The sequence below is a fragment of the Macrotis lagotis genome, chromosome 6 (genome assembly GCF_037893015.1).
Source record: "Macrotis lagotis isolate mMagLag1 chromosome 6, bilby.v1.9.chrom.fasta, whole genome shotgun sequence".
Lineage (NCBI taxonomy): Eukaryota > Metazoa > Chordata > Mammalia > Peramelemorphia > Peramelidae > Macrotis > Macrotis lagotis.
Window position 1 is genome coordinate 8,220,246 of NC_133663.1, and position 466,777 is coordinate 8,687,022.

At 42.6% G+C, this 466,777-nt stretch overlaps 1 protein-coding gene and 1 long non-coding RNA gene across 8 annotated transcripts; one reads left to right on the top strand and one right to left on the bottom strand.

Moving 5' to 3' along the window:
• Positions 1–64,955: 64,955 nt before the first annotated feature.
• Positions 64,956–411,104, bottom strand: LPP (LIM domain containing preferred translocation partner in lipoma). Of its 3 annotated transcripts, none has more exons than XM_074190661.1 (8): positions 408,444–411,104; positions 386,262–386,384; positions 304,557–305,240; positions 219,686–219,809; positions 174,366–174,535; positions 86,721–86,899; positions 79,405–79,525; positions 64,956–76,098 (listed from the first exon to the last, which is right to left on the bottom strand). In XM_074190661.1, the coding sequence occupies exons 1-8, from the start codon at positions 408,639–408,641 to the stop codon at positions 75,970–75,972; spliced, it is 1,728 nt and encodes a 575-aa protein (XP_074046762.1). In that variant the 5' UTR covers positions 408,642–411,104; the 3' UTR covers positions 64,956–75,969. The 3 variants fall into 3 exon arrangements, with proteins under 3 accessions (XP_074046762.1, XP_074046761.1, XP_074046763.1); XM_074190660.1 differs by having other exon boundaries at positions 408,360–411,104; XM_074190662.1 differs by having other exon boundaries at positions 408,491–408,572.
• Positions 411,105–458,528: 47,424 nt separating this feature from the next.
• On the top strand, positions 458,529–463,569 carry LOC141490592 (uncharacterized). 5 transcript variants are annotated; one of them, XR_012469277.1, is made up of 4 exons: positions 458,529–458,850; positions 459,730–461,039; positions 462,645–462,931; positions 463,128–463,569. It is a non-coding gene; the product is annotated as an uncharacterized LOC141490592 (long non-coding RNA). The 5 variants fall into 5 exon arrangements; XR_012469279.1 differs by having other exon boundaries at positions 462,645–462,887; XR_012469276.1 differs by having other exon boundaries at positions 458,540–458,850; positions 459,730–460,269; positions 460,926–461,039; positions 462,645–463,569.
• Positions 463,570–466,777: the final 3,208 nt, after the last annotated feature.

Here is a 466,777-nt window from a genome sequence, read left to right on the forward strand (position 1 = left end):
GTCTTTTTCCTTTCTTTGTGTCTCCAGCACTACCGCATCGCCAGACATATAGTCAGTTCTTAATAAATGTTTATTGACTTGACGTGCTGTTCCATACATCAAAGACTGGGATGTGAGTCTTGCAAAGGGGGGATGGACAGGGGCAGTGAGGGACTTCCAGATGGACCTGAAGGGCTGTTGAATGTCCCACTTATAATTGCCTTGGACTCCTGGTGTGTGTGTGTGTGTGTGTGTGTGTGTGTGTGTGCATGTGTACATGTCTTTATACATGTTTGGAAATTGAATCTGATCTCTGTAGAGTATGAAAGAATGAAGTTAAGCATCACAGGACTAGGGTTCAGATCCAAACCTTGCCTTCTGAGATGCAGAATACAAAATCAGTTTCTTGGGACTGGAGGACCAGGTTTCAGATCTCACCTCTTCTACTTACCACCTGGAAGACTGCAGATGTGTCACTTCATCTCTGTGAAACTCAGTCTCCTCTTTTGGAAAAATGAGTGCATGGGACTAAATGATGTTTTTGTTCTGTTCCTGTGTTGAATCTACAATCCCTCATTTACTTCTTGTGGGATCTTGGGTGAGGGTCTTGACTGAATCTTCTCAACTGAAAGAGGGATTTGGACTGGATGAGGTCTTTGGTCTAAGGTCCACTACTGGTCTAACTCTATGAAGCTAAGAGCTAAGATCACAGATCCAAAGCCATAAAAGATCTCAAAGATTATGCACACAGTCTAGGGATTCTTAAGATCTATATATTTGGTATTTTCTAAAACTATATTGTGATGGTTGCATTTCAGTATAATTTTGTTTTCTTGGTAATCCTATGTAAATTTATTTTATGCATTTATAAACATTCTTCTGAGAAGGGGATATATAGGTTTCATCTGACTGAAGCCAAAGGGGTTCCATGATACAGAAAAAAGAACCCCAATTCCAGCCTTTTACATATGATGACTTTCATCAGTACAGTGACTTGTGCAGCTAGATGGTGAAGTGGATAGTGTCAGATCTGGGAGAATCAGGCATCAGGAAGATGAGTTCAAATCCAGCTTCAGACATTTCTTAGTAATGTGACCCTGGGCTAGTCACTTCACCCTCTTTGCCTCAGTTTCCTCATCTATAAAATGAGCTGGAGAAGGAAATGACAAAATCATTATGGTGTTTTTTGCCAAAAAAGAAATGGTTTGAAAAAGAGTCAGAAATGACAGAACAACACTAGCAACAGTGACTCAGTTAATGTCATCCAAATGAGAGATAGGATTCAATCCCAGGTCTTTGGACTCCAGTGCTACTGGGAAGAGTAGGTGTAAGATGCTTACCTTTGCCAGGCTTCTCCAATCAGAGACAAGTGTCCTACCTGGAAGAGTTTCATATTGAAAAGAGATGCCATTTGGATCTTTTCGAGGACCTGTTGAATCTGACTCAGACAAGGACAGTGACCTGCAGAGACTCAGAGCCACAATGGGATCACTAAGATCTGATTCATATAGGACTCTTATCACTGCTAAACGGGTAGTTCTGGGCAAGTCACTTCATCTCCTATTTGCCTCAGTTTCCTCTTCTGTAAAATGAGGATAACAATATCATCTTCCTCCCGGGGTGGTTATGAGAAGAAAATGAGGTAACAATTGAAAAATGTTTTGCAAAATATGTCATCTAAATGCTAGCTGGTTATTGTTGTAGTCGGTTTTTAAGTTACAATGACAGTCATCCAGTTAAGGCAAGGGGCTCAGATTGAGTGGTGCTTGTGAGGACTAGGAAAACAAACTGGGCTGGAGAAGTTAGGGGCTGGGCTGATTTGGAAGACCATGCCATAGGTCTTTAGAAAAGAAGCCTTGGGGGTGGTTTGAAGCCATGGCTCTTCTCAAAAGAAAGGGCCAAGGCCATCTGGGAGGGGTCCGAGGTTGGTGAGAGGAGAGATTTAGCAGGGATGTGATGAGGGAACATGCTTGCCTGTGGAATCAGGGGAGTTTGGAAGCAACGCTCCCACAAAACCGAGGCTCCCTTCTCCTCTTGACCTAAAGCCCTGTGAGACAATGGAGTTCAAATCCATCTTAGGCTACTTATTCCCTCTGTGATTTGGGTGAAATCACCTAATCTCCCTGATTCTCATTTCCTCCCCGTCGTAAATTGAACTAGAGAGTCAGAGCTCCCTCTGGTTATGGACTGGATGATCATCTTCAGTGCCTTGAACCTCCTTGGGCCTCAGTTTCCCCGACCATAAAGTGAGAGTTTAGATGAGATGACTTCTGGGGGCTGTCGTAACCTGAAGAGGAGCTAAGGATAGTCCTGTGGATGTCTAGGTGGGAGGGACCGTGTGTGTGTGTCTGTGGGGGGGTGTCTGCTGGGAGATCCCCCAGGGCCCTGGGAAGCTCTGGCTCTGGAGGGCAGGGCCAGGGGAGGGGCAGCTGCTGTCTCTGGTGCCTGGAAATCAAAGGGCAGGGAGGCGGCCGGGCCCCCCTTCTTGGGCTCCTCCTCGGGCCCTTTGAGCGGGGAGCCGAAGGGAGCCCGAGGCGGCTCCAGGCCCCGCTCTTCTCTGGGAGGTTAATGACCCAGTTAGCAGCTTCTGGCTGCGTTTCCCGACATTTTGCAGACATCCAGCCCCGTCCTTCTGCCAAGTACATTCTGTTCTTTGGAGGCCGGCCAGAGCGGCTCGGATTACTGTGTAATGCGACAAAGGGGGGAGGAGGGGCGGGGGGCACTCTGCATTTAACTCTTGCCGGGGAGCTGGGCCTTCCTCGCAGCGCCCCAAGTGACCCCCACCCAGGGAGGGTTGGGGGCACGGAGGGAGAGGGCTGGGAGGGTAGCCCCCCATTTCTCCTCCAGGGGTGCATTCACAAATTCCCCCACAAAACCAGTGTGGATCACCTGGTGGAGCTGAATGGGGGGCCCAGAAGTAAGGAAGCCAGGCACGCACACAGCCTGCACAGCACCCAGGCCCCTAGGGGTTTGGGGGGCTCAGCCCGGGGCCGCCCGCAGCTCTCCTGCCCACATCCCGCAGCGCTTCTCCATGGAGAGGGGCGCGGACCCCTCCTGGCCAGGAGCACAGCCCCCCTGGGGTGGCACGGCTACCCTCGGCCGCACTCAGACCCGGGAGCCTAGGAAGTGCCCAGGGAGGGAGCTGTCCCGCACAGAAAGATGGGGGGGGGCGGGATCCCACCAAGCCTCCCAGGCGAGGGATGAATGGAAGAATGGAGGGAATGCCCTCGGGGAAGGAGGCGGGGCTCAGCCCCAGCTCCCCAACTTTCTCAAGGGATCCCGGGGGTCCTGTTTGCGGGCTCTCTGCCCTCCCAGGGCTCTGCCTCTGTCTCTCTCTGCTTCTGTGTCTCTCCCCCACTCCCTCTCTCCCTCCCTCCCCCGGTGGCCTTTTCATTGACTTCCCATTCACCTGACCACAGGCCTTACCTGGGGAAGGACAGGGAATTCCCTGAACAGTCTGACCCGAGGCTCTACAACGTAAAGGCATCTTGGTAGCCTCCGTTGAGTCCAGCTTCTTCCTTTTCCATATGAGTAAACTAAGGCTTAGAGACATTCAGTGACTTGCTCGAGGTGATCCATCAGTCCATCAACACACATTGATGAAGTTCTTAATAGGGCCTAGACAGCTAAGTGATGCTGCTGGCTTGGAGTCAGGAAGACTTGATGACTGGAGACACTTCCTTAGCAAGTCATTTTACCCTCTGCCTCAGTTTCCTCAACTATAAAATGAACCAGAAAAGGAAATGGTAACCTCTCTGATATCTCTGCCAAGAAAACCCCAAAATGGGTTCACAAAGAGTCAAACAAAACTGAAAACAATTGAACAATTTGAGCCAGACATTCAGCTAGCATCCTCAAATGCATTCATCCCTGCCTGCAAGAATCTTACATTCAATTAGAGGAGACATTGTACAAGTATGTACAAAAGACACAAGGCACCATGTTTGTGGAGGGACTGGTAAGTACCCCCTCACCCCCACCCAGAATAACTAGTGGAGATGAGGACTTGTATCTAGCTCTTTCTGCCTATCAAGCTCACCATGTAGTCCACAGGATTTTCACTACTTAGTTTAAATTATGAATCTGGACTTTTTTAAAAAAAGTGTCATGATGACTACTAGGCCCATATATCCCACAGAGATCATAAAAAATGGGAAAAGTCTCAAATGTTCAAAAATGGTTTTAGCAGCTCTTTTGGTAGTGACAAAGAAAATTGGAGATTGAAGGGATGCCCATCAATTGGCTGAACGAGTTATGGTATATGAATGTTATGGAGCTTTGTAAGAAATCATGTAGTGGAACTTCAGAGAATAATGGAAAGATTTGCATGAACTGATGCTGAGTGAAGTGAGAAGACTCAGGAGATTACTGATCACATTAACAACATAGTGACATGATCGACTATGATGGACACAGTTTTCAGTAGTTAAGAGATCAAGGACAATCCTGAGAGACCTGCTTTTTTTTCAGAGGAAAACGTCTGAAGACAGAAAAAAGCAAAGTATATTTAGAGTTGCTTTTTTAAAACTTTCATTGTTTTCTTTCTTTCCCATGTTTTCCCTTTCCTCTTAGTTCTACTTCTTTCCCAACATGACCAATATGGAAATATGTTAAGCACAATTGTACCTATACTACTTTTACCAGACTGTTGGTCACCATGGGGAGGGTGGAGGGAAGGAAGGGTGGTCAAAAAATATGGAACTCATAAATTGGCAAATGGATGAATATTGAAAAACTACCTTTGGAGAAGTAAAAGAAAGTTTCATTTGATAAATATGTATTAGGATAGAAGGGCACACAAGACATAATGTGAAAATAAACTTAGCTTTTAGTTCATCCACCTCAGCACTGTAACTCGGATACCTTCTCTGAATTGTCCCAAAGGCCAGAGGAGCAAGGTCATGTCTAGAACCCCTGCTGTCTCCCAGCCGAGATCCTTGGCCCTTTTCAGCATGTTCTCTTTATAGTGAAGAAACATTGGTCAGAAGCTGGCTGCAGACATCAGCTAGTAACAAGGCAGGATTCCTGTCCCTGAAGGAACCCCCCCCCTTCTTTTCTTTAGTCCCAAACATAGAGAGATGTTCTCAATTCACCTTCATTGCAGAATCTGGAGTTCAAATCCTTCTTCTGCCACTTATTATCTTTATGACATTGCATAAGCCCCATGACTTTTCTGGGCCTCAGTTTCCTCATGTGTAAAATAAAAGAGTTGGGCCAAATAATCTCTAAAGCCATTATTATCCCCCAAAGAGATAATTATCAATTATAATGAAATTAAATGAAAAGTTGGAAGACCTTTCATATGGATTGATTTCCATAGTTAGCACCCCACTGTGTGAAAAATTATTTATAGTATCTGGCCAAGAACATTGACATTGTAATCTCTTCCCAGTTTTCGTAAAGCAAGTCAAAGTTTTCCAAGAATTTCCACGTGATTAATCTTACTGGGTAGGGAATGTAAGAGTTTGAAAGACTTTGGAAATCACTTGGTCTGATCCTTCACTACCCAAAGGATAGGACATGCCTGCAAGCTGCTTCCCACACTGTCCCCTACCCTTCTTTGTTGCACACAATGGGTGAGGAAACTGAGGTGCAAATAAGTTAAGGGAAGTGCCAGGATTCCAGGAACCCTAAGGGACCCAGGCAGGCCAAGAAGGATGACCTTTTGGCTCTAAAAGTAGAGCAGTTTTTTAATGACTGCAAGAATTTAGACCCTGAAAGATCAGATGATCCTTGTTTCATCTCTGATTCCTTCCCATCCCCACTTTGGATTAATAATAAGAGAAGATTAGAGAGAGCCCTTGGAATTGGGGGTAGCTATGGTCAATTATAATCCAGGTTGGGCAGACATAGATGCATCTGTATCATTGGAGGACATACCAATGTCAATGAAATCATAGGTCCATGGAATATTGGGGAAATAATCATAAGTAATGTTTCTCTAAAGCTCTAGGTCTATCAAAACTGATCTCTTTATCCTGTTTGAGTCTTACTTTCATACTTTGATGCAGCTATTCAGGAAAAGAATCTGAGGCTTAGAAAAATAGAAGGATGTACGCATTATCAAACAACCAGTGAACATCCAAGATAGAATTTGAACCCAGGTCTTTGTGAGAAGTATTCCTTGTCTCTTGCCACCTCTCCTGCTATCTATGACATCTTAGTGAATGGTCCTTAAGTGTCACTGGGGTCAGAAAATTCTTCCATCTGTGGCCAACATAATAATGATCATTTCCAGACTAAATGAAGCTTGGCCCAGGATCATAGATGCAACCCTATGGTTAAATCCATACTCGAGGCTTTTCCAGATTGCAGCATCAGTTAAAGTTTGTGCTATGTGGGAAAAGTCTTCATGCTTGAGACTAATCACAGCATATCAGTATTTAAAAGATAATCTGACAATCCCTGGCCTGGATCCTACATGGCCAGGTGGCAGAAAGTCACCACTTTCTATGCCAAAATTGCCATTAGAAACCCTGCTTCCTGAGGTTGCTTCTCTGGACTCAATTTCCTCCTGGACAGAGAAAAGATTCAAAAGAGAGAAGTGGGAAGAAATTGCAAAGAAGGAGGTAAAGGCTTGAAGTCAGGAACTTCATCTAGAAATGGATCTGGAGGCTCCCCTATCCTGGGAGGCTCTTAACCAGAAGCTGCATGAATTCTTGTTGGGGGGGGGGCATTGAAAGGATGGGGTAGACTGGATGGCTGCTGAGGTCCCTCTCAATGAGGACATTCAGTTGTGTGCCTCACCTGCTAGTTCCCCACCTCTCCTACTTGCCTTAAGTGAGCTTCTTGCCTAGACTATCCACTGACTGCAGATAATCTTAGTATCCAGAAGAGTTCTCTTGCTTAGCAATCTTTCCAGTCATGGCCTCATGCTGCCATACCTACTAAGAGACTGGAAACTCTTTGAGAACAAGAATCATTTAATTAGTCTGTCCATGCCATCGTCCATGTTGTCCTGATGTTCTCTCTTCAGGGCCAGGAGACCTAGACTATCAGCAGGGTTTCTTCTCAGAATAGTTTCTTTCTATGTCTAGTCCTTTATGGAGTTGTCCCAAAACAACATAGATCACACAGTAGTGTGTAGGAAGTTGCTATGCCTTCAATGAGAAGGCAGGGAACTAGTGAATGACTACTACTTCCTCAAATACATTTGTTGACAAAGGATAAAATCAGAAAGAACTGGGGTGAACATAGATTTAAAGCTAGAAGGAACCTTAGAGATAGTCCAACTTAACTAAGGCTTAGGGAAATGAAGTGACTTGCTGAAGGTTGCATATGTCGTAAGTCAACAGAATTAGGATTTTGTCCCAGGTCGTCCCAATCCAAATGAAACATTCTTTGCACCATACGGCAGGAGGCTGAGAATAATGAAGGTTTCTATTAGCAGAAAAGACAAGAAACCATGTGGGAAAAACAATTCTCCTGAAACTCTGACCTGCATCTCTATGTTTAGATGTCTTAATTAACGACCACCTGGTTTTAGTCCTCCCTCTCTTGGAAAGGAAAACATGTAGGAGACTTGTGGTGGAAAAAAAAACCATTTTCTTCTCTTCTAAAGTCTTACGTGGCCTGGATTCTTTCCAGTCACAAGTTTGGAAACACAACAAGAATTCCACTGATTTATACAATGAATAAGAGTGGTAGGTCCATCAAGTTATGGAATATGAGAGTTAAGAGGAATTGCAGATGCTATCTAGTTCACCCTCTTCTGTAATGTGAGGATTCCATTCAATCCGATCCAGCTTCCATTTGATAACTTCTAATGACAGGGAGCTCACCCCTTATTCAGCAGCTCATTCCATTCTTGGTCAGATTTAAATTTTTTGAAAGTTTTTTTTATTCCCTCCCCCCTCCCCAGATGTTATGCTGGAATTTATCTCTTTCTTCCATTTGCTGATCCCCAGCTTGACTTTCTGCAGGTTAGCCTCTTCTACATGGAATTTGAAAGTCATACTTGTGGCTTCTCTGGACCTCTTTTTTTTCCAGGTTAATTTTAATTGTTACATTAGATCCTCTTTCCTCCACTAGGAAAGTGATATTTCATATTCTGTGGATCTGTTAGTAGAGAGGCAGCGATTGGATTTACTGGTCTCTTTTTCCATTTTGGAAAATCAGTTAAGAAGGCACCTATATAGTGCTGGTGGAACTGTATATTTGTCCAATCATTCTGAAAAACATTTGGAATTCTACAAGAAAAGTCACTGACTTGTTGATGCCTTTTGACCTAGCAATCAATCCCTCTGCTGCAGTGATGTCAAATTCAAATGTTGTCACATTGGCTTAGAAAACCAGAAATTAGCATTGTTTCTTGTACTGCCATTTCATTTATTTGGCTAAATATCTTCCAGTTACATTTTAAGCAGACTCACTCCACACAGAAGTTTTATGCTAATGAGTTTGAAACCTCTGTTCTTCCTCAAAAACAATAGATGGGAAAAAATGACCCCTTGTGTACCAGCATCTTTATAGCAGTACTTTTTAATGATAGCAAGTTCAATTAAATTAATTTAATTAAACACCTCTTTATTAAGAATCTACTACAGGGGCGGCTAGGTAGCATAGTGGATAAAGCACCGGCCTTGGAGTCAGGAGTACCTGGGTTCAAATCCGGTCTCAGACACTTAATAATTACCTAGCTGTGTGGCCTTGGGCAAGCCACTTAACCCCATTTGCCTTGCAAAAACCTAAAAAAAAAAAGAATTTACTACATAGGAGGCACCGTATTACACCCTAAAGATACATAGACAACAATCTAGCAATTCCTGGCTTTAATGAGCTTCCATTCCATCAAGAGGACACAGCATATACACAAAGAAAAAAAAATATAAAACCTATGAGATAATTTACAGAAAGTAATTATCCACAAAATACAATAATGGAACCAAAGAGGGTGCTCCCCGATTGAATGATGGGAGAACAATATTTTAATGAAATGGAACATTATTCCATCATTAGAAACAATGAATATGATAAAGACCCACAAACATAGGAACACTTATTTATATGAACTGATGCAGAACAAAATAAATATATGTATAATTCAAGCTTGTTGAATTGAATCAAAGTGAAGTAACTTTGGAAGCAAACGTCTCAGCAAAGTCTGAGTCATGCGCTTGGGATTGTAGATTTCAAGCTAGAAGGGACCTGACAGGCCACTGAATCCCACTCCCTTCATTTTATAGATAAGGAATCTGCGACAGAGAGACATTAATTGAATTCCCTAGGTTAAAACCACTAGCAAGAAATTAAAGGAGGATTCAATAACAAAAGGAAAAGGAAGAAAGGGAAAGAAGAATGTGATGAACATCAGGTAGGAGATGAAGTGAGTTATGAAATGTTCCTGAAGGAAGGTGCCTTGAAGCTATGAAAATGAAAAGCTATTACTGGACAATTGAACAAACTGAAGTTCAGCCACCCAAAGAGATGACTGAACTGAATTGCGTAGTCTAGGCACCATCATAGGTATTTGGGATTTTTTTGAGTTTTTTTTGAAGGAGCGATCAGTAGGACAATATACTAGTTCAGTCTTCTGGAAATAGTCTCATATGAGACAGATGATAATAATAATTATATAGTACTCAAAAATTTGCAAAGCACTTCACACATTTCATTTTACTCTCTGGCATGTAGATGCTATTATTATTCCCTTTTTTTCATAGGAAGTAACAGAGTTCAAGTGAAGCACCCAGGGTCACATAACTAATGAATATCTAAGTTGAACTCCAATCTCCCTGACCCTAGGTCAATGCCTATTCAATGCTCCACTTCTCAGTCTCATAGAGGAGAGAGTACTTGGACAGATTTTTTTTTAATGTAAGTTTGGGTGTGAACGAACCAAAGGAGAAGTCCAAGTCTTTTCACAAAATTTGAAAAGGGAGGGAGGAAGAAATATTTTCTGGGCTGATGACATCAGAGAATGGCTGCTAGATTTGACCTGGAAGCTGGACAAAAGGATACTCAGGAGCTGAACCTAGGAGATTTAACTTTAAATTTGACCAACAATTATTTTGTAATAACTGTGTGTTTCTCTTTTTGCTCCACTAGCACTTGTGATTAGCACATAGTAAGGAGGCACTTAACAAACTCTGGTTGATGAACCCATCTCCAGACAGTAGGCTGGGGACACAAAGAGAAAAAAAAATGTCCAGAATCAAAGAAAAAGAAGGAGGGTATTCTCATCCATGGGGATTGTCACTGTGAATTGATGCAGGTGGGAGATGGTGTGTTGAGTTTGCGTGATCTGCAGTGGTTCATTTGGGTGGGATTAGAGAGATCATGAAGGAGAGTCACATGAAAAAGAGGCTGAAAAGGTAATGATAATGATGTTTATCCTTCATTATTGAAGAAGCCCATGACATCAGGGAGGTGATGCCATGACAAGTACGTGAATTGGATTTGAGTGAGGTGGTGTGTGTGTGTGTGTGTGTGTGTGTGTGTGTGTGTGTGCAAAGTGATCAGCTTCACTTTCTCCTCCAGAGCCATCTAGGTCCAGTGGCCAGATAGGAATCAGGATGACTAGAGATGGCCCTGGAAAAGGTAGTGGAAGCATATTAAAGGAAACAGTAAATGACAGGTTCGGGAGTTTGTATTCTAGAGGCAATAGGGAGCCAGAGTAAGCGATTTATCAAGAGAATGACACAGTAAGCCTGTGACTTGGTGAGAATATTTTTACTCACTCAAAATTTAATTTTGAACTTCCTCCTTCACATTGTCTCTACCCTATGATTCCCTGATTTGAGAGAATCTGGCATAATCTTTGGTTATTTAGATTTATAGATTTCCTTTCAGGCTTGCGCCAACATTAAACTGAGACTAGATGACTTGAAGGTCTCATTTGAGCTAAATCTAGCATCTTCTTTCAGTGAGGCTGCTAATATCAGTCAGGGTATAGAATTTGTCTTTTTAGGAAACTGGATTTCCAAGAAGCCTGATGATGGGATCCCATTGGCATCCTAGGCCTGTTGTGCAGGGCTGGCCATAAGCATGCTGTCAAAGAGAAAATATCTATTCTCCCTCTCCCTCAGAACCTCTTCAGTCCCCTTCCTCTCATTTTGGGTGTTTTGGAGTGACCCAGTTGCTTCCTGTGTCTAGAAGCTAGGACCTTTAGGCAAAGTGGCTTAGATACTGACCTGTCCCACTGGCTGAACCAGTTAAGAACAGTTGAGAAGAACAGAGGGGAAGGGAAGAGTTTTAGCCTACATAATGCTCCTGAAGAGCGATCACATGGACTTGGTCCACAGTTTCAGAAGATAGAAGAAATACAAGGCAGAAAATGTCATGGGCCAGATTTCAGCCCCTTAAAAGGTTAAAAAAAATGAGCAGTCCAAAAAGGGAATAATGGGTAACATTGGGAAGTGATGAGTTTCATCTCACTTCATGTTTTCATGTGGAATTTTAATGCCTCTTTTTCAGTCATATTGTAGAAGAGATTCCAGTTCAGGTACAGATGAACTTAATGATCAGAGCTCCTAGGTAGATAGAGATTTGGGTCAGAAGTCCAGAAGGCCTAAACTCAAATCCAGTCTACAACCCCTTTAGAGTTGTATAACTCTGGGCCGGTCACCTCTATCTATCTGTTCCCTCAACTGTGAAAGGGGGTTAATAACAACACCTACTTCACAGGGTTTTTGTGATTCGACACAGTGCTTTCCCCTTCCCTTCTCTTCTCTTCTCTTTCCTTCTTTTCTTTTCCCTTCTTCCATTTCCTCTAAGATTCTGTGATATTCTTAAAAGCTCTTTAAAAATAATTTTTAAAAAACCCTGATCATGAGGAATGCTTTCAGCATCTTTCCAAGCACACCATGTGGTTGTCTATTTTAGCAGTGCCCTGATGCTGACATCCAATCTAGATGGACCAGACTTCCTATTTTAAAGGACTGTGCTAGCAGTTTTATATGCCAATCCCTTCACCCAGTCCAGTAAGCTTGTATGAAGTGCCTACTATGGGCAAGGTCATGTCCTAGGAATCAAAGACATAAAGACAGAATGAAAAGCAGATCTTCCAAGAGCTCACTTGCTACTTGTGGAACCACATACAAGCAGGTGTGTTTGGTGTATGTGCATACACACACACACACACACACACACACGTATGTTGTAGGCTTTCCTACAGAGATTTCAGATGTTATTACTGTATCCCTAAGCCCAGGGAATCTTGCAATTGATATTTTAACTTGGTGGAGAAGTTAACTATCTTTGAGAAAACTGATTTTTAAAAAGTCCTGAGAGAATCAAGTTCAACTCTCATCCCAATCAGTCAATAGCCATTATTAAGCAGGTACCTCTAGTACACTTAAACACTGGGGCTCCAAGAAGAGGTAAAAGACAGTCTCCTTGAGTACTCACTATATGTAGGTATAAAAGGAAATGATCAAAGAAGGTACCAGAATGAAGAGGGTTGGAAAAGACTTCCTTAAATGTTTGGGATTTCATTTAGGATTTAAAGGTGTGGGGAACAACTGGAGCAAATGCATGGACCAGCCAGAAGGTCCGTGGCACTGGATCAAAGTGGGTGGGGAGTAATGTGTAAGAAGCCTGGAAAGGACTGGTGTAGGTCTGGTTCATGATGGGCAGCCACTGGACTTTAGGAGTTGGGAGAAAGGGCAGCATCATCAGACATGTACTTTAGGAGAATAATTTTGGTGATTGATTGGAGGATGGATTGGGGTAAGGAGAGAATTAAGGCTGGCTGACCTACCAGAAGACTATTGTAATAATCCTGGCAGGGGATAATGAGGGCTAGTGCCAGTGGTGACAGTGACATAGGAGATAAAGGGGAGGTGGATATCAAGAGATGATACAAAGATGACAATGGACAGATCTGAGTAATAAATTGGCAATGGTTGAGGTAAGATAGTGAGGAGTTGAGGATGACGCCTAGATTGTAAGCATGAGAGTCTAGGAGGGGTGACATTGCCCTTGGCAGTGTTAGAGAAAATAGAAGGAGGGGAGGTGGGGGTAAAAAGAATGAGTCTGGTTTTTGAATTTGTGGAATTTAAGATGTCTCTTGGATATCAACTACACACACACACACACACACACAAATGTCTGAAAAGTGGTTGTGATGCAAGATTGGAAATTGTCAAAAGAGTTAGGCAAGCAAAGAAAGATAAAGATAATCATTGAGAAGTCATTGTCATCCTTAAAGAACTGGGTGATGATACTGGTTTCAAAATTGAATGGAAGCTTTCTGTAGTGATGGTCAAAGATGACTTTGGCATATGCATATATACATATATATATATATATATATATATATATATATAAATATATTATGAAGAAACTCCATTGCATTTGTTACTCTTAGTAACCTTTATAATCTGTGACCTTGATGCTTATTTAGACCTAGCAAAGTGGGGGATTCAGCTATAGAAAGAACTGAGCAAACATGGAAAAAAGAAATGTCCCTACTTTATTACCTAAATTAGATTCATTTATTTAAATGAATACGATTTAATAAAGCGAGTTGAGGTTAATAGGGAGCCATTGAAGTTTTCTTTCTTTTTTTTTATTGAAGGTTTGTGATGAGAGTAGTAAGTTCTTGAGCACATAGTCTGACTTGGGATTTAGAAAGATTATTTTTACAGCTAAATGAAACATGGATAACTCTGAATATCCCAATGAGTGCCCAGTATAAATGTCTGAGTAAGCACCCAGAGGTTACTTAGCTGTTGAGTCTAGCTATCCACAATATAAGCAAGAAGAAGTAAATGAGCAAAAACTCTCCGAAGCCAAAACAGATGCTCCTCTGTCTGTTCAATGGAGTTCTTCTTTTTCCCATAGGGGAGTCTCTCAGGCCCTCACTCAGGACTCAGTTACCCTTAATTGAAACCTAAATTACACAAGGCTTGGTATTCTGGTTTCTCAGCCTAGAGCATATAAGAAACAGCAAACTGGGAAGAGAAGTGAAGGCCTGGATGCAGATCACTGGTGGTGGCAAAAGACAGTGGGAAACCTAACAGAAAGAGGAGACAGAATCAGGAAAAAGCTGACACAATCAAAAACCCTATAGTCTGGGGCAATAGCCCAGATAAACTCAATAGTTCCCACCCTAAGGGCACCAGTATTACAAAACAGTACCCAAAGTAATGATCTCAAGTCACCAGAATGAGTATTTATGTAATCTGCTTAAAAAGGCAGAGAAGTGCGTAATCCTAGAAGACTTACATCTAAGATGGTAGAAGTAGGAAAAGTTTTATTATTGAATGGGAAAGTTTCAATTACTGGAAAAACTGTCTTATGCCAAACACCTTTTTCAGATGATGTAAAATAAATCATTGATTTTCAGAATTGTAACAGAGTTGATAGTGACTGTCTATTCCAACCTATGGCAGCATGCTCAACAGTGGATCTTCCAACCTCCCTTGAAGGCCTCAAGGAGGGGAATCAACTTGAAGGCATGCTGTGCCTTCTTTGGACAGCTGTTATGCTCAGGAAGCCCTCCTATTATCCAACATTCACACAGCCCCTTAATATCAAGCTTATATTCATCCCTTTCTAAGCTGCCTTCTACCTATTAAACCTATTTCTGCCTTCTCAAATCGGTTGTAATAATCAAATTCCTTTTTTTCCCAAGCAATATTTCATGTAACTAAAAAGAAAGTAGTTTCCTAACCTGTAAAATTAGGAGTTTAGCAAGATAACCTTAAAGACCCCTTATCCATCAACTTCAATAATTCTATGAGATCCTAGGTTCCCATCTCAATGTGTGGACCATTTTCACTGGAGCATCTCATCATAGGCTGGAACATAACTATTATTTCCATCACCCCTCCCCAAAATCTTCCTTTATAACTTGAACATTTCATTTCTTTCAGGGATTCCCCATGGGTCATGGACCGAAGACTTGCTCTCTAATTTCTCAATGCCTTAACATAAATGTGATCGCCAGATATGGTTTGGCCCTATGAAATGCTGGCCAGCAAGATTGTCCTGGAAAACTCTGCCTCTTGCAATTCAGTCTGAGATCTCATGCTTCTTGAAATATATACAGTTAATACACCCAGAGTCTAATGCAAGGATATCATTTTAAACATGATTCCCTAAGGCTTTGTTAAATGGTTGAACCAGTCTACCAAGAGACATTTAGAATATAAGAGGGTGACATAGTTGGGAACAAAGAGGAGTAGGGAAGACGTGGTAGGGGAGATCAAGAACTAATTTATTCTGGACACTAGGGTGGTCAGCTTTTTTTTAATAGAATTGCAAAATTAGTGGAGGAAGGAAATGTGGTGAGTATTTTTATATTTGGGCTTCAGTCAAGGATTTCATATGTTTCTCTTAAGCAATTTGCCTTACAAAATTAGCTCAGACTAGAACACAGTCAAATGACTTAAAACTGGCTGATTCAGTGGGTAGAGGGGGAAAAAAAGCAATCTAGGGTAGAAGGTTTCCCAGCCTTAGCACCCTCCAAGTGTATAGAGCAGGCTTGGGACAGTCCGACCTGCACCACAGCAGGGAAAGTTCCTCCAAGGACTTTTGCCCTGGGTATGCTGAAACAGGGACTTCTGGTTTACACTGGGGAGGACCCAGCTTCATCTCACCAGGCCCAGGCTCTGGAGCTCATCTCCACCTCAGGCTCCCCCGAGGAGCCCACCTGGCCCATTGTTCTTCCAGCTGAGCTCTCCAGCAGCTGCTTCCCACCAGAGGAAGATCAGTGATTGCACTGGTGATGCTTAGCATGTAGAGGAGGCACAGTAATGATTTTCAAGTCTTCAAAGGGGTGTCACTTGCTAGAGGAATTCAACTTTTTTCTGTGTGGCCCCAGAGGGCAGATCCAAGAATAATAAATCATTTAACAAGTTAGTCAAGATGTTATTCTTAAGCCCTCAGTACATGGCAAGCACTGTGTTAAGCCCTGATGATGCAAAGAAAAAGAAAAACAATTTTTGCCCCCAAGGAGTCCCATTTAAATGGGAGGAATAACATGTGAAGAACCAGCTACACCACATACACCAGAATATAGTCTATATTGTATTTTAAAAATATATGTATATAGACACACATGATAATAGACAATAATAATACACGCTTTATATGACATCTATATGAGGTATGATTGTGTGTATATGTGTACATAGCAGATGAATATGAGTAAAGTAAACTGAGGCACTGATGCGATATAATCCGCTTGAGGTCATACAGTCAGTAGGGGACAGAAATAGAATTTGAACCTGGGCCCTTTCACCATATCACAGTGACTGAGAGATCATCTTTTCTGGTCCTCATTTTCCACATGAGGAAACTGAGCCATAGCAAGGGTAAATGGGTTTTTATAAATCTCTGCCTCTCCTCATCTGTGGCCTCACCACCTTTTCCTCTGCCCTCCTCCTCTTCTTCAGAGGGCAGAGAAATGTGGAGTGACCCTTTCTGATAGGAAAACATCCCACACCCTGTTAGAGGGCAAGAGGGAGACATGAAAAAGATGCTCTTCAAAGTGCATACTTTCGCCTCTGCTGACAGAAAGATGAACCCCCTGAGGGTTTCCTAACATAAATGAGGAAACATAGTCAAGTGCCAGTTGGTGGAGAAGGAAGATGCAAAGGTTAGTTGGTCCCAAGGGGAGAGCATATAGCAGCCTAGAAACAGTCCCAGGGAGACAGACTGGGATGCACTCTTGGATTTGGGAGAGGTGGGGGCAGAGCAAGGTAAGTTTAGTCCAGGTTGAGGGCTTTTGAAGCTGGGGATGGGGAGGCATGTCTCCTCATCCATATCTCCCAGAAGTATTTCCTCAAAGCATCACAACAAAACTATTGGAGGAATTCCTCTCAAGGGTTTTGAAAAGAGCTTCTCACACATCTGGCAAGACAGAGGTCTTCCTGGCCTCCTCAGAAAAAGCATTACAGAATGGTTACAGATCAAAGGGCAGGGTGGCAGTAGTTCCCAGAATACTCCCCCAACAAGACAGAATTCATATGGCTGCAAGGGCTTTATTGGGGACATGGATTATTTTTCCAGAGACACCCCCACAATCCCCAAGACCCAGAAGCAGACTTTGCCATCTCTCCTGGGAATTGCAACCAAGCCTTTCCAGGAAGTTCAAAGGATAGGAGACTCAAATGTATTTTATACACACCATCCTATTGGCATCTCACAGGAAATAAGCGAATGGGGCAGAGACTATCGGTTTTACTATCTCCATTTACTGTTGGAGAAACTCAGACTCAAGACAATTAGTGTCTTGTTCGGGGTTCACAAAGCCTGGATACAAGGTGATGCTTGGGACTTGGCCTATGATGACCATCGAGGACAAATGGACAAAAGGATGTTCTGGAGCTGGAAAGAACTCAGATATCTTCTGGACCCAGATAAGGAGACTGAATCTCAGGGAGCTTGACATGATTTGACCATTGTGACTCAGTGTCTAAATATCAGGACTAAGATCAGAACCCCAATCTCTGATGGATCTGAACTCTGTATCATATTTTTGTTTCAGTCATAGATAATTAGAGCTGAACATTCAAACCCTCTATTTTACAACTAACCTGAATCCCTCAATGGGTCCTGATTGGGACTGACCATATGAGCTGGCCCATTCAAGGCCAGCCATCAGGCTTTACTTCTCTACATTTGTTTTTCCACAGCATTGCCCATTGACTTGTTAATACAAATGCCCTTCTGCTAGACCCATCATTTGTGGAGCATGATTGTTGTTGAGTTATTCCAGGCATGGCTGACTCTTAGTGATTCCATTTGAAACTTTATTGACAAAGATCCCATAGTTATTTGTTATTTCTTTCCTCAACTCATTTTATAGATAGGAAATCTGAGGGAAACAAGTTTAAGTGACTTGTCCAGACTCACTCTGTCTGAGGCTGGATTTGAATTCTTTTTTTAAATTTATTTTTATTAAAGATATTATTAGGGGCAGCTAGGTGGCACAGTGGATAAAGCACTGGCCCTGGAGTCAGGAGTACCTGGGTTCAAATCCAGTCTCAGACACTTAATAATTACCTAGCTGTGTGTGTGGCCTTGGGCAAGCCACTTAACCCCATTTGCCTTGCAAAAAAAAAACTAAAAAAAAGATATTATTTGAGCTTTACAATTTTCCCCCCAATCTTACTCCCCCCCCCCCCATGGAAAGCAATGTCAGTCTTTGGATTTGAATTCTTGAAGATGTTTCCTTCATGAAGATTCTAAGTCCAGTGTTAACCATTGTTTAAAAAAAAAACATTGTTAACCCGGCTGCCTCCCCACTCCTCCCCCATCTCCCTGGATCATTATCTGTGATCAGAACCAGCCCTGCAATTGTTTCTGGATGAATTTGCCATTCTACAAGCGACATGTGCATATATGTAGATATCTCGATACTGCAGCTAGGTTGCAAAATGAATAGGGCACAAGGCTCACAATGCAAAGGTTGAGATGCAATATAGTATCAGACACTTACTAGCTGTATGATCCTGGACATGTCACTTAAACTGTCTACCTTAGTTTTCTACAACAATAAAAAGGGGGCTAATAATGATATATACCTCCCTGAATGTTGTGAGGGTCAAATGAGATAATAATTGGGATCACTTAGCAGAGTGCCTAATAATAGTAAGAAATATAGAAATCTTTAATTGTGACTTATTACTCCCCAATGGCCCCATTCAGCATGCTGAACCAGTGTCTTTCCTTGCCTTCCATTCCTCTTTGCAGGTTGTCAAGTAGAATGGAGTCTCTTGATTCTCAGAACAGCAATTAGAACAGAATTGAGGCTTTTACATGCTTTTTCATTCATTTATTAAAGCCAGTATTGGGTGAAGCAGACAATTTTAGGGTCCCTTTTCCAGCCCTTTTATCGTTCCAGAAGGGCTTCTCAGACAATCAGAAGGCTTCTGAATCCCACTGCTGCTTCCAGTGAGAAGATGATCCTGTGGTCTGAGCTACCTATATGTATAGTATTGTACCACAGCTCCCAATGTATCTGCACCATCTGCTTTGTTACTTGCCTATTACCACAGGACTTTGAGTAGGTAACATGGCAAAAAAAAATGGTATAGGTGATTTTTGGACTCATGCATAAATGGCATTTAAGTGAGCCAGAATTGTGGAAAAATGTTGGCCTTGCTCTCTCTTCCAGAGTCATTGGAATCCAGTGGCAACACAAACTCCAGATGACTGGTGAGAGTTTGAGATGCAGTGAATGACCTCGGGGTCTCACATGTCTATCCAAATTCTAAGTACTCCCCAGAGCCTGCTTCAGTCACCTTCCTGCCTGGTGGAAGGGGTTGTTCTCATCTACCCATTCTGCCAGGGACATCTTCACATGCTTGTGGTAGACATCCCCTAACTCACCAATGGGTATGAGACCTCTCAGTTACCCTCAAAGATTTAGCCTGATTTTCCTGGGGTGACTGCTGTGTAAGCTACAACTTCTTGGAGTCACTGGTAAGAACTGGGTGAATCATGTGGATAGTAAAGGTAGAAAGAAACCTTGAAAAGGGCTCCACAGGCATCAAACTAAAGATTCCAGTCTCCCTTGAACACTTGTAGAGCCTAAAATATGAAAGGTAGAAGATTCCCCAGGACACAGTAGCATCTTAGTTAATATGAATAGTACTGGAGTCTTACTAGCTATGTGACCTTGGGCAAGTCACTTAACCCCAAATACTTAACCAGGGTTATCTCCAGTTGTCCTGATTCATATCTGGCCAGTGGACCCAAATGACTCTGGAGGAGAAAATAAGGTTGGTGAGGGGACCCCCCCCCACTCAAATCCAGTTTATGTGCTTGTCTTGGCATCACTTCCCTGGTGTTGTGGTCCTCTTCAAAAAAATGAAGGACAAACATCATGGATGGTGGAGTCCATATGAAGGTGACTAACGTATAAAAAAGTAGAAAATTAAGAAGAGTCCAGGAAATGTTTAAAATGAAAAAAGAAGTTTATAGTTGTTCCTAGAGATAAGAGGAAGTCACTAGAATTTATTCATTATTGAGTCATGGACAAGGATTAGGAAAATTCCCTTAGTCTCTGTGGGGAATGGGGTTGGAGAAGGGCCAGATGGGGCCAGATGACAGACCCAAAGGTTATTTCTGACAAATGGTTGACCAGTCTCTCCTTCAAAACCTCTAATAACTCCCAAGGTAGACCTTACCACATTGGAACACCTCTAATTATTAGGAGGTATTTTCTTACATCAAGTTAAATTTGCTTCCTTGTAGCTACCCCTAGTTCCCCCTGCCCCCCCATCTTTCTTAATTCTTTAGCCACTCATCCCATGACATGAGCATAAGGGTCTCCACCACCCTGTATCTTCTCCACTGGACATTCTCCAGATTTTCAATGTCCCTTCTATAATGTAGCATCTAGGGCTGATCACAGTGCTCTAAATGCTATACAACCAGGAGGATGGTCATGTGTCCATTCCTGGACACTCTCACACTCAAAACAGTCTAAAGTTCCATTAGCTTCTCTGAATGCCTTGTAATACTATTGACCCCAATAGACTTTGCACCCCTGGAGGACCCTCAGATCTTTAAATGAATAACCATGTGCATACAGGAAATATACTCCTTTATGTAATGTAAAATAAGTGTTATCTTTGTTGCTGTTGGAACCCCTTACCAGCTTCATGAGATATAGACATAATTCCTCTAAACCTGACCAGTGCTCTGCACTGGTTTAATAAATGTCTCTTGTACTTGTAAACATCTCCACACTTCCACCATATTGTTGAGTTTTGATTGGTTTGAATTTGTTGAATTTTAGCTGTATTCTCTCAACTCATTTGGAATACTCTGTGGATCTCTCAATATTTCTATGACAGTGCTTTCTTCTCTCAGAGCCTTGAAGGATCAAGTACATTTGTCTTTTTCCAACTTACCTTTGTAACTTAAACTCCAATCCTTAACTATCTTGGTCTTGGATTTCTAAAATACAGTTAATCAATCAATCAAACAAACAAAGACATTGCTGATCAGCTGCCCATATCCAAGGTAATAGAATTGGAGAAACAAAACACTTTCCCCATCCTCAGTAATTCATGCCCAGAGTATGCCCAAGCTAATTGCTATTTTCTGAACTGCTTGAGGGAAGAGCAGAAGAAACTTAGGATCCTTGAGACTCTTAGCATCTAGGCTTAGCACTCTAAGATTCTGTATGTGTGTATTTGTGTGTAAGTGTTGCACATGAAGATTTGTGATCAGAAGCCATATGTGATAATGAAAAGAGCATTAGATGGGGAAATGAGAAGGTCTGGGGTTCAACCATGACTTTGGGCAAATCCCCTCTGCTCTCTCTAGAATTCATCCTCATCATCCAATGCATCCCTCCAACTCTTCTATAATTTGAAGTGCCCAAGTTCAAACTGCCACTATGCCGAAGAGAAAGGACTTGAAAACAGTTCTTGACCTAATCGGTTCTCCCACCACTGAACCAAAATGCCAGTTGAGTCTATACTTAGATCTCCCTTATTCATTGATCATACAGATGGTATAACATTGCTTTAAAAATGTATATTTCCAATTAGTTTTTTAAAAATATAGCAGGGAAATTGCTGACTGTCATTTGTAAGGATTCAGCCGTTGACAGGCTCATTAATTAAATGTTATTTTTTCCCATCTAAACTACCTTCCCAAAGTTCAAACACATCACCCTGTTATTTATGATCTGAGGGATAGGATCATATATGTAAACTGAAGAATGTTTATTAAAGTTGAAATTAACATTGATTGATTTGATTTCACTGATTAGGTCATTAGAGAAATGAATCGGTAATTGGGGAACATCTGCTTGTGGGAGGAGCAAGGCAGATCTTTTTACCTTACATCCATAGTCAACCTTTTTCCCCACAACAACTGAGAAATAGGGTTGGAATGTCCCAATTTTTGACTATCTTCTCCATGAGTGAAATTCTCTTAGTTGCTGAATCAGTTCTCTTATTCTCAACCTTCTCTGTGACCTTCAACTTTTGTCCTTCGTTTTTTTTTTGTAGATTTTTGCAAGGCAGATGGGGTTAAGTGGCTTGCCCAAGGCCACACAGCTAGGTAATTATTAAGTGTCTGAGACTGGATTTGAACCCAGGTACTCTTGACTCTAAGGCCGGTGCTTTATCCACTATGCCACCTAGCTGCCCCCACCTTCAACTTTTGATCACCCTTTCCTTCATTTTCTTTTCCAGTTGCCTTCTGTACTTTTCACTCTATTTCTTAGCTATATTGAGTCTTAGGTTTCTAAAAAGAAAAAAAAAACCACAATATTTGTTTCTTTGGTTGTTTGTTTAGTTCAATTCTTGACATGGTCTTGTTGATTGCCTGCCCATATTCAGGAGAAAAGAATTGGAGCAACAAACCCTTTCCCCATCCTTAGACGTTCACATCCAACCCATTCTAATATCCATTATATGAAATGCTTAAAGGCAGAGCAGAAGAAACATGGGATGTTTAGTAGATTTGTGTGTGTGTGTGTGTGTGTGTTGTGTGTGTGTGTGATACTCCCTTCTTTATAGACTTTCAACATGACTATCTTCTGGTTTTCTACTAAATTGCTAGGGAAGAGGCCAATCCAGTGAGCTCATTAACCCTAAAGTCAATCTAACTACCCTGAAGGTAAGAGGTCACCACATTCCCCAAGAAAGGATGATAAGATCCAGGACAGGAACAAAGCAAGTCAAAAGCCCCATGTCTACAAGAATTGGATTGGGTGATGTGAAACTTCCAGCAATAGTAGGGTGTGATGTCTTGGAGCAAAACAAAACAAGACATAAAAGCTACCACTCCCTCTAAAAATTAAAGAAAGATCACTTATAAGAACAGTTGTAAGAACAGTTACATGATGATTTAGGAAGCCTAACTATAAAGGGTTGAGAAGGAAGAGTGAAGAGAGGAAGAGAAGATGGTGATTTCCTAAGACAATGACAATGGAGTCTAGGAGTGTCTTGGATGTGTCATGAGAATGCAATCTTCTCTACCTATTGGCTTCCCCAGCTTCTTCAAGTGGTAGTTCCAAATGTCCCTTTCCTAACTTTACCAGGGGTCTCTTCCTCCCACCCACAACTCTAGAATGGGCCCCTGAGAGGACTTCCATGTTCCCTGTATATTCCTCCTAGATACTTTTCCTGTGTGTCATTAGTTCCATTAGGATGTTAGTTCCTTTCAGAAAGCAGCTCTTTTGACCTTTCTTTGTAACTCCCAACACTGCACAACACTGAACATCTTTGTAAACATTTATTGAATGCTTATTGATTGACCTGTAGGTAGGGAGAGACAGACAGACAGACATATAAAGAGAAACAGGGAGACAGAGATGAGCAGAGAGAGAGAGAGAGACACTCAGAAGCAGAGACAGAAAGAGATACAGGAAAAGTCAGAGACATAGAAAAACAAAGACAGAGAAAGGCAGACACAGAGAGGAGGCAACTGGCAATTGAGGGGACAATTTGTTAGAGAAAAATGAGTGAAGGAGATGAAAGACAACTGAAAATTCTCACAGTCTGAAAGTGTTTAAGAGAGGAAAAAAAGCTTCTGAATTAAATGCTCGGAGATCATTGAGTCAACAATAGGACAGCAAAACAAACATTTCTTTAATTAGCCAGAATAAGAATAACAATCACTGTGATGATAAATTATCCACAAGAGTTGTTGATTTTTGGAAAGGAAAATTAATAACTTCATAAAAATCTCAGGTTTTTAAGAGGATTTATTTGCAAGAGGCATGTTCCTTTTGTCTCCTGCAGACTGAAGTCACTCCAATTCCTAGTCATTATGGTTAAATTCTCAGGATGCTTTGATGAGTCTGTTTCCTCCAGCATGACAGCAACAAGACAGGGCCAATATCCCTCGTCCCCATCTGTATGGATCCTTGCCCTACCCCTCTATGTGGCTGTTTGCAATGAGAACTCAAAGGAATCTTAAAAGCAGCTTTTCCCAAACTCTTCTCTCACAAATGAGGATACTAAGAGCAGAGATTCAATTAATTTTCCAAGGTCACATAGTTAGCAAATAACAAAGAATTCTCCAATTCAGTGATTCCCTTATTCTCTTTTCTAGGGTCCCTCTTTGGTATCCTGGTGTAGTGAGTATGCTCCGACTCACTAATTCTGAGTTAGAAAGGCTACTTTTGGGGGGTTCTATTGGTACCCTCAGGGGGTTTGAACTTATTTTTTCTCTATTATCATTAACTTAAGCCTTCAACAGCTGTGTTCCCTCACTATTAGGTGCCACTAACTGGAATCCTAGTTGTACTGAACCATTTGTAACATTAATTTGCTTTTAACCAAAGTATATTTACTTCAAAGGAATGGCAATAACAAAAACACAACCCTCCTTCCCTGTCCCCACCCCAATCCCTTCCTCTCTCCCCCCTGCAGTCTCAGGGGAATCTCTTTTCCCCTATCTTCCCTATCTCACTTCAGTCTGTGGGGAAAGTGGGTTTAAACTTGACTGAGTTTCTCCATAACATTGATTCCATCACAGGCATATCAAGAAATGGCATGACTACCAGAGGAATCTTCATCACTACTACCCCTGGGTTGGTTCTAAAGTAATTCTGCCAGTCCTTGTTCCTTCAGGTGGTAGGGCTGAACTGGCTGCCAAATCTAGGCTCTAGGAATTTCAGAGAATCTAGATTTGACCTTTCAGAAAATCCAGTGCCTTCTCCTTCAATGGAAGAAAAGAAAACAAAACCAACGAGACCAGGGGTATTGATTTCTTTCTTGGGAATTTGAGAGAGTGAAGGAGTCTTAAGCTTTCTGGCCTCCCAGAAGCATCTCCATGGAAGCCCTCCAGAACAGGAGCCAAGCCATGAGAGAGAAACTAAAGGGAATGAATGATGTGAAGAGACTCAGAGCTTTGGAAGGTGTCCCTATTCCCAGCTTTACCATCAACTGAAAAAAGACATAGTAACCTAGAAACAACTGCAGCATGTTGACAACTGGACTACAATCATTTCAGTGCACTTCATTACATGTTGTCACGATTCTGTCCTCCCTGCCCACCGTGAGATTACATTTCAAAGACCTGGTTTGCATTTTTTAAGTAATATCCTCCCCCCTCCAGGGTTATGATTAGTGTTTCTTAACTCTAACCAAATAATAACAATGATCAAATAATAGCATTTACTTAGAAGTGCCTGCCATATAGGAGAAGTTCAATAAATCTGTATTGATCATTATTATTACTGCTATTAATATAAGCATTTATCCACCACTTTAAAGTTTGCGAAATACTTCACAAATCTTACCTCAATGTATCCTCACAACAGTACAGGCTTCTATTTTGGGGTGGGACACTGGTCTTTCAGCTTTCCTTCTCTTCCTCACTTTGCTTTTTAATTATGGACTCTGTTAGTTCCCCTCCCATCTCCCTCTGAGTCTTTCAGCATTTCCTGGGGTCTCCTCAGTCTGGAACAGACTTCCCCAGGGGAGTTACTTCCTGGGCCTCTATTTTTGGGAAGAGACTTAAGTCAACCAGACTTCCTTTTTCTCCTTTCTCTCTCCAGATCTCAGCACCATATTAGATGTATATGACTACTGTCAGCATCCATTTTAGTATGTTTTGCCTCTGTTTCCCTATGGAGGGTAGGTACCATTTTTTCTTTTACCTTTTAATTGTGCCACTAGTGTTTAGTTCATTGCTAAGAAGTAGCAGTCCTTACTAATGTCCTCAAAGTTCCCTATTACCTGCCCTGTGAGATAGGAACTATTATTGTCCCCATTTTATGGATGAGGTAGACAGAGGAAAAGTGATTTCCCTAGAGGCACAGAGTTAGGATGCATTTGAGGTCAAATTCAAACTCAGGTCTTCATGACATCAGCTCCAGTACTCTTATCTATTGGACCATTCAAAAATTCTGCAGTCTTTCTTCTTTTTTGTTCTCCCTTATTCACGCTTAGACACTGCCATGCCTTTTTCCTGGCAACTTTTTCTGATCTTTTCCATTAATTACTTGTCTTGGGGCAGCTCACAGCTCTGAAACCTTCCCCTTTCACTTGCCTTCTAGGACTAGTTATGAGGTAGCTTTTGCTCCAAACCTGATGATACTCTTCATCACTTTGTCCTTTCTAGCCATACTGACTTAGGAAGGAGGTGGCAGATTGTTCCATTCCCCACACCAGAACACTGAATTACATAATTGCTTATTCAACCTCTCCTGGGCATGTCCAAGACATAAATGCCCATCTTTGGACAACAAATATCTACAGAAATTCAGATTGTCTTCATGGTCTGGTCAGTTGGACCACAGCTACAGAATCAATTCCCTGGACTTCTCTGACTCTTGAGAGAAGGCCTGATAGCCACAGGTGCATCTGCCTAAAAGGACACCCAGGTCAGAGGAGTGGCAGTGTAATATTGAGCAATCCATTTGTCAAGCTTGGGGACAACATGGATGTGGTGTGGAGACCTACAAAAACCCAAGAGACTGCCATAGGTTTGAAAGTGGGCACCATGGAAGGACAGAATAGATTCAACAGATTGATAGATTCATGACCCCAAAGATATGGAGGGTCCCTTAATGAACACAGATTGAGAACCTTTCCATGCCATTTATATTGTGGGACTATGGTTTCAGCTTCCCAATTTCTCTCTCTCTTTTCTTTTTTTGCAAGGCAGTAGGGTTAAGTGACTTGCTCAAGGTCATATAGCTAAGTAATTATTAAGTATCTGAGGTTGGATTTGAACTCAGGTCTTCCTGACTCCAGGGCCGGTGCTCTATCCACTGTACCACCTAGCCACCCCACCGAATAACTCTTATAACACTTTTGTCTTCTCTTCTCCATAGAAATGTAAAATGAATATTCATAAAACACAAACTAAAGTCCTAAGCCTTTCATGCCCATGCTTAGAAATACTCAGTAGTTCCCTAGTGCCTCTAAGAAAAGCACAAACTCCTGTGACATTTAAAGCCCTTCACAATCTCTATGTCTACAAATTGATTACTACATAGTTCCCTCAAATACTTAAAATTCTAGACAAGCCAGCCTACTTGTTCCTCCTTATATATGACAATTCCTCTCTGGTTTTCATGCCTTTGCATAGACCATCCATACTGGGGGTTATTTCCTTCTTCAGGTTCATCTCTTGGAACTCCTAACTTTCTCCAAAAAAATCATTAAACAAACATTTATTGAATGTTTGATTTGTGTCAGGCATTATACTAAACCCAAAGGATACCAAGGATCCATTTTTGTCAATAATTTGTATTTACTCAAATACATATGTTTCTGGTGTTTCCCTCAAAAAAAAAGCAAGCCTCTCGAGGACAGAAACCATCTTCTTTTTTGTTTTTTGCATCTACAGTGCCTAATGTAGTTTCTGGCACAATGTAAATTCTCACTTATTGCTTGTTAAATTGATTTGAAATGCCCATGCCTTCCATAAAGTCACCAACAAATGTGAATTTTTTTTGACTTCTCCATAAGTACCAGGGCAGCACTAGGGTGGTCCATCTGTTTTCCCTCCCTCTCTCTTCATGATTAATCTACGTCCTTTTCCAGTCCCATGTGTCCTTGGTGTCTCTTATGCTACTTCTCATGTTCAAGTCATTGATGACAACCCACTGCAGCTGGTTTCCACCCACCATGCATCTTGCTATTGCCTTTGGGTCATCTACAATTTCACTTCTCTGCAAATAATGGAATTCCCTACTTCGCAAAGAACACCAAAAGAATGGGGTTTTTTTCCTTAAAATTAAAATAAAAGGATATAACAATAAATACCATGGAATCACTGAGAGTCTTGTATGGTTGGCCAAATACAGTACACCCTGGTATTTGCTTTCTGTTCAATACTAGACCCAGATCACTGTCCATATGTGGTATCTTATCTACATGTAACCAGGCAAGATGTGTCAACCAAAGGATCAAGCTGCCTGAAAATCTAATTAAAAAGTCTTAAAACCGAAAAGGAAGAAGGAATGAGAAAAGTGACTTTTATCAAGTCAAAAACCATAGAGAATACTTATAATGGAGGAAGAGAAAGAGAAGTTGAGAAATTCACAAGTTCATGAGAGACATAATCCAAGAAGTCCAAGAAAAGAGCCTCATTTTATAAGTTCAAAATGTGTGTAACAAACAGGACCTAGAGATCCCAATGGAAGGAATTAAGGATTTGATTGTATCACTGAAGCTAGAATAAGGTGTTGGAAAAGCATACTTTATTCAGAAGAACCAAAAAAATTGAGGGAAAACCATCATAATATAATGAGAAGATACATTTGCATGTGGATATCCAGGGATGATAGTATGGTATTTGAATGAAAATCCAAGAAGCAAGAATCAAAAGCAATTATTTCTGGATAGAAAGAAGAAACAGATGGGGAGCTCAGAAAATAGACCAAAAGCCTGGCACAATCATATGAGAATGACACTCTATACTTCAATGGGTCTGTGAACTCATTGACTAGAAAGTCCTCTTCTTCATTGTAGCTCACATCCCATCTGTGCCTGCCCATCCTGAAGGACTCTTGCTCCCCAGATTCTCTGAAGGGGATTTATCCCACAATGATTCAGATCTTTTTCATGTTGTCCTATGATTGTGAGTATATCAATGGACAGCTCTTACTATGCATCTCTCCTCTTTCATCTTTCCCAAAAGACTCACACCTCTCTCTTCCATTCATTATATTTTCCTGTCAACCATTCCCCTGATGCTACTGATGAGGGACTTCAATGATCTGTTCATCTGCTAGTGTTCTCTTATAGAAAAGTAGAGCAGTTAGTATGTCTTTACTTGTGTTTACAAATAGAAATGAAAAACCCCAAACTGCTCATATTTTTGGTTTCTCCATCACCTTCATTTCTATAGAAATGCCTCTGCCTTTCTGTACCAAATGCAGAGAGCTATCTCTTTAACAAAGAAGACGAAAGAACGAGAAATGGGTTTTTCTTAATCATTTTGTGTCTTTCCAAAGATAATTCTTATCAACAGGAAGTCACTATTTGATGGGGTTCGGAAGGGACTAATGAGAATCTCTGGAAGAATTGACTAATCCCTATAATAATTTGTGATGTAGGAGAAGAAAATAAAGAGATGTTCTCTCTTCCTGGAGGTTCTCCACCAAAGGCCAGAGGACCACTTAGCAGGAATATTTTAGAGGAAAGTCATGCAGATATGATCTTGGCTAGATGATCCCTAAGGAAGAGGGGCAGATTTTTGTTCAATGCAAGGAGGAAAATTTCCTATGAGATAGACTTGTTCAAAAGAGGCGATGAGTTTCTTTAGAAGGTAGTAAACTCTCTGTCACTAAAGATAGGTAGATGGATCATTTCTAGTCAGACATGGTATAAAGGTTGGAGCAGATGGAATCCAAGTTGAATTTTATGACTTATAGGATCTCAATTTCCCTCTCTGAAAAATGAGGGAAATAAATTAGATGATTTCTAATATCTCTTTGAGTTTTAATATGCACTGATAGGAAGGTTCCCCAAGTGGATCCTTGCTACTATTTCCCATAGGAACAATGGCCCAGACTCAAGCCTTGAAAATTCTTTGCTTGAGCCAACTAAGGGGAAAGATTAACCTCTTTCCTTAGTCATAGAAACCATTGACTAAGGGTAATGAGGGAGGAAATTAGAGGGTTATTGTCCAGGTGGGAATCCTGCAGACCATGACTGGAAATATCACCACATTTTTTGAAATCCTGCTCTCTGACTTCCAGACAGATTCCCCTTCACCAGATCCCTGGAAACTTCATCTTTAGGCCTTTGGAAAAGAGGCAAAATGGGGGGGGGGGACTTGATTGGCTTCTGGGCTCAGTTCCTCAGCTTGCTTTGTTTTGCTTTTTCAGGAAATACAGACTGCTCAGAGCCAAGACTTCCTACCCTAGAATAACAGGAGTGGCCAATTTTAGACAACATTTAGAGGATAGAGTATTTCCCCTTGGTCTTGCCCAGTGGATACTATAGATAACATTGACCTGAAACAGTCTGGTTATATTCATTTTGCTTTAAACACCTCCAACCCAGCCACAGTCTGGGCTTACTTAGGTATTTGAAATGGTATTGTCTTGCCCCTTTTTTGACCAGCACCCAGGATTTTGGGTTGGTCTGGACATTAAAATATTCTCTAGGTGATTGTTTTTGTCAGAGATGATAGCAAAGGTATGCGCCTGCACACACTTACATAGGCACACACATTCAACAAAGCCCTAAGTTCAAGATCCCAGGTGAGGACCAGAGTCTAAAGGCCAAATTCCTGCTCTGGAGATGCAGGGCTCCCCATAACCAACATCTACCACTTGCTGCCAGCCAGCATCACTTTCCCTCTCTTGTTTCTCTTCTCCTGCTCTGGCTCCAGCTGGGGGAGGGAGAGAGGACAGCTGGCCAATCATTCCAACCATCTGAATGACTTTTTCAGCCGTCTCTACCATTGATTTGGCTGTAGCAATCAGCACAGTTTGAGAAGCCATCTGAAATGGCCAGCCGGCTAAATGCATTTCAGGATGGGGTCCCTTTATAGGCGCAGTAGTCTCTGTTGAATCAAGAAATATATATAAATACACCCACAAGTCTGGCCCTGATCCTATCTGCCAAAGGGCTGAAAGTACGTGGGACAGACTTTCAAAGAAACCAGGGAATAGTCATTCAAGGTTGCCAAAGAAGTGTTGGGTTTTTTCTCCCTTTAGTGGCCTTCTAGTTTTCCTGCCACAGCACCCCAACCTCCACTCTGCCCTTTACAAGACTACAGAAGAAAGAAGACTACTTTGAAGAAAGTTCAGAGGTCCTTTAACCCACTCTGTACTTGAAATAGAATGTCTTATATATGGTATACCTAACAAGAGGTCATCCTGCCTTTGCCTAAAGTTGTCCAAGCAGGGGAAATTCCAAGTCTCTCATGAAAATACATTCCACTTTAGAACTGCTCTTGTAGCTGCAATAGACTCCCATCCTTAGGAATCTCCTTCCCCAAGACATCAACTGAATACACTTTGAGAAGACTTCATCTACCAATATCAATTTTGAACAAGCCCTTTGTGATGAGTCCAGGTTCCTTCTAAAACAAACTAGACAGGTTCTTCTCCATGCTGCCCAGACTTTCTCTTCCTCCAAAACAGGACAAAAGATGATATTCATCCTTTCTTCCCATCTAACCATGAGATAGGTAGTTTGTTTTTTCCTTTTTGTTTGGTATTTTATTTTATCCCCAACTCTATGTAAAAACAATTTTCAACATTTGTTTTTAAAACGTTGAACTCTAAATTCTCCCTCTTCCTCTCTCTCCACCCCCCACATTGAGAAGGCAAGCAATTTTACCTAGGTTATACATGTGTAGTCATGCAAAACATATTTCCATATTAGTCATGTTGTGAAAGAAAGCATAGATTTAAAAAAACCTCAAGAAAAATAAAGTGAAAAAATGCTTCAATCTGTATTCAGACACCATCAGTTCTTCCTCTGAGGATGGATAGCATTTTTCATTTAAATCCTTTGGAGTTGTCTTGGATCATTGTACTGCTGAGAATAGCTAAGTTATTCACAGCTGATCATCTTACAATGTTGTTGTTACTTTGTACATATTACATGTCACTTTGTATCAGCTTCTATAAATTTTTCCAGGTTTTTCTGAAAGCATCCTGCTCATTCTTTCTTTTAGCAAATAATATTTCATCACAATCACATACTATAAGTTATTCATCCATTTTCCAAATGATGGGCATCCTCTCAATTTCCAATATTTGCTACCAAAAAAAGTTATTATATTTTTGTACATACATGTTATTTTCTTATTTTTTGTTGTTTAAAATTTCTTTTTGGAAACAGTCCTAGTAGTGGTAATGCTAGAGCAAAGGGAATGCATAATTTTATAATTCTTTGAACATTGTTCCAAGTTGCTTAACAGAATGGTTGAATCAGATCACAAATCTACCAATAGTGCATTAATGTCTCATTTTCCCCATACCATCCCCAAAATTTCTCATTTTACTTTTCTGTCCTAATATCCAATCTAACAGGCATAAAGTAGAACCTTGGAATTGTTTTTAATTTGCCTTTCTCCAATCAATAGCGATTATTAATGACACTTTCCATTTCCTATCAAAATATGGTTCACTTGTATCCTCTCATCTCGCCCTATAAAATCTTTCTCTTGTCTCTTTTAGGTGAGATAGTTTGCCCCATTATTACCTTCCCTTTCTCTCAGTTCATTCTACTTTTATCCCTTAATTTAATTTAATTTTTTAGATATCATCCCTTCATATTCAACTCCCTCCAGTGTCTTCTGTTTATATATATATATATATATATATATATATACTCCTCTTAACTGCCCTAATAATGGGGAAGTTCTTATACTTACAATTATCATTGTCCCATTTAGGAATGAAAACAGTTTAATCTTAAATCACTTATGATTTTACTTTCCTGTTTACCTTTCTATGCTACTCGAGTCTTATATTTGAAAGTCAAATTTTCTATTCAACTCTAATTTCACCAAGAATGCATGAGGGGTGGCTAGATGGTGCAGTGGATAGAGCACTGGTCCTGGAGTTAGGAGTACTTGAGTTCAAATTCTGTCTCAGACACTTAATAATTATCTGTGTGGCCTTGGGCAAGCCACTTAACCCCATTGCCTTGTAAAAAACCTTAAAAAAATGCATGAAAACCTTCTATTTCATTGAATGCCCAATTTTTCTCCAGAAAGATAATCTTCAGTTTTGCAGGGTAGGTTATTCTTGGTTGTAAACCTAGTTCCTTTGCTCTCCAGAATATCTTATCCCAAGTCCTCAGATCCTTTAAGGTAGAAGCTGCTAAATCTTGTGTTAACTTGGCTGTAGCTCCATGATATTTGAATTATTTCTGGTAATTTGCAGCATAATTTTCTTTTTGAACTGGATGCTCTAGAATTTGGCTATAATATTCTTGGAAGTTTTCATTTGGGGATCTCTTTCAGGAAGTGATCATTGAAATCTTTTAATTTCTATTTTACCCTCTGGCTCTAGTATATTAGGGAAGTTGTTCTTGATAATTTCTTTAAAGATAATGCTAAGCTCTTTTATGCTCATTGTTTTCAGATAGTCCTATAATTTTACAATTATCTGTTCTGGATCTATTTTCCAGGTGGGTTATTTTTACAATGAAATATTTCACAACATCTTTTTGTTTTCATTCTTTTGTTTTATTGTTTTGTTTTTAATTGTTTCTTGATTTCTTATAAAATCATTAGCTTCCATTTGTTCAGTTCAAATGCTTGAGGAATTATTTGTTTCAGTGAGTTTTTGTACCTCCTTTTTCCATTTAGTCAATTCTACTTTTTTCTTTTTTTCTTTTTATTTAACATTTATTCTCATTTTATACAAACAATGTTTTTATACATTAATAAAATATTCTTGTTTAAGAATAAATGAAATACCTCCTACTTTTTAAGGAGTTTTTTTCTTTAATGATTTTTTGTGCCTCTTTTTGCATTTAATAAATTCTGCTTTTTAAGACATTCTTCTCCTCGATTTTTTGTATCTCTTTTACCATCTGACCTACCTTATTTTTAAAAGATATTATTTTCTTCAATATTTTTGTATCTCTAAGTAAAGAAATAGACTGGGGGAATGAGCAAACCAAAACAAAAAAATCCTGATCTTAGAAAGTTACTAGGGTGACAAGGATGATCAAAACATCATTCTGAAGAAGATAATAAAGTCAAAGTTCCTATATCCAAAGGCTCTAAGAAAAATATGAATTGATCTCAGACCATGGAAGGATTCAAAAAGGATTTTGAAAAACAAGCAAAATAGGTATAGGGAAAAAATTTGGAGAAATGAGTGTTGCAAAAAAAAAAATTATGAAAAGTAAGTCTAAGAGTTTTTACCTCTGTTAAATTAGGGCTCTGCAGAGTCCCAAGGCAGAGGGGCACTATTCTAAGCTTCAGTGGTTTTGTGTAGCTGTTTTCAGAGATACTTCTAGGAAGCTCTAGGTTTTTAGCTCTTCAAATGAAGTATGATACCAGAACTGATCTGTTTAGTACTCATCTGACTTGTGCTCTGATATGTGGTTGACCAGAGCCCTCTTTTCTGAGGAGGTTCCCTGATCCAGGGTGACTATAAGCTCTGGTGCTAATGTTGCTCCTCTCTCTGGGACTGAAACTCAGGATTGTGACCCAGAGTCCTGCCAGCAAAGAGACACTGGTGATCATCTTCTGACCAGTTGTTTGACCCCCTTATCCTCTGTGGGCTAGAGCTCCAGATGTAGCTGCTGCCAGGTGGCTCCCAAGGCTCATCCTGGTCTGCTGGGCTTGGGTCTGTGCTGGCCCAGCCTGTGTTGGATTGTGCTCCACTCCAACCCAGGTGGGACCTTCCCTGCCAACCTTCTAAGTTGTCTTTGGCTGGAAAATTAGTTTACCCCTTCTTTTCAGAGGCTGCTGGCTAAATGGAAAAGAGGTACAAAAACTCACTGAAACAAATAATTCCTTAAGATTTAAGCTAATGATTTCATAAGAAGTCAAGAAACAATTAAAAACAAAACAATAAAACAAAAGAATGAAAAGATCTGATGTGAAATATTTCATTGTTTTATGTCATTATTTAATGGAACTTGGAAGGGTTTTAAGGAGAGGATTGGAGAGTTGCTATCTTTCCTCCTGCCATCTTGGCTCCTCTTTTGATAGGAAGATTTTTAAAGGGACTTTTCTGGTCCCTCTTGAAGAATGAAGAACATTCTCATTTTCAGGGGATTCAGTGTTTGGAGAAGGGGAACAGCATTAGACTGTATTACAAGGAGACCAAAATTTGAATCCTGTCACACTCAGGGTGTATCATATCTTGTGAAAGCTATTCAACACAACTTTACTATCTCTCAGTCTTTTATTAATCTATATTTTATTTATCAACCTATTCTCTATCATCTCTCTCCTTTATTAATTTGTCTATCCTCTATCCATCATCTACCTATCAATAAATTTATCAGTTTATTTACATATATATATAAAATCATAGATAAATCTTTCAAAATAAGTAGATCTACACATATACATACATACACAGATGTATACATATATGTGAAACATACATGCACATGTGTATTTATATGTATAAATAATGTCTGCTCATTAATTTGTTATTTAGGATAGAAGATAATTTTAAAAAAGTAGAGGATTCATAATCAATATGATTCTCATATAGGGATATGCTAAAAAAAGGCTTATCATTTAGTGACATTGGCTCAGAGAAACATCAATAGAAATGAACAAATGTGTAAAAGCTAGATTTACTATCAAGGTATTCCTGTAGTTGATGGAATATAAAATATTTTGGTGTGTATGAAATATGAATTACCAAAGTGCTACCAACTTGTAGAGCAAATAGCATTTTAAACAACAGTTTACAAGACAACTCCGGAAAAATAATTAAGTCATGTAAGAGCAATGCACCATGTCTTTTACCTATTAGAGCTTTAATCTAACATCTTGATGAATAATTAATCAGTGATGATGGACAAACTAGAAAGCAAATTCTGATGAAAAGGACTCACCTACCTATTACAGAAAATATTAGAAATAGATAGTGACTCTGAAAATTATAATACTGTTGAATAAAAGATTATTTTAACCTACTTTACAAAGAGTTAAAAAACTCAACCCAATGTGTCCCAGTCACAAAATATTAAATGATCATATAACAATGAAGGGTTAAACCCAGAAAGCATTTTATGCATTTTATCCCAATGGCACAGGTATAGAGAAGAACAGCATGTACTTCCAGAGGACCATGATCCCTTTCATGAATCACCAATGAGCATAGAACTGACATTATGACCTTGATCATTCTAATTGTATATTTAGAACCTATGGGTAAGAGTATAAAGTATTAAGTCAGTGATTATAATGTCGCAGGTAAACATGAGAGATGAATATGTATATAAATAAAACTCAATTTTGTTACCAGACATGTATAATATGTGCAACGGAGGCTGCCTATATATATGTTATATTCATCATTATTATTGAAGTATGTGAATTTTTTGTTGATGAAATATTTCATATATGTATGCACATGTGATTTATATATGCATGTATATACTTGAATGTATATTATTTGTCATCATATTTGCATATATAGTGTTTTACATTTGATTTATGCCTTTAGTTTTCTGTTCTATTTAATTCTCTCTATGTTGATATTCATCTTATTAAATAACCATATGTGTATATGCATGTATACATATATGAAAAAACATTTTTAGTGATTGTCAAGAAAGAGAATGTTTACTTTGTCCTTCCTATGTGATGTGAGATGTGATTTGTTTCAAACAAGGAACATTTAATTTATAGTGAGTTAATATAAAGTATGTTAATTTATACAATATTTGATTTATGTTTGGACATCTTATTTTTTAATTTGTAGAGGGCTACAAATATTTACAGGGGAAGAAGACATACACTATTCCTCTCATTCTCCCCATAGGTTTCTAGATACAATTCTCAGGTGGCTTAGTTTCTAATACTGTCAATCATGAGCTCCTATCTTATGTGCTCTCATATTGTCATTGCTAATAAGCCAGTCAAAATTAATTACTTTTTAGAGAGGGGCATTTATGTGATATTTTAAGAAAACTAGAATAATGGACTACATTTTCCTACAAGTATATACATAATTCTGGAAAGTGTACTCCAACTTAGAAAGATTATATGATTACAGAATAACTCATGGCTCCTGGTTATTTGAGGTCCTTTCCTCCTTTCACGTAATCCTCATGTAGTTCCCATGTTGGTGAGACTCTTCTAGAGGTCTACAGATGCTTCCTCAAGGTAATCAAAATGTCCTTGGTCATATGGCTTTCAGTTCCTGATGCAGGAGCTATTGCTACTTATCACTGCTCTGGTAATTCCTATACTTTGGCCAAAATACTTTTGATTTTTTCAATGTCATAGGGTTTTCCTATGGTCAGGGAAGGGAGAAAATAGCAATTCTTTCCCCAGATCTACCCCCATGTCCATTCTTATTGTCTTGACTGGGGTTGCTACACCACAAGGGTGGACTTGATTTCAAACTGGTTTGCAGGTTTACCTAAGTCCCATGAGGCATGACTAATTCCTTCCAATGAAATACAAGTCATTTTCTGATTAGCCTCACAGACCCTTAAAAAATGACTTATTTCACTTCTCCTAAATTGATGGCTGCCTTGTTAGTGTTGGTTTTACACTAGGTATTTTGTTTCTAAATTCAGTAGGGTTATCTAGGAACTTGGTCCTGGCTAGCTAAACTTTGATTGATTGCTTGTTTGGTTGATTCTTTTCTTTATAAGAAAGTCAATACTTACAGCATCTTGTTAGTTGCAATATTTTGGGGTAGAGGATGTGGGACACAATACTTACCTACATACATATAAATGTATTTTGAAGAGGAGGAACAAGAACAATCTAGTTCAGGGAATGGCATTTGGGTTGCACTTGGGTTTGTCCCCTATAAAAGTCCTCCCAGAGGGCAGGTGCTAAGGAACTCCTAACAAATGTTAGTTGATCTGAACATGATAATCCCCAAAACCATGGGATCCCAGAGTTAGGGGTGTTTTTTTCAGCATAGAATTCAAGAGAGTAAGTTATCTGCACACCACAGTCACAGTGCTCATTCTATGTGACTTTCACTCATTTCCATTCATATGCTTGCTGTGGGGGGATGGCACAGCATGCTAGAGACCCTCCTCTCTATCCCCTGGCTTTGCAAAGTTACCATTGGGATACACTGACCAAACATCATTTCTTTCTTATCCTCTCCACATGCCTGGATCCTCTTCTCTTCCATTCTTTGTTACCATATCTTGGTCCTGTTCTTGCACAGAATTTCTTATCCTTCTGTATGGCTTCCTGCTCATGCTCAGGTAGCAGAGCTCCATGGCCCTCTAGGTGATGCTCATCTTTTATTATTCAAGGCATGGCTGTTCCCAGGCTCAGTGCATATAGGTAAAGGGTAATAGAGATGAATAAAGCATATGGATTGGACAGAATTAGGGTGGCATGATACCAGGCAGATGATGCGGGGGCCATAGGTTCTAATTCTTTTGGCTTGTCATAAATCTTTGAGCTAATAATCTCATCTCCCCTTAAAAAAAATCCTTTTGAAAGATGAGGTTAATAACATGAGCTTCTTTGGAAAGCGACAGGGAAGAAAACATTTGGCAAACAGAGAGTGGGAACCAAATGTCAAGTAGCAACACCACCCCCCAGCACCAGCTGTAGTGATGCTGAGTGACAGCATTCAACCAGGATTACCACCATTGCTCCTGATGTGTGTGACCAAATTAGACTGAACCATTTCAGCAACAATGGTAAACCTGTCAAAGAAACTGATTTCCTGGGACAAGCTCAACCATCCCAATGGCAACCAGACTTGACATAACCACAGAATATCAGGCTTGGAAGTGACCACCTAGTCTTAAGTTTTGAGTAAGAAATCGTTTTAAAATATCCAAATCAAGCCTTTTCTTGAAGACTATCCTTGGGGAAGCTAGATGATGCAGTGGATAGAGTACTGGCCCTGGAGTCAGGGAAACCTAATTTAAGAGTCTGGCCTCAGACTCTTAATAATTGCCTAGCTGTGTGACCTTGGGAAAGTCACTTAACCCCATTACCTTAAATAAATAAAATTTTTTAAAAAGACCACCCAGTTAGGAAGAGCATAACCCCCAGGGAGAAAGATTCAATTGTTTTCATATGCCACTCCCAAATTTGAGCTGACCTCTGCTACTTTACAACTTACACCCCTTGCTCTTGCTTCTTCTCTGTGACCATTCAAGAAAAATCTCATTCTACTTCTAGGTGCCAGTCTTTCAAATAGTTCAGAAAAATCTGATTTCTAATCTTACCTTAGGCACTTCCTAGCTATATGACTAGGCAAGTCACATAATCCTTTCTGTGCCTCAGTTTCTTCATCTGTAAAACTAAAATAATAACAACACTTACCTCCCAAGGTTGTTATGAGAATCAAAAGAAATAATACACATAAAAACCTATAAAAACCTGAATGTGATGTGCAAACATAAGTTGTGATGACTCCTGCTAGCTTTTGAATTTGAGGAACTCTATATCCTGGTTGCCATATTCTGGAAGCTCTCTAGTTTAGCAATGTTCTTCTTTAAATGTAGCCCCCAGATTCCACAGATCCAATAAAACTGTGAAAATCACCATTCAGATTTCAATCAACTTCTGGCTGACATAACAAAGACCAATAGAAGAATCAAATTTCAAATGGGAGACTGCCTAGTGTCATGAATCAGATTCATGGTGTCAAGAAAATGGGTTCAAATTCCATCTCAGACTCTTAGTAACCATAGGTTTGCACTTGATATCTTCTCAAAACCCTTCCATCTCTAAATATGTGATTATGTGATCCTCTTCAAGGTCTCAAGTCTCCCTGAATGAGAAATTTCACTGAAAAGGAGTTTTAAGAATGTACTTCCTTGACCCACACACACAAACACCCCAATGATTAAGGGGATCTTGTGAACTCAAGTGGAATTTTCCCAAGGTTTCTTCATCAGTCTGCTCCTCAGTCATGCTCTTATTGCACATGAAGCAGGAGCAGGATGCCCCCTGGTCCTCTCATCATTATTTCCTGAGCAAGACAGTGATGGGTTGATAGCAGAGTGACAAGGTCTTTGCCTAGAATGTTGCTTGAATACAAACATAACTGGAGCCAAGTCAAGGTGGTACCATGGGTCAGTCAAATCTGAGTTCTATAGATCTGGGAGATACCTTTCTCTGTTGTACTCTTCACCCTTTCCTACCCTAGAACAGAAGATATCAAGGCCAGATGGTCCACGCTATTAGGGTTAGAGGATGGTGATGTGGTGGGGTGATAGCTGTCATCATTTTAAACCATGAATCATGTTATCATTCTGGTTCTTTTCAAAATTGAACTTTCTTCTTTAAATAGTTTGAAATTGCTGCATGATCAGGCTTTTCTATTGGCCTTGAGGTCTTCTGGCCTGATTTGAAACACCTCAAATGATGGATGATGAAAGACAAGATGTCTTTCTTTCAACTAACTGAGAATATTCTAAATTTTAAACTCTCTTAATAAAAATACCAAGGCAAAAAAAATCCCTCGAAACAAAAAACAAAAAAACAAAACTATGGCTAACAAAAGGCACCAAAGGCACAGGGAGGAAATGTCTTGGGAGTTAGGAGTTTCTTTTGTTTTGTTTTGTTTTGTTTTCCTTCCCAGACAAGTTGAAATGGGGATGAGAACAAGGCCAGGTTCTCAAACACATCTCCTTCCCTTGTGTCCCATTGGTTGTCACTAGGAAACATAAGACTAGAGAATGATAACATTACGGCTAGAGAGTGGGAATGCATCATGGGGATACAGCAACAGAGATGAGGCAGTTTTAAGGAGAAGTGAATTGAAATTTGGCTACATTGAGTTTGAAGCAGTAGCAGAAAATCTAGATGAAAATGACTATCTGGGAACTGGAAATTAGGGGTCAGGAGCACAGGGTCAATATTGGAGTTGTAGATATACAAATGAAATCCATATGCATAAGTATAGAATCCAAGGGATCAGGGGGAAAACACACCACTGGAAAAGGGTTTGAAAGAAGAGAAGAAAGTCAAGGACAGAGCCTGAGACATTGTCATGTGTGGGGAAAAGAGGACAATGAATTAACAAAGGGAAAAAAAATCTGTAAGATATGGAGGTCCCAGCATTCATAGACATTTGTGGTTGACTTTTTTTACTAGTTCCTTAGAAGATCAAGTCTTGGTATTTATATTATAACTTTATATTACTATAGACTTTGGAATTTGGAGTCAGGCCGACTTTATAGTTCAAATTCTGCCCCAGGCAGTTACGTAACTGAGTAGCCTTGGGCAAGTCACTTAACTACTTTCTGCCTCAGTTTCCTCTTCTGTAAAAAGTGAAGAATAATAGGGCCTGCTTCACAGTATTGTTGTAAGTCAAATGAGTTAACATATGTAAATTCCTAGTTTTAAGTGGATTTGGGGTTGTTTTGTTTAAGCAGGCTTCAACAGGCATGGGATTACTTTGATACAATAATAGAGTTGTTGGCAGACATGGAGCAGTTTGCAAAAATAAAAAGTGGACAGTCAAGTGGGAACTTGCATTCTGTAACCATCAGTATCTGCCCTTCGCATCAGCTGATTGTCACGTCAATTTAATTCAGTAAATGTGCGTTTAGTGCATACTAGGCATGGTAGGCCTAGGTTTCAGAAGGACTTATTGCCTCTCAGAGTCCCACTATTTTTCCAGTCTCCAAGGTTTATTCCATTCTTCTTTCTACTTCACCCCCTATTTCCTATCAGTTGCCAAATTGTGTCTTTTGCATCTCCACATTATCTTTCCCATCTGGTCTCTTGCCTCTAATTGCACAGCCTTATTGATGGCTCTTATTACCTCCCTTCTAAGATATGGTAAGTCTCTTAATTGGGCTCCTGACTCTCAGTCTTTCTTCTCTCTGGTCCATTCCAAAGAGTGTCACCAAAGCATTTTTTCCTCAAGTTTAGATCTGACGATGTTACTACCACCATCACCACTACTACCTGGGGGCAAAAAAAAAAAAAAAACCCCAACCCTCCAGTGGTTCCCTGTGGACTATAAAATAAAATATGAATTTCTATTGGATTTATCTCCTATACAACCCAAGTCAACACACATCTATTCAGCTCTTTCTATGGTGCTCAACACTATGCATATGAAGGCAAAGACAGTCCTTGTCCTCAAAGAGCTCACATTCTTATGGGAGTTCCCATCTCTTTCCAGTCTCCCTAAATGGGACTTTTTAGCTTCTTCTGGCACTCACACATGAAATTCTAGTACCTATCTCAGTGTCTTTGCAATGTCAACTCCCTACCTCTGGCTCAGAGAACCTCCCTTGAGATGGAGCTCAAGTACCAACCTCTATAAAGATCTTTCCTGATGATCTGAACTGTTTTCACTCTCCCCCTCAAGTTACTGTGGGATTTTTTGATTTATATTCATGCAGTATATATTTATGTATGTATGTATGTATGACTCTGGAGGAGAAAATGAGGCTGATGACTTAACATAACCCCCCTCACTCAAATCCAATTCACTTACTTGTCATGGCATCGCCTCCCTGCTGTCATGGTCTTCTTTGAGGATGAAGGACAAAAAACATCATGTATGTATGACTTTGTGATCTCCCTCAAGAGAAGATAAGCTCTTCCTAAATTGTATTTGTAACATGGCAGCAAAATATTGTTTCTGATACATTGTTGGTTATTGATAAATGTTTATTGATTGTGTGGAGTCCCTAATAATGAAAACCATAATGTGAACCCCCTAAGCAGTGAAAGCCATCATATGAGATTTCTAACAGAAGTCTTGAATGGTAAAAATCATGAATAATGTGGATTTTCTAATAAAATTTTCAAACTGAAAGCAATAATAATAATAATAATAATAATAATAATAATGTCCCTATCAATGAAACCTATGAATAATGTAAACCAAGATTAATACAAGACAAAAGAAAACATAGTGACTGGAGCCTTGCATGCCTGAAACTCCAGTCAAAATAGCACCCTTGTGGCACCCAGGTTTCTAGGACCTGAGGATAGTGCTGAGCTGAGGAAACCCCAAACTATCAGCCAAGTCACACTAACATATTCTCTAACTCCTCATTTTATCTATTTGTATAATTACCAAAAGGGTCTTGGGGGTTATTTCAATATGTCATCTAATTACTGCCCTAGACTACCTCAGTGGGTGTATTCCACTTTGATTATACAATCAGTATAAACTGTCCTTATGAATTGAACTGGACCCATTGTTTGGGGATCTTGAATATCCCACTTAAGGGGGATTTTTTTTTTGAGCAAGACAGATTGCATGAGTGAAACAAAGATGTGTGTGTGTGTGTGTGTGTGTGTGTGTGTGTAAAGAGGAAAGAAATTAGGAAAGGATCAGTCCACCCACAGATATTTGTAGTCACTATAATAACCATTAAAATGCCTTCCATTTGATAGCATCCTGCAGTATAGCTACTTCCAACAATCTACATGGAGAGTGAGTTCTCTGCCTCCTGGAATGTTTCTTGGATTCTTTGCCTAAGGCTTTCATTGGACCTTCTCATATTCCATTACCATTTTGGAGGCCCTCCTTCAAAGTCCTGATTGATTTGTTCTTGTCTCTGTGTCTCCATCACCAGATAAAGTGTCTCATCCATAAGATGTGAAACCCTTTCTTCAATCACCATTCATTATGACCATCCAACCCCAGGGAGCAGCCCACTGGCTTGGAAAAGCATCCCGAGGTCTCAGAGAATGTAAAGATGACCCTGCCAGTAATTGTGAGCGGTGTACTGTGAACCAAGATCTTTCTAATGAGAGTCACATGCAAAAATTAGCTAGACGTGAGGACTGGTGCTCAATCTCCTGTGCCACCTAGTCGTCCCTTGTCCTTCATTCTTGATGACTGTGACATCAGGGAGGTGATGCCATGACAGGCTCGGGAATTGGATTTGAGTGTGTGTGTGGGGGGGGGGGGGGCTGGGCTAAGTCACCAGTCTCACTTTCTCCTCCACGGTGATCTGAGTCCGGTGGCCAGATAGGAATCAGGATGACTAGAAATGGCCCTGAATGCAGGACAGTCAGAGATTCAGTGACTTGCCCAAGGTCACACAGTGGCTTGATTTGAACTCCCATCCTCCTGACTCCAAGCTTAGTGCTCTAGTCATTGGGACATCTAGCTACCCTACCAAGTCAATCAAGTATACATTTGGGTGTTTATCTGTCCATTGATATGCAAATATATATATATATATAATTATCATATATTCACACAATATACACACGATTTATTGTTGTTCAGTTGTTTTAGTCATGTCTAACTTTTTGTTCACCATTTGAAGTTTTCTTGGAAGAAGATTTTAGAATGTTTGCCATTTCCTTCTCCAGTTCATTTTACAGATGAAGAAACTGAGGCAGAGTGAAGTGACTTGTCTAGGGTCACACAGCTAGAAAATGTCTGCAGTAAGATTTGAACAAAAGAAGATGAGTCTCCCTGCCTGCTTCTCTGTCTATCCTCTATCCATTGTATCACCTAGCTCCCTGTTAGATGGTAGGTACCCAATAAGTGTTTTCTGTTTATCATGCCTTCCCACCATCCATGTTGTAATCATCCTAAATGTCCAGTCTTCCCATCCACAAAGACCTCCATGACCCCTCTATCTTGATCAGAAATCCTCCGTCAGAACTCCGAAGACCATAATTTGCCATGTGACATATCACCAGTCCTCCTCTGCCTTAGCATCTCCTTTACTTTGGTCATGAATCTTTGGCAAATTTTTGTTAGAGTTTAACTGTGTCCTCTCTTCTCTTTTCAATAGACTGCAAGCTCCTTACCTTTATTTCTTTATATTGTGATGTAGTGCCTAACTTTCATTTGCTTCAGATGTTTTGATCTGATTAACATTTTCAGGGAAACACACTTCCCTATCCCACCCACCCCATCCCTTCCCTTGGGTCTTCAGCTGTAAACTATCTGTAAACTGCCCCAATCTCAAGAGGAAGTTTAGCAAGAGTAGGCCACTAGTTCTCAGGGAAGAAACATTTTTTTTCAGTTAGCTTCAAAATGACTTCAGAGAATTGCTTTCTTTTCAACTTCCCTGAGGCTGACGGCAGCATCGAGAATTCATCTTATCTTGTCTATCCATTGTATCACCTCTGTCTCCCAATCAGTTCACTTCCAGGTCACAGCATCTGCACTTCAGACACTCCCCCTGATGTGGACTTCCAGCATCCCATGGCCGGGATTCTATTTGGCGGGATTCAATGAAATATAGTAGGACATAAAGAACTGTGATAAGTTCTTAGGAACTATTTATCTGATTGAATTATTAACGTATCTTTTAATTACTGAATCCACGCAATAAGCATTTATTAAGCACCTACTGTGTGCTTGCCATCTTGGCTACAAGTCAAAAGGGAAATGGTCCTTGTTCCCAAGAAACTTAAATAAATAACTATACAAAATAAATGTGGGCTGATTTGGGGGAGGCTCAAGTAATTTGGGGGAATCAGGAAAGGTTGCTTGTACAGTCAAACATGGTGTTTGAATGAAGTTTTGAAGGAAGTTAAGGAAACTTAAAAATCAGGCTGAAGAGGAAAACCATTCTAGGCATGGGAACCAAATTATACAAAGCATAGAAAAGGGAGCTGGAGCCTCATGGCTGAACTGTAGTGCCACTTCTTTCATTTGTAAGTGGAGAGAAGTGGGGGGACTCACACAGCAAACCAGTGTCAAAGGGAGGAACTGGACCCTGGGCTTCCTCCCTACACCTGCTGCCTCATCACCCAGGTATCAGGACAGCGGAGGGGGGCATCCCAGTGCTACAGGATGAGTAGAAATGAAGAATGAAACACACAGCCAAGGATGGAGTGGGAACGTCAGGAAACGAGGCCGACATTTGGTAAGTTGTAGCATTCCCAGCTCTGGTTTAGCACCCGCAACATGTTCTGCTCACAAACTGGCACTGGGAGCTCATTTACATTTAAATAAGAGCCTTGTTAATGCCAGCATGGAGATGATGCCAGTGCCAAGCTTGGCTCAGGTTTCCTGCCAAGGAGTTTCTAAGAGTATTTCTCTAGGAAACCCCCTCCAAAGAGAAGCCTTGCCTCTCCCAGAGAGTGCTCCCCCATCTGACAGTCACCTCATCCCTGGAAAGCTCTTCTCTGGCCTGGACACAAGATGATGTGGTCTGAGTTCTGGGGAGTTAAAATGATTGTGTTCAGTGATGGGGGAGCCTTCAGGTATTAAAGGGGAAGGGAGGCTGGGGGAGGAAGAGGGGGAGCAGGAAGTCAACACACACACACACACAGAATTAAAGTTATGTCTCCCCAGACATTGACTCTCCTGGAAGAACTCATCAGCAACATCCTGCCTAATCCTAAGGCCAGGAATGAGCTGGACAACCCCAAGAAGTCATATATATATATAATATCATATATATATGTATATATTTGCATATCAATGGACAAATAAACACCCAAAAGTTGAGTCCTTTCCTTATGAGAATCGGGAATGAAGTGGACAGGTTTAGCCTGGAGAAAAGATGGGGGAGAGGTGGGCATGAAGACATGTTTTCAAGTATTTGAAGGGTTCTCATGTAGGAGAGAGATTAGTTTTTTCCCTTTGGCCTCAGAGGGTGGAGGGCCCATTCAGACTGAATTGGAGCTCTCCAGAGTGGAGTGAGGGGCCCCAGGGATGGCAGGGTGCACCCCCTCACTGGGAGTCTGAAACAAAGCTGACCATTTGTCAGCTAGGCTGCAAAGCTAATTCTACTTAAGTAGAGTCACTACAGAGCCCAAGAGGTTCAATTCTGAGCAGCATTTTACCTAATATTTCAAGTTTAAACCTTGCAGTGAATTATGACTGTCTCTCTGTCTCTGACTCTCTCTCTCCCTCTCTCTCTCTTTCTCTCTCTCTCTCTCTCCCGCCCTCGTCTTTAGACTGGCAATATCTGTCCTTTCCTCTCTGTTCCCATTGATGAGATCCTAGGTCCTAGTAAAGACCTAAATGTACAGATATTCCAATAGCCTCTTTGCAGGCCTCTCTACTAGCAGAGCCTTCTCTCTCTCTTTCTGCCTCCTTCCTTCTCCAACTTGCCCTCCATATGGCTGTCCATGTTTGCCTTCCTCAGGCACAGATGAGGCATGACAGTGTAGTGGCAATACAGTGCAGGGAAAAGGGAACATGCTTCTCAGGGTCAAAAGTCCTAGGTTCAAATGCCATCTCTGTCATCTTCTACTTGGTTGCTTTGGATAATTTTTTAGACCTCAGTTTCTTCATCCATGAAATGAGAGTATTGGACTAGATGGCATGTGAGGTTCCTTCTGGAACTAAGTCTATGATCCTCACTTCCCACTCTGGGCCTCAGTTTCCTTGACTGAAACATGAAGTTGGGCTGGATGACCTCTGATGTTCCTTCAAGCTCCAAGAAGCTGATCCCCTGATCTCTCCAATACTTGCCTAGCTCCCTAGTGCTCACCATCTCTGGTTTATGCTCCATTGCCTGGTACTCAAGGCTCTCCTTCTCAAGGCTTCCTCTGATCTCTGTCCCATACATACCCTTCATACATAGTCAAACTCAACCACTGGCCATTCTCCAGCTATCCCCTGCCCTTTGTCACATCTCTGCATTTGCCACACTGTTGTTCAAGACTAGAATGTCCTTCTGTCTATTGAGGTGTTACTCATCTTTCAAAGCCTAGCCCCAGTGCCACCGGGGAGTCTCCTAAACTCTCTCCCCAATACCATTACTCAACACCTATTCCTCTTCTGATATCATGGAAGTAATAGCTTATTCCTCTCAAATGCATCATCTATCACCTGCATTATAGCTCTGCTCTTTTTATTAATGGGGTGGGGAGCAAAGTTCAGGCTCCATCCTCTAGTGAGTAATGGGATTTTCAATGATTGTTTAGAGCACCAAGAGACCAAGTGAACTGGCTGTGGTCAAACAGGCAGCCTCCATCAGTGACAGGATTTCAATTCTAAACTTCCTGATTGCAAGGTCAGTCCTCTTTTCACTCTACCATAGTCTCCTGTTACAGGCAACTATATTTTTTATCTCATATTCACAGGGACTGTAAGTACTATGTAGGCAGAGATTGTGTTTTATCTTACCAGTCTAACCCTGAACTAAGCACAAGACCTTAAATATAGCATATAGTATGTATTTAATATATTTATACTAATATACATATAGATATATAATTTGCACATATCCTTCTGAAATTTATATGTAACACATGCATATATACAAATATAATATACAGATATATGAGACTAGATTTAAATGATATATCATCATTTGTGTGTATAGAAGAAATCAATGAATAAAGTGAATGAATGAATGAGAAAATGAAATAATGAATGATTTCTACAGAAAGCAGACACATTAATTATTCAAACTTTACTTGGTGTTGATGAGTTCTAATAATGGATGCTGTAATGGATAGTGATCCCACATCTCAATCACTGAAAATCACATTTGAGATATTTATCTTCGTACTTAAAAACATCTGGGAAGTTTGAGAAGGAAATCCCCAGGAAGGCAGTTACAATTGAGACCTCTTAGATAGGGAGAGGCTTATCAGGATGAGCAGAAAAAACAAAACAAAAACAAAACACCTGTTCTTGCTTGCAGAAGTGATATACTACTGAAGATATCATTGCTGGCAGCAAAGTCACAAGTGTAGTCACTAATATAGTAACTTAGTGGACCTTATCATCATCCCATTATTTATTTTACCCCAAATTATTCATGTTCTGATTAAGATAGTTGTTTATACGGACATAAAAACAACGTTTATTTCCCCAACAAATCCAAGGCCAACTTTTTATGTCTCTTTTCTCCAAGATTGCAAAAATAATTTTCAGTTGAGTAGGTTCATAATACTCTCTTTGCCCTGCTCTGTCTACTTTTGTTGAACCTTCGGATCTTGTCTCTTAGACCACAGCTGCTAAGAAGATTAAACCTATTTCCTCTGCTAAGTTGTTTTCTTTATTTTAAAATTTAATTTAATTTCCTAATCATAAGCATTTATTTTCTCTCCCTCCCACTTTCCTATCCCCCATTACAAAAAGAAAAATATGAAACCTGTATGACTAATACATAACTAAGGAAAATGAATTTCCGCATGTCCCCAAATGTATATCTCGCCCCACATCTTGATTTGCTGCCCTCTCTGTCAATGAGTATTACGCTTCACCATTGGTCCTCTGGAATGGTGGTTGGTCATTTTTTTGATCACTGTTCTGAAGTTTTTTGAAGCTGTTTATCATCATTGCTGTTATTGAATTAAGTGTCTTCTTGTCCTTGCTCACTTCACTCTGCATCAGTTCCTACAAGTCTTCCAGATTTCCCTGAATATTCCCTGAATATTTCTTATAGCATAACAGCATTCCAATATGTTTATATGCCATATTTTGTTCAATCATTGCCTCAGTTAATGAACACACATGCATTTTCAGTTTTTTGGCCACCACAAAAACAATTTCTATAAATAGTTTTGCAAATGCATGATCTGAGAATGATATTGTTTATTCCTAAGAGGGATTGTGGACAATCAATAGACTAGTTTGAAAAGTCGAATTCATCATTTACAAGGATCACTTGATTGTATGGTGTATTGTAATACGTGAAGCATTGCATGTCTCCTAGTTTAAGGGTTATTGAACCTAATTGACCAATGAGAAAAATAAGACCTAAGAGAATTAAGACCTTTCCTAAGCTTGCATGAGTACTAAACATCAGGATAAGTAAATCAAAATGCATTAATTAAGCACCCACTAAATGCAGACTATCTTGTTGGGTGCTAAAGTTATAGAGACAAAAATTTAAAAATATATATTCAAGGGAACAATAAGCATTTGTTAAAAAAAAAAAAAAGAATTCTTGGAAGGAGTTATTATGGCTGTGTTTACCAGAAGTCTCACTCTCACTCTTAAAAGATGAATTAGCTTCAGAGAATTCTAGGTGGGAGCTGAAAAAAAGATACATTTAGACTTTTAAGGAGAACTTCTCCAAATCAGTTGCTAGCTGGACATGGTGGGTTTCCACCAAAGGAGGTCTCCAAGCAGCATGGGATGGTGACGTCTAAGCATTGGTACAAATATTTTTTTTTTCAGCTTTGCTGGGGTTCATAGCCTCTGAAAGTCAGGGCCATATCAGAAATTCTGTTAAAATGTAAACTCAAAAATTCTAAAATGCAAAATTCTCTTACAAGAGAAAGTCTATTGCAATGTGTCAGTATCACATTTAGAAGAACCTTCCTTCTCTCTATCCTAATGTCTCCAAGCACAACAAAGAACTCAAGAGTCTTCTTAATAATCAGTTATATCCTTCGTTCAAGTAAAAATCAAGCTGTCTTAATAAAATTTAAAAAGTATGTTAGGGAAGATAAGGAGGGAAATTCAAAAGTATGAGAACAACTTGCTTGAGTTCATCAAGATACATTTTTGTAGTAATATGGCAGAGCTATTTAAAAATGTGGAAGAATGGGAAACTTTTTCTTAGTCTCTTTAAAATAAAAGTTGATTTTTTTTAAATTAAAAAGCACTTTTTTCCTTCTCAATTGTTGTCCCCTTTTCCCAACTAAAAAGGTGGAAGAGTTTTTGAATAAAAATGTGTAAAAAATAAGTTCAGTCAACAAACTGACCAGGTGCAGAAATGAGTCTCATTCTGCACCTAGAGGTGACAGGAGGGTAGAGAAATCAATCATGAATTTATGGATCAAGATTCCAGGGGAACAGCATTATTTCCCTAAACATTCTCTGAGTTTTGGCCAAAAAACCATTGCCCCTGTCTCCTATTAGTGCCTCTTAGGGAAATGAGAGAATCTCAAGAAACTGGCCCCGCCTTCAGGGATCTTCCTCTTTACGGAGAGGATACAACATGGACACAGATAAGATGTTAGAAGTGAATCTGAGGGAGAAGCAACACCATCTAGAAGAATTAAAAAAAAAAAGACTCCTGGAAGGAGATGGTATTCTGTAAGGGGAGATTAGACAAAGACATAACCCAGGGCAGATTGAGAAAGCACATTCTGATGGTGAGGAAATGAGCCATGATGGTGGCGGCAACTATTTTGCCACCTCTCATTTTCTAAGCTCTAGGTGACTGAATTTTGTTTTGTCGAACTTTATAATAGGAGGCCTGCTCATTTTGTTGGGGAACACTGGCAAGGGAATGACCCTTGTGGTAATCAAAATGCTTTAGCCTGAGTGTTTAATCACTTGCAAAAGTCATTTATTGCCTCCTGGACTCCTCTGCCATGAACATTAGCCCTTAATTAGTAGTTGGAATAGTGATGATTTAGCAGAGCCTTTATGCTTAATGGCAGAGCAAGGTTGGCCACCATCCTTAGTTTAAAAGAAAAGACAATCATGCCGACTGTGGGCTGTATTTCCCAGAGATTTGAATGATGAGACAGGTCACTCGCTCTTCCATCATAAACTCCATGGAAACCTTGTGATTCAACAAATGACTTTGCTCCCAAGGAAATGCAGCCCACATAACAAAGAAAATGCTATTGGGATGCAAGGGGGCATTGTCCAACTCCAGAAAGCTGGTCAAAAACTAGTGAGGAGAGAGAGGCTAAGCATCCAAGGAACTAAGTCTTTCCCTTAGAAAGGCCAGCCGCAGATGTCAAAAAGCAGCTTTCCCTTTGGAATTCTACCGAAGGAAGATGATGGTCAATGTTTGCCATCTAAACTCTGGACCTGACTTAGAATGACCAGTTTTCCAAGCAAACCTTCCCCCCAAATGTGAGGATTTGTCTCAATGACCTTTGAACCATGAGGTATGCAATGCTCCAAGTATTATATCCATGGTAAGTTCAAGTGATTCTTGTAAATGATGGCACCAAAGTCTGCACTTTCTGGAGATCTATACCCAGGCCCAAAACATAGCTCTGGGATCCAAAGCTGAGATGCCCCTCTTCACACCACACACCCTGATGACACATACAATGATACAGAATTGTACACTCATGTTACCTGGTCACCTGCTCTGATGCCCCAGTCTTTTGAACCTCCCCACATTCCAATGACCATAATTCATCTCCAACACCAGGGCTTACTTCTCTGCACATCTGAGCCTCCCCAATCAGTATCAGTATCCTGAGGCTCCTTCCTATGTATTTGGAAGTACTTACCAGTAGTGGGCAGCTCCCAGACCCTTTTGTCTTCCACACATGTCTGGAGACCTTTCAAGTCAGGAATTCTTATGTATAGCATATGAACGATTCCACAGTGACCCAGAGGTTCAACAACTCCTCTCATAATGATGAAAGATTTGGGAGTAAAAGTCTATGCAATGGATTGGGAAGGGACAAAGTGAAGTAGAAGGAACTGGGCCAAAGCTCCGTTCAGACTGATGAACTTGAAGCCAAGTGCCTGTTCGCCCATCTCACTGCTGCAGTTTTTTTTTCCTTCAAAGGATAATGCTGAGTAACAAAAAAAATCCCAAGAAGAAAAAGACACAGCTAAACCAAAGGAACTTCCAAGAACCTTTTTTCTCCTTTTCTTTACCAGGTCATGATTTGCAGGAAGTCTTTCTGCTCAGACAGCAAAGTATAACAACGAACTGGAACAGTTCCATTTTGCAAAGGTTTATAAAAAATGCAACAGAGGAAGTAATATCAGTGAGGACTTAGTCACCTTGGAAAACAATGTGGAAAACAGTCTGGTTTGGCTTCACATCACACATTTCAACCTGGGGATTGCCAAGAATCAGCCCTTCCCATTGACAAGCTCTGAAATGAAGGGCGTTGAGCACCCCATCATTTGTGTGCATGCTGGACATTTTAGGTAGCATAATTCTATAGCTCTTAGCAGTCTGAAAAGAAGAAAGGGGCCCCATCCACACTGGGGCAGTTTGGAAAGAGAAGACGGAGTGATCTCAATCCCGGGGTGGAAAAAAGCCCCATTCTGCTCTAGCCATCTGCCTTTATTCTTAATGAAACAAGGAAGCCATCCTACCTTTCCATCTCCTTTTCCCTAAGCACAGATCCACAAAGAAGGAAGGTACTTCTTAATTAAGTCCTAACATGCCAAGTGTTATTGTTTATTTTTGTTTTTAGCTATAATGTTCTTGAAAAGTAGGTCAGTAAGAATAAACCTTGATTGTTTCTCTTTGGTTCCAAGTGGCCCTCCAAAAGCACAACCAACAAGCACATTATTATCAGCCTCTTTTGCTTTCTATTTACAAAGTCCTGTTTCATTATTTCTTCTCCAAGGGGGTCTTGGTTGGTTTGGTTGGTCTGGCATTGAGGAATATTTTATAATACAGTTGTCTTTCACCACCACCCCATTCTAAAGTTGATTAATAGATACAAATCATCACTGAAGATTAGATGTATATATACACACATACATATGTCTTATACATACACACCAATATATATATATATGTATATATGCATTTATCTATTTATTTATCCCCTCCCCCTTACTCTTTGGGAAAAAATACATTTGTAGGTTAGAAATATGCAGTGTTGTCCAGTTAAATTTCTTCTTACTGGTCCTCTTATGTTCATCTCCATCTCCTGCCCATGATCCTTCAGCCTGACCCTTGCCATTGTCTAGGATGCCTTTTCTCCTCACTTGTATCTCTTAAATTGGAGATCTTCTTCCAGGGCCAAGTTATCCAGAGGTTTCATGATTCCCCATGTGTCCTGGGACCCTCCACCATCACTGTGAGTTCTCTTCCATGGGTGCCTCCATGGTTTTGTTATTTTCTCCCAACAGATGTGATGGTTCTGAAAGGATTGGATTGTTTCACTTTTGCTTTTATATCACAGGATAGCTCCGGGACCCTGGTAGATTTTTTCAGTAAATGTGTCTTGCTTAGTTTTTCAGGAGTAGAGAAGTTCTGCTGAAATGCTATTTTTAATATATTTTTATTTTTATTGGATGTTTTTATATCATCATATCCCATTTATCCTTCCTGCTCTCCCTGAGCCAGCTCATAGAACAAATATAAATATTTTTAGAAAGGAAAAAAAATTAGCACAATAGATTGATACATTAAAAAAAATCCAAAACCATTTGCAATACATAGAATGGGTGGACTTCTTGCCTTCCTGAGGGGACAGGTTGAGGCTGTCTCCTCAGATCTCTTCTTTCTCCTCCTCCTTGATCCACTACATTTATGGTGCATGGTTCTTTTCCATTACGTTGTTGTACTTACTGTTCAAATTGTGTTCTTGCTGCCTTCTCTCTGCACCAGTTCAGAGATATCTTGACAGGTTTCTCTGTAGTCATTGCAAATAGCATTCCTCACATCACAACAACATTCCATTAGATTTATTTATCATCCTGTGTTTTGCCATTCCCCAATCATTGGGCATGCATGTGCACACACACATATTTATATGTGTGTATTACATACATGTAGATGTAGATATATAATTCATTATTATATATTATGATATAATATATATTATATATGTAATGCTTCTAATTCTTAAATATTAAAAAATATTGTTAAATATTTTGGAGCAAATGGGGACTTTTTTCCTTCTTATTGATAGTTCAAGTGTAGGAATATTTTAGTCAGTTCATGTGCATCATTTTAAACTGTTTCCAAAAATTGAGGTTCCATATCACAGCTCCATCAAACAATATATTAACGGCCTTATTTTCTCACACTGCCTTCAATATTGACTGTTACTGGTTTTGGTATTTTTACCCATTTTTAGAGTGTGTGGTAAAATTTCAGGATTGTTTTGATTTACATTTCTCTTACTATTAATGTTTTGGAACACATTTTCTTGTGATTGTGACTACTTTGCAATACTTCTCTTGAGAACAGTTTGCTAATAACTTTGAATGTCAAAGAATTATAGGAGAGGAAATTTAAAAGTGAGAATGGGGAGAGATTGTAGACAACTTTGAGTGCTGAGTTTATTCTTTTGTTGGTAGTGGGGAACAACTCTTCTTTGAGGGGGGAAAATGACATCACCAGGCTTATGTCAAAGGAAGATTAATCAAACCATCATAGTTAGGAAAGATTGGAATAAGGAGGTTGAAAATGGGAGACCATTCAGGATGTCATGCCATAGGAAGAGGGTCATGATGTCCTGAGCTAGGTATCCTTGATAGAGAAGTATTGAATCAGACCTTAGGAAAAAATAAAATAATTGATATTAAAAAGAAAGAAAAAAAAGCATTATTTTAAAATGGAAGGAACATTGGTTTTGGGGGCCAAGGAATCTGATTTAAAATCTTTCTTCTTTGGGGCGGCTAGGTGGTACAGTGGATAAAGCACCAGCCCTGGAGTCAGGAGTACCTGGGTTCAAATCTGGTCTCAGACACTTAATAATTACCAAGCTGTGTGGCCTTGGGCAAGCCACTTAACCCCATTTGCCTTGCAAAAACCTAAAACAAAAATCTTTCTTCTACTACTTACTATGTAACCTTGGACAAATTATTTGCTCTTTTTAGGCCTCAGTTCCCTCATCTATAAGATGTGAGTAGACTGGAGCTAGTGCAACAAAACTGTTTTTCCTCTTGTTTTTAAGGTGTAGACAAGAAAGGCAGGAATGAGTTCATAAAGAAGGTGTCTCCTGTGCATAGCCATCAAAGTGGAAGAAAGTCAGTGGATCAAGATGAAATAATGATGGGGCAGATGGGAGATTTAAAAAATGGAATCCAATTATTTTCCTGATTGAGATCTCAAAAACTGAAACCTTAGTCCAAGTCATATCTGAACAGGAATAACGCATGAAACATTCATTTGTTGGAGCTTGTGAAGAGGGAATGTTTATATGATGTGCCCTGTACTTGATGTTCTCTAAGATTCCTTGCTGTTCTTAGATCTTCTCATCTCCAACTTGGGTCCACTGGCCACTGGATGACCTTCAGCTTTCTGGCTTAAGTTCTCCAAGAATGGGAGAACTACCTCCCAAGATAGCCCATTCTCCTTTGGGCCAACTCTAATAAGAGTTAGAAACTTCTCCTTAGATCAAGTCTAAGTCTGCCTCTCTGTCTCCATTGCTCCCTTCTGCGAGTCATGTAAAAATAAATCTAAACATTCTTCCACATAGGAAAAGGGAAACAAGTATTTATTAAATACTTTAGGGATATATGAGTGTACAAGAGGTCCTGCCCCTCTGGAATGGGAGCTACCAATCCCTTTTTATGGCTGCTCATCCACCTTTGGTGGCCACTGGCACTCAACTTTCACCTGTGGCTCCAAGAAACTGTAGCATGTGTGAGGCCGCTCTAGTAAACTGTCTCAGCTTAAGCATGTTGAAAGAGTTCTCTGCCAGTGAGTGGGGGGTGGTGTGTGAAGACTTCCTCTAGCAGAAAGGGTGAATGACAACAATTTGTTCTAGTAGTCATGAAGGTGACTGAAACAGGTCCATGGAGAGCTTGGAGCTGCATCCTGGATTATTGCCAGGCATCTTCACTTTTGTCTAGCCACTGGACTTGAAGGACTCTGGGCAACTCTGCCTCACCTAAATCCAACTTGCTCACAAGTCTAACATCACTCCATGCTGTCATGGGTTCTCTTGGAAAATGAAGGACAAATAGCCACATGCTAGACTTTGCAAATATTATCTCATCTGATCCTGACAACTATAGAATGTAGGTGCTATTATTAGTCTCCATTTTAGAGTCAAGGAAATTGAGGCAGGCAGGTAAAATGATATGCTCAGGAAGATAGACCTGGTAAGCATCTGAGACTAAATTTGAACCCCTTTCTTCCTGACTGTAGATCTAGTACTTTTATGCATTGTGTCAGCTAGCTTCCTTTGGCAGATAACCTTTTAAATACAAGATTTTATCTCCCCTGACTCCAAATTTTCTTTTCTTTAGGTGAAAAAACACTGTCATGTTCCTGTTAGACTAGCTGCCCAGGAAGTCTTAGGTTCCTGTTGGCTAGCTTATTCTTAACCAGGTGAATGTTGAAGGGGCGGGAGACAAGGGAGACAAGGATGACAAGTTCTCCTTAAAGTTCTCTCTAAAGTTCTCCAATATCTCCATTTATTAAGCCAAATACAAGTGCTAAAACATCCTCCCCAGTCCCTGGTCTGCTCCGACTCCCGTGGCACTCTACAATCAACCAGTAAATAATGCTCTGGTGCTCGAGGACACAGTGATGAAAGTTTACAGTACTCCCACATGCAACAATCCCTTGCAAAACACCTATTTTTTTCCATCCAATCTTTTTATATTCTTTCCCCTTACCTTTCCAGTTATCGCCCTCTGGACTTGAACTGACTTACAAAAGTTTTCCCTATCAGATGGCTCTCAGGTCAGGTGTGATCTGAACAGCATGTAGCAGCCACATCTCCCCAGTCCCATTCCTGCATGGTTGATTTCTTGAACCCAAAGTTAGGTATTTACATTTATCTTCAGGAAATAAACTCTTATTAGATTTCAGCCCATCATTTCAAATAGTTGAGTTTTGGAACTAAAATCTGTCTTCCCAAGGGTTGTTGTTTCCCTGCCATGTTGACAACACTGGTACTTGATACCTCATTGAATCGGTTTTATTTTTGTTATTGTAATGGATAGCCTGCTGTATGATCCTGAAGTGCCTTGAAAGGACTTTCATTATCACAAGTATATAGATCCCAACATAGGGAGAGCTAGGTCTCACCTTCTGGATGATTGACAGCCCAAGTCTACCACTTCCTTTACTCCATTTCTAATCCAATCCTGTCTTTTCAGATTCTACTGAACAGGGACTCATGTCATGCATGTTTTAAGACAGGAGGTCTCACCAGGAAGTCTACTTTCTGTTAGTCTTAGATGGCACTAATGACTTTTCTATCTTTCCTTCTTTTTATCTGGTTTTATAATTCCTCCTTTTAACTGGAGGTCACCCCACTCTGCAACTGCCACTCTAATTCCTCAGAATAAAATTCCCCCTTTCAGGTAAAACTCATCCCATCACCTCTACTAACTCAGGCCTTGACTAATACCACTTCCCTTGGCCTCCTCTCTCTTTGACTGGAGGTCTGGAGGATGGAGTATCAAATTCCTCACAATGCCTTCTTTGTAGAGGGTAGGCACTGGCCTTTTTGACTCACTTCATTCTTCATCTACTACAGGGAGGACTTGCATCTCCAGAGGGAGGATTTGCTGAATCCTTTTCAGGACTTCTCACCCACCTTTAGTGTCTTTCACTCAGCTCTCACTTGTGCCTCTAAGGAGACACACCCTGAGAAAACCACCCAGGCAGATGGCTAAACCAGATTAGAGTCAAAATCTCCTCCCTGGATGCATATCTCCTACTCATCCAGGATCCAGTTGCCCCCTAGAAGTTAACATTGCCCCCTCTGGAGTAGGATAAATCATCTTATCCACCAAATCTCCCCTACCACATGCAGCACCCTTACCCTTCAAGAACATCTCTTCAACTATGAAAGCTTTCCTCACCAAACAAGACTTTTCCTATTTTAAATCCTTCCTTTTTTCCCTAGACCCTATAGGTTTTCTTTTTCTTACTGAGACCATAGGGTTCCCTCCACCTGATGGTGAGCCCCTGATTAACATCACAAGCTCCCCTTTATTCTTTCTCCTTCCCCCCTGCTTTTATGCAGGATCTAATTTTATAATATTGTCTCATAGACAAAGAAAGCAATAAACATTAATTCCCATGTAGCCAAGTTATCACAGGGTTTTGTCCCCAGTGTCCCAGAGGTGCCTCACCTTTGTTACCTTGGCCTGACTTCCACCTTCATCCCATCTCCTTGTTTCTCTTTAGAAATAAAGCTCATACTGGTTTCACCATCATTCTGTTGATGGTGCTATCTCTGACTGCTGCAGTAGTTCTGCCCACCTTTATTTCTATTGTCTTGGGTGTTTGACAAGTAAAACTCTCATCTCATGTTTTCTTTCTAAGAATGTTTCAAGCAATATTTTATTTTGTATATCCATTTTTTCTTTTATAGTTAAACTCAATCTGGTGTTGCATTCTGAGCTCCTTCACTCTCTGAAACACAGTGTTCCATTGCCTTCTGGGTTTTGGTGGGTGAAGAATGTAATTTGGATTTATGTCATTGTTTTGTTTAATTTGTGTTAATCTCTTGTTAATACTTTCTTTGTTGATTGAGTTGCCTATATTGAAGTTTTGAGTTTTCCTTCTTCCTAAGATCTTTGCTAATTACAATTGTCCCTAATCTCATTTTCCACTATTACTTGCTTTCTGACTCTCTCCCTTCTCAATATTTCCCTGGAGGCTGAACCACAAAGCGGCTCACTTTCCAGGAAGCAATTTGTGGTTCCCCAGTCCAGGTCCCCACATCAAGTGACTCTTTGGGGGATAGAACAAATTCTATCTAGATTCAGGGCCCCCCCCCCCAGTATCTTGTCCCATCCTCTCTGTCCTTCAGTTCTCCACTGGCTGTCATAGTGATTTTTGTCCTTTGAATTTTGGGTCTCAAAAGCTCTAGGAGTATAATGGGAGGGGGTACAGTGAGGGGTTGGAGCTCTACTTCAAGTCCATTCTTGGTTCCTCTCCTGCCAAGGTCCTTGACCACCCTGAGCATTGCCACAAGGTTGGCCACCAAGGCCACCGCAAACTTCAATCTTGCAGAGCCTGGATTTCTATCACACTGGGGGAGGGGCACAGAATGTGGGGCCAAGTGGCCAGGCCAGCCAGGGCCACTGCCTGGTTGGTGGTGGGTCAGAGAATGCATGAGCTCAAGGTAGGTTATTTATTTAACCTTCTTTTGGGTTCTGGATGCCCTAGCACATAGAAAGAGCTGGAGTTGTTTTCTTTTGGCACATAATTTCTGTGTTGAAGAGGTTTGAGATGCAGAGAGGATTGAAGCAAATGTCTGTTTCTCATTTCATTGGACATGTGACCTGGAAGTTGGTGCTGATGAATGAGGTGGAACAATGTCCTGTTTTCTGGTGAGGACTCCCAGTGATGGTGTTTCCCTGTCATTGTCTCTCACACTTTCTCATTCATTGCCAGTCCTTGAGCCTTAGAGTTGGGAGTGCCCCTCATCCAAGTCTTTCATTTTGTAAAAGTGGAAATTACAACCTGGAGGAGGTAAAGAAACTCCTTGAAAGCCATATTGCTAGGGAGCATCAAAGCTTCTCTGACTCTTGGTTCCTTCCCTGATAGCAAAAAAGCAATAGGCAGATTGTTTTGGTTGCCCATGGTTATGGTTTGCCTCCTGCCCCCAGCCCCCCAACCTATCTTCTGGAGCCTGAGAAGACAACCACTGTCCAGGGTTTAGATTTTTCCCCTGCCCCTCTATGGCCTTATGAAATTTTTCAAGGAATCACAGATCCTAAAAAGTCAAATAGCCCAACTCCAGTAAACAGGTGACCATGGAGAGCCCAGGTCCTTGAGTATTGCCAAAACATGGGGAATTCCATGGGACATAGATGGAGGTATGAGGTAGGCAAAAGTAAAGGGATCATTGGATCAGAGATCTAGAAGGGAAAAGGATCCTAGAGCCCATCAAATTCCATACCCTCAATTATAGAAAGGAGGAAAGTGAGGCACAGAAAATTTAAGTAATTTAACCAGGATCATACACCTAGTTAGTGTTAGGGATAGGATTTAGACTCAAGCCTCTCTCTCTCCAAGATCATTGATCTATGTTTTCTCAATAGGTAGGTATGTGAAAAAGACAGTTCCTAGTATCTGGGTTTCAAAATATATTTTTGCATGAGAACATATACCACAAAGGAAAAATGGGAAATGGGAAAGTATATACTCTTATTTGTAGAATTAGGAAGACTCACATAGCTTTGATTGAGTTCCACTTATTCTAGTCATATGTTCTCTCCTGAATAGAGGTTGGAATCTGGTTGCCAGGTATGATGTGGATGGGCTTAACTATGCCCCCTCCCTTAGGTGTCCATTAGAATAAGAAGGCAGTTAGGTGGTGAAGTGTATAGAGCACTGGCCTTGGATTCAGAAGGATGGGAGTTTGAATTTGGCCTCAGATACTTGCCACTTACAGCTGTGTGACCTTAGGCAAGTCAATGATTGTCTTGCATCCAGGGCCCCCTCCAGTCATCCTGTCAACCCAGATGGCTTCAGAGGAGAAAGTGAGGCTGGTGACTTAGCATAGCTTCCTTCACTCAAATCCAATTTACATGCTTGTCATGACATCACCTCCCTGATGTCCTGGTCTTCTTCAAAAATGAAGGACAAACATTCATTATCAGGATAACAAAGGGTCTAAAGAATACTTCCTAATAAAGATATTATGAGAGCTGGAAATGGAAATCACTCAACTTGAAATGAAATTCTCACAACAAGAATTAAGATTTACTAATGAGTTTATTGGATTTCTAAATGTAATCAAGCAATTTCTATTCTTCTGCAGGAAAAAAGGCATCTGATATTTGCATAGTCTTTTCTCACAGAACATTTGAGAAAACATAACTGTAGAGATTACTGAAAGAAGAAGGTAGAGAAGAAAATACATTTTGACACAACTGAATAATGCAAAATAAAAGAATACTGAAAACACATGCTTCAAACTGTTTTCTTCCTCTATTATCAGAGTTAACCATGTGCACTGTTCTGGATATGTCAGAAACTTTATGGAAATACACAAGTGTAATTAGTTGAGAGCAGAGAAAAATGGAAATCTATGGCCTAGAACAGGAGTTCTTAACCTTTCTTGTGTCATAGCTCCCTTTGGCAGTTTAGGGAAGCCTATAGACCCCTTCTGGAAATCTTGCTTAGGAAATTCATAATTAAAGGTGAAATTGTAATTAGAGATTAGTGAAAATAAAGATGTAATTTTTCCCCCATCCAAGTTCAAAGATCTTCTGAAATCTATTCAAGGATACCAGGTTAAGAACTCTTGTTCTAGGAATTTTATCAACAACAACAATTTTATCAACAGCCCATGCTTAAATCAATGATTACAGGATAAATTTGGTTATAAAAATGATCAAATAACTTGCTCCCAATTAATTAGCAGTCCCCCCATGTTGGCACTTTGCTAGCCCTCAACTAGTAGTCATTGGCCTAGACAGATGAACCTCTCTCTTTTCTCCCCATCCCTTGGGTCACCTGGTCACAAACCACCACTATCTTCAAAGAAAAGAGTCTACTTTTGTCTGTATTAGGGGGTGCCAAGTTCCCATTCAATGCAAAGAAGAAACATCAACCTTCATACATTTCATATGGAATCATTTTGCCAACACTGTCTAGCTAGCCTTTGGCCAATCAGCCCTAATATTAAATGTGGCCGAGCTAATAAGATTCTTGGGGCATTTGTGTTTGGGAGTGGGATGTCTGTTAGACCAAGAGTGGCTCTTCCTTTCCCCAAGTACAAATTCAGGAAAGCTGGCTAGACGACCCTAGGGAGGAGAATTCAAAAAGGTTCATTCTCTTGGGTGAAAGATTCAGTTTCTCTCCAGGATATCTTTACCCAAAAGAAGTCCTGAGTTTGTGGGATTTGAGCAGTTGGGGCTCTTGGCACATTAAAAAGAAAGAGAGTGTGGGGTTACCCCATGACACTGAAGACTTCTTTCTCTGAGTATTTTTTATGGGGAAAAAGCAGGGGAGGGTGGAATTTGTGAGGGAAAGGAAAGAGAAAGTGAGACAGAGCTGGAGGTCTGCTATCACCCTCCACCTTGGAAACTGGTGAGTTTTAGTGTTTGTTACATCGTATAATGGATGATCAACTGACCGATATTAGAATCCTACACAGGTAGAAGAAGAGGAAGATACAATTAAGTGCTTGAATTTTGGCTGCCAAACAGAGAACAAAATTGCCTCCGGATAATTAAAGATGAGTTATGTAGAGAACCATGGAGAGGGATTTGGTCGGCTGGTACCTCTAGCCAATAAGGGATCTCCAAGAAGAACAGTGAGCAAAGATGGCATCCATTGGATTCCACAGGAGATCTGATAGTAAAATAAAAAGCATGGCTGTCCTGTGGCAAGAGCAGAGGATGAGTCCAGAAGAGGACAGACAGACAGACAGACAGACTGGAAACTTCCCAATTTGTTGCCATATTTAACTACTGATGCAGGAGCTACCTTAGACTGGTCCCATGCTTTCCCATGATCTAGGGCAGTTCCCTTTAGTTGTAGGGGCTACAAGGGAAGCCACTGGGCTGATGGAAGAATGAGGTAGCTGAGCTGAGGGGGCTGGCTCTACAGGAAGCAAAGAGAGAGCCCACCAAGGATCTGGCACCCCCAAAGCTGCAAAAACAGGAGCCAGGTCTGTTTGGCAGGTTTTCTCAAATATTGCCCTAAGAGATAAGAGAGGAGGAGAAATATTGACAATTCAGATGGATAACAATTGAGTGTTCTGTTTTGCTTTAAATACACACTGATTGACCCCTATTTCCTCTTATTCCTTTTGACTTTCATCATGACTAACCACTGGAAGCATGTCTTCCCTTTGAGTATAGAGGAACTCTAGAATTACTCCCCATCCAAGGAGGAAAAATAATAAGGAAATCTGTCAGCAAGCCCTGACTCTCCTGAAGAGATAATATTTGAGACAGATGTTTTACTTCCATTTGGCACTATTAAAAAAAAATCTACACTGCCTCCTCTTTCCGGCCATACGTTGGTTTAGCTGCTCAGTGTGACTTGGTCTGTCTTCGTATCTACACACACACACACACACACACACACACACGCAAAAAAAAACCTCTGAAGTTTCTCAGAATAGGCTCTTTTAAAAAGGCAGTCAATCAATTGAAAAGGAAGGCTAATAAAGGATATATTTAGGAATCATCTTCTCACTTTGCTAATGTGTAAGCTTCAGCGGAAGATCACTGATTCGAGTCATCTTGCAAATAGGACCTAGTCATCCAATGGCTGTATCCCAGAGCTATTGTGGGAAAGGCAGTGGCAGAGCTACTGGGGAGGCCACAGCTTTGAGGAAGGTGACAACAAAGGAGGAGGGAAGCCTCCGGTGGAGGCCAGGAATGAGCCCAGCCAGGAGCCATCCTGCCGGGCCAACAGCAAGATTAATTTCCTGGAACTCGACAGACTATCTGGGCCATGACAAAGGCTTCCTTCGTCTCAAGTCTCCTTCAAGCAGCTTCCCCTTCCTGCCATAATTACACACATTTCCATTGTGAATAGTGGAAAGAAGCCCCTGTTGATAAAGGTAACAGCAAGTTCAGGATGAGAAACAAAACAAGACAGAACAACCACAGAAAATCTCTTCCTAGCAAGAACCCAGACATAATGAATAAGCTCTCTTCTCCCCATGTCTCTAAAACTAATTGATGTCCAAATTCTTTGCAGCCAAGTTACAAACAAGCTTAAGGACATATCAAGCACCATGTTATCCTGTCCTAGAGAGCAGATGCACAAAGAGTCAGGATGCTGTCTTTGTCTGACTCCACGTAGCATCCTCTGTGTAGCTGCTCATTGGGGGTAAATGGATCTCAACTGAATGGCTGCCAAACAGAGAACAAAATTGCCTCCGGATAATTAAAGATGAGTTATGTAGAGAACCATGGAGAGGGATTTGGCTGGCTGGTACCTCTAGCCAATAAGGGATCTCCAAGAAGAACAGTGAGCAAAGATGGCATCCATTGGATTCCGCAGGAGGTCTGATAGTAAAATAAAAAGCATGGCTGTCCTGTGGCAAGAGCAGAGGATGAGTCCAGAAGAGGACAGACAGACAGACAGACTGGAAACTTCCCAATATTAAGAGAAGCATCCCTGGGCTTTATCTCATCTGTAAAATGAAGGGCTTGGATTAAATGGCCCTAGGGATTGCTTATGGCTTCAAATCCCTGATCCTAAGACACTATAGCTGTGAGATGCTCTGATTTCATAAGTCTGGGCACTTTCTCTTAGTTGGTTTGGTTTTACTTTGGGGCAAAGTGAAGTCTGATTCTAAGGCACATTTGTCTCTTTTTGGTAATGTTTTTATTTGAGATCAGATGATGAGCTTCATATACTAGGTATAGAGTAAATCCAGTGAAAATGGGATGTCTCTATTGTTGATGACCAAATGATCACTCTTGGCCCTTGACACTTAAAGCAGAGGATTCGGCAGGATTCACAGAACATGGAGAGTTAAGGTCTTCTTTCTTTTCTAGTTTACTGAGGCACTGTTGGCCCGAGTAATGAAAGGCAAATGGAATATGTATTTTGACATTTACAACCTCTTGGGCTTGCTGAAGCAAAACAGACCCTTACTCAATCTCCAGACTAGTTCATAAATGAAATTTAAACCCTGTGGCAAGAGAAGATATTCAGTCCTAAGAGTTAGCTTCAGTATAGAAGATGGGGTGGGGATACAGGGGCAGCTATTATACCCATACTGCCTCATATGGCAAAGCAAACGTCAGACCTAACAACGGCACAATGCATCAATAATAATAGCCCAAGAATAGTTTCCTACCCTTTTTCTGACAGATAGAAATAAAAAAAGAGAATCAAGCAGCAGAGATAAATACCTTCGTCTCCTCCCCCACCTCAAATTGCTTTGGCATATTTTAAGAGATAAATGGCTCCACACAAAATTTAAATAGCTTTTCTTTTCCTTTTTGGCAGGCACAAGAAATGGGTCAGGTCTAGAAATTATTAATTCCCCAGCCTGAAAACTCAAGTGTTTCAAAGTAAAATTTTTTTCTTGAAGGATTGGCTTTCTTAGAAGTAGTAGTGTGTGTGTGTGTGTGTGTGTGTGTGTGTGTGTGTGAGAGAGAGAGAGAGAGAGAGAGAGAGAGAGAGAGAGAGAGAGAGAGAGAGAGATATGGGGGGGTTGTTAGGCAAAATGGAGAAAAGGTGAGATATGCATGGCAGCCTTTGGTTTTGACATCAAAAAAGCTAGTATATACTTCAGCCTTCTGTCTGTTTTCTTCACCTGTTAAAAAAAAATCTCATGGCTCTTTGTTTCCAATGTCCCCAATGTTTATCCCTATATCTGTAGAACTAACCACAATTCCATTGAAGTCCTTGAGGATCCAGGTTTTACTCTCTCTGACTAGGGGGTAAAAGTAGAGAGTAAGCATTCAATCTAATGTTCTCTGTCTTAATTTCTTTTTTGATACCCACAGAAGCCATCAAATTGTAGAGAAGGGAGGATCCTGATCTCTAGGGATGATGGCAATACCAAAGTCAAATTCTTTTCTCTTTCTGGTGAGATCTTGAGTGTCCTACCATGTGTTGCATGGAGAAGAAAGGGAAGGGTGGAGGGGGACCCTCTATCACTAAGTTCCTCCTACAACCTCTTTTTCCTAAATAATCAAGTTGAAACTAGGTCAGGGAATAAATTAGGGGAATAGCCTCAAGAAATAAAAATCTTCCCCAAACCAGAAAAATCTCTTGTCCTCATAGCGGACTTCATTAAAGGATTTACGGTGCTAGACTGAACATGAATGGAGAGAACATTTTTTCAACAGGTCTTTTAGTTTCTAACTCAAAAAGAAACCTCTTTCCCCAACAGATGATGAAAGCTCAAAGGGGAGTATAATTGCATGCCCCCAACTAATGTGGTCCAAGTCTAGAAAGTACCTCTATGTGGAGTCATTCCTTTCCAGTCACTACCATATGCAGTAGCTTCCAGGAATACAAATAGAAATGACCACACTAAGGAGTATGGTCTTCATGTGCTCACGGCTTCCATGGACACTAGGGTAGAGTAGTCACCCAGAGTACATTACTTCTCTGTCACATGAAGAAGCTGTATTAGATAGGAAAACATTTCCTTCTAGATTTCATTTCTAGGCTCCTCTGAGGCTAGGAAAGGAAGGGCAGGAAAGGAATCTTAACTGTTTTATCCACAATCTGACCCAAGGAGATTAATTTTCCACAATACTGTCTTTTGCTTCAAGCTCTTCCTTACCTATCACAAGAGATTATACTCTCTGACAGCTACCTTACCCAACATTGTTCAAGGTTATTGTTAGCAGGTCAAAGAGTTGGCATGACTTGTACTGGGGTTAGCTCCTGGAGTGGGGGGGGGGGGGGAGTAGAAGGACACATTAAACCACATGCTAACTGTCAGAATGGTTTGTCTTTCAAAATATAATAGCAAAAATTCTCTAAATCCCACAAGCTCCCTAAATCTATTTTTGTTAAAGAACAGCTAGATATGTTTTGTTTTCTTTTTTTAACATCAGCTAAAAATCATAATGTTGAAAAATGTAAAGATTTGTCAAGTAGGAGTAAGGTACATTGGAGAAAAGAAAGAGGTGGAGGTGTGACATTGTGATGACCTCTGCTGTAGAGACCTGATAATCCTGATAGTAATGGGGAACTAGAGGCATACTGCTTGAGAGACAGTACAAGAACCTTCTGTCTGAAATCTTCTGTGAGAATCCCAATTTCCAGAAAAGGAGAAATTTTAAAGAAAAACTTTGAGTACAGATCCATTGAGAGACTGCCTGTCTCTTATTTAATAAGAAGTTACATGTGCCCAATGAGTCCTCAATGGAATAGCTGAAGGGTGGACTTTTCAGGCCCCAGAAACTCTCAGAGTTCATCTGCTGAGACAAGGAAAGGATGCAACACCATGAGAGGGACCATCCATAACAACAGAATCCTAGATATAAGGATTTTAGGAGCAGACCTCAACTAGGGTATAATTATTACACTCCATTACCTGGGCCTCTGGCAGCTTGTCCTCTTTTCTTATAGAAGGAAATGGGAAACCAGAGACCATCTGACTTCCTTGCACAAGGGGACAGGTGGACACCTACCCAGGCTCACTGATGTAATGACTAATTGGATGAAGAAACAATTCAGGACAATTTTATATCCACAGATCATCCAATGTCATTCCTGATTCAATGTCACATCTGTATCATCCCTGGTTTAGGGCATTTGGCTCACTTGGTTCTCCATTTTTAAGGGAAACTCTATTTCCTTCATTTCAAGCATTAAGACTATTTTTCAGGTGTTAGGATAGAAAAGGTTATGGCCTGGGAGAAAGGAAGAGTGGCAAAGGAACATAGGCTCATGATCTAGGTCCTCTTAATAAGCTTCATCCTTGCATGGCCAGTGTTGGGGTCTCTTTATAGGCATCACCCGTTCAAAGGTCAGGCAGTTTCCTACTTACAAGTCTTGATTCTTAGCTTAAAGGTAATACAACTTTACAGACTAAAGCCAGATGCTGAGGGCCTATACAGTGTCTAAACTAGTTCTAGGCACAGGGCATACATTTCTCAGAGATGGAAGGGATTTCATTGGCCATCTAGTCTAACCTATAGCTGGGTCTCTATGTAACCTATAGGTTTCTTTTATACTAAACCTAATGAACAATGACTGGCATCTATATAAAGACCTGTTGGGAAGTGAACCCACCTGCATTCCACCTTCAAGTCAAGCCAATTGTTTTGGTTAGATATGATTAGAATATTTTCCTTGTCACTGAACTTACATCTGCCTCTGTGGTTTCCATTTGGTGCCATTAGATAATGGGTAAGTGAATGAATAGAGGAAAGGAAGGAAGGAAGGAGAAGAAGGAAGGTAGAAAAGAAAGAAGGAAAGGAGGGAAGGGGGGATCAGAGGAATTTTGCTCAAGTCTCTAAGTTTCTAAGATGGTTACACAATGAGGCATCTGCTCCAGAGAACAGCAGATAAAATTGATGTGCTTTCTTAAGACTGTTCAGGCATCTGCAGTTAGTCTGTCATACATTATAGAGGGCTTACTCCATAGTTATTGAATTGAGTTGCATATATGAAAGAGATGCACACAGGATTATGGATAGTACAGAAATATTCTCTGCAGTTTCCTTTAAATAAGAATCTCTGTGGCATATTTGAATGTTTGTACATGCCTGTTGGGGGCAAGGGCCCTTAGAGTGTTAGAATGCAATGCCAATTGGAGATGAATCAGAAAAGGAGAGAGAAACTGGAATCCCAAATCCCATAGTTGGAAGGGGTGCACCTTAGAGGTTGTCTCATTCAACTTATCTCTAAAATTAGATTAGAGCTACTTGGAAAATACTAGATTTCCAAAAAAAAGAGAGTGCTCTAAGATGGAAACTTCTTATTAAGAAAGACAAAAAAACCTGCAGGTGGGTATTTCTCTTTGATTAGAAGGGATTTGAGGTTTAATTGTATCTCCATCCTTGAAGTCATTTGCCTGAGGTTCAGATTTAGGCTATTTTTTCCCAGTATAGGTGTATCTGCTTTATGAACAAATTGTTCTCCTGAACATGATATTAGAATGGAAGATTCTTGAAGGCAGAAGTTGATTGGGGTTTTTTTTTGTCTTTATTGGATTTGCAGTGCTCAGTATATAGTAAGCACTTACTAAATGCCTCTTGAATGAATCAGAGTTTGGAATCTCCAGTCTCACATTTTAAAGGCTAACTCAGGTGCATGGGGTTAAGAGAAGGCTCAGGGCCCAGGAGAAGCCTCAAACCACCTCAATCAATGGAATGAAGGGAATCCTTGAAGATTATTTCATGGTTTAAGATCCTCAGAGAATGTTAAGTGATGAAACCCCTTCTACTTTTGACCCTTTTACACCTAGCTAATATATTATCTTACAAGATTGTGGACTGAATTATAAAGTGCCTGAGGTCTGGGAAACCCAGGCTCATCATAACACAACATCATGCTTGTCAGGAAGGAGACCTTAAGGGAGAGAAGTCAAATCTTGGTAAAAAGTGATCAATCAGTAGACACCCCCCCCCCAATCAGGCCATGCCTCTTGGACAAGCATCCCTCCTCCTGAGATGACTCCAGGTAAAAGTCAGAGTCCAGGTTCTTAAGTTTGCACCTATTACTCACCATCTCCACTCCTCTCTACCCCAAGCCCAGGCATGGATCAAGATATAAGCATCTTGAGGGCAGGGCTTGGATTTGTTACTGTAGTTCTCCCCCCCCCCCCCATTTTTGTATTTGTCTCCTTAGCCCTTGCACTAGTATGTATTTAATAAAGAGCTCATGGAAATGAACGGAATGACTGTAGCTTAAGTTCATGTCTGAAAGTACCTTGCTGTAGTTGGCTTTTTGACACTTCAACCTGACCTTCCAAAGAAAGGAAAGTTCATCAATAATATGTAAAATCATGTGGAAAATAGGAGCAAAGAAAAATAACTCCAAAGAACAGTAAATAAGTTATCTCATTGTCTTTCCCAAGCAAGGATACTGACCAAGAGCTCAGGCAAACCATGGTGGATGCACAGCAAGGCTGGCACAACTTGGGAAAATACAGCCTTTAAATCTTTTGATGATAAAATGTGATATTTTTTCCCTCTCAAGTTGCTTTGGTAAACTGCAGGCCTATAATCTGTCATCTAAGAAAAACTTGGGAGCTGACACCATTTCCTAGCTCCTACTTGGAACGAGGCCACACATTGAGTGTTTTGACTATTCCCGTTTAATATTAGTGTCATATGTAAAAGGCTGATCTGCAACAAAAATCTGGGAGGACAATCATTTTTTTTCTCCTCATGAAAGTTAGAATTATCATATCCTAAAGGAACAAAACGTTTTTCCACCCCCATATTTTAATTGATTTTAGTTGATGTTTCAAAAATAAAATTCCTTTTTTTTCAAACTTGTCAATTTTTTTTTTAAATCACCTTGCACACCAGTGATCAGATTAAAGCTTTCATTTGGAAATGATAAAATGAAGTTGCTAAGAGAGGGCCATGAACGATGACCTGAGACTCTAAGGGATAATGATTCATTAAATAAATGGAAAATAATATTGCCTCAATTATCTTGCCTTTTGAGCTGACATTTCATGATCTAGTGTCTAGGAGCTTCTTTAACATTGTGGAATATTTAGAAATCCTATATCATTTGTTGTATCTGTGATCTCCCCATTGTGGTTGGGAGGGTTGGGGTATCACAAGTATAAGGGTCATGGTAAATACATGTCATTTACTCATTCATTTATTCATTCATTCATTTATATATTTATTTTTCTAAAAGGTTCAGATGGTATTAAGTTCTCTTAGATTGCCAGCATTCTATAAGGGAAAGGACAACATTTAATGTGTGTGTTTGTGTGTGTGTGTGTGTGTGTGTGTGTGTGTGTGTGCGCACTTCTTTCTTTGAATCCCCAGGGCTTAAGATAGTGGCTGGAAAATAATAAATGCTTGCTGAGTGACTTACTGACCACTGACTGGACTGATGGCCTTTCTAATCAGTTTACTATAATTTCTATTTTTGACAGGCCCATAATGGAAAAGGAGTGGGACCTCGCCTGGAGAAGGAGAAGGTAATGAGAACCATATTACCTTTGATTAAATAGGTCAAACTTTCTGTAATTCAGTCCGTTGGTGGCCCCTTGCCATCAAAGCTCATCACTTGAATACCAATAATCTCCCAGAGCCATCAATCACAGGAAAATCCAAATATTAGGTCAATGAAAGGGAAATGTCAGGACCCCAATAGACCCAGAAAGGCAACAGCTCTTGCCCATTGGTGACTTGCACTTCAAGTAGCACCACAAAACTTTGAAGGTCTCTGCGTACTTGGAAAAGAAGACAGGTCTTGGAGGGATTGAGAATGGACAAAGAAAAGAGATGGCTAGCTGATAAAACAGATGGAAAGCCTCAATATTAGAACCACAAGAGCAAGGTCTTCATTGGTTGGTGATTCATCTCTAGACAAGTTTGAGAAATACAAAGAGAAGGACTATATGATGTGAGAGGGCTTTGAGAAGGAGAAACAGAAACTAAGAACCCATAGTTTCACGCAAAAATCAAGGAAAAGGGACAACTCAATGAAACTCTACTAAATGACATAAAAGAAACAATTTCTGTTTTTTCACAGCAGTTTCTAGTTAAGATTTAAAAAGTCTAGGAAGAAAATACCAACCCAGGAGGTGGGGGGGAGGATCTTTTCCCACTGATTCATTGAGTAAATAATTTGAACTGAAATGTTCACAGCCATACCATTTCCCTGACTCACACTTAGGATTCCCAACTTAGCCACAGCATTCATTTCATTTCTGCTTTAATTTTGATAGGATGTCTAGAGACAATGTTCAAAATGGAGCTCCTTAATGGAAGTTGGAGGCCACAAGTGTGAAGTGTTTGTCTATATTATCATCATGGTTGACTAATCCCAGAGGTAGGTCAAGCCACAAAGGCTCACCCCCGGTCATAAATCATCCTTTGTGTTCTGAACCATTCCTCATGATTTAGGGATTAAGGAGACACTTCCTGTTTCATGAGACTCGGCCAAAAACTGTGCAAGAGGGATTGACTTAAGAGGAAAGAAACACAAGGAGATTCTGCCAAAGAGAAAGGGCCCTTTGCATTTCTGAATTTTGCTCTTGTCTTTCTAATGAATTTATTTTTGGTCTTGCTACATTTTCCTGCTCTCACAAATTCATCAGTGAGTTGTCAAGTCAGTTCCTTAACTGAAAATAAGGTGAAAATTAAACTTGTCTCTTTGATCTTTTCCATTACAAGTTCCCCAAGAGCTCTGCCCTCATGATTTTCTCCTGGTATCTTTGGTGGGGTCACCTCCTTTCAGCAGGCCACCCCCCAGCCCCCAAAGTTCACATGTCTAAATTGGGTGCCCGTGGAACACTTTGTCACATCTCATTGGCAACACGCATGGCCCAGAGCTCCAGGCAACAGATGGGTGAGCAATTGTTTAGACGACAAACATGAAATCCTAAGGTAGAAGAGAAATATTTCTAGAAATGCATTTCAAAAAAAGAAAGAGAAAGAAAACATGCCTTCCCAAGCCAGGAAGAATGGTCTGAGGCTGGGAGGTCACTCAGGCCTTTCTTGACTTCAACAGAGGCTGCCAACACCCTTTACAACTTGATAATGGAGGCACGATGGGCTGTGGACATGGAAGCTGAGCATCAAGATCCCTCCACTGGGTCCCCATGAAGCAACCCTGCTTTTCCTGGTAGGTTCAGGTTAATAGGATTTTGACTAATTAAGAAACCCAGAGCTCATCAGGAAGCTTCCATTATCTTCTTCTTTTCTTTACTATCAGTCCACAGGGACTTGAACTCAAAGCTTTCACCTCACACCACATCCCTTCAAGAATTACAAAAAATATCAAGTAGAAACTTTTTGAACATCAACCAAAAATCATATGCAGCATCTTTCTTGGCCAATGATATTTCTAGTGTTAATAACTTTATAGTAGTTATCTTCAAGGAACTGATTTGGATTCATTCAGCTTATCTCTCTCCTACTCCACACACACACACACACACACACACATTCATGACATAGAAAAGGAAAGGGAAAAAAACCAGAACTTGGTGTTTCAGAGGAAACAGAGTTTCTCAACACTTTTTGTTTTAGGTAGAAATGTACAAATGGCTTTGTTAAGGGAGAGGCCCACTACCAGATGAGTCCTCATACCCCCTGGGCACGTACAAGGACTCCAGACAATTAAGAATTCTCATAAAAAATGTTTTCATCTGCATAGCACAAATGAATTTTTTTCATCTTTTCTCATATCTCCCAGGCTTCAAAATATTAATGGATGTTGACAACATGAATTGATTAAAGCTAAATATATTTCTTATGCATTCTAGTCCATAGAATATCTGGGATGATACTTATTTCTTTCCCTCTTTATGCTTTTATAGGGAAATGAGGACAGTTGTGTTTTTTTAAGACAGAATGTAATCCTATCCTTAAGGCTCTATTATCTTTATAAATCATGATATAGACAAGATGCCATGCAATTCAATCCAAAAGACCCATGGTGGAGAAGTTGTCATTCATAACATGAAATAAGGTTGGCAAAGCCAAGAAGGAAAATAAAATCAGAGATTAAAAATGAACAAAAACCTTGAATAATCTAATTAAAATACTTTATATTTCATGTGAAAGGAAACACACACTAAATATTTCTGTGTCATGAAAAGTGTGCACATTTATCATTACAAAAGTCTAAGAAAGTCTATATTAAAAACAGATTTACTTTTAAAATCTTTGGCAAAGATATATGAGGTTATGTGATAAATACACTATAAAGATGGTGAGAAAGCAGTTCTGTGCTGGTACCCAAGAGTCAGGCTGTGGGGCTGGGGGCCAGGACAACCTTGTCTTCAGAAGGCCTGCCTAGGAGTGGTGGAACATCTGATCCTAGTGGGACTGGTGAAGATGGCCAGCATCCACTTGCTCCCTTTCCACTTAGCATAAATAGATGCATGTAGTTTTTGTCTTTGGACAATCATGACTGTGGGGGGGGGCAGCTCATTCCTCATGGAGGCACTCTTTGCTTTTTAATCTACAGAGAATATCCTGCCACTGACATACTCACTGGTAAATAAGCTATTAAATATATCAGAATAGAGCTCTTAATCCCCCTCCCCACTCCATCTCTTAAAAATCAGTGCAGAAGGCATTTCTATTAGGCTCAGTCCTGAGAGTTTGATCACTGATACTGTCTTCAAAATTTCTGCTCCAATCCCCAGATGGCCCAAGTCCAGTGTTCCTATTCCCCAAAGTGTGAGGTCTGTGCTGGAAGGGGCAGGGGATAGAGACACAGTCTAGGGGATAGGGGATGGAGACCAAAGTCTAGGGGATAGACTGAGGTGTAGGGGCGGCATGGGAATCAAAGACATAGCCACTGAAACTCTGGAGAGCTCTAGGATCTGGTGGAGCTTGGTGAGCCCTTGTTCCAATGCTGGCAAGGAAGCAAACTCAACCTGAAATGGTGGCAAGCTCAAGTGAGGGGCTTAAGAACAGGGCAGAAAATGAAGCATCCTCACAGATTTCAGAAGGTTCCCATTAGAATAAATTCACTGGCAGAAAATACTGCGCATTCTTGAGGCAGGGCTGAGAATTCCAACTATGAAAATCAGAAAGAATAGAAGGACTCACCTCTCCACATGGAGGAATAGCCTTCAAAGTACCTATGTATGTACTGATGTTCATATCTGTGCATTTGTGTACATACAGGCATTTAAATTTCAGAACTTATGGACAGAACTCAGAATTTTTGTTTCTGATTTTTAAAAAATATACCAAAGAGGGGGGGAAAAGCATGAAAATGAGCCTTGTTGCTAATGAAGTGATGATTATGAAGAGAACCTAGGGCTTTTAGCAGGTTCACCTTGGGGGGGGGGCAGATGACTTGGGTTCAGAAAGTCTTGCCTCTGACATCCCCTAGTGAGATTCCAGAAACTTCTGAAGCTCTGATGCCAACATCTCATGTCACAGTCAACTCTTTAAGACCCAAAGCAGGAAGCACCCCCCAAAAGACGAGCTGCTTCCATGGCACTTGGATGAATGCCAGTCTATAAGACCAACCCACAGAATCTTCCCTTTGTCCTCGCCCCTGAAAAGCCAGGACACTGCCATCCACTGAAACACTGAAAGTCCCAAGGTGTTATTTTCTAAATAAAACCCAAATTCTCTTTAGCCAATGGGGATGTGTTGGAGCAAGCGCTTATGGGTTTAAGTCCTTTGATTTTTATCCAGAGGGAAAACATATAAATATGTATGTAGCCACAGACATTTATAAATCTACATACACAAATGCATGTATGTAGGCATATGTATATAAATGTATTTTAATCTTATGTATTTTATGCGTTTTTATTTTTTTTCTCAAAATACTGAAGTCAGTGGATCAAGATGAGTTTTTAGTGAAACCCAAGATTAGTTAATGTTCTCTCTTGCTCCTTTTCTTTTTGGAATTGATCAGTTAAAATTGGACAACTATTTGGAGTCCTGGTTTACAACCTGGGACAAGGTTAGCATGGCAAAATACACCTCACAGTCTTGAGGAGGCCAATGCTATTCATCACAGATGAATGGGGGGAGAGGGAAACGCTGGCATTTCTCCAGATGAAAGAAGACTTAATTGGGAAAAAAAGGAGGATGCAAAGGGTTCCTAAGCCCAGCTCACACTATCTGAAAGCTCCCTAGATTGAACGCCTGCCTCCATTGTTCAGTTTAGTTCATGACATCAAAGGGTCCAAGTCAATTCCCTTCAAGCATCTATCACCATTGAAAATCTGTGAGAAACCCTAGGCAGGGCTAGGCCGGCGGGCCTGGCTGTTTGGCCATTTAAATTAGCCTGGCCAATGACCACCACAGCTTCAGCCTGATGAATGCTGCAGATCACATCCAAACCAGACTTTGACCATGTAATATATTAGTTACATTCTTTGTACTCTAGTGAAAAATCATTTGTGATTTTTTTCAAGGCACATAATTGGTTTTAGAGTTCTAGTGAAACACAAAGATATAATTTCCTATATACATAAACAGAGTATCTAGTCTTGGTGAACACCAGCTCCCAGAAGCCGTGCCCTTTATTGAGGGGCCGGTGCCCCCATTCTCGAGACCCTCGGAGCTGGCATCCCCTGAATAAATGCTCCGCAACAGTAAAATAATAGGCTATGAAAAGCTAAAGCTGTTCAACAAGAAGGCAAATCAGGAAAGGCGAGGATTAAGAGTTACAGGAATGCGAAAGTGAAGGGGATGGATGGGGAGTGAGGTCCTTGCAAAAGACAGGTCACTTGGGCTCTGACCTTGTCAACTGCTTGGGTTGTGCTTCTGGTGAGGTCTACAAGCCAGAGGATGCGGTGTGCTTCCCAGGAGAGGAAGACAGGAAGAATAAGGTCAACAAGGAAGTCCACGGGCACCTTCCCTGCCCTTCCCACCCCTAGAATGGTGCCAAGCTCAAATGCAAAGTGAACCCTCTGAGACAGGTCCCCAACCCCTGCCACTTCCCTCCCCCTCCCCCAATCCAATACAATGGGCATTGACAATTCTCAGAGGTCAGTGCTGGCCTTGGCGGTCAGGACACGGATGCGGGCCGAGTTGCAGGTCTTGCAGAGGATGTGCCCATCCAACGGGTAGCAGCCCTGATTGTCTCCTTCAGACAGGAGGCCTCCACAGTCCTAAGAGGAAAAAAGCCCAGGAAAGAGAGTGAGGAGGAGAAAACGGGGAGGCAAAGGAAGGATGTGAGTACTACTAGCCTCCTTCCATGTGCAGAGCTCTGTGACAGATAGTACGTTATTTTACCCTTGCAACAAGGTGGTGTTATCTCTAGTTTACATTTGAGTAAACTGAGGCAGGCAGAGGCTAGATGAATCACTCAGGGTCATGCTACTAGTAAAGGTATGAGGTTGAATGTGAACTGAGGTCTTTTGACCCCAGACTCAGAGCTCAATTCACTGGACCATTCACTGCTCCTAGAAATGGAAGTGACATCTCTACTCAGTTTGCACCAGGGCTTTGGGTGGAGCAACAGGCCCAGCATCAGTAGAAAGGCTGGTATTGGTATTAAGAGGCACTTTTAAATATTCAGATGTTAAATCCATCCTAGGGATGAGGATGAGGATGATGCTCAAGAGAATAAACAACCAAAAAGGAGGGAGGGTAGATGCAAGTGGTGGGGAAGGAGCTCAACTTCAAAGAGAAGGAAGGATAGATCATGTGCCATCTTATTTTAACTAATTATTCTTGCTAACAAGGTGCTAGCTTCAGTTGTTTCTTCACTTCTAAATGAGTGAACACGCTTTGAGCATCTTCTGTGTGTCGGTGCCCAGGGCAGAAGCCCCAGTCTCCCTCCCCAGTTAGAACTTTGGCAATGCTGGCCCCAAGTGGATAAAGGTCAGACCAGAAGCACAACAGTGAGAGAGTGGTAGAGGTGGAACCGGCCACAGCAAGACTGGCTTTCGTGTCCACTGTAAACACTGTAGATTCTGGGCAGTTTTTTTCCCTGAGCCTTGTTTTTTTCTTCTCTAAAGTGGGGCGCCTTAATCACACCTACCTCCCAGGATGGTGCAGAGGTTTGAATGGGATCCTATCTGAACAACAAATTAAAAACTTTTAAGAGATGTAGGAATATTGACTACTGTCCTATGAAGATGGACGAGGGATTCTACTCAAAATGTGAATTAAGGAAAAAGAAGGCCGCTGATCAGATGGTCCTAGACTCATTCATCACACCCTTCCCAGAGCCTCAGTGGCCTGACTGATCACAGACAGGGGAGAGATGCTGGACAGCAAGCTGATTGTTTCCAGGTCACCTGGAGTCAGCCCCCATGGGAGTAGGATAAATCAAGATTCCAAGCCACCAGGGAGTGGAGGAAAAGGAAACATCCCTGGGATGGACTTTGTTCCCCCCTCAGTTGGGGGAAGGCAGGAAATGGGATTCATTTGAAGCCAGTAGAAAGGTTGTAAATAAATCAATGCAATCTCTCTTTGATGATTCCATTTCTCTGGCAAGAACAACAGAAATTTCAAATAGAGAGAGATGATGATGTTCACATATGTGAGAAGAAGAGGTTGGGAGTATACACTGGGGTGGGGACAGCCTTGTGAAGGAGAGAATCCTAGAGAACCTAATTCCACTCAATGGTGATCCCAGAGGTCATAAGCTTCATTCCACGCAGGAGGAAACAGATTTGGAGGGGCAAAGGGATTTGTGGTTCCTTCCAGATTCAGAGGAGGGGCTAGGAGAATTGTGGTCAGCCTCGGCTTCGTCATGTTAGAGTGAAAGCCTGAATTCCCTCTCTGGGCCTCAGTGTCTTCCCCTGTAAAGTAGAATAGAAAGGACACCTGGCTCGTGCTGCCCCTCTAGGGTTGCTAGGGGGCCTGAGAGGTGAGGCAGGTGACATTCCTACCGAAAGGAGCAGCCTCTGCAAGGGCTGAGCTATTCATTCCGAGTCACGAAAACTCACACTGTAGAAGGAGCACATGGAAATATTGGACAGCTAGACTAGAAACCTAAATCTAGTTACAGCTCCAGTTCATTGATGGTGGTTTGGCCCTTTTCCATGTGACAATTCTTCAACAGTCTCATCCTGGGCTCAACATTGTGGGTCTTTTCAGATGAGCCTCACGTGACATGGACTTAAGCCCCTTAGCCATTTAGGTTAGATAGTCTCCAATTTGGCTATAACTTCCTCAAATTCTGGTGCCAGAACTGAACATGATATCTGAGCTAAGGGGCAATGTGACCAGCAAATGGCAATACAACTCCCTTCTTATTTATGGTTAATCTGCCTCTCAGAGCATTTATTCTTTGGGCCATAGTTCCACTGCTGCCTCATACTGAACCTGGTGTCCAGTAAAACCTCCAGGTATTGAAGGTCTGTGCTTCAAATGGATACAGGATTCAATTGGCTCTGCTGGGTCCCATTAAGAGGAAATTATGGAAAGGGATAAATGTGTATTTAAAATAAAGGAAAATGTCCTGATTCAAGAAAACACAGAAGAAACCCTCAAGAATGGTTTTGATGCCTCTCTTGTGCTGACAATGTTCTAAGTTGAAGCCTTTCATAAGGCTGTCCCAAAAAGGTTTTGGGCCCCCTGGCAAGGTAGTGAGTTCTCTGTCCCTGGAAATACTCAAATAGAGCTTGGACCAGTAACTATTGGGAATGTTACAGAGGAGTCCCATCCTCTCTCTCTCAGTCTCTGTACAAATGTTATCATCATCATCTTCATTGTCATCATTATTGTTATCATGATTATTATATCCCCTAGCAAGAATAGGTTCAACTGGAAGGTCTCTGAGGTCTCATGAATCCAGTCTGAGTTTCTGTGATTCTATGATTTTAGAACCATTACAAACAAACCTGACTTTCAAGGTTATAGGACCCACTGTTGTTGTCTCTGATTCACCTTTTTTTAAATTAGGTTTTTGCAAGGCAAATGGGGTTAAGTGGCTTGCCCAGGGTCACACAGCTAGGTCATTATTAAGTGTCTGAGGCCGGATTTGAACTCAGGTACTCCTGACTCCAGGGCCGGTGCTCTATCCACTATGCCACCTAGCTGCCCCCTCTGATTCACCTTTAACATAATCAGAGCTGGCATGTATTAGATTTGGTATTTTAGATTTCCAAAGAACTTTCCTTAAATATGATATCTCCCTTATCCTCACAACAACTGGGTGAAGTGGATGCCATCACCCCCATTTTGCAGATGAGGAAGCTGAAGCTGAGAGGAATGGCTTCTCAGAGGTTCCCAGCTCCTAATATCTGAAGCAAGATTTCAACTCATGGCTTCTTGACTCCAACCCTTTGGTCACTCTGCCAACCTGCTGCTTCCTCCACTTAGCTAAACTACCTCTGAGGCTCAGCTCTGCCACCTATCTGCTCTCACACCAGTCTGGTAGCTGGATCCTGAAGGAGGAGCAGAGGGCTCAAGGAGCCAATGACTCTAACCTGGCGGGCTTGTGGTCTGGCCACACTACCCACCTCACAGCGGTAGCACTGCACGTGGAAATCCCGGTCCAAGGCCACGATACGGACAGTCTCCTCCTGGCCCGGGGCTGGCATGATGGGCTCCTTGCATACTGAGCATCGAGGGGCAAATTTCCTGGGAAAAAAACACATAAGAAAGGGGGTCTTGTTGGAAGGTTTGCATAGGTTGCTCCAAGGAAGAAACAAAGAAGATGGGGAAATGGAGGAACAGCATGTGACCTAGGGTGAAGTCTGGCTCAGGTTCTTAGAACCATGAATGGTTGGATGATTAGATTATCTTCTAGTGGTTGAAGGTTCAGTTCAAATATGACAGGGACCTCTTGGATGTCACAATGTACAAAAAAGAGCAGGAAATGGTAAACCTCTAAAGAATCTTTGCCAAAAAACAAAAAACAAAAAACCACAGAAAACAGTCCATGGGATCCCAAAGGGTTGAAATGACTGGAAAAGTGAACAGCAACAAGTATGTGCAAAGCCCCATGCTAGGTAAAGATCGACAATGATATCTGCCTGTCTGCAGGACCTTACAGTCCATGAAAGAGCCAATATGCTTCTGCCTTCACGGGAAATTTTTACATTCCATTGAAAACTTTTTGTAAATAGTGCTTTGGACCAGAACTAATTGAATGATGGCAAATAGGGTCTCTTCCAATTGTAAGACCAGGTGGTAATATGATTCTCCCGATAGTGTGGCAAGAAGACCCTAAATTACTCATCAAAAATCCGAGGTCACTTTTACTGCCTCAAGCTGAGAGACTGTGACTGTGAGACTGTGACTGTCCATTGGCGTTGATGTTGATATATCTTAGCCACCATAATAGTTTGGATCATGTATGGGGTTAGAGTGAAAAGGAGCCTTTCTGTATTGGGAAGATCAAGGAGAAGATGGATAAAGTGCTGACAACAGTAAATATTAGCCAACAGTTGGCAAGTCTAGTTGATGCTATCCCCACAATGCTTCTCCCATCCATGTCCTTCTCCCACCCCAGGCCACAATGTAGTTCAGGATCTAAAAGAGCCTCTTGATTGTTTGTTTGTTTGTTTTGCTTCTAGTCAATATTCCTTATGGCTGCCAAGTGGCTATTCCTAAAGTCTGGAGTATGGTTATCTGATCATATCACCCCCATGCTCAAAGTATCAGTGGTTCCATTTGGTGTCTAGAATTTACTTTTTTTTTTTTTTAAAAAAATGTATCTCTAAACAACATTTAGAGATATTTAAAATGCACACCCCTTTCCTTCCTCATGTATCCTGCCAAAATACAACAGTCCATCCTCCAAGTTTTTGCATAAAAGCCATTCTCACAAACCTGAAATTTTTTTTCTTCTTGATTTCTACATTGGATTCAGACATTCCCATCATGATTCAACCAAAATGCCAACAGAATTCAGTCAGATCCTTCTTGATCTCTCTAATTCCCAGTGCTCTCCTCCAACTTCCCCAGGTTCTTTGGAATTTATTTGTATATATTTTGTATTGATTTATCAGTGTATATGTTATTTCCTCCAAAGCAGAATACAATCTCCTTGAGGATAGGGATTATTTCATCATTGCCTCTTTATCTATAGAACCTTGATAGTACAATGTTTTAATAGAGACTGAATTACTAATTCGGATACTTCCACCAGTTTAACAGAACACTGTTCCAAGTTGAGCAAATATCCATTCTGGCCACTACCTGCCAGGATCCTTCTTGATCTGTTTCTTGGTTCTCTATGCCCTTATGTCTTAGCCAGGAACAACCATGGGGAATAGCACTCCTCCTGCCACCATCCCATTCCATTGTGATGGCCATTTCCCCAAACTTCTCAAGTCCTATTAACAGATGCACAGAGACTTGAATAACTGGTCTAATGTAACACAGGAAACCAAGAATAAGCATATCTGTGCTGCATGACCATACTCCAGACTCTCCTAGATCTTCGATGTGTTGATCTTTTGTTTCCAAACTGATAATTTGCCTCTTGAAAAACTGAAGAGGAAAAGCTGTTGGTATTTATTATGAAACATAAGTACAGCCGGGGGGGTGTAATATGCTTGGGCTTCTTCTACTGTTCCTGAGCTGATGGGTTATTTTTCACCAGCTTGAAAGCCTTAATGAGGAAGTTTACTTTATTAAAAAAAATAAGGGCAAGGAAGAAAGTGTTGTTCCTTCCAGAAATTAGTCAAATTTTTTGTGCATTTTTTGTTCTTTTTTTCTTCCTCTTGTTGTTTTTCCATTGAAGGTAAGACTTGAGGCAGATGGGAAGGGCTCTTGGCTTCTTCCAGACATGGAAAAGAACTGAAGAGATCAAAGAAATGCCAAGAAAACTCAATCGCAGCTCCCTGGCTTTCTAATGTAACATCCTAGGATCAGCCGAACTGAAAACGTATATGGAGTGAGACTAAGATGCACCCTGGCATCTTCCCTTTGCACCGCAGTGAATCGTTCTCACATATACTCTATAAACATACACACACACATGAACATGGTTGGCAGTGCACAAGAGGCATCTGTAGTCTGAAACCTACCACAAAGATTGGCATCAGGAGTGGCTCTATGGATGCTTGAAAAGAAGACGCAGGGTATAAATTCAGGGATTATGAGAATGGAAAAAATGCAGGATGAATGCAGGACACTTGAGGAAAAATCATTTGCCCTAAACTTAGAGTCTTCTACAGACTCACATGTTGGTCAGACATTGGTCACTTCAAGAGTGAAGATGCAAGTTTGAAAGAAGCTGGCTAGTTAGTCTCCCTTCATCCTCTCCTGTCTCCGAATTCACTCAAAATGCAAGAGCAGTAGGAATCTTCTGACAGAACACGGGTGACCACGATGCTTCTCAAAAATCCTCCATGTCTTTGGAGTGTCTCTTGCCCACTCATCAGGCTGGCATTTTAAAGCCCTCGAACATCCTGTTCCAACTTTCTGTTTCCAAACATATTTTGCATTACTCCCTTTCACGCCCTCTGTGTGCCAGTCAAATGTCTACTTGTTGTGCCCAGAACTAGCATCCGATCTTCTTTATTTTTCACAAGGTGATCATAGCTGGAATGTGCTGCCTGCTCTCTTTGGGCTCCAAGAATTCAGATTCAGGGGTTGTCTACTCCAACCCAAACCTGGAAAAAATCTCCACTCTAATAGAGAAGTGGTAAGGATCCTGTAGTCCTTCTCTGGCTCATTTCAGGGGCTATTTACTAAGGGGAGGGAGCAAGGGAATGATCATTTAGTAAGCACACATCATGGGTCAGATAATGTGCTAAGTCATTTAGAAATGGGAACTTACTTGAGTTAAGGGAAACCTTTTTGATTTGTGCATCCTCCATTTTTCTTGGTATCATTCATGTGTCTAAGATAACTTCTCCATTCCTCTCCCAAGGGAATGTAATTTCTTAGTAGAAACCTTGTTTTTGTCTTTATGTCTCCAGCCCTCAGCCTGTATAATAGAACCTTAATATGATTCAATCATATTCTTCAATTAATACACAGAAAAAGAATCTGTCTATCCACTTGGAAGCTTCCTTCTTATTTTAATATAGTAAAGATAACTATTCTCAGAGAAACTCCGTGGTTACAATTCATGGCTATAAATGTATTGTTTAAAAAAATGGGTTTTGAAATCATTAAGTTAAGATTCATAGCTTGAATGGAGCCTAAGTCATCTGTCACATTTCCTTCATTTTAAAGAGGAGAAATAAAGATGTCCTTCTGCATGGAGCACAAGGGAATCCCCAGGCTCAAAGGAATCTGAGAGGGCTCTAGTCCAATTGTCTAAATGCTCCTTTCCTCCCTTTACCTTTCCCCAATCACTTCCCCCTGCCCATTTCCATACCTTCCTCTTATTGTTAAGGACACCGCCATCTTCCCATTCTGAAGGTTCACAACCCAGGCATCACCACCGACTGCTCAATCACTCTCACATCCCATCCCCAACAAGCTAAGGCCTGTCAATTTGACCTTTGTAACATCTATCAAATACTATCCTTCTTTCCTCTGATAATTTTGCCACCTTGGTGTAGGTCTGCCTTTCTCTACCTGGACTAGTTCATGCTGATTAGTCTCCTTGTCATAAGTCTCAATCCATCCTCCTTTCAGCCCAAATGGATTTTCCTGATGTTCAGCTCTGATCTTGTCTGTCACCTAATCAATAAACTTCAATGACTTCCTATTATCTCCAAACTCAAATAGATAATCTTCTGTTTGACATTCAAAGTATTTTACAATCTAGATCTCCTACTGTTCCTCTCATCTTATCCCTTATATATGCCCTTTGATTCAGGGTTGTCTTCTTGCTAGTCTTTAAGTAAGTCCCTCTCTGGGCTCAGAGCATTTTCTCTGGCTGTCCCCAGACTAGGAATGATCTTCCTGTCCATCTGCATCTCTTGGCTTCCTTCAAGTATCAGCTGAAATCCTATTTTCTACAGGAAGCCTTCCCCAACCCCTCCTAGTGCCAGGGCCTTGCTTCTGCTGATATATTCTGCTGATATATTCTTTATACATATATGGCTTCGCATGATGTCTGCCTCATTTGACCAGGAGCTCCTCAAGGGCAGGGGCTGTGTTTTGTCTTTCTTGATATTCCCCACCCTTAGTACACAGTGTCTGGGAGATCAATATTTATTGACCAAACTAACTGATGGAATGTAGAACACAGGCCAAGGAGAACCTGAGTGCCCAAAGAGGTGTAAGATCTGCCTGCAAGGAGGACAGGGAACTCTCATCCCTCCAGAAGAGGCAGCAGGAGGGGACAAGGGGAACCCTCCTCTGGTGCCTCTCAGCAAGATGCAAGCAGTTCCTTTGAAAGAGAGTCAGAGGTTCAGTATCATGGGACCAATTGGAGTCAATGGATGCCCTCGAAGATGCTGTTCTCAGTTTCCTAAAGTGTGTGCTTCAGGCAGGTAGACCCCAAACCACATGCTGAAATTCTCCTCTAAGCCTGAAGTGATTCAAAGGGCTGGGCCACCCTGGCCTGTTTCCTACATTATGCCAGTCAGTTGGTCAATAAACATCGATGTCCCAGGCACTATACTAAGGATGGGGAATGTACAGAAAGACAAAACCTGTCCCTGCCCTTGTTAGATTCTTTCTGCCACCAGAAGTTTATATTTGAGTGAAAAGCCACCTTCCTTCTCTGGGGCCTCATCTGGAAGAAGTCAGATAAGATGACCCTCAAAGTCCTTCCTCACGCCTCCTTTGGCTCTTTGGTGGGGGTGGGGATGGGGGGGTTCTGTGGCTGTTCTTAGACTTGCCTCATGGCCCTTGGCAGGATTCCCCTAGAGAAAGAAAGGAAGTAATCAAAGCCCAAGCTGCCTCCTTCCTTCCTTCATCCACTTGTAGGTCCCCGAAGCCACGGGACCTAGAAACCCCTAATGCAGCCCAGTTTTATTTCCTATGGCACTGTACTAGGGAGGATCAGGATGGGGGGCAATTTAGGCTTGGATGCTTTCCTTGGTTTGCTCAAGTCAATCTTGGCTCCCTCAAACTCACACACATGTCACTAGTCACAAGTCTCTAATTATGTTTCCCCGCCCTTAGAAATGAAAGATAAATGTGTCAGACATAAACCTACATTTGTCAGTATTGATTTCCTGTTTTAATTGAAGGGTGTACTATATGTCTATTCAAGCTCCAGAAACATTTGTGCTCTGATTAGATCTGTCTTTCTTGGATTGGGGTAAATCTAAGGAAGGAGTGAAGTCGAGGGAGACAAGAACAGACTCCAGAGGTGGATTTCAATTTCCTTGAAATAGAGTCAAGATGTTTTCAGTGCAATTCCAAGACAAAAATACCAATAACTTGAAATATAATTTATGCTTTGACTGGCCTTTAAAGGGGACCCTTCCTTTTCTGATTTGGAAGGAGGAGTCGTTCACCTGCAGGGGTTCAAGTATCTTGGATTGTGTCCTCTGCTGAGGCATCTAGTCAGAAATCTGTTTGGGAAACACAGAGACCAGACAACAGAGTTGCTCGGTTTTGCCCAACAGTACAGATGTGGGCGAGGCAGTACCAAAGAGGCAACTCTGGTATACTCAGCTTTTTGGAAATCATTGCTGGGAAACTGAATAAAAAACCACAGATGATTCTCCAAGGGGAAAGCTGGTTTGAAGCCCCCTGGCATTGATGCCTTGCATGGCCTTGGCAAGTTTCTTAACCCTCCTCTTTCTTCTTCTGTAAAATGAAGAGAGAGACTGATGGCATCTTAAGGTATGTCTTCTGAGCAAAGAACCTTAGACTTCCAAAGCCAGTAAGTGCAACTCATATGAATAAGAAGCCCTGTTATAACACAAAATTTGCTTAAAAAACTGTCCTGAGAGAGAATCCACACTAGTTTGCTTGAATAAAGGCCTAATCTTTCACTATCTGGGGGGGGGGGGCTAAATCCCCACTTTCCCACTGGTAAACTTCCAGTTTGGAATTCTCTTTGGGGAATAACCCTTACCATGGCTCACTTTACTCAAGGCTCTATCACTTCCCCAATCCCTGGCATCAGGTCCCCTCTTCCCTCCCCCTTTGGAGCCCCTTTCTTGGTCTTGTCTACCCTCTATCAAAGAGGGGCTGCCTTGCTCCTATCTTTCTCTCAGGATTTAGCACACTGGTTCCTAAATGAACTTGTTTTGCCTCTTCCTCCTATCTTCTTCCTCACCTCCTCTCTCCATTTTTCTTCAACTGTCATTAGTTCTTTTTTTTAAGGTTTTTGCAAGGCAAATGGAGTTAAGTGGCTTGCCCAAGGCCACACAGCTAGGTAATTATTAAGTGTCTGAGGCCAGATTTCAACTCAGGTACTCCTGACTCCAGGGCCAGTGCTCTATCCACTGTGCCACCTAGCCGCCTCAAATTGTCATTAATTCTTGCAAAACATGGTCCTTTCATTTCAAACCCTGCACAATTCATTATTTAAATGACGTGTGCTATCTCTTTAGTTTTATATGTGCTTGACTCCCCCATTAGAAGGTAACATCCTGGCAAATAGAGTATGTACATCTCCAACCCCTAGCACAATGCCAAGCTTATCCTTGTTGCTTGATAAAATAATTATTAATTGTTTGAAACCTGAAATACTGAAACAACGGTTGCTTTAAATACGTTGGAATCAATTCGAACTATGTGAATAACAAAAGGAGAAATATCGCTGAGATTGGTGGTTTGGTCTCCCATCCCATGAGCCGGTTTGCAGTATCCTACTCTGTTCTCTGACTTCTGGCACAGGGTCTCCACCACACTGCCTCTCCTTACTCTAGGAGGAGAAGGAAGATAGGATCCATGGGGGAGGGAGGAAATCAGGAGGGAGAGGGGCAGGCCCCCAGGGAAGGGGTGGGAGTGGAAATCCTACTTGTGAAAATCCTCAATGCAGTGGATGTGGCCGCTGGCGTCCACAGTGAAGGGGATCCCATCCAAGCTGCGGCGACACATGACGCAGGTAAAGCAGTGAGGATGATAAGCCTTCCCAGTGGCCCGGAGGATGCGCTCCATGATCGGCTTGGCACACACGTTGCACTGCTCCAGAGTGTTCTGTAGAGGAACAAAAGGCAAAGCTGGGTTAACCGGAGTCACAGCTTACTGTGAAGCAACCTTGATGGGCTCCAGCCCCCATTTTCTCCATGCCTTTCTAGAAGGTATTCTGAAAATGGCAATGTGAAAGGCTGTTTACTGAGTGGGGTATCACAGAACATCCCAGAAGCTGCCTCCAATCCAACCTCACATCAAGAAGATGCAAGGTGGCAGAGTAAACTGGGCAGTGAATTTGGCCATCAAGTTGGGTGATCATGGATGATAGCTCAGCTCTTCCCCATCACCTGGAGCTTGGGGGAACTGTCCAGGGTCACTCCCTCAGAGGAGCATCTCCTGGACCTTGAAGCTACTCTCTATTCATTGTGTTAACTGGGCTCTGATGAAGATAAACAGGCTCCATTTCATTGGGGAATTAAAAACTCTGAAGATAAGGAAGATGGTGGACATAGAAGTGGAAGTGGGAGGGAGGAGAGATGGGCAACGGTCTCCCCCAAAACACCCAAGTAACCATAAGTTCATCAAGGTGGATACTCACACCATGACGTTGCTGCATTTGCTGGTACTGAAACCAAAGCACAAAGGTGAGTCAGAAATAAACACCAAGATATATGATTACTGCTTCCAAAACCCAAGCATGGAAACCATGAGGCTTATTTATTTCTTTTTGGGAGGGATACCAGATAAACTGCCCTAAGAGCTGCTTGTAGAAATGAGAAGTTTCTGCCCCAACTAATTTCCTTTGCATGAGCTACACCCCCTATCCTGAATTGTCTCCCTACTGATCTCACTCCTTAGAACCCATAAAATCTATCTTTCAAGGCTCAGCTAAGATGCTGCTTCCTAAATGAAGCTCCCCTAGTCTCTAAGACTTGTTATCATCCTCTTTATCCTCAACATACTTTTTTTTACATAATCATCAATAAACACACAAAAACTAAAGGGGGTAATAATACATGAAACTTGGATGGCATTGTTTTTAAGGATGCTCACGTTGTCTTCTAATTATTTTGATGATGACTTTAATAATCTGAGCTATTCCCTGCTTACTCCTAATACCTGAACTGCAGATGGTGGTGATAGGGTAGATTGAGCTCTTCTAGTTGGAGGATTTGAGATGCACCTCCTGTCTCTGACTCTTCCTTCTTAAACCACCTGAGCTAGGAGGCTTAAGGGCTCTGGGCCTCAGTTTCCTGCTCTGTAAAATAATAGGAGCAACTTATAGCTCTTCAGATTTTGCAAAACACTTCACATATATTATCTTGCTTGGACCTCAAAACAAACTTGAGAAGTAAATGACACAATTATTTCTATTTTAAAGATGAGAAAACAGGCTGACAGAGCTTAAGGGATTTTTCTTTTGTGATATAACTGAGTGCCTGAGGAAGGATTTGAACTCAGGTTCTTCTGATTATAAGTTCAACTCTGTGGACCATTGAACCATCCAGGCACCAATAAGGGTGTTGGTTGGACTCAATGCCTTTCAGCTGTGACCCTGTGATCTGATGAGGGAAAATAAAAAAAGAAAGAAACCCAAGAGCAAATCATTTCAACAGGAAAATGAGGATCTTGGGTATTTCAAAGATTGTCTTTATACATACATATGTGTATATGGGAGTGGAATATTCCCAGTAAAACCCTCCCAGGTTTAATATTCCTAGTTTAGTCCTCTCAGGGTTAAGACATATTAAGAAAAACAAACTATTATTACTGGACTATTCCTAGAAAGACCTTGTATTCCAAAAGAGAAGCTCATGGGCCACCTGCTTTTTGATAACTGTTTTTTACTAGACTTAGACATTACTTCATTTTAGATAGCTATAGATATGAAGGTCATTGAAATCTTTTTTTTTTTTTTTTTTTTTGGTATTCTCACCATCTGGATGGCGAGGTCATATTTTATGAAAACCTTTTTTCACTCTTTTCTTTGTTGCTGGTGTAGAATTTCAAGAATAGAATGTAACCCTGAAAAACTCAGCCAGTGAGTTGAGGGGGAGGGGACTGGGGGGATTGCTGTTAGGTCATATAATCTCACTTGACTGTCCTTTAGGCACAGCTCAAACTCTCACCACTTGATTTGAGGTTGTAAGTCTTTCCTTTTCTCAAGAAAAGCAATTAAAACCTTCATTTTGCTCAGTCAGCTTCTAAAGATTTTCTTAGTGGATTTTTATCCCCCCCATATATATGCATATCACACAAATCCACACACATATAAATATATATCACATCTGGAAACAGAGGATACTTGACTAGGGGAAAAACTGGTCAAGTCGGGAAGGTTTTTGTATTCTTACCAGTTACCAGTTTCTACTTTCTGTGTCTTGTGAATATTTCAAACTGGATGTGCCATGGTTTTAACTCAATACAACTAAAACCAAATACGTGCTCTTTCCCCACAATCCTCCTCTCTTCCTAACTTCCCAATTACTGTAGCACACACCATTATCCTATTCACTAAAACTCAAAATGCAGGAGTCATCCTCTACTTACCACTCCCCCCTCCTTCAGACACAGTTGTCCAGAATTATCATTTCTACCTTCACAATCTGTTATCTATGCCTCCTTCCCATTTCTGACACTGATGCCAACACAGAGTAGGTCCATGCTTCACTGAATTCCCATCCCTCCATCACCACCAATCTATACTATTCCCAGTGACTGCTGATTAGGGCCCTAGATTCGATTCCCTCATATGCCAATCCATTCTCAACTATCACACTGATCTTCCTAAATGCTGAACTAACCATGATGGCGTCCTACTCAGTGAACTTCCTTGGCCTTGATTTGTCTCCAGGGTTAAATAGAACATCTTCTGTTTGGCTTCCAAAGCCCTTCAGATCTTGGCTCCTTCCACCATTTCTAGTCTTGTTGCACCTTCCTCTCTTTACTACCTCTCTTAGTTTTTGATGAACATTAAACACAATATGCTCTCTCCTGACTCCAGGAATCTTCGCTGGCTGTCCTCCCCACTAGAAATGTTTTTCTCCCTATTGTTATCGACTGTTTTCCTTCAAGTCTCAGCTAGAGTTTTATTTTTGCATCTGTCTATCTATCCATCTGTCTAACTATCTATCTACCTCTATATCTATCTATCCATCTATCTACCTATCTATCTCTCCTATCTACTTATCTATTGATCAGTCTTTTTGTCTGCCAATCTATTCTCTCTCTCCCTACCAACTGACTATCTATTCTTTGATAAAACTGACTGCCATCTGTTTGTCTGCCCATCTATCTATGTATCAGTCTGTCTACTTACCTATTTTCATCTGTCTATCTATCTACATCTATATCTATCATCTCCTACCTACCTACTTATCTATTGAGCAATCAAAAAATATCTATTCTCTCGCTCCCTATCTACCAATGATCTATCTATCCTTTGATAAAATTGACTGTAATGTGATAGTCTGCCTGCCCATTTATCTATGTATCAATCTGTCTATCTTTATCCATCTGTTTATCTATCTTCATCTGTCTATTGATCTATGTTCATCATCCATCCATTATCTATCTCTCTATCTACATCCATCTATTTATGTTCATCCATCCATCCATCTATCTATCTATCTATCTATCTATCTATCTATCAATCTATCCACCTACCTACCTACTTACCTACCTACCTGTCTCTTGTTTGTGCCTTGCTGTTGGCTTTTCATCTCTCCCAGGAGTTGTTAAGCTCTACCAAGCTAGGGACTGATTTTTTTTGGCTTTCTTTGTCTTTTTAGGATTTGGCACATTTGCCTATTAGCATGTAGAAGGAGTTTAATAAATTCTTGGTGACCTCCCCCTCTCCCTCCAGCAAGCAATAAGTTTCTTTGCTTCTCTTTCTCTAACTAGGAAGTCAAGATAAGTGATCTATCCCATCATGAGTTCTTAGGTGCAAGAGAAATATAGGAACAAACATCTGAGTAACTATATTCAAGATATTGGAGAGTCCAGAAACAAGAGATGAAGACTACATAGCAGACAGTCACAGCATAATTGAAGCTTAGGTGTCTCTCTCAAACCACAAGTATTTTTACTAATGTCCAATAATAATATTTGAGATGAAAATATTAAATTCTGGTCATAAATTAAAGAAAAAAAATATTGCTAACTCTGGAAAAAAATCTTTGCACCAACTCCCAACTCCTCCTGTTTCTTAACTAGAGACACACACAATCTGGAGGGGCTTGTACACCCCTTTGGGTTGGCATAATTAACAGCCCAATTTCACAGCAAGAGTTCCTGAACCATCCTCTGAATAAAAATAAACCACACAGGTAATGTACAAACATTTGCTCTGATGTCTGGATGATAAAGAAATTAAGATTATTGGATGCCTCCGGCAGAATCTCGCTCCAGAACTGAGGACTTTTTTTTAAAAAAAAAACAAGTGTCAGGGAGCATATGCAGGCAATGCTCCCGAAGAGTCTGATGTGAAATAAATCGATCTTTGCCAGCTGGAAATGTTAAATTTTTCATTTCCTGAAGCTCAAATGGATGTTGCATTCAGTCCATATCTCCCTTTTAAAATGGAAAAACCCTGTCGAGATAGGTTGAACAGCAAGCTCAAAGCCAAGGCAGGGAGTCAAGCTTCCTGGGAGTGGGAATAAGCTCTGTTCTTTCTGGATGATGGGGAGAGAGCAATGTCCATCCTGGAGGGGCTCTGGACTTCTCACTGAGAAAGCAAGGGATCCAAGTTGGCCTCCCCTGCTCACTAGCTGCATGTGAAATCTTTTTAAAAGTAGCAACAGGAGCTCACTTTCCAGACCAAACCACTTAATCTTCTAAACTCAGTGTCCTCATTTTTAAGAAGTAAGGAAGTTGTATATTCTATACCTACCTCATGGGGTTGTGAGGTGCAAGTGAAATAATGTGTTGAAAGGGCTCTGTCTTTATATGAGAGAAAAGCAGTGTCTCTCTTCTTAATCTTGTTATAAGAATCCGTATTTATAAGATAGGAGAAAGAAATGAAAGGCATAGCCATCAGTGAAAAGGAGAGAATAGTTAACCCTATTTTTCAAATGGCTTGAGCTTCTTTAGAAAACTCTAGAGAATCAGCAAAGAAATTACCTGTGTCTATAAATAGCTTCCACAATGTATAAAATACAAAAAAAAACCCCATAGAAAATAAATGCAAAAATGATCAGTAATTCCCAGTAGCAATAACAAAAAAACAGGAGGTAACAACAAAGATAGGAATCTCATTAAAATTCTTTGCAAGTTCCAAAGTTCTACAAAATATCCATTTTTTAACTTTATTTGCATGTTAAATTCATGTTAAATCCTAGATAAATAGAAGGGAAGATTGGAGTGCCTTATTGAATCAACTACAAAATGATTTGAAATGTCCAGACATAATAATGAACACAATTCTATACTTCAACAAATTCAGTAGCATAGAAATCCACTTCTGATGCCTTAGTATGGAATTCATGTGACCTTGGATTTTTGAGGCAATGCCTGGAAAACAAAGGTATTGCCAGGTCCTGCCAAGTTGTAATGGGTGCAAGCATGAATCTGGTGAAAGACTATGAATAAATTTCAAAAGCTTTTATTAAAACTCCTATATAACACAGTGAACTTGGTGTTGGGGACACAGAGACTAGATATAGTGAGATATTCCCTGACCTCAAGGAGATTCATTAAAAGCCCCCACCAAATACAGAGGTGATAGTGGCCAGTGGGAAGGAGATGTCAAAAAAAGATTGAGTCAATTGACAAGTTTTTCTTCCTTGAATTAATGGATTGGATTGGACTTTTGTTCTCAAGTTAAAAGTATTAAAAAAAATGATTTGAGGTTGAGATTAGGGACAAGGAAGTCAGAATATTTGGTCTGGAAAAGAGAAGATTTTGAAGAATATGATTGTTGTTGGGGTGGTGATCAGGTGATCTGGTAAGAAGAATATGTGGAATGGCAGAGTGGATGCCAAGGTCTCTATGGTGGATGAATAAGAAACATCACCTGAGGCCACCTAGACAGAATCAGTCTGATGAGTTTGTATTCATTGTTGGCTAGTCCAGTTCAGATAAAGGATGAAGTTTCAAGCTGAAGGAACTAATCACCTTACCCATGGAAGGACTATTTATTTCCATTATCTGTAAATAAACCCAGCTATAAATGTACTGAAGTTCATCACCATTGGCCCTAGAGGGACTTTTGTTAGAGACCACTCCAACTCTCAAAGAGGATCAATTAACTAATAGAGAGGTTAAGATGTTCACTGATGAAGAAAGATTCACACAAGAATGTGTTCCTGATGTACTGAGGGTGCAAATTTGGAGGTTACTACCCAGTACTACCCAGTACTACAAAAGAAGATATCTTTTTAACTAGTTCCACCTAGTTAACGAAAATAAAGAAACATGATTATATGAGGCCTGGTTTGCAAAGGAAAACTCAATTAACTCTCATGTGAGATTCAAGACTCAGAACTCAGGATCATAGATCCAGATGGAGCTATTGTATTAGGATTCAGAGGGGAGAATGCCCATAAGCAGTTGGGAAAATCTTCCTAACTTAGCCATAAGAGGCATCCCAAAGAAGCTGCCTCTGGAGGTAGAAGATTCTTTGCCTTTGCAAGTTCTCATAGAAATTACTGGATGATCCTTTCTTGATTATATTGTAGAGAGAATTTTGGTCTTTACTTTTGCTACATCACTTAACCTTGTGTGCCTTTCAGATCTGAGAGCCAGTAATTCAGTAAGTAGGGTCAGAATAAGTGAGGAGAACTACATTTTATCAATGGTGGCAGAAGGGAATTTGGCTCAGTGACCTCTGACTTCTATGCAACTACTCTTGGTACTTCAGGATGTGCTAATGAAATGTGTGTATGGGTGTGTATTTGAATGTGTGTGTGTGTGTGTGTGTGTGTGTGTGTGTGTGTGTTATGGATAAAATTACCTATTGCAATTTTTCTTGAGGTCTCTGGCACAGTGTCTCCCGACTTAAAGAAACGGGTAAATCCACATATCACTAAATTCTCATGAGATTACAAAGGGCTGCTATTTGCCAAGTCTTTGTTTACACTGGGACTGAGGCAATTTTATTTTGAAGAATAGAAAATATGCAAACAAACCACAAAGCAAAAAGGAATGTGTGTGTCTGCATGTAGTATGTTTGGGGGGTGAGGAAAAATCATCAATGCTACCCCAAATGATTCCCCTTTGTTCTGAGGCACAACTGCCAGTATTCTTCTTAAAGAAGAAAATGGGAACAAAAAGCACCAATCCAATGCCATTTGGTTACTATTAACCCCAGCTCCTAAAGTAGTAAAGTTTTGTCTCTTTTGATTTCCTACTGAAACTTGTGGCCTTTGCAATATACTTAATTTCTTTTTTCCAAAGGTTTTGTCTGAATGTCTCCCAAATCTTCCCAAAAGTTGAGGATGTGTATATCACTCGAGAGGGCGCCAGTTGCTGATGGAAGGAAGCAAACACATGGACACTGCCTACCTCCCCAAGACTCCATGGAGGGGGGAAAAGGAAAGGAATCCTCCTCTCATCAAAGAAAGTCCATGTTTGCCTGTACCAGTGATTGCATAGGGAAAGGAAGATGAAAGCTAATAAGACACATCACCTGACCAGTAGCTAATGACCCCAATCTGGGGGCAGCCCCAATAAACTTCCACAATGCTCATCTCTCTAAACTGAATCACAGACTAGAACCTCCTTTGCTTCACATCAAAACAAATCCTTTTCTCACTGGCTAGCAGATCTTGTTTGGTCTTTGAGGTCTTAATGTTTTCCAAAGAGAACAGAGAAGCTTTTAGGTGGAAACAACATTGGAGATCCTCAAATCTCAAACCTCAGAGGGTGCCTAGTCCAACTTTATCAGGAAGAAGGAATCTCATCCCCACCCATGCATCATAAATGCTTTCATAGACAGTATGAAGAGCTTTAATGATCAGGGGAGCCCACCACCTCTGAAGGCAACCTGAATTACTCTGGGGTAACTTTCATGGCTAGTAAATTTATTCTTATATTAAGATGATGATGATGATGATGATTGATGAATGATGATGGTGATGGTGATTATTTGCATCTTCTGCCTACCTTTTAGAAGGAAAAAAAAAGCAAAAACAAAAACAAAAAAACAAGTCCGATATTTCTTCCACATGACAGAGATCACTGAGTACTACTAGATCTTCTGGATGGAGAAAATGAAAGAAGACATTAACTTAAAAAAATGTTCATGAGATAGTGGAACTGGAAGGCCAAAGATCTGGGCTCCCGTATTAGCAGTGAGCTTAAATCACTTACTTCCTTGGACTCAGGTCCCAGGTCCTAGATGACTAGGACATTAATGACCTATCATTCTATGGAATGCACTTTCAGTTGTATTCTCTTAGTGGTGAGAATGGATTGAAATTATTTCCCCAATTTGCTCCTCCCTTGGGACGAAATCATTTGCCTTTATAAGATGGCTGCTTGGGGTCATGGATGGTCTAGTTATTGGACAGTAACTGATCTCTTACCTGGTGATAAGACAATTGATGTTTGATAACCTGGTTGAGCAAGACAACCAACCAGCAGCACTGGCATTTCCTATTGGGCTATATGACTTCATTATTCCAATAACCACATGTCTAGGATTCAGTCTTTTGAGAGTGGTAAGAATATGAATTAGATAGGCAAGGCTTTAAGAGACATTCCTTCCAACTTTTTGTCTTCTCATCTCTTTGCTCCAATCTCAGTCAAAAAGTATGTGGCTTGGTGGAGCAGCTGGGTAGTGCAGTGGATAGAGCACCGGCCCTGGAGTCAGGAGTACCTGAGTTCAAATCCGGCCTCAGACACTTAATAATTACCTAGATGTGTGGCCTTGGGCTAGTCACTTAACCCCATTTGCCTGGCAAAAACTAAACAAAAAAAAAAAGCATGTGGTTTGTAATCCTAAAAAGGCTGCCAAATAGAATTGCTTCATTTTTGAATAAAGTACAAAACCTGGGGTTTCTTTGACATCAAGAACTTTAGGGAGGGACTTTCAAACCCTTCTTTTACAGATGAGCATCTTCTCAATTTCTGATCTTAGTGAGTTGCCATGGTTACTGAGGTTAAGTGTCTTGCCAGGACCATAAAGATCATTTGTTTAGGAGGCAGACCAGCATCATCCACTTATAAGATATGACAATCTAATAGGCAAAAGGGAAGCTGATGATTGGAAATCAACATTTCCATAAACATTAAAAATGCAAATATATATGTATGTATATATATATGTGTGTATATATATATATATATATATATATATATATATATGCTAATCCTGATGTTCCATATGGACACTGAATATCCCTAACTTTACCATTCACCTTAGAGGGATTGTACAATTTGGAAGAAAGAGGAATGACCCCAGGAATTCTAGGATGTAGGTTTTTTAACTTCATCAGTTTAATCAATTGAAATAATTAATAGATTCACAATTATCCATGCTATTGAAGAATGTACATTGTGCTAAATCTTCTATGGATGAGTATATCTTTCCTAGTTAGATTCAACTTTAACTGAAAACACTTTGTGGTCTATAACAGGGTCAGGATACCTCACCCAGGCTCACACTGTCCACCAGGGAAATGATATCTGGAATGCAACATTTATCCCTAGATAACTTAATGAAATACGTAATTTGCAATCTAATAATCTTAAGCATTCTTTTTTTTAAGTTTTTTTTTTGCAAGGCAAATAGGGTTAAGTGGCTTGCCCAAGGCCACACAGCTAGGTCATTATTAAGTGTCTGAGACCGGATTTGAACCCAGGTACTCCTGACTCCAAGGCAGGTGCTTTATCCACTACTCCACCTAGCCGCCCAATCTTAAGCATTCTTCAGACAACAATGAGTGGATCACTAGATTAGATGTGAGAGGATTTTGCCAGATTTACCATGAATTTATTGGTGTTATTTCCAATTTATAGATGAGCACAAAAAGGAAGATACATTGAAAAGTCACAGGAAGCTCCAGAAATTTTTTCATTCTTCTCTCCAAGAACATGAGAACTTAGAATATATTCTAATCACATGACTTAAGGAAAAGTTGACATAGCTATTTTGTCATCTCTCCTGTGATCTAGCTTCTGTGTCTCAGGAAATCAAATTTCAAAGATGACCCTTTCAGGTTTCCAACATAGGCAGAGGTTCCTGCTTCTTCTCTGACTGGCCTTTTCTATATATTTCTGATAAAAAAAAAAAAACAACCAGTCATATGAATGAATCACCCAGGACAGTCTGGCGTTGCAGGCTAGGACTAGAAATGTCTTGCTCTAATGCTGCTCTCAAGCCGGCCTCTCTGTTGGACCCTTCCAAGATTCCCAAGAACACCAACTGCTTTCTCAAAGGTACACAGTCATAAGTGATTATCCTGTACAACATGAGGACATGAAAGGCAGCCTAGGTTGCCTGAGGCTGAACAAATCTGATCTTTCAATAGAAAGCCCCACTCTCAGAAAATACAGAGGGACCACTAGTCAAGTAATGGAAACATTATGCAGGAAAGTTGGCAGAAATAGCCTGTGGAGGTTGAGAGGAAAGTAAATAGTCAACAGAGCCAATGGTCAAAAGAGAGGGACCTGGAGAACTCTTGAGATTCTTAACTTGTAATGAGTAGCCAAGAGAACAAAGGCTGGCTGGTCTAGCAGCTGGTTGAGTTCTTGGGCAGGTCCTTGAATGAAAACTGGCTTTGTGATGTTTGTACTGGAGAAAACAAGAGACATTTGTTGTCATTCCATATTTTTTCCACCAAGGAAAGGCAAATCCATCACTGAGAAAGTCCTCTACAGAACCGCCAACATCAGCACCATTCCTGGGGGACCTCTACTAAGTCCATGATGGAATCTATGGCAGCACCTCTACCAATGCTGAAACAGAGGGTGTTGAGCAGCCAAGACTTGATTTATTTCCATCAAATTGTATTTACCTGCAACTGTTTCTGACACTAAAAACAAACCAATTTCCTCCCTTAATAGGCTGCTCTTTCAAACATGCAGATTTGATAAAGTGGAGATCAAAAGCAGAGGCAAGTTCAGGATCTTCCATGTTGTAACTGATGATGACCCTGAAATCCAGATGTTCTGTATTAGCTGCTAAAGAGGAAGAACGATGATCCCATTCTCTCAGGATTTCTGGACCATCGATTTTCTCAGTTGAGTGGTCTTTTTTTGGATTTCCATCCAGTGAACTGACACTCTACTGGACTCCAAGACCTCCAAACCAGATGGGTTTGAGGGCTGGGGGTGGGCAGAGGCCCACAGGACTTGAAAAAAGTCAGAATGTCTTGCCTCTCTGGAGCCAGGGGCTCTGGAAATGAGAGGAACTCCACTCTTCTTGGCTTTCCCAAGCTTGCTCACCTGCATGGGGCCTCCTTGGGCTTTTTGTGGTGGTTGAGAAAACAAAGGGAAATGGTGTTCCTGGTTTGTAGTTTGTGATTAGTTTAAAGGAGGGAGCAAATTGTGGTGGCCTGTGTGGATCCCTCAGAGAAAAGAGAAAGGGAAGATCTTCTGGACCAAGGCAAGGGTCCACCATGGCAAGCAATTCATAGCACCATTCTTTAAAAAGCAAGGAATTGAAACAAGTCAATTCCTTATTTCCCCATGTATAAGATGCACCTTAATTTTGGGGTCTGAAATTTGAAAGAAAAAGTATTACTTATTGAACTCAAGTTTTATTCATCATAAAATTCACACAACTCATCACTGTCAAAACTCCCATCCATGAGCTTGTCCTCATCTGTGTTGGATGACAAATCACTGTCTCAGGAGAGGCTCTACCTGCTCTCCTGTCTGGGCTCTGGTCTGGGGTTGACCACAAGCCCTCCCTGGGTAAGTCTGGGGTGGGATGTATGCTTAGACCATTCTGTTTCATGAACCAGAAGCACCCATTATGTCCTCCTTTGAAATCAGTCACTTCTAGGGGCAGCTAGGTGCCACAGTGGATAGAGCACCAGCCCTGGAGTCAGGAGTACCTGAGTTCAAATCCGGCCTCAGACACTTAATAATTACCTAGCTGTGTGGCCTTGGGCAAGCCACTTAACCCCATTGTCTTGCAAAAAAAAAAAAGAAAAAGAAATCAGTCACTTCTTTTCCATTAGCCATTCTTCTGGTCTCCTGCTGAACCATCCTAGATGACATAGGAATTCCAATGGCTCTTTGCTCTTCAATCCCTCTCTTCAATGCTCTCTCAAACACAGACCATTTGGTTGCCTTGCCTCTTATGGCCTTCTTCTGCTGGGGCGTTTTCAGGGGGGGTTTCTTCTTCCGAGATCCAGGCTCAGATTGCTTTCTCAGTTGGAGGAGGACCAGAATAACATTCAGCATCATGATTTCCATTCACTTTTGCAAACTGGATCCCCTTTCAGCTTGAATTCAGCACTGGACAAAAATCTTTTCTGAGACATTTCTGGGCAGAATGTGGCAAAACGCCACTTAATATACCGGTAACAAATTTGAAAAAATGAACACAAAGACAAGAAACTCAAGAAAGTGGGAAATGCAAGTCAAAAAAAATCCACAACCAGTGTAGGAAATACTCCCAAGTTTTAGATCCCAAATTTTTCAAAAAAGGGTGTGTTTTATTCATGGAGAAATAATGGTAGATGACTGAGGAACAATTAAAAAAAAGTTTGTATGTGAATATAATACTATTAATAATGCTCAGCATTTACATAGCACTTTATAAGTTTACAAAACACTTTCCACATATCCTCGCAATAAACCTGGAAGACAGATGTTATTATTATGATCTACATTTTACAAATGAGGAAACGGAGACTGAGGGATGTAAAGCAACTTGTCCAGTCACAGAACATTCAAATGTCTAAGGTCAGACTTGACCTCAGTCTCCATGACTCCCAAGTTCATCATTTTTCCAACCATACCACTAAATTGCCTCTATTATCTTGTTTAATGGAATATTATCAGACAGCAATAATTACAATTGTGAGGATTACAAATTACAAATATGAGGAATTCAGAGAATCATGTGTAGATTTACTATGAACTGACACAGGATGAAAGGAACAATGAAAAAAATATGCAAGATGAGAGCAATGATGATGAAAACATTCCTAAAAGGTATCTGGACTAAGAGAAAATGAAAAACCAATACTAGTCCTTAGGGAGACCTCCTCTAACAAGGAGGCAAGGGCAGAGCAGAGCAGCAAGGCCAATGTTATTCATAGTCATTTTATTTGGAGTTTGGGGCTTATCCATTTTTCTTTGTTAATTGAACAGATTCAGTTTTGAAAAGGTACTTCCCAGAAATGATGATGTAACAAAAAAATTATCAATTAAATTTATTTTTTAATGGAAAGATCTCAAGACCCCTATCATGGTTCCTGTATCTTTTGATATTGAATATTAATTTTCCTTATGCTCAAGGAAATGAAACCTCAATGGTAAATACCTTTTGCTTTCTTTAACCAAAAGGTGAAGTTGTCTTGCAAGTCTAAAGCCTGGCAAATATGCGTAATAGACTTGGAATGTAGTTGCAGTTTTTCTTCATCACAAACCTCACTTTGTTCTGCTCTAAGATTGCATAGGACTCCTGCTGCCTGGAGGGACTAGGCGCCAGAGATGGGGAGTACTGAAATGAGGGTGGGCTGGGCTGGGAGGCTTGGTGCACGTTTCCAGCCCGTGACACCGGCCTCCTTCCTGTTCCTAGGACAAGACATTCCAGCTTCTGACTCTGAGCATTTGCTCTGGCTGTCCCTCACGCATGGAATGTTCTCCCTCCTTAACTCCACCTCCTGGCTGCCTTCAAATCTCAGTAAAAATCTCACCTTCCTTTTCCAGCAAGTCTTTCCCAGTCTTTCTTACTTCTACTGCTTTCCCTCTGTTGGTTTCCAATTGTGCCAATTTATAATGCCTATGTACAGAGTTGTTCACATGGTCCCAATAGACGGGGGCCCTCTCTGAAAGCAGGGACTGTCTTTCTTTGAATATGCTTGGAATAGTAACTGGCTACAAGTAAAGCACCTGGTCTTAATAAATGTGTATTGACTGACCACCAGTGTCTGCATCTCCCTCTCTTGATCTAGATGAAGGGCATATGAATGAATATTCATAGTCAACCATGGATGTTGAGTTGGAAGGAATCTTAGCAGTCACTGGGTCCAACTCTCTGGCTTTAGAGAGGCAGGTGAGGTAGAAATGAATGGTCACACAGGTGAACACGTATAGCAAGGCTGGGATGTAAACTTTCATCCTCTGATCGCCACTTTCTGCAAATTACCACCATTGGTTTGCTATCAGGAATATATAGTGTGGACATCAACTCCATAGAGACATGATCCAGTGGTCTATAGGGGACACGAGGATCAGCTAATCAATTGGGATTCCTTCAAAGGTAATAAATGCGTGGATAAGGGAGTTAGATGGTCTATCAGTCCGTCTGTCTTTGGGGGACAGGACAGCAGAATTGATTTCTTGATTTCCAAGGAATCAGAGCAAGAAGAGACTTTAGAGCTCATCTAATCTCATTTTAAAGTTGAAGAAACTGAGACCCGGAGGTAAGTGATTTGTTCAAAATAAAGAAGTGTATAAATTTCTCTTCTTGGGCATCATATAGTTTATTCTGCTGCAATTTTTAATTATATTTATAGAATATAGTCTGTTGCTGTTGTCATTATTGTCTTCACCACATTCAACTCTTTGTTAATTCATTTAGGGTTTTCCTGGCAAAGAAAATACTGGAGGGGTTTACCATTTCCTTCTCCAGCTCATTTCATCACAAAGGGAACTGAGGTAGGAAGTAAACTCATGAAGATGACTTCCTATTCTAAGCCCAGTGATTTATCCACTGTAACACCTAGGTCCCTAATATTGTGTTTTCAGTCATTTATGTCTATCCTTTATCTTCCCATTAATCTCTAAACTCTATAAGGGAAGGATGAGTTGGTATTTATCCAGCTGTCTATCTGCCCCAGTTTACAGCAAAGAACTTTGTACACATTAGACACCTAATAAATATTTGTTGAATAAATGAAGTCACTGAGCTGGGATTCAGATCTATTTCCTATTTAAACTTCTTAAAAAATCATTTGGGAAGGGTTTATAACAAAAGCCATTAAATAACTTGAGATTAGAGAGAATTGTTTTATCATTGATAGGAAAATGGCTTAAAGACAAACACAGAATCAAAGTCTCTAAGAGCTGGAAGGACCCAGAACTGAATGTTTGACTCGATTCTGTCATATCCCTATCACTTTGCCAGTCAGCCCCCATTTCCCAAGCTCTGAGTTGGTGCTTGGGGACAGAGACAAAGGAAGCCACAATTCCTGCTCTCCATTCAAACCAAGGCCGTTCTCTCCACAACCCTTAGAGAATACTTTCTCTATGCTAGCAGGAGACCACCAGGAGGCAGGAGGAAGGGTCCCCAGGCTCCAGCCATTTTCTATCACCCTCAAAAATCACTAGAAGAGATCTGAATATGGGACAGCAGGATAGAGCACTGGCTCTGCAGTCAGGAGGACCTGAGTTCTAATCCAGCTTCTGATATGTGATACTTACTAGTTGTGCTACCTCGGACAAGTCACTTAACTCAAAAAAATAGATTTGAATATGAACGTACAAGAGTTTGAAGGAAAGAGGGGAGAAGGGCCCACTTAGATTCTGGTTTCTATCCCTAAGCTACCTGTTCAACTCATGAAGCCCAGACCAGTATTTGGTATAGAATAAGCCCATAATAAATGCTCTCCCCACCAGTTCATGAAGACAGAATCACAGAATCTCTGTTTGAATGGGCCAGATTGATAACATTAGTTAAATGGTAAATAATAAACTTCTCTGAACACCAGTGGAAAATCCCACCCCAAGGCAAGTCCACCCCCCAGAGACTAGTTTGATAACACTGACCAATTCCATCCAATAAATTCATTCCTAAATATTGGAGGAATTATGAGAATATCAGATCCATGTGACAGCTGAATTGTTCAGTTTAATAGATAAACAAAAAAAGCAAAGGCAAAACTAACTTTCTTTTAACTGTGAATGAAGCTAGAGTTGAAATTCCTAGACAAGGTTCAGTGCTAAAGAAGAAGAATGTTGAGGAATTTGAAGTCCAGATGTTTAGAGTTGACAAGGGGATTGAGAAGGACAACACAGCTAGGACTGAGGCTGAACAAAATTCGAAGCCAAGTTTTTCTAGGTTCAGGACTCCAAAGGGCAGGATCCCAGCACTTTCCTCCCACATGAGATTCCTTGAAGAACAGTAAACATTTCACCCTTTCCAGGTTCTGGATATGGCCCAACAGAAAAGCAGAGATGTCCAGCAAAAGTAGCTCAAAGGAAATCAAATGGGTGTCCTGCCCAGTCCCTGATCTTTTGAGTCTGACCCCACAGTCTGAAGACTCTCAAAGTCCATAGTCAATTTTATTTTCCCTTTGGAATTCAGATGCTCATCATTCCACATTTCAAATGCATAATTGACATGGAATTCTGTAGGGTGAACTTGGAAACCAAGGGGAACATCTCAAACAAAGAGGCAGGTCCTTGGTGGAAGCCCAGTTTGTTCTGGTGCCACATTACTATCCTTAAGGAAGCAGAGATTCCTAAAGAAGCTTGCTGTCCCATGTTGTCTACTGCTCCCCTCCCTCCCATTCTTTTCAGACCACGAGAAAAACAAAGGCCAGATGTAGGCCCCAAGATAAGAATGGCAGCAAGGCAGAGGGAAGATCCCTAAGCCCCAGCCAAGAGTCAAGTGGATCCTTCCTGAAGAACTTCCTTCAAGGTTCCATCATAAAGAAAACCAAAATTAGGCATTTGGGATTTTCAATGCGCTCACACTTCCCCCAGAAGTCTCCCAAACCAATCTGGCATTCTTGGATGAATGACACCCTTTGCACAAATGCAGGTTGCTGAACCATCGCCATGAGTACTAGAGAGTGACTGTCCATGATGAAGGGACATGGAGCTCCTGAAAAGACTCCAGACTGGAATCAGAGAACTTGGGGTTGAAGCCTTCCTCTAACCCTTGCAGGTCTTATGACAGGGGCGATTTCCTATAATCCTCTGGGTCTCTGGTCTCCTCATTTGTAAAAAGGGAGGGTGAGACTAGACAGGTAAGACAAGACCAGACACAACTATCTAGTTCCATAGAGCAACTTTCCATGAACCCCTCTATTTGGACAGTTAGTCCCCAACCAAGAACTCAAGGGTCAGGAGGCAGGGCCAGAAGCATTCAAATTGTCAACAAATTACAATGGACATTTTAACACATGCTGCTCCATAACACTTAAATGTGAAAGAATTCAAGTCTGATTCTACTCATGATTTCCAATCTAGTTTGGCCATTGCAACCACTCTGATGGAATCCCTGAGGATGGATGGAGAAAGAAAATCTTAGGATGTCCTCTTCTGTTATCTTTCATTTTTCTAAAAATTTCCAAGCATTTTTTTTGGAAAAAGAACGCCATCTGACCTTATCTTCTTCACACACTGCTCATGTTTGTTTTCAAGGTTATTACAAATGGTCTAGTAGAATGAATATGAAGACATCCAAATACAATGACGAATTCAAATCCTGCCTTTGTGACTTACAATCTTATATGCAAACTGATTAAAAAAAAGATGCAAAATTGAAAACTGCTCTAAAATTTTGGGGACATTGTAAATGTCAATTGTTCCACAATCATGAATTAAGATATTATTTGAGGCAGCCAGGTAGCATAGTGATAGAATAGTCAACATGGAGTTAGGAAGACCTAATTTTAAATCTAGCCTTGGGTACTTTCCAGAGTAAGTCATTTAGCCTCTATCTGGAAACCAAGGGGGCCAAGAGATGAATTTGAGCAAGGAAAGCCTACTGGGCGAGGAGGCCAGTTGATGACAGATGAAGGTCAGAAAAGTAGGAAGGTCATAAATGAGAGGAGGTGAGGTTTGTTCTTCTGGGTAATCAGGAAACCCTGGAGATGAGTTAGACCCTCTCATTACAGTTCCCTTTGGATTGAGGGAGGTGGGGAGACTGAAGAAAGGGAGGCCACTGCAAGAGTCCAGAGAAGAAGTGTTGGGGAACTGATCTGGGGCTGTGGCTCTATGGATGTGGACACCTGAATGAACTGTGGTGAAGGTAAGTGACACCAAGAGCTTCCAAAAGACACGAGGAGCTGCAGATGTCCAAAAGACTGAGGTCTTCCAAGTCCAAGAGGAGAGGGCTGCTCTTAATGGTGATAAGGACATTCTGAAGTAGGAGGCTTGGTCGGGCAGCAACGGCGCTCATCCCAGCAAGTCTTGATTTAGTTTGGTGAAGGGTTGGTGCAGTCCTCAGCTTGCTTAGCAGAGATAGGGAAATGATATTTGAAGATCTGGAAGGATGCCTCCAGCTATCCGGGTAGACAAAGATTGCCTCCCTTCTTTTCCCAGGCTGACCCATGCTACCAACCCTCTTAGACTCAGCTAGGCAGCTTTTCCTTGAGGAGCTTCAGGCTGGCAATAGATGCTCCCTGCCTGGCGTTGGTGGCTCCCGTTGCCCAAGGTCATCCAACAGACCACTGAACTGGGGGACAGCCCCAAGAAGGGAAGCCTCCTCCTTAACAAGGGGAAAATTATGACAGAGGCTGCAGGAGAGCTCATTTAGCCATGCTGTTCAATCATCCCTCTTCTAAGGGCCAAGAACATTCCTTGATACTCAAAGGGCTGGGGGAGCCAGGCCCCCTCTGCCAAGTGGGGGAAACAGCGGCACAGGGGCAGAATGTCTCCTACTGGCACAATCTTTTTGCAGTCATGATGGTCCACCTGTAAACATTTATTAAACACCTACTGTGTCCTTTGCATGGGGCATATAAAGGGGGATAAGGCAGCCCCTACTTTAAGGGAGCTCCCAGTAAGAAGCTCTGTAGGAACAAGCTGTGACAGTCAGAGGGATTCCCAACCAGCCTACTGACTCCAAATTTCTACCACCTGGCATAGCTCTGCCCCTTCTTTGTTTTCAAGGTACAGAGAAGGAGCATTTGAGGACCCCTAGGTCATGGGGCAGGCTAGCATTTTTCCTATAGATCTAGGCCACTGGAGGGAACCCTACAGCAAGTTTCCTAAGATGGAAGACACAGATATCTTGGAAATGTCTCTCTGTGACCTTTATAGGGGGGCCTCAGTGGGGGGAAAGTCCTAGTTAATGATTTTTTTCAACCCTTCTCCTCAAAATCAAAGCCAGATCATAACAATTGGAAGGATACTGTTGACTCCAGAGACAGCCTGGAGAGCTGGTCTCAGATCTAGGAATACCTAAGTTCAAATCCTGACTCTGGAGCCTACCCAGCTGACTTTATTTCCCAGAACTCCAAAAAAATCTTTTAAGGATAGAAAACTCAAAATGGTTACTCATTGGCACTGCCTCAGGAGTTAATTCTCCTGAGGTCCAGTCAAAAAAAAAAGAGATCTCGCCTAGAAGAAAGAAAAAGAAGAGGAAGAGGAAGAAGAGAATGAAGAAAAGAAAAACAAGAAGAAAAAGGAAGGAAAATGATGCAAAAAAATAGCTGTGTGACCCTGGCAAATCACTGAACCGCTTTCTGCCTTAGTTTCCTTATTTGCAAAATGAAGAAAATGGGAGCATCTATTTCCTAGAGTTATGGTGAGAATAAATTGAAATAAAAATTGTAACACACTTAGTACAATACCAGTTAAAGAGTTAAGTGCTATATAAGTGTTAGTGATAAAAATACTAACAATAAATTGCTTTATGTGAATATATCATAAACAGATGTGAATATATGGGTGATTAACAGTTAATATTATTATTAAATAACAACCAATTTTAATATTACTATTACTTTCTCCACTGCAACAACCTGAGCATCTTAGAAGCTGATTGTCTCAGTGGAGATGACTGGGTTTAGGGGTTCTCTGAATACTGGGGCAGAGAACTGCAACCATCTCTAACAAGTGAGAGGAATAGTTTATGCCTTCGACAGATTTCAAATGAAAGAGAAGATTTCAAATGGAAAGACATTAAAGGGCCCTAAGGCATTGTCACCAAACTGAGATTTTTTTTTCCTGAAGCAACATAAATATTTATTTGGTATTGGGGGGGGGGGGTGGAGGGGAAAAAGTCTTCACTAGAAATGCCAAGTGGTAGAGGCTGAGAGTCAGGAGAGGCTGGGAGTCGTCAGGAGAAGCTGGTTGGGAACCCCTTCTGGTTGTCACAGCTTGTTCCTACAGAGCTGCTTCCTGGGAGTTCCCTTAAAGTGGGAGCTGTGCTGCCTTGTCCCCCTTTATATGCCCCATGCAGAGGACACAGTAGGTGTTTAATAAATGTTTACTGGTGGACTATCAGCAAGTCACTTCATATCTCTGAGCCTCATGATGATGATGATGATGATGATAAATAGTAATAGTGATAGTAGCAGTAATTGTAGTAGTAGCAATAATAGTAGCAGTAGTTGCAGTAGCAGAAGTAGTGGTAGTAGTAGTAGTAGTAGTAGTAGTAGCACCCTCACCTTAACCAAACTCCAAAGAAGGGATCTGCAGAGACCAGACCCCGCCAGAATGACGGAACCCAAATCTCAAGCTCATTGGTCTTCCCTGGAAGGACACTCAGAAGCCGTCCCATCTAATCCTCTCATTGCGCACCTCGAAGGAACCTCATGAGCCCCACAAGAAGCAAGGATCTGCCGACCAGTGTCTGAAGCAGATTGGGAGCAGCCTGAACACTAGAAGGTTGAAGCATCCGTGACTGTTATGAGCTTCATAGACACACTGTGAAGAACAATGTCAAACAATGCCATGAAAATGTGGCAGCTAGCACAACATGATGAGAGGTGATTGGCCATTGGTGACACCATAGAACCCTAATAGGATAGAAAGACCACTGTCCTATGTCATCAGCAGGTCTGGGTTTAAATCCCAGCTCTAATTTTCCTGCTCAGGCTCCAAGATCACCTTGGCCATGTCTACATGTACCCGCTGCTTATCTCAGCTGAGTAGCCCTCTCATCTTAGAGATTAAGCTGCGCTTCCAGGGTCATTTGGCAGCCTGGTGCTGGTCAGGACTGGAACCCTAGTCTTTTTGCCTCCAAGACTTTTTTCCCCCTGGAAAGGTCAGTGACTGGACTTATGACTTATTTGGCTGAATAGGTCTTGTGCCCCCCATGTGAATGTGAAGCAACCCAGGCAGGGCTGAGTCCCATGCTTTCCTAGGGTCTGGTGCCCTGTTAGTGATGCCCTTTCCCTCCTGGTTCCTGCCCCCCCATGCTCATTTTTTGGGGGTGACTAATGTGAGCTCATGGCTGGAATGAGCAGCTGAAGGCGTGATGAGTCCTTGAGTCATCAGAGACAAACACCATTATAAGTAAATGATGGCTGTGCGGGCAAGAAGGGCTAGTGGCACATTACATGGAGATTTTCACCAACGGTACCCCCCCCCCCACACACACACACATTTGCAGTGGGCAAGATGGTTCCAACACCTGTTCACATCCTGGATTTTGTCTTCATACTAACAAAACACGTGTGCAATGCTTTCAGCTTTTCCTTTCCCCACAACAGCTTTGTGAGGGAAGCCAGGTCATGACATCAACCCCATTTTACAGAAAAAGAAAGTGAGGCTCACAGCAATGGATCAATTGGTTATCACATCAACAAGTATCAGGACTCTGGCTAGAACCCAGGCTTTTTTTGCAGTTGGTGCTGTTTCAGATAAAAAGAACACCTCATTCCCTGAGCACTCCGACCTGCCAAGGTTTACCATCAGACAGAAATGTAGGTCCTTTGACTTGAGGAGTGTAGCTCATGGTGCTCCTTGCACTAATCAGTCTTGGGGAGTGGTCTGGGGAGGAGTGAACAAGGCCAGAACAGCCCCCGTTCCTGTGCTCGAGGAGGTCTTGAAGGATAACTACAAGGACAACCTTTGTTCGATGCTTTGAGGGGTACGGAGTCTTTAGCTATGGTGTTGCTACCTCTGTGGCAGGGACTATTATTATCATCCTCATTTTGTGGTTAAGGAAATGGAAGCAGAGAGAGGGGCAGTGACTTGGCAAGGATCACCCTGCCAGAAAATTTCATGAGACCCCATTGGAATTTGGGTCTTCCAGACTGGAGTCGCACCAAATACAGTGTCCGTTTTCAATGTTGGCACTGCACGGATTTTTACACCAAGAGAGAAGGGCTATTAGGAAACCATCTGCATAGTCTAGGAAGCTGAGGCCCACAGCAGGTCAGAGCCTCACTCCAGGCGGCTGGACCCACCCCAAGGCTTCCTCTCTTCTAGGGGACTCTTCTGGTCCCATCCTCGGCGGGTGAGAGTCAGAATGTTGGTTGTCATATCCCATTGTGAGGATGCCGCGGGAGCCTTGGTCTGGAACCCGACTCCCCAGGCTTCTTCTGACCGGAGTCTTCATCAACTCTCCTCGAACCGGCTCAGGGCCAGGGGCTTATATCTTTCTAGGACATTCAGGAAACATCTTAGAACCCACCCGGGTCCTCTCATGCAGCCCATTTGACGGGAGAGGGCAAAGGTCAGAAGGAAATGCCATTTGCCAAAGTGATCGAGGCTGACATAGACTTGCAGTCCACGGAGGCCGAGGTGACCGGGGCTCGATGGAGAGCCAGCTGCTGTCGCTGGCTATGGCCGAAGGCCTCGGAGCAGATGTAAGGATGGCCGGGCCTCCTTCACCCTCTTGGAACATCTGATCATCCTTGTAGGGACCACGATGGTATCCAGGATGGGTCTGGGCATCATGGGGGGCAGCCCCGGGCCAGTCATCCAGTGACCCTGGAGAAAGCGCCGTGGGCTGAGGGTCGGTCTGGCCCTGGGCAGTGAGTGGGGGGCAGCGTGGCGTAGCTGTGGCACTGGGGCTGGGGTGAAGACCCGAGTTCAGATCTTCTCTTCACCAGCGCCGCCTGGCCGGGGTCGTGAGCCTCAGGGAAGGGTCTGTGCCCGAGGCAACGCGCCACTGGCACCGTGGCACCTGCCTCGCCCCGGACAAGGGGCCCGGACAGGCTGTGCCCTCGGTGCCCAAGTCCGGGGAGGGGGCTCCGGGCCCAGAAGCGAGGGGCCCGGCCCGGCGGGCCCGGCCCGGCCCGGCCCGGGAGGCCCGGAGTCCGGGTGCCGGGGCCGGTGGGGGCGGAGTCCCGCCGGTCGGGGGGCTCCGGGGCACCCCCGGGCTCCGGCCCCGCCGTTTGTATTTTGTTTAGTTAAGGGGGCGCCGGGCTGGACCTCGGGGCCTCCTGACTCCATCCGCTGCCCCCCAACTTCTGGGGGGTTTATCTCTGAGGTCTGGCCTCACGGGGGGGGGGGGGCGGCTCGCTGCTCCGAGGCCCGGCCCTGGGCCGGGGTCAGGGTCATGCGGAGCTGCGGCCCCCGAGTGGGGTGGGGGCGGGGCCCGGGCCAGGCTGAGGGGGGGCCTCCGAGACGCACAGAGGCCGCGCATGCGCCACCGGGCCAACGCCCGGGCGCCCTGCCAGGGGTGGCGCAGAGGGCGGGGCTGACGTCACCGGCCGCCATGGCAACCGCACACCTCCGGCCTGAGGTCTCGCGCGGCTGGGGGGGCGCGCGCGAGACCCACATCCGGGAATCCTGCAGCCCGCGAGGCCGCTGCCCGCTGGCCCGGGAGGAGGCCGCAGTGCCCGGATGTGCCCGAGGGGGCGGGGAGCGCCAGGTGGAGGCGTGGCTAGTGGGAGCCCCGCCCCGCCCGGGCTGCGTGTCTCACACACACACACACACACACACACACACACACACACACACGCAGATACTACATACACACATACACTAGATACACACATACTACATACACACTGCATACAGACACAGGTACTATACACACAATACATACACACACAACATACACACAGGTACTACATACACACAGACAATGCATATACACACAGACACTACATACACACATGCTACATGCACACAGGCACACACTACATACACATATAGACATTACATGCACACACTACACACAGACACACACATACTACACACACAGGCACTGCAGACAGACACTACACACAAGGCACACACTACATACACAGATACTACATACACACAGACACTACATACACACTACACACACAGACACATACAGACACTACATACATTCACCCCCACACAAAGACACTCACCCTCACATACCACACACACACACACACACACACACACACACTACATACACCCACATACACACTCTCGGAGGCAGCACTGATCTGTAGGACATGGACAGGGCCCCTGCTGAGGTGAAGGACCCCCTCTTGCCCCCCATTTCTGAGGGTCCCTGGGCAAGGCTGGCGGGGAGCCGGGCCTGGGGCCGAGATAAGCAGGGGACACCTTCAGAGAGACCCAGAAGATTGGGAAGAGCCAAGGGGCGCAGGCAGGGCCGAAGGAGGGGCTGCTGGGCCGCCCTGGGCCCGAAGGCAGCCAGGCTGGGGACCCCTCCTCCACACCCCCCTCCCTGGAGCAGGGCCCTCTGTGTCTGTCTCTTCCACCAAACCTGCCTCCAGATCATGTGGGCTGCCCCATCTTCTCTCTGTTTGCCCATCTTCTCTGTTTGCCCATCTTCTCTCTGTTTGCCCCATCTTCTCTCTGTTTGCCCATCTTCTCTCTGTTTGCCCCATCTTCTCTCTGTTTGCCCATCTTCTCTCTGTTTGCCCCATCTTCTCTCTGTTTGCCCATCTTCTCTCTGTTTGCCCCATCTTCTCTCTGTTTGCCCATCTTCTCTCTGTTTGCCCCATCTTCTCTCTGTTTGCCCATCTTCTCTCTGTTTGCCCATCTTCTCTCTGTTTGCCCCATCTTCTCTCTGTTTGCCCCATCTTCTCTCTGTTTGCCCATCTTCTCTCTGTTTGCCCCTCTCTCCCCTGACTCTGGTGCAGGCCCTCCTCCCCACAAGCTTGGCCGCTGCAAGTGCCCACTGCTGGGGCTTCCACCTGCCGCCTCTTTCCATTCTCAGCCAGCCCGGGCCAGTCCTCCACCTCCCGCAGCTCCCCCTTCTTCCTAAATTCTTGAGGATTGTTGAGGACCCCCATCGCCCACCGTGGGAAGCGAAGCTCACGCCTGAGGCTCATCCCTGACTCCTCACTTTGTCAGTCCCATTGCACACATGAGGCTGCTACCACCTCACAAATGGACCAGGGCAGGACACTGCTGTCCAGTCTCTTTTCTCATGCTAATATTCCTAAAGCACAAGTTGGATCCCCATAAGAGCCTCCCTGGGCCCATTCAAGCAACTCCGGTTGGGCCTCCTAAGCCCTTAACCTGGGGTCCACTATCTTTCTTGCCTTCTTACATCCTATTCCCCTCCAAGTGATGATGATGATGAGGTTTGTCTTTCATTCTCCCCTCAAGGAGGTGATGCCATGATAACACATGAATTGGACTTAAGGGGGGGGGGGGGCTGTGCTGTTATCAGTCTTTCTCCTCCAGGATCATCAACTGGAGATGGCCCTGGGTGGCATTCACAACTAGTAAGAATCAGGGGTCTTGAGACCAAATCTGAGCTCCAGTCCTCCCAACTCCAAGGTCAGTGGTCTTATTCACTATACCACCTAGCTGCTCTCCCCCTCCAAGTTCTCTGCCATCCACTGGCAAGGGTCACACTAAAGACTCCCTCCCCCATATCTTGGATGACCTTCCTCATCTGTCCTTCCTAGCTTCTCTGGTTTCCTTAGATCAGGTAAAAGTCCTCCTTCAGCAAGAAGTTATCACCAGGCCTCTGTCTCATCTTCCTTGGATAACCCCTCCCCAGTTGATCCCAACAGCTTTGTTTATCCTCATCGCTGCAGGGTGCCTCAGGAGAATGCCTGGGTCCCTGTCTTTTTTTTTAAGGTTTTTGCAAGGCAATGGGGTTAAGTGGCTTGCCCGAGGCCACACAGCTAGGTCATTATTAAGTGTCTGAGGCTGGATTTGAACTCAGGTCCTCCTGACTCCAGGGCTAGTGCTCTATCCACTGTACCACCTAGCCACCCATCCCTCTCCTTTCTTTAGGTCCACTTAATACACTGTCTGGAGCCACTAGCTGACCCCGACTGACCCGCCCTCAGGGAGCATAGATTCTAAAGGGGAGGTAACTACATTCAACTGAACAGTTAATTGCAAGATAGAGAATAGTTGGAAAGCAATCTGGGAGCAGGAAGAACTCTGGGGAAGGGAGGAAGGCAGGCTTCCCGGGTGGTGGCTTTAAGAGGAGAAAAGGGCCACCTACAAGATGTGAAGGTAGAAATGACAAGATTTTGCAATGGATGGGTATGAAAAATACATAAATGAGCATGTTCTCCCCCTAATTCTTACATCTGCATGAGGGGAGGGAGTTTCCACACCAGCAGTTCCCTACAATGATGAAAGTTGAGGTTCAAATCAATCACTCCACTTTTAGAAGTGCACACAGTAGAAGTCATGCTTTTTTGAAAAGTACCTAATAAACTTTAAAATCAATTATGTTGATGAATTCATACCTCTATGTTTATTATGATGCCTGGGGAAACTGAGGTTGAAACTACCCAAGTCAGTCACAGGACATTCAGATTAGAGGGAATAAAGGCTCACACTGAGATTCTAGAGCATGGGGATGTGCATGTTGCGGGTAGGGGACAGGATTTTCCTCTAGCATCCCTTTTTCACTGAAATAGACTCTCGCTAGAGAAATCTAAAGGGAAGACTTAATCAAAAGGTTGTGTCCTTGGAAGGGGGAAAGCACCAGGAGACTGACTAAAGCAGAGTCAGAAGAAGAGGGGCTACCAATGTGGGGTAGGGGGTTGTTCCGTGGCCAGTGGTCATCCCCACGCCAAACCGAAAGGTCCTACATTTTGGCTTAATTTGGGCACTGCAGAAGTCCCCTGGTGGTTCCCTGACCATCATCACGCTCTTCGGCTTAGAGCGTTCTAAATTTACAGAGAGGGAGGCCATGGTTTTGCTTGGGGCCTTTTCTCAGGCCCCAGAAATGTGCTGAGGAAGGCACTGGACACATGTGCTCCCAAGCTATTCTGAGGGCTGCCCCATGCAGGCTCTGGGTTGAGACAGCTGGCCTGTCACTCAGGACGTGTTCCTCATGGGTGTTCTGCTCTGACTGGCATGCACGTACAAGGCATCTCAAAGGGTTAGATGGAGAACCGGAGCCCTGCAGAGGCTCAGGGAGACTTGGCAGGCTCCTGACGACAAGATGTCCTCCTCCACCACCCCTCTGATAAGTGGTCGCCCACTTCTCTGCTGGACAGCTGCCCAGGAGGGGAGGCTGCCCACTCTGCCCTTGTACCATACTTGTGATCAATTTATCACTATTGGGCATCGCCAGCCCAATTCTCCCAGATCTCGCTTCTGAGTCCAACTCCTCAGCAAGCAGTCACAAAAGGAAGGTGCATTTTAAAGTAGGATACAATGGTCATTCATTGAATAAACATTCCATGAGCCTACTATGATCCTAGATTTGAGGGTCAAAGGAGCTTCAAAGAAGAACATTTAGTCCAACCACCTTATTTTATTTAGTGAAAACTTTGTTTTTTAACTACAAAAATCTTATTTTCTTTCACCTAAATCTCTCCTCCTCTTTTTTTTTGGAAGAAAGAGACACAAAACCCTGGTAACAAGAACGAATAGTTAAGCAAATCCAATTCATGCATTGCTCATGTCCCCAAAAGCCATACATCTGAATCTCTACTCAGAGCCCATCACTTCTCTACCAGGAGTCAGGTAAAATGTTCTTTCATCCACCCTCTGGAATCATGTTTGGTTATTTCATTGATCAGAATTCTTATGTGCTTCCAAACTCTTTATCTTTACAATGTCATGGCTAATCCAGAAGTGATTCCCTTTGGTCCTGCCCACTTTACCCTTTAGCATTTTTTGCGAAACCTTTTCAAGTTTATAGATGAAAAAACTCAACTTCTTTGTTTTAGAAGTTAAGTGACTACCCCAAGGCCATACAGGTAAGTATGTACCAGTCAGGATTTGAAACAGATCTCACATTGGAAGCACGTTGCTCTATTCTCAGGAACTAGGTAACAAGACATTTAGGACACTGATCCTGGCAGCACAAAGACCAGAGTCTTTCTCAAGTCTGTCGCCAGACGAGTCACTTAACATCTTCCATCTGGTTCCTTCAACTGTAAAGTGCAGGCAGCAATCCATGTAGGATGTTCAAATGAGGTGATCTTTATAAAATGTTTTGCAAAAGTTGAAGGCCTTTATAAATAGTAATTATCATCATGCCACCCTGGAGGGCAGGCACTGTCATTTGACTCTTTTTGTGTTTCCTGAGAATAATGTCTGACCCATAGTAGCCGATTACCACATGTTCACTGATTGGGTGGTACTAAAAGTATTAGTGTCTACATTCTATATGGGATGATGAAGACACCGAGCTTAAGTATCTTGCCTGAGTTGCCACTGTTCGTGGGTATCAACCCAGGTCCTTCCTGCTTTGAGGTCCCACATTCTGTCTATTGTATCCACGACAAGATGCCATGCCTCCTCTGTCCACTGTGCCACAGGAGCCCCACTGTCTCCCCATACTCAGACACTTGGGGCTGCAGCCTCAAGTTGCCAAGACACGAGTCCAGCACAGATGGCCCTCCCTGCAGTTGCTGGGCAAATTTAATTCAGCATTCCAGAGGCCAAGGGACGGCAACAGGTGGGGACCTGTGCTATCCTCAGCAACTGCCCAAAGGGTCAACTCGCTTCATGGAACATTATGTGAGGCATCAGAACACTGAATGGATAACGTGCTGTACTGGGGAGCTGGGAAGACATGGGTCTGAACCCTTCCTCTGACATTCAGCCACACAATCAGGGGGCAGTGATTTTACTACTCGGTTTCTTCATGGACTTTTGAGGTCCCTTCCAGCTCTTGACCCTAAGATTCTTTCTTTGCTTTGGGTTACTCTTTCACACTTTACACCAAGTCACAATGGATTGATTTGTCTTGGTAGAAGGGATTCTTAGTGAATGCCATTACACATGATATCAAACTTTAAATATCCCTAGTAGATTATAAGCCCCTGGATCCAGGGTTGGACTACAAAAACTGTTTTTTTCCTATCTTTTTATCACTAGATTCTAGCATAGTCCATGTCATTTATAGGAGTCATTTAGTAAATGACTGTTAAATCATTGAATGAAAAGTTTTCATTGTATATTGGATAGATAATCCTATGTCTGACTTCTCAACAACTACATGATTGACGATAATAATCTTCTTTGAACGAGAAGCTTTGGATGGGTCTTGGGATGGATCACTGGTTTAGAGATAGAAAGGACTTTTGAGATGCTCTTTTGCGACCCTCTAATCTTTGGCAAATGAGGAAACCGACCTCTTTCCGAAGGGTCAGGATTCAAACTCAGCTTACTTGATATCAAATGTAGTGCTCTTTTCTTAGCACCGCCTTGGGTGAGGACACTCAACTGAGCTAACAACACAGCTCCACTGAGAATCAGCCTAGGCATCATATTTTAAGAAATTTCAAAGGAAAACTGCCTTTCTATCTTAAACCTAGAAGGTAAAAAGGAAAACTAAAGGAATTCACCAACCATTTCTTTATATTTTTTAAGGCTTTTTTGCAAGGCATTGGGGTTAAGTGACTTGTTCACGGTCACACAGGTAATGTTTAAATATCTGAGGCTGGATTTGAACCCAGGTCTTCCTGACTCCAGGCCAGTGCTCTAGTCATGGTTCCACCTAGCTGCCCCTCACCAATCATTTCTTAAAAGATATCCCAAAATTAAATCTTCCAGGAATTTTATAGCTAAATTCCAGAGGTTCAGGGTCAAGGAGAATATATTGCAAACAGGAAGAAAGAAACAATTCAAATAACATGGGCTCACAGTCAGAATAATACAGGATTTAGTAATGTCCACATTAAAGGAGTGAAAAGATTGAAATATGATTCTCCAGAAGGTCAATAAACTGGGATTACAACCAAGAATCATCCTCCAACTAAACCGACTATACAACTTCCAAAATTAAATATTATAGGCAATGAAGCAATTGACAATTACAGCAAGTTTCTCTAATAAAGATTTCATTTCTCAAATATCTAGAAAATTGAATCAAATTTGATCAAATATAAGAGCCATTCCCCCAAATGACAAATGGATATGAACAAGCAGTTTTCACAAGAAGAAATCAAAGCTAACTACATTCATATAAAAATGTTCTTGATTGAGTATGAAAAAGCAGATTAAAACAGCTCCAGGATACTACCTTACACCTATCAAGAATGATGCATTCTAGAGGAGATGAGGGAAAATTGTTACATGAATGAGCTGTTGGTGGAGTGATGAACAAGTCCAACCAATTCTAGAGATCAAGAAATAAGTCAAATGAGCTATGTAACTGTGCAGATTCTTTTATCCAGCAATGCCGCTACTAAGTCAGAATCCTCCAAAAGATCAAAGAAAAAGAAAAAAAGATTCAACATGTATAAAAATATCATAGCAACTCTTTTGTGGTAGCCACAAATTATACATTGAGACATCCATCAGTTGGAGAATGTGTATATGATTGTGATGGAAAAGGCAAAGAGGTGGTGGTTCTAGATAGACATAGCAAGAGTGGCAAATTGAATGATGAAGAAGCAGGAGATCACTGCCCACAAAACAGAAATGTTACAATGATGATAAACTGTAAAGGACATGGCTTTTCTGATCAATACAGTGATTCAAGAAAATTCCAAAGGCCCCATTGATAAAAAATACTATGCATCTCCAGGGAGAACTGATGAACTCTGAACTTTCATTTCTTTCTTTGCTTGTTTCTTTCATGAAATAGTTAAAGTGGAAATAAGTTTTGTATCATTTCACATAACGTCACACATTCACAGGATATCATATTGTTTGTCTTCTCAGTGAATGGGGAGAAGTGGAAGGAAGCAAGGAATCTAAAATTCAAAATTTAAACAAACACTAAAATGAACAAATGAAGTTGCTAATAGAATATTGCCACCTAAGAGATGAGCAAATGGAAGTTCACAAAGGACTAAAATATAAAGTTGGTGGCAGGGAGAGGGCATGAACTAGAGAAAAGAGAAGATATTAGAAGCTGGGGATCAGTAAAGCCCTCGGTTTATGGTGGGGCTTCACTTGAGCTTTGCAGGAAACCAAAGGTTTGAAGATGTAAAAATGAGGAGAGAGGGCATTCTAGGAATTCCTATGAAAAAGGAAGAGATCAGCATAGAGCAGAATTGTGTATGGCTCTTGGTCAAAGTGCAACCTGCCCTATCCATCCATGCCATGTGTAGTCAAGTCCAGTCAGTGGACAGCTAGGTGATGTGGTAAACAAAGCAAGTCAGGACAATGGCCTTGCCTCCAAAACCATCTCCAGTTATCCTGATTCCTATCTGGACCCAAATATCTCTGGAGGAGAAAGTGAACCTGGTGGCTTAGCACAGCACCCCTCACTCTAATCCAATTCATGTGCCTGACCTGGCATCATTTCCCTGATGCCAGGGACTTCTTTAAGAATGAAGGACAGGGGGCGGAGCCAAGATGGCAACATGAAGGGATCGAGTCTTAGGAGCTCTCTGATAAAACGTGAAACTAAGAACTCTAACTAAACTTTTGAGAGACATAACCCACAAAGGGACCCAGCGAGGCAGTTCTCCTACTCAAGGTAACCTGGAAAAGAGCAGAAAGGCTCTGCTCCCTGGGATCAGAGAGGCGGCCCGCCAGAGCAGTGGCCTGCCAGAGGGGTGGCCCACCAGAGCGAAAGAACTTCAGCCTCTGGGAGGCAGCCCCAGGGCACTGGGAGCCACAGCTCACAGCAGCGGGGGAGTCTCCTGAGCTGCAACCCGGGGAGCACTGGCACAAAGTAGGGGAACAGCGGGGGGCCTCTGCCAGAGCAAGCATGTGGAGCCCAGCCCTCAGGGCACACAGCAAGCAGCTTGGTCTTTCCAAAGCCCAGACCAGGAAACAGAAGCAGGTGGAGCCAGTAAGCAGGAGCCCCCAGGGCATGAGCCCATTGAGCTGAGGGAGGGGAGTGAAGAAAGAGAGAGACTGCAGAGCTCTGTCCTCTGCCCCTGGAACAGGACTTTGGGGCTCTGACCACATTCAGATCCTGATCCCAGTCTAGGCCCCCCCACCTCAGCCCCGTGGCAGAGGGGGGTGCTTATGGTCATTCACAGACCAGGAGGGAGGACAGAGCCTCACACACTGAGACCCTTGTGGGAGTGTCCCAAAAGCTCAGGAAGCACCCCAAAACCAGGGCCAGGCTGGGAAAATGAGCAAGCAGGGAAATAAGAGGAAGACCATTGAGAAATATTTTGCATATAAGCCCAAGAAGGATCAAACCACTCAGTCTGAAGATAAGGAAGCACAAGCTCCTGCATCTAAAGACTCCAAGAAAAACAGAAATTGGGCTCAGGCTATGACAGAGCTCAAAAAAGACTTTGAAAATCAAATGAGGGAGTTGGAAGAAAAACTGGGAAAAGAAAGGAGAGAGATGCAGGAAAAACATGAAAATGAAGTCAGCAGCTTAGTCAAGGAAATCCAAAAAAATGCTGAAGAAAATAGCATGCTAAAAACCAGCTTAGGTCAAATGGATAGAACAGTTCAAAAAGTTATTGAGGAGAAGAATGCTTTAAAAAGAAAAATTGGCCAGATGGAAAAAGAGATAAGAAAACTCTCTGAGGAGAACAAATCCTTCAGACAAAGAATAGAATTCAGGGAGATTGATGAATTTACCAGAAATCAGGAATCAATACTTCAAAACCAAAAAAATGAAAAATTAGAAGAAAATGTGAAATATCTCATTGAAAAAACAACTGATATGGAAAACAGACTTAGGAAAGATAATTTAAAAATTATTGGAATACCTGAAAGTCATGATCAGGAAAAGAGCCTTGACATCATTTTCAAAGAATTACTATAGGAAAATTGCCCTGATATTCTAGAAGCAGAGGGCAAAATAGAAATGGAGAGAATCCAACGATCCCCCCGAGAAAGAGATCCCAAAAAACCAACCCCTAGGAATATTATAGCCAAGTTCTAGAACTCCCAAGTCAAGGAGAAAATATTACAAGCAGCCAGAAGGACACAGTTCAAATATCGTGGAGCTGCAGTCAGGATCACACAGGACTTAGCAGCAGCTACATTGGAAGCTTGTAGGGCTTGGAATACAATATACCGGAAGGCAAAAGAGCTTAGAATGCAGCCAAGAATGAGCTACCCAGCAAGGCTGAATGTCTTCTTCCAGGGAAAAAGATGGACTTTCAATGAACCAGGGGAATTTCAAAGGTTCCTTTTGGAATGGCCAGAGCTGAACAGAAGGTTTGATCTTCAGATACAGGACTCAGGTGAAGCATGGAGATTGGAGGAGAGGGGGGAAATATGAGGGACCTAATGAGGATGAACTGCATGTATAGAAAAATGATACTGATAATATTCATATGAACCTTCTCAGTTAACAGAGCAGGTAGAGAGAGCTTTTATAGTTGAAGCACAGGAGAAAGCTGAATTCGAAGATAAAATATGGTGTAAAAAATGGAGTCAATAGAAAAAAAGGGAAATGGAATGGGAGAAAGAAAAAGGAGAGGGGGAATAGTCAAAGATATTTCAGATAATAAGATTTTTTTTTATTACAATGAGCTATTGCAATGAGATGGAAGGGGGGAGGCAAGGGGGAATGAGGGAACCTTTGCTCTCATCAGAGATGGCTAGGAGAGGAAACAGCAAATATACTCAATGGGGTATAGACATCTGGAGTAAGAAGGAGGGGGGAGCGGGGGAAGGGGTGGGATGTGAATAAAGGAGGAGAGGATGGACCATGCAGGAGAGTGGTCAGATATAACACATTTTCTTTTTTTTTACTTCTTGCAAGGGGCTGGGATTGGAAGGCCTGCCCAGGACCATAGGGCCAGGTGGATTCTGGGCCTAAGGGGTGCTATGGGGGCTCAGGGCCTCTTGATCCCAGGACCAGGGATCTGTCTGCTGCGCCACTCAGCTACCCTACAGCAGAGTCAGAGTGAAAGGAGAGAGAAAATATAGCACATGGTAGTGGAGAAATAAGAAAGGAGGGAGCTGCGATCAGCAATGGCAACGTTAGAAAAATATGGAAGTAACTTCTGTGATGGACTTATAAAGAATGTGATCCACCCGTGACAGAGTTATTGGTGTTGGAACAAAGACTGAAGCACATTTTTTGTTATGATTATTTGGGGGAGGGTGCAGGGCAAGTGGGGCTGGATGGCCTGCCTGGGGCCACACAGCAGGGTGATCTTTGGGTGTCTGGGGCCGGATTGGGACCCAGGTGCTCCTGGCTCAAGGGCCAATGCTCTGTCTGCCACCCAGCCACCGCTACTATTATTACTATTTTATTTTATATTGGGTCTTTTTTTTCCTTCTTTTTGGTTTTTGCAGGGCAGTGGGGATCCGGTGGCTTGCATGTCACACAGCTGGGTGATTGTTGGGTTTACGAGGCTGGATATGGGCTCGGGTGCTCGTGGCTCCAGGGCTGGTGCTTCGTCCATTGCGCCACCTGGCCATACCTACAATTATTACTATTATTTTTTTTAATTTTAATTTTTTTTTCTCTCCCCTTTACTTTTTTCGCCCAAGCAAGTCTATCTATATTCATGGGGGAGGGGTATTTTGTTTACTTGTAAACAAGAATATTTTATTAATGTAAAAAAAATTTGTACAAAATGAGAATAAAAAATAAATTAAAAAAAAAGAATGAAGGACAGGGGCATCTAGGTGGTGCAGTGGATAGAGCACTAGCCCTGGAATCAGGAGTACCTGAGTTCAAATCCGACCTCAGACACTTAATAATTTCCTAGCTGTGTGGCCTTGGGCAAGCCACTTAATCCCCTATTGCCTTACCAAAAAAACTTTAAAAAAAAAGTACAAAAAAAAAAGAATGAAGGATAAATATCATCATCTTCAGTGGAGGAGCCAGTTCCTCTGGCTAATGAAAGAGGGCTGGATTTGAGAACCAGCTGTGGATGGAAAGGATCACCAAGGAGCCACCCATGTGATGACTACCTCAAGTCCTGGTTATTAGGATAATAAGTCTGAGTTAATTTGTTTATCTAAATATCTCCTCTGTAAACTTTCTTTTTTTAATTTTTTTTTTTTTAGTGTTTTCTTTCACAAGGCAATGAATGGGGTTAAGTGGCTTGCCCAAGGCCACACAGCTAGGTAATTATTAAGTGTCTGAGACCGGATTTGAACCCAGGTACTCCTGACTCCAAGGCTGGTGCTTTATCCACTACACCACCTAGCTGCCCCCTCTGTCAACTTTCTATAGGAAATGTCAATGCTTCATGGTAGAACGTGAGTGATCTTGAGTTGACCAAATGAGTGCATCTTTTGAGAATGAACTAGGAAATCAAAAGGACAGCTTTTTTCTCCAAGGTGAGAACCGGCTGTGGATGGAAAGGATTACCAATATAAGCAAGGGAATTCCACACTAAAGGAGAGAAGGTCATTCTCTTATCAATGCCTTCACCATTCTTGACTCCTCAAGCCTTCATGATAGAATAGAATATGATGGGAAGAAAGGAGGTGCTGGGTTCCAGGTAGGGAATAAGCTTCACTACCAAACAGTGACTTTTATTTTTCTTGACAAGGTTTTCTGTTTTGTTTTGTTTTTGTCACAAGTGAGATTCTATTGGAAAATGAGGCAAAACCTCACAAAAAAGGCTAATTAGAAAGTTATCAGCCACATGCAGAAACTCAAGACATAGTCTTCAATGATGTAATAGGACTGTGACACTGTGACGTTCACCAGAGGAGGGTGTGGTCTGCCCCACCTCAGTAGATCATGAATCCATGAAGTATTACTGATGCCTACAAGGTCATAAAAACCAGAACTATTTTGGAGTCATGGGAATGGCAGAGGATAGCAAAACAAGAACATTTTAATTAGTTTTACTTCTTCATGTTCTTAAAAAAATTCACAATATAAAACTGTTTGTTTTTCCCCCCAAATCTGTACCCAATAAAAATGTGTTTCCAATTGGAGACGCCAAGTTTCCATCCAGATCTCATCTTATTTTATCCCATGTGCAAGGCCTCCTCCAGGCAAAAATTTATTCTGAAGTGGTGATGAATTTATCATTAAGACAGTCTGACAACCCGTGCAGCTACCACATGGCCCATCTTTGGTCACAGATCATTTGAGGACAAATCTTGTTATAAGGCCAGTCAAGGAATATCAATCAGCAGTGCCTGACTGGGGGCGGTGTATTTCCCTTGATTGCCTGGAGGCATCATTAAAGATGCTTGGGAATCTCTTCTACCACCTGATGGGTAATCATCTTGGTCAGTTTTTCCCAAGGTCTATCTTCCTAACAATTTCTAATCTGATGTTTGGATACAATCTGACCAATAGTTGACCAATGGTTCAAGTCATCCCTCTCTCTTCAGGCAGGACCTAGCTTTGATGCTTCTCAAGACAAAGAAAACTATTCAAGTTATACTATGGAAGAGATAGCACTAAGATTTTCATCTCCGTAGCAGGAATTTCAAATGGATAAATTCGGAAGTCAATAGATCTGGGTTCTTAACTTGTGTCTGAAACTTCCTACCAAATAGAGAGTGCCTAGTCCAAGGCATTCAAATTGAGGTCCAGAGAAAGATACTAGCAGGAGAACTATCAGAAAGTCAGAGATCTTCATTTCCAGGCTGTTGGACCTTCTATTGTACCTCAATGTCAGTTTTATAAATATTGATATTGAATATCTACCTTGAGGAGGCAGCTAGATAGCACAGTGGATGGAGCATTGACCCTGGAGTTGGAAGGATCTGAGTTCAACTGACCGCTATTAGTGTACGACCCTAGGTTAGTTAGTCCCAAATGTTTAAAAAGTAACACAAAACAAAATAAAAAAATCAAAGAATGTCAAGGGTCAAGAGTTGAAGATGTGATAGTGATGGCCTCACCGAACTTTCCTTTGACCAGACTGTGTCCCAACCAGTGTGTTCAGTTCTGCTGCCTAATTTCAGGAATAGTAGTGAAAAAACAAAGTTTACCTATCTCTAAGATGTCAGATTTAGGATGGTCAGATGCCCAGAAAACATGACATGGGAGAATGGTTGAAAAAGATAGGGACATTCAGGCTGGAAAGGAAAACAAAGCAAAGCAACAATAACAACCAAAACCAAACCAAACATGTAAGAATTGTGTCCCAATATGTCTTTTACCTGGATGCTGGGTATGGAGGAATCAGCAGAATCGGGGGGGGGGGGGGAGTGGGGCCTTCCCTTTCTCTTTTCATTCACTTTATCCATGACTACCTCCTTTGTCCCATTTTTTCCCCTTCCTCTCCATCTCCTTTCTTGTGATTTATCCAGGATCATAAAGGTTGACACCATGCATTCAAGGAGGAAGTTTAAATGGAATCTCTACCTTTGGCATGGGGCAGAGATTGCAAGGCTCCTCATTTGGGGGGGGGGGGGGATAGGTGTTGGGGAATGGTGGGCAGAAACTTACAGGGATCAACCTTGGCTTGACATTGGAAGTTTTCAAGTGCATGCATGCTGCTAAGGAAGGCCCCACGAAACTGCCTTGTCCTTCTCTACTGCCAGATCTGGCCAACAACAAGCCTTAAATGGTAAACTACTGCAGAAAGAAACTTCTCAGCTTTCTTTCCTTTTGCATTCTTGTAGCACACATCCTGGTCCTTAGTCATTTTTATTGAGCACTATCCTCAGAGAGAAGCATGTGGCTTACTGAAGTGTTGAAAGAACATGGGACATCTGTTTTTAAAAGATAGACTTGAAGCACCAAAGTCAGAAAGGCCAGGTGGGATGGGGCAAGCCATCTCCAGAGAACACGGCTCCCTTGTAGAGTTCTGCAAGGTTTACAGTCTCTTCCCTATATGCACCCCAAAGTCCCAAAGGTGGATCCTTCCCAGACTGAGCTCCCCATGTCATAGGGTGAAATGCATTGTCTCTGGGAGGCCTGATAAGCTGGTTACTTCCTTCTTTTCTTCTTCTTCTTCTTCTTCTTCTTCTTCTTCTTCTTTTCTCTCTCTCTCTCTCTCTCTCTCTCTCTCTCTCTCTCTCTCTCTCTCTCTCTCTCTCTCTCTCTCTCTTTCTCTCTCTCTCTCTCTCCCCCTCCCTCCCTCCCTCTCTGTCTCATACACACACACAAACACACACACAATTTCTCCAGAAACATTCAAAGTCCATTTGTAAAATTTCAATTTGCAAAGGTCCACTCCAGCTCCCTATGGTCATTGCCCAATTCAATAATAAACACAGTTTATGGGACAGTAAAAAACACCCCAGGGAACTCAATAAAAACATTCTAAAGATAAAAGAAAACACCCACTGGTGCCTTGGCCTCTATAAACAAGCAATGATTTATTGCAAATAGGACTCAGTGTGATTGGCTCCAAAATGTGCTCACCGCCCTGGTGGGAGGAAGTTAAAAACCCAGCCCAGTCCTCTTGCATAACCGGGTGAATAGTCCAAGAGGTGCAAGGCTGACTTAGGGGCAGTTGAAGTCTTAGTCTCCCTGATACATTAGCCCTCCTTGGTTCAAAACAACTCAGAAAAAGTTAATTTGTTCTGTTTGATGTAAAAAAGGCATGCTGGGTTCCATGGAGTCAAAGCTGATTTTACTTTACCTTTAGCTGGGCTCAACATACAATATATAGATAGTGCAACTTGGGTCAGATATATAAATTGAGTCACACAGGACCCTAGACCTGGAGAAATTTTACATCATCTCATCAATCTCATTCAATAATACTGTTCTACTACATTGTAATGAAATATGCTTGTAATCGATGTAAGGATCATGAAGGAAAAGCTGACCTTGGCTCCAGAAACACCTGGTTTCAAGACCTTCCTCTGAGACAGTAAGAAAATCACTTAATCTCTTAAAGTTCTAAGCAATTCTCTTACATTCTATATTATAGACAAGTCACTAAGGAGGGAGCACAAACTCATGGGATTCTTTTACCCAGATAAAGTCACAGCTCAGGAACAAAAAACAAACAAACCAGACTGCACTACAAAATTATGAAATGCTCACAAAGATGTGAAGTCCTCCGTGTGTCCATTTTTATTGTGCCCTTTACCACCTGTGCACAAAAACAAGTTCAAAAGCCCTTTCATCAGTCCCATGGAACACTATCTCCCCTCATTTCATGTTTTCCCATATCCAGCTGGTGAGATTTAGTAGCAAATGACCATATTTTTAAAATCTCCCATATCACACATAGAACGTGTATGTCATTAATACATAATAAATTCATCTGTCTAAAACTGCTTTACAGAGAAAAGGGAAAAGCTGGTGTCTTGTAGAGAAGAAGGAAGAAGAAGAGGCTACCATAAACCATGCGAGTTTGAAAAAGAGAAGAAATAACAAACCCTTCTGCCTCACTTCCATACTCAGTGAATATGAAGTTAGGAGGAGAATCCTCGTGCTTGAAGGGATCATGCTGCCATTCTTTTGTAAAGGCTCCTACCTCTCAGGGATGTTTGGAAGATTAAGTTTTTGTACAGTGCTTAGCAACCAACAGGTGTTTAATAAATGCATATCTCCACCCCCAACAATTCACAGCTATGTGTGGTTAAAGAAGTCGATAAGTGAATAAAATAAATAATAAGTTGGTCATGTAATAACACTCCAATTCATAGTTTTAAAAATTCATTGATTCATAGAATTTAGTCACAGAAATGCTCCCCCTGCCTTTTTACTTCTGAGAAGATGGAGGGTTAAGTGGACCAAAGGATGTCCCATAAACATAGGGCAAACTGCTGTCATGGGAATTTGGACTCACATGGTCTTTGCACCATAATGGTCTATAGAGATAACTCTCAAGTCTTCAATAACCATCTGTAAACTTCATTTGTCTACACTAACACCGCTTCCAGCAGACGGAACCAGAGTGCCATTGTGCTACATAAATAAGTGAATTCATGTGTCCAATACTGCTCTACAAAGAAGAGGAAAAATCTGGTGTCTTGTGGAGAAGGAAGAAAGGGAGGATACCACAAACCATCAAATCTGAAGAAAAGAAGAAAGAAATGCTTCTCACTCACTTCCATAATCAGTGCAAATGAAATTGGGAGGAGATGCCTCATTCTTGAATCAATAAATAAAATACCGTGTGATCAGAATAAATTTCAAGACATCCTATGGCCAGTTCTTGCAGTTAGAAAGTTGGAAGGATCATAATAATTAATATTAATAAAATAGGTTGCTTTAGAATCATATTACCTCTTCAATTGACAGAGGATCTTTGAGATCACCTAGTCCAAGGATCCTGGAACTAGAATCCCTTTTACAACAATCTTAAAGGGTACACCTTTAACCTCTACCTGAAGACTTCCATGGATGGGCAAATCACTAGATGTTGAAAAAGGCCCTTGCTGTACAAGGTAGTTTAACTATTTAGAAGATCCCCCCCCCATTTTCAACTTAAATTGCCCTTTCATAAGTGGGCAGTCTATCCATTTCTTTGACTCTGAGTCCAAAAAGTATGACTAGAAAAACCCAAAGATCAAGTCTAGATCCAGTCTACCTCACACACAACACTCAAGTGGTTTTTACATTTCTAACTGAAAATCTGGAAGGAGTTGAAACTCATTAGCTTGAAAGACTACTCATTTCACTTGGGATCAATTTTCATTGTAAAAAAAAAATTAACAAGTCATCTTAACATCAGGCCAAACTGTGCCTCTTTCCAATGTCCACCCTTGTTCCTGGTGGCTCTGAGGTCATGTAGACCACGTCTAATCCAGCCATCTTATAACAACCCTTATAATAATCCTTAGAATTAGCATGTTTCCCCACCATCATCTTAAATCTTCTCTTCTCCAGGTTTAATACTCCTGGTTCTTTCAATGGATTTTCATATGATATCACCTCCAGGTCTTTTAAGATCTTGATTTCCCTCTTCTGAACATTCTTTAGCTTATCAACATCTCTTCTGAACTGTTGCACACATAAGTGAACATGGTACTCCAGATGGGATCTGATGAGGGCACCATATAGTGGGACAAGACCTCCATATCCCTGGAACCCATACCTCTCACTGCTACCCTAAATCACATTTGATCTTTTGGTCACCACATGATACAGGTGACTCATATTGAGCTTGGAGTCCACTAAAACACCAAGATCTATTTTCAGTCAGTCAACTGTCTGACCACACTTTTCCTTCTAGTACTTGTAAAGTTAGTTTTGAACCAAGTATGAGACTTTAGAACTTGTCTCAAATAAATCATCTGTAACTTTATCTCAGATTCTGAAGCTGAATTGCTATCCTTCATAGGGAACAGAATATTGGGATAGTTTGACAAATATCCAAATGCATAGCGTTCTCAATTCGCCCCACAGCACTGTGGCTCTTCATGTCTGTGAAATAGACAGTGGGAGCCCTGGAAATACCTCCAATAATTGAAAAGGTTAGGATATTATACAATGTGCTTTAATATTGCTAATATAGGGCTAACTTTCTGTTGAAACTTTACATTTCCATGTGGAAAGGAACTCAGATGGATGTACCTGGTAGGCAATGCCTATGGTTCACAAGAAGTCTTACAGCAAAGACGTGATGTGGCACCACCATTATTATTGTTGCTATTACTATGTGAAATTCCCTGATGATCATCCACATCATTTTCCTAAAAGCTTTCATGGTCGTGCAAGAACATTCTGTGAAAAATTAGAACACGCCACTTAAGCAGCCTCAATCTAAATTAGGTTTCTGAATGTGATTCCCTGCCTGCATTCCACTCTAACCATGTCCCAGAAGTTTCCCCAGACAGTGGCATCTGTTTATTCACTTCAGGTTAAATTCTGGAACCTCAACTATGAAAAAAAAACACAAAAAAAGCAGGGTCTGGTTTTCCATTTTTGTTCCCTGTGCAAAGCAAATTTACAGCCATTTCAAATTCAAGTAAAAATACTCACCTCTCTGCTGCTTCCTTTCCTTCTAGCTAGCATCTTTCTCCTTATTCTCCCTCTATTTTATTATTTTCTCTTCATGAACAGGTAAACATTCTATAAATGGAAGAAACTGTAACACGCTAATCAAAAGGGACAAATGGCTAAGAACAGGAAGAGACGAGAAAGCCTGGCAATATAATTGGCGTCATTTCAGAATGGGCAGACAGTTTATTATGTGCATGTCTTTCTGTATCATTGTACTATAAAGCGAAGAGCTTCATAAACCATTCTGAAATTAGAAAAGATGAGGAAAGATGAGTGGATTAGCTCTCAGCCTTGGCCAGGCCTTAATTAGCTCATTCCAAGCAATTCTCCTTCCAGAGGGGTCCCGACTCCCCAGAAGATGCAGAATTTGCCCAAGATCCATTTGCAGGATGTGAGGAACCACCTATCCGACCTGTTGACCCCAACCCCATTCCTATGGGACACAGAGGATGCACAAGATCTACAGAAGGAGCCAGGAGGCCATTGTCAGAGACAGGAAACCACTGAACGACCAATAAGCTCTCATGGGCACAGGTGGTAAGGTCATCTCTTCTGCCACTCCAAAGTAGAGGCTTCAGAAGAGAAACAGGGATTTGCGAAATGAACAACTGGTTAGGACTGAGAAAGGGATTTGAATTTTAGAGCATAGTTTAAAACAATGGAATGACGGGCGCTCTGCCAGCAAATGAGCGAACCCAACATGTCCTGGTAAATATTCACCTGCCTAGGGTCCCGTAAAACTGGACACACAAGAATTTTACTTGGAAATGGAAACTGGAGAAATCACATTACATATGCTGTAGATATAACAGCAAGAACAACATATAAGGCAGCAAGGTCATTAGGAGACTAGAGTCAGATCAAAAGAGCCCATATCCCATAAAAGGGCAAGAAGAACAAAAAAGAGCAAAAACAGAAATGAAAACACCAAACGTGGTGTACGAAGTATAAGCAAAAAACAAAGTAAGTAGGTAAATCTCAGTCATGCCCAGTCCTGGGGTTGGTAGGATAGCTGGCTCCTGATTAGTATAAATAAGGAATCCCCATGAAGTATTTGTGCTTATGCATATTTCATAAAGACACGTGAATTACACATATGCATTCATATATGTGTCTGCATGTGACTCTAGGTAGCTATATCTATAAATTCCTACTATTTGAAGTTATAATTATATAAAATAAAATAATTTCTCCACCTCAATGAAAATATGTAATATAAATTTAATGAATGTGTCTGCTTCAAAGGGTAAAATTTCCCCATTAATTAGGACCTAGCTGTATAGGGTTCATGACTGGCATGTAGTTATACCTTATTTTCAAAATAAGAAGGGGTTACCATAAACTAGCAAGGATAGGGAAGATGGAGTCATGGTGAAAACTACTTGAGTCAGGATCAGTGGTGATGATGATTGTCCTTCATTTGTGAAGAAGACCATGACTTCCAAGAGGTGATGCCAGGCCAAGCAAGGGAACTGAATTTAAGTGAAGTGGGGCTGTGCTAAGTCACCAGCCTCCCTTTCTTCTCTTGAGTCATCTGGGTCCAGTGGTCAGATATGAATCAGGACAACTGGAAATGGCTCAGGATGTGATGCAGTCAGGATTAAATGACTTGCCCAAAGTCACACAGCTAGTAAATGTCTGAGGCCAGATTTGAACTCGGGTCCTCCTGACTCCAGGGCTGGTGCTCTATCTCCTGAAGCACCAAGTTGCCCAGGGTGTTCTATAGACCCCCCCCCCCTGACTGAAGGCAAAAAAAGATTGAAATTTTGGGAAAAGGAGGATGAATCTGGCTAAGAAGTATATCTTAGTAAGAGCTTCCCCTCTGCCCAAAGCAGAGAAGTTGATAAATTCTTGAGGAATCCTCAAGAATGATTTGAAACTCTGAAAGAGGTAGAAGCAACATAGGAAACTTCCATTCTGGACCTGATTCCAACCCCAAAAGAGTGAAGCAGCTGATGTTGAAATACTGGAATGTTTTGGGGAAATGGCAACTATATTTTTAAGGAGCTCCTGACACATGAGGAAAAGGAGACAAAATAGAGTTGACCACCTCTGATTTTGGTTAGGATCCCATTTTCAAAGGGATCACAAAAAGATGAGGAGGATCTTATAATCTAAAATTCTACATCAATCAGCCCAATTAGGATATGAAGCTCTCAAAAATGGAATTCTGAAGACTCCCAAATCAACCATGGTGCTGATGAAAATTGGAAGGGATTCATACCAAAGCAACTCGTAGATCAACTCGACTTATAAAAGACATGGTTTGAAAACCAAATTGGGTTAAGTAACTGAGACTGAATATGAAATAATGGCATAGTATAATGTCAAGAAGAGTACAACTTAGGACTGGCTAAAGTTATTATGAATGGGAATGAAAATTTGCTTTTTTAATGTTATGGTGAGAGAAGAGGAGAAATAACAGAAGAGATAGTAAGACCCACTTGCATCATGAAGGGGAGGGAATGGTCTTTGTTGGCATTGGTTGATTAAAATACTCACTTCTAATTTTATTTATATTTTCTCTTCTGTGGAGAATGATCTTAGACTGGCAAGGACAAAATGATAAATGGGTAAAGACAATTTGAAACTAAATATTAGGAGAGATGCAATAAGAGATCACTTAGATATTTTTCAATGAATTAATTTCAGTAGCCCTAGATAAACTCTGTCATATTGATAGGTAAGTAAGGACTGCAAATTAATTCAACTTATCTCCTAATTTCAGTTCGCCCTAGCTAGACCGCATTTCATCTTCATATGTCCTCCAGCCATGCATGTAATTCTTGTCTCTTACCATTATAGCATTGTCATGATTGTCCCTGACTAGAGAAGCACCCTTCCCTTCTCAATGGACCTGAAACACTGAACCGTGTATTTTGTGAATCCATGCCCCAATCCCTGAGAAAATTAATGTGATCATTTTCAGAACACTTGCCCGAGTTACCTGCCTGTGATTGAGTGTGTCTATATCAGCCCCTTTAACCTACCAGACCTGCCTGGCACTACCCACCAAACCATGCTTCAACTGCAGATCTTATCCATCAGCCATGCGGACAAGTGCCACCTGTCTGTCATCACATGATTATTCTCCCTGATTTTCCCTCCTTCCTTGCCCTGGGCACAGCAATCAAACCAAAAGTACCACTGCTTTTAGAAAGGGTGGGGTCATTGAGTTCATCTTCCTCCAGTCACCATTACAGTGACTTGTCAAATTCTTTCTTCCCTGAAGACAACACTACTATTTGTCTTATCTTTATAAGAATGGAGGGCCTTGAAGTAGGTAGCTTCCTTTTCTTTTTGCTTCTTTTAAAAATTTGCATCCTTAGTTTTAGAACAATGTCTACCATATAAATGTCAGTAGGGCAAACTGTTGTTATGGGAATGTTAAGTCCTCTGCATGTCCATTTTTATTGTGCCCTTTACCGCCTGTGCACAAAAACAATGTCAAAAGACCTTATTGCAAATTAATTCAATTTATCTCCTAATTTCAGCTGGTCCTAGCTAGACCACATTTCATCTTCCTATCTCCTCCAGTCATACATGTAATGAATACATGTAAAGAAATAATGGATAGCTATAACTTCTAAGATCTTTGTGTGATCTGTTAAACATAAAAATTATGGAGCAAAAAGGTATAAAAAGAATTGAATAGAACAAATGTTTTCTTTGTTTCCAAAAAGGGCGATGGATGAAGAGAACAGGGTAGGGCTTTAAAACCAACAGCCAAGGAACATGACTCAATTTCTAGAAATTTTTATTATGCCTTATTGAAGGGACAGTGTGTGAACCAAGAAAGCAATTTGGGGTCCATCAAAGTCATTATGAATCTTTTTAGGCTAGAACCCCATCTGATGGTCTTCAAATCTGCTGGGAGCTCTTGTTCACAAGAAACTTGTCCTATCTGTTTGGGGAAGGATGAATTAGAAACCAAAGGCAGAAGCTGCAGAGAGGAAGTCAGATACTTCCCAAGTATGTCTTTCCCGGAGTTGAGTGGGCTTCCTGGAGGAGGCCATTGGTTCTCTCTTATCACTCATCTTCATACAAAGCCCACTTGACTTCTTGTAGGGTTTACAGCATAGGGGCATCCTCTCTAGGCATGGGCTGGCCTCAAGATCCTCCAGGACCATTCCAGCTAGGAAAGTCTGTGCAATGGACCTTGTCTATTATAAGATAATGAAAAGGATAAAAACAATACTGGGTGGGAAGAGGAGCATTAGTTAGATGTCAAATCTCACTTAGATGCATTTTCTTCTCTAGGTCCATGGCAAAATTTGTAAGGAAAACCAAGCCCCCGACTCTGCCATTGTTTACTGTATTGTGTTTTCCTTGGGGCTGTTATCAAGCCAGTGACAGGAAATTGACCCATTTATTCTGAAAAAAATGTTTCTATCATGTCCTGAATTATTTCATTCCATGCCCATTTGAAAACAGTCATTTCTCTTTGGAGCAGAAGACAAACTGTCAGCCTACATCCACACATCCCTGTTTACATGCAGGCAGCCAAAAAAGTGACAGGAAAGCATTTCCCTGTTCAATCTTTTGAAGTCGTCCTGTTCACCAGAAGGTGGAAACTACAGTTCACATTTTATATGAGGAAAAATCCAAAGGCTGGAACTGGTGTGAGAAATGGGTTAGGAATGCATTGATTTCTTAAATCACTTCCCTCATCAAGAGATCACCAGTGTGCTGGAAGTGATGGCAGATAGAGAAGCATGAGCTAGGCAGCCCCAGATGGGAGTCAAGGCCAACCCATCAAGTAACATAATCAACAGATTCTGGATGCCTTGCAGAAGCTAGAAGAGAGTACCAGACAAGGATAGGTCTCCCTAGCCTGAGGATCTACCAGAATTGTGAGAGTTGCCCAGTTAGGTGGGAAGGATGATAAGAGAGAGATTAAATAGGATACTGATAGGATTAGAGCAGAAATGAGTGCTAAAGAGCACACAAACTGAAGTCTCCCCTTCGAAATAGTCACTTGAATTCTACAAATCTTTATTATGTCCCTGGTTTCATGGTGGGATGCAAAGATGAAAGCATAGGAACTCTCTTTAATGGTGTGAAAGGCTATTTTGTGGTGAGGGGATTGACCCTGTTCTACTCTCTCCAAAGAGCAGAACTGGAAGTAAAGGACTGATGTTGCAAGAGACTGGTTGACCAGATTGGATGGGGCCAAGGGGGAGCTTGTTAAATGGAAAAAGGAGAGCAAAAAGGACAGAAGGTCAGAAGAACATCACAGTGAGTCATGAGCAGATGAAACCTCCTAGCCCTGAGCTGTCATTTTGTTCTCTCTCATATTCTGAGCTTTCAAAGACCTGGGATTTCATGGGTCTCCTAATTCTTTCCAACTGACATAATGCTAACCATCTTTAATTTAGGAATTGTTGTGGTCAACAAGTCCATTGTCAGAAGCAACATGAACCAGGACAAACAGTACTGACTCCAAAGTCAAGAAAACTGGACTCATATTTCACTTCTAACTCCCAGTACCTATGAGGCTTTGAACCAATCATTTAACTTCAGCTGTCCAATCTCCTTATCTATAAGAGGAGGTGGTTGGCCTTCATAAAAATAACAATAGTTAGCATTATGTATTCGTAGACCATGTTGTGAAATATCTCCTTCACTCCTTAGGACAACAGTGAGAGGTAGGAGCTTAACATATCTGTTTTATAACTTGGGGAAGTTGAGGCTTGCCCAGGGCCACATCGCTAATAAGTTTCAGAATTTTAATTCACATCTTCCCAATTCTCAATCTAGGGCTCTATCTGTGCTGCCACAGGCATATATTGTCTCTCTAGGTTCAATTTCTAAACATTCTGAAGGCCAAAACCCCATATCCCTGGTACCTAACACAACTGGCAAGCCATAGGCACTCAAGAATGCTTGCTGGTTGACTGAGGGATATATCAGCATCTTGGATCTGCTTCTGAGTTCTCACCCAGCTAGTCTGGGGTTCTGATGATGGACAGACAGTCCACCCTGAGCCTGGATACCATGGCTAGTTCCTTCTCCTTGTAGATTCCCTTCCATGTAAGCAGTATATATATCATAGATGTATCAAGGCATTGGCTCACTTAGAAAGTGAGCTTTTTGAGAGCCAGGATTGTCTCCATTACCTTTCTTTGTATCCCCAGCGCTTAGCACAGTGACTGGATCATAGTGGGAGTTTAACAGATGCTTAGTGACTGCATTGATTGGTCCCCTGGAGGAGCATCTAACTGAGGCTCTCCATCTCTCCATGAGGAGTCACCCTAAACTTCTCCATAAGTCTCAGGATCCAACATGAGAATACAGTTAAGAGTTTACAAGTTTACATGCCCATAAACAGTTATTTCATGGGAAGACGTTTGAATCCTAACAAGGTGCTTTTTTTTTTACATGGTAGGTACTCAAAAATATTTATTGCTTTAATTTTGAAAACACAGCAACAGCAAAGTATTATAAGGTGCATATGAGAGAGAAAGAAAGTAGAGGCAGAGATGGAGCCCCAGAGACACAGAGGTGGCTAGAAAGACAAAGGATGGGGATGCAGCTTTTTCTTACTAGCCCCCACCCCCCAGTTTCCATCAGACCAGGCTGCAAAGCCAGCACATCATCTGATGGAGCACAGTTCTGTTATGAAACATCTTTCTTCACCTATTCCAGTAGCAATCAGGGAACCCATTCTGGAGCTGGGTCTAGAAAGTAGCAATTCTTCTCTGAACTGTCACCAAGACAACAGGCAGCTCTTCATGACATTATGGAAGGAGTAAGGAGAACAGAGTGACCCTGTCAAATTTCCAAGGGAAGTCCAGATGCTTGTGAAATGAGAGCAATACTCTCAGTGTTCTTTTGAAATACACACAATGACAAAAGTCCAAACACACCAACAAAATCAGCCAGAAAATCACCTTAAAAGAAGCCTAAACCAAATGTGATGTGAGTAGATATTGTGCTTCCAAGCTTTTCCCATAATATCTGCATCCCTGACCGTCTCTCTTAGGCAGGATAGGAGCCCAAGCCTAGGAAGATTTCACTCTAATCACAAACAAGTAGAAAGACATGAGCTCCAGGTGTATTTCTTCAAAGACATACCAAACACTGGCCTTTCTAGGCCTTGAATGTCTTGGCTAACCCTCAGAAATGTTCAGAAGAACAAGTCCTCTATCTCACCATCCTAGAGAAGATTTATTTTTCCAGTGAATTCACTGAAAACCTAGAGGGAGCATCCAGGTGGTAAAAAAAGTTATTGGCAATGGACTCCTCCACAGCAAAAGACTGGGAACTGGATCCAAAATGGTGCTTTGGTGGTCTATATTCAAATAACTGTAATTGTACCATGAGAATGGAAAGTTAAGGGCAAAAGCCAGCTTGGCCTCCAGCTAATCATTCAACTTCTTATTAAAACAGAAGGGAAATTATAGGGAGGTTGACTTTAATTCATTACAGAGAAGAAAATTGAAGCTTGCCTTAAAATGGAATGGGGTTTCTTGTGAGGGAGTGAGTTCCCCAAAGCTGGGAGTGTTCAAGCAGAGGTTTGATGAATAAATGTTTACTAGCAGGCTGGGACTAGATGAGATGATCACCAGACTCTACTAAGGGCACCTTCCTCAGAATCTGCAAAACACAAAACAGAACTGTTGAATGTTGTTCTAGCTGAACTCCCCTTTTCTCTCTACCTCCATCACTTTCCGGGAAGTTTGCACTTCAATTCGATTCAGGTTGTATCAAGTTCCTACCCCTGTGATTTAATGAATGAACACAAGACATAGCATGGGACACCGCATTGAAATCTTATGACCTGGGTTCAAATCTCACTTCATAACTATAAGACCTTGGCCTTCAATTTGCCTTCTGTGAATGGCTAGGGAGGGTTTGGATACCTTCCAACATTATTTTAGCTCATAGATCCAGGATCATTCATTGAGTGGCAACTCTGTGCCAGCCAGCAACTAGACCTACATTTGGTTATTTCTTCTGTGTTCTATAAAGAGGCATTTTAAGAGACAGAGTGGTATCATTGTAGAAAGAGCCTTGGATTTCGGCAGTCTGGGCAGCCTCCCACTAGATGTGACCTTCAGGAAGTCAGATCTGACTGTGGTCCCAGGTTCTGCCTCTGAAAAGCAAGGGTTTAGAATACATCTATGGCCCTCCGAGTTTCTGATCTTAGGCTGTCTTCATGTCTTTATTCTATGATTTTGTTCTGCTTGGCAACCATAAGTCCATAATCTTTCTCAAGGTTTGTCTTAGAACCATCAATATTAAGCAGAGAGATGTCATTGTTAATGCTATGAATAGCAATATTTGTGGAATTCTCCTGGAAATGCTGTCTGTGCAGAATCGGCATTTTAAAGAGAGCTCTTGAACTCTTCCATGGGGAAAACATTATCATTTTAAAAATTCCATTTATATGTTTATATTAACATTAATATTATAACAAATGCCTTATGATGAGCCCTTCCCATGGTGTTCAGTGGTCTCTATGTCTGCTCCTTAGTTGCTGACATCACAGATAACAGCCTAGGATGCTAAGCCTCTAGAGGGCAGGCCCTGGGGCTGCTGGGCTCTCCTAGGCTCACAGCCGGCAAGCTCCATAGCATATGGGCAGCCAGCTTCATGAACAAGGAAGGCTGCCCCACAGAAAGACAGCAGGGGGCAACCCTGGCATGAATACTGGGCTGGAGCTGCAGGGACTCTGCTCCCAATTAATCTCCCTGGGAAGGGGCAGAGGGCAGCTTCCCCAGCTTTGTGGATGGTGTTAGTTTTACTACCTGGAGATCATGTCCTAATCTTGTTTACAGTGTGAGCGAGCGCGCGCGTGTGTGTGTGTGTGTGTCTGTCTGTATGTATGTATGTGATATGTGTGATGTGTGTGTGTGTGTGTGTATGGTATGTGTATGATAGTGATGTGTGTGTGTATATGTTCGAAGGGCTAACAGGTTGGAGAGAGAAGGAAGGAGGAGCAGGTGCCCCAGCTACAGGCTCCTGGTGCCATCAAAGGGCAGAACTGGCTGGAAAACTAGAGCTGAACAAAGGGAAACTGTGTGAGGAATGTTCTGTGGCTTCGGCTCTGTTATCCCTTACAACCCGTGACTCGGCTGCCATCTCAGATTCAAATTCCTCCTGAGAATGTGCCTCTACTAAAAACAACCATGCTGGGGCAAGGGGTGGGGGGGTAGGGGGAAGGGGGAGACAAATTTGTTTGTATATGAAGAAGATCTGATATTGGGATGTGACATTCAATAAGAACCAATAATTATCATCAAAAGCCTATGGCTTGGCAGGCTCTCTGGGAAGCCATGAGAACCCAAGCCCAAAGAATGACCAGGCCCTGCACTCAAGCAAAGGTCAGTTGTTCGGATCTGAGAGAGGCTCTCCTGGGTGCCCCCATTTTGGACTGGTGCATGAGGACATGGGCATTGAATCCCCAAGTTCAATGGAAGCCTCCCAGTTCTTCCTGTCTCAGATAGCTTCTTATAGACCTTGCTCATGTGGTAGTCCCCACATTGTACCAGAAGCAACCTGAAGACCAGGTCTTTGCCTTCCTTTGGATCCTCCGTGTTTGTCAGAGCTGGCAACCTCTACCCAGGACTTAATCAACACTGGTGAAATGACAGTGAAATGATTCTTCAATCCATAGAAACTTTACAGTCTCTGTAGATTACAGATGGAACTAGATGAAAGTTGGATGGATGGAGAGAGGGGAGGTGGGGGAGCTGGCTATATAATACATAGATATAGACATAAAAATACAAATGCCATAGAAGGAAGAAAACAAATTGCTGAGGATAGTTCTAAGCAATTTTGCCATGGTTTTCAGTATTTCCATTCTGAACTTTTGTATTAACTAAAATATATTTTCACATGACAATTTTAGACAGTGGTTATAATTGTGGGATTTGAGGTTTAATCCCTGCTGAAAGAAAGGTCCTTTGGAAACAAAGTTGTTAGTCTCATTGGGCCTGTCTATGGGCAGGCTGAGGGATATTGGCATTGGAGATTTGGTGCAAATGGGTCAGAGTGAAAAGAGTTTTGTTCTTGGGGTCTATTTCCTATGCTTCTTGCCTATGCAATGTGCCACTTCTATATATCAGTTTAAGAATATATTAATTTACTCAATGACAATAATTTATCTCTCACTTTGGTACCAGAAAATATAGGAGAGAAAGAAAAAAGTGGAATTGTTAAAAAGGATATATGTTGGATGTCCCAAACAAGACAGGACCTAGATGTGTGTGATCCCGGGCAAGTCACTGTCCATTAGCTGTCTTAGTTCCTTGTTCTGGGAAGATAAAAGAGTAGGACTTCCACTCTCAGGTTACCTTCATCCATACCATATATTTCCTGTTTACATCAGATTGATTATTTGCTATTTTCTTCATTGAACTCTGAGCTCCTTGAGAGTGGGGTCCCTCTCTAAAGGCCTTTCTGGCTCTAAATCCCATGGACAAAGTGAGAATAAACAACTTCCCCCAATATATGATGGGAAGAACCAGGACCAGCATGACCCAAATGCCACTGATGTCTGGAATCCTACCCTCTTTTGGGCCATGAGTCTGGAATAAGGCATCAGAATAGTTCACCTGAATATGAGCAAGGTGACCAGAGCTCTCTCAGGGCCACCTGAGGCCAAGTACTGAAACCAAAAAAGGTAAAAATCCATGTTCTAAACCACTAGAAGGTCAAGGTTTATGGTATCTGCCAAGGTCCCAGAGCATTCAATGGGGATTATCACATAGTAAAAGCTCCAATAACTCACTAGCCCCATCCTCAGAGGTCTGCTTTATCTGCTTGAAACAAATCACATGAAACACCAGGGAAATGACAAAATCTTGGCCTAGAAAAGCAATTCTTAATTTCTTTTACAGCTCCAGAGACATTGGATCAGCAACCATGCAGACCAAGTCCTATCATATCTCTCTGACTTGAGTTCCTCATCAGACAGATGAATAGGTTATAGAAGATGACTCTGAAGGTCCCTCCCGGCTGTAATAGCCTCTGGTTCACACCCTGGTACATCCAGGGCTGACCCCCGACTCTCCTGACTCCCATGGAGGCTCTTTCTAGCACATGGAACTGATCTTTGCCTCATCCCTAATTTCCAATAATGCAAAAACTTGGGGCAAATGAGTCCATTCTGAAGTCATTTTTTGGTCCCCTAACCCTCTCAAAGATAAAAAGGTTTCCAGCTCCCTGTCTGCAAAATGATATACTCACACATGCTAGAGACAGAGAGAATTAACTGCATCTACATAATGGAAAGGCAAAGTGTTGAAACAACATTAAAAGGAGATTTAGTGGCATTAATAAAGCACTCTGGGAGACCGGCGAGTCGCTGTTAAAATAATGAATGGCACGTCCTGGGCGTGCGGCTGGGAAGTGACGGTCGCTCCATTTGGCCTGACCCTCACCCAGCATCAACAGTCCAGGCGAAGAGATCCTGGGAACAAGTGAGCATTCCAGTCCATAAAAAGGGCTCTAAATTTTAAATGATTGGGTGTAAGGCTGAAACATAAAGGCTAAGGGGATATTAGAAGAGCAATAATTCTGGCTGATTAAGGTTTTATCCAAAGAGACAGTAAAATGTTTAGAATGATTTCTAGATGTTATTGGCACAGGTTGAATTCAAAATCTGGCTTACTGATGGAAAGAGGGAGCTTGGGGAGGCTTCTCTGAGAGGGAGGCCACATTCAGTGCTTGAAGTTTTCTTTTCTGCTTGTTTCTTTGTTTTTGATGTCATTTGTTTGTTTTTTCTTTTGTTCTCCAAGATGACTATGATATCAGGGAGATAATGTCTTGACCAGAAAGAGAATTGGATTTGAGTGAGGGGTCACCAGCCTCACTTTGTCCAGATAGGGATCAGGAGGACTGGAGATGGCCCTGGATGCCAGTCAGGGTGAAGTGACTTGTCCAAGATCACCCAGCTAGTAAGAGAAATATTTGAAGCCAGATTTGAACCCGGGTCCCCCTGATTCCAGGCTGGTGCTTTATTACTGTACCATCTAGCTCACTGCTCTGATGGACTGAAAGAATGCTGGGGAAGGGATTACTCAATTAGAGAAATATGAAAACTGTTTTCAAAACTTTAAATGACTGGTGTACGAACGAGGAATTATTCTTGTTATACCTGGTCCCACTGGAGAAAAATCAGGAGAGAGACATATTGATTGAATCTTAACATCAGGCAAAATCTGGTGCTATCCCAAGGTGGATGGGGCTATCTTGCTGTTTCTTCTGCTTGGCTACAGGATCATGGATCACAACTTTAAAGGACCTCTAAGACCATCGGGTCCCATAGCCACTCCTTTCATTTTACCATCACACAGATAGTATATGTTAAAGACCAAATTCAAACTCTGATCATCCACCTCCGAATCTAGATTCTTTTGACTGTCTCAAATCTTCAAGAAAATATTGGCTGACCCAGCATCTGTCCCAAATGCATTGGAGGGGAAGGTGGAAGAGTAGAAAGTTTGAGATGACGGATTCCGATCCTCTCGGTTGCGGCCAGTATCTATGCGACCTTGAATAATACCAAACTTCCTTGGGCCACATCTTCCTCATCTAGAAGATGAAACGTTGGAATAGGTGACTCTGAGCTCCCTTCAGTCACTAGACACAGAATCAAAGATGATTCCTGGACAGATAGAGTTTGGGCTAGATGTTCCCTAAAGTTGCTTCTGAATGGAAATGGGATGACTCTAGGGAGACCTTTGAAAAGGCAAAGGATTGTAAAGTCTTTGTTTATTGAGAAAACTGGACTAATAGTTGGGAGGAGGGGAGAAAGGAAAACATACAGGAGCCAAGCTGGTACTTAAATAATTATTCAGCCTATTGAAGAATCCTTGGCGGGCCCTCAGCCACAGCTGAGCCTACTGGGGTGAGCAGGAGAGATAGCTCAGCATCCCACCAGCATCGCCCCCACCCTGCTCAGGTGGGGGTGCCGCCAAGGGAGGACCAGCTGGAGATTTGCCCTTGGAGTTGGACTATTGAGTCTCAGACATATGGATTCAGGGATGTACCCAAGGTTCTCCTTACATCCCCTCCTTTGTCCCAAGGAAGGTTTGCCCAACTGATGGCCTACCAGCTCTTTGCCATCAGGTCTGGGATTGTTACATTTCTTGGACCTGAGTAGAAATGCATTTAATACAGCGTTCGGCAGTTCAAGGGAGTCCCACGCCCTGACAATTTCCCGGACCTCTAACCTGAGAGCATAGACTCAGGACCAAGAGTAACAAATGTCCTTCCTCTGTGGGTGGTGCTGCAGTCAGTCCTGATGATGTCAGAGACCACATCATGGAGGGAGCACGGGGGTCTGGACTTGATTGAGTTCAGGTCCCAGCTCCAACCCTAACTTTAGCCAATTAATATCTTTACTGTGGGAATTATCCATGAGATGTCATATCCATTAGACCTTAAAGAGTCTATCAGTCTTCAACAATCCAGGGTAAAATTCCTAAGAACTGAACTGAGGACTACACATGGTTCCATGGAGGCATGTGGTGTCTTGGTTGGAACAGCTGTTACTGGGGACTTGGCTGTTGTCTCCTCAAGAAGGCCAGTTTGTCAGAAGGACTTCCAAAAGCTTCTGTGGTATAGAGCAGGGACAACTGAATGACATCTGACAAGTGACTCAACTGTCCAAGAATTTTATATTTAATGTTCTAAGTTGCAAGAGGATATATCATAGACCTAGAGTGGGAAGCCCCTAAAAGAGGCTGTTAGACCAACCACCTCATTTACAGATGAGGAAGCTGAGGCCTGGCAATGTTAAATCAATTAGTTCATATAGATAAGAGGAGGCAGGATGGGATAATGAGGGACCTGAACTTGGTGTCCTCCAAATGGATGAGCTCATGACCTAGATTGTCATCTTATCTCAGCTTCTTATTCACTGAATGATCATGTGAGAGTCAGCCAGTTAGTTACCTCTGAAAATTTCCATTTTCTTATCTTTAAAATGGGGAAAATACTGTCCACACTATTTATTGTAGTACTTTGCAAACCTTAAATGGGACTTATTATCATTAGGGAGTCTAACAGTACCAAGCACCAAATTCATTACCTGTTTCTCGTTTTATTTCTTTGGGCATTCTCTCCATTCCTTCTTGATAAGACCAAGGAAATATAGCATTTGGCAGTCCTTGGTCTGGTATGCTCTACTCTCTCTCCTAAGCCATGATGGAAGAAGCCAGGGTTGTACCAGCCGATCCCACAATCAGGATTCTTGCCATATCGTTGTTAAACATGGAACATCTCAAACAGTAAAAGGACAGGGTAGCTGCTCCATATCTCTTATTCTAATATCCTAAGAAATGCCATTTCAATAGTCATCAATCTCTTCATTTCTGCTTGATAGGATGCATGGTAATTGAGATATTTACTAGCTGGCAACTCTTTGAACTGGGTTATTATTATCCTCTGATTATGAAGGAAGAGACCAATACATAAAATTAATCAACTGAACCAAGGTCACTAGGGCATCAGTGGCAAAACAGTTTTCTTGAGTCCTGAGTTTCAAGATAGTAATTGAGCCCATGTCTGCTTGCCCAGGGTCCATGTTGCCAATGTCTGTTCAGGGAGAAAAACCATCTAAAACAAAAGCCAAACCAAGGAAAGCATGTCATTTGATCCTCACAATCCCATGGACTAGGAACTGCAAGAGTCATTGTTCTGTTTTTATGGATGAAGAAACTGAGTCTCATAAAGGTCAGGAGACACGATTATAATATATATATATACACACACACACATATATATATCACAAGTAGCAGAAAAATGATTTCAACGAAGGTTTTCTTGGTCCTAAATCCAGAACCTAAGGGATAGGACTGGTCATTCAGTCAAGTATCACATTGTAGTTGATAAAGCATCAGACCTGGAGTTAGGAAGACTTGAATTCAAATCTAGCATCAGACACTCACCAGCTTTGTGTCCCTAGGCAAGCACTTAACCTTTGATTCAGTTTTCTCATCTGTAAAATGAAATAATAACACCTCCCCAGGTGATTAGTTAGTTCTGTTGGCCATCATCATCAAAATTATGTACTATTATATTAGAAATTATGTACTATTATATTAGAAAGAAGAACAGAAGGAAAGAGAGAACCCAAACTGAGGAAAATAAATCTGGTCTAAAAGGTAACAGAGAGTCACAAGAAACTCTTAGTCACCAAAGTGTTATGATGTCTGAGATGTCTTGGCAACAATAATCCAGCAATGGAATGATCCTGGAGTAGAGACTGTTGAAAGTTCATCTGAAAGCCACTTCATTATTCTCACATGTGGCCTGGACTAGAAGGCTGACCATGACCAACTCTAGAAAAGATCATTTGTAATATCATATGATCATTGAAGGGCAATGGGGGAAGGATCTTATGAACCTTAAATGTTTAGAAGACAAATCAGGGAGAGGTTGGGCCAAAGAGGATGCCCTTTGGGATATGCTAACTCTCAAGAGATGACCAGAAATCCAAAGACAGTTATTCCAAAAATAACCAAGAAGGTGGAATTAGAGATAATATAATCATAGGGAATCAGACTTGGAGATATAGGAAGAGAGTTGATTGTCCAAGTCACGAGAGTATCTAGTCTAGTCTAGATAGAATAACAGACAACTCAATGGAAAGCTAACTCCTTAAGGGCAGGGACTATTCATTCCATCTTTGTTTTTATATCCCTAGCACCTAACATAGTATTGTGTACTAAACTGTTTACAAGTACGTGCTGATGTTTCAATGTTTAATAAATGCTTACTGACTGAATCTATGTAGAATAGAGACATTCACAGTTAGAACCAGAACAGTTAGACAACAAAAACAGGGAAAATCCAATGAGGGAAATCCAATGGAGAAAATTTCAAGCAATCCAAATGTCAAGAAATCCAAAATGTCAAGCTAATCCAAAAAGTGAAACCTAGAGAAAAAACCAATGAGGATGATCATGGAGAAAAAAGAAAATGCCAAAGTGGCTTTAAACAAGGAGGTTCAGCCACATATATTCTGGATAACCACATAAGGGATGGGCATCCTTAGGGAGTCTAACAGTACCAAGCATAAAATTAGAAGTGGGGGCTAAATATAAAGGGGACATTTTGATTGACTGACAAATTAGGGCAAAGTACCTGTATTTGTTCATCATCAGTAGAAATTAGTAAAGGTCCAAATGTTAAAAAGAAAGGGAAAAAATTCTTTATTATTTGCTATTCATATGTTACACATCTTAGACTTAATACGACTTGTCAAAAGTCAGAAGCCTGTAGTGGGTGGGGTGAAGGTGTGGCCTTTAATGGTGCTGGAAGGTGCTCCCTTCTAGAAATCAGCAATGTTTCCACCTCTCCCCACATCCTAACTGCCCCGCAGATCTCATCTCTTCAATAATAAGATCAAAAGAACAAGATGCTCCTGTTGCTGCTGCTGATAAAGTGGACTGAACAGAATCTAAAGCAATAAACCCTTCCCCAAAGCCAGTCTGAAGGTGCATCCCAGGAAATGTGTGCGGACCATAATAGACTCAAAAACTATTGTCATGAAAACCTATACAACATTCACCAAACTCAGTGTCCATCTCCCTAAGGAAGCTGTGGAGAAATGAATCGAGAGAAGATGAATAGGCATTCGAAGAGCCCAAATGATCTCTAGACAACCAGGGCAAGGAGCTGGCATGACTTCAGAGAACACCAGTGAAGGGGGATAACAGGAAAATACCACTGCCCCAGGTTCCCCCAACACAAGTGGATTAACTCAAGAGGGAGCCTGGGAAATCGTACCCAAGAGCGGAATCCAAAGGCCTCCATGGATGACATTTGCGTGGATTCAGTCAATGGTGTGTGGACAAGGACACATGGAACAAACAGCTGAGTTGTCCAGTTTTGTTTGTGGAAACAGTGGTGTTTATGAAGGCCATTAAGGGCCTGTTCATTGCCAAGAGAAATGAGAGAAGGGTTCTCCTGGAGGAGCCTGGGTGGAGAGATCAATGGAGCTAATGCAAAGAGAATGTAGAAACCACGCAGCCCATCACTGGAAGCTGTAAACACGCATTAGCTATGAATGCCTAGGAAGCTATGACCCGGTGACCAGGATTCTCTGCCCAAAGCTCGCTGTCGTTCAGGGGCTGACAGGTGACAAATCCCCATCCTACAAATATAGAGCTCCACATAGCCTGCATTGTACTATAAGAAGACTATTATCTAAGACCAAACTGCTGCCCATAAGACCCTGGGTGTGACAATGATCCATTAAAGATGTAAGAATAGCATCTTGACAAATTCCTCCAGACTGATGTTTGTCATCTCCTGACTATATGAATTTAAAAGCTCTCAAAAGAGAGACCTAAAAAGGACATTCATCTTTTCAAGGAAGAGGTGATGGACAAAACATGCCCTGTCTGACCTGAGGAGGCTTTCAATGAGTCTCAAGTGGTTGAGATGACATTCACATTTTTTATTCAACTAGCAAAATCAGTGTTGTTGTTAGTTTAAAATATATTTGCATAACTAAAGGTACACCATTAAATAGGATAAAGAGTGGCCTTGTGTTTCCTTAACATAGGGAACTCCAGTTACATATTATTTAGAATTTCATAAATATTTATTTGTAAAGAGCTGTGCTAAGCATTGACTCACCAGCTAGATGAGGAAACCTCTCTCAGGTAAACACCTTCCTTTGCTATTTCAAATCTCAAGAGAGTTACCTAGAGGAGGATTGAAACCCATGGTCCATGACACTCCAGACCATGGCCCAAATCCTAACAAAATAAATGAAAATACAATACATCATAGATAACATTTCATTTCTAGACTGACAATATGTGACCCAGGGAGTCACATATGTGTGGATTAATAGCTCCTATTTCCATTTGAACAGAAATGTAAAATAATAATGGAAGGAGTATTATTGGTCCCAGAAACATTTCCATCTTATGCCTATCCAAAAAGGAGGTGAGACAGGTGAAATGATAATCCAAATTTCTATAACTTCTTAAAGTTTCCCAAGAGAATTACTCATGTCAAATTTATGAGGTAGACAGAGTTAAATATTATGATCCATTAAAAAAAACAACTGAGTTTCTTAACTTGTCTATGAATGTTACAGCCAGGATTCCAGTCCATTGATCTTCATTTCCTCTATTCATCTGGAGTCTCTTAGAAGTATTGTATGGCAGCAAGTCAAGGAACATCAAAAATACAGGAAGAATTACCTTTCAAAAAATGTAAAGGTCAATGGAAAGTCACCTGCTGGGGGACTGAGTAAGAAGCCAGTGATCAGCAGTGATGGACAAGCCACAAGTGATCTGAAAGACCTCACCAAGGAGATGGATGACCAGGAAAAGATATGCACCTCTGCAGAGCCAGGAGAGCCAACTGAGAGACCACCCAAGACCTGTTGATGCTGCCAAGCCATTAAAGGCAAAAGGGTACCTCCACTGAACTGGGAAGGGGGCTCCTCTGTGGAGGACCCTGGAAGAAGATGGGCAAGAATTAAACAAGATGAGAAGGAACAGAAGGATTTTTACCTAGTGGAAAATCACAGATTGAAAAGGATCATTTTTCTTTCTTTTTAATAAAGTGGCACCAGCAGGATGGAAAGATATCATTTTTTTCACAATTCCTTTTGTGGGCCAGTAATGCCTCAGATAAAGAAATGGGGATAGAACTAACAATACAAACTTATTTTTCATTGTGTTTTATTTTTTCTTTTAAATTATTGTGTTAAATTTCCTAATTATATATAAAAATCAACATTGTTTTTAAATATTGAGGTTCAAATTCTTTTTCTGTCTTGTCTGACCCACTAACTTCAGAGAGCAAGCAGTTTAATATGAATTGTACATATAAAGTTATGAAAAACATCTTCCCATATTAGTCATTTTGCAAAAAAAAGCACAACAAAATAAAAAATAAAAATAACATCTAAAAAATGTGCTTCAACCTGCACTCAATTTATCAATTCTCTCTGTGGAGATGGAGAGCATTTTTCATCTTGGCCCCTTTGAAATTGTCTTGGCTCATTATCTTGATCAGATCAGCTAAATATTTCCCAGTAGGTTATACTTAAAATATTACTATTCCTTTGTACAATTTTCCTCCTTGTTCTGCTTACTTCATTTTGCATGAGTTCATATAAATCTTCCCGGGATTTTCTATAACCACCCTGCCCATCATTTCTTTTTAGGTTTTTTTTTTTTGCAAGGCAAATGGGGTTAAGTGGCTTGCCGGAGGCCACACAGCTAGGTAATTATTAAGTGTCTGAGACCAGATTTGAACCCAGGTACTCCTGACTCCAGGGCTGGTGCTTTATCCACTATGCCACCTAGCCACCCCTCCTGCCCATCATTTCTCATAGCAATATAGTATTCCATCACAATCACAAACCACAATTTGTTCCATCATTCTGCACTGATGATCATCTCCTCATTTTTGATTCAAAAAAGAGCTGCAATAATTTTTTTTTTTGTACAAATAGGACCTTTTCTCTTTGAGCTCCTTGTAGAGTATCAGATGTTCAGGAGGACCAACACCTCTGGTTTGAAGGGTAGTTGAGATTTTCAGGGCTGATCATTCACCTTTAGTATCCAGCTGATGGCTCAAGAAGCTATAGCATGCCCAATGGCATACCCCAGTAAACTGTCTTGGTTGATGGGACTAACCTGATCAAGGGTAACCTACAGGCTTCAAATCTGTCAGTGGGTTAAGGGGATAGATAGCTGCCTTGAGCTTGTGAAGATTTTCCCTGGTGGAATGGTTGATAAGAAGTGTTGAGGAGCATTTAGTACTTGGTCAGCCATCTAAGACTACTGCCTTATGTCTTTGGTCCTCTCCCTGAATTTCGATGACTCAGGAAGAAAGTGTGAGATTGAACACTTTGCCCAATTCTGTCTCACTTCAATCCAATTCACCTGCAAGTCAAGACATCACATTGTGATGTCTTTGGTCCTCTTTAAAAAGGAAGGACAAACAAGAAGCAACAACAACAAAATGATCTCTTTGGGATGTCCTGACCCCCCCCACCCCACCCAGGAATGAGTTTCACAGCTTAGCATGTCATAAGCATCCACTCATCTGCTGGACTGAATGCGTCTCCGGGAAAATATTAAACAACTATTGAGACATTTCAGTCATATTGATTCTGTGTCCCATTTAAGGTTTTTTTGGGGGGCTAAGTGACTTGCCCAAGGACTAAGTAATTATTAAGTGTCTGAGTTCAGATTTGAACTCATGTCCTCCTGACTCCAGGGCCAGCACTGTATACACTGTGACACCCAGCTGTCCCCATTTGAGGTTTTCTTGACAAAGACACTAGAGCGGTTTGCCATTGTCTTCTTCGGCTCATTTTACAGAGGAGAAACAGGGCAAACAGAGTTAAGGGACTAGCCCAGGGTCCCAGTGTTAGTAAGTGTCTGAGGCCCCATTTGAATTTAGGAAAATGATTCTTCCTGCTGCCAGGCTTAGCACAATATTCATTGTACCATAGCTCCTCCAGCATTTGCCATTTTCTTTTTCTCTCATGTAAGCCAATCTGATAGGTATGAGGTGGTATCTCAGAGTGTTTTAAGAGTGTTTTAATTTGCATTTCTCTAATCAGTAGTGATTTAGAGCATTTTTATGTGACTATTAATTGCTTTGATTTTTTTTCTTTTGAAAGCTATCTGTTCATATTCTGTGACCATTTAGCAACTGGGAATGACTCTTTTTTTTCCTTTTTTTTTGGCTGCATTCATTTTGTTTTTGCAAAACCTTATTAATTTCATGTAATCAAAATTATCTGTTTTACTTCCCACAATTCTATCATGTATTTGATTAAAAGAAAAAGAGTCATCTCTTCCATTATCCATAGATCTGACATGTATATAATCTTATATTGCTCTAATTTACTCATGATATCACCCTTTATGTCTAAATCTTGATCTTGTCTTGGTATTTTCTGAAGTTTAGAGACTCCTATAAGATTAGCCTGGGAAAAGAACCTGAAGATCAGAGAACCAAGATGGTGGAACCCTTAGAAATTATTTAGTTTAAAGTTCTAAACATGCACTGTTGCTAAAAATATTTTTATAACTTATTTCAATAAATTGTTTCATTTGTAATTTCACATGTATTATGCATGAAAAACATTCTTCTGAGAAGGGACTCATAGGTTTCCCTGGATCATCAACAAGGGACCATTACACATTAATCAGCAAGAATCCCTGATCAATCCAACACCTTCATTTTAAAGATCACACCTCGAAAGGAAGAGAAATAGTATTAGTATGCAAGTCTCTTTCTTAGTCTTATATTTTGTCAACCATAATGCACTGTTCCATCAATGATTATTCTCCCATGCCATTAAAAATAAAAGAATTATCAAATTATCATGTTTTCTCCCCATTCTTTTCCCATGTTCTTCCTTCCAAACCATGAAAAGATGAACTGGGGACCAGGGAAGATGATAGATACCAAACCACAGACTTATTCTTGACTTGTATTAGATTTTCCCAAAAATAATGTAGGTGTGTTTGTGTTTGTGTATATTTGTATTTGTTCTTTAGAAAACAATTTCTGTAAAATGGATTTCCATGTGACCAATAAACTCATGTAAATATATATTAAACAAGTAAACATACGTACATACACATATATACACATATATATGGAAACTGACTTATAATGGTGTAGTGTTTTTTTCAGGCTTGATCCCTACCTACCTTTTAGGGCAATGTTTAAAAAGACTTTTGATGGTGGGGGGTCTTCACATGAGTGGCTAGGTAGCTATCCACTCATGTGGAAATTCATGTAAAAGAGCTATGTTATTATAAAGTCTGAACGGAGTTTCTAAGTCTAGTTATTAAATTCCATTTGTAGACTATTTCCTAAATCAAAAGTATTCTGATCATTGCATCCTGGCTTTGAAGCATCAGTGATTCCTTCCCAGATGACATGGCTCCCTTTCCCTGGGATGTCTCCACTTTCTTGTTCCTCCATGCTGTTCACACACAATTATCCTTGGGAAATTCAATTCTTCAAGCCATATCTTCCCTCACTGAGCTCCTCAAAGGCAAGAACTGGGCCACAGTCATGGCAGGCCCTTCTTTCCCTCCAAGAAATGAGTTTCTCATCTTGGCACATCATAGGCACCCACTCATCGGCTGTGTTGAATGAGTCTTTGGGAAAATATCCCTCACTGGTATGTTAAGTAATCTGGCTATGCCAATGCCAATGTTAGGGTGGAAGCCAACAATAGCAACAACAATCTTAAGGACCAGATCTGGGTCTAAACTAAAACACCAGGAAGAATACAGGTGAAAGTGAAGTTGAGGAGGGGAAAGACACCATAGAATCACATCTGGGTCATGAGCAAGCCTTATCACTGATATTGTACAACTTGACTCTATTGAGTTTCCACAAGAACAGTCAAAAGAGTGAATGTTTCCCCCAATATTATGACTGACTCATTAGTTTATAAAGAAGTGGGGTGGGGAAGGAAGAGTTGGAGCATAGGGAAGGGCAGGAAACCATTATTTCTGCCAGAGGTTACTAAGCCTCTCAAACAGAAGCAGTCACTGACTTTAGCTTCTGGTTTTAATTCTCTCTCTCTCTCCCAAATGATCACTTGCCTGAGGAGAAATCTGTAGCCTCCTCACATATTGGGTTTGGTTCAGATGACTAAGGAAGGTTCCCCAAAGGGAGGAGACCAATGAGACATTCTATGGAGATGAAGCCCAGAGACCTCTTCATCTAAATGTGGGACTTTATAAGCATGGGTCTTGGAGAGAGGGGAAATCATGGTTCATTGCCCAACTCTTGCTAGTTGAGTGAGCATCATTGGCAAATTACCTCCGATCTCATACTTCATTACCTCATTTGTCAAGGGGGGTGGTGGTGGAAATAAATGGCTTTTAAGGGATCTTTCAGCTCTATAAATTAAATGACAACCAACTTTACAACCCTGTAAAGTAAACTATGACCTCCTTGAGGGCACTTTTATCTTTGTAGTCACAGGGCCTAACACATTTCCTGGTATATTTTAGGTAATGCTTATTGATTGATCAAATGAGATTAAATTTGCCGCACAAATCCACAATTAGTACCCCTTTCATGTTCTGACATTTCATTACTCCAGGTGCACATGGGATGGAATAGAAAGAGTAAAAAACATAAAGTGAAGAAGATTTGGGTTCCAATCCAGCTTCTGAGATATATTAGCTGCTTGACCTAATATAGGTCACTTAATGCTCTGAACCTCAGTTTCCTGTTTGGAAACTGTTGGAAACAGTTTAGACTATAGTTTGGCTTCTAACTTCATCCAAGTCAAACTGCTCTCTGTCCGGGACCATCATCTTGTGATTGCTGAATTAACTGACTTTCTCTCAATCTTCATATTTCTTGATTTTTCTTCCATAGTTCCATCCCTTTTCCCTGATTCTCTTTTCTCCCCCTAGGTTTCTGAAGTGGTGTTCTATCTTATGTCCCACGACTTACCCAGGGTCACCCAGCTAGTAAGCATCAAACATCTGAAATCAGATTTAAATTCAGGTCCTCCTGATGTCAGGGCTGATGCTTTATCCACTGTGCCACCTAACCGGTCCAGATCATGTTCTTCCAGTGGTGGTTCTTCCACTTCCCTCAAGGCTCTGTATTGAGTTCCCTTGTCTTCTCCTTCTAGAGCATTTCACCTGGTGGTCTTCACAGCTCCATAGATTCAATATCTATGCAGACCAATCTCAAATCCATTTATCCAACCCCAATTTCTCTGCTTACCTCCAATCTCATATTTTCATTGGTCTTTTGAACCACTTCTAACAGATGCCAAACACTGTGGCCACCTTAACACAAGGGATGACCTGTGATGAGTCTGGGTGATTAAACAGATTTTTCTCAGTTCCCAGACAGCACTTGGAGCATTCCAAGTCCACAGACCACACCTAGGCAAGCAAAGGACCTCAGGTCTAGCAGTCCTGAGACTTGGAACCCTCCAAGAATGAGCCTCCTGCAACTTCATTAGCAACCCCTCCTCAACCATCCTTAACCTCTGAAGGGTCATTCTGTGATGAGGACCAGTAGAACCCAAACTCCAACATAGTCAAACACATATTCCCTCATGAGGACCTGGAGTCCAGCTAATAAGTTTTATTTCATATCTCCATCAGCCCAAAACACCATCAATCTCAATTTCTCTTCTCCAGATTCAGTACCAGAGTAGAGGTGGAGAAATGTCTCAGCTAAGCCAAAGTACCATCTACCTCCAATACTGATGGTGGGCCCTCTCTCTTTCTTTCTCTCCTCCACACTAAGCTTGACCAATCCCCTTTCCACTAATGTACACAGAGAGGGGAAGAATAGGTTTTCCCTGCTTCAGATTCTGATGCCATTCTGAAATAGGAAGTATCATTCACTATTCTTGGACTCAGATTTTGTTTTTGTTCTTCTCCTTCAGATGGGCACAGCTTGGTCTTCCCAGGAAGAAATCTGTCAGCTCCCAGAGGTCTGGTATGGACAGCCCTGGCAGCTGCAGCCACATCTGTAGCCATCAGGAGAAGAGATGAGAGGGGCTAAAGTCATGGGCATGAGGAGGAGGAGGAGGGTTTGACTCTTTGCCTGGGGAAGGCCCGGAAAAGCTTTTGACTCTTCCAGTTTCACAGCTGATCTGATTCATACCTCAGACAAGTAGTTTTTCAATGGACATCTCATATGGGAGGGCGTCTTCAATTAACCCTGGATCAGAAAGGAGAGGAGGCATTTGGAGAATTCTCCAAGGCTGGAAAGGATAAAGGGCACATTTTGTTTGAACAAGGCTGGAAGGAGGCAGGATGGAGGAAATCAGCAGAGACCAACCCAAACCCTCACTCCAAGATTGCAGCCCCTCCCTTTTCCAGAAGAAAAGTCACAGAATTGATGAATCATCCTTGGGTCCCCTGGAAAAAGCCAAGAATGGTCCAAAAACCAACCCAGAGAAAGACACAAACACCCCCTCCAACATGTGTATATGCGCTCACACACACACACACACACACACACACACACACACACACACACACAGCATCAAGGAGGAAAGGAGCATCACACCAAGCAGAGAGCAGACTCGAGAAACTTAGGGAACATTGATCCAAAATCATCATCTTTAAAATGAAGCTAATGGATGACATGACCTCTTTGGTCCCTTCTCACTGTGACTCTAGGAGTCCAGGATCCCTTGGCTTATTCTGTTTTGAGACTGGGGCTGGAAGAAAAGGCCTGACTCATAGAGTCAGATGAAATCAATGCTTCACACAAAAACAATGAAAATGAGAGTGCTTCCTATGATCTCAGAGCCTCTAAAGCTTTTATCAGAAAGGTCAGCTACTTCTTTAATTAAGTAGTAGTAGTGAAAAGAAGAAAATAAATGACAAGCAAATAAAACTGGGTGGCAATTTCCTAGAGCAAAAATTGAGCATCTTTCTTCAAGTGCTGGATTCAAATCCTGCCTCTGACATTGATGAGCTCTTTAACCTTGAGCCAGTCACTCCAGATCAATGAACCTCAGTTTACCCATTGATACAATGAGATGATAGGACCTTCATGATCTGCCCTACATAATCTCTCCCTGGATGCTCTGTGGTTGTGGTTGATGTTGTTTTTGTTACTGTTGTGTGTCCACCTGTCAGCCGCCTCCTTCACTCAGTATTGGCGATGGATCCATCTAAGGAGAGCTTCCTAAAACTGATTGTATCAACAGTGAGTAAGCTTAAAATTCAAGATTCAAATCCAGGTCTTCTGGACTCTAAATACCTTGGCCAAAGTCACACAACAGGGAAGTAGAAGAGCCATGATGTGTTGAGAACCTAAGTCACACTTTAAATGGTAACTTATCTCCAATGGAGAACAGAAGGGTTAGACATGGAAAATTCTCGGTGAAAGGGGAAGCCTCTCATTTATGAGTGGACCAGGTGAACAGCTGGAAAATCTGGGTCTAGCAAAGTGGGAGGAAGACGATCACGTCCCTTCACAGGCACTATCTTCGGAAGAGGGGACCAGTGATAGCAGTCTATAGAGAAGGATTTGGTGAGGAATAGAAAAAACAAACAAAAACACCCTGCAAAATCCTTTCCATCTGAATTGATAGGACAATATATTACATTTTTACAGTAAAATTTGTGTGATGATTAAAAGATAATTTTCTATTATATTACTCATCTATAATACAAATGTGCTATTTGCTATAATAGTAATATGATATACTCTTATAAATTGTTTTAATCTCATTAACCAATTAACAAATCAATCAGTAACCATTATTTACTAAGTACACTATGTCCTAGGATCTGGACTGGAAGAAAATGACAAAAGAATTCTTTCTTTAAAAGCATTCATAGTCTATAAGGGAAGGAGCATATATATTGAAGGGAACCCTCTCTTGACTAGAAGTCTCTAAGCTGGATGACCACCTGATTGATTTGTGAAGAAGGAACTTTATGTAGGGTTTGAACCATAGTAACCTTAGGGTGACTCCCAACTGGGATTCTGTGGTACTCCCTTGAACACCAAAAAGTACAAGTCATCCACAGATTCTTATTCCCAGTAAGTGAGATTCTTGCCTACATTCTCCCAGCCACCCTACTCAATGTCTGGGAACCCTTTCCATGTTACAGGGTTACTGGTGGAGGCTGTGGGAAGTCTACCTCTCAGCTCCTACTGTCCCTTCAGAGTCTGTCCAGCTCCATTTCTGATCTTCCTGTATTGTGGATGACAATTTTTATAACATTTCTTATGGTTGCTCTTCTGTGCAAAAGTCTACTGATGCCCCTCACACTTTGCTGAGATAATAAAATTATTTACATGATGACTCAAAAGTCAATACTTCTGGACAGCCTTCCCCAGGACCCAGGGATTTCTATGCAAATGATAAATGATTATAATGCCACAACTAGTGTGCTTTGGCGGGGTGCTCCTAAGGAACATATGATATGTTAGGTGGTACTATGAATTTCCAGTCTGCAGTGGACTTGCAGATCTAGACTGGGAGACAAGCACGGAATAGGGCATCTAGTTTATATTTCCCAAATCAGGCCAAGCGCTTTGGAAGTGGGGCCACATTATCCACTTCTTCCATGTCCCACTTTTCCATTCTTCTTTTTTCCGTTTCAAAGTTGGATCTGAATCCTATGAGAAACCATTTCTTTTGCAATATGTAAGTTCCCACGGTGAATTTGTTCTTTTTTTCAAAAGTAGAGCTTTATTGATATTCTTTTCACATTGCCTAGAGGTCCCCTTGCATTTCCTTCCTTCCCCAGAGGAATCGTTTATAACAAAGATAGAAATAAAAAAAGATGAAAAATTCAGCTAAACTAAACAACATATCAAAAGCATCGTTTATTATAAGCAGTGCTGCACACCTGTGGCCCTCCTCTCTAAAAAACAAAGGAGTTGGATGGGGGGGGAGAGTATTCTTCCAGTCTTCTTCTTTATCATTTCACAACATTCATTCTCAATTGTCTTGTGGTCATTATTCTTTCCATTTTAATTGTTGTTGTCTTTGCATAAATCGCTTACCTGTCTCTGCTTGTAACCGTGTGTCTCCATCTCTGAATGGCAAAGTTGGCTTGATTAATAAGTGCTTACGAGGTTCTTCTCCTTTCCATTCTTTGAGGCTGATTTTGGTCTTTGAGCAGTTGGTCGACAAAAGTTTAGTAAATGCGTTATTGTCTGTCCCAATACTGGCTACAAGAAAGAAAAAATAGCTCCTGAGTTCAAGGTGCTACAGTTCTAATGGGGTGAGAGCATGAAAATAGCCAGATATAAGAAAATATGGAGAGAACAATGGGCAGCATCTGTGGGGCACACTGGATGTAGTCAGCCATCTTAGCTATGTTGATTAGTTTTTCTCCCTCTCTTTTTTTATCCTTTGTTAAAAGGGATAAAACTCTGAGAAGGAGAAAGCCTGGAGAAATGCTGGATGATAAAACAAAATATTATTTTTTAAGAGTGAGCTCCCACCGGGTTCTTCTGTGTACATTCCCCCATCTGATTAGGGCCTAAGGTGATGTTTCATTTTTGTTTATTAGAACAGCAGATTTAGGCCTGATGGTGATGGTAGGGATGAGAATTTATAATATTTGGGTTCACCTATTTTGGATATTGATTATGCCACTTCTTGACAGCATCTCAAATTCATTCTTATTGGCACACTTGATGAATCTCTTAGTGATGGAAGGAGCCCCGGAGCTCATCTAGTACTCCAAAACACACAGATCTGCCCTTCCACAGAGTCTGGGGGAGGTGCCTCAGTGAGATATATGATTTGAGTCCATCATATTCCCGGGTTGATTCTGTTCTGTTTGATCTGGATGCCTGGAGAACAGCTGTTGATTCCCAGGATGACTAAGAGGTCCTTGTATGGATGGAGTCCTTGGAGTTTGACAAATTATCCAGATGGACAAGGAACTGTATTCAATGTTGAGATTCAAAGATGGAATGAGAAGGGGTCCTTGTCTTCATAGAATTTCCTCAATTTACCTGCCTCTTTCCTTCCTTTTGAGTGTTCAATGGGTGAATGTGTCTAACCTCCCAAGGCAGGTTCAAAAATAAACAAATCTCTCTTCAGGAACTCACTTGAATGTACTGGACTGCTATCAAAACAAAGGCTGCGTGGAGTACATGGGCACTTCTGGTCCTGAGGCGAGGAGAGGCCTCGGCAAACATGGGGCCCATCTTAGCAGCTAGTCAGCTCTGGGAAAAGAAGGGCCAATCTTAGCCCTCCTACTCCCTCCCCCCATACTCACCCACACACCCATCAAGGGTATGCATTCTTTTTATAATTGAATGTAAACAAGCTAATTTAGGACAGTATCAATCATGAGAATCAAATGAGAATGCACACCTGGATCAGTATGGCTCTGTTGGCATTAACTGTTATACCTCAGGGACATGAGAGTCTACTTTGTTTTGTTGATGCATCACCATGCCCCCATCCATTCACTCTCTGGGGAAAGGCCAAGTGGCTTCACCAGTGAAGGGGTGCTGAACCTTTTGAGTGGCTCTTGTATACCCTTGGCAATCTGGAGAAGTCCATCCTGGACCATTCTCAGAATAACATTTGCTATCTACATTCATAAGTGATGGAAATACTAAATTTCAATTAGAGAATAGTGAAAATAAAAAAAAAAATGTCTTTCCCATCCAACTCCACACACTCCCTGAACTTGCCCTAGTGGGCAACCTCTGCAGGAGGGTATGTTGACACCCCTGGGTGGGTCAAGGATTCCCTCAGGATTCCAAGTCCAGATCTGCCACCTCCCTGGAACCACTACCCAATGTTTCCGTCTCTGACCTCCAGATCCACCCAAACTGGATCCTTCTGCTACTAGACAGGCTGCAAGCTGTTGGCTCTCTCATCTCTGAAGTGGGCTGTGCTTTCCCTGTCTAGACTCAAGCTTTCACTACAAACCAGGCCCACGCACCCTTGGCCTTGGGACTGGCAGCCGAACCAACTGTTCTTAGTGTCTCCTGATGCCTGGAGAAAAGCTGATGATTCCTGGGATGACTAAGAGGTACTTGAATGGATAAAGTCCTTGGAAGGAAACAGCCTGCCCTGGGGAATCGGGAGATCAGTTCTTTTGTGCGTAACACAGTGAGGGGCACGGGAGGGTCAAAGGGGTGCCAATGTGGGCATTTGGAAGAGGTGAGGGGGGATCAGAGAGGCCTCATTTATTACCCAAAGAGATTGGCTGGGGAATTTAGAAAATTGGCCTCCATGTGTACCTCCAAAGCAGATTCTCTGACAAACATTAGCTTATTGGGGGGTGTCATGTGTTCATCTTTTCTACCTCCACTGACCCCCTCTCCTACTCCCACTCACCCTAGTAAAGGCCTCCTTCCTTCTTCTGTGGACCACAGCAATGACTGAACTGGTCTGTCTACAATCTCTCCTTCAGAATTTTCCCCAATTGACTGTGCCAGTCCCCTGACTGGGAAGCTCCCAGGTTTTGTCTGTGACTGCCCCCCCCTCCAAGCACTCCTGTACAGGACAAGAGGCTCTCTGGAGATCTACAGTCCTCAGTGAGGCTATGGATATAGAAAGAGGCAAAATACAGTCCTGGCCCTCAAGGAGCTCACATTCTAATGGGGGGAGGCAAGAAGCAAACAAATATCTACAAACGAGCTGTAAATGGGACAATAAAGAAATGATAGAGGGTAGGCACTAGAATTAAGAGGGATTGGGCCATTTCCTGTAGAGAATTGCACTTTCACTGATACTTAGAAGTCAGGATTAGAAAGGGATGAGGCTGGAGAGGGACAGCCAGAGAGAAGGCCTGGACCTGGGAGATGGTCAGGGAAGAGCAGGAGGTCAGCATCACTGGATCATGGAGTATGTGTTGGAGAAGAAGGTGGACTGGAAGACTGGAAAGGGAGGAGAACTTTGGATCCCAAAGATGGCACCTGTGATTTGATTCTGGAGGCAACTCAAGTTCATTGAGTATTGGGGGGGTGCACTTTAGAAAAATTAGACAAACTGTTGACTGAATAGAGGATGGACATTAATTTCTAGGTGAGATTGGCACATCTTACGATACAAAAGTACCACTGTAATGAATGATGAAGAATGAATGAATGAATGAATGAATGAAAAGAACAAAGGGGAAGGAACCAGCATTGATATGGAGATTGCTCCCAGGTGGGCAATATGCTAGGTGCTTTACAATGTTAAATCATTTGAATCTCACACCAGTCCTGGGAGGCAGGAGCTATGACTATCTACAGTTTACAAATGAAGAAACTAAGGCAGGAGAGATTGTAACTGGTCCAGGGTTGCCCAGTTAGTATCCATCAGATTTGGACACAGGTCATCCTTACCCCAGGCCCAACATCTTATCCACTGCATCCCTGTGATTATTTACACTGGCCCATGTGAGCCATAACATCCAGGAATTATGAGACGATAGCCCTGAAACCTCAGCCATGGCCCTTCTAGAGCATCCACTCAGGTCTTGGAGTCTGAGTTTCAGAAGCTCATTGATAAAGTGTCTAGATGGCGTTCTTTGAGACTGGATGAAAGGATGAGGAAGAGAAAACTTAGGGAAGGCCTAAGTTTGGAGACCTGGAGGACCCAGACCAGTTCAGTGTCCAACCTGACCAGGCAAAACTCATAGTCAAGGGGATGGGGCAGGGGAGCAGTAGTCACAACACTGGGAGATGGAGATAAAAGAGACAAGCTCTGAGTGGCTACCAGGAAACCTTGAGTAGAACTGGAGGTGACTCCTGGCCAGGCCTGGAATGCAGGGGATGCTTCCAAAGAAAGCCAGACAAGTACAAGAGCACATTGAGGAGGGACAGGGAGTACAGAGACCTAGTGAGTCAATATGGCTTTAGTTCCCTTCTCCTACAGGGTTGACCAGCCTCTCCTTATGTGTGTTGGAGGACCACCAGGGGCAGGTACCAACAGGTATTTTTCTCCACCATTGCACCTCAAGAGCCAGCATTGACCATGGATCCCTTCCATGTCTACTCCATCTAGGAGTCCCTGCATGGGTTCACTCCAAAAGAACTTGAAACTCAAGAACACCTCCCCCATTCCCTTAATTTACCCTGTTTATAGCATGGATGTACATAATTTTTGTGTTGTCTGCCTCTTTTGAATATGAGCTCCTTGAGAGCCTGGGGCCTTGTGCTTGCCTTTCTGTTGACCATTGGACACTAGTATAGGCCCCAGCATTCAGTAAATGTTGAATTATGCCAAATGACTTGGTAGTAGAGAGTTGAGGTGCTCCTACCACCCATACCACTTGAGGGGCTCCTGCTTCAAATGTGGAAGTCCCCAAGTTCAACCCCCCAGTGGGTTTTCTAAGGGTGCAAAGGTCAAAGCTCTCTGGTCTCCCAAATTTCCTCAGGGTCACAGCATCCCTACTTTTTAAAGGGAATGCCTATGTTTTCATTCTTTCCTCTTTTTTAAGCTGTCATTTGAATTCAAATTCTTTGGAAAACATGCATAATAACCTTAATGATGCCATTGAGCAGTTTCAATTCAAATTGTGGAGCACTTGAAAGACCATACTGGCTGGGTTCTCCAGAAATTATCCTTAGATTCAATACACTGTCTTAAAAAAAAAGTGCCACACATCCAGAAAATCTTTAAATTATAGTCTCTCATTTCTAGTCTAATTTAAATTGTTCCTTAGTTTCTAAATTGGTTCTGGGGTCTGCTCAGAAATTTCTGATTTTTTTTTCCAAAAACGCCGTAATTTTGCAGTGGGATTTAGATTTTATTTTTCAAATGTTCCCAGAGCAGAGACATATGTTTTTTTCCCAGTATATATCTCTGTTAGGTTTTTTTCTACCTCCTCCCCACTCCCTTTCATTTTTATTCAAAGTTTTTTTTTAAATAAATCCAATCTGATCCAAGGCAGGGACCTTATACAAAAGTATTTTTCAGGAGTCCCAGGAGACATGTTTGTAAAGATTACTTCCAGTGTATAGAGGTTCCCTGCAACATCTTTATAATGAGCTCTTATCTCCTACAGAATTGGAATAATTAAAACTTGGGAGTTTGATGATATATCAGCTGACTTCTGGCATGTTGTTCAGTCAGTTTTTGGTTGTGTCCAAGTCCCTGTGATCCCAGTTGGAGTTTTATTGCGAAGACATGAGGATGGTTTGCCATTTTCTTCTCTTAGTCTTCTTTACAGAGGAGGAAACAGAGGCAGACAAGGGTAAGTGACCTGCTCAAGGTCATACAAGTAGCAAGTATCTGGGGCCAGACCTGAACTCAGGAAGATGAATCTTGATGACTTCAGGCCATGGAGCTGACCCTCCAGCATGTTACAGTGTCAGAAATCCTTTCTCTGAGACCTTCTTGGGGGTCACTGACAGGCCCCCACAGTTTCAGGGAAACAAGAAAGGTCTGGGATCTCAGAGTTCAAGTTCTGGAGTCAAGAACATCTGAGCTGAAACTTAGGAGCAGCATGGCCTTGGTCATTTTTGTGGTTGTAAGTGCTGATTGTTTATTTTTACTCAAGGGTTTATTCAAATAATCTTTTCTTTTCCCTTTACACATTTTTTTAAAGCTTGCCTTTGATCCACTATCTCATTACTATTATTCTTTTAACTATAGTCAACAATATAACCTATTCTTATTATTATGATTTGTTTTGGGTGTGTCCCCTACCCTAGGCTCCATTTAAATTGTATTTTTTAATATTACCTTAATATATCAATATTTTACTGCTACGGTCTGTTAAAGATCTGTTCACATTTCTGTGTTTTTATAACAGCTCATGAGCTCCTTAGACTCTAGCACAAGAGGAAACTTTGAAGAGATACCATGATGTGTTTGAAAACAGTGTACTCTTCAATATTTCCATTTAGTCATTTCCAGAGAGCTGAGAATTGCGGCTGTCCCAATATCCTATTCAGATCCATAAATCCTAAAGTAAAATTTGATTGACTTTTAAGGCTTTGCAAAAACCAAAGGCAAAAGTCATCATTAATGGTAAATGTCGGACTACTTAGTTTGTGGTGATAGAATTCAGATTTCCTTGATAATAAGATGTCACCGTTCCCATTGAGTTACTATTCTAAACAAGGAAATACAGCCAAACAAGATGAAAAGATGTGCAAGAGTGTTGTTCGTCCTTACATTACCTCAGAAACACAATGGCCAAGTTGAACCAGGTCTAGACTCAAGTCAGAAGAGCCAGTCCTGAATTGAGATCCTCACACCTCTCTGGGCTCCTCTGTGACATGAGTTAGTTGGGTTAGAAGACATCAGAGACGCCTTTCTGGGGTGCCAGGCTTCGATGGATGGCATTCTTCTATCACAGGGCCCAAACCACAAAGGGAGGCAGTGCCCATCCTTTGGGCTCTGAGGGTCTGCATCATAACTGAGCGTGTTATTATTGCTGTTGCTGATGGTGTTGTTTTGTTAAGGGGAGGAGGATAGACCGATCTAAGGCTGAAGCAGCTGGCCCTTGGCAGGGGAGTCTCTTGGACACCAGCCAGAAGGGATGGGGCTCCACAATGAGTGAAGGTATCTGCCTTATTGCTCTCCCAGATGTCCTCCAGACCCTTCCTCTGGTCCTTCAAAGCTGGGTCCAAGCTGCCAGGCCAAGCAGGGCCTCATCAACCCCAAGTCTCCATAAATACCAGATGACAGACAGGCTGGCCTTTTCACCCACCAAGACATGCCCTTTACCTCTCCTTCCTGAAGCTGTGCTCTTCCCTGGGAGCCCACCAAGCTTGAGGTGGGCAACAGCTGCTCCCCCCAAAATAACAACAGAATAACTAGAGATTGTCTCCAACATCTGCTGGCACACCCAGGTGGCACACACAGGCATGAATGCCTACTCTGGTTGGTGATCAGATACTCACCCCCACCCGCAGAATTTTAAATGCATCATCGTGGTTTGTTTGCCTCTGAAATGAATGACTGGGAATTCTCCAAGGACCCCCCTTAATGGCAATAACCCGGTGGCACAGCTCCCAAGCTACAGTGGCCCAAATCTGACTAACCCCAAGTCTCAGATCTCGAGACACATCTTGCTGGGTCAATGAAATCCTGGGGGGAGGAGTAATCTCTGCTCCTGCCTTGGCTGCTCCAGCACATGGAAGTCCATGAAAACCCCAAGGACTCTTGGACAAGGAGTCTCTCCTAGATCTGTCATTTCATCAAGGTGCACAGCCAGCCCACTTGTGCAGATAGCAATCCATGAAACCTGGATTAACAACTCACCCTGACCTCCCACATCAGAGTGACCAGGTGCTTTACATGCCCCATCTAAATCCATCTCCATGGCAACCCTACCAGGTCTGCAGGGAAACATCATCATCACCCCCATTTTATAGCTGAGGAAATGAGCTCAGGGAGAGGGAATGACTGAGCCAGGAGGAAGAAGGATGGACCTGGGGCGGAACCTGGAAAGAGATGAAGATTCTGATGTTGTCTCAGAGAACCTTGGAAAGCAGACACAGACACACTCTCTCCTTCCCTCCTTCTGTCTCTGTCTGTCTCTGTCTCTGTCTCCCTCTCTCTCTCTCTCTCAATAAGGGTAAGGGATTTTCCATTGATAGACATCAGTAAACTCTCCACTCTGTTGACCCATAGTGTATGCCCCTGGCCTGATCAGGTCTCTGTTTAACCTGGAGGGGTGGATTGGCCAGACTGGCCTTGTAGGCCAGCAGATCCTGTGCCTTTTCTTGCCATCTCTTGCCTGTTCTAGAGCTGCAGTGCCAGTCTCATGCTGGCCTCCTGCCTCTTCTCCTTTGGTTCAAGCTCCCTTCCCACTCCCTTCTCTCAGACCCAGGCAGGTTGCTCTTCAGATGCCATGGCCTAAGGCCAGCCAGGGTTCCCGGTGAGCAGAAATAATGGGGTGTCGTGAGCTCAAGCCCTTGAACAAACCGTCCTTCCCAAATATCCCAGATTGCCTGACTTGGAGACAGGAAGCCCTAGGTCTGAATCCTGCCTTGGCCATTACATTTTGGGGGACATTGGGAAAATCACTTAACTTCACTCAGACTCAGTTCTCTCCTAAGTAAAATGAGGATCCTGAGATCAGCACAAGCCTCACCAGGCTATTTACAGGATCAAGTGGCATAAAGCGTGCACAGTGCTAGTGTCATGTAGATCTCCGTGCAGATATAGACACGTAGATATGATTTGATATTATTGACAAATATTAGCAGCTAGGTGGCACAGTAGCTACACTGCAGGGTCTGGGAGCAGGAAGACGAGTTCAAATCTGGATTCAGATACTACTTGTCTAATCCTGGACAAGTCACATGAATTCTATTTGTCTCGGTTTCCTCAACAATAAAATAAATGACAAAATTACCTCATAGCTTTGTTGTGAGGATCAAACAAGGTAATATTTATAAAGCATCATGCCCGATACCCAGAAGGCATATCAAAACACTTATTCCTTCCCTCCAACTTATTACAAGGCTCTTCCAATCGGAATCCCACTGAAAAATGCAAAATGGGATCATCACAATGATGATCATAAACGTTATTATTCAACAAACCCCAGTCCTCCCACTGTGTCCATGATCAGTAGCACCCACTTCTCAGGGTTCTTGTGAGGATCAAATGAGATCAAAATTCACATGAGATCATACTTCGAAAGTGCTCGGCAGAGTCTCTGACACAGAATAGCTACATCAAGGTTGGCTGCTTTCAAAATCAAATCTATTTGGTTGTAAAGACTTCTAATCTGGCCCCTTCCTATGTTCCAGTCTTCTTCTCCCCCTACCTGCCTCCATGTTCCCTGGGATGCTAGGACCCTGGCCTCCCTTTTGTTCCCATTTCCCAACCCTGGACATTTTCTCTTGCTCTCTCCTCATCCCTGGACTTCTCTTCTTCCCTTTATTTCCACATCTTGGCTTCTCCGGTTTTCTTCAAGTCTCAGCTAAATCCCTATCTTCTACAAGAAACCTTTTTAAACCCTTTCTTCTTAATTCTAGGGATTCTCTCTAAAACTATTCTATCCATTCACCAACCTGTACATAAAGACACACTGAAGTCTATTTTATTTGCATGTTGTCTTCCCCATTAGACTTAGCTCCCTGAGAGCAAGGGTTGATTTTGTTTTAGCAAAGTACCCGATGCATAGTAGGTCCTTAATAAATACTTGGTGACTTGTGAATTTGCTAATAGTCAAGAAAAACCAATGAAATGGATGCTGGGAAATTGTGAAGAGGCACTTGGCTCCCAAGAATGGACAGGAGAGGTCCCTCCCTTCAGTCTGTGCAGAAATAGATCCCTACTGATCAAGTCAGACATTTAGAATACAGTCTTTATTTTACTAAACTGTTTGTTTTTCGGTGCCTTTTTGCTTCTTTGTTATAAGAGGGCTCCCTGAGAATGGATGAATGACAAAGATTTAATTTTTAAAAAGTAACTAGAGGTTGTTAATTCCATAGTACTTTTGGCTAAGTCAGAAATTCATTAGTTTTCTATCTCTCAAATATTTTCACCCAGCCTCCCTTTACCAAGGGCATTCAGGTAGAACTTAAGATCCAAGGTCTTTTACAAGAAAGAAAATCCATATTGTGCCTCCTTGGATGTTAAAAATGGCACCATTTCTAGGGGACTGAATGTGACATAAATGGCCAAGGAAGAGCCTCTTTTTGTCTTGGGGCTTACAGCATCTCCTTAAGCTGGGGGGTGGGTATTTTTGCACCCTAGACCAGTCAATTAAAGGAAAGCTCGCTTCCTCCCCCACTCTACCCACTACTAACTCTCTTGCCTGGGAGTTTCTTCCTGATTGTCTGAAAAATCAGGTTTGCCTTGGTTTCTCATCCCAGTGCGTAGAGGGCTGAGCAGAAGAACCTGCCTGAGGAGATTACAGGCTCTATTTGCAAGCAGGGGGCAATTATCATTCCTTTACCCTTAAAATGATATAAGCCAAATATTAAAGAAAATGAGGAACAGACTCTGGTCCTGATTTTCTTTCATTTCCTTTATCTCAAGAGTAGGAAGTTTACTGAATCTCCGCCAACAATTCACTCAGCCTAATGAAGTGTATAAGTAATGGGATTAAATAATCTTAAACCATTATTACAGTGGCCTGATGTTGAAATGCTTCCAGAGGCAGAGTGGTGAGTTCATGCTTGATTTAAAACCACCCAACCAGGGCTGGAGGAAGGTTCAAACACCCACTTCCAGGCCCTGGCAACTATTAACCATCCATCCCTGCTGGACAGTCTGGGCAAATAAAGTCTTTTTTTTTTCATCTGCCCAATCCAAATTCTTTTCAATACTTCAGTACTCTAATGGGTCAATCAATCAGTCGCCTAGCGGGACTCTCATCTCATCAATAACGACAATGAGGTCACTCCCTTCAAGGAGAGAGATCACAGTCCATTCAGAGGTTCTGGGCCCATAGTCTCATCCATGTTCTTTTCAAAGTCTTTTCACAGTGCTACTCCATGTTTTCAGTCTCCTCACTTGCTCACTGGATTGCAGGGGCAGTCCCTAGGCTTCCCTTGCTCCAGACATCAGAATGGCTCATTTTTTCCATTTTCCCTTGCTTTGATGATATTCATTGTTCTGTTTTGTTGTTGATGATGATGATGATGATGATGATGATGTTGTTGCTGTTGTGTTGTGTAACCCCAGGTTGGAAAGCCTTTGCTGGCTGCTCACAACCCCCTTGCACCTCTCTGTCCCCCTGGAGGTATATTCATTTAAAGGTCTTTGGAATCTGTAACAGATTCCGAATTGTCAGTCATGCAACACTTCCCTCCCCAACCGACAACTTGATTGGATTATCTGGGGATTAGGTCTCTTTGAATCTCCTGATTAGAGAGCTTTACTGAATGACTTAATGAAAAACCACTTATTAAGCATTTGTAGTTCAGTCCTTTTCAGTCCTGCCCTACTCTTCACGAACCAAATTGCATTTTCTTGGCAAAGATACTGAAGTGGTTTGCCATTTCCTTCTCGAGCTCATTTTACAGATGAGAAAACTGAGAAAAAAGGGGTAAAGTAACTTGCTAGTCACATAGTCAGTAAGTGACTGAGGCTGGATTTGAACTCAGGTCTTCCTGACTACAGGTCTGGCACTCTATCCACCGTGCCACATAGTTACCCTTAAGCTCCTACTGTGTGCCAAATAGAATCCTAAGCACTAGAAATACAAAAAGAACAGGAAGGGCAATAAGCTCTCCCTGAAGAGGAGATAAGACAAAAAGAGGGTTCTGCTGCAGAGTCAATGAAAAAGTCTCAAAGTCTTCATGGGGGGGGTGGCATTGGCTGAGAGACAAGTGTCTGGGAACACGGAGGGGACCCTGGGACTTCTTGACAGTGCAAATGAAAAGGACTGCAGAAGCCTCATCTACCCAGAAGGGATAGAGTTTGTGACTCTCTGCTCACATGTGTAATTAAAACATATTTATGTATTTTTCCATTTAAGTTCCATAGGAAAGCAATAATTCAATTCAACCCTATTTAATCACGATTTATTGTCTCCACTATGTGCTGTGGGGGTACACAATAAACATACATACAAAGTGACTCAGTACTTTGAGAAGGGTTTGGGACACCTGGATGAGAGTTCAAGTTTTGCTAACAAAGAGCTGGGTGACATTGATAAGTTCATCTCGCCTTTGTGGACCTCAGATTCCCATCTGGGAAATGAAAGGTTGAGGTGACTCCATCAATTCTAGACTAATTCTCTTTCCCTAGGAGGATGAGCTAGGGACAGGCTCTACTTGTCTCTCACCCTCTGTTCTAGTGGGCAACTCTTGATGCTGTCCCATGTCTCCCTTTTTCCCACCTGTAAATTCGGGATAACCATGCCCTTTTTCTGCCAATCTTGGCTGATGCTGGGAGACGTGAAGCAGTAACATCCATAAATTGCTTTGAGCTCCTTTAAAGAATGGCATCTTCAAGAGACAGGGCTTGTCATCAACACATTGTCAGTTAGTCTTGAAACTCCTTGGAGCCCGTGAAGGCACTTTATAATTACAGGGTCATAATCAGGATGCTCATTAACAAGAGAAGTGTTTTTCAAAATATTTTTATTCCAAATTCATGTAGCTCTTTAGAGCCAATTATCCTCAGTAAGGAAAACAGGAGTGTCTATGCCCTGGAGTCCTCTAGCTCAGCAGGAGTAACAGCCTAAAGTCTCTTCTTTCCATTCTCACCAAGTAACAGTCAGTTTTTAGCCAAGGCCAATGCTGCTAGGGCATATCATCACAGCATCTGAATAGTTGAAGAAACCTCAGTGGCCACCTTGGCCATCCCATATCAGAAAGGAATCCCTCCTCTATGTGATGTCATATTGAAGATATCCTTACTCCCCACTGCAGGGATTGGGGAGCATGGCAGATGAGGATGCTGCACAGGACCTTTGCTCCAGCTTGGAGCCTTGGAAGTTGCTTGGGACTCTGAGAGGTTTGATCTCTCTCCCAGAGTTTCAGTCGGTAAGAGTGCAAGTCAACTCTTGTACCCAAGGCTTCCCAATTGTAAGGCCAGTTTTTGACCCCTCAGATGTATATGGAGAGTACATTAAACCCTTGGTTTTGCATTTCAACCATAGATAGAGTCATCCTGGGGAGAGCAACCTGGGGAAGTTCAAACTTTAAAATATGAGCTCTTAAAAGAGACTTCTACACTAACCTGACCTAGGAATTTTAAATGTAGTATCTCCTGCTGGCTAATTAATGTAAGATATGATCTGTGACTATACTCTTAGAAGCATTGGTGACATAGGAAGACCCCTATCCTCTCATCCTGCTCTAGGGATTTAGGTGTAGAAACCAAGATGGCCCCAGGGCCTTTCAAATTCTTCCAAGATGGATGAGTGCTGGGGGAGTAATGGACACAGTGATGGCCAAAGAGAGAGACTGGCCAAATAGAGGTCTCTCTGTTCATAAGGCAGGAGAGGGAGTGTGAGGTGAGTGTACTGGATGGTGGATGAGTTCTTCTCCAGTCTCTGTTCCTCCCACCCACTTAATGTCTCAGTCATAATTGCTCTTGGAACACTATTAGGAAGAGCAAAGAACATGAGAGAACATTTTTTGTTGCCTGAGTACAAAACTCAACCACTTACCATGGTCTCAAAGTTTCAAATGCTTTTAACTGGAGCCCTTTGCTGATATTAGGGTTCAAAAGAACATGAACATGCTTCCCGCTAATGCTTTCAGCCAAGTTACCTTACTCTTCAGACACCTGGGAAATTAACTTTCTATTTTCAGAAGCAAAATAATCACTTAGGCTTTAACCATAATGAAAAAAATCTTGGGCTCCAGACTGCTCTGTGTGAATGGAGAGAGATGATGAGGAAAATAACTGGGGAGAGAGACTGGATCTCAGACTCTGCCAGTTCATAATAACTGAGATGCCCCTTGCCCAGTGGCCTTCAAGACTGCTTCCCCCCTCCAACACTTGGATTCAGTTTTTGGTCTATTTGGTCTATTAAGATAAACTTTTAAATGACTATGTTATATCCTCCAATAGAATATAAATTCCATGAGGCTAAGAAAGTAACTCATTTTTGGCTTTGTATCTCCAGAATAAATCCATGTTGACTGATTGACAGCCTGGCTTAGAATGAAGCTTGAAACCTTTACATAATCTTTACATTGCTCAAGGATCATCACAACATCAGAGGTTTTGAGCTTCAAGTTAATTTACAGTTCACTATATTCAACCCTTCAATTTTACAGAACAACAACCTGGAAGCAAAAGAGGTTGCTCAGGGTTAGTGTTTGAAGTGGGATTTTAACCCAGGTCTGCTTGGCTAGAGACCATCACTCTAGGCACTACATCCTTTGGGGTGACTTAAAAAGTAATCTTAAAGTAAAACAAAATCAACAAAAACCCTTTGGCCCTTTGTAAAGAAAGGATTAAAGAGCTCATTCAGCTCTGAGTTCAAGTTATGAGATGTGCCTTATGGTTGTTTTTGTTAAACATTAATTAATCCCCCTACTACTTTACAAATACGATTTCATTGAATCATCCCAACAGCTCAAGGAGGTAGGCATTGTGGGTCTTCCATCTACTAATATCTACTAAGGATTGATTTTTTTTTTGATAAGTGATGGAATCTGAGGGTTGCTGGGGCTGAAAATTCTCCTACCTATGGCCACCATGGTGATGGACTTCATCAACTCCACCAAGTTCTTTCTCAGACACTGGCACATATTTGTAAAGTGTTTCTATCTTGTGTCCCAGTGGCAGAGCCTTCAAGAACTCCCTGCCACCTCTATACCAGAATGTGCAATGAGTGGATGACTTAGGTAAAGAAGAGACACTATGGATGATACCTATCATTGCCTCCATCATTGTTTCAAAAATTCCTTGCAACCATGAATTAGTCACAAGAACTGTAGGCCATTCAATCCTTTCTATATTTTCTCCTATCACTCAAACTAAGTATCAAAGATATTGGATGGAAGGGAAAATGTCCTCAATCGTGTTCATGTTAAGACTGTTCCAGAACCAATAGCACAGTGAACTTTGTTAATAGGAAATAAGTCAAAGGTAACATTTTATCTGTTCCTGAGAATTATTTTGGTAGATACAGTATCTGCAATGTAGAGACTTGGAATGAGTCTTGGAATTGTCTGAGGACCAAGGCCAAGACTCTGGTGGTACCACTTACTCTCCAGGTGAGGCTGAGCAATTTCTTCTCTCTGGCTCTCTGTTCCCTCATCATACAATGAAGGGGGTGGGATAAGATCCCCTTCTGTTCTCCACTGGGTGATTCTAGGATTTGCTATTTTGTTTTTGTTTGTAGCCTGGAAAGCAGTTAGATCCTGAGCTCAGCTTCCTATGAAACTCATTGGTTTCTTCCATCTCCAGGGAGATTTTAATCAGTTGTGTATGTGAAGAACAAAATATGGAGCAGCATTTGAAAAAAAAAAACTTCATCCAGATGCCAGCAAATTGATGACAATCCAGACTCAAGTACCATCGTATCAAGTCAAAGTACTGCACTAAATTCTATGAATAAATGGAGTTTATTAACCAAATTCTTGTGACAATTTCACCTATATTACCCCAGGGACACTTGGAGTGCACTGTCTTACAGAAAGAAAGCCATCAAAACTTTGATCAAGAGAGAGCTAGCCCAAAACATGAGCAGAGCTCTTGTTTGGCTCTTCTAGTTCTTAGGAGTGAACACTTCCCAAATGTTCCCTATTTCTTTTGTACTTAAGTAGATTAAGGGATAGAAAATTAAAATAGAAGGAATGGTGAATGTGGCATCTCTACTAAAAAAATAAGGAATCTTGGTTCAAACTTATGGGTGAGATGAATGAAGATCTCTCTTTGGAGAGGACCACAGATACAGAATCTCAGGATCTTAGGGTTACATCTGGAAGGAAACTCAGAGGCATTGAATTCAACTGTCTCTTTTTATAAATGCACAAACAGAGGCCTAGAGGTCAAATGAAGGGTCACAAAGCTAATAAGTTGTGGTTGAACCCAGGTTTTGTTAACTCCAAATCTATTATTCTCTATACTCAGTCCAGTCTTCAATATTGCTTTTGAATATATATTTACATGCAGACACAACTATGATGACATTATCCATATTCAAAGACTATGGAATATACAAATATATGATAATATATTTGGAGAGGGAAGACCTCATCACAGCTGCAAGAGTGACCACATTACTCTCCAATGCAAAATCTCCAATGGTTCCTTATTGACTAGAACAAAATGGTGGATGGTGACTCTTCTGTTTCACTTTTAAAATCCTCTACAACTTGGCCCAAACTTTCCAGGCTTAGCCCTCATTGTTCCCTTTCAAGAACTCTACATTGGAGGCAAACTGGCCTGCCAGTCCTTTGGATTTCCATTCATCTCTAGTCCCCAGGCCTTTCTTAGCTTGTCCCCCCATATTGGGAATGAAGCTGACTTTGTTCAGTACTTCTTAGAATTCACAGCTTTATTGTATCTGAGTGAGGGTCCACACTCATGCCTAACACTTAGCTCAGCACCCCCTCCTGCGGAAGCAGGTGCTGTTGGCCCCTCCTCCTACCTTGTTATGTGATATTTCCTTTGTAAACATGTCCTATTTATTTCAGTATGAACATGTATATCACTTTCCCTGATAGAAACGAAGTTCCTTCAAGGCAGGAACTATTTGGTGTCTGTAGATCTCGGTGCTTCCCCAGGCCTGGTCCATGATAGTCTTTTACCAAATGGGTGTTGTCTGATTAATGGATCATCAGCAATCTAGTCATGAACCCATAAGGATGAGTCAGTGGAAGAGAAAGGAGTCTGGTAGGCAGAAAGTTCCTCAACAAGCATCATTATGCCCTCATCGGGAGGCAGGTCCTGTGCTGATCTCTGGGAATCCTAACACAAGGACTAAGAACAGAAATGGTAACAGGATCCCTGACAGTGCAAAAGGGAAGCCCCAGAGTCCAGACATGATGACCGTGCTCTTGGCTCACAGGAAGGCCCTCCAGCCTTCTCCAGAGTTTATCAGCCAACTACCTAACCTCAGGTATTGGGGAAACAATCAGAATCTCAGACATTAACCAACCATACAGAGCGGGGTAGAAGAACAAGAGAGGAGAATTTGGGGCTGGCGGGTACTCTGGCAACCAATGGCAGACAAAGGCAGAGAACTTAAGGGTGACTCGAGTGGACGAAGGAGCCTTTTGGAAAGCAGACCCAAAAACCCCAAGCTGGCGGCTGCCTGGGCAGATTCCACAAAGGCAGGACCTAGGCCCACATAGGACTTTAAGGGATAGAGCGAATGAAAGTCAGGAAGGAAGATTGATTTGCCCAAGATCACATCTGTTACACAAAACTTAGGCATGAACCTGGGTCTTCAGAATCTACCACTACAACTCCAGGGAAGGAGAGGCCACCAAAGGCCATCATAGATGTGATTCCATCAAAAAGTCAATGATCTGGGATTTCACTAGACAACATTAGATCAAACCAGAACCCACCTGTCACGTAGTACCCAGGTCTAAGAAACTCACCTGAGTCCCATCAAGGAAAAGTGAGCTGACCCAGGTCACATAAGTGGGGAAAAACTACATTTGAATCCCTGACTCTCAAGTCTATATAGATAGATATAGATGAGATATAGATATATAGGTATATCGGCATATATAAAAAATAACATAAAACATAAGAACAAAAATGTTCAACTAAATAAAGGAAAACAAAAGATAACAACAACATTGTTCAGATTCACAAAGTCACTCGTTTACAAGATGGTAGGTAGACTAATACCGTGAATTCTATATCTACCTCATCATGAACTATTAAGTTTTGTTAGCTCATGATAGGAATTAAGAGGACACTTCTGAGATACTAAACAGTTCTGAAAGGCATGATGTGTTTGCTTTTTAAAGTAAATAGTGATTAACTCAGAGGGGATTGGTATTAATCATTTTTACTGTGAGCAATAAAGAAGGATTAGGCGGGAAAATCCATTAGATGAGACCAACTCATGCTCTATCACAGTAGTAGGTGGGTCTGAGAAGCCCAGCTGGTGTGAATGAGTCAAACAGGGCCAACAAGGGGAAGGCCTGGGCTGCCGGTATGGATTTTGTCACTCATTGTCTGTTCTAATAGGAGATCCCCAAATCCTAGTCCCTGGAGTTGTTCCAAAATAAAAATTGCTTCCTCAGGGGTCCAGAATCTCCTCTCACTGGGCCTCAGTTTCCTTCTCTGTAACACATGGAAGTGAGACAGGATTACTTGATTTCTCTCCCAACTCTATGTGTATCATCTCTTGTTTCTCCCTTCTCTTAAGTCTTTTGAGGTCAATTATGCTAGGATTACATACAATTCTCTAACTGGGTAACTACTTATTAAGGGGTATGATCTAAGACCAAACATCATGGCTGTGCTCCTTGGGATTCTACTTAGGCTACCATCGCGTTAGAGAGTGAGGAAGAGCCTCAGAAACCATCCGGTTCAGCTCTGTCATTTTACAACTGAGTTCTCTGAGGCCTGGAGAGGTCAAGGAAGCAGTCTAAGATGATGCAGGCACTTCATGGCCCCATGTTCTGACTCCAGAACCAACAGTCTTTTCACTCTTTTCACCTCATCCCTCGTTGTCTTTAGATATACAAAGATGACTATGTGAGTCATTTTTGAAGAAATTACAAGGAGACTTGGATATATAATTTAACATTCCGGGAATATTCTTGTAGGGTAGAGAAAGTAATTGCTTATTATCCCCATTACACAGAGGAAGAAAGTGAATGGGGAGAGAGCATGGCGTGACCCTCTCTTTTGGATGGCACCCCCATGGGAAAGGTCCAAGCACTTACTATGTAGCAGGGCTCACAATAGGCCTTCTTCTCCACAGCATAGAAGGGCTGTCCACGGAGCTTGGTGCTGCAGACGATGCAGGTGAAGCAGTCCACGTGGAAGACTTGGTCCATGGCGGTGCAGCCGGTGCCTTCTCCAACAACATTTTCACCACAGCGGGCACAGCGGCCTAAAAGGGACCAGAAAGACACATTAAGACATATCAAGGGTCCTCAGACAGCCAGGGCAGAGAGTGGGAGACAGCACAAGGTCTTCCCATTGAGGGGGGAGGGATGCACAAATACCACAAGGACCACTGAACCACCCGAAGAGGAGGAGCTAGACTGCCATCCTTAGGGAAGTCGGAACAAGATGCCCTGGAGGCCACCCGTGGGGCCTTGGGCATCACAGAGCTCAGAGACCTTCAGGAGAGGTGCCATTTCTCCATAGCAGATTGTGGCTTCTGGAGGGAGAATACCAAGGGATGCTATCCAAAGCCTCAGCCTGGCCCACAGGTCAAATTTAGGAATAAACGCTGCAGAGACAAATAAATCAAAGACTACACAAATAAGGGGGAATAGATGTTTAAAAACTCACTCACAAGAAGAAAAGTACCTAAATAACAACTACATACAAAGACTCCAAGGGAAAGAACAAATGTTCCAAAGGTCTAAATGAAAACCTGGAAAAAACATGAAACAACTATAGAAAAATAAAATGAAATATCTTGGGGGAGGGGGAATGGAAGAAGAAATAGCTTTTAAAAAAAGCACAAACTATTGAATTTCATTGAAGAAACTAAATCCCAGAGAATGAAAACAAATAGAAACGTGACTATAAGACAGCAAGACATTTTAGAATAAAACTTAAAGTTTGAAAACAAGAAGATGATTTTCAAACTGTTATCTTTTAAACTGAAAAGTCATTCAGCTTCAGAATATTAGACTCCAGCAAAATTATGATTCAAACCAAAAAGTCTTGGATATTATTTTTAAATAAATCATAAACAAAAACTATCCAATTTCAGGAAAGTCAAAAGGCAAAGTGAAAACAGAAAGAGCCCACCTCCTAAAAGAAAATGTAAAAAATTCCAAGAATGCCACAGATATTTGACTTTATGAAGGAAAAATGCTAGAAGCATCAAGGAAGAAGTTTAGGTATCAAACAGCCACCATCAAGGTCACGCAAGACCTGGCAGCTTCTTCTAAACAGGGAAGGAGAATATGGAATATAATGTTCCCTAAGTCAAGAGATAGACTTTGGGGCAAAATAACCGAGTCTACAAAGCTGAATATAATTTTTCAGGGGGGAAAAGGGATTTTTAATAGAATAGAAAACTTCTAAGCACTTTTGGTGAAAAATCTAGAATTGATCAAGGACAAAGTTGGAGAAGATGACATGAGGTAGCTGTGAAATGCCAGGAATAGAGTACTGGGCATGTGGTCAGGGAGCTGCGAGTTCAAATCTAGCTTCAGACACTAAGTATAAGACCCTTGCCAAGTCTCTAGTTGTCTCAGTTTCCTAATCTGTTAAATAGGGATAGTGATGATGATGATGATATTTACTTTTTGCAGTTACTGTAAAGACAGAATGAGACAAAATTTGTAAAATCTTCTGCAAGTCTTAAAGTGTACTGTTTTATAAAGGAAAGGAGAAGGGTTTTTTGTGTTTTGTTTTGTTTTTTAATGCACAGGAAATAGAAGGAAGCACTGACAAGCTGAGCAGTTTAGAAACTAAGATGAGGTATTCATTGTACACATTTCTTTTTAAGGAATTAGTATGAAATAGAGATTCATATTTTAGCAAACAACTATCATTTTGGGGGGGTTGACTATATGGAAATTCGTGTGTGTGTGTGTGTGTGTGTGTGTGTGTGTGTGTGTGTGTTTAAGTTCAGGCTTAATAAAAACAAAGTAAGGGAAAAAAGGGGTGGGAAAGAAAAATTAACCTCCCTAGATCTTATTTCTTCTATTTTGCCTAAAGTCCATTTCTTTTCCCATAGGATTATGCTTGGTTTTTCAGGATAGATCATTCTTGTACATAATAGCTTTTGCCCTTTATGGAATATCTGGACTCTTTTCTCATTTAAAATGAAGACATTTGCTTGGATGACCTCTAAGGTCTCAGCCTGATTATCCTACATTTTTTTCTCCACAGGAGAATAAAACTTGGGCCCTTGTGGTAAAGAGGGGCTCCTGGGCAAACTTGTGCCACCTTCTGTTTTCATAATGCGGGAGAGCCTGGGCTGGAGGTGGGGAACTAACCTAATCTTTGCTGTAGGTGCCCCACTTCTTTACCTCTGAAGAGGATTTCTCCCAAGGAGTTGGGCAGAGGCTCTGGAGGCAGGGAATCTAAATTTAAATACTGGCTCTAGGATTTGTTAACAGCATCAATTAGACAAGTCACTGATAATTCCTGGCCTCAGTTTCCTCATCTGGAAAACAGTGGTGGCGGATGACTATCAGGTCCCTTCCTGCCCTGGTCCAACTCCTTCAGACAGTGGACAGATGGGAGGGTGTAGCTCCGATGTGAAAAGGCCCAAACCCTGCCAGTTTTGGGGACAGAGGGAGGGCATGGACCTCTGGGGCAGTCAGTCTGGCACCTGTGCCAGCACTGCATTCACAAGAACAGAGGTAAGGCGAAAAGTAAATAAAAATAACCCCATGCATCAGCAGAAAAGGCAAAGTGCCCTGGATGCTCCATTTTAGCATGAGGACAAAGTAGGGCCAGGCCTTTCAGGACACATCTTGGAAAGAGATGGGGTACTCACAGCCCCCTGCCCCCTCTAGGCTAGTTTCAGTTACACCTCATTAACAGCATGCTACCCTCTCATCACTGCCCATCTGTGAGATGAGTTTTGAAAAATCTGAGGACTGCCACCCCAGGCTGGTGGCTCCCAAGAAGCTTCAGCCCGGTCTAAGAGCTGGCACCAGGGACTTGTTAATAGTGAAAGTTGGAGCTCCAGCTCACTGAGGACACTGGCACTCAATAGGTCCATGGACGCAGGAAGGAGAAAGAAGGCAGCAAATGAGGCCCATGAAACTACTCAGAGTCCTCAATTGCTTTGCCCAGACAATTGGAATGGCTGGGCTGGATGTAGCCCTCTTATTAAATGCTGCTTCGTGGTATCTAAACTGGCACAGCCACATTTGTTGGCACATGTATCGACAGCTGGTGCTCCCTCCCTTTTTGCCAGTGTAGTAGAAAATGGTCCCCTAAAGCCAGACTCTATCAGGGCTGGGAGGAAAGAAGGACATTTTCCATTTTGATTATGGTTGCCCAGGGTCCCCAGCTTCATGGTTGGTGGCCGGGGCAGTGGCTCCTCTGCACAGCTGCTCTTGGACTCTGAAAGCACCAACCCCAGCTCAGAGAACATGGGCCAGGAGGACTCAGGGGTCTTTCCATCCATCAGAACTCCCCCATCTAGCATGACTAGGCCACTCATCGCTGCTGCTGTTTCTCAGCATCCAAGAGAGAGAACAAGCTTGGACATTTTGAGGTCAGGTCCAGGGAGAGAGAACGTTTCTGGGCAACCAAGGCTTCTCAGGTTGGGGCTAGGTTTCAACCTGTTACAGTTTCCATGGATTCACTGCATTTTGGCGGAACTGTCTCAAAGACATCCTGTACAATTTCCCAATGTGTTAAAAAGAAATCATTGAACACATTGCTGCCTTTTATCTGTGATGTGGGGAGACAACTCTGGGACTCTGGTGCTGTGACATCCTGAAGGTAGAACCATCCACCTGGCCTGGGATACAGGTCTAAGCAGAGGAGGGGCCTTCCAGGGCTTGGGACCTGCTTCTTAGACATGATGACTACAAATCAGAAATTTTTTTCTCCCAGTGATGAATGAAAGATCTGTAACAATTTGACTTGGACACATCAGGACAGAGCTGCTGGTCTGCCAAGTGTATGACCCTTGGAGGCTTAGATAGATGTTTTGGTCTCTGTATCCGGGCCTCTGCCTATAGGGTCCAGCATATAATAAAAATGTGCCAAATGGGACAAAACAAGTTACAGAATCCAGTTAAGCCAACCTCCTCACAAGTCGTTTTTCCTATCCTTTGGAAAATATCAAAGCAACCCTCTATCAGTGAGCTTTTATTGGGCACACACACACACTCTTTTCCTGGCATGGTTCCGACTTCCAGGGATGCAAAGACAGAATTGTCCCTTCCAATAATAACCCTACTTACTTCTGGAAGAGAATGAGCAAGTGTATAAAAAGGTACAAAATAGGTGAAAAGCAGAAACAACAGAACTGAGGAGAGAAAGGGCCCTCTGCTGCTGGGGGCTTCAGGAATGGTCTTCTTGTCAGTACCCTTAAATTAATCAGCACCTTTTAGAACATCATTTCTGCTTGCGGCATCACGAGGCCAGCTGCCCCCTCTTCAGTTCCAAGCTTCCTTTTCTATTTTAAATAAATTCATCATTGGAATCAGAATAGTGGGGTGAGTTTGTAGACATGAACAGAGTCTCTTGGCTGGCCCTTCACAGTCCATTCAGTCATCACCTTCTTCACCTCCACTGACTTCACCAGAACCAAATCGCCCCTGCTGGGCATCACTCCCCTCTCTGTGGTATGACCAAGATGGAAATGTAAGTTCTTGAGAGTTGGGTTTAAGACTTTTTTAAAATTATTTTTCAATGTGTGTATCCAGAGCAGTAGCTGAGACAAACAAAACTCTTAATAAGTGTTCTGTAGTTTAAATTCATTCATTCATTCAATCATATTCATTCATTCATTCCGTTAATCAATCACTCATTTCTTCATCTTTTCAGTCTTTTGAATGGCACTAGAAGAACTGGAAAATTCACATTTCAGATCCTTCAAATTTGAAACTTGCCTCTGTCACCTATGATTTGTATAGCCCTAGGTAAATCATCTGACATTCCTAAGGCCTCTGTTGTTTCAGTAATGCTCATCTCTCTGTGATTCAACTCTGAGTCTTCTTGGTAGAGATACTGGAGTGGTTTGCCATTTCCTTCTCCATTTAATTTTATGGATGGGAAACTAAGGCAAACAGGATGAGGTGACTTGCCCAGGGTCACACAGCTAGTTAGTGTTTGAGGCCAGATTTGAACTTGGGGAGAGGAGTCTTCCAGACTTCAGGCCAGCCTTCTCTACTCACTGCACCACCTGGCTGCCTTGAGGGTCTCAGTTATCTTATCTAGAGAAGAGGACAGACCATTTGACCTTGAAAGTCTCTTCCTGCACAGAATCTAAGATCTTATATTCCAATGCTGGATGACTTCCCAGACCTTCCTGACCCAAGATTTTTACAAACAAGGTACAACTTTAGACATGGCCCTAAGTCATAATTTTTTTTGATGATATCCCTTGAAAAATATACTTGATATTTGATACCTTCAAAAAGATACAAGCACAAGCTACAGTTTAAATCATATCCATGACATTATGGCAGGTTGGAATGTCCTTTATCATGGTTGCATCACGACTTACTTTTCTAATGAACTATCTTTTTTCCCCATGAAAGATACTTAGTTGTTTACATTTATTCACTTTCATTCCTATTTTAAATCGTCCTTAGTTCTATAGTTGGACTCTGGTGACCAGGAAGGTAATTTTGTGGGAGAAGAAGAGAGTGGAAAGGATTCCCAATTGCCAAGTCAGTTCACGGCAGTGTGCTGATGAAAGGAAGGGGTGACTTGGTGAGGACGAGGTGAGAAGTAGTATTTTAGGAATATGGGGCAGCCAGTGTCTAGGAATGGGGATGAGGTGTGGAGTATCATGTGTGAGGAAGAGGGAGGAGGCCAGGAGTGGCAACATCTAGAGCAATGGCCAATGAGAAGCTGGTGCCAGACGGGTGTCCATTTATCTGAGGAAGTCACTGGAGTTGTCTGAATGGCAAAGTCACACGGTCAGATCTGCACTTAAGGAAAACGAATTGGTAGAAGTGTTTGGGATGGATTGAAGTGGGGAACTTGGGCTGGAAGATCCACTAGCCGCTTGTGTAATAATTGAAGTGAAAAGTGAGAGGAGCCAGAACTAAGGTGTTAGAAGCCTAAGGGGAGCAGGGGGAAGAAGGGGGGAGAGATGTGTCAAAGCAAAACCAGCAAGATCTGATTAACAATTGAATATCTGAATGGGGAGCAAGGAGAAATTCAGGAAAAATGCCAAAAATTTAAACCTGAAACAATGGAAGGATGGTAGCAAATGGAAGTCATCTGGGTCTCCATGCTTCAACTATAAAATGGGCAATGGGAAAGAGTTAGATGACCTCTGAGACCATGCCTGATTCTAAACCTGTGATCCCATTGCCATTTCTTATGGAATCACCAAGTCCAATGATTCCTCCTGATTGCTCACCTCCTCCTTTCATCAGTTGGAAACATCCAATCTATCTGTGGATATCTCTTTTGTCCTTAGTGGCTTATATATTGTCTCCTCCATCGGGACCTCCTTGGCTGTCTTTTGCCTTTCTCTGTGTCCCTAATGCTTAGCAAAATGACTGGCACACAGTAGGTGATTAATTTACATTTTTTAATTGACCAACTAGTGATTGATTGACTTCCCACTTCTCCCTCAACTAAATGGAATATAAGATGTTTGAGAAGCCAAACTCCTTTCTCATTAGGTCTTTATTGTCAGTGTTTAGAATACATGGGCCCAGTGCAATAAGTGATCTGATTGGCCCCGATTCTCAGAGCTAGCTGGTAACAGGGCCAAGATTCCAACTGAAATCCTCTAGCTCTAGTCCAGTCCCATTAGCTGCCCCAGAATCCTCAGATTCTGATCTCCAAAGAATGGAGGATTTTACTGGTGACCAGATCAGCAGTCACTGAGACTGCCGGTCCTGGGTGGGTTGGAAGCATAATCAAGTCACTCTAGGCCAGAAAAGTACCTTCTCTAATTAGGTCAAGTTGAGAATAACCTCAGAGTGTGAAGGCATTCCTTGTATCCTGCCTCTTGACAACAAAGGTAGCCTCAAAGGGAGGGAAAAAGGGAGGGGGAAATTGGTCTGAGAGTAAATAGGGATAATTCCTGAAGGGTGGGTCCCCATCTGGATAATGGGGATAAAGTCCCTTAAAGGTAGCTTAGTATGTAAGGAGCTCCCAGAATGGAAAGTCCCTCCATCAATATAGGACATGGGCTTCAAGCAGGAAGGGATCTTCAGAAGTCCTCTCCTCCAGTATCTTCATCTTTAGCATGAGGAAATCAAGGCACAAGAAAATGAAGTGACTTGTCTAAGGTGGTAGGGAGAGTAAATATCAAGAAATCAGACCCTGTACCTTTGATAGAAAAATCAATCAATCCTCTTTCCATGGGACTATGTTACCTCCACTTAACATCTTCACCCTAAATTACAATCTGTGAGGGTTGTAGGGGGCAGTTAGAGGCACTGTGATCTGTCCAGGGTCATGCTGCCATAGGTGGCACAGGCGGGGCAAGAACCCAGGTTTTTGATTAGCCAGGGAGGCCCCAGTCTACTCTGCCAGGCTTCCTCAGACCGTATTATGTGACTTCTAAACCAGTAGCTTTCCTTTAGATATCTGTTTTCTTTCCAAAGTCCTCAAGCAGCTCTTTATCACTTCCAAGATGATCCAGAGTTTGTCCTGGACCTTGCATCTAATCTTAACAATGGCATCCCCCCACTCACGCTGCACTCCTGCCTGGGCCACCTGAGTCAGAGCATGAGAATCCAAAGCTTCGGATCTTACATAAGCACCCGCCGTCAGAACACTCAGGTGAAGGAACAGACTCCAGAGGAGGAGGGATCCACCCACAGGCTCCGAGAATCACAGGGACATCAAGCCAGCCCAGAGCCGACAGGCAAGAAAGCTGACTCACCTCATTAGGGGCCATTACCCAAGGCCTATGGATCTGTAGCTCACAGGGAAGCACTCTGGGATCTCAAAACTGCTCCACAGAGAGCCAAATTTCCCTGGCAATTAGAGGGAAAGGCTTCTTTCATCTTTTCTCTCTTAACTGGTGGCATAGTAGGCAAAGCTTCAAACTCCCCTAGATGCCCACAAGAGAGGAAGGGGCTACTGTTCCCGGTATACTCTACACATAATGTTGCACATGTTTGTAAAGAGAGAGGCACATCCTAACATAACAAAAAGGAGAAGATTCTCCAGAAAGGCAACATGTTTTGGTCTGCAAAGAAGCCAAAAGGTTCACTTCTCCCTTGGTTCCCCTCAGACCTGGGTCCTCCATGTATCTTAATTGAGATTGCTGACTCCAAGCAGTACCTTTTGCAGGGGAAAGGGGAAAGGAAGTGGCCTGGTGGCAAGGCTGAGATTCCCTATAGAGTGTGGGAAATGACTCGGTGAATGAATGAATGAATGAATGAATATTGTTAATTGTTTACTATGTGAGGAGCACTATGGGGCAGCTAGGTGGTACAGTAGATAGAGCACCTACCCTGAATTTAGGTGAACTTGAGTTCAAATTTGACCCCAAACATTTACTAGCTGTATGATCCCAGGCAAGTCACTTAACCCTAATTGCCTCAAAAAAAAAAAAGAAAAAGAAAAAGCAAAGCATTGTGTCAAACTCTGAGGATACAAGGAGAACAGGAAAGCAGCTCCATTCAAGGATCTCAGAGTCTAATGGAGGAGACAACCTATATAGGTTGGTTTAAACTCTGAGTCAGATGGAAAGCTCCTAGTTCCTTAGGGAACATCTCAAAAAGATCAGTTTAGGCTTGATGCTGGGAGAAAGTCCTAAACTATACGAGCACTGGATAGTCCTTATTAAGAGCCTACTGTGTGACAAGCAATATGTTCAGAGCTCTACAAATATGATCTCATTTAATCCTCAAAATGACCCTGTGAGAGCAGTGCTTTTAGATTTGATAGTTTACAGCAGGAGAAGCTGAGGCAGACAGCACTTAAGTGACTTGCCCTGGGTCACAAAGCATGCAAATATCTGAGGTTGAATTTGAACACAACTCCTCCTGACTCCAGGTTCAGAGCTCTGAGGAAAGGGTGGGCAGAGTAGTGGCCAGGTGTGCAGGTATGCAGTAGAAGGAAGACAGTTCAAGTATAAATTGGATTGATGGATCTGTGATGACCTTAAGCTGCTGCTAGTTCTGAGAGCCCAAGTCTTCAAGAGCATTACTCTCAAAGATGGTAGAACGTATCTTGGTGCAAGACACTGAATATCCAAAGTCAATGTCTTGTGTGTAGAAAGTGGGGTCCAAAAGGGTATCCAAGACTGAGAGGGAAGAGGAGTCAAATATATGCTATTTACTCCTATAGATAAAACCAGGAGTCAACAGAATGAATGAATGATGATTGAAGAAAGCATGTTAGGTGTGTGTGTGTGTGTGAAACTTTGTCTCAAGCCATGGAGATATAAACAAAAAAGTAGAGACAGGGCCCGTTCTCAAAGGACCCATGCTCCAAAAAAAGGAAAACAGTATCAATACAGAGGAGCTGCAGCAGGGATGGTGGAAAGTCCCGGGAGTCTCTATGCTTCTGTTCTAATGTCATTCCCATAGACAGACCTGAAGCTTTTCCTGACACTGGACCTTCAGAAGTTCTAAGGACATTGGGGACACACATTTTCTGGCCTGGGTTTTTGGCAACTGTAGCTGTAGGGACGTATGGGAGTGGAGGAGTTGGGAGTTGTAGCACCCCCAAAGGAAGCAGTTGGGTTGTATCTTGCTAAGACTTTCCCCCTCTATAACTGCAGAGGATGCAGCTCTTGGACTTAGCTGTCCATCGGGGTAATAGATCCAACCAATAGGGTTGTTGATTTTGATGGTAGGGTGGTGGGGTGAACTAAATAGGTTTGAGCATCCAATAAACAAAGATCAGTTATTACATCCAGGTAGAGATCTCAAATAGGTCATTTCTTAGATGAAAACCTTAGGAAGCTGGTTAAGGCACAGAAAGGTTGAATGCCTTACTCTTTTCTACACAATTACTGTCAGAGGTAAAATTAGAATCCAGATCTTTTCCAATCCATGGTCAGGACATATTCCTCATGTCTCCTGGCCTTTAAGATTCCCTGATAATTCTCCATTTCTTGGGGCCTTGCTTTCCTTACCTATAAAGTGAGGGGATTGGACTAGGTGTTTTGGGTTCCCTTAACATTCGCACTCTGTGATACATGGCCTTATATGATGATGGTAAATCTACCATGCATGGAAAGTATTATAATAACTATTATTATTGAGATGAATGAAAGATCATATAGGATGGGGGAAAAAAACAAAGAAAAGGAATCCAACCCACTTTTTTTGTTATTTTTATACCAGAGTTCAGACTTTAAGAAATCCTTCTAAGTTACAATCATTCCATTGTAAAACAAAAGGACCACCAGTGGTAACACTGGTTCCATGTTCATTTGGTCTATAGTGGGGCAGGGTGGTCACCAAAGGCCTCCAATAGAGGAGTATGCTGTGCCCCAGAGAGTCTCCTCCTCATTCTAAGGCACCCATCAAGCTCAGGTGTTGAGCTCAGATCCAGACCAGGGATCATTCTGTGTTTGCTCAGAGGCTCCCTCCAACCCCTCCAACTCACACAGCAACCCAGATCTAGAAAGGAACATTTAGGGAGTGGTTATTAATATTTCTCTGTATATAGAGATTATGTGAAAAAATGTCAAATGGGAAGCTATTAGTGGATCACTTTGAGGCAGCATTTCCCACAGGGTATAGGCTACTGGAAAATTGGCATTTTCCTCTGTGGGATTTCATAGTCATCTGGTATCGTTTATACAAAATGTTTAGGCTAAAAATGGTGTCAATTTTGAGCAAACACTTCTCAATTTTCTTTGTTAGCATATGACTAAAACATGAGTTCATCCCTATCAACCCTCCCCCTTTCATTCACAGAGTAACTGGCTCTTGTTCTTGCTCTTGGAGGCAACAGTTAACCAGGTAACTGGTCCATCACAGCCAGCCATGCCCAGCTCAGTCTAACCCTGGGCCCCAGTGGAGGAAGGAACCTCCTCTTAGCCAACCTGGCCCTGAACAAGAACCCCAGACAGATGCCAATTATTTCGGGGATGGGGAACCACCAAGGCAGCTGATCCTCCTTTTGGGAAGATCTGATCTTTGGGAGTTCCCTTCCCTCACAGCCTACACCCTCTGTCTCTTTGTGACGTCCACTACTCTCCTCCTTCTGGTCAGACAATCTGAACTTTCAAGTCATGTGATACTGGGCAGGAATTTAAACCTGACTGGGTCCGTTTCCTCATCTGTAAGATGGTGAATGGGTGGGAGAACCTCTGGGATGATAGTGATGGAGCATGGTCCTCTGAACATGGCAAAATCTGAGGAAGAAGAGGCCCAGATAAACAGATGTGGAGGCGAGAAAGAGGAGCATGGCCAGGTGAGGGGGCAACTTGTGAATGGCATAGGGTCTGAGAAGAAGAGAGTGGGAAGGAGGCCAGGGAGGCTGAATACCCAGTGTGGGGAAGGAACCATAAGGCCAGGTTAGGAAGGAAACAAGTCCAGCATCCTCTGCCACGGTTTCATAGATGTCACAACACCCTGGAAAGGAGGTCTTCTTCTTATCCTCATTTTACAGCTGAGGAAACTGAGACAAATAGAGCTTAAAGTGGTCATTCAGGGTTGTTCAGAAAGTAAATGACTGAATCCGGATTTGAACTCATCTCCCTGACCCCTGAAAAACTTGAAATGCCAATCAGAAGAGTTCACATCTGCCCCTAGAGGTGGGAGATTGCAATCACCGGAGCTTAGGAGGCAAAAGTGGAAGGCTCCTCAGGAGTCATCTGTTCCATCTCCTATCTGACCATTAATCCCCTCTGCAATGACAAGCTGTGCAAAGGTCAAATTCTGTTGGAACAACACCAGCCATGCATCCTTTAGGTGTAGCCCAGAGTTTGAGAGCAAGTTCCCTGGAGGAAAATGTGTTCCTGATCTAAGGGAGGTCCAATATCCCTTCTACAATCATGGAGCAGCAGACGAAGGGACTCCCTTCTGCCAGAGAACATCCAAGGAGGCAAACATGAGTCCCAAAGAGAGTTTCCAGGCTGTGGAAGTTGAAAGCCACCTAACACTTGGCTGCCTCAGTTTCCTCATCTGCAAAATGGGGTTCATGAAAGTACCTAACTGCCAGGGTAGTTGTGCAGTTAAAATAAGATCCTATTCAAAATTTTAAGGTTATGGGAATGCTATCTTATCATCATCATCACCACCATCATCATCATTTATTATTGTTATCATGATCATTACTTTAAATTGTCATTATTGCTGTGATGGCCTCCCACATTAGTATACATGAAGGCAGCTCCTTCTGAAGCCTGGTGACTTGCTTTGTCTATAAATCTTAAATATTCCCAAAGCAAGATGAACTTAGGTCAAGGGTATATGGATGGAGGCAGGGGGTGAAAATAAAAATAAGAGAAGCAGGGTCAAGTATTCAATGACCTGTGAGTATCTTTTGTTTGTATGTGTGTGTCTCTATGTGTCTCTATGTGTGCATGTGTGTATGCCTGGAATAGTAATAGTAGTAGTAGTAGTAGTAGTAGTAATAGTAGTAGTGATACTAGTGGTGGTAGTAGTAGTAGCAGTAATAGTAGCAGCAGTAGTAGTAGTGGTGGTAGTGGTAGTGGTAGTAGTAGTAGTAGTGGTGATGGTAGTGGTGGTAGTAGTAGTAGTAGTAGTAGCAGTAATAGTAGCAGTAGTAGTGGTGGTGGTGGTGGTAGCAGCAGCAGTTAGTAGTAGTAGTAGTTGGTAATGGTTGGAGAAGTGGTAATAGTAATAGGAGGAGGAGGAGGAGGAGAAAGGAGGAGAAGATGGAGGATTTCTTGGGTCAGACTAAAGAGTCTGGGGGATGTGAATTCGAGTCCTGGGTCACCTGCTAGCTAAGAATCCCAAATCTGAGGTCACAAACCTCCATTCACAGCCTGGCTTTCTAGTTCTCACCCATGTGACCCTGGCCAGGATGCTTGCCCTCCCTAGCTGGCTCCTTTGAGTATTTACCTAAAATCCAAGGGGGTGGGACTGGATGGCACCGAAGGCCCTTTTCTCCCTAGACCCCTGAGCCTTGGCTGCAGGCTTGTTTTAGGAGGGAGTTTTCAGACTGGGAGTTCCCCACAGGGATTAGTTCAAATCAAATAATAGTAATAATGGCAATATTAGTAACGTTTACAAAAAAGTTCTGTGAAGGCAGGAGGCTAATGTAGGCCACCTCATACATTCGGGAAGCTCAGCAGGTCCCCCTGTAAACAGTGGCTACTTCTTGTCCCTAGGCATTCAGTCTCATGCCCTGGAAGCTGGGGACACCGGACTTGGGGAGTTCAGGTTTGCTGTGGAAGATGAGTGGCCCCAGCCCCACAGAGAGTGTATGCCGAGCCCCAGGGGTCTCTTGAGTGGCGTGCTGAAGACCCTCACCACTGCCCAAACTATGGATTGCTCCTTTCCCGTCTCCTCCTCCGACTGCAACATGGCGGGGTGGTTTTTCCCCATCGGCAGTGGATGAAAACAGCTCAAGGAATGGAGGGACTGATTTATGGAAGAAAAGCTGAAAGGAACTAAATCTGTACAGTAGGTCTGGGCTGAGTGATGACTAAGGAGAGCCAGGAGGCGAATCTATAAATATGGGAAAGGTGTCAACATCCAGGGAGGGTACAGCTGTGGCAGGTAATGCACGAGGCGGCCCTGGGGGCATCTCAAGCTCCTGGGGGGCCCTGGCCCCAAGTGGCTCCAGGACCACGAATCCCACCCCAGCATAGGGGAAGCCTTTGGAGAGTTTGCTCCACAGCAACAACAACCAAAGCAAGTCAAGAGACTCAACTTGAGGAAGAGTAGAAAAGATTCCTGAGAATGAAGGGTGACTGTGGCCTCCCCACCCCCCCAGCTCAGAATACCTCTGGAGAGGAGGTGGGGGTAAGAGGAGTGGAGCCCTTGGCTGCGTCTCGGGCGCCTCACTAGGCCTGGCCAAACGTAGGGTCCCAGGGCTGGCTGCCGCTGAGATTCAGTCAATACACATTTTAGGAAGGGCCTGCCATGTCCCAGCCTGAGGGGGTCCCAAGAGAGGAAAGACAGGGCCCCAGGCCTTCTAGGAGGCTGCAGCCTATGGGGGGGGGGGGTAGAATAAAAACCACAGATCACTTGGAACATGCATGGAGCCCATGGGTGCTGAGGAGATGCAGAAAGAAGAAAAGGACCTGGGACAGAGTCCTGGGGACCATCTATGGAGAGGGGGCAGGACATGAATGACAAGGAGGCCACTGCTGGCCAGATGGCTAGGCAGAGAAGCTCCCCAGAACACTGCCAGGGAAAGCCAGAGCTAGGAGGGCTCCCCCAAGAGCCCTGACCCAAGGCCATTTTAGAGCTAAGCAACTTTGCCTCACTCAGGGTGATACGCAGGATTTGAACCCGGGTCACTGAGCCCTACCCCTGAGCTCCTTTCCAGTTTCACAAGGGTGTGATCAATAGTTCAGAGGGATGGAAGCTGAAAGAAGACCATGGGGCTTATCAATCAAGAGGTGACTGGAGGCCCAGGAGAGGGAGCTCAGCTCAGTCCTAGGAGAGAGGCCACCGCACAGGCTGAGAAGTGAGTGGGAGGTGAGAAAGTATGGGCAAGGAGGGGAGACACCCTCACGTCTGACTGTGATGGGGAGGAGAGATAGAGGACCAGGGCTCCGGGGAGGCTTAGCCTTGCTGCAGCGGCTGATTGAGAGTGAAAGGACGGCAGGCTGAAGCAAATCTCACTCCCCCATATCACCTGTGCCATCTCCACTCACCGTGGAAAGTGCCACCCCCCCCCCCCACCGCAAATGAGCAATGGCAAAGGTCAGAGGACAAGTCCCTTCTCACTTCAGGCCAAGGAACAGTGATCTAAAAGATCTGTCCAACATTGAAATGGGGGGGGGGGGAGGGAGGGAGGGAGGGAGGGAGAGAGAGAGAGAGAGAGAGAGAGAGAGAGAGAGAGAGAGAGAGACAGAGAGACAGAGAGACAGAGAGACAGAGAGAGACAGAGACAGAGAGACAGAGAGAGACAGAGTGAGAGAGAGACAGAGAGACAGAGTGAGAGAGAGAGACAGAGACAGAGAGAGGGAGAGAGAGAGACAGAGACAGACAGAGAGAGAAAGAGACAGAAACAGAGAAAGACAAAAAGAGAGAGAGAGAGAGAGAGAGAGAGAGAGAGAGAGAGAGAGAGAGATGGATGCTATTTCTCACCCATTCCCTTCCTGCCCCATTCTGGGACATTCCACTTGGCATGGCCCTAAGGTCATTTTGAAGGTCACCAGAATTAGCTTCCCAGGCTCTCCATTGCCACCCCCGGCACCCGCATGGCGCTTGGGACACTCATTTGCCATGTGTGACGTTGCCCAGCTCGCCAACTCTGGCAGAGAGAGCTAGGGCTAGGGTGGCAGGCTCTGCTCTCCTCAGGCCAGCCCCCAGCCTTTGGCCTCCGTCCTCATTTCTCACTGTGGATCACACCAGCAACATTCTGAATAGCTGACAAGGTCTCCAAGAATGAAATACTTCTACTAAAGAAAAGTTATTCACTGACAAATGAAACTCATTTTTCCAGTTGTATGAAATACAATATTCATAATGGACTGAGAGGAAGAAGCTCATTTAGCCCCAAGTTCTGCTCCTTTGTTAGAATTTATCTTGCAAGATGGACTTGGAAAGGCAAATTAAAAGAAGACACATGCCCGCATGTGCCCTCTCCCCCTGCCCACCATCTCCTGGCTCTCCATGGGGTTTGCCCAGCCCAGCCTATCATACAAAAAGAATATTGCTTTCTATGACCAAAGCCCCAGTTGCTGCTCTTGGAAATTCAACTCAATAAAAGTGATTAATGTGGGAATAAAATGTACTGACGCAAAAGGTACTATGAGCAGCACGGGGTTGGGGGGGGCGTAGTAGGGAGATAAGAACAATGCAGTCTCTTCCATTGAGGAAGGGGAGATAGAAGACACAAAGTAAACAGATTCAGGGATGATTGAAGAAGTTAACAAATGGGGGATTCTGTTCAAGCTTCCCAAAGCCAGTGGCACCCAAGGAGAACCTCACATGGAATAAGACTTCTGGAGAGGAGTACATTCACCAATCAAAACTGGCTCTTACCAATGCTAGAGGCAAGAACTAAAGAGCTGAGCTTGGGGTCCAGCTGGTTCCCCGGGCAGCCGGAACATGGAGATCATGATGGTGAGCCACAACCAGGAAGGACAGAAGGTGGGAGCTGGGCTGTAGGGGACAAGCCAGTATTGGAGCTCATAGTTTCTGCAAGACCATTGAAGGTTTTTGAGCAGGGAAGGGACTGGATCTGACCTGTAACCTTGGGAGGCTCTTGAAGCAATTCAAGTTTGCAATGCATAAGAAAAAATGCTGACCATTCCAGAAGTCATACCACAAAGGCTGTCACTACAGAGCAATGACCTTCATGGCTCAAGTCTTATCACCTCCACTGACTCTCATATTGATAAGGAAGAGGCCATTTTCTTTTGTGGTCAATTAGAAAGTTAGTCTCAGTTAGGAGACCCTCCATGGGCCTCACCATGACTGCCAACTTCCAAAGGAGGCTGGTCTGAGAGCCCACAGGTCAAGTGTTCATTAGTGACAACTTTCAAAACCACAGAGATCCTGAGAAGCAGCTGGGAATGATCAAGGGACACCAGCCATTCTCCCACCTTCTTTGACCAGTCAGTGTAGCTTATCTGTCTACAAAACAGTCCTCTAGGATAAGAGTTGGGGTGCACAAAGTCAATGCTACCCTCTCCAGGGCTTAGCATAGTGTCGGGCACAGATACTTAATAAATGATAGTTCCTGGCTTGACATCAGCCGGTGACAAAATTGGAAATGATGAAGCTTAGGAAATGAAAAAAAAAATCTGTATGATGACAAACTCTGATGGTGACCAGGCCACTCTGGATTCCGTCCATCTGCTCTCCCTGCCCAGAGCAGCTTCCCTCCTCTATTTGCCATTGGCTATAACCAATAGATCTTTTTGATGATATTGGTGCATATTTGGTGGGGGGCATTGCTTGTTTGAAACAGGAGAAGGTCTTCATGTATGACCTCAGAGGGTTCTGTATAACTTTGAGGAATGGCTTGCATGAAAGTATGGTGGGCTGACTTGTTCCTTGGGAGGACAAAACAAAGCTGGTAGGAACAGCCAACCCACCTGGGACTGTATGCCTCTGCACACAGGTACACATCAACGCTTTCTGGGCATGCTATCCAGTTCTAGACAACACTGGTTGAGAAGAACCCTGAGAAGCTAAGAAGCAGACAAAGGAGATGGGAGAAGAGCCTTGAAGTTCAACCTTCTAATGACGGCCCAAAGGAGACAAGGCTGTCCAGAGCAAGGAAGGACCAGAGCTGGCTCCAGGATTGATCAGGGATCCTGTGCAAGAGGGCAGAGACCTGCTTTGATGGGTCGTGGTCTACACCTCAAAAGGCAATCCAAAGGAAATTAGATTTCTCAAATACTCATCTCAGTAAGACAGAAGGGCATCAAGTCACCCCACAAGAGAGCCCATAGGGCCCCCAGATTGTTGAGAGAAAGGAGGCTAGGAGGGGCAGAAGGGTTCTGGGACTTACCAGCTGAAGGCAGAGGCCAGGCCTGAAGGAAGAAGGCAGGGGCAACAAGGCTCCTGCCGTCCACCAGGGGGCAGCACATCCCCCCCACCATCTCCCCAACCCAGGCTCTAATAATGTTCTAAGTCAAGGGAGGGAGGTAGAAGCAGCGGCCTGGTCACCACCAGCTCTTTGCGTCTTCCCATTCCTAACCCTGGCACCTTGGTAAATGCTGGTGGAGTTTGGGGAAAGAAGGAAAGCCCCTCCACCTGGCTTTGGGGAAGCCCAGAATAGAATCCTTCTGAGGTCTACACCGGCACAAACCAGCTCCTAGGTACCAGGGGTCTGGGTCCCCAGGGTTGCCCAAGGAGACCTTGGGGAGACTTGTCTAGTCACTCATTAGACCCATGGAAACTAAGCCAGGACTGTCATCACTGCAGTTTTACAGAGGAGGCAACTGAGGCAGAGAAGGGGCTTTTCCACAGTCAGTGTCAGAGGCAGGGTTCAAACCTGATATCACCAAGGGCAGGGCCCCTTACAAAGGCCCTATCTGTGACTTAAGGATTGCCTACCCAATTTGCAGGGCCATGCGGAACCCCGTTGCCACTCACCCTATCTCATTTTAAGGATGAAAGAGCTTTTGGAAACACTAAGAAATAAACCCTTGATTGCATCCAGAGGCATCTGGTTTGCTGAGCCAGGGGCTCAACCCCCACCTCCCGAAGCACCTCATCTGAGGCCGGACGAGAAATCAGAGGCCTTTTGTTTTTATAGAAACCAGCCCTCCAACCCCACATCCATTTATAGCAACTGTATACACAAGCAGCCCAGTGGAGCTGAACAAGCCCAGGTTTGGCTTGGAGCCCTGCTCATACCTTTGGAAGAGGGCACACTCTGCCAGGGGGCAGGCATCTCCAAGATGCAAGGGAAGGGGCTCTGGAAAGCCCCTACCTGTCTCCTGATCTCTCCCAGAGATGCTGGCCACAGGGACTCTGAGGCCATGTTCCTTCCCCAAATTCCAAATTCATTGCTCTTTCCACCGGAGGACCAAATGAGACCTCAGGGTCCTGGGTGGGTCAGGATGTTGGCAGAGGAAGGAGAGGGAGGGAGGAAAGGTATGCCAAAGAAAACTCAGTTTTTCCGAGGGCTGGCTCTGATCATAGCGACCACCTTCCTGGGCCAAGACTGTCAGGAATCCTGCCAAGCCCACTCCCTTCATCTGCCTCTGAGGCATGACTGTCAAACCACCGGCCTCATCTTGTGTCCACTCCCTGGGCATCCCACATGCCTTCAAAGAATCAACTGGATCTTGTGTCAGTGGCAGGGCTGGTGGTTCCAAGGCTGGTCCTAAGGGTCCTAGATTCCAAGGGAAACTCCAAATTTGGTTCTTAGTTTGTTCTTGAGTACACTAGAGTCCATAGAACAGCCTAGAAATGCCTTGATAGTCTGGAAAGAGAGGAGACATTCTAAAAAGCTACATTAAAAAAGTGATTCTCCCACTTCTTCTCTGAGAAAGCAGATTCTTTCCCTTGAACTCAGAATCTCCTCCTCTTCTTTGCCCTGATTTCCCCTACTTGAGGGGCAGAGAGATCTCTGGGGGCAGTGGAGGGTTAGAGATGGATGCTGATGAAAATCATCCCAAGGCAAAATTGTGAAGGAGCTCTGTCAGCTTGCTGATGGACAGCCCCTTCTACTTAAGAAGGGAAGAGGCATTCCTCCATGCAAAAAACCTTTCCTGTCTCCCCATCATTCATTCATTCATTCATTCATTCATTCATTCATTCATATTCAACAAGCACTCCTACTGCCACTACCTGCACTGAGGTCACAGAAGCAGAATGGGCACAGGGCTTCAATATAGTCTATTCGGTGAAATCAAATGGGGAGGTAGCACCATAAAGTACCAGGAAAATGGGTTGGAAGTCAGTGCTTGGGCCAGTCACTGCTGGGGCCTCAGTTTCCTAATCTGTGAAGTTGTTGAATTTGAAGGCCCCTAAAGATCCCTTCAATTCCAAATGTATCATCATATCACATACACAAACAGATCAATGAAAAACATATGGACAGGAATCTGGGGTCACTAACACAATACTCTACTTTCAAAGCTTTCCTCAAGCTACAACTCATGTCTTTCCCCTTCATGGGTTTGACTAGCAACTGCTTTCCCTGTTTTCCCCGATTTTTTCCCTCTAACATTTCCAGGTCTTTGCCCAGGCCATCCTGTTCCTTCCCATCTCACCTTCATTCCCAGTCCTACCATCTTCTGGCTGAGTGTCCTTGCCTTCCTAGAAGGCTTCCACTCAAATCTTCGCTGTCCCAGGCAGCCTCCCTTGGCATCTCCAGATTCACAGGAGTCATCTGGTCCAACCCATGTCTGACCAAGGTCTCTTCTTGGAAGATAAGTGGCCTGCAGCTTCTTCTCGAATGAGCCCCCGTGATGGGGAAGGCACCACGTCTCAGAGACACCCATGCAACTTTTGGAGAGCTCAGTTAAAAAAGTCCCCTCAGCTCAAACCCCTCCCCAGTGACATCAAGATTAAATTTTCCTTTTTTGGGACATCCACTCATTGCTCCGTTGTGTCTCTAGATAGATAATGTCCTCCTAGCACTTTGCCTGGACTTCTCCATCCCCATCAGACTTTCCTCCCCTGTGATTCACGTCACATTTGGGCAGCAAACTCTCAGGGTCCGGAGTCTAAATTGAATCTGACTTTGTATTCCCAACAGTTCCCAGGAACCGTGAGTGGTGGAGAAGGCGTCCCCTCCCCATATACACAGCGTATTCTGGTTTTTTAGCCCCCAGGTGCTGTTGGGTCATGAAGCTGCCCGCTGGCCACCATTTGGTCCACCATGAGGGGCTCCCACCCAAGGCTTGGGCTTGGGCAGCTTGCTCTTCTTCCACTTCTCCAGCAGGCACCAGCCAAACACAAGGATCTCATAGTAAACAGAGTTTCATGCTCCAAGGCATGTTTGTAACACTTAGTAAATTAAATCAAATTCTGTGATTTCATTGCTGATTACTTCACTGCATCCTATTATTGTACTTCAACCATTCTCCAGGCAGGCATGCTGGCAGAACGGAGGCTTTCCTCTCCACCACCGAAGGGTCTCCTCTGGCCACCTACTACCATCTGCTCTCCAGATCCACTTGGAAGAGGCTCACTCACCATCCTAGCTTCTCTGGCAGTTGGCGTGGGGGCCAGTGGTAGTTGGTTCCTCTAGGAGATGCCGCCTTCGCTATGGTCAACTCTAGAACATGTAAGGGTCAGGGGAAAACAAGAGGAACAATAGTAATGACCATATTGGTGTGGTGCTTGACCCTGGGGTGGTTACTTTTGTGATCCTCATGTCACATCAAGGGACCTTCTCAAGGTCACCCAGTGAAGCAGCCTCTGAGGCAGGTTTTGAACTCAGGGTTTCCATACATTAAACACAATTCTCTGTTGACCCCTAAAGACCTCTGTATTGAGCTAGAAGTGGAGGAACACAAAAACAGGATAAATGACCTTGTGGGAACCCTCTCCCAGTCAATCTTTAATCTCTCCACTGGAAAAGAAAATGGGTGGATAAGATGGCATCTATGACCCTTCCAGCTCATCAATCTGGGAGTCCTCAAAGGGTCTCTTACAAAATATGCACAGAGGAGGTGAGGGAGGAAGAGGGGCAGAGACCATAGAATAAAGAACTTTCTTCCTAGTCCTCACCCATGTTAGGGGGCCCTGAAGAGGCATTTCGGTAGGTGGATCTCAGCTGTGTATGGTTAGTCCAGGGAAAAGTGAAGGAAGAAGAAGAAAAGGAGAGGGAGAGGAGAAATGGGTGAAGGGAGAGGGGAACACAGGAGTTCAGAAGGAGGATCCAAAGAAGAGAAGACAAATGAAGAGGGAGAGGAGAAAGAGGAGAGGAGTAGAATAAAGAAGGGAGGGAGGAGAAGGGTGTGTGTGTGTGTGTGTGTGTGTGTGTGTGTGTGTGTGTGTGTGTGTGTGTGTGTGTGAGAGAGAGAGAGAGAGAGAGAGAGAGAGAGAGGAATTCTAAAAAAATGGTTGACTGGTCTAAAGGTCCTTTGTTTTTAAATCTAATGTGTTTCCATTGGACTATCATTTATTACCAGCAGTCATTTTCCAAATTTCCATTATGTACCTCAATTTACTTTAGTATTTGCGTGATTTTGGACAAACCACATTATTTCTCTTATTTCAGCTTCTTTCCCTATTAAAGGAAGAGTCTGGAAGAGAGGTTTCTAAGGTTCTTTCCAATTCCCAGTCTAGGAAATGAAGTGTCCTTTTAATTATTTAGATTAGTGATCCCCAAGTGTTTGAGGTATGCAAAGATGTTTTATTCTTTGGGCTAGAGAAGGTCTGAATGGGAAAAATATCTAACCAAGAGCTTTTCTCTTGTGACTTCTTCACCAAGATATTCTGAATTTTTCTTTTGGGTTTTTGGTGAGTCAGATAGGTTTGATACCCTATGTTAGCAATGGGAACATGTGTGTGTGTGTGTGTACGTACATACAAAAAGATATTAGTCCTTTTCATTGTGGGAGCCAATGAGACATGAAGACTCACCCCCAAGTGGTCAGAGGCAGTGTCATTACAAAGTCCTCTATTATCTTGAGACATAGCAGGATGAAACTACCTGTGTCCTTCAATCCTCCCCCTGCCTCGTATACAGGTTGTGGAGGAATTGGACTTTACTTTTGTTGTTCAGTGTCCAAGTGATAATGTTTATCATACAACTGACATTTGAAGACATTTGATTAAATGTTGGGGAATGAGCAGGAGACAATCCTTATGTCTCTGGCCTCTGAAGGGCACTCTCCTATAGAGCTATCTCTTCTGGGAAGCCTTTCGCCATCCACTGAGTCCATGTAATCTCCTCCCCAATTTTTCTAGAGTGCTTTCTCTAGATTCTTGCCCCTTTTACTCCACAGTGTTATTAGGTTTATTTACATTCATGAAGAATGTAAGCTCTTTGAGGTCAGGATTTAATTTTTTTTTAATTCATGTAATCCCAGGGCTAGTACAGTTTTGGGGGTAGATACTCTAGGACTTAATGAAGGAGAACTAATCCTCCCTCATCTCTTTCCAAACTCCCCCAATACTGATTTTTAGATAGTTTTTCCCTCCCCCTTTAGATCTGTTCTTTTAGAAGGGTTGCACCTAATTTCCTCTCTTCACATACCTATACCCCCATTGGGAGCCCTACTAAGTAATGAAATAGAGATTCAGTGATGAATTAGTGTCCTGCTTTTTATAGATGGCTGGTATCTACATATAAAATTTGGGAGGATAGGAGGATATAGGGACAGTGAAAGACAGTGGGAAGAGGTTCGTTTGGGGGTTCAAATTCTAGTTCTGCCTCACCCCTGAGGCAGTCACTTTTCCCACTCTGGATCTTAATTTCTTCATCGGTAAAAGAGATGGAATTCTGCTAGTTAAACCCCAAGGTTCCCTCCTCATCTAAATTGTTTGAGTGATATCATCATCATTGGATTCTATAGCCCCATGACCCTGAAAAAGTCATTTTTGAGGGGAGATGTGAATGGGGGAAGACAAGGTGTGCCCACCAAAGAGGGGAAAGCTCTTGGGATCATTCCTTGGAGAAGAAGAAGGATGGCCAGGATCCCACAGCTAGATGTGGCCAGCCCCCAGTCCCCTGCCCTCAGACCACATTTGACCAGTGGAACCCATTGTGGAGGATCTTAGTGAGGCATCCTCTAGGCCAGGCCCCCAGGCCATCCAGACCATGGGCCTTTGTTTCCGTTTTGTACAACTCCATGTCTTCTGAGGGCAATCTTGCATTTCATCGATGCATGGTAGGCTCAGCAGGCAATGAAGGAGAGGCCAAGTGAGCCAAAAATCACACTGCCGATTGAAGTGGCTGCTGAGCTCGAGGCCTGATGGCAGGGCCGGTTTCCTCCCCATCGCAATGCTCTGGAGCCTGGCTTGAATTTGCCAGATCAGCGGGCGGGCAGCCATGGGGAGGGGGAAGGGGGGCATGAGTCTTTCTTAACTGATCAGGGAGGACGGAAAAGTACAGGCGACGAATGGGTCAGAGCTTCAAACCCGAGCGTGCAGAGATTGGTATCTGTGCCGCCTTCCTGTTTGCCAGCCTTGGCAAGCCTAGAGGCCTCGGGAAGGAGTCAAGTGAAGCTGCTTCAGCCCAGCCTTGCAAGGGCAGGTGACTGAAAAGAAGTGAAGTCAAAGCCTGGGGAAGATGTGCTTCTTCTGGGAGGCTTGGGCCTTATCTGACCACCTCATCCCATCATCTCCCCACAGAAACCAGGAAGAGGTGAATGGCCCTGAGACAAACAAGCCTTCTATCAACAAAGCACACAAGAGGGGTCTTGGGACCCAAAATGGCAGAGGACCCTGAAAGGTTTTTGACTTTGAGCCAGGACTAAATCCAAGATGAGGCCCCTGGACATATGGCCACCAAACCTGCTCAAGCTTCTCCTTGATCCTTTCCAATCTCTGCAAATGAATCCCTCCCAATTAAACCCTGGGCATGGATGGCAATCCACAGAGGTCATCTAATCCATGCACCTGCCTCCAGGAAGGGCTGCTCCTTAGCCCACCCCCTGACAGATGGCAGGGTCTGCTCTTCCCTCAAATCTCAGGGGAAGGAGGTCCTACAGGTTTCCAGAGTAAGCTATTACTGTGTCTCCTAACCATGCCAAGGACGTGGAATCCTTCACCATAAGTCCACAGCAGGTGGCAATGAGACAGGCCTTTGTTTCACACTGAAGGGTTGGCAGAGAGCCAGTCTCTCCCTGGGGCCATCTTCTCCCCCCCGAGGGCTCTTCAGATGCCACCACAAGCCTGACACAGATCAGATTCTGTGGGGGTATTTTATGACAAAGCAGCTGATTCAGTCTTCTGCCGAGTGCCTCTGTCTCAACTGTACCCAAGCACTCATTTTCAGGGTCAAGAATCTGTTTTAATTCAAATTTAAGGTATATAGCTCTTCTGAGTTCAAGGGACCTCTGCTTAAAACTACTTTAGTTTAGTAGAGTTGTGGTTGAGTGTAGGAAAGGAAAATGCCTCTTGGGCCACCTGGTCTTTGGGTGGCCTGTTGCACTGATACTGGAGAACCAACATTATGAATTTGCCTAAATGAGATGAAAGGATTATCGACTTACAAGACTTAAAATAATGCATATATGCTGCCAATGGTGCCAACCATTTACCATACCCTTACAGAAGTGAATACACTATCCATGGTCCACCCTAGAACCACATCCACAATTGGTCATCTTTGTGACTAATTCCCCAGTGAACCCTCTGGGACAGGTCCAGTGACCAGCCTGGGGCTTTCCTCTACTTTTCTTGAGGCTAATATCACTTTTATAAAATTGTTTGGCAGGCCATGGTGTACCATTCAACAATAATGGCAGGAAAACGCAGAGATAGTCACTCTTCTCTCTGAGCCCAGCAGCACTGGAAGGGAGCAGGAGGGAGGGTCAGAATTTAGCGGGGCCACATTTGAAAAGAAAGTTGTTATTGCCATCTAGCATTACCGTAATAATGAGTTACTATGGCTTCTACCATTGCCACTCTGCAGCCATTAGATAAAGACTACTACTCTTTGGGATTCACCGTAACAATTCAGCTCCAGTTATAGTGGATTCTAATTCTGCACTCTCATTCTCCAAAACCTTCAGCAGCTCGTTACTGACTGTAAACCAAGACATCCACTCCTTTCCTAGGCAATCAAATCTCTCCTCTATCTGCCTCCCATGAATATTTCCTGTTGTGTTTTATTTAATTCTCCTTCTCCTCCCCTTTGATGCTTTTTTCCCCATACAAGTCATTCCATTCCCCACATCTGTGTATGTGTACACAGGGCCCTCCCATGTTAGAATGGGATCCTCCAAATCAGCAGTCCCTGCCGACTTCTGCCCTTCAGTGGGGACAGACAGTGAAGGCCAAAGGCCAGAACCTCGGTCCACAGGCTCCCTTGCTTACAATATCCCCTTTCCCTAACTAATAACCTAGTTGCACTTCACTGACTTGTGTCACATTCTCAAGGAACTATTGTTCTCATCCCCATTTGAATGATTTTCCCCTCATATAATACTCTTTTACTCTGCCATCGACCTGCAAGAGAAAGTCTACCATCAGAGAGGTCTCTTTGTCTTGACCTCACTATGTACATCATTAGCTGTCAACATACCAAGAGAAGTTAAGGAAGAATCTTCAAGGTAGGGCCTTGCATTTGATCTTTGGATGCCACAGTTTTGCAGCAGGACACTACATGGAGACCCCCCCTTGAGAAATGCCTGGGGAACTGGACCAAGGCTAATCTCCTCCAGTGCTTCCCCCAACTCTTTGTAAACATCAGGTGCTGAAGAGTTGTTTGTCTAAAGAGGACCTGCTATCCTCCCCCCACCCCAGGCCTCCCCTGGCTTATTGTTTCATTAGGATATGGACAGTAGGTGGTCACATACAGCAGCCTTGGGAGGGATGGTAGCAAAGATGCTGATACTGGATACTGACACTGACTCTGGTTTCCTCATTGAGAACTCCCATCCTTTGTCTGACACCCTCTGGGATTGTGTGAGGAACTGAGCCAGTCAGCCCCAATATCTGATTTTCCTCACTTCTCTAGGACCCACTCCCATTTTCTAACCAGAGGAGAACTGATTGTTGTGAAGCTCCTGTGCCATCACATCAGAACGGATTCTAATATAACCTGGAATCTGCCAGGGGGCAGTCATTCTGTATCTAATACCCCTGGAAGCAAAATTGGTTTGTTTTCTGATAATACCCAAGGTTCATAAGGATGTTGGAAATCCTGCTGTCACAAAACCTCTTCCTTTTCCTCTGGACCACCCTTCCTTAGCCACTCAGTTCATCCCTCTCTCTTACTTTTGGGTAGCTTTGCTCTGCTACGGAAATGACTAAGCACTACAGATGACAGAGCAGCAGGTGCAGCTGCAAAGACGCCAGCCCCAGAATCGGAGGCCCTTGGTTCAGATTCTACCTCTGACAATGCTCATCGGTAAGAGGAGGAAGAAGGATCAGTGGCCACTGAGCTCCCTTGCAGGTGTAGGTCTAAGATGAAAAATAAGATTGTTCAGCCCTGGATTTCAGCTGTGATTCTACCATGTCCAAGGTGGTGCTGGACAGGTCATTTTCTCTATCTGGTTCCTCAGTTTTCTTATCTGTAAGGTGAGGGAGCTCATGGGGATGAACTTTAAGGTAATTCTCAGTTCTAAATATAAAATATGATATAGTGATAGACCCAACTGGTAACATGAGATACAGAGTCAAAACCGTTTCCGTGAAAAAAAAGAAGGTAGGTCAGTGAGGGATAACTGATGGATTTTCTTCACCCCATGCTGGTGTTGCCAATGAAAAAGGTCCTAAGGGAGAAGAAGGTCCCCAAGTGACCTTAGGAATTGATCAAGGATATGGCTATGCCTGTTGTAGGAGGGGAGGTTATCAGTGTCATAAACAGCAATCCTCAGACTGACAAAATCACAGACCCAGCAGAATGTTTGGTAACTTTACAGTATATTGTACAAACTGGGACAAATCACTTCCTTTCTCAGAGTGCCATTTCCTCATCTGTCAAACAAAGGAATAAAACAGGAAAGATCTTAAGGTCCCTACTAACTCTAGATTCATGAATTAAAATTCTAAATGATTTGAATGATTTCTTGTTCTGAGAATCACTCTATTGAGATCAGGTCTACCTTAGCAGGGACACTTAGATAGCTTGGCCAATCTCAACAAAAATCTCAGTGGGGGACTCAGTCCAAAGATTCTTCCTCCTTTTTCAAACCAGGAAAAAACCCAACCTTTCTGTACCAAAAAAAAAAAATTGTCTGTGTCTACTAATTGGGTAATCTTTCAAGCACATGGGACAAAGTATCTTTAAAACCATCCCACTTGGGGGCAGCTAGGTGGTGCAATGGATAGAGCACCGGCCCTGGAGTCAGGAGGACCAGAGTACAAATCCAGCCTCAGACACTTAATCATTACCTAGCCCTGTGGCCTTGGGCAAGCCACTTAACCCCATTTGCCTTGCAAAAATAAACTAAAAAAAACCCCTAAAACCATCTCACTCCACATTACACACACACACACACACACACACACACACACAAACACACCAGTTCTCTCTTTAGGTTGCAAGCATTTTTGAGGGCAGAGGCTGCTTTGTTATGCCTCTGTATCACTACCACTTAGAACAATGGTTGTAATACAGTAGGTGTTTAATCAATACTTCTTGGTTTATTGATTGAGCCATATTTTGGCTTGGTCATTCTTCCCTGACATGGGAAAACTAGAGAGAATTCAAAAAAATGACACTCTTGCCTGAGTCTCCATGTTTGATGTCTGTTGTTTTAACCCCTGGAGAAAGTGTGTGTGTGTGTGTGTGTGTGTGTGTGTGTGTGTGTGTGTGTGTGTGTGTGTTCAATCATCTAAAACAAAAGGATTTGAACGAGATTTTGTGCACTGCATCTTATTCTCATTGCTTCTGTTCAGATAAAAAGATGGGTATTTGGAATATGCTGCTTTTCTTGCTCTGACATGCACATAGAAAATGGCAAATGAATCACAGAATCTTGGAGATGGAACAATTGATCCAGAAGCATTTATTAGGCCCTATGAGTCAGATGTCTTCAGGTCATTTAGTCCCCAAAAGACTCCACTCTATAAGACATCTGACTAAAGTCAAGCAATCTTCCCTTGAATAACCCCCAAAGAGCCAACACTGCCTCCCTCTGAAGGGATGTATACAGTTTTGTTCAGAAGTTTCCCCTGCATCAAGTTTAAATGTGCCAGCTCACTCATGGCCCCTTATCCTATCTCCTACACATCTAACCTTCAGACTTGAAGACAGATAAGCAGGTCTCAAGACTCTTCCCTAAGGTCTTACTTACATGGATATAGCCAAGGACCTATAGCCAGAAGGACCTGGATAAATCACAAGTTGCTTCTGTCCCTGCTGACCCAAAATCCCCCTTTCTCTTCTGCAGAACTAAACAGGTAATGAATACAGTCACTATAGAAGTCGGCTTCCTCCTAGGTAAAATGAGGTGACTGGACCAAGTACACTCCAGTCTTCTCCAGAACTGTTATCATTCTTTGCATTATGGTCTTCTGACTTTCTTTTTGTTTTCTCAGTTCCACTGAGGCATCCCTCTGATCCTCAACAGATTGGGTCATATAGATATTTCTATGGCTTTTACTTCTGCTATTTCAGCAGAGGTGAAGGGAACTGGACTTAAAGTCAGGACAAATGGAGTTAAATTAAGCTTCAAAGAGATCTGAGTCATAGAATCCTGAGCAAGTGACTTAATCTTTGACCCTTAGTTTCAAGAAAGGCAAAACAGGATTGTTTAGAGGAACTGTATCACTCAGAGGTTGGGAGGATGCAGTGATCTAAGGCATAGAAGGTGGCTGCAGGCAACCCTAGCAAAGGCTCAGCCTTCATTCCTGCCCTTATCTTGGTCTAGTCTATGCCCCATAACAACAAGGCACTGCCTCCCTTCCCCCCCCTCCACCTGTTAAGAGTCCCCAGCTTCCTCTACCACTCCTTGCCAACATGCAACATTCAACACGAGGACCTTTCTCATCCTCCCAGGGGCAATCTCATAAAAATGGCCTTGGATTATTTTGTCTTCATTTATGAGCATGGGTCCACACCCTAGTGAATGCAGATTCCTTGAGGGCAGGGTCTGGGCCAATTTTCCCTTTGTAACAGAGGGTCTTGGACACAGTCTGGAGACGCCCACTCTTTGATTTCTTCCCTCCCAAGGCAATGGAAATTCCTCAAGAAGGGAACTGAGCCAGCCCATAGATGGTACTTAATAAATGTTGGCTGAATGGATTGATTCCTATGGGGCTATTTGCTTGACCCTATTTATTCTTCTGCATTAGGGTTTTGTTTTGGTCTCCAAGACCATGTGTTAAGATTTCTAAGACTAACTATACATCTACAAATGATGTTTATATCCGTTGTTAGGGAGAGATCATCACTTAAAAAACCAAGAAAGGATAGGAAGAGAAACCCAGACCTGAGCAGACCAGGTCCCAGTCGCTACAGAAACCCCACAATCACATTTTGCTGTAGAGTGTGTGCATGTGAGTGTGTGTTTATGAGGACTGCTTGCAGGGTTACCGTAGCCTGGGAAAAGTTGTTTTGTTTTTTTAGAATTGGGGTGTCACAACAGCTATCTGAAATCACTAAGTTTCCAAAATTAGGGGTGTCAACTAAGTCGAAGAATTTTATAATCAGCATCTGCCTTCCTCAACCACCTTGAGGAAACATGCACAGAAGTCACAGTTGCGAAGACACTTCTCCTACAAACTCAAAATAGAAACCCATTGCCTTTTGGGGCCAACTCTGGTTGACAAACAGAGTGACCTTGTTTAAGAGAGGCTTCTTCCTTACAGCCTCAATCTCTTATTTAATGCTTAGTGAACCTGAATCCTCCATCAGGATTGAGGTACATTTTTTAAAAATCACCATTCCTGGGCATCTAAAAAACTGGTCTGAAAGCTGCATGTATGAGTTCAAAGACCTCTCCAGTACACTTGCAGGGCATGCCAAAGACGCCTTCATAAGCAGCACATTGAAAGCCAGCATCTGCCTTGCATCAAATCTAATGAGATGTCCAGCTGGGCACCATTACCCAGACAGGGCAAGCAAGGCAAGGCCTCTCAAAACATCAGGTGCAAAACAAACAGTGGGTCTGAACACCTGGACTCTCAGACACCGCCCAACCAGGGAGTGAGGCCTTGGGAACAGAAGGAAATCAAATTATCCTCCAAGCCACTCATCCCAGAAAGAACGAGAGGGGGAAATGGAGTGAGGCTTGGCAGACAATCCATCCAATTAACACAAGCCTCGGAGAGGGATGACATCAGCTCTGGGCTTTGTCCGGTAATGGGGCTGGCATCAGCTTGCCACACGCTAGTTAGCGGTAGCTGACCTAACTCAATTCTCAGCATCCTGTTCCTCACCCAGTCTCCCGAAGGACTAGGACCAAATTGGGGGGGGGGGCTGGATACCAGGCCTGGCATAGCCAAAGCCCGGCCTAAATGTCCTGCATCCAGTCCAGGCCATCGCTTCTTCAGAGATGAAAGACTTCTTGGGAGTCACACACACACACACACACACACACTTACACATGTAAATGTTTTTTAAGTGACCCCTTTGGGCAAGCAAGGTGATAGAGCCATTTTTTTTTAAATCATGCATATCAATAGACAAGCAGGTCCTGATATCTGATCATCTCAGATCTGACAAGAGCTGTGAAGTCCAGAAGACCTGGGTTCAAATCTACTTTCTAAAGTAGACTGGTTGTGGGACCCCCTGGAAGTTACCTACACATTCAGTGCTCAGGGTCACTTATTTAGATGACAGGTCACAGAAGAGTCACCAACAATCATTAGCAGAAGGAATTGTCCATATTCTCTGTGATAAAACACAGGAAATCATAAAAACAGTCGTAATGATGATAATCATAGCAATAATAATGCCTCATTGTCTGTCATGGCTTCCATGTCTTGAATACAAACACCAATCAGGACTGGACCCCAGGCCTGTCCATCATTATTGGCCAATGCATTAGTAGAGGCTACTACTAATTACCAGAGACTTTCCAAGGCTTGTGGGGACAGAAAATGGACCAGACAAAGTATGTTAGTAGGTGGCTCCCCCCAACCCAAGCAGAATTTTCTGGTCATTGTGCTCAATGTGATGTCTGAACTCCAAGAAGCCAGGTAATCAGAACCATTTGTAGCACAATACCTGAGACACTAAGGAAAGAGAGAAGTTTAGGCCATCTCTCCTGAAAACTGAACCTGGGGTGCTAAGAAAGAGAGAAACCTTTGAAGAAGGTCTAGGATGAGATCACCAGGAGAAGGGAAGTCATACCTTCATGACCACATCAGTGGATTAATGAATTAACTAAAAATCAGTTTTTCATCACTGATATGCAATTAAGCCTCACTGACTGCTAAGCATCTGCTAAAGATTAGAGATACACATCAAAAAGTGGTGATGGGTAATATTAGGGATGTCCGGGGACAACTCCTCACACTACCTTCCACTTCTCATGGAAAGGTAAGCTTTATCTTTTGGCCCTAGAGATACAAAGACCAATGAAAAACAGCCCCTGGTCTCAAGGAGTTTTCATTCTGAGGCAGGGGTAGAGCTGGGGGAAGAATATGTATTGAGGTAGGATCTAGACCAAATACTCTCCCATGTTTTGTTTTTTTATATTATATACATTTCCAGATGACTCCCAATCTATCACAGGTCCCTTGCAAGAAGGTCAAAAGAAATGAAATAAAACTAAGATAACAGTAACCACATCTGAAAGTGCAACCAATAATGAACATGTGCATTATTACTTCCTCCTCTATCTCACCTCTACTTTGGGGGGGAGGGGTTTCATTCTTTCTTTTCTTTTGCAAGGCAATGGGGTTAAGTGACTTGCCCAAGGTCACACAGCTAAGTATTAAGTGTCTAAGGCTGGATTTGAACTCAGGTTCTCCTGATTCCAGGGCCCGTGTGCTATCCACTGCATCACCTAGCTATCCCTATTTTTCTTAAACAAATGAACGGAAATTTTATTTTCTCTCTTTTCCATTTCCAACCCATTGGGAAAAGAAGAAGAAAATAAACATTTCATAACAAACATCCCTAGTGAAGCGAGTTAAATGGCCACATACAAAAAATGTCTTATTTTGCACCCAAAATCTGTCATGTTTCTGTAAAATTTTTCATATTCATCATCGACTGATGGAATCATGGATGGTTATTATACTGATCCCTGTCCTTCAAGATTTCAAAGTTTTTTGTCATTATATTATTGTTATCTTTGTGTGCATTGTGTTCCTTTCTTTGCAGGTTTAAATTGGTTCTCAAAATTGTTTATTTTTATACTTTTGATGTTATAGGCTGCCTTCATTCTGCTTGCTTCCCTCTGAATCAGTTCATATAAATCTTTCCAAGTCTCTCTGAAATTATTAATTTTTATTTTTCATTCTTTATAGCCCAGTTGTATTTTGTCAGGTTCATATGGCCAAGCTGTTTCATAATTGTTGGGCATTCTCTGGCCTTCCAGTTTTTTTGCCACCACAAGGAAAATAGCTGCTATAAATAATTTTGGACACAAAGGTTTTTAAAATCTCTTTTGAAACAAAGTTCAAGGACTATTCCCTTTAATTTAGAAAAAAACCAGATATCTTATTGTCTGATCTTGTTACTCTTAGAATTCTTGTCTCTTCTCTAAGGATATGATTTCTCTCTCATCACACCCAATTTGGATCAAGGTACAACATGGAAACAAAGTAAAGACTGACAGATTGCTTTCTGTGGGGGGTGGGGGTGGGGGGAGGGAAGTAAGATTGGGGGGAAAATTATAAAACTCAAATAATATCTTTAATAAAAATTAATTTAGAAAAAATCTCTTTTGGGTAGAGAGCCCTGAACAATGGTGCTGGCTTACACAACACACACTGGTGAGCATCTTTTATTGACCATTCCAAATTGCTTCTAAAATGGTTGTGCCCACTCACAGGTCTACCATGTGTGCATGAGTGTGCCTGTTTTCCCAAAGTCCCTTAAACATTTCTCATTTTCCATTCTTTTATTATCTTTGCCACTCTGATGAGTTTGAGGTTGAATTCTCTAATCAATAGTGAAGCATTCTCCCCCCCCCCCCATTTGGCAATAGATAGCCTGGGTTTCACCCCTTGAGAACTATTTGTTCATGTCTTTTGACCACTTATCAGCAAAGGGAAAGTGGTTTTCCTATAAATTTTAATGTTTTTTTTTAGAGCTCATTTTCAGAGGTCTAAGGTCATGAAGAAGGTACCACCTGAATGAGGAAAATGAAGGAAACTCATTGAAGGCACACTTCACCCCTGGCCAGATTTCCTCTAGCTTCCGTCATTCTCATTTACTCCAGGACTGGACCTGCTAGATTATAAGTGCCCAAATTGTTCCATACATTGCCATTGGTCACCGATGAGCGACTGATTGATATTTCACTGACTCTTCCCCAATCCTGAAAGAATTCTCTGAAACTTTAACCCTCATAATCCCTGGCTTCCTTTTGCAACCAACTTCAGATCCATGCCCAGAGGAGGCCTTTCCTGAGATTTCCAACCTCCCAATAGGAAAAGAAGGCCAGACCCCTCCAAAGGAATGGGGACAGGTCCTTGGGGCTCTCCTGGGGGTGACCCTGGACAGGAAGGCTCCATGGGCCCCTGCCTGGTGCAGGCTCCAGGATGGTTCTGCTGACAGTGAAGTACGGCTGCATCTTGGTTCCCATCTCCGATGAGAAAATGGTTTATGATTCATTCTGTACGGGCTGAGTCAAAAGTTTCTCTCTCGTTCTTTCAAATTATTTCTTGATCGGGTCCACATGAAAAAAAGCCAAGTCGTTGGCTCAGCATGTTAGGAGAACATGTGGGCCTTTCTCATATGCAATGAGGTAAAAAACAATTTTGTTGTTTCTCATCCTCTGCCATCCCAAATATTCAGAGATCACCGCAAGTAAATACCAATGCTGACTCAAAGAGAGACAAGAGCTGAGGTGAGAGAGTGAGAGAAATCTGTTTTGACACGCACGTGTCTGCGAGGCTACACATGGGGCGGTGGCGACAGACTGGCTACAACTGGGTCGGAAAACATATTAATGAGAGAATTATCCCTTTTGATAATAGCAGCAAATTATCTATAATGTCCTGCATGGTGGAATTCATGGTTATGTTATATTAATATCACGTAGATGTGCCAAGGCTTCTGGGAGTTCTTTAAAAATATTCAGAGTTTATTAACCCAAGAAAAGAGGACTTATGAATGACCCAGACAGCCGATAGCATTGAGGCTAAGATACATCTTGACGGTGCCCCAGAGCAGATGATGGCATCTTCTTTTTTCTTTACTAGTTAACACTGAAGGTGTGTGTGTGTGTGTGTGTGTGTGTGTGTGTGTGTGTATACATCCATGTAGATAGGCAGAGGCATGTTTCACAGACACCTTATAATGCATTCATACCTGTGTCTGTTTGCATATATGTATGACTACACATGATCTATCTAAACCCAAATATATAAATATAAATATATTTTATATATCATATATAAATCTACCTATATTAATCAGTCAAAACAAGTATATAAAATCATATACTATAGAGGGCTGGAAGAAAACAACCCCCAACCGCAACTCAGCCATTGTACCCCAAACCCCCAAAACCTGAGGTTAAGAGAAATAGATATACTACTACCAACTCTATGGTCTTGTCTTTGACATCAGGGCATGATAGTGAAGGCCTGGACTTGGAAGCAGGAAAACCCAAGTTTACTTGCGTGTCCTTGGTCAAGCTGTTTGACTCCTTTGTGCATCAGGAGTCACCTGTAAAATGAGTAGTCTCTAAGGTCTCTTCTAGAAGCAACCCTCTGATCCTTCATTCTCCCACCTCCATGATGACTGTCAAGTATGAGGAGAATGGACTTTCTCATCACCTCTCAATGCTGAAATCCTTTTTAATTCCTCTCAGAGCCAAGTCTAACATTATTTCCTCCATGAAAGATTCCCTTTCCCTAATCTCCCTTCTCCAACACATACATGTGCAACACGCACACACATATGATTCAACCACTCTCCTGCAGCCAATTTCTCACCAGCCCTCCAAGGCACTTTGTTTCTAGCTTTCATTAAACTTTATTGTATCCCCTCCATCCTCGAACATAAGCTAGAAGACTAGAGAGTTTTCATTTTTATCCTATTATTCCCAAGCCCCACATTGTGCAATGGCTTGCAAATAGTGGTTAATAAATAAATGTTTGTTTGGTTTTTTCCACTAAACTGAATGAAACTTCATATCATACTTCTCTGTGGACTTATGTTCTCCCTCAAAAAATGTAAGTTCCTCCTGGGGTAGGACAGTCCAATGTAGTCATCTTAATATCTCCGGCATCTTGATTGGGTAGGAATGCTTTCTAACTGTAAGTTGGGAGCATCCTCCCAGATAAAATGTCCTTATGGAAAATTGATTGCCTAATTATATAATCAGGGTGGGATTCATGAGACTTTGGTGCATACATTTAAGGGTTTGGAAATCAGAACTGCTCAAGATAATCCTGGCCATGGGATGCATAGGGTCAAGATTAGGCAGCTGTTTCACTAGCAATTATTAAATACTGATATGGTGGGAAGGATTGGAGACATGATGGTTCCAGACCTCAAGCAACTCCCATTCCAATGGAGGAGAGAAGGGGGGGGAGACTTCTGGGCAGGGGACATCTCTACATGCCTGGTGTAGACACTACCCTGTCCCCCCAACTCACTGATGGGCTTTAGGCCCCTTGGGCACCCTCATCCTGATACTACCCATCTGCTGTGATGGTTACCAAATGGAATGACCTGCTAGGCAGTCATAGGAATTTTCAACTCCATTGAAGGGGAAATGTAAAGTTGGAATTTGATTGGTGGGGAGGGGAGGGCTGAGAGAAGAGATGTCGGCCTTTAAAAATGGGCAAAGCTCTATGTCTGTGAGTGTTTCCTTTTCATTGTGAAGAAAGAGGGAAAAGGAATGAAAAGAGACTCAGTGTAGGGGTGCCTTCCCCAGATGAACAAAAGAAAGCTATTGAGAACAGGAATCGTTCGTTGCCTCAGGATGGTTCTTACAAATAGGGATGCTTTCTCCTGGAAACATAATCAACAGACACTGCCCTATTAGAGAATTCTTATTGTTCATGTACAGTCTCGGTGCCCAGTATAGAGAGATGGCCAATTCCAGGGCAGCAGCCCCTGTGGCCGGCAGTCAGTTCTTCAGGTGGCAGGTTCTAAACAGTCATGGTGATGAAGTCTACAACAATGCAGAGACTAAAAGGTATCAGGGATAAGGATGATAGCCCTAGACATCAATAGCCCACATTTATAAACCTCTTTTAGGTTTCCAAAGAGCTTTTGATGCATCATTTCATTTGATACAGCGCTGCCGTTCATGGCATACAGACTCAGAGTGTAGACTCATCTAGACCACATACTTCCTGAGTGACCCTAACTGAGTCATTTCCTTCTCTGTGACTGAGGAGATTGTCTTCTCAGTGTCCAAGCAGATGCTGCATTGTATTGTTCCAATGAAATGACCAGTCCAGTCCAGTCCCCTCCTGATACACAGATAGTGGTTTCACAGAGTTCACACCTAGAGTGAGGATCATGGGTGCAGAGCAGAAAGGCAACTTAGAAGAGACCAAGTCACCACCTCACAGTCCCTGGTTGCCTCCTTGGCTGCCCACTGGACACCAGTTCCAGTTTCAGAGAAGACATGCTACTGATGAAGAAGGAAAGCCCAGAGCTCTTTCAGGTTGACTTGTAGATGACAAAAAGGGACCTATGACTCAGAGAAACATCCACACTTGAACTGGAAAGTTCTTCTCAAAAGGTGCTGTCTGGGGGGCAGCTGGGTGGTCCAGTGGATAGAGCACCAGCCCTGAAGTCAGGAGAACCTGAGTTCAAATCCGGCCTCAGACACTTAATTACTTAGCTATGTGGCCTTGGGCAAGTCACTCAACCCCATCTCCTTGCAAAAAAGCAAAGGTGCTCTCTGTACAGTTCTATTCTGACAATCAATATTCTTTTTTTTTTTTTTTTTAGAATTTTGCAAGGCAAATGGGGTTAAGTGGCTTGCCCAAGGCCACACAGCTAGGGAATTATTAAGTGTCTGAGGCCAGATTTGAACCCAGGTCCTCCTGACTCCAGGGCCGGTGCTTTATCCACTGCGCCACCTAGCCGCCCCATCACTATTCTTACTAGCATGAATCATAGCTCAATCAGATGCATCTAGGTCTGAGTTCTCAAAAATAGCAACTCCATTCCCATGTCTCCAAAGCATTGCCCCTCTCTGGTCCCTGCCCTCCATTGAGGTTGGAGTTCTGTGTCTCTGCCAGGGAGAAAATCACTGCACTCCCACTTCCTAGATTCTTAGCTCAAGCCTTGGCAATCACTGTGCCTGGGGGTTCTTTCCAAGAACACAAGAAGAGCCTTCCTTCCCTCTCCCTTCTTCCAGGATCTACAGGGTCCTGAGTTTGGAAAATGCTGTGAAAATGCAAACAGAACAGGAGGAAAAGCTAATTCATGTCTAACAATACACTATAAAAAGTTATTTAATTAAACATTAATGAGTACTAAAATGGGCTAAATAAAAACCTTGGAGAAAAAAGTTATTTATTTAGCACTGTAAATTTTAACTGCCATGGGCAAACATGTTTTTAGCAGCCTCTTAGAGAAACAGACAGGCAGAGAGAAGGAAAGATATCGAGATAGACAGACACACAGACATAGAGATATAGATACAGGAGGAGACAAAAACAAGAGGGAGGAAGGAAGGAAGGAAGGGAGGGAGGGAGGGAGGGAGGGAGGGAGGAAGGGAGGAAGGAAGGAAGGAAGGAAGGAAGGAAGGAAGGAAATAAAACAGATTTTTTTTTTATCACTCTAAGGGCATTTCTCCACTGAGACCCATGATCATCTTGTAGCAAACACTGTAAAATGAACTTGTTTCTGTTCAATGTCTCCTTTTCTCTGGGCCATTAGGCTAATTTTTTTCTTCCATTGTGGGTTCGGGATTTTTAATTAATTAGGAGTTTTTTGTGAAAACAATATTGCTTGAGGTTCCATCTGCACCTGCTGTTCTGGAACCACCTGGAGCAAGTACCCCCATTGGTATCAAAAACATGGTTGGCATAAAAGTCATTTTTCTTGCACAAATTGGTAAATAAATGTACAGGGGGAAACATGTAGTACCCCCCCCCCAACCAAACCGGGGCTCTCTAAGCGTTTTTCAAAGCAATCAGATTTTTCTGCTTTGTAACTAATTATGAAGCCATGGTCCAAGAGCATTCAGTAGTTCAATCACCCATTGACTTGGGTCACTGTTCCTGACAAATCTGGGACTGGAGTCCCCTAGGGAAAGGCAGAATAATGTACAATAGGAGAGTGCAATAGGACATCATCATACTCTAAGAAAGGATCCATCTGAGGTATTCAAAGAAACATTGGAAGACCATGTGAACTGACCCAAAGTGAAGGGAAAAGATCCTGAGGACAAAGATCACAAAAATGGAACCGAAAAATGGACCAGAAAGAAGGCACTCAAATGACAGTGAGAACTTTTCACTTTCTAATCAGCACCAAGGGGCCAGGAGGGCAGATGAGGAGCCACAATCCACAGGAAGGAGAGGTGAGCTGACAGGGCAGTCATGGACCTGAACTTGAAACCAGGAATCCCAAAGAGAGCCTTTCACCCTTCCAGTAAAAGGCAGGTGCTGACCAGATGCTGTCCAAGGTCCTACGTGGCTCCGAGCATCCTAGGGAAACTTTCTCTTTGTATTGGAGGAGCCAGGGACTCTGGGTGTGGAATGCTGACTATACCATTGCATGCATTCAAGGCTCAGATGGATGGGCTAAACTATTTTCCTCACACGATGACAGAGCCATGTAATCTGAAAGGAGGAAGAGACCTCAGAGTCATCTGATCTAACTAATGTCCCCAAAGGAAGTCTCACTGCCACATGTCATACAAAGAGTACAAAGAAGGCCTACTTGGAGTCAGGGAAGCAAAACAGAAATGATTATGATATATGCTCAGTAAGTCTTTATTGGGTGCCTAGACAGAAAAAAAAGGTGCTCTCTCTGAGCTAGGCATCTGGGGACAAAAGTACACTCAAGCTTGCCTTTGAAATGCTTACATTTTAGGAGACAACACCAGGGGCAATTGCTGATTCACAAAACTAGAATAACAACAAACTAAGGACTGAATTCCATTAACCCCCATTAGAAATGAACCCCCATAGCCTGGTTCTCACTTCAGTAATCAACACCCCTTTCTTTATCAAACCCTTCCCTTTACATTGCAAACTGAGGCTGGAGGAATTCTTCTACCAAGGACACCAGACTTCTCTCCAGTGTCTCCCGGTTTCACCGCCCAGATACTCTTTGTAGTCATCAGGAGGAGGCGAGGGATGGCAAGGGGGGAAGGTGGATGCCTGACTTGGTACCACTCGGCAAGACAAGCCATAATAATACTAACATCAGAAGAGAAGCCTTCAAATCCAGAGGCTAAATGACAAGTTATTTCTATTGGGGAATACTTGTGAAGGCTCCCTATCAAATCCCAGTTTTCTACATAGACTTCCGATGTGACCGATCTCATCTACAGCTGGAGGAGAAGAAGAAAAGCCGTGTAGAACCAGAAATGAAGAAACGATGGTGAGCTCATGCGGAACAACTTGAAGGTAGAGATTTGGAGTGTCCTGTGAGGTCGGGCATGGCCTCCCTCTGCAGGATGGCTGATGGATCCCATGCCAAACAATTCTTGCCTCCCTCCAAAACTTCGCAATCTCCCAGTCTTCAGGGATGCTTTCAGTTTTAAATGAACACCAGGGTATCACCCAGAAGACTGTGCATCTCTGCCAAGAAGCAGAAGGCTGGAAAGCAAGTGTGTTCCAAGGACAGTGAGAACTCAATGCAATATCTTTTTTTGTTGTTGTTTGTCATAGTAATTGAGAAATAGAAGGTACACAGGAGGTAGTCAGCTCCTCCTGGACAGCGCATGCACACACACACACACACACACACACACACACACACACGCATACACACATACACACACAATCATACACAGACACTTCATTTGCTAGTCCTAGCATATTGTGAGTCTCTCCCCCATTTATTTGGACATTCCACTCCAAAACCTCTCTTTTCTCCTCCAAGCCCTGACATTTGTCCTGGCCTTCATCAGTGATTTATCTTTCACGGCTCCTTCCATTCCTCAAACAATTCCATCACTTGGTGGGAGAGTCTGCTTCCACACAGGTCCCTGGGAGCAGTTGCCCATGGAAACCTGTTGTTCAGGGATTCAGGCAGGCAGGCCCTCTAATGAAGGCAGGCCACCTCATTGCCTATGGATTTATGCTTGAAGACCAAATGACTGGTTAACTGAACCAGATGAGGAGCTTTCTCCAATTTCTAACCTCTCTTTCCATTGTGTTTGTCTTCCATGTTCAAGGGTGCCATTGTTGGCCTTGAAAGCTTAGTTCAGAGGTCATGACTGGTGTTTGGCTTCCAGAACTGAACTCATCCCTCCAAACTCACTGTCTTAGGAAACATAGGCATCTACAGTCTCAGGAAATTGAATTGCAGGAGACAAAGAAGTATTTCCAAAGAAGGCTGGAAAGAGAAAGTAGCTCATACAATAGTTTTATAAACTAACTTTTCATAGTAAACTAGGCTAGAAAAATGCACAAATGGCATCAAGATGAGATGATTTTCTCTTGTGTCTTGCCAGACAATATACATTTGTGGTCCTTACTGACACACTTCTGAGGTGCTGTGTTGTCTCAGACATAACTAAGCAGGGATGAACCTGGGCTTCCTTACCAAAGTCATGAGAGAGGTGAGGCTAAGATTCAAATCCTTCCCACTCCACTTGACTACTAGCCATTTGTCCTAACCAGTGGTAGAAAGAAATGTTTATTCCAAATCAGTTCAAAGCACCCACTTCTGTGCTTTTGCACCAGTTTTCCCACCTGCCAAGAATGAATTCTCTTTCCTCTCCTGGCCCTCCCCAAAACACAGAAACAAACCAAAGTAATTATCTTTCTAAGCCATCCTCAAGGGTTGCCTCCTACAAGAATCTGCCTAAACCCTTGCAATGACTTTATATTCATTTCAAAAATATTTTATATATTTTTTATACACACGCACACATAAAATTAACAATTAACTCCTTTTTAGCCTAAAGGCACTGGCATGTCCTTGTAGATTTATCTAGGTTCCTCTTCTGTTGTTGAGAATAAAATCACAATCATTCCAGGTTCCTAGATAGGAAAATTCCTAACATGTAAGAAGAGGTCTGGCTTTCTACTTTAATTTTTATTTGTATCTCTCTCGAGTTAGCTCCTGGCTTCTGTGGGGCTGCTGAAGCAGAGATAATGAAAACACTGGCCAAACTATTCATATGATGCTGGGATTTTTAATTGTGGAGGGAATTGTATCAAAAAGCATGATCTATACCATATAGCCTAAAAAAGAGAAGTATTACTACATCTATCTATCTATCTATCCATCTACCTATCATCTATATCTATCATCTTTATCTTATCACATCTATCTACATACCTACCTACCTACCAATCTACCTCTATCATCCATCCATCCATCTATCTATCCATCTATCTATCATCTATCTATCTATCTACCAATCTACCTATCATCTAGCTAGCTAGCTATAGCAGAGTGATGAAAAGGCTAAGGCTCACTGGAAGCCTCACACTGTCACCCATGCAGGAAAGCCCTGCCCAGAAGACAGGAACCCAGAGAGACCTCAGGTCACAATCCAGACTAACCTGGATCTTATCTCCCAAACTTTCCCAAATAGATATCTATCATAGGGGACTCCAGGAGAAGAAACTGGTAGTATGTGTTGACCCCATTGCAAAACCCAGCCCCTTCTACTCCCATTCATGGAAGAACCAACTATGTAATCTCTCATTATGGAACCAAGGTTTTGCTTTGTTTTGTTTTGGTTTTTTATTTTATTTTTTAGGTTTTTGCAAGGCAAATGGGGTTACGTGGCTTGCCCAAGGCCACACAGCTAGGTAATTATTAAGTGTCTGAGGCTGCATTTGAACTCAGGTCCTCCTGACTCCAGGGCCAGTGCTCTATCCACTGTGCCACCTAGCCACCCCCCAAGGTTTTATTTTGATGGATAAGGGATTTTTTTTTCAAGACTCTACCAAGAATCTATACCTTAGAAATGCAAAGACCAGAGACCTAAATTGATGAGGCAGCAAATAAGAGTGCTGAGTCTGGAACTAGGAAAACCTGAGTTCAAATCCAGTCTCAGAAATTTATTAGTTCTGAGGCCCCAAACAAATCATTTCACCTTTGTGTCTCAATTTCCTCTCTGTAAAATGGAGAAAATAGTAGCAACCTATCCCCCAGGGTTGTTTTGTGGATCATATTTGTAAAGCACTTAGAGTCTTACCTAAGTGCTAGCTATTGTAGAGAAGTAAGCATTAACATTGCTCATTCCACAGAGTTTGAGTTAGGCTCCTACTGGAGTGATTTACTAAAGCCCATGTTAGTGGCTCTCCACTAAGAATACCTACATGTAGTTAAGGCAAACAGCGGAGCCCAGCACGGTGGTCAAAGGCATAGAATGTCCTCCTAATGCTTCCCAAAGACCCATTACTGTGCCTGAGCTATGATGTTGTATTTGAGGGTTATTATTCCTGTTTACAGGTAAAGAAATTGGGGGAGGGAGGGAGGGACAAAGAGACAGGCAGACAGAGAGAGAGAGAGAGAGAGAGAGAGAGAGAGAGAGAGAGAGAGAGAGACTGAGAGACAAAGTCAGAAGCAGAGACAGAGAAACAGAGACTGAGAGACAGACCTTTGTCTTCTCTTTAGAAGAACAGACAGATAGACAGAGATAGGGAGAATGAGAGAGCGAAGGAGAGATGGATAGACAGACAGAGATACAAAGCGACAGAGAGATGGGGAGGAGTGTTGGGGGGATGAGGGGGTAAATGGACTGGTGGAAAGTTGTGAAACTCCAAAAGCCCGCTACATGGGCATAGAGACAAAGAAGGGTTTGGATGCCCTACAGCATATGGCAGATTGACAGGCAAGGCTTGGATAAAGACGGAGTCCAATCCAATTGCAAGGTGAGGTTTTCATCTGGAACCCACAAGTTGCAACTTATTTCAATAAGTGACCTTTCTCCAGCCAGTCTTTTCAAATAGAATTACTTCAACAAAATATTTCCATGACTTAATAGAATGCCTCAAAGTTGTCCAAAAAAGGGTAATTAGGTTCTTCCAATCAAAACCTCATCACCAGAATGAATTGCAGGCTTAGACTGGTGGGTTGGTTGCTGTTCTCCTAAAGATGCAAAAGCTATGTGCTCAAGATATTAGGAGGCCCTCTGTTTTCTAGAGCTAAGGCCCAGCATGCAGGCTCCCCTCTTGCAAAATCCCTTAATGTCGGCAAGGCTTGGTGCAGCCCCAGGTTTTCTCTGAACTTAAATGCAGCCCGCCCAATACCCCCATTTCAGCAGTAAAGTGCCACTTTGAGTCAACCTTGTCTCGTCGTTGCTGCTACCTCTCCTTGTCTGTACTGTATGGAGATTTCCCCACACAGCCTCAGGTCCCTGACTAGGGCTGGGGCCCTGGAACATGTATCTGCATCCCCTTGTTGCTTGCAGGCCATTTCCCTCCCTTTGAAATTAAACTTCTGTTAGATTCCTGGCTCTCGTCTCCAGCCATCCACAGGTTAAGAGGCTGGTTTGGTTTGACAGTCTGATAACTTTTAGGTCCATTACCTTGTCTTGATATGATGTTATAGAATGATGGAAGAGAAGAGTGCACACACTGGCAGAGAACACGACTCATCAACATCCCAGAGGACAGCCTCTGATTTCATGGGGATTCCCTCCAACCTTACTTAGGACTAGCGTACACTCCTAGGTACCTGTAACAAGAGGTCAGCACCCTTGTCTCACCAAGCTATACACTCATACCCCTGCCAGCTATGGGCCATATACAGTTTGGCATGTATCCAGGCAGAGTTTACTTCCTCGAAGAAGATATGCAAGGGATTTCATTTTGATCATTTCAAGACCAACCCCCAGAAAATGGCAGTGGGAGGAATATGCTCCCGTACTTGGTTGGGATAAGAAGGGTTGATAGCAACTGTGTGCTTTCAACAAGTTCTGTACTTTAGAGCCACTGGGGATGGGGCCTTTACTTGGCACCCTGAATTCTAAGATGTTCCTTGAACAAGAGGTTACAAAGTCTTCTCATGCCATGTTAAAACTGGGCATTATTATCCCTGATGAGGGAGCTGAGTTTAAGAGAGGATGAGTAGTAGTACGTTTAAGGCTTTCAGTCTTGACGGAGCCTCTGTTTCTTAGACTTGTTTTTGTTCTATCACCTCACAATATCCTTTAATATATTGCAATTGAATTTCTGGAAACCAAACCAATAAAATCTAAGTCAATTAGCTGACAGCTGTTTACTGTGCTACAGTTCCCATGGCAATTGGTCCAAACTTTCAATAGCAGCCTGTAGGACCACAGCCATCATAGCCTTATTGTATCTGCCATCACCTTTGAAACATCCCATCTCAACTCCATGTCAGGAACTGCCTGCCCCAACCATTTGGGCCTAGTCTGTACCTGCCCCTAGACATGTCTTTCCATTCACTACGCTAGGCTCCCTTGCTTAGCAGATGCTAATAAGCAGAAATGCCCTTTATGAGATGCTCTTCAACTTCACCAATCATATCCTGCCCATTATTGGAAGGCTGCTCTCACCTACCCTTTAACTTTTAGGTCTTTGCAAGGCAAATGGGGTTCAGTGGCTTGCCCAAGGCCACACAGCTAGGTCATTATGAAGTGTCTGGGACCGGATTTGAACCCAGGTACTCCTGATTCCAAGACTGGTGCTTTATCCACTACGCCACCCAGCTACCCCAATCCCTTCCATTTTCTAAGGGCTTCTTGAACTCAGGCTCTGCCATAAATCTTTCTAAGGTTTAAGATTTAAGATCCTTCAAGACAAGGATGGCTGTTCTATTTTACCTTAGTGCTTAGAATAGTGCCAGTCAAGGAACAAGCACACAATAAATACTTATCGGTTGATCTGGAGCCAGGACATGAGTTCTGCCATTTAACTGCCTATGTCATCCTAGGCAAGAGGCACATCTCCAGGTCTCATGTTCTACATCTGTAGCGTGTTGCCAGCACATCCATTGAAAAAAGTTAGAAGATCTGAGGCCAAAGGACACTGGCTTTAATGCTCCATCCTGAAGCAGCACTTACCAAAGTATTCATCAGAGGGAGGATTCTCCATGTCATATAGCATCTTCTTGGTGAGATGTTCCAATTCATCCTCTGGACGGAAGGATGGGGCAGAAACAGGGCCCCCGGGACCTGGATGGCCACCCTGGAAGAGCAAGAAAACAACATCTTTAGATTTCCCAAGTCACATTGAAGCCCTTCATCTGTGTAAGATATTAACCTTGAGGTGGGTGAATTGTTAGATCCATCTCTCCAGACATGTGTAGGCGCTCTCCCTTGTACACACACACACACACACACACACACACACACACACACACACTACATAGGGGCATGGTAAAAAGAATCCCAGGATTTGAAGTGGCTATAGTTGGAAAAGCTTCCCCAATTCAACCCACCCAATAAATGATCATGAAATCTTTGATGAAAGTCCTCCAGTAAAGCCACTACCTTTCAAGGAAACCCATTCCACCCAAGGTTAGTGCTCAGCCTTAAGTGAGTTTTTGATATTGATCTCCTTAAGAGGAAATAATCCTCTTTTTTCTTTCTTTGTGCCCCCCACCCACCCCACAGAGCTTCTGGCACCTTGTAGGTGCTTAATGAAAGCTAGTGGACAAAGCTGACTGTCTAAATTTTCCTCTTTGGCATTTCCAGGCATGACCTCATGGTTCCACCCCTAGGAGACCAGAAAGAAGTTTAGGTCTTTTTTTTCCATGTGATAACGCTTCCTGATTAAGGTTGCTTCAACCTATCCACCCTTCACTGAGTGTTCAGATCTTCATCTTACTACTAGGTGAGACTAATTCACTATGCCTCAGTTTCTTCAGCAATAAAAATGAGAGGGGGGGGTCATTATATGACCTATGACCCCATGATCCTAAGGCTTCAGGTTCAAGACCATTGGTGGATTGTAGGCCAATTGTTGAGAAACCAACCTAGGGAAGTTTAACAGAGTGCTGCTGACTGGTCCCAGGGAGATGCAGTGCTCAGGTGGCAGATCTCTAAGAGTATTTGCTATGCTGTGATGAAGGAGAGCCCATGCTACTGGAGCCCAGATCCACAGTGAGGAAATCGAAGTTCCTGGAATACTGAGACACACTTGTATAAACTCATTACAAGGAAAGACAGTAAAATATTAGGTAAGATTGATGACATGATACACAGTAAATAAAAGGAATCAATAAATGAGCTCAATAAACAAAAGGCCAGACACCATAAGGATGCCTCAATTCCAAGGAGGTTCCAGAGGATGTCCATATTCCATGCTCAACAAATTAACACGTGTAGATCCACCAATATACAGAAAAAGGGAAACCTGACTTTCCAGAAGAGCCTGTGAAAACCCAGCGTGTCTCATGGACAGGAGATGGTGCTTCTCATCTGACCTGGGCTGCCAGATGCTAAGGCATTCATGGCCACCATGAAGCAGGAGAGGCTGGACTTGTACAGAGATGTTTAAGGTAAAAGACCCTATCGGCGGAAGAGACACTCCTGGGACTTGTGAACAGGGGTCTTGATTCCAGGGACACGTTGGGCTGATCATCCTATGGATTAAGCCCTTCTCTTCAGCCCTGATATCATGTCTATGGACCACCATGTTTCCTAGCCACATACAGTTTGAGAAGGTTAGCTCCCTGTTGACAGATACGATTCTATTTTGGCCAGCGGAGGCACAGGGGTTTGGGAAATACTGTTGGAGTGTAACCCAACCAGCCCTCTCCAGAGACACCTACCCAAAGACATCCTCCAGTGCCCTTCCTGGGCCTCAACTGGCCTCACAGAGGGCCAGAAACCTGGACTGGTCTAGGGATCTAGAAGTGAGGGTCAATGCTCTCCTCCTTCTTCAAGAGGGAGGTTCAATTCTTCGAAGTTTATTTACATTGAAAAGAGGGAACGGGACCCAAGAAGAATACCAAGCAAAGAGAAGGAGAGGTGGAGCTGGGCCCACAGGAGGGTAGATGTATTATATTTCCAGAAAATGATGGGGAGTGGAAAGAGAGCTGGCCAAGTTTGATGTTAGGAGAGACTCAGAATCAAATCATTCTTCTGATGGTGACCTTTAAGCCTTGGCCTAGTCACTCATAAAACAGGGATGAGGAATTTGGAGCTAGAAAGAGACCCAGAGGCCAACAATGACCAACTAAAAAGGAGGGGATTATTTTACAGATGAGGAAACTGAGTCACATCACTTTGCTTAGGCTCACACAGGTTGGCACAAACACAAGAGAACCAGCAAGCGACAGTGGGGAAAGTCATGTGAAGCTTCTGACAACATCTAGCAGGGGTCCAAAGTAGGGATGGCTGGCATGGTCCCCATTTTACAGAAAGTAAAATGGAGGCTCTGAAATGGTAAGAAACACAGTTGTTGCACTTGTGTGAAACTGAGAGATGATGTCTTTCATTCAAATAACTTCAATGCATGTGTGGCTTGGTTGAAAGCTTCAGAGGATGGATGAGAACTAAGGCAAAAACTAAGCAAAAACAGGAAAATAATACACAAAATGGCCATGGCAGTGGACATGTAAATAGGAAGAACTTTGTGGAATCCTACCAATCAGAGCCAACCCCAGAGAAGAGAGAGAAGAATGGACTTTCCCCAGCCTTCTTTGCAGGGGTGGGGGACTTTGAGTATGGAATATTGCAGATACTGTCAGATTTCTGTGACCAGTTTTTCAGCTTTGCTGAACTGTTTTTTTCCCTAGATTTTTATTTCATACATGGTTTTCTGATAGAGGAAAAAAGAAGTCTATTGAGAATTAAAGGTGACATAAAAATGTACCTACATAATGATGTGTGTGTTTGAAAAGATAATATTTATATGTAACACAGACATATCAAATACATATGTAGAAACACAAACTTTTTTGGAACAAAAATCTTTTATACTTAAGTCCTGAAGGCAATTTAGCTTCAAAGTCCCCAGGACACTTCTAAAGTGGCTCCTGGGGCTTTTCTTATTTATAATTTCCTTGGTCTTTACGTAGCACCTTTCCTCGAAGGAGTTCCAACTGTTTCACAAACACTGGCAACCAAACAAACAGAAAACCTTGCCATGAGGCTAGGAGAAAAGCAACTATCTCATTAATTTAGAAAGTTCAAAAAAAAGAAAAAAATCCTCGAGTAACCACCCCAAACAAAACTAAACACTGTCTTCCAGAAACAAGCCAAACCAAACAACACAAAGCAAAACATCCAAAGGCACAATAAGGGAAATTGAGGTCAGACCCATTAAAGGGGAGTAGCAGGAATGGGAGCATCATGACCGATAGCCACACATGTGTGGTCTAGAGGGGACCAGAAACTGCAATGTGGCAGGAAAAATCAGGAGTCTGAGACCAGAATAGCCACAAGGGCTGTACTTGTCTCCAGTGCTTTGGAGCTGCCTAGGGGCCTGCCCCACTCTCCTTCCTCACCACTCTCCCTGGCAGGGGCACTCCTGACCCACCAGGAGCCTACACGAGGCTGTTCTCCTGGTCCCCTATGATTCCTGATCCTTCAGTCATTTGAGTCATTGTCAGTCATGCCCAACCTTTTTGATCCCATTGTAGGGGTTTCTTGGAAGAGATCCTGGAATGGTTTACCACATCCTTTGTGAAGTCATTTTATAGATAGACTACAACACAAAGTAGCTTGCCTAGGGTCACCCAGTTAGAAGTGTCTGAGGCCTGGCTTCTTGACCCCTGGCCAGGCATTCTATAGGCTAAGGCATCACTTGGCTGCCCTAGATGCTCCATCATCCCCCAACAATGTGAGGACACAGCTGGTTTGGTTCCTTACCTTGTGCATGCAGGGTCTGACACACAGTAGGGGCTTAGTCATCTACTGTTGAATTTACAAGAGAAGAGAAAGTTATCTGACTCTTAAAGTCTGATAACTTGGGGTTTCATTTTCCTTTTGGTGGAGACCTGTGTGTTGCTAGGCATGTGGTTTTACCTCTCTGACCTCAGGATTTTCTTCTATAAAATGAGGAGACAGGACTGGATGAACTTTAGAACCATTATGGGTTCCTTTACTGTGTTTTAAGAAAAGTTTTTTTATTGTTTTTGTGGTTTTTAGTTTGGATGCTATCTGGGTAAAAACAAAAGAAACAAAATAAATAAACGAAAATCCCTCTGTTCTCCTTAAACCATCCTCGTTAGCTGAGTTAGTCAATACTCAAACCACTCTCCACTTGATGGTGGTTATATGGGATCAGGTCAGAGAAGAAGGGCCATATTATGTACAAACTTTACCCTATTTCTCTAGATTAGCCTTTTATTGAAATTCAAAGAGCATCTAAAGAAATAAGGATGGCAATGCGGTGGGGTTGGAGTGGGGGGGGTCAAAAACTCTCCCAGCCACAATTTCTCCATTTGAGTTTGTGTTACTCATTTCCTTTTTCTCTGTCTTAGATAAAATCATGATGATGGGAGGAATAATAAGAAGTATTTCATCATTCAGACTGGTCATGGGAAAATAAACATAAGGCTAGGTAGGTCTTGGTGTTCTAGAAGCCCATCTTCAGGAGCATGAAATATAGACTGCACAGAAGCGATGCCAGGAGGGACCTCAGCCACCAGGGAGACGGATCCAGTCCTGACCCAAACAGTCAACTAGAGTCAGGGGGCAGACCAGTACTTCCCTGGAAGATCTATTCCACTGAGGGACAACTGAGGAACAGGAAGTTTGTCCTGACATCATGAAACCCACTCAGCCATATCAACAGATCTCATGCTTTTAGTTATAAAAACACTGGGAGAGAGCCAGAGGCAAGGGATGAGGATTCTCAGGTTCATATTTCATTTCAGTAGGTGCAAAGTTCCTCACGGTGAGGGAAACTTTTATCACTTTAGTAGCACAATGTCTGCTTCATCTTCAACCTAAAAAAACAAACCCAATACCAGGTTCTCCTCTGGGAATCCAGCCTCTGCTTCTCCCAATGCAACACTGACATTTCAAGGAAAATTGGGAGGGAAAAAAGAATGAATTTCAAACATCAAAATTGTCAGTATCTTTCAGCTTGTAAAAAACAAAGGCAGAAAATACACAATTATTTTCATTCCCCAAATGTTGCTTCCTGTTTGTATGGAAAAACCTTTGGCAACTAATGCATTTAGAAAGGATATTGCCAAATTTATTCCACAGGGATTGTTTTCTTTGTAAGAAATCATCTTTTTGACACTAAGATTCCCACAATGATATTGCAGAATGTCAAAGAATCGAATACCCTAATGACCAAAGATATTAAAATCTTAGGACAAAGAAAAGGTGTGTGGTGGGAATAAGTAGGTAGCACATTGCCATCAACGATCTACTCAAAAGAAGTGACATGAAAAACAAAATGTTTACCTGGATGAGTAAGAAGTGGGAAAACATTCAGAGAGAAGATATGAAACTAGACACACAGTCGGAGGATGACAGCGGTTGACATCAATATAAAGACTGAGTGGAAGACCTAAAGTAGCTCTTTCCTATGTTGGAGAACTTAAGCAGGCATCAGAAATGATGCGATGTGGAAACAAAGTAAAGACTGACAGAGTGCTTTCTGTGGGGTGGGGGGAGGGAAGCAAGATTGGGGGGGGAATTGTAAAACTCAAATAATATCTTTAATAAAAATAAATTTTAAAAAATGATGCGATGATATGGAAAGGCCATGACTCATCTGGTAGATATGAAACATGCCCATCAACTCAAGCATGGAACCACTCATTGAAAAACTCAGCTCAAAGACTCTGAAAGAGAGAGGGGCCTCTGAGCATCATGGAATCTTAGAGGGTGGAGGGCCTCTAAGGCCCTGGAGTTCATCCCCACAGAGGTCTCCAGATGCCAGGGCTTCTGATTCTGGAGAAAGAGGACAAGGATCCTATTCCCCATCCTTGAGGACCTCAGAGCTCCTCTCATGAAGCCCGAGAGTGATCAAGTTTCTATTTGGCTGCTGCATCATGACTCATATTGAACTGAAGTGCACTAAAACCCACAGGTCTACTTCTCCAAAAGGCTCTGAAAATACAACTTCCCCATATTATTAACTACAAATGTGACTTTAAAAAAGTGAGATTTTACATTTAACACCATTCCATTTCAACTAATTGCTTCAGGTCCTGTCTGCCCCACTACAGCGTTCTCCCACATACTCCCAATAGTGGTATGCTCCCTTTGCTAACTGGATTTATTTGGTTTATTTCAAGTTTAGGCCATTGGAAACTGTTTCTGAATCCCTGCTCTATCCTGGCCCTATGTCAGGTACAACTTTGAGAAGCATCCCAACAATGAACAAATCCATGAATGACAAAAGCATTTGCTAACTTAGGAGGCCCTCATGAAGTAGTTAGAATCTATGGCTTTTTCCAACTCACTGGTAAAACATTAAACAGCCAGGAACAAACACAGGTGACCAGGGTACTTCTCTACAGGTGCCTTCCCAAGTTAAAAGTGGACAATTATTGACCATGAACATCCTTTAGTCATCTGACCCCTATAACATCCACCTAAGGACCTAGCTTCCAACTCATATCTCTCCATCTTGTCTATAGGGACAGCATACAAAATATAGCAAAAGCTTGGCTATAATCAACTGATTCACCAGTTTAGAAACACTGTCCAAGTTATAAACAGGGTTATTTTGATACAAACTATTCCTTTTAAAGACACTTTTGGACCAACACTTCTTTTCTTAGTTATTCAATAACCATTTACCCTATCCAGAGTCTACCACAGTGTCGGTCACATCGTAGTCATTTAATAAAGACTTGTTGATTGATTAATTGATAAAATAGTTTGTCCTCTAAGACTATTTATGGGAATTCTGACTATTTTCTAAAGCAGCAGTTCTTAAGCTAAGTCTCTGACTTTTCAAAAAATATAATGATAGCTTATTTTAATGCAATTGGCAATGCTATGAATTTTATGCTATGCATTTAAGAACATTATTCTTTTAAATAGGGGGAGGGGTTAAAGGCTCCACTAGTTGTTCACACACACACACACACACACACACACACACACAAAACAAGTATTAAGAACTTCTGATTTAAGATATAGATTTTTGACAACTGAAAACAGGAAAAAGAAACCTTAGTGAGTTCCATTCAAATGCCATGATTCTGTGAATTTTAAGACACTTATTCAAATGGCTACAGGATAAAAATCTACTGTTATATATTGAAACAAGAAACCTAGTGACAAAGCCACCTGAGAAAACCACATAGGCCTCCTTCTCTCCTCTCAGAAAAGAAGAAAAGATTTTTCTTGGAAGAATATTTTCTCACAGATATTGCCATTCATCCTTAACCTTTGAGCACTTCCAACATATCTCCCTGCAAGCAGAGTTGGCTATGGTCTTCTCGAGGTAGAGCTAGGATCACAAACCAAAGTAATTGCGGTGAAAGCCCAAAGCCTAAGACTGAAGGACTAGGTATCCTTCCCCTGTCGATGAGCCGGGTTAAGTTTGCAGAACCTCATCACCAGGTTAGGTTGGCAGCAGCCAAAAGATGGCAGTCCCAGAAGTCCATAATGTGCTCTGTTGACCAATTCTTGAAATCTATCCTGCAGAAGGAAGCGAACCAACATTCACGTTGGTGCTTAAATAGAAAAGCCTTGATATTACTGTTTGCTGGCTTTGCCAGGTGAGATGGAGCCTTACTAAAAGCAAAAGGGACCCAGTTTATGAAGAAAAACTTCTTTTAATTCATATTTCAGAGATGACTATTAAATACATTTTGGAGTATGATATTCCAGAGGGCAAAGGAGTTAGGATTACAACCAAGAGTGACCTACCTAGAAAAATTGAGTATAATCCTTGAAAAGGAAAAATGGATAATTAATGAAATTGAGAACTTAAAGAGTATTCCTGGTGAAGAAACTAGTGATGAATAGAAAATCTGAATTTTAAATACAAATCTAAGGAGAAGCATGAAAAGATAAACAGGAAAGAGAAATCATAAGGGACTCAGTAAAGGCAAAAGTTTATATTCCTATATGGGAAGATGTTAATTGTAAGGACAGCTAGATGGCACAGTGATAGAGCACCGGCCCTGGAGTCAGGAGGACCTGAGTTCAAATCCGGCCTTAGACACTTAATATGATTGCCTCACTGTGTGACCTTGGACAAGTCACTCTTAAACTCATTGCCTTAAATAAATACAAATTTTTAAAAAGATGTTAATTATAACTCCTAAGAATTTTATCAGTATAAAGGCAGATCGAAGATGTATACAAAGATAGAGGATATGAATATGAGATGATTTAAAAATACTTAAAATAAGGAAAAAGAAGGATGCACTGGAAGAAGGAAAAAGGAGAATGGGAAAAAGTATCTCACATAAAAGAGATGTGAAAGGAAGAGTTTTTATAATGGAGGAGGAAAGGGGGATGGGTAATGCTTATACCTTATTTTCATCAGAACTGACCCAAAGAGGGGAAAAACAAACAAACTCAGTTGGATACAGGAATTTATCTTACCCCACAGAGAAAAGGGAGAAGGAGAGAACTGAAGGGAAGGCTGATAAAGGGAGGGCAGATTAAAAATTTCAGTGGTCAATAGCAAAGCATACATTTGAAGAAGGGCATGATAGACAAGGAGAAAGAGAAGAATAAACAGAAAAAAAATCAGATGGAGATAAAAATACAGTAATCATAACTGCAAATGTGAATGAGATGAACTTACTTATGAAATAGAATCAGATAGAAAGGATTCAAACCGAGAATCTAACTATATGTTGCTTACAAGGAGCACACTTGAAACGGAGACAAGGAATGAAAATAAGGGGTTGGGGCAAACTCTATTATGCTTCAGCTGAGGAGGAAGGCATTACTTAACGTTGATGGGCCTCAGGTTCCTCATATTAAAAATGGAAGGGATCAGAGTAGATGATCTCTGAAGAAGCCTTTAAGGTCTAAAATCAAGGTCTTATTTTCCAGAATGACAGTCTACTTGTTTGACACTGCAGAGCTAAGAAACCCAGTTTTAAAAGTTTGGTTATCTGCTTTCCCCTGAAAACTTCTATTTCATTCTAGAGCCTGAATGGTATATAGTAATAAATGATTAGTGACTGATGAATATTCTAAATAAAGACCTGCTTAAAAAGAAAAGAAAAAAAAAGAATTAATGCAGAAACCAGCATCCTGGACCTAGTCAATATGGAGAGAAGCAGACTACCCCATCTCAATGGTTCCCATGGACATCTGCATACACAGCGGCCCAAAGTCTTATTAACACTTTGTTTTAGAGCAGTAGTTTCTCCTAGTGTTCTCTGGGGATCCCTCGGGGTCCATGAGACCCTTTAAGAGCACCTAGAATATCAAGACCATTTTCAAATAATAGTAAGATGATTTTATTTCTAATCTGTTAAAGATGACCTACATAAGTGAATGTTTGTATGTGTGTGTGGGGGGTAACTACACAATTTTTAAGAGTGTAAAGCTACCCTGAGACCAGAAAGTCTGAGAACCTCTGTATTAGAGCATTAGAAATGGAATTGAAGGTGATGGCCTTAAGCTCTCCATGTTAAATTATATCAATAAATAGGGATCGCTATGAGATGTGGGATTAGACTCTGGCATGAAGCCCCCCCCCCCCAATGAGTCAAGGGGTGCATTCTTGGGCAATCTGAGGGGAGCACTGAGAAGCCAGAATGTGTGAACCATTCAGTCATGAAGCCAAGGTTAGAGAGAAGCCTGAAGTGTGTGTTTGTGTGTGGTGGGGGTGGGGGGGCATAGTGGGGGAGTAGTTTTTAATAAAGGAAATCCATTCATTTCCAACATCTCCCTTTTCCATTCTGCTTGATGGGTGAGAAGTGACTGGAGGTCTTTGAGCGTGTGCCTCTCTGCATGTGATTTAGAGAGCCTGTTGATTCAAAGTTCTGTTCTCACTCATTCGCAACTTCCTGAACGATTCATCAGACGGGAGCAAAGTTTCCAGTCTTGTGCAATCAATTAATTTCTGGATAGAAGCAGGGTAACAGTCACACCGCCCCGGCCGGCCTCCTGGAAAGGGCTCTGAAGAGGCTCCAGCCTTCTAGACATGGACAGTGATGACCGGCCAGAATGCCTAAGCATTCCAGGAATCTCTGGATACTTTGGAACATTGACAACCCTGGGTCCTTTGGTCTGCTGTTTGAGGTTCAATGATGAGAAGAGATGATTATGGGATAGTTGGGGATGGGGAGAGCCCCCCCCCCAAAAAAAAACTGAAGAACCTCCCTTCCACCTTCCACTTCACCCACTTCCTTTCTTCCAGCAACCGGCCTGGCCATTCACAAGATGACCTGAATGGCTTCCTAAGTGGAGAATTCAGATAGAGACTAAGTTATCTGCAGGGTGATAGGGGCAAGCAGGTCCACGTCCACAAACAAGGCCAGATACCATCATGGCTTCGTGGTTGGCAGATTTTATAGGTGGTTGGTCAGGAAACATGCTGTGCTCTCACTGAGGAAATGAGAGGCTACTTTCCTAATGCTCAGGTTAGAGACAAGTCTCTGAATCCCCTAGGCCTCAGGTTCCTGGTCTTCAAGATGAGGGCAGTAGGATACTATGATTTCTGAGGCCTCTTCTGGGTTTGCAGGCACAGGCATGGGCAAGTTGGCTTGGGAGCCAACCAGATTGATTCGCTTTCTGCTTGAACCTTGAGGGTCAAGCAGAGAAGAGGCCCACCTCTGGAATGAGTAAATGAATGAACTGATTCTAAACAAAGCTTTCATTAAGTGCTTATTGTTTTAGGCACCATGCCAGTCTGGGGCACAGAGACAGAAAAGTACACCAGTCCTACAGGCCTGCATTCTAATATGAGCAGACCACCCCCAGGAAGATAGTTTTGACCTGGAGGATCAGGACTGTGTGAATGGATGGCCAACTAGAATGCTAGCAATGATTTCCAAAGTAGACCAGAGCAAGACTCATGTTCTAGATGTTTAACAGGTGGGAGGCTTGTGTGCCAGTGGCAGCTGTGCCAGCCACTGCCTGTGTGACCCTCAACTAGTCACGGGCTACTCTGGGCCTGTTATTTCTCCTATTGTTGAGTGGATCATAACTTCAGGGAGGTGAGGCCAGGACAAGCCCATGAACTGGACTGGAGTGAGGGGGCTGTGCTAGGTCCCCAGCCTCACTTTCTCCTCCAGAGTCCCTGGGTCCAGTGGTTAGATAGGAATCAGGACAACTAGAGAGGGTCCTGAATGTGAGGCAGTCAGTCAATTGAAATTAATGGTCACATGAGCAGAAGAGATCATTCTCAAGGCCCATTCCAGCTCCAACATACTTTTCTTTTCTAGAGTCCTCTCTGTCTGTCTGTCTGTCTGTCTGTCTGTCTGTCTCTCTCCTTGCTGACTCAATGGGCTTAAGTATCTTAACACAATTTCCTAATGTCTTTCCGGAGAGTTAGGGCAGTTAGGTGCACTGGATAGAGCCCTGGCCTCGAAGTCAAGAGGACAGGAGTTTGTATCCAACCTCAGACACTTGACTCATCCTAGTCATGTGATCTTGGGCGAGACACTTAACCCGAACTGCTCCATCTCCAGGACCCTCTCCCGTTGACTTGATTTCTAGCTGGCCACTGGACCCAGATGGCTCTGGAGGAGAAAGTGAGGCTGGGGACCTAGTACAGTGTCCCCACACTGAAATCCAATTCAAGTGATTGTCATGGCATCACCTCCCTGACCTCAGGGTCTTCTTCTTCGAAAATGAAGGACAAACCATCATGAGGGCTGAAACTCCGCCTGGCTTAGAAAGCAGCTGGGCAAATTTGGGTGATACACATCAATTCCATTTCAGAAACATTTTTTAATCACCCCACAAACATCAAATTGTGACAAAGACAGAGAGTGAAATCACAGAGATTTACATCTGAAAGCATGTTGTGGTTTTAAAAAAACGCACAGTAAGTGGAAACCTCCCGGACAAAGCTATTTCCAAATTCAGGGTGACATTGGGGAGGGGTCAGGCTGCCCCGCACTGGAAAGCAGATCACATCCATCAGCACCCACTGAGATCGTCACATCCCCATTCAGCACTCTCACTCTGACTCAGCCATCGGCAGGGCCCAGGGTCTCCAATCTACCAAACTTCCTCCAGGTGATCACCTCAGTCCCCCGCCACAACCCCCACCCCATCCTCCATGTCACTCAGGTGACCCATGATTCTGTGACGACATGGCCTTCCTACACTTTACGTCATGGGCAAGTAGACTCCTTGACCAAAACAACATCAAGCCTTATGTTTCAGAAACTGGGCAAAGTGCAAGAGCTAAGAATAGAACCAAAGCCTTGCCCTTAAGCACCTTCCAAGACAAATGCAGCAAACACAGGACAGTGAGGACTGAGGGAGTACCCATCTTTGACCTGGGAAGACAGAGAGATGGTGGGTGGAGCCATAATGCAACTGATGACCAAGTCCAACTCAACCCTTCAGTCTTAGCCTCCTTCTCCTCTTCCTCATCTTTACAAACCAACTTTCCACTCTATAAATACCTCTGAGCTTAGCTATTGGGCAAAGATGGACAGGGTGGTCCTAGGGAGGAGAGAGCCAGGATAGGAGAAGGAGCCATGGAGGAAAGACCTCCATATCATGGTTAGCATCAAAGTCCATCCCACACCTTTGCACAGGCACTCTCATCTTCTTTACAAAAGGCATATCTGGGCCATCTCTTGGAAATCACTTTTCATGACTCTCCTCCTAGATGTCAGCATTCTCTCCAACTAAAATGCCTTGGGCGTTTCTTGTCTTTATTCTTCTGCATACACACTATGATTCCCCCACCGAAACAAGCCAGTCTCTGTGAGGACAGATCTGTTTCATCTGTGCCTTTGTACTCCCAGAATTTAGCACTTAGTAGTGTTTTAGAAATATTGATCAAATTATATTGAAATAAAATCAATGAGAAAAAAGCATATATAGGTATGTTATAATAAGAGCTAATGAGGCAGCTAGATGATGCAGTGGCCTAGGAGTCAGGAGGACAGGAATTTGAATCTGGCCTCATTCACTTTAACTCATCCTAGCTGTGTGTCCATGGGCAAGTCACTTCACCCTGACTGCTTTGCATCCTGGGCCATCTCCAGTCATTTTGATTCCTATCTGGCCACTGGATCCTGATGGTTCTGGAGGAGAAAATGAAACTGGTGACTTGGCCTGCCCCCCCCCATTCAAATCCAATTCTTCTGCTTGCCATGGCATCACCTCCCTGATGTCATGAACTTCTCCAAAAATGAAGGACAAACATTATTATAATAATAGCTAGCAAGCACCTACCCTGGGTGGGGACTCTGCTAGGGACTTTATATCTCAGTTGATCCCCACAGCAACCCTATGGAGTACTAGGAGGATACCCATTTTACAGTGGAAAAAACTGAGGAAGATAGCAGTTCAATGACTCCCACACAGGTAGTAAGTGTCTGAGTCTGGATTTGAACTCAGAAAGATGAATCTTCCTGACTCCAGGTCCCTCAATCTATTTACTGTCTGTCTTTCTGTCTATCTCCTTCCTTCTCTCCTTCCCTTTATGTTTATGGATGGATGGATGGATGGATGAATAGATGTAGAGGTGTGTATATAGGCCTACACACAAATCTACATATAACTGTCCCGTACTATATATATATATATGTATGTATTATAAAACTATGCTATAGATGCATGCTTTACCTCATATCCATGCAAATACACATGTGTCTGGCCCCTTCTGCAATAAGCTAAGGACTGATCAGTGTGAATAACAATTCTCACTAATGCTCTCATTCCTCCAATTCATACTGCATATTCCCATTGGGCGGAAATCAATGATCATATTTTACATAAAATTATAACTTTGAGTATGGGAATTCGAATAATGCAATTACTTCCCAAGGTTCCTCATCTGCCCTCCATAGAACCTGCTTATGGAAATGTGCATTGTACCTATGGCTATAGGTTAGGGGCAGTGGACAGAACGCTGGGCCTGGAGTTAGAAAAAGTCATCTGCTTGAGTTCAAACCTGGCCTCAGACACTTATTGGCTGTGAGACTTTGATCAAGTCACTTCATCCTGTCTATGTCTATGTTTATATATTTCCTTGACCCTGCAGAGAATTGTCCTGGGCAGGGATTAAATAAGACTCATGGACTGCTTGGCCTCATGTTATATAGAAACATCCTGAGGGCAGGGACTGGTTCATCTAGGTGTGTCCTCATGGGGCCAGATCTTAAAACTTTCTCTATTGATTGAGTGAAAAAAAAATCTGAAGAATGTCTAAAGAAAATTGAATTCAAAGTCCAGGACACTTGAAAGTCAACATCAACCTCATTCTGCCATTCTGCCCCTCTGCCCACTGACATCCCCCCCCCCCCCCATACAGACAGCCACACTATGTCCATGCACTATGGCCGTGCAGGCATATACACAATGACATGGACACACACATTTGAACACACCTCCAATTTCCATTCCTAGACCAGAGGAAAAGAAGTTGCCTCCTGCCAGGGCCATCTGGGCTGGCATGCTGGCACAGCCACTCTGCCTCTGCACCCTTAGCTAGGTCCTTTCCCTTGGACCTTTGGCCCACCCCATTGTCCTTATTCATCACCCTCTGCTTTGTGTTTCCATTTTCTGGGGAGTGAGCGACTGAACTCCATGCTGACCCAAGACTCTCCAGAGAACACCTTCCTGGCATTAAAAAAAAAAACTGTGGGAAAAAGGAAGCCAGGGCATTGAGAAAAATGATGGCTAATGAATACTTGCTCACTCCACATCCACTGTGGCTGTTCACTTTTCTGGTCCATTTGTAATGATGCATATGAGGCTCCTTCTCTCATTGGAAAATGCACTTCAATTATTTGTTCTTGAGAAAAGAAATATGGAAAGGATCTTCTTTTCAAAAGGTAGCATTAGCCCCATTTTGGAGCTGAAAGCCTGCCAGGGACACACACACACACACACACACACACACACACACACACACACACACACACACTTATACAAATAAATATATAGATATAGATAAATACATACATACATATATCCTTATATACAGCTATAGATATAGATAAATACATACATAACATGTATCCATATATACAGAGATAGAGAGAGAGAGAGAGAGAGAGAGAGAGAGAGAGAGAGAGAGAGAGACACTGAGAGGCAAAGTCAGAGACAGAGAAACAGAGAGTCAGACAGAGTCTTCCCTTTATTTCTCCCATTCAGCTGGGTCAAGCTGACCCCCCCCCCCCACAACTGCCCTGACTCATCCCATTTTTCAATCCTTCTCTTTAATATAGATGGAGGTGATGGAGCCATCTGTGGATGGATCTCAGTGCATGAGTATCAGTGTACAAAAGAAAACAAAAGAAGAGAGGAGGGGAGGGAGGGAAATACAATGAAGTGGGGGGTCCAACTTCAGCACTGGAGGAGTCCTTTCCTTAGGGCCTGGGCACAACTGTCTTCTTGAAGCTCTGATGGGGAGTGAGTTCTCCCATAGAATGAGCTGAATCCTCCCCCACTGCAAGCTTGGCTCCCCCAGGCTTGGTCAGTGGCCCGAGACTAATCACTTCCCCCCTATAGGTGAACAGAGAGTTCCTGTCCTTCAAGACTTCTCTTTCCCAGATGAATGTTCCCCACCTAGCCAACCCTTGCCCCCCTCTTCTTTCTGTCTTCCTTGCCTAGCCTAGGGTCTGGTGGACTTCTTTCAGGTACCTAACAGCCATTGACTATGGGACTGATTCTTTCAGACTGAAGCACAGAGTCTGGGCAGGCCTGCAGTCTCCCCTACAATTTGCTCCCCATATCCAATGATGTGGCTCTTCCCTGGTTTTCTTCTGCCATGGCTGAGCATCCCTGCTCTGTCTCTGCCCGGTGTTCATCTGGGTCATGTCCCTCCGAATCGGGCCAAGGCTCTCTTTACTCCTCTCTTTCCCCATCTCCCTTGGAGACCCCCTTGGCTCCCATGGTCTCAATCTTTGATGTTCTTAGCATATTACCTGGCAGATTGTGGGCACTAGATATAGACTGACTATAATCCAAAAATCTAGATCTAATTGTTCTCCTGAGCTCCAGTCCCCTATCAGCAGTGGTTTCTCAGTCACCCCAAATTGGGTGTTCAGAAGACAGATCCAAAACAGAAATAATTAAAGCTCTACCCCACTTCTAAACTTCCCTATTAGTTGAGGTCAAGAGCACCATCAACTGCCCAGGCACCAGTCTGGTAACCTTGGTGTCATCCTTGATTCCTGACTCTCACCCCCCGCCCCCGTATGAAATATATTGTCAACACTTCTCAGTTCCACCTTTGTATCATTACTTCTTTCTTTCCTTTGCCTTGTTTAATATTTGTATCCATACATATATGAAATTGTAACTCCAACAATTAGATTATAACATAATTTCTTTTTTTTAAGTTGTTTTGTTTTTTGCAAGGCAAATGGGGTTAAGTGGCTTGCCCAAGGCCACACAGCTAGGTCATTATTAAATGTCTGATACTGGATTCGAACTCAGGTACTCCTGACTCCAGGGTCAATGCTCTATCCACTGCGCCATCTAGCCTCCCCATAACCTAATTTCTGCATAGATTTATTTTAGTGTCTATGATTACTCTCTACCTATGTATAATTCATTGGTTGCATGCATATATAAACACAAACATACATCCTCACACACACAAACATACACTCAGGTCTCTCTACTTCCAGTAAAACATCTTCATATTATAGTAAACTATAGAAGGAAATTTTTGTTTCTTATAGACTGCATGTGAGATGGCTCAGCAGCATGGGGAGCTCCACTTTCTAGAAATGCTCCTGCACACCCCATGGAACAGTTAGACATCCCAGAAATTGGTGGTTGGGACATCAAGGTCCAAGGAGAGAGGTGTCTTCTTTTCTCAAAGGCAGATTGCTTTTCTAGATGATAATGCCACATGGCCACATCCAAAGTCATAATGGTGCCCCCATAATGGTGCAAGAAGGTCCTGTCCAGACCCCTCCCAACCTGGACACACACGACCCTCCTTTCCTCCCCCACCAATGGTTTCTATCTAATGGGCCTATGGAAGATGCCCTGAATATGACACCAATCACACTGAACCAATATGCAAATTGGTTTTCGGTTTTACTCTAGCTCTCCACACATATCACTTTCCACAATGAAGGTGAATTTTTGATTTCAAGTTTTTCACGGGAAATGGAACCAGGTTCACCAATGGTTAACCCAATGGTTTCACCTGACACATGCCACTTTTTGTTTGAGTCACCAGGGGCCTTGCTCGGCAGTTCATAAGATTGAGGATTAACAAGCAGGGTGAGAGTTTAATTCAATAAATAACACTCACACTAGCACATAATAACCTCCTGTGACAGGCCCACTAATCACACAGGCAGCCAAGCTAAGGGTCTAAGGGCGAACAAAACAGAAATCCTGCTTTGGAATAAACTCTGTTAAATTAATTAGTGAGATGTGGAATGAAGACTCCACTCCAAGGAAAGAGTAAAGGAGAAAGTATAGGGACAAAGAACTCTGTCCTACAGACCTATCTGAACATCCTGGTAGATGTTGCTCATTGGTTCCATCCATCTTCATGAATGGGCACCTTTGCCAGCTTGTATGAGATGGATATCTTGCATTGGCTTCTGGGGGAGAGACATACAGAAGGGTAAGATATGGTTCTTGGCCATTAGGAGCCGAGAGTCTGATCAAGAAGACAAACAAAGGAAGGTCGGGCTGTATCATGACCCTAGTCAATAAATAAATAAATAATGACTCTGTATTTCCTCCAATATCAACCATCAGATTCTGCCCAGTCTTCTTAGACCCCACTTCCATTTCCATCCTCCTTGATCCAGCAACACTGGCCTGCTTATCAACCTCCCACTTGATTCTTTTTCCCTGGTTGTCCTGGAATCTTCTGCCTCTTTGCTTCTACCTATTGGCTTCCCTGACATGCTTCCAGATCCAGTTAAATTCCACTTTTTTTTGCCTCTCTCCCCCTCCGCACTGCTAGTGGCTCTCCTCTCCTTCTTGTCCACATCTTGCATATAGTGAGTTGTTTACATAGGATCGGCCCCCTTAAGAACATAATCTCCTGGAAAGCAGGGACCTCAGTACTGGGTCCTTCATTGCTTAGCATGGTGCCCCGAACACAGGGGCATCTGATGCTGATTGATGTGACCTTTATAACCAACTGGAAAGCTTTTCAATTCAACACATTTCAAGTCAACCTGATCAAAGATATGTTGAGTGACAGGCCCTGAACACACACATATAGATACATGGCCAAACACATACACATACAGATACACACACAAACACACACATACATGCAAAACAATGCTGTTTCCTTCAAGGGACTTACTATTATTGGCTTCAATCTACATAGACTCTCCCCACAGGTTCCCTGCATAAGAATGAGGAGGAAACATTGGACATCACCACATTCACCTTTCTCGTTGCACATAAGATCCAGAAACATTCAATAGTATCACCCAAGCCACCCATGGGAGAGTAGGAAATTGAACCTGGGACTCTGTCTTTGAGCACCATGTTCCACATGTTTAGCCATGGGAAGCAGAAGGTTAGAGCTCTGAGACCATGCATGCTGAGACTGTCTAGGGAGAAAGGACCCAGATGAAGCCTATTTGACCTCTGAAGGTAAAATCAGAAGAATGGACTAATACTGCAAAGAGAGAAAAGTTAGCTCCTAATGCCAATTCTCTTTCAAACAGGGCTGGGTTTGGTGAGAGGTGGAATCATAGAATACTGCTGGAGATGAGAGATGGAAAGGACCCCAGAAGCCAAGAGTCCAACCTCATCATTTTAAAAATGAAAATGCTGGTACCAAAGAAAGTCAAGTGACAGATTAAAGTCACAAAAACAGCAAATGTAAAATGTAGGATTCGAACCAAGAACTTGTGCCTCCAGATGGCCTTTAGTCTTTCCATGGATGAGTCCAACTTTCTTGAAGATCTTCAACAAAAAGTGATGTAACTACTTATCTGACACGTCCTAGTGGGGATTCCTTTCCTACTATGGGTAGGACCAGATGTCTGGCGAGATCTCTTCCAACTCTCTGATTTTGTGATTCTGGGACTCAGTGAGGAGGGTGCTAATTAAATTATGGGCAGTCTTGAATCCCCATATGGTCCAGGAGTTGGGGTTTTTTTTTTTTTTTTTGGTTTTCAGTTTCTTTTCCTTAAATGAAAGAAGACTCAGGGAGAAAAATATCTTATCTTCTGTATGGAAATGGGCTTAGATGCCTTGGTTCAGAACAAGGGTCAAGGGTCATGAAAAATTGTTCCATCCAAGCCAACCAAGCTCAGGTTCTATTCATGAGTTCACTCCCACTAAGGAGTTCCAGTGAATGATCATCTGTCAGGTATGTGGTAGAAGAGAATTCAGGGAGAAAAATATCTTATCTTCTGTTTGGAAATGGGCTTAGATGCCTTGGTTCAGAACAAGGGTCAAGGGTCATGAAAAATTGTTCCATCCAAGCCAACCAAGCTCAGGTTCTATTCATGAGTTCACTCCCACTAAGGAGTTCCAGTGAATGATCATCTGTCAGGTATGTGGTAGAAGAGAATCCTATTCATGAATGGTTCAGTCTAGTGACTATTAAGGTTTGGTCTAACTCTGAAAATCTATGTTTTCTTCTCTTATGCAGACTCTAGTCCTTCCCTGGTCTATTTGTGGAGAAGTGAATGATAACTTGGCAATATGTATGACCAGTAAAGGACATGGGAAACCATCCATGGTATTACTGCATCATGGGATAGGCACTGAATCCTAGGTGGTACTTTCCTGTTTGCTATTTCGAGCTCCAAAATAGTCATTGTAAATTACTATTCTGCTGAAGGAACTGAACTTCTCACACTCATCTCTGGGACCCCCATGATCCAAATATTATAGTATCAGAAAACAAATAATGAACAACCTAGAAAAGACTTCATTTATTTCTTGAACTAAATTAAAGTACCAACTCAGTCCTGAGACATGGGAGAAAATTTTCTCAGCTTCTAGTCATTGAGTAAAAATAGTCATTAATGATATAAAGATGGGCCAGGGGACTCTAGGAAGCTCTAGTGCATCTATAGGTGGGTCCAGTGTACCATGTATTCCTATACTAAGATACAGAAGACCTCTAAAATCAGAGAATTTAAAGTCCAGAAGGGATTTTATCTATTCATCTACTCCAAACGTTCATTTCTAGATAAGAAGGGCAGATCTTAGAAAGAGCACACAGCTAATTTGTGGCAGGGGAAGGAGCAAAACGCACATCTTCTGATTCTTAGCCTAATGTTTTAAATCATGCAATGCCTTTTTTCCCAATTGTACTAGGAAGTCTTCATCTCAATTAGTAAAGTGCAGCCTACTAGACACCTAGTCATCAATTGAGAAGAGCAGTGGGTGCATTTTTGAGCAATATGTAAAATTTCCTCTTAGTCTGCCCAGTGTAGGAGGCTGTCACCTCTCATTATACATCACCATGAGATCTGGAGATGAAAGCTAGGGTCCATGCACCAGTCATTGCTTTTATTATTTCCTATCTCCTATTAATCTCCTAAATTGTTTCTTTGTGAAGCAGCTGGTAGAAGCAGATCTCACTGGTGAGAACCAAATGCTGTCCTCTTTAACTTTTTAGTCTGCCTTCCTACTTGTTTGCAGTCTTCATGATGTTACCCCTGCTTTTTTCTTGTTTCCGCTGGAGCCTTAGATCTGACCATCACCCTGGCCCTTTGCATTCTCTTCAATCACCATGTGCTCATTAGAGAAAGAGACAAGTGACTATCACAAGACAAGCTCCTTCCCATGACTTCAGACCTAACATTTTTTCCATCCCAATTTAGGACTTCATACAATGTTTAGCCAGTTAAAGGTATGCCAAGGCAAGATCTGCCATCTGCTTCCCCAAGGCCTGCTACCTGCTTCCATTTTGTAGAGGATAAATCTTTTTTTTTTGCAAGGCAAATGGGGTTAAGAGGCTTGCCTGAGGCCACACAGCTAAGTAATTATTAAGTGTCTGAGGCTGGACTTGAAGTCAGGTCCTCCTGACTACAGGGCTGGTGCTCCATCCACTGCACCACCTAGCTGACTAGAGACTAAATCTTGACCACAAAGCAATGGCAGCTTTTTTATTAACCTTCCATGCTTCATTCACACAATCCCTTTTCTGTAAATAACCATTTTAACTCTTTTTTGGTTACTTTTGCTTTCCCTCAAGTAAGAGTGTTACAAAGAAAAGGTACATAGTTCATCCAATGATGTACATCACATGCCATGAAGGCCTGCCCAAACTGAGACTCTTGTTCATGTCATCCCATAAGGTTCACACTGGGTCCAACCAAGATGCTGAGCCTTTCCCACATCCTCTCAACATTTCCCAGGTATCAGTGAAGAACCCAGGCTACCTGTTCATTGTCCCTTGGAATTTCCACACGACCAATCCATCCATCATTTTTTTTTTTTTTTTTTTTTTGCTGATGACATCCTCCACCACTTCTACATGACTCCTCATTTCTAATATATTGACTCCTACCATGTTTTCCACCAGGTATTATCCTCAATTTCAATGATTAAAAACTATCAAATTCCATGACTCATAATCATACACTATGTCAGGGGACGGTCTTTTTTTATTTTTAGGTCTGAGTGACTCTTCCTAGTGTTGATCTTTGAGACAGTCAACTCCCTACCCAGAGGTAGACTGGAACCTTCTACAAAGACAAGTAGTATCACAGAATTACTTAGGTTACCAAGAGTGTAGGTGACGTGTAAAGGGTTAGTTTATATCAAAGACAATACTTGAACCTAGATCTTTTTGATTTTAATTCAATCACTAAGTCATATAGCACTCTGCATCTTCTTATGAAAAAAAGGCTGTGCTGAATATATTGACCTTCAAAATGTGCTGCTAGCAGCTCACGCCCAACAGTTTTGTCTTTGCTTTTTAGAGGATCTTGTATTGAGGATTCTTTGAAACCTGAAGCACTCCATGAAACATCAGGAGAAGAATCCTGACACTAAAACCTCAATCCCCCCCTTTTTTTTCAGAGAGAAGGCTAGGGAGACCATAAAACCCTTCTGATCTCTCCACAAAATGATCCAGCTGTTTGGTCATGTCCAGTCTTTTCTTGATGTGAATCATGATGGAGGGAAGAAGTCAAATCATGTCATGAAGCCCGCTCCAGTTCCAGGTCATGGGGGACTTGATTAACCAATGCCAATGGGACAAGATTAAAGGACAGTGACTTTGCATAGGTAAGAATAAGGTAGGGTAAAATCTGCACATGGGAGAGAAGGTCAATCCTGCTGCCTCCATTATTCCTCTTTGTGTATGGGGGTACTTATCTCTGATTGAGTGTCCATGGGTATATATGAGGTGTCTACCCATATGACTGGGTGAAGAGCTGCACCGGCTCGCTGCTTGCTGTCTGCTTCTCTCCAGGTATGTGTTTCATTCTCTGTCTAATACTTAAAAAACAAGAGTACTTTCTCTGGCACCTCATGGACCTCCAAGGGTCTGGGGATAGAGTTCAATTATCAACAAACTTGAAAAGGGAAATTATGTAAATAAATTTACAATTCTCTGCATTTATTTTATCAACTTAGTAACCTTATTCTGAGAATGAGACTATAGGCTTCACTAGACTGCCCAGAGGATTCAGAAAAAAAAAATGTTAAGAACCCTTGACCTAAGTGATCCAAAGGAGACTTCCACAAAAGCAAGGGTGGCAAGGAGGCAAAGGTCACTGAAACATTCCCGGCAAAGCATGAACTCGCCCATGGGATCTGTCCAGTACATCTGTATGAAAAGGCAGCTGTGGAAACCCAGAACCAAAGAGTTGTTCCCCAAACCATATGCTGCAATTTCCTATCTTCTAAAATGATTGTTTTAATGAGAGCCTGTGGAATCATGAATTCAAAGCTAGATTTCATGATTTCAGTCACAAGCATCTTATTCATTATGAAGAAAGATGATTAGTGAATGGAGAAGTTTACAAGAAAATTTTTCATCAAAAAAGTATATATGTTTTGAGATGGAATTATATAACATATGATCATTTAAATATATAACTATAGTCTATATAGTCTATTTACATATTTATATTTTGAAATATTTAACATATTTCACTATAATACATATATGTATCTATGTAATAAACATGTGTGTATAAAAGATCTATGTGAATTTCTTCCTCTTTTCTGTAAATTGGCAGATTCAGAGAGTCTGTTTTAGCAGCCCTTCTTACAGAGGGCAAACAGACCAAGCTGGTGACAGAGGGAGGATTCTAGAACAGACTTCCTTCTGTTTGCTTCTTGAAATGATGGAGGAGATGACTAAAGACTTAAGTTGTGAGTGACTCCAAAAGTAATATCACAAAAACCACCTCTGAAGTCATCTGATCCAACTCAACCAAACAACCAACCAACCAATCATCCATCAAGTAATAAGCCACTACCATGTGCCAATTGGTGATGTCAGGTTAGTGGTACAATGTATTATGAAACAAAATTTCTTACCTTCAAGGAGCTTCCATTCTAAATACTAAGCAAGTTAAATATAGTCAACAAACACGCATATAAATAGATTTAAAAAAGTATAAAAATACCAAGCAAATAGATAATTTTCAGGGGGAGGGGACCTAGCACTTGATTGAGAGATGAGGACCAGGAAAGGTTTCATGGTAGAGGTAGCTGTTGAAGCAATTGAATCTTTTTTTTTTTTTGAAGCAACTGAATCTTCCTGGATTTAAGTTTCTCAATCTGAGATCATGGGATCTTATAAAGTCACATGGAAAAACTGATATTTTCTTTAAACGTGAAAACTAAGGAACTATTTCTGCTGTCAGAGGACTGAGCCATCAACATGTTCACCTTTTGCATGGGCTCCCTGCCTGATGCCAGATGCCATACTGATCCTTTTTTCTATATCAAAATAATTGTCCTTCTTCCCTGAAAAATTGTAGGGTTTTTTTATTTTTCAACTTGGCTTTGACATCTTTAAAGTTCTGGAGAATGAGGGTGGGGATGACTCAAGAACTGACTGGTCTAGGACAGGTCTTGTGTTGGAATTCGAATCCATGACCCAGGGTAAGATGGAAAGGAGGTACCATGGAGCTCTGCTGGCAATGTGTGTTGAGTTAAGCCCTCTGGGTGTATGGGCATGCACACATGTGTAAAGACATGTAGACCCAGGCACACACATCCACACTATCCTTTGGCAGTCCGAGCCATCAGACTCAACACTGATTTCACATGGGCCTGGTTTAGTGCTATTTAAATATCAATCTTCCAAGTGCCATAAGAAAATAAATAGGTCACATAGTTCAAGATAAGCTTCTCCCTTCCTAGCTTCAATCACCTCTCCCTGGGGAGAGGGCAGGAAGGCATGAAGGGAGTTTGGGTAAAATACCCATCATTCAAATGACTGTTTTGCTCCTCCAAGGTTTTTTTTTTTTTAATGAGAATTGCCTCCAATTTGGCACACAACGCTTCTCATCAAGGTCATGGTTCCCAGAGTGACTCCGGGGCAGCTAAAGTGAGGAGGGTTTGCTACAAACACAGAACCTTCAGAGCATCCTTTCAAAAGTGAGCCCAGTGGAATGAGTCCCAGGTGGGCAGGGCAGGGACCCAGAACTGCTTGTCATTTTATACCTGAAGAAAAGGAGGCTTTGGGAATTAATTTAGCTTTTCCAAAAAGCCAGACAGGTATGAATTCCCAAAGATGATATTGTGAACTCAGCCCTCTGACTTCTGAGGCAGAGCTTGTTCACTGGTGCCTTGCATGCTGTTGGAGATTAATAAATGCTTAATAAATGAACAAACCCAGTAAAACCCTCCATGATGAGAGAGGGACCAAACCTTGCTCTCTGCAGATGTAAAGTCCATCAAAAGGTCCATGACCAGGGGCACTGAAGCCAAACTCTGCGTAGTTTTTGCCTCAGTTTTTGGAAGAGGCCTGAGACTCGGCAGAACCAACCATGTCCCCAAGAAGAAGCTGAGTCATCTCAGCAGCCCATCTCAGGACATGGGGGGGGCACCACTGGGAGGAGAACAAGGATGGCATCAACCAACGAGGCCATTTCAGTCAAAAGAAAAGTCTGCAGGCAGTGATTGAGCTGACAGCCTTGAATTGGGTTGAATCGAGGCCTGGCATCTGAACTGGGGAGAAGAGAGGACCGGAGATGACAGCGTGGCCAGGGAACTGGTGACTCAACTGCCAAGGGGCCCCGACGGCCAAGCCCACCCCAGGCAGGCTGCCAGCAAGGTGGCCTCTAAAAGCAGCACTACTCGGCTCCCTGAGAACAGAACGAACTCATCCTGCTAATTGGTCAAGTAAGATTCAGAGCAGAATCAAGAGGCCCCGCTGCTGGCTGCCAATTAGGACTGATGAGGACAAGAACAGAGGAAGCGGGAGGGGCCTTGGGCAAGGTTTCAATCTGTTCACATGCTCTGGGGTGTTTTGTTTTTAAAGCCACCCCCCCCCCCCCAACCACTTCATCCAGTGGAATATATAGTAGGTGCTTAATAAATGTTTATTGACAGAGTGAGTTCCTCCAGAGAGCCCAGGGAGGTTGCCATCTGAAATGTTCCCCTTGGGGAGTCCCTAGGGAGTCAGAGGAAGAAGATAAGGAATTCAGACTACATTTGTTGCAGCCTGGGTTGGAAAGGTGATCCCTAAGGCCAGGTTCTATGGAGAGGTCAAGAAGTTTGAGGAGTGGGAAAAGGCTAACTCTTGTAAATTCAAGAATCTTGGGTTCTTCATCAAGTGGGAACAGAAGACCTCCACAAAAGCTGGAAAAAGGAGTAGATGGGAAGGAGGCAGATTCAAGGAGGATGGATGACTTCACCCCAAAGACCTGGGCCTAAACCTCAATAGTTGCCCATCATGTTGAGGTTCCAGGTTCTAGGACACAATACAATCATTTTAGCTTGACATACAAAATTTTTCAATCTCACCCCCATCTACCTCGTTTTGTTTGTTTTTTTAACACTGTAAGAGTGAGGATGGAAGGTGAATTTCAGCAGGACCTTTAAAACTGCATTACTGTAGAGATGGGATTGAACATGCTGCCGACTTTGTAAAGCAGAAACTATTAGAAATTACAAAGGCAGACCTAGCGCTGAGGGTGTGTAGTAATGCTTCAGATGGTGGCCAATATAATTTGTGAAAAATGAAGATTTACCTTTCTTCCACTTTCCTCCCCACTTCCCTCTCTTGTCTAATACACTTATATGCCTGAAGAGCTTAGATGATCTGTCTTCATCTAACAATGGCTGCAAAGTTGACTGAAGCTCATGGCAGTTTGGACCCTCGGTCCTTCTATCAGGACCAATGGTTATCAGGGCCCACAATCACCAAGGCAGAAAGACAAGACAAATGAAAAGAACTGCCATATTAACCCCATATCCAGAGGTCACCAGATGAACCATGGGAATAGAAATCTGGTGAATATGAAGTGAAAATAGAAAATGGGAGTCATGGATTGAAGTAATCTCTTCCTCTTGTTCTCTCTCTCTCTCTCTCTCTCTCTCTCTCTCTCTCTCTCTCTCTCTCCTTTTCTGCTTTTCCTCTTTTTCTCTCTCTTCTCTCCTTTCTTCTTCTTTCTCTATTTTTGATTTTCCCTCTTCTTCTCTCCTCCTCCTCTTTGCCTTCTTCCTCCTCCTTTTCTTTCTCTCTCTCCCCTCCCTCCATCCTTCCTCCCTCTTTCCCTCACTATTGTTTCTCTGTCAGTCTCTGTGTGTGTGTGTGTGTGTCTGTATTTGATTGTATCTCAGATCAATCTAGAAACTATACAAAAGTCTAAACAAATTAGAGTGAGGTTCTGGTCCAAAATTATAATCAAACCCAGGAAAGAGAAAGGAATGGGAGGAAAGAATGGAAAAGGTAGGGCAGGGGCTAGCTCCCAGATCATCCAAATCCTTTCTTAGAATGTGGTCCTAAAATGTTTCTGACTACATCAGAAGCCAGGAATTAATAAAGTAATCAACACGTGAGCAGAAGGTAAAACCAAAGACCATTCAGAAGTAGGAAAAGGCAATAGACACACGGTCAGTGATGAACGAGTCCCATAGTACAGCAAGATCAAGGGAAAGAGAAGAGAACCGGGACAGGGTTGAACACTAATCTCTCCCACAGCAGATGTGGTTGTTGAACTTGGGTTCCAAAAAGCTTCAACACAGAATTCAGAAGTTTCATTTGCCAAAGGCAGAAGATAAAGAGATTGACTGACGTTGCCTAAAAAATAAAGGAAGAGATCACACTGGAATCCAAATGAACATCTGACGTCTAGGCATGTGTGCATTTGTATGGATGTCTAAGTCCCTCTGCTGCAGTGTCCTGTCCAGTCTGTCCGGGTCTTCTCTGGTCTGGTCAGGGGCAGGAGGATTTCATCCTTCTATTCACTATAAAGACCTGGTACCTCCACCAAGGAAGGTTCCCTAGAACCCCTGGAATTCCGCCCCACTCCTACCCCTATGGGGAGTTTTACTCTTAATATCTTAAAGATCCATGAAGAAAGCAGGGAAAGCACCCAGCTAGACTGCCAGAAGAACAGCCTTCTGGGGTGCCACTGGTGACGCCCGGTGCTTTGGCAACAGCGGGCTTACGCCCTGCATTTGGCTCCTTCCTGCCTCTCCTCCTCTGAGGCCCCGACGCGCCTCAGTTCCTTCCTCTCTCTGCGTTCAAGGCTTCCTTTTCCTGGCGGAGGTGTGGGACAACAAATCTCCTTCCAATGCTGGAACAGGCCTGCCTGCCTTGCCTGGCATCTGTCGCCACTGAAAGAGACAGTGTTGTTGGCTCCCAAGGTTAGCAGCATCTCTGCTGAATGTGAGCCACCGCTAGGGAAAAATCACACTTTTTTTTTTCTCCCCACAAAAAGATCTGCTTCAAAGTGTTCTTGTGAACCATGGGGGTCCTGCCATGTGCATTGACCCCTAGCTCTCAGGCCAGGTAGTAGCCTGAGTTAGGTGCATAGGATATAGGATGGCTAGCCCCCATGACAAACTTGAATAAGGGGATGGAGAAGTTCAATAGTCCGTCTATCTCAATAGAAGGCAAGGCAATGATCGATGGAGCGTTTTCCATTATAATACACGTGAGATATCAGACTAGATGCTTCAAAAATCAAAACTGTCCTCTGTTGAATGCCAAGAATTTAGATTCCAAAACCATTTCCCCTTGTCTGGGATGTCTTGCCTCAGGGAAGATACAATAAACCCCTAGAGAACTGAGGAAAGTTTCCCTTCCTTTTGCATCTCAGAACAGGCTCAAGAAGAAGGATCTTCCCAGGAGCTTTACCAGAGTGGCACAGAGTCAATACCTATTGAATGATTAACTGGTTTTACTTCTCCCCCACCTCTGCCTCTTCTGGGAACCACAGAGATTCTCCTTTGAGCGTCTTACCCCCAAACTCAGTTGACTGTGCTATTCAAACAAAGCTTCTCCCAATGACCATCTTTAGGCCCCACTCAAGAGCATCCCAAGAGGATTCCATGAATCTTGTGAAGGAAATAGGCCATGTAGGATGACCCACTATGGAAACTCAGGGTCTTGCTGCAAACCCACCCTTCACATGATTATATTTTTAAAACCAAGATCTGACCCACCACTTCTATTGCCTCTAAATTTGATCTTTCTGATTCTCATTCTCTCTCTCTCTCTCTCTCTCTCATTATCATCAAGGAACATGATGCCGGTCCACCAGCAAGTGCTCATCAACGATATCTCTTATGTGTTCAAAAACTCTTCAGTAGCTCCCTATTTCTCTGTTCAACAATCAAACCCTTCACAATCTCACTCCACTTTATGTTCACATTACTCCCACTCAATCAACCCATCATCTGACCCGAATGACTTATTTGGCATACTATGGACGTGATGTTCTGTATCTCACCCTTGCCCAAGCTGTTTTCCAAAACTGGAGTATTCTCCCACCCTCATTTTTGCCTCTGAAAACAAGTGGATTCCTTCCAGACCAAACTTAGGAGTTGCCCATAATATAAGGATTTTTTGGATGTTCTCCCCATTTTGGTGGTCTCCCCATTCCTGAGCATTAAAAATGGCTATTGTTGATGTTGCTATTATTGTTATACTAGCATTGGTGTGGATATCTCCTGTATCCGCTTAATTTGGCACCTTCTCCCCCAACTTATAGTCTAGGAGAGTTGATTGACATAATGAGATATTAAGGGACTTGCTCAAAGACAAGATAATACAAGGCAGATGCTAATCTTGACCCTGAGTCTTCATGACTCTAAATTCAATTCTGGAACCTCAAAGCCATACTATTTCTCATTCTGTATATGTCATACATTCTTTTATCTGTAAAGATGCCCCCCATCCCCTTAGAATGTAAGCGTGTTGAATGTGGGAACTGTTTTTTTTTTGTGTGTGTCCTAGTATCCTGATTTAATACTTGTCGGAAGAATGAATAAATGAAGTTTAGAAGACGGCAGAAGAGTTGGAGCTCTCTTTAGGCTCCTGGAGGCTTGATCGGTGAAGTTTTCTCTGATCAAGTTTAGATCAAGGAGTTTTCTTCCAGTAACCTGGTCTTTGGAACATGAAAGTAAAAAAGAAAGAAAACTCAACTTTGATTCCCTCACTCATCCTTCATTCTCCTTAGACTGAAAATTAAGCTGTTTTCCATCATCGAAAAGATGAGGACTTTCTTGCCAAATGTCCAATTTAAAACCACCTGAGCAATTGGGGAGTCAGACTCCAAGGAGAAAAGAAACCCCTTGAAATGATCCAATTTAGAAACACCCCACTAATTGTTATGACTGAAAACCCCAAATCTCCTTAGGCGGTGGAATTTCCCATTTGTAGTAATCTCTCTCTTGTTAAGATTCCCAGTGAACCAGGGAAAAAGAAATAGAAAAAAAAAAACCCAACCCTCGTAGTTTCTGAAATAGCTAATAGGCAGCTTGCACCAAAGCCCCTCTCTCTGCAGGAGAATTGTTCAGAACCTACTGACTCATTCCCCTCTCATGTTTCAAGCCAGCGGGGCTTTCTGACATCTCAGACTTGAGCAGATTAGAAACAACCGATATTAAGAATGGGATAGGTTGCAAGAAGCCGAGTCACATATAACGGGAAGGTCAGGTGGGGAGGGATGAGGGAGAGCCCAGCAACCACTGGCTTACAGCAGAGGAGAATGAGTGATTATCAAAATGGCAGCCCTGAGTCATCAAGAAAAGGACAAATGACATAGAATGGCTTTTTTTCTTCCTTTGAAGGCTGAGAATTGTAAGCTGGGTTAAGGGGTATGATGGAATCTCAGAGTGACTGGAGCATATTGCCAAAGCAGATCTGGGCCTGAGAAGTGGATAAATGATAAACCAGTGGATAAAAAGAAAGGGAAGTCAGCCAGTCATGGAGCATGAACGAGAGACACCCAACAGATACAAAGACAGGGGAGAAGAGCAGACATTGGAGGAGGTCTCTTCAGTGCTCTTGGGTGAAACTTGGGAGAAGTCAGGGGGCAGGAGGTGCTTCAAAGCAAGGCCACTGAGCAGAAGTGATCAATTATCTGCAAACCAGCAAGGAAAGAGGGAGACTGTGCCATCTTTAGGAAGAAGATTTAACTTGTCCATCATGGTTCTGGATGAGAAAATTTGAACAAATGGGGAGATCTTGCACTGGCAGCCAGGTAGCACCGTAGTGCACAGTGGGCCAGGATTGGAGTCCGGAAGACTGTGATCCTGAGCTCAAATCTAGCCCCAAGATAACGACTAGCTGTGTGATCCTGGGCAAGTCACTTTACCCTATTTGACTCAGTTTCTTCATCTGTAAAATGAGCTGGAGAAAGAAATGGCCAACCACTCCAGGATCTCTGCTACAAATACCCCAGATGGGGCCAGAGAGAATTGGACAGGAGAAATGACCGAAGAAGAAAGACCTGGCAGTAAGGCAGCCCCTTATTAGGAAAACATTTGGAATAGTAGACACTTCAAAAAAAAACTTGTCAATTAATTGACTGATAGTAATTAGTGCCATCCCTCAATGGCACATGTCACAGCAACTGACAGCAAGAAATGTCCTACATAATCGTCATGGATGGAGCAAGCATTTGAATGGATGCACTTTGAGGTTATATACAGCTTTAATGCTGAATCATTGGTACCTTTAGAGGTTAACAGATAAAATAGCAGGATTTTTGTGGCTTTTAAGGCATTTTCAGGCACATCTGACTCTTGGTGACCCCCCATTGTTTTTGGCATAGATACTGGAGTGCTTTGTCATTTTCCAGTCCAGCTCATTTTGCAGATGGAGGAAACTGAGGCAAAACAGTGTAAAGTGACTTGCCCAGATCACACAGCTATCTGAGGCCATATTTGAACACCAAATGATGAGTTTTCTTGACTCTAGGCGCAGGATTTTATCCATGGCAGCATCTCACCGTCCAATAGAAAAATGATCAAGTAAGAAAGACACGTGAGAATTAGAAGATTTTGTCCCCTTCATGTTCATCCTTAGAAACACTAACATGAAATTTAATTCTCCTACTAAATTAAGATGCCCTATGCAAGCTCATATGTTACTGATGAGGGGAGTGCATCCCAGAGAAGGGGAAGGGGCATGGTCCAGGACATAGGGTCATCATCTAAATGGTCATTGCTTCCAATCCCTTCATTGTATAGAGAAAGAGAATTAGGCTCAGAGAATTAAGAGAACATGTGCATGGTCTCCCAGGGAGTTAATGGTTGAGACAGGATCAAAAGACAGATCTTCAGATTCAACAAAGTCCCTTCAACCCCTAATAAGAGACGACAACTCAATGAGCCAAGAAGTGGAGAATCACCGAATATAGCCTCTGCATGAAGTCCTTCATTGTCTGCCAGGTAGAAGACATGTCCTGAGGCACTCTGCTCCATCTGGGAAGAGGTGCAATGAGGAACACCTACATTTCTGACCTCCCTCACTTAAAGTGACTATCTCTTTGTAACTTTTAGGAATTACTTTAATTTCATTTTAATTGATATTTGATTGTCTCCTCAATTACATGTAAAAAACCCAATTTGTAACATTTGAACTTGAACTTTTTAAGTTCCAAGTTCTCTTCCTCCCTCCCGTTCCCTCTCTATCAAGGAGCCAAGCAATTTGATATAGGTCATACATACACATTCATACAAAACATATTTCCCACGTTTATGGACTATTTTTCTAAGTCACTATGCTGGGAGTTGAAAATAGAAAGAAAAGAAGGAAGACAGTGACATCATCTCTGACCCAAGGAAACAAGCTACTATCTTTCCCATGGGTCAACACTTTTGATAACTGAAGGCAACTATCTATCATGTCCTTATAAGTGTCTCTTCTTCAAGTAATCTTTCCTTTTAGAGGTTTCCTAGAATATAAACACCAACGAGGAGGGATCACTTAATTCTCAACATTTGTGTCTCAAATTCCTTAATGGGCAGTTAATAAAAGCTTACTGATTGACTGCTTCACCCAGTCCTCCTATAATATGGACTGTCCAACCCTTCACCATCCTGATTACCTTCCTCTAGACATTCTTCAGATTAACGGTGAACTCCCCAATATGTCAACCTCTGAACTGAAATCAGTGCTTTGGATATAGTCAGAAGAGGACAAGGACAGCAGAACTTACACCTAATCCTGGTTGAATGATGAGAAATATACAATTGATAACTCTGAGAGCCTGAAGACTCGGGTGGCATTTATAGGACAATGTTCATTCTAATTATGTCCATGTAACCATCTGTACCTGCAATTTTTAACCAAGAACATTAACCATTCTCTTCTGAAATAGCCAGGAGAATTTTTTTAAACCATAAAAGGGATGAGGAGCCGGGAAATTAAATCAATAAAAATTACATTAATAAGACCATCAATCTGGAAAGGTCTTGAGGTTGTTGGGACATTCCTAAAGAATGCCATCCTGTCTAGCACCAGAGTGAAATGAAATGAAAATAACCTGGGGGTTATTATCTTATCCCATCTTATCCCATCCCAAAGAACCAAATGTATGACTCAGTCCACTTTTCAGTTCACTTTTGACCTAGCAAAAGACAGAATCTCTGCATTTCCCCATGACGTAGAGTCTGGGTGATAGGGGCTTGGCGGGGGCCAATGGGAAGGAGCCACTGGGCCATAAGAGGTTCCAGGAAAGATGGTAGCAATTCTCATTCTTCTAATGGGAATGATGTAGAAGTCTCCTTCATCTGTCTTTGAAGAGTAGAGGATGTCTTGGCCTCATTTTATAGCTGCTGAAGGAGAAGCCAAAAGATGAGGTCACTTGCCTGAATTCAAAGAGGAACTTGAGTGCCAAGGCTCCGATGAAATTCTAACCTCCCTTCACCACATTTTTTCTCAAGAGCTGACTTAATGTTGTCTTCTAAATTGGCATTTGCAGGCTTCAAGGGGGCAAAGGGGGCATAAGGGAGACGTTCTGCGGCAAAAAGCTGCCATACATGATGTCATTTGATCTTGACAGCAACCTTGGAAGGAAGTTACTGCAGGCATGTCCACATTACAGGGGAGGAAACTGAGGCTCAGTGGTGTAAGGAGATGCCCATATCACAGACCCAGGACATGTCCAAAGCAGGATTAAATCCAAGTTTCTCATTCTCTACACCCTGAGCACAACACCTACTATGCCCAATGTGTTTGCTTCTCCACCTTTTGCTCTCCCTCTCTGACTCTGTGTCTCTTTATGTGTGTGTCTCTCTCTGTCTCTCTCTCTCACACACACACACACACACACACAAACCCTACACACATACACACTCTCTCTCTCTCCCATCTCATAGCACCTTGTATATCTTGAAGTACTGTGGACCCTGGTCTTTTGTGAAGGAGCCCCTTGTTGGGAGGGAATGCGTGTTGCATTCTGCAAGACCCTTGAGAGCCAGGGCTGGGTTTTTGTTTGTTTGTTTTGGCTCGTCTGCTCTTATATTTTGCCTTTCCTAGTTCAGTGCCTAGCTCTCATCTAGTTGAGAGACTGAATGAATGGACAAAGGGAAGGGAGTATAACATTTAATTTGAGAAAAATGACACCTTCAGTCCTGTGGAGGGAACTCAGAGCTAATGTGTCACAGGGGACTTGACACTTAAAGTACAGTTACAAAGTTGCGAGGGATTATTATTTGGGATCTACTTGGAACCATAGCAAAGTCATGAAGAGAAATGGGAACATTAGGAAGAATGATTTTGGAGGGCAAATGTGATGACTTCTCTTTTGGAAAGGTTGACTTTGAGACTCATGGGCTATATTCCATGGGGAATCAGTGATGTGGGATTAGGGGTCAGGAGAGAGGCAAGGGCTGCTGTGTAGACTCAGAAGGCATCGACTTTGAAATGATTGATGTATCAACGTCAAATGCAAAGAATGAAGAGTGCCCCGTCCCCTCGATAAGCTTATGTCTTCAGAGGAGAAAATACTGATGAGAGCTGAACTTGGTGAATTAATTTTGTATTGAGCCTCTAAATCTATGATTCATAATGAGATCTGGGAGCGCTCCAAACAGGGACTCCACCTGGAACTCATGAACTCAAACCAATGTTTGGATACCTGCATTTTGCTGTATCTGACACTCTTTCTAATTCTATCTATTGGGTCTATGACCATACAAAGATTTAAGAGCTCCAGAGAAAAAAGAACTTGGACCCAGAGAGAGGCTTTGGGACACCCCATGATGAGAGATTGGGGCACGAGTTTCTGAATGACATTCTACCTAGCTTGGCAATAATAGAAACAAACACAGTGACCACTTGGTCGGAGCAGTTCCTAGAACTGGAAGCAAGATCTGATTCTCTTATGGTCTCCCCCCACTCAACTTTGCAGATGAGGAAACTGAGGCTTAGAATGATCCAATGAGATGGCTAAGGTCACATAGTAGTGACAAAGCCCAAATTGCTTAGAAAAGTTAGACATGATCATTATTATGAACTTCTTGGAAACATGGAACCGTGTTGTGCCTCAATTTTCCCATTATTAACATGGTGGAGGTAGAGTTGGATGATTTCTAAGGTTTCTCCATCCCTTCCCTTGTGGAATAAGGGAGGGAAGGACTATTCCCAACAAGTAATCCACTACTTTGCTCAAGCCTTCAGGGGTGCAGGCGGGTGGGGATGCCATTCTTGCTGGTCTCAGCATTGGCCCCAACATTCCAGAATGGAACCCATAGAGCAGCAGATGGAAACAATTTACCGACATCATTCTGATTCCAATTCAGCAATGGGATATCTGCTGAATAAGCCCTTGGGCAGTTGGGGAGGGACTCAGATAAATGTGGGGGAGGCACTTTTTGTCTCCCTCCTTACTCACAGCAGCTGCTTTGCCATAGACAGCTATGGCAGGGAGAATTCTCCCTACATGAAAATCAATAAACCAGGCAGACCCTGAAGGCCAGATTGGGACAAAGTTACTGGGAAAGGTCCCCAATAAAATAGCAGAGGGCTGCTGGTTGGGGGGGTCCTGAGTGCCTAGGTTTCCTGGGGAAGCCTCCCCTGGGTAGCCATCTGTACTAGTATTCTGAAGACAGATGTAAGTCCATCCGACCTCCCAGGAAGGTTCCACACTGGAGAGGCACCTTCTAGGAAGGCCAACAGCATCCTTTTCCTGCTCCTCTTCCTCTCCTTCCCCCTCCCCTAGTTTGAGCATCAACTCTTGTCCAGCTATGAAGACTGACCCCATGTTCAGAAGGGCAACCTGACTCCCATTCCAAGGCCGGCCAGGGTCTTCCCACAGCTCCCCTACAGACCACATTTAGCCCCCCCCCCCCCCCCCCCGCTTTGGGTAATCTCTCTTTGGAGGCCAGGGAGGGTCCTTTATTGTCTTCATAATTGGATTCGCAATGAACATGGTAAGTGGTGCAAAAAGTACAGGATGTTCAGAGCTGTCACTCACGATTAAATAATTAGTCAGTATTACATTCGGCCAGCCGCTGCCGCCTCCGGGGTGCCTGCCATCCTGCGGGAGGAGGGATTTGTCCTTGCCTTCCCCGACTGGCACACTGGAGTAATTTGTCTAAGCAGACACACTGCCCTCCAAAAGGAACAGGTCAAGCATGGCGAATCCAGTTACAATTCTAAATGCAAATAAGCCCGGAACTGCGGACCATTAAACAAAGCTACAGAAATAGTGCATGCAAGCAATCTTCTTTCTCAATCTCCTTTCTTTTCTTTTCTTTTCTTTTTTGTTTAAAGCAAAGCTTCTCTTATTTATTGAGCTGTTTATTCATTCATTTATTTATTTATTTCCCATTGCTAATTAGCTTATCTTCATTATGGGAGCAAAGCCTTATTTGGTCCATGTGCCTGTGGATGACCATGGAGCAGCCACAAACATCCAGTGATGAGAAGAGAGGAAGTACACATCCAACGGTCTCCCTCCTCTCTTCCTTCTTCCACTCTCTGCCTCCTCTCATCTCTTTCTCTCTAACATTTTAAAGTTGGATCCCCTCAAAGAGATCATTCCTATTAGGACAGGTCAAGTCTTTGTCATAGAGGAATGAGTTGAGGACATCCTCTTGGGAAATGTTTGCTGTCTGTTGGTTTGGTTTGATGGGCAAGGACAGGACCAGCCTCACCCACCTACCCCCAAAGACCCAGCACTAAAGAGGGTTTAAGACAGTTTGGAATAGTGTGTCCTTGAGTCCAGAAAAAGGGAAGACGTTAGGAAGACCTCTGACTCCTGCCCTGGTTTGGCTAGAGCACATGCATTTAGTATAAACCATTTAGGAAGACTGTTTATTGACAACATGGACATCATCTAATGAGGTTCAACCATGCCCTATAAAGCTTGCAGGAAGGTTCTGGGGATCATTAGGTCCCTGGGGGGGACAAGGAGGAAGATGTTTGTCTTAAAGCATTGAAACAATTCTCATATGGAAGGGATTCAGTGATCTGCTTGGCCCCCAACAGCAGAATAAGGGGCAATGGGTGGCCCATTTAAAGAGAAAAATTTATGTTGAATGCAATAAAAAACTCCTTAACAATGGAAACAGTTCCAAAGTATGGAATGGGTCCTCTCAGGATTGGGCAATTATGGTTTCGATCAAGAGAATCTTGCTGTAGGGCACACATGCCACCAAAACAAGATTCCCACCAACCTTTGTGATGAAGTCAAAAGGGAAGTCTGGTACATTGAATCGATGGATACAATATAGTAACCATTCACTTTATTTCCCACCAACCTCAAAGAAAATGGCTTTCTCACTCCAGTCAATCTAGTTTTCGCATGGGATCAGCCTGTGATGATGATTGGACAAGAACATAATGTCAAACTGAGGAGGGGGAAGAAGAGGAAGAGAAGGAGGATGCCACTGAACTGGGAAAGGAGAGACAACCAGCTCATGGGGATGTGTGTATCCACATATTTATAAATGCATATATATTATATATATCCATGCATGTGTCAATCGATAAGCTTCTAGTTGGCACCAACCATGACTCAGGTGCTACTGGAGATACAAATGTAGGAAATGAAACAATTAGTTCTTTCTAGAGTCTTGCATTCTAATGAGGAGGACAAGTAAAAATAAAAAATATATGTCATAAATATAAAGGATATTTGTATATAATGTGTCCATCTTCATGTACATTCATGCATGGAGGCATGGCTATCCATTTAGCTAAGGAAGGCTGCCCTGCTCCTGGGATTCGGAAGACTCTTGTCCTCTGAGCATCCCTCCCTCCCTTCAAGTTGCTCAGTACAAATCCCCCATGACTTGTCCAGCTCCCTGACTGAAGAGTCAGCTGGACACACCTAGTAGACAGGAGTCTCCCAGAGGGCAGGGAAGGCTCCCTTTTTGTCTTTGGATCCCAGCCCTAGTTGAGGCCCTGATCCCTGTGAGAGAGCCTGACGTTGGGGAAATATGTGGGGACCAGGAAAACAGCCGGGCTATTGCGCTGGATCCTGAGACCCCAAGGAGACAATGGGATACTGAGAAGGAGTTTGAGGAGAGTCCAAGCTCTGGATTTTTCCATCTACTTTCTGTGCATCCCCATGGCTGGTGGGTAGAGGAAGCATCAACCCAAAATAGGCCTAACTCAGCTCCAGAGAATCAAACCCTTGTGTTGAATCCAATGGAAAAATTACAAAGGAAATGAGAAACTAATCACAGCTGACCAATACGGAAATGAATCCGGTCCAACATTCTCTCTCATTTCAGTCATGAGCAGAGGGGGACCACTTTTCCAGCCTGGCCTGGACCTGGACAACCTGTGGATGGGGCCATCACAAGAGCCCCAACCAGAGCAGGCAAGCCAGGATGCCCATTATTGAGCAGGAGCCCCAAGGAAGGGGAGACCCAGAGAGAATGCCCAGGACTACCTTTGTCCTTGGGCAGACACAGGTGAGTACCTTTTGGAAGTTGGTATAGGACTTTTCTGAGTATTCCTAAGAAACCAGGTAGCAAATAGCAGGTTTCTTTTGTCTTGACAAAGAGCATGGGAACAATTTAAGGTTCTATGATGCAATTCCAGCCCTAGGGCCTGATGGAAGGAAGATGAGGGTCTGAGGAGAGAGTGCTGCTTGAGCCAAAGCAAGCAATGGAGAGATTGGACAAAGAGGGCAATGATGGAAGCCACGGTCCCTCCTTGAACTTCTGGATGACAGCAGTACCCCATGTCTCACCCCAGCAGACTCCAAGGGCCACTGGTCCTTCATACCCAATATGGGATCTGTTGGAGCTTTAGAGCCTCTGGCATCAGCTCCCTGAGGGATGGCCATGCTCTGATTTGGCCTCTTTATCTCTCTTCTAGGATGATGCCAGGCAAACAGTAGTGGTGTAAAGTACCTTCAATGGATAGTTGCACATTATAGGAAATCATTTCCAATTAAAAAATACAAAAGTGAAAACAAGAAAATACTATTTAGGAAATTGGCACCAAAAAAGGGAAATGATTATTCCAAAGGGGGATGGAGCGGGGGGGGGGGGGCGGTGAGGAAGGAGAGCCCTGGCAGCACTAAGAGTCAGAGCCAGGTTTCTTCAATCCCTTTAAGACCGTCCAAAGTAAATGACTCCTCTGGTGCCCAGACGCCCAGTTCCTGCTTAACCCACGCTGGGCCCCATTACTACTTCTTGGTTAAACATAACCCAAGAAGTCCCCTCCCATCTGGGAGGCTGTTTCCTATTTGGAGACATTTTTACCCAAGGTAGCCTCTTGTTGGAAAGAAAAATAAAAGCCTTGGAATGAGAGACCAACCTTCAGCCTAGAGAATTATAGGATTTTAGGCCATTCCAGCATCAAAGTCACCTCCAAGAAGCTTTTTTTTCTAAATGAGGAAAACCAGATCTCCAGAGAAGCTGTGGAGGAGACAAGGCTTGGACAAGGTGGCCCCACCCCGGCCAGTGCTGCAGCCCCCCAGCACCCTGCCAATACACACCATATGGGAGGAGTATGGGAAAGGAGGGATTTCCCACTGGGCAAACCAGGGGCCTACAAGTACCCAAGTTTCCTTTTGCAAAGCCCAAGAAGAAGGGAAAGGGAAAGGAGGAACAGAGGTGCTCCCTCCTCACTCTTAAGAATAAGAGAAGTTACACACACAGGCCTGAATCTAGTCCATAGGCCCAGGCACTCTCCCCACCCCGTGTCTTTGTGTGTGTGTGTGTGTGTGTGTGTGTCTGTCTGTCTCTCTCTCCTCTCTCTCTCTCTCTGTCTCTCTTTCTCTCTCGACGTAAGGAGCTAACAGCTTGCCAGAGCCCTGTTGCAGGCAGCAGCGGACGCCGGCAGCAGATGGGCAGTATTTTTATGCTGGTTTTAAGTGATAATAGGAGTTTATACAAGGTCATCCTAAATATTGTTGAAATGTAGAGAATGACTCAAGGCCCTGCGTAACCTCGAGTAGGCTGTCTGTCGCAGTTCTCATTGAAATATGCTGGCATCTGTGAGCCGCCAAGAGAAATATGGACACATACACCTTTCTCCTCAGAACACGATGGGCAGAGGACTGATTTCAAAGTCTTGATTTCTCCAGACTTCTTCTTCTGGGTACTTGGTCTCCTTTTTTTCTCTGGATGGTAGAATTCAGCCAGTTAGGCAACAACCAAAGCAATGTGAACTTCTCAAACTCATAACCTGGCTGACCAGCCACCTCCGAGAACTCATTCTTCAAGTTTTTCAATAAAACAGTGATTTAAAAAAAAATCTGATTCTGAGATTCAACTTTCCTTTAACCAAGGTCAGGTATTGCCACACACCTATTTAAAAATCTTCAGTGGTTCCCTATTGCCTCCAGAAGGAAATATCAAATCCACGACCTTTGGAACCCTCTCCAACCTGCATTTACCATATCCTAGTAGAGTCCAGTCCATTCACTCTTGAGGAGGTTCCATACCTTGCCTGCAGAGCCATATGCAGGAGGCCTCTCCAAGTCTGGAGACCCTCCCTCCTATTGATTCCCCCTGGGTTGCTGTTCCCTCACTCATCATGTCCACCGGATGATGAGTGCACAGGCTCCATCTCCCACCCCACAGGTAGAATACAACCTCTACCAGAAGACAAGTTTCTGGTAGGCATCAAAGGTTGTTTTTAATTTCTTTACATCCCCAGAACCAAGAACAGTAATTCTGATATCCCAGAGCTGCTCCTTCAATGGGGGCTGGACCATACTTCGCCCTGGTGGACTGCCCTTGAGTGGACACTCACCCTAGAAGGAACAAAAGATGTAGCCCCACTCTTGTTCTCCCCAGGAGATGGGACCTCATCCTTCGGCATAGTTTCTGAAGAAGCACCATGGCTCTTCCAAAGGAGAAAATGAAGAAAATCCCAGCAGCCCCATCAAGGGCAGCCTGAGGAAGTGCTGCAAAATCTCCACAAGAATGGAAATGCACTGGAGATGCAGTTACAGAACAGGAAGGGGCAGCTTGGGAGAAGAGGGAAGACCAAGACAGAACCCTGAGGAATGGCTTAAGGGAGCATGTAGCTTGTGATCCTCCCTAGTCTCTAGAGAAGATCCAGGCAGGAGTCAGATGGGTTGGGCAAGATGGACAGGCCAAGATCTGCATCCCCAAAGGAGGCACCTACACTGAGAAACTCACCGACCCCTGGAATCTTGGCCAAAAAAACAATGAAAAATTGTTTATTGTTTCCTCACACATACCAACCCCCCATCCCAAAAAGAACAACAATGACAACACAGTATATCACTGGACAGAGAAGGAAAATTAAACTGCTTTGCAAACTGGGGTGTGTTCTTTTAGTGCAAGATACTGAACTCAATGTATTTGCTTTGGCAGAAAAGCATCGGAGAAGGATACTGAATTTAAATGGGGCAGCCAAATCATCAGGTTCATCTCCATCTCTTGAAGATCCCCTCCCAGACATGGTATTTAAAGTTTTCCTAAGAAATCCACAAAATTTGGCTTTTAATTCAATTTGAGTCAACTCTATTATGTACCATGCACCATATTTGAAAATAAGATTAAAAATCGTATAACAATCAGTTCAATGTTTATTAAAAATGTATCCTGTTTCAGGTACACAGAAGTGAGTCCTTAATTTATTTTACTGGAAAAGCTTATTTTTTCCCCATGTGTAATTTGGAAAGCTTTTCTTTATGCTCAACTATTGTGGGGGGAGGGGGAGGAACCAAAATACAAACACTTCCTGGGAAACAATATCTTTTAACCATGGGTACAATTCCATTTCAAAATGGGAGGAAGTGGGAAAATATTCTTGATAATTCCACTCACTATCTTCTTTAATTTTTTTTTTACCTTTTCAACCATTTTACTATTCATTTTTATTTTATTTTATTTTGTTTTCTTAACAACTTTTTGAGAAATGCAAAGAAGAGTTGATTCCATGTGCACTCGATATCTGGGTCAGAGTGTTCCTAGACTTCATACTTCCAGTCACGCCATCTAACAATGAGTGAATTTCTTGGAGAATGACATTTTAATTGAGTAGATTTTTATCTTTTTTTTTAAATTCATATGTGCTTTCCAGGATTTATGACCCAGGTATTCTGTTGGGGGGGGGGGATGGGAGGAGGAAAATGTAATACTAATTTTTATTTCTTGCAGAAAAATCAAGGAATCCAACATGACACTGACTGGTGGCCCCATCAAGGGTGGAGGTCATATTCTGATCAGCCCTTGCCCAAAACATTCCAGAAAGTCTCCACAGAATCTATCCACCGTGTTGAAGCACCTCAAATGGAGTGCAACTGGCAAGACTAGTTAGAGGACCCCGAGTGGGGTTCTCATGGATGCACCAAAATCAAACATCTGAAATATGCCTAATTTAACGTACATTTATAGTCAGTGATCAATGAATACCTTGCAATTCAGTAAGCATCAGATCTTTTCAAGACTCCAGCCTCGGCGTTGGTAATCAAAGGGTAGATATGATGCAGACCCTGACCACAAGGAGGTTATACTCTAGGGAAGGAGATGCATAGAAATAGCCCCAAGAACTCCAAGGGAAGAAGGTTATACTCAAAAGGGAAGCTAAAGAGCCTTTGCCCAGCACTGTACTAAGTCTATGCTCTTTGTTTGGTTGGTTGTTTGATTTCTACAACAGCTCTGGGAGGATTGTGTTATAATTAGACCTATTTAACAGATAAGAAACCTGAAACCAAATAAAAAAGAGGTGAAGGGACTTTCTGAGTCTAGTTTTGAACTCAGAGCTTTCTGACTCCATGTTCTGCACCCTATGGTAACACCAATTGCTCATCAGAACCATAAGAAACTATCAGCAATGGGGCGGCTAGGTGGCGTAGTGGATAAAGCACCAGCCTTAGAGTCAGGAGTACCTGGGTTCAAATCCGGCCTCAGACACTTAATAATGACCTAGCTGTGTGGCCTTGGGCAAGCCACTTAACCCCATTTGCCTTGCAAAAACCTAAAAAAAAAAAAAAAAAAAAAAAAAAAAAAAAAAAAAAAAAGAAACTATCAGCAAGAAGATCCAGGAGAAGCGAGGTCTCCCTCTGTGGAGTCTCATCTCATGTGCTGACTGTTTTGATCACACCTCCCACACCTGCACCCTCAGAAGGGCTGGGTTGGGGGCAGAGTTGGGGGCAGGCCAGGAGTCTTTTGGCTCCTAGCTACCGAATCCACTGCGCCTGCCCCCCAGTTCCTATCCATTTTCAGCATCACTGTTTGGATCCGTGTGGGAGAGCCAAGCCCGAGAGCATCAGGGCACCTCTGCTGCCTGTGCCACAGCCCACGGTGGCTTCCTGCAGGACTCATCTGGACCACCTCTCTCAATCCCAGAATCCTCGCTCTCAAATTGGGGCTTCGTACCTGGAAACCTAGTTATTTCAGTCCCCTCTTTTTGAGGACCCAGAATATTAAGCAACTTGATCAATAGAGCCAAATAGGCTTTATAGCATCAGCTGTACCTAGGTCACCCCCCAAAAATAATGAAGCTACAGGTGTGATATAAATATCATACCTGTCTCTGAGGAAGAAAACAGCAGCCTCTCTGAAGGTCTACTCCTCATTGCCCCCCCGTGTCCTTCAGTCACAGACCTCTCTAGCAAGGGAGAAACCCCAGAGGAACCGAGACACAGAGGTGGTCTTTGATCCCAGTCTCCTGTCTGCTCCACATCAAGCAGTGCCAGGTATTTTCTTCAGCTGGCTCCCATGTCTGAATGTCCTCCCTCTTCATCAGCCCGCCTGGATTCCTTTTTAGTTGACTTCAGGCCCAACTAAAATCCCACCTTCTAGAGTAAGCCTTTCCTGAACTCTCTGAATTCTAGAGACTTCTCTCCTTAAGCCAAGCTCTGATTTTTCTATATATAGTTTGTTCATATTTGTTTCGGTTTTGTCCCCCCCCCCCCACGAAATTATGTCTTGTAGGAGGGGTATGCTTTTTTCCTTTCTTTGTTTCTCTAGCACATACAGCAGGTGCTCCATAAAGGCTTTCTGACTACCTGGCTAGTTTCCCAAACTCACCAGTTCCACCTGAACTGGTCCATTTTAGGTGTGAGGTTGACCCTGGAGGAGCGAAATTATTCTCTAATGTGGGATCGTGTCTCTACACATTATTGGCCCTGCTGATCGTTTCTTGGGAACTTCCTCTAATTTAGAGGGTTTTAGTCGTGTGTGTGTGTGTGTGTGTGTGTGTGTGTATGTATGTGCATGGAGGTGTGTGCATTGTGTGGTGAGTGTGCTATGTGTGTCTAGGTCTTAGTGACATGTTTGTGTCTCTGTGTGTGTACATATGTGCATGGTGGAGGTGTGTGTATTGTCTGAGTGGCATATGTTTGTGTCCGTGTGTCTGTGTGTGGTGTGGATACATGCATGTAGCAGAAGCATGCATGACCCTGTGTGTGGACATATGTGCATGGTGGAGGGGTGTGTGGTGTGTGTGTGCTATGTATGTCTCTGAGTGGTGTGTGTTTGTGTCTGTGTGTCTATGTGTGTGGTGTGGGTACACACATGTAGCAGAAGCATGTGACTGTGTGCGGACATATGTGCATGGTGGAGGTGTGTGTATCGTGTGGTGTGTGTGTGTGCTATGTATGTCTCTGAGTGGTGTATGTTTGTGTCTGTGTGTCTATGTGTGTGGTGTGGATACATGCATGTAGCAGAAGCATGTATGAGTGTGTGTGTGTGTGTGTGTGTGTGCATGCGCGCACTTAAGATGTCTCATGAAGCCTCTGGACCTCTAGTCCAGATCAAATTTTTAAATCACTAAAATAAAATCCATTAGGAAGCCAAGGAAAGCAGTTATGCTGAAATACAATTATCTCTTTTTTAAAAAGCAACTTCATTTATCCCTAATGCTTGGGATTAATCCTAACATTAGCAAAAATAAACAACTTAAAATGAAAGAGCAGCCAATTCAAATGAGAACAATTCCCTCCCTCCCCAGCCCAGCCCATCTCCTTCCCCCACACACACACACATACACACACACACACACACACACACACACACACACACACATATACACACACACACTCTGACCCCTTCTCAACTTCAGGCCTGGGCAGGAGGCAGCCTTCCCTGCTTGGGAGCTAGTGGGGAAAGCAGTGGCATCGCCTTTAGATCATGGAGACACAATGGGCATCCCCATTCCGGAGCAAGGTACCAGTCCAGAAAGCACACCTTGGCTCTCCCAGCTCTGCTCTCCAGGATCCAGCCAAAGTTCATTCTAATCCTTGACGACTGCTATGAACTACTGTGATGCTACGTGGACTATACGTTATGATTTCAGCCAGCACCAAAGCCAGCCTGGAATGGAAGAGAACAAGTGGCCGGGGGCAGAGCCTTGGCAAGCGGCCATGCTGGGGCCACGGATCTCACGTTTCAGCCCAGGTGGGTCCTAAATGATGACCTGCGAGGACCTGCATCCCTTGTGGGTCTTGCTCCTCCCTCCTGGAATGTTTGGCATGTGGGACAGTTGTTAACAGATTGAGAGAACACCCAGGGAATGGGACCCAGCGTATAAACTCTAAAGCAAATCTCATTTCTCCATCATGAGATTCATTGTCTTTCTAAGGATATAAAAGACTTTTTATCTCTGATTCGGGCCATTCTAAAGCATCTGAGAGCATTTCTCCTTGGGTTTGGGAGTTCTGCAATGGTCCTTTTGTTCTGTGTATCTCTGGATACCTGGGTCACTACCATGTGTGGCCCATGTGGGCACAATCTTGATGGTCACTCCAGCCCTTCCACTTCACTCTGGGAAAGGGAAAGGCCTGGGAGGAGGCAACAAGCAAGAATTTGGAAAAGGGGTCCATCACTCTCTCACTTATTGAACACCAAGAGAATCAGAGGGCAAAAAAACCAGACCTCGTGTGGAAAGAGTCCACTTATGGAATAACTTCAAGTCCACTGGAGGAAATGATCTTTTATGTTAGCCAATTCAAGACAGCATCCAACCTCTCTATTATGCTCCCTGCAGCTCGTACATGGCATGTTAATCAGGGACCTGTGACATGAGTCTAAGTCTAAGGCTTAGGTGGGAAGTTCTTGGAGGGGGCTGGGGGCAAGGGGGGGGGCACAGAGGTGGAGCATCACCTGGATAACAGAGCTTTGACTAGAAGGATGGATGGTGAGGTCAAGTCTTATTACAGCAATCCCTCTATTAGGAAAAGAAATACAAAAACAACACATTATAACAAAACAAAACAAAACAAAACAAAACTTTTCTTTTTCTAAATAAGGACTTCCATTTTAAGAAAAGTTCAAAAAGATCTTCATAAATTATGCCAGTATGCCCTGGCCAGCCATCCTGGATATGCTTATCAGAAGTATGTTCATGCCAGCCCTTTGGAAACATGGTGGCTGGGACTAAAGCAAGGTGCTACAATAGAGCAACATCTCGTATTGGGGGTAGAGGGAAGGAAAGGAGGGCTTCCCTGACCTTGGTGTGTTTTCCTGGGGCTTGTAGGCTTTTCAGCATGAGAATTACTTTCCTAAGGCAAATTAATCAATAATAATTATCTCATGACAAAACATTAGCAAAGCTCCCCCCTTCTAACTTTAATAGGAGCAATGCTGTTGTTTTGGGGTGTGTGTGTGTGTGTGTGTGTGTATGTGTGTACACACATTCTCACATGCATGAGCATGTTTATTTGCCTTGAGCAAGATACAGTTCTACTTAAGTTTAAAAGACAAGTAATTATACACCTCCTGAACATTGGCGAGATCTGCTCTCATGGTCAGGAGCTGGGCTGTCTGGGGTTTTGTTTTTTTTTCTCATCAGAGAAACCAAGCAAAGAGTAAGAGAGAAAACTACAGATTCTCAAGGAAAGAAAAGAGAGAAAGCTACAGTACAGGCCTCCTGGGCTTCAGAATAGCAGGCCAAAGTTCAAGAAAGGACACATGTTCTTGATTCTTAGACTCTACTGTACCTCTTGGAAGCATCACAGAAGACTTCTAATTCTGTTTAAATCGAATGTAGATTTTGATAGACTAGACTATCCGGATGCATTGATTTGAGACCACCTGGGAGTCACTGGCTGGACCTCTTGTTCTGACCTTGTAGGAGGCAAAAGACAAGAGTGGCACCAAACAGGAGATTGAAGGGTGGGCTGCAGTTGGTACCACTGGAGGGAACTCCTGAACTGATAAGCTTGCAGATTTCATGGTGCCTATGGGACTCAGTGCGTCCTTGACTCTCTCCCTGGCTCTAGGTGAATGCATTATAAAAGAGCCAATATCTTTCTTTGGTTTTTTCCTTTCTCCCATTCTCCCAGAGCTCTTTGTCTGGCCTTTGTTGGAGATCCTACCGGGCTCTGCCCAAGTTATTCTCATCTAAGTTTGTTGGATGGAGAACCATTGTGAATGGTGGACCAGGGAGCAGGGAGGAAGGAGGAACATTGCCAGTATTCTGCCCTAGAACTTAGCTGGGCCCCCTTGCATGACAGGCACTTAATGTTTATTATTGAACTGAAATTATCTTCATTCCTAAAGTAGGATTTTATAAATTGCAAAAAGCCACCCATATATTACAAAATAGATCATTGAGGTATCCGTCCACACAAACGACTATATCTTAGCATTTATGAAGAATCAATACTCTGCCTGGAACCATATATTTGAGTTCCCCCATGGTAGGGAGCCAGCCTTGTGGCTCACCAAGAGACCAACCTGTCTTTCTTTAAGGGCATTTACAATCTTCCTGTCACTTCATCATACCCTCACTTAATCCACTTTGGCAACTTTGAAGTGGAACTGCCAGCTAAGTGGGATGCTGGAGCCACCCCAAACAACCCTTTTGGCTTAGAGAGGCCAGTGTTTCCCAGCTAACACACCAAGTCTGAAGCCAAAGAGTTAAATCACTGAAGGAAAATGGTCTGTTTTACCAGAGATGAACACGGCCAGAACATGACAACAGCCTTGAGGGAGGCCAGAGAACATGGTGGCAAGAAGAGTCTGGACAAGGCAATCATAGACCACAGACAATGGAAGAAAGAAAAAATACAGAGTAACCATGCAGAAATCACTGGGGATAAGACCATTGTAGTTGTCGCTGTTATCATTATTACATCTTTTCCTCAAATCATTCCAACCTTTTACCTAAAATCACCAGTGACAAAACTGGGAGGGAATGATAAAGAGCTGAGAGTAGAGCTTTTCGAATTTGTAAACTTGGGGAAATGATTACATTTTTCAAACATTAAAATTGTATCATGATACATTCAAATCAATCTTATCTAAACCACATATGTATAACTGCCTCCAAATACAATTTCAGACATATCAGTGATCGGCAGTTAGTTAATAGGCACTGATTAAATACCTCTGGTATACCAGAAACTCTGAGAGGTGCTGGATATCCAAATATAATGGAAAGACTGAAAGCATCTAGTTTGTCATGTATATGGAAAGGTAGATACATACAAATTTGCATTTATACCTATCTTGGAAGGCAGAGGCTATTATCAATCCCATTGTATACATGAGAAAACAGAGAAAGAAGGAGAATGAGAGATGGAGACAGACACAGAGACAGAGAGTCAGAGGCTAAGGGGTCTGCCCAGAATCACCCATCTGGAGTAACATTTGGTTTTCCTGACTCCAGGGCACAGAGCCCCCAGCTGTCCTTCTTTACACAAAGAGAGGGTGCAAATGCTAATAAAACCAAAGTCCTACCATGAAATGCCCTGCACCATTTAGAATTTCAGCCATAAGACCCCAAGCTCTTCCAGCTGCTCAGTAGTCTTAGATTACTTTTATTGAATCTCCATCAGACTTCCAGAGAAGCAAGTATTATAGTTTTTCCTGCCTTCCCAAAGATCCCAACTCATCTCAAGACCCACACTTAGATCAGCTTGCTTAGCTGCAAACTTTAGGAAAAGCTGGAATTTCATGGCGAGGAAGCCATTCTTTGCCTCCCCAGACCCTTCTCCACATGTCTAGTGCTTCTTCCCCTCCCAGAGCAGAGAAGTGGTGTCCCAAGCCTGGTCCCGTAGTCCCCACCCACACCTCCTTTATTTTCTTTGCTGCAACACATAGATCCTCTATTTTTATTCATATTTTTCATTTTTGTATTCACAGTAACTGCCAACTAAATGCTTACAGAATTGATTGATTTGATTGTGTAATTTTCATTCTCTCTTCTTTTTTTGTCACCCAAATGGCCTCATCTTCCCTTGACATTACTACTCTCTCTTGCTTCCCTTCCACACATTTTGCAAAGCTCCTGAATGACACCTCCAATTCCCCATAGCCCTCCAATCTCAAAAACCTTTCAGTCAGTCCTCCACTCTTCACAGCAACCTCTCCTCAAATGCAACCCAAAATTTCCCATTGGTCATTTTACTCCCTCATATTGCTGGACCACTTGACATCGGTTGCAATGATGCCCATTTTCCTTCAGGTTCCAATACCATCTCCCAGGATCTCCTCAGAGACAGTAACCAGACTTCCCATAGTACCTTCATGACCTCCCCTTAAAAGGGTCACCATGAATTAATTATTTTGTGCTTTTAGTTATCTTTTTTATTTTGTTTTATTTTCCATATGATTTACAAATGTATAAAGCCATCAGAAGGAAGGAGAGAAGAGCACAAATTAGCATAGTAGGGAGGGTGATGCAGAATGTAAGAAATTATCAAATAAAAAGTTAGCATTCTTTAAATATTTACCATATACTTTGTATTTTGGTCAATGCGGCAAATACAGTGTCAAGACAAAACCAGCAAGAAGGGTGTCTGTGACTGGGGAACCAAGGGCACAAATCACCCACAAGGTGAATGCAAGGTAATGTGGGCAGATCAGGGGTTCTGAGCCAAGTGGTTAGGCCAGGTCAGAGCCTCCAAGTGGGGGACGCTTGAGCCACATTCTGAGATCAGCCAGGGACGGGTAGGGAAGAGAGGGAGGTGGGAGAGGGAGCCACTGGTTTGATGACCAGCAGGAGGGCCAGTCTGGCTGCAATGTGGAGGTTCAAAGGGGGGGGGCAATGATTGGGAAGTCTAAAAATATAGTGGTATCTCTTCTTTCATTTTCTTAAAGATGGTCCAACAGAGGGAATCGAGGGCATGGAGTGAACCAACTGACTATCTTGTGACTCAGTTCAGATCTGCCTCAGCTCCCTTTCAACTCAGGTGGGCTGTTGTTACTTAGTCATGCCAGTTCTTCATGACCTTGGGTTTTTTTTGACAAAGATACTGGAGAGTTTTGAAATTTCCTTCCCTGGCTCTTTTACAAATGAAGAAACTGAGGGAAACAGGGTGAAATGACTTGTCCAGGGCCACACAACTAGAAGTGTCTGAAGCCAGATTTGAACTCAGGAAGATTAGACTTCCTAACTCCAGGTCTGGCACTCTGTGGACCTTGGCACACCCTAGCAATATTATACACACTTACAAGTCTGATCCAATTACTGTTGTTTCAGTTAAAGGAATTGGGATAAAACTTTACTGCATTGTTTCAACCTAGCTCTAAATGTTTGGAAAGGTAGACCACAACTCCCTGATAATTAGAGACCCTAAACAAATTCTGCTGACCATTAAACCACTCAGATCCAAACACTGATGCAAAGAATTTTTTTTCAATTATATGTCCCAAGCTACCCATACATGCTATCTGAAAACTGGTCACATATGAGTCAATCAATGACTATTTCCATGTTCCTTTGATCAAATACAGATTTTTTTTGGGGGGGGGATGAGTGGTATGCTTTTTCTGAATTTGGGGAATTGCACCTATTTGCTTTTCCCCTCCCAATTTGTAAAGCTTCTAATCTTTCTCCAATTAAAAATAAGATTACCTAAGATTATGTCCTAGTTTACTCTTCCTGTAATGATACAGGGCTACATGTGTTAGACTATGAGGGTCTCCAAAGAATTAAGGGTGAAGATTACCTTTAGAGAGGAATAGGGTGGGTTGGAGGGGGCTCCAACAACATTCACCTGATTTGCTGAAATGGATTGAAATGATGCAGGTGAGGTATTCATAAAGAGTTCTGCAATCATCTTTTCTGGGGCATGCACCCCATCAATCCTGAGATGGAGGCCAGAGAAGATGCTGTCCAGGTCTTTGAGTGGGAAGCATTAGTAGTCATTGTTGTTATGGATGGAGGACCTAAGCCATCAAATGGGCTGCTCAAAAGCCAGTTGAGCCAGCAGCAGTGGTCAAGGGTAAACAGAGAGCACTGGACTCCCATTTCTATAGTGGATACTGCTTGCTTCTTAGGAGTCCAGGGAAGATTTCTGAGTACCACCAGCTGCCCCTTGGGAAAACAGAAGGCCCCCTCTAGGTCTTGAAAGGAAAGGAAATCAAAGGGATGTCATGCATTTCTCCAACGCCTTGTTTTCCAAAGTAAGTGTTTGTTTGCTCTTTGGAATCTACACAATCCATTCCTTGATTCGGAATCTCTCAGTTTGTTATTGATTTGAGGCTTTGAGGATCTGCCTGGAGAAAAGGAAACCACGAGGTGTCAGGAAATGTGTGCAGAAGAAGAGCAGCCAATGTTGGCTGACACCTCCAGAGGAAGGAAGGAGTCCAGCGGGTCATCTCCTGAGCTGCGGGATGAAGGCTGGTCACAGGCTGATACACCTTGGCAAGGGCAGACCTATTGATTCTAAGTGTTTTCTCAGGGTGGGGTTTTCTCTACCTGTGACATGTTGGCATCTACACAAACACACACAGGTATGCATTCAGATGGCTTCATTTCCTGGGCTATCAGCACTCTCAATTTCATACTGTGGTTTGTACTATAGAACTGAGGGGTCAAACGATGCAGTGGTGGGCAAAAATCTCTATTTCATCCTGAGTAAATAGCATGTAATTGGAAAATGTTTAGTAAAATAAATAATAGTATAATCAAACACTGATAGTGTTAATCTGTGGTTTTCCAACTTACAGGGATCCATTTCTATTTGAGTTGGGCACCATTGATGCAGAGAATCTAAAGGCATCATTGGTGGACTTCTTCAATAGACTGGTGGATTGGATTCACAAAAATGTCCACTTGGTCATACATTTACTACATGCCTAGGACCCAAGGATAGGAACCAAAACTATGCCTGCATCATAAGTATGGAATTCACTAAGTATTGACCTCCTCTTCATTTCTCTGGTCAAATCCTAACCAAACCTCAAGGTCCTACTCAGATTTGAGGCATGATGGCATATTGGTTCCCTGAACTTAAACTTAGGGAGCCTGGGGCTCAAATCAATGAACTAAGAGAGCATTTTGTCACAATGAAGGATCAGAGCCACACATTCAGGGGGCTGACCTAGGCAGCTTCCCAGCACAATGACTCCAAATGCTCTTGGAATCTCTAATTTGGCTCAGAAAGTATATTTAAGTTAAGATATTATAAGGCCTTGGTTCCAGTTGAGTTTTTAAGAAGTAGGAAGAGAAAAATGGAAAATCAGGTGTTCTGGTGAAGAGATTGATTGATTTCTTCCTTGTTCACTTCTGAGTCTTCCAGATGGTCACTGGGGGCCAGATGTGTCTCTCCCTTTCAAAGTTCAAAGAACCAAAATTCCATTTCTCCTTAAGGAGGGAAGATCTAGCTGAGGCAGAGAAATATACTTCATCTAGCACACACACACACACACACACACACACACACAGTCAAGAATTCCCCTCCAGAAAAAGGTAAAGCTATATATATAAGAGAGGACCGGTGCATTAACATTCTGTATATTTAACATTTGACCAAAAAAGATAATATTTAATGAAAGTGTCCTTGGGTGCTCAAAAGTAAAAATTCTATCTTTTTTCAAAAGAATTCTAGCCTGTCACCTGACAAGAGTTAACATGTACATGGCATTCTGAGGGATCTGAGGAGAATCGGGAGGCCTGTTTATACATTTAGAAAAGAGTCAAGTATACAGATACTCCAGGATTTCAGTGGGAATCCACGATTAAGGAGGCTACTTAGTCCTAAAAGAGTTGGATTTGGCCAAAATGGGTTTGCTTTGCTTCTTAGGTTTATTTGATACCAAGGTTTTGTTCTCCTTTCCTTTTCTTTTTTTCTGGAATGTGGTGGATAGAATGAAAGAAATAAAAGTTTGTTAGTTATTAAAATTAAAGTACTTGATTGTCCCTGTGGCAATGATAAGGAAAAACAGTCCAGAAAGGTTACATTACATTCCTGGAATAACATGGCGATTTTGCTATTTTGCTTCACATTTAATACGGGAATTATTAATTGAGGGATTAATGTCTTCATTCACATGCCGGAATCAATTATTGGCTCTTTGGTGTGTTTCACCCTTTGATTGGACATCTGCAAATACTCCTCCTTCCCATAAGTGTTCATTTGTCACACCTACCAAAGGTTGCCTGCTTCTCAAGACCCCAGGGAGTTCATGGTTGGGTTCGCTCTGTACTGGTTCTAACCCAGTGGACAAAGGTTTCTTCATGTCTGTGTCACTAAGAAAGAATGAAGATTTGGGAGGCCTGGTCATTAAATCCAGGTGCCCCTGGCATCTGGGAATACCTCATCTTTTCCCATTTAGATTCTTGAGTGTCTGGTGCTATCAACTCCTGCAAGTCAATGAGAACCTCTGGATTGTGAATGAACTCTATCATCAACTTGAGCCCTCTTCTTAGGAATGGGAGTAGGATTTATGGAAGGCTGCTTCTATCTGATACATAACAAAGTGTGTGGCAAACAGTAAGTGCTAAATAGTGTTGATTAATTAATTTTAGTATCAGTTGTCTTGACAGATTTGTTGGACCTTTAGGTAGAGTGATGTGAAAAACCCATTTGAAGTGGAAGAGAAAACTTTAAAGTGAAATAAGAGAACTTGAGTTAAGGTATCACTGACAATCTGTATAACCTTGGTCCAAACTCATCCCTTCCTTGGAGATAGTAAAATGGCAGTGCTCAATTCAATATAATGATCTTTTTGATTGGAAAACCAATCAAACCAAACAAATAATATACAGCTGTAAATTGGAAATTGTTTTTTAGTAACCATGAGATATAGTTTTGAGCCTTTGGGAACATAAGGGGGATAAAAAGGTGGAAGATAAGAAAGATATCTGGTTTTAGAACTAGCTCTTCTATTGAACTTTTAAAGCCTTATCCTGGCTGACCCCAACCTGCATTTCCCACATTATTCTCTATGACTTCCTTTCCTGTATCCTCTAGTTCAGCCAAACTGGTCTTTTATTTGTTCCTCATACACTATCCTTCATCTGCCATCTCAGATCCTTTTTTAAGGACTGATCCCCACTTCATGAACCCACTTCTACTTCACCTCTACCTCTCAGAAAATCGTTTACTCTTAATATCTCCTCAAGTAATACCTCTCCCTAGGCCTCCAGTAGCTAGTGTTTTTCCCACTTAAAACAAAACCACCCAACCAAGAAACACAATATGTATTTATTTTGTAAATACCTAAGAGTATATATATTTTAATTGGTAGAATGTAAACTCCTTACATTTGGAATTGCTTCATATTTTGACTTTATATTCCCAGACCCTGGCATTGTGCTTGAGATTTCTGATGAGTGTCTAATAAATATCTGCTGATTCCTAATGATCAGGAAGTCCCAAACCCAAGAACTATTATGGAATCCTGCAAGGACACCCCAAGCATTTTATGAGCAGGAGGAGCTTCCATTTCAAGAACCACAGATTCTCAGTATTCTTCTAATCCAGCTCATTCCTGGACAAAATTGCCTCTGAAGGGACACTCAGATGGATATAGAACTCACTCCCACTTATGTCATTCCATTAGATCTGGAGCTTCTCTAATTGTTGGGAATGTGGTTCAGCATCAACCCTGTGACCCTGGCATCTGGGAATGTCAGATCTTTATTCTTTCAAATTCAGGGTAAAATCCAACCTCAGTTCCTAGTTTTGCCCTCAGGAAACATGAAGAATGAAGAATGCTTCTTATCCCTCTTCTAAGGAATATTCATTAACTATAAGAAAAAAGTGGTTAACCATCTCCAGCTTCATCACATGTGAATGTGGAGTTCTCTCACCATTCTGGCTGCCTATCAGCTGATCTATAGCATTCCTAAAATAGCCCCAAATTGTAAGCTCACTAAGGATGGACATGAAGGAAGAAGATTGGAGAATAGAGTTTTTGACCTGAGCCAAGAGGGAAATAAAGAAGAAAGTCCCACAGGAAAGCAGAGAAGGTATGTATTACAACCTGAAAAGCACTCAGACAAATATGGCAAATGGGTTGCCAGGTCAGTGGACTTGGAGATCTAAATGTTTAAAAATAATAATTATAGGGGTGGCTAGGTGGCGCAGTGGATAAAGCAGCGGCCCTGGAGTCTGGAGGACCTGGGTTCAAATCCGGTCTCAGACACTTAATAATGACCTAGCCGTGTGGCCTTGGGCAAGCCACTTAACCCCATTGCCTTGCAAAAACTAAAATAATAATAATAATAATAATAATAATAATAATAATTATTATGATGATGATGAAGCTTTTAAATTTTTAGTCTGAGTCACCTGTGCTTAATTTTAATACACAGAACAAGAAATTCAAAATGCTATATAAGACTAACAGCAATTAGAAATTAAAGCTTATGCATTGAGGAAAACTTTGAAGCATCACCTTCTATGGGTTCCTTCACCCCAGGCAGAGGCACTGGAGAGAATTTCAGTAAATTAAGATACAAACTGTCAGTTGTAGATAAAGAATCTCATTTAGTGGAAAAATTTACATGGATTTTCCGAAAGTCCTATATCATCCCATTTCTCAAAAGCTATGAATGTGTTTGTGAAAGGAAATGTAGATATTTACCCAGATAACAGTGATCTGGGGGTAGGGGAAGGAGGGCATAGAATAACAGTCAAGAGTTTGAAAGATTAGGACAAGGAAGGGGGATTCACCCGGTTCTGCTTGGACCCATAGGGCAGAATGAGGAAAAAGGGGTCAGTTCAAAATCATAGAGGGACAAACTTTGCCTTGATCTTAGGAACTACTTCTAAAGAAGTGAGTGTGGGTCTGAGTGGGTGGGGTGGATGTAGATGGTGGGCTACCTCAGGAAGGGAGAGGTGGGAGGTAGAAGAATCCCCTGACTAGAGTTCTTATAGATGAAGTGGGATGACCCTTATGGGGGAGACTCTGGAAAGAAGTCATGACCAGCTGCAGGTTAAAGTAGAGTCTCCTGCTGCTTTGGGATGCTGTTATTGGGCATGATGCCACCCAAGTCAGTGATCACTTCCTTCTTTCCTATTTGCCAAAAGTTTCCTATGCAATGTCACACTCAGAAAAATCTCCCTTCCTGATCACAGTAAAGATTTTAGTAAAGTAAATTGCTTTCCTTCTCAGTAGGAAACTCAAAGACCTATTTTGCTCTGATAATCAAATAAAGTCTCACCGCCTTCCCTACTCCTAAAAACAAAAACACCAAAAAAGAATAGTGATCATGAACAGTCTCCAAATCAGTCTTTTTCATTTTTATTTTTTAAAGAACTCCTACTATTCAGACACTGGGTTTAAACAATTAAAGGGTGCTAAATTTGTGCTTCTTTAGGAAAATACAAGGCTAAAAGATAATATTCGGAAAGGGAAGGAGATTGTTCCAAATGAAGTCTGCAGATTCCCTGTCTATTCAAGGATCCTCAACATTGGGATTTTGTTCAAATTCATCTAATTGATCATGATTTCCAGATATTTCATCAGTTCAACTATAAACAAGAGACTCTTTTCTCTTTCTTTTTTATCTTTTTTACAGGGACAAAGAAAACCACAAGTGAATCCTGGAAATGATCTATCAAGTGATCTTATTTCCCCTGGGAATCCAAGCTAGGTCTCCTTAATTCCTTGGACACAGAACCAGCATCCACCTATTTGTATTCAGAGAACAATGGAAATTAAAACAGGTCAAAAAGATCATGAGGCTTTCAATGGGATCAGCTACAGACAAGCCTTTGACAAAGCCTCCTTTGAAGAAGGGGAAAACACCAGGATGTTTGTGTACTCAAACTTCTCCAGGCTACCTGGTTTCTTATATTCCTTGTTATTTCTCCATGGAAACTTCATCCCAAGGGCAGGGAGGAACAAAAAAGGCAAGTAGGGTGAGGGAAGATATAGCCCCAATGATAGCTGATTATGAAGTAACGTTTCCATACATAGCTCAGGGAAGGGTTAGTTTGAGCTCCACTGTTAGATGAAAACATCAGGGAGGTCAAAGTTTTTTATTTTTGAAGTCCCATAAATACTAAGATATTTATAGAACTACTTTTAAGTGCACATTGATTGGATAATAGCTAAATTAGATGTGGGAGATAAATGTAATGGAATATTACTGACCATGGCCAAGTCTTGACTTTGGGTCCTCATTGGTAAACTGAAGGTTTGGATTGGAGGGGCTACCAGATCTCTTACAGGTCTAAAACTACCACCTCACCTTCCTTTCTTTGTGTTTTTAAACCAAAGTGCAAAACTATAGGCACAGAATATTATATGGAATTTTGAACTTACTTGATGTAATGGTTAAGATCTATGAAACACTGCTGCCTTATTTTAAAAAATAAATCTTTGCTATAAAAATAAAACCAAAACTTGTTCAAAGGAAGAAGAGAATAATGGAAAATATAGGTGGCATCTAAAAAAGTTATCAATAAAATGATGATGATGATGTTGAGAAAGAGGAAGAAAATAGGGAGGAGTTACAATTAAGTAGATCTCTCTAGCAACAGAGAAAATATCTAACCTATAGGTCCTCAAATCATATTTAATGGAGTCAAACTGATCCAATGTTAGGGAAAGAAAATTCAAAGAGGAAAGAAAAGAACATTGGCAGTAGACAGAACTCTGCTGCAGTGGATTTTGAAGCCTTGAGTTTACATGCTCTAGGCAAATCATGGCTTTCTGGGTCTTTGTTTTAGATGATCCTTCCAGCTCTAAATCTATGATGATATGATGACTGGAGGGAGAGAGGGTGAAAGGGAACAAGCATTAATGAAGGGTCTGGCTTCTTGACAAACACTGAGCTAAATGTTTTAAATGTTAACTCATTTGATTGATGAAGGTCACACTGGTATGTGTAACGGATCAAGGAATAAGAATCCATGATAATGGTTGAGCTAGGGTTGGAGATTAATCAAAGACTCACTGAATTTCAAGGTTCCGTGACAACAGGAGACTTGAAGGTTTTCAGAGGCATAGGAACTCAGGTAAAGGTCATCTATCTGATAACAGTGGGGCTCAATGACAAAGCACTGACAGCATGATAGAAATTTAGTCACTCAATGTGTAAATTGAATGGAATTCAAAGTGAGAGAGCATCAAGCAGAATGCCACTGAATCCCAAGGGGGGGCAGGAAACCTGGCCAACATTGTGAAGAATGCTACATCAAACCCTTCTATTGCTCAGCCACTCATCCCAGGCAGGAGGGCTGATTAGGAACCACTGGTTCACTGGTTCACTCCACCTCCAGTAATAAACTCTCTTCTCTTGGGTGCTATAAGATGACAAGGTTATTTACCTGCATTACCTCATATTAGATTCCCAACCACCTACTGAGGTCAGGGCTATTATTATCCCTATTTTACAATGAGGAACATAACAAGAGAGGAGTTAACTTCCTTGCTGAGCTTCTGGGACAGGATTGCATCCCAAGGACAATGACCTACCCTCAAGACCACATCTGCCCTCTAGGCTACAGCTACTCTGTCTCTGGGCTAGTGGTACTTCTGCTGCCTGGTTTGGAAAGGACAAGAGCAGACTTCCATTCAGTATCACTAGGTCTGATTCCTGTGATATCTAATAATACCAAATGGATTTCTTCTCTTTCTTGAAGGCTTACAAGACAAGTCTTCTCCCTGGAGAAAAACCACCTTGGAGTTGTTGATGGCAAAGAGAGTAACAGAGAAAGGATGGCAGAAGCACAAAGATTCCCTGGAGTCTTAGGGTTAAGATGAAGGAGAGAATATGGATACAAGCCATGTTGGGAAAAAGAAAGCAGGAGGGTGGGCACAGGAAGTGGAACAGACAAAACATCATCTTGGGTAGGGTGGGAAGGAAAGGACTACCATACTCATCACTGCCCTATCACTGAGTCACCAATCAAATAGGAAAAAAAGTGCTCAGAGTTAGCACTGATCATATAGGGCAGGGTCAGGAAGTCCTAATGCATTATAAACTTTAGAGATTCACAGGAGCTCTTTGGACACTTAGTACATAATATCATTTCTGCCTCTATGGTGTAGGGACAGCTTACAAAGCATCTTTCTGACAACCAAGCTGTGACGACACAAGTATTGCAAGTATGACTTGGGGGATCTTGGTTGCTAATTAGGCTGAAGTTCGAAGAAGTCAGTTGCTTTGCCCAATGACCCAAAGAGAGGATTCAGATTCAGAATTCCACTCTTTAAGTTCAGTCTCTTCCCACTATCCCACACTACCTCCCTATATAGAGAGATTCTGACTTTGTGTGACAAGCAGTCTCCTGTCCTGGCTTGGTGGAGAGAGCACTGGATTTACAGTCCAGAAAGAGCTGAGTTCAAATTCTGCCTCAGGCACTTCTGAACTACATGACCATGTCCTGGTCATATAACATGTCTATTTTTCACATTGCTTATTGATTAAAAGGAATCACAAATAACAGCATAACCTTACAAGATAATTTTGCAAGTCAAATAAAATAACAAGGAAAATGACTTTAAAAGCTTAAAGAGCTGCCTAAATCATATTATTATTGCTCTCAATATAATTATCATTCTCATTAGAACAACAGGAAAAGAATGAGGGGCAGCTAGGTTACACAGTGGCTTGAGCACTGGCCCAGGAGTCAGGAGTATCTGAGTTCAAATCTGACCTCAGACACTTAATAATGACCTAGTTGTGTGGCCTCGGGCAAACCACTTAACCCTATTTGCCTTGCAAAAAACCTAAAAAAAAGAACAGGAAAAGAATGAGGATTAGGCTCTCCCAAGAACACTTCAAAGAGGACTGACACATTCCTGGTTTGGGTTTTTGTTTTTTTTTTTGGGGGGGGGAGGCAAAGCAATGGGATTAAGTGAATTGTCCAAGGTCACACAGCTAGGTAATCATTAAGTGTCTGAGGCCAGGTTCACCTGACTCCAAGGCTGGTGCTCTATGCACTGCACCATCTAGTCACCCCTTGGACAGACACATTATTGATAGAATTCACTGGATCATTCCTAGAATGATCTCTAGAGGATGGAAGCAATGAGTAGAAGTTGCACAATGGCAGATCTAGGTTCAAGTTAATGACAAAGTTTTAAAGAGGTGGTGGGTTCACCAACAGTAACAATTTGCAAGTAATGACTGGACCAAAACTTTCAGGAATCTCCTAAGAGGATGAAGGGATTCTCCATCTGATCTGAGCTGGTCGAGGTGGGCCCTGATAGTCACTTCTGGCCCTAGCTACTGGTGAAGTCTAGCCTGAAACCACATATTTGTCCCAAGAGAGGTGTTTCACAGGTCCTCTCTCTAACCCTGAATCTAGGACTCTGTGTTTGGGGTCTTCTACCTCCAAGTACCCAGGAGGATCCTGTCCCTAGTCCCTTCCATTCCATGTCATTTTCCAACTTTCTAGGTATGTCCTGGGTACTAAAAGGACTGGCTTCACTAGTTCTTCCACCAATGAGGACATCATCAAACACTTGATCTTCTCCAGTCTGAAACCATCTTTAGCGTGGAGGAATTTGACATTATGAAATTCAGTGGTTTGAGCATCATCAATTTATCAAGTCAGAAACTTCCTTTACCAGTTTAAAGCAAAAGGGAAATCATATTTGATGAAAATCTAGGGACAGAATTGTGACTTGATAGCAACATTAATAACATAGTATTTCAATATTTTCTTCAGAGCTTTCTTAAAAATTCAATATTCAGGCAACAGGATTAGAATCAAGGAAGTGGTTTCTTTCTCTCTTTTTTTCCTTTCCTTTCCTTTTTCTTTCCCTCATAGCCACTCCTCCTCCTCCCCCCCCTCTTAAAAAAAACAACATTTTGGAAAAAAGCAGTAAGTCAGGGCAAGAAAAATATTTTTTGATGGACACCTGAGCTTGGATGCCAAAAATTAAGGGGAAAAAAATCCCAACATAACTTAGTAAAATGCTGGCAAATGGTGCCCATCAATAAAATATAGGGGGAAAGAATAACATGAAATCTATGAGGCCAGATTTGCCTCAGGTGGAAATTTTCTCAGACTTAGGAACCGGATCCATTCACTACCTTCTGGGCTAGACTCCCAGCCTCAGAAATATTGCAAGTTAATGCCAGAAGGTAGACATTATCCTTAAAAATAGGGGGGACTGGTAAGGAGAGGCCCCCAGAATGTGGGAGGGAATGTGAGAGATTCCATGAGACCGCACAGCTTCCTTCCATTCAAGTGGCCCAACCACCTAGCAGTAAGAAAAGGGTGTGTGTTCAAATATTCTCTAAAGGACAAGTCCTAAAACTCTCCACCACTAACTTGGGAATTCTAAGAGCTGCTTTCCTGGTGTGGTGCTGGTCACTGGGCAAAGACTCAACCAAGTCATGATCCTAGAATTTGGGATCAAAAGACCCTACCTAAATTGTCTTCCAAATGCTTTGTTGTTATGTAACCCAAAGCCTTGTTCTCCATAAAGCTTAATATTGAGAAAAGGTTCACTCACTGAGGGCTTGGCCAGATAGGCCAGTCAAAAAGCTCAACCTCCTTTCAATGACCTGGTCTGCTAATCTCCTCTATACAAAGGGCTGTTGTTTGTTCCTTCACTAAAACAAGCCAAATAGAAACTGTCACTCAAATTTAAAATTATTTTGTTTTAAGAAACGGTACATGAAGGAGTTTTCTTTAAATCTTAAAGGACCAAGTTTTCTGGTAACTAGGAAGGAGCATTGAAGAATCTATCTTGGAACAGGGCAAATGATATTAAGTATGAGAAGACTCTGGGGGGGATGAAGGGTGTCTATGGTCAAGACCATGGATGGTCATTGGAATATATTACATAACATGACAGGTCAAAGAAAGTCTGTTTGTTGGTTTTGGGGACTGAACTTGCTGAGGGAAACCTCACTTAGATAACTTTTGATACAAGATGTGGAAAAAAAAAATCACATCCTAGCAATGATGATGATGATGATGATGATGATGATGATGTTAATAACAACAATACTAATAATATTCATTAAAGGGAGTTTGGCAAAAAAGAAGTTTCAATAGTCTTTCCTGAGAATAGAAGGTCAACAGAGGTGGCTTATGCTACTTTATAAACATTTTAAGATGAAGATAGAGAAGGTGGGTGAGGAAAAAAGCCCTAAGGAAGAAAAGAAGGGGAGGAGAAAACAGAGGGGAGTAGCAGACACACACACACACACACACACACACACACACACACACACACACACACGTATATGGAGAGTGAGTGAGAGAGAGAGAGAGAGAGAGAGAGAGAGAGAGAGAGAGAGAGAGAGTCAGAGACAGAAAAACTACATGACCCTGGCCAGCCCAGCCTCCTTTAGTTTCCTTCTCAGACTCAGCCCAGATGTTCCATCACATCTGCCTTCAGTAAGCCAAAGTGACCTAGACTAGGGAAGGGATAGACACTTGCATTTGTACTCCATGGAGCCAACCCCATCTTGCATATTGTCTTTGGTTATAGCCAGGACACTCTCAGAAGTATAGTGATGGAAAGTTGACAGTAGAAAGGCTGCAACTGTTAAATGACTCCTAGAAACCCTGAGAACAGAAGTTCCTTCAAGTCAGAAACCATGTGGGGCTCCATCTCCAGGGTCAAGCATAATTGCTGCCTCAACATCATATACTTAGCCAATCTTTGCTGAAATGAACCTAAAGATGATTCTGCATAAAAACAGACTGAAGGAACTGAGGGTGTTTGGCAAAAAAAAAAAAAGACTGAGGATAGAGGAAGACATATTGGTGTTCATTTCTTTGAAGTGCTATATGTTCCTTGGAGGGGATGGTACAATGGACAGAGCACTGGGCTTGGAATCAGGAAGACTCATAGTCATGAGTTCAAATCCACCTTCTGACACTAGCTGTGAGACCCTTAGCAGGTCATGTAATCCTATTTGCCTTATTTTCCTCATCTGCAAAATGAGCTGGAGAAGGAAATAGCAGACCACTCCAGTAACTTTGTCAAAAAAAAACCCAAAAGAGGTCATGTAGACTCAGACCCAACTGAAATAACTGTACAACAATAACAAAATATTATTTACAAGCATGATTAGACTTGTTCTGTTGGCAGAAGAGGCATGAGTTGGGAGTCAAAGCTTTAAAAGCGGATTTAGACATTGTGTCAGGGAAAAAGAAGAAACAAATAAAATTTTCTAAAGGCTAAGGGGGAGACATGAGATAGCAGCATAGCAACCCCTTTGGGACCCTTATTTGAACTGGCAAGTAGATATAAAGGTGACTGATGGAGATTTTCAATTACCAGGCATTCAGTGAGTTAATCTTCAGCTACAGTGGAGAGTAGATCCATTTCTATCTTTGATATTCTATGTAGAGTGATTCATAATTTAAAGATTCAAGGAACAAAAGGTTGATCTTATAGAAAATGGTGGCATAGCAATCTCTGCAGTGCCTTTAATGGTCCTCCCGCTAATGATTAGGATGAAATAAAATCTTTGGCATGAAAAAGTTTTCACAGCCATAGCCCATCTGATCTTTCCAGACTTATATATAACTCTGTACAAGTATATATACATGTATATGTACACGCATATGTATATGTATATGTATATGTATATGTATATGTATATGTATATGTATGTGTTCTATGGTTTAGAGCAACCAGTCTTCTTGTATTCCTTATACACAACATTGTCTTCTATCTCAGGGCCCAACCCCCATTCCTGAAATGCCTTCCTAATTCAACTTTGTCAGGGTCCCTGGTTTTTCTTCAAGGATAAGATCAACTGCCATTTCCCTCACTTCTTCTGGTCCTCCCATTTATTAATTCCTTAGCTTCCAGGTTGTCTTGTTTTGAACCATGCTGACCCTCTACATATGTCTATTGTGTAAGCACCTTGAGGACAAGGAGCATTTCCCTTTTTATTTGTATCTCCAGAGCCTAGCAAAGCATCTCGGTTGCTTTACAAAATGCTTGTCTATCGACCAATCTAACTTTAAATTAAATTCATCTAATGATTTCAACTATATTGATTTGGAACATTGCAAACAATGTCGAATTGCTCAGCTGTATTAATAATTGGTTTCTTCTTTCTCTTCTTAAAAACAAAATCTTTTGTTATGAGAGATGGCTCATCATATGGGGGAGAGGAAGGGATACAGGAGGAATTAAGGTGATATAAAAATAGACATCAATAAAAATGAATTTAAAAATATCTCTTCAGCTTGAATAGGAGGTAAGTGGGAAACTGTTTGGGGGAAAACAGCAGGAGTCTACATGAGAAGATTAATGCCAGAACCAGCTAATTGGGTGTGATGGATTGAAGAGAAATCTTGAATGAGTTCATTGCTCCAAGTCCTTTACTCATCCCCCACAGGGTCCCATAGCTATGACCACTCATCATTATTTTCTGCAAGTTTAATAGCTCATTTCTGTTTGTTTGTTTGTTCAATCACTCAACCTCTGATAGAACTGGCAGGTTCTTCCTTCTTTCTCTCTACTTTCCTTTTGACTCAACATGCCTTCCTTTCAAACACTGGAATCTTTTGTGGATTCTGCATTATCTAAACACAGGCCCTCTGTAGTCACATAATCCTATTTGGAAAAAAAATAAACCATGATATTCAACAGTTGAAAGGCTCTGCTCCATTGGCAGGACCCATATGCCCACATGATTTTCCTATGTTGGTTAGAAGAAAGAGGAATAGTAGAAGGGAGGGAATAGAAAGAGAGACAAAATGAGAAGACAAAAAAGAGAAGAGGAGAAAAGAGAAGTTTTCCTTTGCCCATACAGACTTTGTGGCACAGTAAAGCAGTTACCAAACTAGACTACTTCCTACTCTGGATCCTAATTTAGTGTACCCTCTAATGACATTGGAGAAGCATAGGTACAGAAATTTCAGATGACCTGGGCTTGGCTAGATGACTTCTACTGTTCCTTTCAGATATGTAGTTACGATAACATAATTTGAGAAATTTTCTAGTTCAAAACCAATTCAAGTCATGAATCCCATTGATAATGACTCTCATTAAGTCCTCATTAAGCCCCTGAGCCAGTTTGCTCCATTAATATAGAATTGTGATTCTTATAAAGTCTTTTGTTTCTGAGAACTTCCCATATTCTTTTTAAAATTCACCTCTATTTTAGAAATCCAGTTCACTGAACTCTATATTCTACTTCTGAATGCTCTGAAATTCTCTCAAATTTCAAGAAACAAATGACACTATACTCCACACTGTCCTACTAAAGCTCCTCTCACTTCTACCTCAACAATCTGCTCAATATAGGGTTATCTCTCATTGCTTCCTTCCCTTTCAGAAGGATGAAATCATCAGCAAGGCAAAGAAAAATATTCTTAACATGTCAGCTTTTAGTAGAAAGAAAACAAATATGTAGATACTCTATATATCTCCTCACAATCAGAGTCTGCCGAAGCTCAGCCTTTATCAGAAGCTCTCATCATCTAAGTCCTCCAGTTGGCCTGGTGGCTTGGAGGTTGCTCTTATCCTGTGTGGTCTCTATTTCTATCTCTTTTTTTACTTTGCATTACCCTAATGCTCTGCCAATATGCCCCCTCCATCAGGACTGTGGATTTCATGATAATATATAATACATTCCACATCATCTTTCCAGGTTAAGAGCTAGGCCATGGTCTAGTCACGAGTTGCATTTTATCAAATCCTTATATTCCATTGGTTTGATATGAATTGCTTTAGTAATAATGTCTTCCCATTCCTGCTATACATTAATAAAATATCTTGTTTTCTTATTATCCATACTCTGCTTTGGTATGCAACATTTGAACCCATGAGTAGCTCATCTTTTCTTCCCTCATGCCAGTACATCTTGGGAATGACAATGCTGATTCTTGATGGGTGGTACCTTACCTCCTGATTCCCTTTCCTCTTCTCTGGTTTAGCATCTATGCTTATAACCTTTTTCTCTCTCCAACTCCCATTGTGGTCTAAAGCCTTTCTAAACCACATCTGTCAAAATCTAGGAAAATTAATTCAATGGTAATGATGTCAAATTAATCCCAACTGTCAAATCCTTCTGCAAGACTGACTACCAGTCAGGAGTTTGCTCCTTGTAGAAGACTCCTTCAGCATCTCCTGAGATTGATGCCTGAATACCTCATATTCAGTCCTAGTTGAGGGTTCAGTGACAAGTGCACTGTATTTGGAGTCACAAGACATGGGGTTGAACCCTGGCTCTTTGGCACAATGCCTGGGCAATGTTGAAGAATCCATTGAGCTAATAAACTCTTCTTTCATTTTTTTGTGTCCCCAGTATTGGGAATAATACTGGGGAATAATAATAATAAATGCTTGCTGACAAACTCTCCAAGTGATGGGGCTGAACCAGATGAGGACTTTGTAACCTGGGGCCTGTGAACTTAAAAGCATAATTATTTAAGGTAAGACTGTTATTTAAGTATTAAAGTATTATATTTCAGCATTAAAAAATGATTCTGTAAAGGGTTCCTCAACTTCACCTGATTGCCAAAACAGGGTGTAGACAAAATCGTAAGCCAAGTTAGAAGCCAGGATATTGCCTTAGAAGAAAAACATTAAATCACTTAACAAATGTCTTCCCATTTGGTTGGTGGATAGTAATGAGGGGGGAGATTAAGATGGGGATGGAAACTCGAACTCATAAAGCAAGATAAGGTTTTTAATGCACATGATATACATTGACACACTGGTGGTGATGGTGGCAGGAGGAAGAGGATATGATAATAATCTTGCTGTCTAGGGCTTAAAAACATGATTGTAATAGCTTTTCTAGCCATTGTGAGGTAGGTAGTACAAAGTCATTTATGCCAAAACCTCAGATTAAACCAAACCAAACCAAACCAAACATGAGACTGGATGATTAAATGAGTTACCCAAGGTCACATAGTTATTGAGGGCCCACAAATTCTGATAGATAGATAGCTTCCTAACAAGCATTCAAATCCACCTAACTCCCCAGTTGTTAGCCATCCGCCTCATGAATTACTTTTTTTTTTTTTGCAAGGCAGTGGGATTAAGTGGCTTGCCCAAGGCCACACAGCTAGGTAATTATTAAGTGTCTGAGGCTGCATTTGAACTCAGGTCCTCCTGACTCCAGGGCCAGTGTTCTATCCACTGTGCCACCTAACCAACCCCATGAAATACTTTCTATCTGTATACATGTGGTACCTCTGGCAGAAGGTAATTTCCTTGAAGGAGGGGCAAGTTTTTGTTTGGGTTTGCTCTCATTCTAAATTCTAAGCAAACAACACCCAAGAATAGTAGGTGTGTTTAAAAAATAAAAAAAAAAAAGAAGAAAGAAAAGGGAATTGAATGGAACTGGATTCTGACTGGAGGTCTCTGGAGCTCTCCACTACCTAGGGCCCAAGGCTCTGCCCTTCTTGGCCACACATAATCTCCCCCAACTCTTCTGATTCCTGATTTTGCTGCCCTAAGCCCACTCATGAGTCCTGGGAGCATGCCAACGTCCTTTAGTCTCTTCATCCCAACACCGTGCTCTCCCGATGGCGCCACCCGTAGCAGAAGGCTGTGCCTGGAGCTGTTTGTTCCATCCTTGGGACCAGCTATGTGTGTGGCTGAAGGAAAGTTGTTGACGACTAAAAGTTAACCAAACATCTTATTTTTAGAAGAACATTTAGCTCCATCTTTATGGCGTCTGGACTTGTAACTACCCATTTCTTCAACCTTAAGCTGAGCCACACAAGAAAATTGCTGGAGTGATAATATTTCCAGGCATACTGAGTCACTGTCCAACATCTAAAATGGGAAATAAATAATTTCTGAGAATCTGTCAGCACAATTGGACAAAGTGTTTTCAAATGTTGGTCCTCAGCAACCAGCCTCAATTCTCTACCTCAGGAAAGGGAAGAAAAAACAAAGACCTCTCTCTCAACCTTGAAAAAAGACTTGGAGCTGTTTTTCAGGACCATATCCAATCCAACTAATATTAGGCGTTCCAGGAACTGGACCAGGTAAAGATGAAAAGATAAAAATTAACCAATACTTGCTCTTAAAGAACACTGACTGGGAGAAGGGAGAAGCATGGAAATGGCAAAATAATCAATTAATTAATCAATTAACGAACACGCTTTTCAAAAACGTGAACTAGATTGTTAATGTAGTTTTTTTTAATGCTGCCTACCTTTCCTTCTGCATCCTTTCCTTATCCATTTCCTCTAGTTATCACAAATAACAAAGATTTTTTTTTGCATAGAAGGAAAAAGATCAAGTAAAACCAATTGACCCATTAAAAAATCTGACATTTTATGATATCTGTGGCCCTCACCTGTTGGCAAAGTAGTGGGCAGCAGAATGCAATAGCATTTTGAGATTCTTAAAATACCAAACATGGGCTAGACCACAGGAAACCAAAGATCAAAATGACACAGTCCCTGCCTGGGGTGGCTTACATTAAAAAGGGAGACATCCAAGTCCATGCAGGAACCTTTCTGGTGTGTGAAGTTGAAGGTGAAATTTAGGATCTCTCTCTTCCTATACTAGCATTTCTAGAAGCTTCAAATATGAAAAGATATTTGTGGATTTCTTAGTTAGAAATCCTAATTGTCTAGATCCATGGTTCTTAAATGTTTTCAGTTCAGGATCCATTTACTCTCTTAAAGTTCTTCCCCAACTAGCTTTTGTTTACATGAGATTTAGTTATGAATATTTAATGTATTTGACATCAAAACATCTTACTGTTATGATGAAAATGGTTTTGACCCTACAGACCAACTCAAGGCATCATCTTAGTACCCAACCTTGAGCACCACTGGTCCAGGTGGCAGCGGAGCCAGAGCAGGGGAATAAGATGCTGATGTTGTGCAGCTCCCAGAGAACAGAGAACCAAACAGAGAACAGAGAACCCTCTGACCAAAGAGCATCTTTCCTAGAACAAAATACATGAAACTCAAGGACCTTCTGATCCAAAGTTCACATTTTTTGGATGAATGCCATAGCAGTCAAGAATAGGAGATCTTTTCTCCTTCTTGAACCCCACTACTCTCTTGAGCACCAATGAGTCTCCAGACATTGCCTGAGTAAAGGGTGGACTTCTTCCTCTTGGTATTGTGGGCTGCCAACCTCTCTCCCAAACAACCAGCAAGAAGACATTAGTAAGGCAAGGCTAATGTACCCTTCTTTCCTTTGATCACTGCTCTCCTTGCCAAGCCCAAGTGGCTTTGAAAACTTCCTGTCGCACCCATACTTGATGCCTCTTTCCCTCCTCTCACAGGTGAAATAGAAAAGGGGTTTTGCAAAAACAAAATGCAACAAAGCAAAATCTATTCAACCAGTTGGCTGGCTAGGCTTGAGTAAACACAAATAATGGTCTCCCTCTTGGGTTCTGAGACTGCATGGTGACCATTGCCAAAAACCATTCTAATGAGGAGTCGCTATGTCTTCTGGAATGGAGCAAGCCATGATCAACCAGGATCCTTCACCAAGAGCTCTGATTAGACCTTCCCTATCCACAGACTCCACCTAATGGCTTGTTTTTCTACTTTTGTATTAGAAGCTGTATGACTGAGCTGAACAGAGCAGACCATTTTTTTGTTTCTCCTGAGCTGTGCTTGTGCCTCTCACTGAAGGTTGCAATTAGATACTTAGGAAATCACATGAAAATACCATACAAGCCTACTGGTTCTCCACTCCCCCCTCCCCCCAATTATATACAATTATTTGGAATACAATGGATTAATGTACACTCCAGTGCATGTGTCCCTTCCTCTAACCACTTCTAACTGACAATCTTATTTTTTTCAGCTGCAGAACACGGTGTACCCTGGAGATAATTGACTGCGGAATATGATGTTGTTTATTCAAAAACAGGTCACACAGAACACAATTGGAGAGTCTTCCTTTATCCTCTTTCCTTATTTTCCTACAAGGGAAATGTACAACTCCATTTCTCTTTGAATCAGCCATGTGGACTTTTAATTGCTGCTCTCATTTTAATCCTGGGAGGGGGTGGTGGGGAGAGGCAGAATGTCTGTCTGCCTCGGAGATTGGAGTGGGAAAGCCATGTCAGTTAGGAAGGACTCATTTGTCACAGCTCTGGAGGGAAACCAAGGAGTAACACTTGTGTGGTGGTGGCAGAAGATCAGTTGCATCCAAAGTGGCTTCTTCTCATCCTGGCCTTTGTTTGCTAGGGATGCTCCCTTGAGAGGCCAGAATGCCTACCTGGTAACCATGGAACACAGAAGGAGGGTGCCCTTTGGTCTCAGCCTAGAGCTGCTATTTCCAAGGCCTGCCAGCTGCTAGTGACTTGGCCTCTTTGACATATGAATCATCCAGAAAAACGATGAAAACAAACCAAAAAACAAAAAAGCCTAGAGGGGCTTTGTGAAATAGTGAACTCCCAGGGATTCGACACATCCAAGCTGAAGACTAGAGGGATACATCCAAGGCGTTCCTGCATTTGGCTGTGAAAATAGCCCAAGTGCTTCCTGCTTCCCAAGATTATTATCAATTCTAAGATGGCACCATTCTAAATCTTGCCAATGACAAAGCATTCTGCATTCAACTTTAATCATCCATACTAAATACCAAATTGCCTTGTTTGGGCCAGAAGCTTAGGGAATAAGTTGAAAAGGCTAGAAGAAAATATGGAATAATATGAATGATAAGAGTTAACATGTCTAAAGCATTTTAACATTTACAAAGAATTTTCCATATGCTATGTCACTTAATACAACTAGTGTTATTATTTACTCTATTTTACAGATCAGGGAACTGAGGTTGAGACGGGTTGTGCAAGTTCTATAGGAACATAGCTAGCCTGGCCCTTGATCCAATGCATTACCCAGTCTCTGAGATGAGCTTGAACTCCCAAAGATTCAGATGCTCTAGTAGACCTGTGATCACTTCAATGGAGGCTTTCCCTTCACTACTGTAATTTAGTTTCTCTATGCTGGAAAGTCTCATGTGATTCCTGCCAAGCCCTCTCATCATTGCACCAAAGTGGCTTCAACAAATATGCTTGTCAAATTGGCAAGAGGCCAATGGACCCTGAGGCTGTCCTTACCCCTGCCTTGCCATGGAGGCAGTCCCTCTTCCTTTCCATTCATACCTTTCCTTAATTCAACCTTTTCTCTGCTTCTTCTTCATAGTTTTTTGTTGCTATGTAGGAAATTTGACTCATTTCACACCCACCATAGACCTCTCAACTGCCCTTTGGGTGATCCTTAATTTCAATTCTTTGGAGACTATCATTTTTCTTGATTCACTGACACTTCACATCACTGGAAGAATATTAACAAGACAGCAAATCTTTTGTGGAGGGTCAGGAAAACAAGTTAGCAATCTCCCCAGTTATCTTGTCGTCCTCTTCTTCCTTCTTAAGTCTGGCTCCAACTCATGCCCATTTGCAGTGTCCATCCAAGGCAGAATCCATAGATATATCACAGGTTGGTTAACAGACATTCCAGTGTGTTTACATCAAAGTTTTGTGAATGGTTAATAACCACATCTAAAATACTCTCCTGGTGGTGCTGGGTGGCTGATCTGTCACCCCCACAGCTGACTTCCTAAAACAAATACTAGTTTAACAAAACACAACTTGAGATTAGTCACTTTTAAAACCCAGTACCCTTGGACCACAGAATTCCAATATCCCCAGAAGCAAAGGCCCCTCAATGGCCCAAAAGATAGCTCCTCTCGCCTGGATTGCCCACACCAACCAATTCAAAGGAACAGACCAAGGAATATTCAACAGCCTATATCAATAAGCATATCATGAACATGTGCCATGATCATCAGAGGTTGGGTCCCTCCAGGAAAGGCAGGTGGAAAAGTGTAGCTCAAGGCAAGGAGGATGGGAGCTCTGCAGTTCTGGGCCACATTTGAATAGGCAAGAGGCATCAGTCCAATGAAGCCAACTAGATTCTCCATCTTCATAACTATCTTCTCTATCCTGCATCAACATCAACTCTCAGGATCAAAGATTTAAAGCCAGAAGAGACATAAGTTTTAGAGACTTTTATAGATAAGGAAAATGAGGCAGAGAGAATTTCAGTGGCTCCCCAACCTCCCCCAGGCAATGTGAGGATCAAGCCAAGATCCCACGTGATATCACCTGGTCATGAGTTTAGTATTCTTTCTAGAGCCCGGGATGCCTCTGGGCTGGTAGACAGCAGCTTCAAGGTCAACATCATAGGGGCTGATAGTGTGGCATTCAGATGTATGATGTCCATCTATGTTCAAACATGGCTCAGGAAGAGCTGAGTCATCATCAGGTTAGTCTGAGAGGGGCCATTGTTTAGGACAAAGAACTCTGTCCAGGTGCTAAAGGACTGCCAGGCTGCTGGGGACTGTCATGACAGGGTCTAGATGCTAGACCAGATGACTCCTATTAAGAACACCCCCGGGCCATCCACAAGAGTCAGTGTTCAAGAAGACAGCTCCTCCATGGGTCCAAGGGTTTGAGAAGAGATCTGAGATGGACAGAAAAGAGCACCTGCTCAGTGCCCTTAGGTGCTTCTACCCTCTGATTGGAGGACTGAAGGGAGTTTCTTTTGTGTGAATGACTTCTCTCATTATACTGTAAGCTCCCTGAGGGCAGGGAATTCTTTCTTTTTTGTCTGTCTCCCCAATAGCCAAACTCAAATGGGCTTCAGCATCCTTAGGAAGTGATGTAAATTGAGGCTTCTCCTCCTTTTCCACTCCTCCTGTCTAGTCCAAACTGCAGCCTACACACACACACACACACACACACACTGACAAGCACACACAGATGCACACTTTTAGTCTATACTTGGCTCAGCCAACCATATCTGGGATGATCAGGAGCAGGAAAACCAAAATAACCAATAGAAGCTATTCTCACAAGAACCTAAAGTCCTGGGAACCTCTTGAGAACAAGCTGCCTTGTGAGTTTTTCAGCTTCCCTGTCTCAGATCAAAGAAGCTCAGAAACACATCCAACTGGCCGGCATCAATCAGAACCAAATGAGGGAAGGGGCTGGCCTTGACCCCACTGGTGACCCACAAAACAGGGCCTCCAGGAAGCCAGAATGAGGCCAAGGATGATGAGGAGTCTCTTGTTATGACACCAAATGCTTTGAGAGGCCCCCCCCCCCCAGTCTTCCTCACTCTCTCCCTGATTTTTCTCTTCCTCCCTTCCTCCTTCTTTATTTCCCTCTCCCTCCTCCTCTATGTCTCTCAGAAGAAATTACTTATGGTAGCAAATTAGTGTACCCACTGGAGACTTCAGGAAGGGAAAGGTGCCTGAGCTGCTTAAATGATGTCTGGTTGCTTCTTTTTGTGAAGATTTAGGTTTATATAATTGCACTATCTGGAGAACTCTGTTTTATAGATGTATCTATATGACAGTGTGTGTATGTGCATATTTGCGTGTGTGTCTGACACAAACCAGCGGCCATCTCAGGCAGAAGGACCAGGAGCAGGAAGCCTCACCATTTCTCAGAGGGAGTGGGAGCAGGAAGAATAAATCTTGTCTGGAGTGAGGCAGACAGCGTGAGTGTAGAGTGTAAGGCCTCCACATGAATTCTCTGTAGCAAAGTTAAAGAAAGACAGATACGTCAGAACCAGAGGAGGGGCAAAGCCCTGTCCTCTGTTGGGCGGCATGCTTCTGAGAAGGCCAGGCCCGGGTTGGGTGCACAAAGGGAAGGACTAAGAGTAGAGCTGTGTGTCTGAGGCACTGCACATCTGCATGAATATTGGGACACTTTCCCGACGTGTTCCATTTCCCAGAAGGTGAAACTGTGGCTGAGAGGGTCAGGAGAGTGGTGCATATCCTAGAATTAGGCCTTGAGACCCTTTCAAATGTCAATTGTTGCTTTGTCTTGACTAGATTTTCACCCGGGCCTGTCATTTCATTTTAATGTGCCCATTTCCATTAGAGCATCTCAAAAAGGAGTGTGCTAAAATGGAATGAGAAACTTCTCTGGGAAACAAAGGTTCATCTCTCTCTAACTAAGCTTCACCTGGCATTGTACGGTGGAATGTCATGAAACAATACAGTCTCCAAAGAATAGAAGTGGGGTTCACCCAGAGGGCAAGAGAGAGGGTCATGCTAGGGCATCAGCAGATAAGGAACAAAGAAGGGGTATGGAATGCCAGCCAAGAATCGTATGCTGGGAAAGAGATGGGCTGGTTAACAAAGTGAACACAGCAAAGACAACTGGTAGATAGACAAGCTGCTCCCCAGGCCTCCCCGGTGACAAGGCAATATCTGGAGAAGGGGAGAAGGACCTGGCAAGAGGGGAGTACCTCAGAGGAAGTTGAGTGTGGACTGGTCCAGAGCAGCCTGGGAGGGTGAGCATTGAGGGGCTGTGATCCACATCTGAGAGCAGATTAACCACTAAAGAGGCCACAGATTGACGGAAGGGCTTCTATTAGAGGTGACCAATAGAAAACTGGAAAGTCAGAAAAATGGCAAGGTTTGAATATTTATTTAATCTATTTAATTCCACATAAGCAGAGTCAAAGATGGTGCCCTTTTTCCTTAGGTTTGGAGAAGGCAGAGGCCTCATGTTCTCAGAGCACCCCTTGACCCTAACAACCTCCATCTCCTCAATAGGATCACTGTTTCCTTTGAGAAAGTGCCGAGGTTGACATCAGAGGACCAAGAGTAGAATCCACTTGGGGTGAAGGAGCAGAGGGATCAATGTATCTCCAGAGGCATCCAGTGCTGCCCTATTGCCACCAGAGGGGCCCCCAGGGGTCCCAGAGGCAGAGGGAGATCACTGCAGAACTAGACCAATGGCCATCCAGCTTTCATCTACAGATCTCAGGATGGGGGAGCCAGGATTGTCCAAAGAGCTAATTGCAAAGAGACTGTTTGGCGTTTGGTCCACGCCTAGATTGGCATCTTGATAACCTCACCTCCTGGTCCTCATTCTGCCCTCTTGGCAAGATGGCAGAAATCTCCTCCCTTCTCCACAAACCAGCCATTCCAATGTTTCAAAAAATCCAGCATATCCCTGGAAGGATCATTCTATAAAAGGCTAAATATATCTAGTCCTCATCCTTACATGAAAGGACCTAGAACCCCAGATGGGACCCTAATGGTACAATTTATAGACTCGATGCTTGATTTTAAAAATGGGGGTAAAGACTCAGAAAAGGCTCTCCTTAAAAACCTGGTGTCAAAAGTAAAACACAGGTGAGTGGGAGAGCCAACGATGCTCCTTTGTGCTTCCAGAGCTGGTTCTCACTGCCTCTTGTGAAAGTAATGTCCTTGGTGCATCACTTGGTCCACTCCTGCCAATACCCTTCCTTCAGTCTATTCTTCTATGGGACATTGTGCCAATGATTTGTTCCACACTACCATGGCTGGCTGGGAGTTAGACTCAAAGCAAACTTCTTCAAAAGAGGCACAAGAACATCAAGTCAGTGAGGAGATCAAGGACTCCTTGAATATGTCTTGTTTTTGTTTTTGTTTTTTTGGTTTTTGGCAAGGCAATGGGGTCAAGTGAGTTGCCCAAGGTCACACAGCTAGGTAATTAATTATTAAGTGAAATAATTAATTATTCCCTTAAACTCAGGTCCTCCTGACGCGGTGTTCTACCCGCTGCACCACCTAGCTGCCCCAAATATGTCTAGTTTTAAAATATTTTGGTAACTATTTTAATTGGCTTCCTTTGGCTAAACAAGGTATGAAATATTATTGTGCTATACAAAAGGATGAAGGGCGTGGTTTCAGGGTAAAAAAAACCACATGGTAAGAAATGAATGAACTGATGTCAAGTGTAGTAAAAGGACACAATTGGGCTCCATAATAGCCATGTTATGATGATGATCAACTGTGAAACACTTGGCTACTCTGATCAATACAATGATCCTTTGGGACAATTTCAAAGGATTCATGTTGAAAAAAATGCTACCCACCACCAGAAAGAGAATGGATGAACTCTGAGGACAAACTGAAGCATCATTTTCTCACTTTATTCTTCTCATTTCTTTTACAATAGCTAATACTGAAATCTGTTTTATATGATTTCACATGTATAAATGACATCATATGGCTCATCTTCTCAGTGGTTGTAAGAGGGAGGTGGGCAAGAGGGAGATACTTTGGAGCTCAAAATTTTTAATAAAGAATGTTAAACATAAATAAGTAATAAATTAAATTGTTTTTTTAAAAATTATTGAGGAGTCAATAAACTAACAAAAGGACCTGTCTCCTTCTCTGTCTCTGTCTCATGTGTGCACACACATACATACTCACATATGAACACACATGTATGCACACACCCAAAGTTTAAGGACCTAAACTTTCCAAATACATTTGGACTAATCAGCCTAACTGCCTTGTGTGGGTCTGAGGACAGCTCCCTTCCCAGTTCTCAAGGACCAAGGCTTGGGATGCTTGTATTCCCTCAGTTTGAGCTGTCCCGTGTGTGTGTGTGTGTGGGGGTGTTAGGGTGTGTGTGTGTGGGGGGTGTTAGTGTGTGTGCTTGTGCAGGTGATGGTGGATGAAAGAGGACTCCCAGAACACTCTTGCCACCTCCACTTCTCAGATGCTCCAGCTGAGGGGTCGCTTCCCATTGCTCTTTTGAACCATGCCCACCCATTCCCAGGAACCTCCTCTTGGACAAGGTTATACATTATTCATAATAATGCCTGAAACAATGCAACTCTGAGCATTTGGCAAACAGGCCATAGGTTTGGGTGAAATTACATCGCTCTTGAGCAAACTGGCACTGTTTGTTTTGTTATAATTCCTCGTTCTGCATGTGGAGACACTCTCCTGCCACAGGATGTGGGGACGGAGACAGTCCTCAGCTCAACTTCCACAGCTTGCTAACCTCACCCAGGGTGACCTCTGAAATGATGGCCAAGACCACATGGTAAATTCCAGCCTTCCCCAACTTGCTCGGTTCTGGTCTATGGCTGAATCACAGCCCAGAAGAGCAGAAAGAACCTGAGTCTCATTACCAGACAGATTGGACCAGGGTGCTTTAATCAGAGCAACTAGACCACTGGTTAAATGAAGAAATGAATGAATGGATGAATGAATGAATGAAAGCCTTTGGTCTAGTTCTTCACTCTCCAGATGAGGAATCGAAGACCAACATTGCTCAATGATTGTTTTATAGAAAGACTATGGAAGGCATCCATACTTTACATTCTGCCTCTAGATTTTCCTCTCCTCCATTCTTCCTCCCTTAGTATCAAAATCACCTTCCAGAAGGATGGGGCTGATGCTATCCCTTCCTTCCAGAGACTCCATTTTGCCAAATCCTCCATGGACTTTCAAGGCCATCATCTGCAGGCGTGAAACCTTCACTTCCTCCCCTTTGAACCTTTGTAGAGTTGATCCACCAAGCTCGGAATGAACCTCACTGCATCCTAGACAGTTGCTCAATGTCAACAACCACTCTCTCTAATTGGATAACTGACCCCTTCTAAGGGGTCCTTCTCACCCCTTCGCTCTACTCATGTGGGCACCACTTGTTTTTGAAGTCACCTCTCTCTCTTGCCATGACTATTGCAAGAAAATCTTAATTCATCTCTTTGTCTCCAATTTGTCTCTATTCCATGTTCCCAAAGCTTCCAGGATCATCTTCCTTAAGCAGAAGATGAACCATGACAAACCATGTCATTTCCCCTTAGCAATAGATTCCAATGCTTCTCTATTATCTGGGGATCAAATATAAAGAAGCCTTCTCCAGCCTTTCTTTTCAATTTTAGTATACATTATAAGCTTGTCTACACTATACAGTCCATCCAAACTGGCCTTACCCATGATACTCTATCTCCTTTCCCTATGGTAAGAGTCCCCATGACATACTCCTAGCAAAAAGAGATTGGTTCATCTAGCACACTGGCCAACACAGAGAAGGTATTAAATCATTTCTGAGAGTTGAAGGATCGATGACACTTCCTACCAGCTCCCTTCAAAACTCCATATAGACATCAAACGCCAAGAAGATTTGTGAATCCCTTTAGCCATATTGAGGTGCTTCTGTGTAGAGATGTTGTGCTTCCCTGTGGGGGAAGGGATTATCTCATGCTTATCTAACTAACTGCATGTCGCTCAGTATCAGGAACATAACATATATTGGATGTTTGCTGATCAAATGGTTGATCCCACAAAAACAAAGCATGGGGCAGCTGGAGACAAAGAATAGGAGATGGATGACTCTTCTCTTTGCAACAAGACACGTCAACTAGAGAATGAGAAGAAAGTTGGGAAGGCAGAGGGTGATGGTGTCACTTGACCTTCCTCTTTAGAGGCAGTAACAGAGTCCTCTTCCACTCACAGAATGGCCAGAGAGAGAAGGACAAGGATAAATGTGGGGACACCATCAGCTGGGTTATGACCACCGGAAGCCTGCTCTAACGGTCACATCCCGATCATGCTGATTTGTTGCTGGCTTGGTCTGTACGTGATTCCAACTCTTTTTACTCAATCTAATTATTCCCTTGTGGTTTTAAACAATGAGAAACTTGCATTCAAATATCTTTACTTTGTAGACCAAGCTGAGACCTTTTTTTTTTTAGAAAAAAGAGGAAAGAAGGAAGGAGGGAAGGGAGGGAGGGAGGAAAGAAGGAAGGAAGGAAGGAGGGAGGGAGGGAAGGAAGGGAGGGAGGAAGGATGGGAGGGAGGGAGGGAGGGAGGAAGGAAGGAAGGAAGGAAGGAAGGAAGGAAGGAAGGAAGGAAGGAAGGAAGAAAAACAATGGTATCAGCTGGAATGAGAGAAGCCACATGAGTGCAGTGCATGTTTATAGGCCTGGGGTGATAACTAACTTTTCCTTCAATAACTTGAACTAAAATATAGGAGGAACACAGAACCCAGGGAAGTTACATAAATCAGCTGCTTTAAACTCTGGAAGACCTAGAGATTTACCCCCTGGCTCCTGAGTACTTGGCTTGCAGCCCCTGCAGACCCATCAGGAGGCTTTCGGAGGAGCTAGCCTCCAGCCCAGCAGTCCAAGCAGCTTCAATGCTGGTGACAGAACAGAAAACATCCTCATTAAGTTTGCAGATGACATGAAGTTGGAAGGGGAGCCCAGCACAGGGAAGAGGAATTCCAAAAGTCCTTGGCAAGAGGCTGGAATGGCAAGGACAAGGAGCTCAATCAAGACAGCCAAGGGAGATAAGTTCTAGATAAAGAATTTGAAGAATAAGACAAATTATAAGCCCAAGGGGAGGGAGACATTGGGACTATTAACAAGGAACCCTGCAATCAGAATGGAACACTCACTCAAACATAACAGTCCAGACAAAGTGGATTTGTTGATTGATTAAAGATAGCTGGTGGGGCAGTGGATAAAGCTCTGGGCCTGGAGTCAAGTAGAATTCAAATCCTGCCCCAGACAATAAACTGTGTGACCCTGGGCAAGTCATTTAACATCTCTGTTTCGATTTCTCATCTCAGAATTGGAATGATAATATCCTCTTCCTCCAGGGTTATTTTGATGATTCAATGTAAATACATAATACATTCATATGATTTACAAACCTTAAAGAGTGATGGAAAGGTTCAATATTATCTTTATTTTTTGAAATAACAATTTTATGAGCTTTTAAACCCTTTACTATCAACTCTGTTTCTCATTGTATTTCATCAGGATCTCATTACTCTCTCCATCCAAAAAAATTATTACTTATTTAAAAAGTGTTTGGAGGAAATAGTTTGTTCTAATCCACCAATATGTTTCTATTATAAAAACAAAAGCACAAACAAGGAATGCGAAGACTATAAAGGAAGGAGCAAGGGGACATTTATATGAATTAATATAAAGTGAAGGAAATTCATTTAAGAAAACAATATACACAATTGTCAACCCTCTTTTAAAAGGAGAAATGCTTATTATTAAAAGAAGTCAAAGTGTCAATTCTCAGTTCCTATTAGCCGAAGACTGACATCTTCATGAGTCTGACTGAGTAGGCTTCCAGGGTGTCTGCAAATCTTAGCACAAGACATCCTGGTATTGGTTTCATAAACAGTCCAATTTGAAACCAAGATGTTTTGATTCATATGGATTTATGTTTAGCATGGTCATACATGTAGAGCTTATATTAGATTGCTTTCTGACAGGAGGAAGGGGGAAGGCAAGGAGGAAGGGAGGAAATGTGAAACTCAGAATCTTGCAAAAAAATGATTGTTGAAAACTACCACTGCATGCAGTAGGAAAAAGAAATAAATTAATTAATTAAAAAACCCAAGATGTTTTCCTTAAATATCAAACATATAGAATGAATGAATGAATAGAAAGCTTTATGGGACTTTAAGAGAAAGAGGAGACCATAAAGAAGCTGAATGACCAACTACTGACTAACAATTTCATCTTGCACCTCCAGTTATCTTTGATGCCTAAATGCCTTTCCTCTTCACCTTTACAGAATCTTTGTCTTCCTTCTCAAAGCTCAGGTAGGTGTCAGTGACCCCCAGACCTTTATCTTCACCATCCCAGGGACACATGTTTTCTCTTCTTCAGAGACAAAGTCACCAGGGTTTGGTGGCAAGACTGGCCTGAAAATGTCCATTGATCCTCATTCATTCCTTCTGTCCAGAATGGGACCATTTTTCCAGAAGGTCCTGAAGTGATAGGCATGGTGGTTGTTTCATCAATAGTGAAGAGAGGCACTGTTTGGAAAATGATGACAGAGATGCTGCTGATGCCAATGATACCAGGGAATAAGCACAAATGGATCATCAGAAGGGACATTCACTATGAGCATAGGTCTCAGTGAGGCATCACCTACATGTATTGGTGCCTTAGATTTCCACATGGAGAGTTCTCCTCCATGTAATAAAGACATTTCAACAAATATTTTATAAATACTTACTAGATGTGAGAGGGAGAGAGGCAAAAATTTTTTTAAATGCCCTCAAGGGTATTTACTATGGAAGAGGGAATACAAAGTATTGAAATACAATTCTCCAATCCAGAGAATGTTAACACTTGGAAGGGATGGGAAAGGCTTCAAGTAGAAAATGACCCTCTGTGAACTGCTACCTTTATCCAGACAAGATTCATCTTTCACTTGCACTGCTTTGACCTTTTCTTCTCCAGACCAATACCTGCTACCAAAACCCCTCTTCTGATTTCATTCCCCAGTCTTCCCTAGCAACATCATTTTCCCCATAACTGTCTTGGAAGCCAACCCTCCAGAGAAGCTCAGTTTCTTATGTTTTCAGGATTGTAGGAGATAAGTCAACCCACATCTGAACTATATCCCACATAGGCAAAAAGCCTTCATCCCATCTCTGCTGAACTTCCATTGACCCTCTGAGAGGCTGGACCCAGTACTTTTGGACCAAGAATGTAACAGATGACAAAAAGAGATTTTCCTTTATCAAGAGAACAAACTCCCAGCAAAATTCTCTCAAACATTATCCCACCTGGAGATTAACAAAGAACCTGAAAGACAAGGTGGAGGAGGTAGGATCTCCTTAGTCAAAGGCAACAGAGAGGTTGCCCTCAGGCTAGTTAAGGTTTAGGAAGCTCCACCTAAAAATCAACTACTATAGCAGTCTGTTCTGATGACAAACACTGTGCCAGTGATATGGGAAAGGAGCAGATACCAGACCTGGGAATTTTTTTTTTTTACCAGTACAGGTCAATACCTTTTCTGCAATGGAAATTCATAGAATTACCTATTAACCAATGTTTAAATGACTTGCCCAGGGTCACCCAGCTGGTCGGTGTCTGAGGTCAGGTTGGAACTCAGGTCTTCCCAATTCCAGGCTCCTTGCTCTATGGCCTATGGGACCACTTAGCTGGAACATTAAGGAAGTTCATTCAAATTTAGGCACTTTCAGAGAGTCAGAGGTTGCAGGAATAAAGATATGATGGATGCATGGGATGCCTTAGTTAGACCATCCATGAGTACTAGGCTTCTTCTTGGGAACTACATTTAAATGAACCTTGAAAGGCTATAAATTCCCTAGAATAAGTCATTCAGAAGAGTGAAAGGTCCTGAAGTCATGTCCAATGAGGACTGGTTAAAAAAAAAACATAGGAACATTGAGCCTGGAGGCAAGTCCACTCAAGGGATAAAAGAGCACCTAGGAACTGCCCTCAGTAATTAAAGAATTCTGATGGCCTTCAAGGGCACAAGGAGAATCAATGGGGAGCAGATACAGAGCAGAGCATTTCTTTATGAGGAAGTTAAACCAAAACCTTCCTGAAGCTGATGCTGTGCTGAGGAGCATTAGCTGCAATGGGCTCCCTTTATCCCCTTGGAAGGATGGTGGCTTGTTGGGTGTGCTAGGTGGGTTGCTGGCAGGTCCCTTTTGTTCCTGAGATTATTGGTTCATGATTCCCATATCATCCACATCCTTGGTTGTTGATTGTTGAGGCAAAGGTACTTCCTGCAGAAGTAAAGGAATGGTACCATGTGCCTCTTCTGGGTGGTTCCTGGGGGGGGTGGGGGATCTCTGTCATTAATGAACATCCTGGCTAATCTCGGGATTTCTGGCTCTCTATTACCACTAAGCTTCGCAGTTTTAAACTCTTTTTCAACAGTCAGAATATAGTAGGAGTGGCTATTTGGATTGTTTGTGGAATCAATAAAATAAAAAAAAACAAATACAAAACCAAAAACCCTTAAATTCATTTCTCTTAAGATTTATTTATTTATTTTTTTATTTCAATTGGCTCTCCTGAGCTAAAGAGTTAAATACAAAATAACGAGAGCCAGGACTTCTCCAATCAATAGATGAGAATTGTTCTCTACCATGAGGGTGAGTGAGCAAGTTTTCCATCAGTGACTACAAAATTAAAAATAAACACAAGTGAGAGGCATAGCTGAATAGTCCTCACTCAGCATTTATACAGGGCTGGGAAGTGTCCAAGCACTTTGCAATCATTAATTAATTAGCTGAAATGACATCCCACTTTCTTGAGGTCAAAACTGAGGCACAAAGAGGTTTATAGACTTTCCCAAGGCAGAGAAGCCAAGTCCACCCAGGAGCCGAGAGAGGACCTGGATCGGAGGCCTCGCCACCCACCCGACCGGTCATGGTCGCACCCAGCCAAGCTGAGTCAATATAAGAACAATAATGAACTCTATGTACAATGAGAGCTGAATGCTGCAGTGTTAAGCTCCAAGCCCTAGTATGAAAGAAAATAACATACACACAGGGGATGTTTGTCGCTCCAGAGACCTCTGCTCCCCTTTCCTAAAATACAGGCAGATGGCTGCATGTCAACCTGGAACCCATCTCAAGAAAAATCTGCAGACATGCGCGCTGCGCTCTCAAACATACAGGCTGCAATTGGGCTTTAATTATCCTAATGCGCAGTTGAACTCGATGCTAAGAATGTGCCACATTGTTGAAAAACAAACCTTCTTGATAGATAACTGACATGAGAAACCAATGGTGTCTCTCTAATTATAGGCTAGATTATTGGGAATGACAAACTAATTCAAATGGGAAGGGGGAGGAAGGATGCCACATTCTTTCTAGTAACTCATTAGAGAAGACATGTCTCAAGTTTCTCTGCTCAGAGTGGGGGGTCCTTTCCCCTCCAGATTCCAATCCCAGTGGAGGAATGGTCTGCCTCAGAAGGCTGGGGAATGCTTGGGATGAGATGGGAAATCTGGTTAGAACAGGGAGAAACCTGGGAAGTCTCCAAGAGTTTCAGGCCCTGGTCCAACTCACCCCTCACCCAAGACCCCACCCAACCTTGCATGACCATGTCTGCTCTGAAAGGACTTCCAGGGGTGCAGGAGGAGACGGACTTCTGCTCGGTGACCCTCCTGTAAACCCACCCCATGCTGGCCAACCAAGAGGCTCTCTTACCCTGGTGGGGCATGAGTGCATGCCCACTGACTTTGGTGATTGCCAAGCGCCAGCTTTCACTTCAATAATCTGTGAGAAAGGGTGCTGTGGCAGGAGCTGAGTGTACGGCCACTGAATCCCATTTCCCGTGAATCGGTGGCTTTGTGTGTCAAAGGGGGCCATTCAGCACTTAGGGCTGGCCTGAAACAAAGGCCGGGCTGTCCAGCTGGGCTAATTGGGCTAATCTTTGTGAAGAGCTAAAATAATCTCTCTCTGGTTTTTCCAAAACAGGTCTTGGGAACTCGGGCGTCTTCCAGGGCCCAGCTATGAAAGCACTTTGATTTATACTCATGGGGGCTGGGCTTCTCAAAGCGCCCTACAGATTGTAGACACCACTCACCTCCCTGTCTGCGCCCCCAAAACATGGTCAGTGTAGGGGGTGTCAGCTCCCATTAGTTCTCACATTGCTGTTGGGGAACCAGGCCAGTTCAGCACAGCACTGGCCACACTGTTCAGGCTGGCTGAAGATTCATTCACCTCTGATCCAGAAGATCACCCATTGAGTTGGATTCACCTTCCTCAGGAACCCAAACTCTTGGACTGAAAGAGAGCCCAGGAACTGGGACCAGAACCATGCTGCTCAGGCCCCGGTGTTTACTTCCCCATCCCTAAATGGGAGCCAGCAGCGAGGGCCTGGCCCCAGGGGTTGGGGAGGGCCACATCTAGCAAGGAATAGCCAAAGATGGCCATTGTTGCCCAACTCCCTCGGTTGCCCCTTCCTCAATGGCCCCTTTCTGACTTCCCCACCACCTCACTCTGAGGAACCCTCTACCTTCTATCACTGCACTCATTATGGGGGATTCTGGTATCTCTGAGGTGAGGTAAACTCGAGGGCAGGACCAATTTGTTTTTGCCATTGCGATTGTCAGGGCTGAGTAGGAGATTAATAAATGTTTGATGACACAAACTGGGCTCTTTATCACACAAGAGGTCATCCCTTTGAATGTCACAAGACAAAGGGAAGGTGGAAAGGATGGAGGCAAAATCTTTCACTTCCCTGAGGAAGCTTAGGTCTCCAAGATGCTGCGTGACTGGCCTAAGGTCAGCGGATGCTACATGAAGCCAACATCTCTGGGACCAAACTCCAAATTTGAGTCTCTCTGACACATTATAGGAACCACCCTGGAAAACAGTTATGTGTGAGTCTTTGTGTCTCCAAAGAGACAGACTCTGTGTTTCCTGCCAAGCATGCCCCAAGCGTGTCCCTGCATGACCCAGACCCACCATGGCCCACCACTCCACTGCAGTGGCCATGAATTGGCACTGTCCTACCTTGGGCTGCTGCGGGGCTGGGACCTGGGGAGCCAGAAGAGAGTCAGTGATGTAGGTCTTCTTGGATTCCGGTGGCTGGTACATCCCTGCAGGGGTCTGGGGGCCAGCCAGAGGAGGGGCGTAGCTTGGTTCCACTTTCCCAGGATTCTGTTGACCATAACCTGGGTCAGAACCGTTGCGTCCCCCATAGCCCGGGTAATAGGGATCGTGGTACCGGCCTTGAGTGGGGGCATAGCCATAAGCAGGCTCTGGCTGCCGGCCCGGCGGTGGGCCATATCCATACTCAGGACCTGCCCGGGATGGCGGCGGGGCATAGTGAGCAGGCCCAGGAGCAGGGGGCGCCTGGGGAGCATAGGCCTGGCTCGGACCCGAGCTGTAGAACTGTCCAGGGGAAACGGCTGGCATGTAGTGAGAGCTGGGCTGGGCCGACTTCACCTGGACGTTGAAGGTGGGCCTGGAGGGGGTGGATGCAGTGGTATAGGAGGCTGGAACTGGCTGAGGCTGAGGCTGTGGCTTCAGCATCCCGATGGGGGCCACTGGGATGGGGGAGGGCTGACTTGCTGGCTGGGCCTTCAAGGTGGACTTCTTTGTGGCTGTGAGAGGTGGCTGGTTAGGAATGACCATTCGCTTGTGCCCTGTGACCGGAGTGGAGACTGGAGGTGAGGCCGTGGGGACAGCAGCTCCCTGAGGAGAGAAGAACAAGACACATCCATGAAACAGGAGATTGAAATCATTCCCCTCTGTGATTCAAATAAGCACAGGCACAAGGGGGACAGAGCTTAGATTTTGCCCTCAGCCCCTGCTCCGAAACAAGACTCTCTGACCAGTTATAAAGGGAACCACAAGTCTTCTCCTGGAAAGTGACTCAGTTTCCCTTATGGTAGAAACAGTAGCCCTACATTTGAGGCACACAGAGAGGAGTATTGGGGACGCACTTAAAAGTCACAAGAAACAAAAAAAAAAAAAAAGGACTTTAACAAATGGAGGGATACTAAATAAAGAGACTGAACCTATCAGTAAGGATTGCCCAGAGCAGAAATTCTCTTCAGGTCATAGTTGCCCTCAAACCAACTGAGGACTACCCAGAGACAAAAAAAGATGCCTTTTCAAAGTTTAACAATGAGGGGGAAAAAAGAAAACTTAAAACCATGGTGAGGATCTCTCAAAATCCCCATATAAACACCATTGTAAAAATAACAAAGAAAAACCAAGAAAGTAGCCACATCAAAGATTTCTAAGGTGGGTTCCCTTAGAAAAGGAATATTTACTAACTTAAACACATAAGGAAGAACAGAAAGTTGATGCTTTTTCCTTTTCTTCTTCCTCTTCTTCTTCTTCTTCCTCCTATTCTCTTTCTTCTTTCTTTTTTATTCTTTTCCCTTCCATCTTTCTTCTTTCCTACTCCCTTTTCTTCTCTTTCCTTCCTTCTTCATCCTTCGTCCTTTTACTTCTTTATCCTTCTTCCTTCTGTCCTTGTTCCTTTGTCTTCCTCATCTTCTCCTTCTTTGCCTTCCCCTTCTCCTTCATCTCCGTCCCCTCCTCCCTTATCTTCTTCTTCATCTTCTTCTCCTCCTTCTCCTCCATCTTCTTGTCCCCTTCCTCCTCCTCCTCCTTCATCTTCACCTTTAATCTCCTTTATAAGACTTTTCTGCCTGTGTCCCTGTCTTGGATGTCCTGATCTTAAAGGGATATAGTATCTTCTCCAAATCTGTTGAGAAGAATTTCACCTCACTGTTCTTCTCTCTACTATTGCTGTCATCTTGTCTTTATTTCCCATAGTTGGTTATTAATAAACACTTCACTGACTGACTGTTTAGTTTACATTTCAGACTCTTGACTGTAACCTCCTCAAGGACAGTGGCTATTTGTTCTGTTTTTGGATCTCTAGGATATAACACATAGTAAGCACAGAGTGAGGTTTCTATTGAACTAAATCAAAGTGAACTTTCCTTCACCTTCTCCAATTGCCTCAATTGCTTTGTACTCTTAAACCAATTCTCTATACCAGATTCTGATGGGAGTCACAGGTCTGATAGATAGGTAGAAAGGCAGGCAAATAGAGATGGTTAGGAATGCTATATATTTTGCTCTTTTGTAACCTACATTTTCTAATATATAAGACTGATCCTTAATAATGAAGATGTTTTCAGGGGAAATTAATGAAACTGAAATATTTATGGAAAACAGGAGACACACATGCAGATGCACACATAGCTATTCTCAAATGTATCAGAAAAAAGTATCTCTAAGATATTCACTTATGTCATACAGTTATTGTCATCTTCACTTTTAAAATTTTTTATGCAAGTTATAATGAATAGATTTATGGATTTTTGTATAAGATTCTTTTCTGTTCTTTGCTTATGGAGAAACTGATATTGTTCAAACTTAGAAAAAATAAAAATACTACACAAAATTATAAATGCCAGTATCTGGCCCCAGATAATAGACAGGAGAAGGCGCTTGCCCACTTCTTTGAAAGGCAGACATGGAACACTGCATATTCTTTCAAACGTTTTTTAGTATGTCATTTTCTGAATTGATTCATTTATTTGTTTTCTGTTATATCTTTGTTATAAGGTACTGCTGTTGGGGAGAGAAGAATTAAAAAGGAAAAATGTTAGAGATTTACAAACAAAACTTATCAGTAAAATGTATAAATCTGTCATTTGTTTCCCAATAGATGAAAACTATTTCTTACAGCTTTTTGAAGGGGGAAGAAAGCATTCAAGAGATGAAAAATGTCATCAAACGAACCAATTTATCACCCAAGTCATGTCCTGTTTCTAGATTTTCATATCTACAGCCCTAATTCTCTTAGAAAAAAAAGCAGAGGGAAGGTCCGTTTCCATGTTTCATCTTCTTTGGGACAATATCGAACAGGTTTTGATAAGCAGTGAAAAAGAGGTTTTTCATATCCTGCTAAGGAAAACCTGTTGATGATCTCTTAATAAAAAATGGGAGGATGATATAATATAAACAGCCTCTATATCACTGTCTCTATTTTTTTTTTAACTTTCTCACTCAGAATTTGGTTTGGTGAGTTTTCTCTGTTCATTGTAGAAGAAATTTCAGGGCATTTTTGGTAGTTGTGATCTCTTTTTTCACCATCTTGGTATCTCTGAAAGGTTGTGATACATCCCCCAAATACAGCATGTGGCTACTCCTTGGCATTCACTATATGAGTCAATATTATGATGAATGGATGTTGGAATAGAGTCTCTGAATAGTGTAAGATGGGATATTCCTTTACACACGTTAGCCAGATTACAATTTCTATTGTTGCCTAAAACCCAAGAGTATCTGATCATCCAGACTATCATTTGTGGCATATTTCCAATCCATCTTCATTTTTCAGGTGGGAAGAATGGAAGCCAGAAAATAAAGGAATTTGCCCAAGGTTACTCAAGCAACAAGTGGAAAAAGAGGATTTGAATTCAGGCCTTCTAACTATAGTTCAGGGGAGAGGGGACTTTCCTTGATCTAAGTCCAAAAGCTTCTTTTGCTTTGATATTGAAAACTGCAGGTTCTATTATTGCTGCTCAGTCATCTTCAGTTGTGTCCAACTCTTTATGCCCCCATTTAGTGTTTTCTTAGCAGAGATACTGCAGCAATTTGCCATTTCTTTGTTTAGTTCATTTTAAAAAGTGGAATCTGAGATAAATGAGTTAAACTGACTTGTCCAGGATGACACAACTAGTATGTGTCTTGACTGGATTTGAATGCAGGAAGATGAGTCTTGCTGACTCCAGGCCCAGGAATCTATCTAGTCTGTCACTATTTCACTGTAGCCACCTTATGGTATAATCCTGTGCATTTCAATTTTATGTATTAAAACCCATGATCTGAGAAGAGTCCATAGGTTTAACCCATTATGCATCTATAACACAAAAAAGGCTAAAAATTCCTGATCTTGGTGTTGGACTAATCTATCTTTTTTTCTTTATGATTTGCATTCTAAGGATAACAAATAAACAAATACATAAAACAATTTTTTGAATGTTTAAAAAAAGTTCTACTCTAAGGTAACTGGGTTGGCATGCTCCAAGGTAATTGGTTCTCCTATGATCCTTTCAAAGAGATTCTGGGAAACATATTTGAGGACAACATTCATAATTTAGGACAGCATCCTTATAACAGTGGCCAGGATATGGAAAGGACCCAGGATCATTATCACGAGTACTGACTGAATAAAGAGGGGGCATTTCAGTTCACAGAAAGGAAGTCGAGAGGATGGAGAGGGGCGGGATGCTAGCCTTTCCCAGTCACTCCCAGTCTATCATTTAGCACAGAGTAGGTGTTCAATAAAAACCCTTTGGCTCTCGAGTCTGGTCCCAGTACACTTTTCATTTTTCTTCTGCCACTCTTCCTAATTGTATCCTCTGGGGTAGGGCAGAGAAAGGCTGATGCCCCTTTCTACATGAGTGCAAGCACTGTTGCAATTAAGAACAAGGCCTGTCCATCACCCCACAAATAAGATCACAGGATCCAAGATCTTGACGTGGAAGATAAGCCAGACCCCATTTGTTTCAAGCGGCTCACTCTATAATAAGGATGGAGAAAGAGATGGAGAGGTGAAGTTACTTCCCCAATGTTACCCACATACACATGCACATACACACACAAAACACATGGACACACATACAAACATATGTATGCTTGTCCTTTCCAGGTTTCCCCTGTAATCGATGCAACATTTTATTTGATCTAAAACTGTGCATTGGTCCTAAAATCTCTCTTCTTTAAAACACTAACCCGGACTGAGAGGACCTAGGTCCACACTCTAGCTCTTACTTATTACTTGTTGGACTCAGTTTCCCTACCTATAAAATGGGAGGGGGGGTTAGAAAAGACAAACTTCTGCTGTCCCTTCTACTGTAGGATAGGTCCTAAGGTACTACAGAGAAGACAGCCATGGAATGCCATGAATTCAGAAGAGGCAAGATTGCAAATAGCTCACTAGCCACCAATGATGGACATGAAGACTACAGAGTAGGGAAAATTCCCAACTATAACTTGAGGGTGAAAAGAGGCACAGATGACTCCAAAGACCAAGTAAGGAGATGCACTGGTCCTTCAGTGAAGTGGTGAGACGACAGATGGACAGCCCCAATAGCTCCTGGCACATTCCAAGTATTTAAAGCACAAAAGACAGGCAGTCCCAAGCATGAAGTGTACCCTCATAAATATGAAGTATTTATGGAAAGACACTGAACTTTCTTAATCTCATAGGAAGGGAAGGTCTGGAAGGGTCAGAGTGTCCAAAAGCATGAAATCACAGCCCCAGTCAGGTCCCGGAGCTTGTTGATGTGTGTAGGTTTCTCTTACGATGTCACCATGCTCTGCTCAATTATCATGTACCATGGGCTAGTCATGGACTATTCTAGACTCTGTCCGAGGCAGAAATAGCCAACCATAGAAGGCTGTGTGCTGGGGTTTCCACAATTACTGCAGTCTACGAAACCCGTGCAGAAGTCTTCCATCATGTGGGTGGGCTACATTGCTGCGATTACCCTGACCAATGTTGTGGTGAAGCCAGTCACTGTCTCAGGTCTGAGACGCAGTCAGGTAAAACACGGAGGGGCATTCAGGATTGCTGCTCTGTCTGTCTCCAACAATGCCTACTAGTCAACCACAGAACAGCAGAAGTGCCCCAAAGCAGACCCCACCACACGCACATAGACATGTGTGATCATGAACACGCAAGCTCCAGATCCCCCCCCCCCATTTCAAGGGGGTACTTCCCAGGCCTTCTTTAGTTGAGATTTGTGAGTAATCACTTTAAAGTGTGAGAGGTCCAGCCCTCCTTCAGCTATAAATAAACAAGCAGCAGGGTACACGCTGTCCTCGGACTGGCTTGGCCAGGGCCCTCTGAAATGCCATTGGGCTGAGGACTAATTTAATCTAGGCGAGCTCTCTAATCTAGGAATGCAACCAGAGAGAAGGGCTGATCCCCATATCAAGCAACTTCTCCAGCAGGCTCAGCTGCGCCCATTGCCAATGAAGCCCAGGAGGGAATGGAAAGGCATGGGAGAGTTTATAAATAAATAGCAAAACAGAAACCAAAGAGCCCCACTTATAAGGGAGGGCAGGGTGAAGCCAATCCCACTGTAAAACCAGAAAGACTTAGTGGAGTACCAACAAGCTGAGGTTAATATACATTGTGAACAGAGGAATGGGTGTGAATACATACACACACACACACACACACACAAAACACAGAATAATGTCAAAGTCCTCTTCCAGAGGTGTCCGCCTTTTGGGAGACAGTATACTTTTATAGAAGAACAGAGAATGATGGATGGAAGTCAAGACCTGGCATTAGAAAGACCAAAGGTTTAAAACCTTCTCCTGACTTGGAATCGCTTTGTGACCATATGTCAAAAAACAACATCTCTTAAACATCTTGAGACTCAGTTTTCTGATGCATGGAATGGATGTAAAGATGATAATAATGAAGATAACAATGCTAACATCTCAAGTCTCCACTCACTTCAAAAAACTGAGGTCTATAATTCTTTTATTAAATTTTTATTTGTTTGCAAGGCAGTGGTGTTAAGTGACTTGCCCAAGGTCACACAGCTATTAAGTGTCTGAGGTCCTATTTGAACTCAGGCCCTTCTGACTCCAAGGCTGGTGCTCTACCCACTGTGCTACAAGGCTGCCTCCATAAGGTCTATAATTCTTAAGAAAGCTACAGAATAGAAGTAAAAAATAAAAACAGCCAGTGTCAATGTAGCACTTAAGAACCCTGGGAGGTGAGTGCTGTTATTTTTACCATTTTTTCCCAACATAGAAACAGAGGTAGGTGGGGGTGGGTGGGTGGGGGGACTTGCCCAGGCTGACAGAGCTAGGGAGTGCTGAAGGCAAGATTGGAACTCAGGTCTCCTTGTCTGTAGAACCAGCACCCCATGGGCTGGGCCACCCTGCTGCCTTGCATTCAGCTTTTACCAAAGGATTAGCCTCTGAAATCTATAAAATAACTCTGTGAATGTATTTTATGGAAAAAAGAAACTGAGGCTGAGGGGTGTAAGCAAGTCTTCCTGCTTCAAAAATATACCAAGCAGAAGATCTTCATTCACCCTCAGGTCTATTGAAATCAGTTTTGCGACTTTCCTTCCTATTCTGTCAGCTCCCTTCATTTACTGATTTGTTCATTCCTATGTTTATTGTTGTCGATGCTGTGAAATCAGGCTTCGCTTCGTGATGCAGTCTTCTTCTGTTAATAAGTGTGCTCCCCCTGTCCTTCCTCCCAGGAAGGGGATGAGCAGAAGTGGCTGGGACCAAGGATGTCTTTTGCAATCTATAAGGCCCAGAGGAGAGAGGAAGGGCTACCTAGCCCTGCCAGGGCTGAACTGGGATCTTGGGGACTGAGGCCTAAGAGAGGAGACTGAAGTGACCTTGAAAAGGACAGACCCAAGGAAGAGGCTCCCTCTATTCGTCCAGGTGTTTCACTCTGGTCAGTCCTTTGAGGGGTGCCCAGTCGCTGTCCAAGCCCCAAGTGCTTCCCAGAACACTGGCTTCACAAGAGTCTGAAGGGAGGGCGCCCCATGCCACTGGAGCAGAGTGGAGGGTCCAAGGAGAGCACCTCAGAGAGAAGCTGGGCAGCCTACTGGCCCCAGGGGCCACAAACCTCCGTGAGGAGTTTCTAAAAGAGTGGGGGGCCGTCCCAAGCTAGAAAGGACATGAGCAGCAGTTTCCAAGCTTAGAGAAGTCCACGTCTCCAGCTACTGTCAAACAACTCTTACAAAGAAACATTGCCATCCTCAGCTCCCCCCCCCCCCCAAATTCTAGAGAGACAGGCTGCTCATCATCCCTCCCTCCTCTGGGGAAGTGTTCCTTCTCTAGTGATCACTGTATTATTACAACTTGGAATTCATGTCAACCGCATTATGGGTTACATGGCAGAGAAGTTTTTCTTTTCATAACATATTTTGTTCTCCTAAATGGAGGCTGTGGGTCCACTTATTGTCAAAAGGATAAAGGCACTGAAGAACAGAAGGCCATAATTTCTAAGGCAAAAACACTTTTGCCTCCGAGTAGGAGGGAGGGTAGGAAATGTTTTCATGAAGAGGCGCTATTAGACGCAAATAAGGCCCCTATTCAACAAACCTGCATACATCCCTTTATTCTCGGAAAACAAGCTCTGAATGCGGATAATGACTAACTGAAGCCAAATGATTCACATTCCGACTTTGCATAATCACAGAAATCGAAATCCTGCTTTTTTAACCCTCCCCTTTCAACAACCCTTTCTGGTGAGGGAAGAAATAAAAACCATATGCATCTGTGTCTCCATAGACACTTTCTACGGGTGTAGATATCTAGATTATAGAGATAATAGAGATAAAGATAAACACACATAGACATGTGTGTTTACGCGTGCCTCTTGCAACATAAACATTGATATCGATTTGTCCCTATGGGAATGCACACACACATGCACAACACAGAACCACATGTGTAAACATATAATTTCTGTTGCAGGAAGAATGCTTGTATGTGCAAATGGATCTCCCTGTAAATACATGTATTTCTGCTGCCAGAGCTCTAGCGATAGCCATACGTGCCTGTGTCTTTCTCCAGAGACATGTACGCGTGTCCCTGTATCCACACCCAGACATGCATCTATGCATGTAGACACACAGGTGTGCATGGGTGTGTGGATATGCACATGAATGTATAAATATAATATGATCTACTCCCCTCTTGCAACACAAGCTGCTGAGACAAATGGGCCAGGTGCATCTGCTGCCCCCTCAAGAATTCACTCCCATGTGCCAAGTCCATGTCATTCTGAAGGAATGCAAATAAATCTGAAACAGGTTCAGTAAAGCCCCAGCCAGGGGCTGCAGTGGCCACGTGGGGTCAGTGCTGGGGAGGGGGAAGGGGGGGTTGGAAGGAGCCAGTGCCAGACTTGGTTCTTTCTCTCATACAGGAGGCAACACAGTGATTAGAATGGTAGACTGGGTCACAGAAAGAGCTTGAACACTTTTTGGGGCCAGCCCTTTATAACTTCTGCACCTTGGTTTTCCCATCTGTAAATGGAAATGATAATACTTCCAAATACCTAGAGCTTCCTGGGGTGGGGGGTTGCCCTGGGAATTGGGAAGACATAGGTTTGAACTGTATTTCAAACTCTTACAGAGTATGTAATATGGGAAAAATCCCTGAACCTCCCTGAACCTCACTTTCCTCAGGGTGATAATGGAATAATAATGTCTGGAGCACTTCACAGGGTGATTTGTGAAGAAGAAATAAGACAGTCTCCCACATTCCTCTCTCTGCAAAACCTTAAAGTGCCATCCAAACCCCAATAATTCTTATCCTTATCAGAGTCCCGTGGTTGTGACGAGGCTCTGACTTGCTCCAGCATGGGGAGCATGGATGGATCAGAGCCATCTTGTCATCCTCATGCCCCCTGGAGACAGGATGACATTGCCAAATTTCTCAAGAATTCAGGGTAATGAGGGCAGAGCCATCAGAATAGACCCAAAAGTATTGTATAAACTCCAAAATAACATTATAATTTTCCTTGGTCACTTTCATCAACTTGGATTCTTCTTATTTTGTATCTTTGGGCTATTCTTTCATTTGCACATATTAATTCATTCATTTTTTTTTTTAGGTTTTTGCAAGGCAAATGGGGTTAAGTGGCTTGCCCAAGGCCACACAGCTAGGTAATTATTAAATGTCTGAGACAGGATTTGAACCCAGGTACTCCTGACTCCAAGGCCGGTGCTTTATCCATTCATTCATTTTTAATTGAGGGTCAAGAAAGGCTGTTTTCTATATATGAGAAGTTTGATGGGTTTTGAAGGCTCCACCAGTGAAGTCCACATGGAGGTGGCCTCCCTTAGGACTGGAAAGGCTACTTCATATACTACACTCTGCTTAGAGAAAGAGGGACAGAGAAGCTCCCAGCTCCCAGAAGTCTCCCAGACGTCCTCCCCATCTGTGTGCAGCAGAAGATTTCCTGGTAGTAGCACTAAGAGAAGGGATTCTGGGTTGGCCAAGCTCTCAGGCATTTCCTCTGGTCCTCATGTCAAAGCAGGCAAGGTAGTTGCAATCACATTCCCCACTATAGATAAGAAGACAGACGTTCAGAGCTGGCTGGTGACTTCCCCAAAGTCACCACTGGCAAGGGTCTGGGGCTTGTTTTGCCTCCAGGTCTTCCCGACAGGGAGCCTATCCCTCTCTCTGCTGGGACAGCCATTGGATTTGGAGTCGTGGACTTGTGGGAGGCATCAAGTGAGATCAGATTGTGAAGCTCTTGGTGAACCTTAAAATGCTTGTAAATGTCGTTATTTGTGTTTCTGTTGTGATTATTATTAGATCCCCTAATCCAGCCTGATGCTTAGAAGCCTACCTTTGACTGCTAAGCTCCAATAAGGGAACACAATCCTCATCTGCTTCTTCCTCAAAGTCCCCAGCCGCAAGGGTGCAGAAAAGCCCCAAGAGATTCCAAGCTCTTTCCTCCTGGCTCTGGAGGTGTCTGCCCAGCTCTACTGTGGACATTCCCTCCACCATCTTTGGGCAGCCTTCATTCTCTGCTCTCTGCAACCAGCCAGCCCTGTTCTCTCTAACAGTCAAGAGAGACTCAATGGTTAGGGAAGCATGCCTATATGGTGGGATGGCACTGAAGAATAATCCAACTAAACAAGAATGCATTGAGCATTAGGCCCTTGCAATGCATAGATAAGAAAGAAAATAGCTCTTGCCTTCAGGGAGTTTGCATTCTATTGGTGGTACACAGAAATCTACACAGAAGAGGATGGAAAAAGCCAAATCATTTCTTTGGAAAGAAACAAGCATGGAAGGATGAGGTGAGGTCAAGGGAAAAGTGGATGGCCCTGATGCTTCTACACTCCCACCAATCAACCCATTGGTCTACTTGGTCTTTTACTTATCACACCATTTGAGGAGTCCCGTGAGGTTGTTAGTGGTTGTGAAAGATCCATTTTAGAGAAGACACATCTGAGATAAATAAGGGTGAAGAGTCTTGTGGGTGTTAACAAAGAAAATAAAAAGAAAAACCTAGAATTTTTTCCTGGGTCCAAGTCTCAATGCATGGTCCCTAAAACCAAGCTGATTCTTAAACAATTTAGACTCAAATAATCACTCACTTTAATATAGCACCTTGGAATAATTCCCATACAAGGTGGGATAAGTAAGAAGAGGAGCCACAGACTCAAACAGATTTGACAAAATAAAAAAAAGCCCTCCACGTCTAAATAAGCAGTATCTCACATAGCCTGGCAGCAAACCCAGGGCTTGTGATTCTCCCGTGGATCACTGGAGCAGGATGCTGCTCCCACTCCAGCCATGGAAAGCCTAATTTTCACCATCAGAGAACGTCCAACGACTGAATCGCTGAGAACAAGGTCGCCCGTCACCAGGTAGCTGGCAGCCGTGCCCAGAAGTAATAACAACATGTTAGCGTTTATGCAATGCAATAAGAATGGCAGCAGACTATACATATGTGTGTGTATGTGTGTGTGTGTGTGTGTGTGTGTGTGTGTGTGTATATATATATATGGTTTCATCTGATACTTGCTGCAAGCGAGTGTGCCAGGCCCTTCCCTGTGTACAAAAACATACCTTAGCTGAAAATTCTGAATTTTATAAGAAGATGCTTATCTGGATTTTTAAAAGCAACAAGCACCTGAATTGCATTTAAAGTAGGTCTGTTTTCAATTTATGTAGTGTTTCAGAATAGCTGCCCCAGAAAACTGGGCCTGGCCCGGGAGGGTATCCACCTTAGACCACTCCTCAGTCTGGAGGCCAAAAGTTTTCATTTGCAGTGGGCCAAACAGCATGGTAGACCTGGGATCCAGAGGAGGCTAGTCTGAACCATGTCTTAAGTGGTGATTGTTGTGTGACCCAGGGCAAGTCACTCAACTTCCCTCTTGGTTTCCTCATCTGGAACCTGAAGCTGTGCACCTGATGAATTCTAAGTCATTTGAACCAAACCTAGGATCCTCCAATCATTCCCCGGAGACCCCCAGCTGCATCCCAAGCTTCTCTGTCTCCTCCAGGCTGGGCTGGGAGTCTCAGACCCATCATGAGTCTTCATTCCCACTCAGCATCCTCCCAAATTTACTTTATGACTTCTCCAGAAATCGTCTTGCTTCTCTCTCCTTCCATCCACTCTTTCAGGAACAATCACATTTCAGGTTATTATACTCTCTCTCTCTCCTGGATCGTATTTCTTTTTTTCACAATTATATGCAAAGATAGTTTTCAGCATTCATCCTTTTGCATGCTTTTGAGTTGCACATTTTTCTACTCCCCCCTCCCCATGGCAACAATCTGACATAGGTCATACATAAATAATCATGTTTAACATTTGCATATTAGTTATGTCATAAAAGATGAAGTAGAACTAAGGGGGGGACCATGAGAAAGAAAGAACAAAATAAATTTTTAAAAGTGCTTTGCTCTGCGTTCAGAATTCATATTTAATCTCTAGATATGGAAGGTATTTTCCATGAGGGTCTCTCAGGATTATCCTTGATCACTGATCTGCTGAGAGGAGGTGAGTCCATCACGGATGATCGTCTCATGATGTTGTTGTACTATGTTCAATGTTCTCCTAGTTGGGCTCACTTTAGTCACATCAGTTCATGCAAATCTCTAAAGTCTGGCTGCTCATGGTCTTACAGAACAATAGTCCTTCATCACATTCACAGACCACCACCAGCGCAGCCATTCCCCAATGGATGGGCATCCCCTCAGTTTCCAACTCTTTTACCACATCAAAAAGAGCTGATATAAATATTCTTATACATAGGGATCTCTTTCCCTCTTTTTATGATCTCCTTGGGATATAAACCTAGCAGTGGTATTGATGGATCAAAGGATAGGCACAATTCATTGCCCTTTCAGCAGAGTTTCGATGCCTCTGGTATTGCGATTCCACCAATAGTACATGTGTCCCAGTTTTCCCACATGTCCTCCAACACTGATCATTTTCCTTTTCTGTCATTTCAGTCAATCTGATCTTTAATTTGCATTTCTCTGATCAATAATGATTGGGAACATTTTTTTATATGACTCTAGATAATGTTAATTTGTCAATCTGAAAATTGCCTGTTCATAGTTATATTCATAACTATTCATCAAATGGAAAATGAATGACTTGTATTCTTATAAATTTGACTCAGTTCTCTATAGATATTTTGGAAATGAGCCCTTTATCAGAAACACTAGCTGTGAAAATTGTTTACCAGCTTTCTGCCTTCCTTCTATGGTTTCATTTGATTTTATTTTTGCAAAGCTTTTTTAATTTAATGTAACTTAAATTAACCATTTTGCAGTTTATAATGTTTTCTCTCTTCCTTGGTCATAAATTGCTCCCTTCTATATAGATCTGACAAAGAGATTATTTCTTGTTCTCCTAGTTGGTTCATGGTAGTATCCTTTACGTCTAAATCCTGTATCCATTTCCATCTTATCTTGGCATATAGGGAATGAAATATTGGGCTATCCCTCTGCCATATGAGCTTCCAGTTTTCCCAGCAGTTTTTATCTGAGAGAATTCTTACCCCGGAAGCTAGGGTCTTTGGGCTTATTAAACAGCAGATAACTGTGGCTTATTAAACGGCAGATAACCATATTTACTACTGCTTTTTTGGCACCTAATCCATTTTGCAGATCCACCTCTATCTCTTAGCCAGTACCAGACAGCTTGGATGGCTACCAGTGTGTAATACAGTTTTAGACCTTGTATGGTCGGATCACCTTCCTTTGCATTTGTTTCCCATGAATTCCCTTGATAGTCTTTATCTTTTTCCCCCCAGATGAATGTTGTTACTATTTTTTCTGTGAACTAGCTTTTTGGATTTTTTTTTCAAGGCAATGGGGTTAAGTGGCTTGCCCAAGGCCACAAGCTAGGTAATTATTAAGTGTCTGAGGTCGGGTTTGAACTCAGGTACTCCTGACTCCAAGGCCGGTGCTCTATTCACTGCACCCCCTAGCCACCCGTAACTAGCTTTTTGGTAGTTTGATTAGTATAGCACTGAATAAAAAAACATCATTTAAGTAGAATTTTCATTTTTATTATATTTTATTATATTAATTATATAATATTCTCTCATATAATATCAGCTCAGCCTATCCATGAGCAACTGTCATTTTCTCAATTGTTTAGATCTGGTTTAGATAAGATTTATAATTGTGTTCATATAGATTCTGGGTTTATTTTGGAGGTAGTTTCCCAAGTTTATTATGGTTTCTACAATTACTTCAAAAGACTTTGTTGGTCAGAAATAGATATGCTGATGATTAATAATGGTTTATTTTTAATCCTGCAACTTTCTTAAAGTTGTTTCAAGTAGTTTTTAAAATGATTTTCTAGATTCTATAAAGATACCATCATATCTGCAAAGAATGAGAATTTTGTTTCCTCATTTCTTGTTCTTATTCCTTCAGATTCTTTTTCTTCTCTTATTGCTCAAACTAATGCTTCTTCTACAATGCTGAATAATAGTGATGACAATGGGCATTGTTTTTCACCTCTGATCTGCCTGGCAATGCTTCTAGTTTATCCCCATCACATACAATACTTGCCCATCGATTTAGATAGATATTGTTTACTGAATCACATTCTTTTAACCGAACTCTCAGTTTTTGTCTCCCCAAACCTATCTGGGGAATAATAAGGGAAGGACAATAGGCATCATATAGTATCTATAGCTGAGATCAGTACAAGGGCCAAAGCGACAGTTAAAAAAAATAGGTATTTCTTTGTTGAAGTAACGTAAGGGGCTCCCTCTTTCCTCTAGGGTCAAATATAAACTCCCTATGTTGGTTCATCAAAAACTTTACAGCTTGGCTCCATAAAGCCTTTCCCGGGATTGTGGATAAGAGCCCTCACCAATGTTTATTTCCAATTTGCCTGGACAATATGCTGCCCACAGGACATGACATGTTGTTTGTATCCTAGGCTTGGAAGCCTCCCACTCCTCACCTCTGGTTCCTGGAATCCTGGTGGCTTCAATGCTCGGTTGAAGGTGAGCCTATTTTACATGGACATTTCCAGTGGCCATGCCCTTTCTGATGCCATGCCAACCCTAGAATTAGACTGTGTTCATTTTGCATAATTTTGAATGCTGTTTTTGTGCTCGTGCTAATTCATCAAGTAGAATGAGGGAATGCAAACCTTGAAGGAAGGGGCAGTTTCATACTTTATTTCATTCTTTATATTATATGACTATGTAAATTGAGACAAAGTGTCTATATAGATATTCATCTAAATCTCTCTAACTATAGTGAGAGAAAGGTTTCTTAAATTTAAGAGAGACAGGCAGACCTGTACAACTCTGTATACTTTGCATAGATGGCTCTATATAGATTACAATATTTTATTTACAATATATAATAATATATTACCACAGATGTGCATGGCATATATCCATATACCACATACTATATATGTATATATATATATATAATATCTAGCATGTAATATATGTCCACCATAATATTTATAAACAAAAATGACATATATATGAATCTATATGTTACTAATACAATAAAACATGCCTTTTTTTAAACCACTAAGACCTCTTTTAAATCTGCAGGATGCCCCCTTTTTAGCTATTATTCCTTGCTTTATGCAATTTGGAATCGGGTTCAAGAAAGCTCTTGAACCATAACTCTAACATTCTGCATCATGAGGCCACATTTCCAACCTGCTGATGATGAAGCAGACTTTGGATATAGAAGCTGACCTTGACACAGACATTGATCAGGCTTAAATAAGAGGAGGCTCTGGGCTACTGCAATAGGATTCTCTCCATCTCTTTGAATAGTTTCTTAGCCTTGCATGACATGGTGCAGCTTGGGCTACAGTATTCCATCTACATTGGGAAATTTCTGGGATTCTGGAACTCTTTGACTTGTCTATCAAGATGTGAAACAAAATGAATGATTCCATTAATAGGGACAAAAGGTTCCTGGAAGTTAGAAAAACAAACAGACTCCATAACAGGCCCACGTATTGGGAAATTCTTTAGAAATGATTGTGGTAGAGACTTGAAGGGAAAACAAGTTTCAGCATCCAATTTGTTTTTTTTAGTCTTCAATACTCTAGTCTTTTTGTTGTCTTGTCCATGACAAGATTCTTTTTTCTTCTTTGAAAAGAACATTTCTTTTTTAACCTAACTTTTATGCCATGCTTCCACATTTAAGAAGTCAGTGCCATAATTCAGAAGTCCCTTTGAAGGTCTTGACTTGTTTTCTCAGCTTGGCTTTATCACTTCAGTAAGACTGATTTCATTTCAGAGCTTTGAATGTTAACTTCTCAACACAAACAAGGTCAGCAATACCTCTAATAATCCAGAAATGTGATTTTTGAAAGGTACCACATTATACTGTTTCTGTGGTATAATTTCCACCTGGAAGACCAGAAAGTGAGCATTAACTTGTAGAGAAGAACCAACTAAAGGTGGGCAAAGCAATTCAATTCAGTTTTATCTGCTAAAGGTCAGCCACACTGAGGAAGCCTCTCGGGAAAGAAAGGGAACCAAAGATATAAAGAAAATAAAATCATTTCAAAAGGAGTACTTGACTCATGTATGCTATACAACCCTGTAATTTGGCACATAGTAGGCACTTCATAGATGGTTATAAAATTGAAGTGACTGGGTGATGAACACAGAATTGTAAACGACCCTAGTTCTGAATCAATATAGTTCTTCATTGACATGATTTTCACTGAAATAAAAATGTTGATATAGAATATCTTTGACAAAGCCTGAGCACATGTCAGGAGCAGGGACAATAAAGTGAAAATGTATGGTCCAGAAGTCAATGGTTGGCATGCTCTTTGTCTTTCCACCGGTCATCAGCCCCTCCCAGGAAAGTGGCAAAGAAGCGGGCCCTGTGTTTCATTTGAGGCTTTCCCCAGTGCTCCCCACCTGGCCGACCAACATGTGAGCCATTGCTAGAACTGAAAAGATCTCAGCATTATCAAAAGAAAAGAGCATGTTTGACCCACGTACTTTTACATCTGGCTCAGGACCAAAGGTGTAACTTGCATTTGACTTAAAATTTGTTTTAATGAAAATGAAGAGCTCAGAAAACTCCAAAGTGTGTGATCATGAGCAGATTGTAGGCAATCAACTGCTCTTAATAACATCAACTTTCCTAGAATTATACAATCATGGTCATGAAGGTGGAAGGGGTCTTGGGGGGGTGGGGGTGGGGCTTGTACAATGCCATCATTTAGCAGAAGGAGGAAACTGAGGTGCTTAGATAAAAGGACTTAACCAAGACCTCACTCGTCCTGATTGGTGAAGCCAAGACTCAACCACATCTTCTATCTCCAAATCTAGCACTCTTTGCACTATCCAACCAGAACTAGATCTCTATCTAGAGTGGAACATCTAGACATCTAGAGACCAGGATGGAGCTACACACATTTCTATGGAACCTCTCAAGCGTTAGGGGCCAGGCTGAGCATTGCAATCATTATCTCATCTCACAACAACTCTGAGAGGTGGGTACCCATCTGACACTTGAAGAAACTAAGGCAAACAAGTTCAATGACATTCTCAAGGTCAGTAAATGTCAGAGGTCATCTCTGAGTCCTCCCAACTGAAGTTGGTCTCGAGCTCAATGGCGCCACCTAGCTGCCATGGAGGAAACCATGGAGGACAGCATGGTGGAAACCAAGTTGTGTAGATGCAAGGTCCACCAGGAGGGAAACCCTGCAAGCCCCCCCCCCCCCCCACTTCTGTTTCTGAATATGTGCTGCTGCTGCTCTGCATCTTCCTTAGTCCGGGCTGGGCCACCAGCTCTTCTCCTGCCTCCAGGTGTCTATGCTGTCCATCCTATCCTGGAAAGAACTGTCCCTTCTGTTTCTTCAAGACAGCTCTGGGGCTTTCTTTCACAGCATCACTTATCACAACATGGCCCCTTTCAAGGGGTCTGAGAAGTCAAAACTATTTTCATAAATAATGCTTCCCAATAATTTAAGAACTTCATAACCTTGTTTGGGGTTTTCTGGGCAAAGATAGTGGGATGGTTCGCTATTTCCTTCTCCAGTTCATTTTACAGATGAGGAAACTGAGGCACACAGGGTCAAGTGACTTGCCTAGGGTCTCACAGCTAGTAAATGTCATTAGAAAGATGAATCCTCTTGACCCCAGACCCAGCACTCTATCCACTGGGTCACCTAGCTGCCCTCTATAACATACTAAGACATTTTCATTTCTTATATGGCAAATATCAGTAACTGCCATACAAAAACAAAAGCTTTTCAAAGGAGGTCCTTGCTAATTTTTAAAGGGGTCCTAAGAATAAACCACAGTCCTATATGCTAAATGTCAAGATTTACTCTCTTTGTATTTGTGCTTTTTTTCAAATTATTTTGCATTGATGTGCCAGGGTCCATGTTACCTCCCCTCCCTCCAAGTAGGATGCCAGCTCCTTGAGGTCAGTGTTGGTTGGGTTTGTGTCTTTGAATGCTTAATTTATGGCATAAGACCTAGAATACTGTAGGCAATTAACTTCAATGAATTGAACCCAATTGAATATTCATAGGCACAAGTTAAAATGATGTCATTGTCTAAAGGGTGGAGATTTATCTTTCTCTACATTAAGACAATTATTCACTGAACTGTAATACTGAAACCATTGCAAAAATGATTTAATAAAAGAAAAGATCACACACACACACACACACACACACACACAACAAAGACAATGAAATGGGTGATATGGTCTTTAGTGGGAAAACAGCCTATAGAAGGGTCACAAATCTGGGGGGAAGGGCTCCATCTTTCCCAAGGCATCCATCTATTAAATGGCTAGTCTTTCAAATGGGTTGTAATCAGTCCATCAAATATTAGGCACATTCCATATCTTGGGCATTGACTATAAAGAGTCAATGGGTCCTGAGTCAGTGGGAGCTATTTAAGTGTGGAGAGACATAAGTAGATAGTGCCAGGGACTGAGAGGACAGGAAAGCTTCTTGGAAAAGTGAGTGAGTCTCTGAGGTGGCCATTAGTAGGAAACAGTAGCTCCAAGTCTGGGGAAGCCAGCTGAAACTTCCTTTCATGATAAATCTACTTCACTTTTGAATGTCTCTCATTAAAAGGATCTAGGAATATTAAATGTGACATGAATCCTCCTGACCCCAGGCCCAGCACTCTATCCACTGGGCCACCTAGTGTGGAAAGCAGAAAGGACACTTCTTTGGCTCTGTTTGAAATGTCCTAGTTCCTCTGGTCCTCTCCCCACCTCAATCCCCCAAGACCACCATATCTCCCTCTTGGGTCAGAGAGGTGTGCGTGGTATAAAGAGGGTTGGGTTGGGTCTTCAGCTGACACCTGAACTCCTAAGAATCCTAACTGTGTGATGCTGGGTGAGCCTCAGTTTTTTGTCCCTAAAAAGGAGACAATCGTGTCCTCCAAAGGTTGAAAGTGGTAACAGATACCAGGTGTTTTGCAAACAGTAAAGGGGTGTGATAAGAACATCACTGTTGCTGTTTTCCACTAATGTATTTTAAACCCCAAAGTGGCCTGTGGCGAGATCTGTTTGGGATGCACAATTGTAAGCAGTGTTTACCTTAAATATTCGTGACTATACCATCCCAAGGAAGAGCTTTTAGTTATAAAATAAAATATCATAAAACAAATGGTACTGACACTCTTTGATAATGGGTATCAGGGTTCTTTCTGTTTTACTGTATCCAGTCTGAAGGACTTACCATCATCACCTCAAATTGTGGTCAGGTCCTTGCGATCAACTGCCTTCAACCCCCAAGTCCATAATGAATGAAAACGTGGACCTCCTTGGCCTCTATGCAAAAGTGGGGCACCACAGGTACAGAATACTACATAGACTGTCATATCTGGTGACTGATTTTCTTTCTCATCTTTTGTTTTGTTTTAATTTTTCCAAAGACAGACAGGATAGAGGGAGGAAAGTGTTATTTTTTGAAATGAAGGTGTTGGGAAAACAAAAATTAATTTAAAATAAAACAACAAAGCAAAAGAGAAAGAAAAGAAGCTATGGGTCATCTGTGCTTGAGAACCAGTGAGTTTAGGTTCTCAGTATCCCTGGTGTCATAAGGGTCCCTACGTCCCTCCCGGCTCAGACATTCTGTAGTTTGACTGGAACTTGTAAGTGTATGCGTTAAACTGGCTCCTGGATGCAAAGGGATCAAGTCAAATGGAGTCCTCAATATCTCTAGATGGGCCCTTCACTTGCTCTCTTTCGTTTTCCTTTTAAATAATTGCAGAACTTAGGTTTCTTTTGCAATTGTGGAGGATTCTGACTCAAGAAGCTCTCGGAGGGCCAAGGAAGGGGAGGAAGCAAAACTGTAAGGGGAACCCGCCGATTGCCCCAGGGTGCTGGAAGGATTTCTTGTTCCTTCATTTTCTCCTGATCTATGACAGGGTGGGTCACCCACAAGAGGGGTGACAAGGGCCTGAGTCACTCTGAGGGCTCCCCTTTTCAGGGAAGGAGCAAGGCAGGGGGAAATACCAGTCTCATTGGCCGGGAATTGGAGGAAGAGCTGGGTCATTGTTGCTGGGGGTCATGAAGGGTTGGTCCTGCCTGTATCACCCCCAGGTGGCTTAGGGTCCCGGTGGTGTTTCCTCAACTTGGAAACCAAGCCCTCTGTGCTGTACACCCTAGCTCTGGGCTATCTGTTTGGCTGTTTGAGGAGCTCAGAGTGAAGGGAAGAGAGATCTTGAACCCTGTGACTCCCCCAGGAGGAAAGTCATCCACTGGCATCTAGTCCAAGCGGGAACTTAAAAAGAAAGAAGTGAGAAAGGACAGAATGGGAGACAGATAAGGAAGAGGCAAAAGGAAAAGGAAAAAGAGAGAGAACCAGAAGCAGAAAGATGGAGAACCAGCAGGGAAAATGATGCAAATCAAGAACTGAAGGGAGAACCATGGAACATCCAGCCTCGAAGAGATCATTGTCCAACTCTATCTGGTGCACATTTATTTCTATTTCTGTGGACGGTGGCAGAGCGACTGTCTGAGGCAAGAAGGCCACGGCCCAGACTCTGCTTTCTATACAAGTGGTTCATCTTTCCCTCCACTCAAGACATCCCTCAGCCCTTCTGAACCCAACCTGAGCTTGCCTTGGCCAAGCTGCTCTGCTACACTCTTAACTGATGTAAGCCAGACCTGGGCCCATGGTCCCCCTGAAACTCCCAGTCTCTCACCTGGTCATCAGGTGGATTCAAACTGGCATTGTGAAGCCTGCCAGCCAGAAGCATGTTCCCTGGGGGGGGGTGTCTCCCAGTCAACATTCTGATCCTAGGGGATAGAAATGCCAGAGCTGTGCTTCTGGGAGACAGTGGAGCAAAAAATTATGGTAATGCCTCAGGGATGTCATGGAAACGGGTCATCTTACTCATTGTATGGCTAATAACATATTTGATTAAAGCACCACTCTGGCAACAGAATTCAGCATCTGGTCACTGACTCTCCAGTTGTGGTGGTAAGCCAGTAAAAAGACAAATTGTTTCCCCACACAGGCGACATCCTACAGTCCTCAGCAGAGAGAAAATACTTCCCACAGTTGCAGATATTACCAAAAATGAGTGGGGGGTAAGGAGGAGAACACACGGGCAGCCCCTCCTAGGGAGCACTCCACTTTCTGTTCTGCTGCAGGCTCTGATGGCTTTGAGACCAGACACAAGGGAGGATTCTGGGGAGTTGCCCCTGGTAGTCTCCATCCAGCAAATAGAACCAGCCCCCTCATGAGACTGGGAGCCAGCCCCAAAGATCCCCAGACTTCCTCTCCACCCACCCCAAAGAAAGAGAAGTCAATTCAACTTGTTCAATGGTGAACTAATGAGACCTACTTAGCATCATCTCCTAATTTCCTTCCCTTGTAGATGCTCTGCAGGATATTTCTCTCTCTCTCGCTGCAGCACAATCATCTCTCATTACCATGGATTCTGAAGTGCTCTGGGGTCTCCGTGCTGGCCTGGTGGTATTTAGAGATGGCGCAGAACCTTCTCCAATACACATGGCTCCTTTTGTCTGATTTAAAAATGTCAACTCCTACTGTTCCCAACTTACCAGTGTGGCAGCAGGATTAACTGGAGACAAGCTAATCACATATGTGCGCGCACACGCACACACACACACACACACATACATACACACACAAAGAGGGGTTTTTCCTTCAGTCTAAACCTTTTCCCACAATGCTAGGAGAACCACAACAAACCTGTGGACACCCAGCCACCAATCAGGTAGTAATTATCTTGTTCTACTTAAAAATGGAAATGAAAAGCTTTCCAATCACCTGTCTTTCCTGTTGGAACCTGATCTGAGGAAAATGGAATCCCAATCGATAAGGGTAAATATAGCTGGATTTGGAGGGCACACTGTGGCACCTCGGCGAGGGGCAAAAGCGTATGATCCCCGTCTTATCTAATAATGGTGCTCTATATATAGAGGATATATGTGCGTCTGCCTCACAGACACATTTAACAAGGAACAAAAATAATCTTGGGAACTCAAACACTAAACAAGCACATTCCGTTTCTCTTCCAATTCTTCCCCCCATGGAGCAGCCAGGAAAATACATGTGGAAAGCTGCCGGCTTTTTGATCACAACCAGTTTTGACAGTTTTGACTTCAGAATCTGAACCAACGGAACTCAAACCTGGGACCAAAAGAAGAGCACATATATGATGCATATACATAAATAACTAAGTAATATGTTTATGAAAATAGCATATATAAATATATTTTTATATGATAGTAGGAAATGTCTATATGACACACACACACACACACACACACACACACACACACACACACTCTCACTCTCTCTCTCTCTCTCTCTCTCTCTCATTCTCCCATACTTTGGGACTTCAAAAAGGCCTCTACCTTTGGTTTGCAGGTCTGATCAGTTGAACTCTGCACTGGGTGATTTTTCCTCTAAGATTGTGATGCTAGATTTCAAGGGGAGAGATCATCTGGACTATTCTTTACATTTTACAGATAAGGGAACTGAGACCTGGAGCCTTGAAGGGATTTGCCAAGGTCCATACAAAGACAATCATCCAATTCTCCTTCTTCATGACTAATAATCCTCCCTGGAAAAAATGTCAAGACAATGTCCAGCTCGGGAAGATGAGGATAAAATCAGAAAAAGGGGGATGGGTGGGGTTGAGAAGAGAAAGAGTAAAAATCAATGAATTCCCAGTCTTAAAAATTCATCATGAGTAGCGGCCTTTCAAATACAAAGGTAACGCACTCAATAGGCTTTGAAAACATAATTCTAGCTTTTGCGGATTCTGACTTCTCTAAATGAGTCACGGCTTCTCTGAGGAATTGTAAAAGTGTTAGGCTAAGTTAGGTGGAGGTTTTTTCTTTTAATTTACAGGTACAACTGCAAATGGTTATTGGAGTTTATTGGAGAAGGATGAAGCCCTAATACAGATTTGTGCTAGGCCAAGAAAAAAAACTGGGGTCTCTACTTCAATTTGTACCCAAAGTCAGTGGAAACCATAGTCATTAAAGAAAAAAAAAGTCATTTCTAAGAATCTATTGGGTTAGAAAACACACACACACACAACATTTATCTACTTGTTTTGTAATCTCTCCTCCCATCCAAACTCTCCAGGTGGTTTCTATCCAAGGTGGGCTTGTCTTCAAGGGCCTCAGGTGGGTGCACAGAAAACTCAGCAGTGTCATATATTAACAGACTTGCAAGAAAGGTGGAGCGAGGATGGACAGCACTATAAGAATAGAGTAGGAACTGCCAAAGCTCAGAATGGTTAAGAATAACAAAGACATTTCAAGATAGGAGGAAAGTGGGGACGCTCAGTGGTGCAGCCTCCCTGGCGCAGACTTGACTTCACATCTGGCCTTGGACACTTACTACCTCTGTGATCCTGGGCCAGTCACTTCGCTCTGTGTGCCTCAGTTTCCTCATTAGCAAAATGAGTTAGAGATAAAAATGCCTCTGCCAAGAAAACCCCAAATGGGGTTCAGGAAGGTCAGATATAATTGAAAAAATGGCTAAACAACAACTAACTGAAATTGGAACCACATCAAACTGGCTTTTGCTTATTGTTGAATTTTTGTTGTGAGAATTTACACCTAGGAAAATAGGCCAATGATACTAATCAAGATCTGAATGTTTTGTACCTTGTCTAGACTTAAGAAAGGCATCAAGGAAATGTTAATGAGGCAAATTAAACAAAGTGTGTCCTGGCTAACTTTTCCCCTGTTACTAAACTGGTAATGAGTCATGAGGCAAAGCATCAAATCTTGGAGCGAGGAAGCCCTGGGATCAAGTTGTGAACCTGGTACCTATTGCCTGAATGATTCTGAACAGGTCCCTTAACTTTCACTGCCCTAAAACTTTAAGTTTCAGAGAGAACCTGCATTGGTAGAAGGAGTTTATGTGGACAGCTAGGCGGCACAGTGGATAGAACACCAACCCTGGAGTCAGGAGGACCTGAGTACAAATCCTACCTCAGACACTTAATAATGACCTAGCTGTGTGGCCTTGGGCAAGTCACTTAACCCTATTGCCTTAAATAAATTTAAAAAAAAATTAAAATTGAGAGAGGCAGAAGGAGTTTCTACACTGGGGAATGTTTCTTTGTAATGAATTCATAGCTAATTCCTAGCCCTGAAAAACTGGAAAATCAGGAGAAATTTGTGAAATAGTGTAGCTAAATTTTTTTTTTTTTAGGTTTTTGCAAGGCAAATGGGGTTAAGTGGCTTGCCCGAGGCCACACAGCTAGGTCATTATTAAGTGTCTGAGACCGGATTTGAACCCAGGTACTCCTGACTCCAAGGCCGGTGCTTTATCCACTGCGCCGCCTAGCTGCCCCCTTAGCTAAATTGTAGGGGGAAAATATTTAATAGATTTTCATGCAAATCTTGGAGGGAAGATAGGGAATAATGAGTATGAGATGGTATAATTAGATGATCAAAAGCTTATCGAATTAGTGACCCCAAAGTAGAATCATGAGTAGAAACATGACAAGGCACAAGTCCACAGAAGAGGGGGAGAGGGGGAGACTTGGAATAAGAAGATCTGGGTTCAGGATCCCCTTTCTTCTTCTTATATATGACCTTGGGCAAGTAACTTTCTCCCTTTATATTCAGATTCTTCATCTGTCAGTTGAAGAAACTGAACAAGATGAAGTCTAGGGTCCATTCCAATTATAAACCTTTGATCCTATGAGAAAAAATGCCTTATTCTAAGTGTACCTCTGTGATTCCTACAGATAAAGCAGCACATAGTAGGTATTTAATAAATGTTGATTGCTTGCTTGCTTGCTTGATTGAATGAATGAATGAATGAAAGAGTGCTTCACTGGGTTGTGTTAAGTTGTGTACAGTCTCACATTTGTACCAATTCTCTTAAAAAAAAAAGATGGAATGCTTTTGAACTTTACTATGACAGAATACCAGAGGGAGAATTACTATATTGAGAATAAAGCTAGGATCTCTCAAAAGATCAATATATATCTGAGCAAGTCTATTAACAGGAGGTTTAATAAAGGTAAATGCAAAGTCCTGCTAGAGCTCAAAAAATCAATTGCACAGATATTAGACATTGCTACAAAACATTGTTAGACAACAACTAGTTTGAATAATATTTGAAGATTTAGCTCATGATAAGTTCATTATGAGTCAGCACCACAAGGTACCAGTCAAGAAAGGTAATTCAAACTTGGTTTTTATTAAGTAGGGCATGGTTTCATGACAAAAAAAAAAAGTAATGACTCACTGAACTCGGCCATGTTTGGAACATATAAGGAATAGAAGGTTCACTTTTGGCCACCATTGTTTAAGAAGGATATTGATAAAGCTTGAGAACATACAAAGTTGATCAGGAAGCCATGAACATGTTATCATGCCAGGTGAAAACTGGTTCAAAGAATAAGAATAGAGAAGTTTGGAGACCAGCTGCTGAAATTGTCATGAAAGTACCAGTTACCATCATCATCACCACCACCACCACAATAACCATCATTATCCTTATTATAATTATTCACATCATTGTCATTACCATTACTATCACCACCATAATCATCATTATCATCAGCATCATTAACATCATCATTATCACCATCATCCTCACTATTATCATTACCACTATGATCATCATCATTATTAATAATAAAATTTACCATCTTCATCATCATCTACTACAAATCACATACCCCAAGAGAGGCCCCCATGCTTGAAGGCCTTCAATGAAAAACAACTCATTCCACTTGGGAGCAGTTCTAACACCTGTGAGTTGTGCCCACACCTTACCTACATTTCTCCAACAATGAAGTGTAGTCTCTGCCCACCCAGGGCAATCTATCCTCTACTACTTTAGCTCACACAAATCCCATAAATCCTGACCAAAAGAAATGAGAACATGAGGAAAAAAAGCATCCAGATTGCAATGGGGAAAATTAGGTTTCAGATAAGGGCTGTGTAAAGTGGGGGGAGAGGAAAGGGGAAATTTCCTAACAATGATAGCTGTCCAAAAGTGGAATAGGCTGCCTTTGGGGCCACTCGTTAGATAGCTTTATATAGGGGCTTGATGATCACTCACTGAGGTTTGTTTTTCTTTTTCAAGACAAAGGACTAGGCAGGGCAGGAAGGAGAAGGGAGGTTTGACTCAGTTATAAGCTTAAATATATTACTAAGGCCCCTTACTATTCTGAGTTGTAGAGAATCTGTGAGCTCTCTCCTCTGTCCCTTTCTCTCTCTCTCTCTCTCTCTCTCTCTCTCTCTCTCTCTCTCTCTCTCTCTCTCTCTCTCTCTGGACAGAGAATCTTCTATGTCATTTCGAAGGCAGATTAATCACTTTCACAACCTACAGAAAAAAGTTTTCTGGAAAGCATAGCAGTCTCTAAGTGTAAATGACAATCTTACTCTTTCTGAAGCTCGGACGCCCACTGCTTCTCTCTCATCCATGACTCAGCGCTAAGATCTAATAAAATGGGCAAAATTCTCTTTTAAATATTGTGAACTTTCTCTCCAGGCACGACACTGTCAAGAAGCTCCCCCACCGCCCCCAAAGGCTGATGGCAAGCTGGAGGAGCTGTCCAGCGAGCCAGCAGCTTCTGAACTCCCCAGCTACTGCAAGTCTCCCCAGACTGGTGGGGAGGCATTTTCCTCTCCCCTCCCCAAGGACTATCTATTTAATAACCTGAGAATTTATTCTGTGTGCATTCCCAATCAAGATTTTCATGGGGGCGAGGGGATGAAATTACATTTTGGTGAATCAAATTTTTGAGCTAACCAGAAAGATAGAAATCAGAGAAGTTTGTGGTAAAGGGATGGGGCTTTTTTTCTGGGGTTTTCCCCCACCTCAATACAAAATATCATTTAACCTGAGGGTGTAGGCTTGCTCCCTAGAAACGCATCGTTACCAGGCAGCCATAAGAAGGAGGAAGAAATTTCATTGTCTATTATTTTCTTCTCTGACACACTGGACAGAAAGAGAGGCAAGTGTCAGTCTTGTCTCCCCCAGGGCCCAGCACTTTGTCTTTCACATAAGAGGCCCTGAATAAATGTTGGCTCCATTAAATTAAACATATAGTCACTATGGAAAAGCCAAATTAAATTAAACCACATTGTCCAGGATGGCCTCTCCAAAAGCATGAAGGAGTCATGGCTTGGAACTCAGAGGGCATGGTCTCCAAAACAATACAGAGCTGCTGACCAGTCTAGGAATGCCAATGGGACCCCTCAGTAGAGAAGGTGAGACACATGAGATATGAACCCCCCTACCTGTAATTGTGGGAACTGAGCTTTCTGGATAGTGGCAGGATGGGGAGGGTCCTCAGAGGGGATCTAGGTCTAGGGCAGGGATGGGACCGCAGAGACCATCTGATAGTGCAGATGGGGTCACTGAAGCCAACCAAAGCCAGTGGTCTGCCCAGGGTCCCAAGAGCTGGGATTGGACCTGAGGTTCAAGTTCATTCTTGTTTTCCAGACAAACCCTGGCCCAAGACTACCCTAGCAAGGACGGCCTTCTCCTGCCCTCCTGATGGGTTGCTACCACCCTTGGTGGTCAAGGAGGCAGCTGATTCCCCTTCGGAATAATGTGCATTGTCCCATGTAGGAACAGAAAAAAATGGGATCAATAGCAGTTATAAAAAGATAATAAAGATCCTTTTGGGTCAAATCTTTTGACAGTAAAAACTAATTAAATTGGACAAATTTAAGCTGGCATTTCACTTACCGGGAGGAAGACACAATTCAAATTAAATTAATAAGAATTTCCAAAAGCTCATTCAGAATGTGATTGGCAACAATGCCTTTTTTATGATTTTTTCATTTTATCTTTCTTTTAGTGGCAATCTTTCTAAGCTATGCCACCATCCTACCATTCACTCTCTCTTACACAGAAACTGTATTGTGATGAGGTATTGATTTCAAAGCTGTAGGTGCCATAACAATGAAGACCTTAGCCCCTCAACAGCTTCTTATATTGGACATTCAAAAAGTCCTACCTCTGGATTCAGTTCCAGGCAGAGGGGAAGGAGGCTCTGGGTTCGAGGCCTCTGTTATGTAGGAGCCGTGTGACCCTAGCAAATCACTAAGCTAGTGAGTCTTCAAATTGAAATCAGAGCCCCAGGATCCTCTCCTTGGCTTTGCCACTTGCTGTATTGTGACCCTGTGCAAGTCACTGAATGTCTTGGCCCAATGCTTGCTCTCAATAAGGTGAGAGGACTCCTCCAGCTCTTATTCTAGAATTCTAGGTCTACTGAGTCATGCCTGGGTTCCCGACCCTGTTGGTGGAGGGAGGCTCCATACCTGTAGTCACAGAATGGACCAAAGTATTGATTCTTCAAATTGGAGAAAGCTCCCCCCCCCCCCCCCGAGGCCTTCTCTGGGATCCTTAAGCTATCGCTGAAGGGACAAAGTCAGGGCTGGGCATAGACCCTGCCACCCAGCCTGGCTGATCCCTCATGTTCTTCTGTTTGCCTTGTCTTCTTGGTGTGACCTTTTCTAGACCCCAAGGGTACCAACCCATTTCTCCTTGCTGGACCAAGCAGCCTCTCCTTGCTGGACCAAGCAGCCTCTTAAATTTGCAGTGAAAAGAGCCTGCCTAGGAAGCCAGAGGAGGGGAGATGAAGCCCTGCCCTAGGATTAGCCTGGTGCACCTGGGTCCTCTCTCCAGCATCTCTGGGTCTCGGTCAAACATGACTCCCAGCATCCCTGTAGTTCCAGAGTCTGTGACAGACTCAGGAGCCAGAGGACCAGAGCCAGGGAACTGGACCCTGCTCCGGCTGTGGGGTCCAAGCCCATCTTTAGAGAGGAGGGGACAAGAACAGATGTTTACTGAATGCTCAGTAGGAAGGAAAGGGCAGGGGCAGGATTTTTCACCTCTCATCTTTTTTTTTTTTAATCTTAATGATTCCTAGTTTCTCAGAATTAGCTTTTTTTAAAAAAAAAATTAACACTACAATTATATTGGACTTGGCTGACTGTTTTTTTTGGGGGGGGGAGTTCAACTTCTGGGCCCACAGCCACACTGAAAACCTGAGGCTATAAGAATAGCTGGTTTCCAGGTAACCAAGATTTTATGAAGGGACAACATCCATCACTGCAAAGCACAGCCAAGTCTGAGGGTCCATGCAGTCCCACCGCCACCCCGGGAGACCAGGAGAGCATCACTCCCAGCTCCAGAGAGATGACCTGAGCCTCCCCTTCTTGGCTCAGAGGGAAGCCAGAGGATGGGACACCTGGCACTCAGGCTCAGGGGCTGGCTGACCTGGACAGCTGACAACGGCCCTCCACAAGGAGAGTCCAGGCTTTGGGAAGGTCCTCCGAACCACTAGGCTGTCCAGTCAGTGAAGGGTTTTCCCCTTTTTAAGGGGAAATAGAAATAAAAATAAAAGCTTCTGATTAAAAATTATCAGATGGAAATCTCTCTCAAATCTACAGCTGACGTCCCCTTCTTCCCCTACTGATGACAATTTAACCTTTTCTCATGACTCAGAATCAGTCCTAAACATGGAATATTAATAGCACCTCCACATCTCCCAGGTCTCCTGAGGCATGGCTTGCCCCTGGTGAACCAGCCCAGCATCCTGTGCGCTTGTGGCTTGTGGGTCTCCCCTGCTAGCTTCCTTCTCTCCCTTGGCTGGTTATCGGGGGGCCCTGGTGTCAGGCTCCCTCTCTCCCTCCTAACAAACCCCTTCCACCTCTAGAGCTAGGACCCTGAAGAGCTGAGCTGGCCAGGCTTCTGGGCAAAGGGAGCATCACTCCTCTGAGGCCCGAGGTGAGGCAGTCCTGGGACAGTCCCTCTGGGGAATGGATTTTCATAAATGGATGTTTTTCTCCCCTTCACCTCTGGCTCCTAGCTGACAACCCATGAGCTGGAGCTGGGGCTGGGGCGTTTCTGCAAATCCACACGCCTTTTGTCTAGTGATTATTACATAAATCGATTAGAAACTTAGTACAAAAACTGAGGAAGCATACCTGGGAAAAGCAGAAGGTTTAGAGAGAACCTGATATTTGCAGGGATTTCATGTGGGAAAGGCTTAGGGCTTTTCAGCTTGGACCCCCTCCCCCAAGGCAGAGTTAGGAGCAGGGCTGGAATCCACAGAAGATGATTCAGGATTGGCATAAGCACAGGATTCCCAACCAAGAAGTTTATCCCAAAGGGGAATGGCTAGCTAGCTCTGGGAGGACATGGCTTCCACGTCCCAGGAAGGTCATTGAGCAAAGGATGGGACCATTTGTTGGGATATTCTAGGGGTGGGATTATTGTGCAGGTGCAGGTTTGAACAGTGGATGCCCAAGGTCTCGGCAATCCTGAGATTCTGGAGCCAGAGGACCAGAGGATTCAGGATTTACATGATTAAATGGAAGGAGTTTAAGCAAATATTTGTGGAGTTGAATGAAACTCAACCGGTGAGGGGCAGGGGCAGACAGGGGTTTTTAACCTGAGGTCTCTGCACTTGTGAGAGTGCTTGTATGTTTGTGTATCTGTATTCATGTATATTTAAATAGACATGTTTAATATTCTGATAACTCCTTTTAAATGTCAGCTTCCTTTGCAACCCTCCGCATTTTCTTTAATTCATTAAAGAACACGATTCCGAATAAGGATCCACAGTCTTCTTGAAACCACTGCCAAGGAGTCTGGGGTATTTTCAAAAATACCCTGGTGTTTAGAGAAAAGAGAAGAGGATTCCTGGGCATTCCAGTCTGCCTCCCTGCCTTCAAGGCCAAGCAGCCGTCCCAGTGTGGGGAAGCCCTGCCCAGCCCATTCTGCCTTCTAGAATCCACAGCATCCTTCAAGGCCTGTGCTGCTGCCAGCTCCTCGATGGGGCCCTGCTTGATGTTGCTAAGGATCAGGATTCTTTCTCTCCTAAACTTCAATTGTTTCTTTTATCTGTTCCTGGCAAAGGACATGCAAAGAGAAGAAAGGAAGAAGGATATCCTACTGCCCAGACTGTGCTTTCTCCATGGAGTCACATCCCCAGCTCCCAGTCCTGTTTCCTGAAGGGTCAGCCTTCCTCAGCCTAAAAGGTGAAGGGGGACAAATTGTAGAAGAGACTACAAGCATTACTGTTGGGCTATCAGCCGTGGCCTCCTGGCTGGAATCAGCCCCGTTTGGTTGTTTTGTTTTTGTTTTTGTTTTTGTTTTTTCGGTTTTTGCAAGGCAGTGGGGAACAATTAGGTGTCTGAGACTAGATTTGAACTCAGGGCCTCCTGACTCTAGGGCTAGTGCTCTATCCACTACACCACCTAGCTCCCCCCCACCAGTTTGCTTATCTTTTCTTTTTGTTGGTGGGGGAGGGGTGAGTGCCGGTGCCTAAACAGTGGACCCCCAATAGACTGGAGGAGCTGTGGCCTAAACCCATCATGACAGATAACACCAAGTGGCTGAAAATCTTGGTGAGGCCCCAGAGTTGGGTTTCCACCAAGAGAGGTACTTTCCAAAAACAGAGCAACCCCTCTTAATTTAGGGTAAAGTTTTGCCTATCCCTACACCACACCAACCCCCAGCAAGGCCCAGGGCTTGTCTTGGCAGGGGCTGGCAACTGCCATGGCTGCCCTCATCAAATTCCTGGAACTGAACCCCAACTACTGGTGTTGAGATCAGCCTGACTTTCTATTTGCTATTACTCACAGGAAAAGGTTAAGTACATCCATTTCTTCATGACTTTTTAAAGTGATAACTGATTTCCAGGCACTGGAAAACATTTCACTGAATGATTCTCCCAAATCAAAACTCCATCTGTCCTGGAAATGAAGCGACGCTGCCGCTGATCACTTAAAACCTCCGTGCCAACCACATGTGGCAAAAGCACCGTGTAGGAGAGAGAGGGGGCAGTGCCACCTTCTCCAAAGACTCCAGGTGCCAGCACCCACACATCTGGTCTTAGTCTTTACATTCTGCAGGGGTGCCCTCAGGGGCCAAGGCAAGGTTGTTCCCAGAATGGGTAGCTATGGTAAAGAAGAAGAGGCAGAGAGTGGCACCAAGGAGGGCAAGAGGTCCACAGAAAAGTCTGTAAGGTGAACTGGACTGTGAGGAGAGACCCTAGGAACCCCATGGTCCATCTTACAGAGTGAAGGAAACCCCAGTTACATGCTACATACCAAGAGGCTGCCACTGAGTCTTGCCTTGAGGACCATGGGGGGAGGTACCATGTCACCCTGGGGGCAGCCTACTCCACTTTGGCTAGCTCTACTGGTGGGGAAGAGTTTCCTGAGCTCAAGCCAAAACTCAACTCTGAAACCTATCATCAGATCATAGAGATGAAGCCCCTTGGAGGCCACGTGGAACAATATCCTAAAAGGGAAACTGAGATCCAAAGGCCCTCTCCCCCAAAGTTGGTCTTTTCTCCACTGAGCTGCATCCCGTGTTCCCAGCCCATTTCCTCAGCCTAGAAGATGACATGGGATAAACTGTGGAAGAAATCACCACCTTACCAGAAAGGGACTTGCCCGTTGATAAGGTTCTTTCTGGCCTCTATTTCCTGTGATCCCTACCCTACCCTTGGAGGAAAAGGGCAAGAGAGGCTACCACCCCCACTTTCCAGATGAGATGCCTGAGGCCGGGCAGGAAGAAGTGACCACAGAGCCCTTCCAGGAGAGAGGAGGATTCCAGGCTGAGTGCTCAGGGTGCCAAGGCCAGGCCTCTACACAGGTGAGACTCAATCTGGCAAACTCTTTTACCTCAGGTAAGTTTAACAAGGATCCAATTGACAAATGGTTTCTGAAGTGTCTCTGTGTCCCAGGCCAGGGTTAAGAACAAGGCCCTCCTGACTCACAGGGACTTAGTCAATACTATGTTATTCATCATGAGGCGGGCAAGTTTGAGGATTTTTGGTGGGTGTTCCCATCATCTCAGGCAGGTCCAACTCTTCCTGACCCCTCGGGACTTTCCTTGGCAAAGATCCCAGCATGGTTTGCTGCTTCCCTCTTCAGTTCACCTTACGGATGAAGAACAGAGTTAAGTGACTGGCCCAAAGTCACCAGTTCCGACTGGTCTGAGGCCACATTTGAACTTGGGTCCTCCTGACTCCAAAGCCAGTGCTCTATCCAACATGCCACCTTGCTGTCCCTAACCAGAATTAGTATCTAACCAAGCAAACAGAACCCTGTTTTCCATCTTCCTGCAAGAAACAATCCCCACAAAGATTAGGATCACTGAAAAACTTTGATCTTGGAAATTTTTAAGGGTTCCAAATTGCCTTGGGATGGAGTTTGAAGACTCTGGACTCTTCTTCCCTTTTCATTTCTGTTTTACAAAAATGAAATGTAAACTTCCTAAGAGAAGGGAGTATCCAGCCTATGTCCTAGCACACTGTAGGTGCTTAATCATTGCTGATTTATTTATTGATGATCCTGTGACATCTTTTCTGACCTATAGTAGGTGTCATGAAATAAATATTTATTGAGTGGCTTTATGATGTTTTCATAACTATAGATACCCAGAGTCCCTTAATCATTTCTAGAGATAAGAGTAGCAAAAAGTGATTTTTCACTGGACTAATACCATGAAGCTTGGAACATTTTAAGGTCTGTGCATTTAAATAGAATTGAAAGAACAATTCAAATATAAGGGAAGACAATTCTGTCTCTCTCCATTTGTCTCTTTGCAAAGTAGGTGGTGAAGTCGATCATGTTCTGGGACTGAAGTCAGAAAGATCTCAGTTCAAATCTTGCCTCAGATGCTATATGATTGAACCAGTTACTTAAACTCTGACTGCTTCAATTTCCTCAATTATAAAAAAAACCCCAAAACCCCAAAACCCCAGCACATCATAGGATTATTGTGAGGATCCAATGATATCTTAATATAAATGTATCTCACGGTTATCACAGATAACCCATCATACATCATAGAACAGATAACTATATACATATCTATTGCTAACCGCCCCCCCCCAAGTCTCTATGTCTGACTTTCTCTTGGGAAAGAATAAGATGAGGAGAGGCAAGGAACTGCCCATAAGCTACAAAGATGGGGTCTTGAGGAGGACAGGGTCATTTGCGGGGTGAAGAATGATAGTAGTAGGTGTGAGCAGACAGGCGGCATAGAAGGAGGGCTGGCAACCTCTTTCCCACATCTGTTTCCAATGACTGAGAATCAGCACTGGGAGAATTTCTAGAAAAAAGCAGGAATCAGTTATCCTCTGGACAATCCCCCCCCAACACCACCAGTACAGGAGTTTCACCAACAAAAGGAAGAGGGACTGGGGTGCCTCAGCAGAAGCTATGTCCCAATATCATCAACCCTCAAAAGCACGTCATCCACCACGCTAATTGAATCAAACCTGGGCAGCAATGCTATAAATGGATTAACATCCTCACTCATGCGGTTACCGGGGTAACCCAGACTTTCTGCCACAGATAAAATCAGTGCAATGTTAATACAGAGATTGGGGGTTCAGAAAGGGAAGGGATGGGAGCCAAGCCAGGGTAGAGTCTTTCAGGAGGGTGCATCCCAGAAAACAAGGGCGGCAGCCCAAGACATTCCATAGTGCTGTGGATGATGCCAAAGGTAAAAATGAGACTGAATTCAGTGATTCTCTGGGTTAGGAATGATTTTTCTCTACAAGTGACTTCCCATAAGCCTCATTCTAGTGACTAAAGGTTAAATTCAGTTGACTCTGTAATGGCCTACTAGATAATGCAAGAGTATCACAGGTGGCCAAGGGGAGGGAGGAGACACGCTCAGGGAGGGCTCTCCCTAATTCCTGTTCCCTGAGCCAGGGCAATATATTTACCTGGGATCTTGCTCACAGACTGGGAATGTGAGTTCTTGCCTTATTTTTGCAATTATTCGTTCAGAGGGTTAAAAAAAATTCTGGAGACACCAGAATGAGGTTTGAAAAATTCTCATAAAACAAAAGAAAACAAAGCATTTTCTCTTAGCAGACAAATTCAAGACCCAACATTGTCCTTGGGCCATCAGGGCAGAGTGGTTACCATTTCTGGGAAGCAGCTGCCACAGTGAAGGCAATTTGGCAAATCTGAATTGAGCAAGGACAAAGCCTTGCAAGTCACAATTCTAGGGTCAGGAAATTGGGTCTAAACTTTAGACTGTGATGGTTGCCTGTAATACTTTCAATAATACAGGGAGAGGGAGGGAGGGAGAGGGAAGGAGGGAGGGGGGAGGGAGGGAGGGAGAGAGAGGGGAGAGAGAGAGAGAGAGAGAGAGAGAGAGAGAGAGAGAGAGAGAGAGAGAGAGATTGAGATTCACCTGTCCCCAAAGATAGCTGCAAGCCAACGGAGAAATGATGAGTCGGGGATGGGGGTGGGGGGGAGTTGAGGGGGGAGAGAAGAAATCACGTCTCCCAAATCACTGTCTTTAAAAGAAACTTCTTAGTTCAGTAGCTAACTCTCCACACTCAAGCTACTCTAGATACACTTCCCATTGATCCCCTTCACAAATTTTATATTCCAGCCTAAATGGAGGACCGACCTCCCCACCACCCACCCTGTATCAACCTGTTGCAATCCATTTCTTCTTCCAGCACCCAGTCCAGGGACAATTTGCTCTTTTGTGAAATGCACCAACCCTGTCAGGGGCCTGCATTTTCTATCCCATACCCCAGACCAATATATCTGGTCCTCTCTCTGCTTCCACCAGCCTCTATTTTGTGATGTAATGAGCCTCTAATATCATAGGGATGGAATGGTTAAACGAGTACCCTGGATTTGCTAGGAGGAAGACTTAGTTTCAAAGTCAGTCTTGGGCACTTACTGTATGACTTCAGTCAAGACACCCTGAGTCTTAGTTTCCTCATATGCAAAATGAAGATATTAAGACCCACAGTTTTGCTTTTTTTTTTAATAGATTCTGACTTGGTCAGGGTCACATAGATCGAAGGGGTCAAAGTGAAGATACAAATTCAGTTTTCCTCAGTTCAAACCCATCCTTTGCAGTTGTAAAGGTCAACAGAGATGAGGTAGATTAATTGCTTTATATCATTTAGGGACTGAAGAGACTGGCCCTCTTCCTCCTCCAATCCCACTGTCTCCAACAAGTACTTTCTTGGATGTTGGAATTCCTAGTGAAGAATTTCCTAGTGCTATTTCCTGGGGCCAGGTGGGTCCCTCTGACCTCAGCAGCCCCTAAGTGAGACCACCCACAACTGCAAGCACTGAAGGAGTTTAAGGAAGGACACAAGATGGTCTGGGATTGGGAGGTCGCTTCTGGTGGAGGCCACTGGGCAGGTGCCTGAGCCCACTGATAGGGATCCCTACAAATGCTGATGGGAGAAGAGAAAGAATTACAAAAGCAGCAAAAGGAGAAAGGAAAAAAAAACCTTCCCTCACCCAGGCGGCGAGACAGCAAGGCAGATGAGGAAAGTTGGAAAAAAAGGCCGAGCGCAGACAAAAAAGTTTCCGTTGTCCTAAGATTAAATGCTGAGGCAGGAAGAGATACTATTCTGGAAGCAAGTGAGAAAAGATGGCAAAGTGAGATATTAGCATGCAGCGCGTTTGCCTCTATCCAAACTGTGATGTGCTGGATGGGATTTAAATTAATGCCTATATTTATGGGGATAAAATTAAAATGAAGAGGAACGGCGGGCGGGCGGCGGGCGGCTTCGGCAGCCTTCTCCAGAGCATCAAGGAAGGCAGGAAGCAGGGGGCGCGTGGCAATGGGGGGCGCATGGCACTTGGGAGCCCAACCTTCAAGGCAGGCAGGGACTCCAGGCCCGGGGAGGTGGGCTTCATCCAACCAAGAGGGGCCAATGCTGGCCAACTCGGAGGGCCTCTCCTGCCTCTAGGCCTGTTGGGTGACCCCAGCTCTAAAGAAAGAGGACAAAGCTGGACAGATGACTTCTGGCTTCTAGGAGCCTGAGGCCTGGGCTGGGGGCCTCTTGAAGGCCTTTCTGGCACTTGGATTCCCAGTCTAGAATGCTAGCTCTGAGAGCTAATAGCATTTACCTGAAGACATAAAACCTCCTTCTTGGGTAGCGAATGCACCAGGGAAAAGGTCCAGATGTGTCCAAGTGTGTGGCGAAAAGGAAAGGATTTCATTACAGAGAGTCTTTTCCAGCCAAACCATCCAATGCCCAACAGTCAGTGATGCCAACTTGTGGGTGGGGGGAGAATATGGGGGGAGGGAAAAAGGCAATGGAACATGGATAAAAATGTATTTTGCAAAGAAAAGAGCTATTGGTGTTAGGAAAACTTAGAGGGAATCCAGAGCTGGCAGTGGTAGCCAGAATCTATTGCAGAGATGGCCTGGTTATTCTAGCTAGATGGTCTTTTTTTTTTTTTTTTAATCAAGAATATAGCAAGGGGCAATGGAAACATTGCTAAGAAATTCAGCTTAAAGAATTTTAGAGTTGAGTGAACTAGAAGATTCTCAAGTCAATTGATCAATTAGCCAACCAACTGATTAAAGTCCTAGCCTGCTTTGGGTATTGGATTAGCTTCTGGGGATGTAGGATTACAGTGAAAAATCCTTGCCCTTAAGGAACTGGCATTCTAATGGGAAAGAAAATACAGTTACAAATAAGTCCATAGAATATAGACACCAAAAGTCCAAGGTGCCTAACCATGGGATCAAAATAATTGGTTTTTCCCAAGTAAACAAGAATACAGAAGAAATCAACCCTGCAAGGGAAGGGAAATTATCCATCCCATTAGAAACTCATCAATATCCAGCCTAGGATGCTCAACAGAAATATTCCTTCTTTGACATGGGCAGCAACTGGATTTTCTACTTCTGTGTTCACCATCTTTAGGAGGTCAAAGAAGAGTATGGAATATTCTTTAAAAAAACCCTATTCTTAGAACCCTATATATCTCCCAAAGGCTAATATTTGGAATATATCTTCTTACTCGAGGGCACTCTAGGAAATTGAGGGGAGAGTCAAGTCTAACACTGCCACCATATCTTGTTAAAATCAACAATATTTCCATTGCTTTATTCTAATGACTTTGAATATCAAATCATCTTTCATAACAAAATACCAAAGCCAGCACTCAAAGAAGATTCATTCATTAGGGGTTTTGTTTATTATTATCTTTTTTCATCTCATACTATCCTTTGGAAGGTAGTACACTAAATTGCTGTCATTGGTCTCTCCTTTTGTTCTCTCTCACTGACATCAGCACTCTCCACCAGTGATGATACAGGTTTTCTTCTTCTTTAGGTAGCTAGACCTCTCTCCTCCTCCCTAAATACTCACATACCCTCTCACTTGCTGGATGACCTTCACTCCTACTTTATGGAAAATGTCGTTAACTTTGATTTTTTTAACCTTAAAGAAGAGAATTAAGTGAAGATATGAGATTTTTGTTCAAAGATGTTAAGAGGCTATGATGGCAGATGAGGGCAGGGTTGGGTGGTATTTATCCCAAAAAGGTAGACCAAGGGAAAATGCAAGGAGCAGAGGGGTAAGATTTAGGTTTGAAGGCAGGAAACATGAAGTCTAATATGAGCTGTCCCAAATAACACAAATGATTCTCAAAGTGGCATGGTCCCAGTCAAGTTGTCTGCAAACAAAGCTTTGATGTCCATCTGACTAGTATGGAATAGACAAGATTTTTGGTATCACAGAATGTAAATGCCTTGAGGTTTCAGGACTGTCATATTCCTACTTATGAAGGACACTGTGCAGGATATAGGCTTAATAAATATTTGTTGGTTATCATCATATGGATAGAATTAACCAGGTGCCCTCTAATTCCTTTGAAATTCAAATTGGCAGAGCCTATTTCTATTCCATTTATCAGGACACTACAACATAAACTCTATAGCTTCCTCAGTAAAGATAAGTCTTCTGCCTATACTCTCACTCTCTCCTTTCCATCTCTGTAAAAGGCTTTGCATCTTCAACGATACTCTCCTGTCACCAAAGCTCACATCAAGTCCACAATAGGGATTCTATTCACTACTGAGACACGCAGGGATTAAGAAAACTGTGCCACTCATTTTCTTGGTGAGTGTGACCGGCTCACAGCCCTTCTGGGGCCTCAGTAGCTCCATCTGTCAGAAACAGAGTGGCAGAGTTTGGGCTCAATTCCCTCTGCTCTGTTAGAAGCTATGATTGTCTGACACAGCAGAAACCTCAAGCCCATCATACAAATGACTCTTCCCTCATAATGACCAGCTTGTTTCTTTCTATGGGAGAAACAAACCCAGTTGGCCCATTTGAAAGTCAACAAATAAAAATAAAAGGAAAAATAGACAAGAGTGGCCTATTTTATCATAAATGGGGTCAGCCCATTCATACCCAGTGTTTGAGGTGTCTTCTGACTGGGTACCTTTCAGACAGCTCCCCCAAGGACTACTTGACCACCAACCCACCAGTGAAATGATCTTCTCACATCCCAGAAGGCCAGGGCAGCTTTGTCATTTCAGGACCCCAGATTGCTGTCCTGAATTGCTTCCTCTGCTCCAGTAAATTGGCTGGCAAGGAGACACCAGTGACTGGAGCATCGAGCATCTATTTAGTTTGAGAACAATGCTTACATCGGCAGGGCAGCCCGGTCACTCAGGAAAGTGCTGATCACATTGTGTGGGCACAAGAGACTCCAGGCAGGGAGAGGTAGCTGAGAAATAAGCCTAATGATGCCTGCCCCTTATTTCCAGACCTTTCTGGGGCCACCTCCACTGAGAATCTCATAGCCCCAGTGGGAAGGGACTTCTGCATTTCTGAGATTCTTTTTGGTAATATGCAGATCGGTCAGCAGTTAAGTCTCATGGTTAGACCATAGCCACGATTGGTTCTGACTTACCTTCCTATCTGGTACTAAACTTCGCCTAGGTAAATGATGAAGTCAAAGAGTCCAGGCGAGGTAGCAGGAGTATCTGGGTCAGACCTTGTCCTTGTCACTTACCTATGTGCTTTTGAGCATCCATGGGTAGGATGAACCAAATGGTATCCAAGGTCTAAATATAAGGTGCTATGATCTCAAATTACTTTTATTCTCTGAGACCATCAAATGAGGACTGAAGACCCTTGAAGTTCACTCCAGGCCCAGAACTAGGTTCCCATTAATTTTATTTTTTTCCCTTATTTCTTTGATTGTTTTTTTTTTTTTTTGCTTTAATATATCAGTGCAAAGGGAGAGGACAAAAGTACATTATTATAAAGTACAGGTGTTAGATGGCCAAGTATTTATAGGGAATTGATTATTATTTTTTCTAGGGACATGATAAAATGGCAATGGACACTTTTACCAGATAGGGCCTTGGTGTTTACAAGGGAAGAGAGCTCTGACATATGTCCAAATCTGACAGACCTCTAACTTATACCTTGCAGAATACAGCCACCTCCAGGACCTGGAGGTGAGGATGGTTTCTGGGAGTCTCTTTACATAGACCACAAAGTCCTCCAAGGAATGCTGGAGCTCAGGTTTGGAAAGAACACATTCAGTTCCCAAATGTGAGCCAGCCGGATCTCCGCCCTCCCCACAATTCTGGAAGGGGCCCACTGTCCACCTCAGTGTGGAGCCAAGGTACACACATGAAGAGACTGACCAGTTGGAGGAAATGGGAAGGTTTTGCCAACAGAAGGTAAGCTTTCAGGAGAACACAATAGCAGGCTTCAAGAAGATGAAATCCCCAATTCTTGTGCCCAGCAATGGCCACCCATCATATCCAGTCTTAGAAACAACAGCACACGCTTCATCCCTCTTCCATAGAACTACCCTATGAATACCTGGGCCCAGCTACCATGCCCTCCACCATCTTCTCTTCTCCAAGCTAAGCCTTCCAAATCCCTTCAATCCATTTGCACGGTGTCCATTCACTCTAGTATTTTTGTTGTCCTCCTTCGAACCTGCTCTGGTTTGATGATATCAGACCTACCATGAGGACTACAGACACAACCAGCCCCTGACCACAGCAGAATACAGGAGGACTCACTCAATTCATTCTGGTTACTGGGCTTCTCCTCATCCAACCTTGCATGATATCCATTCATTGTTGCTACTTTTGGCTGTCATGACACACATTTCTTCCATCTCCCTAAACAGGTGGAGCCCCTGAAGGTCCTGAATTCGAGCTTTGAAGGTTACTTCTCAAGCAGTGTGATAGATGATTCCAAAGGGATTAGTCCTGAGGAATTTGGAAGTCCCTCCCACTTTGGGGGTTCTCTAAGATGACTGAGTGTTTGATTTGGTTCCTACAAGGAAGATCTCTGGACAATCATCTAATCTTCAAGTCTTTTTCATTCTTGACCTTTAGCCCTTCTTGTAGATCGGGAAAAGACTAGGGTCTACGGGTCCAATGGTGGAGGCATCTCCCAGGACAGGAAACCAGGGCAGGACACTATTCCTCTAGAGTCAGCAAGAACACTTAGGGGACTTTGTTTGGGCCACTAGGCTGGTAAGGGTTAGAGATGGGGTGGGAGTTCAGACCCTTCTGGCTTCCAGGCTATTCTCTCCCCCTTAGGCTCTGGTGCCTCATATCCTTCATACATCTGAAGGGGATTCACTGGTGAGTACAGTCCCTGGGGTTGGAACCAGGCAAACAGAATCACAACTGTGAGCTTTGGTGAATCAGATCCAATTTCTATAGTTCTTGAGTGAATTCAGTGGACTCTGAGGCTCTGTCCATCTCTAGATCTTTGATCCTATGATCCTCCCAAAGAAGAGCTTCCCACTGAAAGAAAATTCTTAAAATGTCACCTTTCCAAGAGCATCCTCATTTTGTCTAAAGCCCAACAGAGTCAATTTTAGATGTCTTATTAGTCACCCTGGCTGATTTAAAACCCAGGTTCAAATTGATTAAGGACCCTATATGTTTATACCAGTGGATCCCACTGAGAGGGGAAAAAAATGGAAAGATTTCTCCTGTGACATAAACTGTTCCACATGTCCTTCACATTCTAAATGTTCCCTACCCAGTGGGGACCTTCTACCATTGCCTATCTCAGTTGGGTTCAATTAGTGGTAAATAATAATTGCATCATTTGGAAAAGAGAGGGAATCATAATTACTATTAAACTTTGAGCAGCCCAAATGTTCTTGGCCCTCTCCAGAACATAAAATTAGACTCAGCCTCAGCCAAGAGGGAAAGCCTCTGAGATAAAGCAGAACAATGGGTAAGCTTTTTTCTCCCAGCAGATTTTTTTTCTTTTCCATTTTAAGGACAGTTCGCACCGCTGAACAATTAGGAAAGAGATATAATACAGTGTCTTAAGTGTAGCTTTTTATACTGTTTTCAGATGAGTACAATAATTTGCTATGATTCCCTCTCCTGATTACATACAGTAGCTATTTCATTCTCTAAATAAGATTTGGGGAGGTTTTTTTTTTTTTAAGTTCGTTAAAGAACTCAAGAAGAGAATGCCAGGCTCAGTTTCTTTGAAGGGTAATATGGTGGGAGTGTCTGTATAATTGTCTTCACCGGGCTTTCTAACCCACCATACAATGAAGCCACACTCCATTTTTTTGCCTTTTTGTTAAGAACTCAATATTAACTCTACTCACTAAAGTACAGCAAGATAAAGCCACACAGTTTTTATTTTTAACCTTAGGGCTGTAGTAATGGGAATAAAATACAAAGCAACTGGAGCCTGATGAATTAAACACTTTTATTTTAGGGGCCTGCATATCTCTGTGATGCCAACTTCCTGCGCATATCTATGTAAAAGGGCAAAGGACAAATGACTGGGAGGACGCCAAGAGGGGGTATGTTGTTATTTTTGTGTTTTGAAAGATATATTTTAAGAGAAATGCATCAACATATCTCTCCTCTTGGCATCCCATTGGGGTGGATATTTAGTTCAATAGACAAGAGTTTAGAGACCAATGGTGGCTGAATGATTACTCTCTCTAAGGGCCAGGGAGGTAGATGAGGTTGAAAGGTGAGAAGAAAGACATTTCCAAGCCTTAAATAAAATATTTATGTAAAAGAATAATTAGTGATTTTTGAGACACACATTGGTTGAGCCATTGAAGAACACTGACCAAATGACCGCAACTAATGTTCTCTTAAAAAAGCTTTAAAAAGAACAGACTTGCTAAATCAGAAGAAAATTTGGAAGTCAACTAGTAGGAGTTCCTCACGCATAATCTGTCCACTAAGGAAGTCATCCATCTTTGACAAAAATTCTCCTTTGAGGAGGAATCCCTTGCAGTCCAAGGAAGACCCAATTCTTCATCATCTATAATCAATAAGATCTTTTCAATTTTGTCTCCAAAACATCTCAAGCATATCCTTCCTTCTTTCTCCTCTAGTTCAAGCCTTCATTATCCTCTCATCTTCCATAATAAACCTTTCATGACTTAGAATCACAGACGAAAAAAACCAATAGGAATCCCAGAGACGATTGACTCCCACTTTTCTAGATGAAGAAACTGAGGGTGAGTGTAAAGACTGCCATGCACCAGGTTACACAGCGTGAGGAAAAAACAGGGACAAGATCAAAGTTCCTTAGCTCCTAATAGAATGCTCTTAGCACTGCACCATTTCATTCTTCATGTTATATAAAAGAGGAATCACTGGATGTGGGGGTTCAAGGGGGTGCCTTCACACCCTGGCTCTGGGATTCTCTATCTCTGCCACTTGGCTAAGCTACTTAAAACATCTTTGAATCTCAGTGTCTTCCCTGGACTAATGAAGAGGTCAGACTAGATCACCTTTAGGGACCATTCCAGATCTACAATCCTATGAACATTGTACTTAGTTAATGTACTACTAGAGAGATTATTCCAAATGATCTCTTGCTTTCCCTAAGTTTCCCTAGTCACGATTCTATTCAATCCCACCACACAACCCAAAGGTAACCCATTGCCTCCACCTTTAGGGAGAAGACTGAGACAGCATGAATCCACATTTGTTTATTTGCTTCCTCATCATTTCCACCTCAAAGTCCTCTGTCTATACAAAATAAATCTGTATCCCTTCTATTACTAAGGAGATGCCCTTTTTCTCTATCAAGAATTATGTCTCCTTGATTCCACTGGATCACCCTTCTCTTGGCCCCCTCAGCTGTCTTCTTTCTCAAGACCATCTTGGATGCTGGATCCTCTTTTCTCTCCTGGCTCCTTTCACTTTACTTTGAAAGGTCTCCCCTTTTCACTAAAGACACAAATAGAACATCTTTGCCTAAACTGGAATTTCTTTCCCCATCTTTTCAAAACTTTCAAACTTGTGTCTATTTCTCATAACATTTGAGTCCTTGTCACCCACACCATCCCCTGCCATCTGGTGCCTGCCACTAATAAAGGTGGCCCTAGCATCCTGTCTGAATTCTTCTCAATCTTCACTCTCCATGATTCTCTTGTCCAATCTTTGCTTACCCATGATGAAACTAGATGAGTTTGGTTCTACTGTTGCCCCTGACTACTTACCCTTTAATATTCCCTAACTCTGCTTCCTCCTTCAGTCACCCCACAGAGAGTGTGTCACTAGACCCTGCCCTTCAACTCCCTCTCTATGAAACCGGTGCATTCTCATGGCACTCTGAGACCTTCTCGTTGACTACCACTCAAGAAGTTTAGGCCAGTGAATTCAATTGTCTCCTAGTCATTCCTGTTGAGATATCTTGTTACTTCCAACTCCACATGTCAAAAGAAAACTCATCGGCTCTCCCCCCAGATTGACACCCCCTGCCTGGCACCCTACTTCCTCATTTCTGTCCAAAGTTCCACTATTCTGCCAACTACCCAGTCTGGGGCTGGAGGTGGGGAGAAATCTTTTTCAACTTTTGCCTATCTTCACCCTCACAGCTACTCATGGATTCACAGAATTTCAAAGAGAAAAAGAATCCCAGAAAGTCATCTAGCCCAACCCGAATCTGAATCTACAACACTGAGAAGTCAGCATTCAGACTCCTTTTATAAACCATCCAGGACAGAAAAACCCATTATTGCCAGTCATTGTCATTGTTGGGCAGTTAGTTAATTCCAAATGATATCAAACCCCAATCTGTCTCTTTGCTACTTCCACCTGTGAGCCTAATTCTGTCTGTTGGGATTAGGCAAAGTCTATCTCCTTCCATAAGAAGGATCTTCCCCAATCCCCCTCCCAGACCATGTCTTCTCTCCTCCAACAACCCTGTTGGAATTCAGCCTTCCATGTGCTCTTCCTCAGTTGATTTTTGTCCATGAGATTCATCTTTTCCTTTAAAGTCTCACTGTTGCTCACCTGGTTTAGTGGAAGCTATGCTTTCTAGACTTGCCAGGCAGTCTACCTCTAATCTTGAATCCAGAATCTAAGATCCCAGATCCACAGAGTCACAGACCTGGGTGGCCCCTCACACTTGGGGTCACCTGACCTCTCTAGGAAGTAGTTTCTCTTCTGCTCAATTCACCTCAGACATGGAATCTGCAGACAAGCCTCTGAAAACCATCCTAGACACTGATCTATATGGGACCCAGTCCCATCTCCCTTCTTGGAGGCTTAGTTTTCTCATGTATAAAATGGGAACATTAATGTTTAAATTGAGAGGGTTATAAAGAGTTTAGGAGATTTTTGGAGTGTTTTGTCTTCTTATCCCAGTACAAAGGAAGTGGTTAGAATTTGCTTGTTACTCATGATGGCCAGGAAAGAAAGCCATCTGGAAACTTAGGGCTACTGGCATTGATCTACCATATTCATTTTGGGAGGTCACTAAGGGAGAGAGGGTTGGGACAGTGCTGATGTGGAAACTCCCTTGGGTGAGCCTGAGGAACTCAATGGCCTTCCCCACTCTGCCTTGCCTCCATGATGCCAATGACCCTTAATTCTTAAGTCCTTCACTCTATAGGAAGCTTTCTAGTTCCTTGGTCTCTCTTCCCTCTCTAATCACCATCTTTTCCAATTCTCCAGGCCACTCCTTTTATAGTCTGTGATTGGCTATTTACCTTTTCACAGGTGAATTTCTTATCTCTCTAAGGGCCTTATCAACATAGCCACTCACTACCACCTCCTCCTCCTCCAAACACACATCCAAGTAGGGACAGTTTTGGAATTTTCTCACGTGTACACAAAAGTTCCCCAGCCCTGGGCATCCTGCCATGACCAGAGCTTGTGCTTGGTAAATATTTGTGGAATGGCCAAATTGCAGGATAACTGAGACAGAGCTCCCTTTGACCATCTGAACTGTTGGGCTTCTTTATCCTACTCCATAATTCCATTTTTGCTCACTCACTGTCATTTTAACCTATGGGGCTACAATTTTTACTCCAAATTTGCATCTGTGAGGCTGGTTTCTTACAACTAGTACATGGAGTCATTTTGAAAGGATGATTAAGTTTCCCCAGAGTTGTTTGATAAATTTTCTTCAAAGCGTTTCTAGGTAGATGTTCCTATGTGTACACATCCAGGGACTGTGTTCACACATGAATGTGGGTCAAGGTCTTCATTTCCATCTAGGGGAATAGTGATAGAAAGTCTGAAATTTTCTAAATTATATCTCACCTGAGTAGTCATCAGTGAAGTCACTAAGGCATGGATGCATTGGCATGGGGAGATACTATGGTAAAAAAAATATATTACCCTGAGGTTCACCTGGTCCAGAAGGTTCATATCACTTTTCCATCTTTTTTCCCCAGACTGTATACTTCACTTGTAGAATATACTTTCCCTCCAATCCCATCTTTTAGGATGCCTAATTTCCTTCCAAGTTCAGCTCACTTCCCATCCCCTAAATGAAGTCTACTGTTCCTAAGTATTCTTTAACCCTTAAAGCAAATCACCTGGTACATAAAGTATAGTCCTAGTTTGGATGAAAGAAGGAGTCATGAGAGCAGGGAAAGTTTGATTTTGAGCTTTGTATCATCTACTATAACACCCCACAAATGGTCGACACAATACATTGTTGTTGCTTGATGAACACAATTCTGTCACCATCCATCATATAAATTAGGTATTTTTAAGATGTCAAATTCCCTAACTCTTCAAAGCTTCACAACAGCGAACACCTTTTCCCCAACAGTTTCATGGAGGGACCTGCCATTTTGTGACCCTGTATTTGCCCTGAACAGTACCAAAACAGAGATCTAAAGCAGTGGAAGTGAATCTAATTATAGGACAGCAGGGGAGGTATTGATTGCTTTTAAAAGAATAAAGACAATTATTTTTATAAACATACTGAGGAAATGCAACCATCTCATTTTGATCTTAATTACTTTAAGGCTATTTTTCATTGCACCAAAACACTTTATATTGCTCTGATGAAAAATATAACTGGTATAGTTTTGGTAAACAGAATCGGTACAAGGATGCCCTATTCTTCCTCTCCTATGTGTACAGCCCACCCAACCACAGACTTGTGGAAAATAACTTAGCCAAACATTTATACTTTTGTAGATGCCACAAACATCTATTTGGATAAGTGTCTGGACTGGGCCGGAATGCCACATGGGCCAAAGCAAACACGCGCCAGCCCCGTCAGACAACACCTGCTAATCTGTGGGCCGTGTCCACTTCACCGGACGTGCAAATGGATTCAAACTCCCTGGTGAGTTTCATCAATGGGCAGGATTCCGCCGATCTGCCCGACCGACCTCCCCACACAATCATTCAGTCTAGTGACTCTCCCTGGAGACATCCCAGGAGTTAAACCCATGAGTTAATGATAATAGATCATTTGTTTTCAGTGTGTTTTAGGCCTTCTGTCCTTTCTCTCTCTTTCCTGTGGCCTGAAAATAAAACAAACAAGGGGACAAGGCTGGAGGATTTTATTTTCTCTGTCACAGACTGCTGTCATTAAATACACTTGAAAGGAGAGGTTTAGCTCAAATAAAATGTCTCTCTCAAATTTCACAAACATGGGAAGGGGAAGGGAAGGAAGGGGAAGGTGGACAGGCATGTCAGAAAGGGTACTTGTTCTTAACTATTTCTTAAGCAATTCATATTAAGCTTTACGTTGACCTGAAGGCTGATACTCCAATGTAGGATAATCACTGTCAGGTCAGACTGATCACACATCCATGCTGCAAGCAATTCACTACCTCACTCTTTCCTTAAAAATAGTCCTAATAATGATGATGGCTTAAAAAGAAAGTAATAAAGTCATCACCACCCCATTTCAGAATCCCAGAGATTTTGTATCCATGACAAATATAAAACATCCACTATCTTCCTTCATCCTGTCCCCCCAAATCTTCCCAGACTTGACTTGGACCTGCACTTAGGTTTTCTACAAGTGTCCAGGGGCGGGTAAGCAGGATGGATAGAGTTGGTGGTAAAGTTAGGGTGGTGTGAGTGGGGAATGCCACTGAGGGGCTCTTCAACCTTTGTGATGCCCCAATGTAATGATCAAATGAGATAATATTTAAAAAGCACTTTTACTTTGCCTTGTTCAGTGTGCCCACTGCAAGGTAAAGTCACTCAGCAAGTATGAGAAGGAGGGAAGAAGAAATAGAAAACCCTTTTCCTGGCCAAACTGGGACACACATGTACCATCTCACAATGAGGCATCTGCTTAGGCAATCACCTAGCAAAGTTGGGGCCCTCCCATGATTTTCATTCCAGCCAGAAAGAAGCCAAGGCCTGGGCAAAGGTATTTTTTTTTATACTGTTGGTTTGTTGACATTTTGAGCATGTAGATAAAATAAACACAGTCCAAACATGAGGAAACAAACAGACCTAGATCCAATGCCCACAAATAACACTGATCTCTCAAAGAGGGCACTTTTAGGAAAACTGGATGCCCGTGGTATAGATGTTACATTGCCTTATGCAGGAAGGGGTGCTTGACTCCCAATGGGGCCTCATGAAGGAATGGTCCAGTCCTAGACCATGAGGTCATGGAAAGGCAAATAAGGCAGGGCTAAGAGGTATCATCTGAAAACCTTCTAAAGACAGAGCCTTTCAAAATGCTTATGGAAAAGCTTTCTTCTATGTTCTCAGAAGCCTTGTATCCCTCAAAGCTCAGATCAGGTGTGTCAAGGCTCATGAGCCCTTTGGGGATCTCTTCCTGCCTCTGCCTGTTAGGAGACTCTCTACATTTCATATTTATTTGAACATTTATAGTTACTGAACTGTACTCACGTTTATCGCTAATTAAATGTAGGCTCTTTGGGGCAAGAATTGTTTTGCTTTTGTCTCCCCAGCAAGAGTCAAGCTACTTTGCCCACAGTAGACACTTAAAAATTTTATGAATTAAATTCAGTGGAATATTTACAATGTATTTGCCAGCTTTGGGGGGTAATACCAGATTCTGATATCTACTGGGTCTGGAACACCAGGCAAGCAGCTATCAGTGAACTATCCCCTGCTGAAATCATACCCAGGCTGACAGTTGCTTTGGGGAAGAGTAAAACGTAAGCTTCTTGAGGGCAGGATTATTTCCAGAATTGTTTGTATTTCTCCAGTTCAGCCTATTGAAGGTCTGAATACAGCATGGCATTCTGTCTTTTTCTTCTCTGGCATTCCCAGGAAAGTAAGATGGAGCAACATAATGGAGAGGGATGGTTGCATTCATGAGTATGGATATTTGATTCTTCTGTTTGGCCCTGTGGAAAAATCACCCCACAGCCACAAGCCACAGATGGCCATACTTGCATGCTGGGCTGCCTACCTCTCCTCATGAATTAACAGAGTGGTATGGCACCTTCCCTGAAGCCTCTTTGCCCTCCGCTTCTTGGGCTCTGCAGCCAACGGCTTCCAAATCTGATGAGCCTACTTATTTCCACATGGGTAGCCCATTGTTGAGCACATTCAGGGGAACCAGGTGAATTAATACGGGCAGGCTTCACACAAGAACCTCTAAAGCAGATGACCTGGAAGTCAGACTGCCACACTGGCTTCCAGTGCCCTTCTGAATGAGGAAGAACTGGAGAAAGGGAATGAATCATCAGGTGAACAACACAGATGTGAACTCTATGGCTCTGGCGGGCTTTTTCCAACTTAGGCAATGATGACTAAAGAATTCCCCCTGCATGGTTCATAATGTAAGTCACCATACTTGACTAATGTCAAGAAGGTCATGATTTATAATCCTTAGGACAACCATTTTGAGGAATCTGAAATGGCAATTCAAGTTTGGAAAGACCTTTTCATTCCTAAATATGAATCTAAAGATTCTTCTCTTTTATAGCCTTTCTCCCTTTAAAAAGGAAGGGGAAAATTCTCTGGTCAGAGATTGAAGCCAAACCTTGTCATGCACACTGAACATCATGTCCCCTTTTCGGAGACTCAGAAGGACTTGAACCCAAGGGATGGCATGGGAATTTGTTTTGCAAGCTTCAAAAAGCTCATTGAATCTGTAGAGTCCCCCAACTCTGAGGAACACCCAGTGGGCTCAGCCTCATGATTAGACTTCACCCCACCCCACCCCCTGACTGACTGGGGCTCTTGACCATCCTGAACTCACTTCTTTCCACCTTGGCTCCCGGGCTACTCCGCTCTCTTTCCCTATTCCTTCACACAATAACAAGATCCAGGGCCGACTGGATGGAATGTGAAGAGTCCAGTTTACTCCCATCCTTGAACAGATTATATAGTTCAAAGGCTGCAAACAAACCGTGGGAATCAGCAGCCACTGCCACTGGTCTGGCGACTCTTGCTTAAGGGGGGTGGGGGTGGATCACAGAAAAGGAAATCGTCCCAAATCCTCCAGGAGCCTTCCCTAAGTCAAGACATGTCCTTGGGTCTGAACACACAAAGACCAAGAGAGAATCAGGCCCTGTTCTCCAAGAGTCAGGATCCTGGCCTGGGAGTGGATAAGGGAGAACTGAGCACAAGTCAATCAATATGGAATGGATTCTAAGTATTCAGAAGGTGGGGAGAAAGAAGGAACTCTTGACTAATGGTCAGAGGGGATCTAGTGATTCCAATGGAAGGGGGAGAGGGAGAAAGGGGGAAAGAAAGAAAGAAAGGGGGAGGGGGAATGGAGAAGGGAAAACCAGACTCATCCCAGCTTGAAATCAATTTAATAAAGAATTAGCTTTTGAACTAAGGAATCAGATAAAAGGTACTGAAAAAAACTCCTGTGTGGTAAAAAGAGATAAATATATTTAGTCACAGCAAGAATAATCTAAGCATTTGCTAAACTATTGTGCTAAGAAAGTAACCAAACTGACCTTATCCCTGGATCTATCCACAGGTACCAAGAGGGTCAAAGAGAGACGGCCCCCTAAGATACCCTAGAAGTCCAGGCTGTTCTTTCTTGGGGACCAAAGAACTATACAGAAAATGGAAATCCAAACAAACCTGAACACCTTCAAATTTTAGTAACTGAGTTTCCTCCCATTGCCTCTTCCCCCTCCCCCAAAAAAGATGGGGGGAAAGCTCCCTCTTTTCCTTGGTTGTGAAGTTGTTGAAATATAGGGGTAGACCTGGCAGACTTGGTTAATGCTCTCTCATTTTTGCAAAACTCTTTTTCGTTCCCTTCCCTACTTCCTTTCCTTTTGTCTTGTGCTTTCTTTGAAGGGATGACACACTATGGAAGGGATGTGGGAGAGGTGTATTCCGATAAAAGCTTTATTGATGTTTTTAAAAAACCATTCATCTAGGATATCAGCTCTATTCCATCTACACCCATGTAACCTTAGACAAGGAGCTTCTCGTCTATAAAATGGAGGGACTGAACCAGGGATGAAGGTCAGAGTAGCTATCTAAAGAGGGGAAAGAGGAAAGAAGCAGTAAATAGACAGTCCCAATTGTGAGCCGGGCCTCAGGCTAAGCACTTTATACAAATACTACTGCTTATAATTCACACAAAAGAACCTGAGAAGTAGGTTCCATCGGGATTCTCATTTTTGATGTTTGGTCATTTCAGCGTGTAGGACTTCATGACCCATTTGGGGTTTTCTTGGCAGAGATACTGGAGGGACTGGTCATTTCCATCTCTGGCTCATTTGACAGCAGGGGAAACTGAGGAAAAAGTGGCTTACCCAGGTCTGGCAACTGGTAAGAGTCTGATGCCAATTTGAATTCAAGATGAGTCAAACCCAGCACTCCATCCACTCCACCACCTAGCTGTCCTGTTCAAAGTACTAGGGCAGTTTTAAAAATGAGATGCTCTATTAACATATCACCAAGGAATCCACACTGGTTCAATATGGAAAACTCTTGTGTTGAGGAAAGGGAAAGGTTGTTCAAGGGGCAGCTACCATGTTTTACATACAATAAATGCTCCAGAATGCAACAAATTTGCAAAGTAACATCTTGGTTATGTTTGCTATAAGGGGTGCTTGGTGGGTCCGGTGGATTGTAGGCAAAGGACTCAAAGATAACAACAGTACCTGAGGATAGAAATAGAGAGAGAAGGAAAATAGGGAGCATACTGCTCATCCCATGTCTGGATGCTCCTTCTTAGACCTTAATGAGAGATTCTCTTCCCTGTGTAGCACCACTCTCCCCTGGCCACCTCAGGACTTTCCTGCCTAACTCGGCAATGAACCGGTCCTCAACCTTGGACTCCACTTGAAACCCCACTAAAGACTCAGCATTTAAATACATTTGGCCCAAAAAGAGAAGCCCTGTATCCAGACTGCACTGTTCTTCCATATTCTGCCACAATAACAATTAGAAAACATTATTTCTAAGGAAGTGGTTGATTATTAAAATTCAATGAAAGCACATCATCCATGTTTTGAGACATAAAAATAGCTTAGTTTGGTCATGACATTATTAAAAGAGTGGTTAAACCTGGGGGGCCTGGTTCCCTTCTGTCTCCTCTTTGCTTTTATTTGTTGGCAAAAAGATCAAATGGGCCAGCACATGACCCCATAGAGCTGACAGTACACATGTGAGTCCTGGGGGGCAGGAGGAATAGGGGGAAGCTCAGCAAGAGAAAGGAGTTGAGGCCATATTATTAAATCAAATCAATTTATGCATTTCTCCTGAAGCAAACTGATTTTAAGAGCAGGGTACCTTAGACTTGAGAGATCTTAAACTAAGGTCCATAGGTGGATCAGGACATAGGAAAAAATAAAAGGTCAAGAACACTGTCAAGAACAAGAGCTACTGTCTAGAAGAATAATTTCATTTTCTATCATAATCCCAAAGTTTATAAAGCACCGTTCTCCTCGTGAATCCTAGATAGTGGACAGTGGATAGTGGAAATAGTATTATCACCATTTACATAGGAGGAGAACAAGGCAAAATGGCAGATTTCCAAGGTCACATGTGTTACCATTGGTTGAGCTGACTGTCAAACCCAAGATCAATAGCTTGGCAGACTGGGAAATAAAAAAGCATTAGGAAACTGATGTTACTGGGGCAATGCCATATTACTGGTGGAAACAACTTGCAAGTAGACCAGGTCTTGGCTCACTGATCGATGGACAATCCTTTCTTCAATGATGATGGACCACTCACCCCCAGGGACAGGAATATAGAGGTTGAAGCTACTTTGTGTTTGATCTAGCCCAATCCCTCTTTTAAATATGAAGAAACTGAGGGTCCTTGAGCTTAAGTGATTTAACCAAGGATACACAAGTGGTGACTTGCAGAAGCAAGATTTGAATTCAGAACTTCTGTCTTTACATCTAGTATTCTTTTTTTTTAAGGTTTGGTGTTTCGGGTTTTTTTTGTAAGGCAAACGGGGTTAAGTGGCTTGCCTAAGGCCACACAGCTAGGTCATTATTAAGTGTCTGAGACCGGATTTGAACCCAGGTCCTCCTGACTCCAGGGCCGGTGCTTTATCCACTGCGCCACCTAGCCGCCCCTACATCTAGTATCCTTTACCCTATACTATATTGGCTCTTACCAGCCCTTTATACCTTTCCTGTAAGCATAGTGAACTAGCATTATGAACTCCCTATTATGTGTCATTAGAGATAGAAACTGGACTTGTGATTTCACCTGCATAGCGACACTTCCAGGCAGGGAGACTCCTTTCACCAATCTTTGCTGAAACTTATAGTCATAATGAATCACCAAGGGCAATGAAAGGATATGGAAGTGATTTGCCCAGGATCAATAGCCAGTGTGTTCCTCAGACTGGACATAAAGCCAAGCATGTTAGGTTTTGAAGAAATTCTCCTATGGCACAAGTTCACAGCCTTGGCTGTAAAACTCCCAAGGGAGGTCAAACCCAATTAAACTGTAATTGGTAAGTGTTTAATAAAAACAAAAAGATAAATAAATGGAATTAAATGAAAAAACTATAATATGAGAGAAAATATTAATTTGCAATTTTCTGAGTCAGACTGCAGCCAACAAGGAATCATTCTATTGACTTTGATACCATTGAACTGCATTATTTTCTGTATTTCACAGAAAAGAAAGCTGACATTGGGAGAAGTAAGAGACTCTGCTACTAGGCCCACCATTGTTTCAGTAAGCCTATTTGAAAGGTGGTTCAGGAAATTCCAATGGATTCTACTTCTGTGTATTTCACAACTATAAAACAACTCCATGTCATAAAATGATAAACTCTTAAAATATTCAAGTATGAGAAGTATCTATTTTAGAAATAAAAAACAAAACAAAAACAAAAACAAAAACAAAACCCAGGAAATGAAACTCAAGGAGTTATTTACAATAGGTCCAACAAAAGTGCCTTGGAAACTAAGAAAAGGGGAAAGGATGGTTAATGGGGTCATTTTAATCAATAAATGGGGGAAGTATTTCCTTGAAAAGAGGAGGATCCATTTTAAGCTACAGAAATCTGTTAGATGGTCTCTTTGTGAAACCTCCTTGGGAGAGACCACCTGGATGGAGCTAAAGCCCATCTGCCTAAAAAACCAATTTCTCCCAGGGACATTTTCATTTCTTCTAGGCTAAGGATGTAAGGGTATATAAAAACCAGAACTATGGCCTATGGATCGGGCGGCAGCAGAAAGAGTCAGAGATAGGGACATCCAGTCTTTAAGAAGTTGGGGTGGGATGTGGAGAGGGAGATTCCAGAATACACTTAAGAACTCTTATGGAAAATGAAAATCTACCCCCAAAACCAGGCAGTGGGGATCCTGGGGCCAGGGGACCAGAGACCTTTATTTTATGGATGAAGAGACTGAGGCACAGAGGGGGTCTTTCTGGTTCTGAGTCCAGTCTAGCCCCAGGACACTAGGTCTTTAGAACAGGAGGAATCTCCATAGGGCACAATGGAATCCAGTCATTGAGAAGCTACATTAAGAAAGAGAGCGAATGATCTTTTGTTGTTTTTTTCCTCCTCCTCTTAAAGGGAGGGAAAAGAGAGCCAAGGATCAAGTCCAGGGAGGAAATCAGAGAGAAGAAAGAAGCAAGGAGATGCCCTGTTTGGAGTCTAGGGCTGTCTTTCTCCCCTCGAAGGACCAGGAGAGAAGGGGCAGCACAGGAAGGATTGCTTACCAAGGGCAGCAACTTCCCTGCCACCCAAGGGCCCCCCAGTACAGGCTGCTGGCTGTGACTTTAGGGGGAAGGGGGACCCCTAGAGTTTGGGGGTAGGGGAATGGTACTGAGCACATTGTCTGGCAAGAGTAGGAGCTTAATAATGGCAGGCACCCTTGACTCATAGACTAGTCAAGGGTAGTAGAAATCAGCATCCTAAAGATGCAGGGTTCAAACAATTAATGGAGCTACTTCTTCTTAAATGACTTCTTGACTGAAATCATAGTTAAGGAGTGGATAGACCACTGGCCCTGGAGTCAGAAGGATCTGAGTTCAAATATGGTCTCAGACACTGAATAATTAACTAGCTGTATGACATTGGGGAAATCATTTAACACCACTGCCTTGCAATAACCAAAAGAAGAAACAAACAAAAAGAAACCAAAGTAAAAGTCCTGTTCTAAGTAGAGGGGCTTAAAAGAAACCCCCATACAAAAATACTTTCCCTCAAGGATCTTACAAATCTTGGAATGAAACACCAGCTCACTACATGTGTGTGTAGAGCTCCACAATGAATGCACACACACACACACACCCACACGTAGCTTAAAAAACACGAGTTTGATCTTTGGATAATTTGTGTGTGCATGAATATACAACACATGTGTTCATATATGCACACGTGTCCATGTATCATATGTATGTACCTATATGTGCCTGGATGATCATACAGGAAGATCAAAGAACCATCTGCTTTGTAGCTAAATAAAAAAGGCAGAGCTATACCAAGCTCACCTTCAATAGGCTCCTTAAACATCTTTAGGATGCCGACAAGGCACAGGACAACATGAGCTCCAGAGCTGGCCACTGTCCCTACAGGATCTTAGATAAAGTCTCTTCTCTTTGACAGTTGAAGTTCTTCCCACCTTGGCCCAAGCCTCTGTTCTTAGTCTTCTTTCACACCATTCCCTTCTCCATAGACACTCCCAAGTCACAATGGGCCAGAGACGCTTCTCCACCCTTCCAATGCTACATCTCCCACCATGCTTTTGCCCTGGGCAGTCACCATGCCCATCCTCATTTCAGATTCTTGGATTCCTGGACACTCTGCATGAGTGTCACCATGTACCCAAATCCCTCGTCACCCGGGATGCTTGCGTTGCCATCTTCTTTCAACCTCAAGCCTGCTTTGTATCAGATTTTTATGGACCTACTGACAAACATGTCTTTAGAATGAAGACTTCTTGTGGGCAGTTTCCCTTTTGTTCTCATAATCCCAATGTAGTGCCAAGGAAAGAGCAAATTATCAATAAGCCTTTGTTGATCGACTCTTCAACTGACATTTTGAAAGCTTTTCATTCCACATGGTTAGGAGAGTAGGAAGTCCAGGGATGCACTGTTTGAAAAGCGTGCTGTTTTGTTTTGTTTATCTTAGATCAGTACTACATCTAGCCAGTTTGGCCTGGGATAATGTCTCCATTCCTGCACAATTTCTTGGTTGAATGCATTGAGGACTATATTGCAAGGAGGATTTGTCATCTGGCACTCTATGAAAGATTGGGAGCTCCTGGGGGTTGTTGTGGTTGTTGTTATACAAGCTGCTCTAAGGTGTGTAGGCAGAAAACCCCAGAATAGGGAATCGTGGCCCTTTTTAGGGTCTATGGATAGATTTCAGGATGAACATGGAAAGGCAAAAAAAACCTCACATCTTTAATTTTTCTAAGCTTTCACTGAACTGGTGCATTTTTCGTTAACTTCTCAACAGCAAGGTTCAGAGAAGGGGTCCAATCAGAGGGATCCATGATGTTAAAGGCCAAGACCTCCTGGGCCAGTGGAAAGTTTCACAGGACATTCTGTCCTTTCCATGAGAAGGGAGAATGTGAAAGGCAGCTCCCCCTGGTTCTCCTGGAAACCTCTCTCACACTATTAACACTCAGAGCAGAGCAGAGCTTCTTCCTTCACACTCCTTCAAGGTGTTAGCAGCTAATGCAGGGAAGATTCAGGAGCTCAGACTTCTAGTCTCTTCTGGCACCACCAGCCCCCACAGACCTAAAAGTGAAAAATTTCATTTCCCTTTAAATGAAATAATTCCCTTTGATGGATGGGTGCTTCCCCTTTGGCTTGGGAACTGATACTGGATTCAGTCTGGTTCAAATGACCTTTATCAATTCAATCTCATCCCCTTCTCTGTGCTGACCCCCAATCCCAGGAGGATCAAAGGAAGCCAAGGCTTTTCAGGGATCAGATACCACATGGCTGTATGGAAGTGTGTTCACAGAAATTACTCATTCTTGAGAGCACAACCCTGCTCCATCATTTCCTTGAGATGACTTCCACATCACTGGAGTCCTAAGTTAATATCCTACAATAGCCCCTCTCCTCTGTAGAGATACTCAATCAATACAACTAGGTGGACCCCAAATGTTCAAGAATAGGAAAAGCTGCCAGGTGAAGATTGGTCACCACAGTGTCCACAGAGGTAGCTAGGTGATGCATTGGAATGAAGGCTGGCCCAGGACCTAGGAAGACCTCACTTCAAATCTGGATGTGTTTACAAGCTGTGGGATCCTGGGAAAGCCACTTAGCTGCTGCTGACTCAGTTTCCTTAGCTGCAAAATGGTGATGCTAATAGCCCTTCCCTTCCATGGTTGCAGGGACAGTGAAATGAAGTAATTTTTATAGAGTGCTTTGTATGTCCTAGGAAGAAACATAGATACAAAAAGAACTGCTGTCCTCAAGGGAATTACAACCTACCATGGAAGAGTGAAACATTATGTGACTCTTTGTGTGTAGGGATGCATTACACATCCCCTTGTGAACTTGAGAAGGAAGTGAACGTTACTAATGAGGGGGCTGAGGAAGTGGAAGTGCCACATGCCTTGCAGGTGGCAGAGGTTTAGCCATGAGCCATGGCCAGCGATGGTCGTTGCCATGGGGCAACTGAGGGAGGCAGAATGAGGAGTTCAAAGCACAACTAGAAATACTTCAAAAGTTTCCCCAAATATCCCTCACACTCCTGGGAAGCCAATTTCTTCCAAAGCTCTGTAGATGATGTATGGCTTTGCTAATAATCCATCATGGCGACCTCTCATAAAAGGTATTTCCATGAGGCTGGACCTCGCTCTATTTGGACACCTGCAGACTCAATGACTTCCTTATTTTCCACTCTGCACAGGCCCCATCTGTCTAAGCAGGAGACGCCTTGGAACACTCCGCAACGTGGTTTGCGTCCCAAACACAGTTAACAGGTTTTTGGGTTTTTTCACAGTGGAATGGGTTCCAGGTAGTTTTGGTTGCTTTTTCTTGCTTTTATTTCAGATTCCTCTTTCAAAATACCATATAAATTACTGTTTCAACACACTGGATTTATTCTTGGAAGTACCCAAGCTACAAGCAGCTCTTGTCTTCCCCCTGCTTGCTAAGACTTGAGCCAATCCAGACACTAGCTGGAGACCCATCTTGAAGCATCTCTGGTGGTCCCTTTTGATCATCATCTCCTCCTCCCCTGGGAGACTGGACTGGGAGTCAAGGGAAAGGAGACCTTCTTCTTGGCTGAGGTCAGGGCATGCCCCAGCTCAGGGAAGATGGGAGCAAGGGAGTGGAGAGACTCAAAGAGGTGAGGCATGTACCCCAAAAGGGTCATAACAGTCCTTTTTGGAGAGGCAAAGAGCAGGGAACTGAGGACAATGGCTGACCAAGCTGTGGTAGAGGAATGTGATGGAGCCCAAATGGTCGACTCTAAAGAAGCATGAGATGGATGATGCTGTGCAGAGGGAGCAAAACCAGAACACTGGAGACATTTCCACTAACATGGTGAACTGATCTGCTTTGATGGATGGACACGGCTCCTCTCAGTGGCTCAGAGAGCTAGAACCACCCTGGGAGACTGGCTATGGACAATGTCACCCATATCCCAGAGGAGAAAAACAAAATGAACAAAACAAACCAAAAGAACCAAAAAAAAAATCCCCTTAAGCATCTGAACAAACACTATGTTCACTTTTCTAAAATTCTTTTTGTTTTCCCTTCCTATATCAGTTTTCATTATTTCCCCTTAGTCCTAATTCCTCATACAGAAAATGACTAATTTGTAAACATATTAAATGCATATATATATATATATATATGTGTGTGTGTGTGTGTGTGTATATACACACACACACACATACAGTGTCCATTAGAGTAGTCATTGCTGAGGGAAGGGAGGGTGGAAGAAATTATGTAATTTAGAAATATACATATGCATGTGGATGAATGTTGTAAAACGTTCATAATATGTAATGGGAAAATTTAAATGAAATATCAATTGGAGAAAAAATTAAAGTTACCTAGTCCAGTAAAAAATAAAATAAAATAAAACAGGTGAGGGAAACTTCTGGTTGTGTTTGAGTCAAGGTCCATGACTGACTATCTTGGGGAGAGTCAAGTTTTCCAATTTAAAAATTTACTTTTAGAAAAAAGGATTTCTTTACCAGAAATTCTCTCTGCCAGTGAACTGGAAGGCCTCATTGAAAAAGTTCATCGATTAATGACTCAATAGGCTTTCTGAATATGGTTTAAGAGTTCTAATTCTTGTTTTATAAAGTTGGGCATTTGATTTGGAACAAATCAAATGCTCATCAGTTAGGAAATGGCTGGACAAACCACAATCTATGAAAGCAATGCAATATTGCAATATTATTATAATAAAAGAAAAGATGAATGTGAGGAATTCAGTGACACATGGGTAGACTTGTATAAACTAATTCAAACTGAGTAATCAGAGCCAAGGAGAAATAAGCAAAAACTCTCTATCTTCCTATCTGAGTAATAACTACAATGATGCCAATGAAAAGAATAATAGGATGTTTTATTATAATGACCAATTGTGGACTGGAGAATAAACAAGGAAATGCTAAGAGGTGGGAGAGTGGGGTAGCGTTGTTGGCTCCTTTAGCTTATTTTTTTCTTTAATTCAAAGAAATATTTATCACAAGTAGGGGTGGAAGTAGTATGAGGAATTATTATTGTTGTTTTAAAGTCATTAATAAAACATTAAAAATTAAATTAATTAATAAATGAGTGGTACAGTACATAAATTCCCCAGAGACAAAGCCAATATGCAGATGCCCATCTCCTTGGGTGGCAGACATCCCCTTCCAAGTGAGTTTCCAATCTATTAGTCTCCCAAGGATTTTCTTCAAAAATAAGAAACATGACATCCAAGAGCAGAATGTGCATCTGCTGGTGTGTGTGTGTGTGTGTGTGTGTGTGTGTGTGTGTGTGTGTGTGTGTATAGGTGGGGAAAGCATGGCTTTGTGCAGAAAGGACAAGGGTGGATACGCTTCTCCTCGCTCAATTTCAGGGACACCCCTGTTTCTCTCCTTTCTTGCAGAGGCTATCCTAATCCTTTGCAATAAAGCTAGTGAGAAAAAAAATAAATACAAATTCTACAAATAAAAATAATTGAATAAAAAAAAAATGAAGCCAAGCTGAGACTATCTGGACCTCTAGCATCCCCTTACAGTTTACTCCCTTTCTCTTCAGCCCACGTAGACCCAGAGACCCAGCCAGAGGAGGAACATGATCGACAGTTGTTTGAGATGCCACCATCGGGGTCCATTGGTTTATAGATTTCCTAGCTTGTCTTTCTTTCTGTGGAAGCACTTCAATTTACTGGCTGAGACAAAGCAGTCCATCCCTGGGCTCAGGACTCTAATGCCAAAAATAATCGATAGGAATAAAACACCAAGATGTCCCTTAAACCATAGCCTGGTGGAGGGTTCTTCATGTGGTTAACAGTCACCCCATGATTCAGGTTTCAGTTCACAGGCCCGTTGTGTACCACAGGCTATGTTTTTAATCTTTACTCTCTCCCTTTTCCTTCTCAAGGACTGACATGATTAGCAATGGAAAGGCTGGCCACTGTGGTGGACGAGTTGACCACAGTGTGTGGTGGTCCAATGCAGATTACAAGGCTTCTCCATCTCCAATGGGCAGGAAGATCAGAGGCAGCAGCATCATACCAGATCATCAATTCCTATGACTGTGGAGGAGTGGGAAGGCAGGTAGAAATATGTTAAATGGCCTTGATTTATGGCCTCTACTGTAGGCCTAAAAGGAGGAAGGGGGCTGAGACGGCAGAAAAGAAGACTGGGTCTCAGTACTGGAGGGTCTGTCATGTGGAAAATGGATGAACCCTGGCATGACTGGCACCACAGCGAAGTACTGGAGGAAAGGGCTCCTGAGAGGCGAAGGTTGGCTTCATATGATAGAGGACCTCCTTTGTCAGGAGAGGAGAACATTGGTCTTCTTTCCTTTATCTTTCTTTCTATCTGTCTATCTCTGGATACATCTAGACAGATATAAATTATATATATATATATATATATATATATATGTATATATGAATATTCATGCAGACACATACACACAGGGACCCCCCCCCACACACACACACATATCTCTCAATTGATCCATCTATCAGCATCAATGTTAACGATTCAAAGACAAACAGGTAAGAGGCCCTGCTCTCAAAGAGCTCCTCTCTGGAGGCATCCAGTCTGGTCAAACAAATAATACATGTTCTTACCTACCTACCTTGGGGTCCCTGTGCTGGAGATGCTGAGGAGGCTCAGTGATGAAGATAATTGAGGCCAGGGAGAGGAAGTCTTCAATGGGTGGGGTCTCTTGACATGCACCTAACAGACTTTCTGCAAGGCGTAGCTCATTGCATAGGCAGCGGCCCCACCAGATGGGCTGCCCCAGACGCTCAGCTCTAGACATCTTATTCTAGAACAATCTAAGGCAGATAGAGTCCTACATTCATTAAGTACATGTGCTGCCTCCTCTTTAGATGCTAAATGTTTGACTTGCAGAAGGGGTGCATTTAACTAATAGATAGAGGGATCAAGAGACAGAGACACACACATACATGTAAATAATCTACTCTATCATCCATACATTCAATATATACTAGAAAAGAAACAAAAATTTAAAAATATACATAGAGAGGTAGATAATAAATAAATAGGTAAAAAGATAGATGAACAGTAAGGGGAGAAATAGACAGAGAGACAGAGAGACAGAGAGACAGACAGAAAGAGAGAGGGCAGCCAGGGAAGACCACAGAGCATGGCCAGAGAGGACTGGATCACAGTGCCAGGAGCACTTGCCAGCCTCAGATAGTGACTAGCTGTGTGACCTTAGACAAGTCACTTCACCCTGTTTGCCTCAGTTTCCTAATCTGTAAAATGAGCCAGAGAAGGGAATAGCAAACCATCCCAGAATCTTTGCCAGGAATACTCCAGATGGGGTCACAGAGAATTGAATATGACTAAAAAAGACTTAAAAAAGGAGAAGTATTTCCCAAAGCTGCCTTCTCATGCTAGAGATGTAGTTATTTGAATGAGAAAAAACAAAAAGTGGATATTTTATTTATCATTTTGCAAATATAGAAACTTGAGGGCCAGAAAGGGCAAATGATTTACCTGTACATAGTAGGCAGCCAAAGATGCCTCCAAAATTGATTTTTTTCCAGTACACACATTAATTGCCTTCTTCCAATGTCTTACATATTGAAATTACAGAGAAATCCACCCTTCACTCTTTTATGAACAATATTTCATTGAATCAAACCCTTCATTGTGCCAGGAAATAGGGGGTATCATTTTAAACACTTATGCATTATAACTGATTGACTTGCCAGATACCTTACAAATTAGGATTGGGACCTTGATTCCATTAAAACTAAAAGCAGCAAAAATAAGTGTGTGTGTGTGTGTGTGTGTGTGTGTGTGTGTGTGTGTGTGTGTGTGTGTGTGTGTGAGAGAGAGAGAGAGAGAGAGAGAGAGAGAGAGAGAGTGAGAGTGAGAGTGTTTGTGTGTGTATACAGAAAGAGAATAATAGATTAAGACCTATAGTTAGGTAGAGTTCTCAGGACACAGGCCGTTACAGGGTCTTGGACCTGCCCCATGAGATCACTGTTGGGAGCTGAGGGGCCTGGTGCCCACTGCCCAGCCTTGGACATTGCTAAAGCCCCAGGCTTCCAGGACACTCTCCTGATGGCCCCATTGGGCAGTCGTTTGGAACACAGAAGAGGGACACCAGCGGCAGGTCACCCACTCACTTGTTGCCTCATGTATGTTTGTCATGGAACTGGCCTCAAGGGCATTGCGCCAACCAGAAGAAAATAAAACCCTTGTTCTTTTTCTTGTTGAGTTGAACCAAATCTCACATTATATAAGAAGGCTCAAAAGCTGAACAGCTAAATGACGGGGTTCAGATTATTTAACAGGAGGGTGGAGAGTTGGGGACTGAAAGAAGAAAAGAGCGAGTGAAGAAAGCGATTTAAAATATTTTATTTGCTTTGATCATAGTTATAAAAGTCAATATTTACCCTACAACATCAGAGGGATGAATGGATGAAAACATCCCCATGTGCCCTAACAGAGGGGTAAGAGCATAATCAGCAAAGAAGGCTGGGAGTGGGGGGGGCAAACTTTCATACATCAGAATTGGAGGAAATGGGCACCCCAGAGTATTTCCTCTACAGGTGCAAAGAAGACAAAGCTGTAGTGAGGGTGGGGCTGTGAGAGCTTTATCCCAGAATTACAAGAGCAAGGGCAACACTCTCTGGGCAGCACTACTCAGAAGGCAAAAACAAATGAGTGGATGTCAGGAACCACGAATAGTTAAAAGAGGAAGGTGATGCACTTTAACTGTTCTTCTCATTAATATCACAATCAGCCTCAGCATCATCTTCATCATGTGGTATGCCATCTCATCCTCTACTGTTCCCTGTTTGCTTCCCTGATGTTGATCTCACCATAAGTGAGTGGCAAGGGAATGGTATCCTGACCCTTCTAGATGAGCCTCCTAGGGTAGAGCCCTGAGGTTTCTCCATAGACTCTTAAGTCCTAGGACCCTCCCCAGCTCCTGAATCCTTCCTGACCCACCTGGGATTGCCCCAAGAACAGAATATCAAGGTGGGGCTCTAAGTGGAATGAGAACCAAAGCAGATGAAATGCTTGGTTGACCAGTTGCTTCGAGATACTCTGATCTAAAGCCTTACCAATCAGAATGGGCGACACATATCTCACTGTAAAAACTGGCCTCTCATCCCAAGCAGGGACAAAATAATCTCTAATTCTTCAAGTTTTTGTTTGTTTCATTTAAAAGTTAGATATTTTCTTGTCAAAGGAATTAAGTCCATGAGAACCAAGTTAGAGATTGAAGCATCTAGCCTGCTTCTCCCACTATGATGACACTTTCTGGTACACAGGTTGGCCTGATGATTGGCCCTAAGGTAAGACGGCCCTGGGAGGGTCATGGCCAAGCTAATCTAATATGGCTAGATGATAGTGTTGGATCATACAGGGACTGCAGGAGAAGTCCAGTTAGTCACAGAATCGGTTCCAGTTTTCACTTTGAGGTCAACCTGTGGAGAAAACTTTGCCAAAAAAGATCTGGAAGACCTGGGTCATAACCCACAAGGAGACCTATATAGTCATGGGGCCACTCATTCTGCTTCCTTTGGGATTAGATTGAAGTTCCCAATAAGACTTCTATGGAGGAATCCTCAAGAGTTCACCACCGAGATCAAAGACCATGCCAAGTTCCCCAAACTTTAGCAAATTCTACCAGGTGATACAGGCATCCATGATGGAGCCAAGGAAGACTTGGAAAGCACTGGGATAAGAGAATGGAGGCTCCAAGCTGCCATTTAAGAGTTCTCTCCCCAGGATTTGTGAATGGAGGGGATGGGAATAGATGACCCCTAACATGATTAGGACATCTCCATCATTAATTCTGTTATCACTGGCAGGGTGGCTCCCAAATGATGGGGGGGTGGCAAAGCCGAGGCATTCAGAAATATCTTCCACCAACGTGGAGAGCTCCCCACCCAGAGTTGGAACTGGATCTCCAAGATTCTAGAATTATCTATAAGACTGTAAGAGCCTGACTAAAATGGTGCCCTTTAGCTAGCTTGAGGACCAAAGGATACCATAATTATTTGAGAAACTACCCATGGGCAGAAATAAACTATTATTTACAACACGAACAATATCGACACCACCTCTGACAAGCAGTGGGGGCAGCCACAAAGGAGGACAAGAAAACAAACCAGTCATCTCCCTGAGGGACACTCTGCCTCTGTCTCTCTGTCTCTCTCTCTTTCTCTCTCTCAATCCCCTCCCCAGAAACAAGACCATCTGACCCTGGAGGGCAAGGATGCAAGCTCCAAGGTTCACCTAGATAGCTAACCCACTGAAAAGTTTCTTCCCCTTGTCCCTTGGTATAATTACATCCCCAAAATTCCTAACCCAACAGCCCCAATGCTTTCAAATTGTATGACAAAAAAATATTCATCTCAACTTCTCCTTGTACTTTCCCATCTGCAACATGATGGACTTTGCCTGAATGGCAGAGACTTTAATGGAAAAGACACACAAACAGACCCAGTAGGACACTTAGACCCAAATGAATATTTCTATAGTTTCCCATGACAGGGTGTGGGCAGCTAGGTGGTGCAGTGGATAGAGCACTGGCCTAGGAATCAGGAGGATGGGAGTTTGAATCCAGCCTCTGGCACATAATGTGTGACATTGGGAAAGTCACTTAACCTTGGCTGCCCTGTATCTAGGACCATCTCCAGGCCTGATTCATATCTGGTCACTAGACCCACATGTCGCTGGAGAGAGAAAGTGAGGCTGGTGACTTAGCACAACTCCCTCACTCAAATCCAATTCTCATGCTTGTCATGGCATCACCTCCCTGATATCATGGTCTTCTTCAAAAATGGAGGACAAATATCATCATCATTATCATCATCATCATGAGAGGGTGTCTTGGGACAAGAGATTTAAAAGAGCTCCTCTACAATTCTTACTTATATGGTGTCAACCCTAACCCACAAGTTCTTCAAATGGATGCTATAGTGACAACCAAAATAATAAAGGTAATAATAATGATAATAATAATAATGATATAAATACCTTTCACCTCTGTGGTATTTTTGACTTTGGAGAGAGAAAGAGAAAAGGACCCAAGTCACCTTGAAATGAACACCACACCAGGAGGAGTCTGCCAGAGCATTGTCTTCCTTCCACCCCCACCCCTGCCTTTCTAACTTTGTTAGATTCCAATGCCTCATTAAAAGATCAATTCTCCAAGAGAGGGAGGTTAGAAAATGATCTTTCCTTTGCCTGGCCCCCTTTGGAGGGGACAGAAACTGGTGAAAGGGCCAAGGACCTGAAGGCATTTCTGCCTGGGACCAGATTCTGATTTCATTTGGGAGTCATTGGGCTTCCAGAATTGTCACTTCTCAGGATTCAGCCTTCACCAGAAAAGTGTCAGTTAAATTGAGAAATGGCTATGGGCCTTTAGCAGCAGAATCAAGGTTTAATGTGGTCATTTCATTAGCATTAATGGGATTAGAGACCCCTCCCCAACACACAGACACACAGACAGACAGACAGACACACACACACACACACACACACACAGACATATCACTCACCAATTACAAGGATTCCATGCTGTACATAATAAGAATTGTTCTTAAAGTATTTGTCATAGTCATATAAAGGGATAAATATTTAGAGGTATCTAACAATTTTTCCTATGTAAATATAACAATTTATCACCTATTTGAATAAATAAATAAATATATACATTTATATAGACACCCCCCCAGGTATAGCTAGAAGATATACATATAAATAAATAAATATATATATATATATATATATAAACACACATACACATATATATGCATTTATATATCCATATATATGTTTGTACACACACACATACGTATATCTATATCTATCTAATGTATGTATATAAGACATTGAGTGACCCTGAGCAAGTCCCTTAACCCTGCTTGCCTCAGTTTCCTCAACTATAAAATGGGGATCAGAACATCTACCTTGCAGAACCAAATGGGGTAATATTTATCAATGATTTAGCACAGGGACTGGTACACAGTGGGCACTTAATAAATGCATGTTTCCTCCTTTTGTGGGTTGTGGATCATTTTAGACAAATGCCCACCAGCTAAGTAGATAGTTTAATAGAACCTGGGCAGAAATACTTTTAAGGTGAAAAATCATTTTAATCAGGGAACTATCCCCTGCTTTGTGGTTTTCCTTGGATTTTTCAGAGTTTGATACTAAAATGTAGAACTGTAGAAATGTCACTTTTCCCAAGGGCTTTGCCCACCATAAGGGGCAAAATTCTTTCCATTTTCTAGAAGAAGACATTGAGGCTCAAAGCAATGAAATTGTGTCCAGGCATTGACAATATGCAAGGATGTGGAGAGGAGAGAGGAGCATGTGAAGAAACTGAAAAGGAGCAGGGAGTGGCTCCTCACTAGGTGATGGAGGGACCTTTGTCTGGCCCTGGACATGTTTTCCTCTGACTCAGCATCAGCATCATTTCTCTGTGGGGCTTCTGGGCAGGAAGGGAGCAGCTGTCCCTTCCCAAGGCACCACCCAGCCCACAACTCAACCAAAGGGATGCTTTTCCCCCTTGGCTTTAGACTAACTGTTTCTCTAGGTCACTAAAATGGCCCTGGCAATGAACATTCCCATCAATGTGTCCCATTTCAGACAAAGATGCTGAAAACCACCCGGTCGGGTTTGCCTTAGGTAAAAATGATGTGGCATGGTCATGCAAAATCTACCCTCCAGCCTTCAGACTCTCACATGCCCGTTTGTCTTACAATCTCCTTTTAGATGGGTCTCCGGTTTTCCTAGTTATTCCCATCAAAGAGGATGCTCCTTCCAAGGTCATTTATGTTTTTAGACTTGTTAAACAAAAGGTTAGCGACATCAGGGATTCTGATACTTCTTTACTTACTTACTTTAATTTTCTTTTTTTCCTTGAACTCTTTTTTTAAAATCAGCACCTAATAATTTCAATGATTAATACCTTGGAAAATAGTTTGGGAGTTATTTCCCCTTCTCTTCTCTTCCTTTCTCCCTTTGAGATTTTGGATACATCTGAAATGAAAAATTCTAATATACTTTCTATCTACAGGAACAATTAAATTTAAACCCAAACTTCTGCCATATGCCACAGCAAAGCCAATATGAATACATGACCTAAACATTTGTTAAAGGGTAGATCAATTTTTATCCCCCCCCCTTCCCACCGCAGTCACTGCCTTCTCATGGTGCAGGGGGAAAGAGGAGGAGGAGGAGGAGAAGAAGAGAAGAAGGAGGAGGAGGAGGAGGAGGAGGAGGAGGGAGAAGGAGAAATCCATTCCTTAAATCCCAAGGTATCTTGCTAAGTTTTTAGCAAAGTTTATATTTCTTTGGGCAGAGCACATAAGGGTATGGTACCCTATGGAGTATTCCTAAGTAGACAAGCACTGAAATGAGAAGAACAAACAATTCTCAGAAGGAATCTTCTCAAGCATGGGTCTGGTCAAGTCTCCTCCTCCTTGATAAATTCATTTATCACCTGTATGATCTATAAAATTCCCTGGTATTTGAAGCCTCCAACTTTTCTACCCTTCCATGCTTCAGATGCATCATTCCCCCTCGGACCAGTAGCCCACCGCGAGTTTCAGGAACGAGATCCTCCATCTCTAGCACAGACATGGCCCTCATGGCTGAAGAGCTCTGCTTCCCTCTGTCCACTGACTTCCTGGCTCCCTTTACATTTAAATAACATCCCATCTTTTACTGGAAGCTTCCATCTGCTAACTATCTCCTATGTATCCTTTACAATCTCACTTTGTTCATATGTGTTTGCACATGGTCACCCACATTAGATGCTAACTCCTTAAGGACAGGGACTGTCTTTGCCCCCTTTTGTCCCCCAGTCTGGCACACAATGGCCATTAATGATTGTTTATGGATGGATCAATTTACTGAAAAATAATTGGAAACTATGAACAATCATAAGAGAATGTTTTAATTTATTAACTATAACAGAAATAAAAAACAAAAAATTCTTCCATTTCACTTTACACCCAGCAAATTGTCAAATATGACCCCCTCCCACGGAGGGAGGGAGTCATTTTGCAGAACATTTGTAAAGAAAAAAATGAAAAAGAAACACTAGTGCCTTTTTGGTGAAGCTATGAATTATTCCAAACTGCTAAAAAGAAATGGGCAATTATACTAGCAGTAACTCGATTACCCAATGCATTTTGTTTGAGAGTTTCCAATGTTAGACATACTCCAAGGAACAAAGATAACAAGAAAAAGTCTCATTCATATATGCCCAAATATCTGTAGCATTGCAATAAAAAAGCAACAAATAAAGAGATCTGAATTGATTAGGTTATGCCCAAACAAGTCATGGTCCATGAATGATAGATCATTCATTTTAACTTAAAAATCTAAATATGAAGAGAAGCACGGAAAAACATAGATGGACTGACTGAAAGTAAGCAAAACTAAAAGATGCAACAAAGACAACAGTGTCCATGGTGGGGGTGAGGGGGATGGGGAATCTGAACTGAATACTAGGAAATTAGAAGAATCCTTCATGGGGGTGGGAGGGAGGGTGAACTGTGGGTATGGAACATTATAGTATAATGTAAAAGTTAACTATTGTGCCACTTAGTTTTGCTGTATTAATTCCTCACTCTTTTAACAATTTCATTTATCTATTTATCAATGTATTTTAAATAAGTTAGAACTACCTGGGAAGGTGGGGGAGGCTAGGTGGCATAGTGGATAGAGCACTGGCCTTGGAGTCAGGAGTACCTGAGTTCAAGTCCGGCCTCAGACACTTAATAATTACCTAGCTGTGTGGCCTTGGACAAGCCACTTAACCCTATTTGCCTTGGAAAAAACCTAAAACAAAAAAAAAACAAACAAAAAGAACTACCTGGGAAGGGAAAAGAAACAGATAAAAGAAGACACTTAAGTGATGAGTAAAAACCTGCGATCCGCCTTCATGACAATCAGTTTGAGTTCAAGCAATCCAGTAGGAATGACCAATACTCTACATCTCATCTCCAGTCGCCATAACTCTGGTGGTTCTACAACTCTGGAATAGGCTCAGGCTTCAGTTTCCCTCCAAGAGGTCACAGATCCCTCCCAGGTGTCATATGGATAACAACATCTCCTGCCCCAGGTCTTTGTGCATTTATTTTAGAGGATAGCACTCCTCTCTCTCTCTCCCTGTCTCTGTCTCTCTCCATATACACACATGCATGCGTGCATGTGGTCATATGCATACACACATGTCACATTTTGCATTGGGCTGAGCAGTCTGAGAATGTGGCCAGCCTCTCAGTTCTTCAGATGACTGGTGGTTTCTCCAAGGTAATGAAGAGAACCCTTTTCCCTTTTTGTCCTTGACTACACAATTGTGAAGACAGAGCCCTGTACAAAATAAATGCTTAATAAAGTTTATGACATTGAACCTAATGAAGCAGCTCAAGCCAAGAGCCTCATTTCACCATCCTTGAGAATCAGGACCGTGTGACTCATGGTCCGGCCTGGGCCTCTTCATTTGTGTAATGGAGAGGGCAGGGTCCAAGGGTTCCCTGCTCCATTAGGTCTGGAGCTGGTGACATGGATGTGATGCACCACACCACCCTCAGAGCAAGGGAAGCCATGCAGAAACATGCTAGGTGGCCCTGCTCACTTCTAAACCCACCAGGCAACCACTCAAAGGAGAAGCTTATGGTGGAATCAGGGCAATCACAAATCCCTAACACAAGGCAAGCTGACCCCGCATCACACTTTCATCCAGCTGGAAAGTGGCCTCAGTCATAGTCCTCAAGATGCAACATTCCTGAAACAAGAGTATTAAGGGGGCAGTGACTGGGATGAGGTGCTGATCTGCCCTGGAGACTCTGGCCCAACTCCTAGGATGCTCTCAAGCCTCATCTCTCCATAGCATGACTTATCATGGGATCCCAATGAGACGAATCTCCTCACCGATCTTCCTCTTTTGACTACCAGGCTGAGTCCAGAGCCCCCAGACAACTGCTGTGGCATACATTGAAGATTCTTTTAGGAGGGGCCCAGGCCAGGATGGAGAGGGTGAGAATGAGTGGGCCTCCTGAATTCCAGGTGGCTCATTATCTTGTGAGCTCAGAGTCTAGAGGGCACCTTTGGGGAAATCATCTTAAAAAAGGAAAGCTACATTTCACACACAGACACATGCATGCAAATATATCCCCCCCCATAAATGCAAACACACAGACCCAAAGGTTTTAGTGCAGTTTCGAGCTGCCAGAGTATGAAGACTGCATAGAATATTGGGACAGTGTGAATATTATCCACCACGTAATGAATATTGATATAGGAGATACCACATGGTGGGACAGGGACGATAGGATATTGCATATTTCAAACAAAATTATTGAATGCTGGAAAATCCATTCCCTTTAAATCTAAAATATGTGTGTATATATATTTAGATATATGTATGTAGATAAACATATATGTAAAAGAACAAACATAATATACAAAAAAGCAGCTATTTTCTGGTGGCAAAGAATTGGAAATTGAGGGGATGCCCATCTGAACAAGCTGTGATCTATGGCTATGCTAGCTATTAGAAATGATGAGCAGGATGCTCTCAAGAAAACCTGGAGAGACTTCCACAAACAGCTGTAAAGTGAAATGAGAAGAGCCTGGAGAATATTGTCCGCAGTAAATGCAGTATTGTAGGACAATAAATTGTGAATGGCTTAGTTATTATCAGCAATATAATGATCCAAGGCAACTCTGAAGGACTTTATGGCATAAAATGCTATCCAGCCAAGAGAAAGAAATGATAGGGTCAAGATACAGATGGGAAGACACTTCAACTTTATTTTTCTTGAGGGTTTTTTTGTTTATGTTTCCTTCTGCACTACAACTAATATGGAGATATGTTTTGCATGACTATACATGAATAACCTGTTATCAAATCATTTGCCCTCTCAATGGGGGGGATAGGGAGGGAGGAAGGGAGAAAATTTGAAACTCAGAATTTTAAAAATGAATGTTAAAAATTGATTTTCCATGTAATTGGGAAAAATAAAATATTATATAACTATTTTAAAATCAGTGGATGAAGGAAGGAAGGAAGGAAGGAAGGAAGGAAGGAAGAAAGAAAGAAAGAAAGAAAGAAAGAAAGAAAGAAAGAAAGAAAGAAAGAAAGAAAGAGAAAAAACATTTAAATATAAAAATGCTTTAATTTTGCAAATGCCACATGTGCTTCTAAGTAGAGATGAGGCTAATCATTCCAAAACGATCCCCTCACAATGAAGCAGCCAGGCAGTTTTGATTTTTTAACTTTTAAAATCTAATCATGGAACCAGCTAATTTACTCAAGCCTTATCCAATCACCACAAACTCAAGGACTCAGCAAGTTTTCACAAATTGAGCCACAGTGAATTAAGGCAAGATCTTCAGATCAGATATCGAGAGCTTCAAAGATCCTCAGTGACCACCTCATCTGGGTTCTTTTTTATAGATGAGGAAACTGAGATCGGGGAAGTGAAGAGACTGGTCCAAGAACTACTAGATAGCAAGTAATCAATGAGTGGTTTAAGTTCTCCTACCACTACACTATGCCCCCAAGGGGCCATTTTGAGTTTCTCTCTGTCTCTCTGTCTCCCTCCATCTCTATGTATGTATGTTGTATGTAAAACCATCTTTGTGTGAACACATATACACCTGTTTTAGATAAAATATATAGAAACTTGGTCTCTAACTTTATATCCATATCTAGATAGCTTGATAGCATTATCTATCACTATAAAATTGGAAGAAGAGGGAGAAAGGGGGAGAGAGAGAGAGAGAGAGAGAGAGCGAGCACTTCTCTCTATGTTTGGCAATGTGTCTTTTACATTCATGTATACCCATGCATTATTACATTATTAAATCCTATTGTTTTTCTCTCAGATTTGCTTACATTCTCTCATACCTTCATACATTATCTACCCAAGGCATTGTACTAATTATTTGGGGTGTTAAAAAGTCTTAGTGTAGTTTTAAGCAATTAAAACTTTTTTAAGTTATTAAAAATTTTAAATTGTACTAAGATTTCAAGGCAACTCTATTTCGTATCATCACATATCATGGCCCACAGTGTTATGCAATATCACATTATATTATTTTAGCCCCTGTCATATCACATCATCCTTATGGAATAAAGGAAGTGCCTGTTCCACTTTGCTTCTTGGCCCTGGGACCATCAACAGCCAGTGGACCATGGATCATCAATAGATCACCCTTCCTAGCCCTGGAGTGTACATGGCACCTGATGGAGTTTTAAGTCACACTCCCCAAAGAGAGCTCCCATTTGCCCTACCCTCCAGACACTCCACAGATACGGTCATCTTACTGAAACTTGATGTTCCACAGGGATGTCTGCACTTGAGACACCCTCCAACTTCTCCAGCCCTGGAGGTGGGAAGCAAGAGGAAAAGCAGAGGCACCTGCCCTCCCAGTGCAGGGGGGAAAGGCAATGAAATTCATTCTAAAAATTCACACACACACATCATCATCATCATCATCATCATCAATCATTATCATCCACAATATTGTGCGTGCATAACTCCCTCTGAGTCATCCCCTAGTTTGATATTTATGGCAATGTGTTCTGGCAGGTGTAGAGCAATTTATAACTGGTCAGAACCTCAAATTGTAGCCCTTAGCAAGAAGCGAAGACTTCCATTTTGACAGCTTCCTGTATTTTCATTTTACTCTGGTTGAGCCTCAGATCCCTGGAAGCCTCAAGGGACTGGCTCCACAGAGGATCCTGAAGCAGGTAAGGAGCAAGGGGGCTGGGCAACATGAACTGAGCATTTCCTCAACCATGCCTAGAAACCCAGCCCAGATGGGATAAAAGAGAAAGGACAAAGGGCCCAAGGGAAGCAGAAGCAGTGGCATACTAAAGTATCCTCCTCTTCCTACCCTAAACCACCAAGGTCTAGTCTTTAGCATGGTGGAAGCACATCAGTAGAGTTTTCTTCCACCAGGAACTCTCCTCTCTTTGATTAAACAAGAAGGTGATGAAATATTAACATTTTTTTACAAATGAATCCCCCTATGGCACCCCCAGAGCTTCTCCCAGATCCAGCAACTAGAACCATGGGCACAAAAGGAGATGATCCATTGGGATTGACCCTGGTTGCATGACTTCTAAGTCCTCAGGCCACATTAATTCATAATAGATGCCCTTCAACAAATAGCACACCCCAGAAACCATTACACAGACTTGCATGACTCAAGTGGGAGTGAAAAGATTGAGGTTAGGGCCAGCCCCCACAAAGCCAAGTCAACACTTAGGTAGTTAGGCACCAAGTGAGCTGTCTGACTAACCATAACTTTTCAAGGAGGAATAGAAATAAATCATTTTTATAGGGTTACTCATGTCCAAAAAAGCCAGATCAAGGTCTTCTGGGCCTAACGTGTTAAGGTGAGATTCAAAGGGAGTGTAAGGATTTAGAGCTGGAGATCTCCAGTGACCTGATGACTTGGTCAATGGCTGGTCTGTTCCCCTATGCTGAGCAATCAGTGATTACCCAATGCCCTCTGGACCAGGACTGCACCCAGTAGGACAGATTACAAAGAAAGCTGCCTTACCATGGGAGTCCAGGCAGTTGACTCTTCTGAGGAAATAGCTTTCTCTTTATAAACAAGGCAATGTTTAAACCTGAAGTAGCCTTGCAAAGGGACATGCCCTTTGATCTTCCTATTTGCAAAACTCTTGGCCTCTCTTATGGAACTGTCCTCAATTCCTAAGAGACCTAGGAAAGTCTGAATCTCAGGAGAAAAGAATCTGGCTAGGGATACGGGATGGATAGGATAGTATTCAGCAGAATGAGAATACACATTTGTTAAGTTTCTTCATGCATCTTGACTTTCTTTTGGAGATAAAGCCACTCAACTCATGATAGGCCAAGGAGCTAGGAGGAATCTGTTTTGTTGTCACCTCTTTTTTTGTTGTCTTATTGTCAGGACTTAGTAGCCTGAATTGTCAGATGTGAAAATAGGCACAATTAGATACAGAGATGTATCCAATGCCATTGTTCTTTCAGATAAAACCTCTTCCATTTTAGGAATATTTTAAATGATCTAATTTCATAATAATTATCAGCAACCAATTACGCCTGTCAACAATGGAGTCAAGGTTCATTTGGGAACATGATGGCTTCCATGATGACAAAGAGACAAGTCTAGAGTCACCTAATATTACATAAGATGGAATACTAAAAAAGGACTTAGGAAGACCTCAATTCAAATCTTGCCTCAGAGACTTACTAGTTGATGATCCCAACCAAGACAATTCATTACTTACTCTCAATCTCAGTTTCTTTTTCTATAGAATCTGTTTTATGAGGCCATTTGCTTGAACTTCCCATATTCATTTATTCATAATTTCTTATTCACACACACACACACTCCACTGCAAGATCATTTGGTGGGGTCATGACTATGAGGTTCCCCAATGGGTCAATACAGAAAAAAGTCCCAGATGGAAAATATATTGTTCCATACCACAGTTGAAATCTTAGTTCCAATACCACTTCTTGACACAAGAACATGGGCATTGCTCCTTTGAATGTTGTTGTATTTTAATAATGGCAAGAAAACATTTTTGGAAGGATGAAGGTGTGATGGAATTCCCATGCTACTGTCATTGACAAGAGGCAGAAAGTGGCCCCTCCAAAAGCAGAGCCTTTAGAGAGTCTTCTGATTGGGAAATTATCACACCCCATTCAATGAGCAACTTTTGCAGATGTAGTAATATGACTTAAGTAGAGAATTAATCACAGGAAATCCATGGGCAGGAAGCAAAAAGAAAGCAATGTCTATTGTATGCACCGCCAAGGAAAGGAAACTGGGTTACTAAACCATGCCCAACCCACGACCCCAGTCAACAGGATATCTGAGGAATTGCCAAGAACCTCCATGGTCCAGGAGACTTCTTGTGCTAACGGATGATCTAGAATCTTTTCCCATAAAGTTGCAAGTCATAATCCCCAATGGACTTGTCTACTTAGAAACTGAAGCATAGAGAAATTCTTCCTTTGCTCCTTAAGGAAGCCACCAGTGTCAGAAAAAAAAATAAAAATAAAATCTGTTCATGGGTATGTAGGGAGAGCATCATGTTGTGGAAAGAGTTCTGAGTCAATTCTCAGACCTTCCATATCCCACCTGTGGAACCTATATAAAGTCCCTTCCCCTCTCAGGGCCTCAATTTTCTCAGCTATAAAATGACTTGACTAATCTAAATGATCTTCAAACCTCCTTTCAGATCCAAATCCTTTAATTAAACATATTTATAACTTCAAAAATAAGTTTCAGGTGCATTCAAGGGGCCTCAGACAAAGTGATAATAGAAGTAGTACCAAATAAAGTTACTAGACCATACGTACACATTAAATCCATAAAGGCATCTTTTTTCCCAAAAAAATTATTTGTAGGGTAGAGTAAAATTGGTTAAGATGTGGCACCATGGATAGAGCTGGTCTGGAATTATTAAGACATGAGTTCAAATTCAGCCTCAGACAATAGAGGCATGACCCTTGGAAAGTCATTTAACCTCTGTCTTCCTCAGGCACCTCAACTGTGAAATGGTATCAATCAAAACTACCTCTCAGTACTTGGAGGAAAAAAATAAATGAATATGGAAATGCTTTGCAAACTTTAAATCACTAAATAAATAAATGTAGTTGTTGGATAATTGCTATTGCAGACAGATGGAAACACTGAGGCTCAGAAAGAACTAAGGTGATCTCACTTCTAGTTAGGGTTGAGGGCCAGTGGTACAATCAACTCATCAGGAGTTTCCTCAAAGCCAGAGCATCCCACTCTTTCTAGATCTTACCTTCTCTCCCCAGAGGAAACCTTAGGACTAAGCTATGGGTTTCTTGGCATCCCTGGCTCAGCCCTCTGGTTTTGTTAGGAACTGTATAACCTAGGGTTGTCTAGCTGCAGGAATCAATGCAAACTAAAGACCTCACGAGAAAAGAAAAATAAAAGAGAAAAGAAGGAAAAGGCCCCTGGTAGTCTCTGATGAAGCTGCTTCTCTCGATACAATCTGGTAAATATTTCATTGACATGATCTGTCAGAGCTATGGGGCCTCACCAACTTCAAGGACAGGACTAAGCAAAAATGGCCTAGAAACAAGACTGGTCATTGCAGTGCTTTGAAATAGTCTAATGCATCAGCAATCACATTATTGTGGGCACTCATGCCAATGATGCCACTCACTACTGAGCATCCATCCCTTGGTTGCCTGTCCAAGGAAAACACCTCATGTCCAGATCTTCCCAAGCATTCTATCCAGTCTCATAGGAGGATTCTGGCCATTCTACCAAAATCTAGAAAATTCCAGCAGAGCACAGAAGATGCCCAGTGGTTACCCCTCACTCACAAAATATGACCACTGTGTCTTCTGTTCTGTTCACACTGTTGTAGAAAAATCTCCCTACATCAAGTCCTGGTTTCTGTATTTGGGAGGATGTTTCTGTCCAACCTAGGCTTGCCTTTCCAAGCCTCTGGGCAAGATTTATTTCCAATTCATTGAAAACTACTTAGAAACTAAAGCAAAGAGAAATTCTCCCTTTGGACCTTGACTGTTTCATGGTCAGAAGAGTAGTAGTATTAAGAAAAAATATATGTAGGCCTTAATTTCAGAAGAAAACCTGGAAATCATTAACAGATTATTTAGGTCATTTCCCCAGGGCAATCAGCTTGTCTCCCAGTCTTGTTCACTTCTGGACCCAGGTCACACACAGACCTTGCAAGATATAGATGTCAATGAATGATCTCTATAGAGAAGCCTCTAAAAAAGACTTAACAAATACTCATCTGACCAGCAAGATGTTTCATAATCTCTACCCATTTTGTGGCTAGAATTCTATATTTTACCTCAAAATGCAATGGGTAGGTTTGGATTGTGTCTATCTTGACCTTTTAATTTCTCAGTTTCTTCAGTGGAAAATGGGTAAGTAGTAAAAAATCAATTTAACAAAAATAGTACGTTATTCCCACAGAAGCTACTGAACATTTATAAAGGCTGGCATCTATTCATGTTCTTCCACACAGGTTGGAAATTTCCATGGGGTCCAAGGAGAACAGAGCTCCCTTTCTATATACATGATAATTCAAGTGTGGACTAGTAAAGGGATTTCAATGAATGGCCGTGAGCATCAACAAAAGAGAAGTATAAAATGATGATCTGTCAACAGTTATGTGTTAGGTCCCAATATGTGCCAGAAAATTTCTAGATTGCAACTCCTTTCCCCATACATCCCAGAAGGAAGTAGTTAGACTACATTAGAAAGCCATTAGAATGTAATTTAAATTATCTTAGAATGTAAGCTCTTAGAATGCAGAGAATTGCTAGTGTATGGATCCACAGGGAATACCAAGTATTTGGTTAATAACAAATATTTTTTTCACCTAATAAATAATATTTTCATTTCTTCATGCTTTGCAAACAAGTTAAAATCTAGGAAAGCTCGCCCCTTCTCTAATATAGCACGACCAGAAATATCCTAGCCAAACACCTTCTCTTTAAATGAAGCCAAGCTCCCTCGGTTACTATGTTCACCTCAGCATTTGTCACCTGGAATCCAAGAGGAAGCATTTCATAAATGCTTATTGACTTATATTGATGGCCAGCATAAGTGAAACATGGCCCTAACACAAAGGATCCCCCCTTTATTTTTTTCCCCAAACAAAGAATTGGAGAAGTACAGGGACAAGAATTGCTTGGGATGGTGGTAGGATGGCTGGACATCAGTACTGGAGACAGTACCCAGAGTCACAGTAGATATTGGACTTCGCTGGTATGATTGGTGATGTGGATGGCCAAGCATTGGTACTGGAGACAGTACCCAGAATCACAGCAGCTATTGGACTGCTCTGGAATGATGGTTGGTGATGTGGATGGCCGGACATTGGTACTGGAGACAATACCCAGAGACACAGTATCTAGTGGACTTCTCTGGCCTGATAGTTGGTGATGTGGATGGCCAGACACTGGTAATGGAGACGATACCCAGAGCCACAGTATCTACTGGACTTCACTGGCATGGTGGTTGAAGATATGGATGGCCAGACATTGGTACTGGAGACAGGAGCCAGAGAATGGTATCTATTGGACTAGTGGTTGATGATTTGGAGGTCCCGCATTTGGGCCACTCCTAAAATGCCCACTTTTCATTAAACCCATAACATCAGGGCACCAGTCATACAGATGCTCTGAAGCACCAACACTTTTCTAATAAGAAGTTTCAACCCCACTCTCTTGTCTTTAAATAGTCAGGTGACTCACCCATTTTTGAGAAGTTCTGTGGATCAAAAAAGGAAACATCAAAGATACACATTAACAGGAAACCTTTCTAGGACTTTTCAAGTCCCTCTTAATTATAATGCGACACATTTACCCAGACGTCATCATCTCCTGGCACAAATTTTTAATATTTTGTGTCTGCAATTATTGTCCTTACAGCATATAATTATGTGAGCCAATAAATATTAACACATCTAATTCAAATCCACCAGAGCAGAGATAATTCAGGGAAGGAAAAAAAAGATTCTCCACCATTAACTCCCCCACTTCTCCTGCCCAACTATGGCAAGAGGAAAGTGAGGAAGCATCTTCCCTCTATTCCTAAATAGAGAACAGACATGGAGAAAGAACACCCCCAGCCCCTTGCCATTTCCTGCATGTTCTAATTTAAGTGACTTTTACTAGCAGCACAGTGATCTCACTGAGCTTCCTTCGTGGGAGAGAGCATCTTTTGTAGAGAATGGCAGGAAACTATCATCCCAAAGGAGGGGGATCATGCCAGAGCTTATATCCTTTACTGATATTCACTTATGAAAAACTGTAAATCTGGACTCTGTGTTTACAACGTTAATGGCAAACCTTCAAGGGTTTAAGAAGGAGATGAGTTTATTTGTTCCAAAAGGGAACAGATTTATGTTCTCAATAAAACCTGATAGTTTCTGAGGGGCATGTGTAGGCAGAGACTCAATGAATTAAAGCTCTGTAAAGGGGTATGGGGAATGATGACAAAAGAGCAGGAGATCCTTTGAATTCATGGGAATCTAAAACTTTTGAAGAAATTGCTCAAAAAAAAGTATGTTTGGATTTACTGAGCTAAAACAAACTGGTATTTAGAAGATAAGCATTTGGGGAGAGAACTATTGAGGTTCACCCAAACTTCATCCAGTAAAATGTGGAAAGAGCAAAGGCTCAGAGACTGGTAGCAGCAAGAACTGGGTTGACCAACAAGTTCAATCCCCTCATTGGACAGGTGAGGAAACTGAAGTTAGGCAGGTGAATAGATTTGCTCAAGTTGTATAGGTAGAGATGGGTTTCTGATGCCAATTCCAACACTCTATCCAGTTGGCCTCTTTGATAACAGTAAATAGAGTCATAAGTCAAAAACTGAATAGAGTTTAGAAACCTACCTATAGGGCAGCCATACTATTAGAGAGTGGTTTTATTGAACTCAGGGGCTTGGACTGCCATTTACACAGCTTTAGAAGTGGATGAGTTCCTTGGCTTTCACTGGTCCTGCTGAAAAGGTGAGTTGGACTCAGTTGCCATAATATATTTCTCCAGGGGCCCAGTGATCAGTCTAGAGTAGATACTGGAAGGCACTGTCAATGGAGAAAAAGACAGTCTGGCTGGGTGTGCAGGACATAGGGTGGAACAGCCTTCTCTGGAAGGTTGACATGGAAGGTATGACTTGAGAAAAGATGAGAAGCCCAGAACCCTATTTGCATATCACCTGGGAATACAGGATAATATTTGAAATGGTCATCAAAACAGCATCACCCTTTCTATCTAGGACTGGATATCTACATATCTCTAAATCTCTACATACAAATACAGATATAGATATTTTTTCTATCACACAGATAACTGGTACTGAGGGCCACCCAGATTGGAGTGAGATAATGTTAATCTTCCCATCATCCCCGAGGCAATTCTTCATATCATCAGAGCATCTCCTGTGCAAGTGGATGTTACATAAGATGTTAACCTAGCTCCTGCGCCCTTAGAGGGAAAACAATCAATAGAATTAAAAGGCTGGAAAATTGATGCATTTTTGTCTTTTCTCTCCAATCAGTAAACTTGTGGTTGACTGATTTTTGGTAACTGAGATCATGGCCAAAGGGGATCACGGAAGGCCTACCTGCTGAGGCCTCGGCTTGTAAGGAGAGCTGCATTCTAGGTCTGCCAAGATGCTGGTCAAGGAGTCAATTTCTGCATCCAGACTGGAGCGACGCTCTTCCAGGGTCTTGCTCCCAGGGTTCACCTGCAAAGGAAGGAACCCAAGATCAAGAAAAGCACTCCAGTTTCTGGCTTGTCTGATTAAAGTTAGGCTGGCTTTTCCATTTCCTGATTCCCCCTCCCCTTTGTTGATTTTTTTCTGCTTCTAGAAGTGAATGTTGTCATCCTTGATAGAATGCAAATTCTTTGAGGGCAGGGACAATTACTGCATTTTGGGGTTTGCCTCCCCAGGAACTAGCCAAGTGCCACAGAATGGTACACTTACCCAATGCTTGCTGATTGATCAATTGAGGCAAGGTTCTCGAAGCATTTTTTTTAAAGAAAGATTTTATTTGAGTTTTACAATTTTTCCCCTAATCTCACTTCCCTCCCCCCCCCGCCCACAGAAAGCAGTCTGTTAGTCTTTACATTGTGTCCATGGTATATACTGATCTAAGTTGAATGTGATGAGAGAGAAACCATATCCTTAAGGAAGAAAAATAAAGTATAAGAGATCTCAGAATTACATAATGGGTTTTTCCCCCCCTAAATTAAAGATAACAGTCTTTGGTCTTTGTTCAAACTCCACAGTTGTTTCACTGGATACAGATGGGATTTTCCATTGCAGAGAGCCCCAAATGGTCCCTGATTGTTGCATTGATGGAATGAGCAAGTCCATCAAGGTTGATCATCACCCCCATGTTGCTGTTAAGATGTATAATGTTCTGGTTCTGCTCATCTCACTCAGCATCAGTTCATGCAAATCCCTCCAGGGCCCCTGAATTCCCATCCTTCCTCGCTTCTAATAGTACAGTAGTGTGGAAGCAAGTTCGATTAATCCCCTCCCCTTTGCTGATCTCACTCAACATTCCTCTGCCATAGGAGGAACAGTATCAATAAGGATATTCATTAGATAGAAGGGGGCGTGCTTACTCAGTCTGTGGGTGACAGAACTAAGGTGAGGTCACAAAGTCACTATCCCAGCATCCTGAATTATATGAGAAACTTGTAGAACTCTGTCACTGAACAACGAGGAACCCAGTTCTTACTGAACAAGAGCAATACGTTTCTACATTTCTTGGTTCAAAGGGACTTGTTGACTAGGGAACAGTTTGACTCAAGCATCAATGAAGCTTATTTTAAGGAAAGCTACATATGCATATAAATAAATGATATGAACATAAAATTTATGAGGATGATGAAAATTCTGTATGGTGACCTGAATTGGTAGAGGGTATTGACTCATCTCTGAATCCCCCATACAAATGAAATCATAGGTATAGTCCTTTTCTATCTACTTAGCTCTCTCTCTACACACACACACATACACACACACACAAACACACACAAACACACAACCCCAAATCTGTAAACTCTCTACCCATTGCTACCTTCTGTGCTTGGGGGCCAAAGATCTTCAAGTACTTTTAAAAACTTCCCATTCAACCCTCTCTGAGTATTCTCTTCTCTGGACTAAATATCTTTATTACTTTTATTATTTAAGGATCATGATAGGATTGAAGACCCCTGACTATTCCAGCTGCCATTGTCTAAAGGCTCTGAATGTCTCTGTCTTCTTAAGCTGGAGTGTCTAAAGTTGCTCCATGGAGGATATTTTGGTAAGAGCATTATTCACTAGTTGATTATAATTGCTGGATTTAGTCAGAATATGCCTGGCATTCAAATTGCAAGAAAGCTATCCCCAATATTCCAAAACCACTAGGCAAGGATGACAAGTCCTCATGAGGATGCATAGACTTGTGTGACACTAAACTGGGAGAATACTGAGAGCTGGAAGACTGAGGGAAGAATATCTAAAATCCAGTATATTGTCCCCCCAGTCAATCAATAAACACATGTCCATCACTGTGCTAAGCACTGGGTAAACAAAGACAAAAAGAAAGATAATCCCCTCTCTCAAGGTGCTTGCAACCTAATGTCTAATGGTGGAACACAACCCAAGAGCAAACAGCACCACATGGCAGGGTATGATGGAGGTCAGACATTCCAAGTGGGGAAGAAGGAGGGTCTGGTGCAAGGATCCCTCCTTCAATGATGGAGGGAGAGAGGGGAGTGATGAGGGGTGAGCACCAGCTAACTGCATCTCACAAGATAGGAAGTTAACCTATGATGAATTCCTCAGGCACAATGGAGACATCTCCAAAGTCCCAACAGAGCACAGCCAGGTAAAAATGAGGAAAATACATGGGAGAACTTCAAAATTATATGCAAAATGTAACTCTCAATGACTGCAGTCTCAGACATGAAGGCCCAACTGAGGTCCCCAAGAGAGGAATGAGGTTGAAATGACTGAAAAGCATTAGTAAAATGCCATGGACTGCCTGGACAGGTAGAAAGTGCAGATCAGGTGACAAGAGGCTGGATAATCATTTGTCAATGAGCATCCAAGAAAGTAGGCCAAGCTTGAGAGACCCCTCCAACTCTAGGATGTCCAAAACATAATTTTAAAGGAGACAATATAGGACATTAGGAGGGAAAACACACAACTTGGCTTTTGAGTCAGACAACCTGAGTTGTCTCAGTTCTACCTCTGAGTAATGGTGTGACCCTGGGCAAGTCACTTAACCTCTCTTGGCCTTAGTTTCCCCATTTAAAAATGCAAGATTATGAAAGGTGGCTTCAAAGACCCCTTCCATCTTTAATTTGCAGCCTTATAAGCCTGGCATTTCATGAAACTTGTCCATCCCAATGGCCAAGAAAGGTAGGGTCTAGAGTTTATTAACAGCTAAGAATGATCCTGTGCGAGGAGAGGTGCAGGTTCAAGATTCAGGATGTGGACAAGTTTGCCACTGAGAGAAACTGGAATTCCCTGATGAACTTTATATTCTCTTGATTTGCACAGATCCTCATTTCCAATATTGCTCAATATGAAAGAAAGTGATGGTGAGACTAAAGAGGGGGCATGAGTTCACACCATTCCAAAAGAAGCCCATCCAACCAGCCAATGGGACAATGGGAAACTGAGTGAGAGAAGGTTCCAGCTGACTTGAAACCCTTCAGCCAGGAACTACGATAGGGGGCCAGCAATGACTGGTCCATAGTCCTTTCTCTACCACCTCTCCCCTTGACCAGATCATAACTTGGGAGGCTCAGTCTCAAGGTAGCCTTGGAGAAGAGCCACCCACCTGCACCAAGTGGGAGCTCCTCCAATCTTGGCTGGGAAATGGGCAGTGGAAAGCAGGGAGCCCTAAGAGGGAGCCTCCCCCCCCCCATCATGGCCACTGGAGAGGCTGTCATATTGGCATACCGTATTAACTACCTCTGCCTTTCCAGCTTTTGTGAGGGTCAAATGAGATCATGCCTGGAACCTGAATGCTGATCATTTCCCCTTCTTTTCCCTCCAGTTCCACAGTGAGATACTGTGGAATCCAAGGAGTCGCAGTCCTTTCAGTTTATCTAGGAGTAGACCGAGTCCTCCAAGAGCTTAGGTGATGGACACATATTATCCTAGGTCTAGAACTAAAAGGACCCTGGAGACGGCCTGTCCAGGAAACCTGGAAACCTGTCAATTTATAAGAAATTGATAATATTTCAGTATATTTTATCTACTTTGTAATTTTATGAATTTTATTCCAAGAATTTCAAAGCATTATTCTAAGACAAGGTCTGCATATTTTATCAGACTATCAAAAAACAGCTCAACACACACACACACATACCACACCTACATACGTATACACAACACCACACACACACACACACACACACACACACTCCAACACACTTATTTCACAGAAGGAGGTCTGTCCAAGGTCACAGTCATTCATGGAATATAAGCCTTAGGGTTCCCCCAATTCATGGCCTTGGTGAGTGACCCCTGGTTATCATTCAGTTGTTTTCAGTCCACACTTCCCATGGAGGGTTTCCTGGGAAGGTTACTAGAATGGCTTGCCATTTCCTTCTCTAGTTCATTTAATAGCTAGGTGGTACAGTGGATAGAGCAGTCCCTGGAGTCAGGAAGACCTGAGTTCAAATCCAACCTCAGACACTCGACTCCCATTAGCTGTGTAATTCTTGGGCAAGTCACTTAACCTTGATTATCACACATCCAGAGTCATCTCCAGTCATCTTGATTCCTATCTGGTCACTGGACGCAGATGGCTCTGGAAGAGAAAGTGAGACTGGGGACTTGGTGCAATCCCCCTCTCTCAACTTCCCTCTCTGATGTCCTGATTTTCTTTGACTTGCCCAAGGTCACATGGCTAGTGTCTAAGGCCATATTTGAGTTCCTAGCCCTGTACTCTATCCACTGGTCCACCAGGCTGTCCACTAAAGTGACTAAAGTCTTAATAATTTGGCTCTTAATTCCATCCCCTTAAGTAGAACAATAAAGATAGATAAGAGCTAGGTTTGGAGAAAAAATAGGCTCAAATATTAGGTAGGATCTTAGGTGAACAAGATTTCACCTTCCTGGGTTTCAGTTCCATCCTCGTAAAATAAAGTGAATGGGTTACAAAGGGAGTCCCTTTGAATCCTAGACCTGTCATCCTCTGCCTGGTCTGGGCCTCTGTTTCCCCATCTGTTGAACAAGGGGGAGTGGGCTTCCTGCTGTCCAAGCAGCTAATCCAACTGGAAGCTCTCACCACCCTTCCACCTATACAATCTTCCCTCTCCTTCTCAGTGAGGGGCCAGGTCCCACAGCCCACTTGACTATCCCAGGGCAGGGATTTCAGGGCCATTTGGAACAAAGGGCAATGCCATCAAGTTTCAAAGCTAGGGCGGGGGAGGCAGATGGCAGTCAGACTCAAAAGCCCAAAGCATCCTTGCTGGCAGCTGGGGATGGGGGTCCTTATGCATCCTGGCGAGCTTTGAAGTGGTCCTAATTCCTCTGATGCACGTGGACTTTTCTTTGTGAAGAGACTCAGACAGATAATTTCTGTACTCAAAGCAATGACTGTTCCATCAAGGGCAGGCTGAGGAAAGTACATCATTAGATGGAGAGCATCATCAGAATTAAAGCATCAAAATACACTTAGATATGGTGAAAGAACACATCTAATAGCCGCACACTTAGTCCTTCTGTGCCCAAGTGACTCGGCTGAGAAAAAGGTCCAGAAGCTTCCTCTCAAGACATGAGGAAGTCTAACAGGTATTACTGAGCTAAGGGTGTTGTCAAAAGTGATTGAATGCTGCCTTGGAAAGATTGAAGCCTAGTTCAATACAAATGAGACCAACTATGCATTTCTCAAATTGCAGAAAAACGAGAGGCAACTGGATGACAGCATCTGAATGGGACAGTGGGCTGAAAAAAACCAAAGGAAAAGATAACATGGCACTGGACGGGAACTTTAGCCAATGCATTTAAAAAAAAGATCAAATCCATGATGAGAAGGCTTTATGCCAAAGGAAAAACAATCCTTTAGAGAAATATATTAGGGTTTGAGTGGACCACCATCTAAATAAATGACAAAAGGAAACCACTGACATCTCATTTTGATTTCTTGATGCATCTGGAATGATATCACCAGGAGAGGTATATACATAGATCAAAGCTCATCCATATCTTTTCAGTTTATGCAATTCATGACTATGTCTGAGGACCTAGGCAAGGTGCTACATTTTTCCCTCTAAGGTTTCTAGCACTGTGTATATAAAAGAGCACTATCTATCTGGTATCCTCTGCTCATATTACATAAATAGCTCCCTTCTTTTTCCCATTCATATATGCTTAATTTTTAATTTTTATATTGAGTACAATTTCTAATGTATTAGCCATCTTGATGTGGCCTATTCACACTCACTGTGTGTCTTTCCATTGATTCTCTGAAGATCATAATATTGTCAAGATTTTCAGAAGAACTGTATGACCAAGAAAAAAAAAGTAATGTTAAAAAGGTGAGTTTTTGTACTGGAAAGTCAAGTAGGATCAGTGAATCAACATTTCTCAAATATCTCTTCTACTCTTCTTGGGTCCATCTCCAAGTTCTGACCAAGATACGGGCTATGAAAAGCTGAGATATACTATATTCTGGTCAACAATTTTTACCACTTAGATTTTCCATTGAGGATTTTGTGCCACATTGATGAGGCTCTCTGTTCTCCAGGGACTTAATCCACTGGGAGAGATGTCATCACATCTGCTAATTATCATATCAGTCAAAAGACCTTACTCAGATGACTCCTAGTCTGGAAAGGTGGTCATGGGTCTATGGAGGTCAACCAAAGACAGTGAATTCTAGCAGATCCTCCAGAAATGTTTCAAGGAAGATCCCTTAGTAGGTTGGATCCAATGCTCAAAAACAAAACAAAACACACCTAGCCTATTTAACTCACATCAAAATCTCACTTGTTATTTTTTCTTCTAATTTTTTATTGATGTTCAGTGTTGTCGTAACAATCATTGGCAACCATTCTAATGATGACAACAATTTTTGGTGATGATATCTGACCCTTCCATGTTCTGTGATCTCCTGACTCACTTCTTGAAGAGAGTTACATGGAAGAGTGAACTTATCTGCCATCTCTAAATCTCTATCTATTTTCATTTCTTGAAGAAGAGTCAGAGTTTTCGCATTGGGGCACAAAAGTAAATGACAATTAAAAAAAAAATCCTCACCTAGTTAGGAATAAAAAGACTCATCATGAGGAGATTGGCCACTAGTGAATAACATCTTTGTCCTTGAAAAATATATCATCTCAATATAAGTAGTCCTGAGACCAGAGGAAGTTCCACAAACATCACAGGCTTCCTGCTCCCTTGTCTGCCCTCAGGATCCACCCAAGGTGCCAGAATACTCACATAGCTCCACCAACTCCACTCCTTGGGTTCAGTGGCTCAGCCCTGAAAATCTTCAACCTGACTTGCCAAGGAAGCTAAGGATCCTGTATCCGAGTCTTTGCTTCTGTATCCTTGCTCTTCCAGGCTTCCCAACGGCCCCTGGTTATATTTTGTTTTTACTTTATTTTAATGTCTCCTCCAATTAGAGCAGGACTGTCTTCCTTTATTTGTATTTTTGTGCTTAGAAAAGGTATTGGCACAGATTAGGTACTGAAAATATGCTTTATCACTCATTTCATTCCAGATAATATGAGCAAAGTTCATGTGGTTTTTATCCATCGAAGGTTTTTCAATGACATTCTTGGATGTTAGCCATTTACTACTATTATTATTTCCATTACTACACCACCACCACCATCACTGATACTTCTATTGTTATTACCATCATCACTACCCCTTTGGTATGTTAAGAGTTTCACTTATATTAGTAGAAGAGGTCTATGACCCACTTTCATTGAATTCATTTTGAGATGACATCATTGCTAGAAGGATGTGACCAGTCCTAGGGCATGCCCCATTGCTACAGAACAACAGTCTCTCTAAATCCCTCCAGAATTACTTCCTTTTATTAAGGATGGCATTCCCCTTTCCTAGCTCCATCCCTTGGTCACTTGTGAAATAACAGATTAACAATTATTCATCAATTGCTGTCCCTAGATTGATGTATGAGAAAGGTATGTGATTCTAAGATGAACCATTCAGTCCCTGCTGTAGGATGATGTTCCAAGCTCACTGTAGAGAAGGGGTCCCCAAAAGAAAAAGAGCCATGGGAACTCAGAGCTGGGAGATCCAGGACCACCTAGGGTATCTAATCCCCAAAAAGGAAATACGCAAATCTAAACAGCTTTGTTGCCATTTCTACCCAGAGATGAGAGCTCTTCCCTCAAGGAAAAGGAGACCCAACCTGACCCTCTTTCATATGGTGGCCCTTCAAGTAGCTAAAGGCAGTGTAAAAGCCCTATGTAAGGCATTCTTCCTTCAGGCTAAACAGTGCCAGTTCCTTTATCTGACCATCCTAGGATATGAGTGCAAAGAGGCCCTTCATTCTTTCCTGCTCAGGACATAATCCAGCTGCTCAAAGTCCTTCCTCAAATATGGGACCCAGAAGTCAACCCAGAATTCAGTGTGGGCTTACCAGAGCAGGTCCTGGAAGGCATACCCAGGCCCTCATTCTGGATCATCAGCCTCTCACCTCAATCTCAAATGGGATGTGGTCAAATGGTCCAGTTTCTTCTATGGCTGCCACATCATCCCATAGACTCCTGAAGAATTTCCATCCAGAGGCCCCATACCACCCCTGGAGACTGTCAAAAAAATGCTTTTCAACCACCCCATCTTGTTCTTGGGAAGGACACGATGGGGATCCAAAAGTAAGCATTAAAAGGATCTGGTGTAATTGGATCTTATTTCATGGCTCACCATGAAAGTCTGTTGAGATGTTCTTGAATCCAGGATGGTTGTGCTCCCTCTCAACATGGTGCCATCTGCCAATTTAATCAGTATGCTATCTCCAGATAAGCATCTGAGGCACTCATAAATCTTCCAAAGCAAAGGTCCAAGGTCTGAGAATTCTCTTCTGTTATAATAACTGTCAGGTTTCCTGCTGACCGAGTTCAGAAGGTTGAAGAGCCTGGCTAAATATCTGGGTATCTATACACACATACAAAGACAGACACTCTTAACTAGCCAGCCCAGCTTGTGAATGTCCTTGTCTTATTATAGATAACTAAATGGACAGAGAGATCCATAGACAGATAGATAGATATTCCTCATAAACACACTCACTCATACATACACATGCATATTATTGGTACTACATAGACATATGCAGACATGTGCACGTGCAAATATATTCCATAGTGCGTGTGTTTACATTTACATACATGTATGACTTAGCCATGCTCTTCTGGACTTGCCTGTTTCTAACTCGGTTATTAGACAATACAAATATCTATACATATATGTATAACCTATGTCTACATTTGTATATAGGCATACTTATGCATACATGCCCACATATATGAAAAAGGAGGGTCAAATCTGAATCATAAGCTAGAGGTAGAGCTAGAAGGAACATTAAAAGTCCTCCAGTTGAACCCTCTTGTATTTATAAATGTGGAAACTGAGGCCCAGGGTGGTTAGAAGCAGGATTTGAAGACACATCTCACTGCTTCATCCTCTACTCTCTGATGGGCAAAGGGGTGACATGCCTCAACTGAGATCACTTGCCAGAGGAGTGACAGACTCAAGAAGTGAGTTTTGCATGGCACAGAGTAGGCATATAATAAAGGCCAATTGATTGATTGATTAAGCCCACCCCATTCAAGATGGCCATTTGTGCTTAAACAAAACCACCACTTAGGTGACCAAGTTCTCCTCTTGAAAATGCTCTCAAATCCCATTGTGTCAAGAAATCCTGAACTTGACCTCAGTCCATGAATTCTAGATGTATTCTAGATGTTTTCATGTTCTGGAGCAATATGATTCCCCTTCCTCATCACAGCTTCCTATCTTACCTTCTCTCAACTTCATGATTCCCATATTTATAACATCAGAGAAAGACCAGTCATCAGTGAAAGAAACAAAGAAAAAGGGAATAGAAAAATGCATCCAACTGGGCAAATGTACACACATGTTTTCTTGCTGGTAAAAGGAAAGATGCAATCCAGAGGTTTGCTTTTCTTCCCACTTTTAATTTGTTATTTTAAATGCTCAATACAATTCAATAAACTACACTGAGGATGAAGGGACACTTACATTTCTTCCTCTATTGCCTCTGGGGGCCTACAGGTGATCTAGAATTTGCTCATGGACTCAAAACCTCGCTAACTTAAAATTCTCCTTAAGCCACAGGCAGCTCCAAGGAACTCAGCCAAAATAAATGATAGGAGATTTGAGAGGGAAATATAATTGATGTGGCTCCAGTGATGCTAATATGTGTGATAATATCAAGGATGACCAGAGAGGGACCCACCATTGTTCCTGCTCTGAATACAATTTAAGAGAATCCTCAGTGGACGTTAGGAGGGAAAGAAAACTCAAGCTATGGAAACTAGAGTTAAATAAGTGATTCTTTCAAGTGATAACCACGAAATTACAACCACAGATAAGTTAAAGTTCTATTTTATTGAAGAAAAGGAAAATTGGAAGGATTTCAAAATGCAAGGATGAAGAAGAATGAAAACAAAAATGGGAACCCAAGACAACATCAATCGAGGGGCTATGAAGGTCTTTACTGTAAGGTCAAAGCTAAAGGTGGAAGGGAGTGGTTAGCAGAGAGAAGACAGCTACACTTTTAGCTGGTCTAAAGTTTGTTTTGTTTTATTTGCATTTGCTCATTTTCTTTTAGTTTGAGCTGTCAACTATTTTACTGAGATCTAGTAACAAGGGATTATAGACCAAAATAAGTAAAACAATTTAGAAAGTATTTACCACCATCTGTAGTTATCAAATGGGGAGGAGGGAGAGGAAGAGACAGAGAGACAGAGATGGATATAAGAGACACAGGGGACCATAAAGGCCATTGAATCCAGTACTTTTGGTTTAAGTAAAGAAAGTTGAGATCCTGGGAGATTGAGTGATCTGTCCCTCAAGAATCAATTAAATACACCCAGACTCTCTCTCTGCATCAAGTCCACCACCCAGGCCTCTCCTCTTAGCCAAGCCAGTACAGTTAGACGTTTCTGTGGCAAGATGTCCCCAAGCTTGACCTCTTTCACCCTTTCCCTTCTGCTACTTCAGATCTCACTCTAGGTTCCCTTGCTTCAATTTGCATTCTTGACTCCATCATCTGGCATAACTACCTACACTATGACCCTTAGACACCTTGATCCTCCAAAATCAAGAATGCTCATGCCTAGGTAAAGTCTGTCATCAGCCCTCACCATTCCTGCTCCAGAATGACTGAGCATAATGGAAGAAATCCACTCCATCCAGAATGATGGTTCCCAGTGCCATCTGGATCATGCCAGAGACATAAAGTACTCAGAAAATCACAGACTTAGAACAAGAAGATGCCTTCAACGTCATCCAGGCAAATTCTCCCACTTTATATTAAAGAAAAATACATCCCAGAAAGGTAAAAATTAATTGTTTAAGCTGCAACAGTTTGGAAATGGCAGCTATGGGATTGGAATAGCTGTTCATGGACTGCTGAGTAAGCATTTTAAGGAAATCCTTATCTTACAATGATCTTCCTATCTTCCAATGATTTTACTAATACTCATATATTGCCCACAAAGAGCAATGTTTATGCCATATGATGCTACGCGAAAAAAAGACAAAATGGTAGACAAAGTCAAGGGCAAAGGACAGAATTCAGAGTGGGCAAGAGATTACAATACTGTGGTACCAGGACAACAAGAGCACCAACCTGGAGTAAAAACATCAACAGCAAAAAAAAAAAAAAAAAAAAAAAAAAATCAACAATGGGGGCAGCTAGGTGGTACAGTGGATAGAGGATTGGCCCTGGAGTCAAGAGGACCTGAGTTCAAATCCAGCCTCAGACAGTTAATAAATACCTAGCTGTGTGACCTTGAGCAAGTCACTTAACCCCATTGCCTTGCCAAAAAACAAACTAAAAAAATCAACAATGATATAAATGTAGGGAAAAGAAGACAAGCCAATCCAGTAATAAGGCTGAGAGGCAACAGATAGCAAGCTAAAGGTCTATAGATATCTTCAGAATTAAATAAGGTCTTCAATCCCTTGGTACACCTCATGGGGAAGACACGAACCACACAGTTTTAGAAGACAGAAAAAGTTGAAACTACAAAAATGGAGAGAGTAGTCACATGGGTGAGATCATTGGTAGATGGGAGCGTCTAAGGAACATAGCCAGATATGGGCATCCAACCCATACAATAACCCTGTAAGACTGGCCAGTAACTCTATGCTCCCCATTTCTGTATACTGACTCAGTGTTGTAAGGGAAAGGAAACAAGAGAGGAAGTCATATACATCTTGAACAAATAAAAACATTCTATTTTTAGCTGAGTTCTAACTGCTGTGTAGCTAACATGGGCTAAGACAGTCTGGCATGGCTTATTCCACTGCCATTTCGAAGGGGGGAGAAAAGGGAATCTGTGTGGCAAAAAATAGTTCCTCAGTGAAATCACATCAGTTCCCTCTTTCTCTCTTGATGAAACCTCAAACCCACGAGGCACAAATTCCTTAACCTCAACTATGCAAGTCAAAGGAGAATGGAGGGTGAGAGGCTGGAGTCAGCAGTACTAGCAGGAGTCTATGGCACAGTGAGCAGAGGCTTTCTTTTTAAAGGCTATAGTGCTGCCTTGGAGATGGAAGCACCGGCTAAGGGCAAGTTGACCAATTGAGTCAAAAAAATAAAGGAAAGAAGAGAGGAGGGGAGGGGAGGAGCGGAGGGAAAGAGCAGAGACAGAAGAAGAGAGGGGAGGGGAGGGGAGTGGAGAGGATAGGAAAGGGGAAGAGCAGAGCAGAGAAGAGAAGAAAAGAGAGCAAAGAGAAGAAGAGAGGAGAGAAAAGGCTGGAAATGATTCTTCTCCCCCTTTAGTCTTCCTGTCCTGTCCTTCACTCTTCCACTTCTCCACACATCTATGTCTTGACTTCATGCTTGGTTGACCCTGTAGGTGACTGCTCCCCACTCAGGTGGGCTTGACGGCCTATAAAACTCTTACAGAAGTATCACTTTTTGACATCCAAAAGTAATGCCATTCAGTGCAAAGTCTAATGAAGTGAAACATTAACAAGAAAAGTGGAATACACATATTTTCCACTATTAAACAATGATGAGATTTCATGACCCTAAGGTGTCCAGACTGCATCATCCATGAAGGATTCCTCTCTTCCTTCTAGGTTGAGTCTTATGGTGTTATAACCTAAATGCCACTTGCATTTGGACATGCATGGATACACTGTGGATTCTGTTTTAAGATGAGAGCCTCGAAGGTCACAGAAACTTAAGTCATATCAAGCTACTAGATCAGATTAGAGGTTCGCTTCATAACAGTAAGAGATTTAATCAGAACTGACTGAAATAATTATTAATGGAATAATGAATGCAAGACCATCATGTTCTTCAGAGAGTAGGGGCTCAGGCCCAAGCAAATGGAAGTAAAAAGAAACTGAGAGTGTCATTTCAGTATAGTAAGGGCTCTGGAATGACCAGATGGAAGTGGGAGGATGCTTGAAGAAAGGTACAGGACTATTGTCTGTCTGCCTCACTCTGTCTCATTCTCTTTGACTATCAGATATTCTCTTTGTGTGTGTGTGTGTGTGTGTGTGTGTGTGTGTGTATGTGTGTCTGTCTGTCTGTCTCTCTCTCTCTCTCCCATGACTTCTTCTCCATCTCCATTTCCCCCTCTTTTTTCTTTCCCCTTCTTTTTCAATAGTGAACAAAAAGACTATGCCTCTGCCCATCCTTTCACTAGGCCTTAGTGAAACCTACTGTCTCACATAGTTCTCTTTATACACTAGGTATCCAATTACTCTCCTAACCCAATCAACCATTCACCAGGCACCTCGTCCATAGAAATTGAAATTATGGAACCTTCTTTCAGGCCTGTCCACAAGGCCTTTAAGAGTGCTGGAGATGAAGCCATCATCCCTCCAATTAGCCTCTGTTACACAGTGTTTTCAAAAATTAATATGGTATCCAAGGTAACTGTGAAATGGAACATTAAATTAAAAAAAGCACTACCATCCCTAAACAATTTGTCCATGGAAGAGTTTGTGAAGGACAAATCATCTTGCTTCTAAACCTGGACTGTACTACCCAGTGCTTTTCCATTGTGCATTGTCCACTTATGTCTCCTAAAGAGAGTGAAATTGCTCCCTGCCTCATGGAATTGGAAAGAAAAATCCCTGGATTTGGAGTTAGAGAACTCCTGAGGACCATGTGGTCTGGGTCAATAAGCTTAATCACATTGAGCCTCGGGTTCTATGATGGGGGCGATGGAAACTGACTAGCTTAGAAGTTGGATCTGAGTACTTTCTTTTATTTTAATAATTGATACTTCGTTCGATATAAGTTAATGCATTGAAAAACATAATTCTGAGAGGGGTTCCCAAGGCTGCCCCATAATGACTCCCCAGGAGATCCATGATGAGAAAGGTTAGGAATAGCCTAGATTTAGAATATCCCACTCAGGCCTAAGTCCTATAACTAGCCAGACTATTCCATATTGCAGGGAGGAGTCTTGAGCTATCCAAGGTAAGTAGTAAACCTCAGAACCAGAAAGAAAACTGGGATTCAGGTTATCAGAAGCCTTACTACATGAGATGGCTCACTGCACACCAGCTTGGGTCCATTCATTGAAGAGTTCCTTGTCCCCCTGACCCCATAATTCCAATGGAGCCTGGACTCTGAAGCCAACATGGGCTTTATCCAATTAGCATTCATTAAGTCTTCCTCAGTGTCCTCAGTAAGAAAATGAGGATTGATTAGGGTTGTTGCGAAGATCAAATGAGATAAAATTGGTAAAATGGTTAGTAAAGAGCTAGACACACAGTAGGGGTTTAATGAAGTCATCTCCCCTTCCCTCCTCCTAATATGCACCAAGCATCTCCCCAGTGTACCAAGAACTGGGGAATGCAAAGAAGGGGGAAACCACAATCCCTGCCCTCAAGATGCATACATTGTAAAAGAAAAGACAACTTGGAAACAACCGCAACCTTAAAAGATATATACAAATAAATACAGAAGGTCTCACAAAGGAAGTAGAGCTTAGAGCAGGAGAGTACAGGAAAAAGGAAAAAAGTACTTGAAGATAAATGGCCAGGGACTGGGATCTGAAGAATCTTCTAAGACTCCATCAATTCTTTGTTTTTTCCTTGTTATCAAAAAATGAAATATATTTGTAATGATCTGTTTATGTCCAAAGAACAAGGGATAACTAACTAATGGCATGGTCTGTATGTTCCACACATTTCTTCAAAAGGACAGAAAGAAATCATGAAAAACAACATCCCCCCATCTTTGATGATCCCCAACCCATTGGGAAATTATAAGAAAACATGAACTAACATACAACTGGTTAAGCAAGTGGGAAAGGGTTGGGGAATCTGTCTCTTTGACTCCATTAATTCTGAAACCATTATGCTACCAATGGGCAAGTCCCATGGCTGCCTGGATCCTCTATGTGACAACCTCACACCATTCATCTGTTCATATGTGAGCATTAAGAAGCCACATTATTCTTTCCTTATATCTTTATTTTACTGAAGAGAGTGTCAAGATTTTTTTAAATTTTGCTTGATAATTTTTAGACGTTTTCAAATTCCTTTTCCTTTGTATTTTATATGACAGTTATATTTAATGTACAATCTACGTAAGTTTATGTTTTCTAAATTCTTTTTTTTTGCAAAACATGAAGTCCATGTTAGATTCTAGAAGAATAAAGATTAGCATTATGGACTACTTTTTAACATTCCTATCTTTTAAAAATAAATTCAAGTGTTCAAAACAATACCATGATAAGCTCATTTTCCATTTTTAAAATGTACTTTTAAATTTCTGACAAGAGAAAAAAGTCTCAATTTGACATTTAAAATTTTCCCTATTTTAAAATACTTATTATTTTATAACAAAATATTCACAGGAGAATTTTCATTGTGGCAAACAATTGGAAACAAAGTTGAGGCTCGTCAGCTAGAGAAAGGACCTACCAAATTGTGATCTAAGCATCAAAGCTACTGATCAGTTATTAAGCACCTCCAGTTATCTGGCCCCAGGCTAACACTTGCAAAATAAAAACATAATAAATTTAACAATCTCTGTTCTCTGGAGAATACCAATACACTGGAGGCTGCAAAGAAAGAAGGAAAGCTGTGTAGATGCCACATACAGGATGCTATCACATGCTCAATATTCAACATAACATAGATCAAACAAGGCTAGAAAGCAGTCAGTTTCCATTTAATGATAATGAACACTCTTGGGTCCCAGAGAAGAGATCATGAAAACCACAGCTCTTCATTCCAGTAGGATGGAGGGATATGCAGAAAAGGGTACACACTGTACCATGGGGTGACTATGGCCTGGGGTTTTGCTTCATCATTTTACTTTATGGTAAAAGACAGTTAAATCAGGGGAAAGGAATACAATAGGTGGGTTCACTCTGAGAGTGATCAGAGAATAGAGGCAAAAAATAAGCATTTAAAAACTGAGAATCAATAGAATTTTGATCTCCATTTAAAATGGATATATGGATATATAAATATATGTATTCATAGAAACACATATCGATATGTATAAATATATTTACACACACACACACACACACACACACACACACACACACACGTTATCTCCCTTGCAAAATGGGAGGACATTGAACTCGGGCAGGAAGCCAATCTTTCCCTGAACCTTGCCATGATAGTTCACACATAATCAGTGTTTATTCAGTAGAAATGCTTATTAACTGACACTGACTTTCTTTTTTGTTTTTTGTTTGTAGGTTTTTGCAAGGCAAATGGGGCTAAGTGTTTTGCCCAAGGCCACACAGCTAGGTAATAATTAAGTGTCTGAAACCAGATTTGAACCCAGGTACTCCTGACTCCAGGGCCGGTGCTTTATCCACTGCGCCACCTAGCCACCCCTGACACTGACTTTCAAAACCAAGCTAAGAAATGGAACCATCAGCAGAGATCTCCAACATTTGTCTCCCAGGGGCTGAGAGACCTCAATACTCCATCTGTCCTGCCAGGTCACCCTATGCCTCCAATGGCAACAACTATTTGTTAAACAGAGTGCAAAGACAGTTAACAGGACCATCTTCCTTCATCCTCCAGGAATCAGAATACCTCATTTGGTTTGATATTTATTGTGTGTGTGTTAGAAAGATCCTCCTGATCCCTCATCTCCCCATGAGACCCTCTGTATCTATCTGGCAGCCACAGACTTGAATCTCTAACAAGCAAACTAGCAGCAAGTGCCACCCCCCACTCCAATGGCAGTGGAGAGATGGCCTCTTTGGAAGTCACAGGGCGCTCCTGGGGAGATGTTCCCCAACTGAAGCATTCTAATGGGAGACCAGAGCCAGGCTTCAGCCATCCCCTCTGGATGGAGGCCATCAGGAGCCAACCTCCACAGAAGGGTTCGGCTGCTCTTCTCACCACCTTCCTGTAGTCCCTGCTCTGAACAGGGACCTCGGGTCTACTCGCTTTCCTTGTGATTTGAAGGAAGGTATAGGAAGATGATGTTCAGTCATTTCAGTTGTGTCCAACTCGACCCACTTTGGTGCTTTCTCACAAAGACACTGGACGTGGTTTGTCATTTCCTTCCCCAGTTCATTTTACAGATGAGAAATGGAAGCCCCGGATGAAATGACTTGTCCAGGGTCATGTTGTCTGAGGTTGGACTCAAGTGTGAGTTTTCTTCACTGACAGCAAACACAACAACTAGCATTTATATTAGTACCTTGAAGGTCACAGAGCACTTTATATTTTCACATTGTGGTCCTCATATTGACCCTGGGGAGTAGGTCTATGATTTTGCCCCTTTTATAGATAAAGGAAATAAGAGTGAGTGACTTGACCAAGGTCACACAGTCAAAAAATATCTGAACTCAAGTCTCTAACTCCAGGTCCAGTATGCTATTCATCAACCCCCGGCTACCTTTCTCCGATATGTATAGATGGATGTGCTATAGAGATGCTCATGATCAAGGACAGAGATATTCAGGGTTAGCCCACTGCCGAGACAAAGGAGGTGCCCAATAAATGCTTACTGAGCAACTCTTACTTATTATACATACATACATATATATATATATATATATATATTTAATATGTGTGAATGCATGTATGTGGATGTGAACAATTGCCTGTGCTTGTATGTCTCAGTGTGAGTGTGCATGTGTATATTCAGGTAAATATACACTCATCTCCCAAAAGAATGTAGACTCACTGAAATCATTCAAGTAGCTCCCATGCCTGAAAACACTAGGTGCTAAATACATGCTTGTTCATTGAGCAATAGTTAATGAGAACTTCCCAGGCCAGCCTGGAATACAAAAGCAGGGCTTTGGCCTTAAGCATGGGATTTTAAAGCTACCAGACTAGACTGTGATGACCTCTTAGGGCCCCAAGGCCACTTGCAAACATGATGGCAATCACCATTATTTGTCCATTTTGCAATGATTCTGTCCCCTGTCCCCACTGTCTCTCCTGAATAAAGAGCAAGGTCCTTGGGGATGGATGTTGTAGCAGTCTTTGGACTGTCTCTCCAGCATCTCTCACACTGCGGAGCAAACAGTAGGTGCTCTGCAAGCTAGGATGATTGATCAACTGAAGTTGAAGACTAGGGCCAATAGGCACTGGTCAAGGCAGCTCTTCAGACAGGTGCTCTCCAGGTCAATAAAATCATTAGTTATGAAAGAGTGAATAAATGCAACAACAGCAAGAAGCCTGGAGAAACTTACGGAGCCAGGCAAGAAAGACATCACCACCATCATTCGAGTGAACCTGGGAATGCTTCCAAAGGGGCTCCTGGAAAAAGGCCCTCAGTGCTCAGAAACCCTAATGGTCCATCCACACTGGACATCACCAGGTTCCTTCCATAGCGGACTCTGGCATTTACTGCAGCTTGACTTTCAGAGGACTGAATCGTCTTGGGGCTCCTCTGTCTTAATGTCTTGGGATTACCCTGCTGGTCAGCTCCAATGGGGCTTCAAGGCTTCCACTATCAGCTTCTTCCTATTGAACCATCCTTCTGATCCAATCCACTGCATCTTTTAAGTGTGTCCAAGGCCAAAGGCCATACTCAAAGAACATCCACTCTCCTGGGAGGAAACGGCAGATGAACAGAGACATCTTTCCTTGCCAATGCCCCTAAAAGGGGCTGAGCTCTAATCCTGCATGACCTTCCATGGGCCTCCATGAGCATTCAGCCAGATGACTGCTTCTGTTCTTCCAGCCTTCAATCACTCCCTCATAAATGTGCCTGCCCTGTCCACTTGGCCTGGCCTTTACCCTACTTCTTGCCCTTTTTATCTATCCAGACCTTTGTTGTTCATTGAGTCATGTTCTTATCTTAATGGTCCCTTATGGGGTTGTCATGAAAAAAATACTGGAGTGGTTTGTCATTCCCTATTTCACTCATTTTATAGATGAGGAAACTGAGGCAAACAAGGTTAAGTGACTTGACCCGGGTCACACAGCTAAGAAGTGTCTGAGGTTGAATTTGAACTCAGGTCATCCTGGGTCTAAGGTCAGTGCTCTATCCACAGGACTATCTGGTTGCCCCCAAATCCAAGTCCAAACTGATCTTTCATGTCATACTTTTCTTCAACAACTCATTCCTTACTGATTTTGTGTGAACTTCAGAGGTTCTTAGCATCTACCTTATAAACACCCACAATCTTCTATCTTACTGTGTGTGTGTGTGTGTGTGTGTGTGTGTGTGTGTGCACGCATGCGTATGTGTGTGTTCATCTTTCTTTCTGTCTTGGGGGGTGGGGTAGAGTAGGGCTTTCCATCTGACTTTCAGTTGAAGTCTTGCATGTGTTTTCTCATCCTATTAAAATGAGTCACTCACAAGCACGTTTTTGTATCCACTGTTCCTGGAGAAGGATTTTGGAAAACAGTAAGCTCTCAAAAAATATTTTTTTAAAACTAATTCATTCCTTTAATTGTCAAACTCTTGTCAGGATCAAATGTGGTAACTGGCAGCAAGTAAAAGCTGGGAGCTTGGACGTGATCTTGAAACGCCAGGACACATCTCCCTTTCAGGAAGAAATACTATTTATACTTTGATTTGTGTTTCTATGAGCCTAGAACTCATTTTACATTTCTTTTCCCCTCTGTTAGCAAAGCACCTGGAATAGCATGAAGGCTAATAAATGTTTATTGATAAATTGATTTGGATAAAGAATAACAGAATTTAAAGGTCAAAAGTGACTTCAATTATAATGATGATAAGCAAGAACAAAAACATAAATTAGAGTACTCATTTCATTTGATCCTCACAAACAATTCAGGAGCTGGGTACCATCATTATCCCCATTTTACAGATGAGGGAATAAGGGCAAACAGAGTTTATGGCTTGCTGCAGTTGGTCAAGTGTCTCAGGCCAAGTTTTGAAATCAGGTCTTCTGACTCTAGGCCTAGTGCTCTGTTCAATGAGCTACCAGCTGCCATGAGGCCATCATCAGCTTTGATGTCATCCATAAAACAAAACCCCATCATGACACCTAACCTGATAAACACCCACTATCAACATTTAAATTCTCATCTGGCATCTGCCAATGATGCCCGCTGAAAAGCTGGTGAACCAGGGCAATTCTTCCTGGAGAACCTTCATATGGGTCTTCGTCTTGGTTCAGAATTAAGGCTAACTCCTCAAAGATGATGCAGAGGTACCTGCTGCTTGTCACCTGGTCAGAGGGTTCGGGTGCTATCCAGGGCTCGCTGCCAAGCTACCTTCGAAGAAGCCTGTTTACCAGTCCTATAGCACTGGGCGTCGCTTGGGGCTTAGAGAAATCAGTATCTCTTGAGGAAGTGGAGAAAAAGTCCTAAGAAGGAAGTGGCTTGGCCTTGAAGTGTTAATGAAGAACATCATGAAGGAACCCAATGCTCGAGGAGCAGAGGCCCTGCTATTGGAAAGGCTCTCACCATGATGACGATGTCACCAGAAAGCTCAGGGGAGACAATCAAGAGCTGGAAAATATTTGTCAGGTATCCAAATCACTTCAAATGATTACAGAGAAAATGTGAAGCTGGTCCCTCTAGATTTCTCCTTTTGCTTCCTCCTAAGGACTTTCAGAGAAGGCCTAGCAAGATGTCTGGGACTCCTACCCCTGATCTTGCCTATCTCCTGGTGGGTGGGTCCTCACTTGTCTTTGCCTTCCTACCTTCATCAGCCTCTGGAGCCCAAGCAGAGCTAATGGCAGTGCCCATAGAAGAGAATGCTGCTGCCCCTCAGGAGTGACCACCAGTGGTATCCCTTGGATGGATCCAATCCAAACTCTGGCCTACGTGTCTTCATTCTTGTACCTGTGCGTTCTCTACTGTAAAAAGGATCCCTTACAGGGCAGGAGAAATACCAGTTTAGCGCCCACTCCTGGGAGCATGCCTGGAGCCAAAGGATGTGAGAGGAGGAAGAAACCCCTCCCCCCCAATTACACAGGCTTTTGAGGGCTGTGAACAATGAGACCCAGAGATGGTCACAGAGAAGGGTGGGAGAGACCCTGGTCCAGCCCCCGTCAAGGCTGGCTCAACTTTCTCTCCCTGTGCCAAGATAATTAGATCACAGGCACTGACAATGGAGCTCATTAAGATAGATTCTTTGGTTGAAATGGCAGGTGAATAAAGGCAGCCAGGGGGAAGAGAGGAGAGAATACCGAGGAAAACCTCAGTTTGAATCTGGCCTCAGAAACTTACTAGCTGTGTGACCCTGGGAAAGTCATTTCCCCTAGCTGCCTCAATTTTTAAACTCTAAAATGAGGATAATTACAGGGTCTCCCTCCAAGGCTATGCATGAAGTTTCAATGAGATCTTATTTAAAGTGTTTAGCAAAGTGCTGACACATCGTAGCTGTCATATGAATGGCAGGCATTAATAAAAATTATTATTATTATTATTATTATTATTCGTTTTAGTTTTTGCAAAGCAGTGGGGTTAAGTGGCTTGCCCAAGGCCACACAGCTAGGTGACTATTCAGTGTCTGAGGCCGGATTTGAACTCAGGAACTCCTGACTCCAGGGCCAGTGCTCTATCCACTGCACCACCTCGCTGCCCCCAAAATTATTATTTTTGCATTTTGTTTGTTTCTAAGGCTTCAGGTTTTGCCTAGAAAACTCTCCTTCCTCCCCTCCACTTCTGGAAATCTCCAATTTCCTTCAGGATTCGAACCCATTCCTCATGCCCCAGGTGGCTAATGGTGCCTCTCTATCCTTAGCTTGTATCTCTATAATACCCTGATAATTATGATCACTTTAAGCCAAAAGACAATATAACGGTCCCTAAGGCCCCCATAGTTCTTGTCTCTTCAACTTTGAGGAGTTTATTGGATACAATGAGTTATCCTTCTAAGCCCCCAGCTATGAAAATAGCTACCATTTGGTCAGAGGTTGGGCTCTCTGCATAAATTTACATTTATATCTATATCGAGTAAACCCAAGCTCTCTTCGTGGTTAAGGGTAAATTCAGATTTCCTGGAAATGTTTGCATAATGAAAAAGTAGATAATATTATCCTGTCTGTAGACAGAGGGACATTGAAAGGAAATGGGGAGAAGAAAACCTACCTTTTCTTGGAGATTTCCCTCAGCCTTTGAGCAGGGGGGCACATGGGTGGCATTAGCCAGGGTCTTTTCCTCTGGGATACCCACCATGGCAATGGTCCTTGGAGAGCTCTCCCGCCTCTGCCTCAGCTCACCTTTCACTGGTAGCTCCTGAGCTATGATGGTTGCTTTGGTTCTGGGGATCTCCCACTTTCCTTCCTCTTTCCAGGCCTCAGGATCACTCTCTTTGGACTGGAGATTGCCCCTGCCTTTCATACTAATCCCTCTGGGTGTGACCAGGGCCATCACACAATGGTTGGGATTGTGTCAAGAAGATAGAGAAGACCTGTTCGAACTTGGCTTGATTTGTGAAAAAAAAACAAATAAATATGCTCTTACCTAACAAAGGTAATTCTTTGCAAGAAGGTGGAAGGGAGCATTTCTCCATATAAGTTCCTCTCGTCTCCCAGGCAGGAATGTGGGTCCCTTGAGGGCAAAGACGGGGTTTGTTTGGGCCTGGGCTGGTTGGACAGTGCTTCCCACAATTGCTGGCACCTCAGCGGGTGCTTCGTCATTGCTTAGGAATGCCCCAAAACTGCAAAGTGGCACGATGCCCTCCATTCTACCCCAGTGACCACTGGGATCAGAGGCACGTCATCCAGTCCCCCAGGGAAGATGGGGAGTAAAGCCTGCAGGTCTGGGGGGCGGTTCTGATCCAAGCCCACCACTCATCCCAGGAGATGCTAATCTTTACCTTGCAGAGGGGAGGGCTGAGACAGACTCCCCATTCCATATTTACAGAAGGTACAGGCTAAGTGACTGCTGAGCCAATGGAAGGTCACACAGATAGGATGTGAAAGGGCAGGATTCAAATCCACACATACTCATATCCTCATCCTCCACCAACCAGGGAGGGCAGAGACATCTGGGATGCCAGTGGAAAGTTCTGGGTTCAGTCTTCCCACCTCCCGCACATGCCTCAGAGTATGGCATGTTTGCCCTGCAGGTAATTCTCTCTCTTTCTATGGTCAAGGTGTGCCTTTCCCTGAAGGAGAGGTTCCTGAGCATGGAGTCTGACCTTGGTCTGGCCAGGCCAGGAAGAGCCCCTTGGCCTGAAATGCAGCCTAGCTCTACCCAAGACTTCAAGGTCCTCAGGAGGCTCTAACTCCCTTTCGCTTTGACAACCAGGATGATGTGATCATCTGAGATCATTACTGGACTCCCCAAGGAAACAGTCATTTCTATTTCACTATTTTGCCTGAGCTTGGACTTTCTGAGGAGTCAGCACCTACTAGAGGTGGGCATCATGCTGAGGCTGGGGATGCAAAGGAAGGCCAAAAAAAAGTTCAAGCATCAAGGTTCTCTTGGGACAATGTAGAAAGACAACGTCAGCATGATTATGGGCAAATACATGATTTATTCTCTGCCAAGTAAGAAGAGACGCCACCTAAGGAAGGCATCCTCCTCAGCCCATACCCAAGAGTCTCCTGGGGTCCTGGCAGGCTTCTCTTTGTCCCCTTCCCCTCTGAGCAGTGTCCTAGAAACCTCCGCTGACCTCCCCCCACCCCAGACTGGGCTGCTCCAGGCAGCAGCATCCCTTGCTAGGACTGTCTTCCTCACTTTTCAAGTGAGGGGCATCCTGGATTACATCTCACTGTCCCTCCAGCTCCAAATGGTTCATGCTTCAATTCGTGTTTGACTCACTGCCCAAGCATACAAAGCCCCTGAGAGTCCCACTCCCTGACTGTCTTGGTGGCGTCACATTGGTGATGGCATCCATGATGGTGGCATCCCATTGTTCCAATGGTTACCTCCAAACCAACCCTGCTGCCTAGCTGGGGCACAGAGCTCTGGCTAGTGCCCAGGAGCAGATGGGTTCCAGTGACTCAGGAGCTAAATAGTTCTCCTGTTTGGGGGAAATGATTTTTGAGTAATAATCAAAAGAAATGCTGAAAAACAGTCAGTTGACTCTAACAAGCCATGACAGAAAGTGAGTGTTAAAAGTGACATGTTTTTCAAACTTCAAAGAGTTGGCTAGGGCCAATTCGGGGGTGTTGTGGGGATATTTGAGCAAGGTTACAGCTGTAGTGTCTCTGTGCCAGCTGATTGTCTTTTTACTGGCGAGAAAAAAATAAAAAAGAAATAAATAGTATCTTCCAGAAGGTGGATATCAGAGAAAGAAAAGAAGAAATAAGAACAAACCAAACAAAACAAAATTTGTGTAATATGATTTCATTTCCTCTTCTGTTTTGCAAAGAGTAGCAACATTTTTCTCATTCAATTTAATTCCCTGGGACCAATTGCTGTATTACTTCCCGAGGAACTGCACATTTACCTGATGGAAAAACTCTACTATTTCTACAATTTTCCCCTTTTTGTGTGTTAAAAGGTTTTCATACAACTTAAGTGATTTCACAAAAGACTGACTGTGCCAAGCAGGGCAGGAAAACTTCCATGATGCCAGGTGTTCCATCTTACAGAGGCACCCCTCCCTCAGTCTCCAGGATAAATGATTCTATAGGTTAGATCTTCACTTGAACTTCCCAAATTATTCCGATCGCAATCTATTGCTCTTCACTTCTCACTCCTATTCAACTAATAATAATATCAACATTCCTATAGTACATTAAGTTTACAAAATCTTTCACAAATATTAGCTCATTTAGGCTGAGACAACAAATTCAAAGAGGGCTTACAACAATTCAAAAAAAAAAACCATAAATATTTGTTAAGCATCTGCTATGTGCAATTCACCAGGCTAGTGATGAAAGAACTGTGCCCCTGAGGCCCTGGGTCAGCAAGCCCTGGAAAGTTGGCAAGTCTATTTGTGACCAAGGCAGTCACTGATTCCTTTGGGATTATCTATTCCTCCCACCCCTCAACATGTAGCTCAGTGACATGGTTAAGTATCTGTACTGGGCAGGTGGTAGGACTCTGGACCCTGCCTGCCCATCAGAAGACTGGTCCTCTTGGCCACCAGGCATCTGATGATCACGTCTGGAGACAAGAAGGGAAAATTCAGGGGTACACAGATTTGTAGGGAGCAGAGTTTTGTTCTCTAGGGGCTGCACTCTGGAATCCTTTAAAGCTGAGGGATGGAAGGACTCTCTTTCTCCTGCTCATTTTTTCTTATTTTTTGTCGGAACAAGAGAACCAAAGGGGCAAGCAGGAGAGAGAAGCAGACACACACACACACACACACACAGACAGACAGAGACAGAAGACTCATCACTTTAGATGTGGAAGGGACCTGAAAACTCTCAAGTCCCTGTATTTTAACTTATGTGGACTCTGAGACTCTAAGGTGGAAAGTGAGTTGCTTGAGATCTTGGAGCTCAGATGTGTCAGGAGGTTTCAACAGAGGGAGGGGGAGGGAATGATGGGGCAGGGGGCTAGGGGGAAGCTCAAGTAAGGGGGACAAGAGGTAAAAGGAGAGATGGTTGAGGAAAGAAGAGAGAGCAAGCCAAACTCAGAGGAAGGATCCGGGTTCCCTCTAGTCCACCAATGCTCTTCAAATGAGGTCTGTCCTTCTTTGTGTTTTGGTTTCTATTTTTATACTTCGAGAAAATTAGTCTCCTTTGTAACCTTATGTACTTTCTTCATTCAAAAATGTTACTCAGACAAAGAGGCCACAAGCTTCAGAGAGGATGGTGAAAGAGTTCTGTGGTGTGCGCGCACACACACACACACACACACACACACACACACACACGTGTGTGCACGTGTGCACAATTACCATCCAACTTACCAGTAACCGGACTAGAAATTTGCTGGAGACAAGCTGATCCCAAATGAATTGTTTGCCATCATTTTTGATGAAATGAGAGTGATATTAAGATACAGAGCATCTTTCCTTATTCCTGGGGGTCATGATTTAAAACCAGAAAGGACCCTAGGCAGTATTTTATCCACCGCCTTCATTTTTCTCCAGATAAAGAAACTGAGTCCCACTGGTAAAAATGGCTTGCTGAGGGTCCTGTGCATATTAAGTAGCGAAGTCAGAATTTGAACCAAGCCCTCTCAATACAAATTCAGACTTCTCACCAATATGCCAAACCCTGCACATCTTGCTGAAATGAAAAGTCACTTCTTAAAAAATTCAGTGCTAATAATAAGTCAAGAAGCTCAGCTATTGTGAATTTGGGAAGTCCATCCACTAGTACAGAACACAACCTTCCTGTGACTTGAACAAGAAACCAGAGAGAAGAGTAGACCGGGGCTCAGGAAAATGCAGAGATGTTCTCCTGATCACCCAGTTCCAATGTGGGAATTCAAGTTTGAACTCAGGGCTTTCCAATTCCAAATTCACTGTGATAGACAATGGTCTCAGCATCTTGGGTTCTTGCTACCCAATTAGTGACGTCCATGAAAAGTTAAAGAAAAGACAAGAGTCCGAAGCTTGTTCTTTTTTAATGGTAACATTCTTGTAAATGTAAACCCATAATATACTACAGACAATACACTCAACACACACATACGTGTGCAAACCCCTCAATGGCAGTCTCATTTCTGCATCTACAGAACAGCATCCGAATCATGGGAAGAGTTTCATTCACAGAGCATTTCAAGGTTTGCAGAACACTTGAAATTTCTGACCTCTTTTTTAGAATAATGTTAAAATGCATGGAATGAAATTCTTCTGTTTACAAAGGATGTTGTGATAGTCCTCTGTCATTTGCCTCTCTATTCATCCCGATATATAGATACATAAAATATCTCCATTTCTCTCTCTCTCTCTCTCTCTCTCTCTCTCTCTCTCTCTCTCTCTCTCTCTCTCTCTCCCTCTCCCTCTCCCTCTCCCTCTCCCTCTCCCTCTCCCTCTCCCTCTCCCTCCTTTTCTCTCTATCCCTCCTTCCCTCTTCATTCTCTCTCCCTTCTCATGAGTTCCTGATCCCTAAATGAAGAACCCCTTTTATAAACAAAGCATTTGACTGGGTTCATATCCTGCTATCTCCATTTACTTGTACTTGGCCATTTCAAGTTTTTGAGCATCAGTTTCCTGCAGAATGGGGATAATTCTCTCTCTGAAAGCATCTACCTTCACAAGTTGCTGCGAGTCTTCAAGGAGGCAGCAATGGATAGAAAGTGTTATGTAGGAGAAACACAGGATAACTGAAGCCTAGGATAGCTGGAAAGGGGAAAAATGAAAGAAATCAGAGAAAGGGGAGGGGATCACAGAGAATGTACTTAACCAAGTTGATCTGAAATTTTTTTCCTCCCCAAACAGGAATATCTCTATCTCTAGTCCCTACCTCACTGGACTGTTGAAAAGCAAAACAAAACCAAGTTAGAAATGTGAGAAGTTTATATCATCTAATACCTGATCGTTAAAATTGGAGTTAGCTTGGTCTGATGTCCAGAGACTTACTGGGGAGTCAGGAACCTTGTGTTCAATTCCTTTGTGACCCTGGCTAAGTCCTGTCTCCTCTGTGAGTGTTGGATGGATCTAACTTGCATGGAAAGATGGAGCTGGGGTCTCAGATTCCTCATGAATCACAAGGCCGAAGGGCAGAGACAAGCTAATAGGCACAGCCAATAATGAATGTGTCCCAAGGCTAAGGGTCCTCAGCTTTCAGAAGATACTGTTTGTCTTTCTTCCGGGGGGATTATCCCCAAAACTGAGGGTGACTGGCTCCCAACTCTGCCTCAGAGGTGGGCATAGAGGGGGTCTGACTCCAGAGGCGATGGCAGCCCTCCTAGGGACAGGGAGGGAAGAAGTTTAACTTCCCATGGAAGGCTCTTCCCTGGACCTGCCTTCAATGCTTTGATTCTCAATAAGCAATGGGGAGTCAGTGCTTCATCCTTTCCCTCCCCCAAAGTCAGGGAACTGACTGTGTTTCCAAATGCTTTCCATCTAGGTCAAGGGGTCCGACCTGCTGGAACGGACACCAGGAAGATCTCAAACCTGTTCACCCAAATACAGACTTGGGACTTAGTCTACTGACACAGATGTTTTAAAACGAAACAACAAAAATGAATTAGTGGGGGGACCAAACTGGAACTAGAAGCAGCTGTGCACATATATAAGAGTGTAATGATGGAAAGGGGCAGCATGGGGGAGAGGCTCAGAGGAGCAGACAGGATCTGCCAGACGTGGCCTGCACTCCAGTGCACCTCGTCCCCTTCCTGGCCCCTTGCCCATCTCTTCTTCTTCTCTTCTATTGTTCTTCCTTCCTCCTTCTTCCCACTTAAAGCCTTCCTCTGAGACTTACTACTGAGTGTGGCCATGGGAAGGGGACATTTCCTTCTGATTTCAGTGTACAAGGGGTTGATGAGAGAGACTCTTGGGGCCCTTCTACTTTGTAAGCAAATGTGCTTCAGGAAAGACTAGAGACTACTCTCTTTCTCCAATTTGGGTGAAAACAGAATAATCTCAAGAGCTTCCTTGTTCACGTCTTGGCAGAGCACCCATCAAATACTGGGTAAATGCTGATGGATTGATGGCATGGGAGAGGGAGTTCCTCCCGCAGCAGATTCAGTTTCATGTTTGAGATGCTGTCTTCCAGAAGAATCATCTTAGAGTGACAGGACATCGACTTGTCTGGACTATCTTCCACACTTTCCTTCTCTGTCCCTGCATCTCTGCCCGTGAAGCTGAGACCACTTGATGGGTTGCACAGGGTCTGAATGTTGAATTGATCCCACTTATTTGGGGTTTTGTTGGGTCTTGGGCAGGAGCCTGAGCCATTCTAAATGAGCCTTATTTTACCTCTTCCCTGAAGAGGAGAAAAGAGAAATTGAAGCATACAAGGTTTATAAAGAGGATTGTTTTTCTGGTTAAGGTTTTCCTCATTTACAGTTAATTCTTTCCACAGGAAACTTCAGATTGTTCAGAAATTAAAGATTCATATGTACACACCTCCACATTTCTATCTATCCATCTATCTGTCTGTCTGTCTGTCTGTATATCTATCTATCTCACTATCTGTCTATCTGTATATCTAGTTAGCTAGCTATCTCACTGTCTGTCTGTGTGTCTGTCTGTGTGTCTGTCTGTCTGTCTATCTATCTATCTATCTATCTATCCTATCTATCTGCCTGCCTGTCTGTCTGTCTGTCCATCTGCCTATCTATCATCTATCTGTCTATCTGCCTGCCTGCCTGTCAATCTATCATCATGATAGCCAAGTTTGTATAGAACACCTTTTCTGGGCCAGGGAGATGGATGTTGCAATGAAACGATTGAATTAGAGAGACTCTCGGGTCCTTTCCAGTTCTACAATTTTAAGCAAATGGGTTTCAGGGAAGATCAAAGGCATCTCCTTATCCAATTTGGTTGAAAATGAAATTAATCTTAAGAGCCTTCTGTTTTTCAAGACTAAGTTTGTTGCAGTCATCTCACTTGGTCCTTATGCCAATCCAGGGAGGTACATTCTATTATTATCCCCATTTTATATTTGAAGAAACTGAGGCAAACAGGTTAGGTGACTTGCCCAGGGCAACATAGCTAGCATCTGAAGTCACATTTGAATGCATGTCTTCAGGCCAGCTGAAGTTCCATCTAGCTGCCTCCTATCTGTGTTCTTTCACATATCATAGACCCATCTTTGATCTTATTATCAACCCCAGAGCATTCAGGGGCTTGGAGTAATGAAGCATGAATGACTTTTGATATCTGGGTATTTAGATGTCTAATTGATAGATCGAGATATATAGATCTGTATGATGTTTGTCCTTCATTCCTGAAGAAGGCCATGACCATCGGGGAGGTGCTGCCATGACAAGCACATGGATTGGATTGGGGGGGGGGGGTGCTTAGTCACCAGATAGCTAGGTTCGCTCAGTGAGTAGAGTGAGAGATCTGAAGTCAGGAAGTTTCTATGTATCCTTATATATCTAGATGCATAAATCTCCGGAGGAGAAGAGCATTTTTCAGTGTAATGCCTTTTCTCTGGCAATGATAAGCCACGGCTTCCCCAGATCCCCTTGCCTTACCCCCACCCCCACCCCAAGGTCAGTATTTGTGACTTGGAGTTCATGGTGCCCTCCCTCAAGTCATTTACCAGGGTCAGAAGTGGCCAGCAATACTCCCAGTTCTTTTTGCCGCTCACTCACTTAATAGAGAACTGAGTCACTTTTTTTTTCTTTATTACTGGCTCATCCCCATTATGGCCTTCGCAATCATGGTGAAGTCGTTATGATGCAGATCGCCAGCTGCAGCAAACAGACCTTTTTTCCCTTCCTTATGTTCCTCTCCATGCATGGTTTAGTGGACTTCCTTCATTACTTAGATTGACTGAAGCAGTTTGTAGGAACATTTTGCAAATGAGTGGAAGGGAAGCAATGTGGTGTAATGGGAAGAGCTTGGCTCTGGACATAATTGGTGCAAAGTCCCTTTTGAGCCAACACGCCGAACACTGAACAAATCCGTTCAGTCCCCCCCTCTGGCCTTCACTTTCCTCCCAGATGAATTGAAGTTGTTGGGCTGCATGACCTTCAAGATCTCTCCTAGCTTTAGATCTCCACCCTTCCAATGGTCTGAAATACTGAGTGAGTGTTCCAGAAAGAGAGACACCTGCTTTCCCAGGTCATTCTCCATCCGTATTCTGGGGACCCGTGACTGAGCAGACTGATCAGCATGGATCTCCACCAGGAAATTATTTTGTATTTATTTTAAATGTTCTGATATGTCTACATGTTGTCCCCCCTGCCCCTTCACCCATTCCATTTGTAAGTGAACTAGAAGGTCCTAATACACTTTGGGTAACTATTGTTATCGCCCCCTCCCTCCCCTCAACACATAGAGAAATGCAAACCCTAATACTTTGAACACAAAAGAAACTTAGTACGTTTTTTGTGAATTTTCAGAATCCCTTTGTGCCTTAATCAGTAATCTTTGCAAATTCCATTGACCAAGAAAAAATTCTATGTCCTGGTTCAGGCTAGTGTGGCTCCCTTGGAACTTTGCTGGCTCGGTCCCCAGTTGAGAGGATTGACCTCTACCACTGGGGCCTCAAAAGGACAGTTTTCTAACTAAGTGCTATCCCCTGACCTCCCCTTCAAGAAGCAAAGGTCACCTTTATGTCTGTGAGGTCTCTGGGGTGGGTATGAACAAAATGAAAAATTGGACATTAATTTAGGATTATTTCAAATGTCCTTGAGAAAGGTGCTGTATATTGCTCTAAAGATTTTATGTCCTTTCTTTCTGTGGTCTTCTTCTGTCTTTAGACTAAGACTGCAAGATAGGCCGGGAAGCTCTTTTTCCTCTGCATTCTAAGATGAGCAAATTTAAGTCTGGAGGAGTTTGGAGACGTATACATGCTTGCTCTGGAAGGCAGTGCTAGAAGCAAGATGTGGACCCAGCCCTCTGGATATGGGTCCTTCCCTGACATTGCTAGCACACATTTAGGTCATATCAGTAACTGACTGAAGAACTGACTCCAGACTCGGGATTTTGAGACCCTTTCCAGAGGCTCGTGCTATTTTTGCCAACAGAGCTCTGAACAGGTACTCAGGAAATCTTTATTTTAGTAGCTATTAGTTTTTTCCCTTTGATCTCCACATTGTTGGTCCTTAACCAAAACTATCCCAGCCTTTGGTTCACTGTGTGACTTTGGGGAAGTCTTTGTACCTGTCAGTCTCAGTTTCTTTTTATTTCAAATTATAATATTGGACAAAATTGTTGTTCATGTCATTTCATTAATCACATGATTTTGTGACCTTGAAATGGGACTAGTAATGATGATAACAATACCTGTCTATAGTTCTTTGTGGTTTGCCAACATGAACTCATTTATTAGCACAACAGCTCTGCCAGGTCAATGCTAATTATTATGCTCATTTTATAGATGAGAACAATAATACTGAAAGAGTGCCAGGGTCACTCAGCTGGTAATTGTCTGACACCGGATTTAAATCCAGTCTTCCTGATTTAAGCCCAGAACTCCTTCCCCTTCTCTACCTAAATGACCACATGGAATAATTTCTCCATTGTTGTCGCGCTACAAATTAAATAGATCAGTGGAGCTTGGCTGGTATCTAACTGTTTGATAATATTAACGGGCGCCCAGGCATGGTTAGCCTCTGATGTCATAAATGGAGATAATTGGATGATTCTCTTAAAAATGAAACATACCTGCCCCTGAATTGTTAAACACAGAGTAGAGAAGACACAGGTTCAAATTCTCATTCTGGCTTCGCCTGTCTTTGTGGTTCTGGGTAGCTGCCTTAAAATTTTTAATCCTTAGTTTACTTTTCTGGGTACTCCATATTCATAGTATCAATGATTCAAGGAAATCTTGATACTTACATAACTCTAAAGTGACTTATAATATTGAAACTTAAGTTGGATGATGATGATGATAATGGTAGTGGTGGTGATGATGTTGGTGGTGATGATGATGGTCTTTGCCATAAGATCAAAACTCTCTGACTACCTGGGACACAGTAAAATAGAGTTATAGGAACACTGAATTTATTCATTGGAATCCCTGCTCAACCACCTACTGGTTGTGTAGCTTTGTACAAATCTCTTATTCTGCCTCAGCCTGGGATTCCTCAGTTCTAAAGTGTTGGGTTGAGCCGGAAAGCCTGCAGAGTACCTTTCGACTCTCTCTCCTGGGTTCTACTTAAACCTGATCTAATCACTGAGAAAGTAGAATCATGAGAACTAAGGTCCTTTGACTTTATGGTATAGGGATATCTGCCTTTCCTGCTTCCGTTGGAGAAAAGTGTTCTGCCGCCCCTTCCAAAACTGGAGGATGGCCTTAGTAAATGCCATAGTGCTTCATACCCCCAAACTCGATTTTCAACCTCAAAGAGTGGTAACTAATTCCATGACTTCTATCTGGGAGGCTCCCAATCTCACTACTGAGTTTTCCATTTTTGCCTGTATCTGAGAGGAGATTTCTTGTATCCCTGCCAGCCAAATATTCAAGCATTTTCTCCAGTGTTTTTTCATACCTATCCCCATGAAATATAATTACCATTTGGCCATTTGACACAGAATGAGAACTCCATACGTGCTTCTTTTCCCTCCATCGTCCTACAACCTTGAGCAACTGATCCTCAGAGTTGGGTCTTTGTGCACAGATGGGGGCATTGACAGACAAAATCTAGGGAGGGAGGCATTAAATAAGCAGGGACTATTTTAGGGTTCTTTCTTTTCAAAAAAAAGAGCAGTTATGATTTTGTGTGGAATTTCTTTGTTGCTTTTCTTGGTAGTGGTGTTTGACATCTGTGTCTCCGTGTGTGTGTGTGTGTGTGTGTGTGTGTGTATGTGCGAGAGTATGTGTAAAACACGAACAGAACATTAATAACAGACAACAACAATAGTAAGAATAATAATAGCATAAAGATACATATATTCTAGGTGTTATATCATTTGAATTCTACAGCAACTCCTTGAAGTTGGAACTATAGGTGTTAATATCCCCAATTCATAGATTAAAAAAGATAAGATTCCTAGAATGTCTTCCCTTCTTACTTTCACCCTGCTTCCTTTACGGTACAACATAACTTAAGTCTTTCCTGATCCACCCAATGACTCATACTCTTCCTCTTAAATCATCTTCCCTTTAAATACTGTGTGTATGTGTTTATGAAGTCTATTTAAAATACAAAAGTTTTAAGTTGCCCCAAGACTTCTGGGACACCCTATGTTTTTATGTGTCCCCATTGACTCTCCCATAAGAATAGAACCTTATTGGGAGTAGAGTTGCAAGGGAGATAGCATATAGAGATTGACAAACCTCAAAGTTCTGTATAAATGTGAAGAGAATAGTCATCATCAGCTCACCTTCCCAAAGTTCTCCCTGTAGAAACTGTCCTAACCTTGGCCACATTCAGAACCCAACCCTGAAAAGCCCAGTGACCCACGCCTTCTCCAGGTAATGACATTAGCGATAGAGTTGAGATGCCACATTCATCCTTCCCATAAGTTCTCCCAGCCTTCCTCACTGTCTGAGGTTCTGACAAAAAGAAAGAATTGCAGATCTTTTCCACTGAAACATCCCAGTCAACAGTCCAGCAGATAATGGACCCATGGAGGCCCGGCAGATGATGGACCCGCGGAGCCTCGGGGCTGCAGGTCACTTCATCCGACCGTTGCCTGAAGCAGCAGAATCCCCCCTCCAAATGATCCCAAAGAGGGCTGGTCAAGAGAGTCTCAAGGTAGAGAGTGTCTCTGCCTCAAAAAAAATATTCATGAAGTGAGGACTGCAATGTAAGTTCTAGAGTGACAAAGAAAGAAGTGAAGTCCCTGCCCTAAGGATGCTGCATTTTAATTGGAGAGACAGTGTGTAAATAGCTAGGCACTTGTCTGTGTGTGTGTGTGTGTGTATCTTTGTGTGAACACATATGAACATTCAGGTGTGAACACATTCACATACATTTTATATACCTTTAGATGCATATATATTACATAATATAAATTATAGAGATGCACAGGCATATATTATTGTTAACTATTGAGCATACACATACTTTTAGATAATATATAACTATAAGGCCACCTAGGTATAATATCAGAGAGGAGACAGAGGCAATCCCTGGTGATGATCTAGAGATCTCACTGCCTCAATGAGGCAACCAAGAGACTTCCCATTGGGCATGTTCTAATTGTTAGCAAGTTTTGGGTCTCCATCCTAAGTGTCCAGTGAATTTTCAACCAACTACAACAGTGAACCTAAAAGGGTATGGGGATTCAGATTTATCTTCCCCCCCCCCACCCCACCTCCCATTCAATGCAATAAACCTCCTTCAGTACATAAAGGGTTGAATTCATTACTGTAAATGCTTATGTGGAATTTCTCCACCCTACTCTTCTCCAACACACACACAGATGCACACACACACACACACACACACACACACACACACACAATCTTTCATAGATTTTGATAAAAGTTTAATAAATGTTTGTGGTTCTCAATTGAACAAAGAAAAAAAGTTTGGTTTTTTTTGTTTGTTTTCTGTCTTTCTTGGAAGAGGGAAGTTCATTAAGGGACATGTCTCTGATGATGAAAAGCCTGAAGATTAAAAAGGTTAAAATGAACTAAAAAAAGAGGTAGCAGGGCTAGCCCTGAAGCATAATTAGAGATTGTCCCTATGTAGAATATTTACCATGAATAGACCAGACCTTCCTTCTTTGGTTGACTTAGCCATCAATAATCACAGAATTAATTGCTAAATAGTCCTGCTTCTACCGCTCAGCCTTGCCAAGGATTCTGTTGAGAAGACTCAAAATGGTAAAGTGACTTTTACCATGGCTTCTATTCCCATCTATCTAGGATGGAAGGAGGCTGTTCTCTCAGTCACTTATGACTCAGCTGACAATGGTTTTCAACTATCATCCTGACACAAGATTCCCACATTTCTCTCTCCAAGTTGGACCTCTTTCGAACTTCCAACCCAGAGACAATGGACTCAGAAAAAGTATTGGAGCCAAGTAAGGAGAGACCCAGGTTCAAATCTAGTCCCTCACCTTGCTAGCTATGGGATCAAGAGCAAGCTTGGGCTTAACTTGACAAGAGTCTTAACTTAGCCATCGCTAAAAGGATTTTGAGTAGGAGGAGACCCCATTTTAAAGCATTTTTAAAGGTATGAGACAATAACTTCATAGCATTGCATTAGTCTAATAAAATCTTGCAAAAAGAATTTTTTTGGAAGGGGGAGAACTGAGGGAGAAAGAAACTGCTATTATATATAAAGGGGCATAAAACTATGTTTAGAGCCAAAGCATCCCCTTCGGGAGCAAATCATTCGATAGAGCCTAACCAATCAGTTATACTTGGACCACTCTCCATCCTGCGCTGCCTGCCAAGTCTTAGCCACTGGAGGTAAAGGAGAGCTGAATGAAGACAAGGCTCTCCTTCTCAAGGCTCAGCTGCTCTGGGGCCTTTCCATGCAGCTCGTCGGCCCAGCATCTCTTATTTCAGAAGGGTCTGTAGTTCCCCTTCCTTTCTCTTTCTGAACTATCTGGATACAATAAGTCTGAGCCTATACTTTGCTCCAGTTAAAGGATATACATTTTTTTTTCCTGTTGGGTGGTGCTGTTTAAATTAGAGAGAAGAGAAAGAAAAGACAAGGAGTGAGAGGAGGATGGGAGGGAAAAGAGGAGAGGGAAATCATCCAACCCTTGAATGTGACATGAAAAGACAAGATGGAGTGAAGGAGGAGTCTTTGGGTCTGGGGTCTCTGCCTGATGAAATCATTCCCTAGGAATTGCTAACATCACTTGATAAACACTTTGAATCTTTCATTTAAGGCACTAGAGTCCACTTGAACTGTCCAAGTCAAGTCAGCAAGCAGGGGAACACCCAAAGAAAGGCAAAAACAGGCTTTGTCCTAAAGGGGCCAACAGGCAGAGATAGAACACCAACATTAATACTGAGATTATCTCAGAAGAAAGCCTCCTAAAGAAGGAAAAGAAAAGCCAGGACTATGGCTGAGACTTGAGAATTTCAGAGGATCACTAATGCATGGTTGGTGAGGCTGTGAACTGATCCAGCTGTTCTGGAGAACAATCTGAAATGATGCCCAAAGGGCAACAAACATGTGCAAATCCTTGGATCCAGCAATACCACTACTTCAATAGCCTGAAGAGATGATGAAAAAGGGTAAAAACATCACTCATACAGAATTATTCATAGCAGCCCTGTTTCTGGTGCCAAAGAATTGCAAATTGAGTGAATGTCCACCAACTGGGGAATGGCTTAACAAACTGTGGTCTTTGTATGTGATGGAACACTATTATTCTATTAGAAGCAGGAGGGATGGGAATTCAGGGAAGCCTGGAAAGATTTGCATGAACTGATGCTGAGCAAGAGGAGTAGAACCAGAAGAACGTTATACACCCTAACAGCAGCATGGGGGAGTCAACCTTAATGGACTTGTGCACTCCATCAGTGCAATGATCAGGGACAATTTTAGGGGATCCATGATGGAGAATACCATCTGTATCCAAAGAAAGAATTGTGGAGTTTAAACAAAGACCAAAGACCTTCATTAAAAAAAAAAAAAAGTTGTCTTATATATGCTATAATTTTCCTATCTCTAATATTTTATTTCTTCCTCAAGGATATGTTTTTTTCTCTCAACACATTCAATTTCAATCTATGTATATCATGTAAATAATTGTAAAGATTATCAGATTTCCTTCTGCGGGGGAAGGGGAAGGGAAGGAGGGGAAATTATAAAATTCAAAAACCTTACAAAAATGATAGGTAGAAACTACTATTGTATATAATTGGAAAACAAATAAAATATTTATATAATAAGAAAAGAAAAGAATTTTGGAGGTTGAGGTAAAGAGGAAGACAGTTCCATGGTCATCAGTGAAAATTCTCATTGTTCAGAAAATATGTTAGAATATGTTAAACATGGTTGTACACATAACCTATATTAGATTATGCTGTCATGGGGAGGGTATAGCAGAAAAATGTAGAACTCAAAGTGTACAAAAAAGACTAAAGCTGAAAACTATATTTGCTTGTCTTTGAAAAAAGAAAATTCAAAAAAAAAAAAGAAAAGAAAAAGTAAAAGTAAAATCCTCATTGATGGGAGATGAAGGAACAAGGAAGTCAGCATCCATCCCCTGACCAAAAGGAGTGAAGAGCAAGACACCTGTTAAGGTACCTACACAGAAAAAATCATGGATTAAGAAAACCCAAGAAGCAGAAGAAGGGTAACTACAGAGTTGACTAGGAATCAGGAACCCTGAGTCCTTCTACTGCCTCAGTCACTACCTGGCCAGCCCACTTCAATTGGTTTGATTTCACTAGGCAGCGGCGATCTCCTATATTAATATGGAGGTGAGATGCAACAACTTCTATAGTCCTGAAGGTCTAGAAGAAGGCCTCTGAGATCCATCCCACCACTCAGTAAATGATCCCATTGTCTGGATCAGTGGTAACCATTTAGTAGCTGGAGAACATCTGAGGGGTTCACACAAAATTCTTTACTAGTTCTTTAAGCAGTACCTAATTGCCCAATTATGTTATAAATATATTTTTTTTCTCTCTTTGAGAATAAGCATGTGCATGATTTAAGCATCTTAGGTTTGGTTCAGAAGTGATACAAAACCATCATGATCATATACCATTCATTTGGAGTTTTGATATTCAGTTTTCATAATTACAAGTAGAATAAAATTTTCTATTTTACAATTATAATTATATGGTGGAAATTTTAATTTAGAGCTTCAGGGGCAAAAGTTATTTATTTTGAACATTTGATAGATATATTTAAAAGAATATTAAGATTATTATGCCAAGTTACCACAGGGGTATTCTTGTTGAAAGTAATTCATGGAACAAAAACTATTGGGAGTCACAGTATACCTTATCAGTTTGCCTGGGGACGTAACTTAAATAGTAAGCTTACCTGGACATCTTTTGAGAAACACTGCAGATTGGCCAAGAAATGATTATGAGGATGGCTAGATGGTGCAGTGGAGATAGCACCAGGCCTGGAGTCAGGAGGACATGAGTCCAAATCTGACCTCAGACACTTAATAATTGCCTAGCTGTGTGACCTTGGGCATGTCACTTAACCCCATTGATTTAAAAAAAATGATTATGAAGAGGAGAGTGAATGGAATTATACATTATTGTTAAAGACCCCTCTCTCCCCCACAGGCACACATGTGACACTTTCCCTATTTTTTAATTAAAAACAAAAGCCCAAGTTTTTGACACCAATATTTATGTAAGACTATAAAGCTGGACCTGGAAGAAACATCCAATGCCATCTTAGCCCAATGCCTTTATTGTAAAGGTGAGGAAATAAGGTCGTAGTGATGAAGAGTCTTGCCCAAGGTCACAGAGAGCATGATAGAGCCAAGATCTCTATTCCAGTTGTACTGTTTTAGGTAGAATACATCTTCAGCTGTACCAAAACGCATTCACACAACAGATACTGTGTGACTGAGTCGTGGAAGATCCTCGTCTCTGAGGGACGAAAGGTAGAAGCAAAGGCTACTCAAAGGCAATGGAGAAACAGAGGTCAAATAGAGTAGCTAAGTGGGGTGGGAGGGGTGCAGGGGCAAGGGGATGAACATTGGACTGGACAACTGGCAGGTCAAAGAGGAAAAGAAGCCCACCCACCGTCCCCAACACTGGTGGGACCCGAGTACGAGCTGGTATGGATGGGACAACTAGGCACCCTGGAAGAGAACACGATCATTGGGAAACTCAACCAGCAGCGTTTTAAAATATGTCTTCGTATGGGGCGGCTAGGTGGTGCAGTGGATAGAGCACGAGCCCTGGAGTCAGGAGTACCTGAGTTCAAATCCTGCCTCAAACACTTACTGATTACCTAGTTGTGTGGCCTTGGGCAAGCCAATTAACCCCACTGTCTTGCAAAAAACCTAAAAAAAAAATATATCTTCATGGTATATTTTATATATTTCATAGAAATCCTTTGGGGTCCTGACTTTTTAAAGAAAGACTCTGCTTGTTCATTCTCAATTGCAGCTTCTCAGACCTAACCCATCTCCACTTACTTCCTTCTGATTAGCTCAGAGCCACCAGGCACATGATCAGCTATCATGTCTCCCTCTCCCAAGGGCCCCATAATCAGCTCAATTTTGCCTTGAATATGTCTTTCCCACTCTGTCCTGATTCCTCGCTTTCAAAGCCACCAGCCTTGCCAATGACCTTCCTATAGCCACAAGACCATATGAGTCAAAAATCCCTTCCTCCAATTCCTAAGAAGGCAACCTTGCCTCTGTCCCACTGCCATCCTTTTTAGAGCCACTGCCAGCTCCCTACTCTACGACCAACAACCAGTCCACATTGGCTGAACAAAATCTTGTCTAACAGGGTTATTTTTCCGATGAGGAAGCTAAAGGCCTGGGACATGAGGGGATTTGTTGAATAGTCCACAAACACTGAAGGGCAGAACTGAAATCTGAACCCAAGTCTCATAAGCCCCAGGCCAATCCTTCTTTGAAATACAATACATTATCTCTCCATTTTAGAGACATTAAAAATTGAATCTTTCAGAGTCTGGGAGGATAGTGCAAGATCACTCCATTACAAAATGGCAGAGTCAGGACTGATCCCTTCTAGTACGAATTTTTTTGGGTTGGTTTGTGTGTGATTGTGTCTGTGTGTCTCGGTATGTGCACATATATGCATTGGTTTGGTGGTGATGGTTCATCTTCTTACTTACCATTCTTGGAAGGGAAAAGAAATTCAGCATTCCAGCTGTCTGCATTCTGAATAATTGGGAGTTGACTGAAAACAAGTTGGACCATCAGAGAACTGCTAACTTAGAATGGTTGTGTACCGCACTGTAACTCATCTGGCTGCATCCTCCTCTCTGCAGATCTTCAACTTATCTTGGAGGTGACTTGAAGGGAGAGACACAGCATGGCTCATGGAATCAAGGAGAGTGGACTTCAAATTCCAGCCTCGACATGAGCTGGCTGTGTGACCCTGGGCCCGTCATGGAGCTTGTTCTGGACAACTCTCTAAGACTCAGCAGCAGAACAGAAGCTGACCAACACAGCTGACCCACACAGCCTCACCTGGGAGTTCTCCATGGCAGGGAAAGCAGAGACTTAGTCCTTAGCTCTACATTTTAGAGATCACTACTAGTGACTGTTCTTCCTGATTACATTGCTTTAAGTTACCTTGTATTGATTTAATTTGGAGATCAAGAGAAATGACAATTAGATAACAGAGAGATGGAAAAGCAGATGAAAAATAGACAAGGTAGTTATCACCAGGATAATCCATTATGATCAAGTAGGATTTATTCCAGGAATGCAGGGTTGGTTCACTATTAGGAAAACTGTTAGTATACTCAATTAAATCAACAACAAATCTATCAGAAAGCATATGATCATATTAATAGATGCTGAAAAAGCTTTTGACAAAATACAGCATCCATTCCTATTAAAAACACTAGAGAGTGCAGGAATAAATGGACTGTTCCTTAAAATAATTAGCAGTATCTATCTGAAACCATCAACAAGCATTATATTCAAGGGGGAGAGGCTAGAGGCATTCCCAATAAGACCAGGGGTGAAACAAGGGTGCCCATTATCACCATTACTATTCAATATTGTATTAGAAATGTTAGCATAAGCAATTAGAGAAGAAAAAGAAATTAAAGGAATTAGAATGGGGAAGGAAGAGACAAAACTCTCACTCTTTGCAGATGACATGATGGTCTACCTAGAGAATCCCAAGAAATCATCCAAAAAACTACTGGAAACAATTAGCAATTTTAGCAAAGTTGCAGGTTATAAAACAAACCCTCATAAATCCTCAACTTTTCTATATATGTCTATCAAGATACAGCAGGAAGAGGTAGAAAGAGAAATCCCATTCAAAGTAACCTCAGACAATATAAAATACCTGGGAGTCTATTTGCCAAGACAGACTCAGAATCTTTTTGAAAACAATTATAAAACACTTCTCACACAAATTAAATCAGATTTAAATAACTGGGCAAATATCAACTGCTCATGGATAGGTAGAGCTAATATAATAAAAATGACAATTCTACCAAAACTAAACTATCTGTCTAGTGCCCTACCAATCAAAATTCCAAAAAATTAATTCAATGAGATAAAAAAAATGTAAGTAAATTCATATGGAGAAATAAAAAGTCAAGAATTGCCAGGAGCTTAATGAAAAAAAGTGCAAAAGAAGGTGGCTTAGCCATACCTGATCTAAAATTATATTATAAAGCATCAGTCATCAAAACTGTTTGGTATTGGCTAAGAAATAGAGTGGTGGACCAGTGGAATAGACTAGGTATAAAAGCAGGAGAGGGTTATAGTAATCTGCTGTTCGATAAACCCAAAGGTCCAGCCATTGGGATAAAAACTCCCTCTTTGATAAAAACTGCTGGGATAATTGGAAGTTAGTATGGAAGAAACTTAGATTAGACCAACACCTCACACCCTTTACCAAGATAAGATCCAAATGGTTACAGGACTTAGACATAAAAAACAATACTATAAGCAAATTAGAAGATCAAGGACTAGTTTACCTGTCAGATCTATGGAAAGGGGAGCAGTTTACAACTAAGGAGGAGTTGGAGAACATCACCAAAATCCAATTAGATGATTTTGATTACATTAAATTAAAAAGCTTTTGCACAGATCAAAAGAAATGTAGTAAATTGGGAAACAATCTTTACAACTAATGTTTCTGACAAAAGACTCATTTCTAAAATATACAGAGAACTGAGTCATATTTTAAAAAAAAAAAGCCATTCCTCAATTGACAAATGGTCAAAGGATATGCAAAGGCAATTTACAGATGAGGAGATCAAAGCAATTCATAGCCATATGAAAAAAATACTCTAAATCATTAATTATTAGAGAAATGCAAATTAAAGCTTCTCTGAGGTACCACCTCACACCTCTCAGATTGGCCAATATGACCAGAAAGGATAATGATCATTGTTGGAAGGGTTGTGGAAAATCTGGGACACTATTACACTGTTGGTGGAGCTATGAACTCATCCAACCCTTCTGGAGAGCTATTTAGAACTACGCCCAAAGGGCAAAAAAAATGTGCATACCCTTTGACCCAGCAATACCACTACTGGGTCTATATCCTGAAGAGATGAATAAAAAAGAGTAAAAGCATTACTTGTACAAAAATATTTATAGCAGCCCTGTTTGTGATGGCAAAGAATTGGAAATCAAGTAAATGTCCTTCAAGTGGGGAATGGCTTAGCAAACTGTGGTATATGTATGTCATGGAACACTACTGTTCTATTAGAAACCAGGAGGAACCGGATTTCAGGGAAACCTGGAGGGATTTGCATGAACTGATGTTGAGCAAATGAGCAGAACCAGAAAAACACTGTATACCCTAACAGCAATATGGGGGTGATGTTCAGCCTTGAAGGACTCACTCATTCCATCAGTGCAACAATCAGGAGCAATTTTGGGCTGTCTGCAAAGGAGAGTGCCATCTGTATCCAGATAAAGAGCTGTGGAGTTTGAACAAAGTTCAAGGACTATTCCCTTTAATTTAGAAAAAAAAACAGATATCTTATTGTCTGAACTTGTTACCTCTTAGAATTCTTGTCTCTTCTCTAAGGACATGATTTCTCTCTCATCACACGAATTTGGATCAAGGTACAACATGGAAACAAAGTAAAGACTGACAGATTGCTTTCTGTGGGGGGGGAGTAAGATTGGGGGTGGAAATTGTAAAACTCAAATAATATCTTTAATAAAAATTAATTTAAAAATAAAAATAGACAAGGTATAGGTGGATGCATAGAAAGGTAAAGCAGCAGGTAGGTAGAGAGTAGGTAGAAATTATTTTTATACACACACATACATACACACACACACACACACACACACACACACACACATATATATGCATGTGTGTATATAGATCTATATGGATGTGCATGTGTGTGTGTGTGTGTGTGTGTGCATTTATTTATTTATTTATTTATTTATTTATTTATATGTGAAGTCTTGAAGGTTCCAAGGCTTAATCAATGATCAAGAAACTTGAAGAGAAAGGAAAGCAAGAATTCATGTTCCACCTCTCTATCCTCCAAGCACTCCAAGAAGGTTTCATCTTGCATGGGTAGAAAGTTTCTTTACCTGAGAGTTCCCTAACTCCAGGATATCCCAGGTCTTGTCTTTAATCCTCACACTTAGAATTTAACCTCTTGGAAAACAGGCTCACTTCCTCCATGTCCTTGTCTCCCTACCACAAAGCACCATCCCCAGGGCAGCCCAGAGTGCCATGGTTCTTGATTGAATGACGTCCCCATCTGTCTTAAGGGCTATTACCATTTCCAAACCTCTGCTGGTGGGCAAGATGGGAACTTCCAGATGGCCAATGCCATCTTGAGGATGGCTCTTATGCTGACCCAATACTGGATCCCCAAAGGTGTGAGTATCCCAAGGCATGATTCCCAACACGGACAGAGGAGCATGCTGCTCTTGGGAAAACTTTACACAGTCTCCCTGGGCCCAGACATGGGTATATCCCAGATTGGAGGATGGCCTGTAAGGTGTTTGTTATTGTTCCAAGGACTCTACAAATTTTCCAGAAGAACAGGGCTCTCCCAGCACTGAGGAGAGAAGACATGTGCCCCTCTGTGAAGTGAGCCTCTCTGCTTGGCTTGGGCCCCTCTAAGACTCAACCAAGACCCTCTTGCTTGTTCCCTTTAGCAGGCTCCCTAGATCCTGCACTGGGCTTTGCTCTGAGCCCTTTTGTGGTTGGGATTGTTTTTATTTATTTAGTTCTGACTCACAACGTGTTTTTCTTACTAATTGGATTCCAAGACCTTGGGTTAGGCTTCTGTGGCACAATGACTTCTTTTCACACTCTTAAGTAGTAATAAATGCAGTCAGTTGGGTGTACATTTGTGTTTGGTTGAGAGCGCCAAGTGGAGGCCACAGAAGAAGGCCCCTGCATGGCGGCAGGGCATCCGCCTCCCCAAGTCTGGAGGCCTTGCCTGGCTCCAGGAAGACAAAGCTCCCAGGGGCCAGGGGCCGGCAGATTGGGGAGACAGAAGCGGTGAGTCCCAAGAATGAAGGGCGGGAACGCCAAGCCATCCAGATGACAAGGAGCCTCACTCAGTCACTGCCAGTGCTGGGCACGTGGGCATGCCTCTGGTGGGCGGGCAGAGAAATAGAAGCAATAAATTCCAGGCCAGTGGGCTCCAGGCCGGCTGACCCCAGCAGGCTTGGCAGGGGACCTGCTCAGCAAGGCTGCAGGTGGCCAGGCTTCCCCAGGCAGGAAGCCTGGGGGCTGAGATTTACAGCAGCATCTCCCCGGGTTCTCTCTCCCAGCCCGAAACCCGGTGCAGCCCAGCCGCGTGTCTCACGTCACAGCCGATCTGAAGAAACCAGACCTTCCAGGAGGACAGCACGGCCCCCACAGAGAGCTGATGCCAGCAGACAAGGCTCTCACCTTTCCAGTCCAGCCCAGGAAAAGGAGGAAGGAATAAAAGCCCCTCTCCAAGGGTCCAGGTCGGACAGCCTACAAAAGGCTGCCCAAGTAGCTGATGCTTCTCCCCTCACCACCACGGTGGCTCCCCCAGATGCCCTCAGAGGCAGCCCTGGGACAGGATGAGGGTGGATTTTCCTCCCTCCCCCCCCCCATTATTAGGAGGGGAGGGGAGGAGGGATTACTGGGAAGCAATCAATGGATGAAAAGAAAAGGCACCTACCCAACACCCATTTGAGAGGTGGGCAGTCCGCCTGGCAAATCTAGCTCATTGATTGAGAATTTAGGATATCCCCAGTGCTATGCCAAGCCCTAAGTGGAGAGGGAAGATGAGGACAAGGCCTGGAGAGAGCAGACTGGAGATTCCTGAAAAAATCAGAACCCTGTGAATAGTTAAACTGAAACAAGGGACATAAAGAACAGGAATGACACTGATGTCTCCAAGAGAGCAATGATACAAAGTCCCTTCCCCTACCTGGCAAAGCCAGCAGCAGTCATTAGGTAGGAACCCAACATTGGATGAAGACAGAAGAATTCATTTTCCTCCCCAGTTGGCTGAAATGGAACTCTATGTGAACGGCACACTTGAAAATGGAAACTTCATGTGCTGGTAAATGTTGCCAACTGTTTTTAGTTTTAATTTATTGGGGTTTTTTTGTTAGGATGCAGGGGTCCACAAACTTTGAAGTCATCAATTTTGTTGTTCTTCCAAGTCTAAAAACCATTCTCTGCTTGCGGATCATACAAAAGCAGGCTATCCTTTGGCTGGAGTTTGCTGATCACTATAAAGGATAGCTCTGGGCAGAAGTAAGAGATACTTTGGGAAATGAAGGTGATTTAGAAACAGTCCAGATAGATATGTGTATTTTTGCATATGGTAGTGAGGCTGTGTCTATATCTCTAGCCATGTGACTCTGCAATGTTTATAACATAACCTTCATATGTGTGTATATGTGTGTATAGATATATCATTTGTGTTTGCAGTGTAACCATTATTGTGTAAATATATCTATAAACATATATATACATATATATATACACATATATATACATATATACATATATATATATATGTATATATATGTATATACATGTCTTCTGTTTGGCACACAAGCTTCATGGGTATAAAGATATATTTCATGGATAACATTACCTTCATGGATCTTTTGTATTTATGCATATGTGTACATGATACACACATATCTTTTGTGTTTATAACATAACCTTTATGGGTACACATATATTGTTTAGGATATAAACTTCCTGTGTATACACACATTTATTTATTTTTTAATCTTGTACCAGGCCTATCAGTCACTGACAATAAGACAAAGTCATCATCTTGTTTATCGGTGTATTATCCCACCCAACACAGGCCTCTGTACAAAGGCGGGAACTAATATGTTTGTTAAATGAATGAGATGATGAATGAACAGGGAGAAGAGAGCATAACAACACACAAGAGAAAGTGACTCATGACAAAGAATCAGCCTTATGGCCACACAAGGATGGATTTTCAATAAAAGTCTCTGCAGTGGCAATGTCATGGCATAAAGTATTGGAAGGATCCTCTGAGGTCACTGAAGTCACAAATATGAAGCATGAGGCCCACCCAGGAAAAGGGACTGACTTTCCCATGGTCACCCGGGTAATGGCAGAGCTGGGATTTGAAACCAACTCCAGTAACTTCAAAAGCCAAAGCAAGGGCCTATTCCATAGTATGACATACACTTCCAATGAGGAGAAATCAATCAGGTCGCCCCCATCAACACCACTTTGGTTTGCCCCATGAATGCCATTTTTGTCTTGGTCTTCTTGTTTAGAGAACAGAGTACTGTAGAAGCAACTTGAATCTGGAACCATCTTTAGGCCTCAATTTCTTCCTCAGTAAACTGAAAGCATTGAACTGCATCACCTTGAGGTCTTTTCTAATTCTTGACCCATGATCTCATGGCATGGAACTTTGCTCTAACCCATGAAGTCCCAAGGAGGTGATAATCCCATATCCCAGGGTCTCCGTTTCTTTTCTAATCATTGCAACAGAGGAAAGCCAGCCTCTGCAAAGTTCATGGGGACAGTGAATCTGAGGAGAGGGAGAAAGAACTCTGATGATTTAGAGCCAAGACATATCCCTCAAGCACTTGGTGAGTTGCCAGCTCCCTATCTTCATGACACAAACCTTAAACACTGCCATACAGAACACCATAATGAATCTCCCTCTGCATGAAAACACGACCCGAAAATCCTATTAGGAGCACGCCACCAGCCCACACATCCATCCTCACTTCACGGAGCCTCCAGCCCACAAAGAAACAGCATCAGCTCACCCAGCACTGAATGAAGGTCGCTAACTTAACCATGATCAAGGTCAAAGTCTGAATTCTTTTCTATGTGCCCGGATGTAGGTTGCTAACTTAGCCATGGCCAAGGTCAACATCTGACTTCATATATCCCACATGATGGTCACTAACTTAACCATGGCCAAGACCAATGTCTACATAGAGCCCCTGTGGTTGTCCCTCAAGCTCATTCAGAGAAGACATGAAACATGTCACCACCAGAAATGGGCCAGATACCTATTTATTTGCAGAAGCACCTTCTGTCATTCGAGTTGCCAATACTCATCTGTGAAGCCAGAAATTTCTAGAGAACACATTCTCAAGGAGAAATTACCCATCTGCATGATGGTGCTAAAAGAGAATCCAATTGAGTTCTGTGGCTGGTTCCTGCATAACCTAAAAGAGCTCCCTTCATCCTCAGCTTCTGAAGGTTTGTTGGGTCCTCCAGTCAATCCACAACTGGACAAGGCCTTTGGGCAAGCCCACTGTGGGCACAGATGACCAAACCCCACAGAGTTTTATATCACTCGGCATTATGGACATGCAGCCTGCTCTTGACCAGGGACAAGTCACATGGCCTAAGGGTCAGAAGGAGAATCCCCAAAAGTAAACAGGGGTAAGATGGACCTTCTGACAGTAGTAAAGGACTTTGGATGCTCAGGAGAATGATCATCTGTGGAATCTGACCAGTCCATTCTGTCAGTCACAACAGGGAATAAAAAAGACTGAATAAAGAAACAGAGGATTTGGGACATAATCTTGACTCTTATAGACATTACCCAAGTAGCTTGGAACTCTTCTCTCCATTCCCCCACTCTCTATTTCCTCATGAAAAAAATGAGGAGGGTGACTCTCATTATGTTCTCTCCAGCCTCTGTGATTCTAAGGGGCAAAATATTCAACTTTTCCCCATTTAGCAAGGACTTTCTCCTCCAATTTCTCCTTCAACCCAGTTGTATAGACATCTATCCTGCTGCACCTGAGATGTATGCTCTAAAAAATGAGAGATCCTGCCCAAGACCCACGCCATCATCCTGCTAAGAGGGCTTGGAATAATCCACTATCCAGTAGCGATGGTATAAACTTGGGATGAAGAAAGGGGCAGAAAGTTCTAGAATGGACATTACAGAGAACAGCCAAAGGGTTATACATGAGGTCATTTGGCCATTGTGGTTTATTGGGTGACAAAAACAACAACTATTAAACAAACCTTGAAAACTACCTCCTAATATGGAATGATTTGAAGGACAGCAGACTAGATGGATTATGTGAATATTTTTCTCCTGCTCTTGGCTCGTCCTTCAATCTACCCACCCTGGTACTTCCTGCCATAATTCTAAAACTTTTCTTTTCACTCAACTTGAAGCTGTAGCACCAGAAAACGTTTCATTTGCCCTCCTTTTTTTTATTTCCCTCCTTCCTTCCTTTCACAGCTTGCCCCCACCCAAGTTGAATCTTTATGGCTCCAAGACAGAGCCTTATTCTAACCAGAACTTGAACAGACATGAGGAGACGATTGCTCCATGTTCAAGAAGGATTGGCCAGGAAAGTATAGACCTGATTGAGGGCTTCTTTCCTTCTGCCCATTTGATTTGGAATATGGGGAGGGAGTTTTCATAATAATTATGGAAAAAAGGCTCAGCAGTTAATATCCCTAGTTCTTGGACATTCCACAAGTTGCTGAAACTAAATAAACATGCAGCACCATCTCCTAATATGGAGACTCCAAAGCATCCTTCCCACATTCCTTTTCCATTTTGCCCACTCTCTAAGCAATACCTCCAAAGTGGTGACCAAGATCATTAAAAGAAGAGGACAAAATTTTAAGTCACAGAATTAGAGAATCACAAATGTCAGTTAGAAGGAACTAGGGACTCATTTAGTTTTATCCATACCTTTCCCACATCTCCAAATAATCTCCACAACCTTACACATGCCAATTCTACTGATGGACACCTCCGTGAAGTCTTTCCTGATTCTCCCAGCTGTTAGTGACACAAGAGATTGTTTTATCTTTATTTTTACATTCATTTATTTTGTTAATAAATGTTTACTTTGTGAAATACTTCTCAATTATATATAAAATATTTAAATTTTGAGTTCCAAATTTTTTTCCTCCTCTTGTCTATCTTACCTTGGGGAGGTAAGCAATATAATGATTATTGATGGTGCTCCAACTTCAAATTGAGTGAAAATAAAAGTTTGAGGATTATGGAAGAAAGTAACAGGGTGGGTAGACTGCAGGAAAAGCCAAGAGCATGAGAAAATCTATAGATTATAGATGGTTATGCAAAACATTACTATATTAAGTATGCTGCAAAAGACCATTTTTTAAAATGCCATTGAGAAGAATTCTGAAGGCAATATAGGATTTTAAAAGGTGAAGATGAGGAGGGGAAATATTCTAGACATGGAGGATGCAAATGAAACACAGAAAATAGAAAGATTAAAAAAAACAAGTTTTGTTTCAGTGTTTTAGGCTTTTAAAAAAATATAAAATTATTGTTTTTGCTTTCAGTCTAGCATGATATCCATGGAGGTGATAGACAAGGCAATCCAATGAGAGAAATAGTCAATCAGAAAAAGAAAATGATACTGACATCAGGGGACTGGTTCGGACTGGGCTCACATGGGAGCTACCTATCCATGACCAGTGCCCTGCCAAGCATCATGACTTGTGTGAATGAACCTCCACAGGAAAAAGTCCTTCCTATTCTTCCAGACTGATCTAGTCCCCACTTCACACAGTCTTCCCTCTTTTCTGTTCAGAGGCTGATGTACAGGAATCCAAGGTTCACCTTCTCTTGGCTCAAACAGCTTTATCTGGGAGAGAGATACTGGACACCTTTTACAAGCTGTATCGCCACACCTGGCTTCCTTCACCATGGCAGCTCAACTGCCTGGAAACAAGCTAAGTCTAACATGTAAATTTAGACCATGTCTGACTTACAGACCAAAAAATGTGACCAAACAATGTCACAGTGATCACCATTAAAGCCTCAATATTGGTCACCATCTAAAAGAGCCAGGGACCTGTTAGGTCACCCCACTCAGCACTTTCCTTTTACAGATGAGGAAAGAGAGTTCAAGACACACCCAGGGGTTGGCACAGTTCAGACTTGAGAACAGGGCCCTTTCCACACCTCTGTGGAGCCCCGTGACCCCTTGCCCAGGACCTCATGCCTGGAAGACATCCAGGGAAGAAAAGAAGATTCGTGAGTGGGGGCCACAGTCACCATAACCCACCCTCCCCATCCCCACCATGTTCATGTGCACTCGAAGACACACATGGATGTGTAGATGAAGGCGTGACATGCAAACACATGCACCACACATGCACATACTCACCCACACATACACATGGACACACACATTCTTTTCTGCTCATCTTCTATCTTGCAAATTCTCTGCCCAAGCTGTGAGCCCACGTGGGCACCTGGGGTGATTCCCAGGAGCAGAGGCATCCAAGGTCCAGGTAGCAGGATTGATAATTGGTCCACAAGCATTTCTGCATCACTGAGACCAGCTCAAGGGCTGGGGCACCAGAACCACTAGAGGCCAGGCCCCAGGAGCACAAGCAAAGAGAGCCCTACCATGGGTGGTACTGAAGGTTCTTTACATGAAGAGTTTTACTCGGTCTTGCTGATGTGCCAGAGATCAAAGGGCTTTTGCCCACTCATCCACGGCCCCAGCCCATGGACTTGACTCAACCTGGCCAAGCATACCAGGAGGAGACAAATCTGAGGTCAGCCTGGAGAAGGTCAGTCCAGCCAACCGTGGCCTCTGACAAAGACCTTCCAACAGTGCTGGGGAAGCCTTCTGGAAAGTGGGATTCAACTATCTGTGACTCAGTGGACGGACACAGCCCTGGCGAAGGGAAGATCATGCTCTGTCCACAAAGGAAGCAAGGGAATACCTTGCAGTGGCCATGCCCATGTACCTGCCATGGGCTGGGGAAGAAGGGCACCTGCCTTGGGATCTACAAAGATGCAGAGCTGGGGACAGAATGGCCTAGAATGCCAAAGTTTTTCAATATACTCATTGGGGGTGTTGATTTTTTTTACCCTGCTTCCTTTTTCTTTTCTTTCCCTTCCTTCATTCCTTTCTTTTCCTCCCCTTCCTCCTCTTTCCTCTCTCTTTTTCTGTCTGTCTCTGTCTCTCTGTCTCTTTCTCTCTGTGTCTGTGTGTCTCTCTGTCTGTGTCTCTCTGTGTCTCTCTGTCTCTGTCTCTCTCTCTCTCTCTCTCCCCCCCCCCCCGCCCCTTATGGTGCCAGAAGGTCTTCTGGGATAGGACAGCAGGGACCCTACAGAGGAAAATCGAGGTGATTTCTAAACAAAAGATAGCAAAACAGATATTTTCCAACCACCAAAGTCAGGGCAGCCCACTTGGACAAGGGCCTTAAGAAACACCAGGATGTTGAGGAAGAGTCGAGCTGTGAGAGCATCTGGAATTCTACTCCATCTTCCATGAGGCTTGCCTAGTCTTACCCAAGAAAACCTACTACCTTCTCCTCCCTGGATGCACCTGCAGTCTGTGTCTTCCCTGGCTGGAGAGCCCTGGTTCCCCCATACCTGTCTTGGGACCTGCATGTTCCACTCCAGAGGATGGGACTTGTTTCATATTGGCATCCAGGGCACCTAGCACAGTGTCTGAAATAGTAAAGCAGCTGAATATGGACTTGTGGATCAATTGATAGACTGTTGTGGCATCCAACAAGGCTTACCACTTGAGGGGGGTGCCAGGAGCCCCTAAAGGACATCCTCCCCCCAAACAGAAGCTGGCCAGGAGACTCAGGGGAACAACAATGCCCATCTTCTGGTTTTATTTCTATTTTACAACAATGTGGTTAAGTTACCTTGACTTTGACTACCGCTAGCGCAGCCCCACCCTTCTATGGAAGCCAGTGGAACTAAATTTTCCTTGGGGGGAAAATACCTTTTAACCAAGAACTGCAAGTGGAAAAAAAAAAAGAGAAAGAAAAACCGAACAAGAAACTGGCCCCTCCAGGGTGAGAGGGAAGCTCTTGTGGCAACCTAAAGGATGTCTAATTCTCAGACTAGGAATCTGGTCATAAACATCCTCTTGGTTCTGTGCAAAAACATTTTTAATTTCATGCTCTGCTAATCACACATCTGCTAAATTTCCCTTCCCATCAGCAAGAAAAAAGTAGATAATAATTGTAATAATCATTTAAGAAGCAGTTGGGCCTCAAACAAAACTGGAAACCTAATGAATCTTCCTGTCTGGACAAGCAGGACAAGGCAGTCCATGGCAAAATGGCCTCTGTGGCCATGGTGAGGACCACCAAAGTCCAAGACGCTCCATCCGTCCCTCTCTTGAACTCCAGCCACAAGGATGACTGCTCCCACATGAATAGGACTCTTAGGATCTGCAATGCAAATGCAGTCCCTGGTCCCAGGCTCTTGGATGACCTCCTGGGACCTCCTCTGGCATGGTGCCAACTCAGGACCACAGCTGTGGCACAACATCCATCGGCATCCAGCTCGCACCCATGGTGGGAGGTGCTTGGTCCCATGCTTCTGGGAATGGAAATGTTGGATACTGATAATGGCAGAGACTGTCCAAAAGAGGAAGGTCAAGTGGACAAAGGGCCTTATGGTCATGCCATGTGATGACCCTTTGAAAAACTAGCCATTCTCAACCTGTAGGGTAAAAATAAGGGTCTTCAACTTCAGGTCATAGGTTAGAAGGCCAAGAACTAGGAGCAGAAGGTGACTGGCACATGTAGACTGGTTCACCCCAATGTCCAGAGGAGGCCTCCAGTGGCTACTTTGGGAGGCACTGGTTGAGGGGAAGGGGCTGCTCTGGGAGGCAATGGTTCCTTTATCCATGGAGTCAAGTGCAGGAAGGGGAAGGAAAGGAACAACTGCTCTGTGTCAAGTACTTGACAAATATTGGCTCCTTTGATCCTCACCACAACATGGCAAGGCTGGCATTCAATCATCTCTGCATCACTGTGGAGGAAACCAAAGCACAAAGGAGCTAAGGGATTTGCTCAGGGTCGCACCATAAGGATCTGAGACCAGACTTGAGTTTTCCCAACTCCGAACCAAACAGAGAGTCCACTGTGCCTCCAGCCACCAAAGGCTGAACTTCCCCCTTCCACGAGATAATATGGGGGATTCTTGTTCAGGGGTAGTTAGATGAAGGGGCTTCTGAGGGCAAGTTGAGAAGCTGAGATTCAGATTCTCGGGGGGTTCACATTAGGGCCATCATAAATTTTGGGCAGTCAGTAAAGTCTAGGAATCCCCTCAGAACCATGTTTTTTTTTTTAAATAAAGAAAAAGAAAATTAAGAAGATTATAAAGGAGAACAATTATATTCAAATACTGTCATCTGTCTGTAAACAGATAACTGCATTTTCATATCATTGGTTATCACTTTAAAAGCTCTGAGAGCCCAAGTTAAAAGTCCCTGGTCTGTATGGCTCATTGATATTCCCCAATTAGGATGGGGGCTCTCTCCATGGCATTAGAAGAGAGATGGACATCCAAGCCCTGGACAGCCCGCTTCTGCTCATCAGGGTCTCCAGGATCCACAGGTCTCCCAAAGCTGGGACTTGCCACAATTCACAGCCATATTGCATCATGGGATGAACATTCAAGTCCATTAGATGAGCATTTATTTAATGGCTAATTCATACTTGGTGCTAGGGACAACACAAAGACAAACATCAAAAGTTTCTACCTTTAAAGAGTTAAAAATCAACAAAAAAAAAGCAATATATATATATATATATATATATATATATATATATTTCCTGAAAAATCGATAAATCCATCAACAAGATTCGTTAAGTGCCTATTACGGTCCCTGAATTATCTGAGCCAATGGCACCCACACCAGAAAATAAGAAAACTGCCCTCAAGAAACCTTCCTTCATAGGCTACAACATAGAAGTACAGACTTTCTGGAAAATGCACACTAGAACAGCAAGGAACTGTTCCAGAGGAACATAATCTGGGTCCAGAGAGAAGTATAGAAGGAGGCAGGTAAGGAGAACATTCTCTCTGAGAAAAAGAGAAAAAACAAAGGGCGGATGGAAGGAGGAAAAGACTATTCAGCTGAAAGAGGGGATGACAGCAGGGCTCCCTGAAGGAGGATTCCCATTCTCAAGGAGGAAGGAAGGCTAGATCTGGGAAGGTCAGCCAGGGCAGACGCTAGGAGATATTGAAGGCCGAGGCCACTGTCCGCACATGGAAGATGAAGGGGCAAAGTCAAAGGAGGTAGGATCCAGTGCTGGTCCAAATGTTGGGATAGGAAAGAGAAAAACACCCAGAAGCGACTTCAGTCGAGCCTTTTTAAGAGGTGAAAACCACCCAGGAGAACTGGTGAGCACCCCTCCCTGGAGAGACCACCTTGGAGGGCAGTTTCTTACTTCAAGAGTCCCAGAAATACCTTTAGGATGTAGACTGACTCCCTGCCATGGCATTTCTAAAAATCTGTAAAACCTGTTCTGTCTTTGAATTGCCTTAAAGTCAGCTAGGGTCTGTCTTTGTCATCATGGGCCCTTCCCTCTAAGTCACTTTGGGGACCCTAGACCCACTCAAGACAGCAATGTCCCCCTGACAGTCCCCCTTCCTGGCACACAGCCGGGGTCATTCCTGCGCTCCCTCCCCTCAAGGCCTCCAGCCCTCTGGAAGCCAGACACTACTCCTTCCCAGGGGGCTTTTGCTTATCAGGACTGGCCCAGGTCGAGCTCCTCTTGACCCTCTCCTGGAGCAGCAGTTCTCCTTTTCCACCTCCCTCTCTGGGTCACAAGTTTCTTTCTAAATGACATAGAATGTCCTCCACCTGCCACCCAGCTCCAAGCAGCTTCCTCTTTCTGCACCATCCTCTGTGGGGGCAGTGAGAAGGGAAGGCAGCTCCAAACTCAATGGACCTGAGCTCACACAGTCAGCAGCAGGTGCAGGAGATGCCAGGGGATGCCAGTGCCCAGTGGCCACTGGAGAACAGCCAACATGGAAGCCGGGACCTAGACAGGACCCTAAAGTAGGCAGACTGCACATGGTGACCCAGGACCTCCCGGGGGCTCCCAGTAACCTACAACAAGCAGTCAAATATTATTATGCCTATTTTATAGATGAAAACCTGATGGCAAGAGAGGGGAAGTGATTCACCTGAGGCCATGCCGGGAAGGGTCAGGCCTTTCTGTCATCAGATCCAAGGCTCCTAGCTCTCTCAGACACACTGACTCTCCATATTCTATTGGACACTAAGACGTATGCAAGGCTAGATATATGTATATATAGAGAGAAATAAAGATACACACACACACACACACACACACACACGCATCCCTAACCCCCAGAATATACTTCCCTTCATATATACAGATATGTCAGGAAGCTCTGGCCAGTTCACCTTCACGGCCAGGAAACAGCCCAAGGTGGTGGGAACCAAGAGCTTAATCTGCCAACACAAATAGTATCAGATTTGGGTGAAGGCTACCCAGTGCTATGGCAACAGTAGAAACCTCCAAGGCATCTGCCAGAGGACCTGGATTCAAATCTAGATTTGACATTTCTTAGCTATATAACCTCGAGGTAAATCATTTGAATTCTCTGGGTCCAGGTTCCTCACATGAAAAATGAGGGGGTTGTTCTGACTGCTCTTGAAAGTCCCTCCCAGATCTTGTTCCATGACCTTACAACTCCTGGCAGAACCTTCTGGACCTGGAAGGCAAATGACCATTAAGGGATTCACAAAATCCAATCATGTAAAAGGAACATTTCCTCAGCCACTGATCATTTCTGGGGAAATTTGCACTCAATTCCTCTACCCAAATCACCACCACTGGTCTGCTTTCTGGACAGCTTTTCTAGGAGCTGAGCTCCAGGAACTCCTGGAGTCCATCTCAAACTCCTTGTTTTATAGATGAGGCACCTGAGGTTTTGCTCAGTGAAATGACTTGCCCAGGTAACCCAAGTGTAAAAGAGTAGAATGGGGATTTGAGACACCAAACCCAGCTCCAAAGAAGTACCCTCTCCTCTGAGTCCAGATGCTTGCCCAGATGAGCTCTCAGGACAATCCTGTATATGGGGGTCTACAGTCCTCAGTCAAATCCCAAAATCCAAAAGACATATGTTCTTAATCATGGCCTACCATCTATAAACCAAAGGGAAAATGGAAGATCTAACAGTTTGGCAAGAACCCAAGGTACCCCAAGGTATGGAAAATGTTCTTATTCAGGGTCACACAGCTAGGAAGTACCATATCACTTGGGAGGGGTGCCTCCTGGATCTAATGAGTATCAGTTCAGCCATGCACCAGGAATTAACAATGAGGTACATGCCACCCCCACTTTCATGGTTAGGGATTCAGAGACATAAATCTAACAGCCCCCTGCCTAGAAGGAACCTGAATGATGTTAGGGTTTGGGGGCCAGAGAAGAAAAGACAGTGGGAACTAATTGAAGACCTGTCAGTGGAAGATGAATTAGATTACTTCTCCTTGGCCCTGGGAGGCAGAAGGAAAAAGCCACCAAAGTCACAATGGCAGGTTTAGACATGATACCAGGAAAACCTTCCTACCAGGGAGTAGAGATAGACACCCAAGAGAGAATTAGGGGCTGGCCCAACCTGAAGATCTGCCCCTGGGGGTGGAGGACCACTAGCTGGAGACTGGCAGAGCTGCTTGGTGATCTGCTAGGGAAGGGTTGGACAGAGCTTCTGAAGTCCCTCACCCACTCTACCACCCTATAGCACTTGGGTAGGGGAGGGGGGGACACTGTTAGCCCTTGAAGACATGAATGTCAAGCCTCCAATGCTAAGCTGTGGGTCTAGGCCATCATAATAAACATTTGATAAGTGATTGATTGAGATGTGCTAGACAGTCCTCCAGAGCAGGTCAACAGGCCTCCCTGCACCCCTCATAGTAGATAGAGATCACAGGTCACTGACTGTTGACCAAAATTTCCAAGTGTCTTTGTTACCAGTTTGAAATATTGAAATCCTTCTTTCTCTCAAGTCTTGAGATCATAGATTTAAAAACTAAAGGAAACATTTGCGATTACTGAGTCCACGGCCTTCATTTCATGGGAAAGGAAACTGATGCTGGAGCAGCTAAATGACTTGACAGAGTCACAGAAGCAGAAAGAGTCTAAGGGGAGACCCAAACTCAGCATGCTCTCCTCTGTGACATGTTGTTATCCCTGATGCCTCACCATGAAGAAGTTGACAAATTATTGAAAACAGAGCCCCCCTCCCCCCAATTGAGCAACAATGGACCAAAGGAAGCCATCTAAGGATGTACACGCTGTTTTCTAAGTTGCCGGGCCCTGGCAACTCACTGAGATCTCTGAGTAAAGAATGAGAGAGATGGAAGCTACAAACTTCACTAAGAGATAGGCTTCAGTGAAGGTCAAGCTTGGACTTATAAAAACCACATGGAAACTAGGAAAGAGCCCAAAAGGAAGATCAGTCACAATGGGGCTCCCCCCAACGCAACTGCCCCTTATCAAATTGAGTCTAGAATTCCTATCAAAAGGACAGGTGATATAGACCAACCCATCCCCATCCTTCCAAGTAATTTTTACCTCTCCTTAGCCAAATATTCAAAAGCATAGAAGGTTTTGACTCTCCTAAATGTCAAAGAGCTCAGACAATACACAGACAAACACACACACACACACACACACACACACATCTATATGGCACTCACATACATCTATAATATATGATCTGTTCTTTGTCACAATATTTAACACAAAGTGCTATTTACAGTAATGAATCAAAATGTCAGTTTTAAAAATATGAAGTGTCAATGCATTCCCACTTAGCAGGAAAAGTTTGATGTGACAGTTTGTTAATCATATGACTATTCCATCAAACACGTCTCCCAACATTCCCTCTCTTCCTCTCCCCCCGCCCCATCCCACGATGCCTTTGCTTGCTCCTTCACACACCTTCTCCTCTGCCTCCCCCCTCCCGACCACTTGCTCAGCCTCCGGAATTCCTGGCGTGAGGGTGTAACCAGAGACATGGAGGTTACGTGTCTCCCACACCTCACTCAATGTTTGGATGCACTGCCTTCAACCGAATGGATTTCCCATCATCTCCGAGGGGCGTGATGCTGTTTCTGACACATTCCCATGGAGCAGGGAGAAAAGAGAAAGCTGGTGGAACCTCTAGTTTTTCCAGCTTCTTGGACTCCAAATACTGGAGGGCCTGGAAGACATGTCCTTCTGGGTCAGTAGGGATGACTCCTTGGGTTGGACCCCCAGTAAGACTTAGAAGTTCTAGACTGACTCCTGAGCCATTCCATGACCTTGGTCAAGGCTTTGGAGAAACAAGCCAAGCTTTAATTGTTCCTAATAGAAGACTAGAAATTAATATCCTGTTGCAGAGAAGCCAAGGACATCTTGAAGTGTTTAGAATCTTCACAAGAAAAAAAAGTTCAATGAGGGCACTTTCTGAAATTAATTTCTATACTTAAGATGAATATTCTTTGTATGAGGCTGTGAATTTTTCCTAAGAGCAGGGATGCACAGCCTCTTCCCAGCAGCCCGAGTGGCTGTCCCCTTCCCTAGAGCCCTCTGGTCAGTGAGGGGAGGCTGCCCTCATGGCCACCAGCTCCCATCGAGGAGGGAGCCTCAAGAGAGCCTCTGACTGAGCCCACTCCCAAGGAGCTGGAGAGACCACCAGATGCCAGAGTCTTGTTTTGGGGAGGCTGAGCCCAGTCACCAGTGATGCTCCACTTAGAATCTCAGCACGCAGTTTTGAAATGCTCAAAGGTTTGCAGAGCACATACGAACATCTGCCTTGGGCCTCAAGACCACCTGAGAGATAGAGGTGGTTATTCTCCCCATTTGATGACTGAGGAAACTGAGGCAGAACAAATTTAAGAGCTGAGTTCAGAGTCTCAAAGTTAGGAACCATTTAAGGCCAGATTTGAATTCTAAGCTTGATCCTTGTGCTACCTTATGGAATTTTCCCAATGTCTCTCATGAGTAAGAGACATAGGATGCAAAGACAAGTCTACTGCCGAGAAATCTATTGCCAGTAAAGAGAAACTGAGCCCAGAAAGGGTAAGGAATGAGTCAAGGTCATGCAAGCAGTAAATCCTCTTGATTCCTGGGGAACATCGCAGGGTAAACCAAAGAGAGCTGGCTTTGGATCCCACTGCTTTCCCTCAAAGGGTGACCCTGGCTTCAACTCCCCCAGTCTCAGTTTCTTCATCTGTACAATGGAGGCTCTAATAAGACTGTGAGGATCAAGTGGAAAAAAAATGTTAAGTGGTTTAAAAAACTGAATACCCCAGAGGAGGGATGCCTACCTTGGGGTCCACAGACTGGGAAGGAAGGGAAGGGAATTTTGCAGAAAATAAAAACTACTGTTCTCCTGCATTCTATACATCAATAGTTAAGTCACCAAGAAAGAAAGAACTTCATATTTCTCTTTCTAATGAGGAGCATGGGGAACTGTTAGAGCTGTTACCTCATAAATCCTGTTAACATTTACCTCAATTCTCTTGTGAGCAGGTATCTGGCCATTTTGCAGAAAGTATCTAAAAATATGATGGACATTATCCAACAAATGTGGCTGATACAGAGAGTGGCAAACTAATGGTGACATTTCTCAAATAGAAGGATTTAGCTGTATATAACACAGATGGATTCTTCAACAAATTGTCTGGTTTTCTCTCATGACTGTCAACTCCTTCTGAGAGCAGGAAACACATACCTTCCACATTTGAACCCCAATTTCAATGTGCTGAGAGGGCACCATCCTGCACTGGGGGAGTGTTTAATAGATAACCAAGCTATCTGGTGTGGAAAATAGATCCTATGCTACTCCTTGTATTCAAGCCTTCACTAAGAATATTCTATGGCCTGTTTGGATCTGCCCTGAGTCTCTCTTCAGCCATATAAATGATGATTCCTGAGAAGCTGAGATGTTCTGTGAACCACAGCCCAGGTTGAGGGCCAAGAGAACACTGGCGTTACTTAAGATCACTGAAGACATAGATCCATTCCCCAAGCACATTCCATGAAAGCAACTTGGACCCCAGAGATTCCAGGGAGGGGATCCTGAGTTCCAAAAGGATGGGCTAGCAAAAATGGAGCCAGAGAGAATCTAAGTAGAAGCCTGGCCATAGATTGTGTGTCTTTCATGAGAAAACCCACCTAATCATCATATTGTGGGCAGGCCACCGTGTTATGATTTTTCTTGGACACAGCAACTCAGAGAGTGTCCATGATAGCAGCATAGGTATGTGATTAGTACTGATGGAAGCAGAAGCTACACCAACAAAACTGAGGATTTATGACATATTTAAGCATACCTTGAAATAATCTCTCCATTTTTCTGCCTGACTCCAGTCTTTTCCCACACTAAGCCATTCTCCACATAGTGTCACAAATGCCACTCCTAAGTACAGATCTGCTCATTGTAGATCTCTTCTCAGTAAGCCGCAATGAGTCCCCAGCATCTCTGGGATCAGATGCTTCGGCTCCTTCTTCTTCAAACATTCAAAGCCTAGCCCTGACCTAACTTCCTCCCTATCTTATAATGCACTACCCCACCACCCCACATAGTATCCCACAGTTCTTTGAGATTGGTCCTCTAGTTGTTATTAACTTCCAATGTTCCACCTCTCCTCCCTCTGACTTGGACCAAGCTACCTGTCCCCCAAATTTGGACTTCACTCCTTCCTCACCTCTCCCTCAGAGAATGGCTCACTTCCTTCCAGAAGGTCAAGCACAACCTTCTGTTCTGCAAGGAGCCTTTACAGATGCCCTCAGGGGCGAATGGGTTCTGTCTCCTACTACCCTTGATTCACCATTTGGCATCTGGCCTCGAGGAAGCCTTAAACAATGCTTAGCCTCTGACCAATGGATCCATTGCTATTTATTCTCGCTGTGCTTTTTTCTGGACTTACTTACTTGTATTCTTCTTGACTCACTGAAACAGAGATAGTTGTATTCACTATCTTTGTGACCCTAGCATCTAACACACTGCCTGGTTCTTGGGAAATGCTTAATAAATATTACTGATTGCTGGGTTGACTGTGTATGTTTCATACAGAAGGGTAAATGTTTTTCCCAAAGGAGTGTGAGCCATTTAATGATAAAAATAATTTTAGTTTGGTATTTGTAATTGTGTAAATCAAGGCAAAGCACATAGTAGGTGTTAAATGAATTATTGATTGCTTTTTCTATTTTTATAGTAAGTATAAACCTATATATACCTATATTTATATGTATATATGTGTGAAAATATACATATAATGTATGTGCACATATGTATGTTTATATTCATTTAATTCCATGTGCTAAAATTGACATATATGCATATAGTGTGTGTGCACACATGTATGATTACATTGATCTAACTACATGGTGCTCAAATTATGCCATGGATATTTGACACTAACCAAATGTTTAACACTCTCAATTTTTCCCAGTCATTTTATGCTATTTTATTTAAATAAGGGGGTGGGGTCATCATTAATAATTCCCTGCAGAAAGTCATTACTGTAGTGTTCCTGGCAAAACAAGGCTCAAGACCCCTTACTGACTTACTTCCATAACTAAGGAAATAGGAGGGCCTAGAGTAGCTTTTCTGGCTTCTCCCAGAGGGCACGGCCTGGTTTGGGTTTTTTGGTTTCGTTTTAGTTTTGTTTTTTGTCCTGGTTTCATCAGGACTAAGAGAGTCTCAGTATTGGACTGGCCATAACGGAAGTGGTCAAGTCATTCAATGATGCTTAGAGGAGATGAGGAATGTTGCTGGAAAGAACCCGAAACAACCAGACTATGGAAGCCAAGGGCAAGTGGTGGGTACAAGATGAGGACCCAGCATGGTGAGGTAAGGGGACTTTTCAACTGAGGCAAGCCATTGAGCAACAACACCTTATTCTGAATGGGCTTCTTAAGCAATCATACCTTCACACAAGGATAAACTCTATCTCATGTTCTTCTTTAGAAGCCTCTACTGTCTTGACTTCTATGTGGAATACATCATAATGGCCTAACATTCATTTTTACATCTCTAGGACTTGCAAGTATATGACAATTTCTTTTTTCTTGCTTACCTGTTCCCTCTCCTCTCCTCTTCCTTTTCTGCTATGCTTTTATTTTTTATTTAAATGATAAGTGCTTATCAATGGAATCCGTTAAGACTACTTGTCACAGATAAACTGATTGATTAACTAATTAATAGTCACTGCTCTAAGGGATCATTACTGGGGAAGTGAGAGTAAAATAAAAATACCAAAGTAAATGCAAAGTCATACCAAAAGTCAGGCACCAGCAACTGGGAATGTGGGAAAGTGGGAATTGGAAGTATTATATAACGCAGATTTTCAAGGAAAAAAAGGGATCTTCAGAGAGGAAGAAACAAGGAAAACTTTCTCTCCTGGTCAGCAGTTTTTTACCCTGGAGCTGCCCCCAGCCTTTAGTCATCTCTTCTGATGTTAAGTCCCTGGACTCCCATCTTTATTTCACAAGGTGTTCAGGCCACAGCTACTACATGTCCAAAAGAATGGGAGATCTTTCAGGGTGGAGACTATGGTTGCCTTCCTCTGTCTGCCCAGGGCTTGGAAGATTTCATGAAAAATGGAATGGTCTTATTAAAGTCTATGCTTTTTCAACCGTCTCTCAGTTTGCCTACCGACATCATCAAAACCATCCCCATCCCTTCTCTTTTTGTGATGTCCTCTCCATTAAATCAGATGTGCCTCATGGGACTGTCCCTTCTTTGATGGGGATGAATGGGGGTGTGTTTCTTCTTATAGCACTTAGAATAGTGTATGACACATAGAAGGTAAATAATAAAAGAACCACCTTGGATCCATCCCTCCATCCATCCAACCATCCATCCATCCATCCATCCATCCATCCACCTGTCCATCTATCCACCCATCCCTCCATCCACCCGACCATACCTCCCTCCCTCTCCTCCATCCCTCCATTCATCCATCCATCCATCCATCTACACTTGGTGGAATGGATAGAGCAATAAGCCCAAAGTAAAGAGCAAATCTACCTTCAGACAATTACTAATTGTGTCATCCACAGGAAATCACTTAACCTCTGCTTGCCTCAAATTGCTCAGCTATAAAGTAAAAACAATAATGATGACCCACCTGCCAAGGCTGCTGTGTACTTTGCAGAGTGCCTGCCGTTATTTAAATGTTTTATCTCTTATTGTCTGCTTCCAAGATCATAGACTGCACAAAGGTAGAGATTTGGAAATAATGTGTTTGTTGTTTGAGTAGTGAGAACAAAGCCAGAAGGGAAGTGATTGAAGTAAGCCTTGGAAAGAGATGGAGGCCATTTGTGGAAGGCCTTCAGGGTCTGCCCTCATTCTCAGCCTCCCTTTGGTGACTCTTAGAGGCCCTTCAACCCTGGGTACAACCTACAGAGGAGCCCCACTCGGAGCTGAGTGGGACTGGGGTGCCCATTATCAGCCAGAAGTCAAGGGCTGCAGTCCCAGCTAAAGCCGCACGATCAAGGCCTTTTTATTCCTGTGATGTGCTGCTCAAGATGGAGACCACCGGCAATCCCACTCACAATTTGCACAGAGTGAACAAAGGTTAAGGTCAGTGGATCCTTCAGAGAAAAGCTGAGCTCCACAAAGAGTGCCATGGCAACTCGGGGTTCACAGGCTGCCAATATGTCTGTGCAGCTGCCACACTTCATCACAGCCAGCAAACCTCCTTAAGAGTGCCTTGCTTGATACCAAGTGTCATGGATCATGAGCTATTTCTGAAGTACATTTCACACTTCTGCAGATCACCTTTCCTCCAAAGATCCCCATCGAGAGCTCCATCCGGGGACCACAATCACCTGAGAGCAGAGAAATCCCAGGGGAGCTGAAGAGGAATGTGGGCAGGGGGAAGAGATGAACGGGACAGGCAAAAGTGAAGAGTTTCATAGGATGTGCGTGCATGTGTGTGTGTGTGTGTGTGTGTGTGTGTGAGAGAGAGAACACCAAAAAATGAGAATCACATGAAGGGAAATGATCACTTCCCCTTAGGATTCTGACTTTCCTTTTTTCTCATGGAGTGGGACAGGAGAGTTATGGAAACCTCTCTATTTATAATTCTATAATTACAGCTAATTCTTATTTGTGCATAATTAGATATATCACTGATGCACACTGATCTCACTGATGGTATGAAGTAGGTAGTGACCATTAGGCAGACCTGCACTCAATTCCCACTTCAGACAAACACTATCATTTAGCTACAGCAAATCATTAAACCTTCCAGGGCTCCTAAAGCAACTTGTTGGTCTTCATCAAAATGCTCCACATTGGGAGTGCCTCACAGTATGGAGTTACAGGCTTAGACAAATAAATAAATAAACACACACACACACACACCCAGCATGTAAAATCTATACATGCAGATCCATGTGTGCCTATAAACATAACAGACCCACATAGACAGAGAGGAAAGTCATCTACAAATATATTCTTTAACAATTATACTAATGTGATGACGACTTCTGGCTAGAGCTTATGGAGATCTAGATCATTTTTGCTTAAGAATTCCTGCACAAGGGGCAGCTAGGTGGTGCAATGGATAGAACACTGACCTGGAGTCAGAAGGAGCTGAGTTCAAATCTGCCCTTAGACAATGACCTGTGTGATCTTGGGCAAGTCACTTAACCCCATTGCCTTGAAAACAAAACAAAACAAAACAAAACAAAAGAATCCCCTGCAGAAAGCATATGCTTTGTGGGACAGGCAACTAGCCCTTCCTTGGTTTCTTTCTCTGACCCTCCTACCCTTGCAGAATGATCTCCTGGTCTCTTCTCTATGACTACAGACTCTGCTGGCTTAGCCAGGGTCAACTTCTCCACCGATGCCCATGATCCCTTACCCTCCAGTCTTCCAAGTCAGACTGACCCTTCAATCATGAACTCTGGCTCCCTAACCTTCAACCTCTCCTTAGCAATAGGTTCTTTCCCTGCTGTCTGCAAACATGGTCCAATACCAAGCTTCTTCCAACTTCATAAAGAAATAAATAAATAACCATTCAACACAAACAATCTACCTAGGTACTGCTCTCTGCCTCCACTGCCTTGTTTTCAGCTGGAATACCCTAATCTACTCACCATAATCTAGTCCTTTAAAGACTAAGTATACCAGACTTGTAAGTAATAGTCACTTGTATTGTAGGAAGTTTATTTAGATGAAAATCCTGAAAACAGTCACAATAGCTGAGTCCACAATTAGGAAAATTTCTACCATTTAAACCAAGATTGGGCTCTCTGCCTAACTCTTCATTTATATCTCTCTTTGTCTAACCCTTCTGTTTAAGTTAAAAAAAAATCAGTTTATTCAATATCAGGCAATGTTATGTTCTCTGTGGATAGGCAGGAGAAGCACCAGGAGAAGATGCTGGGGAGGACAACCTTTTCCTGGGACTTCCCTCAGACTGGTTCTTCTCCTTGAACATGTCTATAGAGCAAGGATTGGCAAACTGAGGCATGAGGGCGAAATCTTGACTGCTATCTGCTGGTGTATAGCCTGTGAGCTAAGAATTTGTTTTTTTACATTTTAAAATTTAATAAAATTTTCTTTTAAAATGTCAAGAACCATCTTAATTCAAGGGAGCCCTACAGTCCACAGGCTGTGATTTGTGACCCTTGCTGTGAAGCAATGACATCTCATGCACTGCTCAGACCAACCTTTCTGAGGTGTGCTGGCTTGATAGAATCTTGTTGATTCAAGGTCCTCCATGTATATCTCCCTGGTCTTTTATCAATTTTCTTAGGAGTGTGACCATGTCACTCAAAACAAAAGGGTTTTCATTTCTTCAAGGAGGTGTACAGGTCTTGCTTGTGCTAAATTCTAACTGAGTGAGTCAATCAAAAACTATTCTTGACTAACAAAGGTACTTTCCTTCAAGTAATTGCAAGGGTGTAGACAGTCAATGAAGCCCACACTTCCACTACACACAACTAGAAAAATCTGTCTACATGGGGTGATTGACTTCCTACATTTTCATGCATTTTTAATACTTGCACATGACTTTTGACATTATCACTCAACTGAAATAAAATCTTTCTAAAGTTACACTCATCTCTACATTGCCAAATCTGATGATCTATGATTCTCAACAAACTTGACCTCTCTAATTAATTTGATCTACTTTTGACCACTCTTCTCCTGAACACTCTCTCTGCCTTGGGAGCTGGTGTCATTAGTCTCATTTGGTTTTCATCCTAACCACTCCTCAAACTCACCACACATTATACAATGAGTTGAGAAATCTTATTATTTCTACCTCCACATCTCTAACATCTGTTCCTTTTTCACCATACCGACTGCTACCACACTATTAAGGGCCCTCATGGCTTCTTTCCTGGACTGTTTCACTAACTTTCTTCTTGGTTAACCTGACTCAAGGCTCTTGAATTCATGCTTCAGAAATTTGACAAAGAATACTTAGCAAAACAAAGGTTTATCCAATATCCTGTCCGTTCTCAATAATTTCCAATGCTCTTTATAGCATACAAAATTTAATATGAACTACTCCAATTGTCATCTATAGCCCTGAACACAAGAACCTTTCAAGGTTAATTCTAGGCTAATTTCTAGGTTAATACAAGACTCCCTTTGTTATACTCTAAAGGCTCACACAAACTGGTTTGGGTTTTTTTTTTTTTTTTTTTGCTTTTCTTCACATATAACACTCTATTTCCTAAAGATAATAGGAATGCACAGAATTATTCTGAATTATTCAAATTTGAACACGAACTCTACAATTTGGTTACACTCATTCCCAACTCCTTGTAATTTCTGATGCTTTCCTCTGTTAAAATTCTCTTATATATACTTACATATATATATATATATATACATACACACACACACACACACACACACACACACACACACACATATATGTCATGTCCCCTCTGTAAAGGTAAGCTACTAGACATCACAGACTGTCTTACTTTTATCCTTGTATTCCCCAAACAAAAATGTTCCACTTACCTACTTATCTCTTCATCAATGATTAATGATGATTGATTTAAGTCGTGGAAAATTTTTGCAATGGAACAATGAAGAAGTAGTCTGTCCATTCGTAAAGAGAAGGCTTGGACTATGAGATCTCTCTGGTCCTTTCCAGTTGTAACACATGGTGGAAAAGAAGGAAAATTGGGGGAGGGGGGCAGGTAGTGGGAAACAGGGGAACTGTGCTAGATTTTGAATCAGAGCACTTGGTTTTGCCTCTGAATCACTAGGCCTCAGTTTCCTCACTTGTAATATGTAAGATTTGGGTAAGATACTTTCTGAGTTGCAGCTCTGATTCTATGATCCTCCTTTCCATGATGGTCTCATAAACAGAATGGCCACGTGGATTGTGGAAAGAACATGGAACTGGAAACAAGAGGGGCCTGAGACTGGTTTCTAATCCTGCTTCTAAATAATTCCTGGTTTCTTACTCTATGTCTATCCCTGCTTCTAAGCCTCACCCCAATTCTGAATTTTATCTCTGTTATAAACAGATCCTTGACTCAGTCATCTTACTCAAATGGGCTTCAATTTTTGAACTGGATAAAACATTTTATCACAGAATCTCACTGTTAGAAGGGACCTCAACAGCCATTTGGCTCAACATGCCCCCCGCCAAAGTATCTCCACTATAAGACATTCAAAACGAAGTTATCTAGATGATGGTCATTGATCTTGAGTAGAATATTCCCAGTAAAACCCACCTAGGTTTAACATTCCTAGTGAAGTCCTCTCATGGTTAAGACATATTAAGAAAAACAAATTATTATTATTGGACTATTCCTAGAAAGACCTCGTATTCCAAAAGAGAAGCTCATGAGCCACCACCTCCTGTATGATAAAACTATTTTTACTAGACTTAGAGATTACTTCACTTTAGATAGTTATACATATGAAGGTCACTGAGATCTTTTTTTTTTTATATTCTCACCATCTGGATGGTGAGGTCATATTTTATGAAAACTTTTCGTTCTTTTCTTTGTTGCTGGGGTAGATTTTTGTGAATAGAATGTAACCTTGAACAGCTCAGTCAATGAGGTGAAGGAGAGGGGGTTAAGGAGGGGAGAGGATTGCACTAAGTCATATAACCTCACTTGACTATCCTTTAGGCACAGGTCTCAAACTCTTAGATTTGATGTGAGATTATGAGTCTGTCCTTTTCTTGAGAAAAGCAATTAATCTTTCATTTTACTCAGAATCTGCCTCTGAAGACTTTGTTTAGTGGATTTTTATCCCATATAACTTCCAATGAGTATTAATTTACTCTTCACCAAGGCAGCCCAATAGACTGTGGAATAGCTCTCATTGTTAAGAAGGGGTTTCCCTCTTACTATTATCGTTTGTTTGTCTTAATATCAAATCTAAATTGATTAGTGTACAATGTCTAACCTTTTTTATTGTTCTGCCCCATCGATTCTCTTCCAGATTCTCCCCAGATTGTCAAAGCCCCATCCAAAGCATGGAACCTAGGCTGGAAATTCGGCTTTACTAGTCTAGAAGAGAGCCTGGAAGCTCACTCTCCATGGAGACCAAGATTACACTGGTATTCTTAGCTCCTGAATCGTATGGTTAACACAGCTTAGCTGTGCAATCGCTCTTTCTACAGACTGAAGTCAAGCCCTACTTCCACCATCTTGTACTTTTCAGTTCAAAAAAAACATGAACCACTTACCAGGTAAGTGCAGGCACTATGTAAAGATAAGTTGGCATTTCGAACCCAGGGTATAATCTTACATTTATACCTGGTAATGTTATGCTTGCAGATTCAAATCTCTTTTCCAGTGAGTCTAGAGATTTGGGGGCTGTGTCTCTCCCCCAGTCCCTTGGAGATCTTAAGTTCTCTTCTAGCTTCAACAGCCTATGAATCATACATATACTGAGCCCTGGACACTAGAGAGAGGCAGGAAAATCACAAAATGATCTCAAGTTACTGAGGATATAAGGCAGGGGGTGATTCCTACAGGGGAAGGAGGCCACAGAATCTTCTCATGGTTTCTAAAGGGCATTCCAGTAAAGTTTGAACCTTCATTCTTTTCATCATAACACATATCCTGGATCAGATGTTACCTTGGAAAATGATTTCAAAGGCACCAAGAGTTAGACGCCAACAAGAGTGGCAGTGGTCTCAGCCAGACAGCTCAGGCGGATTGGCACCACCGGAATTTGTCCATTCCCCAATATGCTTTCCTAAAAATACCCATATGCATTCCCTTTGCTTCCATATGTTTTGGGCAAGAAAATGACAATATTTCATTAGTTTGGAGTAATTAATAATTACTTATTTCACAATAGTCACCCTCATTAAAAGAGGAAAAGAACTGATTAAGCGGCAGGATCCTGGCTTTAAACACACTCCCCACACACCCCCTTCCTCTAAGAATGAAGTAATAAAGGGAAAGAAGCCAGTGTGAGAATACCCACACTGCAGGGAGTTAAAGATAACACACACATGGGGCTGGAGGAGGAGCAGCAACCAGCTTCTAGAGAAATGAAGACAATTCAAGCAAGCAGCACCATCCCAAGAGGACGCCTGCTCTCTAGTTCTCTGCTCCCTTCACTGGCTCCAGGCCATCCATAGTGGGACATCCTTCAAGACTCAGGGACAGTAAACAATATGCTGGGCAGAGGAAAAGGAAATGGGCACAGTGGAAAAAGAAGCCCTGGTTTCAAATTCTAACTTTCCATTTTGAGGAAAATGATTCAATTCTCTGGGCTACAGTTTCTTTATGTGTAAACCAAGGTTTACTATCTGTGGGGAGATGGGGAGGATGCCCATAGGGTGAGCATCACTCAGTGAGCAATGACTAGATTCTTTGGTTCTAGGTTGGTATCATAAAAAAGAGTAAGTTCAAGAAAGAGATCTGTCAATGACTGCGTTATACACACAAGAAGTATCATTCACTCACTCCATTTATTCATTCATTCCATTCTTTCCAAAAACACATATCTTTAACTTTCGATGGGTCAGGCTCCACAGTCAAGGGAGATACATTAAAAAAAAAAAAGATAAGTAAAAAAGTTCATAACTTCAAGGAACTCTATTGGGCAAAAAAGAATACATGCAGATAGAAATGAAAAAGTGAAACCAAGAAGAATAAGCATTTGTATGGTGGCAGACACTGTCTTAAACACTTTAGATTCCGACATCCAGAAAGGCTTCCTAGGTAGCCCTCGATTAAGCTTTGAAGAACAAGGTGGTTTGTTTGTTTGTTTTCTCTTAAAAATAAAATTTAAAATGAAGGTGTTGGATGAGATTTCTTCCAGCTATAAACCTAGCTCAAAATATTTCATGGTCCCAATACCTAGAAGAGACAGAACTAGTTGCCACTAGTCATCGTCCTAAAATTGAAGGATCATGGCAGGACCTAGACAGGACCAGAGAGCCAGAAAGGCCACAGGGATGGGAACAGTAAAAGTAATAGCAATAATTCCAGTTATATATCCCTGAAAAGCTTGCTTTTGCACTCTAGAAATAGTCTCATCTTACCTTCACAATAATCTGAGGAAGTAGGTATTATTCTTATTTCCATTTTACAGATGAGGAAATTGAGTCAGACAGAGGTTAGTGACTTGCCCAGGAAAACAGCCAGAAAGGATTTGCCCTCAGATCTCTCTGACCACAGGCCCATTGATCCACCCAGATAACAACCAGGTGTCTCCAGAGCAGAGTTCGAGGTTCAGCATGGCCAAGTCAGGTGACTAGGAACAAGTCATCTGGCCTTTCTGGGCCCCAGTTAGGTTTTGTGTTTTTGTTTTTTTCAGATGAAGAATGAAGGAGTGGGAATAAATAATCCCTCCTGGCTCTTCCAGCTTGGACGCTGTGTGATTCCCCTGCAGGCAGCGAGGACACGCAGCGGGCCATCTAGGACAGAGGATGGACGGCCTCTACACATGTGGTAATCATTATGCACTTGGCAGGAGCCCCATTGAGCTGTTCACATCTGTATTTATGCTGACCCAGGCATGCTGGAAATTTTTCCACATTCCAAAGTAGCATGCTCCGCACGATGGGGACCTTAGCCACGGCAGGGTCCTGAGAGTGGTGGACTCCTTGCTCAGCTCTGGAACCCAGGGGCTGCGGCCCCCTAGGCAAGCCAGGGAACCTCTCGGCAGCCCAGGACCCCCATTGGCAAGTCAAGGATGCCGAGAAAGAACCAAGGGAGCCCAAAGCAGTGCTCTGGGAGATATAGGAAGAAAGGGGAAGCAGGGCACTAAACTATTCATGAAGCATTTTGTAGTTTCCTCCAGATCCTTCCCATTCCAAGGAGGCCAGGAATGGGAGAAGTACAGGAACATTAAATGGACTAAGTACAATGGGAATGAGGCATAAAAGTATCTGGAATGATTGTAAAGGAAAGTCAGAGATGGGGAAAGAGAAAGAGAGACAGAGAGACCAAGAGACACAGAGAAACAGACAGAGACACAAAGAGCTAAAGAAAAAGCATGAGAAAGAATCTGAGAGCTGGGGCGGGGGGGGGAGGAATCACCCAACCCATCCTCTTCATTTGAAATAAAGGAATTGAGGCTCAGAGAGGAAAAGTAATGAGTTGTGGGTCATCCCAGTGGTCAAGGGCAGAGCACTACTGGAGAACATCCCACTGCACCACACTGCCTCTTTATCCAAGGGGGGGAAAACCCAGAACCACCCTCAAAGTGAAGGAATGCTTTCTTAAAACACTGCCTGAAAATATGACTTCTTTCCTAAGCACTTTCAGTGTGAGCATCTGCCTTCTAACCCACCACCATCACCACCATATCACCATCACCACCACCATCATATCAACATCATAACCACCACCACTATCATCACCATTACCATCACACCAGCACCACCATCATCATCCTCACCCCCACCATCAGCATCACACCATCATCACTATCATCACCATCAGCACCACATTATGACATCATCACCATCACCATCACATCATCAGCACCACCATTATTATCACATCATCACCACAACATTGACTTGATTATGCTTTCAAGGGTTTTGCTCATGTGATCTCACTTTATCCTTACCAAACCCTGGGAGGAACAGAATATGATTATTCTCAGTTTACAGATGAGGAAACTGAGGGAGACAGAGGTTAAGACACTTTTACAGAGTCACGCAACCAGTAAATGTCTGAAGCTGGATTGTAAACCCAGGTCCAAGGCTTTCATCCTTGGCCCTCTCAATGCCCTTGTCATGACTCAGACCCATCTCTTCTAAGCACCAGGCAAGGAACTGAATGGAGCAGGCAGTGATGAGCATCACGGAGAGGAGGAAGTATTTTTCCAAGCATGGGTGGGTGAAGGAACAACCTGAGGGGCAGCCAGGAGAGGGATGAGATGGGGATTGAACATCAGGTCCAGAGTTGGTATGAAAAGTTGGTTTGATGATGGACAGCCTTCCACGGGAGGCTAAGAGCTCCATAATTTAAGAAAGTCACTTAAGAATTCTGAGCAAGGGAATATCAGTTTAAGATCTATGACTCAAAAGTCTTCATTTTTCACTTATGTGAAGGAAGTTGAGGAAAGACAGACATTAAAGGCAGGGAGGTCCATGAGAAAGCTACCACCACAGGAGAGGTGGGAGGGGACTTAGGGCATGGGAGAAGGAGAGGAGAGGAAGAAGACCCAGTGGTCTTACAGAGGTAAAATGGACATGAAGATAGAAGGAAAGGGAGAAGAAAGAATCAACTATGACAATCAGATTTCAGGCCAGGGCTTCTGGTACAATGATAGTGTCTTCAACAAAACTGGGGGAGTTTTGAGGAGAGAAAGGTTGAGCCAACAGAGACAGTGAGGAGTTCAGCCTTGTACTTGTGTAGCTTGAGCTTCTAGGAGGACAGCAGGAGATGGTGGCTGGAGCTCAGGAGAGGACTGCAACTAGATATAGAGACTCAAGAGGGACATTTTAAACACATGGGAATAGGTGAAATCATTGAAAAGGAAAAGCAAAGAGAAAAGAAGGCAAGAGGCATGTCATCATGGGTGTGTATATATATATATATATATATATATATATATATATATATTTAAGATAATGCTAAGTAAGTTGCACTAGTTGGTTGGTTCTTGTCCTTCGTTATCAAAGAAGACCGAGTTGACCTAATATGTTCATTCTGAATTTGTCTATTTCTAAACAAAGTTTTGAAACTACATTCTTGTGGTCTGAACACAGGGAGAAGATGAGAAAAGAAGAAGTTGGAATGGGAAGCAGTCACCAAGTGAATGTGGTGAAAACAGGCATGGGGGAAAAATAACTTAGGACTAGAAAGTGAGGAAGGTAAATGCCTGGAGACCAAAGTCAGAAGTCCCCTAGACCAAACCCTAGCAGAGACACTGAAGATGGGAGCAGCCAATGAGGGTTGGGTTCAATTCAGCAGGCATGGAAAAAGGGCCTTACTAAGTTCCAGTCACTGGACCTGGGAGACAACATCTGGATTTCTGGGAGCTTATACTCTACTATGGGAAATGCAAGATGTATGGAGATGAGTTCATGCAACTTATATGCAAAACAGACACAATAATCTGGAGAAGAAGAGAATGCTAAGAGCTCCAAAAGGGATTGATAGATATACAGGCATGTGTATCTGAAGGAAGAGAGGAGGGGGCTTCCTAGAAGCAGAGGTGAGGAACAATGGGAGCTGAAGAGAGGAGGCTTCAGTCTGCTCCAAGACATGATGGCAGGAGGCAAAATTTCATGCCTGGGAAATATTATGTAAGCATGGTTTGGTTGGTATGGAGAAGGCACCAACCAGGGAACAGATCAATCAATCACCCACATCATGCCAACCAACCCCTGTGTTGGGTGCTGGAATAGGAGCAGAATGAAGGAAAGGAGAGGGTGACACCATAGGGACCCCAACCACAAAATCAATGGCAACAAAAGAACATTGGTCTTGGTGGAGGTCTGTATTTGTTTTGTTTTAGAATCTGACCTTCAAAGAGAATTTGTTGAATCAAACTAGGTAAGAAAGAACCTTGGCCCTGGCAAAGTCGGAAGGGTGCCACCTTCTTTTGGACTCCAGGATGCCAAAATGAATCCTCAATTTGCAAGATGGTTTTATTTCTTTAAAAACAACAGCATAGTTTCAACAGCAGTTTAGAAAAATTATCCCTCTGTAATTTAATTTAATTGCTATAATACACATTTTCTAAAACAAATCCTCTTCCAAAAGAGATTTTGTTATTTGCACTGGAAATAGGTAAGGGTAATTTATAGGACAGATACCATTAGGTATATGGGGGACGGGGGGAGGGAGAATAGTATTTTCCCTAGAAAAGTTTGGATTTGGCAATATGAGAGCTGTCTCTCCAAGACATTGGAGGGTTGTCATCTGAAAGGGTGATCAGTCCTCTTCTTCCTGACCTCAGTAGACTGACAGAATGTTGCAGAGAAGCAAATTGAGGCTCATTTCAAGTAATGACTTTCCCCAATGAGAGTCGTCCCAAAGTGAAAGCGGCTGACCCTTCAGGAAGCAGTGACTGGTGAGTATCATCAAAAGCTGGCTTCTTGCTTGTGGGGATGGGACCAAAGGCAAGGCTTTGAGAACATTCACTTTCTCCTCTGGATTTTTTTTTGCAATTGTACATTTTTTGTTGCCTTTAGCCAAGCTGCTTTGATCAACCTTGGTGTCCCCAAATCAAAGACTATGGTGGCATTCTTTATGCTATTTCAACTGTGCATATAGTGACCCCACATGTACACCAATTAGAAGAATGGCTATAATTTGGGTTTAAGATTGCCCTAGCTCTGCTGCCATTGAAGTTTGTATCACAAATGAAGAAAGAGTCCTCCAGTATATCTATGGTATATCCAAACATTAGAGTGGAGAGAACACTGTCCATACATTTGAGCCCTATGACTAAGGATAAATCTCTTCATTACTCTGCCACTAATTCCCTTCACATGTAAAATGAGCCTTAGATTACTTATCCTGTAGATTTACAGTTAAGAAAGACCTATGTCTATCTTGAGAGGAAGGTCAAGGGAAGTTGGTTATCCAGCTAAAAACGACCTCAAAAATAGTGAAAAATCTGAAGGAAAATGGTTATTACAAGTCAGTGCATTCATAGCATCACAGACTTGGAGGTGATGAAAAGAACCTTGAAGATCATCAAGTCCAAGACTTGTGAGTAACACTGAATCACTGAGAGGCACAAGGAGATGAAGAAGTGTGCCCAAAGCAGATGGCAGGCCCTCCACAGGCCTCAGTTTCCTGCTCTGTAAAATTAAGGGATAGACCAGATGACCCGAGATCCCCTCCAGCCTTAAATACATGATCCTAAAACCAGCCTGCAAAAATTAACTCTTATTTGCTTCCCAAGGGATCTCATTTTATTTAGTTGGGCCTCAGTTTCCTCATTTGCAAAACAAAAGGGCTACACTTGGTCTCTCAGAGTTCTCCCAGCTCTAAATCCAATGAAACAAGGACAGCAAGGTTCCTCTGGGAAACATTCCCTGGTTATTTGAACAAGGAGGCCCAAGGTTGGCAAGGGGAAACTTCAGAGGTTTTACTGCCAAGGCTTATTCCTTTCTCCCTTCACAAATCAGGATGGAGAGGGGGGCGGGAACAGGTACCTCTACAAGGAAGCCCCCAAAACTATTGTGGTGAGAGATGACCCACATGTCCCAGTATCAAATTCACCAGCAAGGGGGAACCTTGCTACCACAGTCACTGGATACAGGCCCTGGGAGCCCAGGGCTTCTTCCGGCAACCAGGGCTCCTGACCAGGGACTTTCATCATTCAAAGGCCAAAGACAAAACCTCCAGGAGGGGCTTTCTTCACAGATAATTTCTTTGAGCTTAATTAAGGCTTTTATTTGAGATAAATTCCAGGGACCTGCTATCCTCCAATATTTCAGCTCTGGGTCATCTTCAGTGTCCATCTATACTTTCTTTCCTAGAGATATATGTAGGTGGAAAAGCTGATAGGATGTTTATTCAGATTTTTTTTGAATTCTGGACATGATTCATCCAGTTGATATCTCCCATATCTAAATAATCAGGTCAAATTCCTTTGGGTAGTTACCAATCTCCTCCAGAAGGGTCGACAGAGTTCTTAGTGTTTATTTCTTCCCCCCACATACAGAACATATGGAAGACCTCACTCCACATAGAAAATCAATCCTTCCTCAACTTGGACTCTGTCCTGGATCGAATCTATCACTATGGTGATGCCTTTGGAGAGCACTGTTTTTAATGCTTTGTCGAATTTGAATTATCAGAGAGTCATTGAACAGGATTATTTCTCATGTTACACTTTTCAAAAAATCCTGATTGATCCTGATTCATGGATGGGAGAAAACCCAGTGGAAAAAAGTCAAGAAAGAAGGTGGTGATTTGTTCTACTGAGTCAAAGCTTTTTGAAAATAAACAGTAAGGACAATGGGATCTTTATATTAATTACATTTTTCAATTTTGAAAAGTCTGTTTATTCCCTATTAATACCTTCAGAAAGACAAGCTAAATCCCTGTATAGATGACTTTCATAAAAAAATCTATAAACAGAGGAACAATCATGAATTTCAAAAGTCATTTTTAACCAATTTTTAAACTTTTTCTTTTCATCAAGGACAGCGGAACCTTCACAAGTGAACTCTGACATCATAGTTTCTGAAATATGCCAAAGGGTAAGAATTGGCACTAAAGGAAACAAGAACAAGAAAAGCAGCCAGACTTGACCCAGTTTGTAGAGAAAAAGACTATGCCTAAGGCTTTCTAACTGCGAGGACACTGAGAAACTAATATATAAGGCATGGCTAAAATGGAAAGATAATAAAGACATAGAAAAAAAAATCTTCAAAGTTTTTAATATCTTAAAAAGGTGACTAAGGAAATATTAATAACTGCTAACCTATATGCCTACTCTCTCATTTATTTAAAAAAATCATAATATAAACCATTGGAATGGGCACTACTAGCTGGCATGTACTGGAAAAAATATTTTGTAATTCATGGTGCTTAAGAGCCCTGCTTGGAGAGGAACCAGTGAATTCAAGAGGAAGACCTTTCCTTATATGAGGGAAATTGGGCAAGGGGGGAGTTGTGGGGGGAAGCACACTTTGCACTACAGCCAATGCAAAAGTAAGAAGACAGAAGAGGGGAAGTGGCAGGTCATGTGTGTAGAATAGCAAGAATGCCAAGTTGGCTGAATCAAAAGATATGTGAAGAAGAATGTATAGAAGACCATATGGGGAAGGGCTTGGGATCCTAGAAGGGTTTATAATTTATTCTAGGGTAATGGGGAGAACAAAGATTTTCCTGAGCAGGGGAATGGTCTGGTGAGAACTCTTTTTCTGAAAATTGACTTTGGCAACTAGGTGAAACCAAACCAACAACAGTTTCCCAAATGAAGGGAGCCCAAGTGGTCAGACCATGGGTTGACCAGCCAGTCAATGAAGCCATTTGCTAAAAGAAGCTTCATGCTGAGGTGATTCCTACCTAGTGCAGCAGTTAGGTACTCTGTCTTCTTTCCAATGAAGATGGAGCAGAAGAGAGAACAAAAGAAGACAATACCTGAGGCAGGTGCCTCAAGATCCATACGGAAGGAATATCTCTCTGCTAAATATGTTATAGAGAATGAAAAAATGCTTTGATTATGAAAAGTTTGAGAAAGCTTTGGAAAGATTACTAAGACTCCCTATGGTTATGGGGTTAAACTCCATGGGTAGGTCAAGTCAGTGAAGGGTAAACAATGAATTCTGACCTTTCATCCATTCGAAAGGAATGTAAGATCCTTGAGATTAAGAACCATTTTGGGGGGCAGCTAAGTGGTGCAGTGGATAGAGCACCAGCCCTGGAGTCAGGAGTCCCTGAGTTCAAATCCAGCCTCAGACACTTCATAATTACCTAGCTATGTGGCCTTGGGCAAGACACTTAACCACACTTGCCTTGCAAAAAAAAACCAAAACACATTTTTTTTCTCTTCTTTTTGGTGTTCCCAGTGCCATTTAAAGCTAGACCCTTGCTAAAAACTTCTAAATTGGATCTTATATGAACCAATAAGATCTCAAGACAAAACATGTAGCCATCACCATAGCTGTCTGTCCCTTGCATACCAGTCCTCAAATTTAAAATGTCACCAAGAAAGAGAATATGAATAGAGTCTCCAAGATCCATGCCTGGCAAATGACCCAAAACATGCCTCTTCTAGAGGCACCCAAAGGAGATCACATTTTAAAGAAGATACAACATGCAAATGCTCAACATCAAAATCAATAATAAACTAAGCATATCCTGAATTTACAAAAGGCTCTAGAATGACTTTTTTTAAAAATACCACTGATAATTCCCCTAGGAAAGGGGTTGGTTGCATTTTGGATATGAGAAGAGTCTGGGGAATTGTTCTTTTCCACAAACAAAGCTGTCAAGAAAGGTTAAAATTCCCCAACTCCTTGTTATTTAGGCTCCAGAACTGTGTTACTCCCTCCCTATCTTGACCTCTTAGCCTGTCCGTATACCAGGAAGGGGGGGAGGGGGAAAAGAACCATTCCCTTCTGACAATATCCAAAAATCCCCAGTTAGATTGGCACATGGGTTTCTGAGACATAACCCAATCTCTCTGGCTTGTACTTAATTGATTCAATTATCCCAAAATCTCATCCACTTTTCTCCAAACACAGAAAGGTATACTAAGCATTTATGAAGGGAGTGGATCCCCCTCTCATTCAATTTGTTTCTTTGCAGTAATTGTCAAAATAATTTGATACTGGTTAGAAAACAGAGGTTGATCACTGGTACAGATTAGGTACTATGAAGAAATGAAACTATTTTCCAAGTGCACAATCAACTCAAAGAACCCAACTAATGGGTAAGGGCTCAATATCCTTCATAAAGAAAATAAGAGGGGCAGCTAGGTGGCGTAGTGCATAAAGCACCGGCCCTGGAGTCAGGAGTACCTGGGTTCAAATCCGGTCTCAGACACTTAAAAATACCTAGCTGTGTGGCCTTGGGCAAGCCACTTAACCCTATTTGCCTTGCAAAAACCTAAAAAAAAAAAATAAGAAAACTAAAAAGCATTCTGGCAGAAATCAGGTTTGGATCAACACTTCACACCATATACTAAGAGGGAATCCAAATGGATACATGACAGAGACAGAGTATCACATCATGAACCAATTACAAAAATAAGGAAGAGCCTTCCTTTCAGATGCGAGAATAGGGCAAGATTTCATGACTACATAGGAGAGGACCACAGAAAATAAAATGCATTGTGAGGGAGACTAGGAGAGAAAATATATTTGCTAATTGAAAAACAAAATTGTTAAAACTGTTAAACTGTTTCTTGACCTATTTCTGACTAGACCAATAACTTAGGTTGAAAGAGAAAAGTTTGGGGTGTTCTCCAGTATCCATATATCCATGACAAAACAGTCATCTCCAGTAACCTAGGCCTGCCTCTCCGAATCAGATAACCTACAAGCATGTTTTAAGCATGATAATGAGTCCGCTATCAAGCTAGGTATTGTGGATTCTGGAGCAAAGAATGAAAGAGTATTTACAAGAAGCTTAAATCGTGGTGAAGGAAATAAGAAAATACACACACACACAAGGAAGGGAGTCTAAGAGAGAGGATTCTCATCGTTGAGGGAACCCAGGAAGTCTTTCTACAGAAGACAGAACCTAGGCTACATCTTCCAGGAAGAGAAGGCTTCTGTGAGGTGGTCTTAGGGAAAAGGTCCGTGCAGTATACAGTGCAGCTAGAGCAAAGGCAAGAAGGCAGATGGAGCTGCTGTGTGAGTGGACCAGAGAAGGCTACAGCACAAGTATTTGTCATTCCCTTTACAGGAATTATATCCCAAACAGGTTCAGACAGAGGACAGCCGTGACTACCAATGGGCCTTCCAGTTCATACCACTTAAATATGGCTGCTGTCAAAACCTAGTTTGTGGACACTTGCCCAGGGATTCCTTCCCAGTACTGTGGCCCAGTGCATCATAGCTGATTGCAGGGAGAAGAAAGGAAGAGAGAAAGGAAAATGTGGAGGACTAAGGGGATGTCCACATGCCTGGTCCAGTCCTTTTGTTTGCAGCTTAATTCATCAGAGGTTTATGCTTCTACCAGGCTTGAAAATCTCTAGCTGAGTTCTCTCTCAGCAGGTACTAAATCTGCCATCCAGGCTTATTCCCAGCTTGTCAGGAGGGACCCACCTCTGGCATGACAATCCCAGGACAAAAAGAGTCTGCCCTTGCTCTCTAGCCTGGAACAGGAAGAATTAGATCA

Bases quoted from the DNA above. Each gene is read 5' to 3' on its own strand.
- LPP (XM_074190660.1), bottom strand. From the start codon at position 408,641: ATGGCCCTGGTCACACCCAGAGGGATTAGTATGAAAGGCAGGGGCAAT. The intron at 79,526-86,720 runs GTAGGATTTCCA...TTTTTTTCCCAG, and splicing joins TGCATTGAGGATTTTCACAA to GAAATTTGCCCCTCGATGCT. The intron at 76,099-79,404 runs GTGGGTAGTGTG...TTTTCCTCTTAG, and splicing joins TGCAGTGCTACCGCTGTGAG to GACTGTGGAGGCCTCCTGTC.